At 36.9% G+C, this 540,660-nt stretch overlaps 1 protein-coding gene and 2 long non-coding RNA genes across 7 annotated transcripts; 1 reads left to right on the top strand and 2 right to left on the bottom strand.

Moving 5' to 3' along the window:
- Nucleotides 1-96,564: 96,564 nt before the first annotated feature.
- KCNN2 (potassium calcium-activated channel subfamily N member 2) lies at nt 96,565-480,037 on the top strand. Of its 5 annotated transcripts, XM_074328595.1 has the most exons (12): nt 96,573-97,101; nt 181,934-182,050; nt 210,860-210,945; nt 333,441-333,646; nt 334,487-335,754; nt 336,361-336,456; nt 374,606-375,024; nt 449,289-449,430; nt 461,354-461,464; nt 469,909-470,036; nt 476,307-476,376; nt 479,433-480,037. In XM_074328595.1, exons 4-12 carry the CDS (start codon nt 333,625-333,627, stop codon nt 479,718-479,720), a joined length of 2,544 nt encoding a protein of 847 aa, XP_074184696.1. In that variant the 5' UTR covers nt 96,573-97,101; nt 181,934-182,050; nt 210,860-210,945; nt 333,441-333,624; the 3' UTR covers nt 479,721-480,037. The 5 variants fall into 5 exon arrangements, with proteins under 5 accessions (XP_019583364.2, XP_074184696.1, XP_074184697.1 ...); XM_019727805.2 differs by lacking the exon at nt 181,934-182,050 and having other exon boundaries at nt 96,565-97,101; XM_074328596.1 differs by lacking the exons at nt 96,573-97,101; nt 181,934-182,050; nt 210,860-210,945; nt 333,441-333,646; nt 374,606-375,024 and having other exon boundaries at nt 335,614-335,754.
- On the bottom strand, nt 462,129-469,920 carry LOC141570675 (uncharacterized). The gene is made up of 3 exons (XR_012494971.1): nt 469,812-469,920; nt 468,474-468,626; nt 462,129-462,703 (listed from the first exon to the last, which is right to left on the bottom strand). It is a non-coding gene; the product is annotated as an uncharacterized LOC141570675 (long non-coding RNA).
- LOC141570674 (uncharacterized) lies at nt 471,609-475,767 on the bottom strand. Its single transcript, XR_012494970.1, has 3 exons — nt 475,003-475,767; nt 473,176-473,226; nt 471,609-471,970 (listed from the first exon to the last, which is right to left on the bottom strand). It is a non-coding gene; the product is annotated as an uncharacterized LOC141570674 (long non-coding RNA).
- Nucleotides 480,038-540,660: the final 60,623 nt, after the last annotated feature.

The raw sequence follows: 540,660 nt of genomic DNA, 5'->3' as shown, positions 1-540,660 counted from the left end.
AAGAACCTCTCTGGGTATGACCAACTCTGTTTCTGTCAGTATAAATAAAATTAACATTACAGATTTGATTTGCATTGTCCAGGCCCCTCCTATTACTTGTAGGATCCAAGGCAGACATAGAAATGGAGCCCTAATATCATATTTAAACAATTCAGAAATTAAAATTAAGTGACTGCTAAGAGTGAAACATGTGCTGTTGTTCTACCTTGGCATGAAGGTAAGAGCCAGGTTCAGTGTTGGAATTCTCAGACTTTCAGGAGTTCCATGCCAGGATGTGGCCTCATGAGGCCCTCATCCTTGGCCCCCATTTCCCCAGGTTCAAGCACCCCCATCCCATAGCCCAGCCCATCATTCTTTCTCATCTCCAGCTCTGTCTCAGGGTGGGAGGGTCCTCTCACACACGTATGGATACCCAATCTACGTATCTAACTTCTGTCCTCACAACCCCTGGAAAGAGCTACACTTGGGCCGCTGCTTGGACCTAGGTGTGCGCCTCTTGGAGGTATGGTTTCTCTATGGAGAAACAGACTGAGGAAAAGGTCTGTGCAGTCTCTGGAGGCAGGCTCAGAGAGGAAGATTTCTGGATCCAGTGTAGAAGGAGATGGTCTTTCAGGGCTGGGGTGTAGGGCCTGGGGCACCTCCCCTTGGCATATAGCCTCTTAGCCCTGAGGAGAGGGTACTGGTCAGACCATAGCATTCCTTTTGCCTGAGCCTTCAGTGATGCTGGTTTTGCCTCCTCTACTCCTCCACTGGCTAGTTTTGTGAGAACTGGCTCTTAGACAGGGAATACTTAGATGGAGAACACTTAGCAGGGCTTGCGAGTTGACTGGAATTGTGGCAATGCTAAAAGCCTGTTGATTTAATAAACCTCTCATCCTACCAAATAGGGTGAAAGGGAGTGAGAAAACAGACAGATGACTTTGATACTTCTGCAGTTTTTGTTTGCATAATCTCTTCTCTTTCTGAAAACAGATATTTGTGGTTAAACCAGTGGACTGGACAGTGTCCTTCCAGGACACTTACTCTACAAATACCTCACCTAACTACCCTGACCACTGACTTCCTTTGGCTGCTTCATCCTCACCTTTGAACTCTTCTCTCTTCCCTACTCTACCTCCCATGTCTGCGTTTTCTGTGGCTTTTGACATCCTTTTGGTGATCTTTGGAATTCACCTTTGGATCACAGCAGTAGCTGTGATCTTCTTTGTGCTGTGGACTCTTCTATACTGTTCCATCACCTTATCGTGTGCTAAGAGGTCGCTGGACATCATTCTGAAGCTCCACTCAGCTCCACTAGTTCTAACCAGATTTTAGCTTTGTTCAGTCTCCTAGCTGGTGCATGAAACATGGATTTACAGGTATAGAAACATTTATATATTTGTAGAAAAGGACATTAGGAATTATCTGTAAGATTATTTAAGCATCATTTGGATCAAGGTTCTTATTTTATAGAATAGAATTTGAGCCTCACTGAGGTCTTGTGAAAGTCACACAGGCCACCAGGAGCACAGTTGGGGCTTCTGACACTTACGCCCCTGCCCTTCTCATACCCCATCAAAATCTGACTCCCACCATCATACAGATTTTTCTCTTTGCTGCCCACCTGTAATTACTGGAACTGGCCTCCACTTCCAGCATTGTATTTCTTGTTTTGTTTCTACTTATTTGCTCAGGGTTGTCTTGTATATTTATCCTGCTAGTCTATGCATACTAAAATAGATCTGTGATTTGGCTCATATTTAATTTTCTTTCCTCTTAATTTCAACCTTCTGAGGAGAAAAAAAAAATTGTTTTTTAATTTCAGAAGTCAGTCTGTGAGTCCAGCATGGAGATCTGAGAATAACCCAAGGATGTTCAAGCTGTTTTCTTCTCAAGGGCCTCAGGAAGTGGGAACATGGTGGAAAAGGTGATTAGATGTTCATTTCTCTATTTCACTATTAAGTTAATTAATTATGTGCTATAGCCAATTGCAGTCAAGGATATTTTTTGTGTTTCTTTTCCCAAAATTGTAACAACCCCCCACACATCCACACATGAACCAAATAAAAATGACATCATCTTTTACTGAATAATCAGATCATCTTTGCAAAGAATCATGAGTTCCAGGACTGAGAGCAATTCATAGCACATAGAAAATTGTTTCTAATGTGATTTAGTTTGTGTGTATGTTGCATTATTGAGAAGGGTACACAATTTGTTATGTAATTTATTCAAATCAGTCAGTTAGAAAATATATTTTTTCTTTGCCTTCTATGTGACTCAGGAGTTGTCCATATTCTGTGTACTTTATCAGATTTGTTTTTGCCTTCATGGGACTTGCAGTTTGGTTCACTCATATCTTAGTCTCCTTTTCAGATACATAATAGGCATTGGATAAATGAAATCAGTAAATAAATATATGGTAGATTCAGTTACTAAACCTAGAAAGTAGATAATATGAAATATTTACAGCCAACATAGTACATCAGTTGGTAAACTCATTAGTGAGGCAGTTAATGTAAAGAGAATTAATGGGATTTTCAAATTTAGATAGAGGAAGAATGGAAGAATTAAGACAGGCTAATTTTTTATTTTATTACTTGTATAATTCTGGGATAATGGGTTGGAAAAATCTTTACTGCTCTATATGTCATTTCAAAGTTCTTGGTTACATTTGTTGATAATTTGTGTCTTTGTACAATTTGATTAAATAATGAGTGGGCATGTAATCTTTCTTGACATAACATCTGTTTAATATTACATTTTTATGCTCTGCTGTCCACACCAAAGGGCATCCTGACATTTACTGAGCACCTGTGGTTTACAGACATTAGATATTATTTAATCTAATCATCACAACGACCCTATGGTTTTGTGTGTGTGTGTGTGTGTGTGTGTGTGTGTGTGTGTGTATGATCATTATCCCCACTTTAGAGATATGGGGACGTTAATTTGAGTGGTTTATGTAAGTTGTTTTGCATCACAAAACTAAAGAATGCTAGAACTAGGACTTAGAATTGTGTCTGGCTGCTAAGTACATGCTTCATGCAACAAAGTAAATGCTGAGGTGAGTGATACTCTCAGTTAAATGGCCTAATAACAATCTTAATTCATTTTACTCTGCTGTTGATGCTCATTTAACTTCACTGTAGAATCCTGTATTGAGTCTTCATTGGAAAAGAGAAAACTTGGGTATAAATTAGGTGTAATTTTTCCTTCCCATATAGTGTTTGAGCTCCTGGAAATGTTCTTTAAACCAAAGGGTTTTCAGTAAAGCCCATCTTTTGGAATGTTTCTGAAACTCCACAATAGATAGGAGCCAAATCTTTAAACAAGATTTCATAATGCATTATTAATCAGAGGCCCTTAAGTGCCTAGCAATAAATGTTGCTAATAATATAAAGGATAATACTTACTTTGTATCAGGCATCATACTTTGCATTTTTATGTCATTGTAGTTATACAGAACTGTTTGATTATTTACTAGGTAAAGGATACTATGTTTTGCATAAACCATCTTTCATTTTTTCCCCAGTATTTCAATGAATAGAAACATTATCTCCATTTTATCTACGGGACAACATCTTTAGTGAGGTTAAGTTGGCTAAAATCACATAGCTAGTTGGAAGCAGAGCCTAGAATTGATTTTCTAAGTCGATGATTTTTCAAAACAGGAACACTACAACTGAATGACTGTCATTATTTTCCAAAAGAAAGGGAATAGTCCTGTTGAATGTTCTTTAGCAGAATGAAAGCCCAGAGAAATTAGCACTCCTCCTCCCTAAAGAATTTCTGAGTGCGTTTTCTATGTGAAAAACTCTCTGCCTGCAAAGGACTTTGTAGGCTAGTCAGATAGTGACCTTGCCCTAAAGGAGCTCGCAGCTTACACAGAAGAGATTGGACAAGATGCCGTAGCCATGTTGAAACATGGACAGGACCCCATGGGAGGCCGAGACAGAACATAATGGCATTCCAAAGGAAAGGTCTCACTCACCTTTGTATCTCTTGCTGGTCTCTAGCAAAAAATAATTTAAAAAGGTTTTTTTGTTTGTTTGTTTGTTTTGATGAATAAAACAAAATTGCAAAAGCTTTGAAAACAGGTTTAACATTCTTGTTAAGCGTTTTCTTATGGTGGAATAAAAAATGCCCAAAGCATTTTACAAGGTAGTTTTCTTAAATCTGGCAGTTTTCTTAAATCCTGAAGACAGAGGGAAAAGGAAAAGGAAATAGGAAAAGGCAAGAGAAAAGATGGAATGGTGGGAACAGTAATGGAGATAAGAGGTCTCAGTCCCAGCTTTGGAAGCAACACAGATAACAGGAAACAGCACATGTTTGCTTTCTGAAAGAAATATTCTCAGAATGGCCTGTGAGCAGCAGGTCTCCTGCAGGAACCTTCAAGAATGACTTAAGAGATGGGACGGTCGCCTTGCAGAAAAGGTGATGATATTTGGAAACTGGAAACTGAAGAAGTTAACAATAGCCATTGCTACTTTTTTTTTATTCAACTAACAAATATCAACTGAAATATATCTAATTTTGTTCTCGGTCTTCTGTATTTCACAGTAAGGATTTTAATATGATGATAAGGAGGGAATGAAGTTTTGAATCTTTAGCTCTCTAACCAGAGGTTCTGTGAGAAGTGGGAAGAGAGCATGTTGTTTCAGGTAGAGTCATCTGTGCACTTGGGTTGATGTCATTGAACTCACACATATGTTTGTAAGTGTATATTTCTAAATTCTCTCTATGTATTTAACTATCTGTCAATATACAGTTGACCCTTGAACAATGACGCGTTTAGGGTCACCTACTGTTGACTGGAAGCCTTACCGATAACGTAAACAATCAATTAACAAATAGCTTGCATGTTATATGTATTATATAGTGTATTCTTATAATAAAGTAAGCTAGAGAAATGTTGTGAAGAAAATAATAAGGAAGAGAAAATACATGTACAGTATTTATTGAAAACACCTCATATAAATGGGCCTATGCAGTTCAAACCTGTGTTGTTCAAGGGTCAACTGTACTTTATACTATATATAAATAGATAAATAGATTTGGGAAGTTCCCAAGCCTTATTGATTCCGAATTCTGTGACACCCAAGTTAGTGCTATAAATTGCTTTGCCTCATTTTTACATGAAAACTCTCCACTTCAAAAAGCTAGCATTTTACATACTTCTGTATAAAAGCTGCTTTGCTACCATGTTTCCCTGAAAATAAAACCTAGCCGGACAATCAGCTCTAATGTGTCTTTTGGAGCAAAAGTTAATGTGACCCAGTCTTATTTTACTATAATATAAGACCGGTTGTTTATAATATAATGTAATATAATATAATATAATACCAGATCTTATACTAATTTTTGCTTCAAAAGACGCATTAGAGTTGATTGTCTGGCTAGGTCTTATTTTCGGGGAAACAGGGTAGTGATATTCACAGGTTTGGAAGATGGCCAATCCTTATAATAGCTTCAATGATGGCTCATTGAGCTTTGACTACGTATTTTGTTGAGTTCTGTCTTGATTTCACATTGAAAAAAAATATCCTTTTGTGGTTGAAGTTTTTGCTAATAGCAGCAGTGTCTTTATGGTGTGATTTTATTATTTGTGTTAACAAGGTCTCTACATTGTAGTTAGTTGGGATGAGGTTTTGGGTGGGTTTCCAAGTCCTTGCCTGTCAAAACCCATCATACCCTACAAACACAACTAGGACAGCATGAGAGCAGATCACTAATAAAATAGGCCCTGAAGCTTGTACAAGTCAGGGTGCCATTTTTTAAAGAAAAAGAATATACACAGATCTTAATTTTGTAATCTACAAAAGCATATGATCATGTGAACATATTGCGAAGAACCTTCCTCCTCAGAAAGGCCTGTGGATGTGAGAGCTTATGCTTCATTAAAATCATAGTGAAGTTGCCTCCAGTTAGCACTTGCCACACTCGTTTCAAAATGCCTTTTCTTATTTCTTTCCCTCTTGCTTAACTACAAGTCCTTGGGGACAGAGGCCATGTCTTTTTAAATATACTTAAGATGTTAAAAAAAATGCTTGTTAAACTGAACTGAACTGGAAAGTGCATTAGGAACTTGTTCTCACACCTTGTCCTGCACAACTAGGTCAAAAGAGCTTAGTAACGTGAGGGATTCCTCACATATTAGCCTTATGCTATTTCTTCTCTTGACAACTTAAGGCATGATCTTTTCCTGTGAGGTGTCACGGGTGAAATGTAATAGTGATGATGATCATAGCGGTAGTTAACAATAACGCGGACGTCAAACTGCAAGGATGCTTGCAGAGTAATTGTTTTACATATAAGGAATAACTGTCTTTGGGCTCTTAATTGATCTTTATTGGTGAAACTATGAGAAGGAGCGGAACTGAAAGAAATAATTGATGCACAGAGTGGGGGTTTGCTTGTGTATAGTCACCTCTAGCTAAAGCCTGAAGAACCAGTAGATTTCTGGATATTGGAGCAACTAACTAATTCAGGTCAAAAGAAGGTCAAAATTCAGGTCACAGCAGCCGTACAGATATCCTGCATGTTATCAATATGTTTGACATGTTGATCTCACTTTCTGGGCCTTTTATACTTTGATCCATGGGAGGGTAACCTAGGTAAAAAGTCTTAAAGTCTCTGGGTGGGAAACACATAATGTGATATATAGATGATGTGTTACAGAATTGTACACTTGAAACCAATGTAACTTTACTAGCAATTGTCACCCCCATAAACTTTAATTAAAACAAAAAGTCTTAAAGTTAGAGAAAATATTACTTCAAAAAAAATCAGATATCTCTCCTCATTGATTGGTCAACAAGTAATCGAGGAAAGAAGATATGAGCAAACTAAATATAGTAATCAAAATGCTAGGCTGTTTAAAAGGATTCTGAGAATAGGACTTCCCAAAGACATTCCAGTAAAACCACAGAAAGTGAAGAGGCATTCTGTGTAATTAAGACCAGTGTGGATCCCTCTGAATAGATTAAATAAACTACAAAATTTGTAGAGGGGTTTGTGGTATACAGATGTATGCATGTAAATGAAATCTTACAGTGATTAATACATTTGTTGGAAAGTGGAAATTTATGTCCTGTGTCTGATACTTTGGCTTAAATTCTTGTACCCATAGATAATGTACATTATTATCTTTTAATTTGGCACACTGTCTTTGTTTTTTTCTTTCTTCCTCATACCCTGACTTTGTTGATCTGATTTAATGATCTGAGTACACATAGATGATTTTTTTCAAGGCCTAGTGTGGTTTGAGTGTGTAAAGAAGGAAAAAAATTTCCTCTATCCTTTCATGTTCAGTAATTGGGGCCTTTCAATTAAACTGACAAAAGACAGATTAACAGAAGAAGAGGCATACAAATTTTATTCTAATATTTTGATGTTTATGTGCATAGAGGCCTTCATAGATAAGATGCAAAAGACCCCAAAGATGTAGTTATAGATTAAGGGGCTTATATCCGTTTTAACAAATGGTGATAAATTTCAGAGAAGTGACAAGGAAAAGGAAATGGGTTTGAGCGTTTGGGGGTGGTAAATTGTGAGAAGGTAACTATACTGGGAAACCAATGGAAGGTAAGGATAATTGTAGTAAGGTATGTGTATAGGACCATCTCAGTAATGACTTTCTGTGATATAGAGAAAAAAGTCCTGCCTGGGAGTCACGAGACATGGGCTCTGAGTGTGGTTCTCCCAGCCACATGAAATGGAAAATCACTTTACTTGGTGTGTGTGTAGCGGGTCAGAATAGATGAACATACTCTAATGTATGTTTCATGGACCACTTGTTCTGGGAAGAGCTCCTTCAAAATATGTTTCCTTAGACAACTCAGCAAGTAACATTCCTTTCTTGGAGATTCACAGAGTACATTAGCACCGAGAATTGCTGCAGTAAAGAAATCTACCAAATATGGGTTTATCCAGCATTGGCAAAATTATTTGAACAAAGAAGAACCCTCTATTTTGCTTTTTCTTTTTTTCTTTTACAACAGCAATTTTTAAGCACTCCTGAGAATATAGTTCTTTACACGTATATAGAATGTACGTGTAAAATACTTTGGAAACACCTTAGTTTTATGATCTCTAAAAAAAACACCAAAATACCTTTCTGGTCTTACCCTCCATAATTTAAAAATTTAATTCACTTTAGGAAATAATCCATTTGTACATAGTAATGTGTCAAGTACTCTACAAAAAGGGTAAAATAAAAGTGCATTCGTTTTTTATTAAAGACTTAAAGATATTATCACAGAAAATAAATAATATACTCAACAGTATACAAAAAAGATATGGAGTACAAGCAGAAAAATAATTCAGCTAATAGGCAAGATATTTGCAATGTGTGTATAGTTACTAGCGTGTGATGTGTGGTTGGAAGGAAAGAATTCAGAGATTTCTAGCTGGGAGGTGCGTGGGATGCTACAGAAAATATTCAGTCACGTGGGAAAAACTAATGAGTGAGGGAAATGGGCAGGGAGAAGTAGGGAGTATCTTTAAAAAAAAATCCACAATTAGATTTTGATATAAACAAAAGATGGTAAGAAGCCTTTGAAATGGGAAGTTGAGGCAGCACAGTGGGCAGGAAGCATCTGAATCTGACTGAAGGCATGTCATGCTGAAAGAGGGTGTCTTGAGAGGGAATGGTGCATGTTTCACTTAGGACAATGCTGTCCTGAGCTAGGGCTTTAATTGTGGTTACAGAGGAGATGGGTGCAGACAGCATGGCGGGACAGATTACATGTGAAAAATAATGGGTCAGGAGGAGTCAGAGTTGACTAGGAGTGATCCACTGGGACAGCTCCAGAAGCCAAGTTTCCTGATGCCAGCCAAGGGCCAGCCTAGGTAGGGCCTTCTAAGGGCCTTTCTAAAGAGAGCACCCCGGGACTACTAGGTTAAGTTTTTCCTCCAGAGGGAGTAGATGAGACGATTTTCAATACAGGTGTCTGAGAGGAGAAACTTTATAGGGTAAAACGACAATGGCTCAAGGGATTAAAAAAAGAGAGGGAGAGAAAGCAGTTTTCTATTAGGATTTAATGGAATGGCTTATGCTGTTTGACTGATTTTTTAAAATTAACAGCCCTTGGTGATTGTGGAAATTCCTCATATACTCTCTTGATTATAGTCATGCATAGAGAAGAGTAAAAACACAATAAAGCTTACTGAATACATGAAAACTTTGATTTCTTAGGAGTTCTATGTTTTTAAAAGTGTTTCCAAAGGTAGTAATTTGTCTAGTACGGAGACATTCAGGACTATCTACCCAAATCAACTTTGTAGCTTCTCTGCTTTCTCAGTTGCCTTTCCCAGGCAGAAATAATTATCAGTTGCTTTATCCTTCCTAGTTCTTTCCCTCTCGATTGAACACACAGGCCCTGTTGTTTCTTCATGTCTGTTCCCCACTGGATTTAAGTTCTCTGAGGGCAAAGAGTGTGTCTCCATCCTTGTCTTTTCCCCCCAGCACTACAAAGCACAGTACCCAGCAATCAAAGAAATAGTTAAAAAGTGAATTAAATGAAATGAACATACAGTTATAGTGGGTATACTTTATAAAAATTGAAAATTGAATTCTTTATTAATATAACCACACAAAAGTTATTCAGTTTTAAACTTATAAGCCATGAGTGTATTTAACATCTGACAAAATTTTATGCATGGGTAGGGATACTTGCTATTACCAAACCTGCTAAAGACTTTTCTTCATATTTAGTCATTGTGTAATACATGGAAACTCACAAATTTTATATACCACATTTCCTTAAACCATGAATGCTGATCACAAAGTTCATTAAAATTTGTCTAAACATTTCAATAAAATTACAAGTCCCAGAAGTCAGTTTCCCTTAAATGTTTTATTCACCTTTAAAACACATATAATTATGGCAATAATTATAAAAGGTATAATTGAATCCATTCTTAAAAATTATTTAAAAATATCAACACTATGGGTATGATTATTATTTGTACATCTATTTCTGTGGCTAACATTAGTTCAATTATCTTATACTTGGCTTTAAGAGAAGCAATACACTCTATAAGAGCTGAAGTTGCACTTTCCGGGTGGGTACTTGGTGGGACATGGCATACTTGCGTGCTCTGTGGTGATTTAAACTTGTGCTAGAATTTTTTGCAGTGGGTTCTTGCTGTGGTTCAGGTTCACCTGCTGTGCTCGTTGAGACTTGTAACGCCATACTTTTCCTTGCGAGTTGGTAGTACCCCTTTTGCTCCCGCGTTCATTATGCCTTAGTTCTAGGGCATTCCTCCTTGATTCACTATTTACTTCATTATGTCTCATAAGTATTAGATTTTTCACTTTTCTCTGTTTCTGGTTGCTACCAGTAATTGTCTCTTTCTGCATATCATCAAGCTCACTCTAAAAGGACTCCTTATCATGGAGAAATGTCTAAGGCTTCAGGTAATACCTCAGGTCAGTGGTAACTCACATCTCATGGACAGACCTTATTCTTCTAACTGCAAAGAAACAGTTATTTCAGGAACTCCAAGGATAAAAACTTTGAAAGAATTTCACAAACTGCTTCATTCCTGATGAAATGCAGTGTGTGGACAGCTTTCAGACAGTGCCTTCATTGTTTTCAGCTGCCCATTTGAAATTGGGAGCCATCTCTTCAAGTCTCCTGCATCTGTGCTGGCAGAGTGACAACAAGGGCCGGGAGATTCTATTGGTTCTTTCCAATAACTAGAAGGGCTGTCTTGGTTACTTGTTATAAACTTTCTTGGTGCTGAGAGACCAAAGTTTATAATTTAGTGATGAAACCTGCTCACAACCTCCTTAGGTTTTAAAAGCATTTTAGATCTTTCTGGGCAAAGTCCACTCCAGGGCCATCCCTTTCACTTTAAATAAAGAAATAAGGCAAGGCAGCAGGATCCTTAAACAAAGACTTGACATTTGCATCTGTCATTTTCTTCCTTAACAACAACAGCCAAAATAATATATAGAGACATTTATTCAAAAGAGTGTTACTATCTTTGACATATCTTTTTTTTAGAAACACCATAAAAACGAATAACATTCTCTACTACAATAAAAAGGGAATGAGTTACATTGCTAGTATCAGAGGAATTCCACACCCCATCCGGAGGAGTGAAGACAACTGAGATTTCCCCCAAACTTCTGATGTTCTGTAAGATTGTCCCCTACTTGCATTTTAAAAAGGATTTCTGTTAGAGTTTCCAGAGGCTTCTCTTAACTTCCTATTTCACTCATACGTTTATTCCTTTGTTCACTCATTTTTTTATCGATTTAATTAGTCATTATATAACCAAATTTTATACAGTGGAATCCAGGTGCTAGACGTAGTACTAATAAAAGAACAAAATGTAATTAGATTTAAAATAATCTTAACAAAGGTTTCTTTTGTTAGCAGGGAGAGGGGATTAAAAAACTTGGCCTCTGTATCACTGAGTCTGGTATACAGAAGGAATCCAATCATACAGCCTCCAGATTTAGGAGGCAGAACAAAAGCTGGGGTGAAACAAAAGAGCTGTGTACCATCAGCAACATGGCAGCCGACACCGTCCATCCTGTGATGATTTTAACGAGACTGATTACCAGAAATATTGAATAGTGTTGGACTGGCTTTAGGATAAAAAAAGAATATCATTGATTAAGGTTAGAAGGTGTTTATAAATTTCTACATTGTCAGTGTGGCTAACTTGTTTTCTTATATCCAGGGAGATACCTTTCACAAATTATATGAACACATAGTTAAGAAAATACAGGAATTAATTACTATAGAAAGATTGTGAATTTTTACTGTCTTCTCTGAAGAATATCTGTTATGTGTACGCTCTTCAATTTTAATAACTCAAGTAAACTGTAGTATAAGTTGTCCTGTATTGATATTAGGTTGGTGCAAAGTAATTGTGATTTAAAAGGTTAAAAAACAAACAAACAAACAAAAAATTTGCAAAAACCGCAATTACTTTTGCACCAACCTAATAATTACTGATGTAAACAGTAGATAGGGCAATGTACTGTTACCAATGTCTATCTAACAAGGTGGAAGGCATAATTAGATTAATTATAGCATAATCTGTCTTGAGCTTTAGTGGGGGACCATCTTAAGTCCAGACCTAACTGCATGATTTGTTGGGCTTTTTATCATTTTGCACCACTACAAAATGAAGACGTGGGGCTTTTTTTTTAAAAAAACAAAAAAACAGGAAAAAAAGTGCAATTAAAGATGCTAAAATATAATAAATATGTGAATAAAATAAATTCTAAGTAAAGACAAATTAAAATCTTAAATTATTAACATGCATTTTATCATTTGTCTTTACATTGTGCAACGCTAGTTTTAAATACAAATGTAAGAGACTTTAACTTGTAGGCAGAATTGCTGACATTATACAGTTCATATTTTGCGACACAAACTCACATATGTATAAAAGTAATTACTTCTGACATTTGGATGGGTCTTACAGTTTATGGAGAACTTTATATTACCTTGTATACAAAGTAAGGTATTAGCTACTATCATCCTTTTATGGATGACCCCACAGGGACTCAGAGATTATATTACATTTTACGGTGTCTATCTTATTTAAAGTAATCCATTCTGTTTATGTTGTTCCTACCTGTTAAATTATATTGCTATTATAAAGTTTGAAATGTATAAAACTGCAGTTAGTTTTCCTTTATTCAGCATTTAGTCAGCACCTCTTTTCTTACATGGTTTGAGAGGCTTTGGGCTTTCTCTGATAAGAGTAGTAGTGTAAGTGTACGGTGCTATGCACCCCATTTTCCAGCTCTGCCCCTCACTAGCTGTAAACCCTTGGCCAAGTCACTTTACTTGGGGATAATAATAGCACCTAACTCAGAGAATTTTCATGAAGATTAAATGAAGCACCACATGTGAAGCACTTCCAATGCAATCAGTGCAAGAAAACCTACTGTTACTACTCTTTTGGGGGGTCTTTTTGTTGCTCATTAGCACTTGTATGGCAGAAGGAAAATTAGGGAAAGGAAAACAAATTTAACATTTGTTAGTTTTTGTATTTCCCAGAAATCCGATGAAAAATTTAATCTTGGGACTAATTGACATAAAGAAATATAAGACCATTTTTTTAGTAGTTAAACATGACGTTTTATCGGTTGAAACTCCACAGGCCAGTCAGTTTCATTTGTTCCAAGGTCCCCAGTTATACCCCCAGTTTATCCAGTAGCTAGTTTATCTCTCAGGAGTAGAAGCATTAGCCTCCTCTGGACCCTGCATAGTAGAAAGACCAAAAAGAGCACACTAGTGAAAATCTTTTGGGAAAGAAACAGGCCTTTGGGTTCCAGTTTTAAAATGAATGATTAAGCTGCCCCTGTGTAGTCTGGAGGATTTAGAAAGCCAGGCAAAAAAAGAAAAAGAAAAATTCCTTAACCTGGAATCATAAATTCTAAAATCCACCTTCAGAGACAGGTTATTGCCTCAAAGCTCCTCTTTTATAATGCAGACACCCCGGGAAGCAATGTCCCTTTTAAGCTTCTAATTTACCTTTCAAAGCATGGAGTTTCTGAGCTTCTTTTCTTTCAACTAGAAGGGGCTTTGGTGGTTAGAGTGGTGAAGCAGTTGGAGCAGTGGGTAAAGGCCAAAACAGGACGTGGACAGAAGAAAGGGAGCAGAAGACGGGTTTTATCCTGATGAAGGAGAGTTGATGAGGGGGAAAGATCAGTGGGCTGGAGTCAGCGACCTGGGTCTGCTCTTGTGTTTGCTGGTTGCAGACACGTCACTGAACACCGGTCACAGAGCCAACTCTTTGAAGTGGGGCACTGTTCTGATATTCTGATTCCCTGTTCCCATTGTGTCTACTCAGGTGGCTGCTACCTCTCTGTCCTTAGGCAAAGAACAAGAGATAGATCTTGAGAGAAGGTGAACACTTTCAAAACTTCTCAAATATTCTGGAAGGCTTACTTTGCATACTGTCCAGTTTTCCCATTACATCACGGAACAGAAAGAGTTCACCCACCTGGTACTAGCAGAACCAAGCACTAAACACAGAGAATTGCAGTGGAGAAATATTGGCTATTTTATTGATGAATGGCAACATTTAGGAGCACAGGCAGCTAATGGTCTAAAGACCTGACTCCCCAGTAGCATGTAGGTTACAGATTATATAGGGCAAAATCACAAGACACCATAGGTTAGGGTTTCATGGTCATGCTGGGAGCTGATTGGTTGGAGATGAAGTAAGGGTAATAAATTATTTCTTCAGGTCTTGAGGATAGCTCTGAGGTCTACATCCAGAAGTCTGGAAGGTTCACTTTGACATATCTTGTGTCTATTGATCCTAAAGTATGGCCTTGTATTTACAAGACTATCTGCTACTCCCCATCTCCAGGCTGATATTGGGGAACCCACAATCTCTAGTTTTATAGTAACTTAGAGAATCTCTAGTTTTTTCAGAGAAGGGTGTAACTCATTTTTCAAGTTTTCTAAACAAATATGATAATATTCATTTTCATGTAATAAAAATAGTGTTTGTGGGTATCACTGACCACAACTTCCACTATGGGTTTTGAACTTGCTTGTTTCAGCCCCTCAAGGGCATATTTGGGGTGGCTCTTTGATGTTCTCTTTTGGGCGTCTAGCTATTTAGGGGCATTTTAGGGATGTGTCCACGGTATTTAATAGGTTAAAGACAGAAGTAGGACTTGTGGGTGGATGAGACATTGCTCTCTCTGAGTGAGAATTTGCTGCCGCACTGGGGCAGATCGGCAGAAGTGCACTGTGGATAGTTGTAAAAAAGGTACTCAGAGTGGAAGCTTCGTGGTTGGCTGCCAAGGACAGGATCCAGCTTGGCTTTTGGTGCTCACCAGGACTTCCTAGGAAGTGTCCTGCCCTGATCCTCAGTACCAGTCAGGGAAGGGCTGGTATAGGTACCCGACCTGACAAAAATTTTGCTTGGGCTTTTCCCACCCAGTTTTCCCAGGATCCTCTCTTCCTTTGCTAACACAACTACCTTTCTCTCAAGTCCTCTTCACCCTTTCCCTCAAAAGCTTTTGCCTTTTTTTTTTTTTAGAGTAAACCTTCACAGCCCATTAAAACTGGAGCTGAAATCATTACTAATCAGAATCCAATTCTCCTTTTCCCTTTATTGAAGGCAGAAAGAACACAGTCTTCAATCATTGCAAAGGGGGAGGAGGGGTGACTTATTTACATTTTAGGCCCTCTCTCCATGAGTTCAGCCTTCCAGTAAAGGGGAGGGGAGATTTTAAGTGTGTATAATAAAGTGATTAAAATTAAAAGTCTTACTACTCACTACCTGAGGAGTCATAAAAGCCCAGGAGAACTAATAGGTTGTTAACATATTTTAAATATTGAGAATTATTGCTCAAAGACCCACTTTATTCCTTTTGTACTACTGTTATCCTTCTATATAAGCCTGGGGTAATTTCCACTTTTTAAGAACTGATAAAAGAAAAAAGAGGCTGCATTTCTCAACTATCCAGAATATTTTACCTGTATTTAGTTCAGTAAACTTTATTAATCAACTCTAAAGATAGACTGTAATGGAGAATTGGAAAATTCTGAGATAAATGGGACATAGTTCTTGTCCTGAAGAAGCTTATAGTTTAGAAGGTAATATAGGTTCTAAAAATACAAGTGGCATGGAGGATATAGAACAGAGGTGGGAAGCATTATACCTTAATTTGTGAATAAGGAAGGATGCCATGAAAGAAAGTGGCAGCTGGAGGATTGAAGGATAGGTAAGATTTTGACAACTAGAAATGCATTTTTCCTCTTTGAAGACATTGTGAGTGTCTCCCCAATGTCCATCCATTCATCTTCTGTTGGATCACAGCATTGCAGTTGAATTGGATTGACCCTACTGCTGCTCCCTGGATATGCTCTGATTGGTCCGGTCAGGTTAGTGAAACACTGCTCCCTTTCCATTGTAATAAATTCAGGTAACTCAGTCTTAAAGCATTTTGTTGGACCACGGATATCAGTTGAATTTGCATAAATCTCAGGCATTTTCCCTAGAATTCCATGACATCTATGCTTCCTCCTAATATGTCCTTCATTGTATTTCTCTTTAGTTGCTAGTTACCGTAGTGCATTCATGTGAAGCAGAGAACTATAGACTTCACTATGAGGGAATCAAGCCTAAGGACCAAGCTAATACAGAGAGGGGCACACAGTAGAGCGAAAGACAAAAATAAATAAATAAATAAATGAACAAACAAATAAATAAAACCCCAAAAAAGAAAAAAAGAAAAAACAAAACAAAAAAACCCCTTAATACTCATCTAATCCACACATAAAACTTGAAATACTTCAATGTCTTATAGATACATAAACTAATAACGTCACTTCAACTTTTAAGCCAGTTCAAATTAGAATTTCTGTACTTGAAACCAAAAGTATTGTAAATGATAAAAGATGGGGGAGGAATAGGTATTTTCAGGAAAGCATAGTTTAGGCTCCAGAAACGTAATAACTAAAGACTAAGAAATGAGCTGTGCCATAATTCAGGGCACAAAGGTCATGAATGACTGGCTAAATCTGGAAATCAGAATTTTTATAGCCAAACAGAAATGTAAAGATCATTTGTTCAGCACTTTCCTTTGACATATGAGGAAAGGGAGGAGTAGACATCTCTAATGCCTTTTTTTTTAGGTAGAGCTGCGTAGTGGTAAGGTTGGTAATAAAAGCTGCTGATTTATTCCCTTGTTTCCTAGATCCCATCTACCTCCTCACTTCTTGCATGACACAGTGCCTGAACTCCAGACCAGTCTAACTACCGACAGGATAGCTCTTTCTCAATTCCCACAATCTTTTCAAACTCAACTCCGACAAGACGAAGCTCATAATTTTTGCCCAAACACTTGTTTCTCTCCCTATGTTTCCTGTCTTCAGTTGCTCAAGATTGAAATGTGATTTTTTTCTTCATATCTAAAAGTACTTATGTGATCCACTCATGAACCTTCCATTAATACCTATATCCTGATAATTCCTAAATTCACAGTCTTAAAGCCATGATTTTTAGACTTTTGTGTACATATTTCATCTATACATTTTCACTGGAAGGTCCAAGAAGTATATCACACTAACCATGTTCCAAATGAAATAAATATCTCCTCATCCCCAAAGAGTAATATAGCAGACAAGTGGGGCCACTTGTCAGATGGGATTCATTCTCAGTACTTTCTCTCTTAAATGACCCCTCCCCCTCCAATATCTAGTTGGTGAATACTGTTTCTTTTAAGACTTGTTCAAGGGTTAACAGTAATGACAAAAGTAAATCAATGGTTATCTGGGAAGAGGGGACAGTGATTATAAAGGGGCATGAGGAAACTGCTGGGGGGATGGATATTTTCATGATCTTGATTGTCAATGCTTTTACAAGTGCATATGAAAGTCAAAACTTATTAATTGTATACTTTAAATATGAGCAATTTATTGTATGTCAATTATACCTCAATAAATAAAAGGAAAGAACTACTAATAAAAAAAAGGTCTTTACAATGCTTTCCCTATTCCCCACCCACTGCCATTGCCTTTATTGAAGGTATTAATATTTCTTAATCATAAATAAGAACCTCTAGTGTTGCATTACTTCCAATCTATTTGCCCCCACCCCCCAAATGTCAACGATCTTTCCAAAATGGACATTTTAGATGACATTGTAGTGGCTCTGGATACTGATCTCCCCTGCCCCAGTGTTGTCTGCTTGGCCATTTGTTTATTTGTTTATGACCCCCCCAGTGCACAATCTCTGATGTCCCTGCTCAGATTTCCCTCCTTGTTTTCATTGGTTAGCTTGGCTACCCAAGGTACAGCATAAGCTGTTATTGGTCAAAATCATATTTAAGTCCCCTCAGCCAGTTGGATTTTAGCTTTTCTGGTGTGTGTGGCTTGCCATCCCTGTGTCCCCTTCTCTTCTTGATTACACACACCAGAGGTAGAGCTTTTATGACATGGAACTAAGTGGGTATGGATGGAATGGAGTTGGTCTTGGCTCAAATGCCATAGACTCTGACTGTTCTTACTGCAGTTTAGTAGATTTTCTTGAATGAATGTTTCCCCATTTGCTGTATGCTATTAGACAATTTCCAGAGCCTCCAATGAATTTTTGGAGATTCCATAGGATTTTCCATATACACAATTGTGTCTGCAAATAAATGCAATTTTTTGTCTTTCCTTCCAATCAGAATAATTGTACTTTTATTTACTTTGTTACATTGGCTAGAACATCCAGTACAATGTTGACTAGAAGTGGTGAGAGCAGATTAGCCTGTTTTTAGTGGATCTTAGCAGAAAGCATTCAGAATGAGTTAGCTTTGATAGTTTGGATCTTTCAAGGAGTTTGTCCATTCCGCCTAAATTATTGAATTTATTGGTATAAAGTCATTCATAACATATCCTTATTATTTTCATGTCTGTAAAATCTATGGTGATGTCACCTTTCCTGGTCTTGGTAATTTCTCTTTTCTTTTCTTTTTTTCAGATCAGTCAGGCTAGAGTTTTATTAATTCTATTGGTCTACACAAAGAACCCGGTTTTTGTTTCATTGATTTCTTTATTATTTTCTATTTCATTTATTTCCGCTCTAATCTTTACGATTTCTTTTCTTCTGCTTATTTTGTGTTTAACTTGGTCTTCTTTTTCTAGTTTTTTACGATGGAAGTGATAGTTGAGTTGAAAATTTTCTTTCTCCTAATATATGTATTTAGTGTTACAATTTTCTAAGTACAGCTTTATAATATCCACTATTTTTTTTTAAACTTGTGTTTTCATTTTCTTTTAGTTCAAAGTAACTTCTAATTTCCTTTAACTTATAGTTTATTTAGATATGGTATTTAGTTTCCAATTACTTTGGGATTTCCCAAATATCTTTCTGTTGTTGATTTTTAACTGAAATCCATTGTCATAGGAAAACACACGGTGTATGATTTGAATACTGATAACTATATTGCAGGTTATTTCATTGCCCAGAATATTATCTATCTTTGTAAATGTGCTTTTGAAAAGAATGGGTATTTTGCTGTCCTTGGGTGTTCTGTTCTATAAATATCAATTAGATTTAGTTGGTTTATAGTGTTGGTTTATAGTTGGTTCAAGTTTTCTATGTCTTTATTGATTGTCTACTTGTTGAATCAATTATTGCAAAATGGGTGTTGAAATCTCTAACTATAATATGGCTTTATCTGTTTGTATTTGAAGTTTTACCCACTTTTTAAAATGTATTTTGCAACTGTCATTCTGTGCATGAATGCTTAGGGTTATTATGCCCTCTTAATGAGTTGACCCTTTTATCATTACGAAATGACACTCTTTTTTCCTGGTAAAGTTTATTTGCTTTAAAACATATTCTGTCTGATATTAATGTAGATTCTTTTACTTTCTTTTGATGAGTGTTCACATGGTATATCTTTTTTTTCCTTTTCCTTTTAACCAATTTGTGTCTTGTTCAGTCTTCTAGCTTTATAAACATATGGAATAGAATTATAGTCATATTTGATTATCCTTGTTTATTAATGCTATCATTTTTTGGATTTATTTATTTATTTATTTATTTTCCTCTCCTAATTATGTTATACTTTTCTGCTTCTTTGAGTGTCTGGTAAATTTTAAATGGATACCAGACATTGTGAATTTTATCTTGTTAGGTGTTTGGTAATTCTTATAACTATTTTTTTAAATTTTCTTCTGTGATGCAGTTTAGTTAATTTGATAATTTTAGGTCTTGCTTTAAAATTTTGTTCGGTGAGATGAGAGGAACATTTAATTGAAGGAAAATGTCACCTCACTACTGAGACAAAACAATTCTGGTAATCCTGCCTGATAAGCCATCTATTATGAGATTTTCTATGCTGGCTGATGGGAATAGAAATTATTTATATTCCTGTGTAAGCTGCATGCATTCTTTTAAAAAAATATTTTTAGATGGTTCTTTTCCTGAACTTGGGTTGTTTTCTTATACACATTTAATGATCAGTGCTTAGCTGAATTCTCAAAAGGGATCCTGCAGACTTCTAAACCTGTCTGTTTGTACAACTCATTCCTCTCTGATACTTTGCTCTGCAAGCGTTAACCAGCTTGCCTCCTTGAACTTTCTACTACACCTCCTCGACTCAGGAGACTGCTAGGCTCTGCCTGGGCTCCTCTTCTCAGTTAGCGGGGTCCTCTAGGAAGAAGATACTGAGACAGAGGTAGGATTACAATAGCTTTATTAGAGTATATAACTGTGAGTGATAAAAATGGGGGAAGAAGCAGGATTGTACAGTTAAGGCTTCAGGCCACATGAAGATATGAAAGCTATGACTGGAAAGGGAAGTTGAAGAAGGATTGGGCAGCGAGAACTCTAGACCACAACTTGGAGCTGATCAAGTCAGCCAATTCAACAGGGAGCTCTGGAGCAAAGACTGCTTGATAGACGAGTCTTGAATTTGGAAGAAATGACCAGACCTGCTCTTTCATTGTGTGCAGGTTGCTTAGAAAGAGCATGGTCTTGGTTAAAAAGTTGAGGCAGATCCTGAAGATTCTGAGAACTGTAGGACTTTAAGATAAACGGAAAGTTCTTTCTCGAGGGGAGATCAAAACATTACACCTTTCTGGCTGCCATTTATATTCTATGAACGTAATTATAACCTTTGTTAGTGAATAAATACCACTAAAACCAAAACTGTACTTTATGTTATAACATAACATGTGTTCTTTGTTGATTGAGCCAAATGACATTTATATAATAAAGGTTTATTGAGTGCCGACTACATGCTCAACACTGTTCTTGGCACTGGGAACATGGTGTTGAATAGACATTATACCTCCTTTCTTGGAGCTCATTGCAGTGGGGATATATTCAGTTGAGCTATGAAGTTATTCACTTTAGATATTACACAACCTAGCAAAGTATACACACCAGACTTGAGCTCTCTGAGGACTTAAAGTCATTAAGCCTACCCAGCAGAAGAGGTCTGTAGGCAGGCTCCCGGAGGCTGCTGACAGCAAATGCACATTACTCCTTCCTCCCTCGTTCTGTTGCCCCAAGGCTAGAGAAGAGCAGTTGCCTCTGAGAAAATTGCCAAACTCATTAGCAATGTAGGGGCTCCCTTCCTGGCATTTACTAATGTGAGCTTGGCCCCCTCTGAGAACCTGTACTTTTGGTCTTGAAACAAAAGCCTAGGCCTGTTCCACAGGTTATGACCTGATTTTGTAACAAGGGCCAAATGCTAATATGTCAAGAGCTCAGCTTGGGCACAGGCTCCTCAAATTCTTTGGTACGTATATTCTCATTTTATAATGTCAAGCTGCCAATGCTTGTAATTCCACTCCAAAAAGTGAAAATTTAACTACTTCTTATCTCCCTGGCTCAATCACATACACACTAAGTCTGTGATTTAATAAAATTGTTCCTATTTTTTTAAAAAAGCTGTATAGAGAGACTAGCTAAAAATTATAGGTGATAAAAACTTACATAAATGTACAGAATGAGAAAAGGCTGTGTAATTCAATGTTATTAATTGTCTAATTCACTTATTATAAAGTAAAACATAAATCAAATTGGCCATTTGAGAGGACATATGCAGTTCTTTAGGAATGGGAAGCTATTTTCAGAAATGAAATGTGAAATCATTATGATGAAAAGCAGATTTGGGAGATAGGATAATTTGGGAATTAATTTCCACCAGTAATAATTAATCCAGCCTAACATTTGTTCCTCTCCAGAAGTCTTAAAACTTCTCTCACTGAGTCACTAATTTACCTGGAAAGAGATGTCAGTAGGAAATAAATGCTCCAGCAATACAATTTTCTACCAAAATCTAGTTGCATAACTTTCATGGACAAATGGAATTTATTTTAACACCATTGGAGGGCTGGAGACAATCTCGGTTCTGCAGAGAGGCAGGTGCTCTAAGATTCTAATCTACAGCAGAATTAGGAATAGATTAGGGGCTGGAATATTCACATGGAAAGACATCCCACTCCTCAAGCCCCAATCAACAACAGAAATATCAGTTTTCACCTTTTAAATACAGATTGGGGCAGTGCTACTAAATTGCAGTTTACTATACAGAGAAAGCTAAGACCCCCGTGAACTTCAAACCTATGAGGATAGTTCTGTCCCCATACAAATTGATGTAACAGAGGAATATATTCTGTGTCATCCAGAATATATCTGAAAAGACCTCCTTGTAGTTTGACATAGTTTGTATTATTGTAGTATACTTATTTATGAGGATAACAGATTTCAGGTTATTTTTAGGTTTTCAGCAAGAAGACAACATTTCATTACATTAATTTAATAAAATACAGCAGATCCTGGCAGCTTTATGAATTCCACTAGTCAGAGCATATAATAAGAGACCTAACCTAGTGTGGATGGGGTGGGTGGGTTTGGAAGTTTTCACTGAGGAACAGATAACTTCAAATAGGAATTAGGGCAGAGTTGTGAGAGCAGTTCAGGTAAAGAGAACACTTTTTAGAAGGCCTCAAGCTATAGAAAAATGTAATATTCCTCACATTTTTGAGGAACTAAATAAAAGACAGCATAACTGTGAATAGTGGAAGGTGAAGGTATAAGGTGAAGCTAGAGAAGAAAGAAGGAGATAGATCATTTAGGGTATTGTGAACCAGACTAAGTCAAATTTTGGCTTGACTCTCTTTTTATCACAAACTTTCTCTCTCTCCTCTCATATTTGTTTCTTTATTTATTAACTCTTTGTATACAGTCGCTGTTCTGAGTACTTGATCTATATTATTTATTTCCCACAACAACAATCTAATGAGATAGGTGCTACCATTTTCCCATTTTACAGATAAGGAAACTGGTCTGAGAGGTTAAGTAACGGGAAAAGTTACTTGTCTGTTGAGTGGTAGACCTGGGTTTCTGATCCAGAACTATACTTCCTCCCAAGAACACTGGGAGGCACTAAAGGATTTTAGGCAGAGAAGAGATACCATCAGTTCTGTTTCTGAGAGATTGCTCTACCCAAAATGTGGAGAAGGAATCTGGTAAGAGCAGGTAGATCAGCTAGACGTCTATTGTAATATCCTAAATGAGAAACGTTGGTGCCTCGAAGTATGCAAGTGATTGAGGATATGGAGAGACAAGATTCATTAAGAGATGCTTAGGATTTACACTTGACAGGACCTGGTGATTGGAGGTGTCAAGAATGACACCCGTAATACTGGCAAAAGAAAGTAGTTAGATGGTGGTGCCATTGAATGAACAGGCCACACTGAAAAGGAGCATGTTTGAAGGGAAAGATGGTGAGTTCAGTTTTTCCTGTGCTGAGTTTGGCAGTAGAACTGTGGTATAGACGTTTTAATGGCTGGGCATAGAGCAGACGGGTAAAGTCTAGGCTGGCATATGAACTTAGGACTCAGCCTCATATAGACAGTAGAGATATCAACAAGCCATAGAAAGAGAGGAAGTTGCTTAAAGAAGAGTGTAGACTGAGAAAAGAAGAAGGCTGAGGATGGAAGAGTTAAATGGAAAACAAAAACAAGCCTATTTATATCTTTGATGAATCCACAGAATTGCCTTATTGTGCTGTAATATAGTTTCTAAATTATGAAATAGTGAGTGCAGTTTGTGAGAACCAGGTTTATAATTAGAATATTAATTTAAATCTTGGATCCACGGCACCTTAAAAAGCAAACAAATACCTACGGGGCTTGTGATGGTCATGAACTGGAACACCTCAGAAACTGGTCACATCTGTCATGCTTCTTGTCACCCCTGAATAAGGATTAATTGTGCGCTCTACCCTGGAGTAGCCCTGCATGATAAAGACAGATTAATACCCCATATCACAAAGTCACGTTTTTTTGTTTCTCTCACTTGTTTGTTTTGCTTTCTCTTATAGTAAAAGCTGCCTCTCCTCTGGAAAATGTCTTCTCATTCAAAATATGAAATTTTGTGTGCCAGGAAACAATATATTTACTGCGTTCTTGTAGATTTATTGTGTTGAGTACACACATGTTAAAGATAGGAGGTCTGGGAAGTGAAGAGGCCAGATGGAGTCTGGTCTAGCATATTAACAAGTATCATTCTGTATGGGCGCTCAGCAGATGATCAATTAGTCAGCAGATGAGCTATTAGTCAGGTTTGACTAATAGATCAGAGGATATGAGTTTCGTGTGTTTATAAATTACATTCGTCATCATTCATTAACCCACTCACCATCACTTTTTAATTCTTTTAGTAAAAAGTTGCCATGTTATAGACACTTGCCTTTTGAGCTTTACCAGTGCTTAAATATGACGTATGTATAAGATGCCCACATAGAAATAAAGCTTGAATAATATGTTTAAACATCTGCTCACTTGTATTGCTAAAATGACAAAGATAAACGATTGACAAAGATATGGTACAAACACTTTAAAAATCTGCCAGTATCTACCAAAGTGGAATATATGCATTCCCTATGATGTATCTGTTATGTTGGATAGCAACAGAAATGTGCACATGTGTTCGCCAAAAGAGATGTACTAGAGGGCATGGTGGCACTACTCATCATAGCCATAAACTGGAAACTACCCAAGTGTCCATCAGTACTTAAAAGGAAAGTGGAATACTACATGACAATGAGAATAAACACTACTATAACCTGTGTTTATATATAGAAAAAACACTTTTAAGAAAATAAAAATGTAAGTCAGAATGTGAGAAAATATTCTCTCTACATATCTGACAAATGACTTATATTCAGAGTATATAAAGAACTCCAAATGAATAATTAAAAAATATGAACAACCTAATTGAAAAATGGCTGAGAGTTCAACAGACATTTCACAAAACAAAATACAAGTTCCTGAAAAGATACCCAATATTATTAATAATATTGCAAACACAAATTAAAACCACAATGAAGTATCACTTTATACCCACTACTCATGCATTGTTGGTGGGAGCATACGATATGGTATAGCCACTTTGGAATACAGTTTGGAGTTTGTAATAAAGATTAAGTGTACATTTCATTTCTTTGTTTCTTTAGAAAATTAACTAGGAGCTCCACTATTATGCTGGACTGAAGTTATGATTATGGCCTGCCGTGTAGTATTCTAGATCTTAAGGGAATACATATAAAACGTCTTCATTAAGTAGAATTTTGATTGTATATTTTTTGGATATGTCCTTTACCAATTTAAAGATGTTCCCTTCTAACCTTACTTTGCTGAGGCTTTTTATTGTTCTTAAGGAGTGAATGATTGTTATTTAATGTGCATTCTAAATCAATCATAGGATTTTCTCCTCTTATCTTCCCAAGTAGTGAATTACATAAAAAGATTTGTCCAAGTTCAACTCTCTGCATTCCCAAAATAAACCCAACTTGATCATAATATATTACTATTTTTAGTTAATAGTAGGAGTCCATTCATAGCTAAAATTTAATTGATTATATTCATATGCATTCATAAGTGAAATAAGAAACTTGAAGGAAATTTGAAGGAAAAAAAATAAATTTATTATTTGCAGATGGTATTATGTACTAAAAACAACTAAAAAATCAACATGAAATAACAAGAGAGTTTATATATAAGAGATATATCTGATAAGGGGTTAATATCACAAATTTATAAAAAACTCACTCAACTCAACTCCAAAAAAACAAACAACCCAATTAAAAAATGGGCAGAGGACATGAAGAGACATTTTTCTAAAAAGGACACACAGATGGCAAACAGACATATGAAGAAATGTTCAACCTCACTAACCATTAGAGAAATGCAAATAAAAACCACAATGAGATACCACCTCACCCCAGTCAGGATGGCTATCATCAATAAATCAACAAACAACAAGTGCTGGCGTGGATGCGGAGAAAAGGGAACGCTGGTGCACTGTTGGTGGGAATGCAGATTGGTGCAGCCACTATGGAAAACAGTTTGGAGGTATCTCAAAAATCTGAAAATGGAACTACCTTATGATCCAGCAATCCCACTCCTAGGTATCTATCCGGAGAAATCCAAAACTCCAATTCAAAAATCTTTATGCACTCCTATGTTTATTGCAGCACTATACACAATAGCCAAGACCTGGAAACAACCGAAATGCCCATCAGTAGATGACTGGATTAAGAAACTGTGGTATATTTATACAATGGAGTATTACGCAGCCATAAAGAAGAAAGAAATCTTACCATTTGCAACAACATGGATGGACCTAGAGAACATTATGTTAAGTGAAATAAGTCAGAAAGAGAAAGACAAATACCATATGATCTCACTTATATGCGGAATCTAGACAGTTTTGGAAACATGGAGGAAAAACAGAGGGTTGCTAGAGGGGCGGGGGGGGGGGGATAAGGGGAAGGTGAGAGGTTTTGGGAACGTACGGGGGGATGGTGGATGGGGGAGGGGGGTTCACACAGTGTGAGGGATGTAAATGATAAACGTCTAAGTTTTGCTTTGTCTTGTGCACCTCAAACTAATAAAAAAAAATAATAATAATTAAAAAAAATACAAAAAAAACACCAAACAAACAAACAAAAAAATGCCATTGGAATTTTGATAGGGATTGCATTAAATCTGCATATTGCTTTGGGTAATATGGCCATTTTTAACTATCTTGATTCTTCCAATCCATGAGCATGGAATGTCTTTCCATTTCTTTGTGTCTTCTTCAATTTCTTTGAAAAATGTCTTATAATTTTCAGCATATAGGTCTTTCACATCCTTGGTTAAGTTTATTCCTAGGTGTTTAATTCTTTTTGTTGCTATTACAAAAGGAATTTATTTATTTATTTTTTTGAAATTTCATTGTTATTATGTAGGAATGCAATGGACTTTTGTACATTGATTTTGTAGCTGGCAACTTTACTGTATTCATTTATTGTTTCTAATAGCTTTTTGGTGGAGTCTTTAGGGTTTTCTATATATAGCATCATGTCATCTGCAAAGGGTGACAATTTAACATCTTCATTTCCAATTTGGATGCCTTTTATTTCTTTCTCTTGCCTGATTATTCTGGCGAGGACTTCCAACACTATGTTGAAAAGCAGAGATGATAGGGGACAGCCCTGTCGTGTTCCTGAACGTAGAGCAAAGGGATTCAGTTTTTCATTGTTAATTATGAGATTAACTGAGGGTTTGTCATATATATGGCTTTTATTATGTTAACGTATTTTCTTTCTATACCTATTTTTATAAGTGTTTTAATCATAAATGGATGTTTATCTTCTCAAACGCTTTTTCTGCATCAATTGATATAATCATATGATTTTTGTCCTTTATTTTGTTTATGTGATGTATCACATTGATCGATTTGCGGATGTTGAACCATCCTTGTGCCTCTGGGATGAACCCCACTTGGTCATGATGAATAATTTTTTTAATGCACTGTTGCATTCGATTTGCTAGAATTTTTAGGACTTTTGCATCTGTATTCATCAGAGATATTGGTCTGTAGTTTTCTTTTTCTGTGTTATCCTTACCAGGTTTTGGTATTAGGGTAATGTTGGCCTCATAAAATGAGTTAGGGAGTATTGTCTCTTCTTCAATTTTTTGGAAGAGTTTGAGTAGGACAGGTATTACATTCTCTTTGAAGGTCTGGTAGAATTCACTAGTGAAGCCATCTGGTCCCGGATTTTTGCTTTTGGGAAGGTTTCAGATGAGTGGTTTAATTTCCTTACTGGTGATCAGTCTATTTACATTTTCCAGTTCTTCATGATTCAGCCTAGGAAGGCTATATGTTTCTAAGAACTTCTCCATTCCTTCTAGGTTATTGAATTTGGTGGTACATAATCCCTCATAGTATTCTTTGATGATCCTTTGCATTTCTGTGGCATCCGTGATATCTTCCCCTCTTTCATTTCTGATTTTGTTTATTAATGTCTTTTCTCTTTTTATCTTAGTGAGTCGAGCCAAGGGTTTGTCAAATTTATTAATCTTTTCAAAGAAGCAGTTCTTTGTCACATTAATTTTTCTATTGTCTTTTTGTTCTCTATTTCATTTAGTTCTGCTCTGATTTTTTATTATTTCCTTTCTTATGCTGACCTTGGATTTCATTTGTTCTTCTTTTTCTAGTTCTTTAAGGTGTAATGTGAGGTTATTTATCTGGGATTTTTCTTGTTCCTTGAGATAGGCCTGTAATGATATAAATTTCCTGCTTAAAACTGCTTTTGCTGCATCCCCAAGATATTGGTAGGATGTATTTTCATTCTCATTTGTTTCTATGTATCTTTTGATCTCTCCTCTTATTTCTTCTTTGGCCCACTTGTTCTTTAAAAGTATGTTGTTTAATCTCCACATATATGTGTTTTTTTCTGCTTTCTTTTTGCAGTTGAGATCCAATTTCAAAGCTTTGTGATCAGAGAATATGCTTGGTATGGTTTCAATCTTCTTAAATTTGCTGAGGCTAGTTTTATATCCCAATATATGGTCTATCCTTGAGAATATTCCATGTACATTAGAAAAAAGTGTGTAGTCTGATGTTTTATGATGAAGTGCTCTATAAATGTCAATTATGTCCATTTCATTTAATGTCTCATTTAGGGCTGCTATTTCTTTATTTATTTTCTGTTTGGATGATCTATCCATAGCTGTCAATGATGTATTTAGATCCCCTACTATAGTTGTGTTTTGGTCAATTTCTCCCTATAGTTCTGTTAGTAGATGCTTGGTAAATTTCAGTGCTCCCTCATTGGGGGCATAAATATTAATGGCTGTTATGTCTTCTTATTGTATAATCCCCTTTATCATTATGAAATGTTCAGGGGCTTCTCCTCTGTGAACAGTTCTCCTGGGTCATAGGGTACCACCTCTGTGGGGGATGTGGAGAGCTTCTGAAGTTCCAAAGCTCTCCTGCAGCAGATCCAGTGCCTGTGTATTTCAGTACCTCTGTTTACTCCTGCAGGGATCTGCCCAGATAGGTGGGGACAGGGGCGGGGTGAGTTGTGAGAGGTGGCCCAGAGCAATGGCGGCGAACAACATCACAGCCAGTCCTGCTTCCAAGTCTCCCTCCCCTTTGCTGGAACTAGTTGGGCTTTGAGTCCATGTATGTGGACCACAGTTCTCTGAACTGCAAATATTCTGTTCTTTTGATCTGACACTGCTACTGTTCTGCTTCTAGCACTGGGCAGGTGGAGGTGGGGCAAGCTCTGGGAGGGTAGGGAGGGGGTGGCTAGTCTCAGTGCCTAAGGCTTCCATTCTCTGAGGAGGTGAGGGCTTAAACCACCGTTTTCAGCCTTCTTCTCTCAGTCTTTGCTCCGAGGTCTCTGCCGTGAGCGTTGGGTTCAGCTATGTTATATGCTGTCCACTCAGCCCTGTGGGCCATAAACAGAGCCCTAGCAGTCCGAGTTCTTCCGTCTCCTGCAGCTGCGGTAGCTCCGGGATGCAATGAGCTCGGAGGACTCAGCTAGGTCTGTGTCCTGCGCCCACACGGCTCCGTCTCCGCACTTCTCCTGTCCCTCCTCCCCTGCTCGTGCAATTTGCCCACCTGTAGATGATTTCAGTAGTGGGCCTCTTCGTCTTGCCTGTTTGATGCACAGGGAGTCCTTTGTGGATTTATAGTTGTTCAATTTATTGTAAATTGCAGGGGAGATTTCAAGAGGCTCACCCTATGCTGCCATTTTTATGACATCATCCTAATAATTCATTGTCTTGATTATCAATTTGTTGTCTTATTTCTACATTATTTTAACTTTCATTCTCTACTTGATAGTCTTGTCTTTGAGCTCTTATTCATTGAATTAAAGGCTTTCATAATCCATAGCAAAAATATACAAGAGATCTGTTGCTTGGGTTATATTTTCTTCAATTCTAAGCTGTTTATCTCTCTTTTGCATGCTGGTTCTTCTACTTTATTTGCTATCAAATATATTTCAGTCGTGGTCCGGGCAGGAAATGGATGGTATATGCAATTTGGGATAGTTGAGGAAAGTTTAATAAAGAAACTGTTTACAAAGGTATAGGCAGGATTTAAGGATGTCCAAACCAACAAAAGCTAGTACAGTATCCCTCCACCAGCAACAGTAGGGATCCATTACCATCCCCTCACCTGAAGAGGTAAAGAGAGGACATGGCTCCTAGAGCATGGAGAAGATAGCTACTGAAAAGGCCACCTGACAGAAACTGAGGCCTTATAGAGGGAGACAAGTTATTTGTGGTTATATGAGGTCACAGGACAGAAGTAGAGAATAAATACCCCAAACTTACTCTTTTCCTTTCCACTAACCTTTTGCAGGTGTCTTCCAAAAGGAAGTCAAAAGGCAAATGTTTATGAAGGTCAACCTTCCAGGGCATAGAAAACACAGGAGAAGAGTGGTGAGGGGTGGAAAGAAGGGTAAATGGGAAATATCCTGCACAGGATACTTGGAGGAATGCCATGTCACTGCTTTTTCTCTTGCTTATGTTTGAGTGATTCTGATTGTGTCCAGATCTTCTTTATATTCAAACATAATGTGAGATAATTCTCCTTAGCACTTATCACATTGAATCTGGGTTTGTTTCTCTTTCCCTCCAAATCATGCTTTTGAGAGTGAGGTGTTGCTTCCTTTTTTTCTTCTCTGGTGCTAGAGGATGTGAGAATAAATATGGGAATGTGAAAGTGGGTAATGTTTAGATATGTTATCTGGATTTTACTCTCTCCTCTCAGATTTCCATTAAATTTCCAACTTCAATGTGCTCTACCAACAAAGGAGTATTTCCATTCCTAGGTTTTGACTCAATTCTCCAATATTGTTTTTCCGTATTTATTATTTTAGAATATGTAACAATATTTCTGCTTTTCCTTCCTTTAGTGAGGGTTTTACTTCACCTAGTGAAATTTTCATTTCTTTATACTCTGTTGCAATGGATTGTGCTTCTTTTTATCTTAATTTAATATCTTTGTAGCTCATCCTGTTGCATTTCACCTTGCCTTTTACTTGTGATTTTTCTTTATATAGGTGATAGCTTCTTGGGTTTTTTAGGGATATATGTTTTCCAAAATAATTGACTATTTCTTGTAATCAGTAATTTCATTCATCCCCTATTATTCCAAATCTTTAGGAGAATATTCCTTTCTTCTTGTTCTGCACATATTCTTATAGGTCCAAAGCTTTCTTCTCACTTTTATTCAAACAAGGCAGGAACTATTTAGACTCTGTCTTTGTCAAAAGACTAAATGTGTGGAATTCCCTTGGCTTTACTCATTGTCAACTTGGGTGCTGGTCAAATCCCCTTGTCAGATCTATTTAGAGGAGAGATTGATGTGGACAGCCTCCAGCCAAATTTCTCACACTAAGCAGGCATTTGTTCAATGTAGCTTAGCACTTGGCTGTATTGAGGTAGGAGCTTCCTTTATTCCCCATTCTTGGCTGGCTAACACTCGGAACATATGTAATCCACGAGAAACTATAATTAAAGGGGTGAACCACTCCCAGGGCTTTTTCTGCCAGGGAATTTCCATGACCAAATAGAGCACCCCACTGTAGGGTCTACACAAGCTGGAATAAACTATGTCACTGTCAGTGTATACCCCCTCTCCCCAACCCTCATGTTTCATCTGATGATTCGTTGCCTCTGAATGGATATAGAGAAACAGCAAAGGGGGCAGTGATCTACATACTTGAGGAATGCCATTAAAAATTGACAGACCACATTTAAGCATTGTTTTCAGATTTAGAGTTTCTGGGTGAGGAATCAGTTCATAGAAGAGGAACAGAGTATTTTTCACCTTCTTTCAGACAGCTGGCAAATCAGAATACCTTTTGCCAGTCTCACTCCATAACTTTTCATAGTTAATGGAAATTCCTCTCAGCTTCTGCAGTGGTTCTTTGGTGGCAATCTGTGTTTGCATCTTTTTGGGGTCCTCATTGTGGGAAGTTTTGAGTGTACATCAGTGCAGAGAGAATGATACCATTTTAAACTAGGAGCCACACTCTATTGGTCCTTGAAAATAAAGAATTTGTGAGAAATTTGGGCATAAAGTATGAAATCATTCTTTCTTGGTCTGGTGAAACCTAAAGAACTCCCTACCTATTTAGACAGACTTTTCCTTGATGGGGTTGGAGCCTTTAGTTGAAAGAGGAATTTCATAGGTGGTGTGTAATTTTATTTAAATTTACTTCACATGTGAGTCTAGAAGCATTTTTTACTATACATATGAACATTTTGAGTAAATTAACTTTAATAATAAAGTATTGCTGACCAAATGAATCAATAAAGAGAGGTATGAGTAATAACTGAAATTCCTTGCTTGGCTGTTTCGTAGTAATGAGATTGAACTACATATTTAGCTTTTCTGTGGTGTGACTGATGGAAGCAGATCCTATTAATTAATTGTGGGGCCGCTGTGACGTTTCAGTGACCCCACTGCTAACATACGTATAATATACTGAGACCAGAGACACCAGCATGGTTCCTTGGAGATTCTTTTTCTTGGCTGCTCCCACCAATAAACATATAGCTAACTCACACCAATATATATTTTTTTCCTTTGGCAGATAATTTATTTTTTTATTTCTCTGATACTAAAAATACATATTTTCTGTCTTCCTCCTTATATCCATGTGTGTGCCTATTCTTTCTTCTTGACATATATACATACGGCTAATTCCCTCATTTCCACAAGTCTTACCTTTTCAATAAGCTCTATTTTGACAACCTATTAAAAATTTGTAACTCAATCTCTCATTTTACTCCCTCAATCTCTCTTATAACCTCTACTTTTATTCTGTCACTTGTCATCTTCTAACAAATTATAATTCACATATTTATTGTGTTCTATGTTATTTTATGTCCTCCCTCCACCCCAGCTTTGGTAAAATATAGCTTCACAAGGGCAGGCTTCTTTGTTTTCTTCATGGATATATCCTAAGTATGTAGTACAGTGCCTGACAGATAGTAGGTTCTCAAGAAATGTTTTGAAGGTATAAATGAATGAGTGAATAAATGACATTTTTTTTTTTTCCTTTCCATGCTCTTTCTTCAGTCTGTACTTTAGAGCCTTGTCTCCTGGAATTTTGCTTATTGTTTTTTTTTTTTCTTTCTTGTCTATAATATATAACTCCTGTGTATTCCTGCACACCAACTACTCTAGAGGAGATTTATCTTTTGTTTTGGTAATGGAGGAATATATTTATTGAAACTGTGTATTATTTGACCATGTTGTTTTTGGAAAGTAAAATTTATACTAGGATAATGATGAGAAGTGGTCAGATTTGGAATGTATTTTGAAGGTAGAGCCAATTGGCTTTGCTGATTTGTTGGGTATTGAAGTTAAGAGAAAGAATGGCATTAAAGGTGATTCTAAGATATTGCCCCTGATTCCAACAGGTAGAACAGGGTTGTTATTTACTGAGATGGGAAAGATTATAGGAGGAACAAGTTGGGCTGCAAGGTAGGGATTGGAATCAAGAATTCAGTTTATGATATGTAAAATCTGAGGCATCTATTGGACATCCAAGTTGGAGATACTGAGTAAGCAATTGGATAACACAGACTGAAGTTCAGAGAAGACATCAGGGCAGGAAATATAAATTTATGATTCCTGATTGTTTTGACGGTATTTAAAACTTTAGGATTGTATGAGGCCACCTAGGGAGAAAATATAGGTAGAGAATGATTCTGAGGAATTTGTCTCAGGGATTCCAATTTTTATAGATAGATTCAGCAGGTAAGGAGCATTCAGTGAAGGGGACAAAGAAGAAACAGCTATTGAGGAAAAGGAGACCGAGGAGAGTGTGGCATCCCACAGAGCAAGAAAATAAGGTTTAAGGAGGAGGCAATGATCAGATGTGACAAATGCTCTTAGTAGTCAAGTAGGATGGGGACTGTGAATTGGCCACTAGATTTAGCAACTGGAAAGTCATTAGTAACCTTATAAAAGCACTTTCAGGGGAGAATTGGAGGGATAAAGCATAGTTAGAGTAGGTTCAAGAGAGACTGAATGGAAAGACTATAAACAAGTCTCTCAAGGGCTTCTGTCATAAAGAGGATCCATCAGTTGTAGCAGTAGCAGGAGGGACATAGGGATTAGAGGAGAGAAGGGATGAGACAGGCAAGAAAGGGGACAACTGGAGGAGCCATATTCTTGAGCTGGCAAATGGAGATGGGATCGGATGCCCCAGAGAAGGAGTTGACCTGAATATTTGGAGAATATTTACTACCCGGTCTCCAAACTTTCTGGAGGAGCCCAGAAAGTTTGGAGACTGGGTAGTAAAAATAGATAAAGTTGTAAAGTCAGGCTTCATTATGAAAGGCTTTGAGTAATATTTTTAAAGTTTTGAGCTTATCATATAGGACATAGGAAACAACTGTATACGTTGAGCAAGAGAAAAGTATGATTACAGAAAGAAGTGGTTCTGACTATGGACAGCTTTCAGGCCAAAACCTTTAAAAATTAGTGCTATTCCTTTCTTCCAAGTGACTCTCCCCCAGATTCAGCCTTCTTTTATTCATTTCCTGTAGATAGATCATTTCTAATTTGCTTTGCTTTATTTTTGCATGTTGTCCAGAGTTTATAGTTGTTATCTGCAAAGATCAGGTCCAATATGTACTACTTGGCTATATTGGAAGCACGAGTTAAGTCTTTAATATTCTTGGAAGAATATGCCTGTTGTAGGAACTAATCCAGTTGTATGAACCTAAAGCACAATTTCTAGACCCTTTGGCATGTCCTGTGGCGTCCTCCAGATGCCAGCTGTTGTTGGCATCCCAAGTTGGAGTATTTTAATAATTGGAACAAATTATCGTGGTCTTATCATACTTTTCAACCAGATGCCATTATCGGAAAATTTACTGCACTCTTACAAGTAAACTGGACATTGAAAGGAAGGAAAAGGTACTGACAACAAACTTTTTCTAAGCCATCTGGTCTAAGGCAGACCGTGGCTCTGACACTTGATGGTTTTTAAATTCCACAGTACTTGATGTTTCCTTTGCTAATTTGACAAGGTCACTTTGTGCATACATATTGGATGATCAGTGATTTCCCAATGAGCATAACATTGCTTCCAATCTATTTCTTGATTTCTCTTTATAATGAATAGCAGGAATAAGCCGCACATAGAGCTAAATGATCAAAGCATCATTCCTGAGAAAATCAATTTATATTTTCAGCTTGCTCAATCAATGTTAAATTAAGCCAAGTCATGATATAGAAAGTGAAAGCTAGATCATACCAAGCCACAGATTCACCCAAGACAAAGCTATTTGAGTCCCTCTTTACATAGGGCAGTAATTTTTGATGTTAGATACCCAAGCAATGGCTTAAAATCATGTTGGTACCTATAAAATCTCTTGCATGTTCCTAAAAAAAAGCTTCCTGTATGTGTGACATAGCATAAATGTAAAGTATCAAGTCTGTGTGGATTTTGACAATAATAGACTAGGCTTTCTAGAATGTGGTGAGCGAAGAATTGAATGGTTATTAACTGAGACCTCAAGGAAAGGGTAAACATGATCGGCTCCTTATTAGGAAGGACAAAATTCAACAATATGGGGGGTTTGCGAGCATTATATTAATATATTAGGAAGTCAGCAGTATGGCTGAAATACCAGTCAGACTTTAGCTCCACAGTTCAGAACAAATAAAACTATTATAAGCGTAATCCTCGGAGCACTGTAGCGTGCTTGTCATGGTCATAACAGGGGACAGAATGGGAAGTATGTCTTTCTGTGGATATTAACGCACTAATTTTGTCATTTATTAAAAAACATATATATGTCAGGCAATGTGCTAAGATGAGTAAGACATAATCTCTGGCATTAAAGAAGTTGAGATTTAGCTGGAAGTAATAAAATATTACCAAAATGTGCCATCAAGTGTCCTAAGTAGCAGTGTGTACAGACTACAGTTACCTGTAAGGGAAGGAGTCAGTGTACCTGGGGGGCTGCTGAACAGGCAGAGGTTCAGGAAGTGCAGGGGATCAGGGTGTAATATGGCAGCTGAGATGGGTAACTGTTTAGGAGGCATACATGGCAAGGAAGGGCATTATAGGCATAAAGAGTTATTAGAGCAAGGACAGATGGCTTCTGAGGATGTGTGTAGTGTGGGGTGATTAGAATATTGGGGGTAAGAGATGAAGCTAGAGGCAGAGGGTCATATCAGGTGGAGTTATTCAAGTAGTGGAGCCGATTGGAATCAGAAGGATACCATAGGACAGGCAAAGTATCAAGTCTGTGTGGATTTTGACAATAATAGACTATGCTTTCTAGAATGTGGTGAGCAAAGAATTGAATTATTATTAACTGAGAACTCAAGGAAAGGGTAAACATGAGTGTAGGGACTTTGGAGTAACTGATTAGAATCCTCACTCTGCCACTTCCAACCACGTGTGAGCTTGGTCTGCTTACGAGGCTTGTTTAAGCTTCAGTTTCACAATTCAGAAATAAAAATATGATGTGGCTCTTCAGTCCTTAAACCTTATCTCATCTAACTCTTCCCTCATTCACCAGGATCTCTCTACAGTGGACATCTTCTCTGTTTCCAAGGAGTAAAACTTGTTCCTGCCTCCAAGCCTTTGCTTTTGTTGTTTCTTAGCTTGAAATACTTTCTCTGCAGCTTTTCAGGGTGCTGGCTCCTACTCATCATTAAGCTTTCAGATCCAATGTCCTCTCCCTAGAGGGGTCTTACTTATGATGTACTTGTTTATTATGCATTTCATGCTGCTGGAATATAAACTTTAGAATTTTGTCTGTATTTCTAAATATTCATTTTACTGGAGATAGGTTCTATAACTTTCATTTGAATTTTAAGGTAGTCTGTATTCCAAATATAACACAGACATCATTGAGTAAATCTTGATAATTAACTTCTTTTATCCAAATGAATTCCCAAAGACTCATACATTTAGGTATATTAGAAAATGAAACCATACAGATTTTAGAATTGCACCATCCAATATGGTAGCCACTAGCTGTATGTGGCTATTTACATTAAAATTAATTAAAATGAAATAAAATTGAAAATTTAGTTCCTCAGTTTAAGTAACTACATTTCAAGTGCTCAATCACCAATGGCTAATGGCCACCATATTAAGTAGTGCAGATCATTTCCATCACTGAGAAAATTCTGTAAGGTAGCCTGAATGGATTTAATTATAGTCTTATAGAAAAAGCCTTTCAAAGCAGGTCACAAAACCTACAAAGGGAGAACTTTGATAAATTCAATTATATGAAAATTAGAAACTTCTGCATGGCCAATTGTATCATCAACAAAGTAAAACAAAATAAAGAGGGAAAATGTTTGAGACTTTTATGACAGATAAAAAGTTAATTTCCTTACATTTATAAAATTTTCACATAATTCAATAAGCAAAAGAAAAACAACTTGATTGAAAATGTTAAAGAAAATAAAGTCAAATGTCAAAAGAATATGGAAAGTTTTTTAATTTCACCCATTATGAAAAATAAGTAAGTCCAAACAATAATGACATGCCATTTAAAATCTACTTAATTGGCAAAAATGAATGGGTTTGGTACTAGTGAAGGAATGGCAAGTTGCCTCATTGATTAAATAAATTATGTATTTTTCTGAATAAATTATGGGTTCTAAAGGAAAGGACGAAAAGCAAGGAATTAGAACATACCAACTATTTTGGTCAGTTTGGGCTGCTATAACAAAAATACCTTAGAGTGGGTGGCTTAAACAACAAACAGTTATTTCTCACAATTCTGGAGGCTGGGAAGGCTAAGAAGTAGGCACCGACAGATCCAGTGTCTAATGAGACTCTGCTTCCTGGCTTGTAGATGGTTGGACCCCACCTACTCTCATGACCTAATTACCTCCCAAAGTCCCCATTTTCTAATACCATCACATTGGTGCTTAGAATTTCGACATATGAATTTTGAGGAGACACATACAGTCCATACCACCCACACTGTTTGCTACCCATTTAAAACACTTGTCCAATAGGCATCACGTCATACACGTTTCTATACCTTGTTGTTTTTAAAATTTCATATTAGATTTTTGAAAATTTTTCATATCAGCCAATTAACATCTAGTTTTTTGGATGACTATGTGGTATTTTATTGTGTGCGTGTGCATTAACTCTTAGTTGTAGACATCCACCTTCTTTTGAAACCCCTTGGGTGCATCATGATGGGTCTACATCAGTTCTGGTGGCTCCTTTCTTGAGTATCCTTCCCCATCCCTGAATCTCCTCTCCAACTCCCCTAGCGCCAGCATTTGCTTTAGAAGTTGGTATGTGACCCTGCCAATGAGACATGAGAGAAAGTTAGCAGGAGGGCCCTGGAAAATGTTTGCCTCTGTAATTAAAAGAGATACTAATAGGAAGTGGTCCCTCTACCACTGGATGTGGTACCTCTAACTTTGGCAGCCATCTTGGGGTCATGATACACACTAGCCTAAGGACCAAGCTTATGTGTCAATGATGACAGAGCAGAAATATGGAAACATCCTGGGACTTGAGGATGCTGGCAAACACTTAATTAGTCCAAGAACTACCCATCTTCAGACTTCTTGTTAGATGAGATAGTAAGATATTGCTATTTTTTAAGCCAATTGAATTAGAATTTTCTGCTACTTGTAGTCAAAACCATGTTGATTTTTACAGTCAGTACATATGTAACTTTTTTCACACATTTAATTTTGAGTTCATTATAGATTCACAAAAGGCTGCAAAAATCACAGAGAAAGTCCTGTATACTCTTCATTTAGCATCCCCCAGTGGTAATAATTTGTATAATTATAGTACATTATCAAAACCATGAGACTGACATTGGTACAATACTACAAATGTTATTCAGTTTTCACTATTTTGTGTATACATTTCTCTTTCTGTGTAATTCTATGCAATTTTATCCCACATATAGTTTGTGTTGCTACCACCACAATCAAGCTATAAGAATTGTTCCATTAGCACAAAGAAATTTAGGCTTTTATTCAAACAAGGGCCTGAAACATTCAAGTTTTAGGGGTGGCTTTGCAGAAAGGGCAGGTCCCTGCCATCCTCGCTGACCCCTCCTTATCATCAGGAGATGGGATTCCCTTGTTCTTATTTTGCCCTGTGTCATGGCGACACAGAGTGGAGATTTTTTCCTGCCTGCAATGCTAACAGTGTTAAAATCCATTACAATTAGCTGTAGCTGCACGTTTTTCTTAAGTATGATTTCATCTCCTCCTTCTTTTGTTTCCCACACTTCCTCCTTCCCTTTCTCCCCCCTCTCTCCCCACGCCCCGCTCTTTCTGCCTCTGGTAATATTCTGAAGTCACACAAAGCAGAATACATTTTCCTGTTGAATGCCACACCTAGTAGCATTTTGGAATTTAATTGCTTGTCTTTTATGCAACTAAAAGACAACGCAAAAAATACCACAATATTCATTGCTTTCCTTCAAGTCTGTTTGTTTCCCCAACAATACTATTTTTACTCTCAATTTGGTCATTTTAAGAGGAATGCTTATACTTCATTTTTTGTTTTGTTTTGTTTTGTTTTGTTTTTTGAGTAGGGTCACAAAAGAGCAAACTGGTTATCTGCCATCTGAATAATTTCAGAAAGACCTGCATACCCTCTGCATTAATCAGAAACAGAAAAACTGCCTAATCAAGTAACACAGAAGCAGCAAATATAGAATGAAGTGGACCTGACTGTACCTGGAAGGGCAAGTGCATTATGGCTGGGTAGAATCATTTCAGCCTCCTTTCAAGTCATCACCTTTGAACCTGAAATGATTGTGTTAAACTATGCTGATTGTTCATGTGTCAATGCCCTTTAGCCAGAGACCAGTAGGTTGAGTTCATTACTCATCACAATGAGAGAGAACACACACCTTTGGTAACTATGGGTGTCTGAGTAAGAGGATGTTAGAGCGAGACTATTATAGGATTAGGGCTTTTACTGGGTGATTTGGGAATGGGTCTGATGAAGTTGGGATCTTCTCTAAATTGGTTGTCTGAAAGCAGGGGCAATTCTACGATTGGGTATGTAAATATTATCACTAGAGTGGGGAGAGTAGAATGCACATAGAGCACGAACTGGTAAAAAAGTGCGATTACTCATCTTAGCCAAGAGAGCGGGTGTTGGGTATTTTGTGGAAGACACAGCGACTTTGATTTTGTCTCTGCTTAGAAACACTTATGTAGTGGCCTAGTTTTTCATCATTTAATCCATGGTCTCAGAGTAACCTTGTCTGAGGCTGGTATCTGTGAGATTGTTGATTCAATAAAAGAATAATATAGCATAGCTGTGGGTACCAGACCAGCCTTTGAATGTCAGTGGCTGCTCCTTTATTTTCTTTCTCTCATGAGCAAAAGTGTTGAAGCCACCATACTACAGTTTGCTCTGTGGGCCATAGCTTGGCATATGTAATACTCGTGTGGCTTTTAAACATATTTCATTTATATGCCATGGCTTTTTGACCTGGTTTTACAGTATGGTGTCATTATTCCAAGGTTAAATGCAAACATAAAATGCACAACTTTCCCATCATCCTGGAAGTCAGTCTCCAGAGCCTGTCTGATCCAGCCTTGTGCCTCCAGGCTACACTGCCCATAATGACTGTGAAAAATTGATGTCTTTTCTGCTTTTGATGATCTAACTGAAAAGAAGAAAATTCCACTGTTACATTCAGAAGTCCATAGCCTTCTCTCTAACCCTTTGAAAATGTTTTTCTCCCCCACCCTCCACGGAGACACTCACCCTCCTGTGTAACTGAACTCGTTTCCTGGTGCAGGCGTTAGAACTAAGGACTCCAAACCAGGCAGGCTTTGTGCTAGATCTGGCCAGCTGACTTGTTTTATTTTGTCTGCATTGCGTTTTGCAAAGAAGAACATTTTCATATAAAATTCATCTTTTTACCTCTCTTGAAGAATCGGAATATTTGGCCACACTGGGCAATAGTCTGGTTGGAGCTGAGTAACAAGTGTTCCTGTAGGTGATTCAAAGATAGCCATTGTCCCTGCCACGGCCTACTCCACGGTATTACTGCCATATGCCACTCACTTGTGTTTGTCAGGCTTCGTAGCATTTGAGTTTCCAACCCTGGCATAGACTCCTTTACTCTCCTGCTTTTATATATTTCTCAAAAATGGGCTATGGGTTATAAGGTGGTCTACGGGGTATATTCAGTGTCATCAAAAAACATTAATACAGCTTTCTAGAATGTTAATTGTGCTTTCAGGTTTAGAAAACATTACCTTTATATTAAATACAAAATAGATATATTATGGAATACAATGGGAGATGGATTTAAAGCTAAATCTAAAAAAAAAAAAAAATATTCTTAGCTGATTCAGGCTATGGCCCTGATCAGCCCGTGGGCTTCATTGAGGAGAGAGGTGTACCCACTCATCTTTCACATTGGAGTTACTTTGGTGGGAAAGTTATAGAAGAGCAGGACTAATACAATAATCCAAGGTTATCTTTTCCTATTTTTGCACACTTCCGGAGTGTCATAGAATTCTTGAAATGAAAGAAAATTTAGATGTTAACAAACCTTTAATTAACTAGTTTATAGGAAGTATAAATTAAAGACTTGTCAATACATAAAGCCAGTCTGTGCAGAGACAGAACCCAGATACCCAGATTTCCACTCTTGTCCTATTAAATGTATAATTGCTAAACATAATGGTAAAAGAGTTATGCATATCATTATATAGCACAGCTACCTCTTTAGTTTGACAATTCTAGTTGTTAATTATAGAACAGCAGGTATGAGATACCTTATTTTTCAAAGAAATTTAAGTCTTCCCTGATGTAGTTTGATAAATAACTTCTGTTGATGTATAAGCTAAATTATCTCAAGTAAGATTCAAACAGAATGTGGGGACAGAGCCCCAGAGAGTAGTTTACAGGCTCTCGGCCTCACGTGAAGGGGTACCGGCTCGGGTGGTGAATGGCCGTCGGCTGTGGTTGATTGGCCGTCAGCTGTGGCTGGTTAGCCAACTGGCCACTGGTATAACTGCTGCGACTACGGAGGACTGCTGAGGATTACTGAGGAGCCGAGCAGAGCCGAGCAGAGCCGAGGAGAGCGGAAGAGGAGAGCAGAGAGAGAGGAACAGAGGAGAGAGTGGAGGAGAGTCGTCGGTCGGTCGGTTGGCGGAAAAGCGGACAGCAGGTCGGCGTCCAGTGGGCCCAGCCTCCAGTGAGACCGTGGTGGTATGACTCCCCTACCTATGGCTCCGTGGGTGTTCCTTTTCAGCCTCACCATAGCCTGTGTTCTTGTGTGGGGAGCAGGAGCAGAGACCCCGCAGGCTGCCCCGCCTGAAAGATGGCGCGGCGAGAAGGCCTCCGCACACGACAAATGGCGCAGCGAGCAGGGTCTCCCGCACGACACAGAAATTGCTGGTTACCCAGGAACAATATATTTGATTTTATAGGTTGACCCCTTTGAAGAGTTTTAACCATGAATTTGCAATTATCTGAAGCACTTTAGTTGTGGTAGAGAGAGTGTGTGTGTTACTGTTTCCCCCCCTTTTTTTAGGACAATATAATGAAAATGGAATATTCATAGATCAAATTTCATGCTTCTGATTTAATAAGTCATCCGTTTGTTTTTCTCCTTTATAATATTTTGAAACCTGTTTTTGTTATGTGGGTGGTGATTATTACAGTGAATTTGCATGCCCACAGTTGAATAGTAATTGGTAAAATTTTGAACAGAACAATATTACAACAGAAAGAATTTAATAAATTATTTGAATTTATGGAAACTGTAGTTTGAGTTCTGGAAGTAGTTAACTGATCTCAGAGGAGCAACCATGAGTCATAGTTGAGTTTTTTTCTTGGCAAATCTCCAGTGGTGAATTGCTTCTTTTTCAAATTCCTTTAGTTATTTATATCAACTACTATGATGGATCATAATTACTTTAATTTGTTTAGAAAGAAAGTGATTAATAACTACTGCCAAAAATACATCATGCATAAATAGTGTTTCATATCACATGCAAGTTTGAAACATGTATTCTTTATAAATGGCTCTGTAGTATTTTCTATTTTATAAAGGCGACAATCTGACTCTTGGTTGGACAGGAGCTCCAGGATCTTATTAGAACCAAATATAGGAATTGCCTTTTGTAGGTCAAAGTGGTGGAATATTAGTAATTTCATGTGGTTTAACCTCAACTCTCCAATTGTCTTGTTACTGAGATGAGGTTCTGCCACTAGCTGTTCCTGAGCCAAAGATCGAGAGATAAGGTTGGTGAAAGAAAAGTAGGTTTATTCAAAATGCCAGCATTCAAGGAAAGCAGCAGACTCCTGTCCAAAAAAGCCCATACCTTCCCCGTTTCCAGCACAGCCTAAAAGGTTTTATAGGCACATGAGAAGAAGCAGAACAAAGGAAATGGGAGGTGGTCCAGCAATTCCTGGGTGATGAGGATTTTTAAAAAGATGCTTTCCAAAGTCTGGTTTGTTTTAGAGATAAGGTTATCTCAAAAGGAGGGAATTTCTGGTTGCTAAAGAAGCAGATGTCTGAGGACTGTAACTTCAGTGTCCTGGCAATAAACAGATTTATGAGGTATGCCTGCAGCCTTGAGAAAACAGGGCTATTAAGTCCAGTTATTCTGCAAATTGCTGAGTAAACAGTCATTAAATCCAGCCGAAGGGGAGGGAAGCAAAGCAAAGAAAGAAAACCCTTTTTAAAAGTCCTAAGCTAAATTACACTATTAAATCAAACTAAACTTAAGAGTGCTAAGTCTTAAAAATAGAAAATAGAGTGTCACCCTTTCAGCCTTACTTGTCATATTCATGGAATCTCTAGGAACTTCATACACAACAGACCAAAGAACAAACTCACGATCTTCTCACACCTGGTGTCCCTGCCTTTGGAGATGTTACCACTGTCCATTCAGCTCAGTGAGCTGAAAACCTGTATCCCATATTTTATACCTGATGCGGTGAAACTTGGTCCTTATCTGTCTCTAGTACTGCTTTCTATGCCGGACCACCATGGCTTACTGTCATTTCCTCAAGTTGGGGTACCATACTTCTTGATACCATCAATCCTTCGTGCATTGTGCACTTCCTGCATGGGATACTCTTGGCATACACCTGTCGCTCCCCTCCTTTACCACATAAATATCTAATAACCTTTCAGAGTACTTCAGCTTTAATACCTTGGGAAATTCTTTCTATTTTTATGAACATATGTCAAATTCCTTTAAATATTTCCTTTGGAACTCTCTTCTTTTTCTTTCAAATGTTTGGGTTTTTTTTGTTGTTGTTTTTGTTTTTGTTTTGTTTTGCTTTTTTTGTATTTGGAAGTATTTTTTACACACAATAACATTCACTCTTTTCATGTGGATAGTTCAGTGAGTTTTGTCAAAAGTGTAACCACCACTGTAATCAAGATAGACAATATTTACATCAGTCCAAAAAGTAACTCATGCCCCTTTGCAGTTAATCCCCTCTCCTCATTTTTCAGTCTGTGATAACCTTGGATGTGATTCTGTCCCTATGGTTTCTTTTTGCTCCAGAAAGTCATAAAAATGAAATAGTGTGTAGCTTTTTTTATTCCAGATTCCTTTACTTAGCATAATGGCTTGGAGAGTCATCCATGTTTTTGCATGTATGAGTAATTGAATCCTTTATTTCTGAATGTGGGTATATGATAGTTGGTATCCACTCAATCAGTTCATCTCTTAATGTACATTAGGGTTGTTTCTAGGTTCTGGTTATTAGAACAAAGCTGCTATAAACATTCACATAAAAGTCTTTGTATGGACAGATGTTTTCATTTCTCTTGGATAAATACCTACAAGAAGAATTGCTAAGTCATATGATAAATATATATTTACCTTTATGTAAAACTACTAAACTGTTTTCCAAATGAACTATTAATATTATTTTGTGTTTCCACTGACAGTATATGAGAGTCCCAGTTGCTCTGCACCCTCAGCAGTAATTTGTATCATAGATCTTTTTAAATGTAACCATTTTAGCAGCGTATTGGTATTTTATTGTGGTTTTAATGTGAATAGTTAAGTAACTAATGAGTAATGATATTGAATATCTTTTCATATGCTTATTGGCACTTGTATACCTTCCTTGGTACAGTATGTGTTCAAGTGTTCTATCTATTTTTTAGGGGTTGTCTTCTTACTATTACATTACATTATGGAAGTTTAAAAAATATATATTCTGAATGCAAGTTTGGTTTTAGTCAGATATTTGATTTATCAGACTGTTCTATGAAGCTGTTGTACTATTTTACATCCCTGCCAGCAATATATGAGAGTGCTAATTCCCTCATGTCCTTGGCAACACTTGATATAGTCAGTCTTTTTAATTTTAGCCATTCTAATAGGTCTGTATGTGTTTAATAGACTTTATTTTATAGAACAGTTTTTGATTTACAGAAACATTGAGTAAATTTTCATATACCTGCAGCCATGTTCCCCTGTTATTAACATCTTGCATTAGTATGGTGCTTGGTTACAATTAATGAATCAATATTGATGTGTTATCATTAACTAAACTCTATACACTATTTAAATTTCCTAAATTCCTTTTTCTGTTTTACAGTGCTATTTAGAAAATCAAATTACATTAAATTGTTGTGAATCCTTAGGAGCCTCCTGGTTGTGAGATTTTTTTCATTGTTTTTCATTTTAATTTCCCTCATGACTAATGATGCTGAACATGTTTTCACGTGCTTCTTTCTTTGCCATCTGCATTTCTTTTTTGGTGAGGTATCTGTTCAAGTCTTTTGCTCATTTCTTTATTTTTTTTTTATTACTGAGTTTTGAGATATATATATTCTAGATATAAGTCTTTTTATCAGATAATGTTGTTTGCAAAGCAGTTCTCCCAGTCTGTAGTGTGTGGATGGATTTTTTCATTTCCTGAACAGTATCTTTTGAAGAGCAAAAGTTTGCAATTTTGTTGAAGTACAATTTATCAATGTTTTCTTTATATGGTTCATACTTTTTGTGACTTTTCAAGCAATTTTCTACTATGTTTCTTCTCGAAGCTTTATAATTTAGGTTTTCTATTTAGGTTTTTGCAAGTTTATTAACAATAGTCTATATACCAGTATGGATTTTATATTTGATTTTGGCAATTCAACTTTTTTCAGAACAATTTTATACTTACACAAGTGAAAGATATATCTATATATAATTCTCAGTGACTCAGAATTCTTTCTTTTATATTCCTGAATTCATGGGTAACCTATGACACTAAAAGTTATTTCTATGCCAGCATTACAATTCAATTTCATTTTGAAATATATAAATATTGTGTATCAATCACAGTTCTTTGATTGTAAGCCATAGAAACCAACTCTGCTTCTCTGAGCTAAACAGGTAATTTGTTGGAAAACTATGAAGGAACTGACGAACCAGGCTTTAAATAGAAGGAAGTTATTAACTCCAAAGGGTCTTGGAAATGCGAACTGCTCCATTGTCTTGCTTAGTAATTTCCACTGCAATAAGTGACCTGAAACCATCTTGCTGTCTGGGTAGGGTAGGCATGGGAAATATAAATTATATATTTATATAATTATATAAATATATATGTTTGTTACTTGCCTCACAGTTCATACTGATAGGTAGGAGGGAAGGAAAATGAAAACTATCTACTGGCCAAACTTGATCATGTACCCACTCCTTGGCTAGGAAAACTTCCCTAATCAACAGCTCCATCAGACTTTGTGCAGTAGGGGGTAGGTCCTTCCCTAAAAGGAATTTTGGGTGCTAATATTTAAAGACTGGATGGATGCCAGGCAGCTCCAAACAACAAATTTTCTGTATATATAATACGTTGCTTTGAAACTCTCCTCTTACCCTGTGTGTGTGTGTGTGTGTGTGTGTGTGTGTGTGTGTGTGTGTGTGTGTATTTCCCATATGCAGAAACCAAAATGATTTGTAAATAAATATGTCTATCTAAATGAAATGGTTGGTCTGGCCCAAATTTGTCACTGAAAAACCAACTGGTAGTTCAAATTTAAGAGAGAAAATATGTATATACTAGAAAGAGAAAGAACCAGGAGCCAGAACAACTATATTCTAGTTCCTTTTCTAGATATTAACTAGCTATGGGATCTGGACAGTCTTTTAACCTGCTTGAGTCTTAGTTTCCTTAACTATAGAATAGAATTATTAAACTACATGTGTCTAAGTCTCTTCCCGCTCTAAATTCTAATGATATCATCTGTGTAGATATGATTTGTTCTTACATTAAGAACAATAGTTATAGCAAGAAAACTGAATACACAGAGATATCCACACATAGACACACTAGGTTGCCAGACAAAATACAGGACACCCTGGTAAATTTGAATTTCTATCTGAAATTCAAATTTACCTGGGTGTCCTGTATTTTTACTTACCAAATGTGGCTATCCTAAGACAGACATAAGTACACACACACACACACACACACACACACACACACACGGAAAGAATCAATCAGTAGGAAGAACTACAAGAAACTTCTTGGAATAACATTGTCTATGCAATTCCTTCTTAATTGAACCTATAGCAGCATCCCGAAGGGGTTCTATAGACGAAATAAAATCCTGTACCTTCTTTATAAGACTATCATGATTTGGTGTCTTTTAAGAAATAATGATTTTCAATTCAAGCAAATGTTTTTTTGTTGCACTTCACGACTGAATTTGCTAATTGTGCTATGATATACAAGCTCGTGTTAAATCTTCACCTGGAGTGTAGAAGGATTTTTCCAAGCAGCTTAATGGGTTGCTAGCTGAATGAGTATTTTACCTTGCTGAGAGCTGAAGTTAACTCTATCGATAAAACCCATTGTCTTCCTTAATCTTTGTTTTGTGCTCTTGTACCCATTAATCACATGGAAGCTGCTTATCCTTCATCATCTTTGCTTTGATGGATACTTTATGTAATAAGTTCAGACCTTCAGCACTGAGTAATCGCTTGGGGACTCCTGCTTCTGAAGGTTCAATAACTATACAACAGTGATATAGTTGATATATGAGCTCTTTTTCTTTCATGCTTTTCCCACTACATGTACCAAAATGACAGAATATCTTTATTCTGTCTTTGTAATTTGCAATTGCTTATTTTAACTTTGACATCTCATGTAAGGGAGGGTAATCTGAACAAGGACTTCTCATTTGTAAGTCATATGCTTTTAAGGACAAAATTTAATTTATTGATGAGAGTTAATTCTCTTTTGTTAGGGCTCTAATACGGTAAGTACAGACAGTCATCTCCCTCAACAGTCTATGGTTTTTCTGTCAAAAAATGTACCAGCACAAAACTAAAGTTACAGAACAAAAAAGTGGATGGATTGACTGCTTAGATTAAAGAAGAGAGTACAAAAGAAAATTGCTTGATTTTATTGACTCCCAACTGAAAAAGTGAATGAATTGTTAAATAGTGATATGGAGATTTTGTGACTCTTATAAAACAGAATTTCCTAGTAAGCAAATTGAAAATTCACAATTCCTTCATTAAGTGCATTTCTGAAAATCATGGCCAGGAGAAAATGCTGAGTCACATATTCATATATTTTATAAACATATTTAGTAAAATAGATTTCTTGCTTATCTAAACTTGTTCCTGGTCTATGAAAAACGTTTTATTACATATTATCTGGAGTCTTAATTTTCTTTTTCTGCTCATGCATTTAATACAATCTAAGTCTATCTTTAAACTTTAATAAGCATTCTGTTCCTACACTTACAAATTTAGTTTATATTTTATGTTTCATCATATCAATTTATATGGACACATATTTTATGTAGGACTGAAAAGAAGGAAACAAGAGACTTATTTTTCACCTTTATAAAGGTGTGTTGTTTTATGTCCTACAAAATGATCTCACACTCTGGGTTTCCTCCTAAGATCTTCACAGTCTAACAGAATATGTAAGTGCATGGTGGAAATTTCACGAACTTAATTATCTGACCTTCGTATGTATGTATGTATGTATATATGTTTGTATTTGTCTCTTCACTAAAATATAAGCTACACGAGGCCAGAGACATCATCTGCCTTGTTCATTACTGTATTTGTCTTGCCAAGAAAAATGGCTATTCATGATAAGTGCTTGATAATTACATGTTAAATGCATAAAACTTCTAAAGACTAATCATAACATACTATCTAAGAATTTAAGATTTTATTCAAATTGCATCTGAACAAGGGCTGCCATGTGTTCTTCTACAGAAGGCATGAGACTTCCTGGGAAATAGAGGAGTTGCCGTATTCCTGGAGGAGAGAGCTCCTCTCCAAGCCAGCATGGAGTAAGCCTGAAGTCCTTCCCGAAAATACATTTCCAAGGTATGATCCCACAATCAAAATACCATCTTTGATTACAGGTAAGATATCATATGGAACTGTCAGTTATCACAATGGCTTGTAACCCTTGTTAAAGATGCAGGTTTCTGCCCTCCACCACCCTTAGGTAGTTTGCCTGGAGCCTAGGAATCTTCATTTTAAATAACACTGGAGATTCTGACATGGTCAGTCTGTGAACCATATGTTGAGAAACTCTGGTCTAGGAAATTCAAGTGTCCAGTTGTCTGCCTGGGTGTTTGCATACTACATGTATTTTAAAGTTGGCCAAACAGAAGCCTGGAAAAACCTGCTTTGAGAGTCTGATTTCCAAGTACAAGGTCCTGGAGTGATCAATCATGAATTCTGAGCAGGATCTAAAGAATGCAGAATTACTTAGACTAGAATGAAAGGTTTGCATAGTCTCCAAAACTTAACTAAGATGCACTAACAATAAGCTGGTAACTAAAAAAATGAAAGAGTTTTAAAGTTTGAAACTGCTTAAGTGGCTGTTCATAGTCTACAGATTTTCCCCATGGATTTCAGTATGAAATTTGAAGATTTTAAGGCACTTCTGTAATAAATTTTGGTAAAATATGGTAAGCCCTTTGAATAGCCTCTTGTAAAGTTTCTTCTTTTTGCTGTTCACATCTTGCTTCACCCAAGTTCAGAAGGACAAATAACCCAGAGTAATTCTCCAGCTTTAGCGGGAATCAGGATGAGCCTTATGACTTTCTTGCTGGGTGAGTACATAAAGGAAAAGGCATCATATACTCATATTCCTGAGACTGTGGGGTGTCTCAGCTATACTAGGCAAAAATAAAATAATACATAACCTTGCTCAAAGGAGACTTTATTTTCAATCAGCCGTAACTAATATAAAATAAGAGGAGACAAAGAAAAGTGATTAATGTTCCCTCCCTTATAAATATTGGACATAGACGAACCTGAATTTGGAAAAAAGAACATGAGATGCTCAAAGGGAAGTGAAGAGTCCTAAGGAATAGCCTATGAGCATCTCCTGTCCATGAGGCACTGTAGTTTTTGTTCAGTCAATGAAAGGCCTAACTTGCCATTTCTAGTTCTCTACTTCTATAAGCTGTTGTAGGTACAATCATTTTGGTCAATTAGTCTATTCAGTCAGACAACCAGTCTGGCTAATTCTGATGCACTGAATTGGCTCAATGTCTCACCAAACCTGGATAAATCTGGTGGATATCTTGTATCTTCAGGACAAACTTTGAAAAAGAAGGAGTTTGCATGATGTAGTTGAAATAGGAGTAGACTGGGATTTGGGACATGTAGATTATTGATCTAGTTTTGATACTAGATCTGTGATCTGTGATTTCAACTGTCAGTCTTATTGAGTCTAAATTTTCTCATCTGTTTAACAATGATAAATTATTCCTGTATGTCACTGTACAGTTCACAAATAATTTTCTTATGTATTATTTTATTTGATACACATAAAAATCCCATAAGGAACTGTGACACATATATTTATTATTTCCCATGTTATAGATGAGAAAGCTGAGGTCCTACTTCTGCTCATGACGGAGTAATTCCTATCAAACTAACTCTTCTGCAAATAAAAATTATGCACTAAGAATATATATATATATATATATATATATATATATATATATATATATATATATGTATAACCTCAAAGCACTAGACCTTATCCCCAAATAAGTTGATTCTGGAAGGGGATCAACACTTAGAAGATAAAAACAACATCAGAGGAGTTTCCCAAACTTTATGACTTTTAGCTTGAAGTGAGACACAAGACTGGATCAGACATGGCAGTTAAAATTTAAATTGGAGGCTATAGTCTTGTTGGACTGAAGCAGAGGAGAGACTCCAATACAACCAATATAATAGAAGACAGAAAGAGAAAGTCAGAGAGGGAGAGCTCCAAATCCTGTGTATAAAGTCTGCCCAAATATCTAGCTAATCCCTGAACTATGTGTGCATGAGGTAGACTCCAAGCCAACAGCCCAACTAAAGCTGAAAGAATTGAACTGAAATTTCAATTGGTGACAATTTTAGGGGAGACAGAGTTTGCAGATTGAAATCAGCCTAGTTAACTGCCTGATTAAATAAGCAATCAAACAAAAAGTGATAGTCTTCAGGGGGATATAACAGAATTCAAGTCTTTATAATGAGTAATTGACAATGTCCAAGACATAATCCTAAACTACTTGACATATGAGAATCAGAATATGTTATCCACAATAAACAAGGATGTTTATAAATAAGGGCAGTGACATCATGGTAATATAATTTAGCTAAGGTTTAATAGTTATTGAAAGGCAGTAAAGAATCTTGAAATCTGGTCTTCTAACTCTAAATCCCACTTTCTTTCCACCTCTATAAATCTATTCCATCTCTAAAATTCGATGCTAGTGTGATATATTTCATCCAATTAAAAAAAATATTTTGCTTTGATAAAGGCCGGTCAGAAAGAGTAGTAATCATTAAGACTCTTATTGTAAAAGAAAGTTTTGAAATGCTAATTTCATCTCTTACCCCCTTTCTCAATTCTGTTAGTTGCCTAACCATTTTACCCTCTTTTACCTTGCTAACTGAGTTCAGTTTTGTTTGAGTAGGATTTCATCCAGCTATATATTCACTTCCTAGCCTCCTAAGTGGCTGTGAGTGGCCTTGTAGCCCGGTTCTAGCAATGGCTATTAGTTGTAGTAAGTTGGCTATTTCTGAATTATTCAAGGATATTTTTCCCATTTAATTCTTGCTTTGAAAATAGACATTACATCAGGTTTGCAAGAGGAGTAATCTTACAACCATGAAATGAAATACTTGGGTAGAGCCAAACTATAAAAGATTCTGAATCTTTAACATCATTTTTGAAACTTTGAGTCAATACCAGTAACTGCCTTCCTCTAGATTGTTTGTCATATATGCTCAAGAAAAACCCTATATGTTTCATTAGCCATAAACCAAAAATTCTAATTGCTGCCAAATATAATTCCAAATTAACAACTTCATAAGAAAGATAAATCAAAAGTATGATGTCCTACTTCAATCCCTGAAACTCACATTCCCTTTGTACTATATAGATTATAAAGCATCATCTGCTTTAAGATGAGCTATAACATTTCATGAGCAACACCATGAACACTATATTTAATATATGTAGTATAAAATTTATAAAGAATTTTATAAATATATATAAAAATTTATAAGTATACATATATAATAAATTAGGAGTTGATAGATCCCAGAATGAAATGCAGAATATGACAAAATAACCTAACTGTATTACAAATGTGTGAAATAACCTGACCGAGGAAGCTGTGGGAGGGGAGGAAGGGTTAGGTGCTGATTTAAGTAACTTTGGAAATGAGTGGAGACTGTAAGACTAAAGGCAAAAGGAACTATATATAGTTCTTTTTAGTAGTCTACTGTAGTCCACTTGCTAAAGTTGTTTTCTGTGGTTGTATGGATTAATAATTCTGAAATCAGTATATACATATACTAAGAGTAAATAAATAAGTAAATGGATGGCAGAGACTGGGAACCAACTTGCAGATAAACAAAGGTTAAGCTAGAATGATCCATGTGGGAATGGATTAGAATTGGAGACATCAGTGTAAACTTGTGTTTAGCTTAATATAAATATATATGTGGCTACAGATAGACATAGATGTATGTATATACATGGGTTAATATACATACATGTATTTTCTTACTTTGTCATTTGACAGAGTCTAGAACCAGCAATACCATGGTGGCAATTAGCAAACACTCCGATTTTTGTTTTTGATACCATCATCCTACAAAGAGAAACAGGGCTCCTTGGAGAAATGGCTGGTTTAGGGCTGGCGCACGAAATATAGAAGATGAACCTAAGCATCTTATTGTACCAGAAAGTAAGTCCTCAAAGAAATATACGTTGATGGGGGTATATCAAAAGGACGTAAGAGCCAACTAAAGAAACTGCCAATGGCCAAAGCTGGAATAATTTGAGAAACAAAATAAATGGTTTAATGTTGGATTATAACCCAAAATATGAAATAAATATCCATGAGTTCATAGAGATATGAGTTAATAACTGAAGGGGTACATAAAGAAGAGAATAGAGAAATATTCTACATAGAATTCAAAATAATTTATATGTTCCCCCCTTAGGGGGTAGAGCAAAACTTACCACCCCTTAAATGTGAGCCACACATTGTGACTTCCTTCTAAATAGTTCGGTATGGAAAGAGGAACAAGGAGTAACTTTACAGGGGAAACACCACCTCAGCCAAGCAATTAAGGGTAATATCATCTGTCATTAGTCATGCTGATGGCATGTGCCCTTTTTATGATGTAACAAGAATAGTACTTTACCTCTGTGATCTTCCTCCCAAAAACCCATAACTCCATTTTAATCATGAGAAGAACTAAAAATTGTCACGGTGATCAAAAACAAAGAAAGTCTGAGAAACTGTTACAGTCTAGAGGATCAGCAGGAAACATGTGAACTAAATGAAATATTGTATTCTGCATGGGATCCTGGAAGAGAACCATGACATTAGGTGAAAACTAAGGAAATCTGAATAAAGTATAGACTTTAGTTAAAAATTGTACGTAGACAGTAGCTCGTTAGTTGTGAAAAATGTACCATACTAATGTCAGACGTTGACATTAGGAGAAACTGACTGTGGAGTATACAGAAACTCTCTGTAAATATTTGTAACTCTTCTGTAAATCTAAAACTATTCTAAAAATGTTTATTTAAAATTAATGTGTATGGAGAAGGGGAGTATTTCTAAAAATGTAGGTAATACGGTGTTCAGGTTTCTGTTTGGTTCTGTTGGTTTTCCAAAGACAAGTAGTTGGTTTGAATTTATTAAATGATCTTAAGCCAGCACTTTAATAATTTATATCTTCTCAGGAGACTGTTTTGTATTTTCTTCCAATCTGTCAATAATCCCAACAGCAGGATTAATTTGCTTTGTGCTCAGGTAGAAAGAATTAGAAACATGATCAATGAGGTGGTTACTGAAATAAAACTTGACTTTTCCTGACAATAATAGCCTAAGTCCTCTTGACTTGGGAGGAGATATTTCCCCAAGAAACAAAAGAACCTTTATACTTCAGAAAATCTAGAGAATTGAAATGAAAGAAATAAAACTTTTTAATCATTCTAATGAAAAATTAAGTGCTGGGAGCAGTTCTACCCATTAAAATGTTTGGAATTCAGCACATTAATACGTTGGTAGCAAAATTGATGAAAACAAAAATAAAAACAGAAAGAATGTCAAAACTATGGAGTTATAAATGCAGGCATACCTCTGAGATACTGTAGCTTTGGTTCCAGACCACTGCAGTAAAGCAAGTATTGCAATAAAACAAGTCACAATATTTTTACTGGTGGAGGGTCTTGCCTTTGATTTAAAAAAAATGCCACATTTGTGAAGCACAATAAAGTAAGGTACAATAAAATGAAGTATGCCTGTACCATAGTACATCATTGAAAACATTAGGTTGGTGCAAAACTAATTTTGGTTTTTGCAAATTTTTTTAACCTTTTAAGCCACAATTACTTTTGCACCAACTTAATAGCTCCAAATGGGGATCTTCTTAGTTCAGGCAGTGAATGGTCAGCAAGCCTACAGTTCTTGTATCCCCTCTCTTATCATTTCTTTCCAGCTGACCTTATGGATTCTATCCCAGAGTAATCACATTTTAGGTCTCTAATACCTTAGCTTTTAGTAGCTGTTTGCAAAATGTAAAAAAATAAAATAATAATAATAATAATAATAATAAAATAAATCAGCTGTTTTACTTTGTATTCATGCTTTTGGTAAGAACACTACTGTGAAACTAGAAAGATACAGAAATTCTCAACTGTCTCCTACCTATATGCTATCAGAGAAAGTATGCAGCCCCCACCCCCCCACCTCACACATTCACACATATCATACGGCAAAATGCACAGACCACACATGCTCGCTTGTGTCAACAGATTAGCTCCAAGTCCTCAACATGCTGAAGGCACAAGAGGGAATGGATTGTGCCACTTAATCTAGAGAGTCAGCTAAGCGAAGAGGTTTAAGAAAACTTCTGGTGCATATGGAATGTCTGTCAGATTTTTCAGTGAAATGTTTGCTGAGACTTCGAGAGAACAGGACACAGGACAGGTGTGTTTTAACATCAAAGGGCGTGATTGTGAGCAGGATTAAGAACCATCGGGAATGGCCCAAGAAGGAAATTCAGGACAGGAAGTTAGCATGAGAATTCTTGAACAATCAGCGGCAGCAGGACAGGTCTTTATAAACCTCTACAGGGAAGAATAAAATGCCATTTCCCGATTTTGTCCTAAGGAACCCTCCATAGGGTAGGGAAACTCCAGTATAGCTTGGTAACCAGAATACCTGGTTTGGAGACTAAAGAACAGAATACCTTCCTGTGCTTTTACATGTAGCACAGAGAGAAAATGGCATTGCACCAGGAGTCAGGATCTGCTTCTAGTCTGAGCTCTCCCTCTAATTTAACTTATAAACTTGGGGAAAGCATCTTCCCACTCTGACATTAGTTTTTCTTTCAAAGATGAAGCTATTGGACCAGAAGCTCTCTAAATCCCCTCCAAACCTACTTTTCTAAGAAGCTAGGAAGGTGCTGTAAGTAGCTGATCAAATTTCTCAGATAGCTTCCTCAGAAAACTAGCACATTGAGAAAATAGCTTTAGATGAAGTATACAGAATTCAGATTCTACAACTAAAGAGGTGAATTTCAGTATTTTGTTAGTCCCATGCCCATTTTTCTCTTTTTTTTTTCAAGTTGTGACTATAAAGTTTATTTTATATCTGACCAAATTGTTTATCTATCCTGTCGTTGTTTGCCCATGCCTTCCTCTTCCCTTCATACGTTGCTCTGAGTACTTGGAAATGAAGTTGAAGCAAGTTCAGATATTTGTAGGTCTGAGTCCAGACTCCAAAGCTTGAGTGCCTCCAAGCGGGAGGCTGGGGGTCGGCATTCCTATGTCTACTGGCCGTGGACTCATTCTGCTTCTCATGTACTGCACACGTGTCACCCTCAGAAGATCATGGGAAGATCCATTATTGTTCTCTGGACTAATTTGACCCCTTGGAAATATTGAAGATCATACACGCTAAGTTCCTGGAAATGGTTTAATGGCTAAATTGTGCTTTTGACTCTGTGGAGGTTGAATTCAATAAGAATAGTTAATAAAGTCCATTCTTCATGGGACAGGTTTCCATTTACATGCCCTGGTATGGGTTTCTGACCACCATGGCAGTCATATCCTGCTTCACTGCCCTGGGCTTTCTGAAAACACTGGCAGGGCAAGTTGTTGGTCTTTCTCTGCCTGCTGTCCGTCAGGCTTGTCACTGGAACATGGCTAGACATTGAGAGAAATATTCTTTCACAGGAAGCAGATATTCAAAGTGGAGGGCGAGGATTTCTACACATCAGCCGTTTCCCGGATTTTCGGGTGATAATTGAGTAGGATGCAGGTGATGTACTATGTGAAACTCCGAACTACCAAGTTTTCAACTGACAAATTAACTAGGGGATTTTCTCAGTCATTAACTGCCTGACTGGTTGTCTGAGAGTGCAAACTGTTCTGGAGTGATTCTTGGTGACAATTTTATTAAGCGGTGACACATCACGTCTCTAATGTCTTCGTGTTAGTATAAAATGTTCATATAAAGTCCATGCAAAGGAAATGCCTTTATATGAGGAAATAGTAACATTTCAGTAGTCAACTTAAAACGACCTTCACATATTACAAATAAAATGATTTTAAATACAATCAAACAGGAAATATATTAATCAAATAAAATAGTCCCCACGTTTCCCATAAGGGCAAACATACGATTTGAAATGATAAAATCCCTAAGAAGTCAAAATCTGGTGATTTGTTTATACCTCACATCTAACCATAGTGATAATAAAAAGCAGACAAATGTTATTTGTAGTATTGTGTTTAAATTCTCTAAAGACAGTGCATTCCTTGATGTCTGCACCTGAGTGGTATTCTTGAACCACCTTCCTCCCCTTCATATACCATTGGTCTTGGAAGAGGCATAATTTTGAGAAGTAGCATAATTTATGCATACCTTTCTTCTATAGGATAGTTCCTAATATGTTCTTTAAAAAACACTCAATTCTTCACAAAGAATACTTGGGATGGTTCCCTAATTTTGGAGGATGAAGAGAAATTGCTCTTTGTCAAATGAAGCTGATTCAGTCATCATCTGAATGAACTGAATTCCTCCTGAATGAGCTATTTTCCTACTTTTAGGAGCACACACCTTGACTCTCCTCTCTCTCCATTATTTTTTCTCCTTTTCTCTTTTATCTCCTATTTGCCTAAATTTTAGCATCTCTTTGTTTCTAACTCCTGTTATTCCCCCCCCCCTCCTTTTTTTTGCTGTGTTTCCTCTAAGGGTCTAAGAATGTAAGCTCTTTCAGCACTGGAGACATTCATTCTTTTGCACTCCTTACCACCTTAACTAGTTGTAACATGCCATTGAATCAGCTCTGACTCCTGGTGACAATATGAATGAGTGATGTCCCCAGTGTCCTGTCCTCAGCAGCCCTGCTCAGCTCCTGCAGCCTCACGCCTATGACTTCTTTCATGGAGTCAGCCCATCTCCTATTTGGTCTTCCTCTTTGCCGGCTGCCTTCTACTTCCCAGCATCATTGTCTTTTCCAAAGAACCCCGACTTCCCCTGAGGTGCCCGAAGTAGAACAGCTTCAGTTTTGTCATTTTTACTTCCATAGATGTTTCAGGCTTAATTTGCCCTAGGATCCCACTTGTTTCTTTCTGGAGGTCCAGGGTATCCATAGAGCTTTCCTCCAACACCATATTTAAAATTAATCAACTTTTTCCCTATCAGCATTCTTCACTGTCCAACTTTCGCTACTGTACATAGATTTGGGGATACAAGGGTGTGAATGATCTTAGCCTTGGTCTCTAATTTTTGCTCTTGGTGACTTTTCCTAATTCTTCCATTGCTGCCCTTCCTAGTCTCAGCCTTCTCTTATTTCTTGGCTGCAGTCTCCATTTGAATTGATGACTGAACCAAGGTGAGCAAAATCTTTAACAATTTCAGTGGCTTCATTGTCTCTGTTAAAGTTGTGTATTTCTTCTGTAGTCATGATTTTTGTCTTTTTGATGTGGAAATGCAATCCTGCTTTGGCACTTTCTTCTTTCACTTTCATCAGAAGTCATTTCAAATCATTATTACTTTCTGCCAATAAAATGGTGTCATCTGCATACCTTCAGTTAATGATATTTCTTCCACCAATTTTCGTCTTCTTTCACCTTAATTAGGAACAGACCATTATTGGGTTCCCATATGTAGCTGTTGCAACGTTAGGCACTTGATATTTATTATCTGTTAATTTTTTCAGTAATCACAAATACGGGTGGGGGGGACTAGGGGGGCTGTGCCAAAAAAATGTATATAGATTTTAAGAGATGGTCAACGTTGCTCAAGCAGTAGTTCACCGTAATCAAAAGTGTCTGGACACTGATGGTAACCACTTTGAGCACCTCTTGTAATTGCAGAAGTCAAACATGACTTATATTCATCTTTTGTTGTCAGTATATATTGAGTATTACAATTTTAATAGTTTTTTCCTTTCTTAAAATGTGTATACATTTTTTTGGCACCCTCTGTGGTAGGTTTAATTAACCAAATTTAAAGGTTAAAATTCACTATGCGTAGTAATGAATGCTAAGTAAACTTATTCTGGTGATCATTTGCAATATATGCAAACATTGAATCATTATGTTGTATACCTGATACTAATATAGTGTTACATGTCAGTTCTATCTCAATAAAAAAGATTTTAAAAGTGAAAGTAAGAGAGATTAAGTAACATTTTCAATGTCAAACTACCAGTAAGTAGTAGAGTTTAGATTCAAATGTAGATCTATTTGACTCCAATAACCAATCTTTTGAATTCACAGATTTGTATTATATTAGTTTTCTAGAAAGTCTAGTAACATATTAGTATTATACATTATTGATCATTTACTGTGCACCAGTCATGGTGTTAAGTATCTCATATGTATCATTGTACTAAATTCTCATAGCAACAACTTGCAATAAGTATAAACATTTCACTAGAGAGGTTAAGTGACTTTTCCATGGTCACACAGGTAGGAAATGTCAGTGCTTTAGAGTATTGCTCTGGAGTCATGTGCCACAAAATGCTAATTCTTGGACCAAATTTCCAGGAGAAATTTCATGCACAGAATTAGACATACGCGTATATGGCCCTGACTGCTGTTGTCAATAATAAGGGACAAATAACAGCTGCAGATTTATGCATTGTGTGTGTGTTTGTGTGTGTGTGTGTGTGTGTGTGTGTGTGTGTAATGTGTTGTGTGTAGTGTGTTCATTCTGTTTTACTTTGTTTCAGAGAAGGACCTACTGTATTCAAATGTTCAGTTTATTCCATGACCCTGTCTAGATCTAGGGTGAAAAACAAGACTGGTAGCCAAGTTATTTCAATACAAATGTGCATTGTTCTAATTCAGTCATTTGCTAATTGGTCTTTTCCTACCTGAGAATCTGGCCTGGTATTTCCATCTACATTTAAATAATACTTGCTGACCTGAAACTTGTAGTAGATCCTACTATCCTATGATCATAAGGAAATATTTATACATTTTTAAATCATGAATTTCGGATTGCAGGATGTAACTATGAATGCTGTGGCAATAACAGGTGCTTTTGGGGAGCTGAACCTCATTGCTTTCTTTTACGTAAAAAGCACTAGACATAGTAAACTATGACATTGCATTCTAAATCTTTGAGAAATCAAACATGCATTAAATATGTTAACTGTGGATACCTTTGAAAAGCAATTTACTTTATAAATAGAATTAAAATTCCAACTGTCATATGTGCTTCTTCATGCAGAAAATGCTTTGCACTACTCTAGATTTTGCCCCAAAAGTTATTTTGTAAACCTGGCAACTGAATAGTTTAAAATCTTTCAGGTCAGATTGGGCTGGTCTTAAATTATGGATGGACTTATCCAAGTATGGTTGATTTATATTGTACTTGCTTTTAGTGGAGAGCTGAACAGTGGGAAGCCTATCAGAATGTGTAATCAGATGGTGACCCCACACACTGAAAGATGCTGGATTTAATGCAATAAAATTTCACACAGGACTGCACACAGCTCAGCTGCACACACACACACAGTTCATTGCAGTGCTCTTCATTGCTACACAGTCCATTTATGGGCAAGCCATTCTCGTGGCTCTTGGGAGACTGGCACACAACTGCTGCATCTCACAGCTGGAGATTCTTCCAGAATCCGTGTAGGTTTCCATTTGGGTTTGAACTCTGGCTCTGTCAGTTACCAGTTTTCTGACCATAGGTGGGTCATTTAGCTTCTCTAACATTGTTTCTTTTGCAGTTAAAAAGGGTAAGAATACTTACATGTTTATTATAAAGATTGAGCACAGTGCTGGACAAGCAGCAAAAACTCAATAATTGGTAGCTACTATTACTGTCCATAGGCAGAATTTCTATTTACTCTAACCCAGGGAGTTGCAATGTTGTTCCATTATTAAATGTCAGTGGAGATGGAGATTCCATTCATTTCTAGGTAGCTCATTTCCATTTTTAACTTATGTTTAAGTTTGTTTTCTCCTGCCACGTTAAAGAGTTAAGACAAATTATCAAAGGCAAATTTCTTAATAGAGGTAAAATGTTAAGTCATGTCATATAAGCATTTCTCAGGCAGTTTTTAAATGCCCGAAAAATATTCCTTAAGAGTTAGACTTACAAGTCCTAAGGACCTGGAATGGCACACTCTGCCTGTGACACGTACAGCTGAGGTATGTTAGAGATAAACATAGTTGATGGAACACTGACTGCGCCAGTCTGTGTACCCAATACCATGGATGCAAAAATAAACAAGGCACAATTCTTGACTGCGGGGCTAGCTGGGAAACATGTGGCAAATCTCATATTATTTAGATTGTCACAAATTTATTGTTCTAATGAATACTCACTTCTAATCTCTCACTCCCTTTCTGCACAACCTTTTTTTGATAATCCCTTCTATTTCCTCCCAGACATCCAATCAGTCTGCTACTCCCAAGCTACTCAAGGCCTTGGAGAAATTGTGGCCTTTTCCTTTTGATCTACTATCCTACCTCCACCCTTCCCACCCTTTCCTGCGTCTCAGAGACCTTGAAGGCAGGGCTGTATCACTTCCAAGAAACTGGCTGACAAACACCTAGGGGTCTAAAACATTTGATTTAATTTCCAATGGAAAATTTCTAAGTCCTCAGGCAACCAGGCAACAGCCATTTGACACTGACCCTAAGGAGTGGTCTGTTCCTCTAAACAGGCCCCATAGATCTGGTACCACAAAGAATACCTGTTCCTCGATTCTGATGAAGGTCGAGATAAAGGTGAATGAAGTGGACAAAGTACTTAGGACCTCTTCATGTTGAAAGCCAATAATCAGTCATATTTCTCTGGAACTGTTATATTAAAGACTGACCTTTTAGTAAAAATGCTTTAAAATTTGATTATTCTGGTTATTTTTAGCTATAGCTATTTCTCTCTCCATAGTACAGACTAAAGAAGTGTAAGACTTGTCATTCTGGTGCTAGAAATGATATGTGAAGGACTGGGAGTTCTGTGCTTGGAGCCTGGAATAATCTTTTGAAAAACTATTATTCCTTTCTGTGTGTGTGAATTTGTGATTTTCTGTTCTGTCCTTAGAGTGACACACTTGAGTGAAGGCCTGGTTGGAGTAATGGATTCAGAGTTCTCTGCCTGGCAGTTAGAGACTTTCCAGCTGGCAGAATTCTACTCTTTCTAGATCCTCATAGAGATCATGTGTTCTCAAAACAAAAACAAACAAAAAACCCACACAACACTTGTACTATTTAATATATATATTTTTTATTTTTTGGTTTTATTGGAATCCTCAACTTTGTGTTTTCTTTCCTAAAACTCAACTGCTTGAAAAGTCATCATACTTTCCCTGCCCCACCACCTTTTGTTAATTCAAGTTTCTTGGAGTGACAATTGTTGCCAAAGTTACATAGATTTAAGGTATATAATTCTGTAATACATCATCTATATATCATATTGTATGTACTATTTTATAAAGCCTTAAAAACTGGCAGATAGAAAAGGAGAAAGGCAAAGTTTAGAAATAGCCCAATTTAGTGGCCTTCAAAGTTTTATACTCACAAACCCCCTAAAAGAATTTTGAAAAATATTCACGTTTTTAGATTGGCATACATTTTTGTCATAAATTATTTAAGTTTAAATAAATTCCAAGAGTATAATTGTTGATCTGTTGCAAATATGGATATTAAAATAAAAGCATTCTTTCATATAGCCAATAGAATGTAAATACAACAGATATTTGGTAGCCAGCAACATCCTTTAAAATATACATGAAAAACTCTCTAACAATCAGATATTTTGCATTATCCATTTTTCTCCTTGAAATTGCATTTCCTTTTCAAGTCCCACACAGAATTTTATCCTAATACAGTATAACTTTATTTTTGAAAGCCTTTTATTGATATTAGTTGCGATCTCATACATTTCTGTAACTGTGTGTGTGTGTGTGTGTGTGTGTGTGATTTTTCAAAACATCACCATAAAGTTCTAGGAATGAAAACTTTTTTCCTGTTATTACAATTATTAGTAAACACTTGATCAAAACAATATTAATAATACATTGAATTATTAAGCACAAAAAGTAATATTTTATTGCAAATATATCTCATTGTAATGAGTAAAATATCCTGTTGTGATTTATTACTTTTTTGGTGCCCTGGAGACGTGTACCTCGGAGAAGGCCCTATATGAGATTCTGGACTCGTGTGGGGTAAGCATTTTTCTTATAGAGTAGAAAAAGAACTGTTACAAAAGGTGGTGGGGCAGGGAAAGTATGATGACTTTTCAAGCAGTTGAGTTTTAGGAAAGAAAACACAAAGTTGAGGATTCCGATATATTTTTCCTAAAATTCTCCATGCCCATTCACCATTGGAAGGTTTCCGAGAACCCTGAAGGCTACACGTATGCCAGTTTGAAGAACACTGATCCAGAGTACAAATACCTGCTCATTTCACAAATGAGAAATTTGAGCCCCAGAGAAATGAAATCTGTCCTAGTTTCAACTAGTGAATGAGTGGCATGTGTGGGACATGAGGCAAAATCCCTGGACGTGTATTTTGGTACAATTTTTTTCTATGTCATAAGAGAAGCACTGTCACACTGCCAGTAGGAGATCACTTATGTCCTTTGTGACCTAAACTCACCTGCAGGTCTAGAATCATTCACCATTTACACATGACCTAATCAGTGTGACTGTGAAACCAGAGGAGGACTCGATCGCTTGTTCCATGGACCTTGCTATGATGCCCCATTCATCATAACACGGAACTTAATTTGCCTGAGACCCTTGTCTTTTTGTCTCCAAATACATTGAAACTAATGGTTTCCTCATAGGAGCTAGTATTTTCTACTATGTTAACTTTTTTCTTTTTCTTTTTAAGAGGGAGAAGCATTTCCATGCTAAAACACTAAGTGATGCTAATCTAGATTAAATGAAACTGTCAAATGGTCTGGACAAGATATCCTTATAAATTGCTGCATTGTATTCAGTATTATAAAGACAACAAACCCTAAAACTGTAAAACAGGTGGTGATTTGCCTGCAACTTACTTGTGATATGTCCAATATACCCTTCATTGTGAAATTCACCTCTCCATCTAGATGTTCTACTTTCATCAATGCAATCTAAAATGGCAGATTTTATGGCAGGCATTACAAAAAGTAAGCTGTGATCAGTAAACTCACATGGACAGTTTCATAACCTTTAATCAAGCCAGATCCCTATCATCTTCTATTTTTGTAGTTGATTATAGATAAAAACAATTATAAAAATTGTAAAGACCTTATTTTACATTTTTTTCCTGGTGAATGATATATATTGTTGTCATCGATGCATTGTGATATATGCTCTATGATTTGAAACTTTGTTATTGCTCTTGTTAATTTTTAACTATTCTTCATTTTTATTATTTAATTATGGTGGATTTTCTGTTTTGTTTTAAGCATTGACTAAAGTTGATGATTTGTGTTTGCACTGATAGTGTGCTGAGTTATACACAGATATCAGAAGTCTAAGAAACAATCCTAATGCCTGCCTGCCCTAAAATAATAAAGAATATGGGATATAGAATATGAAATAATATGGAATATAGAATATTCTGCCATCTTTAGGAAGTCTGCAATTTTCCTGACTGGAATTTCAGAATAGATGGTAACTTTAGGCATGAAGAATTTCTTCCCATTTTTCTCAATATCACTTCGACAAACTTTTAACAAGGACTTAGAATTCCCAGGAAAAAAATACTTCGCTCCTGGACCTCTCCTTCACCCCTTGAGGAAATTGGAGGAGTAACAGGATGCTCCTTCAGTTAGTTTTTCTGCCTTTTCTGCCTCGTTCTCAAGGTCCCCGAGATTTTGCAGAGCTGCTGTGAGGTCAAAACCACTTTTATAAACACTACAACATATTTGCCTTTTCACTGTGCTGACATTTGCGCTATGGTGCAAAAGGACGCTAATAGCAGCCATGGTTTCCTTCCTTCATTGTCATGCACTCACAGTTAAAAGCATGCCAGCTTCATTTAAGAATGTCTTCAATAAAGCAGTGTAAGTTTATGGTTGTATTAAATTTCAACAAGTACACGCTTTTTAACATTCTGTGTGACTAGATGGGAAGAGCTCCTATAGCACTTCCAGTCTTTACTGACTTAGGAGGGTTGTCTCAAGGAAAGCAAGTGTGACTGTTTACTTTGCAAGTTGAACTTAGTCCATGGAACACCATTTGTACATGAAAGAACACTGACAGATTAACTGTGGTTCTTCAGACTTGGATATTTGATATTTCTACAAAAATGATTGAAGTGACTCCTACATGTTAAGGTAAACAACTGACAGCACTTGTTGACAAATAGGAAACTGGACATTTCAAGGTAAAGAATTTTAGACAACTGGGGCTGTCACTGTGAGTTTGACAGCTGCTCAATTCTTAAAGACATTTCTGATGGGATCAGAAGTGACATAAATAAATGTAGTTTTTTGGATAATGTATAATGAAATTGTCAATATTTAAAAGATCTGGGTAATTAGTGAATCAATACTTTCAAATTACCAAAATGTAATTTTACTAACTCATGCTAGGGTAAAAGATTCATTCAAATGGCAAGATTCATCAAAGGATTTTAATGTAACAAAGTACATTGATACAGGTTCAGATTCCACGTTGCAACTATCCTTTGAGAAACTATCACTTGTTGAATTTTAATGTAGTATCAAAGAAGAATATCCACAGTCGTCTGAAAAGGTAATTAAAATACTATTGCCTTTTCCAGCTACGTATTTGCGGGAGGCCAGATTTTCTTCCTCTCGTTCAATCAAAATAGCATATTAAAACAGAGTGAGGGCAGAAGCACACATGAGCATTTGATGTCTCCTATTATATTGGACATTACATAGATTGGCAAAATTGTAAAATATGGCTTCTTATTTTACTAAATATTTTGGTTTGGAAAATTATGCTAATTTTTCATAAAAATACATTGTCGATGCTAACATGTAATGAGGTTATTGTTATTTTTAAGTGAGTTAATAAATGTTTTAAAAAGTCTCAATTTTGATGTCTAATATAGTAAATATGAATATATAGTAACCATCTAAGCAAAAGCGCTGTAGAATTTTTAAGAATGTGGCGAGATCTTGAGACCAAAATATTTGAGAACACCCTTCTTAGACAGTGGTTCTCAACCATGGCTGCACATTAGAATCAGCTGGGGACCTTGAAACAATTCTCATGCTTGGCTCCCACCCTTGGAAATTCTAATTCATTGGTTTGGGTTGTAGCCTGGATGAAAGGATTTAAAAACCTGTTCTGTCGAATCTGATGTGTAGCCAGGGTTGAGAGCCGCTCTCAGGGCTGGTGTGCCAGACGATCGCGTTAGGCAGACATACCCACAGACTCACTGGAACTCATTTCCCAGCATCTCTATTTCCAGAGCACAAGGATGGACTGCAGCCCTTTTAGGGATCCTTCGGAAACTCCTGTTCCCTCTTGCTCCTGGACAGCTATGTTTTTAATTTGTTTATCTCTGTTCTCCCTTATTTGGGGTGGTATTTTCATAAACCATTCTGGTTGCCATTTGCTCGCGCCTTTTTCGTTCACTGATACATGTATTTATTTGATAAATACTTTGAAATGGGCTCTTTCTTTGGTCTGGGGTTTAACTGATAAAAGAAGGTAGTTAAAAATGACTGGAAATTAACTTGATTATGCTTAGAAAAGTTAATAGAAGGGGCTTTGATTTGAACAAGGGTTAGCATGCCCTGGAAGAATGTTAAGTTCAGGGTGTAGAAATGAGTGACCAAGTTCTGTGCAGTGGCTGATAATTACTTAAAGTTATTTATCACATAAGGTTTTGCCCAGACTCTTAAAGGCTAGCAGAATCAGTGTTCTAATGACTGTATTTCTTTTTTCCTGAAATGTCCTCCTTTGGACACACCCACTAACTTCTATTCATTCCAAACAGCTGCAGTGTGGTATGACTTCTGATATTTAGCTACTAACCGGAGCAAGAGTAATACTATTCTTGCAAACATGGGTCTTACTTCTCTACTAACAGCATTGCTCTCCCCTAAGCTCAAAACTCCCAGAGCAAAGTTGGTGAGAACTTTCCCTATGGCTCAGTCTTTTGTGATGCCTTGTACTGGCCACCAAGCGTCACTCTTGCTCTGTTTTGCTACTGAAAATGTTTACCTGACAAAAGGACACTTAACCCCAGTCCTAATTCAGAGTCTAGTTCTAGTTGCGTGGTGTGGAATCTTAACCAGCTTTCTTGTGTGACATCACTTTAGTAACTTAGGGTTGGTAGGTTGGGTCCTGCTGTTTGGGTTAATGGCAGGAAGAGGATATATTAGGTTGGTGCGAAAGTAATTGTGGTTTAAAAATTTAAAAATAATTGCAAAACCCGCAATGACTTTTGCACCAACCTAATAGTAACAGTGCACAGATATGATGGATGTGGGCTTTTGCCCCCCTCCCCCCAACACACACACCTGGGCAAGCTGGGTTGCCCAGTTCATTTCTCATCTTGGAGAAATCATTCTGACAATTCTCTAGGCAGTGACCATTCAGAGTTAATCACTTGTAGATTGCTATAAGTAGGAATGAAATACTGGTTATTTATAGTAACAGAACCATTCATTTTAAAGGGGTAAAAATGATTGTGAATTCAATTTCCTTACTGTGTAAGGCCAATTATAGAAGCAAAATATAGAACACATTATTGAGAAACGAATTTATTGTGATAAGGAAATACACTCTTCCAGAATCTCAGTGATAAGATCCTGTAGTGTGTGGTATTTTGGTTCATTCTTTTAAGTTTTAGCCTATAAATGTGGAAAGGTGGGGAGGCATCAGTAAAACTGGATGTTAGTAAAACAGATTTTCATAATTGATGCCAACTTGATGTCCATCTGGGCTCACAGAGGGAAATATGCCTTTGATAAATATGTGTACCAATTTTTCTAGAACATACATTCCTAGGCCCATGGTTAATAGGTAGAAAGTGCTATTTTGAGCCCACTGTCAAGGGGTTAGTTACATTGTACTTTCTCACATCTCTTCTTTGACTTTCTGAAATTCATAATGCAGGGCTGGAAGCCCCAGTAATGGATACAACCTGATATAATATGATTCAGGGCTGTGATTAAGAGATTAGATTGTATGCTTAATGCAACTCTCTGGTTCTGTAAAAGTTTCTCTTTATTGGGGCAAGCTGAGGTAAGTAAATTGAAACTAAAGTCTAGGATAAGAATGGGGAACTATGCTCACTGATCCCCTCTTCCCCCAAATCCTACTCAATAGGCATTAATTTTTAATATTACATCTACATGTTTTGGGTTGCTGGAGTAAAGGAGGGATGAACATGATCTAGCTAAGAGACTGAGCATAAAATATCGCTGGCTCTATTGTGTTATGAAATGAACGTGAACTTTGGATTCTTACAGTTCTGGGATTTAACTTCTGTTTCTGGCACATATTAACTATATAGCCTTAAGTAAGTATCTTAACCACTCCGAGACTTAGGTTTTGTAGTATTAAAGTGAAGACTAGTAGCACTAATTTTCCAGGGTAATAATTTCCAGGTTATGATTTAAATGTTTGTGTATTTTTTGTTTGAGAGAAGTTCATAATAAGCACTCAATAAAAAATGTGAACAACTGGAGGATGAAAAATACTCCTGAGTTCCCCTTCAGAATTAACCATGAGCCATATCCCCATGAAATAAAAAACATAATAAAATAAAATAAATTTAATAAAACCTAACTATACTCTAGATATTCAGTGAAATGAAGGAAAGCAGTTATCCCAAAATAACAATTATTAGCTGACATACTACTTTTCTATTGATGCTGTAGCAAATTATCACAAAGTCAATGGTTAAAAAACACACAGTTTTGTAGTAATTCAAAGAGGATTTAAATTAAGTGGCTCCAAGGAACAGATGCTCAAAATGGTTTTCCTGGATGACATTTCTTTTATGTTCAAGGAGCATAATTGCCTGTCGGTGTGGGGGTGGTTTAGTGAGGGACAGGGTGGCCTGTGGCATGCAGTAAGATCATAGTTACTCTGGTTATCACTGGTAGGCTAGAATTAAGTGGTAAATGAAATTTTGTCACTATAGCAACAGAGTGATTATAAAGATGACAGAACCATCAGACTTCTTAATATGGTCCCGGAGAGCATACATGGGGAAAATTAAAAGCCATGGACATCCAATAAAGAAAACACATGGAAAACTCAAAGGTGTCTATGAAATCTTTGAAGAAATGCTTTGTCTCCTAATGTTTCCAGGCTAATATGACTATGGACCAATCCTAGAGCAGATTATAAGTGTTGCAGAGTTGAAAACCTCAATATGTCTCTTCCACTGGTGGGGAAGAAGTGGAACCACAAGAAATAGGATAGAGACATTTGGGCTGACTTGGGCAACACCAAAAGTGTTGAACTTCTCCTAAATTCCCTTTGCCTTTTGAACACTTTCATAAAAGCCTTTCAATGACTACGTTTGAGGCAATGGGCTTCCAAATTTATACCAGTTCTCTTTAGCACACATCCCTATCTTGTCTTATTACCTTCCGGGCAGGTATGAGATTTAGAAACAACCATAGCGAGGAGGCTTAAATAGAAGGGCTGCTCAGAGCAGGGATAGCCTATAGACCAAAAACCTATAAGAATTCAGTAATCTGTATGAACAGCAGCCTGGGAAGCATGTGGGAGTGAATTTTAAGGATGTTTGAACAAAAGGAATGAGACACAAGACTAAATGGCCAAATACTTTCCTATGGGTGTACCACCAAGGAGTCAAGATTTAATGTGCTGGTTCAAGCACTTGGAAGTGATATTGTCATCTGCAGGGTTGGCAAATCTAAGCACAAACTCAGTGAGCACCTAGATTTTTTTAAAAGTTGAAAAACTGAAATTTTCCTTGAATACCATAAAAGGGTGAGTCTCACGACTTGTGGAATGGGAAGTTTGGAATGATCTATTATTTGCAACTTGTAAAGCCACTTTCTAACTATACTCCCCAGGAGAGCCTAGAGGACATCCTCTACACTAAGAGATTAATGCATGCATTAGCTTTCAACAGTAAAAAGAAATTATTAGTTTTTAAACATATTATTTTATACCTATGAAACTTCCTTCTTGAGTCCTCTTGTAAGATTTTCAAATACCATTTGTTAGAACATTTATCAAAACGACCTGTGGAAATAATATTATAAAGCATGGGAATTATTTAGAATACAGACAGAAAAACATTTAGAATTGATGGTCATTGTTATGACATAAGCCAACTGCCTTATATCAAAATAAGATGTCATTGTTATAATGCTATCCTCGAAATTAGATCCTTAGTAATGTCCTTTGGTAAATTGAACTTAAATAAGCAATTCACATTGCAAAAGCCATCTTTATTTAGATTTGGCCACTAAAAATCAAAAGAATCCTGTGAAAGCTCTATTCTTTTTATTTAGTACGGTACTGCCTCATAATTGTATATCAGTTTGCTTTTCAAAAATATTTTAATGTATTCTTCATATGTTATATTATACCTTTGTTTTCAAATGAATAAACATATGGTTATAATTTAATTAATACTCATAAAGGAAATTCTTATGCAACCACCACTCAGGATAAGAAATGGTATAGTACCATCCCCAGGCTCCATTTGCATTTAACTGATTACAATCATAGTCCTCTCCCCAAAGTTAACCGCTGTCCTAAATGTATTTAGTTTTCTTTGACATTTTGCTACGTATGTATGCAATTTTAGGCAGTCTCATTTATTTTTTCCCGATTTTGCACCTTTCTTTTTCCCCCCAAATTTTTATTTAAAAAAGTGTCAAACCTAGAGAAAAGTTGCAAGTGTTGTAAATTAATTGAAAGGGACATATCTGGCACAATTAAATAAAAGTTTAAATATGGATTAAATGATATTAAGGAATTTCAACTTTTTTTAAGTACAGTGATGTTATTTTGGCTACGTAGCAAAATATATTTTGTTGTTTTAATTTTAGAAATACATAATATGATATCTAGGGGTATGATATCAAGATGTCATTAATTTACTTCAAAATATTTAAGTATAGACAAATGAGTTTTAAATATATATTTAATTATATATAATATGTATATATATAAAAATATATATAATATGTATATACACATAAAACAAACTATAATAGGACAACAGAAGGTTTTAGAGTAAGACCTTTCATTCTTTCCCAACAAACATTGCTGACTTACAAAGAGCTTCTGGCTTGCTACTGGGTCTTGGTAGAGACTGAATGAAAGGCTGTGAGTCAGCAAGTGACTATGTGACCTCAATTGCCAGTTATGAACTGGTGTTATCTAATGCACTGAACCATAAAATTGGACATGCATAGAAACTCTATTATAAAATGGAAGTTAAATATAAGGACCAGGTATGAGCAAGTCCAAAAGGCAACAGTAAACGGCCTGAACTGGTGGCTCAGACTCCCATGGCATTTGCTTGCGCTTCACATTTCACTGCCTCTCCTTCAACCCACATCTATGACTTCATGACTGGTTCTCTCTGGCTGGTCAAAGAAAGAGAGAAACACAACATGGGCCAGATTCTAGGTATATCTGCTCCATATGCTAGTGAAAAACAGGTACTATACTATACTCTTGCTAGGTGTGCTGGGGGGAAGGTGGGCAGTGGTGAAGGGAAATTCTCCCCCTGGGCAGAACTTAGGCTGGTGCATCTGTTGTCCACTTGGCACTAAAGGAAAGATGGCATAAGTTGCAAATTTACATTGACTCAGGGACAGGAGCTTACACATTTACCTGCTACTTAGGGATTAGAACAAACTGAAAAATTACTGAGCAAGAGTTCTGGGGAAAAGTGATGTGGCTGTTTCTCTGAGAATGGCCCAGAGTATGAAGATATTCACGTCCGAGGTAAATGTATACAGAGGGCAACCACTTTAGAGGAGACCCGCAATGATCAGCTGGACAAGATAACTCGTTCTCTAGATGTCAGCCTCCTGTTTCAGGCAGCTTTGAACCTACTTAATAAATCCATCTACACCATGGCCATAGCAGCTGGCATTGAGGCTATCACAGTCTTTTCCATACGTACGCGGACTGGCTACTGCTTGCTAAAAGCTCAACCTTCTAGAACCAGGGACTGATGCCAAACCCCCACATGGTACCACTTACCCAGAGTTAAGGTGGCTACCCAATGGCAGATTAATTATATTTCACTACTCCCGTCATGCAGAATATATCCCTTTGTCATTATGGAGAAGATGCGTATTTCACAAGGGATTTGCATTCTTTGCCGGCGAGGTTTCTGATAGCATGTCTGATAGCACTACCATTTGTGGTCTAACAGAATGCCTGCTCTACTCATTGCCAAGGTATCCCATACGTTGTCATTTCTGACCAGGGAACACATTTTATGGCAAGGGAAGGGAAGCACTGGGCTCATCCTCATGAAATGCACTGGTCTTACCCTACCTACCACTCTGTAGTAGCTGGCTTAATAGAATGGTGGAGTGCTTGGTAAAGACTCAGCAGAGTAGAGTATTCTGGAGAGCTGGAGTTCTGTCCTGAAGGATGAGATTCTTGCCTTAAACTAACAGTGTGTGGTGCTTTCTCCACAGTTAGAATGCGTTAAGGCAAGGGAGAAAGCAGCAGTAGGCCCTCTCACCAGTATCCCTAAGAACACTCTTGAATGTTTTTGCTTCAAGTTCCCATGAATGGTGAGTTAGAGATCCTAGTGCCCAAGGGAGGAATGCTTCCACAAGGGAACATAGTCATAGCTCTAATGTGCTAAAGCATGGGACTGTTTTGGGATTTTCATGCTGATGAACCAACAGAAAGAGAAATGGGTCACTATACAGGCTGAGGCAACTGATCCAAGTAAATTTCCAAGGAGAATTGTGTTTCTGCTTCAGAATAGTGGCAAAGAAGATTATGTTTGGAATCCCTGAATATGATGGGAGTGCCTCTTAATATTCCTTTGCCTAGTAGTATAGGTCAATGGAAAACCATGGCACTCCAATAATGATATGACTATTAAGTATACAGGTTTTTCAGGAATGAATTTTTTTGGGTCACTTCACTCTACAAAGAACTGCATCCAGCAGAAGTGCTGACAAAAGTCGAGGGAACAATGGAATAGGTGATTTAAAAAAAAAAAAAAGGCAGCAATAATTGCCAACTTAGGTATTAGCACCAGCTGCAGAGGTAAAGACTGTAATTACTTAATTATTTTTTCCTACTTCTACTCCCGTGTCTTATACAAAGAACACTGATAACACTAACATTTTAAATTTCAGATGGGAGTATGACTAAATTAACTCCCTTTGTGTTAATATGGGAGCTGAAAGAAACGTGTGTTCCTTATATCAGGGACTTAAACTTTCCACCCATTTGAAGAATAAGAATGGACGAAGATGGGTGAATGGATTCTGCTGTGTACCTGCCATTTGACTTTTCAGAGATATCTCCATCCTTCTTCATCCTTCTCTATGACACAGGAAGCTGACCTATATGATTATATAAAAACTATCTTAACCTCTGGCTTCCAACTGAGTTTGGACAGTGGGAATCCACCGTCAGATATTGGAGGAAGAGAGGCAAGTAAGTTCATAAGGTTTATTCCCCTAGCCCTATCCCCATAGGAGGGAGCCTCTGGCTAGTGGGCTCCTTTTACTACTCCTCTCAGTAGTCATTCTGGGTGACTGACTTGTTTGAGTGCTAGTAAGTAATCTCTTCCTTGCTTGGTAACAATGCTACTCTTACAAACTTTGTGGTATTCCTTATCTTTCATCTTTTCTCTACATGCTGTTCTTGCCTTTGAAACTGGTCTTTTTATGAACACCCTCAAATTATTCTAATTTAGTGCCATCAATAGCCTGTTGGTACCCTGATAGATATTCTGGGTGTTGTTACACATGCTTGTATGCTGAGGGGAAACATCTAGTAGAAAGGGAAAACTGGATGATGCAGAAGAGAAAAAAGATATTTGTTAGAGAGAAGGTCTGTAATGGATGAGAGGGGTTAGGAGCAGTGGCAGGTTTGTTCTTGCTAAGGAATTGGGAAAATTCATCCATTATAGCAGGAGGGAGGGCAGAATATGTGAGCAAAAGTTCAGGTAGGTTGATGGATTTGTTGTCAGGGTACAGAAGCTGTTTTAAAGTTGCTTTTATTTTCTCAGTGAATTAATAAACGTAGGTTCATTAGCAAAGACTTCTTAAACATAACACAAAAAGCACTAACCATAAAAGAAAAATATGATAACTTGAACATCATTAAAATTAAGAATGTCTGTTCATCAAAAGACACCAATAAGAGAGTGAAAAGAAGACATTAAATATATATATGTAAAGTTTGTGAACTTTGTTGCAATGATGTTGCTAACCTTGTCTATCAGAGGGATTATTTATTATGAATTTGTACCAACTAGACAAACAGTTAACCAAGTGTACTATTTGAAAGTGCTGAAAAGGCTGCATGAAAAAGGTAGATGACCTGAACTTTTTGCCAACAATTCATGGCTCTTGCTGATGACAATGCACCAGCTCACATGGCACTGTCTGTGAGGGAGTTTTTAGCCAGTAAACAAATAACAGTATTGGAACACCCTCCCTACTCACCTGATCTGGCCCTCAATGACTTCTCTCTTTACCTGAAGATAAAGGAAACATTGAAAGGAAGATATATATATATATATATATATATATATATATATATATATATATTATATATGTGTGTACATATAATGTGTTTTATATATATAAAAGTATATATATATTATATATATTATATAAGTATATATAATATATACATATATATATATATAAGAATATATATCCAGGACATATGAAGAACTACAAATAAATAAGAAAAAGACAAATGGCCCATAGAAAAAAATGGATAGAAAACTTGGACTGGTACTTGGCATAAAATAATATCTAAATGGTTAAACACATATGGGAAAGTGCTCAATATTATTATTATTCACCTGAGAAATGCAAATTAACATTACAATAAAATGCCACTACACTCAAGTAACAATGGCTAAAATTGAAAAGACTGATAATGACAAGTGTTGATGAGGAGTTGGACTTAACCTGGTGGAGTTTAGTCAGTTGACTATTACAGAGGGATAGAGGCAAGGGAATTGAGGTTTTGGACGAAGAAGTGATTGAAACATGGAATCTAAGCTAGTGAAGTCGGAAATGAGTACATGAGGAGAGTGATGGAGGGTGAAGAGATCAGTGGTGAACCTCATGTACCTAAAAAATTTTTGGAGTCTTAACTTACTGCTTGTATTTAGGATTAAGAACTCTCCATCTCCTCATTTTTCCTCCATGAATTACACCTTAGAGAGACAGACATTAAATCCAATATTTTCAGGATATGTAGGAGGAGGCATCCAGAAAGTCTTGCCCTTGAGGATACTTTTGTTGTCACTGAGTAGATGCATGTTTTTACAGTGTCAGTTGGTGTAAACACAGCATTCATCTTTTTGTATGATGTCATATCTATTCAAGTTAAAGGTATTCATTCCATAGGAAGCAGCTGTGCAGTAACTTCATTTCATGATGAAAGTGTGACAAGCTAATGGGAACTGACTTTTGGAATGGCCAAACTGTCTTCAGTACTCATTTCATATAAACATAAACATTCACCTGGTGCTAAAAAGTGAGTGAATAATTTATGTAATAAAGAAAGAGCTACTTTAATTATTGTTCTAAAGAGATTCTCAGGGTTGTTAGACAACCTGCCAGGCTAACATATTGGTTTTTAAATTATTTCACTCATTCAGCCACGAAAATGGTTTTATGTGTTTTTTCCTCCTGGAATATAATAAAGAATGAAAGATAGCCAGACTGGCTCATGAATACATAATGAACAGTGACTAGAAGAGATGAGTCTGGTAGCACCTCAAAGTGAATTAACTATAAACTATCCCCTTGTTAATTTTCTGCTTAGTAAGGTGCCATTGTTGTGAGTTTGAGGCAACATATAAAGACTCTCACTCTTTGGAAAGACTTCATACTCTGGTAACCTACAGGGTAGGGGCAAATGGTGTTTTCCTCAGGAGTGACCTGTGGAAGATAGGCACCCTGGGTACAGTGTTTTGCTTGTTTTCCATTTTCTTGAATTATGTTGCTCTCTCCCTCTAAAAAATTGTGTTTTTATTTCTTTAACAGTACAACTGAGGTCCACTTTTTATAAGGACTGCTTAAACAAACAAATTCCTTATGATTTCCTTCTTCTCAATTAATATATCATGCTTTATCACTCTTATTAATCTATTATGACTGAGAAGCAATCTATTACAAACTTGTTTAATTCTAGGTTTCAACCATTTGTTTCCCCAATTATATTGTAAAATCCTTGATAGTCAGGGTATTGTCTGGATACTTCTCTCACTGTGCAGTGCTTTGCATTCAATGTTTTTGTTTAATGGATAGATGAGTGGAAAGATGGATGGATGGATGGATGGATGGATGGATGGATGGATGGATGGATGTTTAAATGAATTTGCAGATAGTTGTGCACTAGGTTTGGTGAATGGATGGGTAGATGATGATAAAATATTGATATATCATGCTATATTCTACTTTTTGTTTGTTTTTGCTTTTATGTATGGTAGTAAACCAGCCAATTTCCCAGTGAATTGAGTATGCTGAATCTAAGTAATAAAGCTGTAAATCAGGAAAGGCTACATTCACCAAACACTAAATATTTTAACAACAACCGTAACAACAAGAAGGCAGTATCTACATATTTCCCAAAATTTGATCTTTGATATTTCCAAATACCTTGCTCTTTTGGTTTTAAAACCAAAATAATCAGCCCAGTGAAACGCTTATGGCATAGAATAGTAATCCCACAGAAAACAAGAGCTCTTAGGAGCCTCAGATTACTCCACACACTTTGGGAAAAATCAGACCAGTAGTAGCCATAATATTTTATGGTAAAAAAAAATATATGCTCATAAAATAAATTTTACACAATATAAAAAAAATTACAGGAAGTAGCCATGACCTACAACTCCAACACTAAAAGATAACTGCTGTAAATCTATTGCCCCATGTATGAAAAACTTTGCTTTCTCTTTCTTTGTGTGTGTGTGTGTGTCTGTGTATGTGCATGCACACACATGCACATGTGTGGACTATTTTGAAGTATAGGTTGGATGGAAGGGCTCAACCATCTGTCATCCTCGACCAGAAAACAAGATGAGAAATGAGGGAGAGGCTTGTCTCTCCCTTTGAAGTCTATAGCAAAGACTGTCTTCCTATACTGTTCTTTCCTGTCATCTACTGTCATCTCTCTGCTGTTTTTCCCTCAGGAAGTCTTAAAACTTGTGAATCACACCTCAAAATTATTGGTGAGGCAAACTTTTTCCTCTACTGCTGATCTTTGCTTCTTCCTAGAGCCCAGAAGAACGCAGCCACATCCAAAATCTCTTTCCGAAATGCTCAGCAGAAAGTCAGGAGTGGGAAGATTTCAGGATCAGGCACCCAGGCTGCCATGTTCCAAGAAATCTCACTTGGGATCTTAATAGAATGTTTTCTCTGTTTATTAAAAAAACAAACAAACAAACAAACAAACAAACAAACAAAAAAACCAGTAATGTATTCATTAAGATGTTTTCACCTGACTGCTCTAATTTAAGCCAAAACACCAAACCTGCTCTAGATCCTGATCTGGATTCTTCCAGAAACTCTCCTTTCAGACTTGACTCAACTTGAGACAAAGTTGGTAGAGTTGACAGTGCCTATGACAGAGGGGTCATAGGCAGAGAAATCCTGTTGCTCTCACTAAGAGGAGCTAGATCTGTGAGGTCCTTGATGGAGCCCCTTGATTCTTCTAACCCCAGTGGGACTTGGGGGAAACCTGCATTAACGGGTGAAATTGCTCCCCTTTTCTGTGGTTCAGAGAGAACTGTTGTCTTTGAGACATAGAGAATGAAGACAGCCTCTCATCACTTCAACAGAAAGGAAAGAGGTTTCCATTTTACTTGCCTGGCCTGCAAATGTGGAAAATGCTAGGTCTGAAGGTTTGCCACAATGGAGACATCCTGACAGCCTGATCTGCACAAATGTGGAAGGAAGATGGGTCCATGAGCAGCTGAAGAAAATTTACAACCTGTTCAAGGGTACTCTGTAACTTGGAAGAGCAGGACCTAGCTGATCAGAACAGATGGCTCCAAATGAACTAGAACTAATGGAAGAGAGTTTAAATAAAAGCCTGTGGGAACTCTCAAAGAGATAAAACTAGAGCAGTAAAAGTAGTTAGGGAAAAAGATACCATCCTTTCTGCACTTGAAAACTTAATAGATGAAGTTAAGAAAAAGATGATTTCTCCTGAGCACAGAATTAGACAGCTAAAACACACAGGTAGATAGATCTCATGTATAAAATTCTGTGAGGTCTGGTGGATAGCTCCAGAATTATTCTGGGTATCCTGAATTCTAAGGATCAAGAAAAATTCTCAATAGATTCCAGTGGTGGGGGGAGATGCTATTTATATACATAAAAAAATTCAAATAGCTTAGGATATCTTATCAGCATTGCTTGAAATTAGAAGACAATGTATTAAATTGTGTGGACCATTGAAAGTGAAGAACTGTGATCCAAGAAGTCAATTTCCTGTCAATATATCATTTATCATTCATCTGTGACAACAGTGTGGTAGACAGAATTATAAAGATGGGCCCCCAACACTCCTCCCCAATTAGTCAAATACTAATCTAGATACTGATATGAAGGGATTTTGCAGATGTAATTAAAGACCCAAGTTACTTGACCTTAAGATATGGAGATTATCCACATGGGTCTGACTCAATCAGCAGAGCCCTTTAGAAGCAGAGAGTTTTCTCTGCATGGTAACAGAAGATGATGTCAGAGATTTGCACCTTTGCTGGCTTTGAAGGTAGAGAGGTCCACATGCCAAAGAGTGTGGGCAGCATTTGGGAGCTGAGAGTGGCCGCTGGCTGGTAGTACCCCTATTCTGTAATCTCAAGAAGCTGAATTTGGCCACCATTCCGCATGAATTTAGAAGTTGATTCTTATCCAGAAGTTCCAAATAAGACCCATCTTGGCCAATACCTCGATTTCAGCCTTGCGAAAACTACAGCAGAAATGCCATCCTGAATTTATGATCTGTATAATTTTAAAATAATAATAAAGAATGTTTTATTTATTTATAAAAAAGTATTTATTTTTTTTAGTTACAGTGGACATTCAATAACATTTTATATTCATTTCAGATGTACAGCGTAATGATTAAACACTTATATAATTTATGCAGTGATCCCCCTGATTAGTCTAGCACACCCTTGGCAGTATACACAGTCGTTGCAACATTATTGACTATATTCTCTGTGCTGTACTTCACATACTCATGATTATTTTGTAACTATGAATTTATATTTCTTAATCCCTTAAACTTTTTCACCCAGCTACCCAAACCCACATGCCCTCTGGCAACCATCAGTTTGTTCTCTGTATTTATGAATATGTATCTGTTTATTTTTCCCTTTATTTTGTTCTTTAGATTCCACATGTAAGTGAGATCATATAGTATTTGTCTTTCTCAGGTTGACTTATTTCACTGAGCATAATACCCTTTAAGTCTATCCATATTGTTGCAAATCATAAGATTTCTTTCTTTTGTATGGCCAAGTAATATTCCATTATATACAGGTACCGCTTCTTTGTCTGATCATCTTTTAATGGGCACTTGGGTTGCTTCCGTATCTTGGCTATTGCAAATAGTGCTGCGATGAACATAGGGGTACATATACATTTTTGAATTAGTACTTTGGATTTCTTCAAATAAATGCCCAGAAGTGAAATTATTGGGTCATAAAGTAGTTTTATTTTTAATTTTTTGAGGAAACTCTAAACCATTTTCCATAGTGTTTTTATCATAAATGGATGCTGGATTTTGTCAAATGCTTTCTCTGCATCTATTGATATGATTATATGATTTTTATCTTTTATTTTGTTTATATAGTGTATCATGTTAATTGATTTGTGGATATTGAACCAACCTTGCATCCCAGAAATAAATTCCAGTTTATCATTGTGTATGATTTTTTAAAATGTGTTGCTATATTCAGTTTGCTAATATTTTTGTTGAGGATTTTTGCATTTCTATGTTCATCAGGGATATCAGTCTGTAATTTTCTGTTTTTGTAATGTCTTTGGTTTTGGATTCAGGGTAATGGTGGCCTCATAAAATGAACTGGGGGCTTTCCCTCTTCTTAAATTTTTTGGAATAGTTTGAAAAGGATGGGTGTTAATTCTTTTTTGAATGTTTGGTAAAATTCACTTGTGAAGCCATGCAGTCCAGGACTTCTGTTTGTTGGGAGTTCTTTGATTACTGATTTGATTTTGTTCTAGTAATCAGTTGACTCAGATTTTCTGTTTCTTCTTGATTCAGTCTTGAAAGATTGTTTATTTCTAGGAATTTATCTGTTTCTTCCAGATTGTCCAATTTGTTGGCATGTGATTTTTCATACTATTTTCTCAGAATCCTTTGTATTTTGGGTGGAAAGGGATTGGAGAGCAGAGGGAAAAGTCAATGAAGACTTCTATTGAGGAGTGAAGGTTGAATGAGAATAAAGTTCATTCATTCAGTAAAAGTAAGGAAAGGAAAAAAGAAGAAACCACTAAGTTTATTAAATAGTAAAAGTAAAATAAGATGGAGGAAATAAGGCCATTTATATTAGTTGCTACAATAAATACAAAGTACTGAATTCCCCTGTTTGAATTACACTATCAAAAGACAGATTGTCAGATTGGGTTAAAAATCCAGTATTTATATTCTTTGTATGAAATACAGTTAAAATGATAAAAAAATGTCAAAAATAAAATATTAAGCTAAGCTATATAAAACAAATGCAAACTAAAAGAAATAGAAACATAATCTGATGTGATAAAAGGAACTTCAAAGCCAAAAAGCATTTAATAAGACAAAGAGAGATGTTATATGGTGATAAAATTTACAATCCACCAAAAAGATAAAACAACCACAAACTTTAATCACCAGATAAGAATTGCTAAGTGTATAAAGCAAAAATTCCTCAAAATACAAAGAAATCAAGATGAAAACAAAATGAAACCTCTTAATATATGTCCCACAGAATTTAATGAATCAAGGAGGTAGAGGATTTAAGTAATATAACCAATACACACACACACACATATATATATTTTATAGCTATTTGGAGAAATAAGAACATGGTATAGATTCAAATCTTTGTATAGAATAATAAAATATACTTTGCTTTTTCATGCTCATGGAACTTTTTTTTTAAAAATCAGCCATGTATATGAACAAATAAAGCTTAATAAATTCTAAAATGTAGCAAATTTATAAGCTGCATTCCCTAACCATAATCCGGTAAAGCCAACCATCAGAATTTTAACTATGTGAAAAGTAAGAATTCACTACTAAAAATACTGATATCAAAGATGAAATCAAAATTGAAATAGAATATTATCTACAAATTTTCAAAAATGAGTAAAAAACTTCCCACCAAGACTAGTGGAATATAACTAAAGCTGCACACAGAGGAAATGTTTTGTCCTTAAAATACTGTATTAATTAGAAAGGAGAGACTGGAAATCAACTAATATGTAATGATTAAGCATCTTCCATTTCTGGGATAGCGGAACTTCATTACAATATATATATATTTTTATATTGCTTCTTTGGTTTACTAATGTTTTGTTTAGAATATTTATATATTTTTATTATAAAAATTAGCCAATAATTTTAATTTTATAGTATTTGTCACATTTTGATATCAGATTTATACTTGTTTTATAAAATGAGTTGGGTTGCATATCTTTGTTTTCTCTTTAGAAGAGTTTGTTGATGCTTGTTATTACTATTACTACTATAACTATTTCTATTAAGTACAGTGTTCAATAGCACTTGACTAAAAATCTAGGCTTGATGCTATCTTTATGGGAAAGAATAATAACTACTGATTAATTTCTCAAACAACTAATGATTTTTTCATTTCTTCTTGAATCAGTTTGGTAATTTATGTTTCTAGGAATGTGTGCATTTCATCTAGTTTTCAAATACATTGATATAAAGTTGTTCATGACATGCTCTTGCCTTTTAAAATCTGTATTTCATCTATAGTTCTATTTTCCTTTTCTTTACTAATATTGTTTATTTATGCCTCCTCCTTTTTCCCTTTATTAACTTTTTTTCCTCTTAGTTTCAGGTGTACAAAGCAACGTAATAGACATTTACACCCCTCACAAAGTGATAACTCCCCCAATCTATTACCCCTCTAACATCATATATAACTATTAATATACCATTAACTATATTCCCTATGACCCTTTATTAATCTTGACAGATTTTTTTAAAACTAGGCTTTTTGAAACACAAACTTTGGTTTTATTCTATTATATGTTTGTATTTAATTTTGTTTATTTCTGATCTTTATTTCATTCTACTTCATTTGGAATTTTTTTCTTTTTCTTTCTCTAACTTCTGCCATTTGTTTTTCTAATATAAGCAATTATGGTTATAATTTTTTCTCTAAGCATCACCTTAGCTGTAGCCAACAGTATTTTATTTTTTAGCATTTTGCCATATTTGTACTCTCTCCCTCTCCCCCATACAGACACACACATATACACACACACATATACATACATATATCTACACACACAAACAGCAATTCCTTATGTTCAACCATAAAATGTTCCAATACATCATATCATCAGTCATAGAAAAATTTCTTAATTTTTTTAATGACGTTGGTCAAATTGCCAAAAGTACATCCAAAAGCCGGTTTAAGTTGGTTGTTAAGGTATATGTTCTTCGTATATGCTCATGCCATTTTATGATTTTATAGTGATAAAAAATATTTTGCCTGCTCGCCCTGATTTTAGTTTTGCTGTTGAAATAATATATTGTTTTACTAATTTGGATTTTAGATCAGTTTCTGATTTTATAAAAGAATATTCCACAACACTTACATTCTCTTTGCTTTCCATTTCCTCTAAGGGTAGCCCATAGTGAATATTCAAACAGTGGAACAACCAGCAACCATTACTGGGTGGTATTTAAAAAATGTAATGTTCCAGTCTCCTAGCAAGATGAACAGTACTTCACAGAATCACGTGTCCATGTTGCCAAATTAAGAGCTTATTTTGCTATGGAAACTTGTTATTTTTTAGAATACCACTCAAAGGATTTGTATACAGTATATTATGCATATACATTTCTTAATTTTATTTGCAAGAATGTGTCATTGTTGGCAGCAGACAGGGTCACAAAGGTACACGTACATCATGGTAGCAGTTACAAACAAGACTGATTAGATAGTGGTGACTTCTCTCCTCCATATTCCTGGCACCTGCTAGTGTTTCCAGATCTTGCTTTTTACTTGATGTTGGCAGATTCCTTTGAACCAATAATGTCTTTGTGTTGATTAAACTCTAAACCTCACAGCCGAATTATACTTTTCCCAATTTTATCAACTTCTCAACTGATTTTCTTGGAATTTGAGATTTGGAAAAACACGCACATCTCCCTGGAAATGCGGCAAAGTAATTCCCACATAGACACAATATCTATATGTTTATCATTCTGTGTATTCTTTCTTTTCTACATTCTGACCTTCCTCCTGGGACCATTATTTCTGTGCCCTGGGACATCTTTTAAAGGTTGCCCTGGTGAGAGCTTGTAGGTAATGAAAATGTTTTTATTCATCCTCATTATTGAAAAATAATATTAAGGAGTATTCTATTCTAGTTTGATGGCTACTTTCTCTCCTCATTTTAAGGCTATTATCACTTTCTTTTTGGACTTGTATTGCTGTTGGTGGGAAATTAACTCCTATTCTTGAAGACTTCTCTGGGCAGAGAGTAACCAGCCCTGTCTTAGACAGAGTGGGTGTTGCAAAGCAGCTGTGCTGATTAAAAGAATTACTGTTGACTTTGGTTCAGTCTCCGGAAAATGAGAAAAATCCCATGTGTCTCTGACTTTTATCTCATTTTAAGGAGCAAATGGTAGGAGCCCAAAAGTTTGAACTTCTTATTAAATGCAAAATTCAAAGAATGTTGTTAATTAAAAAACAAAGACAAAACAGAGCTGGTAAATGTCAGATTCATATATTTATAAGAAATTCTATTATTATATTACTGTTTTTCTGCAATTATAGGTGCTCATTTACATATGTTAGAGAAGGTTTTCTGTTCGTCTTCATTTAAAATTCTTGTTTTCTTTCTTTCTTTAGTCAGAGTGCATAAACAAAAGAAAAACTAAAACAAATTTTCTATCAATATCAGAGAAAATACATAGCAAATGTTTTAAAATATTCATGTAGATATTTGTATTGTGTAAAATGTGAATTCAAAGTTTGTTTGGTTTACTATGATTCTGTAGCATAATAGTTAATTATAGGAATAGATCTAACACTTGAATTCAATTATCAAAATACAAGTTGAGCAATAAGCTAATAAAACTTAACCTTGCTAAGGCAATTTCTCTAATTATAAATTAAATATCTGCTATCTCACCATTTTGTCAGTTAGCAAAGACTACATTTTATATAAAGTATTCATTAAATTATGAAATAATAACATTTGCTGCATTGGTACAGCATGTTAGTCTTACTGTAACCCTATTATTACATTTCAAAATAAATTAGTGCTTTCTAGAAAGTACATTTTTTATATGTGTAAGCATTTGGTATTCTGCAAAATGTCATTTACTCTGTGCTATATTTTTCACATTTGCTAGGAAAGAAGTATTTATCTCTTTTGGTAAGGGTGAAAAAAACTGTTTTATTTCACTGTGTATTCACTTGTGAAGAGAAGAATTAAATTGTATGTGTGTATCAAGATTAGTATTTAATTGCAGGATTGGCCTGATATCTAAAATGAAAAATACTAGTATAATAAGTGTTTTCTTTTTTAAAGATATGGATGATTTTAATCTACAAAAGTAGCAAAAATCTTTAATTATTATTTATAGGATTACAGGAACAGAAGCAAGCTATTGTTCTGAGATTATGAAATAAAGTGTAATAGCATTAACTTGTTATGCTCAGGCACACCCTTATTTATTTTCAAATAAGTATTGAGAAGCTACCTTCTTGCACGAACTGCATCCGGTACTGGGGAGATACAGCAATACATATGATAGAGAATGCCTACCCTCGTGAAGTTTGTAGTCTATCAAGGAAGGCAGGTAATGAATAAGTATTAACTATTACACTCAGTATTGGTATGTCTTTTAGAGCTGTTATAAGAGTTTCTAAATAATCTCAAATTCTACAAAATAATTTAATAGGGATAAGCTATGATGAGTTAACAATAACAGAACAACAAATGATCCCTAGTGACTTAAAACAACAAATATGGATTTCTCACTTAAGCTAGATATCCAAAATTGTTGGCAACGGGATCTGTTCCCCAGACTCTAATGAGGGCAACACCATCTTATAATGCTGCCATTTCAACTGGGGTTATTTAAGGTCCAACTTAGCAGAGAAACAGAGAACCTAGAAATTCTTTTTAAATTAATTACTTAAGTGCTTCTGCCCTAAAGTGACATACGAGCGTATATCATTTCTACTCACATTTTAAATAGTCATTCTAATTTCAGTGGGGTGGAAAAGTGCAACCCTCTAGGTATCCAGAAATAAAAGAGAACAGAATATTTGTGAGCCCTGGTAATATTTCCCACAGACCATACATCTGACCACCAAATTTTCAGTTCATTCTTCTGCTCACCCACGGTGCACACTCAACCCTCAACAAAGGAGAAAATCTCAGATTCTCATTTAATCATGGCATTAAGATCAACGTCCAGAATCTCTAAATGATGTGAAGTATTTTTCGTATTAAAGGATAACGTGCAGTGGTTATCAGATTCAGATGTGGTTACTGTTGATGTAAAGAACTCTGAAATAAAAACACAAGTTATCTCCCCCAACCCGTGCCACAGGCCCAATATATCATAGTAGGACAAACATAGGATAACAGCAATAAATAACCCTATTTATGATGAGTAAAAAATGGAAGGCACACGTGAGTCATTGGTTCATATCATTACTGAAATCCCACTAGTATATGTGGTGAGGGCCATATACTCTGGGAGTGAGGATTGCTCCTTAATTAGGACGTGAACATACATTTAGGAGAAGACCCCTTGCTCATTGTTCTCCATGGGCCTTGGCTCTGTCCTCTTGGAGAGTCTTCCTATTCTATTATACTGCTTGGCCAAATCTGAAATGGGCGTTGGAAAATGCACTGTTACTGGGGACTTGTAAGTTAATCAGATCACTTTGTATGTGTGGGCAAAGAGTCATTTTAGGTCTCAAATAGTCATGGGCTCCTGGCTCTGTTATCAGTAGAGCTCTCTCAAAAATTTAGTAGTGTGCTTACCTATTTGATTCTAGCAACCTCTATCTGCCATAGCCACACCCTTCATTCTTTATAGGGCAAGATTCCCCACATTGCTACATGGACAAAATTGATCAACTACATATCTCTTTCTGCTTTTTGATTTAATGGAAGGTACCCTGAGTCTACTGGCTTTGGTGTATGAGCCACATCTTATAGTCTTTACCTTCAATCATCTCTACTAGTTGGAAAGTTACTATATCAGGACTTCCACTTATGACTATGATTGAGAAACACAGACCAGATTTAACCTGCTTTCAACAACTAGAAAACTGAGAAAAATATAAAATGCCTCTTTTCAGACATTGGCTATAAAGCAGCATAGGATTGTGACCAGTAAAAAAAAGGAAACACATGAGTTTTATAATGGCCTGGCTTTCTACCTGGAGGCACATTTGGAATGATGAAGCAGGTAGAGGATGCCACACAAAATTGCAGTTGCTTTAATGAGTTGTGAAGATCGAGGTAAGAATTCAGGTTATATGAGGTGGCTAGAAATTGTAGAAAAGAATCCCAGAGAGGAAAAAAAATGTCATGGAAAAGAGCTCTGGAAATCTGACTATAAGTTCCCTAGACTCTTTAGCTGAATAGCCATCTGCTCATGCATAAGATGAAATTCTGTATGTTCAAGCAAGAGAGTAACTGGGGAGCGGGGAGCTGAACAGTTTCCAGAACTCACTCAGAGCCAAAGTAAGAGTTCTTATTACTCACTCAGTAGACACAAGAAGGGCCACACCTTAATAATGGGACTAAACTAGATCTAAGAGTAAAGGGTACTCTAGACCCTAACAAAACCGAAAAACAAAATTTGAAAAGATCAAACTAAACAGCAAGTAACTTAAATGTTATTGGAGTTTACCATTATTAAACAGTCCTTCTTTGAAAGGTAGTATTGAGAAATTGAAAATAGAAACCATAGGTTGAAAGAAAATGTCCAATACATACATAAAATACATGTATCAATTCTTTACATATGTAAATATTCTAAATATATATTAAAGAACTCTTGCAACTCACATTAGGACAAATAGCCCAATATAATATGAGCCAAATAATTGAACAGACACTTCACAAAAGAGCGTATACAAATGGTCAGTGAGCACATGAAACAATGTTCAACACTATTAGTCATCAGAGAAATGCAGATTAAATTCACAACGAGATACCACTACACACTCACTTGAATGGCTAAAATTAAAAGACTGTCAATCCCAAATGTGGAGCAATTAAAACTGTCATATATTGCTAGTGAGAAGGTAAATGGTAAAACCACATTGAAAAACTGTTTGGCAATTTCTTATAAAGATTGGTATGTACATATCATATGACCCAGTAATTCTGTATCTAGATAGCTAGTCAAGGGAAATAAAAGTATGTCTACACAAAGACTTGTATGTAATTGTTCATAGCAGCTTTATTTGTCATAGACAAAAACTGCATACAATCCACCTTTTCATCAGTATATGAATGGATAAACAAATTATAGTAGTTCATACAACAGTATACTACCACGCAAAAAACAAGATGACTTTCTGATACACATAACAACATGGATGAATTTTAAAAATATTATTCTGGATGAAAGAAGTCAGACACAAAGGAATACATACTGTGTGATTTTATTGTATGAAAATCTTAGGGAAGACACATCTACTCTATAGTGATAGAAAGCAGATCAGTAGCTGATTGGGGGCATGAGTAGAAAGAGGTTGGGAAGGGACATGAAGGAAACCCTTTAGGGAGATGAAAATGTTCTATATTTTGATTGGTTATCTATGATTGCCAAGACTCACCAGAATGTATATGTAAAATATAAATTTTATTGTTTGTAATTAAAGTTGATTTTTTAAAATATGGTCATTTGTCTCTTAAAAGCATACTGACGCTTACCTTTTATTTTTCAAAGTGAAGAAAACGTTGTCATTTAACTCCAAAGGATTCTGAATATTTTGTGCTCTTTCTACTTAGTTCCACTTCTTTTTGAAAATCAGTCAAATCTTATTGGAACTTAACTCTTCTTTATTTTACCTTGTCAATTATGGCCTGAATTAGTCTTCTAGGGCTGCCATAATGAAGTACCACAGACAGGGTGGCTTAAGTAACAAACAGTTATTTTTCCATGGTCCTGGAGGCTGGAAGGCCAAGATAAGGTGCTGGTAGGGTTGATTTCTCCTGAAGCCTCTCTTTTTGGCTTGCAGATGGAAGTCTGTTTGCTTTCTCCTCACATGGTCTTTTCTGTGTGCATTGATCCCAGTGTCTCTCTCTTTCTCTCTTCTATAAGAACACCACTCATATTGGATTAGGACCTCACCCCTTGGGACCTCATTTAACCTTAATTACATTTTTAAAGGCCTTATGTCCAAATATAGTCACATTGGGTATTAAGATTTCAACATAGGGATTTGGAGGCCATATTTTAGTCACAAAATTCTACTCTCTGGCCCCCCAAAATTCATGTCCTTCTCACATGCAAAAACATTCATCCTGACAGCCCCCAAATTCTTATTTTTTTCCAGCATCAGCTCTAAGTCCAAAGTGTCATCTAAATATCATCTAAATCAGGTATAGGTGAGACTCAAGGTATAATACGATTCATTCTGAGGCAAAAAATTCTTCCTCAACTGTGAACCTGTGAAACAAGACAAGTTATGTGTTTCTAAAATATAATGGTGGGACAGGCATAGGGCAGACATTCCCACTCCAAAAGGGAATAATTGGAAAGACAAAATGGATGATGGGTCCCAAGCAAGTCTAAAACCTAACAGATCAAATCCATTAGTGTTTTTTGCCCCCTGTCATTTTTGAGGCCCAAGAATAATCCTCTAGCCTCATCCTCTCTGATCTCCAGGCCCACTGGGGCATGATACTTGCCCCTGAGGCACTGGGTGGTATTAGCCTGGCCCAGTGAAAATAAGGAGGGGATAGCCTTGCCCTTAGAAATCAAGGAGAAGATGGCCTTGCCCCTCAGGTCTGTGATGGCAGTGGGAGCCCTGCTGATTTTTTAATCACCCTTGGGATCATTCTTCTCTTCTTGAACAGATAATGCATTTTGGTAGCCAGATAGTTCTATGATCCTATCATGTAGAACCCCAGAACTCTGACAGCCTTCCTTCATTTCATCCTGCCTCTGTCCCCTTTAGTCCAAATGGTAGTGTCCCTGCGGCTAACAATTTATTTGGTTTATCTCTCTACCTTCTCTCACATTTTACCACATGCAGTCAGGAGAAACCAGGCTGTACCTTCAACACTTTGCTTAGAAACCTCAGCTAACTATTCAAGTTTATCACTTTTAACTTGCACATTCCACAAAACATAGAACACAATTTGGCCAAGTTCTTTCCCACTTAACTGGCACTGTAACCAAGTCTTCAAGGGTTCATTCCACTGCTCTATCACGCCTGCTATTTTGGGATGGTGGCAAACATGGTAATACCAGTGAACTCTATGACTTGGGTCCATTGCCTCATTTCATCTTCTGTGAATGAGTTCGTTGCTCAGAAGCAGTGCTGCGTGACAGTGGATATGGCATTCTATATGTCCATGGGTGGTAGTTTTGCCAGAAGCATTGTGTGCAGGAAAGACAAACCCATACCCAGAATAAGTATCTCTTCTAGTAAGAACAAAATGTTGCCCTGTCCACGAGTCCATGATGGAAGTGGTTCAATGTGGTCACTGCCACTAGATAGTTGGCTGATCATCCCAGTCAGTGCTGTCATGTTGGAGACTCAGTGCTGTTCTTGCTGCTGGCAGATTGGGTACTCAGCAGGGACCATTGCCCAGTCAGCCATGGTGAGTGGGAGTCCATGTTGCTGAGCCCATGCATAACCTCCTTCCCTGCCACCATGGCCACTTTGTTCATGAGCCATTGGGTGATGACAGGTGGCTGGGAAGTGAGGCTGACTGGTATCCATGGAACAGGTCATTCTATCTACTTATTATTAAAATCCTCTGTTGAGGTCACCCTTTGGTGAATAGTCACATGGAATATGAATATCTTCACATTTTTTGCCCATTCAGAGAGATCTATTTACATAACTCTTCCCAGACTTCCCTGTCACCAATTTCCCATTGCTGCTTATTCATTGGTGCATAACTACACCCAAGTTTTTGTGGGCAACAGTGTTACCAAGTGTTTTTCCTTGTGTAACATGGACATTAGTTTTATATCTTCCATTATCAGTTTACTCATTGCCAACAGAACTACTACTTAAGCCAATACCACATATTTTAAGATTTTGTTATGGCATCATTCTACGCCACATACCAAACTATGAATAAATCAAGTTAATCTATGGAAAAATCTCAGGGGCTTAAAGCAGCAAATAATGATGTCCAGAATTAGTCTGCAGTATAAGCTCTGCTCATCATTATTGTTCAGGGTCTCAGGCTGAGGGAGACCCTCCAAAGTGGCTCTAGGTGAGAGAGAGTTGGAAAGCTTCACATTGGCAAGGTGGTGAAGAAGTATGATTCCTTTTTGTGTTCAGAATTAGAGAAGACCTGAATAATGGTGTACTTTAGTAATATCTACCTTAAGAGCATAAGGTTAGAAATGAAAATTCATTGCTTCCTCCCGATCACTTAAAACTGATGCAACTCTATAACCAGAGCATCAACAAAAACAATCACAATCCTAATACAAATGATTGCACAGTTAAAAGGCATACACTGTACAAAAAATATAGGCTTTTATGTAGAAAATTAAAAGGTAAGCATGGCTTGATGGAGTTGGTATAAGGAAAAGTTGAGGCTGATGAGTTAGGGAACCAAGAAAAAAATGTACAGAGTTAGGAATAATCATGCATAAGCCCTTCCAAGAGAGAATACATCAACCAAAGAAGAATGTGACTGAATGGGTTAATATTCCTCTGTGGTTTGCTGTATTTTGCTATATTAGTGTAGTTTGTTTTCTACTGCTATTATTGGTATAAAACATTAATATGCTGGAGAGAAAAAATTATATATGAGCCAACAAGTGCACTGTCTATCCCTTATTTACCAATGACATATGAGCTTATTATAAATATAAGTGCAGAAGTATGCATTCTAGGAGAAAGGCTGTATTAAGTAGAAGAGTGGTATATTGCCATAGCCTCTGTAGTTGTCAGCCTAATTCTAATCTGAAAGAATCAGGGAAGGCTTTCTGGAGGAGGTGATTGAAGCTAATACCTAAAAGATTTTTCAAGATCAAACTGTTGCAAATGATAAGCTAAAGCATTTCAAACAGAGGAAAAATTGTGGGAGAAATTCTCGGAGGCAAAAAACGGTAGATAAAAAAATCGAGGATGGAGTTTGGTGGCTTCCCTGTATGAGCACAGCAGGAATTCATAGAGTGTAATGAGTACAATACTGAATGCGCCCGTTCCTCTTTACAGTTACGCAGCTAAATGGTTCAAAGCCCCCAGTGCCAGGCACTGTGCGTACCTACGATAACTTCATGAGTTAGTGAGTCAGAAACTTCTCTAAACATGACATTTGCTTGGCATTTTCTTTAACATTTTTATAGGTTACCATTCAGATTGGGAAATCAGTTCGTTCCTCAGTTTTTCTGAGTTGAAAGTAAAACAATATTTAATGACGCAGAGTATACTGGGCTGGGTATTAGCAGGAGTTGAACCACTAATCTGTTCTCTGGTTTAATCAATAAGTCTGAAATTGTCCTTCATATCAACCATGGGTATTTAACACCTGTTTCATTCATTCATCCATTTATTTACTCAATAAATATTTACCGAGAGCCTGCATTGTGCTGGGATGCCATTCTAGGACGTATCAGTGATCAAAAAAGGCAAAGATTAAAATTCTTGTACAACCTATATTTACATTATAAGGAAGGCATGGAGAAGGCGTGGATAATTCATGTAAAACAATTGTCATAGGTTTTCTGGAAACAAAATTTCCAACCTGACTGATAAATTTTGCACTGGTTCATCCTGACGTTCTGACTTTATTCCCGTCCTGGTGAGCACCCCTTCTCTCTGGCGCCCCCTATGTTCTCAGGTGATATCACACACTTCAGATCTGGAGGTACCCTGGAAACCACCTGGTCCAAAGCTCTCATTTTATAGGTGTGACAATCTAGACCCAGAGAATTAAAGGAACTGAGCTTAAGTCTTTAGAGTGAGTGGCTGCCTTTGTAAAATATAAGGTTACTTTCAACAGATTTCCCCTAAAAATTAGATGAAAAGAAATAAAATAGTTCAGTGACTTTTTCTCTCATTCTAATGTATGATGCTCCAATTCTTGAGTCTTCCAATTGATACTTACTTATAATGTATTTCTATGTGTAAGACACAGTACTTACAGATCAGTCAAAAACGGGTTTGATCCAAGTAACAATAAACACCAATATAGCAGTGGCTTAAATGAAATAGACATTGATTTCTCTCTCATGCAAGAGAAATATAGAGACAGGCTGCTCAGGGGTGGTATGGTAGCTTTGCAATCTTCATGATTCCTGATTGCAGCTCACTTCTCCACCATTCCTGGAGTGTGGCCCTTGCCCTCATGTCTACGTTCACTCATCTAGTCATCATATCTGTATTCTAGACAGCAGGGTAGTGGAAAGGGAAGAGAGTAGCAAATTTGAGTGTCACTGTATCAATATCAGCATAGTCAGGGTGTGATCAGAAAAGCAGGTCCACTAAGAGCGTTGACCTTCTAACTATGACACGGGTTAAAACGTTTATGTTCTACTGGGTTCATTCCATGTATAGTCCTGGGCCTGAAGACAGTATGACAGGCCCTTTAGCAGGAAAAGTGGACATTTTCATGGACAGTTTTTGTGCCAATTTGGCTAGGCTGTTTTTGTGCCAATTTGGCTAGCAAGTCATTCAATCACTTGCTGTGAAGGCATTTGGTAGATGTGACTAAAGTCTATAATCAGTTTATTTTAAATAAGAAGATTATCCTTGATAATCTGGGTGAGCCTAATTCAATCAGTTGAAAGGCAGAAATGAGGCTTCCTGGAATATGAAATCCCTCCTTTGGACGGCAGCTTCACCTTGTGTCTGAGAGGGTCCCCCCTGTCCTTCCTGATTACCTGTCTACAGATTTTGGACTTGCCTAGCCAGTTTCCAGTGTAATCCAATTCCCTGCAATAATTCTCTCAACATATATCTCCTACTGGTTCTGTCTCTCTGGTGGAACCCTCACTGATACAGACATGACAGAACAAGGATACCCTGAGGACAAAGTAAAACCTGCACTAATCCTAACACCTCCAAATCTCCAACTCTGATGATGCTGGTGACCTGTAGGAAAAGCTGGTACCCTTTGTCATTGAACTAACATGCACTTTATCCAGGAATTGGAAAAACAGCAGGAACCAGCAGGAATTGCTGCAGCCCCAGCTGCTATGTCATGCTGACAAGATGAGCCAGCAAATTCGTGACAAGGTACATAAGCTGTAACAGCACCTGACCTTACACTGACCTTCCTAGTACAAACATGGCTGCTGCTTCACTTCTACCTTCCAAATCTTGTGCAAATTTCTCCCAGTCCATCCTAGCCCACAACCATACAGGGAAGGGGTTTCTGAGAAACATTTTCCAGCTTAGCTAGTTTGACACAGAAGAAAACCACCACCACCAAGTAACTTGGGGGAGGTTCCTGGGCACTTTATGTTATAACTCTTTGGCAAGAACGTGCAGACCACGTCTGCACAGGACCCAGTTCTTCTAGAGCCTAATTTTTAGGTGGGGAAATTAGACACTAGACAATCCTGTGTTGAGGTTTGATTTTCAGCTAAACAGACATACTTCCCATTCGTAGTCTCTTGGAAAACTTCAGACTGTTTTTATGTTTAAAGAATTTTTCATATATCAAAATATTATCCTCAGGATAGCAGTGAACCCCTGTAAGCAGGAGATTATTTACCCCGGGCGTCAGAGTGGGTCTTATATAGATTAGCAGCAGGACTTTTCAAAAGCCTTTTGAGAGGATATTTTCTTTTCCTGGAAGAAACAAATGAAGGGTCAGTGATGAGGGGCCTCCCAAATATATGGAATATGATGGGGAATCTGCTTTAGTACAATGAAAAGGAAACCTACTCAGTTTGTTCTCTGTGTCTATGAATCTGTTTTTGTTTTGTTTTGTTTTGTTTGTTTGCTTTGTTTCTTTAGATTCCACATGTCACTGGATTTATTTGTGGTGATCACAGTTTAAGGTATATAAATATTGAATCACTATGTTGTACACCTGAAACTAATATAATATTGTATGCCAACTACACTTAAAAGTATATTTAAAAGAAAAGGAAACCCACTTATATCGTGGATTTACATAGATAAAATAGATTTTATGTAACGCTTCTTTGCACAAATTCAACCAAATCAACTCCAGCTCATTTTTGTACAATAGTAATAACATTTAATGCCTTTTGAGCTTTACTGCAGGCCAGGCACTGGTCTAAGCAACTTACATAGATTATCACATTTAATCTCACAAGAACACCATGAGGTATGTATTATTACTGTTATTCACATTTTACAGTTAAGGAAATAATACACAAATAAATAAGTTCAACAAGATCATATAAATAGCCAGGATGAACTCAGAACACGAGCTCCAGGGACTTTCTCTTGCATTTCCCTGATGCACTGCTGGATCCTGACTCGGCTCAGAAACAGTATGTCCAGTACCCTTTCTGTGCTAGGGCAGGAAAGGGAATACAGGGCCAAAGCTTTTCAACAACAAGAACCCAAACCAAAAGGGGTTCCTGCCTAGTCCATAGATAGCTAGAAAATTAAATTAATCAGAAGCCCTATTCAAGGATCATTCTGATTAAATAGAGCTAAATAAATAATAACCTCTCACTCTATTAGGATCAGCTCTAACAGACAAACCCGCAGATGGGAGGTGAAGGACAGGGAAGGAAGAGAGAGGCGCATGGGCTTAGACCCCCACCTCAGGCCTGCAGGAATGCCCCTGGTGGAGTCAGGGCTTCCTTCCACACCTACTGGCTAAGTTCTGTGAGGGCAGATGCTGCCCGTGTTCTCTGCAGCACCCAGGGCTCCTTCAGGGGCTTTGCACAGCACAGGGGCACAAGAACTGGTCCAGGAAGGAGTACTTGAAGGCAGAGGCTTGGGAGCCAGGTATCATCAGTTTAGGACCTCCTAGATTGGTGCAGGACGCTTCATTTTATGCTGAACATAAGCCTCAGAGCAGTAGATGTTGTTTTCTTCTGTGTCACCAAGATCCACTGGGGCTGGGAACTCATATGTGACACCATAACTAGACTGTTTTTTATGGGAGTTTTGTGTGGGATTTGACACAGAGACCACCCAGATGTGTGTATTATGCTGACAGCCCTCAGACCTCCAGAAAGCAGGCAGATGATAGAGGAGGTGGTTTTTTCATTCCTTTGTGAAGTAGCTTCATACCTCTTTTGACCGTGTGACTGACAAAACCTAAACAGGTTTAGTGTTGCAGAAAACGTGAAATGAGCCTGAAGCCAGTAAATCCATGGAGGACTTTTCCCCCTAGGCATCTAATAACAAAAGGTCCCCAGCATGACAAACTGCCTGCCTGCAATTCACCTGACTCAAAATTCTCTCTCTCTGTCTCTCTCTCTCCCTCCGCCCCTCCCGCCCCGCCCCGTCACTAGGAAATGGAATATATGAAACAGTGTGAACAGTAGCAATCAAAATCTAGAAGGCTAGAAACATTTCTGCCATTCTCAGAATTTATGAACATCTCTTGTCTCTGCAAGGCTCACGGAGCCCGAAATGCTCAGCGCGGCTGGTGAGTTCCCCGCAGCAGCTGGCAGTGGAGCTATAAATAGAACGGGGCGGGAAGAGCCTGGCGGAGGGGGAGCTAGCGGGAGATTCCCGGCTCTCCCTCCTTCCGCCCGGCGCGTTCTGGGCCCGGGGATGCCGGCGAGGAGGGCGGGCGCGAGGGCGGCGTTAACCCCCTCAACGCCTCGCGGCTCCCTGGCAGCTTCAGCGGGGGAGGGCGTGATGGCTAGCATGCTGGGCACGGAAATGAAGACGCATTTCTAACCTTGTACTGGGAAAACCACCATCTGTGATTTCTCTCCCTCCCTCTCCTTCCTCTGAAGCTCTGATTAACACCTGAACTTCGACACACACACACACACACACACACACACACACACACACACACGAGGGAATTTGGTCCTTGTCTTTTTTTTTTTAAGCGGCTTAAATTCAAACCTTAAAGTTAAAACCATCACCAAATTTGGTCTTGGAAATAATGTTGGCTTTCATATTTCAGCGCAGGGTGCCCTCCCCCATGCTGCGTTATGCTGCTTAAGGACAGTTACTTTCCCAGGGAGGGACGATCAAGGGGAAACAGCGTGTGTGTGTGTGTGTGTGTGTGTGTGTGTGTGTGTGTGGTTATTTTTGGCGGCTGCATACCCCTGAGCATTCTGAGCCCCGGCAGACCGGCTGGTCCATGCCAGCCAAGGACTGTTGAAGGAGGGAGTCCCCCAGTTCAGGCAGGGCATCCTGTCACCAGTATTGAGCACGATTGGTGCTGAAGCAAGAACCCGCAAGTAGGAGCTGGGTTCTCCGAAGGTGAGCGCGACCAGCCGCCAGTGGGCAGGGGGTTCCCGGCTCGCCCTGCCAGGCCCCCTGGCCAGACCCCCCCCCCCCGCCCCCGCGCGCCTCGACTCCCCAGCGGGTGCTTGGAGCGCCCGAGTGGGGGGTGGGGATGGGAGGGACGTCGCTCTCCTGGGCGGTGAGCTGTCACGGAATTTGACACCCGGAGAGGCAGCTGGTCCGTGGCCAGGACTCCTGATCCTTCTCAAATGGAAACAGTTTCTCCCAGTGAACCTGCCGGAATTCTCAGTGGAATCTCACTTCGGCTTCGCCTCTTGGCGCATTTAACCAAGGCCGCGTTTCCCACGTTGGGACACGGAAAGCTCCAAATGGAGTGGGGCTCCTGGTTGCAGAACAAGGTAAGCTCGCAGCTAAGGTGACATTGACTGGGGGCCACAGATTTAACGGGGACCATCCTCAAGCGAGATGGTGAAGTTTGCCTTGGGCTTCCCCTTCTCCCCTCCCCCACCCTGGGTCTCTGATCCCTTTTCCACCTGTCTTTCTGGTCTACCTTTTCCCTGCACCTATTTATACCTTAGAAAGAGAAATTACCCCGGGTGGGTAGTTGGTGGAGGGACTCCCTTATTTTCTTATTTTCAGCATTTTAATGTTCTACACTAGAGGCCAGTGCCACAGTACGATCTGAAATTTCCCATCCCCCCACAACTCTTTCCCCTTCCTCCCTTGCTCTCTTGCCTCAGTTCTCTGCTCCCCTCTTTCCTTAGCTAGTCTACTTATAGTTCTTTGCCATCCCCTTTTCTAATTTCCCTTTCCCCTCTTTGAAAATATGAACCAGAATAAAGGGAGAGGAGAGATTGTCCTGACTACATGGATCACGTAGGATTGTAGGGTGTATGCATTGATGGTTTATGAATCATTTATTCATCAAGCATTGTGGAGCACCTATTCTGTGCTGTGTTTAACTTCTTGTGTGGGATGATCAGACCATTCTCTGGAAAATCAAATGCCCCTCTACTTTCCTCGAGGCTGTGGGAATGAGAGGAGGGTGGTATAGAGTGTGTGGGAGAGGAGCAAGCTCATTGGGTCCAGGCTAGTTTGGTGCTTTGTGCTTGCAAACCATGGAGTAGTAATAAAAAATCACACATTGATAATAATACTTGACATTTATCAGGCACTTGCTATATTTTTGGTGGTGTTCTAAGAACTTACTAGTATTAACTCTAAACCTCATAGCAACCCCATGAGATAAGGAGTACTATTATCTCTTTTTTACATGTGGTGCAACTCAGGAACATATTTTTAAAGTAATTTGTTCATGATTATACAGCTAGTAAGTGGAGGAGCTGATATTGAAATTCAGAGCTTCTGACTTTAGAATACAACTCTTAATCCATTACATATCTCTGTCATCACATATTCATCCATCTGCTCTGAGCTTGGCACTGTTCTAGGCACTGGAGACGGAGGAGTGAACAAGGCAACCAAAGCCCTTGGCTCTTGCACTTTAGTTGAGGGACATAGACAATATATCAACAAATAAACTAGGTAATTTCGGGTAGTAGTAGACTCCACAAAGAAGAGAGAGCAGAGTAATACACTAGAGATTGGCAACCTTCACATGGTGAGTGGTCAGGAACATTCTCGTTGTGGTGGGAACATTCAGGCTGAGACACTGAAGCATTGAGGAGAGGAAATAGAAATAGCCAGTGAACATCTGAAGTGATAGTTGCTATCTTAAGTAATTATGGAAATGCAAGTCAAGAAGACATGGAAATATCATTTTACACCCATTTGCTTGGCCCCCAATTTAAAAGTTTGACAATATCAAGTGGTTGAAGAAGCTTTGGATTCATAGGACCTTCTAACGTTGGTGGGAATATGAACTGGTATAATGACTTTGGAAAATAGTTGGGCATTATATCCTAATTCAAACATTTATATACCTGTGAGCTAATAGTTCAACTCTCTTAGATTTATACTTATTAGTAGCTCTTCCACGTGTCCAACAGAAGACATGTACATGAATATTAATAATAGTCTGGTTCTCAATAATGAAAACCTGGAAAACATTCCAATGCCCATCACTGGTGAGTAGATGAATAGTGCAATATTGGCACACAGAGGAATATTATATAGTAGTCGAAAATGAATAGGGGACACAACAATGTAATTGGATTTTAACAATATAACACTAACTGAAAATTTTCTAAAAGATTACATATAGAATGATAATTTTTATAATACTAAAAACTACTAAAATAAAAAACCCAACTATTTAGGAATACATGTAGATACAACAACATTATTTAAATAGAAAAGCAAGAGCATGAGAATTTGAGATTTGTGCTTATGGTTACCTGAGGTGGGGAGAAGCAGGGGACCACATGGTTAGAGGCAAGTCATTGGCAAAGTCCCAGCTGTGTGTTGGCTGGTAGGGCCAGGTTTTCTTATTGTATTATTAAAAATAACTAGTAAATAATGAAATAAGGCAGAGCATGCATGGACCAATGATGCGAGTATGTGATGAATCAAATATTAAGACGAACCCTGTTCTATCTACTATGGTCCAAAGTGAAATGTAGGAAAGAAGACACCTCAGTCAGAGGGAAGGGAGCTTGATGTTTTATGTTTTTAAGGAAGAGAAAGGTGGTCAGAGTAAAGGTGAGCCAGCAGGTCAGAGAGGTAGACTGAGACCAGATCATGTAGGGCATTGTAGGTCAAGGTAAAGAATGAAGAATTTTAAGCAGGGAAGTGAAGTGATTGGATTTAAGATTTTAAGAGGCCACTCTGGATGCTATGTGGAGAATAGACTATTGGAGGGGCGCCTAGGAGGCCACTGCAGTAGTAGAGAGAAAATGATGGCAGGAACATAGCTGTGCTTCTGTAGGTTATTTACTGCACAGAGCACCAGCTTGGAGGTCAAGTGGAGGCTGAAATCCAGCCCATGCTCTACTTGCCAGCACGCGTCCTGCTGCTGGGCTGTGAAGGCCTGGAGGAAGGACACCTTTTTTCACATATGCACAAAGGGCTCTGTTGGTCTGTAATAGCCCTTTGTGCATCAGAGTGGTGACAATGGACTTGAAGAGAAGTAGATGGATTTAGGACAGGTTTTTGGAGGTAGAATAGACAGGACTCATTGAGAGATTATTCATAGAGAAAGAGAGGAATCAAATGTGGCTCCTGGATTTTTTTTTTTTTACTATGAGAATATTGATGCTGTTACAGAGAAGAAGAAGAATGGGAAGAGAAGACAATCATATTTTAGATACATTAATTTTGAAATGATATTACGTAGCCACATAAAAATGCCAGGTAGGGAACTGAGTATAAGTCTGAAACTTGAGGGAGAATTTGGGACAAGACATAAATGTAGAACTCTGAGCCTGTAGATGATATAATTCAAATTCCGCTGCTTACTTGTCAGTGTCAGATTGTGAATTCCTTTGAAATAGATAAATTTTATTTGTCTTTTTTATTTCCAGCAGAGTGTAAAGTAGAATAGGTTATCAATAAATATTGGTTGATTACATGACAGAAGAATACATAAACAATGCAGATGTGAAGAACTAGAGAGGAAACTGTGGAAATATCCTCAGTATCTGGCCCCTGCCATTATCTAAAGGTTGAAGCTGTGTAGTTTTCAATCTGTCCTGAGGCTGAAGCAAGTCTGATGGTTCTCCCAGTCCCCTAGGAGGATGTGAGCAGGGTTTTGAGGACCACAGTCACATGTGGGTACTCAGAGCTATTCAGAGAAGCCAGAAATGGCAAAGAAGACACAGAATGTCCTTGCCATTTCTGGCTTTTCTGAGTAACTCTGGGTACCCACACGTGACACTCTATGAAGACACAGAGTGGCCAGGAGCGCCCCCCGAGGGTCAGAAAAGGAACATAAGGGAGGCCTGAGCTAAATCAGGAAGTCATCCACGAGCAGACCTTGTCGGTGCTGGTACAGAGAGAAATCAGCAAGAAGAGACAGGACCGAGGGGCTGAATGAAAGGATCCGAGGCATTGGTACAAAGGCAGCCGTAAGATTCACTTTGAAGCCAGTGAGTTGGTCATCACCAGGTAACGAGCTTGGGACTGGCATTCCTACCAGCCAACTCCACAGCACCTCAGGCTGTGTTGTCCTTTGTGACAGCTCATGTAAGAAATGGTTACTGAGGCCGTCAGGCCAGCTGTCCCATCCCATCATCCTGCTAGGTCTTCTCTGCAGCACCTGTCTTCCCAACACCCTCCTGATGCCGAGCCTGATAAGCTTCTTTCTTGTCGCCACATTATCACCCTGCCGAAATCTAGTTCCCCAGCAACCACCCTCTCATTGCAGTTCACATCTGTTTACCTGTGTGTCTCCTTTCTTCAAATAGCCACCCCTTGTCTCTATTCACTGGTGTACCTCTAGCTCCAGCACAGTGACTGGCTTTTGGTATGTATGCAGGAATTGGGAAAGGGAGAGAGGGAGGGAGGAGGAAGCATTCTCCTATTTTTGCATGGTGTTAAGATGAGACCATCCTAGTCTCACTAATGAAAAACACACAAGGACCTCTCTTTTCTGTATAGCCGGATACAGTATTACTTAAGAATGTAAGCTTTGGAATAAAATAGACCTAGAGTTCAATTCTAGCTCTACCACATACAGCTTGGTGCAATCACTTAACTTCTCTCAGAGACTCAGTTTCTTCATCTGTAAAATGTGGATAATAACACAACCTCCTTATTTTGTTGTGAGTTTTAAATAAGATAATAATGTGAAGCTTCTCAGCATAGTGCCTGGCATATGATAAGGACATAGTAAAGTTTAGCTGTTATCATTTTCCAAGGCATTTAATTGCCTCCTTTCAGGGAATGCTTCCAATGCTAAGAATTTAGGCTCCTTATCCTGAGGAACCAGTGCTCTGGCAGTAAGGTAGTGGCCATTTTTGGCAGATGGGAAACTATTCCTGGGCACACGGTCATTTGCTGTTTCATTTCTCACATTACTCCACATTGTATTTCTGTACATAATTCATGACCAGCCAGGAGTCTGAATAACAGTGAGGATTCAGAATTTATTCATTCAACATTCCATAAGCAGTGATTGAATGTCTTAACTATATGTAAATAGAGATGCAGTGATGACTAAGACACAGTCCCTGCTTTCAAGGAAATCACAGTCTAGTTAGGGATGCAGATAAATAGACAATTACAATATACCTATTTGTGGGTTCCCTTCTGCTGCAGGCCCCCCTGACCCCAAAGCCAGTCCCTCAACCCAGTGCTGGAAAGAGTGGTGTGAACATAGAAGTAGTGATGGTCCCTTGTATTTGCACATATATTCACAAAGTATAGATCATGTTCGCTTCAAATTATTTTATGTGATTGTCATAACAGCTTTATGAAATAGGTAGAGATTACTACTCTTCTTTTATGAATGAAATCTAAGATTCCATTGAGCAGAGGCTTTTAAATAAGGCAAACTCTCCTTGCAGGACACTGCCATGATCTGTCTTCCAGCCTCTTCCATTGTCCTTTCATTGTTCTTATTCAGGGATCAGTCAAGTTCACCACCTTTGTGGGGCTGGGGTCGATTTTTGATTCTGAGTCTACCTGCTTTGATTTGATTGCCAAGTTTCGCTTCCCTTTGGGATCTTTGCTCCCTGTTGACTTAAACTGACAATTCATTCCATTCAGGTGGCTTTGTGTAAGTTCTTTTATCTCCAGGACTCCATCTTGGTACTGGCTATGAGACAAAGCCCAAGGGAAGTTCAGGGGGTTTCCCCAGAGGGAAGGGATCAGAAAGAGAAGCTAGGTTGATTAACTTAGCTTGTGTAGATGGGAAGTGGCAGAAGAACATTTTCATCCTCAGTTTCACAATGCTTGTTCAGTCAGTAGTATTGCTGGATGTTTCTCTTGAATAGGGAAAGAATATAGAAGTCACATTCGCCTCCTTAAAAATGGAATTACTTATTTACATTTTCTCAGAGATGTTTAAACAGCAGTTGGTCATTTATGGAATAGAAGTCTTCGGATACACAATACATCAGAGGTTAAAATCTGCTTATGGTTATGGACAGAAGGAATATGCTTTGTTTTGTTTTTAGAAATTTATCTAGGGAAAGTAAAGCTCACAGACTTTTTCTCATGTAATTATAACATGGGAAAGTAATTTTGTTGTTGAAAACATGTTTTTCAAATCTCCTGTATTTTTTATGTTTGTGGACGATATTATTAAAATATGTCTTTTTGCTGCCCACGGAATGTGTGGGTGGGGCAGACCTGCAGGGTTGTAGGGGGTGGATTTTGACTCGCAGTTCAGAAAGACTGACGGAGCCACCCACCTCCTTCCACAGATCTCCAACCTTTACTAGAGTACCTTTGATTATATTATCTTATGCAGGGGGAATCTTGGTTAACTGGTCATTTTCTTTGACTTTAAATATGACGTTTGTGAAATGCATGAGAAATGAAAGCCAAAATTTATCACAGGTGAGCTTTGAAAAGGGCTTTTGACATTTCATTTGCTTCTGTGTATTAGGGATCAAGTTATATGTTATTTACTGGTAAAGAAATCCTGCTAAAATTTTTGTTTTGTATGCAGGAAGACTAGTCTGATTTGGAAAAAGTCTGAATTTCAGTAGGTATGTTTTAAGAAATACCTTTGTTTTATTTCCAGTTCATGCAGTAATAGTACCAACAAAGTGTTTTGCACTAGAGCCTCTTCTTTCGTGTATGACTAAGACTCATATGTAATTACTAACATCTGTTGAATATAAACAGGTAAGTCCTTAAAAACATCTGTTTCTCTTTTAAGGTGGTTAAAATTTTAGGGTATTAATTTGCTTGGAGGAAATCTTTGTCATACCTACGTCGGTAAACTTCAGCCCAAGTTAGTTCAACAAAGCATAATTTCTAAATTACTGAAGCCTAAATGGTTTTTACTATAAATTCAACTTGAAAGCTAAGCATGCAGTCACAGACATAGCTTGATTCTCTGCTTAACTCTAAGGTAGAGAATTATTTCCTTCTAGGTTGCGGAAAAATTTACCACCTGACTTATACTGATAGCTTTGATGTGTTCTGGAAGGGACAGGCCATGCCGACTATAGACAGCTATGCTCAGCACATCCCCTCACTCCAGACTCCAGCCTTTACTATGGACGTAAAATTTTTTCATACAGCTCCTCAAATAAATAATTGACCAAAACTAAGCCAAAAATGATGATTATCATGTATGTGTCTGAAGATGCTGGCTGCTCTTTGTCGAGGCATCTCTGGCGAATTAATACTGATTGAATCTCCCTGCTATGCTTTTTCTATGTTTACGTGAATCAGAAATCTGATTTTGTCTTATGTGGGATGGTAGAGATAGATTAAGGTGAAGCATCGCAGGCCAGATGAGTGCTTCTTAAAACACAGACTCCTGGGCCCTACTCCCAGAGATTCTGACTCAGTGTCGGGATTTCCCAACATTTGCATTTCTAATAAGTGCCCAGGTGATGCTAATGCTGCAAGTCTGTAGAACACACTTGGAGCAACACTGGCCTAGGTCACTGATTTTGGGAAAATGCAGGTCTAAACAATGGAACTGTGTTTCAGAAACAAAACTCATCGGGACATGACCAGTCTAGCAGAAGAAGGTAAGGTAATGCTAAGGTGACCGATTGGTCATCCTGGTTTTAGCACTGAAAGTCCTGTGTTCCAGGAAACCACTAAATTCCAGGCAGACTGGAAAGTTAGTCACCCTAGGAGGCATGCTAGGCTAGCTTATCATGGCAGCTTTATTGTGCTGTGAAGTGATTGGTATTTTGCTTAAATTTTAAACCCATAGTGGGTTTCAAGACAGGCCACTGAGCGTACTGTGAAATGACATGTACGCAAGTGTAATTGAGGCACTGCTGGTTAGAGCCTTCTGCTTTTCTAAACCTACTTTCTCATAAGTTGTGGTAGATCAAGGGTTCCCAAACTTGCCTGCCCATTGGAATCACCTGGGAAACTTCAAAAAGCAAGAAACAGGTGTCTGTATTCTACACCCCACAAAGCTACTGTGAATTAATTGGTTTAGGGTGAGGCCTGGGCTTTTGTCGTTTTAAAAGATCTCCAGATGGTTCTAATCTGCAGATAACTCTGGGTGGGAATCACCACGGTAAATCGTCTCCAAGATGGCAGCTATATAAACCTCCCTTTTTATGCACAAATACCATTCATCCCATGAAGAGGTCGGGTCTGCTTCTTGTTCCTTAAGTCATGCTGCCTCTGTGACTTGCTTTGGACAATAACATTCAAAGAAAGTGAATTCTGGGGCTTTGAGCTCAGGCTGCAAGAGGAGGGGCAGCTATTGCTTCCTCCCTCTCGGAAGCCAGCTTCAGTGTGGGACTTTGCTGAGTCCGCAAGGCCGTGAGGAAGCTTCCGCTTGCCTGGGGGAGAATGAGCCGCTGCCTGAAGGAGCAGCGAGACAGATTTGTGAGTGAAGCTTCCTTGGACCTTCTACTCCAGCCCAACTAACAGCTGAATTTGGCCAAGTGAATGACCCCAGCTGGTACCACCAGGATCGGAACGGTTGCAGGCAAGCACCCCACATCTTTAAGTCATTTCATTTTGGGTAGTGTGTTATAGAGCACTGTATAGCCGAAGCGCCAGTGTGTAAGTATGCTCCTTGCACTTATTGGTAATAACAACATAAAGGGGGCATTTTGAAAGACCTTGTATAAATAAGGAATGCTTTATTTGTCATCTCCAGATCAAAGGGCAAAGCAAAATCAAACCCGTATCGCTGAATATTTGCAGGGAAATTGCTCCTTTATTAATACAATTCCTATTGCGAGTGAACAAAAGGATTTCACTGTTGTCAACCAAATGGTTTCAACAATGCCTTCTCTGGCATCCTCTAGAAAGCAGCACCCAAGACAATGGTTAGAGTGCTCAGTATTTTGGGGATGTGCTACCCTGGAATGAGGGTGAACAAGGCAAAAGAAAATGTGATGTGATGCAGTGTAATGCCATGTTTACCACACGTGCTAGTATTTAACAAGGTGTTGGGCTGAGATCCACTGTGTCACTGTTACATGCATGCTCGCTTGGCATTTGGGGCTTTTCCAGAAGGTGCAGCAAGGAGGAACTACACCTTAGGGTAGTTGGTGGGAGAGAAAAAGAAAGAGGAGCTTAGCTTCCCAGCTCCCTCGTATTTCTTGTTGGTGAAGTTTTACCCCATGGGAAGCTAACTCTACATATTCCTGGTTCCTCAGTGGCTGCTTGGGAATCCAGGCATCATGTTACATAATGCGTTGTTTTAACCAAGGCCAAAAGTGGAGGGGCACCTGCCCATGGGAGCAGTGCTCACTGAGAGAGACAGAGAGGAAGAAGAGGTTGAGGGAATCTGAAAAGGTGCAGAATGTGATTATGTGGTTTTTGTTTGTTTATTGGTTTTTACCAAAACAAACACTCTGAGGTATCTTACTTTGATAATGCTTTTGCATACTACACTCTGAAACTGAATTTATCCATTAGTATAGATTCACCTTCTGGTTTTAGCCATATGCTCAGTATCAATTCCAACATAAATGCAATAGGTATTAGTCTTGACTGGCCTTTTCCTTTTCAATCATCCCACCAAACACAATACTCTCCCTGGACATCTGAGAAAGTGGTCGCAACAGCTCTGCTTTCATCTTTGGCTCCAAAGATTTGGTTCTTATCTTGCTGTTTTCCAGAGTCAAGTTTTTTCTAGCATAGAATGGAATGTGGATGCTTTACAGCCATTAGGGAGAAAGCAGGACAGCAATGAGTGGTCACTTCTGAATATCTATCCTTTTTGATGAGCTTTTAACTCTTTTCCTAGTGTTGTGGCGTTTTTTGTTTGTTTGTTTTTGTTTGTTTGTTTGCTTTATTTTCCAACAGGGAAAGAGATTTTGAGTATAAACATTATACCATGTTTAATTATTTCATGAGGCTGGGTGGTTCCTAAATGTCAATGCTTTATATGACTGATATCGATATATGTTGCAACTCAGTCCCACCCTGACAGTAGGAGCCATTATATAAAGCATCAAAAGTCTTTAACACATTGGAGGGCTAAGTATTCAGTGCATACTTTTTCTGGAAAAAAAATGTTTTCACTGGTTTCTCGGCAATCTGATGATGAGATTGTTTTCCTATTATGTCATGCATATAAGCAGCAAAGATTGCCTAACTTTAAAAGGGCAGGTGAAAATAATTTTGTCTGCAATTAAGGTCTGTGAAGTTAACCTGGTCATTGCCTTTCCTGTGGCAGGTAACCTCCCCCCTGTTTTTTGTAACTGAAGTGATTGATTGACTGTGGTGATACTCATAACTGAGGTTGTTGCTTGACTGTGATGATGTCGGGCCATCAATTTTTCTTTTCTACTTGGGGCACTGAAGGGGTGATTCCTATTTTTATAGAAATATTCCTAAGTAGTTAGTATGGAAAGACTTTTATGGCATAGGTTTGTAAGACATCTCATGCTTTTGTTCCTGTTTCATGTTGCAACATGGGGATGATCTTTGGAAAAGAAAAGTCCTAAGCCTGTGGTGTCACTGTTTTCTAGTGACAATTATTAGGTTCATCTTATTTTTAAATGAAGGAGATTTAGCATGCAGGCAGTCCAGCTAGTCTTTATTTCCTGTGAGGATGAATTTTTTAAATGTTCCCCTGAATGAGTGGTAGCTCTTTGGACCTAATTGCTGCTCTTGAATGGAAGATACACCCTGTATGTGGAGATATAGAGGTGGTGTATTTAATACAATTTCTTTATTAAATGAAACAAATCCATTTTAAACTGGCTCAAATAAAAAAAGGAATTGGTTGGTTCATGTCAGACAAAGGCCACTGGTATGACTGTCTGTATCCAGGACCCAAGCAATGATATCTAAAGAACTGTTCCTTTTTCTTTCTCTCTCAGTAGTTTTGTCTGTAACTCTTGGTTTTTTTGTCCGTGATGGCTTTGTTCTTAGGCACACTTTTCTCTTGTAGCTCCATGACGTGTACCAACAGATCGAAGCTTTACCTCTAAAGCTGAGTTTTAACGAAACTTCTAAGTTTGAGTTTACATGGACAGGCATGTGTGGGGGCAGAGCCCCAGAAAGTAGTTTCCAGGCTCTCGGCCTCACATAGACAGGTGCTGGCTCAGGTAGTAAATGGCCATCAACTGTGATTGCATGGCCATCAGCTGTGGCTAGTTGGCCATCAGCTGTAACCAGTGAGCCATTGGCCACTAATGTAACTGCTGTGGCTACGCTAGCAGAAAGAAGAGAAGAATGGGGGCTAGCAAGAAGATGGTGGCTGGGCTGGCAAGTGTGGATGGCGGTTTGCGGACAGTGTGGATCCAGCCTCCAGTGAGAGTATAGTGCCGTCAGCGAGAATATAGTGGTATGACTCCCCTACCTATGGCTCCGTGGGTGTTCCTTTTTGGCCTCACCATATCCTGCGTTCGTGTATGGGGAGCGGGACCAGAGACCCCGCAGGCCTCCCTGCATGACAAATGGCGCAGCGAGCAGGGTCTCCCGCACGACAGCATGTTTAGATTTGGGAGGCATCTGAGAGAAAGTAGAAGCAGGGCAATTCCCCAGGGGAAATTTGTACCCCCAAAATGGAAAAGGATGCCAGGCTGGCAAAAATAACAAATATCCATTACTGTGGGAAAGGGGCTCACGCCCTCCTAGCTAAGAGAATTGTCTAATTTTGTCAGTCATCTGAACAAGGATTCAAATTTTGGAAGTAGATTCACTTCCAAACTGAGTCCAGAGAGCCTGATGTATAAAAGCTCAGTGCCAATTTATTAGTTCACAATGAGAAGGGCATTCAAACAACCTCAAATGCCAATGCTGACAGAGCTGTCCATTTTCTCCCTGTAGGAAAACCACAAGGAAAGCCAATCATAAGAAATTTGCTAAATGGGGATGGATCAGAATAAGAGGAGACAGGGTTATAGTTCATTGTAGGGTCTGCCCTGGGAACCAGCGGTCTGGGATTTCTGGGAACAGAGCAGCATTGTTCTTGGGTGGTATATGGGGAATCTCTGTGAAATTTTGATCCTTTGGACTTCTCTTTTGGCCAGTATTTATCAAACAGTGGCCCCAACCAGCTGCATTAAAATCATCAGGAAGCTTGATAAAATGCTGATTTCTGGTCTACCCAGACCTGCTGAATTGGAATTGATTAAATAAATCCATATTTTCAACAAATTCTCCTGGTCCTGTCTCAGTAGTAGGAGAGTTACTCCTCTAAGCTGATTAAACTCTTCTGTTCACACAGGATATAAATGATTAGATTTATTCTAACAGGATATAAATGATTAAATTTCTGCTTAATAAATTATTAAATATTTTGGTTTTGACTACCTATCATAGGTCTCAATTTAAGGTATTTTTAGATTCATTTTAATTATAAAATTCTGATTAGAATGTAATGTAGCAAGTTAGGAAAAAATGGAAATATACAATAAGGGGTTTGGTTAAATGAGTTATAATTTTATTATCATTTCTCTTTCGTATGTGGGGGTCCATACCCCTCTCCTTCCACACAGGGGTCTGGTATATTGTCTATAGCATTTGATTCCTGCTTTAATTACTCCTATTTAAGATCATTTCTTCATATTGTTATTTTTCACTTCTATGATACTAATGGCTAGTCTCAAAATTTTTATTCATGTACTTACAGACAGAATTTTGTTCCCACAGAACATTAATTATATAGTGTGTGTGATTTTTATTGATGACTGAGATGTTGTGTTTTACTTTAAAAGTAAACAGATAGAATCACATATTTATTTTACAAAAATAACAAACTAACAAACAAAAGTTACAAACTAACTTTTTCCAGAAGGGATATTTTTTCAGATGAAATCTTCATAAGGGAACTTTTTAAAACAAAGTCACAGAGGTCATGGTTGATGGTTAATTATTACAGATTGGTAAGTACATTTAACCTCCTGTTATTGAAGTTGAAAAACACCTGATTTTTACATAAACTATTCTAACGAATGTACTTAGCTTGAAGTTCAGTCATCCTTGGAAGTTAACTATTAAATAAATTTCTGAATATTACATGATTTTGCCCCTTTTTAGAGAGTCTTGGGCAGAAACTCAACTTTGAACTTATAAGATATAGAAAAAATATGAATTAACAAAATTTATGGCCACATAAAAATTTTATGGCTCATATGGCATATGGTCTGCAGTCATACCAGACCCGATTGATTCACTATTCCAGATCAGCTGATCCCCGTCTACACCCTGGGTTTCAGATTCCCAACCAGAGCTGCCTGAGTGTCCCTTTCCATAGGTGAAAGCCCAGGCTGCTGTCACTTTTGCTGGCATACATTTCAGGGTCCCCATACACAGCACCCACTGACAAGAGTTCAGAGGCTCTGCCTTTCCCTGTGCTCCTGGAGGAGCCCGGTAACAATTCAGGGTGTGGGGGAGTTCATGCATAATGGTGGGGATTTGGACCAAAGAGAGATAGGAGAGGAAGAGCCCATGCGTAAACTGCTTGCCTTTCTCCTCCTACCTGCAGGCTATTCCAAGATACAGGAGTTTATATAGCCTATCTGGAGATGGTCTGGGAAACTTCACAGACAGCTTTGCCTGTGGGGAAGCTATTGCCAGCTCAGTTACACACTGTTTTGTTCACGGCAAAATTCTGCTCAGAGACCAAGGCTGTATTTGCCAATAATTTATTTAACACAGGCTCATTGTGGTGATTATAATTTATAATAATATTTCACAAGCCGATAGCATACAGGATAATATCTCTTAATAAGCCAATAAAGAAATAACATATGTATTCCAAACCAATGATAGATTAATTATGTTATGGTTCCAGGCAAATGAGAGATGAAAGAAATAAAGTCCAAATTTAGTTGAGGTGTACCTTTCTACCAGTTCTGGTTCTCAATAGAGTCAGCCCTTGTAACTATCAGCTGCCTGCTTAGGTCCCTTGCTGCTGGGGTGCGTTTCTAGTGGGTGATGGCACCAGTGTTGGCAGGCAAGGTGAGTGGCTACAGCTTGTGCCACTGTCTATGAGGAGCAGCCTCATCAAGGCAAGAACTAATGTCCCTTCTCTTCCTGAGACTGTTGCAGTGTTTAATAGCCCTGCCCACCAAGAGTAGCCTGGCCACATCAGGAACAAGTGTCTGAAGATCTTGGGAAAACTGCTTAAATCAGCAAAGAATAGCTTTGTCCAGACTGAACACTCTCAAGTTGCTGGTCAAACATCTTGGCTTCTGAAGTTTAAAAGTCCATCACGTGATGGACACCACTGCTGTTACTATGGTATCGACGACGTAATGGTCCTCTCCGCTCCAGGTGTGAGAGTTTGATAAGAAAGTCTTAATAGCCAACTTCCAAGCAACTTCATCAAAATTCGTTATTCAAAACAAGTTCAAACCACAAACAACTTTGTTTAAAAACAGATTTCAAAACATGGATTTGAAGTCATAACAATTCAGTACACAACAATCTACCTTGTGATTTCAAATCACTTAAGATATATATATATATATATATATATATATATCTTGATATACATATATTTATATATATATATCGATATATATACATATATACATATATACACACATATATATCAAAGATATATATCTTAAGATATATATATATATATATATCAAATCAATATATATATCTCCATATCCTAAGGACCTAATATCCTTTACAAATCTAAGTTCACATATATATCAGTCCACCCTGTGCTTCTAAATCACTAATGATTTTAATCATTCTCAATCTTCTTTTGTGGGTAAATTTCCATTGACACACTCAAATTAGTAGACAAAATATAGTTCCCTCACTTTGCACACTATAACATGGGGTTTCATGCGAATATGTTCTGGTGGTAAATGGGAATTGTTTTTCTTTCAAGTTTCTCAAGATAGGATACTAAGGATAATATCTACAACTTTCAGAATTTTGCCTGAAATTTATTGAGCGTTCTTTCCGCTGCCCCTATTTATTATTTTAAAATGGAAAGAAAAATTATCTTTCCATTTTTAAAAAAATTATCATTGATTTTTGTTTTCTGTGAGGATGTAAGAAAAGAATTTTTATTAAGATATAATTGACATAACGTATTACTTTTAGGTGTACAATATAATAATTGGATATTTGTACATATTGCAAAATGAACACCACAATAAGTCTAGTTAACATTTGTTAGCCCACAGTTACACATTTTATTCTTTTAATGAAAACTTTTAAGATTTTCTCTTAGCAACTTTCAAATATACAATACAGTATTATTATCTATAATCATCACAATGTACATTGTATCTCATGACTATTTATAACTGAAAGTTTGTAGTTTTGACCCTCTTCACCCATTTTTCCCACATCCTACCCTGCACCTCTGACAACCACCAATCTGTTCTCTATGAGTTTGGTTTTTTTGGTTTTCTTTTTAAGATTCCACATATAACTTAGATCATATGATATTTGTCTTTCTGTCTGAATTATTTTACTTAGCATAATATCCTCAAGGCCCATTCATGTCACAAATGACAAGATTTTTTTTATTTTTATGACTCAATAATATTTCACATTTTCTTTATTCATTCATCTATTGAAGGACACTTAGGTTGTTTCCGTGTCTTGGCTATTGTAAATAATGCTGCTGTGTATATACCTTTTCAACTGAGTGTTTTAGTTTCCTTTGGGTAAATACCCAGAAATGGAATTGTTGGGTCATAAGGTAGTTCTATTTTTAATTTTTTGAAGAATCTCCATACTACTTTCCATGATGGCTGTATCAAGTTAGATTCCCAACAACAGTCTGCAAGGGTTCCCTTTTCTCCACATCCTTACCATTTGCTATTTCTTGACTTTTTGATGATAGCCATTCTAATAGGTGTGAGATGATATCTCATTGTGGTTTTGATTTGCGTTTCCCTGGTGACTAGTGATTTTGAACATCTTTTCAGTACCTATTGGCCATGTCTTTCTTGGAAAACTGTAGGAATTTTAAACTGATTAGCAAAACTAGGTAAAATTCATTTGCTGTGGGCTTCTGAGTTGATTGGATCTGTCTTGAGAATAGGCATGCTCTACCAAAATCTTTGTTACCACATTATCTGAAATTTCATTAACAGAGTTAATCTCATTAATTGTAAAGGCTGTGGTGTATGTGAGGAGAAGAGGGAGAGGCAGGATCTTTAAAGTAGCCTATTAAAATGAAAACTTCCAAGAAGGGACAAATACCATAAACTGTTATTTAAAAAAAAGCAACAACAACAACAAAAGCAACAACAAAAAAATCCCCACAACTTAGGCAGTTAAAATAGAGAGGAAAACACCAAGAAGAGCATTTGAAAAGACGGATGGATGGATCAGAGGCCAAAAGAGGACTTTGCTCATTTCAGATTTGTTGAAGTCCAGCCTTTTTTTTTTTTTTTTTCCAAAGAATAGGGACAATAACACTGGTTCATGTTTTCAGCTACTCCTCACACTGCTCCAGTTCTGTGTAGTGAAGCAAGCTTCCTTTGAAGTGTTGTCAAAGTGAGAGGCTGGTTCTGTGTAAGAGAAAATTGACTCAGAATTTTTTTCAACTGCCCAAAGAAATGAATGTCCTCAGAAGTAGCCTGAGGACAATGTCAGGATTAAAAAATAACTTGGTGACAATTTAACAATGGAAAGAAGAAAGTCAGCCACTTTTAAACCTTCTTCAGAGAAGACAGACTCCATGAAAATTAAGTGATCCATTGGAGGTTGTTTCAAATGCAAAATTCACTTACTTTTGAAAATGAAGTATAGTTCATGAACTGTATTCCTGGCAAAAGCTACTGGTTTACATCCCACTGAACGACAAGATAGAGGAAAGCAAGTTCATTTCTTCCCTGCCTCCCCCTTTGCCTCCCTCCTTCCTGTCTCTGTTATATCTAAACTCTTATCACAGTGCCTAGTACACAGTTAATAGGTAAGAAATATAAATTAAGTGAGTGACTGTTGAATGAAGCAGGTATAATGCTCAGTTTAATTGCCAAACACGCATTGGAGATTGGGAGAAGTGGTATACGGTTCATAGCCATGCACTTCAGAAATTTAAATATTCTAATCAGCTGTGCTTACCCTGTGAGTTCCTTAAAAGTGTCATTGAGTGACTTGCCTGAAGGCATGGGCTCAGAGGGTTGGGTCTTGGAAGAAAAGGAATAATATGCTCTACAGAAGCAAACCATCCATGAGGAATTCCTTATATTTGCATTTTCATGTGTAACTTTGGACAGCATCCTTAAAAAAAGATTAAGTGGAGCTGACAATTTGCAAAAAACAAAAAAATTTTCCAATTCATTTTCAATCTTCAGGCTCACAGATTTCATTTCGCATTGAAACTTGACTGTAAAATATACTGCTGAATAAAATGCAAGGATATTTCACGTATTTACCTGGCAATATGAACTTGGGAGTAAAAATAACGTTATACTGACAGGTGCAAAGCTGAATTTCTCTGTGTGATAGGTTATGTGAATGGCCACTTTGCTTCCACTCATACACATAGGATGTAACACAATAAATCATCCTATCGATAGGTAGAATCCATGCTCTTGCCCTGTATGTCTGGGTTGGCCATGTGACGTCCTTAGCCAGTGGGGCCATAGCAAACATGCCTCAGGAAGAGTCTTGAAAAATGTTTGCACACTGGGCTTGTGTTTTGGTGCTCTGGGGACTCCTGTCGCTCACTCTATGTGAAGAAGCCGAGATTAGCTTACTGGGTGATGAAAGGACACACAGCCCAGCCGATAGATAGAAGCAGAGCCTCTTTAGCTCAACACAGATGCATCATGAGCCCATACAACACAAGCAGAAGAAACACCCGCTGTTCCCAGCCCAAATTGTGAGCTATATAAATAGTTGTGGTAAGCCACTAAGTTTGGAATGGTTTGTTATTCAGCCATAGATAACTAATATACCCTGGCTCTGCTGTACAGGATTAACACCTTTTCTTAAATTCCTCATCAACTGTTCTCAGGGTCTCTAATGGGTATCATTGATGTTCTCTGACATATATTATTCTTGGCCACCATGCCTCACTTACATTCCTCCTCCTTGGCTCAGGGTCCCTGTGCTGCTGGTGTCTAGTAATTGTCAGTGCTCAAAGGGGCAGTTCTGCAGCTGGTCACACTGGACATGACGTTTCTACTGGCATCTACCAAAGATGCCCACACTCTAATGTGCAGTCCAGCTCCTGTTGGGACCTCTGCTATATCACAGGACAAAGTGAGAGGGATAATTAAGACAAAATCAGAACAGATGTGATTTGAGATCTGGAGGGACCTTTCGAGATCACATAGTCCAACATTTCATTTTACAAAAGAGGATCGTTGTCCAGAGAGCTTTGTCACTGGCCCAAGGTCCCATGATATATGAGTGGCAGACATGGGACCAGAATAGCAGTCTCCTTGTTCCAAATCTAGGAATTATTTCCGTTTTAATCAGGTTTGCTTTTCTTATATCATTTAAGATTTTCCAAAAGAATAGGGTAGGTTTTTGGAAAACTTATTAATAGTGATAAATAAAAAGTCTGGGGTACGATACCCCTAGGAGATAATTTGGTTGCAATGGCAGAAAGACGACCATTTTCCCTTTTAAATTTGTATTATTCTATTTAAATGGTGGTTTCATTTGACAAGTGCTCTGGAGATGGAGCTATGGCTTAGGCCCTGCGATGTCCCGAAACCTAAGCATCTTCTCCCGGCCAGCCAGGGTTGCATGTGGTGGTTGTGGTTGTCGTCGTGTACTCCATGGAAGCTTCCACCACTACCAGTGGGTGTCTGCCTTGGCTCAGATTCTGATGCCGTGCTAGATCACGTGGTTAAAATGGAGGACCCCAGGGCTACCCTAACATTACAACGTCCTCATGTGGAGGTAAGGCTCAGTGTGGCAGAGAGGCCTGGCGTGCAGACAACCACCGTGACCACACTGGTTCCTATATTGTGGGATTCCATTCTATAGAGGCGGCGGGGCATACAGAATGCAGGGCAGTGAAACCTCTGGGGTGTTCATATACCAGGATCAAGAAGTAGAGGGCCCTGCCCTGGATCCCAAGGGCCTGTGGTTCTTCTCTCCTGTTCTGTGCACTCCTGCCAGGTGACAGGTGGCCCTTTAGAAGCATCCCCTTTCCTTTCTGCCTTCACTATGGTCATTGTAACTGGATTTCATTTGCTGTGCTTGGGAAAATGTGGCAAAGAAGGGGACCCAAGCCACTGAGGGAGCACAGATCTGTGTTCTCCACAAGGCCCCAAGCCTGCCCAGCATTGGGGCAGTACAGCAGTCACTTTGAGGCATCATCAAATAAACACGGCCAGACACAAAGTAGGCATGTGAAAGTGGGAGAATGCATCTCTGCTCTAGCAAACAGGAGGCCTCGCTGGGGTGGAGTGTCTGAGAAGGGGCGTGGTGATGGTCTGCTCTCCTCTTCACCAGCCGCTTTGTGCCATTGGAAGTGGAGATCAGGAGAGCCTTGATTTACTTAGACAAATATATTTCTTAGGTGTATTTTTAAAATATTCCCAAGCTTTTCTCTCTGGGTATATTCTTTTATCTGGGTTATTGGTTTAATAATACTGCTTCAAATAAAGAAAAATATTACTTGAGGAAAATTATCAGTACGGTTACAGTACAGATCTGAGAAGACCATTGTGCGAATGTAGTGCAGAAAAATCAGGGCAGTTTAGTCAGAACATTTCAATTTCAAGCTTCTGATGGGTATGAAAAAATGATTAAAAAGGATTTTAAAAATAATGAAAAAACCCTGAAGGGTCTTCCTTTAAATTGGAAATCTAAATTGAGAATCACTTCAATGACAAAGATAAATTAGAATGTGGAACACACAGACCCTACCAAGCAATGACCTTGGTCATGAATCTAGAATGGAGGGTTGACTCATCTCTGTCCTGTTGACATATAAACTAGTGAAGCTTTGATTCTTGGGTTGATTTCTTCTTCATATACATTAAGTCATGTATTTGCTATTTATTCAGTGTTTGTTTTGGATCATCAAGGAATCTAAGAAAAGAGGACTCAGTCCAGGCCCTTTCTCCATGCTCTATGCCCTGATAAGGACAAAAATCAGTGGGTCACCACACAGGTGTGCAACATTCTCCAAAAAACTAGTGGAATGAGAGATTAATTCCCATAGGAATGGGGTTTTTTAGAAAAGAAGGTAGGTGAGTCTCACAGGCTGCTAAAAGGTAGAGATGGACAGATGTTTTATAGAACAGTGTTTGGAGGCTTAGAGGAATATTTAGAAAGTGGTTTGCTTTCTGTTGTGGCAGAAACATAAGTGGGTAGGGGAAGGGATCGGTGGCAGAAGGTAAGGCAAGAAAATGTAAAGTCAGGCCATGTTGCTGGGGATTTGAGATTCCAAATCAGGTATCTGGACTTGATACATCATGCCCTGTTACCTCTGCCTGCAGAGTACCTGCCGATATCAGGTGCAGGTGGAGTAGTGATCTGAATTATTAATAAGAAAGAGTATGTCATTTTTTTGCATATGTCTACCAACCTGATGACCTGACAACAGAAATTCACTTGGAAATTCCCTTTGCACTGTGGAGATTCGGATTAGTACTTGACTTTTAGAGGCCAACTATACTCATACTTTCTTACTACACACAGCCTTAAATATGCCCAAATTCCTCATAGCTTGTGTACAAACCTTTGCAGAAGCACCACTCACTAAGTTTATGAATGAGGTCAAGGACGCTTTCTATTAAGTATAATGAAAGGAAAAGTATTTTACAGATTTTTGCATTTCAGGCTATCTAGCAAAATTTTAAATGTATTCTAATAAAAACTTCAAATCCAAAATCAGTCATTCAAAAATGTGACAAGCAGTTAACATAATACAGCACTGTTAGTCATGATAAAATACAAATCAATCACTCTGCTAGTGCAATATAAAGTATAATCAGAATCACGTGAAGCATTTTCTTAATTAAGTAGCATGGCATAGTGGAAATACCGTAGCATGGGCTTGGAGTAGGACAGACCCAGGCTCAAATACTAGCTCTTCTCCTTTCTAGCTTTCCCAACCTCAGCAAATTATTCATTCACCCTCTCCAACTCTTAGCTACCTCAGCTATGAAAGAAGGATAGTAATAGTTCACCTATAGAGTCTCTCAGGCACTAGTTGTTGTTCTTGTTTAATCAAGTCTATAATGCCTTAGAACACAGACCATACCCTCCATGAGAACAAATGGCATGTTTGATTTTTTATCTCTTTATCTAGCACATAGTAGGATCTCAGTGAGTATTTATTGGAGGGAGGGGGTCTTAAAGATCATCTACTGACTCAGTTCCCAAATGTTTCTTGCCACAACCATAAGGCCTAAAAGGAAAATCTATAAGCAGTAGTTTTTAATTAGGGAGAGAGAGAGAGTGACAGAGACAAATAGAGACAGAGACAGACAGACATGGAGGTGGGGTGGGGGATGATAGGAAATCGATATATAAACTAGATTGTCCCAATCCATTCTCTCTCCTTTAAAGCACATGCCTGCATTTCCAGTAGGCTCACCCCTTGCCCTCCTGAGTCTCATAAGTTGGAATTGACCTATTTTGTGAAGAGAAAACCTGGAAGGAAGCAACCCTCATCTATTTACATTCAGTTGTGATTATATTATTTAGAAGTGGGAAGAGGCGGGATATCTGACACTGGGAGCATCTCTCCTGACGACCTGGGCAGGAAATGAGCCAGATGCTGGTCTTTCCTGCAGATTCTTCTCCACAATGCCAGATGCAAGCTAGAATATACTACTCAGTGGTCATGGAAGGGAACATTGAAAGCTGGAGAGATAAAGCTTAAGGACATGCATTTAATGAACCAACAGAACTTGTTGCACATTCATGTTTTGATTTTGCTATCAAGGGAATCCTAGAAACATGAAAAGAGTTGGGAATTTTTTTCCTTTTTATCTATTTTCTAAAACAATTTGTATAAGATCTATATATGTTTGATAGAATATACTAGTGAAGCCTTCTGGGCCTGGGGATATCTGTATGGGAAGGTTTTTATTTATACATTGAATTTCTTTAATAGATATGAGACTATTTAGATTATCAACTTCTTTCCTGTAAGTTTTGAGTCTTGTGGAATTGGCTCATTTTATCTATTTTGACAAATGTACTGATATAAAGTTATTTGTAATATAGTCCCTTATTGTCTGTATGACTCTGTAGGATCCATAGTGATGCCTCCTCTTATTTTTGATCTTTCTATCTAGAGGTTTACCTTTTGGGGAAAAAGAAAAAAAAAGAAAAATAATTTTTGATTTGATTGACTTTTTCATTATTTGTTTTATATATTTTTAAAATTTTTGCTTATATCTTAATTTTTCTCCTTTCTTCTTTGTGTTTAATTGGCTATTTTAGCTTTTTAAGATAGAAACTTAGATAATTGATCTTAGGCTTTTTTTTTTTTTTCTTGATTGAGGGTTTGAAGTTGTAAGTTTCCCTCTAAGTACTACTTTAGTTGAATTGCACAAGTTTTGAAATTTGTGTGTGTTTTTTTTTTCATGTTCAGAATATTTTCTAATTTTCCTTATTTTCTTGCTGACCCATTTTTGGAAGTGTGTTTTCTTTTTTAAATTAAAATTTTTTAAAAAGTTGTCATAGATTTTTATAGACAGAAGATTGTAATAGATTATTTCTGTAACAATTTTAGGTTTACAGAAAATTGGACAGATAGTACAAAGTGTCCATATAATAACCCCCTCTCTTTCTCGTAGTTTCCACTGTTATTACTATTATTTTAGTGTGGTACATTTGTTACAATTGAACCCACATGGAAACATTATTAACTAAAGTTCATGGTTTACATTATGGTTCACTCTTTTTGTGTAGTTTTATGAGTTTTGACAAATGCATGATGTCATGTATCCACCATTACAGTATCATACCTAGTATTTTTACTGCCCTAAAAAATCCCTGTGTTCCACCTATTCATATTTCTGTCCCCACCCCCACCTCTGGCAACCACTTATTTTTGTATTTTCTCCATAGTTTACCTTTTCCAGAATGTTGGAATAATACAATGTGTAGCTCTTTCGGACTGGCTTCATTCTCTTAGTAATATGCATTTAAAGTTCCTCCTTTTCATGGGTTGATAGCTCAATTCTTTTTATTTCCGATTATTACTAATTGTACGGATATACTACATCTGTTCATCCTTTAACTTTTTGAAGGACATTCTTGTTGCTGAATATTAATTACTACATTGTATGGATGTATCACATCTATTCATCCCTTTCGAAGGACATCTTGGTTGCTAACTGGTCTTTGGCAATTATGAATAAAGTGCTATAAACATTTTATGTGCAGGTTTTTGTGTTTTGAAATTAATTGGGTAAATATCTAGGAGCATGATTGCTGGATCATGTATTAAGACTCTCTTTAGTTTTGAAAAAAGCCGTCAAACTGTCTTCCAAAGTGTCTGTATATTGTGCATTACCACTAGCAATGAATGAGAGTTCCTGTTGCTCCACATCCTCATCAGCATTTGGTATTGTCAGTTTTTTATTTTAGCCATTCTTATAGGTGTGTAGTGGAATCTCACGTGTTACTTTAATTTGCAATTTCCTAATGACATGATGTGGAACTCCTTTTCATATGCTTATTTGCCATCTGTATATCTTCTTCCATGAGGTGTTTATTCAGAGCTTTTGGCCATTTTGTAATTGAGTTTTGTTTTCCTTATTGTTAAGTTTTAAGAGTCTTTGTATATTTTAGATGCAGGTCCTATACCAGAGATGTGTTTTTGAAAATATTTTCTCCCAGTTTGTGGCTTGTCTTTTTATTCTCTTAACAGCATCAATCACAAAGCAGAAAAAAATTAACTTTAATGAAGTTCTACTTATCAATTTTTTTCTATCATGTGTCATGCTTTTGGTGTTTATCTAAAAAGCACCAAACCCAAGCTTACCTAGATTTTCTCTTATGTTATCTTTTAGAAGTTTTCTAATTTTGTGTTTTACATTTAGGTCTATAGTTCATTTTGAGTTAATTTTTGTTAAAGGTATAAAGTCTGTGTCTAGATGAACTTTTTTTTTTTTTTTTTGCATGTGGATATTCAATTGTTCTTGCAACATTTGTTGAAAAGACTATGCTTTCTCTCATGAGTTGCTTTACTCTTTTGTCAACAATCAGTTGACTCTGTGGATCTGTTTATGAGATCTCTATTTTATGCCATTGATATGTCTATACTTTATCTAATACCATGCTGTCTTGATTGCTGTAGCTTTATAGTAAGTCTTGAAGTCATTCGTGTCTATTCTTCAACTTTGTTCTTCAGTATTGCGTTGGCTATTTTGGGTCTTTTGACTTTTCATATAAACTTTAGAATCAGTAGGTTGATTTCCACCAAATAGATTGCTGAGATTTTTTTGAATTGGGATGGTGTTGAGTCTATAGGCCAAGATGGGAGGAACTGACATCTTAACAATAATGAATCTTCTAATCCATGCACACGGAATATTTCTCCATTTATTTAATCTTTTTTAATTGCTTTCATCTGAGTTCTGTAGTTTTCTCCATAAATACATATTTTATTAGACCTAAGTATTTCATTTTTAGGTGATATTATGTTTTTAATTTCAAATTCCAGTTTTTCATTGCTGGTATATAGGAAAGCAATTGACTTTTGCATATTAAGCTTATATCTGCAATTTTAATATAATCCAAGATTTTAAAAATTAATTTCCAGTTGAATTCTGTTGTATAAGAAAACATACTCTGTAAAATTCAATCCTTTAAATTTATTGAGGCATGTTTTATAACCTAGCATACGATTGAAGTTGGTAAATGTTCCAAGTGCACTTGAAAATAATTTTATTTTGCAGTTCTTTGTGTAGATTGTTCTATAAATATTAATTAAGTCAGTTGGTTGATAGTATTTTTTAAGGTATTTTTATGTTACTGAATTTTATTATTCCATCAATTGCTGAAGAATGATCATTGAAACCTGTAATAATCGTTATCTATAATTAGCTTGTGATTACTGGGACATAATTAGGTTAAACAACTGTCTTAGACAATATAGTAGGAGAAGAATTTAAGTGTGAGAAAACTTCCAGAATTTTTCAGTCTACTTTATATTTTAAGTACAAATAAGGGATCTGAATGTGTTACTTTATTAAAATGTTTATTAACACCTTATGGTTTTGTTTTACAAAATTTTCTTTGTGAGATTGGAAGTTGGATAGATATTTATTCTCATGGTTGTGTATCAGGAAAAAACTGAAGGCCTGAATCAGAAGATATCCCTTAATTAAATGGGAAGATCTGAATTGCAGAATGTGAACTATCCTGTGCTTTCATTCTAGGTTCCTTTTCATGTATTTAGAACAAAGGTAATTTCGTAAGTTTTTAATGACCTAAACTTTGAGGTGGTACGTCTTATAGTGCTATACAAGTTAGTGGGTGACGATTTAGGAAAGTCTTTACAGTTTTACAGTGGTCAAGAAGACTTAAGGGTGAGAAAAAGAATCAGGATATTTTGATTTTCTTAAGGTTTCTTCTATGGCACACCCAGATATTACAACAATGAGCTAAAATTTCCAGAAATAAAATGCATCAATACATTTATAACCTAAGGAGGAGATGTAGTTTTGTGCAGAGAACAGACATGAATAATTACCTCAAATTGGAAGGCTGGATAAAATTTTCACAGGTTTGTGTGTCCTACAGAAAAGATGGCATCCGTATACTGTATATTTATGCCTCCTCTTATTAAATTTCTTCAGTGAAGAATGTGTATAATTTATCATATTCTTTTCAATCTTTTCTCAGAAGGATTTTTTCTCTTAGACCTGAACAAGTATTGTGATACTTCAGACCCCAAATCTCGATATATTGAAACCAGAAACCCATCACCATAATCAGGCACTGTGACAAAATAAAAACTGTCTCATAATATTCTTTCCCTTTGTATTACACTTAGTATAGCTTTATACTTTTAAAAATATAGATATAGTACATATAAATTGAAAAAGGAACATTTGAATAGAGTCTTATGGTTTGTAAAGTATTTTTTCACCTTATTTTAACCCTCATCTTGTCACCCTGAGAAAGATATTGCAGAGGGCTGACATAGCTATAGTTTTCTTTTCTCAGTACTTTTTCCTATTTCCCTTCTTCTGATACTGATAACTGCCTTCCTGCTTCTTTAAGGAAATCCTTGCCCTACTCACATGGTTCCCATCAGGCTGTTAATAACACTCCCCTGCTATCCAATGGCTATAGAGTTTGGTCACTCATAATAAAAGCACCCTCACCATCCTGTTCACATAGTGACTGGTTAAGAAATTGCACATGGTCCCAGTGGGCCCTGTAAGAGTCTCCCTGCTGAAATTGATGTAAATTGCCTTTGGGGTGGTGCTACTAGATGGATATAAATTTGGAGCTGCTTTGAAAATCCAAGTGGTCTAGAGTAGGACAGAGTGAGGTTAACGTGTTGAGATGAGCATAGATGAAATAAAAAGATAAGAATTACTCAATGGGTTCTACTTCTGGATCCAACTATATTTGAACGGTGTTTCATGAGTGAATACTAAATTCCTTTTCCTTTAAGATAGTTCAGGATGGGTATCTTAGTTCCTTTAGGCTTCTATGACAAAGTACCATAGACTGGGTGGCTTATAAATAACAGAAATCTGTTGTTCACAGTTCCGGTGACAACCCTCTTCCAGACTGCAGACTGCTGACTTTTCATTGTCCCCTCACATGGCAAAGAGCAGTGACTCCAGTAAGGGCACTGATATCATACCTGAGGGCACCACCAAATGACCTTATCTAATCATAAAATATCTCCCAAAGCCCCATCTCCTCACATGGGGGAGTAAGATTTCAACATATGAATTTTGGGTGTTATAAACATTCAGTCCATCACACTGGATTTTTTTTCATTTGCAACCTAAAGAGTTTTCCCCATTATAGATATTTTTGCCGCATTCCATAGATGAAAAACTGAGGTTTCGCAAGGTTAAGTAACCAATCTATAGCTATATATAGTGGGGGAGGCTTGAATAAAGCCAGTTCTCATTTCAACTAACTATTCTGTCTGCCCATTACCATGCTGCTCAAGAATAAACATCTTGTAGTGGTTTTGTCTTTTTTGAGGGGTGGGGGTGGGAGACTGTTTTTGTTGTGTGTGTGTGTTTGCGACCGTTTTTTCCTCAAAAAGAGTTTGCCGATCTGGCTGTATAAGCTTTTCCACTCACACCCTAGCAGATGGGTGAAACCTGTGTTGCCACCAGTTTCTGTTGTGACACTCTTTCCTTCCTCCTTCCTCAAGAACAGGTTCCCACACTCCAGGTCTTCTTCTCAGAATACATGATCATATCCAACAGGCCTGAGTCATTTGATACCTGATTCTGAAGATGATTAGGATGGATTGAAGCTGACCATTTTATCTTAGAATGGGTGTGCAGTCTTGCAGTCTTTCACAGGATACCCTAGAGTGGACAGGTGAGAGTGGAAGAAATGATTCTTTTATTTGTTTCAACATGTGTTGGCTGGTGTGTCTGTCTTACACAGTCCCCTGCTGTCTTGTGAGCCCAAATGGCAGAGAAATAGACTGAGAATGGAGAAGAAAAAAAGAAAGTACTTCCACATTTTGTGAACAGTAAGAAAAGGAACAAGTAATGTGGTTCTTTAAAGGTTAAATACAATAACACATCCCAATTCAGCTTTGCTGGAGAAAGAGCTTCTCCATAGTGAATTTTAAAGAAATACTTTGAGCACCAGCAACTTTATAAAAACATATTTTGACCATTATAAGATTGACAGCTTTCTAAGATTTCTGTACACTCTTCTGCTTTGCCTTCTGAATCAGAGCTCTCTTAATGTAAACTATTGCCTTAGAGACTTAGGGGCCTCATTATTGATTGTTTCTGGATGACCATACAGTAGAGTATTCTGTGCTTTTATATAATTCCATCCTGCTTTGTTATATATGATTTTAAATGCTATATGTGTGTGTGTGTGTGTGTGTGTGTATGGTTAATTTTATTTACCAATTGCTGTTTCTTATGGCTGTTAGTATATTCTTTGCTGTTGCTTTGAATCTCCTGTCATTTTATTAGGTTGGTGCAAAAGTAATTGCGGTTTTTGCAATTTTTTTTTTTTTAACCTTTTAAACCGTAATTACTTTTGCACCAACCTAATATAAGTAGCCTGCGTGAGACCTGCCTCCAGCCTTCTCTTATCAAGTAGAGGGTGAAGAATTTGTGGCAGCTTTTTGTCTCTAATTACACGGATACCTCTTCCATTTCCCTCTGTTGTCTCAAGGCAGGCTTGGACACCAAGCTCCACTGGGCCCCAGGGAGGGAGGAAGGAGAACTTGGCCAAAGATCTACTCACTAACAGGCATTTTGCTGACCATTTGTGAGGGTTCTGGCATACTGCCTTATCCCACTTAAAACTCACAAGGCATGGAACAAGACTCACCAGGAATTGTGCTAGATGCTTCACACATACTAAATCACCCAGTGCTCAAAACATTGCCGCGCACCTCACAGGAGGAATGTAACTTGGATGTATTACAGCAAAGCACAAGCTTTGACCTCAGTGCACTGAATCCTGGGTCAGATTTGGCAACGTGATGATGGACTTACAATTTATATCCTAAAAGATGCTTTTTAACAAGTTCAGTTTCCAAGGGTCACACAGCAAGTGGCAGAACTGAGATTCAGTTCCGATTATTCCGGAGGTTATGCTCATAATCACCATCCACATGGCCTTAATTCCTTATCTACACCTTCTACTTTGTTTCTGTGCTTATCACAGCAGGTGGCCTGGAGGGCTTGTCTGCCTCACTTACACTGGCTGTGCTTTCTCTGGGCTGGATTTCTGCTCCCATATATTCCACTCACTTGTAGATAAATCTCTTTCTGTCCCCAAGAATTCGCTACCTGACTTCTTCTAAATTGGGATACTTCTTCTAATTTGGGGTCTGAAGTATCACATATACATATATATACATATATAATGTAATACATATGTATAAATATATATTATATATACATATATGTATATATAATATATGTATATATAATATATAATATGTATATTATATATAATATATGTATACATATATTATGTATATAGTATGTATATATTATATACACACACATACACCTGCTGTATCCTTTTGACATAGTCCCTAAAATTGTTTAATTGTTTAGGTCATTTAAATTTATACAAGTGAGTCTTTTATCAAGTGCATTAGCACGATATATATATATATATATATATATATATATATATATATATATATATATATTTATATTTATTAATGGGCTACGTTATATATCCGGCCTATAGAAAATGCACGTATGGATTTGCCATACCCTGATGGTGATGTGGGTCTAGAGTGCACAGGCTGCGATCCCTGCCTTAGAGCAGCATGATTTAATGGCAGAGAGCCCATTTCAGCAGTCAAACAGACTTGGATTCAAACCATGACTCTGCAACTCCCTAAGGTCCATGATTGTGGCCATGAATCTCAACTATCACTCTACAAGACTATATTTCTTTTAGGCTTGTTGTCACGTTTAGATGAGATCAAGCATTTAAAGTGCTTAGCACATATTATCAAGGCAGCAACTTATTCCTATCTGGGAGTCCACATTTTGGAGGTTAAAAGGAGGTAAAACAGAGGCTATGCACCATCTTTTACCACAGTGCACTGGATACTGGGCTGATTTGGTAACACAATCTGAAATTACTAGTTGTGTTACATAATAAAATCAAAATAAAGACTTGTATTATCTAGTTGGTAAAAGACTCATAATCAAATTATATAGTGATAACCCACATCTCTCAGAGTCTTTTGTTGGGATAGCATTCCCCTCCCTCCTCTCTGGCAGGGCCTGTTATTTGGAATCCAGACCTGGACTTTCAGGCCTTGCTCATCTCCCCCAGGGGTGGGTAGTGTCGCTCTAGCCCCAGGACAGTCCCTCTTTCCCTCCCAGTACTGCCAAGCTCTGTCCCTTCCCACAGACCTCCTTTCACTTCCTCCACATCCCTACCTCACCCCCAGTTCTCCTGAGGGCATAGGCTTCTATCTTCAAAGCCAGGAAACCCTTGCAGGCTATTTCTGTTTGGGACACTGTGCAGTCCTATAACAGAAATGGGGAGAAGATGATGTTCTCTGTGCTTGAAGGGGAAGGGAACGTGGAAATGACAGGGAGGGAAATTGCCCCTGACTTAGTATTGTAGACATGCTACTTAGCTTCTCTGTTGGACTAACATATGCAGCTCTAGTAGAAGGTCATGGTTTGGAGGGTCCAGAGCCCCATGGGTTTCATTCTTCCTCACTGGGGAGTCCCCAAGACTCTGCCACAGAATCGGCCTGGGATCTACCAGGCCGATTAAAAAACCATAATATAGAGAAAAAATGGCCCAAAGAGACATCATTCATTTTTAATCCTTTAGGGTGTGTCCCAATATAATAGCAACTTAACTAAACATACTTTCTATATCATATCCCATTTAATCTTCCCATGATCCTAATGAGGCAGGTTCTGCTCTTACTTCCATTGTATGGATGAGGAAACAGACTCAGAGAGACCAAGTAACTAGCCCAGGGTTACCCAGCTAGTAAGTAGAGGAGCTGAGATTTGAACTCAGGTTTATCCAACTCTGTGCTCTGGCAATTACATCTCTTGCTGTAAAGGGATCCTGAATGTATTAAGTCTAATGAGTACACCTAGTCTAATGGTTAGACTTGATAAGATAATCTTTTGGAAACAAACTTTTAAGACATTTTATACTTCCTAGGTGACATTACAAATTAAATCGTGGTCCTATCTTTGTTTTCACTTGGTGGGATGTAGCTATGGTTGGGGAATTGGTTACCACAGAGTCTAGTCAATTTCAGTCTGTTCAGATTACAGCCCATCTGACCTACAAATAAGCTCCAGTATCTAAAAGGAGAATGAAAAGCAGAGTGTTACAATATCTGTGCAAATCCATTAGCACCACTGGAAAACTTATCATGTCTTATCGTGAGTCACAAGTGTCACTTGTGTATGTTTAACATTCATGCATGCTTCACGGATAAAGCATATAAAGTTTCCCATCCATTTAAAGTATTAGAGTATAAACTATTTATTTGATTAGAACTTCCGTCTGAAGCTCTGAGACAGGCCACTAGCTTCCCTAAGTTTCATTAAGTGAGTCACTTTTGTCAAATGCTTTGTGTACCTCCTCCCTGGTTCCTCTCAATTTTCTGCTTACTGGTCTCCGGTGCCCTAAGCTTCCTCCAACCTCCTACATTAGTTTCTTTTGATGCTGTAACAAATTGCTATAAACTTAATGGCTTAAAATAACACAAGTTTACCTCACAGTTCTAGAGTTCAGAAGTCCACAATGAGTCTAATGGGGATAAAATCAAGCTAATGGCAGAGCTGGTTCCTTCTGGAAGCTCTGGAGGAGACTGTTTGCTTGCTTTTCTCAGCTTCTAGAAGCTATCTGTGTTGCTTGGTTCATCACCTTTTCTCCCTGTGCTTCATTTCTTGGCCCTTTATGCCTGACCTTCCTGCCTCCTCCTTTTAAGGACCCTTGTCTTACACTCGACCTACCAAGATAATCTTCCCATCTCAAAGTCTTTAACTTAATCATAACTTCAAAGCCCTTTTTACCACGTAAGGTAACATTCACAGGTTCCAGGGATTAGGAAGTGTCTGCTTGGCTTCGGAGGCTATTGCTCAGTTTACCATACCTCCTTCTTATGAAGGACTTCTCAAAAACAAAAGTTCTACGGTGTCATGAATATGACATGAAACAAAGAGATTTGACACCAGTCTTGAATTCAACATTACATTTAGTGTCAGACTGTGACTTAAGCATTCACTTTTCAGATATCACTTCTCAGATAGAATTGTATAATTGGGGCATTGAGTTAATTCACTAATATCCCTCCCAGATATAAAACTTGACAAATTTATTTATATTCAAATATAAATGACTTGAAGCAATTTTACTGTGGATTAGGCTTTTCTGCAAAGAATTGCTTTATTTTGAAATAATAGTTCATCAAATTTAATGTGAGAAGTGTTTTCTTTAGGCAATGAAACATATTCAGAACTACTGGAGCCATACCACATAGGCAACCAAGTTCTTCCTTCAATATTAAGGCCTGTTCAACTTGGGGCCAGTCACGTACATAAATGTGCAGACCAAGGTTTTCAAAGTATGGTCCATGGATCATCTGCAGTTGTTTCACCTGGCTTACTTCTTACAAATGGACATTTCTGGGCCCCAGCCCAGAGCTGTGTCAAAAAGGCTGATAATTGGCATGTAATGAGTGACACAGTAAATCATGTGAATAATAAAGTTTGAGAATCACTGAAAAATAAACATAATTTCTGGTTACAGCTTATAGCATTATAGAAATAATAAATTTTGGAGTAAAAAAGTTTATTCCACTTCCTTTGCCCACCTCCATATTCATTTTACAGATAAGAAAACTGAGACTTAGAGGAGTGAAATTTTTTACCCAAGTCCCAACTTGAGGCAGAGTCAAGACTACAAATCAAGCCTTCTGATTTCATGTTTAGAGCTCATTGACAGTTGATCTATTTAAGTTTTTCTTCTGGAAAAAAAAAAATGTATTTTTGACCAGATTACAGTACTTTTCTGTCAACATAGTAGCCCCTTCTCTTCAAAAGATACTTAGTCAAATGGACTGTTTTATAGAATGACCGACAATAGATATCATTTTCTAATTGCCTTCCATCATTGATCTTAGAGAGGTCTACAAAAAAGTTTCTTTTAAATAACACATTTAAAGAAAAATTGATTATAAAACATTAAAAATAATATTTAAGTAAGTTATTAATAAATATATTTATGCTTCAAAATGTAAAGTATCATACCTGAAATATATTCCTATGTATTAACTCCATAGAAATATGAAATGCCCTATGTATTACTTCACAAATTGCAATCTATCATTTTATCTTTATTCCTAATTTAAACATCCATATAAATCTCAATCTGATAGACTATGAATACGTGAAATTAATTATCTACAAGCAGTGAATGAAAATAGGGTAGAAAGGAATGAGAAATTGCCAAGTATAATTTTAATATGGATTTGATTTTTGAACCATGTTAAGGTTTTACATACTCCAAAAGGAAATTTTAAAAGGATGGGGGGAACCCCTAAAGTTAAAGTACTTTAAATATATATCAACTTCATAGCAACAAAGAAGAATAAAAGTCCGTGTAACTTTTATATTTGGCTCTCTGACTTTATCCCTTTAGTGGGATATATTCTAAACAAAACAAACTCCAAAGATATATTAATATTGTAATTTTGTTGGAAGTGGTATAGGTATAGTATTGCTGAATTTTGTGTACTATACAATTAACCAAAGAACTAAATATATCCTTGGAAACCAGTATTCTCACTGAGGAGAAGGAAAAATAAAATACAGAATGAGAAAAGGACTGGGGGAATTCTCTCTTTGGATGTATCAGTATGAATATATTTATATGGATATGTATGTATATTGCATGTGTGCATATATATGTGTGTGTGTATTGTGTGCACCTAAAGGGCCTAGAAGCAATGAGCCCTCAGTGGCATTGAGATAACTAGAGCCCAGACCACAGTTTCTAAATGGAAGGAACCATAGCTCCTTGCATAAATTATGGACTTTTGGGTCTGGGGGAAGTGTAAGCTAAGCCTATAGTATTTCGTTATAGCAGAAATTAAAGCGTGTCCTCAAAGTGATATGGAAATGTCAAAAGTTTCAGCAAAGGATACCCACTGGCAAAATTTGAGCAATTTGAGTATTGAAAAAGTAGTGACAATAATAAATATTAACCATTTAATAAAAAAGAATCTATAAGTTCATAGTGATAGATATTATATATATATAAAATTATAACTATATCCACATTGTAGATATTTTTCCAAATGCATTTATTGTATATATATAGGCATGCGTATTTACTTACATTAAGTACCTCAATAAATAGCTTTCATCATCACTAGTACTATAACTTATATTTCATAAGATTGTATATTAAAGCTGAGTATGCATATACATTCTAAGCTATTATTTCAGGTGTGTCTAAGATTGTGGATGTAATTTAGCAATTTTTGTAATTTATACTGGGATCTATTTTATAAATTTTATGAATAATCATAGCATTTTAGAATTAGAGAGGATTTTAAGGACTATTTTGGTTTAATATGCATTCATCCCACAAATACTTATTAAGACTTTTTTACATGACAGAATTATAATGAACCTGGTGCAGGTTGTATACTACACATCTCTAAAAGGCGCCATTCACATAATGGTTTCTGGGAATGGCACCATCTATGGTTTGCAAGGCACAAAGTTCAAGGCATTTATTTGCAACACCCTGCTTCCTGGAGATAAGATAGTGAAAATGACAAAACATTCCCAGACCTCTGAAACTTTTCAGTCTAGAGAAGAAAATACACATACAAATAGGCAAATGTACAAGTGATAAAATCAACATGACAGGTTTCTATGGGCACGCAGAGGAAGGGCACCTACTGCAGAACTGGGGATTGAGGGAGAGGTGTCTGGAGAAAATGTTACATCTACGTGCACTGAGGACAGGCTGGGGGAAGCAAAGGAAACAGAGACAGAGGACGAATGTTCAGGTCAACTCATCTACAAGATCTTGAAGGTGAAGAGAGCGGATGGGGCTAGGGAGTGGAACTAGCCCTGCTGCGGGAGCAAAGAAATGCTCAGAAAAGCTAGCAGCTGCTTCGTCTCACCTACTCTAGCCTCTGATTTGTTAATGAACACATTAAATTACAATTATATACCCTTGGAAATGTTCTGCCTACAACTACATACTATTGTGTAATTTCAGATAACTCCTCATGCTGGGCTAGAGCTTGTCTGTTACAGAAGGCAACAACGATGGCCGGCTCATCTTTGCGCACCACAGAACCCATTTTTTTGTTTGCTAGCAGTTAAGCTTTAGAAATGGTCCGGTTGTGGAGGTCTCCATCAATAAAAATAACTGAAACATAAATAATTATTACAGAAAGATGTTTGATCTGGATATGAGGTGTCTGCATATTCAGAAGCTAAAAGCAAAAACAAAGGAGCTAAGAGCAAAAGCATACCGGCTTCTATAACAGCATCTTGTTTGCTAGTCCCATTTGCTTCTGATATGCTTCCTGTTAGCAGCATCTATAAATCAAGTCATATGTAATTCAAACAAAATTGAATTGATAAAATGACATGAGTCAACCTTAAGAGTCTTAAAAATGATACATTGTTTCCCTTTTTAACATTATTTATGTAATATTGTTTTCATCTAATCAAATTATAATTTCATTTAAGAAAGTCAAATATATTTCACAATATTTTTGCTTTCAAAATGCCACGGTCATTTGTTGCTAATGGATGACGACTTTTGATATCTTCTTTTATTAGTTCATGAAATTTTTAAAGTTAGTCCTTAAGGAAGTTCATGCATGTCTAAGTAAGTCTTCAGTCTTCAGTTGGTTTTGCTTGGCAATGTATGTTTAGTTCCTTTGTCTGAGTTAGTTAAAAGCAGAATTTGTAATTTTCATTTATTTTTTTAATGGGTTAATCTATTTTGTACTTATCAGTCAAATTTGATCATTTATTTTATTTTTCCAAAGATGTTATTGTGACTATAGTATAGTTATTCAACCTGTGTTTTTCTTTGCAACTGACCATGCTGCTGAAATATATTATTAGTTCTAATATTTTCCCTAACATTTCACTATGAAAAATTTTAAATATAAGTGAAAAGTTGAAAGCATTTTTAGTGAACATCCATATACCCAACATATAGTTTCTGCTATTAATGGTTTACCATACCTACTGATCCTTTTCAGTTGATTTTTTAAAACTTAATTCTTTTGAATTTTCTAGATAAGTAATTAACTATTATTCAACAACACTTTTTATCCTAGTTATCAATACCTCTTATTTCTTCGCTTAATTCAAGAAATGCTTTTTGAATGATGGCCACTGTTGACTTGTTCCCATGAATAAGATGTCCAATAATTTGTTGTTCAGCGTGATACTGGTGATGATGATTTGGCTTAGATGTTCTTTTTTTCATATTAAGGAGGTATTATTCATATATAACAAGATTTCTTCATCAGGGATAGATGTTGAATTTTTTCAGATAACTTTGGACATTTATTGATAACCATTAACTTTTCTCTTCTGATTTTTTGATTGACTTATTAATTGGTTGATTTACTTGTTAGTTTGTGAAGTATTCATTAAAATATTATTTGTCCCAGGCCCCAAGCTTGGTGCTAAACTTACAATGACAAAAAAACCCCAAAAACTTCAAAGGTCCTTGTTCCTGCCTTCTCAGTTATAGTCTAGTGGAGTTTGTATGATAAATGGTGATAATAGCTGTCCTAATATTAAAACACCCTGTCATTAATTGAATAAAACCTATATGTCTTCATATTTTATTCTTTCACTATATGGATGAATTCAAAATTTTATTATTTTATTGAGAATTTTTGCATTTTTAACTCACAAATAAGATTTATCAGTAACTTTTGACTTCTTTTTCTTAGACTAAGTTCACCGAATTCCCACATTCAGATTGTGTTTGCTTTATAATTTGCTATCTTTTTCTCTGACCTGGAAATTTTCATGGCATAGCATGGGAACTATCTCTTCCTCAAAGACTGAAAAGAATCTGTCCAGGAAAACTTCTAGGTTAATTCTTTTTAATTCAAAAACATTTGTTTTCCTACAAATTCATGAATTTCATTTTAATTTTTAGATTTCATTGAGTTGCACAGAAAATTCTCTAAATTTTTAAAGTCTCTATTAGTAGTTCTGTCTCCTTTTTCATTTTAATTTATAAAATTGAAGCTGTCTTTTCCTACACTAGGTAAATGCTGTATCCTTACAAGGAGACTGGTGTTATGTTTTAAATAACCTCCTAACACTATACATGATATGGTTCCCTTTCTATAAACAAAAAAGATATACATCATTTCTTTTTGAAATTAAGTACATGAATCTATTAACAGTAACTAACTTTGTATAGAAAGCAGGGTTTAGGAAGAGTCTTTTAATTTTATACTTTTCTGTACTGCTTTAGTTTTCTTGCCATGTGCATTCATTTCAAACTTATAAAAGGTAAACAAGAGTTCTTTGAATAACAAGATAAGAATTGTTAATGATCGTGGATGATCGTGCTTTCTTTATACCTTTCTGGATTTTAACAATTCTGGCAAATTATATTTGTAATTTTAGCTATGTTATTTTCAAAGAGTTATTCTGTTAAGTCCTCTTTAAGTTCTGAAGGGGAAAAATAATAAATTAGGGTAGTGACTAGCAGAAGCACCTAAATTCAGGAGTGTATACCTCTGTATCCATTTTGTGTATATCATTCCTTGTCGGTCAAGGAGAGGAGTGGTGTAGAGGTATGGTTGCCAAGAGATTCTTATCCAGAGTGAAAAGAAACTGTTATGGCGGGTTTCAGTCTCAAGGCATCATTCCATTCCCTTTGTTTCTCTATCTCCTAGCAGTGTAGGAATGAGTATTTAGGGGCTAGTGGTTTAGAACTCTGGAGGTCAAATATAGACTTTATCTTCTGAATAAGAAAAGTAATGTTTTTCTTGAATCACATAAAGATTTTGCTTAGAACAGAGAAAAATGGAGTTTTGGGAAAGCAATTGTATTTATTTTAAGCAGGTAATTAAAGGTCAAGGCAGTTTCCCTACAGTGTTGGGGCAAAATGTCCAAATGTCTGGGAGCAGTACCATGAAACTTTTGATCTTAAGAATCATTCTGGATTAGTTTACTATTTATGCCTATGCTCTTTTAAAATTTGGTTACATTCTCTGGCAAGGGCAACGTATGAATGTAGTGACAGTATAGCTTAGTAGTAGGTAGAAGATGAGGGAGCTGCAGCTTTTTTTCTTTTTTTTTCCCCTTCTTTAGGGCAGTGGTTCATAAACCTTAGTATGTGTCAAAATAACCTAGAAGGTTTGTGAAAAACACAGATTTCTGGGCCTCAAGCCCCATTTATGATTCAGTTGTTTTGTTTGTAGCCTTACAAGTTCTTCAGTGATATTGATGCTGGTGGTTTAGAGACCAGACTTGGAGAATTAGTGGTTTACGGACTTTATGGGGCCAGCTGGTGGTTCAACTGGACGTCAGTTAATGGATTATGGTTTGGCCTTCCTTTCTCTGGTATGTAATTACAAGCCTTTAATAAAATCCAGTGATTCTCAAACTTTAGTGTCAATAAGATTAAGAATCACCTGAGGAATTGTTGAGCTTTCGGTTCCCCATGCTTATCTCTATGGGACGGAGGAGCCCAAGCATTTGAACTTTCTAACAAGCATGAGATATGATTTTCATGCACTGGTCCAAACACCACGGTTTGATTAAAAACCACATTGTTGTCATATTTAGAGGTTGCTATTTCTTAATGTCTTGCTATAGCATTATTAACTCCTAATGTTAGTAGCACTTAGTCAAAAACTGATGCTGATATTTAAATAAAGAACAGCAATTTTATTAAGAGAAAGCAGAGTTGAAGAGAATACTTTCTGTCATCCTCGCTTGGTAAAGCCTAGCTAATTATTTTTTATATCCCTCTTCCAAAACATCACTATACAGTGGTAACCTTGTCAAAATTAAAACCATGGTGTCCTAGAAGGCATCAAATTTACATGGCTAGCCTTGCAAGATCAAATATGTATTCAGAAAATATAACTCGGAAGATGTGGGCAGTTGTGGGCAAGTAAAAGAAAAATATATGACCACTTTATGTATATATGTAGACATAGATGATGTAGAGAATCAATATCCAACTCAGAAATGGAATCCATTTCCTAGGACCACATACCCAAAGTTGAGACATTCTTTTATCAACAAAACATTTCAAAAGTTTGAGTTGAAAATAAATATTCAATTTAGTTCCTTTAAATACAGTGATTCTTTAAAACATGGTATCTTAGGCCCTTACTTTAGAACATTGTGGTCTGGTAGTTAGAATGCAAAACTTAAAGCTATTTAATTCTACACTAAAGAACCAATAGTGCAATTGTTAAGTACAGGAGTAACGTTCAGTTTGGGCCGTTTAGTACTTAGGTTATTTTATTTGTGGAGTAACTTGCCACAAACTCTCTGAGAAAAGGTGGAAATTGCTTTAATGACAGTTGTTTTTTTCAAAGTAGTAGTTTTATCATTCATCCTCTTGGAAAATGTTGGTTCCAGAAAATGTCTATTCATATGTTGGCTTAAAAATGGAGCGAGTCAAAATCCTAGCATTTGACAGCACATCAGTCAGTACATATCTGGCCTCTGGGGTGATTTATATGTCAGGAATAGAATTGCTGCCTCATTGGATTCACACATATAAAGCTTTAGTAAATACTGAGTTTCCCAAAGTGGGTGGGCTAATTTCAGAGTGATTGTACTAATTAAAATCCTAACAGCGGTATATGGGAGTTGTACTTCACATCCTCTCAAACACTTAGTATTAAATTAGTTTTATTTTAAATTCTGTTGGCAGGTGCTTATCATATCTTATTGTTAACTTTAATTTCCCTGATAACTGGCGAAATTATCTTTATATGTGTTTATTGGCCATTTGAATATCTTTTTTGATGCAATTCCTGTTGCATACCTTTATTCATTAAAAAATGTATTCCATGCTTTCTCTTATTGATTTACATATCTTTATATGTTCTGTTTTCTTTCTTTTTTTTTTTTTTAAATTAAATTTATTGAGGTGACAATTGTTAGTAAAATTACATAGATTTCAGGTGTACAATTCTGTATTACATCATCTATAAATCCCGTTGTGTGTTCATCACCCAGAGTCAGTTCTCCTTCCATCACCATATATTCGATCCCCCTTACCCTCATCTCCTACAGATACATGTATTGAAAACAAAATCTTCCACTTGGTGGTTTATCTTCTTATTCTCTTAATAGTAACTTTTGATGAACATAAGTTTTACACTTTAATGATGTCCAATTTACAACCTTTTGTTTATGCTTGATGTTGTTTGTCTTAAGAAATCTTTGGCAATTGCAAGTTCATGAAGATAGTCTATGTAATCTTTTACAAGTTTTATAGTTTTACCTTTCAAATTTACGTCTTCAATTTATCTGGAACTGATTTTTATGTATGAGGTCTAGTGGTCAAAATTTTTTTCCTTCCCATATGAATATCCATTTAATCTTGCACCATTTATTGGGAAAACTATTGTTTCCTACTGCACTGTTGTGGCATCTTTGTTATAAAGAAGATAACCATACATATGTGACCCGGCTTCAGTACACTATTTTGTTCAATGGTCTATTTGTCTAATACAACAGTGTTTTTGTTATATCTTTATAATAAACTTGGTATCTCAGAGTGTACATTTTTCAAATTTCTTCTTTCAGGTCTCCTCTTCTGGTGTTCATATTTTGTGTTATTTGTATTTTAAAATGGTCCTGCCAATTTTTGCTCAAAATAAAACTACTGGCATTTTGATTGGGATTGCATCAAATGTATTCATCAGTTTAGGGTCAATTGAAAAATGATAACATTGAGTGTTCCAAAAATCCTTGAATATAACGTAATATACAACTCCATTTATCTAGGTCTTTAATTTCTCTCGATGATGTTTTCAGTATTTTTGGTTGGTATTTAAAGCTTTTAGACATGATATTGTTTTGAAGTTTCATTTTCTAATTTTGGTATAGAATATCCAGTGGCCTTACTCAAGGTTGATTTGTACCTTATGTCATCTACAAGTAATAACAGTTTTATGTCTTGGTTTCCAGTCTTTGTATCTTTTATCTCTTTTTATAGATAGGATCTCCATGGCAGCATTAAATAGAACTAGATTTAGCAGACTTTGTTGTGAATATGATAGTAGGGGAAAACTCAAAGGGAATAATTATTATAGTCCACCAGTAAGATGTTTTCTTTAGGGTTTGTTTTTTTAGCAACACTTTGTTAGATTTGTGGTTTGCATCTATATGTATTTGTAGTTTGCTAAGAGTTTTTTTCCAGATGGAGGTATGGTTAAATTTATGTCCATAAAATGTTCAGTGTCTCTTGTCTTTTTTAAATTGAGGCAAAATATACGCATAGTGAACTGCATGGACCTTAAGTTTATAATTTAGTAAGTTTTGCCTATATATTCAACAACATTATCAATCTTTGGAAGATTTTTTATCACACCAAAAAGTCCCTTGTGTCCTTTTTGAATCAATCTCCAACACATTTTTTACTTGTTGCACAGTGTTTTCCTTTTCTTGAACTTTATATAAAAGGAATAATTGCATTTGTTGGAGGGGATTCTGGTTTCTGAGATTTAACATCATGTTTCTGAGATTTAATCCATGTATCAGTAGTTTCTTACTTTTTTGTTGAGCAATATGTTATTGAATGAATAGGACAAGATTTATTTATCAATTCTATCAATTGACAATTGAGTTGTTCATAGTTTGAAGCTTTTGTAGTTAAAACTACAAACACAAACTTACAAATGTCATTTTGTGAACATTTGTGTTCATCCCCTTGGGCAAGTAGGAGTGGAACTACTGGATCACAAGGTAGGCGTACATTTAAAGTTATAAAAAATTACCAAGGAGTTTCCCAAAGTGGAGAATGTATTTTACACTCCTATCAGCAGTGTAGAGGAGTTACAGATACTTCACATTCTCATCAATATTTGGTGCTGTTGGTCTTTTCAATTTGAACTATTCTAGGGTTGTCAAATGCTGTCTCTTTATAGTTTAATTTGCATTTCCCTCATACTAGTAATGTTAAACTCCATTTTCTAGGCTTGGTCACTTGCATGTTTTCGTTTTTGTGGTGTTTGTTCAAGTTTTGTGCCCACTTATAAAATTGAGTTGTTTTTCATTTCGTTGATCTGTAGAAGTTCTTAATATATTCTGGATAACTTCTTTGTCATATGTATGTACATTTATATACATACATATATATGTTCACGTATACATAGATATATGACAAAGAAATATTTTCTCATAGTTTCTGGATTGCCATTCTTTAAAATAAATTTTTAAAACTGAAAATAAGTTTAAATTTACAGAAAAGTTGCGAAGATAGTAGAGTTCCCATATTTATCATAATCAATGAGTTAATATTGATAAATTAACCTGAACTAAAGTCCCTATTTTACTCATATATCATTAATTTTACTTAAGTTCCTTTTTCTGTTGTTGTTCCAGATGCCATCCAGGCTGTCGTACTACATTTAGTTGCTGTGTATCCTTCTCTTGGCTTTGAAAGTTTCTCAGGCTTTTCTTTGTTGTTGATGCCTTTCACAATTTTGAGGAGTAGTGGTCAGGTATTTTGTAGTGTGCCTCTCTATTGGAATTTTTCTGCTATATTTTTTTATGATTTAGACTGTGGTTATGGGTTTTTGGGAAGCAGGCCACAGAGGGAAAGTGTTCTACTTATCACCTCATATTAAAGGTACATACTATTAACATGACTACTGTTAGTGTTACATGCTTGAAGTCATGTTTGTCAGGTTTCTCTACTGTAAAGTTACTGTTTTTCCTTTTTTTGCATATTATTGGAAGAAAGTTATTATGCGCAGTCCACATCTCAAGGAGTGTAAAGTTATGCTCCATCTCCTTAATGACAGTATCTACGTAATTTATTTAGAATTCTCTGCACATGTGATTTTTTGACTGTCATTTTTAAATTTATATCAAAATAGCCTCCTCTATATTTACTGGATACTTGAGTTATAACCCAATGTTACTCCATTTATGTTTTGCTCAAATTATTCCAGCTTTAGACATTGGCTGCTCTGAAATACTCCTGTTGTGTGGTATTCTTTGCTGCTCTTCTTATTTATTTTTTATTTGTTTTAGCAATTCCTTACTATCTGGCACTAAAAGATGCACTAGGCTCATCTTGTATATTTCCAGCTCCGCTCCTAGAACCAGCCATTTTCCCCCAGAGCGCTGGTTCCTTTCATTGGAGAATGTAATTTGAAACCAAGATCTGGTATTAGTTATGCTCATTGCTAGAAAAGTATCGTTGCTCCTAGGTCCCATTAGCTGACAAAGCAATGAAAAATATGTGTGCATACAAACCCATAAATATACACATACCTAGATCTAGATTTCTAGCTGTACCTATATTAAGCTAAACATGAGTTCATACCTAATGTATCCAATTCTAATCCAGTACCACATGAATCATTCTAGGCTTTTCTTCTTGCTTTTCTGTGATCTCACAGTTCAACAGTGAGAAACCTGGATCCCACCATCAGCTATCCATTTACTTAAGTGTTTAATTCTGGTGTACAAGAGTAGTGGTTTCAGAATTGTTCATCTCTACCTTTTTTTTCTTTGCTCTTACAAGCTCCACTCATTTTGAAAGTTATTGATGTCCGTACTTTCTTCCCATAAACCCCTTAAATTTATACATTTGTAAAACAGATTCTTTTGTCACTATCTGCATTCTATCTGTGATTTCCTGAACTGAATGATAGTTTAAAATTTGCATACATTAAAATTTACTCTCTTCTAAAGTTTTATGGGTTTTGATAAATGTAGACTATCATGTACACACCATTACAGTATAATACAGTACAATACAGTACAATACAGAATTGTTTCATTGCACTAAAAAGTTCCCTAAGTTTCATTTATATATCCTCCACACCACCTCTCTTCCAATCACTGATCTGCTCTCTGTCTCATGTGATAATGTCATATAAGTGAAATTATACAGTACGTAACCTTTTAAGATTATCTTATTTCACTTACCAATATGCAGTTAAGACTCATCCATGTCTTTGAATGACTTGATATCTTGTTCTTTTTTTGAAATCACTGAATAGTATTTCAATGCATGGATATATCACAGCTTGTTTAGCCATTCACTTATTAAAGAACATCTTCGTTTTTTTTCCAGTTTGAGGAAATTATGAATAAAGCTTCTATGAACATATGCATACATGTTTTGTGTGGACATAAGTTTTCAGATAAATTGGGTAAACATTACATAGGAGTCCAATTGCTGGATTATATAGTAAGACTATATTTTCTTTGTAAGAAGCTGCCAAACTCTTCCATAGTGGTTGTACCATTTTTCATTCCCACCAGCAAAGGAAGAGAGTCCTTGTTGCTCTGCATACAGTTCTTATTGCCAGCATTTAGTCTTGTCAGTATTTTGGATTTAAAACATTGAATATACATGTAGTTATATTTCATTTTATTAGTAACATTTCCCTAAGGACTAATGCTGTTAAGCATTTTTCTTGTGCTTATTATCATCTTATGCTTATTTATAATCTGTTTGTCTTTATTAAGCTATCTGTTCATATCTGTTCCCCATTTTTTAATTGGGTTGTTTGTTTTCTTAAATTTTAAGAGTCTTTGTATATTTTAGATAGTTTTTTTTATCACATGTGTTCTGCAAATATTTTCTCTGCCTGTGCCTTATCTTTTCATTCTGTTAACATTGTCTTTTTTAAATTAAATTTATTGGTGTGACAAAGTTTAGTAAAATTACATAGGTTTCAAGTGTACAATTCTATAATACATCATCTATATATCACATTGTGTGTTCACCAGCCAGAGTCAGTTCTTCTTCCATCACCAAATATTTGAACCCCTTTATCCTCTTTTACCACCCCCTTACCCTCTGGTAACTACTAAACTTTTGTCTGTGTCTGTAAGTATTTGTTTCTTTGTTTGTTTGTTTTGTTCCTTTGTTGCTTTCAGTTTTATATCCCACATATGAGTGAAATCATATGGCTCTCGACTTTTTCTGTCTGGCTTATTTCGCTTAGCATGATAATCTCAAGATCCATCCATGTTAACACTGTCTTTCTCAGAGCAGACATTTTTAATTTTAATAAAGACTAACTTTTCAATTTCTTCCCTATGGACCAAGTTTTTGATGTGTAACTGAAACCTCATTACCAAACCCAAGGTCACATAGATTTTCTTCTATGTTTTTCAATAAGTTTTATAGTTTTGGATTTTATTTTAAGGGCTAAAATTCATTTTGAGTTCATTTTTGTGGAAGGTGGAAGGTGCTTAAGCTCAATCTTTTGTGTTTGAAGTCCAATTATTCTATCACCACTTGTTGAAAATACTGCCCTTTCTTCAGTGAATTACCTTTGCAAAGAATAAGTTGGCTATATTTATGTACATCTAGTTCTGGGCTCTTTATTCTGTTCCATTGGTCTGTACGTCTATTCCTTCAGAAGTAGTCCGGTGTCTTAACTACTGTATCTTTACAATAGTACTTGAAATAGGACAGTGTTGGTCATCCAGTTTTGTTCTACTTCAGTATTGTGTTGGATATTCTAGGTGTTTTGCCTTGCCACATAAATTCTGGAGTCAGTTTGTTGATATCTACAAGATAGCTTTCTATAGTTTTTGATTGCTTTCTGTTGACTCTATTGATCAATTTTGGAGAAATTAACATCTTGATATTGAGTCTTCCAACATGAACATGGAATACTTCCCCATTTATTTAGGTATTCTTTGATTTATCAGTGTTTTGTATTTTCTATATACAAATCCTGTACATATTTTGTTAACCCCAAAACATCTCAGGAGTCAAATGGAAATTTGGGGGGGACCAACCTGCTTTCCTTTCTATCCAGCTTTCCTTTTCCCACTTCTGAAAGACATATTTGTTTTTAAAAATAGTTCACATTTTAATTTTATTATTTAAAAATTATATGCATACCTAATGAATAATGGGAAACAACCCTTAGTCTCAGGGATTTAATTGAGATTGGTAGAAACTATGCTGAACTGGAAAGTAAGTGTTCCCAGAAATTGACTGTAGCCATTCATCTCAAGATAAGGAAGGCCTAAGAAGGGGAGATTTGCATCATTTTTTTTTCAAGAAGAACAAAACATTTTCACTTTTTTATGTGAGAGAGTCCTAAATGTTGATTATTGGTTAAAACAAGTAAACACTGGGAGTTTAATACAAGGGGACAAACAATAAATTTGGTGACTGCTTGAATTCCATAGGCCACCAGTTTGTGATAGTTTACTATTTATTAAATAGGGGAAACAGAGACCCCGATAGGGTAGGATAAGCAATTTACAGAAGGTTACACAATTAATTAAAATCAGGTATATTTCAGATTCCTGGATCACAGTTTTGTTTTGTTTTGGTTTGTTTGTTTTTGTTTTAAATTTGTCCTAGTTTTTCACCCAGGTGATTGTGCTGATTATCTTCTGCGTGGCGAGAAAGTGTAAATTTTAAAATCAGCATGCGAAATATAATTTTAATAACTAGTGTATTAGTCATTTATTGCTTTATAACATATTACCACACATTTAGTAGTTTAAAATATACACATTTATTATTTCACTTTGTGTGAGTCAGGAGCCTTGGCACAGATGATCTCTGAGGTTCTTTCACAGGTGAGGTCCAGGTGTTGGCCAGGGCTGGGGTCTCATCCGATCCTGGTCTGGGCAAGATCTGCTTCAAAACTCGTGTGGTTGGCAGGAGTCAGTTTCTTCTGGGTTATTGGACTGAGGGCCCCAGCTCCTTGCTGGCTATTTGCTGAAGTCTTCCCTGAGTTCTTGGGCAGGTGCTCTGCTCCACAGGGCAGCTTATTTCACCAAAGCCAGTGATGGATAGAATCAGTGGAGAAAGTCTTCTATCAAGAAAAAAGTTACAATCTTATGTAACGTAATCAAGGAAGTCACTTCTCATCAACTTGTCCTGATTCTGTCTCTCAGAGACAAATCACAGGTCATGCCAACACCCAGGGGGAGCAGATTATACAAGGACATATGATATAATCAGGTGGGAATAATTGGGGCCATCTTAGAGTCTGTTCAGCATGACTACTTTCAGAGATAATTACATCCCTTTCTCCAGAGAAGCACAACTTTGAAAAAAATCTTCTTAACCATAATACCCTGGAAAGTTATCACACACTTGGATATGAATAAATAAATGCAATACGGTGGGGCTAATAGGGAGGAATTGGGGTTTTTAATTAGACTTGTCCATTCATGTGGACCAGAGACTCTCAGAAAGAAGAGTTTGGAAAAAAAGACAACTAACTGATATCCGTTCAATTACAACTCAAGAAGGGGTCCAAAAGTGGGCCTCCTTAATGCCTCAACAGAGACAAAGAATCCGGGCGAATGAGGCAGATGGTCACCATCTAGGGATTTGTCAGCACGTATTACTTCCCTGTCCCGGCATGGAGATTTCCAGCAGTACTCCAGGTCCTGGGCTTGCAAGAATATGAGTAAGAAGCCATTACTGGGCAGTATATCCAAATAAAGATATGGGTCCACAAAATAACAACTGTGCACACATTTTCAGAAGTGGGGCAAAAGTTTTAGGAGAAGGCTTGGGAAAAGAAATATAGATGTCCCGCTTAATGTTACAAAATCAAGTACCAGTTCAGGTAAATGCAGGAGTACTAAAGATTCTTAACTCCTTAAATTTCTCTTGCCCTTGGACAGGGTTGACTGTAGGGGTTGTGATAGAGTTAAATCTGCAGCTCTGAGGAGAGGAAGATCTAAACCCAGAAAATCTTGCAGTATCTGTCATCAGGTGACTCCTCCAAGGCCTCAGGAATCTTGGCAACATAAGCAGCCTCTCTTTCAGCTTCCTGTTTTTGTTGCTCTCTCTTTGACACCCTGTCTCCAGGGCCTACAAACATTTACCTCCAGCTGCCAAGGGCATTTCTATTTCAAACCGTTTTTTTTTTTTAATAGTGGAATAAAAGGCCTTGTACCTTAGTCTTCAAATTTCAAATATTCTGGGAGAGAAGAAGAATTACATAGAAAAGTGACATCCTGTAATCTATATCTTTCTGAAATCATACGTACAGATAGCTACGTATCCTTCAATGAAAGGTCCTCTGTCTATTTATTCATTGAATGACTACGTGTTGAGCTCCTGTTATTGCTGTGAACTATGTTAGGGCTGGAATAAAATTGTTAGAAAAATGCACATTATTCTTGCCTTCAAGATTGTTTCGTCTACTGAGGTACAAGATTTATCAATGATTCACGAACACATGGTCAAGTTACAACTCTAGTAGGGAACAGAAAAGGGGCACAGGACATCTTAGTCATGGGTCATCGGAGAGGAACAGACTTGGTCATGAGGACTATTTTATGCCAGGTGAAGGATTTTATTGTTTTTCCTGAAACATTATCAGGATGGAAGGGTCTTTTTTGAAATTTTAAAAGATCACTTTGCCTACACAGTTAAAATTGGATTGAAGAGGCGGCAAGAGCATGTTCAGGGAGATCTGTAGGATGGATATTACAGGAAAAGATAATGTAGCCTACACTAGGGTGGTGCTACTGGAAATACAGAAAATAAATTTTAAAGGTACTTTAGGAGGAGTAAATCAGACCTTACTGAGACAGCACTTTCTGGCTTTCACAACTGGATGGATGAGAGTTCTGGTCCCTGAGACAGACATCACTGAAAGAAGCCCATATATTTTAGGGGAGGAGAATTTAGGAGCAGATCATGAGTCAAGAATTAGACTTGTGGATTACAGAAGGCATTTTGAATGTCCAAAAGAGGATGTCAGGTGGCAGTTACTAGGTAGCCTAGGACTCAGAGTAAAGGTTCGGGTTATAGATAATTCTGATAATACTTGGCAATTCCTGGGCATGGATGATATGACCCAGAGAAGGGCATACAGTGACAAACAAGGAAATAACGAAGAGAAATAAGTGGACCAGAAATCCATATATACTTTACAAAGGCTTCTGGGTCACATGGGCTTTGGCAAAAAAACACATTGATCTAATTTGACTTTTTTCATCAATTATTTATGGTGACTTTGGGCCTGGAACATTTCTCTGGGGATAGTCTATTAAGTATATAAACTGAATAAAGCAGTTAATCTCAAAGGACTGTAAATTTAATGAGCGTTTTTTTTTATAGTACAAACCTAATTAAAAGCTGAAAATACAAATAAGTGTGTGTGTGTGTGTGGAGAAACAGGAAGCATCTATATTAAATTATGTTTTATTTTCTAGGCTAAATTAAAATAATTTCTGAAAAGATGAATAACATTAGTTTAATATGTGAGAGTGAGGGCATACTACTTCACAGTGTGTATGCATGTATGTGGTAATGGCATCCTCTTAGTTCAGAGAAAATAATTCCTATTATTGGGTAATTTTTTATACCTGGAAATTTGAAAGGCAGAAATTTATCAATTAGCCAAAGTCTAAATTGCTTTATGTTTTGACTTCAAATACTGAGACAGTAATGTACTTGTTAAGGATGGAGATAGAATAAGGATTCTGAGAACAGATAGAAACCTCATGAAACCATTGAAGACAGGTCTCCTTAGGGGATTTTGTAAAACTTGGAAAAAGTTTTGCTTTCTCTGCTTTAAAGGTCTCTACATAGGAACATCTTATTACCCTTATTTGAGAGACTTTCAGTATCTAATCAGTTTGAACTGTTTCTTGTCACACTCCGTCTTACTGCAATTTAAGGGCATTTCTTCTTATTCAGAATGACTGGCAGCCACCTAGAATCTTTATATAATTTTTCATATAAGTGAGGAAATTAATGAAGTCAAGTCTTCACCTTATCATCCAAATTAAAATCAATTAAAGGGATCAGGGTGCAATTACATACTTAATGTGGAGAAGAAATAATAAAAGGCACCGTAGACAGCCAGTTAGTGACAACCCAAAAGGGGAAACAACTCCAGCCAACAAAGCTTTTCTCAAACGTCCCTTTTTCAAACCTTTAACATATGCATTTTTTTTCTTTTGGTTTTTCTATAATTATTTAGAGCAGAAGTGGACATTTAGAAGGATAGTTCTGTGTGAGAAAAGTTAAACCAATGCAGACCCTTCCTGTTGTCTTGGTCTGTATTGGTGGAATTCATTTCTCATTTAACAAATACTTATCCAGTCCCTAGTCTGTGCCAGGCACTGTGAGAGGGCTACAGCTGAGAAAGTAAAATGAGCAATTGAAATGTGCCTCCCCTCGCGGACCGTGAATGAAACAGAATGACTGTGTAGGGGACTCTGGAAATTGGAAACTGGACTATTCTTTGCTTATCTATAGTTGTCTTCAGATAGCACATCCCCATCTGAAGTTGGTTTTACAATCAGTTGCTCAGACAACATCCATGGAGTATCCACTCATGCCAGGCATTGGGCTCCCATGGAATTTGTCATCCAGCCAGGAAAAGGAAACTAAAACACAGATCATCACATGACAACCTAAGGCAATCAAAAGATTTTGCAAGGCAACACGGGATTAACAGCTGATAAGTGGCTAGGATTCTGAGAAGGTGTTTGCTAGATTATGTCATAAAGTATTTTCCCCCTTTACAATGTTAGTTGGCGGAATATACGTGATGTAAAAATAATCCGAGGTCGGCCTGCATTCCTGTCAAATAATGGAGGCTCCATGGTAGGAAGGCGTGGAGAAGTTCTAATTCTCCTCCCTCATTCTGAGAATCAGTTTGCTCTGAAGCGATTTAGTAATGCGTCAGGCTTTCATTAAATTCACTAAACCTAGTGATTATTCCATATGGTTAAGTCTATTAAATACGTATTTTCAAGCAGCAAAATGTGGACAAAATTTAGATGTTCCAGGAATCTTCAAACTTTTCCAATTTATACGAATAACATTTTTCTTTGTTAACCTGCCTTTTGAACATCATGTGAAATACCAACCATTTGTCTCCTGCAAGATGTTTTTACTGTTCCTCAACCATGGCTAGTGTTTTGCAATTTATAAAGACAACAAATTAGTATTTGGCATGAGTTAGCTATTAGGAATCTTGCATGAAGGCATCTGAATATATATGGCTGATGAAAAAGCCCTTGTGAAAATCCTACCTAATCACTTAGAAGACTTTCATTATCCTTTATGGAACATGACACCAATGCCATTGTTGCTATGGAAATGTCAGTTTCTCTTTCTAACATGTTGCTATCCAGATTTCCATAGTTTTGCCATCTTGTTTGAATCTTGGTAGGCTATCTGTTACTTGAGAAATCACCATTCTGGGTGATTTGGGAAATATTCACATATTGCAGGGAAAACATTGTGATTAAAAGGGAATAAAGATATTTAAGTAGACCACCTTTGGTGTATCACCCAGCTAAAGAAACTGCTCTCTCTTTTGGTGTTCGATTCTGGATTTATGAGGAATGGGCCAATAAACTTTGTACTAATATAAGCTCCTACACTCTTGGCAATAGCTGCTTGGTCCCATGGTAGATATATATGTGCTTGTTAGAATCTCTTTTGGAATTGGGATATAAAGACACCTGGTAGGTGCTTGCATGAGAAAGGGACTGTAACAATAAAACTTTGGAGCTGTGAAGGCACCATATTCTGCCATGTGAATAAAGGAATGGAGAATGCAGATCTGTAGAGATTGAGAGAAGGTAGAGAATAGAAGAGATAAGGGAGAGTCTGATCGGTTCCAGTTCCGTCCAGGTGAAGTGGCAGTGAAATGCTTATCCAGAAGCCTACATGGGAAGTCAAACTGCCCCAAGTCACAAAGAAGAGAGTGGGAGAGAGGTGGATCCTCACAGGAAAACCAGAAGGTCATTGCCAGAGGAAGGGAGACAGGATACCAGGATAACAAAACAATGGATAACCTCTGCAGTCAGAGAGGCAAAGGGAGATTTATTCAACAATTGGAAGTTTATCTGATAAAAGTGACCCACAAGTTATATCAGGCGTCATTGTAGAACCTGAATTTTTAAAATTTTTTAAATGTAAAGGATAAAGTCAATCATTATTTTCTTCATCAGTATCGATTTTGTGATCATGACCAGGTTAGGTTGATAGTTGGATCATAAGGTATATGAAGAAAGGGTTCAAATGGGTCAGAAGAGGATTGCTATTTACCTACTTAAGCAAATGCTTTAGGAGGCAGTTAGGCAGTACCCATTACTCATGCAAACATTGCTAATGATTATAAATGTATTTTTCAGGCCCACTTTGAAACTGAAAACAGTGTTTAGTAATTCAAATGTCCAAAAGACATTTCCCCTAGTTATTCGTATTTAGTAAACTTCTACTTGGATTTTATGCCTTTTTTTCTATTCTCTGGCGTGTTGTAGGAGACTTTGGTCTTGAACAGCTATCAATTTAATTGATACTGCTTAAAGAATTATTCTTGGATTAGAAGGATGAGAACATGTCCTCATCTTTTGCTTCCCTGGGAAATTACTCACCAGTTGGTTTAATTCATCATAACATTACCACCAGCGGCCATGTGTATGAGAAATCATGCAGGGAGAGGGGCAGACCACTCTTGTTTGGTGATGGTCCTTTGTTGCCTTCTCTGCTTGTACGAGGCTAGGAGGGCTCTGGGTCCTTCACAATGGTAGACATTCAGCCACAGAAACAATGGGAGTAGAAAGCATCGGCACATAAAGCCAAGAGAGGAATTGAATTTCTGGCTTTATTTGTATAGGAGAGAGCAGGGCATGCCTAAGCATATCAGAAAAGCTTGCTTAACAGTGGCCAGATAGCTGTAGAACTAGGACTCAACTGGAGGTTTTCTGACCTGGTCACTTTTGTACCTACACTGGGTGTGGCAACTCTTTGAGAACCTCCAGCGCTGTTTTCATCAAGGCTTAAGGAGGGCAGCCTGTATCTCATCCATTCTCCTACATAACCCACTGTGACTGTTCTGGCAACCTGCTGAGTGCTTCGTCTTTTTATTTTTATTTTTTCCTAGTAAACACAGAGAATGTCACACCTTCATCACTAAAACCTGGGTATAGCCAGCCGCAGGGCCTGGTATATTGTTTCTTCAAGAATGGCAAAATGCTCTTGGGTGACAACAGTGCCTACGGTATGACTGGCGAACATTTGAAGTATTTAAGCCTATGGGAGTATGTATGGGCCCAGGCATCCAGGAAAGAGACAAATCAAGAGGCCTGGGGGAATAAGACTTTGTCCTGAAAGGAGGAGGACCACTGAGGGAGGTCATTGAGAAAGGGGCTACTTTTCAGGTGGGACGAACCATCTGAACCAATATAGAACTGAAAATAACACTATGACTAACATTCATTGAGTCTTCAAATTGTGTGATGCTCTTTGCCACATATTTGACATGTGTTACCTTAATTATTCTCCACTGATAGGTATTGTTACCATTCTTATATTAGTGCTGAGGAAAAAAGACACTGGCTTGTCCAGAGTCACAAAGCTAGTAAGAGGCAGAGGCTGGAGTCCATCAGACAGCTATTATCTGCAAAGAAGAGGAGAGGCTGGCCCTTCTGTAGCCAGAGGTTTATGTTGTGTACAGGTGCTCAACTCTGATAGCCTTTAGCTAGAACACCCGTACAGCTATGGAACTGGAGACCTATAAAAGGAAGAGTTTATAGAGTTTCCCCCGCCTGCTGAAAAGCGAAATCTTCGACTCTCATGTGATTTCCAGGAGACTTAGTGTCGGTCATTGACACCCCCCCCACACACATTTGTCATACTGGAAATATTGGTATGTGAGAGAAAGTCATCCATACATACCTACTGAATAACTTTGGTCTGTCAAGCAAAACCGAAACCACATTTTCCAGGCCACAGATGAAAACATCCTCCTCCCTTGCCCATAATCGTGCATATCTGGAGAAGGGGGCACTTCCAGAGACAAGAGGAAGGCAGGATGGTGGAGGATATAGGCCTTGGAGTTGGGGAGACCTGGGCTCTGATCCCAGGGCCTCAGTTTCTTCACATGTAAGATGAGAATAACAGTGGTGGTCGTACAGCGTGGTTGTGATGAGTAGCATGCGAGAAAACCCAAAGGTATTGATGCCTTAACATGGAAACATTAAGTACTTAGGAAATATTGCTAAAAGCCATATTGGCAGGAGAAACCATTTTTTCTTCTCTAAGTTTGGTTACAATAGTTTTCCAGATGTAGACGAAGTGATTAAATAGGTTGGCCCAGGAGCTGGTCCTAGAGTTTAATGTTCTGACTTGCAGACCCCTGACAGTTCTCACTGCCTCACACGCCATTATTAAAGAGTACCATGGAGGGATACTGTGTTCAGACAATAAATCATGTCTAAAACTGATTCATCATTGAAAATATCTGACAAATTAGGGGGAAATTGTATGTTATAGAATTTTGTCTTTTAAAAAACATTCTTCATTAGCTACCTTTTAATAAAAGCCTTCTTTGTGCTTTAATTGGTTTTCAACTTATAACACGTGCATTCATGCAGACCAGTTTTCTAATTTGGCCTCATCATATCTAGCTAATATTATTTTTAACCACTATTATTTTACACACCAACTAATGCAAGTAAGGTGCCATCTCTCAGGCCCCTCTGTTTCCTGTGAAGATCTTACCTCTGTGCTTTGAGCATCCTAATCCCCCCTCTTGGGACACACTTCTTCCTTCTCTGTGTCTAGTCATGTCTTCCCTCTTGTTCAAGGCCCAGTTTAAGATCTGTGTGTTCTGGGAAGCCCTCATTGTGGACCTCAGCTCACTTTGATATCTTCTTTCTCCCCTCTAGTCTTTTTGAAAAGCATAGAATACATTTACTCCAGTTTTTGAGAAAAGCACACATGCCCTTGAAACCCATAGAGCTCCAAAAAGCCTTCATCACTAAGCGAAATGACTATAGTCCAGACACTCTGTTAGGGTAGCCATGCTACAGAAGGAAGACTGAGGCAGGTTTACTATGATATCTTGGTGTCTGGTATAAGGTTTTGAGATGATGGAGATCATCATTATTATGTCATTAGGAGATGGAAAGTCACCAAGAGTGAAAAGAAACACACACACACACACACACACACACACACACACTCGTTTACTTGATAAAGGGCATTCAAGGAATCCATGCCTGGGAAGGTCAACAATAGCTTTTAAATGAACGTCATTTGGGGCAGTACTGCTGTCTTGGATCATCCTTTAGCCCGGAAGCTCTTGATTTTCGTTTTAATAATTCCCTAAGCATTGTGGAAATGTGCCTGTTTTCTGAAGTTTCATTAAATTATACTTAAGTTCATTTTTCATGTGGAAAATGAACTTCAGGCTTCAGTATGATGAATCATTTCCTCCTGTGTGACAGTGGAGGAAGTTGATTCAGTGCTGCTGCGATAGTCTTGGTTGTCTCCTATTTTATTCTCGGTCAGTTGCCTTGCATTCCTTGACATTTTCTAAATCCCTCTCTGATGCCTGGAACTGTCCCGGGGGCTTTTAGTGCTATCCAGTCAGGGTGCCCTGGGCCTGCATTGTTATCTGAGTGGTCTCCAGACTCATTTTCTCTGGAACCTGCATCTCTCCATCTCATGTGACTGGTTGATCAGGTATCCTGAGGAACTGTGGTACTTGTGCCGATGGGATCATCCCAGGACTCTATGGCTGGGCTCCTATGGCTGGGCTCCTATGGCTGGGCTCTGGTCCCAAAGGGGGGCCTGCTGAGCGATCACTGCCCACTATAGTATGTATTTCTTTTGTGAGCTCTCCTACGATTGGGCTGTCAGGACGGTGTGGACCAAATCACTGGGGTAACTTTCACACATGCTGGACATAGTACGAGTTTTGAGCCTTGTACTTATGGTCCACAACTATTCCTTGGGCTGGAGCTATTTGTATGGAGCCATGTATTGGCTCTTGTCTGCCCATATTGTGACAGCAGGGTCACCTTGAGTCTGCAACACTCGAAGGCAGCAGGATTAGAGGCAGGTGTCCTTCAACCATGATTTCCTGCTGCTGGCACCCTGGGATGTTGCCCCATTCCCTCCATGGGCTCCATATCACATACTGGGCTGACCCTGGGGGTGGCTGTGCCATCTCCCTCAGGTATTTCAAGACTTGCCCTGCAGTGCCAATGGATCCTTCCAACTGATGTCCTCTCTTGCCTCCAATCAGTGTGGTGATGTCATGCTTTCCTAGGTTGCTGCACGAGGGAGAGACCTTCTATGTCCTAATGGGAAGGCTCCCTTTATCCCCCCCACTGGTGGCAATGTACAGAAGGCAACAGTGAGGTCCACACTGAGAAGGATCATTCTAGGAATGTCTTGAAGAGTTCAAAGAAGACAGGGGTTGGAGGATGTGCTGTTCTATATGTATGCCATACAATTCTGACCAGTAAACTGAATGTGACCAGAAAACAATTGATCATTTGCATTTTCCTGCATCCTCTATGTGAGACTTACATTTGTGGATATTGTCAGTGAAGTACAATAAAAACTTTTGTGAGAGTCATTGGAGGCCATTGTTCATAGGTAGCACAATGGGTGACGTGGTGTCAGGAGTAGTGAAGTAACCAGCATTAAATAAATAAAATTAGGGAACTGCAGAGGCAAACAGACCAATACTTCTTCAATATAAACAGGTTCTGAAGAGACTAGGCATGGTGAGTAATAATAGCGTTGCTACCTTTTCCTCAAAGTGGGGGATATGAAATTAGCCAGGAATGCTGCATAAAGAAAATGAATTGATGACTCCTGGACCTAGACAGGAAGAGATGGTACCTGGGCACTAAGAAGAAATTTCACATGCACTGATTAGAAAATAAACCAATATGTGTCTCTATCTGTTATTTAACCATTTCATTGAAAAATCATTATTCCTGTCTTGAGCCCATGAATTCTGTGTTATATTTAAAAAATCAAATTGCTACTCTCAGACAAGGAAACTACGCAATTACTGGATGACCCAGTTGGGAGAGTATTTATTTGTTGCACTTGGGAAATAAGGTGCTCTCTGCACTGCCTGTCAAAGGATTCATGTTGAACTTAGACTCAAAGCTGGGATTTACGCTCCCAGATAAGAAGGAGAGGAGTATGAAGCTCACCCTAGTTCTCAGCAGAGTATGAGAGCGAAAGAGAAGAAAGGGCATGGAAGAGAAGCCTGCTGGTCTGCAGACATAGAAAGAGAAATCATCCCTGGGGTGAGAAGTTACTGGCAGCTGATCTTTAGTTAAGAACATGGGAGGAAAGTAATCTCTTTTAAGTAGAAGATGAATGTGTCTTTTAAAATATATGCTGTATGTATTTGGGGACACAGAGAGTCACCATTTTTGGCAATGAGTACTTAGGAACTTTTGGAGAAAGACCTGTCTATCCATCGTAGAACAGGCTTGTGTGACAAAGAACAAAGTGAGAGATGGTGTAAGTGCAGCATAGAATGGACAATGCAACACAAAGATAAATCCAGATTAAAAGTGAACCAGGCAGCATTCCTATTAATTGAGGCCATGTTTTCTTTTGCTCAGAGATCTGTTATATCTCTAATTCACTGTAATTTTCTAAATAATTATCGACAGATTCTTTAACCACATTTGCAAGCTGCTGTTATTTTGCCCATCTTTTCTCTATGCTTAGAGGTTTGCAAACAGCAAGCAGGTAGTTCTTAGTATAGCATCATCTATACTGAGTTCAAATACTCAGTGAGGTACATTTTCTTAGTGCTTTTTTCAGCTCAAATATAAAGGTCCCTCATGTTGTCTTGGGCCTTTTTCTTTTTCGACTTTTACTTCCAACACAATTAAAGATTCACGTCACTCTGTCGTATATGTTTCCTAATATCTATGCTTCTACTCCCAATTTTTACTAAATGCCTATTAAATGTTGCCCCCTCAACGACTCCCTGTGCAGCTACCCAGGTTTCTTGACTTTTTTTGTTTTTGTTCTCACTACTTTGAATTTTTGGCTGCATCAGTTCCTGTCAGTCACACAGCTGCTTTCATGTGGTCCTTAATTGCCTTTTTTCCTTCCTAAGTTTTTGCAATACAAATGTTCTCTTATACTAAATAGTCTATATCTTGGCCATCAAGGTGTCATAAATATCACATGCTTGTTAGAGTTTATAAAACATATGGGTATATATTTCATCGAATTTCCTCATTTTCTGTTAGTTTGATCAGCTAAGATGATTTCCTTAAAAAAAAGACAATATGGACGCAAGGATGATTAGATTGAAACTACCAAAAGGATAACTTAAAAAATAAAGGGACTTACAAATGATTCCTCCAGCTTCTCCCCCAATAGTGCAAATAATTCTTGAATATTGGTAATTTTTCTTCAAAGACCCAGAAAAGAAAAATTACAGAACAAATGACATGGATATTTACAAAACCAGAATTCACTGAGGGCAGTGAGGCAAGGGACACTGTATACCTTTGGGGAATTTAAATGATTACAGGTAGAAACTACAAGCTCAAAAACATGATCTGCCCTGTGGAATTTCCTGTGGGTAGTGAAGTCAGGGACTTCATGTGTGTGCCTTTGGAGAAAATAAATTAATTCGAGAAGAAACTATAATCTCAAATAACCCCCCCTCCCTCCCACCCCCGAAAGTTACCTGTCTGACCTCTTTTCATATCACAGTCTGCCTTTTCCCTCTGCTCCAGTCACAGTGGTCTGTGCCCTGCTCTTCAGCAAACACTCTTGCCTCATGAAAAACGTGCAATCGCTGTTTCTGAATGTCCTTCCCCCTCAAACTTGTACAGCTTGCCTCCTCACTTCCTTTCCGTCTTCTATCAGATCTCTCCAGGTCAATGTGACCGTTCTTCTCTGATTACACAAAATTGGCACACACCGCCAACACACACTCTCTATTTGTCTTCTCTGCTTTATTTTTATTCTCAGCATGATCACATCTATCGTTGTAAATATTTATCTATCTTGATAACTTTCCTTTCCTCTTCACCAGGTATGAGCCTTGGAGGATGAAGATTTTTTTTTTTCTGTTCTGATGACTGCTCTATCCCCATGTCTAGAATAGTACCTGAGACATAGTAGGTCCTCAGTAAATATTTGTTGAATGAATAAATGAGACCTCAATTAAAAGGGGAAAATTGGTTACCTAGAATTTTGCTTTAATCTGTATGTGTATTGGAGAAATAGTATCATAACAGAATATGTTAAACTCCAGGATTTGTTATCAAAAGAAAAATCAACTTTTTATACTCTCATGGGAGGTATTAGGCTAAAAGTTAAAAAAACACACACACAAAGCCACAAAACAACAAACATCTTTTAGCCACCTTATTAGAAGTCATGCCATGTGATCAGGCACCTTTCTTGGGAGGATAGGACTACTTTCCTCTATGTTGTCTTGGGATCTCAGCTGAAATCAAGATAGAAAGTTCCATTTTTTATATCCTGATACATTAGTATTAATGTATTTTAAAATTCATTCTACTCAGTATCACTGGTATTAACCTGAATAAACCAGTGAAAATGAAATTATAGGGAATGTTGCTCCCAAATATATTTTGAAATAAATAGGAAAGATGCTCATTTCTGTTACCCATGCCTTCTACGCTATAGCTTTCTAAAAAGAGAAGGGTTTGCTTGTTTGATGGTTTCTCTGCTTCGCTGCAGATCTGCAGCACAACCGGAGCAGTCTTGAAGTCAAGCCAGAGTGAGCATGAGGTGATTTTAACAGCAATTTGCATTTGTTGAACAATTACTATGTGATGTCTGTGGTTTTAATGACTAGTAAATTAGTACATGAATCCTGGAAGATAAGAAATATTATTACTGCAAATAGGATGCTGTGGTTCAGAGAGCTTAAGTCACTTTTTCAAGTCACAGAGCCACCAAGAGGTTAGAGCCAGGGTAGGGTATCTGATGCAAATTGTATTTGGGCGTCTATCTGTGCCTGTGGATGTGAGCGGATATTGATAATTCTCAGGACATTAGGGTACATCTGTTAGAGATTTGAGAGGTGGGCTGAAAATAGCAATTCAAGTGTATTGGAACTCAGTCAGAAATGTCTGTTTGATATGTAAACTGAGTGATCCAGATAGTTTTGGGTGGTTTATTAATTAAAATTCAGGACTTTTTGTCTAAAACTCCTGCTGTAGAAAATGAAAAGTGATCGCATTAGTTTCCTAGTGTTATCGTAACCAAGTACCACAAACTTGGTGGCATAAAACAACAGTTTATTGTCTCATAGTTTCGATGGTCAGAAGTTTCAAACCAAGGTGCTTGCAGGACCACTCTCCCTCTGAAATCTGTGGGGGAATCCTTCCTTATCTCTCCCACTCTCTGATAGCCTCAAGCATTCCTGGGCTTATACGTCACTCCTACCCTCTGTCTTCACATAACATTCTTACTGGGTTTCTTCACATCGTTCTTCCCCTGTATGTGTCTGCCTCTGTGTCCAAATTTCCCCAGATTTTATAAGGACACCATCATATTGCATTAGGGCCTACCGTTGTTACTGATTTTAAGTTGGTTACCTCTGTAAAGACCCCGTTTCCACATAAGGTCACATTCTGAGGGACAGGGATTATAACTTCAGCATATCTTTTGGGGAGACACAATTCTACGCTCACAGTGATTCTATTGAGTCATGTTTTCTTTGGAGCCCATGTTATGAGTAGGCCTTGGTGCTCTGTTTTGAGTTTGCCTGTCTTCCTTTAAGGGAATCCTTAACACTAAGTCAGTCTGGAGTCTTCATTCAGGTGATTTTCTGCCTAATACTTAAAAATAAGAAGTCAAATGGAATAACATCAAAGACAATTCCAGTAAATTTAAATCTTATATGAGCTTCCTTCCATTCATTAATTCCCCCAAGCCTATTCCAAATTCAGAGTAATACTTTATTTTCCTCCATAGCTAAAGTAAAACTATGTGATATTCTAGATAAATGAAGTGTCTTTGAGTTATGTTACTTGTATTAAGGTCCTCACTGAAAACAGATGACATATTCAGATTAAGATAATTCAAGGATTTAATAAAGGATAATTTACAAAGGTATGGGTTTGGAATAGTAATTATGAGACAATACATTATTTTTTATTTAAATCAACTGCTATAAAAGGAATGTGGAAACATTAAAGAATATTTTAAATAGAACTAAAATATGATTGTCCAAACAATAGAATTCTAGCAAAATTAAGTTATTGCTTCTGTCTTAAATGTTTACTGAGTGGTCAAAATTTTCAATGATCCTTCTAGTTTACTTTAGTTATATTTTTTTACCATGTTAATATTTTGTTAAATTTATAACCAAAAATATTTAGTTAATATTTTCAGACTTGTGGAGAAAATTTCCGACCAACTATTTAAACTCCGCAGTTTATTGTTAGAACAGTTTGACAGTGAATTCAGTGAATAGTTCTGTTGATTTTTTTGTTTAAAGGTGGTTAATGCACTCTATATTTCAAGACAATATCCTGTAAGTCTATTTGTTGTCTTTAGTTAGTGCTTTGACTTACAACAAAATACAACAAAGAATCTGAGTTCTAGGATGGCAGGGTCTCACCATCATGTCCCAGCATCTAACACAGTCCTTGGTATCTAGAGGTGTTTAGTAAATATTTTTGAGTAAATGAACGAGGTATATGATTCAATACTTGATGTTCCATTTTTACATTCTTATTAAGACTCTGAAAGTAACATTTCCTTAAGGTTGTATGTACTTCTCTTTCACTTGGGTGGAGATCATCGGTTTAGAAACCAAACATGGAATCCAATCTAATTCTCTTTGGAATTAGAACTTGGGATGTATGTTTTTAGATGAAGAGTCAGTAATGCTATCATTAACTTGAGCTGTTCATCCACGCTACCTCCATTTAAAGCACAGGTTCTCTCAAACCTGAATGAGAAATACAGGTACCCAGGTTGAATCCGATGAAACAGATTCTCTGGGTGTGGGACCTAAGCATCTGTAAGGGAGGGAAGAGGCGGTAAGGGGGAGAAGAGTAACATAGATGAAGCTGAAGCAAAGGTAGAATAAGAAACTCGTCAGAAACTAGCAATTGGCATTTTTGTCTCTAGATTTTCCTTTATGAACTTTTATTAGTTAGAAGGGTTATAATTTAATTTCTGGTCACACTTTATGACAGTGCTATGATGAGTTCCAAAAGCAAAGGAAATCAATGCTATAGGTTCCACATCAGAAGTTCTGCTTGCCCCAACGTCTGCTTTATACCAGGTCTGACAATTAAGTTTGCGAACTCATCCTAGAAAAAGTGCTACACACCTCATTGCTGAATATCACTACAGTCACCTTCGAAGTACTCCCCTTGAGAAGCTATGCACCAACGCCAGTGCCTAATCCACCCTTCAAAGCAATTTTGGAACTCTTTTTCTGGAATGGCCATCAGAGCTGTCCTCATTTTACCCTTGATGTCTTGAATGTCACCAAAATGTCTTCCTTTCAGTATTTCCTTGATCTTTGGGTACAGAAAGAAGTCACTGGGGGCCAGATCAGGTGAGTAGGGAGGGTGTTCCAATACAATTATTTGTTTACTGGCTAAAAACTCCCTCCCAGACAGTGCTGTGTGAGCTGGTGCATTGTCGTGATGCAAGAGCCATGGATTGTTGGCAAAAAGCTCAGGTCGTCTAACTTTTTCACATAGCCTTTTCAGCACTTCCAAATACTAAACTTGGTTAACTGTTTGTCCAGTTGGAACAAATTCATAAAGAATAATCCCTCTGATATCAAAGAAGGTTAGCAAGATTGTTGCAACAAGTTCTCAAACTTAATGTCAGACCTCGAATGCTTGACTAGGGTGATTGGGATGCTGTAATGTTACTTGAAATGCATGACAACCTGTAGTAGAGCACAACATATTTAGTAACTAATCCTTTTACATGACAACGTCTCTATTCTTCACTTCCTAACTTGGAATTTTCTCTCTTCCCTGGCAGAATATATCTTAAAGTACTTTTCAAGAGAAAATATGGATGGTTTTTCTTCTGTGTACTTTGCTTATCTGAGAACTTTGTGTGGTTTTCATATATGAATAAGAGATTTGATATATAGGAAATTTTGAGTAAAACCGTTTTTTTTCCTGAGGACTCTGTAAATTTGCCATTGTTTTCTGGCATTATGTGTTGCACAGAAGAGGTCTGAAACTGGCCTGGCTTCCTCTCCAATTCATCCCCACTTCACTTTTAAAATTTGAAAAACAAAGGAAAACACTCATAAACACACACACACACACACACCACAGAAAGTAAAACATATCTATAATTCATGCATCATTTTTTGGAACCCCCCCAGAGGTTATTATAGAGAATAAATAGGTATTACAGTAACAATAAATAATATTTATATATAATATGTTATACAGTAACATACATATTATGGAGGTTAAATAATATAGTATTTACTTTTTATGAAATTTTCCCTATGCTTATACAGCCATATCTACATATTCATATATACACTTGTGTTTATTTTTCAAAAATCAGAAGTTGCTCTACATATTGATCAACTAGTTGCTATTTTTTTTTTTTTTTTTTAAGCCAGAGGACCTCCATGGCTGCATTTTTCTTAACTTTTATTTATTTAAGTGTGTTTTTCCAGGACACATCAGCTCCAAGTCAAGTAGCTGTTTCAATCTAGTTGTGGAGGGCGCAGCTCACAGTGGCCCATATGGGGATCAAACTGGTAACCTTGGTGTTAAGAGCACCAGGCTCTAACCAACTGAGCTAACCAGCTGCCCCCTCACTTAATTGCTTTTTAAAAAATGTAACGCTATATCATAAACTTTGTTTCAGATCATTTCATTTACCTGTTTTGTAGAATATCCATAATTAAATGAAAAGGAAATCAAGATACTCCTTTTCATTTCAAGATACTGCTTTCCAACTATATATCTAGATGAGGCCAGATTTTTTTTTTTTTAACCAAGCAATATTTTTCAACAGGTTAAATGCAGAAACATATAGGAAAATACAGTTGTTTCCTATTATACCCAGCATTAAAGACGTTTGTAAAACATGTAAAACAATGCCACTCTTCTTAACTTTTTGTTTTATGAAAACAATTATTTTTTGTATAAGTATGTTATTTATTCTCACCTAAAATGGCCTTCTTATTGTAAAATTAATTGCACATTTAAAAATATTTTTTATTTTCACGTTTCTACATAGATAAAGCCCACACAGACAGGCTTTCTTGGGATCCTTAATAATTTTTAAAATTGTAGAGAGATCCTGAGACTAAAATTTGAAGAACTGGTGGCATGCAGAATAAGACTTATTTTCAAGTAGCCAAACCACAGCTACTCAGTAAACCCTTATGGGAGTGGAGTGTAAGACCTGTATTGCCTGTGTCTACATGGCCAGCTCCTAGGCCCTAGCTAAGCGCAGTGATACCCTCTAGGGCTCTTACTGACTTAAGGGCTTTTTCACATTGATTTCCACACCCTATATCCACATGTCCTTTCTGACCGGTTTGCCTCAGAAGGATACTTCAGTATAAACGTAATGTCCAGACGTGAAATAATTAATCCCTAAAAGATTCTGTGAGGAATGTGATTGAAATATTTAAGTCACCATCTACACAAACGCACTTAGAATTTTACCACCTCAATTTTAGATAGAAATTCTTACTTTGATAACAACAAGCAAATTTACTCCAGTAAGAACAAAATTACAGAGAGAATTCAAATTCTTTAAATTGACATTGGCTTATGAACATTTTAGAATTAGAGTTTGTTTGCTTTTTTCTGTACTACACTTATTAATGGCTATTAAAAATAGTACTAAAATGTGTTTATTGATTTCTACCGACTAGTCTACTGAAAAATATTACTGTCATCATCATTAGTTTTGAAAACCAAATATCCAAATGAGAAATTTTCAGGTGTAAAATAATCTAAGTTCCATTTGAGTAGAGTGGAGAAAAAAACAGATTTTTCTTTCTCTCTCTTTCTGGCAATAGCTATCACAGGGCTTAAAGGATCTTGGAGTTAATCCTGCCACTCATTTTTACATTTTGGAAACTGAGTTAAAGAAAAATTAAACGGCCACAGGTTAAGGATAAAACTCGGGTACCATCCACTCCCCTACTTTAATCCAATGTGTTGTCATTATACCATTCTGCCGTTCCGCTTCCCCTTCCTCCAACTGTGTGGAACAGTAAAGGAAGTTGTGATGAGAAGACTAGGAAAAGTCAGTGATACTTTTGGAGTTGCTTATCTGCTCTTGCTCTCCATCACAGTTTCAGCTGCATCAAAGAACACATAAAAAAGAGAGATGTATTGAAAAAAAATAATTGGTCAGTTCGAAAAACAGTCCAATCAAATTGAGCACATGATAATGTATGGACACCCTCCCCGGGCCAAATAAAAAGCTGATCGGAAGTTTTTTCCTTTTCAGCTGGTGATAATGTTGTCCTAGAGTCACCGCCTCAGCTCCTGCTAACACAGAACTTCGAGTTCTGTGAAATAAGGTGGAAGGATGTATTTCTAATGAATGCGTTTGGCTTTGGAATTGGTGGGACTGTCTAGAAAAATAAAATCTCTGTATGGTGCTACAGGGAATATGCTCTCTCTTTATACTATTTCTTAATTAAAATGTGAAATGAAAATACTAATGTTTGTGTTAAATGAAATGTTAATGCTGTACCTTTAAGATAAGAATGAGGATATTAAATTGTTCTTGTTCTCAGAGCAATAAGATGGTGACAGATAAATTATATTGTGTTTTTACTCATGTGGAGCTAATCCCTATTTTTCAGCTTATTCGTGTCTTCTTAAATACAGAAAAGGATATTAAAACCAGAAATCCAAAGCTCGGATGTTATAGAGGAAAATTAATGCTTTGAAATAGGAATGAAAATGTCTCAATTATTGTTCTCATTACCGTTTTGTTTCTGCTACATTAATTTAGGGTCACATTGCTATAGGGGAAATGTCACTTGTTTTTTAAGTCATGTTTTAGGATTCAAAAAGTTCATGAAAAAAATTTGGACAGCAAATTTTCATTTCAGCACAATGAACACTTAAAAGTTATTTTATCTACACTTCACACTTCTCTTGAAAGTCTTTCTTTGGTAATTTTCCCAATTTGCAAAAAATCCCCAAACAGTTTTTTAAAAAGATCTTCTCATCAAAAATTATGTGTAGGGAAATTATTCGCAGACGTAAATGTTCTATTGTTCTAGTGAGTACCTACACAATAGGCGTATTGGAAGGGTGATTTATTTGACTGTGACCTAGGCCATAGTGTTTCATTGCACTCATTCATGTGGCACATCTGTATTGGAGCCTATTCTGTGGTTGGCTTTGTGCTCAGAGCTGGGATTATCATGATGATAAGAACAAATTGGTTCGCACTCTGCATATGAGAGCACAGTGTGGTGAGAAGAGAAATACGTGACAGCTTGAGGGATCTGAGGTGGTATCGCTCAGGAAGAAACATTTGATCAGAGATCTGAAGGATGAGTAGGAGTTACCCACACGAAGAGGAGAGGACACGTGTTACTGGAAGAGAGAACAGCATGTATAAAAGATGTGTGATGGGAGGGAGTGTGGCTAATAAGAGGAACTGAAAGAAGATCAATGTGTCTAAGGTGTGGAGAGCTCAAGGAGAGAGACGGTGTTTCCCCGAAAATAAGACCGAGTTTTATATGATCTTTTGCTCCAAAAGACACATTAAGACTTATGTTCAGGGGATGTCATCCTGAAAAGTCATGCTAGGGCTTATTTTCCAGTTAGGTCTTATTTTGGGGGAAACAATAGTTAGGATAAGGCAAAACGTATAAGGATGATATGGTAATCCAAAAGGGAGGGTGTTGGCCTGAATGAGGCTGGTGATATTAGGAATGAAGAGAAATAAACAGACTAGAGTTGAATCAGTATTAACAAGATGAGAGTTTGGAAGTGAGAAGGCATGAGTCAAGAATAAAACACAGGCTAGGCAGCCAGATGGCTAAATGGTATGTCATTCCCTGAAATTGAAAACCTTGGGAGTTTGAGACACCTATGAGATGCCAGTAGGCAGCTGGATGCATGAGTCAGAAACTCAGGATCTACCCAATCAGGTCTGGAAATACAGATTTGACAGTCAATAGCATTTAGATGGTGTGGCAGATACATTCCACTTTCCCCTTCAGATGCATTTCTCCCCTTTTTCAGTCTTGTTCTCACTCCAGGGGGCTGACTTCTATGGATTAATGAATAGATCTCCTTGCCCTCTGACTTCAGATTAGATTCTGCCAAGAACTGTGAAGAGCCTGAGGTTTTATCCTACTTTTAAACAAATGCGTTAGATCATCCCAGAAGCTAACAGAAGGCTTGAGGGATTCCTGGTCAGAGGCAAAGAACTGTATGACTTACAACAATAGAAGTAGCTATAGTATCAGCATTTTCTTGTGTCTCTTCCCCAAACTCTCATGTCCCACAGAAGGTCAGGGGACACCTGCACAGGACTAGAACCTTGAGTTTAAGGAAACTGAATGTTTTATAATGGGCAGCAAACATACCTGCCCTTGGCTCTGGGGAGGAACACTATCTTTATCTTCCAAGACTGTATGCTATACCAACATCCTTGAAAAGATATGGTTTAGAACAAAGACAGTCAGTAGTTTTGCTCTCAAGATGTACAGAAATGTGAAAAACCCATGGAGGATTTCTCCCAGCAATCCCCAGAAGCAACCAATGGGAGGAGTGAGGAGAGTGAGGTTAAATGCATCTACTTCCCTTCCTTGGAGATTGCTTAGCTCTGGTCATGTCCCTCAATAGAAGGTCACTGTTTCTCTCAGGGTGACCTTCTCTACACAACCCTCTCAAAGTCCCAGTGATCACATGCTCTTCTAGTCCTTTTGGGTCCAGGGATGGTAATACTTCATCCTTGGCCCTAGACCCAGGTTACTGCACTGTTAGATAAAGTTCCTTCATATCCTGTCTACTTTGTAAATACCTTCTTTTTAGATAAACCCTCCATGATTTGCCCCAATTTGAGTGTACCATCTGTTTCCTGTTAGAATCCTGAATTATACCCAGTTCACCGAGGCATGGGAGTAGATGAGATAGGAGACAGTGAAAGTGAGAAGACAAAAGAACAAAGGGAAGACCCTGAGCAATACCAATATTATGGGATGTGCAGGGAAATAGAAGCCCATAAAGGAGATTTCAGTGACCACAAAAATGTGGCTTTCAGATTTTGTAATATAGCCTTCCTCTTGGGAGGTTTGGTTAAAGCTATTCTAGGGTTCTGGCTAGATGGGAAGGTGTGTAGTGACTTGTGGGTGGCATTAGAGGACGAAGACTGACACCTCTGGATTGATTTTGTCACCTATCCTATGACCTCAGAAATCTGATTTTACTAGCATACTGCAAGTACCTCTGTTTCCAAAAATGACGATTTTCTTATTGTCAGTGAGAAATATTACATTCGAGGCAAATGTATAAATCACCATTGTCTACTTGTAGGCATGTTTCTGGGTCACTAAAAATTGCTTTGTTGGGTTGCATGTTAAGTAAAATGTTTACTCAGCCAGGCGGCTCTGAAAGCATCATCCGTTTCTACTTCTCTGGCTCTCATTTAAGCATCATGTCTATACCACCTGTTCTTATTGTCAGAGTTTCTTTGGATATAGTACTATGATTGATCATATTTTAGCTGCATTCTTACTTCCACACATCTGGCAATAGAAATCTTTTGCGTTAGGGCATATTTTTGCCCATTACGCTCATGTCCATTTGTGTGGGTTTCATTGTTTACTGCTCCACTCGCCTCTCCCCTTCAACCTGTGCATTAGGGAGTTTGTTTCCACTTGCCCTCTGTGGTGGTCTTGGTGAGCATCTCCTTGTAACACGGTGAGGCAGGACGTGTGTCCTCTCATACACACAGGTTAGCATGGCTAAGGGGTACCTATGTGGAGAGCATAGGTGGGGAGGTCTACGAAGTGCTTTACAAAACACTAAACATAGGGAAGTTGTCAGGAAATTGTTGTTCTTAATGCAATGGTCAGAAGACGTGGTATCATTCTGCTGCTGGGATACTAACTAGAAGTTCACAATTTTGCTCTGCTTCATTTTTAGTATGCTTTACCGCAAGCATGATGCAGAATATGAGAGCAGAGGCATTTCATTATTCAAGGTGGGGGGAGGTCTGTTTTATTTCAGAATGAGTCAATTACTCATTTTCAGTGAATTGCACTGTGTCTCACAGGAAGGATTACAAAAGCATTCAGAAGGCTACATGAGCATTACTCTCCTGAGAGATGTAACACAATAAATCCAACTTGCAGATACAACATATTTAGAACAAATTAGTGGACCCAGAATTAGTATTAGTCAGGAAATCTGTTTTTAACATGCATCATTGGGATGAATCCAAAATTAAGATAAGAAGCACTTATACAATGCGATAGTAAGAACTAATGCAACGTTTAACTGGATTAAGACCATTTATTTTTACCTCAGTCATAAATAATTTAAATTTATCTTTCCATTTTAACATTAACACTAAGTACCACAGTCATTCCCATCAAAAAATTATTGATGAACTAAACTGACTACATCCTTTCCTTGTGGATACTGATATGGGTAATCAGGACTATTGAACACTAAATTTATTTTGGACAGTCTGTTGAGGTGACATGTGAATGGAATGGAGATAGGAAGTAGCAACCTTAGAAAATTACCCAATTAAAGTTATCCTAAAATATTAGTGTCTCTAAGAAAAATAAAACACACCACATTCTCGGGGCCAGGATGTGAAAATTCAAACTGGAATTATGTGACTGGAATTGAGTTCTTGAGATTGTGGGTACATATCTGAGATTTACACATTTAAATGTAATAATACAAGGAGCCTATAAATTGTAGAATAATTTAGCCTCCTTTTTTATTAAGCACAAGCTGTATAGCCAATTATAAAACTGCAATTAAATAAAGCATCTGATAAAGACTTTATATACCAAGAATTATTTTGGTCCTGTCTAATACTATGAATAATTAACACTCATTTAGTGTTTATTATATATCAGGCATTGTTTTTAAGTGTTTTATATATAATAATCAACTCAATGTTCCTAATGAGCCCATGAGGAAGGTACTGTTATCCTATTTTACAGATGAGAAAACTGAAGCACAGAAAGTATACCATGTTTAAGGTTACAAAGAAAGTATGTGGTGAAAGTCAGATACAAACCCAGCTAGTCTGGCTTCAGGCTCTGTGCTCTTACCCACTCTTCTGTGTCTAGTAATTTATTAATCCTTGATTAATTTTTTTCTTCTTACCCAATATAATTCTGTGATTCAAACACTCTTGACCAATATCCTTAAATATTTCTCCTCTGTCTTCTGCATCTGGCAAACCCTCATGCCTGTTGAGCCCAACTCTGCTTCCTTGGTGTTCACTCCATGGCAACTAAGAACTGCTGGAGAATGGCACACGGGAGAGCAGATGATTCTATATATTAGATACCGCCAGCCTCTGGTGGCTCTTTCATACTTCCTGGCAGTATTTCTGTAATCAACACACTATGTATAATAATGTTCCCAAATGTTCTGTAGCCAATTGTGTTTTCCCAAAGAAGGACACAACAATATCCGCATCCCCTTCGCTAGTATAATAATGTGACTTTGCTGTTCCTTCCATCGCAGAGGTAAGGTCTATGTTACCTCTCTTTGGATGTAGGCAGGCCATGTTATTAAAGAAGTGGTTTTCAAGTAGGTCATAAAAGGTGGTACAGTTTCCACCTGGTTCTCTGGGATGCTTTCTTCTGGCCTAGAATCAGGTACTGTGTTGTGAGGAAGCCCAAATAGCTTTCTTGAAAGCCTCCAGAACACACGGAGATGTTCCAGCCAGTCAGCTGACATTCTCACCCACAGCCAGTGTCAGTCTCCGGGCGTGAGGGAGGGAAACTTCAGGGGCTTTCAGGTCCCAATCATTCAGTTACTTCCAGCCTTCGTGTCTTCTCAGCTGAGATTCTAGACATTGTTAAGTGAAAATAAACCTTCTCTACTGTGCCCTCTCCAAATTCTTGACACGCAATTCTGAAGGACAATGAAATGGTTATTATTTTGCCACTATGTTTGATTTTTTTTAATACAGAAATAGTAACTGAAATGCTTTCTATTGTTTTTTAAATACCCTTCTTCCCCCACCCCACCCCCAGCAGGTAACCTTGCCATCTACTTCAGAACAAATAGAAGTGATCAGTTGAGAATGCTGCCTTATTTTCAAATAACAAATATACAAATATCCCTTTATATACATTCATTCTCTTTTCTCCTGTTACAGAAGAGTAGTTCCTTCTACTTAAAGCTAATAACCTCTGCTTGTTGTTTGTAATCCACCCCGGCCCGCCAATAAATTAATGATAATAACTATTATCTCTTCTAGTATATTTTAAACACCTTCTCTTTGAACTGGACCTATCTCATTTAAAAAAAGAAATTGAGGTATAACTGGAGTACAATAAACTGCACATATTGAAAATGCACAAGTTGACTGGTTTAAACTTATGCATTCATCTGAGAAACCACCACCACAATCAAAATCATGAATATTTAACCCTAAAAGTTTCCTCATGCCTATTTGCAATCCATCCCGTGCTCCACAAGCAACCACTGACCTTCTTTCTGTTACTATAAATTAGTTTTTCTGTTATAGAAGTTTATATAAATGGAATTGTGTAATCTGTATGTATTCTTTTGCTTGAGTTCTTCCACTTAGTATAGTGATTTTTGAGATTTAGTCATGCTGTTGCAAGTATCAATTGTTTGTAACTTTGTATTACTGACTATTATGCCATTGTATAGCTATTTTCTGATTTATATTCACTTGTTGATGGACTTTGGGTTATTTCCAGTTTTAGATATATACATAATCTTGATAGTATTATAGATGCTACATACACACACACACACACACACACACACAATTTCCACACATACATGAGTCTGATTATCAGTTCTCTATTCAGTTTCAAGGGCCTATTTCTCTGTGCCAATACCATGTTTTCTTTAGTAAAGCCTTCTGAAATGGCAAGTCCCCTCTGCTTAAGCATTTGCTTCAAAATAGTCTTAGACTATTTTTGTCTAACAACACTTCTCTATCCTGTCAAAATGTAAACCTCTGGTTGATTGAGCATTTCTTCTAATTACTAAGACAGTTTCATCTTTGCCAAATCATAATCCTTAGTTTCTCAGGCTAATATTTTTCGTGAGGAATAGGTATTGGTTATGTCAGCTTCTTCCTGTTAGCTTCCCTTTCAGTAAACTTTATTGAGAGCAACGTAGAAATATTTATGGTTTTTATTTACATTTTCTCTGTATTTTATTCTGTGGATAGGAATGTTTCATTGGCTAAACTCTATTCTCAGCTTCGATGGATGGCGTAGTGATGTGTTGTGGTCTTCTATGGAGTATGTAACAAAGACCAGTCCACATTCTTACACTTGCTAAAATTATGGCAAATGCTAATTAAAGTGAGGTTTTAATGGTGTTAATTCTTGATGTAATTCTTGGGTGCCAGTGCACCCAAGAATTCTGACCTTACACCACTACCTCCTCTCTCTCTCTATATATATTTTCTCCCTTGGAAATCTTATTGAGAATGAGGCTGCTCCCGTTTGACATTGATTATATATATGATATTGATTATATATATATTATATATTATGTATATTATATATATCACTTTATATATATATAAAATCAATGTCAAATGGGAGCGTCCTCATTGGAACTCAGGGCCTTTGGTTGGGAGACAAGGATAATCCAGAGGCTAGGAGTAGGGACTCTTCACCTTTTTCAGACAAAACTCTAAGTCCACAAGGAAAGCTAAGAGTCAGAGTGAGAGAGTATATTAAAAATAATGCTGAATTTCCCATTTGGGAAAAGGCATTCTGACTGTGAAGGATAAAGCAGAGGGATGTGGGAGAAATGAATGTATGTGCTGCGAGGATTAGCTCTTAGATCTCTTGTCTCCTCTGTCGCTTGGGTACAAGATAGAAAGACCATCAGAAAACTATTATCATGTGCTTTATCTCCTACTGCACTCTGATCTCTGCTGCTTGCCACCTGGCCCAGTAAGCGTCCAGTCTGACCAATCAGTGTCATATTTACCCTTCCTTGAGAAATGACGTGGAAAGAGATGTGGAAACATGGACTTAGATGTTCTCCTTTCCCATGTTCTGGGGACAATTGGGCTAAGTTTACAGGAGCTTACTATAGAACCCAGATTACAGATGTTCTTTCTTACAAACCCACAACTTAATATGTCAAAGAAGATAAGGATCGATAAAATTGTTTGAGATAAGACAATAATTTTGATCAGTGTGAAACAACAATATAGTTTAGGCTGCCTTCTTTTGAATCTACACCTTACCTTCATGACTTGAATTATTTCTAGATCAGTTAGATGCATACTTTTCTGCTATGGAGAATAGAAAGATAATTATTCTTCTTTCCTGCTTAGTACATTATATTGTCACTTATTATTCTTCTTTCCTGCTTAGTACATTATATTGTCACTTATTATTTAGGAGGAGCCACCTAAATAGAAAATTGATTGTTATTCAATAATTGTCAAAACTTTGGCTTGAGGCCAACCAAACTAATCCAAAAGCACCGCTTTTGGCAGTTATTCTTCATCACTTAATCAATTTATATGCAACATTCTAGCAGAGCAGGTCCAATCATTCAATTAATTACCTGGCAATACATTTTATAACTAACTGATCTTGAAGGATTCACCAAGAAGCTACTTTGCATAAAATGAGATCTTCTGTAGGTTTTATTGAAAAATGTATTAAGGCAGTAGGAGGATAATGTTAATAACCATATGGAAATTTTTCTATGGTAAAATCATTTTAGCCATGCTCTGTGGTGTTCAATTCTGAGCCTCGTTCATCTGTATGCTAGAGCAGACCAGAACTTTCTTTCGAAGGACAAATTTATCCCTGGCTGTAGATGCTATGTGTCATAGCTTTTCATGAAATTGGAGTGGCTACTTTTTCCTGCCCAGGTCTGTATCCGTTTTCATAAGAAGATGTCAAACATTTCCCACTTTCTATGGCTCTTCCCTCAATTGATAATATTAAATGTTTGTATCTAATGTCTTATCAGAGACTACAAACTCAAAATCTGTCTCCCATTATTTTCTAGAACTCTAGTTATAAATATTTCTTTTGATGTCCAAAATTGTATTCTTAAACTCAGACCTTTAGAAACCATCTTGCTTGAACCGCATCAGTGTCTTCTTTATGAAAATCCACAAAAAATTTATTTCGCCATGATCTCAAATTATTCTTTCCCTGAAAATTAATTTGGTTACATCATATGGGTATGTGAGCATATTTTACTTTTTGCTTTGGCCTACTGGGAAGCTCAAATTCGTATTTGTTACTCAGCTTTAACAAATAAGACCTTGTTGTCTAGCTTTCAGGTACTAATTCTTACTTTTTCCACTGCCCTATTTTTTCATTTTTCCTTAATATTCTTATATGCATCAATGACTACGTCTAAAAGTATAACAGCAAAAGCCATTTTTCGGAAGGAGATAGCCACTCCAGTAGCTTTGTCCTTATCTGGGAGGCCACATCACACCAGATATTAAAAAATAATACCAACTACAACATAAAAACCTTTCACATTTCCCCTACCTATGACACATACCCTACAGGGAAAATGCCCTTGAGTGGGAGCAGAAAATTGACACTTCAGTTTTTTTCTCATTGACTTGCAAAATATCAGTATTGTTCCTTGACTAAAATAGTTTGGAAAATCATTGAAGGATTTCAAAGAGATTTACAAATTATTCAACGAATAAGTTCTTCAAAGAGCACCATACAATTTTCCTTTCACCTCTCCTGCTCCTTGGGGGTAGAATACAAATCTACCATATACATTTAGGTTTTTATTACTTTCCTCATTGCATTTTGGGGGATACATTGTTACCTTCTTATAGACTTCCCACTCTACATTTATAACTTATCTAAAATTCTGGAATTCCAGAGTTTTGCTCCTCTTAAATACTTTTTTGGCAGCCATGTTCTCCTCATTTTCATATTTTTCCCCTGATGCCCAACTCTAATTATGAATCAATACCTTGGTGACTACTCACTAATGATTTTGCACAGTGATTATAAATGTACTCTTTGACCTATAGAAGGTCATTTTATGGCTGCTTGGCCATGTCTTTGAATTAATGTAACCTGAAACTGAACAGAATTGTGGAGGAGAAAAAACCTTACCAGTATAATAATTCCAATGTGCAGGGTGTAGAGTATTGGGACCTCTAGTCATGGTGTAAAGTTTTAAAGATGAAAAGTGTAGAATCTGGTCTGGGCCTTGGGAACTTAGGAAATTTTCTGGATCTGAAGATGCTACTCCATTCCAAGCCTGACCAAGGGAGGGAAACTTTTGCAGAGACTTTGTAGAAGCCCTTGGAGGTGACCATAATGGCCTCTGCACAACCCTCACTTCATCCCAACATAACACTTCACACCTTAAAGTGAACTACCAGAACCATTAATTCAACATATGTGTATTTAGAACCTATTATGGGCAAAGCATCGTGCAAAGCACTTAATAAATATTGACAAAGGAGATAGGACAGATGCTTCCTTGCCAGTGTTCCTATTTTTGAAATTTTAAGACTTACCGTGTTACCCTTTAAGTTAAGTCTTCACCCATTCTAGCCTTCTTATCTCTTACCAACATATTTGAATTCTGAATTCTGCTAATAATTAATATCTATGCATAAAAGCCATAAGTTGCCCAGATTTTTATAGAATAGAGAGAGTAGGGATATTCAAGGTTCTTAAGAATTAGAGAGTGACCCTGGCCTTCTGGAGGTTAGGAGAAATATAATGCATGGGAAAGTTATACTATTACATAATGGAAGTTTTCACCCATATAGATGGGTGATTCATACACAGCACCATATATATATATATATATGTATCATATTATATATGTGGTGTGTGCATCTCTGTATATGTGTATAAAAGTTTTTTACTTAGTTATTTTACTTCAATGTACATTAAGATGTTTCTATATTGGTATATACAACTTTAACTTGGTCCTTTACTTGTCTGTTTCAACAGCTTTTCCAGTTTATAACATTGTCTACTTAAACATTCTTGTATTGATTATCATTGAAATTACTTTCATTTTTTTCCTGTTGCAAACATTGCTGCAATTAAAAACATATAAGTCCTCTTAGTGAGCATGTGCAAGAACATCTCTAGGACTTATAGGTAGACTCAAAAGATTGAAGACCCATCTATATATACTCTATTTTGAATGAAGTTCTTCAGATTTTTGCACTGACTGGTCTCTGAAATTATAACATGGTGATTTTCAGGAACTAGTATTTATAATAATATGCCAGAAATTCAAAAGGAAAACTTTGAAGAATTCTAAAGGAAACATTGTCTCCTTCCCAGAAGAGAGATTTTCAGTTAATTTTCTTTGTGGTACATTAAAATATTAACACTTCACCTTATGTGGATTGATGAGTGATCAAAATGTTATAGAATATTATTTTATTCCTTTTCCATCAGTGACCATGCCTAAAAGTACCAAATCAAAAAATGTCTAAGTAAACCATCAATGTTACTGGCAATGATATTGTAAATTCAATAAGAATATAGTTGTGAAATAGTCTTTTCTTAAATTCTTCTGAAATGTCTCTATGACAAAGTATTGTAAGGAAAGAGCCCTTGTGTAGGTAGAATATAGGTGTTTTTCACAATCAAGTTTTAAATGGGTGCCTTTTTAATGAAATATTTCCTGAAACCCAAATGTGATTCTTAATCTTTAAGTGATTCAAAATTAAGGACAATTAAAATAAAAGTCTTGAAGAGAAAATGAATTTGGAAAACCCGGAGAGCGCTGGCAAATATTATGCCCCAATATAACCTATAGTGTTTGTCATAGCTTCACCAGATAGGTGAACTCTGTTGGAAACTTTGTCCTACCTTAGAAAACAACACACAAAATGTTTCTGAAGAATTGCTTCCTGAAATAAGTTTATTTTGTAGCTTTGCAATGATGCGAATAGACTCACAACAGATGTGTAATGGCTGCCCTATAGAGCTTAGAATAGTCTAGACAAGACCACTTAAAGCGTATAGATTACAGGAATTGTTCTCTCCATTGTCTCATTTTAACTTTGTAAAGCATAGGTTTTCTAGTATTGTATACTTTACTTCTGAACTGCCTTTGCCTGAAATGGAAGATCCTCTGTCCTACAAGACTGGAATAATTTATTCTGTATTGCATGCGCTTTGATGTATATTTCAAAGATTTCAGCTGCAGTCAGGCATTCTGTGTTTGCTCAGATGCAAAGGAAAACCTCTGGCATGCCCTTGAAGATGAATTTGTCTATTTCCCTTCACAATGAGACAGCATTTCATGAAATTTAATTCCTGATTAGTTCCAAAAGGTCTGCTTCCTCTGGTCATGAATTAATATACAGTATTTCATCTGTGGGATGGGTTTGGATGCCCTAAAAACTGCCAAACGTCAAATAAATGACCTGGATTCTCTGTTCAAGGCAAGACAGGAAATGGAAAGTTATCATCTGAGCCCTCTGTGTATGAAATCAAAGCCTCCTCAATGGGCTGTGTGTGTGAGTCTTGCTGTATCCTCATGTCAGGAAGTAATTACAATCCTCAGCTCCCTCTAACACTGCTTCACTTTTAACATCTAAAGCTATTTACTGCTGGGGGCTTTTCTTTTTTTTCTCAGCATGTGATATCCACTTGGGCATGTTTGGAGAGAGGCAGCTATAAGCTGTGGGTTTAGATACGCTTTTCTAGAAAGACTGGAATGATTAATATTGTCTTGTTAACAATTGTTTTCTCTTTAGGCTAGGATTATGGGGGAATTCTTTAGTATTCTTCAAACACATGAGGAAAATGTTATACCCTGCTACTTATATGTATCACAAAGTTTCTCACTGAGGTGTGGAGGTCTGTTGCTGAGTAGAAACAACTTCTATAGATCTTGAGTCTCTGCCACATTAAGTTGAACACTTCTAGACAGAGACTTTTGTTGCCTCTCAAAAATGATATGCTCATGAATCTCTGAACAGATTCTTATAAAGTCAGGTGTATGTATCAAAAATGAATAAGATTTACAATTGGATATGGTGGGACTTGCATAGCTTTTGAAAGGGTGAGGATTTTGTTGGTGTGCTCAAAGAGAAAAGCCTGGTAGGATTCTTTTTACCAGGAAAACCCAGGTAAAAAATAGTTACAATTCTGCAGATGAAATAATTCATCAACTCCAATAGTGAGTGATGAAAGGAGACATAATGTATAGGTGTACTAAGGACACATTTTCCAGAGGAACAATAGATACCCTCAAATTCATGTAGTAAGTGACCAAAAATGAAATTCAATCTATAAAATAGTATTTCATCTATTTTGAGGGTTAACATAGCCCATCAAATAGTGGCAATTGTATTTTAGTTGAATTGCTATATGATTTGCCATTTTTGTTAAAATTACTGTGAAAAATGAAAAGAATTTGCTGTTCTTAATGTTCTACATCAATTCTGAAATGAAGCACGAGTTATATTACCTGAAAACAGAGTGAATTTCAAAGATAATTGCTATACTATTATTCCTGAGGCTAATGTAATGTTCTCATCCACATTTTTTATTGGGGAGAATTACATTGTATCTGTACTTGTCTTCCCCCTTGTTTTTGCCTGATAATTCCTCAACTGCCTTTGCTTTGCTAATGTAGACCAGTGTTTCTCAACCTTAACACTATTAATATTTGAGCTGGATAATTCTTTGCTGTTGGGCTTGTCATGGGCAATCTTTGGGAGCATCCATGGCCCCTAACCACAGATGCCAGTAGCACCTTTCCCCTAGCCATGGCAACCAAACATGTCATGAGATATTGCCGAATGTCCCCTAAGAAGAAAAATTGCATCTGGTGGAGAACCACTGCAGACAAAGAAATAATACCATTTCCAGTTCCAATTATCTTGTATTCAATTCCTTAAATCCTTGTTCATTTGGAAATAATTTGTCATTCATCCATGTCAAAGAAAATTATGAAATAAACATTGCACCTGCTTTTGCCAGAGCTTAAAAGATGTTGTAAGGTTCCACATGTAAGTTTACTTTATAAAACATTTTACACATGGGCCAGACCTCCTCAAATATGTTACATGTGAAATATCTTGAAGAAAACATTACACAAATGCCTAAGAAAAATGGAATTAGTTTTGATGATGCATTTATAATAAGACAATGCTACTATTACTATTCAAGGCTATTAGGCATTAGTCATCATTCTCATTTAAATATAAAATTAACACATGTCAAAGATTTTTTTCATTCAACACGTTAGTTAATGAGAGAACCAATTATATGCTAAACTGGTCCAAAGAGCACTGGAGAAGCCAGGTATTCATAGGCAATAGAATAAATGAATCGTAGATATAGAACTAGTTGATGCTGTCTAAGGACAGTAAATAATAACTTTTGGGGATTTATTTTCCACCAAACAGAAACGATTTGCAACTCTACGAAATAGAAGTCTACAAATTAACACCAAACTTTACTAATTCTTGGACTTTTAATCAATGTTCTTAATAGTGTTTAAACTTCTATTCATAGACAGGGATTTTTATCTTTTCTAAGTTAAATCCCTCCACCTCCAGAAGATCTGTCTCCCTCCCGCGTACATCCTCCTCTTCTCCATTCTTCTTTCTTCTTCCTTCAGGGGGAAACTTTTTGTAATCATCATATCTCTCTACCCACCTCTGAAAAGCTCACTGAGTAAGTGGTGTATGATCACTGCATGTGTTTCCACACCTTAAAACCAGGCATTTAATATCATTGAATTATTGAATCCCAGATATAAAATGTTAGATAATAACAATAATACTACTTTGTATATCACACTTCATACAAGAAAATGAATATGGGTTAATAATAATATGTGAAATAATTGTATAACATTGTTGGGGACCTAAGGTAAAATTTGGTATGTTGGTTAGTTTATATGGAATATACCATATAAAATGTTAAAATAATTCCTAAAAAATAGACATTTAATAAATATTAATTATTAGAGCACTTTTTCATGGAGTGCTTTAATTAAAATTGTGCTAACCCTATGAAGACCTAGAATTATTTCCCAAGTTAAAATAGGGTGATCAATCAAGACAGAACTATCCTAGTGTTCTTTTTTTTATATTTTTATTTAAAATATTTTTTTCTCAAAGAAAAGAGGACAGACAGGAAAAGGAAAAGAATAATTCTGATCAGTTAGACATTGGGTTAAATAAAAACCTTTTAAAATCTTACAGATTTGAGATCTTTGTAAAACGGCATGTTATGACCCAAGTGCTGAAACCTGTCCATTTTAGATAAGCCTGCCTTAAACTTAGCCTGCAGTTGCAGTTTTAATGCGTGGCATTGTTTCTTATTCAGTCATGAAAGGCAGTAAACCTAACCTTAAATGTGACTCCTTTGGTATTCTTCCTATTCACTACCCATCCCCATCCGCAAAGGAAGAAAATGGAAGTAATAACCACACAAAAATAAATCAGTAAAACGTTTCTTACATTTTTGTTAGCACTTCAATAAGAAATATACAGATGTCTTAATGTGTGTCTTTTGACTTCTACAGAGGCTCAACTTTTCTCCTAACTTAATAATTATAATAAGTAGGTGGAAAGAGGCCAAATAACAGTTCCATAAACTATTGGCCATCTGGCAGTTGCTTTCCACTTTGGAAGGATTTGCTTCATCTGGTGGTGGAATATGCGTATGTCCATCTGAAGATAAATAAATTTACACACAGCACGGCTATATAATGATGTTACATTTCAGGAGAAATGATATATGGTCAAATTTGTTAAAGATACTTTCGGTGGAAGGAAGATGATTTTCAAAACTGTTAGACGATATCAGAAATTCTAGATGAGAAATTCCAGATCCGATCACCTCTTCCCTCTCCAAAGCCTGATCTCTGTGTTTTCCTTCTGCAATAGGAACCTCTGAGATGCATAACCTTCCCACTTCAATTCATTTACTTTTTTAGTGGGGCTCCTCTTGGTTTTATGTAACACTATTCTTTTGATATTGTTAAGTGCTTCCTTTGAACAATATCAAGAATATAGCAGTTAATTACCCATTGCATTTTATCTCTAAAATTTAGATTAGTCATGGAGTTAGGATTTTATTTGTCATTTTGTTAAGGAGGTCACATTGGGTGACTGTATTAAATTTAGGTTGTACTTTGATGTTCTAGGTTGACGTATTTTCTAAGTTAAGACCAGAAGTGCTTGGCAAATGAATTATCTTTTCTGTTTCTTTTCCGTGACCTTCTATCTTCTCTAATTCTGGTAATAGTTTAAGAGAGAGTATGGAAATGGTTTAGCCCTTGGAGACTGAATGCAGAGACATTAGCCTCTATAGGCTTGTTGTGATCCCTCCAAGAGAGAATTCATCGGGTTGAAACTTAGACTTCAGGAACTGTATTAATTATCCATTGCTATGTAACAAATTGTCCCCAAATGTAATGATTTAAAACATTAAACATTATTTCACGGTTTCTAGGGTTAGAAATCTGGGTGTCGCTTAACCAGATAGTTTTGGCTCAGGTTCTCTCATGAGGTTTTAGTGAAGCTGTTGGTTGCGGCTGCAGTTCCCAAGGCTCAACTGGAGCAGGAGAGTCGGTGCAAACTCACTCCTTTTGGATGTTGGCATAGAGTTCCTTGCTGGTGGAGGCCGGAGGCTTTGGTTGCTTGACACGTATGCTCCTTCACAGGGCCAATAGCACTTTGGGAGGTTGCTTCCCCTAGCGTGATACAAGAGAAAGGGAGGAGAGAAGACACTGCCCAAGACGGGAGCCACAGTCTTTATAACCTACAAGAAGTGACATAGCATCACATCTGTCATATGATATTAGTCACACAGACTGTCCCTTGTACAGTGTAAAATAGGACCACACAAGGACTTCTCTTGGCACCAAAAATACTATAGCTCTTATTTATTAGAGGCCTAGTAAGTGCTTTACTGAAATTACCTCCCCCCTTCCTCCCCACGATGTTTTCAAGGAGAGAATATTATCTCCATTTAGAAAATAGAGCCTGAAAGTAGATGAATAAGTAGCTTAAAGTCACAGAGCCAAAAAGTCGGTAAACAGCCCATGCTCTTTTCACTCTACTGTATTTTCTTTACCTTGGGAATCTGCCCTGTCCATTTTTAGACAGTGTGTAAACCTCTAAAAGAAAATGTCAAACATTTTCCCCTAAAGCTTTCCTTGGTTCATTTCTACTTCCCTAGGCACAATCACCACTTCTATAGCAATACTAGCTACCCATTTCCTCAGAGTAGAGCATTTAATTAAAATAAGCCTCAGTCATATAATAGTTTTTAAAATTTTCATTTTATTAAACACATTTTAACAATCAAATACCACAGCCTCACACTGTGATAGAGATTGTGCAAAGAAATAGAAAATGTGAATTTTACCTTCGAGGAGTTCAAAATATATATAGAGAAAAGCACAAGAAACGGTTACATCCATTCATATTTGTTCATTTTATTAATCCAAGCCCCCCACTTTGCTTTAAACTATTAAATGTATTTTTGAAATAATTGAAAGTGACTTCTGTAGGTCAAAGCATATTGACCATGTGTCTTTTGCCTAAAGTGCCCAGATGGGTACACTCTGTGGACAAACATAATGAAATGAAATAGAATGTAAATTAAATGTTGAATAAGAAATGGCAAAATTGTTTGAGTTGACAAGTCCATAACTCTTGTGCTGCTATTTCAACCTCCCAAATTCACATGGACATTTGTTTTGCCCTTTGAGTGTCAGTATGATCTTCACAAAGAAATATAGTCAGTTACTCCTACCAGGTCTCATTTTGTACAGGATTGGAAACTTTACTATAGTTAAGATTTATTCTGTTCCCTATTGTCACAATTACAGCTGGCAATACACTTCAGACAGTATTTATAATTCTGACAGTATATTCCTCCTTCAATCCCTTACTTCTGTCTTTATGGCTAACCCTGTATACACATCGAATGGGGGTGCTTTGTATTTAAATAAGTACATGTGTTATTTGAATAACAATATTAAAAGAAAGGAAAATCACTCTTCTCATTCTAGTTTTTTTTTTTTTAAATAAAAGCTGAGTTCCATGTTAAAAATACTGTTTATAAGCTACTACTGTATTAATATCAATGGATAACTTGGAATTATTCATATGCATATATAAGACTCCATCAAAGCTTGAAAAGACAAATCAATGCAGAAAACTGAGCAGTACTTGCATCTGAATCCATCTTTATGAATAATGAGTCCTGAAGAAAATATTATTAGGGCTTTGGACTAGGAGAAAGACCAGGTTTGAAGTTTTCTCGCCTTTCAGAATCTTCACGGGAAAGTTCTCTGGCATTTGTGCTGGTCCCACACTTCTAAGGTTGATGCCTCACAGTTGTTTTAAAATGTCTCTCTGGGTTTGGTGCTTTTCTTTGCCAGCTGCACATACACCCAGGTGTGAAAGAGTTAATTTGTTGTATAAAATAAATTTTATTCACTTTTCTTTATAAAAGTCTTCAGAACTCATTAAACGGTTTGTGATAGTAGAAAATTAACATAAATTATTTATAAACATATGAAATGTGCAACTGAAAGCTTTGCACTCTTAAAAGCCTGTGAAGGTGACAGCAGGATTGGTTTGTATTTGGGCAGAGGCCACCTGGACGTATACTAACATTTGTGTATTGTAATGCACAAATCTTAGCTGCATAATTTTGATAAATGAATTCACCTTATTTATTTTCTTTTTTTTTTAATTTATTTTTTAAATTTTTTGGGGTGACAATTGTTAGTAAAATTACATAGATTTCAGGTGTACAATTCTGTATTACATCATCTATGAATCCCATTGTGTGTTCACCACCCAGAGTCAGTTCTCCTTCCATCACCATATATTTGATCCCCCTTACCCTCATCTCCCACTCCCCACCCCCCTTACCCTCTGGTAACCACTAAACTATTGTCTGTGTGTATGAGTTTCTGTTTCTCATTTGTTTGTCTTGTTCTTTTGTTGTTTTTGGTTTATATACCACATATCAGTGGGTTTTCTTAATGGCATCTTTAGATGAGAAAATTTTAACGCGATGAAAGATCATTTGTTTTTTTTTCTTTTATGATTACTACTTTCTGTGTCTTAACTAACAAATCTTTGCCTACTCCTAGTTCAAGGTGATATTCTATTGTTTTATCTAAAGGCTTTATAATTTTAGTTTTCTCATGTAAATCCTTCATCCATCATGAATTAATATTTTTATATGGTATAACGTAGGGATCAAGATTCATTTTTTTATATGTACATCCAGTTTTTCCTGCATCTTTTGTTGAAAGGATTTTGCTTTGGAACTTTGTTGAGACTCGACTTACTGTGTAAATCTGCATCTATTTCTGTACTCTCCTATTTATGACTTATTATGTGAATACTGGACTTCCGGCATATAAATCCTCTAGCTTTTTTTTTTTTTTTTTTTTTAGGGTTATTTGTGTGCTCACCACCCAAAGTCTAGTCTCTTTGTGTTACCTTTTATTTGACTCCCTTTCACATCTTCTACCTTCCTTCCCTTCCCTCTGGTAGCCACCATACTGTTGTCTGTGTCTATTTGTCTTGTTTGGCTTGTTCATTTGTTGCTTTCAGCTTTATATCTACATACTCGTATGAGTGAAATCATATGATTCTTGTCCTTTTTTTGTCTGACTTATTTCACTTAGCATGATACTCGCAATATCCATCTATGTTGTCGCCATTGGCAATATTTCATCCTTTTATGGCTGAGCAATATCCCATTGTATATATGTACCACATCTTCTTTATCCAATCATCTATCGAATGACTCTTCAGTTGTTTCAAAGTCTTGACTATTGCGAATAATGCAGCAATGAACATGAGGGTGCATATATCTTTACAGATAAATGTTTTCAAATGTTGGGGGTAGATACCCAGAAGAGGGATTGAGTAATATGGCAGCTCTATTCTCAACTTTTTGAGGGACCTCTACACTGTTTTCCATACAGGCTACACTACTTTATATTCCTACTAGCAGTGTACTAGGGTTCTCTTTTCTCCATATCTTGTCTTGTTATTTCTTATCTTATTGGTAATAGCTGTTCTAACAGGTGTGAGGTGGTATCATGTTGTGATTTTGATTTGCATTTCTCTTATAGGTAGTGAAGTTGAGCATGTTTTCATATATCTGTGGCCCTCTGTGTGTCTTCTTGAAAGGTGCTTTTGAAAAGCAGTCACTCCATAGGACATTTAACTAGTCAGAGGTGTTGTTTTCAAAAAGTTTAGGGCTGTCAACACCCAAAGGAGTTGAGGAGCTCTGCCCCCAGGCTTCTTCCAGGCTAGAACCCCCTGATCTCCCAATGTAAGATTTTGGGGCAGAGAATGGAGAAGTATAATTGGCCTAGAGTGGCTGACAGAGTATTCCTTGACTCCTGAAATAAATGGAGATCAGAGGTTTGCTCAGGCTTTACATGAACTATGCAATTCCTCTTCTACAACCAGGTTGATTATCCCTTCCTAGGACCTTGGAACTGTGTGTGGAAAGAAGCTGAGGAGCAGTGAGACGTTTCAGACCAGGCATAGGATCAGGAAAACATCCTGATGCTTGACCCTCAAGAGGTACTTTAATTACTTTTGTCAACTGCGATTGCTGTAAGGAAAGGCCTCAATGGCTGATTATGGGTGACGGTGGGACAGAGAGCATCACCACAGCCAAATGGAGGAGAGTCGTACTTTTTGCTCGCTTCTGTAGAGGAATGTTATTGTCGGAGGCAATCCACAGAGTAACACTTTTGCTGATATTTTTTTATTTCATTTCTACCCTGTCTTAGGCTACTTTAAAAAGAGACTAAAACAATGAGATGAAGATTTGCAAGTGTGAGTTGTGGACTGCTCTTTGGAGCAGCACTTTTAAAGGGAGCACTAATCTGAGATGGTCTTTTTAGAGTTGTCTCTAAAAAGCAAGGTGTGATGGGTTTTGTATTCCATCAGCAATCAGTCCTTGAATGTAGCCTCGTGTGTGTGTGTGTGTGTGTGTGTGTGTGTGTGTGTGTGGAGAGGGGGTGTAACCTTAGTCTTGGCAGGGCTCTCAGCCTCAGCCAGTTTCCACTGGACTCAGCTGTGAGTTGTCAGCAGCCAGCTCCCTCCCCCCTGCTTCCCCCCCTCACCCCCCAGCTGAGGAAATGAGTGGCTTGGTCCTGAAGCAAGACTCTGGCTTGTGTACCACAACATCCTCTACACATGTCAAAACTACCTAACTGTATTTTTAGGGTCTTTAGGGTAGAGTATTACAGAAGTAACTGTCAGACATTGTATATATTCTTTTAACAAAGGAAATTTTTAAAAACAGCACCACAATACCATTATAAAACTTTTAAAAGGATTAGCAATAATGCTTTAATATCAACTGAGACTGTCCATGTTGAAATTTCCCCAGTAATCTCAAAAGTCTCATTTTAAAATTAATTTGTTTAAATTAGGATCCAAAGATAGAAGAGTTACATGGCTCAAATAAACTCTGACATTCAATGATTTCAAGTCAACTAAAGATGACCATAATTCTGGGAAGTTCTGTCTACAACTCATTTTAACCATTGCAGGTCATAATTATTGGGATAGGATCTCTTCTTTATCATTATTTTAATTGCCTTTTAATATAGGTACCCAGCTTCAATTTAATTTCCGTTTCAGCTCCTTCTGCTGACTAAAGTGTCAAACACAGTGCCCTGCAAAGTAAATGTTTGACCTATAACTTCTAATGTTGCATCTATTGCTTAAAGTATTTTGCCAACCTAATGCTTTACCTTTTTCTCAATAGAAGTAGGCCCTCTTTGTATATAGAAATTACAAGACTTAACTTTGATGGAAATAATCTCGAGAGATTACCGTTTCATTTTCCTGTTTGAAATTGGTTTCTAAACTACTCCCATCCCTTGCATTCCTTTGATCAAAGTAATTGTATATTCCTAAAATACTATGATTGTTGTCCTCTAAGAAGGCCATTGGGTTATTATCTAGCATCATTCTATATTTTATACTCTGCCACATTATTGACAGAATTTGTGGAAACCAAATGGCTGGATATGGGCCACTGAGGTTTAAGTGGAGAAAATCAAATATGTGAACAGGACTGAAAATTGAAATTAATATCTATGCATTCTGAAAACTGACATCTCTTAATAATTAATGTCACTCCAAATGATTTGAAGAAAAAAAAATTATACTAGGAGATAGAAGGTTTCTTAAAAATTTATCAAATTCATCACTATTCCTTCTATGTTAGCTAAGTCTTTTAACCACATTTTCGCCAATATTTTCTTTAAAAATCTTGAATCATACAGAAAGGTTGAAAGAGTTTTTCAGTGAATATTAACATATTAATTATAAAGTTATAATACTAGCCTTATCACATACTATCCATCTATCTATTTAACTATATCCATCCACTTATACTTTTGATTCGTTATAAATAGCAGACATCAGTAGAACTCTACCACCCCACTTTAGTATGCATGTCAATATCTTTTTATGGTTATTCTTTTTTTTATTAAGGTTAAACTTATATTCACAAAGCTTAAGGATACCAAATGCACGTAGTTTAAATGTACTATTAGTTCCAACAATGCATGTCCCTTTGCAACCCAAACTTCTAATCGGATACAGAATATTGTCATCTCCCCAAAAAGTTCCCTCAAGCCCTTTTTCAGTCAATTCTCCCACAAACTCCTCAAAGGAAGCTGCTGATCTGCATTTGCCCTACTCATTTTTCCATTTCCTATCAATGGAATAGTGCAACATATACTTTTTTGACACTTCATTTACTCAGCATAATGATTTTGAGGTTTATAGCCGTGTTACTTGTATCAGTAGTTGATTCCTTTTTATTGCTGATATCACTCTATCCATTTTTGTTATTAATGAGTGACGTGGCCATTTCCAGTTTTAGATTCTATGAATAAAGTTGCATGAATGCATTCATGCAAATCCTTTTGTGGACATACGTTTTCTTTACTCTTTGCTAAATACCTAGTACTGAAATTGACTTGGTCATAGACTAGATGTATATTTAGTTTTCAGTTTTAGTATATTTAGTTTTTCAGAAACTGGCAAATCTTTGTCCAAAGTGGTTGTATCATTTGCGTAAGAGTTTCAGGTGATTTACTTCCTTGTGAACACTTGGTTTTGCAAGTCTTTTAATTTTCACCATCCTACTTTGTAGGTATTGTTATATCCTTGTGGTTCTAATTTGCATTTTCCTGATGAGTAAACATACTGAATACTTTTAAATGTTTTTATTGGCTATTTATACGAGGTCAGACAATTAAGTTCATGAACAAATCCTAGAAAAAGTGCTACATACCTCATTGCTGAATATCACTATGGTCACCTTCGAAGTACTCCCCTTGGGAAGCTATGCACCGATGCCAGAGCCTAGTACACCCTTCAAAGCAATTGTGGAACTCTTTTTCTGGAATGGCCATCAGACCTGTCATCGTATTACCCTTGATGTCTTCCTTTCAATATTTTCTTTATCTTCGGGTAAAGAAAGAAGTCACTGGGGGCCAGATCAGGTGAGTAGGGAGGGTGTTCCAATACAGTTACTTGTTTACTGGCTAAAAACTCCCTCACAGACAGTGCTGTGTGAGCTGGTGAATTGTCGTGATGCAAGAGCCATGAATTATTGGCAAAAAGTTCAGGTCGTCTTTATCTAACTTTTTCATGCAGCCTTTTCAGCACTTCAAATTGTAAACTTGGTTAACTCTTTGTCCAGGTGGTACCAATTCATAATGAATAATCCCTCTGATACCAAAAAAGCTTGGCAACATCGTGGCAACAAGTTCACAAACTTGGTTGTCAAACCTCGTATATCTTCTTTATGAAGTCTTTTCAAATAATTTGCCTTTTTTTGTTAGATTTTTAAAAAAAAATTTTGTGAGTGAGTTATAAAAGTTATTTTATATTCTGGATAGCAGTCCTTTGTGCATTTATTTTTCCCCAGGCTATATATTCACTTTCCTAGTGCAATCCTTTGTTGAGCCAAAAGTTTTAATTTTGATGAAGTCTAATTTATCATTTATTTCTTTTATGATTATTACTTTCTGCTTCCTAGTTAATAAATCTTTCTTACCTCTAAGTTTCAGATACTCTTTTGTACTTTCTTCCAAAATGTTTATAGTTTTAGCATTTATATTTAGGTCTATGTTCACTTCAAATTAATTTTGTGTATGTGTGCTGTGGGGTAAGGACTGGTGATCTTTTATGGATATATGTTTCTTCTGGGACCCTTTATTGAAAAGACATTCCTTTCTCCTATTGAGTTATTTTGGCATCATTGTTAAACATCAAATGGCCTTAGAAGTATGGGTTTACTTATAGGATCTGTTTTGTTCCACTGATCTAGTTACTGATCCTGTCTGTTGATCTGTTTTTATTACTCTGGTTTTACAGTGAGCTTAGAAATTAGGTAGTTTAGCTCTTTTAACTTTATTCTTGTTCTTAAATATTGCTAGAATTCATGGTTCTTTATATTTATATATAAAATTCAGAAACATCTCCTCAATTTCAGAAAAAATGACTTTAATTTATCCTGGAACTGCATTGACTATAGAGAAGGAATTATGTCTTAATGATATTGAGTCTTCCATTCTATTAACATTATATGTTTGTTTATTTAGGTTTTCTTTAATTTGTTCCGAGAATATTTTGTAGTTTAAGTATACAGGGTTTTAATGCTCTCTTTTAAACTTATTCCTAAACATGTTCTGTGTTTTTGCATAATTATAAGAAAAAACGGTTTTTTAACTTTATTTCTAACTGTTAGCTGCTATATGATAAATCAGTTGATTTTTTAAATATTAGCCTTATATCGCCTAACCTTGCTCAATTCACTTTCTAGCTTCTTGTAGTTGTTTTTAAATTCTGTAGGGTTTTCTATATAAACAATTATGCCATCTTCATGTAGTGACAGTATTATTTCTTTGTTTCTGATTGTCACACCTCTTATTCCCTTTTCTTATTGCAATATCTACAACTTTCAGTCCAATGTTGAATAGAAGTTATAAGAGTGAGTATTATTACCTTGTTCCATAACTTAGGAGGAAGGCATTAATACTTCACCATTAAATATGTTAGCTGTAGTTGTTTTGTAGATATTCTTAATCAGAATGAGAACTTCCCTTCTTTTCGTGTTTTGTTGAGAATATTATTATATTTTTAATTATGAATTTGGTGAAATATTTTTCTACATCTATTGAAATGGTTATAACATTTTTCTCCTTTATAATATTAATAGAATTAATCACATTGATTTAAGAGTTACACCAATCTGGCATTTCTGGAATAAACCTCACTTGATTATGATGCATTATCCTCTTTATATATGGCTAGTATATTGACTAATATCTCTAAGACTGTTTCTCTCTAATTTCATGAGTGTTATTGATCTGTGGTTTTCTTTTGGAATATCTTTGTTACATTTTAGTATCAGGATTATGCTGCCTTCAAAAGTAAGTTTGAAATGTTTCCTCTTTCCCTGTTTTATGAGAGTTTATGTAGTATTAGTGTCATTCCTTTTTTAATACTGGAGAATATTCTATAGTAAAACTGTGTTTGCATGGAATTATCTCTGTGGAAAAGTTTTAAACTCTGAATTAAATTTTTGATAGGTATAAAAATATTCAGATTTTCTGCTTTATCTTTTTTTTTAAGTTTATTGGGGTGACAATTGTTAGTAAAGTTACATAAATTTCAGGTGTACAATTCTGTATTACATCATCTATAAATCCCATTGTGTGTTCACCACCCAGAGTCAGTTCTCCTTCCATCACCATATATTTGATCCCCCTTACCCTCATCTCCCACCCCCCTCCCCTTTTACCCTCTGGTAACCACTAAACTATTGTCTGTGTCTATGAGTTTTTGTTTCTCATTTGTTTGTCTTGTTCTTTTGTTGTTTTTGGTTTATATACCACATATCAGTGAAATCGTATGGTTCTCTGCTTTTTCTGTCTGACTTGTTTCGCTCAGCATTACACTCTCAAGATCCATCCATGTCGTCACAAATGTTCCTATATCATCTTTTCTTACCGCCGAATAGTATTCCATTGTGTATATATACCACAACTTCTTTATCCATTCATCTATTGAAGGACATTTTGGTTGTTTCCATGTCTTGGGCACCGTAAACAAGGCTGCAATGAACATTGGAGCACACCTGTCTTTATCTATAAATGTTTTCAGATTTTTTGGGTAGATACCCAGGAGAGGGATTGCTGGGTCATATGGCAATTCTATTCGTAATTTTTTGAGGAACCTCCACACTGCCTTCCATAGCGGCTGCACCAGTTTGCATTCCCACCAACAGTGTATGAGGGTTCCTTTTTCTCCACAGCCTCTCCAACACTTGTTACTATTTGTCTTGTTGATGATAGCCATTCTGACTGGGGTGAGGTGATATCTCATTGTGGTTTTTATTTTCATTTCTCTGATGAGAACCCAGAAATAAAACCACATAAATATGGACAGATAATTTTTGACAAAGAAGCAAAAAACATACAATGGAGAAAAGACAGTCTCTTCAATAAATGGTGCTGGCAGAATTGGATAGCCACGTGCAAAAGAATGAAACTGGACTGCTATCTGTCACCATGTACCAAAATTAATTCAAAATGGATCAAAGACTTAAGCATAAGACCTGACACAATAAACTGCATAGAAGAAAACATAGGTACTATACTTATGGACCTTGGGTTCAAAGAGCATTTTATGAATTTGACTCCAAAGGCAAGGGAAGTAAAAGCTAAAATAAATGAATGGGACTAGATCAAACTGAAACGCTTCTGCACAGCAAAAGAAACCATCAACAAAATAAAGAGGCAACCAACTGAATGGGAGAAGATTTTTGCAAACAGTGCCTCCGATAACGGGCTAATATCCAAAATATACTAGGGACTCATGCAACTCAACAACAAAAAACAAACAAACAACCCAATTGAAAAATGGGCAGACGACCTGAAGAGACATTTCTCCAAAGAGGACATATAAATGGCAAATAGACATATGAAAAATGTTGGTTTTAATAAGTTGTGTTTTTCAAAGAATTTGTCTATTTCATCTAAGTGTTGAATTGGTTGTATAAAATTATTCATAACATCCTCTTATTATCTTATTTTTTTTCCTGTGGGATCTATAGTTACAATTCCACTTTCATTACTGTTGGTAATTTGTGTAATTCCATGTTTTCACTTGATCAGACTAGCTAGATGCTTAAAATTTTTGTTGATCTTTTCAAAGAACTAACTTTTAAGTGTTTCAGCTTTTTCTATTGTTCTTCCTTTCCATTTCATTGATTTTTTTTATCTGTAATATGTTCTTCTATGTACTTTGCTGTTCTTTTTATAGATTCTGAAGGTGAAAAATCAGGTCATTGTTTTTAAACCTTTATTCTTTTCTAATGCAAATAGTAAGTCCTAGAAAAGTAAAATAACACGCCAAAGGATCTGCACCTTGATAATGATAGAGTTAGATCTTAGACAGAGTCTAATAGCTTTCAGTCCTGTGTTTTTTCACTGGATCATGTTGCTCACATCCTCGTCCCTGTTTTTATATCCATAGCATTCTGAGTTACTTAGACTTTTCAGTTTGTTCCTAAGGACAGTGAAAGGTGAAGTGCTCATTCTGGCTACAAAGGACTCAGAGTACCATTGTTTTTCTAAAAACAATGCTTAACTTATTATTATTTATTTTAATGCTGTAAATGATCAGGACTGCTGATGCTTTGGAAGTGGTTTGACTGGTGGGTAATTCAGAAGTAATTTCATAACTGGTAAAACCCAAAAATGTCATCACAATGGTATAAACGTTGATAATTCCTAGTAGTGCCTGTCAAATAAAGCAATTTAGTCCAATAAAAACATCATAAAAAGATATATGGAAAGAAAAATGTTTGGAACCAAAAGATGTTTTGACTTTAAATTCTACAGTCATGAACAAACTATGTCATTTCTTCAGAATTATTGAGAAGAGTTTGTAGTGCCCAGTATGAGTTGTACTTCAGAATACTATTATTAGAGCACAGCCCTCTCCTGTGATGCTTTCATGAAATTTGTCTGTGGCTGCAATGTTAAGAATGCTTGCTTATATTTAAGAGAATATGCTGATGTTTTAAAAATTAAGGCAGGATAATTGGCTGGTGAAGTTCTAATTTCCTTTTGCTTTACAATTAACTGAGATAAATGATGAAAAATGCTGACCACTGTCCTGGAACAACATAAGCACTCAAATAATGTTAGTTAATTGTTTCATTTCTTCTTACTATATTAACCATAATCCTGAGGTTTCAGATTATCTCTAAAATACCTCCTTCTGGATTTGATTTTGTAATAGGTATATATTGAACATAAGTTTTTTATGGTAACCTGTCTGTGCATTATTTAACACCAATTATTTTAACTCTGTTTACAACAGAAATTTTTAATTATAAGGAACCATAAATCTACTTGAGTCTAGCCAAGCCCTTTCCAGTGTTTAAATTAAATGCTGAAATATAAACCTTAATTCAGTTTTTAGAAAGATTGATGGTTGTTGACAAATAAGTATGGCTCTGAATTCTTATGAGCATCTTATAAATCTTTTAGATGATTCAGAATGCTGAAATGACAAAAGGGCAAAAAGAAAGAAGGGAAAATATGAAATAGTGAAAAAAGCACAGGACTAAGAGTAAGCAGAACTAAGTTCAAGGCCTGTCCTGACATTATCTACGTATATGTGTCCTAGTGCAAGTTATTTACCTTTTGTTGGCCTAAATTTCCTTTTTGAAAAAAAAAGTTAAACATAAGTATCATATCTAAGATTCTATTCATTCTTATATGTGAAAAATATTACTGACCATATGACAATCTTGAAAAAATAAAATAGGAATTGATTCATCAGGAAACGAGACTTGCATTTTATTCCTCAACAGAGGAATAATTTGAATGATTGCTCAGAATATAAGGAATTTGACTAACAGCGAGGAGAGGCCAAAGCAAAAGGAACATGCTAACTGGTGCTCATCATGATTTGGGTAAAAGATTCAGTTTGATCTAGTTGAAGACCATTGTGTGGGTAACAGGCTAAATATAATGGTGAATACATTAAGGAGACAATTGAAAATATTGATTGTTTTGTGATAGTTCAGATGAACTCTAGCTGAAACATCAGTTTTTAGAGTAGAAGGAGTGCCAGCTTATTTATGTTGTTCTTTTCTCTTTATTTTCCATGTTGCTGATTACTTATAGTTCCTAGCAACTGTGATGTCAGTGTCAGTTTCCTTCTATTTTTGTTTGACTGAGGAATTATGGAATTTCTGCAATCTTAGAGGTCATCTTTCAGTGGAAAATTACAATTTAGTTCTATGACCAATTATACTAAATAAGTACATATTTATAAACATTTTTTGCCTAACAATTTGTTATCGTTAGATAGTCCTGGTAACTTCGGTACAGGATGGCAATGCCAGCAAATCCAGATGAAAAAGTGGTGGATTGAACTTGAGAGTAGAATTTAGAAAAGCATATTCTCACATTAGCACCTCAGAAATTGGAATAAAAAGCTGAGAAAAGGAGCATAATCAAAGTTACTGAAAGAAAAATGAAGTGCAATATGCCAATATGAAAGAGTAAGCTGATATATGAGGTCTGACAATTAAGTTTGTGAACTTGTTGCAACAATGTTGCTAAACTTTTTGTGATATCCTAGGGATTATTCAATATGAATTTGTACCAACTGGACAAACAGTTAACCAAATTTACTATTTGAAGTGCTGAAAAGGCTGCGTGAAAAAGTTAGACAAAAACGACCTGAACTTTTCGCCAACAATTCATGGTTCTTGCATCACAACAATACACCAGCTCACAAGGCACTGTCTGTGAGGGAGGTTTTAGCCAGTAAACAAATAATTGTATTGGAACACCCTTCCTATTTACCTGATCTGGCCCCCAGTAACTTCTTTCTTTAACCGAAGATAAAGGAAATATTGAAAGAAAGACATTTTGATGACATTCAGGATATTGAGGGTAATAATGATTTCAGCTCTGGTGGCCATTCCAGAAAAAGAGTCCAAAATTGCTTTGAAGGGTGGACTAAGTGCTGGCGTCAGTGCATAGCTTCCCAAGGGGAGTACTTCGAATATGACCATAGCGATATTCAGTAGTGAGATATGCAGCACTTTTTCTCAGATGAGTTCGCTTACTTAATTGGCAGACCTTGTAAGAAACATCAAGTATATTCCAAATACATCAGAGGCTGGATAAAATATAAATAATAAGTAACTAAGCAAACAAGTAAATCAATAAATACTAAAGTTGGAATTCTACAAAGGATAATTTTATTGGTCTTAGAAGCTATTATAAAACTTTATGACAATAATGTTGAAAGCATAAATGAAACAACAATTTTTTTGGAAACTGTAAATGATAAAAAAATGACTTAAGAAATCAGCTCTAAGCATTAAAGATTTTGAACCAGTTGCCCTTTTCCCTCCCCTATCAGGACATCAGGCCCAGGTGGCATTATAGAATATATTAAACAATCCTTCAAGAGAGGTGATTTTTTTTTTTTAATTCAGCTTCAAGACTGTTTGTTTTTAATAGATCAGCAGTGCTGGACCCCAGGACGACCCCTGGGGTTTGGGGAGAGGTGATTTTTAGTTTTTTAGTTTATGCCAGTTGTTACAGAGAAAGAACCTGAAACTACCCAATTATTCATAAATCCAGTATAACCTTAATAGTAAACTTGATAGAATAAGGGGGGAAAAATTGCAAGACAATCTCTATATCAATATTAATGCAGAAGTTCTAAATATAATGTTGGTATACCCAACATTCAAAATGTTTAAAATTAAATATATCACCATCAATTAAGGTTTGTCTCAGGAAGACAGAGGTGATTTAACATTAGAACAATCTAATAATGTGGTGAGTTTTTAATATTCATGCCTCTTAATTTTATCCCAAATAGCCTATGAGGTGTTCTGGGTGAGAGATAGATTTATTATTAATATCTTATAGTAAATAATAAACACATCGCCTCTCTGCCCCCTTTCACCCTAGACCTTCCCCTTAGGTTAATTCGATAAAAGCCAGATAGATAAACCTCCTACAGGTGTAGCCAGGCACCCCTTAGGTGAGGGATGGAGAACAATGGATTTATTCCTTTTATAAAAGCCACATTCTTTCCCTCATAAAAGAAAAAATATGCATATTTTTACTCCTTTTAGAGAGGCTGTAGAGGAGCCCTAGATTCTCAGTCTAACTGTTTGGAAGGTAAATAGGTCTTTCCAAAGGCCAGATAAATGGCTGGTATCTCTGGCTTTTAAGTCCCAGAGATGATTTTAAGGTCCGGTGTTCATACAATTTAAAATGTCATTAACTAGGAACATAGAGTTCTAGTCTTCATGGAACCCTGGGGACTTAACCTAAGGACCTAGACTAGACTGTAATCATTTGGCCCTCTTGATTCTTTCATATCGGAGCACTTAACTAGACAAATGGCTATAGACTTGTTTCTTATAGCAGATTTTTAGGGGCGATGAAGGCAAATATTACCTTTATATCATATACATTTCTGTGTATCAAAAGACTAGGACATTGATAATAAGCTAGTATAAAAGTTTTAGTGGAAGTCTTAACCAATGCAAAAAGACAAAAATAATAATTGATAAAGGTAGAAAAAAGAGAGATAATCCTGGTATCAACTGCAGTCTAAACAATGTGTTCACAGAACATTCAGGGTTCCTCACAAATAAATTATTAACACTAATGAAAAATTCAACAAGCTTATTGAATGCAAGATCCACATATAAAACTAGTCAAAATTTCTATGCAATAACAAATTAAAAAGGAATTGGGGGTGGGGGATCTCAAGGCTCATAATACCAGCATGGGCCAGGGAGCTGTGTCCTACACAACTAGACTGAGAAACAAAGCTTGAACCCGGGCGTGGGGCGGGGGGAGGCGGAAGAAGGGAGGAAAACAAAACAAAACCTTGCCTTATCAAAAATTAAGAAGTAATATAAATTTAGGGTTCTTCAGAAAAACAGAACCAATAGGAGATATATGTATGTATGTATGTATGTATGTATGTATGTATGTATATCAAAAGCAAAAAAGAAATGGTCCCAGATACAATAATTAATGCAAAGCCAGGAAGTTTCCTGTGTACTAAAGTTGAAAGTACACAAAGAATAATAATTGGTTTTAGAACCTACTATAAAACTATATGACAATTTTTAAAGCTTAAATGAAATGAAATAAAAGGGGAACGAGAGAGACAGAGAAAAGTTTATTAAAATGAATACAATGAATTAGCTCATATAATTATGGAGGCTGAGAAGTCCCAAGATCTGCAAATCAGGGAGCTGGAGACCCAGGAGAGTCAACATATATTTGAGAAACAGGAGAGGGCCTGAAAAACAGGAGAGCTGATGGTGTGAGTTCCAGGCTGAGCTCAGAAGACTGATGTCCCAGCTCATGCAGTCAGGCAAAAGTTGTTCTTTTGTATTTGGCCTCTTTGCTCAGGTCTCCAATTGATTGGATGAGGCCCGCTAACATTAGGAAGGGCCATCTGCTTTATTCAGTTTAACAATGCAAATGTTAATCTTGTCCAAAAACACTGTCACAGGCGCATTCAAAATAATGTTTGACCAATTGTCTGGGCACTCATGGCCCAGTCAAATTGACACATAAAATTAACTATTACAATAATTAACTGGTAAAGTTTTCTTGCTATATACTAGGCATTATTCTAAGCACTCTGCATATGTTAATTTACGTAATTCTCACAGCAACCTTTGAAATAGGTATGATTTTTATGTCCATTTTTATAAATGAAACTGAGGCTTACTGAGATTAAGAACCTAAACATTTATTCCAATGGTATAGAATAGAGACCCCAGAAACACACCCACACATACATGGAATCTTGGTATATGGTGGCCATCAGTTGGGGAAAAGATAGTGTTGAGACAATCCTTTATCCTTAATAAAACATTACTATTTTTATTCATAGCACACACCAAAATAAATTCCAGCTGAATTAAAAATCTCAAAGTGAAAAACAAAAGTTCAAAACTTAACAAAAATGTGTAGAATATCTTTATAACAACATGATAGGAAAGGAATTCTCTAAGACAACATGCAAATAAACAAGATTGATAGTTTTCATCAAAATGTAAAACATTTATAGCCATTATATCTTAAATGTTTTACAAGTGCTTGTTCCCTGCCAAGAATCGCTAATCACTTTAACACTATTATATTAACTTAATCCTCACAAAACAAGCTTAAGATGTACATACCTTACAACACAGAAATTCTGCTTCTAGGAAGATAGAAATTCTTGCATAACTTCTCTGCTGTTCTGTATATAACTGCTGTTCTGTATATAACTCCCCCACCCCCACCCCAAATAAAAGAAACCAATATACCATCAGGAATTAAATTGATGAATAGATAATATAGTGGCATATTTGTGTAGCTGAAGTATTTCAGATTAATCAGTTTAATCTATATGATTCAGCATAGATCCAGTCCAAAAAAATAATGTTGAGGAAAAATAAAAGCAAGTTGTAGAGCCATATATATGGTATAATGATCATTAGTCTACTTTTATAAACACTGAAAAACCATTTTGTATATTGTTTATTAATATGTAACTTTAATATTAATAAAGAATATATGTTTTCGGCCCTTTGGATTTAATGTCTAATTCTATTTTAGTATTAGACCTCTTTGTTTATTGTTGTAAGTTAATTTTTATAACACAGTGAAACTCACCATCTAAAGCCATCCGCTTGCATGATATGACAGGATTCTAATGTTCCTCTTCCCACAATCTCATCTAAAATCCTTATTTTGCAGGTTAAAGCCCAGAAAAGCTAAGTGACTTATCCAAAATGAGACAGGTTTCTTTTTTCTCCAAGTCTAGTGATCTTTTGAGTTCACAGTGCTGCCTCCTAGGAGAGAGAACTTCCAGGATGTAAAGACGGCTCTTAGCGTCCAGACTCTTTTTCCTCTTCCTAAGTCTTCTACACTTCCTTGCCAAATAAGTAGCAGTGAAAATGAGGGTGAGAATTCTTTGTCACAGTATACCCTGTAGTCACTTTTTTTTTTTTTTTTTTAATGGCAATTTCACATTATAGTGGAGCTTCCAAAAGCCTGAGTGACTTCGTGGAGCAGAGCTCTGGGTTTACCAATTTTAGCCAAGTAGAATGAGAAATACATAAATTTTGTTGTATTAATCTCCCGAAGTTTCAGGGTCAACTTGTTACCAAAGCATAACCTGTTATGTCCTTATTAATATAATTTCCAAAACGTGGTAGGTGAAGAGATTACTTCAAGCTTTGTTGCAGAAAAGACTCACTTCAAAAACAATTTACTGAATTCTCTGATAATGAGGAGAAGTTAAAAGGACACAGAATCTATTCACCCAGCTGAGGATTAGCTGATAGAATCAAGCGTAAATGAAGGCAAAAACATGAGTGGATTCTTCAGTTTGCTGTTTCTAATTTAATAGACCACTCTTATGTTTTGGTAAAACACTGTCCATCCTTGTGTGTAGGTAAAATTGACTAAATTTTAGTTGTGCAACATGGAAAGCTAATAGGACATTTAAATTTGAGGTTCTATCTTTTTAAAAAAATATATTTTAAAATATATTTGAGAATAGTTTGGTTAAAATCACCCAATAAGGAAGTCATTGAGGACATTAAGTTTCCTGAAAGACTTTACTGTGGTTCCTGATGACACGAAAGTATTTACCAGTAATCTGACTTCTTTATATGCTGCACAGTCATTTTTATGTTACATTAACTTCATTTTGTATTTTTTGGATCATTCCCATGCTGCTTAGAGTGCACTGGGTTGTGGCCTAATTGCCATATTATGCAGTGTTAAATAACCTATAAAAAAAAGAATACAAGTGTGAATTAAAATAAATGAGCCTTGGTCACTCTATGTGGTGTAGGAGAGCAAAACAATAGAATCATCCCAAATGTAAATGGAATATTAAGCAGGATATAACAATAGAATAAAGACCTTTCAGAAGATTGCTTTCTTTGGAAAGAAACACCCCAAAATGGAACAATGGTGTCTGATTTAAATGAAGAAGTAAATGTAACTCACTTAATGATTGTCTCTATTTTTATAAACAATATAGCTATATCAATATTTTACACCTAATTTAAAATGTCTATATCCTAATGTCTCAGAAGTATATTAGAAATCATAAGTGATGATATTTACAGGCTTTTAAAAATTGCCTTTTCTAAGGCATGTGCTTCCTACTATAATTAGATAGGAGTGGGTGTAAAAAGGACAGATTTATCTAGTTATTTTTCAAAAGGATTGTTAATGCATTAACGAGTACTAAATTGTAATTTCCCATTGTAACTGTTTGTTACAGTTCCATTCAAGGAAAGACTTCAAGACAAAAGTTCATAAAAATTTGCATAGTTCTTGTAAATGCTACCCTGTTTCGCTGAAAATAAGACCTAGCCAGACAATCAGCTGTAATGTGTCTTTTGGAGCAAAAATTAATATAAGACCCGGTCTTATTTTAATATAAGACCAAGTCTTTATAATATAATTAATGTAATGTAATATAATATAATACCGGGTCTTATATTAACTTTTTTCCAAAAGATGTATTAGAGCTGATGGTCCTGCTAGGTCTTATTTTGGGGGAAACATGGTAGTTGGGTTTACTTCTTCTTTGATTATATTTTTTGCTTGTTTGTTTTTATTTTTACAAAGGCGAAACTCTGAAAGACTACCTAAATTTAATCGGAAACGAATATTCTTTTTTTTCAATTAGGTTTAGGTGCACAAAATAAAGTAATAGTTAGACGTTTATCATTTATATCCCTCACACTGTGTCAACCCCGCTCCCCCCATCCATTATCCCTCTGACATTGCACATAGTCATTACATTTCCACTATCTCTATTCCTAATGCTGTACTCCACTTCCTGTAAGTATACACACACACACACACACACACACACACACACACACACACATAATCTTGTAGTTGACATTCATTATTGTTCAGCTTCAGCTGCAGTGATCAGGCATCTACATCATCCCTGAGGTGGTCTCCCTAATGAGACAAGTGTCCATCGGATACCCTACAAAATCTTTACAACATTATTGATTACATTCCCCAAATTAACTTTCGTAACCCCATCACAATCTTGTGGTTACTGACTTCTTTCTAAACCCCTCACCTTCCCCCTTATCCCCACCCCGCCTCCCATCTAGCAACCCTCAGTTTTTCCTCTGTGTCTCCGAAACTGTTTCTGATTAGTTCATTCACTTATTCTTTTATTTAGATTCCACATATAAGTGAGATCGTATGGTATTTGTCTTTCTCTGTCTGACTTATTTCATTTAACATAATGTTCTCTAGGTCCATCCATGTTGTTGCAAATGGTAAGATTTCTAAAAAGGACATGCAGATGGCAAACAGACATATGAAAAAAATGCTCTACCTCACTAACAATCAGAGAAATGCAAATAAAAACCACAATGAGATACCACCTCACCCCAGTCAAAATGGCTATCATCAATAAATCAACAAACAACAAGTGCTGGTGCGGATGTCGAGAAAAGAGAATGCTTGTGCACTGTTGGTGGGATTGCAGATTGGTGCAGCCACTATGGAAAACAGTATGGAGGTATCTCAAAAATCTGAAAATGGAACTACCTTATGATCCAGCAGTTCCACTCCTAGGTATCTATCCGGAGAAATCCAAAACTCTAATTCAAAAAAAAATTATGCACTCCTATGTTTATTGCAGCACTATACACAATAGCCAAGACATGGAAACAACGAAATGCCCATCAGTAGACAACTGGATTAAGAAACTGTGGTACATTTATACAATGGAGTATTACGCAGCCATAAAGAAGAAAGAAATCTTACCATTTGGAAATTAATATTCTTAATATATTTGCTAACTTGTTAGTCAAGATACCTGTTTCTGTGTTATCAGCTATCAGCTCCAAATACATGAGCTCTCATATCTGGAGATCTTAAGACTTTCCCTCTTCTTCCAGGATTAGTTTTTAATGTTGTTTCAGCACCAAATCCAGGTCACTATTTTTTTCTTTTGAATTTCACTTAAATAGCTCCTTCTTTCTCTTCTCACCATCATCCTTCTTAGCCCTCCTTCCAGACCTTCCATAACTCACCAGCACTGGTAATGGCTCCTTTCCTGGTCTTCCTGCATCCCTTTCTTGACTCCTGTCTATCCTCCACATGACCAGAGAAGTCCTCCTAAAATATTCTTTTCATCCTGATTTTCACCTGCATAACACCCTGGTGCTTCTCTTGGACCATGGAATAGAGTCAAAATGTGACAGCCTCGGTCTCAAGGGTTTACCTAGATCTGGTCCCATTCTGTGTTTTTCCTCTCACGTTGTATCACATCTTAACCAAAAGTCCCTCTATTCCATCCAAGCCAATCTACTGAGTAGCCAACACAATAATAGTTCCCCTTTCTGATTTGAACCTTTTCTCCCATATTTCTCACTTGTGCCTACCCAGATCCATCTTATTACAAATTTATCATATTCCTCTTTCTTTTTATGGACTCTTTCCTTTACTCAACACATATTTAGTGGGCACCTGCACTAGATCTTATCTCCAAAGCTGATCTTAATGGTGCAGCCAAGGGAAATGTCTGTGCCTAGCTCCCTTGTGACTAGTTCCTGCTTTGTAGCATAGCAGAAAGAACACTGCACTGTGAGGAGACCTATCAGAGGAACTGATCTCTGAACGTACAGAGAACCTCATGTTATTCACTTTCTCACCACTTCACAATGTCGATAGATAAAATAGGTACCCAGCACATTTTTTGCTGATGAATGAACTGTACCTTGGATAGGTCTTACCCTTCCTAGGACTCACTCACCTCATTTGTGAAAAGAGGAATTTAAAATAGTGTATCAGACAATAGTTTAGTGGTTACCAGAGTGTAAGGGGGTGGGGAGGTGGTAGAAGAGGGTAAAGGGGGTCAAATATATAGTGACAGAAGGAGAACTGACTCTGAGTGGTGAGCACACAATGCACTATATAGATGATGTATTATAGAATTGAACATTTGAAACCTATATAATTTTACTAACTAGTGTCACCTTAATAAATTTAATAAAATTTAATAATAAATAAAATAAAATGAGAAAAAAAGAAAATAGTGTATAACTGAGGTAATTCCATGATTCTCGTCATTGTACATGTACTTTCTATGGCCATGAATTGTTGGTCAACTTTCTATACCCACACATATTATATTGACTGATCTTTGCAAAAAGACTTGTAAATTCTCAGTAGATGTGTGTTGCTTGATTTCCAGCATCTTAAGCATTATAATATTATAAATCTTGTTTGGGGACATACTGTCTCACCCCCTCCCCTTTCTAAAACATTGTGGGAGTTCTTTCTTGTTCTTGAAAGAAAGGCAAACAGAACATTCCTAACACAGTATGACTGTCTCAAAATGACTTTTGAGAACATTAAGTCTGCTTATGTTTACCACTTGAGGACAGTTCTAGGAAAGAAAACATTAGACTCTTAAATGATACTCATCTCTCCACTGATACCCAATACACCAAACTTACCCAGCGCTGCCATTTACATGCTGAGAGGTGTGAAGAACACAATGGGGGTGTCTTATCACAAAGAATCAAAGTGAGAGCAAATTCTGTCATTAAACTAAAAGCCCCTTCTCAGTCACAAGTGATTTAAATATGTATAAAGCCCAGAAGAGGCTGGTGTGTAGGAAGTGTGCATGTTGTAACTATATTTCCCTGTGGGAATTTAGACACTAAGCTCCGGCTGGCACTGGAACCAGGCCTTTTTATTCTGTTTACTGAGTCCATAGTACCAATAACACATTGTGGGCTCAGATCTTAAAACAAAAATGGGAATAATTCATATTTTGTAAGTAAGATAAGACATACATACTTCTCTCAATCTATGACAGAAAATCAAGCATAGATAGAAATCAGTGCTGCTGTAAATTCAAGGTTTCTTTCTTCATCTGGGTCTTCAAAACTTTCTGAGAGTGTTTATCTGTGTCAATTGCCTTTTCCAGCTGTTGGGATAAAATGCCCAGACTCTTGTCCTTTGCTTAAGTCTCCTTCTGTCCTCATTCTCAGTGGGAGATTTTACCCTCAGCTTCATGGAGAGAATAAAGGCTACTAAGTGATAATTTCCCTTAAATCCCAGCTTTCCATCCATGCCATGCTCATGTCTTTCACTCCTGTTGAAATGCTTGAGGACAGTGTCCAGGCCAGATCTGCTGCATGGCTCTGAAGTGTATTGATCAAACAGTCTGTCTGTGGAACAGTGGATCTCAACCCTGGCTGCACATTGGAATAGTCTGGCATGCTTTTACAAAATGGCTGCTCAGGCCCCACCTCTGGCCAATGAAGTCAGAATTTCGGAGGGTGAAGCTCATGTATCAATACTTTTTAAAAGTTCCCTAGGTGCAGCCAAGCTTACATACCAGTCTGTAGCCTAAAAACTCCACAAGGGCAAGTATCTTGTGTGTGTTGAAACCCGTTCTACTCGCCACTCTTCAGAGCCCCTCTATATCAAGTAATAATGGTAGTATAATGTTTTTCTTCACATGCATACCATTATTACTACACCTTACTTGAGTGAATTTTACTATTCATATAACCAAAGAAAAAATCACGTATAATGCTCTAGTGACTTCTCAGTTAAATTCTAGAGAACCATCCAAATACCCATCAAACAAAATTGTAGTTATTGGTGGTGGTGAGAAGAGAAGCACAAGAGGTAAATTTGTGCCTCAATTATTAGAATTGATATATTCACTATTTCTTAAGTATATTCTTTACCTAAAGAGTTTTAACTTTCTCATTTACATACCTAGCTGCTCAGTGCTTTGTCCACTGAATGTGAGGAACTTTTGCTCTGGGAAACCTGTAATATTTAAGATTGTAGTGATTGGTACATTAAAGGCTGAATAGAACTTCCATGAACATGCAAAGACTTGAGGTATATTGCTATCATGAGCTCTTCCTACAGAAGTTACTAGACAGTGGACATCAGATGTCTAAAATGACTGGAGAAATATCAGTGTAAGGAAATGTGATAGGCATTAAATATATATTTACCTGTAGCAGTAAGACTAAACAGTTGTTACAAATAGAATGATCAGAAATATATATATATATATATGATCATATGTGTGATCATATGATCACATGTATCATATATATGTATACACATATATGATATATACTATATCATATATAACACATGTATGTCATATATATCATATATCATACACACATATATGATATATATATATCGGGAGTGCCAAAAAATGTATACAAGTGGACACTTTGGTCAGCATTGCTCAAGCAGTAGTTCACCATAATCAGAAGTGTCAGGACGCTGATGGGAACCACTTTGAACACATCTTGTAATTACAGAGGTCAAACGTGACTTGTAGTCATCTTTCATCATCGGTATATATTATTACAATTTTAATAGTTTTTTTCCTTTCTTAAAATATGTATACTTTTTGTGGCACCCTCTGTATATAGAGATAGAGATATATATATATATATGTGTGTTTATCTATCTATCCATCTTATCTATATCCAGTTTGCAATGCAGTTCAGTTTATACCTTTTGTGTTAGCCTAATTTTCAGCCTAATTTTAGCCCCCTTCACTCTCAACACTTTTCTGATTTAGTAAATTGTGTAAATGTCCTCGAGTTATGGGAGGTAGTAGCTTGTGTAAAGGCTATGTGCTCTAATAATGCAGATATAGTTTATTAATAATGGCAGAATTGGATGAGTTTACAAAAAATAGTGTAAACTTAATCATTGCCTTTGAAGTGTTGCTAGGATTAACAGGATGTTCCTTTAAATTAGATGCTGGGGGAGAGAAGAAGAAGAAAATGTTGTTTACTAATTTCAGACTAGGAAACCAAAATTTGTGAATGTTTGGGTCTTCTAGCTCTCATGGCCTTCAGATATTCCTTGGTCTTCCCACTTCTAAACCCCATATATTTCATCCCACACCATTGTTGATAAAATTCAAGTGTTACTGTTTTCAGTCATTCTTCCCCACCCACTCATACTTCATAGGTGGGGGACACATGGTCACCACGGTTTGTTGTAGATGTCCATTAGCTTTTTGTTTATCCTACTTTTTCTTAAGGGATAATTCAGGGAGATTTACAACCTACACAGCAACCCCCAGCTTCTTCCTAGAATGCCTCCAGATAAGACATCTCCCTCTTTCTTGGTTTACTTCTTTTTTTCTCATTCAGCATATCCTCCAATAAATGGCCAAGAAACGGTTTGTGTGATGTTTTCGTGTGTGTGTGTGTGTGTGTGTGTGTGTTATAATTTGCATTCCTGAAATGTCTCTATTTTATGCTCACATTTAGTTGATAGTTTGGCTAAGTAGAGCATCCCGGTTAAAAATCTATTTCCTTCAATATGTTGAAAGCATTTCTTCATTTCTTTTTAGCTCCCAGCATTGTTGTTGAGAAGTTTGCTGTTATTACCGTGTTTCCCCGAAAATAAGACCTAGCCGGACCATCAGCTCTAAAGTGTCTTTTGGAGGAAAAATTAATATAAGGCCAGGTCTTATATAATATAAGATCTTATATATTATGTTATATTTATATTATATTATAAAGGTCTTATATAAGACCTAGTCTTATAGTAAAAGTACATTATATGAGACCGGGTCTTGTATTAATTTTTGCTCCAAAAGATACATTAGAGCTGATTGCCCGGCTAGGTCTTATTTTCGGGAAACACGGTATGATCTTCAATTCATTGTTTGTCATTTGTCTTACCACAGCTGTTGCTCTTGCTTCTCTGAAAGTTTTAAGGACTTTGTCTCCATTATTCTGAAATTTCACCAGGCTGTGTCTTAGTATAAGGTTTTCTTCAGATATTCTGGGGATTTGACAGGCCTGTTCATTTCATTCTGGGAACTGTCCTAGTGTTATTTCCTTAATTTTTTTTCCCTTCAGTGATCTCTGTTATTTCTTCCCCAGACAATTTTTATTCAAACGTTGGCTCGTCTAGATCAAATTTTAATTCTGATTCCCCCCTGTTTTTATAACTTTCGTGTTTTTTCCTGCCCTATAAAACATTACCTTATCCACTCACACTTCTTTTGATTTTTTTTGTGTTCTACTATCTTATTGAATTTCTAAGAACTATTTCTTCATCTCTATTCTTTTGCTTATAGCATACTGTTTTAGCTTAATGGGTGTGTTAAAATTACATACAAAGTGGAGACTAGACAACCATAGAGTTGAGGATGAGGTATCAACCCTACCCAAACTATATTGCTTGAAAGGCTTTTGATTTCTCTGGTAATATAACTCCATAAAACTATGCTGTCCTTTCTTCCAATTCGCATTTCATCAAGTGCTTGGGCTAGTAATGCTTGGGATGAATGCTGAGTCATTCATTCAGCAAATACTTACTAAGGACTTACCATGTTCCTGCCACTGTTCTAAGGGCTGATGATGTAGCAACGAAAAAGACAAAGTCCCTGTCCTGAGGAGCCCGTATACTGTTGATCTTTGGGTCCTTATGTTCTCTTGTGGTCAGTCATGGTTACAGTCCGGACATCTTTACGTGGAGTTGATGGATTTAGTCTTTGAGAAATAGGCCCCATTCTTGTAGCCTTCAAGGGCTCTCCTTTGTTTCAAAGCACTCCTCCTTTTTGTAAGATTCTACCGAAGGCCACAAAGAGTAACCAAGACGTGGCATTTTTCCTTCAAGTTTCCTAAAGCTCTAGCCTCAGTGGGCATATGGACAGAATTCCAGGATGCAATCTTGTCTGCACAGCCTGAAGCTTTATAATTCTTTTGTAGGACCTCTAACTTCCTAGTGATGGGGGCTTCTAAAAAAAATGAAGACCGGGCTTGAGAATCTGCTGAGCAGACAAAACCATTTAAGCCACAGGAGCAAATCTACATCTAGCTAATTTCATGAACATAAGTGAAACTTGGGTTATTTTTTATAAATGCCTCTGATATTCATAAAAGAAACTTATGTCATCTTTCTAAAATTGGTATGAGATGATCACCTTTAAATAGTTCCCTACTGTCTGGAAACTTCCATTGTAATACCCATCATCGTTAAGATTAAACCTCCTCATTTTCACTTTATAAGCCTTCCTGTTCCTGAAAACTCCCAATTTGCAAATGGTTCTTACCTGCACAATAAACTCGTGCTAAATACTATTTATTTTTTTGGTGGTTTAAATTTTGCTATTTCTGGGTGTTTGACTTGAACATGTCTCTTTTCTTGCCAAGGAAATTAAGTAGAAGTGTGTTTGAAGTCTTCTCTGGTAGCTTTGTTTTGTTTTGTTGAACTTGCATTTCTACCGTGCTCCTTTAACATTTGTCTATCTTGGTATCGTTCTTACTAGATGCTTTATTTCAATGTCTTTGGGCCTTTGATGTTGGTTCTTATTTAAGCATGAGGTACTAAGAACCACATTAGAAGGTTTGATGATTTTTGAGCCACACAGCAGTGTGATGATGTGAAACCAGGCCCTCCATGGTTAGAATATCCAAATGTTTCATGAGTTAATTAGCTTCCCTACAGAGAAATCTTTTGGTCTACTCCTAGGAAGTATAAGCATTGTCAACCTTCTAGGAGCCAATGGAGAAAAGAGGTTGGGAATCTCACCATATAAATCTACACTTCCCTTGATCTCCCTGTTTTCAGCATTACAAACTCTTCGTGTGCATATCCCTATTTAATGTGTTCAGAGGACTTCTGGTTCAATTTTTCTAGACTTCCAGTCTTATGATAGAACAGGGGAGGTGAATTAGTGCCTAACTACTTCTTACACAAACACCCATCCATCTTCTGATATTCTTTTCAGTCCTTCCTCAGTCCATTTCTCAGTTTATCCATTTTTCAAGCCAAGTGTGGCTTGGCTTGCTTTTTATTTTTCCCCGTTTTCCATTGTTAGCTTTCAGCTTCCTCTAACCAGTTAGCACTTAATCTGCTTTCTGGCTTGCAACTATTTGTTGGCATTTCTTATCTGCCTCATTTTTCCACCAGTGCCTTTTGATTTTGTAAAGTTTGTGCTTTTTATTCCTTTCCTGTCTTTTTAGTTAGACATTGGAAAGGGGCATGCATTTCATCTCCCGTGTTTACTTGGTAGTTTACTGTGCAGTCACCTTCCATGGTAGTCTTCATTATCCTACTATTTAGATAAAAAAGGTACAATAACTTGCTTAAGATACCATAAGTAACAACCCGTACTGCATCGATTAAACCCAGGTTTGAAGTTCTTGCTCTCTATATGAACTGCTTCATAAGAAACAGTTCAAATTGATAGCTTTAAAAAAGATATCAAGCACCGACAACGCTAAATAATATTTATTGAGTGCTTCCCCAGACCCTGTGCTAAATGCTTCACATGCATTATCTAATCCAATTTCATCCTCACAGAAACCCTGTGAGGTATGTAATATTTCTGTCCCCAGTTTACAGATGAGAAAACTGAGCCATGGAAAAGGAACACAGAAAGTAAGAAAAAGTTCTAAACAAATAATGTTAGGACCCTAGACCAGGGGTCAAGAAACTTTTCATAGAAAGAAGTAGTTAGTAAATATTTTTAGCTTTGTGTGTCATATGGTGTCTGTTGCAATTATTCAACTCTTCCCCTGTAGAATGAAAACAGCCATAGACACGGTATAAAGAATGTACATGGTTGTTGTCATGCAGAGTGTCATGCGGGGTCTCTGGTCCTGCTCCCCACATAAGAACACAGGACATGGTGAGGCCAAAAAGGAACACCCATGGAGCCATAGATAGGGGAGCCATACCACTATAGTCTCGCTAGTGGCTGGGTTAGGGACACAGGAAGCAGGAGCCACGTGATCCGCAACCTGCCGTCCACTTCTCTCTGCCAACCAACCTCATTTGCTAACTGCAATCCACGCTTGCCAGACACCATCTTCTTACTAGCCCCCATTTTCTGCTAGCGTAGCCACGGCAGTTATATTAATGGCCAATGGCTCACTGGTTACAGCTGACAGCCAACTAGCCACAGCTGATGGCCATCCAATCACAGTTGATGGCCATTTACTACCTGAGCCAGCACCTTTCCACGTGAGGGCGAGAGCCTGGAAACTGCACTCCTGACTCTGTCCCCACAATTGTGTTCCAGTAAAACTGTTTACAAAAGTAGATGATGGGCTGAATTTGTCCTGTGAACTGTAGTTTGTCCACCCCCACTCCTACTTTTAATCTTTTAAAAAGTAGAAATAATAAATGAATAGCTGGTAACAAAGCTGAGTTCTGCTCCAGCCGGAAAGATTCTTACACTCTTGCTACTAGACAAAGACTCAACTGCACAAGCATTTCAAAGCTTTGATGAGATAATCAGGTGTAGGAACTTAACTAAAACGAGGAGGAAGTTGACAGAGGAAAGGACAGATAGGGGTGGCACACTGCTGAAGCAGATGGGGACAGTTCCCCACAATTTTTGCAGCTCCTTCCTGTGTTCACCACTGTGTTCATCTGGGTGTTGGTGGCTCCCTATGTGGGTCACATGCTTGCTTTCAAAGAATGAGTAATGAAAACGGATTCATGGCACCAAGTCAGCAGCTGTCATTTGAACAAGGTAAAGCTACATACAACCCGGGTGCCTTTCAACCCTCCAAAACCTAAAAAAAAAAAAAAAAAAAAAAAAAAAAAAAATTCTCTGAGGGAAGATTTAAAAAGCAACCTCAATGTTAATCAAAAGGAATAATTTGGTAAAGTCATCCATATTATCTTTCATGTTACAGCCACATGGTTTTGGTAACAAGAAACAGATGATAGTATCAGTTCTAAATGAAGAATGAGACACTCTCTCTCATATTATTCATTTGGAACTAAGATCAGAGGAAAGCTTTACTTATCACCTCCACATAACCAAGGGCTGGAGAAGAGGCGAAAATGTATTGGTTTGGCGACAGAAATATTTTGCTTTGCTAAGAGCGTAACTTAGATAGACTTAATGAAACATTTTCATTTTTCAGAAGGACTCTGTTCACAGTTTGCCTTTGTATTGTATAGGAAGCCAGCACGATAACAATCATTTAAGATTTCGTTCTTACTAAAATATACACTTGTCAGTAAACCAGGATCCTAGGCTCAGATAGAAACTATAATCTCTTTATCTTCTCTGCTACAGTGAATAAGAACAAAATTTCTACAGGATGATTTTAAAGTGGGAAATGTACTTTATATTCAGCTGGGAGAAAGAAGCTAGATAAAGAACAGAGAAGGAGAGTTACTTTTCTTCATTGTAAAACATATTTCTTATACTCAGTTACACTAAACCCTTTCAGCATATTTATTGACAAAAACTCTAAGGCAGGAAGGGCTCATGCTGTGCCAGACATTGAAAAATAGTCAGGTAAATCAGATTAGAACCCAAGACACAAAACTGGTACAAATCAGACCTTCCTTTGCATTCTCTCCTTGATCTGCTCTCTCTGCACATCAAAATTTCCAGTATTTCTGCACCAATCAGTTCCTGGATCTCCTGCCTCCAGTAAGAGACAAGATGGAAAGAACGGATTATTATCTCATCACCAACTGAAAGTCACTTGTAGCCTTCACATTGTTGGAAAACTATCTCTATAAACAATTTTAGAAATTCTTTTTGCACCTTTATGTTAGAAAGTGGATATAAATTTGCCCTGGAACATTTCTGCTTGGGCCAAAAATTTTCAGCAGTTTTTAGTACCTAGAACAAGACTAAGAAATAAACAAGTTTGTGGGTTCCACCACCGAGACTTGGAAGTATTTTTATTAACTAGCCTGCTACCCAAACTATATTCAGGGACAAATGTAGCATTTTTTTGAATTGAGGTATAATTGACGTATAACACTAGTTTAAGGTATACAACATAACAATTCAATATTGGTTCTTTTTCATTCTAATATGGAACTCTTTTATTGAAAAGAATATTAAGTTTGGTCTGATGAATTTACTTCAACTGGGATTCTACTCACTGGCTATGGTTTTCAAATATTCTTGATTCAGTGACTCATTTTTTTCTAACCAACAACTTTCCACTCTCTCTTCAGTCTAACATTACTGTACCAAAAGGAGAGAAATAGTTTGAAATTCCAACAATGTGAGAAAAAATGAAAACCAAAATGTAACTTATTTTCTCAATTTTGGTCTGAGAAAGGAGACTATACTTATCTGTGATATTTGGGTTGGGCTAACATAGAAAAAACTTGATTATTAGCACAGGGCTCTGCATTCAATGACAGTTATGTATGTTCAATTGATTTGAATCAGGTTTAAACACTTTGGGAAAACTTAGGTTGGTGACCCTGAAGTGTGACCTCAGTGCTCCTGAAATCAGTATATACGGACTTCTTAGGACAGAGCATCTGAAGGTGTAGTCTTAGGACCATGTGAATCAGAATCATCTGAGGTCCTTATGTAAAAGATAAATTCCTGAGCTTCATTCCAGATATTTTAAAATAAAATCACTGAGATGGTATCAGTAGATGCAGAAAAAGCATTTGATAAAATCCAACACTCATTTGTAATAAAGCTCCCAGTAAACTAGAAATAGAGAGAAACTCCATCAACTTGACAAATAAGGGCTTCAAAAATCTATAAGCTAACATCATACTTAATGGTGAGACACTGAAATCTACTAAGATCAAAAACAAGGAAAGGACATCTGACAACGTAAAAGCTGGTGAGGATGTGAGCTGAGGAACTCTCATTCATTGCTGGTAGGAATGCAAACCATTACAGTCACTTGGGAGGATGGTTAACCTTGCAGACCAAACCTATAATATATTTTTGAGGTCCTAGTTTAGCAAATAATACATTAGAAATGTATATTTGGAACTTCTAATTAAAATGCTATTATTAATTGATGATTGACCACCTCCAACACCCCCTGACATAACAATGCTGGACAAAATATTTTAAAATATATATTTAAAGTATCTGGATGCTATACCACTATGGCAGTGAGCAAAAGGAAAGGGAAAAGTTTTGCTCAAAAAGAGGAACACAAAACCTCATGAAAGATGGCTAGTAAACTCAGTAAGTGGGTTACCTATCATTTGAAGAAATACAAATACTAAAGCAATCTTCCAAAACAGATTTTTAAAACAAGTATTTTTGAAATCCTGAAAGGACAAAAAATAAGTATCATTCATAAAACAAGAAAAATAAATCATGAAATACAAACAGAAATGTGACTAAAGAAAAGGTAAAACAAAAAGAACCAATTAGAAATTGTGGAATTGAAAACTATAGTCATTTTTTTATTAACAAATTGATATAACTAAAGAGATAATTAAGAAATTAGAAGATCCAGAACAAAACACTGAGTTTAAATAAAAAGTAAAACTAAAGTTAGACCCAGATCTAACTTTTCAATAGTTCCAAATATGTCTAATATGTGTTCTAAAAATTATACATACACACACACACACACACACACACACACACACACGCGCACACACACACAGAGGGTGCCAAAAATATATATACATATACACATGTTAAGGAAAAAACTGTATTAAAATTGTAATAATATATACTGATGACAAAAGATATATAACAAATATATAACAGAAGATGAATACAAGTCACATTTGATTTCTGCAATTATAAGAGATGCTCAAAGTGGTTGCCATCAGCATAATTTTAATACAGTTTTTTTTCCCTTTCTTAAAATGTACATACATTTTTTTGGATGTATATATATACATGTATATATATATGTATACATATACATATATATGTATACATATATATATATATATATATATATATATTCATATTCAGTGGTTAAAAAGGATAGATTTGAAAAAATGAGTATCTTTTGAAATGAAGAAAGACGTAGATCCTGAGACAGATAGTGACCAAAATGTTGAATATGAGAAGTAAAAATTGAATCCTATATACAGTATAGTGACACCACCACCTTATATGACACTTTTGTGTGAAAAAGAAAACAGTACCCTCTGACAGATGCTGTCCTTTTATTTCATGCTCGAGTGAGTGACTCTTGGCCTAGTTTTCAGCCCATATTCCTTTGTATAGGACAAGAATTATAGAACTGTACATGCTGTTGGCCCTAGATGAAAATGAAAGAATCTAATTAGGAATTGTTTTACAGATTCCTTACAAAGTAGCAACAGTTACACTAACTGATTTTTTCCCCCAAGTGTTAATACATGCTAGAAGGCAGTAGAATAAAATCTTTAAATGCGGAGGGACAGGTAATTCTAACCTACGGCTCTATACAGGACTATATTATTGTTCAAGAGTAAGTATAAATAAAGTTTTGGATAATCTAATAGTATTTACTTCTTACAGATTCTTGCTGAGAAAACTACAAAAGGATGGACTCCAGCAAGAGGAAAAGTGAACCCAAGGAATGGAGTGGAAGATAAACAATAGCGGTGAGTGAAAATAGTAGTAAAATATATACGTTTAATTCAAATGTAAAAATGGTGATCATTGAAAAAATTGTTAAAGTTAGGTGAGTTGAATTTACTTTAATTGGAGTTTCCTCTCTGCATATAGTTTAAACTATTTCCTTTTTCAACTATTAACAGCTCATTTCTCTTGCTAGTTGACCATCACTGTGCTAAGAAAAGACAAACAGTTGGAATTTCAATAACGTAAGGAAAAAAGCAGAAAGTAATTTTTTATTTGTTATTGTAATCCCTGAGAAATCTCACCTTGTTCTTAAAAAAGTGACTTCCATGTAAAACATGCTCAAAAAATATTTCTTGAGTGAATAAATATATTCTTAATTAAATTTTAAGAATAATTTCTGATGAAAGAGCATTTTGATGGGATTACATATCAGTGTATAGAATCATATCCTTGGCTTATATTTTACCAGAAGACGGTAATAAAAATGAAGCTGTAATTAAAAACATTTTACAGTGTCTATATTGATGATGTGCTTCAAAGAATAATTTTGGGGGAGAAAATTTTCTGTAGAATTGTTTAGGTCTTTGAATAAATTAATCTTAGGTTAAAAAAAATTACTTGGTTTTATGTGGACAAAAACAAAAAAATGGTTCTTAGCTGGAAAGGAGAAACATTTTTAAAGATAAAGTTCTTAACGATGTTTTCTTTCAGGATATGTTAGCCTGTTGTTTTTTTATGGAACAGACTATCCTAAGCTTTTTACCTTTACTTGCTCAGCCTGGAAGCAATTTCTGGGTTGAGACATTATTGCTACCCTAGTATTTATTTAGGGCAATCTCAGTGATGGCCTGGCAGTTCCAACCTTGTGGTCAAATCATCATTTGGGCAAAATAAGTCATTCTCTTACACTTTTTCCCACATCCATCTCACCAGTCAGTATTTGGGCACATTTAGGGTACTGGCACTAATAACAAGGTCCTTCTGTTGATTTTCTGATTACCTTAGAAAGGCATTGTTTTTGTCAATAGTCTCATGACTGCTGAGTCTAAGACGTTAACGTTAAAAGCCAGACTTTTCATGTACCAGGTGGTTCTCGTCTCAAAATACGTGTTTACTTGGACCTTCCTGTCTTATGTATGTTGTATTGTTATTTTATCTGGAGTTTTTTATTATTAACACTGGTGACGTGACTACCTCCTGAGAGTAAGCTGTCACAGACAGTATATATTTGGACTCAAATATTTAATCACTTAAGACAGCAGGATGAATGTCGGCTCATAATCCATATTGAAACCTCTTCTGCTTTTATGCCTTTTATATTTCTGTCCATTGGCAGCCAGGTAGCATCCACTGATTTTCCACAAAAATAAAACATAAGTCTAAAAAATATCTAATCATTTTTTGCTCCCTTTTGCTACATATTTCAAGGAAAATATATAAGTTGGGTCAAGAGTTGAAGAAATTTAAATACCCGGATGAAGTCATACTTCAGTTGATGGTATCCATTGTTTGACATTAACATTTCCCCAGGCTTGGGTAGAGAAGGAATTCATGGTTAGTCTACTGAAATGAAAAGATTTCCAAAGACATACAGTGAGGATTCTGGTGGATTGGGCATCAGAAAAACTTTTTTGGAGAAAAATTTCATGAAAATGCTTTATTTACCCTTTCAAAACCATCTTGAACTAACTCTTTTGAAATTATGATAAGGGACTCATGTCCATGTTCCTTTAACTGTATTTTAAATGTTTCAATAAAACATATCAATAGTATGTAATGTTTTGCAGATGTAATATAACTAATAGTTATTTTGACAATAAGACAGAATTTGCACTGGGCACTTGAAGACAGCCATGATAGGTACAGAAGTATATAATTCAGAGTCCATTTAGGAGATAGAAACCACAGCAATTTTCACGGAATTTAATATAAAGTGTTTTCAGCCAGGAATTGGATATCTGAAAAAGGGAACAGTAAGGTTTCACAGAACATTCCTAGGGCTAAGTGAATAAAGGGAAGAGGTTAGGATTGCTAAAATTTAGAAACTTGGATGAGGGACTCACGGAGCTTGGACTCAGACTTCTGAGGAGGGGTTGTTGCTGAACTGTGTTCGTGCCTCAAGAATGCCACAGAGGTGCTGCATGGGACTGGGAGCTAACCCTTTGAGGAGGGAGCACCAGTTGGCTAAAACTGGGTCTTGTTAGAGACCATAGTGATGTTGGTTCTGTCAGTGTTGGAGGAAAAAAAAAAAAAATGTAACTGGAATTAACTGCACTACCGGAACAACCAGCTCCTGGCAGGCCTATCTTTATTGGGTGATGCTGAAAGTAGCAAGAATCAAAACAGAAACAGAAAATAACCTAGAAGGAAAGTACCCTTATTCTCTCTTCTTGTTTACTCTCTGTCTAGCGCTCCTTGTTGTCAAAGCCTAACAGTGATCCAGCTAACAAAAGAGAACTGTTTTGCAGAGTCCCACCCTCAGAATCACAAAAAGTGAAGAATAGAACAGTGGATTGGAAGCTAAGAGGTGATAGTTTAATAATGGGCACAGGAAAAAACAACAACAACAACAAAACCAAGATAAAATGGATTTGGCTTACTTGCCTTCTATATGATTATTTCATGAGAAATATGTTCAATACTTTCAGCTTTCATATTCTAGGTAAAAGTAACCATTTCTCAGAAAACAATTTTCTTGCTGAATTAATTTAATGGAGTGTGAAAAGAAAGTAGTTGGATAAAAATGGTTGGCTGAACACATGCATGTGCTTCCCCAAATCTCTTAAAATAGCTGAAAAGGTACTTTTTAAAATAACCTTAATTATGTTATAAAACAATAATTCATGACAGAAAGAAAGCAGATAAGGAAAATGGGGAAGCAGATGAATTTGATTCATGTAGAACAGCACCCTAGAAAAAAGCACAGCTCAAGAGATAGAAGGCATAGGCCACTGCAGATGTCGGAATGATTCCCTGGGGAGCTGCAACCTCAAAGTCAATGACTGCAAGAAGCGGTTAAAGCTTCTGGAACATTGGGATCAGTCATTTCTTTCCGAGGAGGAAAACCAGTCAGTCACCTTTTTTCCTCCAATACTGCTGAGCAGTGAACAGTAGCAGATTGTTGTCACAATAAAGTGATGCGTGTAAGTCGGCTGTGAGACCAGAGAGGTGGTCCGTTGTGTGGCGAGTGATTTCTAGGAGGGGCATGGAGCCAGGGAGCAGAAGATGAGCTATAACCTTACCTATAAGACAGCCCTGCTCTTTTCCACAAGCAGGAAGCAGGCATCGCAAAGAGTCAAACATTGGCTCTGGAATGCAAAGATGATCAGACAACCAAGAACTACATGAGGAAATGTGCCACTATGAAAGAGAGTCAATAAGTTCACCAAATAGATGACTTCATGCCTGCAAATTTAGTTATTTGGATAAACAAACAAATTATAATTGATATCGAAGAAATAATATATTTTAAAAAGCCATTATTGGAAGAAAAAGTCAGTATCTTGGTAATTATAAATTGTTGGTCATTTAAAAATAATCCTAATTATAAAATAATAATTCGTGACAGAAAGAAAGCAGATGGGGGGGAAAAAAAGCAGATGAATTTGATTCATGAAGAACAACATGGATCAACAATAATAACTTAGACCAATTTAAATACCTGGATAGAAATTTCAGTATCTCATTGGTTAGCTTAATGGCAGAGTAGACAGAGCTAAAGAATGAATTAACAAGTCAAAGATTTCTTTAGTATAGAGAAAGAAAAACACGAATTAAAAATGGCTACTGTAAACAATGATTAGAAAATTTATGTTATTGGGAAGATGGGTCCAGAATGTGTAATATACCTGTCTTCTAAGCATTCCCAGTACATAGAACAGAGAGGGTGGAATGGAAGAAATGATCAAAGGCATTATTCATAAAACATTTTCCAAGTGAAGTACAACACTAATTCAAAGGGTCCACCAGGTTGTCAGTGGATTAAATAATAAAAGACACATGTCTCTGGCTCTTGTGTTCACTGTTATATCCCTAACATATAAAACTAGGCTTGGCACATAGTAGGTGCTCAATGAATATTTATTAAATTAATGAATAAAGCTGAACATAAAATGGTCAATTTTGAGAATTCCAAAGATAAGAAAAATATCCCAAATGTCTACAAAGAAAAAAAAAACGAGAAAAGAAGCAAGAATTACATTTGCATTAGACTTAACAATAAAAGATACTAAGTGAGACAAAATTTCAAATTCTGAGGGAAATTGATTTTGAACCTGATATCTTATAGTCAGTTACATGAACATTTAAGTGTGAGTATAAACTAAAACATTAACAAATATACTAAGACTCAGAAATATCATCTACAGATCCTCTGTAGAAATATTTAAGCTTGTGCTCTGGCAAAACAAAAATGAATTGAAGAAGTGAGCAAATAAACCAATAAAGTATGTAGTCAATCCATGTAATTATACTTCATTAAAAAAATATAACAATCTGAAACCAAAATCCCCAAATATCTCATCAGAAGAAATAGTGGGTCAGGGGATTGGGAAGGGTTCAGCGGGGATTACACAGTAGGAGGAAGAAAAAAATATTCTATTTTCTTTAGTAGGTGAAAAAATTAAATACATTTAATTGTTTTGAAAAATATGTTTCAACATAAGAGAAACCAGGAAAAAATGTTTTTAAAATTCAAAGTATATAAGAATCTTTTAGAGTATTTGGTCTTTAAAAATGTTGGATCGAATGAAATGAGCTTTCCTTTTTTTAACTTTAAAAAAAAAAAATTTCAATTACAGTTGGCATTCAAGTGCACAGCATAGGGGCTAGACATTTATATAACTTACAAAGTGATGCCCCTGATAAGTCTAGGTGCCACCTTACCTGGCACCGTATATAGCTATTACAATGTTATTGACTATATTCTCTATGCTGTACTTTATATTCTCATGACTATTTTGTAACAGCCTATTGGTACTTCTTAATCCCTTTACCTTTTTCACTTATTCCCCCAACCCCCTTCCCATCTGTAAACCATCAGTTTCTTCTTTGAATCTGTGAGTTTGTTTCTGTTTTGTTTGTTCATTTATTTTGTCTTTTAGATCCCGCGTATAAGTAATATTTGTCTTTCTCTGTCTGACTGATTTCACTTAGCATAATACCCTTCTGGTCCATTAATGTCATCACAAATGGTAAGATTTAATTCTTTTTATGGCCAAGTAATATTCTACTCTATATATGTGCCACTTCTTTTTTATCCAGTCATCTATTGATGGACACTTAGGTTGCTTCCATATGTGGGCTATTGTAAATAATGCTACAATGAACATAGGGGTGCATGTATCTTTTTAAATTAGTGTTTTGAATTTCTTTGAATACATACCCAGAAATGGGATTGCTGAGTCATATGGTAGTTCTGTTTTTAATTTTTTGAGGAACCTCCATATTGTTTTTCATAGTGGTTTCACCAATTTACAATCCCACTAAGAGTTCACAAAGTTTCCCTTTTCTCCACATCCTCACCAAAACTTGTTTGTTGATTTATTGGTGACAGTCATTGTGATAGGTGAGAGATGATATCTCATTGTGGTTTTAATTTGCATTTCAATAAAAGCATTTGTAATTATGATAGGTAGTGTCAGTCCTCTGGCAAAGTTTATCATTTTATACTCTATCAACAATATTTAAAAGTGCTTATTTTCTTACCTTCACAATACTTGATATCAAAATGATTTTCCCCTCAATCTGATCATATTTTGCAACTTGCCCTTTATTATAATAACAGTGTATCATAGCTATCCCTTGAGGTCAATAAAAAGAGATCTAACTCATTCTTTGAAATAGCTGCATAAGGTTTGATAGTAGCTGGTACTTATTAAGATTATGCCTGTTTTGTTGTTGCTATTGTCAATAATCATTTTTGAATAACTATTCTTGTGTAAAGAAAGATTGGTAGGTCAGATTACATGTGAATATCTAATTTTAGCAGACACTATTGAATTTCTTTCATTTTAACCTATTCGTTTTCTGACCACTCAGTCCAAAACATTGTTTTAATGCACTTAAACTTATTACTCTGAAAATTTTTGTTCATTCACTTGTTTTCCTGGAATTTTTATTCTGTTCATCTCTAGAACGCAACCTTGTATAGGCAGGGACTTTGTCCAACTTGCTATCTGCCCAATATTTATATTAGTCAGTGGGTTACTGAATGAATGAGTGCATGAATGAATGAATGCAGCAACTGTGAATGAAAAACATACAGTGTCTTCCTATCTCCAAGATTTCGTTCGTGCTATTCTCTCTGCTAGAAATATTGTTACCTGTCAAATTGTACTTATTCTTCAAGGCCTACTTCCAATTCCTCCTAATTCATGAAGCATCCCTGATCGTCTTCCTCTCAGAAGTGATTTTCTCCTTTACTCTGTACAGTACTCCCACACGTAGCCCATTCTGGCTTCCACCACAACAACATCACAGCTGTCATCTCAGTAAATTATAAACTACTTGAGCAGTAAGCCCATGCCCATTCATCTTTCCATCCTCCAGAGCACCGATCTTTGTACCTTGCACTGGCAGAATTTTTCATTTAATTGAAAAGTTACCATGAGTTCCTTAGTATTTTTAGTAGCAGGCTTAGTAGAAAAATACTGAAATTTGGAACCAGAAAAAAAAGCTCTGAAACCTAGTTCTGTCACTACTAGCTGTACAATATTGTTCTGAATTAACATCTATACATCTCTTTCCTCCTCTGTTATGAGGATTATAATTGCTAACTTGCAAGGTTGCAGTGAAGAGTAAACTTGAAACATGTACATATGAGGTGCATGTGAAGACTCTGTACGAAGCATAGCCTTGGAACATAGTGGATGGGTGTTTGGTGATTCATTCATTCACTCAGGAGACATTTGAATGGCTGCTTTTGCCAGACACTGACGATGATGATTATGGTGATGAAGTCTCAAGTCTTAGCAAAATTGTCACTGATAACATGCTTGTCATTTGGGGGAGGATGAAAAACAAGGAAATACATTTTAATCTAAGCAAGAGATTTGAAGTTCAGGTATATCCTATGTTGGAACAACAGAATTTCAACAGTCTTGAGATGTCCTTTCAAGTTCTTTAAAATCAAATTCTATTTCATTGAAAAATTAGTAAACATAGAGCCCTTTCAGAATATAAACCTCAAAATAAAATGAAGAACATGTGAATTCCTTTTGAGGTTCTGTTAGTGGCAGTAAACAAAATACATTTATAAAGTTTACTAACGTGGGGTAAAAGAGAAAATCTTGAATATGCATTTAAATAATAAAATGAAACTAAATTTGACGACTGCATTTTAGATTTAAAAAACACTCCCAACCAGATTTTAAAAGCAGTCAATTTAAAATGTATGACCTTTAACCATGTTTCTAATTCTTTTAAATAAAGTCATTATGTTGTATTCTGCGCCTGGGAAAAGAATGAAGTTACTAACAATAATTGGAAATAGTTGGAATTTTTTCTTTAATCAGTACAAAGACCAAAATAGCAGTATAATGCCTGAAATTCAAATTTCAGCAACTTTTTTTATGTCGCTCCATTTCTGCTATGTAAATGAAGCTTTCTTATCGGTTCCTTACTTGAAAAATATATATTCATAATTTTTCACCCTTCTTCATTATTTCATTAGGGGTTCAGAAAATGCAGAGTGTTGTCAATCATATGTGAGAAAAATAGTGACTGTGGGCTTAATATGATTTAAGCTTCATATTATTGCTTTCTTTTTGTACACATGAAATCTGTCATTTATATTTTTCTCTTTATAGGCGTTACAATATTTTACTTTCAAAAATAAAAGACAATAACAGCAATAAACAATCAATTTCATGGAATATTACCTAATGCCCCTAAAATTTTTAAAACATCAGAATAGATTATTTCAGAATATAACAGTAAAATAAAATAGTTCAAAGAGAAATTAATTTGATATCTTTAATTATTGAAATAATTTAATTAATAGAAAAATTAAAGCTTCAAAAATATTATGATTACCCTAGAGATGACAAAATAATAACACTGATCCTTTTTCAAGATGTCAGATGAAGATATTTTCCATTATTTTAGTAAGTGCTCATTTTAAAAAGGATTTATGTGATAATGATTATTTATTTATTTATTTACTTCTTTAGAATTTTGAGTTCTGGAAAATGTGAACTACTGACTTGTTTTCTTTTATCATCTAATGAGAATTCTACCACCAGTTTGTGCATTTTCTTTTTTGTTTTTGTTTTCTAAGAGCTCTCAATTTACATTCAAATACAATTATATTACCATTGTCATAGTTACCTCCTCTTTTTTCCTAAAAATCACTTGCTTTTTATCTTTCTGTATATCTTTGTGTTTCACATGTGAGTTCCTGAAGTTCTTTCAATTATTATAAATTTATAAAATTCTTTTTCTTTAAAAATTATATTTGTTACTTACTTTAAGAAATGAAGATATGGGAGTAACAGTTAAATACATATACTTTTTTAAAGCAAAGCAAAACTAACTTTGTTTTGTTCAGATTTAATTATTGGCAAAGTCTGATTACTATTGTGATACTACCAAAAAAGGTGGAAACAATTGGACCTTTGAAAACAGTTGGCAATCTGGAGATGATGGGACAGAGAAGTAAGTCCCCATTTTAGTGCCACAACTAGGGTGGGAGGTAGAGACTGAAAGAAGTCTGAGACCTAGAAATGGACTTGAGCTTGCACTGGATACATCCTCACAGCTGGAGCACATCTCACAAAATCTTTTCTCTTTTTGCTTGGATTGAATGCCAGGTATTTTAGATATACCAAACTGTTACAACAAATAGACCTAAAAGTGGAAAGTGGCTCAAACACAATAGAAGTTAAAGAGTTTGAGTTAAGGCTAAGAGATTACATTTCTTTTGAGATGGATTGGCAATTAATTTTGACCTTTAAATATATTTATTTCCAAAACAGAATTACGTATAAAGGGTAAGTTTTGCGTTAAAGAAAGAGACTTCATTTCTGAGAGATATTAACAATGATAGACCCAAGGAGTAGTAATGGCCTTATTTTAAAATTGCCTGGGGAAACTGGTCTGTTCTTTGACATTCAGGCTCTTTTTACGTGATGGTAGATGACATTGATTATCAGCATAATCAGTTATGCTGATAATGACCACTATCGTCACATCTATTAGCTTCCTACTTCTAATATTTTTCTAACCCAAGTGTAAATTAAGTTTGCTAGTTATGGTTTAAAAACTGTGACAGCCAATTAAGAGAAAATTTAGGCTGAGTTGGTTGGCTGAATTTTATGTAATTAGGAAGGTTGAATCCTCCAGAGCCCTGTCCATCCTTGGATAACTTAATCACTTCTTATCCTCTTCTCCAATTTCTACTGTCCCAAGAAATGCTCTGTTTTTCTAGTAAAACCTTCTACTTGGCTTCGGCTGTTACAGGTAGACAGATTTGTAGGATAATTGGATTTGAGGTCATTAGCATCTGAGTTGGCAAAAATAAATTTAAATGAATTGAATTCTAAGTATTGAATTCAGTTAAAAATGCCATTTTAATCCACGGATTTCATTGTGTTGATTTTTGTTTTGTTTTTTTACTTTTAAAAGTTGTACTGATATCCCAAAGATAAATAATATTGCAAAAATGGTGGTAATCCCAGTATCTTTATAGTCCACTGTGAATCTGTGATACGACCACACTTTTCTTTCTTTTTTCATTTATTTTTTTTAATTTTAATGGGGAATATTGGGGAACAGTGTGTTTCTCCAGGGCCCATCAGCTCCAAGTCATTGTCCTTCAATCTAGTTGTGGAAGGCACAGCTCAGCTCCAAGTCCAGTAGCTGTTTTCAATCTTTAGTTGCAGAGGGCGCAGCCCACCATCCCATGCGGGAATTGAACCAGCAACCTCGTTTAGAGCTCGCTCTCTAATCAACTGAACCATCCAGCCACCCCTTGGCCATAATTTTTATTGTTTTGAGTTGAAATAGAACATGGCACATAGAAGTAAATTATTAAGGTGAGAGGCTTCACTGAATGGAGAATTAATGGTGTAGTCTGAAATGGAAATAGGATCACAGCATGACATCAATCCTATTTGCTCTACAAGTTATTACATTAAATTTAATACTAAATTAGTACAATACAAATGTGTAAAATTAATGGTCAAACTTAAATCATGCAGTATTTTCTTCTCTTCCTTTATAAATTATAAAAATTGCATTAAACAAAGAAAAACTAAATATTCACCAGTAACCATCAATAACCTTTTCAAATTTGCATATTGCCTTCCAATCTGTCCATGTAACATCCCATTTATAGCAAGGCTTTTTATGTATTCATAAGGATGCATAACTATATTTATAATAGGGACGTATTATAATAAATCAGCCTTCAGCAAAAGTTTTCCCAAATCTTCTTTATTACCTTTAGATGATCTCCTTTGTTAAAGTGTTTAATAAAGAACTCTCATTGTATTATCTTCTCTCACTTAAAAAGTCCTGTTCTTTAACCCTGTGCTGTCACATAGTTTTATCTTAAAGACAAATTTTAATAAATTGATAATGAAGTCTCAGAATACTGTGTTGAGAAGGATTCTGAGTCTTCATAAGATATCAGCAGATGATTGAGTAACAATGCTGCTCATGGAAGTAGGAAGTGCTTTTGAAGAAGAAAATGTTTATTATTGATTTCCACAGGTATTTTCTTTTTGCATTCCATTTAGTATTCTTACCAGATACAAAAATAATTTAGTCTTTGGCTTTTTAATTTTTACTGCTTGTGACAGTCCTTTTTTAAATTGATAGGCAGTTTTGAATCCTTGATTATGCTTTATTTCTGGGTCAGTTGGAGTCACTCTTCATGTACCTTAACATACAAATACTATACATGTGGACCACTCACATGTGTGAGAATGTATTTATTTCTGTCTTAGTACATGAAAAATGGCGTTTAAAATTGTGCCACAATCTTTTCTCATCATCATTTGCATGTTTCTTCCTTGGCTCCTTGTATTTTATAATATGCAGAAAATGTCTGGAGCTAGCTTGGTTTAGGTCCTTTGTGGAAAACCACTTTCTCTTTTCTGAGCTAATATATGCAGAAATTTTTTCTTTATTTGTATAGTTTCAGAAATTCAGAAATTCCTTTTTGTTTGTTACAATTCAAAAATTTACCAATAGGTGTATTTTAATCAGTTATACTTAGAACACAAGACTTTTCAATTTGCTCAGACAATATTGAGTGGTTGAGTGGGCTTTATCGCTGATTGCTTTTGTTCTGATTCTTCTGGTTTCATATTTAAGAAAAATACATACTTGTTTGCATGTTTGATTCTGTTTTTCATCCTCTACATCAATCATCACTTGCATTATTTTAATTTTGTCCTATTCTTCTGAGTTCTGAAAAGGTTTTTGAGTTTTTCACACCCTTCAGTGGTTTACATCTCCTTAGAATTGATACTTCTTGCTACCACCTCTAACGTGAATTTTAACTTGGCTATAGTATTTTTTTAGCAACCCATTCTTATTCATTTGACTTTTTGCTTCAATTAGGTATTTATAACAATCACCTTTTATTTTACAGCAGCCGTGTCTCTTGAATTTTATTGAGGATGTCAAACATTTCTTGAAAGTTTTCTTCTGATTCCTGTTTTGAATTATTTTCAGAAGTACTATTTATCTTCTGAATCTTTACCTTATTTGACCATATTTTCATAGGTCACATGCATTTTTTCTCTCTTATCCTCAAACAATGTGTCAGATCAGAATTTTCAATGAACAGGAAGAAGCCTGAATTTGGTTTTGCCCTTTGTCTACATGTGTGATGGACAGTTTTCCTTCTCAGGTAAACAAATTGGGCTGAGGGTAGATATATGGTTTGCACTTAAATTCTAATATTCTGTCAGAATTTCATAGAGTATATTCTGTTTTGCTCAGGTGCCGTTTTTATTTTTCCCCCAGGGCCTTGTTATCTCTATTACACTGAATTAATGCAGTATATCAAACAAACAAACACAAATTCTAGAAGAATTAGGGTATTTCTTTATTCATAGATTCTTAACTCGATAAGATATCATTTTGAGGAACACTAATTCAAAAAGGCACTGTGCTACTTCCCAGTTTTCAGGGATCGGCAGTCTGCAGTGTGTGTTGAATGCGGTGGTAGTGGAGGAGAGGGGAGTGAGGAACAGGGGCAGAGACAGCAGTCTACTTACCCTGTGGGGTAGTATCTAGGGATTGGAGCAGAATGGCTGCCAATCTCGTGAGCAGTGGGCCTCCCTGGAACTGACTAAGGAGCAAAGACCCGTCAAGTGCATTGGCCTGTTCCACTCTTTTTTAAGGTAATCTTAATACCATGAAGCAAGTCAGGATATTTCATGAGCTAAGGCCTGGACAGGATTTTTCTCAGTGTGTCTTTTTTAGGTTGCAGGAGGAGGGGGCAATGGAAAAAACCACTTTAAGTTTCACAATTACCTTCTTTGTAAACATGAATATTCTTTTGAAAGCTTTGTTTTCTCATTTCCTCCCACAAACAAGCGAAAGAAGACACCCAGGGCATCATTTCAAAGTCTCCCCTCTGCCCCTACCTGCCCCAAGGAAATTGGGCTCGCTCTTTCATCAACGTAGGATTGACCTAACTACCATTCCAAACAAAATAGCACAGTTACTTTCCTAAGCATGTTTATAAACTATGCAAATCCAGCTTGTCCTTTGCTCCATTATTACATCCATTATTTGGTTTCATTATAAAACATTTGAGGGTGAGAAATAATAATTAATGCAATTAAGTTTTCATGGTGTAAAAATTCCCTAACTTCAGTGAATTTAATGGAACTCTAGCCCAGAAATGAAGACAAAGTCATTACCTTCATTTTAACAGTGCCAAATAGAACAAAATAATCATTCTGAAATTCAAAATATTCTATAAATGAACATTGATTATTTAATAGAAAGCCTCTAAACTATGCATACAGATTACCAGAGTGTATATATTTTTCTTTATGTTTCTGGATGAATAGATTTAGAGAAAGAGGGAGGACTGAGGCCTAACTATTCATTTTTAAAGGACTTACCTCTGTCATCACATTGCATCTTGCCTGAAACATCGATGAATATGCATCTCAGCAATCTTTTCCTCTTTGTCTACTTTGAGATTAAAATGCAGTCAACATTTCTTGGAAAACCTTTAAGCCTTAGACCCTATACTAATATTTTCATTTATTTCCTAATGCTCGCAACAGCTAATGGGGAGACTGGAGTATAACAGCTGGTGGGTGATATGCTCAAGACCCCCCAGCTGGTCAGAGGAGAAAACTAGTAGGAGTAAATGTAGGGAAAGTACACCATGCTGTTAGGGATGTGAACTGATAAGTGCAGTGCATTCTAAGGCTGCCCAGTTTGAACTATTCTGGTTCCATTTTTCCCTCCTTAGGTGAGGGGTATATAAGTGTCTGTATGTATGGAAACACCTATAATTGAATGGATCATATATATTTTTCTGTCCCTTGAGACATGAAAGTCCATGTTATTCTTAAATTGGGTATATTGACCATTGGTACTATTTAGATAATTTAAAATAGTTATTTATCTTTCCAAAAGCTACTGATATTATCTGACAATTGTTAATTTTCCCTGAAATATTTATACCAAGAATAGCTATGTGTGTATGTGGTGAGCTTGTAGAAGGCTAGAGAAACAAGTTTGGCTTCTATTTTTTTGTCTTAAAATCCACTGGGGTTATTCAAGATCATTCTTTTCTTTTAGAACTAAGGCCCAGGATTGAGTTAATCAGTCTTAGGTTCAAATCACATGTTCTTTGGTGGTCCATATTTATCTGTCTAACTATCTAAAAATAATAAGCACTTGTTAACTCAGAACCTAAAGCAAAAGTTGAGACCTTGGAAATATTGACTGGCATCTAACCATATGCCCTCCATCCCCTGGCCTCCCTTAATCCAGGCTAAGTATTATCCAAAATCATGTGTTTATCTTAACCTGTCTTCATTTCTGTATGTGACTTACATATCTATTGCTTCCGTGTATGTTATACATGCACCTTTACACACATATGTACACACACTTACTTTATTTATTATTTAAATTTATGAAAAAGAACGTCATGCTATATGTAATCTATTGGGGATTAATTTTTATACTATTACATTGCCAAGATTCATCTGTATTTTTCATGTTACTGTAGTGTGTTCATTTTAACTTTTGTGACATGCACCACATCATAGTCATCAATTCTCCAAGATAAGATCACTATTCACAATAAGTTCTTCCTATAGTGAACAGTGCTATAGAACAAAAAGGAATAAAAATATTCCTTTTTTTTTTAAATTAAAGTTTATTGGGGTGACAAGACAAACAACAAAAGACCAAGACAAAAATATTCTTGACTGGGAGTTTTGTTGTACATGTGCATGTATTTCTCTTGGGATATATTCATAAGATTGGGATTTCTGCGTCACAGGAGTTTTATAGTTGTTCAGCTCTAAGTTCGATTCTAATGTCAAACTGATTTCTAATATCAAAATATGACCACACCACTTCCCACTTACGTTTTCAATTCCTTATTGGTATCTTAGATATACAGGAACATTGATGCATCCCTTGTAAATACCCAACCACTGAATATTCACTGAGCATTAACAGGTAGGCAGTGGGCTGGGCTTTGCCCTGGAGGCAAACCAATAAACCATTATCACAAACCCTCCACTCAAAAACTTTACCATATGGTAGAATCAAAACTTCATTTCATGATGTGGGTTCAAACACACACACACACACACACACACACACACACACACACACACAGAACTTTGGTTCTGCTCTGTATGTGTGAGAAAGGACCTGGGCAAGACATATAAGCTTCTGGAACTTCTGCAAATTGAAAGAGTTCAATTTAATTAGTCCTTTTCAAACTGTGTCCTGTGGTGACCTTGCTCTGTAAATCTATGGAGGTGTGAATGTTGGAGATTATTTGGTAGCTGAAGGTGGAGATAAGGGAGGGGAAGAAGAGACAAGTCTGGGACTCTAGGAGATCCACCAAGCAGTTTCGCTTTTGTCTCTAAGTATTTCATATTTCATATGATAAACCCAATAAAAAGTGTGAAACACACTGAAATGGCTGATTTCTTAAGTTCTTTTCTGCCATAATGTCCTATGATTATGCATTGTATTATTTAGGGTAATTAATGCTAACTGCTAACACTGATAAAGCCCCAAATATCAGTGACTTAGCCAACACATTTATTTTTAACTCACACATTGCCTGCTATGGGTTGGCAGAGGCTCTTCTCAATCAGGTGACTCAGGGTCATGCTCTTTCACTCTTGTGATGCTGTGCTCTGACCCTGTGGCTTAGGTTGTAGCAGCATAGGAAAAAAAGAATGAAGGAAGTATCCCTACCTTTGATTGGCTCAGCTCAGAAGTGACACTTGAGCTCATAGCCCATTGGCCAAACCAAGTCACATGACCCCAACTTCACAAAGAAAGCTGGAGGAACATGAGGGGGAACACATTGAATATTTGGAACAAAGTAACTCTAGTACACGTACCATGTGCAAGTAGCATAATTCAGATGCAAAGGGGCAGAGTGATCAGAAAAAAAAAAGTATTTTGTTATCCTCATTTAAATTATCCTTTTCAAAAGATTTTCAATGTGTCCTTTGGCTTTTTCCTGGAAAATATACAGTGTTCTCATGGGGACCCATAATTTTCTTGTTTTTAGTGTTAAAAGATAAAATATAAAAATTGGGTTATTGGTCTCTATTGTACTAAAATTCACTTTAAAAAAAGAAAACAATTTCTCAGGTTCTACCATGAGGAGTAAGTGTAGCCACTTATGTTAATTTAGAAAATAATTCCACTAAACAATGACTTATCAGACCAAGCAATCTATTTCCTTTTATACAGATAAAAATGCAAAGGCCCTTTTCTCATCAAATGTGTGCTTGTTTTTTCTGTGTTGTGCTGAGATGGAGAACACAGAGTACAAATAGTCTTTCTGACCATCTTTGATGTGGCTTAATTGCATTTTTGAATTTGATGATACATCTTTATCATCTAGTTCTGTATCTCATCTCCTAGTGGTACAGCATGCTTCATCTGGTTCACTTTCTGAAACAACAAATTTAATTTTGACATTGCTGATGATCTGGAGAGATTCAAAGATTGTATCAGAAGCAATTAAATCATTTCAGGAAGGGGCCACTGTTGAGTTTATCTGCTCTTTGGGGGGTGATTCTGGTGACTCAAAGCAACAGTAAGAGCATAATGAAAAGAAGCCTGTCTGGTGTGTGGGGTGGAGCAACAAGGAGAACTGGGAAAATAGTTCAGTTAGAGAAGCAAAGATAAAATTATAAAGCTAGGAAGTGACGGATTTGAGGGGACATGTTTCAGCTGCCTCATAAAAAAGTCACTGAAAACTATGAGAAGGAAGAGAGGAAAAGTTTACTAGTATGAAAAATAGAGACCAGATATCAGATGTTTATCAAAATACAGAAACATATTTAGGAGCTTAAAAAAATCACTTCTGCAAAGAAAAATGACAATTTTGTTTCCTGACCTTGTTTTAAAATGGAGCCTAATTGGGGCAAAGCATATTTGGGAATAAAGAAAACGGGGTAGGACTATGTGATTCTTTTTGCTCTCTCTCCGTTGGAGCACTAGAGTCAGGAGCAATAAAAAGCTGCTTATTGTGTTCAATGATTTGGATCATTTGGTTGTTCATCCTTCTGCTTCCAGTTGTTAATGAAATCTAAGTAGGAAAGATGGTTCATTGCAGTATGAATTAATGAAGTAACTCTCCAGTAGTTTTCTGGTGGGACTTTGTTCTTCCCAACCATTGTTTTGCCAGTTTTCTTGAGGAAAACTTCTGAGGTCTTCATTTAATGTCACAGGTTGTTAAAGCCTTTCAATCATCAGCTATAAACAGGAAACAAGCAATAACCACAGGAGATATTAGAAAGGTAATTAGAAGTCTAAACTTTTCGAAGCACTCAAGGTGATCTTATAGCTGAATTCTAACTAAACATTTTTTTTTAATTAAATTTATTGGGGTGACAATGGTTAGTAAAATTACATAGGTTTCAAGTGTGCATTGCTACAATACATCATCTATATATCACATTGTGTGCTCACCACCCAGAGTCAGTGTGTGTGTGTGTGTGTGTATGTGTGTGTGTGTGTATACGTAAATTAATAGCTTTGGTGCAAATTATCAATATCTAGTTAGTAAAGATAATTTTCTGGAAAGAAAAATTTGTATATGCGTCTGTGTGTCTCCCAGTCGAAAGAAAAACAAAAACCATAAAACACTGAAAAATAGAAGATATTTGATTATATAAGGAGAACATGATGTATTAAAAAAGTACTTAATAAAACCCAAACAAATAGTAAATGTCTAGATAAAAAGATCTAATATTACAACAATAACAATTGTTCCAAACATATTACATAAATTAATAGTTGTACTCAGCATTTCAATGGAGTTCTTTTATAATAGGTAAAAATTATTTTAAATATTCATATGGTAAGATAAATGTTGAAGAGTACTAAAACATCTTAAGTAAAAATACCAGATAGTCATGCCTTAACAAAAATTAAAACATATACAGAGCTGCTATAATCAAACATTATTCTATTTTCATGACAATCTAAATAAGTGGGATGATGATATAAGTGATTGCCATGCTTCCCTGAAAATAAGACCTAGCCAGATCATCAGCTCTAATGTGCCTTTTGGAGCAAAAATTAATATAAGACTTGGTATTATTTTACTATAGTATAAGACTGGGTCTAATATAATATAATATTAATATAATACCAGGTCTTATATTAATTTTTGCTCCAAAAGCCACATTAGAGCTGATGGTCCAGCTAGGTCTTATTTTTGGGGAAACACGGTATACCATTTTCCTTTTGGAGCAGGTCATATTAGGTTGGTGTAAAAGTAATTGTGGTTTTTACAATTATTATTAACCTTTTAAACCGCAGTTTTGCACCAACCTAATAAATAGACACTAATATCTAGAAAGATTTGGTTTTTTTTTGCTTATTTCCTTAAAAAGAGGAAGAGAGCAAGTAATAAAGAAAGGAAATGTGTGTACTTGTCCAGGCACTCGTCCTTGCTGAAGTTTGCAATGATAACCACAGATTCCTGGTTTTGTGTTCTGTCTTCCATTGGCTGTGCTATCTGAAGCTTTGCTCATTGACTCTAATACCGCAGGTTATGGGTCTCTAAAGTCATAGATTCAGTCATTTCTTAGTGGGTTTGCTTATCATTTAACTAGTACTTTTATTTTGGAGCTCCTAGAACTGCTGGGTTATTCTGTAACTCAATGATAGCTATGCAGGTGAAGCCCTTAAATAAAATAAAGCAAAACATGTTAATGGTTGTCAAATTACTCAGCATAAAAGCAAGGAAATAATGGATTTACAATGCGTTAGCTGTTGAAAAAAGAACTGTCAATTAAAGTGCTCAACCAGTTGCAAACAAATTAATCAGACAAAAGCAGATTCTGATAAAATATTTAAATCCTTAAAATAATAAAGAAAGACTGAGGTGTCAAAGTTGATGAAAATAAATATCCCATGGTAAAAGGAAGATAATTTTCTTCCTTAATCAAAAACTCTGGTCCTGTTCTCACTGTAGTTGCTTTTGGTACTCAGGTAAGGGAGGTGGAGAGGAATTAGGGTGTCTGGTGAGACTTAAAAATGGCCCGAATGTTAGCAGGATTATTGATGGATGGGATATCTCTCTAGGCACGTAATAAAACACCTCACCTTTGTGTAGCATTTTATACTTCACCAAATACGTTCACATATATTATTTCATTTCATCTTCTCAAGACTGTTATTACTAAGAAAAAGTTCAAAGGGGGAATATGAATTGCCCAAGTTTATGTGGAAACTATATCAAAAGTAGATTTTCTAATTTCCCACACAGCATGCTCTCAGCCTGAGTATTGCTGCTGTCGTTTTGTGATGAGCTGCTTGGCTATGTGTTCTAGAACAATTTATCTGATTGTAAAATAACAGTAAGCAATCTTGACAAATTCTAGTATTCTTTTCCAAAAAGAAAAAAAAAAGTAAAGCTGCCTGAAATGATCTAGTGTAAGCCATTCATTTTACAGATGAGGAAAGCAAGGTCCAGGACTACTGAACCACTCTGACAAGGTCATTTAGCAAGTTGGAGAAGAGTTGAGAATGAGCTGACACACTAGGCTGGTGTGTTCTCTCTGGTCTACTTTGCTCCAGGGGCTCATGCCACCCCTGCTAAAACTCACAGGACACACTCTCAGGGGTACTCAGACATACAAACAGATTTCCTACGGTAGAAATTATTTCTTGCAGAAGCAGCAGGGTGGTCTTTAGATTTCATTCCAGCATTATGATTTTGATTACTGGTTTTCATTGATCTGTCAGTTGGCTTTTCTCTGGATTTGATTCTTGTCTTCATGAAAGTGAAGCACTCTCTATAATTCTGTAGTCTGTAAAGCTCTCTCTGTACGTCAAGATGTAGCTTTCTCTGTAAAATTGCCTTGGTAAATACTTAGGTCTGTCTTTGAGATACAACTGTATCTAGTACTAACAAAGCCAATGAATATTGTTATTTTGTTTATTTATACTTACAAAAAACACCCAATACATGTAATTTGGGATGATTATATATCCCACAGGGTAAAATTATTTGTAATTGCTTTAGGCAGCAAGAGCAGTCAACTTGTTAGGTAGAGATAAATTTTGCTTTTGAAATTTTAGAAAAGAAATAAAATGTCAAGGTCATTTTTCATCTCTATGATTTTCTACCTATTAAGATGATGTATTTTGGCCTCTGAACTGAATTGTTTATAGAATAGAATAAATCATTGTGAACTCAGGAAGGCTATATAATGATTAACAGTCATGCCGAGTTAAATCGGCATTATCATCATATGAAACTGAAAAGAAATCTAATGTACTATATCATACAACTGAGTCTTATTGTACGTTATTTTAAGGCCAATTAAATTAGAGAATGTTAGTCATCATCCCAAGGAACTTTCCAAAGCCAGTTGGTTTTTGACTTTCAAATGAAAATCACAATGTTACGCTTACTACATTTATAAGCCTCAATAAATAATGCCTTTATCATTCTAACATAATTTAATAGCAATTTCTAAAATCTAAATTGATAATCTGCTGGAATGCTTTTAACTGATAAAGAAGAGAAGAACATTTTTGTAGGAATATGCTGTCTCTGATTTGCCTCCTTGTTCCAAGTACAAAAATCAAACAAAACATATGGTACCTGGAAATGGTAAGATTATATTAGATTGGTGCAAAAGTAGTTGCAGTTTTTGCAACTTTTTTAACCTTTTAAACTGCAATTACATTTGCACTAACCTAATATCACTGGCTAATGAGTAGGATCACCAAGTGAGGTGGACTGAAAGAATGAAAAAGTCTCTGTGCTGGTGCTGTCTGTAATGGTTAGTTTGTACACCTGCTTGAGTCCTATTGTTATTCAATTGAGGGGTGAATCTTAGTCACCATCTACCCATAAACATTCCCAAAGGTTCATTTAGATTAAAAAGTATCAGCAAGACACTGTAAAGTTTAATTGTTTAGATTTTGAACTCTGGCTCTATTATTAGCAAGCACCAAAAAGTAAGTAAAACACTGAAAATGTGGCCCAAAGTATCCTCTTGCATAACTTCTGAAGACATTTCAAATGAAACAACCAGGACTGAAAACAGGTTTATGAGCCACTTTCAAGTTCTCTATAGCTATAGTTAGATCACCTGCAAATGAGCATTACCTGCGTGATCTTTCTTAGTAGCCTGCACTTGCTAAGAACATGCTCACACACCACTTGCCATGATCGAATTTGGCAGACTATCTGGAGTTCTTACAGCAGTGTAGGCGTAATTCTCCTCCACTCTACTCCAGCAATGTCGGGAATGATACCTACAGCTGTGGGCCGTGTGCATAGGAAGGATGGTGACTAGGTGGGCGTGGGAGTAGGTGGGGAGCGTCCTAGCTTATTCGTGAGCTGTGCGCCCACCAGTTTTCATAAGAGACTAGTCACATAAGCTTAATCAAAATATAGTGTATTGGATTTGGAAAAGAGGGGAAACACAAAAAACAAAAAACCAGGGCCAGGATAGTGTTTGTCATATAGATATCTTCTAGCCTAAGGGAAAATGTTGTACATTAAAACAGCCAACTATACAAATAGTACTTACTTTGCACAGTAGCGCAGGATCATAATAGTGACTGTGTAAGTTGAAAATGTACAAAGTAATCTTAATTGTCAATGGGAAAAAATAGGATTGTCTGGTGACTTTTAGAAATTTTTTGTCAAACATTAAAAACTCTCTTACCATCGGATGTGAAAACAGGGAGAAATGAAAAATGTGTAGCAAAACTAATATTTAATTACAATACTGTAATTTAAAATATTAGAAACATTGAGAATTAAAGTGTTTTGTTTGTTTGTTACAAAAATTCATAAGTTACTTGAACTGTGCTTGCCTTCTCATCATATGCGTTACTGCACAGAGCAGGCGTCTTTTCTAAGCCTTGATGAATTGTCGCACTCCTCTCTAAGCATGAATTAGCTTCCAATATTTTATCCTTTGCAGTTTCAGTGTCAGTAAATTATGCCAAGAGTTCCGTTAATGTGAAGTCTTTTGCTCGCATCACTTCTGGAATATCTTCATTCTTTTGTCTATAAATTTGCTTTCACAAAGTTTCTCTGTGTATCAGGGTCTCTTGAATGTTGGCAGTACCAACTTTCCCGTGATCAGCTATTTCTTCTATAACTCCATTTATATTCAAGCCATTTTGCTTCTAGTGGTACCATTTTCTTTTGTTTCTTTGAGGCGATTTCATCTTTGTTGATTGTTTCCCTCTGTTGATTACCATTTTTGTAAAATGTCAGGTGGGTTTATCACTAGGGGACAAGCAGGCAGCTCAGCTGCTCGCTTTGCTTTCTGTGTGTGAATAATAGAAGGGCAGTAACCAATCAGTGACAGACTTTGGAACAGTCTGTGGACTGAAGCACTAGCAGCAAAGTTTGCACTTGCACACTTTCTCATGGTTAATATACTGTGATAACTGAAATTTCAACCATGTTGTTGCAAGGGGCTGGTGTTCTTTAATTAAACGCAGTAACCGAAATTCATGCATGTCTAAACCATGCAAAGTGAGGACTTCTTGCATTACACTATAATGTTTATACATTTTTTATATACGTAAGTATAAACATATATAATTTTATATGAGGCAACTTGGAGGGTGTCTTTAGAGAGCCTGCGAGGGTTTTTTGACTCCTAAATAAAATTTTTCAACTGTAAAAGAAGAATTTTAGTGACCTGTTGAGATATAAAGTGCCAGTCCAGGCAATAAATAGACAATCCTAGAAAAAGTAACAAGGGTGTTTTGGGAACTTTCTGGAGAAGTATTTTGAGAAACTGACTCTCAGCTGCTCTAGGAAGTCACATTTCTTTTCCTTGTCCTCGCAGAGGCATTAAGATTATGTTAACACAAGGCGGCACCTTTGAATCTTCCTGCAGTAGTTTAAGTATTGATTACCATATTTTGCCATGTAGAATGTGCATTTTTTGGCCCAAATTTGTGAGGAAAAAATAAGGATGCATATTATACATAAGTATTACTAATTCCGTATCAATATAAATGTTTTTAATTTTTTATTTATGCTTATGAGTTAGAAGTGTAACTCCAGAAATCAATAATGCTAGCAGTATGCAAAATAATACCCTGGAATACAATAATCAGTTTTATTGAACTTACGATGAACTTGCAATGACGAAGAGTTCTTGGCCTTCTATGATGCATAAATATCATAAATTTGTTACCAGTACATAAAATTTCTTGTATCTTGTATCTGTTCCCGTGTTTTGTAATTATTTGTTACATAAAATTTCTTGTGCCATAATGTGTTAAAAAATAAATGCTAAAATTCCTTTATAATACAAAAAACAAGTACCTAAATGTAAACAAATAAAAATTTGAAATTAAAAAAATCAAAATGAAAGATTTTTTTCCCCTGAAAGTGTGCCAAACACGTGGGTTTGCACTATACACAGGAGTGCATTATACACGGCAAAATAGAAGCTCTGACAATTAAGTTTGCGAACTCATCCTAGAAAAAGTGCTACATACCTCATTGCTGAATATCACTATGGTCACCTTCGAAGGACTCCCTTTGGGAATCTATGCACCGACACCAGCACCTAGTCCATCCTTCAAAGCAATTTTGGAACTCTTTTTCTGGGATGGCCATCAGGACTGTTGTATTACCCTTGATGTCCTGAATGTCATCAAAATGTCTTCCTTTCAATATTTCCCTTCTTTTCAGGTAAAGAAAGAAGTCATTGGTGGCCAGATCAGGTGAGTAGGGACTGAGTTCCAATATAGTTATTTGTTTATTGGCTGAGAACTCCCTCACATACAGTGTCGTGTGGGCTGGTGCATTGTTGTGATGCAAGAGCCATGAATTGTTGGCAAAAAGTTCAGGTCATCTAACTTTTTCACACAGCTGTTTCAGTACTTCCAAACAGTAAACTTGGTTAACTGTGTGTCCAGTTGGTACAAATTCAAAATGAATAATCCCTCTGATACCAAAAAAAGTTAGCAACATCTTTGTAACAAGTTCGTGAACTTAATTGTCAGACCTCATACAGTATGTGTGATATTCACAAATATTGACAGTTTTGTGTAAAATGTTATAGGTCCTGCATGCCGCAATTGCCAGTGTCCGTGACTGTGGACATGCACTATTACGGCAGTTTAGCCTTATGAATTGGACCATAATGAGTAGAAGGTTCCCCATTATCTGAGGGGTAGAGGTGGGAAGCAGCTACTTTTCTTTGTTTGCAATGTACCTCTTACCACTTAACTTTCTAGTGAAGGTTCAGTGGTTCCAAACTGTGTGTTCCAAAACTTCTGTGCCAGTACATGACTTTGTAAACTTCCATCCCAGATGGATTTCTTCCCGTCCACTGGGAATAGGCAGTTGGGTTGAATTTCTGCTCTGTCCTGCTGGAATGGGCCAAAGGTAGGATTCTGGGCTGTGTCCCTTCCTTCTAAGGAAGCAGGGGCTGGAGATTCTGCAAGAGCTGGTAGAGGAGGTCAGCTGCATTTCCTGGGATGGTGATGGATGAGTTAAGTAAAAGACTATTGTGTAAGGTTCAATGAGCCAGGATTCAAAAGAGAAAGAGATGCTAGTGCCAGGAGCCAAAGTGACTTTGTTCAGTGCTTTGGGGCAAGCCATTCCCAGTAAGGCTTGGGGTGGAGAGTTTCGTTGCATCATTACCTAGTAGTGGCAGCAACTCATCTCAGGCGTGGAAAATTCCAGCAGTCATTCACTCAGGCAGATTCTCTATAGCAATGTACTGTAGTGCTACCACCTCTCCCTTCTCTCCGTCAAACTCTAGGACCAAGCTTTGGTTCTGTAGGGGAGAAACAATTTCCTTCCACCCTCACAGGTTCTGTGGTAGGCCTAAGAATGCAACTGATACAAGACAGAGTAACAGAATAAAAGCATACAAATGTTATTTGCTCTTCTTCCTTGTACACTAGAGTCACAGAGGAAAATGAAGACCTGATGAAGCCATTAAACCCATCAACTTATATACCTTTTTACAGAAAGAATTATACATTGTGGAGATGCAACATGACTGGGGGACTTGGGCTGGGGGCAGCAAATTGTGAGACAGTGATTTGGACATACATGAGGGAAACTCATGGAAGATAAGGGCTTTTTGTGCAAGTCCGTTTCACTAGTGACTCACAGTCTCTCGTGATTAGAATGTCCTTTACTTTGTGGTACAGGAGGGGGACACCTTTCCCATGGAAAATTTTATGACCTGCTTTGGGGTAGGAAGAGGGAGATTAGAGAGCCCTTCCTACATCTGCTGTTTCTCTCCTGCCTTCAGCTCAGAATAGCAAATGTGCTGAAGCGGCATGTTTTCAGGTGGCACGTTCTGAACTTCTTCAGTTCCAGACTCCACAGAGGGGTTATGATGGTTCAGAGGAGCTGCCATTGCACCGTGCTTGCTTCCCTGACCGCAATGGCAGTAAAAGCTGCAGAGTCTAAAAGTGTGGTCTTTTTCTCAGTGAGGTTTGATGTTAGAACAGCTGTAAGCTTCCTACTAGACACACAGTTCTATTTTGCATATTTTAAAAAACATGGAAGGTATTTCATAAGCTCAGCTGAGTCGGGAGATAGTGATCCAGTGAGACATGTGCCTACAAAGTTGGTACAATTATACCTACTTTATAAAGTGTTGAAATGATAAAGTGATGTGTTTTTTTTAAAAAATCCCTCCAAAAATAGCTGACATCTGGTTTCCCCCTAGACCTACAGAGTCAGAAGCTCATAGTATGGGCCCTGGAGACTCTATTTATAGCAGAAGATGGGTGAGACTGTTGTGCATTTGGCCCAGCATGGGTTGCTTGCCCAGAATTTGGGGACGACTAGTAGAATTTTGTAAAGCACCTGGCATACTACCTGGTGCATAAGTGGTGGCAAGTGATGCTACTGTTGTTGTTATTGTTATATTTATAAACATAATTATCCAATAAAGAAAAAGATATCCAAGCCTTAAGAATTGTCCAGAAATATAATGGGCTGATTATCACTGTCATGGAAATACAAATATGAACGAGTCTGTAGCCCGGTGGTTAAGAGCACACTCTCCGGAGCCATGCTGCCTAAGTTAAAACTCTTTTTTCCACTTACTAGTTCTCTAACTTTGAACAAGTGACAATGATTCTGTTTCCTCATCCGTTAAGTGAGGGATAATAAATAGTGTCTATTTCTATAACGTAGTTGTAAGAATGTCCATATCTCCAATTTAAAAATTAAGAAAGTGCACGTTTAAAAAATATTTTACCATCTCTAAAATTAGCGTATACTATGCAATCAATAGTGTGTCATAATATAATTTGTGGCATTTTTTTCTTCCTTAGTGGTATATAACATAATGGTGATTCTTACAATCAACAGTAGCTTTGATTTAATAAAACATGGTAAATGATTTAATCCATGCAAATTGCGAAAAGCAGCACCTGACACATAGTAAGCACTCAAGAGTGTAGCCATTATTGATTTAGTTGACTTTTCAGAGGAGAGATTATATTTCAGATGTATCTCCAGATTTGATAATATTTACCTCCTTCGAGTTTAACTTGAAACCACCAAATTCAATAACCTAGAAGAAATGGACAAGCTGTTAGAAACATATAGCCTTCCTAGGCTAAATCACGAAGAATTAGAAAATCTACATCGACCGATCACCAGTAAGGAAATTGAATCAAGCATCCGAAACTTTCCCAAAAGCAAAAGTCCAGGATCAGATGGCTTCACTAGTGAATTCTACCAAACCTTCAAAGAGGATCTAATACCTGTCCTACTCAAACTCTTCCAAAAAAATTTAAGAAGAGACAATACTCCCTAACTCATTTTATGAGGCCAACATTACCTTGATACCAAAACCTGGTAAGGATAAAACAGAAAAAGAAAACTACAGACCAGTATCTCTGATGACTACAGATGCTGAAATCTTAAACAAAATTCTAGCAAATCATATGCAACAATGCATTAAAAAGATTATTCATCACGACCAAGTGGGGTTCATCCCAGGGGCACAAGGATGGTTCAACATATACAAATCCATCAATGTGATACATTCCATAAACAAAATAAAGGTCAAAAATCATATGAGTATATCAATTGATGCAGGAAAAGCATTTGACAAGATACAATATCCATTTATGATTGAAACACTTAATAAAATACGTATAGAAGGAAATATGTTAACATAATAAAAGCCATATATGACAAACCCTCAGCTAATCTCATAACAGTGAAAAACTGAAGCCCTTTGTTCTAAGTTCAGGAGCATGACAGGGCTGTCCCCTATCACCTCTGCTTTTCAACATAGTATTGGAAGTCCTCGCCAGAGCAATCAGACAAGAGAAAGAAATAAAAGGCATCCAAATTGGGAATGAAGAAGTTTAATTGTCACACTTTGCAGACAACATGATGCTATATATAGAAAACCCTAAAGACTCCACCAAAAAGCTATTAGAAACAATAAACAAATATAGTAAAGTTCCTGGATACAAAATCAATGTACAAAATCCATTGCATTCCTATATACTAAGAATGAAATCTCAGAAAAAGAAATGCAAAAAACAATTCCTTTTGTAATTGCAACAAAAAAATAAAATAAAATACCTAGGAATAAACTTAACCAAGGATGTGAACGACCTATATGCTGAAAACTATAAGACATTTTTAAAATAAATTGAAGAAGACACAAAGAAATGGAAAGACATTCCGTGTTCATGGATTGGAAGAATCAACATAGTTAAAATGGCCATATTACCCAAAGCAATATACAGATTTAATACAATCCCCATCAAAATCCCAATGGCATTTTTTAAAGAGATAGAACAAAAAAATCATCAGACTTGTGTGGAATCACAAAACACCCCGAATAGCCAAAGCAATCCTAAGAAAAAAGAACAATGCTGGAGATACCACACTCCCTAACGTCAGCTTGGACTACAGGGCAACAATAATGAAAACAGCATGGTGTTGGCAGAAAAAAAAGAGCCACATACCAGTGGAACAGAATTGAGAACCCAGAAATAAACCCACATAAATATGGACAGATAATTTTTGACAAAGAAGCAAAAAACATACAATGGAAAAAAGACAGCCTCTTCAATAAATGGTGCTGGGAGAATTGGAAAGCCACGTGCAAAAAAAAATGAAACTGGACTGCTATCTGTCACCATGTAACAAAATTAACTCAAAATGGATCAAAGACCTGAAACAATAAACTGCATAGAAGAAAACATAGGTACTAAACTTAGGGGCCTTGGGTTCGAAGAGTATTTTATGAATTTGACTCCAAAGGCAATGGAAGTAAAAGCTAAAATAAACAAATGGGACTATATGAAACTTAAAAGCTTCTGCACAGCAAAAGAAACCATCGACAAAATAAAGAGGCAACCAACTGAATGGGAGAAGATTTTTGCAAGCAGCCTCCAATAAGGAGCTAATATCCAAAATATACAAGGAACGCATACAACTCAACAAAAAAAAACAAAAAAACAACCCAATTGAAAAATGGGCAGAGGACCTGAAGAGGCATTTCTTCAAAGAGGACATACAAATGGCAAATAGACATATGAAAAAATGCTCAACATCACTAATCATCAGAGAAATGCAAATAAAAACCACAATGAGATATCACCTCACCCCAGTCAGAATGGCTATCATCAACAAGACAAATAGTAACTAGTGTTGTAGAGGCTGTGGAGAAAAAGAAACACTCATACACTGTGGGTGGGATTGCAGACTGGTGCAGCCATTGTGGAAGGCAGTGTGGAAGTTCCTCAAAAAGTTAAGAATAGAATTACCATATGACCAAGCAATCCCTCTCCTGGGTATCTATCCAAAAATTTGAAAACATTTATACATAAAGACACGTATGCTCCAATGTTCATTGCAGCTTTATTTACAGTGGCCAAGACATGGAAACAACCAAAATGTCCTTTGATAGATGAATGGATAAAGCAGTTGTGGTATATATACACAATGGAATACTATTCAGTGATAAGAAAAGATGAAATAGTGCCATTTGTGACAACATGGATGGATCTTGAGATTATCATGCTGAGTGAAATAAGTCAGACAGAAAAAGTAGAGAATCATATGATTTCACTGATATGTGGGATATAAAACTGAAAACAACAAAAGAACAAGACAAACAAATGAAACAAAAACTCATAGACATGGACAATAATTGAGAGGTTACCAGAGGGTAAAGGGGGGTGGGGCGTGGTAGGTGAGGGTAAATGGGTCTAATATATGATGATGGAAAGGGAACTAACTGACTCTGGATGGTGAACACACAATGTGACATATAGATGATGTATTACAGAATTGTACACCTGAAATCTATGTAACTTTACTAACAATCGTCACCCCAATAAACTTTAATTAAAAAATAAGAAATCTTCTGTGTGCCTTTCTTAGCACAACTATTTTAAAAATTCAGTGTTAATTGTCTTTATGTTTTCCACCGGACTCTGGACTTTCCGTTTTCTTTTGTTTTCCATCTTGAGTTAGAGCAGAATTCTCGGTGCCCCACCAGATGGATGACTACTTAAGAGGGTTCACCATGCTTTCTGTATTATTTGGAGTGAATCATAGTTGTGTTACTTGAGGTTCTCAGTCCTAGATGTTCTTAATGTTACATTCTATATATAATAATGTTCCTTGCTTTGTCCAGATTCTTACATGGACAGGAAAGGGGAAAAAATGTTAGGGGTTCAAGGTAATTCAAATACGCATGATTTCAACTCAAGAGTGGGTGTGATCCTCATAATGATATTAAGAAAATTCATCTTCAGTAGAACGCTGACCAAAGGTAGTTCCATCACTGAATGATAACCATTTAATTGACCTCAGTTAGAACTGGCAAGGATAAAAAAAGGTCTAGTTATTTCTGGAATATTACACTTAGTATAAAATGTATACTTGACCAACTTCCAAAGTGAGTTGGATGAAAATGAAAGGTCAGGCAGTTATGAATCAAAGAGCTCGGAGTCTGTCTGAAGAAAGCGGAGAAGATAGATGTCTCTAGACAATTTTGTGAAAGATTGCATTGCGTATGCCATAAGTTAGGCTGTCTTTCCTGGCAGTTGGAGCAAACAATACGTGTACATGGTTTTGTAGCTTCTTTTACCAAATAGAGAATGGTATCAAATTTGTTTACAGAAAATATAATCTTTGAAATTAAATTCAAACAACTAAGTATTTATCGTGTTGATTTCTGATCCTGGAGACACAGACTGTCCATTATCTGAAGCAAGCATTTCCAAATTTTGTTGGCTCGCTTCCATGATAATAATGAATGTGTTATTGACAAATTTATTTATGTTGCTCCCATTAACCTGTAAGTTGCAAAGTGTACTCTGAAGAGAGTCACAGCATATAGTGACCATTTGATGAATCATTCAAACTGGAACGCTCCTGGAAATGAAAGGAGCGCTGCTGATAGTTATGCCAGGACAGCAGGAGAAAACCAGGACTACCGTGGTGAAAAATGAAATGTATGGTCACCCCAGTACAGGGTGTTCCACACTATTCCTTTCAGATCTAAGTTTAGGCAATTTTCGGAGTAAAGCTATAGAGACAAGGTTTTTGCATAAAATAAAGCATAAGGGAAGTATAGACAATCAAATTAACAGGGTACTATGTAAGTTCTGGTGATTCCTAGGCAATGAAGCCTAACATTTTTTAAAGCTCATTTTTGAAGCTCTATGGACTACACCTGTGGAAGACATAAGCATGGCATCCTAAAAGTTCTTTGTAAATCTCCAAAAGGAATTTTTCACTAACAATATTATAATAGATTCAAATTTACAAAAATCAATCTAGCTATGAAGTAGGCGTAAGTTGGAGTTAGGCTGAATGAATAAAAACCTAAACAATTAAGGATTTAAAAAAAAAAAAAATGACTAGCTTCCCAAAAGAAAGAATGAGAAGCATTTTTTTTTTTTTTTTTTTTTTTTTTTGAGCAAGAGGTATGCAAAGCTGACTTCTTGCCAGAATGTACTGGATCTGTCTATGAAGAAAAGATTTGCCGGTAAGAATAAAAATGCTGAAATTTAGTGCCCCATGTTATATGTCATAGAAGTGGCTTAGTATCTTGGTGGCTTACGTATGAAACATGTAGTGCTCTCCTTATGTGAGCTTTTCTGATAACTCACATAGACTTGCCTAGATTCTCTGGTTCCTTGTGGTTTTTATTGTGCTGTATAAACAAAGTTAAGGACGTACAGCGCTAGTAAGATCTTGACAAGAATCTAGGAAAAATGGGAGAAACCTTTTAATGAGTGTGAATGTATATCTTCGTTTTCTATAGTCTTGTAAAGAAACTGGAAATACCAAGTCTAGTATGAGCATTTTGGGTAAACCTTTAGTTAAACCTTTAATTAAAGGAATATTGTATTATAAACAAGCTATGCTGTTGTTTTAATTAATGCCTCTCCCCAAAGTCAACATGGTTCTAGCAAGTTTGGATTTAAAATTGGGGAATTTGGCAGAGCTTTTTCATCATGTCTGGAATCTCATTGGGTTTTTAAGCCCACCCGCATAGGGTCTCAGGAGAATTGAAAGTGTCTGATTGAGGAGCAGAGAGAGAGCTCGAGCTCACTTAGTGTTGAGCTCATTTTCAAAGGTTCCTGATACCAGAGGTTTGGAAATGAAAGGCTGCTATGTCTGCTTTAATGTGTCAGAACATATTAGAGACATTTCCAACACTTGGATGGAAATGTCAGCTGATAATATGAAAAGGTAGAGTGCACAGGGCACATCTCAGTTAAGTCTGATGAAAATGGCATCCAGGAGATGGCTAGTAATTGGATCCTATAAATGATAGAATGAAGTCTATGGCCCCTGAAGAAAAGCAGGCAAGAGTCTGTGAAATGTGCAAGCAGGATTCAGACAGAGTGAGCCGTGCCATGGTCTATTTTGGGCCACACTTAGAGCCACATTGGTGTGACCGAGTTGCTGCTACTGCCTGAATCTCAGCTGGTACTAATTGAAAGGAGCTGAATACTTCTCTCCAGCTGTCCAGACACCATTTATTGCCCACCCATAGTGCTAAGTAGATTGTGATTCCCTATAACCAGGTTAACTCTGGTTTTCAGGTTTTCAGGACATATCCAGGTCAGATGGTGCTCAGGATGCTGATGTGGTTTGATTGGCAAACCACATTAGCACTGATATTTAAAAATAGAGTGATTTCACTGAAAATATTGATTTCTAAATTCTCAGAATAATTGAAAGCTCCTGTAATACCGGTTCCACATTGCATCCTGGTATCAATCAGCTAGAATCCTTTTAGCATGAACTACTTGTAGAAGGGGGGCCAGTGCTTTCTTCTTGCCAGAGGTCTTTCTTCAATGCTGAACTGTGGTGCCAATTCCATTACAACCTGTTGGCTTCTCCCATTTTATTATCTGCTTTTGTGATTTGGTTCTTTCAATACTATTTATTAGATGTTTAGCTTTGAACAAATGACTTAACTTCTTTGAGGCAAGAAGCTTACATGTTTGTAGAATGAAAGAACATGCCTTCCTTGTAAGGTTGTTTTAAGGATTCAAGCAAATATATAGTAAAAGTATTTTGTTAAGAAAATTAAAAAACATACACAAATATGACATATTATCTGGCACTAAAAAAGGCTAAATGAATGCTAATTATTATTATTTTCTTCTTTCTACATTGCTGTTTAATAGAACAAATTACTTCATTAAATCTTTGATACCATTCAAAAGCTCTAAAATAAAAATGAAATAATTTCACTAGTTATGGTAACATGCATTTCACTTGTCATTATTATAGGTTGCATCTTCTCACAATTGCATTTTGCTTATTGGTTATTCTGTTTTTTTCCTTTACATTTCCCTTAAAATGTAGATTCCTTTACTTCTTCTTGGTTCAATTTATGTTCTTATGTTTAAGTGGACAAAATGAATAATATAGTAATACAGTATATTTGCGGTCTATACATTCTTTCTCTGTTTCTTGTACTTTAAAATATTTTTCTACTAACATTCATATCTTTATACTTTATCTGAGTTGGTTTATCAAACAAATGCAACAAAAATCAAGACAAGGAAAATATAGTAACAAAACAGAATGAAGAGAAATAGATAGGAAGAGACCCCCTCAGATGAGATAGAAGCTTGAAATGACAGAGAATTTGTTTCTGCGTTTTCTCAGAGCTGAGACTAAAAGAACTGCATCGGGTGAGGAAATACCTACCATGTTTCAGGTACCAGAATAGGTGGCTTTGTATTTGCAGGATATATTCCTTCCTTGTTTTCGCTTACAACAGTAAATGTTATTCTACAAGATGGACCCCACAATGGAGAGGAAAAGGTCAAAGAGCCCCTTAGTTTTATCTCGTTTGCGGATTTCTTTTCTACTTAGCTTAGCAGAGAAGAGCAAAACTAAACAATAAAAATCAGTAGTTTATAGAAGCAAGCATCCTATGGAAATGTCTCCTAAATTGTTATTTTCTATTTGTATTATAGCTTGAGAGCCAGACTGAGCTCATCCAGAAAAAATTTGGTGTGTTTTTATTGTACTGTGTGTATATGTGTGAGAGCAGGAGTTGGGAGAGAAAGAGAAGTGAAGAGATGATGTGATGACATATGGGGATGGCCACACAAAAGAGGTGGCTAGGACTGAAAAGAGAAGTGAGCAGTCAGGGCTTTCAGTCTCCCTGACATTTCCCTGACCCATCCCCCAAGCCCCCACCCCAACTTGAACAAGCAGCTTTGCCGTCACTTGCAGCTCTTCTATAAGCAGAGTCTTTCCCCTGGCTTGTTAAAAACTGCTTTCATTCCAAAAAACTCTCTTTGCAGCGTAACATTTCTTGAATTGCCTTTCTGTACATCTCGAGTGGGCAGTAAGATCCTTTCAATTTTTGCTTATAGAGGAAAGTAAAGGCTTTTTTTTTTTTTTTTTTTTTTTTTTTCTTGACTGCCTTCCGTTGCATCTGGGATGTTGGGGCAGTGGGCCCAGCTAGACATTTTTCCTAATGCCTTCAAACCTAAATAAGAAAGGGCTAGAATTCATAAGCAGACGGAAGACAAGGCTGCCTTATAGGAATTTGTGTCTGATGGGAGGAGCAGAGCACTTGGTGAAGTCCACAGGGAGACTAGAACTAGCTTCTTACCTTGGCAAGATAGTGCAACAGGTAAATAAATGAAAGGTCTTCTATCCGGGCTCCTCACTTAACACTCACAGACATAAACACTGACAATGTGGTTTTCCTCATTTATTGGAAACCTTTTGGAAATGGTACTTTAAGAGGAGGAGGAGCTCTCTATTTTTATTCTTCTCTTCTTGTTATAGCTATTCCATCGTGATCCTATTTATACCATGGGCTTTTTACAGGTTATGAATCTTTTATAATTATTCTTCAGAAAGAGTTTCATGGCTGTAGTAGATTGTCAGATGCTTATTAAATCTTTATTGAATCCTTATTATGCAATTAATCTGTGAGTCTTAGTACTCTAAGGAGCTTTATTTCATAAACAAATGGTTGTAAGTCTACTTAACATGCTCATTGAGGAAGCCTTACAGATGCTCAGCGAGAGGAACTTGACAGCACACATTGTTTTTAACCTAATTATAAAGTTTATAGAACCTTTATTCTGAGGTTCACTGAGATTCACATTTTTATCTAATGAAAACATTTCTGGAAAAAATGAAATGCTGAAACTATACTGCAGTATTCTATAATAGACTAGAAGGGGTTCCGTCTTATTGAAAAGAAACACAAAGGTAACAATATAATCAGTATTTCTCTCTATTCTTTGTTTTTTTTGGAAATACGGAAATGTATCATAAAAGACTTTTAAATATTTCTGCATGAAGGAAAGAAATAATCTTCCAAAATGCAGTGTCTGAGTACTGTATATGTGCACGTTAGAAATATTTACTGATCTTGAGATTGTGGGGAGCAGATATCAGCTTTTCTGAAAGGACAAAAAGTTTATGTCTTTAAAACTGATATTCAGGCAGATATATCTACAATACACCCCAGTATAGGTCATCTAATTTCTGCAGAAATGTTTTCTTCAGAACTCTGATAGAGAACAGTGGCTGAGTTGAAGCAGGATGGGGCTTACAAAGAAGTTATCATAGTAACTATTTCAGAAAAAAATAAGCAATCCTATAACTATTAGGCCCCTTAAGCTTATAGTGTGTTTTTTTTTTCTTTTCTGTATTTTAATATAGCACTTGGATCGAGCCTTTTCTTTACCATATTCATGCCTTAAAACAGTGAATTCTCTGCCCCATATTCCCATTGCTCATCCTTATATCCTTTAATCTCCTGTAACTCTAAATTAAAAAAATATTCAAATGAAATATGTTCATTTTACTTGGCCAAAAAAAAAAAAGATTGATAATGTTTTCAATTAACTCTAGAAAATCCACACACAATTATGTTGAACGATCTGATCTTACCATCCAGTGACTATATATATATGCTTGGCTTTACCAAAAATAAATCTTAAGTAATCTGATGAATCTATGAATTTGGATTTACTCATTCTGGTAAATCAATTAAGAATTCATTGTTCTGCCACATTTAAAAAGTAGTTTGTTTCCAGAGCGTAAGTTGCCACATACAGTGCTCTAAAGTAGGGGAAACCACTTGCTCTAACTTTGCCCTGTCCTTTTCACTTCGTTGGGGGTTGGGGGTGATAGTACAGAGTTGAAGAGAGAGAGTTGGAAGGATCATCTGAAGAGCTGCCATGGAAAAGTGTGTTTGAACATCTCTCTTCTCTATAAACAGGTTCTAGAAAGGAGGTGGAAAACCCAGCTAAATAGGGGGAATGCTGAAAATTCCCAACAGTGATTGGAAGGTCTAAACCATTTCTCTCTGGTATGTGTTATAGACCTATATTATTCTAAGAGTCATTTCCATGGTTATCTGCACTCATTAAAAACCAAAGCTAAATGGTCAAAATTGGGAAGTCTCTGTAGCAAATTCCAAACCCTGTGTTTTTTTTCACAGGCTCATTCCCTACACTAATTACGTCTCACATTAGCACATCCATTGTTCCTTAACTTAACTCCCCAGTTGAAGGAGCATTCTTTGATATTCAAATGGCTTATACAATGCAAACGTATTTTAATTCACCAATAGCAAGATGAAAGTAATTTCTTTTCTGTTTTTTAATTAAAAATCTAAATAGTTTCTTTTTCTCTCTAAAAAATACTAGTCCTGGATTGAACATTTGCCTGACCCTTCTGTGCCTCCTGCTATTTAATGAATGCAATGATTAATTCATAGAGGCTTTGGCAGTGGAAGGGAAGGAAAAAGTAAAGATAAGAAGATGGAAGGAGCAAAGAGAGCTCCTGGGTGATGGGGTGAATTTAATGAGAAGAATTTATTATAGGTAAAAGTAAAGTCATGCTCTTAGCTTCAGTAAACCAATAGCATAAGTTCAGGTTATTGTCTATGTTGACTAAGAGTTTGATAGATATGTATAGTATACTGTGGCTTCCAGAAAAGCTAATGTGATCATGGCTACATGACAAAAGAACTTTGTCTAGGTTGAAGGAGAGAATAGTCTGCCTGTCTCAGACACACCCTGAATTGTGCCTGCTCTAGGAACCCTCATTATGTAAAGCTACCTGGGCCAGTAACGAATCACATTGTATTCACAAATAAGAGCTGGACATTTATTAGTCTTGGAAAAAAGCTGATTCAAATATATGAAAGAATCCTCCCAGGCTTCCCTATCTGTTATTGTTGGCTCTACCTCCCGAAGATGTCAGCATTCATTCACCTCTGCATTACTTTCCTATAATGCAGCCAAAGTGACCCTTTAAATATGTAATCCAGGTCATGCCACTACCCTGATTACAGTGCTCTGTGCTTAGAATAAAATCAAAACTCCATCCCATGCCCTTAGTTCTCTCTGTGATCCAGCTCCTGCCCTCCTTCTACCACCCTCCCTGTGGCTCATGATTCTCTAGCCACACAGTACTTCCATTTCTTGAATATCCCATAGGGAGCGGATCCCTATCTTAGAGCTCTTGAAGTAACTATTCCTTCCGTCTGGAATTCTCTTACCCCAATCTTGCAAATGCTGGATCCTTTCCTTCTTTTTTCATCATTCAAATGTCGGTTTAAATGTCACCGCCTTGAAGAGGCATTTAGTGATCACCCAAATGGAGCACTTTGTTGTTTTTATTAACTCAATCTGTGTAATTTTCTTTATAGGACTTACCACACTTAATTTCCCTTTTTATTTGTTGTCACTCTGTCTCTCCTTCACATTAGAATATAATATGAAAACAGAGATCCCATCTAGCTTCTTGACTCCTTTAACTTAGGCATTTAATAAATGTATGAAAAACTAGAAAAGCAAGGAGGCCCTAGCACCAGTGGATGAAGAAAGCTGGACAAAAATGTGGAAAGAGTATATTGAGTTCACAGTAAAGCTATTAATGCAGAGGCTAGCTGACTGCTTGATGGGAATAGTTTAGAGGCTCTTCACTAATTATTCAATTCATATTTATCAATTATTTGGTATGTATCAGTCACTGTGAAAGGCACATGGGTGTATGAAGAGGAAAACATTAGGTGCCTGCCTGTGCCTGTCCTCAATGACTTTACAATCCGGGGAGGAGGCAGGTATGTGAACAAGACCTTACAAGTGCAATGTGGTGTTATGTTAGAGCTATACACAAGGTGAAATGCCAACTAAAATTTGATGGAAGGAAACAGGGTATAGGAAAATTCAGTGACTCTTGAAAGGCAAGAGGAATTTTCCAGATGGATTAGGAGTTAAGGAGGGCTTTCTAAGTAAGACAGAACTATAAAGGGAGCATGGTGTCTTCTGGAAAATGTAAAGAGCTTGCTATGGCTTTAATGCAGGATGAGTAGAGATAGAGGTGAGAGAGAAATGCATGATGAGAGATGAGAGAGATGGGGAGGCAGGCTGGAACCAGGCAGGAGCCAGATCAGGAAAGGCCTTGTATGTTTCTGTAAAATATTGGGATTTTATCTTGTAGGCAGAGAGAAGCCGTTGTACAGCGATCAGATTTTCATTCTGGAATGGTGACTGCAGCAACAGAATGGTTGCAGAAGGCTGAGACTGGAGGCAGTTTAGGGTTATTTTAACAGTCAGATCAGAGATGGTAAGAGGCATACAGTGGAGCATTTGGAGGCATGGGGATACATAGAAAATTTGGAAGTAGGAAAACCATGGTTTAGTTTGCCCTTCAACTGTGTGATTCAAAAGTTGTTCAAAACTTTAGAAAAAGAACAAAAATCGAGATGGCACCCAGTTTCCTCTTTTTCCCTCCCAGCCCACATCCTATTCTTCAACAAGTCTTTTCAGTTCTACTTCAGAAGTTATCTAAATCTGTCTCTTCACTTCTACCATCCTACTCCAAAATACCATCTTTAGTCTAAACTATGCAGTAGTTCCCAGCTGTCTTCCTCCTTCCACATAGTCCCTCAATAATCCATTCTCCATAGAGCAGCTGGAGTGATCCTTCTGAAAAGTAAATCAGACCCTATCACTCCCCTGCTAACAGCTTCACTTCACACTTAGAATTAAATCCCAAAGCCTTCCCCTGGTCTACAAAGTGGGAGTCTCTGCTTCCCTTTCTGACCTAATCTTGACTTACTCTGCAACTCAGCTTCATTGACCTTATCCCACTGCCTTTCTCTGCAGTATTCTTCCAGATTTTTTCATGGATTTACCCCTTCTTGTCAATCAGATCTTAACTTAGATCATGCTACACTAAGTATAATTGTGTGTATACATGTATGTGTGCAGATATAAAACGTCTTCCCTCATTGTAGTGTAAGATCTTTAAGAGCAAGAATCTTGAATATCTTATCTTCTGCTGTAACCCATCAGAGTGCCTGGGATAAGTAGAATGTGAATAAATACTTTTTTAGAATGAATGGATAAATGAGGGGGAAAAATGCTGTCTTGGAGCCTTTCGCTCCCGTTTTCCTGAGCACACTTTAGGAGAATTCCTTTCGCGTCTTTGTCTGGTTTGCCTTGGTCTTCCAGCCTGAAGTCTCACCTTACAGCTCAGAGTTATAGGAGATGCAGGTGGCTTTTGTTTGCAGATGGAAAACTGGCAACCCTCCCACCTTGCTGTGCTTACAGTGTTTGCACGGAGTAAGGCAAGCCACAAATCTGTTTCAAGCCTTTTTGAGACTGGAGAGCAGAAGGAGGGGGAAAAGCAAAGGGGATTGTTTTCCTACAAGACCATGTGGTGTAAATCAACGACCACTGCAGTTCCCTGCACTCTTGATTTTCTTCATGTGATCCCGTTAACTGTGATTTATTTTTAAACAATTCAAATATAAACATGTGATAAATATATGGGGTGTAAATTAATAACAACACATTCTCACGTGTTTTGTTCACATTTGAAGTGCTCCATTCAGTAACCCACTCTCAAAAGATCTGTGGAGAAATCATTCCAACATCGCAATTTAAAACTACACATACAGAATCACTCATTTGCAGCAGAAATGACAAACACCTTTTCACTTGTGACATGAGTCGTTTTCAAGACATTCAGTTGGCTAAAGGATTACACAGTCACCTCTGCCCTTGCACATGAACTATTTGCCCTCCCATGAATAATGCATGTAGCCAGCCCAGCAGGCCACACAGCACTCCAGGTGTAGACCTAAGTTTGACCTAGTCCTATGTCCCTTCACCCCTTCAGGCCGGCCCTGGGCACTGTGATGCAGTGAGAATACAGGCTGATCTCACCATCTGAATATTGTGTGCTGGCCTCAGAGTGAACCTTTCATGCAAAGTACTATTCAGAGTGCCCACAAGGCAAACTACCAGAACATGACTGAATTTATGGGGACAGAATGTATGTTTGTGTCCCTGCCTCCTAAGCAGTGTTTGTATTTGATGAGTTCTCTCTGATGATTATTTTTACTGCAATGTACTACTAATCATGAAGTCATGGGAGGAGCAGACAGATAACCTCCCCTGTGCATTGTCAGACATGGTCTGCATTTACTAGAAAGCCTGATCCTGTGAATGGCAGATTGACTCGGATCACTTCACAGGACGTGCTCAGCTCCCTCACATCCCCCAGAGACCAGCAGTCCATGGCCCATCAGCTTTCCATCAGGACCGAAGGGGCAGGGCAGTTCTATTCAAGAGAGGACCTAGGGAGAGCGGGACATATGGTGCTGTTTGCCTTGGCTGGCCACTAATAAACTGCACATCTGGAAACCTTGCCTGGGAAAATGTGGGCGTCTCAAAACAAGCACAGAGCGCTATGTACCACTTTGTGATACATTTAAATCTTCATGGTGACACGGCTTTTACTAAAGGAGATCTCAGTGTGGGCTTTAGCAATTTATACCCCAAAACTAAAGAGATTCATGTCTCAATTTGAAATTTCCTAACATCAGCAACTTGCTAATGCTGATTTGAATTTTCTGATTTGACTTCATTCCCATGCTTATCCGGATTTCCTGAACCAGCCTTTCTGAGTTACAGCATTTTTCAAACTACTCTGTGTAAGAAAGCAGCCTTCTGCTATTAATGGCTCAACTCTTTTTCTTCATAGTGGATCCTGAAAAAGTACAAATTTAATAGCCTCTGACTCTGAAAAGGGAGAATGACATGTAAAGACCAGCCACTTAGCAAATTAGTGTTTTGGTTCATTAATCAAGTTGCAGTTAAAATCCAAAAATGTTATATAACTTCCAAAGTTTATATGAGCCTTAGCAACATTTTTTAAGAGAGTCTGTTTAGCAGAGTGGAATGAGAGCATGGCTTTCTGAGCAAGAGTGCCTGGGGGTGAATCCTGGCTCTGACACTGGCTAGCTGCAAGATCTTAGAAAAGTTTTTCACTCTGCTATAGTTTCCCTACCTATAAAATTGAAAAAGGAGTAGCAACTGTTGCACAGAAGTGAGTTGAAATTAAATTGTGTAAGACCTAAGAAGTGCTTAAAATACTGGCGGAAACTTGGGTTTTTGAAAAAGTCACTATTAATATTTTCAAGGTCATCCTTTCATAACTTTGATAGACAGGAAGCTTGTTGGAATGGAATGAATGAGTGGTTCCTATTTGCAGCATATCTTCCAACCAGCTCTTTGACCTTGAAAAAATGATTTGACCTCTCTGGGTTTCAGTCCTCTTTGAAAGGATTGGCCTAGATAATTTCCAAGTTTCCCTATCATACTAAAATGTATGATTCTGTGATATCATTCCCCTCTCTGGAATTTAAAGAAAATAATTTTTAAAAAGAGGCTCAAAAAGACATAATCAGAATAATAAAAGTAAATGGAAAGAATGTGTTTAAATTTCTTTTGGCTTGGAGGCAAGCAACTGGGTCCAGCCCTGGCCACTTGTTCTCCCCCGTACCCCACCCCTCACTTTTTTGTTTTTTGTTTTTTTTTGGTTTGGTCTGATCTTGGCAAACAATTGATAGAAAGATAAAAAAGGAAAAGGCATTGATTGAAGATAAGTGGTTAACAGATGGCTTTGGGGTAAGTGAAGGCACACATTTTTGTCTCAAGAACCCTGAGAGAAATGCAGTGTCCAGAGAATGTACAAAAGTCAGGACAATGGTCTTATCTAAAAAGAGATCAACTCCTTCCTGTACCTCATGAGACTGGGACTGAGAAACTGTTATTTTTATTTTTATTTAACATTATGTAACCCATGTTAGACAATTAGACTTACTCCTATATGACAAAATGCTCGCTCTCCTTAGCACACTATGGATTATGTTCTTGTGTTGACGCCTTTCCAACCCAGCTCTTCCTCAGTGGCCAGTACAATGTACAACTTGGTCTCTCTCTATCCCAAGACAACTCTTAACTATTCTGGTTCTTAAAACCTTTGCTTATCAAATACAGAAATTACAGTCTTTAAGCTTTATCTGATGTGGGAAATCCTGCCTTTTCTGAAAAGTGATTCTATTTGCTAAAATACGAAGTGATTAATAATAAAATGGCTGACATGACCAGCGCCTTACAGACCATGCATTTACATCTTCCTCTCGCAGAGGACTTGCAAACTTCAGGGAGATCCTCCTCAGCGCAGGGGCTATTGTCCAAAGGGTGCATGAGGGGCATGGGCTCAGGCGGGATGTTGAGTCAGATCCCCTCACTCGTCTTGAGCTTGACCCAAAGGCAAGCAAGGCTGTCTGAGCTGCTGCTCTCTCAAGGGCACGATGAGAACATTCTCCACCCGCAACTGGGTAGTGTAGTTTAATGAGGAAGCGTATGTGAACCTGATTTATGGACTAGAAAACACACTTCCAATTAGATGATTATTTTAAGCTCCCCACAAAATATTCCTTAACGATCGACTCTTTCTTTATAGTTGGCAACAGTTCATCTTTTCCCCAAGAGCTTGAACTTTCCTACCCTTTTCATTATTTCTATAACTTTTTGCATTTTCTTCAAATTTGAGACATGATCATTAACAATACTCATTCTGTGACTTTTTCTGGATGTAAATTGCAGTGTGCATTTTTTATTAGCATCCTTTCATGAGCCATAATATCCCAGCAGTTTTGAACTTTCCTTTTCGTAGCACTCAGTTTGTACAAGTATAAAACATGGGGTAAACTCTAGAAATCAACTGATCTCTTTCAAGCAGTGTTACAAACTACAAAGTCATGGTGCTTTTATCAGAAAACCATGAACTATTAAGAGCAACAAGAAAGAAAACGGGTGGGGTAACTTCCTCCTTACGAACAGCACAGGGAAAGCCCTCTCCTGGTGTCAGTATAACTGTGTCTATCATGGTTGCAGTCTTCCTGTCGAACTTAGAAAAAATACTCTAGGTGTTTATTTTAGAGCATTAAAGATTTTACAGGGAACTTAAAGCTGTTTTTAAGAAAAACAGACTGCAAAGAGTTGGCCTCATCAGTGAAGTGTAGAGTGCTACATGTGGGCCTGGGACTGGAGCTGAGTTAATATTGCTTGTAGCCTTACTGTGTAGGATCTTCCTACATCAATGGCGGCACTCTGCCCAGGGACCCCATCTGCCTCTTTGCTCTGTAGGTCATGTGACTTCACCTTCTAGTCTCAGGAAGTGTTCCACCTGCTGGTGATGAGAAACACAGGTACCCCCAGGGACATAAGCACGCCAGAGGGATTCCACCTAGTGCTTGAAAATCTCGTTCAGTATGTGAGTTCTTTTGTGAGAATATGTTTTCATTGTGTCAACCATTTGATTTTTGTTGTTGTACAGAAAGGACATAGGACTAAATGATTTTTAACTAGAGATCATAGACAGATTTTGAGGGACCAAGCGCTGTCTCAGCATCATCTCCTTTAACTCTCACACCATCTCCTTGAGGGAGGGAGTGTTTTTACAATTGAAAAATTGAGATTCAAAGTAAGTAACTTTTCTGTGTCCCCAAAGTAGTCAATCATAAAGCTATTTGTAAAATATATTCAGAAAACTAACCTCTTATTCACTAACTTTTAAAAGATACTGTGGAAGATTCTATTATAAAATTAACGCAGTGTTACCCATTTTGTGTTAGTCAGGGTTCTCCAGAGAAATAGAACCAATAGCATATGTGTGTATGTATATATATATATATATATGTGTGTGTGTGTGTGTGTGTGTGTGTGTGTGTGATGTGTGTATGGAGAGAGAGAGAGAGAGAGAGAGAGAGAGAGAGAGAGAGAGAGAGAGGGAGAAATTGACACAGAGAGAGATTGATTGATTGTAAGGAATTGACTCATGTGATTATGGAGGCTGAAAAGTCTAAGATCAACAGTCAGCAAGCTGGAGACCCAAGAGAACTGATCATGTAGTTCCAGTCTGAGTCTGAAGGCCTGAGAACTAGGAGAACCAATGATATACTTTGTAGCCCAAAAGCCAGCAGCCTCAAGACCTAAGAAGAGCCAATGTTTCAGTCCAAATCTGAAAACCAGAAAATTCTAGTTCCCAGCTCAAGGCAGTCAAGCAGGAGACATTGCCTCTTACTTGGCACTTTTATTGTACTTCAAGTGATTGGATGAGGCCCACCCACAGGGAGAACAATCTGCTTTATTCAGTCTATCAATTCAAATGTTAATCTCATCCAGAATCACCTTAATAGACAGCCCCAGAATAATGTTTGACCAAATGTCTGCGCACTCCATGGCTCAGTGAAGTTGACACAAAGCATTAACCATCACATATGTGGTATATCATTTTTGGACAAGTAGCACTGGTGCTTATTGTCTGCCCACCATGTGCTCAGCTCCCTGCCAGGCACTGGAAAAAATTTTAACAAAACAAATCTGCCCTGGAATAATTGGAGAAGACTGGCTGATCTTACCATCAAGAGGAAATGTGCTTTGGCCTCTAGAGCCATACTGTCCATTAGAAATAGAGGGCAAGCCACCAATACAAACCGCATGTGTAATTTGAGATTTTCTAACAGCCCCATTAGAAAAAGCAAATTTTAATAACTTCTTTTACCCAGCATTTCAAAACATTATAATTATAATATGTAATCAACATAAAAATTAATGAACTCGTTTATACTCTATTCTTTCTGTCCTAAGTCTTTAGACAGTGTGTATTTTGCAGCTACAGCACACGCCAGTTCCGACCAGCCACTGTTGGAGTGCTCCATAGCTTCACATGACTAGCGCTGCTAAAGTGGCAGTGCAGCCACCGAGTTTGCTGTCAGTGCTCTGTCCTGTGTGTCTTGTGTCATTGTGTTGTGGATCCTACAACCAAGTGACTGAGGGGTTGGGGGAAACAGCACCTGTCTGGAGGACTTGATATAACGTGAGAGAGCTCTAAGTGGTATTTCTCAGGACAGGCTGTCTAGGAAAAGCAGATCTGGACCATCGGTAGTTACTCTCCAACTACAAACTGCCAGAACTCTGTTGGTTCAAGGTTATCAGTTTTTTCTGGACCAGAATAGGCTCGTTCTTGGGTAACCCTGCTTCTAGAAATTACTTCTTGCTCTGCATTACTCATGCCACTTCCCTCTCAACTCACATTTATTGTTCCATGCCACATGAGGAACTCCTGGGCCTGGGGAGGAATGTAGACTGGTGTACAAAAGAATAAGCCAAATCACACTTTACACAAGTTTCTTATATTGCAAAACAATCAAGGGTGAGACTACTCTAGTATCACAAGATTTTGCTGATTCCCATGAAATATATGCAGAGGGTGCCAAAAAAATGTATACACATTTTTATAAAGGAAAACTATGAAAATCGTAATGCTCAATATATACCGATAACAAAAGAATACAAGTCACATTTGACTTCTGCAATTATAAGAGGTGCTCAAAGTGGTTACCATCAGCATCCAGGCACTTCTGATTACAGCAAACTACTACTTGAACAAAGTGTCCACTTGTATACATGTTTTTGGCACCGCCAGTATATTATTCGTTTCTCTCACTTCCAGTTCCCACCAGCAGCTCCCTTGTAGATAAAGTTCTGTAATTTCCCCTGAGGATACCTTATACATCACACACCCTACTTTTAAGATGATGAGAACATTTGCAATCAACCTTTCTCCTTGTCCCACTTGAGTTACTGATAATAGTAAGATGCTACATGAATAGCCGTACCTCTTTCTTCCTTGATGAGGCGTTCCTAGGCAGATGTTCCCATGCAGGCATCTCTAGGTCTCTTTACTGCCCACCCCCATTCTTCATAGTCTCTTCCAGCTCATCAAATTGCCCTTGAGGACATTTTTTGGATTTCAGTTGGAGGGTGGACAGTGTCACTGATACTACATATCAAGGGAAAAATCATCTCAACTCTTAAGGGACCTGAGCCACAGAAAAGTAGTGGCTGACCCTGAATTTTGAGTTAGAATAGATTTAGAACCCAGTGCTTATTGTTCTATTGTGGTATTTTTCTTAAAACATAATTTTGTTTAATGAAACAAACAACCAGTTTTTAAAATCTCTTTGTCCTCTTAGATAAAAAATTATTTTATTTTCCCCAAGGAAATAGTAATTTCTGAGTAGTGACTAAAGGGTTTTTCCTTAAAGGAGGAAAAAAATTTCATATCCTGTTAATATTTACATTCAAGTCAGACTTAGTTATGTAAATTATAGCTACTTCAGGCTCTTAGGTCTAGATGCAGAAGTATTGAGTCCACTTATAGTTAAATTATATTTTTTTGATGTGGGACCCGCTTTCTTTTTTTGTCTGCACAAGCTTTTATGACCATTGTTTCTTGCTGGGAGGATGTTTTGTCCTTTTCAAGATGCTCCCTCCTCAGCTGTGCCAGATCACCTGAAATGCCATTTCCTTCTGCTCCCGCCCTCAGCATTTCTTCCTTGACGCTTTCCACGTTGTCTTGTTTGCTCCCTAAATTGAACGCAGTATGCACTAATACTCACCAAAGATCATGTATCTTGGCAAACCATCTAAGCTAAATTAGAGGTGATGAATAGAGAAAAGTGTCCTGTCCAATGTACCAAATCATTTAGCATGCATTCATTCGCTTGCCATTCTACCTTCATTTTCCTGATTTTTCACCAGTTTTTGTTGGTAACATGCATCTCTATGATTATTATTCTTTCTGTGTAGGACTTTTAGAATTGGATGGCACTTCTCCGTTCCCAAAATTATCCAATGTTTCATATAAAAGCAAGGAAAACAGCCCCCAGAGCTGCAGAGCTAATTGTGGTAGCATCTCTCACCTTCTGCCTCACTAGTCTTTATTTCTGCAGTTTGCACTTGCACGGGTTTAACATGAAGCCTCTTTTGTGGAAAAACCAAGTGATCCTTTCACTCTTTCACAGGAGGGGCAAAGGTTTGTGTAGGGGTACCCTGAAAAAAAAAAAAAAAAAAAGCAGAGGAAGGGATGCTGATCAGAGATGCCTCCTGGGGAGCTGGAGACTTAGAAAACCAGAAGCACTCATCAGAATCCAGCCTGGAGTTCTCAGGGGTTATTTCTCTGCCAGCTAGAACTATTTGATCTAGACCCTATGAAATGTCTCTTGATGATGGTGCTGCCAAGCTAGACTACACTGTTTTTATCATTTTTACTGTCTTAGAGCCCAACGTGAGGAATTTAATTCCAATGTGAGTGCCTCATAATCCCTTCATCTTTTTCAGCCTGCCCTCCAATCCCCCGCGCCTTGGGCAACCATCGGCTTGTTCCTTGAATCTATGAGTCTGTTTCCTTTTAGTTTGTTCGTTTATTTTGTTCTTCAGACTTATCATAGTGATCAGTTCTTTAGGTATATAAATGTTGAATAACTATAGTGTATGCCTGAAACTAATATAATATTGTTTATTAGCTATAGTTTAATAAAAACCTTAAAAAAATAAAACCAAAAAAATTAAAAATGAATTAAGATCCTGGTTAAAATGAAAAAGAAAAGAATGTTGAGTGATTGCAGAAGCAGAGAAAGACTGTTCCCATTGCCAGGGAAGCACGTACAGAACAGGAAAGAGAAGAAAGGCATCCTCTCCCAGGTCTCCCAGACACCTGTGGGGACTTCCCTGCTGATCCACAGAGACCAGAAGAACTTGAGACCCTCCCATTGACAAGGTTTGACCTTAAATCATGAGCTCATCTATAAAGTCTTGAAAAAGTTACAAGTTCCTCCTAGAAGCTATTTTTATATGACATAACTGTACACACAAAGTACCCTCTCCTCCTTAATATGTCTTTTCTTGTCATCCATATGTCTCCAAGGAATTAGAAGCCATCTTTTCTGTGTACGCAAACTGGATCTCAAATGTGCAGTTTTCGTCTTCTTTATTCTGATTATCTTGAATTGTCTATGACTGTCTGACCTAAAGCTGTGGCCTACACTTAACCACATAAGCTTTTGTAAAGGCATTTGGCATGATGTAAGTTTTAATTAATTTTTCTAGTCTTCTTTCCTAACCTCCAAACCACCTCTTCACTATCAGCCTGACACATGGATTGTCCTGAAGGGAACATGGGTGAAGAAGTTTCTCTAAAGTTCTTAGCTCAGAATTCTTTACTTCCTAGTTGACTGGTAAAGTCACAGTGTTTCTTAACTCTTTTCTGGTATTGGGGCTGGAGATCACAGACCTACTCTAGATCTGCTTAATAATAAAGAATGTCACCAAAAATAATCATGCATGTGAACAAATTCACACTTGCAGGTTATTTTATGACTCCATGAAGTCTGTCCACGAACCCTGGTCCCTCTATGAACCCCAGAGCTAGGATCTTATGACTGTAAGAAAGTCTTACCTCCCAATGAAAACCTGGCCATCAGATTCTAAAATATAAAGAGACAAAATTCATAGTGGAAAATAATTTGATTGTTTCGGGTCTTATTTAATAATAATGAAAATAACAATTTTTACTATTTAATCAGTTTGGATTCAGAATTCAGAGGAATGCTTACACATTAATTTAATCAAAGAAAAAAATAAAATTGAGGATCACTGTTAGACTTTTCCAGAATAGCAGATGCAAAAGTTGTTTTTCTGGTAAATTTTGGTTACTGTCCCCCTAGATAACTATAGGCTGTTTTTAAGAGTGTGCTAATCTACCAGAAATTAAACGGGGCTTCCTTCGTCTTAATAGTTAGACTTTCTTCTATTTTTAAAAGCATCTGATTCAAACCGTTTGATCCTACAAAATACTTTTTATTTCTTTTGAGACAGAAAGCATTTTATAGTAATTGTTGGTTATGTGATAGGTCATAATAAACAATTATATGAGCTCTTATTCAAATTTTGAGGTGCTTTTATTACCTAATAACTTGAAGCAAATTGAAGCAAATCAGCCCGTACAAAGCAGTTTGCTTTAGCTATATAACATGTTGAAAATATGGGTAATAACCTTGATATTTACATCAAATTTTAGTGTTCAAGACAAGAATGTGATAACATAAAAGCTGATTTATCTGGCATTTTATCAGGATTTTCTCTACTTACTAATACATTTGAAATCTTTAACACAAGAACAGTTGCTGTATATGAGGCTGAAACACAATGGGACCCATTAAAGATTAAATTATATTCACAAATGTTGTAATGTGTCACCTTTTACTCCCTGTATTTGAAAGTTGGTAACTTATGTTTGATAGATCTAATAAGCCTGTACTCAGAACACTTCGTAACTGTTTTAGTATTAAATAAATTGCATAGACAGTACAAAAACTTAAAAATATAGAAAAAAATCAAAGAAGAAAATTAAAAGTACCAGTAATCCTATTCTCAGAGTGACTATATAATGACAGTGATCTCTTTCCATAGGGAAGTTTAACCTCTGTCATGATAGCAGAAAATTTTAATTCTCAATCATCTGTCATGTTTGCTTATGCTTTCCTCTTTTCATTTCAACAGATCTTCCTTGTTAATCCCTGTTGTTGTTTTAAATATAGTGTACATTATGTAGTGTATGTATGATGTGTAAGACATTTTTTTAAAATTTAAATTCAGTGTAGCATAGTAGATAGGAGCTTAAGCTTCTGGGTCCAGCTGTTTCCGTTCCAAGCTTGGCACTGCCGCTTCATGGTTGTGTGAACTGGAGCAAGTTGCATTTTCCCTTTATCTCAATTTTATCACTTGTAAAATGGGATAAGTGTCATACCAATGTCATAGGGATGAACAGTTGTCCTGATGGGAATGCATGAAATAATACATGTAAAGTTCTTCGTGCAGTGTCTGGTATTTAATAGATGTTAACTATTATGCCAGCTATTACTGGGAATTTTGGTTGTGCTTTTGAAAAAAATTATTTTCCTTTTGTTTTTTTTCTGATCGTAAGCTTGATAATGCTTATTATCAATAATACTTAAATGTGAAAATTAGGAAAAAATACCTTCCCCTAAGTAGTAGCTTCCTCCCATCCTTTATCTACCACCAACAGTGTACAACGTTAAATTTTTACTATAGCTCTAAGTAATTATATATACAAGCATATTATACATATATACATACAAATGCACATAATTTGTATAGGTATTTTTTAAAGGGATCATAATAAGTGTCCCGTTTTATAAATTCCTGATTTTTTTACTTGATAAATGCTAAAAATCTTTTCATGTCACATATTGTCTTCATAAGTGTTTTGCACATTTTTCTATAGTTTATTCGTGTGTTTTTTTTTTGTTGCTGCTATAAAGGAAAGTGTTAATATTGGTACTTTTGTCTTATATAGTTCCCTTACTGAATGTTCCTATTAGCTTTCTTAGTTTTGTTCAATTCTTCGGCTTTTTCTAAGTAGATATCATATAAGTGCAAAAGATATAATTATGTCTTGTTCTTCCCAAAGTTGTAGTTTTCATTTTTTTCTTATTGTGTTGGCCAAAACTTCCACTATGATGATGAATAATTATAACTATAATTATTCTATCTTCCTTATTATTTCTTGACTTTAATAGGATTGCCCATTCATTTCAATGCTAAGTTTGTTTGCTAAAACCTTAGAGTCATTCTTGGTTTCTTTTCTTTCTTTTTTTTCCATAACTCACATTCAATCTATTAGCAAATTCAATTAGAAAGACCCTCAAAATATAGACTGACTCCAGTTACTTTGTAGTATCTCCACTACTACTCCCTAGATCAAGCCACCATAATTTCTTGCTTGGCACTGCGGTAGCCTAGTAAGGGGTCTGTCTGTATAATCTAGTGCCCCTAAACAGTCAGAGTGATCTAAAACAGGTCTTGTCACTCCTGTGTTTCAAGCTTTTCAGGGGTTTAATTATCTTTGGGAAAAAATCCAAATTTTACAAGATTCTCCATGATCTGACTCCTGACAACTTCTCCAGCCTCATTTACTAAAACTCTCGTCGTCCTAATTCTGTTCTGAATCTTGCCAAACTGGCCACCTTGTTGCTCCTCAAACGCACCATGTATCTTTCTGCCTCTGCTATGCCTCCTTCCTCACTTCGTATAGATCCATGCTCACATACCTCCTTAGAGAATTATCTTCTAACCACCTTCTCTACGATGGCACCTCATTCATTGTTCTTTGTCCTTTTACTCAATTTTTGTCTTCCTAGCAATTAAAAATACTTGACGTTATATTCTATGATAATTTTTTTATTGTTTCTACCATAAGGGTATAAGCTCTTTGAGAGTCTGTTATTATTTTGCTTGTTGCTTTATCCTCAGTGATGATGACAGTGCCTGGGACATAGGGGTACTCAATGTATACTCAATATATTTTTAGAATGAATTAATAGCCTCAATAGTATCCAATGACCATCCCCCGCTCCCAGAAAGTCACACTTAGGTTGGCATTTTAAAGACTGTGAGAAGTCTGGCAAATCTGCTTAACTTTGCCAAAGACCTTCATGTTTCACATGATCACTTGAGCATGATAAACTTTTTTCTGCAGACATTTCTATTAAGAGTTTAATAGAATATTGCTATACTAAACCTAGGTTTGGGAACCACGCTACCTCTCTCTCTCTGTTTTTGAGATGTCCTTATCAGACTTTGGGAGGAGGGTCCATCTAGCTTTAAATTTAAGTGAAAATTTTAAGCTTGTACTTATGATCTGAAATAGTTAAAATAAGCTCATAAATTATTTCCTTGAAGACTTGAGTGGAATTTAAAATATCTGGGTCTAATGTTTATGGTCAAAGTTATAATTTTGATAATCTTTAATGGTTTTGCTATGGTTAAAGATTTTATATCTCTTCATAAATTATTAAATTTAAACATTTTTCTGAAAATCACTCAATGTGGATTATCTAATTTAGGTCATATAATTTTTATATAATAGTTATTCTCATTTTTAAAGACTGTGTCCATGCTTGTTTGATATTTTTCTCATTCCTAATATTTATGTGCCTATGGTTTTTATTTATTTGTTTTGGTCTTTGGCAAACATGTAGGTATTTGTGTATTTCATTCTCTATTGCTTGATTTTATTTGTTAATTCAACTGTTTCTTTTAGAGACTTGTTTCTAATCCATTTTTCCCCTTTCACATAGTCCAATACATTCCTCTATGAGGGGAATTTGATTTTATTTTACTTGAATTATAGCAAAAAATAAAGGGCTCTAAGAGTCTCTTTCAGAATGTATTGAGATTCCCATGCAATAGGGCATATTCTATTTTGTAAATGTTCATTTTGTTAATGTTCCAGACTGTTTATATTAGGTTGCTGCAAAAGTAATGGCGGTTTTTGCAGTTATTTTTCACCTTTTAAACCGCAATTACTTTTGCACCAACCTAATAGAGCACATTTTATTTATGTTTATAATCAAGCCGCATAGTTGTATTTTTGATGTCCTCTTTAATTTTTAAGGGCATTTGAAGTTATTAAGCTAATCATATTAATTGTTCTTTTATTTCCACTAATTTTTGATTTTTACATCCTTATGCTGTGCTAACTAAAGTGTAAAGCATTATGGCTATTACATAGACTTTTGCATCTGTGGTCATGACAGAAGCTGGTCTGTATTTGTGTTCTTTTTGTCTGCTTTTGTTGTATTCTGGTAACAAGGTTATGCAAGCCTCATAAAAGGATGTGGAGCCAGGGAGAGGTTTATCATCTTTTCTCTGTTCTTGTGAAGACTGTGTAAGATTAGATTTTAAAAATATCTTTGATAGAACTTGCTGGAGAAGCCATTTGCACCTGTAGTTTTCTTTGTAGGAAGGTTTTATTGGATTCAATAAATAGATTCAATTCAATTTTTATTGTTTTCTTGAAGAAATATTTATACTTCTGACTTCCAATATTGCTATTGAGAAGTCAAATGTCAGTCTGTGTTGTTCCTATGAATTTAATCTATTTCTCTGCTGCATTTAAGGTTTTCTTGTTGTTTTTTTAGTTTTCTACAGCTTCACTATAATGTATAATAGCTAGGTATGAATTTGTTTTTAGTCATCTTGTATGTGCTTTTTTAGGCCTATTGATTAGGTTCTGTTTTCTTTTGTCAATCCCAATTCAAATGTCAGTTTTCTTCAAACACTGCTTATGCCTCATTTGTCTTTTCTCGCCTTCTGGATCTCAAATTAATATATGATAGACTATGTGTCTTTTAATGTCTCTCATTCTGCCCAATTGATCTCCCATATTTTTGTCTCTCCCCACTTCATTGCAGCTGGTTTCTTCTGATCTATCTTTTGCTTATTAATTTTCTCTTTAGTGGTGTTACACTATTGAGTTCTTAATTTCATTGTTGTATTTTTCAGTTTTATAACTTCTAGTTATTTTTAAAATCTTCAGTGTCACATTTTATTTTTACCAGCTACTTACTATTCAGTTTATATCTCATCGATCATAGTAATCATAACTGCATTACTTTCCATATCTGGTAATTCATAAATATGGATTTTGTTTCTGTTATCTGTGGTTTGTATTGATTTTGATAATTGTCTTTTTTTGGCTTTTATTATTAAATTTATTGGGGAAACATTGGTCAATAAATTATATAGATTTCAATTGTATAATTCCATAATACATCACCTGTATATTGCATTATGTACGCAATACCTCTTTCTGTCAACCTACATTCGACCAAAGTCAAACCTCTTTCTGTCACCATACATTCGACCCTCACCCTTTTCTACCTTCCTCCCTCCCTCCTTTCCCTCTAGTAACCACTATAATGTTGCCTGTGTTGATCAGTTTTTGTTTGTTTGTTTGTTTGTCATATTCATTTGTTGCTTTCAGTTTTATATCCCATATATGAGTGAAATCATATGGTTCTCAACTTTTTCCATCTGACTTATTTTGCTTAACATGATATTCTCAAGATCCAACCATTTTGTCATAAATGGCAGTATATCATCTTTTATTTTGGTTGAGTAGTATTCCAGCATGTATATGTACCACGTGATCTTTATCCAATTACCTATCAAAGGACGCTTTGGTTGTTCCCATATTTTGGCCACCGTGAAGAATGCTGCAATGAACATAGGGGTTCATATATCTTTACAAATGTTTCAAAATTTGGGGGGGAGGGTAGATGCCCAGAAGAGGGATTGCTGTGACTATTGCCTTTTTATGTGTCATATAGTCTTTTATTATTTGCTGAAACTTTTATTTGAAGAATTATTTTTGAGAAATAATTTGAGACTTAGACTATATTTCCTACCAGAGAGGAATTTTGTTTTTAATGATGGGTACCTAAGAGTGAAAGAAGTCTGGGATCAATGATTGAGGATTTTCTGAGATTCCTAGATGACCTGCCAAATTTAAGAGTGCAGCCGTACGTGTCCCTACCAGAAGTAGAGTGTATGCTACGTTAGATTCTTACCTTTGATGGGTACTAAATTTAGACCCATCCTTCCAGCTCCTGAAATTTCCACGAAATATCTGCTTGCCTTTAAACCCTTTCCTCAAGAATAGGGAAATTGGTGTAAAAGTGACACCCAGGAATGAAGGGATTTCTTCAACATATTTACTCCTGGTATCTTCAACATCCTAAACCTTGCCCCCTCCTCAATTTAAGGAACTCTGTTTCTTAGGTGCCTTGCTTATATAGGGAAATATCCCTGAAAAGGAAGGCATTAGTGCATATCTTTTTGCTTTATCCTTTCAGCAAGAAATTCCCTATAAATTATTGGGTCTTTGATGTTAATTAAGATCTTTTCTGACTTTTTCACCAAGTGTTTTAGTGGTCTTTAACAAAAGTTAGTGCACATTACCTAGTGTGCCATTACCACAGTGGCAGCTTATGTGTGTGCTAATATGTGTGTGTGTATAATAATTCGATTTTTAAAATATTTTTATTTTTAATTATAATTGACATACAATATTATATTAGTTTCAGGTATACAACATAGTGATTAGACATTTATATAACTTATGAAGTGATTTCTTTTAAAAATTCATTTCTAGTACCAATTCTATTTCAGTACAAGCAATTCTGGTTGTGAAATGTGCTGTTCTTTGTGAATTTTCATCAGATGTCTGATGATTTTTGTGTGTGAAAACTGTGAATTTTCATCATATGTCTGATGATTTTTCATTGACCACTCATATTGAAAATAGATCTAATTAGTTGAGTACTGGTAACTGATGAAGTCTCCATTTGCAATCCTGTTGGCCTTCATCACTGTATGGTTTGAAATATTCCTGGGTGTATTAGATGAAAATAGACAGGTAGGTATGTGCCATCATGAGAGAGAATATTCAAAACATGAATTTATGGATGAGATCCATCTCCAAGTTCTGGGCAGTTACACCAGCAATGGGCAAAGAGATGGACATTTTTTATGTTTAGCACTAACTGGCATTACAAAAATTGAGTTGGTGTTTTTTCCTAAATAACTTTCAAATTTATGGTTTCAAAGGCCTTTGAAGACTATTATGAGTGTAGACACTGAAGCCACACTGCCTGAATTCAAATTCCTGTTGTGTACTTGTTAGTTGTGTAGTCTGGGTCAGGTAATTTATTTTCTCTGTATTTCAGTTTCCTAATCTCTTAACTGGGGATAATCATAGTACTTACCTAGTTGAGTTATTATGAGGAGTAAATGAATTAGTATACGTAAAACAATTAGAGCAATAAGTGACATGATGCTCAATAAATGTTAGCTATTGCTATGTCCATGTGTAATCTGTTAACACATGTACTTAAAACTCCTTTTCTTTATCAATGTCTAAAATAGGAAAAATATTTTTACTTCCTCAAAGTATTAGAGTAACCTGAGCAGCACAATTCTAGATCTTTCTACACAATAAAAAAATTTCCATTTTTAATTTATATTTTTTATGTCAAATTATTATACTCTAAAATATTCTCTTCAAATTTCTTTATGGTTGGCTTTTGTTAATAAAGTTACATTTAATCAATTAGGTAATTGGCACTTGCAAATTTTTCTGTTCAACAGAAATGATCTCATTTTGGCATCTAAAAGAAAGAGCTATAATTTGTAGTAAGTAGGGCAGGATATCCTTGTCTCCTGATGGTGAGAATGTTGAAGACTGGGAAATTTCAAATGACTTACTCAGTTATGAGCAGATTAGCATATTAAGAACTCTAGTTGAAAAGGTAGACACCATCCGTAATCAAATAAATAATTTCAAAGGAAATTATGAGAAATAATTCAAATGGAAATTTCAAATGGAAATTCTAAAAATTATGTAAGGACATAATCAAGGTTAAATGAGATCGTAAGTATTGGGGCTCTGATCTAATAGAATTAGTGTCTTATAAGAGACACCAGAGAACTTACTCTCTTAATCTCCACATGCATGGACCAATGTGAAGATATATAATAGTAAGAAAGTACGTATCTACAAGCCAGGAAGAGATACCTCACCAGGCACTGAATTGGCCAGTACCATGATCGGGGACTTCAAGCTTCCACAATTGTGAGAAAATAAATTGCTGTTGTTTAAGCAACCAAGGTTTTTTGTTATGGCAGCTGGAGAAGACTCATACAGTTGGGTAGAAGATACAGGCAATCTAGGGGGAAAAAATATGAACCAACTCATGAAAGAAAGAATAAGATTGATCTGTTAAGGTACATCCAAGTGTCTCAATATTGCTAGGATGAAAACAGGACTGTGATAAATGAGGAAGAATGGCAATTATGAAAAATAATGATAAATAAATGAGTCTATTTAATGAAAGCCCTAAAATGCCCTACTTAAGAACCTGGATTTGTCCTAAAAATGTAGATGAGAATTAAGTAGGCAATTCACAAGGTCATATTTGTGGGGCATTTTGATTATTATTTTAAATCAATAATTGCAGGTTGTGTGAATGATGAATTTGTTATGGACATAAATTGAGGTTGAAGACATCATTAGGAAGCTATTTTAATCTTCCAGGTAACAAATGATTAAGGTTTAAACTACTACATTAGATGTAAATATGAAAGGTCTGAAAGGGATCTAACCACTATTGTGTAGTTAAATGATAACTCAGAGTCAGTTCTCCTTCCATTGGGATTTATAGATGATGTAATACAGAATTGTACACCTGAAATCTATGTAATTTTACTAACAATTGTCACCCCAATAAATTAAAAAAATAAATTAAAAAAAAAGATAACTCAGTGTTTTCCTTGAGGTAAAATTTAAGAGAAAAAGAAATGTAAGGGATTCCTTGCAGGCAGAGATGGATCCCGATTTTTAAGGTTCTGAAGCGTATACAATTTGGGGGTCCCTCTTCATGGAAAATAATGTAAAATTATGAAATAAAAAATTGCTAGGTTCCCACCCAATTTAGTGTCATGATAAGTCCACCTCCACTGGTAGATTTTGATGCTTGAATGTGAGGGTAGATCATGTGTCACCAACTCAGCTCACACAGATAAAGAGCAGGATTAGGGAGAAAGATGGTGGGCTTAGTTTTGGACATTGCCATGTAGACATCAGAGACACAGTTAGAGATGTTTGAAAGGGTGCTTTACATAGTAGTGTGAAGTTTTTGAAATCTGAATTTCAAGAATAAATATATTAACCTAGGAGTCCTCAGAGAATAAGTAGAAGTTGAAACTAAGAAACATAATTAGATCATCCAGAGAAGATGTGGAGACTGGTCAAGTGTGAAGAATGAATATGAAATCCTTAGGAAAACTAACATTTTAGTGTAGGCAGAGACTTACTGCAAGAACAGGTAACATTTTGGTTCAGTGATCTAGGGAATAAAGGCCTGAATAGCAGCAGTGGCAAAGGGAATTGAGAGAAGTGGTGTTGCTTCAGAAATTTTAGTTGACCAATAAGACTAGAAGAACAATTTGACAATAGAGGGATGAAAGTAAAGAGTAAAATAAAAATGGTAATGAGTTTCTAGTGCTTGGGCAAGTTGAGTAGGTGAAATTATTTACTAATATGGGAAGTCAGACAGAAGAACAGATTTAGGAAAAAGTTATTGATTTGAACTGCCTTCAGAATATCATGATAGAAATGTCTATTAGTAGTTGGAAATATATCCACCAGTGTTGATTTTGAGCTAGGTATTATCTTTGTCTTCATTTCCCAATATAAAGAAAAAAAGATGTTCGAAAATGTTATATCCCTTGTCTACCGTTGTATAGTAACTGGTGCTCCTACAGATGTAGAGCTCAGAATCATCAGCCAATAGGTGGTATTCTAAGCTTTTGCGGGGGAGGGGGCATGAGCTTACAATGTGATATATATATGATGTATTATAGAATTGTACATTTGAAACCATATAATTTTACTAACCATTGTCACCCCAATACATTTAATTAAAGAAAGAGTGGGGCAGTTACTGGAAGAATATTCAGAAGATGCCCACAGACTGTAGGTATCCTGAAGAATACAAAACACGAAGAGAGTAAAGGGTAAAGAGCCAACCTAAAAGCTGTTGCTTTTCATTGCCTTCTTCCCTCATCCTTTGACAATCACCTGTTTGCTTTCTGTCTCTATAGATTTACCTATTCTGAATAGTTCATACAAATGATATTATATGACGTAAGACCTTTTGAGTCTGGCTTCTTTTGCTTAGCATAATGTTTTTGAGATTTATCCAAATTGTACCATGTATCAGTACTTCATTCTTTTGTATGGCTGAATAGTATTCTATTCTGTGTATATACCACAATTTGTTTATCTGTTCATCCATTGATGAACATTTGGGGTGTTTCTACCTTTTAGTTATTACAAATGATGCTGCTATGAAAATGTGCATATATTGGTTTGAATACCTATTTTCAATTATTTTGAGTATGTATCTAGGAGAATTATTGATACAGATGGTAATTCTATGTTTCACTTTTTGAGGATTCACCAAACTGTTTCGCACAGTGAGTCAACCATTTTACATTTCCACCACCAACATATAAGGGTTCTAATTTCTTCACATTCTTGCTTTCACTTCTTATATCTGTTTTATTTTTTTGTAGCAACCCATTGTGAGTGTAAAGTGGTATCTCATTGCATTTGGATTTTCATTTCCCTAATGACTAATGATATTGAGTATCTTTTCATGTGCTTGTCAGCCATTTGTATATCTTCTTTAAAGAAATTTCTATTCCAGTTCTTTGTTAAAATTTTAATTGGGTTGTTCATCTTTTTATTACTGAGTGTACTTGATGTTTATATTCTGAAGACTAAACCTTTGTCAGATATGTTATTTGTAAATATTTTCATCCAATCTGTATGTTATCTTTTCACTTTCTTGATGATGTCCTTTGATGTACAAAGTTTTTAAGTTGATGAAGTCCATTTTAGTTATATTTTTCTTTTGTTGCATGTGCTTTTGGTTTCACATCTAAGACTCTATTGCCAAACCAAGGTAGTTAAGGTTTACTCCTATATTTTTTTTCTAAGAATTCTGTAGTTTAAGCTATTTATCTAGGCTACTGATCCATTTTTTAGTTAATTTTTTAAATAAGTATTAAGTAGAAGTCTAACTTCATTCTTTCGCGTGTGGATATACACTTGTCTCAGCACCATTTGTTGAGAAGACTAATCTTTCCCCACTCAGTGGTCTTGGCACCCTTGTTGAAAGTCAATTGGTCATAGAGATATGGGTTTATATCTAGGCTCTCAATTCTGTTCCATTGGTCTATATATCTATCCTTATGACAGTACCACACTTTTGATTACTGTAGCTTTGTAATGAATTTTGAAATCAGGACTGAGTCCTCCAAATTTGTTCTTTATTTTCAAGATTGTTTTGACTAACCAGTTTTAAAATTTTTGTTACATTTCTATTTGAATTTAAGAGTCAGCTTTTCTATTTCTGTGAAAAGGTTGATGGAATTTTGATATAATTGCTTTGAATCTGTGAATCACTTTGGATAATATTTCCATCTTAATATCGTCTTCTAATCCAAAAACATAGGCTATCTTTCCATTTATTTAGATCTTTTTTAAATGTCCTTCAACAGTATCTTGTTGTTTTCAGTGTAAAAGTCTTTTACTTCTTTGGTCAAATTTATTCCTAAGTATTTTATTCTTTTGGATGTTATTATAAATATAATTATTTTCTTAAGTTCCTTTTTGTATTATTCATTGCCAGTGTACAAAAATATATCTGATGTTCTGTGTTGGGCAAGTATAGTAGGTGAAATTGATTTATTATTCATAAGGAATATTGGCCTATAGTATTCTTGTTTTGTGGTATCTTTTTCTGGCTTTGGTATGAGGGTAATGCTGGCCTCATAGAGTAAGTTAGGAGGTGTTCCTTCCTGTTCTATTATTTTGGAATGGTTTGAGAAAAATTGTTGTTAATTCCTCTTTATATGTTTCATAGAAATCACCAGTGAGTCCTGGCCCAGAACTTTTCTTTGTTGGGAGGCTGAAAACTGATTAAATCTCTTTACTTGTTTTAAGAGTGTTCAGATTTTCTATTTCTTCTCAAATCAGTTTTGACAACGTGTATATTTCTAAAAATTGCTAATATTCTGTGTTGATCTTTGTTATCTAATTTATTGTGTACAAATTTGTTGTGTACAATCTAGATTACCTAATTTGTTGTGTTGATAGTATTCTCATATAGTCCTTTTTATTTCTGTAAATTCAGTAGTAATGTCCCTACTGTCATTTCTGCATTTCATTTTGTACATCTCACTCCTCTTTCTCAGTCTAGCTAAAAATTAGCAATTTTGTTGATCTTTTTAAAGAATCAACTTTTGGTTTTATTGATTCTATTTGCTATTCTCTATTTCATTTATCTCCATTCTTTATGATTTCCTTCCTTCTGCCAGTTTTGACTTTAATTTGCTTTTCTTCTTCTAGTTCCTCAAGGTGTGAAGTTAGGTTATTGATTTGAGATGTTTCTCTTTGTTAATATACATATTTACAGCTATACATTTTCCTCTGAGCACTGCTTTTGCTGCATCCCACATTTTTGCAATGTTGTATTTTGTTTTTATTTGTCTCCATTTTCCAATTTCCTTTATGATTTTTTCTACCACCCATTGGTTATTTAAGACTGTGTTGTTCAATTTTTACAATAGTGATTTTTTTTTCTAGTTTTCCTTCTGTTTTTTTTTTCCTAGCTTTATTCCATTGCTGTTGGAAAAGATACTTTATATGAGTATAATCCTTTTAAATTTATTGAGATTTGTTTTGTGGCCTAACATATGGTCTGTTCTGGAAAATGTTCATGTGTACTTGAGAACAATGTACATTCTACTATAATTGTGTTTTCATGAAGCTACATTGGATTATAAAGGAAAATTTAGAATATAGTTATTAAAATATCTTCAATATATGGCTTTTTATTAAAAACTTAAACAAGGTACCATAATCTCAAAGTAGTAAGGCATACAAACAATATTTCAAGATACTTACATAACCTAATGTGATATAAAAATATCTGTCATTCCTGTTGGTGACACAGTCATACATACTACTAATACTACTGTGGTGTTAGTAATTAAAGGAAATAATACATTTCAGTTAAATGTTACTGAAAATTAAGATGCTAGTTTTTTGTTTGTGGGTTTTTTCCCACTCAAGCTCATAGTAACACTGAATTGTATCCCCAGACCCTCTGGAGGCTTAAGAACCCTAGGTTAAGAAACCTTATTTAATGGGTTAGTCCTTCAGTTTAAAAAACAAAAAACACTGCTCTAAGCCATAGAATGAATGCTTTTGCTGGGGTTAAAGGAAGGAGAGTAGGCAGCCTCCTGTTGCCCTACAATAAGTGATCTCCAGCCTGGAGAAGAGACTTAATGTTCCCTCCAGGTGGCATGATCCAAACTGGAATCAAACAATGCAAGTTCATCCTGGTGTCCTAATGAAAGGCAGAGGCTGAAACTCTTGCCTCTGCTGCTGATGCCGTTGCTTCCATTTAGACTATAGCTTGGGGGGCAAACCTTTAGACATTTTGTAAGACTAGAAAAGAAAGTCTCATTTCTGAGGCTTTAATTAGTGTTTGTGCAGCCCCGAGAGGTCTCTGTAGAAATAGCTTTGGGTGAGAGCAAATTAGTGTTTTTAATTATTATCATTAAAAATGAATATTTACAGGAAATTGGGCTGAAGGCCATCTGGCCCAAGCTCATCCCTAGGGGAGGCCATAAAGCACTAAAAGGGTGGAGGTGGGAGCATGGTGCAGAATGGATGGAACTATTTATAGTTTCTCAAGGCTCTAGTTTGGTCGTTAACTGGAAAGGGCATTTAAAAGTTAAAGTAAACATCAAGTGACTCAATAGGAAGAGTTAGTATTGTTTTTTTTAATTTTTAGAGATATTTCATACTTTGACATTAAATGTGGTGATATATATTTCTTTTCCCCCCTGTTTATAATCTTCATTATTTCTTTGAAATGTGAGATGTAAAGCAAGCATTTTAGACATTATTCTATTTCCATGTGACCTTGGCAGGTCATTTTATTTCAGTGGCTCTGTGAATAATATTTGCTCCTTAGCTACTTCCATGGTATTATACTGATGAAAGAGTTAGTACTGGTGTAGTTGTGCAGTATGTGGATTATTTTTTAAGCATAACTATTGCATTGTTTCAATAATACAAACTAATGTTTTAAATATAGGATTGAATTTGAATATGTTAATTTTATCAGTCTGATCATTTCTTTTATCTCCATTTCTTAATTATTATAAAATATTATTTACTTATAAAAAATAAATCAGAAAAAGAATGATCATGTGTTATTATTTACCATTCATAACACATTGACAGTATAACTATTCCTTGGAATAGTTATAACATTAGACTTCATAAATCTACTTCTGAACGTGTTTCCTTAAAAAAATTGCAAATACAGAAAAATGTTTTTCTGCAAATATATTCACCACATTATTTATGAAATTAAAAAGCGAGATAATATAAATATTTCATAAAGGAGGTTGGGTTATATAAGGGATGCAATATTTATTTGGTCTTAAAAGTAACATGTATTAAGTGTTTGTAATAACATGGAAAATGTTCAAGTAGTGCAGTATATATAACAAGTGAGGCATGTTAGCACAGTGGTAAAAGCATAAACCCTTGGGCAAGTTGCTTAACCTCCCTATGTCTCAATTTCCTTATATGTAAAATGGGAGTGATAGAACTGACAGTAAGTCCTTTGTGTAATGACCATGAAGATTAGGAGTTTCTATATGTCAATGGCTTAAACAGTACCCGGCATGGAATAAGTGTTAGGTGCTAGCTGCTGTTGCTATCGTCATTGCTGTAGGCTTGTCTCAGCAGACTCAAGGAAAGAAGACACCATCAAAGAATATGAGTAATTTAATGTGGACAAAAGAGCCCACTTACTGCACAAAGATGGCTCTGCTGGGTAAGAGACACAGAAGTACTCACAGTCAGAGGACCAAGCTTCCCTTCTCTCCCACCTCCTCAAAGGCCAATGCTCACCATTTTACCAACTGCAAACCACTGTAGCAATCTCAGCACATACCTAAGGGATCACTAGGAGGTCAAAAGTTGCATTTGGGTCGGCTTTCTAGGTATATCTTTCCCTTAGCAGGCCCAGGCTTTAGGGATGTGAAATTTATTTTTGAAATTACACATTAACTGATACACCAGGACAGAAAGGATGATACAAAATATCACAAACATGCTATAAGAAACAAACCAAGAATCAAATTAAAGAAACTAAAATGTACCCAGAGGTTGCTATTGGGTAGTAAGACCATAGATGACTTATTTTGTCCTGTTTCAAATTTTCTATTTTCCAAAGTTCTATAATTGGAATGTATCATATATAAACTAAAGTGCTAACTGAAGAAATGACAGTGGTGAGGGTTTCCTTGTCATGTGTAATACCTCTCTTTGGTGGACTCACTTCAAGTGTACAGTGGTTTTCATGAGGAATTTCTATAATATGTTGGCAAGAATGTAGCCAAGCCACATTTGATCAGTATCAATATAAATTAAGATGCTTGCATTTAAAAGTATCAGAAATACCTTATCAAACCTGAATAACAAATAGAGGGAATTTATTGGTTATCAATCCAGAGGGTGAAGATTAATTTAATGGCTTAATAATGCCATCAAGAATTCCATCCTTTCCCTTCCTTCCTTCTTCTCTCCCTCCCTCTGTTTCTTCCATTATCTTATTTGTTTTTGTCTTGTTTTCTCGCTCGTTCTATCTCTGTTTCCATGAGGCTGGTTGTATCCTAAGCCTGCCTCCTCTGTGTTTGCCAGCAACAACCAAGCCTACAGCCCTCCTCATTCACACATACACAAATGCCCTGATTCGGCCAATTTAGGTCGCATGGTCATTCCTGAACCAATCACTTTGGCTAAGGGAATGTCATGCACTCATTGGCCTAGACCAGAGTTTTATGCTTATTCTTGAATCAATTCCTGAGTCAAAGTACATAGGATTATCCTGACTGAGTCAGAGTGTAATCTGTATTTGCTTATTTAATATGCCCCCATTTCTAAATGCTTAAAAAATTTTTAAGAAGTTAGAAGCATAAACCCACTTCTTAAGAGTTCTCTCTTTTTCCCCTTTTCCTTTTGCTGATTTTCCTCAGGGATCAGTTCAAATTCAGGAAAGACAGGTATTAATGTGTCTGCCATCCTGTGGGAAGGCTCTGTGTCTTTTGTTCTCACTGTCCTCCGCGGAGACACAGCCTGTTCCTGTGGGTTCCATCACTCTGCCCTGGCAACCACATTTGATATCTCTGGTCTCATCCAGAGCCTCCAGTCATGAGATCCTTATACTCTGGGCCTTCTAGTTCATTGTCAGCCATTTCTGTCCCTCTTTTAGGGAACCATGGCCACCCAAGTAAGTTGCATGAACTTCGTGAAGCTATGTCCAGACCTAGTACTCAGTCATTTACCACCCTCAGTCATTACTCTATTTACAGTGCCATGTTGGAAAGGAACCACTGCTACAAGGCTTTCAGTTTCCCGGGCTACACCCTGGAAAGCCTGGTAGTGATTCATTCACACACGGGGTTTTGTTGTCCAACCCTTTCCACTATTCAGCCCTCCTGCTCTTTTCATAGTCAACATTTCTTCCCCTTTTTGCAACACCATTCTCTCTCTCAGAATTTTTCAAAGTTTTTCAAATTCCCAAAACTTTTTACTCTCTTGCCCAGCCCCTTGCATTTAAAAGTGACTTTCAGGACTATATTATAAAATTTTAAAGTCTATTTTGGAGTTCAAAAGCCTGGAAATCAACTCTTTGTTCTCATTGAGTTCTTTTCTGCCTTTTCTTCCCTGGGCCAATAGATCTCAGTCTCCAGGTCTAGTTTTAATTACAGAAGGGCTTTAGGGTAAAATATGGACTTAAAGCAATTGAAGAATATTTTAACACTGTCTTCCTGCCATAATAAATGCCAAGAACCACGAAAACATTAAGCACTGTAGGCGCTCAAAGAAAAGAGAAATTAAGTTCTAGAAAGGGAAATCAGATATTATTCATGAAAATATTGGGACTCGAGCTAATTTTTTTAAAGAATGGGTAGAAGTTTGATAAGAAAAGGAAAAGAGGCGTGATTTTTTCATGGTTTGCCTTTGTTGTAATGAATTGGGTAGTAGAATATATTCTACGATGAGCTACTCCTTTAGCAAACCTCAGAAAGGAGCTGATCCACATTATTTCTAGTTATAATTATTGATTACAATATTATTTCCCTCAAGAGGGTACTTGTCTTAGTCCATTTGGGCTACTATAACAGAGAATCATAGACTGAGTTGTTTATAAGCAATAGGAATTTATTTCTCACATTTCTGGAGGTTGGTAAATCCAAGATCAAGGTGCCCATAGATTTGGTATCTAGTAAGGCCTGCTCACCATTTCACAGACGACTGTATCCTCCCTGTGTCCTCACATAGCAAGAGGGGTGAGGGAGCTCTCTGAGGTCTTTTTTTTTTAATAAGGGCACTTACCCTATTCAGAAGGGCTCCATTCTTACGATCTAAGCACCTCCCAAAGGTCCCACCTCCAAATACCACCACATTGAGGGTTAGGTTTCAACATACTAATTTTGGAGAGACACAAACATTCAATCCATAAAAGTACGTCACATAATTCTCATCAACTGCAGAAAGTATTTATAAAGGAGATATTTGCCCACTTAGTTCTCTTAAGTTTCATGCCTCCATTTATCCAGTACGGTTTGCAGGACTGCACCGAATTGCAGCAGTGTCTCTCAAAATGCGAGTCACAAGAGATCTTTGTTCCTTTTCCTTTACATGAAAATGTACAAAGAAAATACAACTGAAAGGTGAATTTCTTATTCTTAGTTTTGATTCACAATGGAAAAACATTTTCAAAAAATAAAATTTTAGTTTCTTAAATTAGTGGGGATTTTTTTTCACTTTGTTTTTAAATTGAAATCTATGGACTTGAGAGTCCTTATGTAAATATGTTCTCTATTGAACAAATGAAATTTCCATATTGTCAGATCCCTCATCTTATGTCTGCTGATGTTTCTTGGGCCTTTTCTCCATTTACAAAAAGTTCTCATAATCCATTTCTACTCCAATAAGGGTGTCACAAAACACACTTTTAGTAGCTGTACATGATCCTGCCCTTCTCCTGGTGGCCCCCCTTTCTGAGAGGTTGGAGCTGTTTCAGCTCCCCACACACCATGCTTTCTTCAGTCTTTCTCCTAAGACATCTGGACTGAGCAACACGGGAAGGTCAGGGCTGGAGGCAAACTAACACATCTTGACATTGACTGCAGTCAGCATTTCCCAGCCAAATAGGAATCTGAGTCTTATTTAGCTTCTTGGCTGAGAAAAATATAGAAAAGAATCTACATAAGAAGATAGAACTGATCTACTCAGCAATGGGCAGACCTGAGCCCACAGGATAAGAACATTTTTATGCTGGGCAGAGACCAAATGCACTTACTTGATTAAAGAAATGTAACATCTGAGGTTTCTTAAGTTACTAGTAAGTGTAAAACACTTTAGATATATCCTCTCTAACACTCCTTTCAAAAAATCCTTGTAACGTATAAATTAATATTTCTATTTTAGATTGGAAAATACCGATACTCAGCATTAAGTGGCACCAAAAAATATGACATTCCACATCTGTCATACTTTAGAGAAGTCTCTTTCCACTACATCATTCATTCCACCTTCCTAATAATTGAACCGTGTCCAGCAGAACTGCTTTAGATAGAGGGCAGCCCGCTGATTGAAAGTGCTCTTAGCTGAGAGTTGATGTTTCCCCCAGTACCTCCTTTTTGTACTGGTAACACGCATGACCTTGCATAGTTATTAACAGTTTATTTGTAAGTACCTATGTCTCCACCTAAAAGGTATATTCCTTGTGGATTGAGATCTTGTTTGCATTCCTTTACAATACCCTACCATATTTAACACTATATAATGAACAACTGTTCATTCCACAAATGTTTATTTAGAACCTAATACATTCAAAGAACTGTATTAGGTAGATTCTGCTGCAGCCAAAGTATAAAAACATGAGATCTCTAATCATAAGGATATTCTCTCTCTAATAGCAGAGCTAAGACAACTGGAATAATAGTCATAATGGAAGAAATGGAAGGAAAGGATGATTATTAATGTTTTGGAAATAATTAGAAAATGAGAACTGATGGTTGTCAAAGAAAGGAAGACAAAATAAATGACAAAATGCAAATAGAATTTCATTTTATTTATTTTACATTGCATTCCTCTGAGAGAACGAGAGAAACAAAAGGAGTCTCGTGATTACACCCTCACATCTGAGAGTTCTGAAGCAATTAGAAAGAAGCAATGCATTCTGGACTGTTTGGTGCATTCTATCATAAGGACATTGCCCACAATTTACAACCAACCCTGGATTTGGAACAAGATGTCTCTGAGGCAGCTAATAGAAGCTTAAGTTAAGTAAGTTACTCAACTGCCACTAGAAGGTTAAGTTAAGTAGTGTCACTCTTCATTTCAGTGGCCACATTGGTTAGACGCAGAAGGTATAATATAGACAAGCCACTGCAGAAGTTCAAATATAAGAGGGGAGACTTCTGGGTGGAAAGGACCTATAGACAAGGACATTCAGACAGATAAAACTATCTTAGCAAGGCACAGACATAGTAAACTTGGATATATGTCTCTGTACTGAAACCAGTTTGCAAAAAAATGAATTCAATTTGGCATACTGGCCATTGGGCAAGTTGACTTTTTGTGAATTGTTCTGTTTCTGGACATCTTGGGACACATATAAAAAGGGAGAAGAGATGACTAAAACAGTATTCATTTGTCTCCTACAAAGTATTTGACACTGTGCTCAGTGCTTTGTAGTATTAATTTCACTTTCTCAGCAAGGCTTTATAGTAAGTATTAATTATGTTATTTTTCAAATGAGAAAAAAATGAACCTCATAGTCATAGGATCTCCCAGTCACTTAGCTGAAGACCTTTGATTTGAACACAGATTTGCTTGGCTTTTATGCCCTGTAGTTTCTGCTGTAACACTCAGTCCAAATTTGTATTGAAGTAGATTTTATGAAGGGAAATTGGTGGAAATAGGTTTATAAAGACTGGCAGGGGCTACACCAAGGAGCTGGAACCTGAGAACTGGGAACTACTGATTCACTGGAAGAAAGAGAGTGGCAGTACCTTAAGAAAATTAATCTTGCAATTGGTGTGCAGTGTCAAGAAGACCAGTTAAAAGCCTATTGCCACATGTGGTATATATATATACAATGGGATACTACTCAGCCATAAGAAAAGATGGAATACTGCCATTTGCAACAACGCAGATGGATCTTGAGATTATTATGCCAAGCAAAATAAGTCAGACAAAAAAAGTCAAGAACCATATGACTTCACTCATATGTGGGATATCAAACTGAAAGCAACAAAGGAACAAGACAAACAAAGAAACAAAAACTCATAGACAGAGAACATTTTATTGATTACCAGAGGGTAAGGGGTGGGGGGAGAGATGGTAGAAGAGGGTAAAGGAAGTCAAATATATGGTGATGGAAGGAGAACTGACTCTGGGTAGTGAGCACACCGTGTGATATATAGATAATGTATTATTGAATTGTACACTTCAAACCTATGTAATTTCACTAACCATTGTCACCCCTATAAATTTAATTTTTAAAAAAGCCTGTTGCTATAGATCCTATAAAAAGTAAGAACTTAATTAGGGTTATAATGCAAATTGGTAGAATGAAAGGTTTAAAAACAGTATAATGGCAGGCCAATAGAAACTATTATTATTGCGTGAGGTTTAGAAGCCATTATAGAGAGCAAATTCAGAACAAAGGATGATGTGTTATATTTCTGACATTTAGAATTTGAGGAATCAACTGTACAAACAAACAGAACCAACCATTCTTCTGGTAGATGGAAATTTATGACTTGCCCTTGGAAAAAGTATTGGCTGGGATGTGATTTAGGAGTCATTTACATAAAAAGGAAGTAATGAGAAATGGTGCCACACACAGTTCTATACTTCATTTTGAATAAAATTACGAAGGAAAGTACAGTTAAAAAATAGAGTTGGGCTGAGGACTAAGCCTCTAGGTACATTAGATCAAAAAAGAGGATTCCCCAGATGGAGAAGGATTGGTCAGAGAAGGGGGAGAAACAGAAGAGAGCACTGATTTTCAGAGGACAGTAGCAAAAAAGGAAGAATTGGACCATCAGTAGAACCAATATTTCAGAGACTTTGAGGAAGCCAAGACTGAGCACCATTTCATATTTTAACAAATGAGGAAGTCACTGTAACGTTAGGAAAAATAAGATGATGTAGAATATTGGCCAGGAAAGCTATACATAGAGAGGTTAGGGATTAGGTAGACAATTCATTGTGAGGGCTGAATAAAGAAGCTGTATAAAGTACCTTCAGAATCCAATGAGACCCACCAAGTGTTGTGTCTGTTTTTCAGTATGCTGACCTTAAACAAATAGATAGCCAGATATTTCTCTAGCAAAAAGAGTTTATTCAAGAACAACAAAAAAAGTTCAATTCAGGACATGTGGTCTAATGGCAAACCATGTGCAAGTCCAGAGAAACAAAGGAGAGGAACACTCTTTTATGGACTTTAGAAAAGCTATTGTAAGTAAAGAGTCCACTGGAGAAACTAAAAGTTCAAAGTATAGTGACTGAGCTGAGCTATGGCAATCTCCCATTGGCTGAGCTGTTACTGGGCAAGAAGGAATCTCTTCTTCCTCCTGTGAGGTACTAAAGAAGTGTCACTTCCTGTCAGAGATGCGAGGAACATCTTTTCCTGTTGGAATCAGTAGTGTGCGTTGAGTGACAGTTTAGCAAGAGTTCTCTCTTCTAGCCTGTCAACTCCATTTTAAATGAGGTTTCTGTTTATTAATTTTCACATTTCTTCCTTTTGATCAAGATCTTTCTCCAAAAGCATCGCTGGTCAGGAGGCAGGGTTTTGCAGATTCAGTGGCCTTTTGTTCCTCAGTGCCCGAAAGGACCTCTCCTGGGTGTCATTCATGTCCAATATTGGAGGGAAAGTGCACCGATTGGAAACCTATTGTGGTCACATCTAAGTTTGTCACAAGAAGGGGTAGGAGGGAGATCTCTCAGCCATTTCCCATCTATATTCTGTATCTTAGAATAGTGAATACGGAGAAGGAACACTCAGAACTGAAAGAATTAAACCAGTGCTTTGGGAAGACACATGCAGGAATGAAACATGAAGCAATTAAGCAGTATTATTGCAAAAGAAACTGGAACAAAATGTCTTATCAATAGCAGAGCCTATAGGTTACAAATTCAGACTATGAATTGCATAAGAATTCAGTCAATCAATGTTCTAGCTGAAAGAAAGACTTCTGTGAATTTTGAACCTTCTAACTGGCCTGGTCTGAATGTCTTGGGAAAGCTGTCTCATTAGGTGTCATCTGCTTCAATTTCAGGAAACTTGATCTTCCGGTCATCAGATGGTGTTCAGGTCCAGTCAGGGTTTGGTATTTTCTTTAGATGTGTCACGTGAATCCAGGAGTCTATTCCCTGGAGTTTGGCGGCAAGCAAGCAGTGACCTCAATGGGTTCTGTGGGGACTGCACCTGTTTACTCACCACCTCACTTACCACCAACAGTGGGTCCTTATTGCTGTTTGACTGATAAGTGATCCCATTCTAATATCCCATCATCACATCTTTCTACCTCCAGTCTTGGTACCAACCATTTTATCTTTGGTCTTACTGAAAGCCTATCTTGAGGTGAAGACTTGTGTGCAGGTAGTTTATGTGGAAGGTAATCCTAGAGAGCAAGAACGAAGTAAAGGAGTTGGGAAGAAGAGCAGAAAAGAGAAAGAGTATGTGACACTGCATTATCAAGTAGGCCACAGTGCACATGATTGATGCTTGAGCCTGTATTGGTTAAGAGTAGCTTCATGATTATTAACTCCTTTGAAATTCTAGGTTACATATGTGTAGCAAATATGTTTCCGCAAGTGTCCCACACACCAGAGTTAGAGAACCCCCAGAACAAGAAGTGAGAGCACACCATTCAAGTTGAGGCATTGTCATAGCCTGTGCAAAGTTGGTCACAGCCAGTGTGGAACAGATGGTAATGATGATGGCTCTAGTGAGACCAGGGGCTGAAAGGATGTGAAATGTTACATAATAGTTTTCCAGATCACTAAGAGAACACAGCACTGACTCACACCAAGATGGATGGATAATTTGGACTAAATGAAAAATAAACGAATCCGTGTCTCTGCTTCATATATTGATTTATAGAACCCAAACCTGATGCTAAATTATTCCCTTTCTGAAAAGGGGAAAGTGAAATTTTGGTAATAATTGTAATTGATGAAAAATTTGTTTTCACGTTCTAACAATTCTTTGTCAAAGGATTTGATTGTTGTATAGCTAGTTTTACTCCAGGACTTGAGATTTAAGAAATTTAGAATGTTAAATTTCAACACTTGGTGTAGGCCTGAAAACTAAGTTGAAAATTAAGTTGATCTTACTTGCTCATTTATTTTCTTATCTTTAGTGAACTAACTGCAAATATATTTAATTTGGGCCATGTCAGCAAGTATACTCATTCACTTATGCCCACTTGAGAGCCTTTATATTACCTTTAAAATGCGTCACATGGGCCAAGAGTTTTCCCTGAGGCAGAACATGGGACATTATGTTTCAGAGGGAAATAGCAATTCAAAGTTAAACTCAGGGTCCATAACATAACAAAACTATACTCAATCATGAAAGTCACGTCCAGCTTTCAGCTGGATCACTCATAGGAAGTCGTGTAATAATAAATCAGGGTTTGCAGACTGTGTTTTCCTCCTGAGTTACATATATTCTCATAAGAAACCAACATGCAAATACAACCTCATGCTGATTCCGACTTTCATTGTGTAAGTTGAAGCTTCTTAATGTTTCCCTCAACATTAGGAAAGATGGGGCAACAATCGCTTGTATTAATCCTTTGTGAAAGTGCAGGTGAGTGATACTATAGGTCAGTGGATATAATGAAGGGAAAGGCAAATGAAGTCATTTCTTTGTTTGTCAGAGAGATCCATTTGGGGCCTATGCTACATACCAGGCTAGGTGTTAAAAGCAAAGCTGGGACTCTTTCTGTTTAGTTTGCTCATTTATTCTGTTCTTTAGATTCCACATATAAGTGAGAGCGTATGGTATTTGTCTTTCTTTGTCTGACTTATTTCACTTAGCATTATGTTCTCTGAGTCCATCCAAATCATTGCAAATGGTAAGATTTCATTCTTCTTTATGGCCGAATAATACTCCATTGTATAAATGTACCAGTTTCTTAATCCAGTCATCTACCGATGGGCATTTTGGTCGTTTCCATGTCCTGGCTATTGTGAATAGCACTGCAATAAACATAGAGGTGCATGAATTTTTTTGATGTAGCATTTTGGATTTCTCTGGATAGATACCTAAAAGTGGTATTGCTGGGTCATAAGTGTAGTTTCATTTCCAGTTAGATGGGAGGGGGGTGGGGAAGAGGGAGAAGGTGAGGGGATTAGAAAGCACAAATTGGTAGCCACAACATTGCCATGGGGATACGAAAGACAGTTTGGGGAATATAATCAATAATGTTGTAAAGATTTGGCAGGGTGTCAGATAGGCATTTGTCTCATTAGGGAGACCACTTCATGGATCATGTAGATGCCTGACCACTGCACTGCACACCTGAAGCTGAAGCTGAATGATACTGAATTATATGTCAACTATAATTCAATATATATATAGTCACAAGATGTGAAGCACAGCATAGGGAATAGAGTCAGTGGAATTGTAACAGCTATATACGATGTCAGAGGAGTAGTAGATTGGGGGACGGGGGTTATCACTTTGTGAGGGGTGTAAATGTATAACCATTATATTGTTTTGCACACTTGAAACTAATTTAAAAAAAAAAGCTGGGAAGAACTAGCTATCCAGTAGAGCCAACTACTGTATACACAAACGAGTATAAGACAGAATGTGATACCATGTTTTCCCGAAAATAAGACCTAGCCAGACCATCGACTCTAATGCGCCTTTTGGAGCAAAAATTAATATAAGACACAGTCTTATTTTAATATAAGGCCCGGTCTTATACAATATAATATAAGACCGGGTCTTATATTAATTTTTGATCCAAAAGACGCATTAGAGCTGATGGTCCGGCTAGGTCTTATTTTCAGGGAAACACGGTAGCAGCTACAAGAGGAGTACAAAGCAACTCCTGGTTAAAAAGCTGGAAAGAAAATATGAACAGGTTATGGTGCGACATCAGGAATAGCTTTACAGATAGGCTAGGGTCCAAACTGAACCTTGAAGGGATAGGTTGGATTTTGAAAGGTGAAAATAGAGGTGGAATGGCACCTCAGGAGGAAAGAACAACTCTGTCATCCTTTAAGGCTCAACCCCAATACAAATTCTTTCAGAAAACCTTTCCTTATTCCTCTCAAGTTGCAGAAACCAACTCCTTTTAAAGCGTTTCATACCTCTTCTCTAGCATTGAAAACGTGCTGGCTTAGGTTATTGTCGTGTTCATGTCACGGGGCCCTTACCAGGATGAGGACAGCTCGAAAGCTGGATTCACGTCAGACTCTTCCATGGGCACCAGTGTCCAGCACACTTACTCCGGGTAGAGTAAGAACACAGTCAGAGAAATGCGTGAATGAGAAATGCAGCCAGGAGCCCAGCCAGTAGATTCTGTTCTGCTCTTGTTTTGAGAATTCTTATTCTGCTCATAGTAAGAGATTTTTCTCCCTAGTCAAGTCCTCCTTTCTGTCCTTTGGCCAGGTCCTCTCCTGTGTGTACACACTAACACAAAACAGGAAGAGAAGGGGAGAGAGAGAGAGAGAGAGAGAGAGAGAGAGAGAGAGAGAGAGAACCTGTAATACACGGAAACCAGAGCGCTCCACTGACAGCACCCCAAACATCAATGAAACAGCCATTGCAAACATAAGCCTGCCTTTCAACAATGTATTTGTCGAAGAGCAGGGCAGAAGTGAGAAGTTTGAAAAAAAAAAAGTTTTAAAGCACATTTAAGTGAAAACCAGAAAAAAGGAAAAGTATTACAATATGTCATTTTCTTAGACCCACATGTTCGTGGAGAACTGTACAGAATCCACTCTAAACTATTCCAAAGGTTAAATATTTTCAAATGCCCATTTGCTAAAATGTATTCAGAGAAACCTGGAAACTTATGAACAAAGAGATAGGACATGCAACTGTGACTATAATAGGCATGAATAGTTCATAAATTATAGGTTATTAAAGGGTGGGCCTATGAAAATGGGCAGATACAATTGTGCTTACCTGTTTATTAGGTTGGTGCAAAAGTAATTGTGGTTTTGCAGTTGTTTTTAACCTTTTAAACTGCAGTTGCTTTTGCACCAACCTAATAATAATTCACAGTCAGAAGTGGAGGGCTAAGTGGCACGTGTGAAACAGAGGTCTGTGCTCATCAGCTGGGGCCTGTATCAAGGAAAATGCTCTGTTTTTAAAGCAAGACTCATTTCCCTTTCCCTTTCCCAAATGTGTGCCGGGAAATGAGATACAGCACTGTTTAAGTCCCAATATCTCCTAATATTTGAGTTGCTCATCAATCACAATCTAGCATCCTTCACAGCGCTTGACACTTTCTTGCCTCATATAAGCTTGGAAACAGGGAAACTCTCTGGCTGGAGAATCTGCTTTTTCTATAAATTTGGGCAATAACTGGCTGAAGGAAGCTCTTATTAACATTAAATAAAGTGACCTTGTGTCTCTGTATCAAGTGCATTTTTTTTTAATGTTAGGCATTAGTAAATTTCTTCCTAAAAAGATAATGGCCCCGACTAGAAATGACTCAGTCCAGACATATTTGTGGTTATTGAAGTAAGAAGAAAACATGTAAATAAAATACTCTTTCATTTACTGTCTCATTTGGTTGATGAAGATACTCTTTGGATTCCGGAAATTAAAGTGACTCTATTAGCAATGAGTGATTTATCAAATAAGAATCTCAACAGCTTAATAGCCATGACCATGAATGTGGCTTGATCCAATGAGAGGCTGCTTTTGGCCAGCACCTCTTGGCAGCTCTTCTTCATTTATAGTTGGATGAAATTTTTTTTTTCTTTTAAAAAGTCTATTTTCACTGTTTTGGGCAGACTTCCTCTCTCCTGCAAAATCATTCTGACATCATCTCTATCCACTTTATGCCTTACCCTGATGTGAAGATTTTTTTTTTCTTTTACTGTTTTGTTTTATCAAGATTCAGGGATACAAGCATGCAGAATACCTAGCACAGGGCCACACACTTACTAGGCGCTCAGTTTATTGCTGTTGTAACTAATAGCATCTTTCCGCATGAATTAGGAATGGACCTTCGGTTTCACTTTCAACACACTTGACTTGGATTTCCAAGTTCTTGCTCTGGCACTTATGTCGATACCTTGGGCCAGTAATAATTACCCTGAGCCTCATTTCTTCTTCTATAAATGAGAGAAGTCATACCATCTTACAGGGCGCAGTGAGGTTTAACAAGATGATGAGTGCAATAATGCTTTGTGTCCTTTGAAGTGCACTACACACAGTAGCTGTTAGTTCTGACGGACAGAAAAATCCAAACCTCACAATGAATTATTCTGTGTTTTCTATTCCTATTTATATCAGTGAATCGGGGATATACCTCTAGAGAATGGATAGAATGAATGGAAAGAAAGATCTTAGGAACCTACTGTGGAAATAGAAGTAGCTGAGAAATGGCCCTGGCTTTCTCAGCTCCCTGTCAAGAAGGACCATTGAAATGCTAATTCACAGGAGGGGAGGAGGGAGGGCTGCCCCAGCTCTCTCAGAGCCTCTTGGCATGCGTCTCTGGCACAGTCTCTCTCCTCTGCCTGCTGCTGGCTCTTTGAACAAGCTATCCAGGCATTTTAAGTTTGGCAACCAATGCGATGAATTGCTTCTTCTTAAAATAACTCAAATAATTTGATTTGGCTTGCCATTAGGCATTTCTCCCCTTGATTCATACTGTAGAAATAGAAGAAGAAAATGAAGATGTCCATATGGACCCAACCTAGTTCCACCTTCTATTCCGTACAAACCCCTATATGGTCAAGAACCCAAGCGTTGCTCTTTTCCAGAACAGCTGACCCCATCCAAAATTCTTAGCACTAATGCCTAAGGCCTTCTAAGGATCAAATGGAACCCCTGGAAAATTTATATTTGCAGAGGTATGTAAGCTATCCTCCATCCTCCTGTGAATTCCTGTAAGGGTTAAGCCCTAATGATTGAGGAAGATATAAAATGGAAAAATCAGACATAACTGGAGAGGATTGCACTTGACATAATATCCTAGCAACCTCCCAGTTTTCAAGGAAATGTTTATTTTATGTGGTGCTTTTCAAAGTGATGCCTATAATGTTATTGCTATTTAATGTGGTTGATTTTCTCAGTAACATGGAGTTCAAAGAAGATATATCTACAAGACTGAAAAATACAAGTTATTAGGAATTGCCTGGTTAATTATCATGAAACGTGGTTTGTTTTTTGTTTTTTTCAGATTTGCTATACTGCTAGTATATTTATAAGCTACCCTGCCTCTCTGTAATCTTGTTTTGATCTCTGCAGAAAAGAAGATACTGTTAGCCTGAGTGGCTATTATATGTTTCCTTTGTTTTTGTTCATTTGCCTTCCACTTACTCTGTTCCTGTACAGTTAGCATCATCATTCAAACATTTATTCTGAAATAAATAGAACTTTCACTTTCCTTCTGCTGGGACACTGAATGTTGTCAATTCCTTTAAATTAAAGCAGATCTTCTCATTCACAAGGGGACCGTCCCCAAGGCCTTCAAGAATCCCCAACTGATTAATTTCAAGGAACATTTCATTCCCCCTTTCCACAAAACAGTTAGCTATAGCTTGAAATTGTAACTCTTCAGACCCTTAACAATTCTAAATATATGAGCTTGAGTCATTTTTATGATATAGCTGTTAATGACACCCACTAAAATAAGCCCAATCCTCTATTACATTATAATCTTTCGGTAATAACCTAACTCAGCAGAACTGCTGCAGTGATGATAAAATGTGCTACCGTGTGGACAGGAATGGAGATAAACGTGAAGTGCCATATCTGCAAGATATCAGGCAAGATGGTCTGCCCTCAGACTCTTTTTACTTCAACACTACTTCTTCCTTCTTAGATATGCACATTTGCAAAAGGCATCTTTCTTTAGTAAATGTCCAATCCCTCTCTTCAACTCTGAAGACATGTTTTTGCAGCTCAGTGGCCCTCTCCTATTAGTTTTATGACGTGGAACACTTCTGAAAACACTTCCTAAAATTTACTTGTTGGAAAGGTTAGTCCGGTGGTCTTACTGGGTGCTTCATAGAAATATTTGCACAGGCTTTTGGCTTCTTCTGATATAACTATTCAGTTTTTTCTTTTTTTTAACATAACCAGATAACTATTCAATTTCGTTGAGCATTGTATTTCTCATTTGCTAAACAAATTTTGCACAGGGTGTAGCACTCGCTGAAATGGTTTCACGGACCATTTTTTTCTGTTTCTAATTGTTCCTGTTGTGTAGATCTGAGCCACCTTCTAATAATAATTTTTTAAATTACTACACTTTATTTGTAGGGCCATTATGGGTTTATTGAAAAATTAAGCAGAAAGTAGAGTTCCTATTGGTAGGAACCCCCTCTCCCCCTGCACAGTTTTCCTATTGACATCTCACATTGGTGTGGTACATTTGTTACAATTGACCAGCCTGTACTTATACACTTAACTAAAGTCCATAGTTTACATTATTGTCCACGTTTTGTGTGGTACGGCTCTATGGCTTTTGACGAACAGGTAACGTCAGATAGCCACCGTTACTATATCATATAGAATATCTTCACTGCTCTAAAAGTGCCCTGTGCTCCCCTGTTCCTCCTTTCCTTCTGCCCCACCCCACACCCCAGCAACTTCTGGAAACCTCTGTTGCCTTTTCTAGTATAAATGTTTGCTCTTCAAAACATTTTATTTTTATTTTCTGGCTAAGAATCCTACCTTTGACTTATATTATTTTCCTTTCATTTTCATCACTGAACTAGCAGATTTGCTTTTTAAAAAGAATGTTAATTCTACCACGAAAATGTTATTGCCTGGTTAGCAAAAGTGTAGAACTATAAGAACCAGCCTGAGGTACAGTATTGGGAGGCCACCTGGGCCCACTCACTTGCTAAGTGACTCCCTCTTGCATATTAAGCTTTGAAACATAAGAGCCAAATTTATTCCTCAAGTAAAAATAAATAAATAAAATAAATAAATACATACATACATACATACATAAATAATTTATTCCTCAACAAAATGATAAATTATTACATAAGGTGGACTATCAGTACTCTTGAGAGGCCTCAAAACCATGAGGGTTAAATCCACAAATGCCAAACCAGCAGGCTTGAACTTTTCGCTGAGGCGAGTTTCTCTAGCAGAATCACACAGGTTGGAATGCTATCCTGTGCACCCACTGCTTAACTTGATTTGTGGGCTACTAAGTCACGGAATTAGAAGGTATCGGTGCCCCAACCTATATATCTTAGAATGGGAACAGATAGGAATCAGAATCCTCTCAACAATGCTTCATTGTTCTCAACCATCCTTGCACCAAAAAGACATAAGCACCTCCCATTTTCCTGTTTCCTTGGATGTCGTGTTAGGGGTTATGTTTCTCATAAACTACTGAACCTGGTGAATCCAATTAATTCAAGCAACACTCTCACCAGTACAGGCCCCTAATTATTGGGTATCTGGTCAGATGCAGTGGCAGCATTTATTTTACAGAACTATCAAGGGACAAATTTAATGCATGCCATGGAACGTGTGCAAAATAAACAGATTTATACTATACCATCCATGGGAGGCAGAAACTGTTTTTAAAAATATATTTCATTTTTATGTTTTAAAAATGGGGCTGTTTTCATTAACTATGATTCATACTCATATTTTACTGCTCCTTTTAGTGCTTAGATGGTTTAAAAATAAAATATGTTGCTGTATTTTCACCGTTCATGAAATAAGCAGCATTGATGAAATGTATAGTGCAATAGTTGTCAGCTCCCATTACTGCATACTCAGAGAACTATTCAAATTTCTCTGGTTTATTGGATTTGAATTAATCAAATATTTTGAATGTTGAAATGATGTGTTTCTTGAAATAAAGTAACCCTGTTAACATGTTTAATAAGGTTATATCTAGAAAGATGTAATTGAAACAGATAAAGGATGCTTAGGAGTTCTCTGGGTCCTGGGTAAAGGAGCTTTTCTGTGCAGTGATTTTATTGGAACATTCCAATTCTAGAAGCAAGGGTTATCTAAGGCTGACAGATACATAAAGTAGGAAAGCTGGCAGGAAACAGGTATTATCCTGAGGGTGGGTGGGGAAAACATTCTGCCTAAGTTTTATATTTAACAAGGACCTCCAATTGAGAGGTTATCTCCAAATAAGTTCATACATGAGGCAATCAGAAACACTGAAAGCTGTCCATCACATACTTTATAAAGCTCATCATTTTAGTGACCTATTTTAGCGTTTAGTCTCCCATCAGGAGCCCCCCAAATGGAAGTGACCAAGGGATCTTCTGATTTACAGGAGCTATGAGATGGTAGTACCTTACAGAATTTATAGGTCTGCATTATTATAAATGCCTTTTTAGCAAGAAACTGCTATTTTTTACCCATGACATCCTGTGCAGAGTCCCAATATACAAGACGGACAGACCAGAACTGCTTTCCTGGAATTAGAAAATTCTAGTTCCCCGAGGTGGCACCTAAATTACCTCTGAGGAGACTTAGGACTTCAAAAATCAAGATTTGGAAACCACTAGACTGACTTAACCCCCTTGATTTATAGATACCAAAATTTGGGCTCAGAGAAGTTAGGTATCCTCTTCAAGATTGCCCAGCTGGGGGGAAGTAGATCTCCAGACACATGATTGAGCACTTTTCCCCCAGTAGCAATGGTAGTCGCTCTTTGATCCCATGTTATTCTGGGTGCAGAAGCCAAGGGTCCTCAGGAATGGGGATGCATAGGAAGCTGTTAACCTGGGCCCAAAAATAAACCCATGTAGAAAACATACCCAAACCAGTCATGTTAAAAAACAAATGTGTATAAATATGTAATACATATCACTATCTAGTCCAACCATTTAAAACATGCTGCAATGAAGTTGTTATAATATTAACACACACACACATATAAAATTTAAAATAAATTTATATTCACACACGAGTGTGGTCATCACACCTGAGTCCATATATGCGTGTGCACAAAAAGAGGCAAGGAAAGGAGCAGTACAGGGTGCACTGTGAACCATTTCACTCACTTAGAAAATGTTGATGGAATACATTCCAGATTCTGGATTCATGCTACAGCCCTTTGATCAGCACATGCCTTCCAGAAGGGGCTTTTCAGAAGAGTGACATCCTTGTAACTTCTTCCGAAATAGTTTTTTGTTTTGTTTTGTTTTGTGTTTTTGCACTTGCTTCATTCCTTCATCTCTCTTCTTAGTCTACCCCTACTGGCCCTTTGCTGCTACCATAACTTTCTGTTTTTGAAACATAGCCCCTTGAGACCTTGTAGAAATAAAAACAAATTAAGGCTTGTCCGGACTGCAGAAATTTTGAAGCTTATTGATCTCATTTTGTTCAGGAAGCCAGCTGTGTAATGTCTGAAATCCAGCTTAAAGGAATACAGTGTTTACAATGCTTCCATTACCCGGTCTTCAATTCCCTTTTAGAGCAACATTTCTCACTTCACTTTCAGTCAAGCAACCCCTCTCCAAGGTAATTTTGACTTCAGAGGCACTAGCCTGTTAATCAAAAGATCCTACCAATTCTTGCCAATTCTGCTACTCATTGCTTAAAGCTTACAACAATAGCAAAAAATCATCCATTTTCACCTAGACTATAATTGTTGGGCTCAAACCTATTTTGTCTTGAAATAACCTATTTCTTCTTGGGATTTTTTTTCATATCTGACACCATCTTCTCCCCATTTTTGGTTTAAGCTATCCTCTGGAGGTGGTGCCCCTGCCCCTCCACCCCCAATGAGGTATGTGCTATAGCAAGTCCTACAGGGAGCGGGAATTTTGGAGATTGATAGAATTATTGCCATTTTTCAAATGATTAGTAGGGGCTCAGGGAGATGAAGGGCCTTATAGAGTCATAAGGCGTTTGATGGCATCAGTAGTATAGAATTGAAGTAATGAGAGAAGCAGATCCAATGTCAGAGAACTGAAGTGATGATTCAGACCAAAGAGGAGAAATGACAATAGAAATGAAAGTGGCTTAAACATTAGCTAGTATACTCAATTCCATAATAATCACATATGAGCAAAATGGCCATGATATGTTGACAAGGAGCGACTCACTATGAGCAGTGTGCCTGCCAATCTTGGCAGCAGCACATGTGTGACCATGAAACAGGTTGTAGGACATTGAGGGAAAAAGAGAAAAGGGACTGGAAGGGGGCAGAGCTAATGGGCAGATCAAACCACAGACCACCAGTACACCTGGCTATTTTCTTTAGTATATTGGAACTAAACACCAGTGTGTACCCCCCTAAGCTCTTAGTCCCATCTCTGCATTGCTTATCAGGCAACCAATCAGCACTACACTGACTGATGCTCTGCCCCTGACAATGCCTGCTTGTTACCTGTCTGTTCTTCAGTGGGACTTACTACATACCTACTTTCTGGAAATGCTCACTAGTCTAGTTTCCTTTTTGCCTAGGCAGGATAAAGCTGTGTTTTGAGGAAAAGGCAATGCAGTTTAAAGAGAGGTTCTCTAAGTACCCTATCTGCAAATTTTGCCTAGAATTCATTTTGGAATATTTGAAATCTAGTGCCAAATTCTTATCATCACTCATTACTTTTTGTTTGATGTTCTTATGGAACATCTTTTCTTTCCTAAAGGATGGTCATTTAGGTAGGTATTAGTAGAGCATATATTTTGTTTAATGTATGTATTTATAAACCCAGATTTGAAAGAATTGAGACTTCAAACAATACACAAACTGTAACTGTACTAGATCATCATACCATATATGTAGTTATATACTTATAATAACAATTATAATATATAAAGCTGTATGTGATAATTTATAAATTATTATATATAAATTGCTATACCATGTGATTGTTCACTGGTTGACAGGCACTAGAATTACATTATATCTATAATGTAAATGTTTACATAGGGTTCACTGATTAAATTTATACACAGTGTATAAAATCTTAAGTACAATTTAAATTCCCTTCCTTCATAAACTGTCTTCCAAACTCCCTATAGTATGCTTCTTGGAAAGTCTTATTTCATACATAAGCATATGTTATTTCAATGTTTTATTTGTATTCTTTTTAACCATTCTCATTAAGCAATTTAAGTGTTAGAGCTGAAAGAGACTTGGAAAACAATAACTGTGGGCAAACTGAGGCTCACAGATATTAAGTGAGGCATCAATCATGTGATCCTACATTTTTATCATTCTAGTCTTCTTTCCTGTGTATCTCACAAAGACCAGATTCTGGTGTAAAACTATTGAAGCTTTGTATGGAAGATCCCTGCCTTTCACTTGGATGGCACTTGTTGGCAGCATTCACTGCATTTTGTGATTACAACGGAAAGGCTCCCTGTCACACATCGCTCCTCAGAAATCGCTACTCCCTCTTATAAGTAATTTGCCAAGAATAGGGAAAATAAAGTATGTCAAGGGTGACCTTCACAAGTAGTACTACTTTCTGGGTAGGAAGGCAGGGAAATCTACCAGCCTCTTCCGCAGTCTCCTACCACATTCTCCTTGGTGGAATGGGGCTTCCAGCACTTCTCCATTGCTGTGTGCACCATGAGCTCCCTGGCAGGGAGCTTTCCTAAGGGGAGATGTGTTTCCCTAAGGAGGCCTCCAAGGGAAAGTAAGGGTCACTACACAGATATATCTCCACACAGTTCAGACCCAGCTATCAGGGCTTCCCTTCTGTCATCACTTGCTATTTGCCTGAACACAATGGGAATTATACTTGAAATGCACTCTCTCATATAAAGCAATTTACAATACATCCTGAAGCTCAGAGAAATAAAGGGAAATCTTTTTATACCCATAAATATATTTAAAGCTGAGGTGAGTTTCTGGATAGAAACTCATTGTTTTATATGAAAATCTTTTTGCCATGATTCTTATATTTCTTACTCATTATAAATAACTCTTTACACATTCAGGAAAAACATCTGAATTAAGTTACATCCAAGTTAAGTAAAATGTAATATAACACAATTGTTTCTTGCTCCGAAGTCAAACCCTATAAAATATAATGTTTGATATTTTACTCAGTATCCCATTGTCATACCAAAATGCCATCATTTTATTTCCTTTTTTTCTCAAGAAATTTAAACCAAAAATGTTTTACACCATCGCATCCTCTGTCTCATTTTGTAATGTTTTTATGTGCTAGTTGTGACACATATAATCTGCTTGTAAAAACTCTCCATCTTCCTCCTGGTTATTAGTCAAAGGAAGGAATCAGTGTTTCCTTTGACATAGAGCTCCGAGAAAGACTTTTCCAATTTCCAGTCCAGCCTGTTTCTCTTCTTGAAGCTCATGGGAATTGTAGAGAAAATGAACAATGATACTCCATTGTCTTCTTAAATGGAGAGTGTTTTTTTTCTCCCCTATATTTTTTTAAATTAGTTTCAGGTGCACAAAACAAAGTAATAGTTAGACGTTTATCATTTATATCCCTCACACTGTGTGAACTCCCCTCCCCCCATCCACTATCTCTCACATCACACACAATCATTACATTTCCACTGTCTCTATTCCTAATGCTGTACTCCGCTTCTTGTAAATATATATAAACTTGTAGTTGACATTCATTATTGTTCAGCTTCAGCTTCAGGTGTACAGTGCAGAGATCAGGCATCTACATCATCCCTGAGGTGGTCTCCCTAACGAGACAAGTGTCCATCGGATACCCTACACAATCTTTACAACATTATTGATTACATTCCCCAAATTAACTTTCGTAACCCCTTGCAATCTTGTGGTTACTGGCTGCTTTCTAATCCCCTCACCTTCCCCCTTATCCCCACCCCCCCTCCCATCTAGCAACCCTTTAAATGGAGGTTTTTAACACAGATATAGAAACAGATTCTCATTTCCTCCACACCCCCAAAAGATGAATGAGTAATCACTAAGGAGGAAAAGATTCAAAGGTCATTATAACTGACATACAGCAGGTCCTCAGATAACTCCATTTGGTCCATCATCATTTTGTTTTAACATTGATGAAATGCCCTAGGAACTTAACTCTTGTTTATATCAATTAGCCTATAATATACAAGGTATGAAAAAACAATATGGTGAATGTTTAAGTTTTTAAAAAATTAAGTGAAAGACACATTGCTATTAATCCCCCCTCAAAATACTCCCCCTTACTTTGAACACTCTTATCCTATCATTCTTGCCACTCTTTGAGGCAGTTCTGGAAGTCCTATTTCATGAGTGTCTTTAATTGAACTGTCATGGCTGCCTCCATGTCCTGAATCATTTTGACTTTGGGGAACAGCCAGAAGTCACATGGTGCCAGGTCCAGTGAATAAGGTGGTTGAGGACACACTACAATGTTTTCATTTGACAAAAATTGCCATATACCAGAAACAATGTGTGACACGGAGCATTGTCGTGATGGAGGATGATTTATGGCACACTTTAAAATACACCTTCTCTCAACCGTCTGACTGCACCCAACAAGTTGAAACTTGTCACACACTCTTACTAAGGTTTGATATACCGCTTCCCGTAATAAAGGGGGCTGCCTTTCACTTAGATGGCACTCAGGAGCTTCATTCACTGCATTTTGTGATCACAACGGAAATGCTCCCTGTCACACATCACTTCTGCTACAGCAATATCTGTCAAATAAAAACATTATGGTGTGTCCTCATCCACCTTATTCACCGGATCTGGCACCGTGTGACTTCTGGCTCTTCCCCAAAGTCAAAATGACCATGAAAGGTAAACATTTTGAATCAATTCAGGACATCAAGGCAGCTAGGACAGCGTAACTAAAGACACTCACGAAGAGGTCTTCCAGAACTGCTTCAGAAAGTGGCAAGAACGATGGGATAAGTGTGTTTGAAGTGAGGGAGAGTATTTTGAGGGGGATAGTGGCAATGTGTCTTTTACTGTAATATACTTTTTAAAATTTAAACATTCACCATATTGTTTGATCACAGCTCGTCGTTGGTTTTGTTGTCCATCATTTCATTTAAAGCCACAGAACCTATCTGTGACATTAAGTGAGGACTTTATGTATTGAATGGATGAACTTAATAGGGTGAAATCAGATAAGAACTTTATTTTTCAACCACTTCTTTTATACAACCTCTGTCCTTCTTTTGATCTCAATGATATTTCAGACAGCCCTCAGACCTTGTCTGAGTAATATAAAGTGTTAGATCAGTGAGAATTAAAACAAAATAAAACAAACAAACAAAAAAACTCAGTCAAATTTAAATAGAAAGTTATAAAGCCTTCATATTTGAAGTTTCTCCCTCCCATCAGATTTGGCCCAGCCAGTGACTCCACAGCCATGATTGGGAGTGAGGCATATGGTCTGTTTGTTTCTATGGCTGATGCATTTCCTTTCCGACTTATGCAAGAGAAGGGAGAAGGTAGAGATAGTAACAGGTAAAGGAGCGAGGATTTTTGTTTTTTACATAAGTAATCACTAAAGAGGAATGCTATCTCTCTCAGTTCTCTCAGAGAGACAGCATCCCTCTTTCAGTTCTCTTAGCTGTCAAATATCCTCTTCATGGCAAGCACCGAAATGCTAACTTTTTCATGCGGTTTACTAGATAGGACACCCCCTCTATGTGGTCCCTCACATGCACAAGTCCTTGATGGAATGCGATAGTGTCCAGCTGACCCCTTCAAAATGCTCCCCCAGCTCCTGTCCCAGTCAGTGCATCTCTGTGTTCCTCACATCTTTACGTGGAGCAGGTCTTTCCATATACCTTGAGCCTAGTTACCTTCTTTAACATTGAGCTGATCTCTTGGAAACTTCCTTTTCCAAACTATAGAAGTGCTGTTAGCCCCCATTGTTGTCCTCTCTCCTCGCTTTATATTGAGGGTTGTTCCAAACATTTTCCCACTTTCATCTTCTCCAGGTGAGTAGTCTTGTGTTCATAAAGTCGGACAGTTAAGTTTGTGAACTCATCCTAGAAAAAGTGCTACACACCTCATTGCTGAATATCACTGCGAAGTACTCCCCTTGGGAAGCTATGCACCGATGCCAGTGCCAAGTGCACCCTTCAAAGCAATTTTGGAACTATTTTTCTGGAAAGGCCATCAGAGCTGTCATCGTATTAGCCTTGATGTCCTGAATGTCATCAAAATATCTTCCTTTCAATATTTGCTTTATCTTCAGCTAAAGAAAGAAGTCATTGGGGTCCAGATCAGGTGAGTAGGGAGGGTGTTCCAATACAGTTATTTGTTCACTGGCTAAAAACTCCCTCACAGACAGTGCTGTGTGAGCTGGTGCATTGTCATGATACAAGAGCCATGAATTGTTGGCAAAAAGTTCAGGTCATCTAACTTTCATGCAGCCTTGTCAGCACTTCTAAATAGTAAACTTGGTTCACTTTTTGTCCGGTTGGTACAAATTCATAATGAATAATCCCTCTGATATCAAAAAAAGGTTAGCAACACCATTGCAACAAGTTCACGAACTTAATTGTCTGACCTCTTACGTGCTCCCTAACTGCAAGACCCCTGAGTTCTGCCAAGAACTCTGTCACGCTCCTCTTCTCCAATTGCAGCAGGAGCAGGCACACCTCTTTCTCCAGCTCAGGAACTATGGTGTAAGGTGGGGGATGAATGAGATAAAAGTCTCTTCTGGAAAGCAAGTGCTCTTCAAGAATAGCTCTCTTGGCCTCCCCTCACTTGATTTGGTAGCAGGGAATTGAAAGCACAGGGAAGGAAAGATAAATGCTATAATGTTCTCAATTAGGAAAGATCCTTTATGAAGTTTCTTCTCTAACGGATCTCTGGTCTTCACTTACATCAGCTTTTATGTGTGATTGTCACTGGACATATTACATCTAGCTTCTCTCTTCAGAATATGGTAGCATTTATTATCCCGTTTTCTTGGTTTGGAAGCTTTAAATGAAATTCTGAGAGAACCGGAAGTCCCATTCCAAATCCTGCTACAATAAAACCCACAATTAAGCTGCAAATAACATGAAAACTTAAAAGTTTGAACTTCCCATTTCTTGGCTATATATCAAAATCAGTTTATTTGTAGAACACACTGTAGTAAATTACTTAACCAGAAAATGACAGAATGTTAGTGCTTGAAGGGACTTTAAAATTCTCTTAGTCCAATCACCTACTTAGCAGTTGACATAATTGAAATACAGAGATGCTAAGTAGCTTAACTGAAGACAAATAATATGTTATTAGGTTAAAAAATTTTAAGTCTTGGAATTGTTTTTAATGATCTTTCAACTATAAACCAGGATTTTTATCTTGCTGGAAACTCAATTTTCACAACTTAATGGAAACTTAAATTCCATATAGTCATATCCATTTGTTTTTTACAAGTAAAAATACTAATTAGTTACAGTTCAAGGGTTATAAATCAGATATGTTGATTCTCAGTGCTCTTTTCATTGAAGTTAGGGATTTAATGTGTGTGTGTGTGTGCGACGCACTCACACAAATTTGGTTCCAGGACAGCAGAGTAGCGGAATATTTTTATAAACACTGGAGGCTACGGCTAAGCATGTGAGAGAGACTGGTTGAAAAGAAATTTTGTGATCTTGCACAATTCCAATCCTTTGTTATTTCTTTGAGAGATTGAGTAAACTTGGCATTTTGATCGTAATGTGTTTCAATACAATAAAACAATAAAGTTAGCATGCTTCTTTTAAGTGAATCCATGCTCAGACTGGACAATGAGGAACCCAGCTTACTTCGGGTTCCCTAATTACAAAGCTGCCATCATCACTAAATCTCCTCATCAGGAAGCTGCAAAGTGGTGTTTAAGAGCACAGACTCTGGACTTGCATTTCTTGGGCTTAAACCTGGATAGTCTACTAACCAGCTAGAAAACTTTAGCAGACTTGCTTGAAGTCTATAGTTCCTTACCTATCAATTAGAAATAATAGGAGTACTTAACTCATTTTGATACCATCATAAACGTAAATACTGCTTCTGCCTTGAGTTGATATTTAAAGTTTAACCACTTAAGTTTAAATGGTTAAAGACAAGAAAACTGAAAGTTAACTTGGTAAGCAAATACTTACTTTGTCATTTACAGTAACTAAAATAATAAAAAATAATTGCGTTAATTTAATAAACATTCATTTCACATTCACTGTACAATATTTTGTGATTAGTTTTTCCTATTTGGATAACATGACATAAAATACATTAAACAGAGAGAATAAGTAACATGCTCTAAACATAACAAAAGATTTAATCAGTTAATCAATGAGCTCTGAAAGCACATTGTGTTCTATAAAGCCCTATAAAATATAAATTATTGTTATTATATATAACATAATATAATAATAATTATTATAAACCCAGCCTTGCTAGAATCCAATTAGGTTAATTAATAGGTGTTCACTGAGTATGAGGTAAAAGGCAATGCATGAAAATGATTAATTTGATAATCTTTTTGTCAACTTCATTATATAACGACTTTTGTTAGGATGTATTTTTCACATGCTACACCAAGTCCTGTGCAATCCAAAGTAAGTAATATTGTACTAGGCAGCATGATGTCCCCCCAAAGATGTTCATGTCCTAATCCTTGGAACATGGGAATATGTGACTTTATATGGAAAAATGTGTCTTTGCAGATGTAATCGAGGTTAAGCATCTTGCAATATAGAGGTTGTCCTGGATTATCCAGGTAGTCCTTCCTAATGACTCAAGTCCTTATAAGACTCTTTATTATCTGTGGTCGGAGTCAGATGCAGATCTGTCTACATAAGAAGGGTCAGAAAGATGCAATGTTGCTTGCTTTACGATGTGGTGGAAGAGGGCCAGAGCCAAGGAATATGCGTGGCCTCTAGGAGCTGGAAAAGGGGAAGAAATAGATTGTCCCCTAAAGCTTCCAGAAAGGAACATAGCCATCCTTGGTTTTAGCCCAGAGAAACCCATGTCAGACTTCTCACCTACAGAACGGTGCCATAAGATAATAGATATGTTGTAAACCACTAAGTTTGTGATAATTTACTATAGCAGCAATAGAAGCAAATACAGCTTTTGGTACCTGGAAGTGGGATACTGCTGTGACAAACACCCAAAATGTGGCAGGAGCTTTGGAATTGGGCAGCAGGCAGAGGCTGGATGGTTTTTGAGACACATGTTAGAAAAAGCCTAGATTGTCTTGAACAGGCTATTAGTAGGAATATAGATGTTGATGATTAGGCCAGTAAGGACTCAGAAGTAAGAAACATGGTAGAGAAAACATAAATGGCCTTAAAGAATACTGAAATAATTGGGCACATTACTACTGCAGAAATATGGAAGTGAAAGGCAGTATTGGTGAAAAGCTCCAAAGGAAATGAGGAACTTTAATTAGAAACTAATGAATAAGGGATCCTTGATATATGGTGGCAGAAACCTTGGCAGAACTGCCCTACAGTTATGTGGAAAGCAGATTTTGTAAATAATAAAGTTGGCTCATTCGCCAAAGAGATTTCCAAATAAAATGTTAAAGATGTAGCCTGCTTTTTTTCCTTGCTGTTTATAGTAAAATACAAGAAGAGAGATTAATTGAGGAGATAAAAAGAAGTCAGATGTCATGATTTGGGAAATTCTCAGCTTATAGTAGAGTTTTCAAAAGGTGCTAAAGTTAAGAGATTCACAGTCAGGAAAGCATGCTCTAAAGAAAAAGAGGATGTTTAAAAGAAAATATTGTTTGTTAATGCCTCACAAAATCCTCAGATTAGGAGATGCCCTGAATCAAACCAGGAACATCTAGGAAGCTTAAGGGCATTTGACCATCAGTCATCTCAGCAAACTCCAGGAACGAAGATGGGATTATCTAGGAAAGACCTGCAGACAAGCCTCTTGTCTAATGGAGTAAATCGCTGTAACATACATGCCCATTGCTGGGTCACCTGGTAGACTCCACAGTGCCCCAAAGAGAAATGAGAAGCAGAACCCGTATGGGTCGGGGTCCAGGCCCGGACCTGAGCAGCCATTTTCTCACTAGAATTGCCACCCCAACTGGTCCTATGCATCCAAGGGGAGAGCGTGCATGGAAAATTTCCAGGAACATTTCTGGTTTCTTGAGTCCACAAGAGTTTAGGGCAGTAATGCATATACCAAAATTATCTAATACTTTCAGTGTGGTCTGGGACAGGTCAAACTCATGCTTTTTTTTCTTCTAGAAAAAGCATGAATTCTCATAACAGCAGGATGGAACAAGATCATAAGTAACTTCAATTCTGATTTTGCCATGAAAAAAACTTTCAGCTTTCAGAATTGGGAAGATTTTGGAATTAGAGAGTGGGGCTGGAGAGAGAGAGAGAGAAGAAAGAAAAGGAAGGAAGGAAGGAAGGAAGGAAGGAAGGAAGGAAGGAAGGAAGGAAGGAAGGGAAGGAAGAAAGATAGATCAAGACTGCGAAGACAAAGGGAATATTTTGGAGGGAAACATTAATTGTGCCTAGGAGAGTCTGAACTGGAGTAGAGTTTTACAGAAAGGCCATAGGGGTAAGGGAACATTCCAGGTAAAAGAAGTGGCATAGACAAAGTGCCTAAAGACTGAAAACGAGAGGTACAATCTGAGGGCAGTGAGAAGGATGATGTGGCTGGGCTATGGGTGCTCAGGGGAGATGGGTAAGAGATGAATCATCTGCCAAACTGAGAAGGCAAAAAAAAATGTGGGCTTTATTCTTTACAACATGCACCATCAGAGCCTTTCAGACAGGGAGTATCATGGGCATATCTGCCTATGACATGTGTTAAAGAGTGAGTGCATCTGGAAAACTGTCCTTCCCAACAATTTCTCTGAAAGCCCACGAGTGACCAAACCTTGCCACACCATGGTTAGAATTCCCTTGTTGCCTTCGGTTCCAAATTCAGCTCCCTCCCTACATCTAGTTGCCTTCATAGCCTTCTGTCCACACTAGGCATCCAATAAAGGATTTTTATGAAGGGGGTTTTATTTTTAAATAAATTACTTTTTTTTTCTCAATCTATTGTATATTCCAAATCCATGGCCCTGTCCTTGCCTTTCCTTTTGGCAAGTTTCCTCATGGCTATAGCAGCCATTTCTTGCTGGGACATACCAAATTCTGTTCTGTTAGCAACAGTGGGCTCAGACTTGGAACAGAGACAAGATGCTGTTTACAAACTAAAGGAAAATACTGCAGAAGAGAGGTGCTCTCTCTCCTCTACCCAGCTCCGTCCATCCAATTGTTGTTCAAAAAGCAGACAGATTAAAGGGGCAAAGAGCAAATCTCTCTCTCTCTCTCTCTCTCTCTCTCTCTCTCTCAAACATGGGAGATGAGGTGGAATGAAAGCAGGAAAGAAATGAAAACAGTATGTTTGTTGTCAATAAAAAGTCACATTTTCCCTGAGTCCAAATGAAAACAATTCTTGGTTTTGATACCATGAGTAGACAGAGGATCCCAGCATTCACCCTGCAAGACAAATTGTGCACAGTCAATTAAAACAGTCTTGGTGGGTATTGAAACATCATTGGTTTTCCTATTTTCATCTGCCTCACTTGAGATAGATGTTGGGGACTTGGTCTTATTTCTGATTGGTGTATGTGGAAGCAGAGGCCCACAGATCCCAGAACCGAGCTGTCCTTCTGGAATGTCCTTCACTTCACAATGAGATTTGAGTAAATATGCTTAGTGCAGTGCTGTTTGATTTATTAACATGGCTGCCATAGTTATATTGCTTCAAACTTGTGACTAAAGTCACAAGTTTATCCTGAAACAAACAAACAAAAAATTCTGAGTTGCTTTCAACTATGTATATAGCCAAAAACAAACAAACAAAATTGTGTAGGACACACAAGCTTCGTGTTAGATAAACTGTTAAAATCCAGATCAACTAAATTTGTAGAATCACAGGGGCAGTGTTCTGATATTGGCAGTGAGTTGGTCATTATTGTCATTTGAAGTGGCTCAATATATGCTCCCTCCTTCTGTGCTATGACTTCTTTTGGGCCAAGATCAGGCAGAACTTGGGCAAAGATATCTGTTTACTCACTTCCAGAAAGAAAGTTCAGCTGGTTTAATTTTATAAATCAAAGACACATATGAAAATATAAGGACATAGGAAGTATTTAGTACTCTTCTCATTTTAATTCCCTTGTAGAAATACCACTACCTGAAGCAGCCAATCTATTTGCTTGACATCTGACTCTACATTACCCATAAAACATATGGACATGACTATTTGAAGAGGCAAATGGCCTTCTGTGTAGACATAGATAGTGAAAACTTGGGGCACATTAATGAATATTGTGATCACTGTGGGAGCTCTTAGAACCTTTTATTCTATATCACCATCAATGTATTAGTCAATTAATTTGTGGGTGGATTTTTGTTTGTTTGTTTGTTTGTTTGTTTGTTTGTTTGGTGGGTCTCTGGTCTAACCACAGTCATAATCATGTTGTATACCCTTAGTACAATTTGTAACTCCGGGATGTCCATAAGGTTGAAGGATGCATAAGGTCTACCCTGGTCATGCTAGGTGGATCTCTTCCTTTAATGGACCTGTCATCAGCTGTCATATTCTGGGGTCTGAGACAAATTCAACAGCAATGGGTTAAGGATAGATTTTGTGCATGGGAGAAACTGATTAAGCCATGACGTAGCAAGATAAGAGAAGATACACCCCAATATCCCAACTCCCCACCATCTTCCTGATATCCCAGAATGCTTTGCTTGCACAGGTTATGTTTCTGTCCTTCCTCATTCTCATTCTCCTTTGTTATGGTGCAAGTATGAGTGCAATTTTATCATTGGTGGGTAAACTGAGATCTTGGTACCAGTCTGTTGCAATGACAGATGTGTACAGGTGTGGTCTGGGGAACCAGCTGCCCAGTGCTTGGTCACCTTTGGGCCCATGGGAAACTGCAGTCCCCTTCTTCGGGGAAGACGCTACTGTTCCTGTGGGATACGGAACTTTGGAGAAGCCTTTTCTGTAGGGAGAGACTTGCTCCCTGCCCCTCCCACCCTGTCCTAATAAGTTCATTGTAAGCAGCATTGAATGGGCACCAGGGGTCTCTTTCAGATCTTCTGATCATTGCACCTCACACTGCTACCCCTAGGATAGAAAATGCTACAAGACAGTCATCAACAGTCCCTTCAGCTGACTGAAAAATTGTATTTCTGCCTCATACTGTCCTTAATTATATTCCCACAGCCGTATCAACTCATACCTGCCCTCATCATTCCTTACTTAGAGTGTTCCAAGAGCCTCACAACCAATTAGTGTGTCTATAATTCCTTTCCTGTTTTATCAGCTAAATGTTCTTTCTGTAGACTAAATATCCCTTATGACTTTCTTCTCCATGGATACTAATAATATCCATCTCTCCCCGAATGCCCTTAGCACATTGCACTCATCCTCTGATGCAGAATGCCCAGCCCCCTGCCGAGTCTAGCTCCTTCAAGAATCTGGAATCCCCAGAAGGTCTCTCCGGTATCGTCTACTTGCTCAGTCCCCCACTACTGCCGCTGCCACTTTTTTGCTGGGGGTGGTAAGGCCGTGATGTTGCTCTGTCCTGCTCATAAGGGTGCCATTTCTTCTCCTGCTGCTCTGCTCCACGTAGTCTTTCTCTACAGGCAGCAACCCTGAATCCCCTTGTAAACACCACCCTCTGCAGTGGTTTGCAACAGGGAGGGGAAAACCAACTCTGTCCCCTGTGGGCACTGTTCTCTTAGCTGGACCCAAGCACTCAGTGTGTTAGAGAGTTACTATGTGCAGCTCAGTCTTCTATTAGGAACTTGACCCGTATCTAGTTGCCTGCAATAGATTAATTCTAGTATGAGTTGGGAAGCTGATGTTGTGCTAAGATTCCTCCATCCTCTCAACTAAACAGTGGCTATTGTGTCAGGTTTAATTTGCCAGTTCAGGTACTTCATGGGGGAAGCTCTGTCCCAAAATAGTCCTTGGTAACATTTTCTCTCTCTCTCTCTCTCTCTCTCTCTCTCTCTCTCTCTCTCTCGTAATGGAGTACTCCACACATTTTCCGTATATGCCCCCAGACCACTTTTGAACTCCCAGAAATTCCCAGGCTTAAGTTAGGTATTCATTGCATTTTGAAATGTTGGATTGTGTAATCCTCATATTTCAAAGATTTTCCATTATGGACAACACGACAGAGCTCTTAGAATGGCCCTTATGATTTTACACGCAATTTTCTTTTTTGCCTCATTTCTTGCTACCCTCAAGTACCTCATCCTCTAGATAACAGACTACTGTGGGTCTTTCTCAATATATATGCTTCTCATACCTCCAAGCCTCTATAAGCGTTGTCCCCTTTCTTGGAGCAAACTGCCCTCAATCTTTCTATTTAGCAAATGCCCACTCAACCATTGAGGTGCATTTTAAAGTCACTTCTTTGTGAAGTGTTCTTTGATGGCTATTGTTGCTTCATCCTCTGATTCCTGTGGACACTTGTCCATACTGGAGGAATTGCTACTTGTAATTATCCTACTGAGGATAATTACCCCTCAGTAGGATCTTTCTCTTCCTTACCAGACTTCCTTACCAAACAGGATGACCTTGACTTACTCAATTTTGTATGTCATTTGTGTGCAGAGAAAATGAACAGGTGCTCAATGTTTGTTACACGATGGAAAAGTGAAAAGAAAAACACTGTGATTATATACACCTTTATTTACAAAACAAAAACTACCTGTCATCATGTATTAACTCCCCACCATATTTTCTGCTTCTCTAGTGAACTTCTTGCCCTCCTTCCATCAATAGCTAAAGTGTTACAGAGCCAAGAAGTACCTTGATGACTCTGCTACAATTGAAGGGGCAGCCTCTTTCTGAGTGTAAGCAGATAATAAACATGACAGAATTCTGACACATGGAGAAAGAGCTAAAGAAAATAGAAGTGAAAAATGAGTGAAGGAGAGTTTAAGGGGAAGAAAGAGCTAGAATAATTCAGAGGTTGGAGTTACAGGAAGAAAGAGTAGTGGGTGAACAGGAAGTGGAAGCCCTGGGGACGACAGGAAAGGGGCGGCTAAGGGATGGAAGTGGCGCTGCTGTGTGAAAGGCCTGTGCTCCCCTCGCAGTCTGGAGAAGGCACTGGGCCATGGAATCAAGCTCCTTCAGCAATGAAGTAGCCATATGAGGCCAAGACAGTGTGTCGGTGTTTTATTAATATTAACAAAACATGAGGAAACAACCCTCGTTAATTTGCATTCTAATATAAAATTTGTGATATTTTAAGGGCATGTGATAAAGTGTAGCTTTATGCTCTGCAGAATTTACTGTGCAAATTTGTAGTATAAATAATTAATCTACTTAAGAAAATCAACTGCTTTCAAGTACCCTCAAGTACTTCAGAAGCACTGATTACATAAAAACAATGATTAATTTTCTTCTTCAACAAGTGACCGAGTATGTGCTTTATAAATCATCTATCAGACTACAGTTGGTTAACATACGAGTATGTTAAATTATAAACATCTGTCAGTAATAGGACTGCTTTCTTGAAAGGTATTCATTTTTTTCCCCAGTGCAGAATGATCTGCTCAGATAACACCCACTGGTAGGTTTAGCATCTTTGTGTTTTAATATATACTGAACACCTGCTCAATTCCAGGTCTTGTGTTTACCCACCAGGGCTCAAATATATTCACAAGTTGCTAAGAGTTTAGTTGGGGGTTTTAATGTATGCAAAAATATCTCCAATACGAAAACTGAAAACCTAAAAGTTCTACAAAGGAGAGGTATACTTGAGTTCTTTGAGTGTTCAGAAGAGGCGAAGATTGTATTTTTCATTTCATTTATTGTAATTCTAGGATTTTAAATATCAGGGGCCATGCCGATTAAAAGTATAATATATTCTCTACCCTCAGGGATTTTACAGTCTGAAGCAGGGTTGAGTAGAAAAGACTGAGAGCATGTGACAGAGACAGACTGATCATTAGTGCAAGAAGTGAATGACCTACTGTATAAGCTGGGTGTCTCCTCAGCAGCAACAAGGTGTGTCTTGATGGAGAGATAGTTTATAACATAATGGAGAAAAATTCTCATCCACTATCCCCACCCCCTGCAAGAACAAGAACCAAGTGAAAGGAAGTAGCGTAGACGATTCTAGAAAAATTTGGTAGTTGGTAAGCTTAAATGATAGGGAAATGAGCAGAGTGGTGATTTGACAATCAAAGCTAGAAGGAGATTATTAAATGGTTTAATTGTCATGATAAGGAGTATATAGTTTGGGTTATTATACAACCCGATCTGAGGAGAATGAGATCTGAGGTGGTCCTGGGCTCCTGCCCAGCTACTCCACAATGACAGACCTATTTGTAGCCAGCGAACCATGAGCACAGGTCGTTATCCCCACGTTTGCTTAAGTCACCACTCATACAACCAGCTGTTGGCTTTGAGGGTAAGGACATTAGCTGAAAACCGTGGAAGTGGCACCTCTTAGTAGTTTTAACTGCTTTGGCAGATTGAACTAAACGTTCACAGAATCCAAGGAGCCATTCTTTCCTACATCTTTCTTGACTGTTTCAGTCGTTATTCCTTTTTACCTACTTTCACTGGTGTGTAACCCCAAATATGGATTGGAAAGAAGGACTCTCAATGTCCGAGTCACTTAATTCGTCTTTGGGGTAATACATTTCTCCCTGCCTACATTTATACAGCACCTGGCCTCACTTCACAATAATGCAGGCCTTGCTAACCTTAGTGGTACTTGCTTTTCATAAATGTCACATTGATTTAGCAACTTGTGGTGATTTGTGCCCTCTAGTTTAATTTATAGTCTGAAAGAAGAAATGCTGATATTCATGAGAATAAAGAGAGAAATGTAAGAAAGAAGTAGAACAATTGCCTATTTTAAATAGAGTAAGGTGAAGAAAAAGGGGGGAATGGGCTGTGAGGATAAAGCATGGAAGGGACAGGTGGGAAATCGGGCACCACATGAAAATTGGAATAAGGGTGGAATAAGTGAAAAAGCTATAAGAAGAATAAAGAGACATGTTGAGCACAAATGAGGTTTCTTTATCCTTTTGCTTGTTTACACCTTAATTATATTCTGAATTTTATTGCTACATGTTCTCTCTTATTATTTATATTAATGGTTATCAACACTTCCTTTTCACAATAACGTTTCTTGTAAAAGTTTGCAGTACAGACATCCCTTGCTCTTTGGGGCAGTCTATTCTGTATGAGCAAAGTCTCTGTGAATTGGGCTGGATGTCATAATGGGTGGGTGTCATACATACTGGCTTTCAATATTTTCCATGCAGGTGACTTTATAAACAGAGTCACCAACTGATGTAGTTCTATATTTCTGTAGATGACATTTATTATTATGGCTGGGGGGTTTTAGTAAAGGAAAACATATGGTGTGATTTTTGGCTACTTTCTAAACACTTCCATTTTACAGATGTGTTATAGTTTCATAGATTTATTTTGATTAGTAATTCTGGAGACATAAAACAATGTATTAATACATTATTGTTATAATCCTTTATTGCCCACCAGGTGCTGGGTACTGTACATACAAAGTCCTTCCTTTACATGCTGTCTTGAAACATGGAAGCATAGGGTCTAGAATATTTCTCATGGCCTTTGTAATTTTCTGAGCTCGTTTGTTATTTACCAAGTCCAGAAAGGGTAAGCTATGAAGTTAGTTAATTTGGGTACAAAAACCAGCAGGTAATTTATTAAGCTATGTACTTGTGTTTTGTTCTCTCTGCTATAGGAATGATGAGTTATTTTTTTCTTCGTCATCACAGGAAGCTTACACTTCCTAGTGCCATGCCTGCCCTCCCACCAGCCATGTGCACGTCAGGGTGTCCATCACATTGAAGTGCCATGAACATCATGTTGTACCACTTCATCTCAGTTGCAAAGATGCCAGTAAGAGGCTGTTCCCTATTTGTAGACTACATCCATTAGAAACTGCCCAGCTCCACTGCTTTCCAAGGCGCAGGGAAGTAGAATCTCTTACAAAGGTGGGAGCAGTTTGGTCTGCTGATCCACTCTAGCACAGCCTCTTTCAATTTTCCATTACTCTCCAAATAGCCTATCGAAGGGTAATCCCCTGCGTGTGTTGCAGCCTCTAATTTTGGCTCTATAGCTGAAACCATTAGTGACCTCCTTAGACTTTGGAACCTAGACTCAGAACATGAGGCTTCCTAGAATGGGGGAAAGAGAAATACCTCTCCTTCATTTCTTTGGTAGAAACAACAAAACATAAGCATCTTAGTACAGTATCCTGAGGCAAAACAGAAGGGGAAGTTTGTACAAAAGGAAAAGGTTCTACATAAACTATATAACTAACTATAAAAACTAGAAGACTATTTAAAAATGCAACTATATACAATTCTTGAACAATGAATATTAATAAATTACATCTCTATGGAATTACATGGATGAATCTTTCAACTATAATAAAGGTTGTATTAATCAAACTGAAAAAAATATGCACTGACTGCAATGGCCCAGCAACATGCTAGATACTGAGAAAGATTTTAAAAACAATAATAATCCAGAAGATGAACCCTCTCTGAACAATTTTTGGAAATTAAGACTGACAAATATGAAAATATTAGCAGACAATATATGAGGTCGGACAATTAAGTTCGCGAACTCGTCCTAGAAAAAATGCTACATACCTCATTGCTGAATACCACTACAGTCACCTTTGAAGTACTCCCCTTGGGAAGCTATGCACCAATGCCAGCTCCTAGTCCACCCTTCAAAGCAATTTTGGAACTCTTTTTCTGGAATGGCCATCAGAGCTGTCGTCATATTACCCTTGAAGTCCTAAATGTCATAAAACTGTCTTCCTTTCAATATTTCCTTTATCTTCAGGTAAAGAAAGAAGTCATCAGGTGCCAGGAGGGTGTTCCAATATAGTTATTTGTTTACTGGCTAAAAACTCCCTCACAGACAGTGCCGTGTGAGCTGGTGCATTGTCATGAGGCAAGAGCCATGAATTGTTGGTGAAAAGTTCACGTCATCTAACTTTTTCACGCAGCCTTTTCAGCACTTCCAAATAGTAAACTTGGTTCACCAAACTTGTCCAGTTGGTACAAATTCATAACACATAATTCCTCTGATATTCCAAAAGATTAGCAACATCATTTTGACTCTTGGTTTGGACTGACGGAAGTTTTTGGTCATGGAGAATTGGCTGACTTCCATTGTGCACTTTGACGCTTTGTTTCAGGATCGTGTTGGTACACCCATGTTTCATGACCAGTGATAACATAGCCCAAAACATCATCTTTCCTTTCCAAATGGTATTGGCAAACTTCGACTGTCCTTTGGTTTTGTTCATTGGTGAGTTCCTTCGGGACCATTTTTGCACACACCTTGCTTATGCCAAGATTTTTAGTTAAGATTTTCCTAACTGTTTCTCTATCAATGTTTTATGGTCTGCTATACTTCTGACAGTCATCCGATGATTTTGACGCACAATTTGATGAATTTTTGCAATGTTTTCCTCAGTTCTGCTCATTACTGGCCGCCCTGACCTCTCTTCATCAGTGACTCATTCTCTCCCCTCAGAAAAACGTTTAATTCATTTGTACACTGCTGTTTTCCTCATGGCATTATTCCCATAAATTTGCACTAACATGTACCTGATTTCACTTCCACTCTTGCCAAGTTTAACAAGAAATTTAATGTTTGTTCATTGCTCTAATTCAGGCAAAGACATTCTTACGATGGCACAAAAAAACACACAACACACGTTGACACGAACAAAGCTGTGAGATAGTGATATAGCAAGGTTATTAAACTTTACCAAGCTTTTGTACAGTGCTGCCATTGTAAGCACACAGTGGCAAGTTCATGGACCCAATTATCGGACCTCGTATAACAGCATATCAGGGCTGTGGAGTACATTCCTCAGCTGTGTGCGCAAATTCCAAGAGGTGAACTTTTTAGTCCATTCAAGAAGAGAAATGATAAAGTGAAAAGCCTAAAACTGTTCTTCTAAGTTCAGAAACAAGACACAGATGTTCATTCTCACCACTTTTATTCAACATTGGGTTGTAAGCACTAGCCAGAAATAAAAGGCATCTAAGTTGGAAAGGAAGAAGTAAAACTGTCACTATTTAAAGATGACATGATATTATATATAGAAAACCCTAAAGACTCCATCAAAAAACTGTTAGAACTAACAAATTCAGTTAAGTTGTAGAATATAAAGTCAATGCACAAAAACATATTTCTGTACACTAATAATGAACTATCAGAAAGAAACAATTAAAATAATCCCATTTACAGTTGCATCAAAAAGAATAAAATACCTATGAATAAATTTAACCAAGAATGGAAAGAACTGTATGTTGAAAAATACAAGACATTAAAGAAATTGAATAAAACATAAATAAGTGGAAATATGTTCTATGCTCATAAGATTAGAAAAATTAATATTGTTGAAGTATCCATATTCCCCAAAGCCATATACAAATTCAGTGCAATTCCTATCAAAATTCCCATGATAGTTTTCACAGAAATAGAACAAATAGCCCTAAAATTTGTATGAAACCACAAACATCCTGAATAGTCAAAGCAATCTTTAGAAAGAAGAAGTAAGCTGGGGGAATCATGCTCCCTGATTTCAAACTATATTACAAAGCTACAGTAATCAAAACAGTATGACACTGGCACAAAAACAAATACACAGATCAATGGAACAGAATGGAGCGCCCAGCAATAAACCCATGCATACTCGATCAATTAATTTCTGACAAAGGAGTCAAGAATATACAATGGGGAAAAGATAGTCTCTTGAATAAATGATGTTGGCAAAGTTGCCCAGCCTCATGCAAAAGAATGAAACTGGACCATCATCTTATACCACACAAAAAAATTAACTCAAAATAGATTAAAGACTTGAATGTAAGACCTGAAATTATATAACTCCTGGGAGAAAACATAGGCAGTAAGTTCCTCAACATAGGTCTTGGAGATGAGTTTTTGAATCTGACACCAAAAGCAACAAAAGCAAAAATACATAAGTGGGACTACATAAAACTAAAAAGCTTCTGCACAGCAAATGAAACCATCAATAAAATGAAGAGGCATCCTACTGAATGGGAGAAAATAATTGCAAATCATATATCTGATAAATTGCTAATCGATATATACAAAGAACTTATAGAATTCCATAGCAAAAAAAAAAAATCTGATTTAAAAACTGGACAGTTTTCAGTAGACTTTTTTCCAAAGAAGATATACAGATGGCCAACAGATACATGAAAAGATGGTAATCATCACTAATCATCAAGGAAATGCTAATCAAAACCACAATGAAATATCACCTCACACCTGTCAAAATTGTTATTTATCAAAAAAACAAGAACTAACAATTGTTAGTGAGGATGTGGAGAAAAGGGAACACTTGTGCACTATTGGTGGGAATGTAAATTGTGCAACCACTATGGAAATATGGAGATTTCTCAAAAAATAAAAATAAAACTATCATATGACCCAGCAATCCAATTCTGGGTATTTATCCAAAGAAAATGAAAACACTAATTCATGAAGATGTTTGCACCCCGTGTTCATTACAGCACTATTTAAATAGCCAAGATTTGGAAACCACCTAGGTGTTCATCTATAAATAATGGATAAAGAAATTGTAGTATACATACACAATGGAATATTAATTCAGCCATAAAAAAGAATGAAATTTTGCCATTTGCAACAACATGAATAAACCTCGAGGGCATTATGCTAAGTGAGATAAGTCAGAGAAAGACAGATACTGTATAATCTCTCTTCTATATGTAATCGAACAAACAAACAAACAAACGAAACCCAAGTTTATCGATACATAAAATAGATTGGTGGTTGTAAGAGTTAGAAAGTGTGAGAATTGGATGAACTGTTATTTTTTTTTCAGTTTAAATAAATTGAATAAAACTTAAAATAAATAAAAATATAAAGTGATAATTAACCTATCACTAGGATCGGTGAGATTGGACCAGAATTAGCAGATTATTTCCTAACTAAGGTGTAAGTTACTAAGAGCTTTAAATATTTCAGGACATGTGTGAATGGAGAGAAAGGGTTGAATATATGAAACATTTGAAGAAAAATTGACTGCACTGCTTGACAGCCATACTCATATCTGAGGCTAAGAAGGGTGGTATCAATTAGGAATCTAAGTTAACCACTCCAAATGGATAGGATAAAATGAGGATCGTTAAAAGAAACTGGGAAGGGAAGACTGCCTGGGGAGAAACATGATAGGTTCAATTTTACTTGTGTATAGTGGTGCATTTATGAGTAGGAATTCGAAGTTAAGCTGGTCACAATGACATTATTATGTGCAAGAGGACTTTTGTGAATAGCCAAAACTATTACTTGAATTTGAAATGAATATATAATTTATTAAATTAAAAATTTGAAATATAGTTTTTCTTAATCCTTTTATTAAACTTATAAGTATTATTTTTATTTATAAATCTAGAAGATCATATAAAATAAGAGCAATTATTTTTAAGGGATCCTTGGAATAATTTTTAGTAGATTCAAATTCACAAAATTGAACTGTGTGAACCCCATTAAACAATTTGTTCTATTTTCTACCTTAAATACCCTTAAACATTAAATTGCATTTATAAATGTAGTAGAATTAATTTAATTTTAAAATATTTCCCATGTCTGATTTGGAGCATTTAGAACCCTCACATACAAATTCTTCCAAATATAAATAAGTAATTTCTTATAAACCTAATAGTTTATATGCAAAATATTATATTATATTATATTATATTATATTATATTATATTATAATTTGTACGTAGTTTATAAATGTATATTTTATTAAATACCTTATATAATATATAATCATAATTATATAATTATATATAATTATAATTATATATAATTTCAAGTCCTTTATATATATTAGTAGTTTTAACTGACTTAATAAATTTTGTCAGAACTTTCAACTCAAAATTACAAGTCTAAAATTATTTTTACATTTTAAACTGGAATTCAAGTTTAATCTGTCGGATATTCTAACACTGCAAAATTTTCTGACACATTACAAGCATTAAAGAAAGTAAAATACACAAATTATCTTGACCTTCACACTAAAGTACTAACAATATACAATTAATTTATTTCATTTCTATATTTAATTCTAAACTTTCCCATAGGGGAAAATTACCTACTCATTAAGAGAATAATTTAACCCATGTGAATAATGTAAGGTTGATTATTAAGTGGTGAGGTTTGAACAGGACAGAGGTCCTGATTTTCAGAATGACTCCACTTGTGCCACAGATGCACATGTTGTGTACTTTTTATGGTAAATAAGATTACTGGGGACTCAGATTGCATCCTCCTCAGCTATGTCTGGTTTCTCCTAGATTAAAATTCCCCTTCCATACATCTGCAGTCCCACAAAGGTTGCTGCAAACGTCCTTCACTACTAGATTGGATTCTGCCTATTTTTAGCTTTCAGGACTCTCAAAGGCCATTTAATATTGCTTCTTTATAGAAGGAACCCTGCACTTCTTGCATGACAGTTAACTGCCTCACAAACCTCTTCAAATACCTTCTGAATTTTTTGTTCTTCCTTATTTTTCCTCACCTTTTTTGTCTGGTTAGGCCCCAATTCTAAGCATTTTAATGTCATCTGTTGGGTTGTGTATACCTCACATACCATCATCCAAACTCAGCAGTCACTCCCATGCAATCGTGCCACTGACAAATCTAGGGACAGATTTGGGGTGGTCTTCATAAAATGTGGATGAAGCCTATACCCATAGAAATGAATGCATATATTGTTGGTAGGATTGTAAATTGGTGCAGCCACTGAGGAACACAGTATGGTAGGTCTCAAAAAATTAAAAATAGAACTACCTTATGACTCAGCAATTCTACTAGAGTATATACCTGAGGGAAACAAAATCACTATCCTTAAGAAATATCATTGCATCATTATTTACAATAGCCAAATAGTCAAGATATGGAAACAACCTAAGTTTCCATCCATAAATGAATGGATAAAGAAAACATGACATGTGTGTGTGTGTACATATATGTATATATATATGTGTATATATACACATCATATATATATATATATATATATATATATATATATATTTTTTTTTTTTTTTTTCAGATAGAGAAAGACAAGTTCTGTATGATCTCATTTATATGTAAAGTCTAAGAAAAACTCAAACTCATAGAAACAGATCAGACTTGTGGTTGCCAGAGCAGGGGATAGGGGTGGGGAAAGGGTGAAGGTAGTCAAAAGGTACCAACTTCCAGTTATAATGTAAGTAAGTTCTGGGGCTGTAACATATGCAGGGTGACTATAGTTAATACTGTACTGTATATTTGAAAGTTGCTAAGAGAGTAGATCTTAAAAGTTCTCATTAAGGAAAAAAAAATTTAACTGTGTGAGGTAATGGATGTTACCTGAACTTACTGTGGTAATCATTTTGCAATATATAGACATTTTATATAAAGTCTCGTTATATTGTATACCCTAAATGTATACAATATTATTTGTCAATTATATTTTAATAAAACTAGAAAAAAAATGAGTGCATGTAGAAATGAGCAGAGCAAATAATAGAACCTTAAGTGTTGCCCAAGTTTAAGAGTGAAGAGAAGAAAAGAGTAAAAGAAACAGAAAGACTAGTTAGAAATATGGGAAAATGTCCCTGGAACCATTAAACTAAGAATGGAAAGAAGTTCAAGAAATGAAGGTTGATGGATAGTTTCAAAGAACTAAGAGATGATGTGAAAATAGGAATGAGAAAATACCTTCAGGTTTGACTAGAAGGCATCTAGTCGGGAATTGGTCTTGATTCAAATAATGTTCCTGATATTATTGACAAGTTACTCTCTCAAAAACTTGGCTTGTATTGAATTTTAACATGCAAAGCCCAATATGAATTCCTAACTTCAGTCCAACTAGATTTTTCTTTCTAAGACAAATAAGCTCACATATTAAAAGTTTTATTTAACATTTGGCTTGCATTCAGTCATTAGACAGAAGAATTAAGTCTACAAGTCTGGCTTGCAAGTTTCATAAAAGCCAGTCACTGGGAATTAAAGATTTGATGTATTGAATTTATACCAGCTAGAGACACTGGTTATGTTTTCATTTTTCTCAAAGGCTTTCAAGTCATTTCCTTGAACAAAATCAACCAGCTATGCACTTTGAGTACCTTTTGCAGGACTTCTTATGAGTAGGTTTTTTTTTAAGGTCCATTAAACCAACATTATACTTTTACATCTGTATTTTCACTTGTGCTTTCCTTTTTATTTTTCATGCACAATTCAGTTGCTGAATACAAATTATTCAAGTTCTGTTTCCACCTGAAATCCTAACAGAAAACTGGTTGGTGCTAAAAGGACCTCAATGAATTAGTAATAAGCACAGGTGATGATAAAGTAGATCCACAGGGCCATTGAGCTCTTAAAAGTATGCATACGTATGTAGGGACAAGGAAACATAGTGTTCTCGTTATACATATAAACAGTTGGACTACTTCAGGTCATGTCTAACTTGTGTTCTAAAATTCCCTTTGGCACCTGAAGTAAGCAGCATCCATGGGTCATTCTAACGACATTCCAGAAAGGTAGGCACTGTCCTCACTTTATAGATTCAAATGTTGAAATGTAGAAGGATTAAGTAATCTGCTAAGAAAATGGGTGGAGCAGTATTTAAATTCAGGTCTTCCTTCCTCTATAGCTTTTGCAACTACTTGACATCAGCATATAGGGAGGTTAGGTAACAGAACCAGCCCATAGAACTAGATATAACCCATGGGGAGAATGAAGAAACAGTACTACGTACAATTACATCTTTGGAAAACCCAGCATTATTTCTGGGTTTGGGATTTCCTTGTGGAGCAGGAGCTGGAATTGCCCTATACACTGTCGGTGACCCCAGCAGCCTGGGGCAGCATCTACACTGGGGTTTAAGGTAAAGATGGGCAGTAGTTAATGAGTTAGGAGGCACTTGTTAATTTCCAGTGCACCCTTTCTTAGAAGTTACTAAAGAAGGTATTCCAGCAATACAAGAGAGAAACCCCAGAAAGAGGAAAACATGAGTTCCAGGAAATAAGGAACTTTTCTTTATGTATGTATATATAGTACATACATATATGTAGTATATATGTATAACACACACACATGTATATATGTCCAGGAAATAAGGAACTTTTCTTTGGCCTCGGGCCATTCAAGAAACTGGGTACTTATGGGGTCAGTCCTTGGTGGCAGCCCCTGCTGTTGCTTCATGCCTAAGCCCTTGTCCTGTTCCTAGGTGGGCAACTGTACTGGTGGTGGTTCTTCTCTGCACAATCCAGTATAAGCAGAGTCATCACAAAGATTCCCTAAACAACAGTATTTGGTGTGGTCTCTCATAGTCCCCTAGACAGCCAATGTCTTCTGAGGTCATGCTACCTGCCCCCCAGTACCATGTTTCAGAAGACTGATGTCTCAGCCACTCAGAAAACCTGTGACTCAGCCCCTCTCCCTGCTGTCATTTCTTGTTAGTCCCTACCACTACACCCTTGTCAGATAACGTAGTTTCAGTTGTTCGTGATTCTGGTCCCAAGTTGCAAACTAGTGGTGGTAGACGAACTCTGAGCAGCAAGCATGCCCCACCTACTGCCTTGTATTTAAAAAATTTGTAAAGCTGCAAATATTTAAAAATTGAGACAGTTAACTTTAAATGTTGGATTTCACAGTTCTCTGAAAAATGCAGGAAATCTGGCAATACTGGGCCCACAGACCTCGATGGCAACAACTAGTTCAAGATGAATTGGGTCAGCATCCTTCAGATGGGGCTGACACTTCCCAGGTACCACGACCCCTACCATGCCCAATAGTCTTACACTCAAAGGGCTTTACTCATTTGTTGCAGGCCAGTGCTCTGTGGGTATTTGAGTTTGAACCCTCTACTTAGATCTTCATACCTCAAAGCTCAGTTTATTAGCCTCCCCTGCTGGATAAAGAGAGTCCCAGTTTGGGATACCAAGTTCTAGATTCCTCTTGAGAAGGGTGAGAAAAGATAATAATAAATAACACAAGTTATTTATTTTATTCATCCTGACACTTATAACACAAGAAACTTTGCTTAGAAAAGATGAAACACTTGCTAATGGGTACATGATTGAGATCAGAATTTAACTTCAGGACTTTCTGCTTCCAAAGTCCAAATGTTGTCCATTACATAATGAAAAAGAGCACTATGAAATAAAGCAGAAGTTAACATTTTTTTCCCAAAAGAGAGTTTATTGATTCCATCCCCAAATATTTAACATCGCCTGTGAAAAAAGAAATTCAAATGATCACTTGTCAAAAGCTTGAGCAGATTGTCATTGCTTCATTGTGCTCTATTTCAGTTGTCCTAACCTACAAGTTGACAACCAAATTACAATGTGTTGTGCAAATATTTTCATTATTTGTAGCCAAATGATTGTATGCCAAATGACTATGATCTGAGGATTGTTAATGTGTGTGTGTGTATGCAATACTATATATAGTACATACATATATGTAGTATATATGTATATCACACACACACACGTATATATGTCCCATGGTTGATGTTGCTTTCCCAAGCAGGTATCTTCCATTAAAATGATCAATGGCTAGAGTATAATATAAATTTCTATAAAAATGTATCTTTACATATCTTACTCATAAAATACTAATGACAAAAGTTTATAGACTTTTCTATTCTTAGATTTATTTTTATGGCCAAATTATAGAAGTTTTAAGAACTTTTAATCATTTCAATTTTACTTCATAATGACACAAACCTGATATTGATTTAAAATAAGGCATAAAACAGAAACTAAAAAGTTTACATAATATTTTTAAAATATTATATCCCCAGAATGGTATTTTTCCCATCCTCTTAATCATTTAATTAAATAGCATATTAAAATGCTCTTTAGGCAAGGTACTATAAAGAGGGTCTTAAAAAGCAAGTTAAATTGGCATTTTCCCTTAGAGCATACATTTAAAGGGATCAGTGAATTCATGTAGATACACAGAATCTCAAGAATTACAGAATTTGTCTAATCTCACACAAGCCATGTTTGAGGGGGTATGTGTGTGGGGGGAGTGGGGGCAGTGATTATCTTTTGTGGAATGTAGATGAAAAATTCCCTCTAGAAATATTTCATCAAAGTTAACAGTCAAACCAACATATGTGACCTGAAAGTAGGCACTGCACAGTAAAGCCTTAACAAATTTAATTACGTTGAATGCTTAGAAAGCTAGAATTATTTGTAGAAAATCCATATTCTAAGATAAAGGATACAGCACTAGAATATTTATTTTAATAATGTTTGAGAGAATTCTTTTAACAAATTAGTTATGTATTTTTGTTTTATTAAATAAACTATGGTGTGTCTAACTTAAACTTTTCTTATCACTCAGGATTACCATCTGTGATGGTAAATTCTGTATGTCAACTGTCAAGATATTTAGTCAAACATTATTCTGCGTGTGTCTGTGAGAATGTTTGTAGATTAAATTAACATTGGAATTGGTGGACTGGGTAAAGCAGGTTGCCCTCCCTAGTGTGGGTGGGCCTGATCAACCAGTTGAAGACAGTATAACAAAGGCTGAGAAAGAAGGAACTCTTCTGCCTAACTGCCTTGAGTTGATTGTGTCATCAGTCTTCTCAAATGTGAACTGAAACATTGGCTCTTCTTGAGTCTCAAGCCTCCTGACTCTTGGAATGGAACTTACTCCATTAGTTTCCCTGGTTCTCAGGTCTTTGGACTCAGATTGGAACTACACCATCTGATCTCCTAGGTCATCAGCTTACCAACTGCATATTATGGGACTTCTCAGCCTTTGTAACCATGTGAGCCTCTTTTGAATGATTTTCAAAATTTAACAATTTAATAAAGCAACTTAAAAGAAGGATGTGTATGATAAGTACCACATTAGAATTCTAGAAAATTAAGTGGAAGTTGTATCTCAAAATACAGGTAAAAATACAAAGAAATAGAAATCCTGAGTGAAAAAAATAAATGATTTGGAAACCATATCACAGAACACAAAATATGCAAATAATTATCATTCTAGAAAAGGGAAAAATAAGAATTAAAGGATAAATAATAAAAAATAAATATAGATGAAAAATACCCCGAGCTGAAGAAAAAATAGAGCCTTTAGACTGGCTCAGCAAGTCTGATGAAAATAAAGCCAAATACCTATACATTGAAATACACCCTAACAAAAATTTCTGAACTCCATGAATAATGAAGAAAATCTTACAATCTTCCAGATTAGAGACCAAAGATTATTTTCATTAAAAAGGAAAGCAAACTAGCATCTGAATTTCCAATAGCAACACTGGAATTAAAATATAGTGAAATAACATACCATGCTTCCCCAAAAAAGGACCTAACTGAAAATAAGCCATAGCATGATTTTTCAGTATGACATCCCCTGAAAATAAGCCCTAATGCGTCTTTTGGAGCAAACCTTAATGTAAGACCTGGTCTTATTTTGGGGGAAACACGGCATGTAGGCTACTCAGAGGAAATGACTCTATTTCAAGAACCCTATAACCAGGATGTACTAAGATATTATTCATCTACAATAAAAGGACATCTCAGCATATAAGGATTCTGAGAATATGCCCTCCTAAATGGATTGAATTAAAAGAATATTATGAGCTAGGAAATGATGAAAAATACAAGAAATTGTGTAAGCAATGAATTATATTCATATACAATATATATACATATACCAGAATTCCCTGGTGTGATGATGAGAACGTGAATAGGAATTGTATTATGAATGAGTTTTAAACTTCTCTAAGTCCTATGATGTAGGAAGATATTGGTGAGCAAATAAAATTAGAGGAGAAGGAAAAAGAGCCTAAAAGACGTTAAATTAAGGATTACAAAACCCCTCACAGGTACTATTTTGAACTGTTAAATTTACAGTGATTATTTGAAAAGGCTATTTGAACCATTAAATTTGCAGTGATTATTTGAAAAGGCTATTTATTTATGATTTGCTGCAGGAGATATTGCATGTGGCCTTATTATTTTTAGCTCCCTGAACTATCAATTTTATCTCTTGAATTTTATTTTCTTTAAAACTTTCTTGACTTGATTTCTGTGTTTTTGTCTGTCTGTTTCCTGAAAAGCTAATGGGGTGGGGTGTGTTTTATTATCCATAATTCTCCTTTAGCATGGATTATATGAGAGAGAGAGAGAGAGAGAGAGAGAGAGAGAGAGAGATCTTTTGTACTTGCTTTCCACATAAAATAAATGCATAAGATTTTTCACTCTACAGAAAAACTGTTGCCACATGGCCATGACCACTTCCATCTCCCTCTCAACCAGTGACAGAGGAAATAGTTCCAGAGAGTTAAATGTAATTAACTATTTATAGCAAAATTTAGGAAATTGTTATTCTAGTTCGCCAAATGGCCAAAAGATCATTTATGTCCAAATAGGAAATAACTAATTCATTGGTAAAACTGAGCCTGGTCTGCAGTTTTTAAAAATCTGATGCCTGGAATCTGATTCTGGCATAGTGCTTGCCCAGATGACTCCAATAATTTTCATTTTGGAAAAAAAAAAAAAAGAATTTCTCTGGAGGCCTAATTAATTCTGGGATGGTAATAGGCATCCGGACTTCAGGGGCAACCCACGCAGAGTATTTAGTAACCTTGATGAAAAACCACAGGAAGGTTCCATTTCCATAAAGCAAAAGAAAACAATTATGTTCCTATCTATGAGTTCAATAATTACTTAATACATTAATCAGTAAGGAAACAAAAATTGATTCTTGGAAGTTTCTGTAGCCTCTAGGTTTTTCTACTTTCCCTAACGCAGCCACTTTTTATTTATGAACTCCACATTAATGAACACCTATTGGACACCTCCCATGTACCTGATGCTAGTGGGGATGGGGAATCTTTGGTACAATGCAGGGAAGTAAGAGAACTGGGCATGTACAAGATCAGGAAAGCGCTCAGAGTAGGTTCACATGCCCGAGTTTTATGTTTTTTTCTTTCTATTTTTTAAAATGTATTACTGTATAAGTCTCACCCAACAAACAGCACCTAAAAGCTTCCTTCACGCCCACAGCCACACCCACTCCTCATCCTTTGCCATTACCCTCCTGACGGTCGCCTTCCTATAAATTTATATACAGGTAGAAGCATAATTTTTCATGCTGTATGAATAGTTCTATCACTTGGTTCTATTTACTGATAAGTGTTGGTGATCATTCCCTTTCTCTACGTATAAATCCTAATCATTCTTTTTAAACATTATTGTAGGATGATTTTTTTTTTATGGGCATTTATTTTACTCTGTTTTTTTTTTCTCTAATGCATTATGCTACAGTGAACATCATTGTAAATGCATCTGTGCATATGTGCAAATAGTTTTAAAGATTACATTCTTATCAGTGGACATGTTAAGTGAAAAGCTGTACATTTAGCATTTGATGGGTATTGCCAGAATGGTTTTCAAATAGGTCTTACCAATTTATACTCCTGTCTATGGTGTAAGAGAAAACATTTTTTTGTTTCAGTCTGCATTTCCTTGATTATTCAAGTGTGTTTTTTTCCCCTTTTATTGTTTGTATTTCATCTTTTTTTGAATTGCTTGTTCATATCCTTTTAATATTTTTCCATCCAAATATTTTTTGGGTTTATTTTCTGCATTGATTTTTTTTTCTCTTGCTCTTATCAATTTTAGACTTAAAAAAATTATTCTTGATATTAATCCTTTATCTGTTAAATATGGACTTAGCTTTTTGGTTTTGGTCCCTATGGATGTTTCATAATGCTATAAGATCAAATCAGTTGTCTTTTCCTTTATAGCTGTTGGTTTTAGTCAATTGCTTAGGAAAACCTCCATCTTAAGATAATAGAACTATTATATACTTCGATACTTCTGTACTTTTGCTTCTTAAATTTAGTTAGTTGTATTTTTAAGGATTAGTCAGATCAGCTACATGAAGAAAGCTTAGAAAGGTTTCGAAACATTTATTTGAGGCAATTTTCTTAGTTTTTAGAAATTGAGAAAGAAACAAAGTGCCTCGTCCTCTGAGCTTCTTGGGGACATCAATCTGTGCTATATTCATTGCTATATTCAAGTGTGAACTAATGTTTCTTCTTCTTGACTGTTTCTTCTTCCAGTCAGCAGATAACTGGGGCCTCTCTAGTTAGTTATCTGAAATACTTCTTCATCTTTCCCTCCTTCCCTGACCTCTCCTGAAGACTATGAAACCAAGATCCTCCTTAATCCTGGGAGAATGAAGCCTGCTTCCTAGGAAAATCCAGAGATTCCTCTAAAAAAAAAAAATCTAAGAAAAGTAAAAAGAAAAATAGATCATAAGGGCTTCCTAATGACTATGTCTAAGACATACAAACATACGCTATTTTCTGTCCTACTTGTTAAAGAGAGGGACGAAAGAAAAGTGAAAGGCCCTTTCTTGCCCACGTCTTGTGTAAATCCATGTGAGACTAACTTCTACTCCTCTCCTCTGAGTGGAGCTTTAACACACAAGGTCAACACTCGGGCCTGCTAAGGAGGAAAGTAGCCCTCCATCAACTAAGTAAGATTCTGTCAGTTACAGCTAAAACCCAGTTTCAAGACTGCCTTCTCTTTATTGTTCTCCAAAGCTCTGATCTGGGGACAAACAAAATACTAACATCTAGAAGACGAAATGCAGTCCTTATCTTGTTGGAACTCTGCTTAATAACCTGGACGAAACTTTTTGATTAATCTTATTTCAGTGGCTTGGTACATGTCACATAATTTATCTTCAAGAACAAAGTGTTCTGTTTTTACATCTTCCATTGTCTATGGGACCACTGAAAAAATAAAATAACTTTGTTACTCTTAGCAAAGTATTGAATAAATGTAAACAAAAACACGACCTTTATCTTGGCTACAAACACAAACAATAAACTCCATAAGCGAATTAGTTCTTCATGTAAAATGGGAAATGGTCGGAAACTTTGCATTCCTCGGATATAATACCCACCTCCAGTCTCCCCTTGGAGCTGTTGACTCAGCTTTCATAAAATGGCCCCTGACTCCTCTGCTTTCTCTTTTGAAGTGAGTCTGATCCTGGTGCTATAGTCACTTGTCAATATCAAATAAGACCCCTGCCACCTACACGGTGCCTGCCTTGTGCTATGACTTCTTGACCGCTGAGTCCTTTCAGATGTGTGCTTCAAACAGAGAACCACATGCTGCGGGCTGGCTGTGGAGTGTATGTTCACTGCCAACCCTCAATACTGAGAACGTAGACGGTACTTCCAAAAATGCCACTGATACCTCTTCAAAAAGGCTTCAATGTCACCATGCTGTAAGTATATGTCTGAGTTACTGAAGGATGATAGAGCTAAAATATTCAGAGAAAATTAATTAATGGCTGTGAGTAACTAGTACCAGTCATTTTCAGAGAATGCTTTAGTCCGAGTTCCGTTACACTAACTATTACGATCATTTGATGACAATGATTTTTAACTGTAGAATTCAGTGCGAAATATACCTGGTCTATTCTTTATATATCAATAAGAGAAATGTACATTCTGCAATTAAAATAAAAATGCCACACAGCTCACTCTTCTGTTGAAATTCTTGTTAGGATACTCATTGACCCATGATAATGTTGGGGTTTACAAGGCATCTGGATAGTATCTCACAGAAAAAACTCTTGAATCCTCAAATTCCTTAAAATGCATAGATAATAGTCACTGAAGCCATGTAGGAAAACTTATTTGTGCTGTTTCCTAATCTGATAGATGAAATATTGCCTCACCAATATTCATTTTTACTTGTCCTATCATTTTAGTATTCAGGTTTGTTTAGTAATTTCTCTCATCAGTTTTTAACAATTTTCTTAAGATATATATAATTCACATACTATACATTTCACCCTTTTAAAGCGTACAAAACAATGAATTTTAGTGTATATCCACAGTTGTGTGCACACAATCACAATCTAATTTTAAAATATTTGTATCACACCAAAAAGAAACACTGTACCCAATAACCTTGTTTCCTCATTTACTGGCCCCCACCCCCACCAGCTCAAGACAACCACTAATGTAGCTTTTTGGTTTATAGCTTTGTCTATTCTGAACATTTCCTATAGATGGAATCATACAACATGTGGTCTTTTGTGACTGGCTTTCCTTAACATGTTTTCAAGTCCCCTCCATGTCGTAGTGTGTATCAGACTTTATTTCTTTTTATTGATGAAAAATATTCCATTGAAAGATTTTACCACATTTTATTTACATACTTAGCAGTTAATGGCCATTTGAATTGTTTCCTAGGAGTAGAATTACTGGGTAATGTGTGAACTTTATGTTTAATATTCGGAGAAACTGCCAAAATGTTTTCAAAAACAGCTGAACCATTTTTACGTTGCCACCAGCAATGTATATCAGGGTTCAAATTCACCACATCCTCTCCAACGCTTGTTATTGTCTGTCTCTTTGATTATAAGCATCCCAGAGCGTGTGAAGTGGTGTCTAATTGTAATTTTGATTTGCATTTCCCTAGTGGCTAATGATGTTGTACATTTGTTTTCATGTGTTTGTTGATCATTTTTATATCTTCTTTGGAGAAATGTCCATTTAGAAACTCTGTTTTTGGGTAATTTATTCTTTTTATTATTAAACTGAAGGAGTTGTATGATCTAGTTATAAGTCGCTTTTAATATCTATGATTTGCAAATATTTTCTCCCACTTTAGATTGTTTTTTCACTCTCTTGTTTGTGTCCTTTGAAGCACAAAAATCTTAATTTTGATGAAGTCCGATGCAGCTATTTTCTTTTGCAGCTTATGATTTTAGTGTCATATCTAAGAAAGTATTGCCTAATCCAAAGGCACAGTGACTCACCCATATGTTTTCTTTTAAGAGTTGTACATTGTTTTGTTTTACATTTAAGTCTTGGATCCATTTTGAATTAATTTTTGTGTTTGCTGTAAGGAAGAGGTCCAAGTTAGTTTTTTTTACATGTGGATATCCAGTTTTCCTAGCACCATTTGTTGAAATGACTATCCTATCCCCATTGAATTATCTTGACACCTTTGTCAAAAATCAATTGACCATAAATGTAAAGGCAAATATTATTTCTGGACTATCGATTCTGTTTTATTGATCTCCATCTCCTTATTCCATTACACACGGTCTTGATTACTGTAGTTTTGTATTAGGTTAGTGCAAAAGTAATTGCGATTTTTGCAATTATTTTTAATCTTTTAAACTGCAATTACTTTTGCACCAACCTAATAGTAAGTTTTTATTCAACAAAATGAGTCCTTCAACTATGTTCTTTTTCAAGATGGTTTTGGCTCTTCTGGGATACTTGCATTTCCATATGAATTTTCAGATCAGTTTGTCAATTTCTGAAAAACAGTCCTCTAGAATTTTGATAAGGATATGACAGAATCAGTAGGTCAATTTGGGGAGTATTGATATATTAACAATATTAAATGTTCTGATTCATGAACATATGATGTCTCTCCACTTATTTAGGATTTTTTTAGTTTCTTTCAAGAATATTTTTTAGTTTGTGGTGAGTTTCATGTTTTTGTTGATACATTTCTAAGTATTTTTTACTGTATATTGCTTGTTGCTAATGTAGAGCAATACAGTTGGTCTTTAAATATTAATCTTCTATGAAGAAATCTGCTGAACTTATCAGTACTAATAATATTTTAGTGGGCTCTTCAGAATTTTCTAAATACCAAATCATATCATCTGTAAATAAAGATAGTTTTACTTCTTCCTTTCTGTCTGGATGTTTGGTATTTATTTTGCTTGTCTAATCGCACTGACTAGAATTTCCAGTACCATATCTAATAGAAGCCAAAAGAACAGATATTGTCTTGTTTCTGATCTTAGGAAGAAAGCATATAGCCTTTCATTAGTAACTATAATAATAGCAATGAATTTTTTGTAGACGCCTTTTATTGGGTTGAGAAAAAACCCTTCTATTTCTAGTTTGTTGGCTGTGTTTATCATGAAAGCCCTTTGAATTTTGTCAGATTTTTTTTTCTGTCTATTGAGATTATATCTTATAGTTTTATCCTTGATTCTGTTGACCTGCTGTATTATACAAATTGATTTTTAGATGGTAAACTAACCTTACATTCCTGTGATAAACCCCACTTTGTCATAGTATCTATATAATAATTTTTATGTGTTGCTGTATTCAGTTTGATTATATTTTGTTGAGGATTTTGATATCTATCGTGTTTTCCCGAAAATAAGATGGGGTCTTATACTAAGTTGTGCTCCAAAAGATGCATTAGGGCTTATGTTCAGGGTATGTCATCTTGAAAAATCTACTAGGGCTTATTTTCCGGTTAGGTCTTATTTTGGGGGAAACACGGTACATTCAGAAATAATATCAGTCTGTAGTTTTCTTGTGATGTCCTGAAAGTCAATGATTTGTTTTGCTTCCGGCTCAAATCTACTACTGAGCCCCTCTAGTGAATTTTTCTTTTCGGTTATTATACTTTCAACTCCAGATTTTCCATTTTATTCTTTTAAGTCATTGCCATCACACCTCCCTTTAACCATTCTTTAAGTATGGTTTAGGGCTGAGTATGTGAACTAAGCTGGTTCCATAGATAAGTCAAGAGAGTTGTTTAGAATGTTGGAACAGAGGATATCTGCTTCCCTCTGAATGATGTGGGTGTGCATATGAAGCCTAGAACTGCTACAGCCATTTTTCCTATCAGAGGGTAAAATAACCTGAGGATTAAGCCAGTGTATATGGAGGACGACAATGACAGGAAAATATCTGAGGAAAGCACTGGAACCCTGGTGATGTCTTTACTTCTAAATCAAACAGCATTGAAGTCTTCCCTAATTCTGATCTTTTCAGTTATACAAGTCTAGAAATACCCCTTGTTAAGAGCACTTGAATTGTGAATGACAGTATCCAATAGTTTGAATTAATTACAACATTTTGAGAAGTATTCATCCTAAGTAGTGAAGGCAAAGCACTGTGTCAAATAGTTTTGTCATCATATTTGTGTACAATATATCTGTTGTGTTTTTCTTGATATATTCCATCACCTATATCATTTTGTATCATATGGATAATTATTGTATGTTAATAATTAAAACAGTAGAGAAAGAGTGCTACTGAATTTTACAGCCATAAAATACAACAGCAACAACAATGAATAAAAGTCATTTTAAAGAAAAACCTGGTGTATTGGATGAGGATAAATATGCAAACCTTGAAGATTTATTAGCATTTGAAGTTTTTTTGTTGCTGATGACATTGTTATGTTTAATTCAACTTAGAAAAATGTGGTTCTTTTTCTTTATATGAGTGGGTATCAACTCTCTCCTTGCCCTAAGACATTATTTGGGATGGGGGTTTACAAATAGTTCCAGATAGGGAGACAATAATATAAAGACAGACAAAGGGTCATAGATTCCCTGAGCTTGTTTGCCAAGAGATTGAAAAATAAAAAGGAAACCATTGTGGGTTGAAGAATGACACATGAGAATGGAATTAACAGGAAAAGAGATAATGCATTGTGTGCCCTGATCCTATAACAGAGGAGAAAATGGTGGGAAAATACATTGGATTCAGAGGGAAAATAACCCTTTGAGAACGTTTGTGGCCTCATTATGTTTTAGTACTGAGCAACCATGGAAGTTTTGGGATCACCAAGTGGTAGATTTGACCTCAGAATTTAGGAATGGTTTTGCATATCTATGGTCTCATTTTTGTTAACTCTTGACTCCAGTGTGAGACACAGGGGTTTCTCTCTCCTTGGGGAACAGAGCCTGGCTTCCTTACTCTGGTCCACCTACTCTTTGGCAAAAAGGGAGAAACAATGAGAAGACACCTCTGCCTGAGCACAGAGGAACTGAAGCGTCAGGCTGGACCGCTGAAGTACTGCAGACAAGTTCCTCTAAGCCACAGGGCAAGGAGCTTGAGTCTGTTCCTTCTCCCTTATTACATAAAAAAGACAAAATGGGCATAGTGAGTGTCGATAAGTACACTTCATTGGGCTTTAGCTTTTACTATGAATGTTGCCAAAATTAAGGAATGCACAGGCTGCCAGCAAAGTAGGCAGAAAACTGTGTTAATCAAGATTTGTATTTTCTTTAATACTTTTTAATTAGGCACCTTGGACCTGCATGATTGCAGCACTGCCATTTCATTCACACTTGTGTTAGATCCTTATAAATTATTCTATTAATCAAATGAAGCTGACAAGAGGACAAAGGTTAAGGATCATAGAATCCCAATCAAGCCAGTGCGGGAAAGTCTGTGAGGCAATTCAAAGGCAGAGAATTGTAATATAAGCCACCACAGTCCATCCTGGACTACTAGTGGAGTACAAGCCTATATGAGTAGATGGAGTCAGTAGGTTCTGCTGTGGAAGAAAGGCTAGGAGAATGTTACACAGACTCACCAGACAGAATCATAAAACTGGATTTGAAGTCTGGCTTCTTGTTGCTACTCACTAGTTATGTGACCTGGGGTAGCCCAGGCACTGCATCTCAAGCATTATCCTTACCTGTAAAATGAAGATGATAATTAAACTTTTCCTACCTTCCATAAGGGTTCTTATGAGATGCAAATAAAATTACACATGAGAAGCTGCTTTATAAGCCAGAATATGCTGCCCACTAAGTTTTCTTCTTCTTTTTTTTTTTTATGACTTTCTAGATTTGGGGGTGTGTTTCTAGCTGCCGGGAGATATTTATGAAATCCACAGGTATTTTTAAAAGACTTATCATATTCAATAATTTCAACCTAGTCAACTAATCAATTACGCAACAGTTCAATTCTAGCAGCAAAGCTAGTATAATTTCTACCTTTTTTGCTAGCATTGCTGACATTTTTACAGAAATGCTAATTAGCTGAGAAATGGTAGTACAGAAAACATTGGAAAGTTAATGAAGTTAATGACTAGGCCCCAACATAATAGTCTCTGAATAATAGTGGTATTGCTAAAAATTAACAAGAATATCATCAATAATCTCATTTAGATCTTGATACTTTCTAATCATAATGCAGAAGTATAAAGAATACCTATAATTATTCTAATGTTTTCTTTAAATGTGTATTTTGTATGAAGCAAGACCAATATGTGGTTTAAGAATAACAGTGGTTTTGTAGCCTTTTAATTGTTATGTTTCAGGAAACATGGAATTGATACTGTACTAAGAAAACAACTCTGATGGTACTCTGATTCCCATTTGCATTTACTGCTAAGCAAACTTTGTTCAGAAAGGCTGTGTGTTATCACAACCTCTGAGTTTGGCACCACTAAATAATATATTCACCTGGCCAAAGAAAAAAAGAAAATCTCAGAAAGACATTTACTTTGTAAATGTAATATGAGAAACAGATGCTCTGGACCCCTGCCCCAACTACTCTAGCTGCCTTTGGAAATAGACCCGAAATATCTAATTCAAGAGAGTCCTGCTTTTTAAGGAACAAAAAAGATAGCACAAATAATTCTTATGAAAGGGGGAGAGAGAGAGAGAGAGAGAGAGAGAGAGAGAGAGAGAGAGAGAATTATAAACAATAGTGTAATATAAATCTGAATAAAAGAAAGGATTGGAGTGCAAACAACTGTAGCTTTTTCCCAAGCCTGTTTGGTCTAGGAAAATCATCTTCTAAGAACATTATTAGGTGTGTGTATATGTTGTGTTGTGGGGCAGGGTGGAATGGGATGGATGGAGTGGGGTGGGGGGTGTTTTGTGTATTTGCATGTTCACATGTTTGAAGTACAACAAATATAGGAAAGTTATCTTTCTAGTCTATAAGAAAAAATGATATTGGTAGAAATAAAGGTATTTAATTTTGATTCTTTTTAAATGCATTTTGTGGATGAGTAGGACCTCTGGTGTTAAACTAGAGAAATTCCAGCATTTATATATCTTACTGGCAGAAACAGAAGCAAATGTAATTTTCCAAAAACTTATTACTGGAGGATGCAGGCCCTTGTTTTGTGGCCTTTCCTTCAAACTTTCTTCATTCCCTCCCTCTCTCCTTCCCTCCCCACTGTCACAAATATAAGTCCTGCAAAGGACTGTCCACATGGAAGAATGTTTTCTGTTGCTTTAATTGCTTAACTTGTTATATGTCTCTACAATCCTACCGTTTCCCAGAAAAATAAGACCTACCCCGAAAATAAGCCCATTAAGATTGTCAGCCAAACAGATGCAGTTAGTATCTTATGACGATGTTCCAGCAGAAGATGACATGACTGTATTTGAATAAATGTAGATTGTTGTACATGAAAAAAATAAGACATGCCTGAAAATACACCCTAATGCATCTTTTGGAGCAAAAATTCATATAAGACCCGATCTTATTTTCGGGGAAACACGGTGTATGTGGAAAAAAGCAAAATTATGGTATACACATTTTTAAAGTTTATGTATAAGCTCAAAATTCCTTTGCTGATTTTATAAAGAAAAGAGGAATGACGAAAATAAGAACTTCTTAAATGTGCCCCTGTCATAACCCAGTAGTGTTAGATGCCCCAAACAATAAAATTAGGATTCAGACCAAAAAATGAAACGAAATTGTTGGGGCATCTTGTGCTTTTGCATCATTACACTAATAAAGGATTATCACACTCCAAACACAGACATTTATTAGCCAGATGACTTTGTGTGTGTGTGTGTGTGTGTGTGTGTGTGTGTGATCAGATGATTCCTTAAAACAGAAAGATGATGAATATTTGATTGACTTGCTATTCTCTCTCTAGTCACAGTTGGTTTCACATTATTATACTATTTCATGAGCATTTTCAAGATATTGACTAGGCGGAAGCATTGTTCATCTGAGTTTTGATAGTCTCACAGTTCCTCATGCTGTGATACAAATCTCCATTTCTTTCTTGTGCATCCCATCCTCCCCTGAACCCCCTTTGTGAGCAATGGGAACTCCATACATCGTTGCCATAAATCTCAGTAAACACTCTTTGTTTCTTCGTGATTAATGGCACTGCACCTAATCCCATACTAAAGCATAGAGATATACATGGCAAAAGATGTAATATTTATCCCGTTATTTTGTTTATGGAACCTCTCTATTGGAAGCCTTGAATTTGCAATTTGAGAAAGTCAATTTGATACAGAGGATGCAGCCATTACTTTCTTAGGATATTTTAGTAACTCTAGAACCTTATACCTAATTTAATACTGGTAACAATTGTGATATTTGGGAGGGGTGGTCTGTGTAATCTTTCATCTCAATTTATGAAAGGTTAATTAATTTTCATGATACCACTTCTTTGCAGTATTTAGATTTGTAAGGATAAACGTTTTAACTCAATCAGCTTCATAGAGCAAGTAGAAGAAGGCTGTATAATTTGTTATAAAGTGAAAATAAATGTGATGCATTTTGAGTTGGATTTTGTTTCACAGCAGGTAAATAACTTAATTTGGAAGCTTTCACTGTAATCCCAAATTACTCATTAGAATTGGTTTTAATAGTCTTGCTCACCACACAATCCATGATATATCTACTCAGCCACCCCAAAGATCCAATGAGCTTCATAATTTTAAACAAGTTTTCTTGAATTGCCAAAAGTCATCATAGATTATAAAAGTAAAATACTATCTCCAGTTTTCAGCCATTCAAACTCTATTCTTGACCAAGACTTTTGAGAAATGCAAGTTTTGACATTTATTATGTCAGCTTGCTATGGAACTATAAGCAACTCTTTTTTTTTTTTCCTTCTGGATCTGTTTACTTGCATGTAGAAAACATTAAAGTTGTTTAATCCATGTCCAAAGGATACCCTAAAATGAATTATTCATTCCATGGCATTGAAAACACACACACTCTCTTAGGAGTGGGTACCTGGTAAGCAACTTTAGGGCAGCTGCCGAGTAGAATATCAGGAAATTGGATCCAGATGAGAATTCCAATTACCTAATGAGAGTGATCCAATTTCACTCTTAATTTCATGATCTATCTAATTCATTATAACACTCTCTATCATAAATATTGTGCTTTAAAATCACAACTTAAAATGGAAACAAATATTCAAAAGGTCGATTTCTTTCATTGTCTTTTGGTGAGATGGGGATTTCAATTTACAAAGAAATACAAACGATGAAGATTTATGATGGAGCAGTAACAAAGAACCCTCGAAAGGATCCGCGACCTCTTTGTGTTGGTACATCTCTTAAAAGAACATATCACAGGAAATTTGTGAAACACAAAATGCAATTTTTATTGGTTTATTAAAGAGTACAATAATTATTATGCCTAACTCTAGCAAAAATCCAGCACTGTCCTCGGGGCAGCTATTATTCATTTATTAGCATTATTAGTACTTTCCAGCCAGGGTGTGACTACGGGTGTGAGAATCAGCCCGCGCCATGCCCCTCTCCCACCAGCCTCCGCAGTCAGAGCAGGGCAAAGAAGATGCTCAGTGTTTGTGCATCGGTGACCCGCCTTTGCTTTGTGTCTGTAATGCAGGTGGGGAGGAGGAAGACGAACAGAAGAGGAGCTGGCTGCCGGCTGTTGCTGAACAGGCCCCCGACCCTCGAGCAAGCTGCTTCTCCACTGCCAGAGTAGCCTACGGATAGACACACCCACTGGGGCGGCCAGAGGGCCTGAGCGCAGGAGCCGGGAACCCGGCGGCCAGGGGCGCCAGCCCCTCATGTTTCGCAGAAGGCGCAAATGTGAGCGGGCGGTAGCAGGGAAAGCCCTCCGCCCCCGCCAGGGGGACCCGGGAAGCCCTCGCCGGCTCCTCCCACGGACGGCGGGGATCCCCTTCTCCGGCCCCGCCCCCACCCTCCCCCAGCCTGGGTGCCAAGGCAGTTAACCCTACCCAAGCCACAGCGCTCTGGGGTGAGAGCTCCGCGCAGCCATTCCCGGGTCCGCGGCTCCCGCGGAGCGGCGGGGGAAGATCCCACTCTAATCTCCCAGCGGCAAAACCTGGGCGCAGGCCCCGGGGTTCTCCCCTAGCCCTGCTGGACTATTGTAGCCAGTCGCCAAACTTTTTCTCTCCAAAGCGGGTGTGTCCCCCGCAGTTATTTGGCTGGCAACCCGCAGCCCACTCCACAAGACGATTAGGGAGAGGTGGGCGTGGGGCGAGGGGGCTGCCGTTCTGCATCCCTACCAGGCGTGCATGCGGGAGGAGGAGTGGCCCAGGTTGCGGGCTGTCCCGGTGCCTACCCCATTGCTGGGGCGGCCAAACACGCTGCAGTACCCAGCGCAGGTGATCTAGGCTGTGCGTCCGGCACTAATTGGGGGGTGGAAGGGGGGGCGCTGCACTGGAGGGAGAGACGCTCCTTTCTTTTCCCCTCCCTGTGCAGTCTGACTGCACTGCCTGGGGGCTCCCCACCCTTGGTAGTGGTCCGGGGTGCTCCCAATCAGTAGGTGGACCCCCGCCCTCATCCTGACCTAGCCTGAGCACCACAGGGTTTTCACCCTGCAGATCTTCCTCCCCATCTTTCCCTCTCTCACACACATGCTCCCCTAAGCCGCGCGCGCCGCAAACTCCGTCTTGGTCCCTGCAGGTGATGTCATGCCCATTGTTTTGGTGCGCCCAACCAATCGGACTCGCCGCCTGGATTCTACCGGAGCCGGAATGGGCCCTTCCTCGCACCAGCAGCAGGAGTCCCCGCTCCCGACCATAACGCATTGCGCAGGGTGCACCACCGCCTGGTCTCCCTGCAGCTTTAACAGCCCTGACATGGAAACCCCATTGCAGTTCCAGCGCGGCTTCTTCTCAGAGCAGCCACCGCCGCCGCGCTCTTCACACCTGCATTGCCAGCAGCAGCAACAGAGCCAGGACAAGCCGTGCCCGCCCTTCGCGCCCCTCCCGCACCCTCACCACCACCCGCACCTGGCGCACCAGCAGCCGGGCAGCGGCGGCAGCAGCCCATGCCTCCGGTGCAACAGCTGCGCCTCCTCCGGTGCCCCCGTGGCGGGGGCGGGGGATAACCTGTCCCTGCTGCTCCGCACCTCCTCGCCCGGCGGCGCCTTCCGGACCCGCACCTCCTCGCCACTTTCGGGCTCGTCGTGCTGTTGCTGCTGCTCGTCGCGCCGGGGCAGCCAGCTCAATGTGAGCGAGCTGACGCCGTCCAGCCATGCCAGTGCGCTCCGGCAGCAGTACGCGCAGCAGCCGGCGTCCGCCTCCCAGTACCACCAGTGCCACAGCCTGCAGCCCGCCGCCAGCCCCACGGGCAGCCTCGGAAGTCTGGGCTCTGGGCCCTCGCTCTCGCACCACCATCACCACCCGCACCCGACGCACCACCAGCATCACCAGCCCCAGGCACGCCGCGAGAGCAACCCCTTCACCGAAATAGCCATGAGCAGCTGCAGGTACAACGGGGGCGTTATGCGGCCGCTGAGCAACTTGAGCGCGTCCCGCCGAAACCTGCACGAGATGGACTCCTCAGAGGCGCAGCCCTTACAGCCCCCCGCGTCCGTCGGAGGAGGTGGCTGCGCGTCCTCCCCGTCTGCAGCAGCCGCCGCTTCGTCCTCAGCCCCGGAGATCGTGGTGTCTAAGCCGGAGCACAACAACTCCAATAACCTGGCGCTCTACGGAGCCGGTGGCGGAGGCAGCACTGGAGGCGGCGGCGGCAGCGGCAGCGGGCACGGCAGCAGCAGTGGCACCAAGTCCAGCAAAAAGAAGAACCAGAACATCGGCTACAAACTGGGCCACCGGCGCGCCCTGTTCGAGAAGCGCAAGCGGCTCAGCGACTACGCGCTCATCTTCGGCATGTTCGGCATCGTGGTCATGGTCATCGAGACCGAGCTGTCGTGGGGCGCCTACGACAAGGTATGCGCTCGAACCCCTGCCCACTTTCCCGGGGCCGCAGAGTGGTTGGGACGGGAACTGGGGGAACTCCTTGCCTGCTAGTTGCGAGTTTCCCTCCGACTGTCGGGAGTACCTGCTGGGACAGCCAGCGTGGCTCAGACGCGCATCCGCAGTCCGTGAGGGAACTCCGGAGAGGAAGCCTTTCCGCGCGCAAAGTTCTGGAGGCAGTGAGTGCCGATCGCATTTGGGCACATTAAATAAGTGGTTCCAGATGGGGAAAGCATGCTCTGTTCCTCTCCAGGTGCTCATGATTTAGGAAGCCCCTTTCAACCTGAATCGCTTAAACTCCGGAATAACCTCCTCTCCGGTTTCCAGAGCCAGGAGCTGTGCTTGGGTCTGCGATAGCGCGACCCCGCTGCTTGGCCATCCGCATTCCTCGCTCTCCTTTTACTTCCCTTTGAGGCTAAGTGATCTGACAGACCACAGAGCCAAGACAGCACCCCGCAGCCCTCACGCTGGGAGCTCAAGTCCACTTGCTGGGGCCCTGACTGACCCGCCCCCCGGGTGGGGGGGTGTGGAAGGTGGTTAAAAGTGCTTCTTAAGAGTGCCTTTGTCTGACTGTTGCAGGCGTCGCTGTATTCCTTAGCTCTGAAATGCCTTATCAGTCTCTCCACGATCATTCTGCTCGGTCTGATCATCGTGTACCATGCCAGGGAAATACAGGTAACTAAGATTCTGCTGTTTATGAATGACCCAAAACCATGCCGCCAGCTTGGAAAAGCTCAGGGCAGCAGACGCCTTTTCCAAGCCCTCCTGTCCTTGCTTGAGGTTACAGAAGACACATGCTGTAATCTTATGTTAGCACCTGACCTGTTCTTTCAAGAAGTGAAAACAAACCAGTGCAGCATGTAAACATGCAGGAGTTTCTGGGATGGATTTATTAAATCCTTCAGATCTTCCTTTCTCTTCTTTCAGGTAGATACACTTCTCCAAATGCATTTGTTTCAGGCCAGTTATGCACTCGCCTTAATCTGTAGAGTAAATGTTTATTCTTTTTGATACCATCCCTTCCTAGTGGGTGCCTCAGGATGGAAGAGTGTGTCCACATATATCATCTTCCGTAATGTAGCTTAGGGAAGAAAATAGACTCATATTCCTAGCTAATGTATATAAATAAGACATGAGAAAAGCTCTCACACTTTCTATAATATATCCCCCAATATTAAAAAAAAAACTTGTATGTTTTGAATACAAAGTCTGTCTGTACAGTAGTTTGGTAGATTCGTACCTGTAATCATTACATCATTTTTTTTTAAAATGTGATTTATGAACAAAGACCACTGCCCTCGTGAGAGGTCTTGTTAGAAAAATGTTTTAAAGCAATCAGGAGCTCTATTGTTAGATTTTTCTGTTACTGACAGTTTCAGAATCCTCTGTATAAAATTCATGGATCATCTTTTGAGTTGTTTACTTTGCTGTAGCTTAAGTCAAAGAAATATTAATGTTTGTGAGTTAAAATAGAGGTTTCAAAAATTAAGAGTGGTTGGGATTTTCCAGTTTAGAATTTACATTAATATATATATTCTCATTTATTGGAGTAGTTGTTAGAAATTTGGTGGAACTATTAAACCTACACATTTAACCGGCTTTCCTTTAGGAGTGGCCTTTGAATTTAAAACATTGTATAGAAACTTACCATTTAAGGAATTTAACATTAATTATAAGTTAAGTTAATTTTAAGTTACTAATTAGCAAACACATACTAAATATGGAAGGCACCAATTTTAACTGTTGCCCACACAAAATTAAAATGCACATGACCCCTAATGAGTAGGGAGAAGTTACTTCCCCTCGCTTTCAAATTTGCAAAAACTTTGAAAATTGTGATTTTGAAGGAATGAGTTTAGAGAATGAGAATTAGAAAGAGTGAGAATACGTCGAGGTAAGTAAAAAAAACTGCACTGGAAAAACCAGACAAACACAATTTGAACTCTATAAAATTTAATAATTTGCATAAGCCCATCTTTAATTCCGTATTAATGATTGTGGACTTTGAGATTCTTTCAAGCATTTTAAAGGGATACTAAAATGTAACAAGCATTATGAGTGTATCTTCTCACTTGGACTTGAAGAATAGATACTTAGAGCTAGGAGGCACAAAATAGGTCTACGTGTCCTTTGACTCAATTCACAGATGAGGAACTTGAAGTCAGAAGAGGAGAGGTCAGCATGCTGCAGGATCACACAGCTAGACAGCTAAGCCATGACGAGCATGACCAGGCCCTGTCCTAGCCTCCAGTCCAGGATGCTTCCTCTCCACTCTGCTACTGCTTGCTAGCAGCCTTTACATGTGGACATTTCTTTGTGGTTTCCCTGTAAATCCAAAAGTTTGGTATATGAATAGGGTTAAACTTAAAAGATGATTCTAAAATCTTCTTAGCTATTTTTAAAAATCAAGTAACTGACTTTTTGTTTTGTTTTGCTTGAAGACCAGAGTGATTTTATTTAATCCACCCTGGAAAGAGACCTTGCTGTTGGTTTGTTTTCTTTAAACATCAATTTTTGTATTATTACTTATGCCTTCTGAGTAGCACACAGCTAGCTATACAGGCATTCATGGGGGAGGACATTTGATGGTATTAGCATCAAGAACAAAGTGTCTTCCTAAAAACACTGGCTTTTTAAAAATTATTGGGATAGTTTTTGAAATAACTTATAGGAGTCTGAGAGGAGCTGCCAAATGTTAATTATATGTTGTAAAAATATTTGATACCACACTAGAACTCTTGAAACTTATAGAAACTGATAAAAATACAAGAAATCATATTTGTATAGGTTATGTGACACTTGAAAGAATTCCACTCATTAACTAATTTTGAGAACACGTTCTGTTACACAAAGGCATAGATATATTGATTAGCGTATGTATAGCCTAGGTGAGAAAAATGACAACATGGGTTGTTCCTTTAAGACAAATAAGCGCAGCTAACTTTTCCTCTGCTAGGGTAATATGAACACCACAGAATGTTAGATTTTTAAAACTGGGTTTATTATATATGATGTGTGGTTTCTGTTCAACCACACTTAATATAATTTCAAAATAGATGCTTGGGTAATATAATTTAGTTGTTTTGGATATGGCCTTTATTTTCAGTATTTTGTCTAGAGGGATTTCTTCCTCAAGCTGATGCTCTAAATTCGTATCTGAGATGCTTTTTAAAAAGTATATATAAAATGGAAAAGGACCAAATAAATGTGGAGACTCTGAGCTAGAAGTCAGGAACTAGAAGAAAAGTAAGAATGTTCTCATTTAGCCCAAGAATAGAGCCAATGGTGCTGCCAAAATATTTCACTCTGACGCTCAGTGAAACCAAGTGCGCAGGCTTGTGTATCTGTGTGTGGAACAGGATGAATTGTGCCCTTTTTTACTTATTGATGTCACTGCTATAGGTGTAATTTTTTCTTAAGTTTTAAGTAAATAGGCAATCTCAGTTTACTATTAAGAATTCCAAATATATTGATTAGTGTTGAGTTAAGAACTAAAAGCAGGGGTTATGCTGCCATTCACAGCATGTCCTTGGATGTAGCATGTAGTCTAAAATGACAGTTTCTCTTTATTTTTGTCATATCAGTATGACAATTAGATAACAAGAACTGACCAGTGTGGGTTTCTGCTACATGTTATGATTTCTCACTGCATTCCGAAGTTAGTGCTATAGCCAGTGTTCTGGCTCCCTTGTGTACCTGAATTGATTAACGCTGCATGGGGAGGCCCTGACATTTCCATGGAGAACCTTGGAAAGCAAGTCACTGTGACCTTTTGCAAAATGTTTATACATACTCTGGCAAAATAAGATGGTTCAGGTGAGTCATGGACGGAAGTGCTTGAATTAAAATACTGTGATGGCTTTGTAAGAACAGAGCTCAGTACATTTCAGCTTTGATGTCATTTTTCAGTACCACAGACAGCTCAATGCATCAGACTATAGCTTGTTCATTGCACTAATTACTTTACACCCCTCCAACCAAAAATGAAATCACTATTTCTTTTTTTGTCAGAATGCTTATATAAAATCAGATTAAGTGGAAGCAATTTTTCAACTAAGTAGATATTAGACTTTTTCAAATAGACATTTGGCCTTACTTTGTACATCTATCAGTAAAGCCAAAAAAAACAAACAAAAAAAAACAACAAAGAATGACGTATAAATAAATTTAAAAAAACAAACTTAGTAAATGCCTATGTATCACAACCTTCTGACAAAGGAAAAGTACTATAAAAGGGATTGCTTTTATACAATTTGGAAAGGTCCTTTGATAACTAAGTAGTCTCCCACCTCAAGTGTCAAGTCAAATAATAGGAAAAAAACAGGTATGATTTCCGGTGACTTTTCTTTTGCCTTACCGCTCCTCTGTGAGGTTGGAAGTATTTCTTTGACAGAATAAATGCAAAACAAAGTTCACATACTCTTTAAGATCTTCAACATGAAAAAATTTTGTAGCTTTCCCTTCATCTTTTCAACTTGAGTGTACTCTATTTTCTCTTTGAGAGCAGTTTTAGTTAAAAGAGTTGTTTAGTATTCAGAGCTAGGCTAACACAAGATTCTAGATTGGGAAGGACAGCCCACTTGATCTTTCTAGTTCTCATGAGATTTGGAAGAATGGCAGGTACTGTACTTTAAAGTTGAAAACATTTTTGTTTGATTTTGTTTTTATAATAATGTAATTATATAATAAATGGCATTAGAAGACACACTGATTTTTTTTTTTTCTGGGGTATCTTTTTGCAATGGAAAAACTACTCAATTTTCTTTCAAGGTAGCTTTTCAGAGATGGACAATGTAGATCTAAAACTGGAAGAACAGACATTAAAATTTCTCTTTGCTCGGACATCGTAAGCTACGCAAACCAGGAAGGAGTAAATAAGGGCAGGGGCCTTAGCAACCTCTGAAGGCATCTGGCCTGTTTGGGAAGGGGTGGCCAAGCACCCACTTAGTAGGTGCTGTGGTTTGCATTGTGGGAAAGGACACTTGTTTTCCCACTCCTACAGAGAGCAAGTAGATGCTTCCAGGCCATGCAGAAAACACTGCACGTAATTATTATTTTTATATTAATAAAATAATAATAAATACACATAGTAAAAATAAATGGTACAGAAGAGTTTAAAATAAATGTGGTACTCACATTCTATATACTGTCAGCCCTGTTTCTCAGAGATAACTACTTTTAAGTTTCTCATATATTCTTCCAGAATTTTCAAAAATGAATACTTAGGTGTGCTTAGATACATACACACCTTGCTTTTATTTCTTACTATTTCTTGAAGGTTTTTCCTCATAAGCACATTGTATCTCATTCTTTTTTAGCAGCTACATATTATCCCATTTTATGGATGTACTGTGGTTTACTGATCGGCCCTTTGAGTTGTCTAGGTATTTGCTATTATGAGTAATACTAAAAATAGACACTCAGATACTTATTTTAATTATTCATTAGAATATATACATATGGTAAATATTCAGTAGTCAGATTGCTGAATCAATGGGAGTTTGCATTCTAAATGGAAAGGTATTGGCCACCAATCCTTCAGAAATGTTCTCAGAGTTGATATTCGCTGCTTCCCACACATTAGTTCTCCACAGCATTGTTAACACTGGATATTGTAAAAAGGAATTTTAAATGTCTTTGGCTTTTTAAAGTCTAAAAACTTGACTACCGTCCTGGAAATTATTTATGGACAAAGTTTATAGCCTCATATGCTTATTTGCAACATTTTGTAATATCTAGTGGTCCGTTGTCTAATCTGATAAATTGAATAATTATTGTAAAGATTCCATCAGAAGCAAATATTTGCCAAATTTTTATTTTTTTACTTTAAAAAATTTGGAGGAGGTTGGTGAAGATGAAGGAAGCTAAAAAAGTAGAGGGAATCATCTTAGATTGGTTTTTAGTTAGGTCTCTGCTATGTCTATGAAGTAGATGAGAATTACTAGTTGACTGCAACCCTCCAAGAGATAGTGAGGTGGAAAACTTGCCGGAATTGCTTTGTTGTGTGGTGGTCTGCTCCACCACTGATACCTATATTGCCAGCAACTTCTACATCAGTTGTAATGAGACTCTCAGGCCCTTTGACTTGGTGTATACACTGTCGTAACGAAATCACTCAGGACTCATTTTCTCAGCTTGCCTGTGTAAAGCTCTCTGCATTATTAATGCATGTGGCTCTAAATAAAGCAGTCCCAGTGTGTTTACAGAGCAGCATCACAAATGAATGAAGAGTGGGACTTTAGGTTTACCACAGGTGGGTTTGCTTGATCTGCCAACTTATTTCTGGGCCACATTTTATAGAACTTGGAAGGAAGGGCACTGTGGGCTGTCATAGTCCCAAACCACATCTGGCAGGGTGCACAGAGAGAACCTGCACTGATTTAACTTTTGGGTAGTTATTTTTGCTCAGGGTATAAAGTGGTTTTATGGGGCCATTTTGGGGAGAATTTCTGCACATGAGGAAATAATACAATGTTTGCTACTTTAGGATTATAGTTTTCAACCTAAAACTCCCTAAGAATTCTGTTTATAAAACTAGGAACTGCATGGAAAAGACCTGACTTTTTATCTGGCCCAGTCTCCCACCCAACATGGGAGCTATCTTTATGTCAACTTTGATCAAAGAGGTCAGGTCACCCATTTGCTGCTTGAACCCTGCTCCCAGGATTGTCCGTTTACTTCACTTGTACAAGGCTGGCTGTTCCATTGCCAGACAGCTCTTATTTTTAGGAAGATTTTCTACATGTCGGGGTGAAGTTTAGTTTTACTCCTTCCATAGTCAACATTTTAAAAGTTTTTGAGCTCTGCAAATACAATGGGCATAAGGCAATAAGATCTCTTCCATCTTGGAACATCCCAAGCAGGTGGGGTTAAGGAGAGGGACAATAAGTAAAGAAACAGAATCCTTAGAAATTTTGATAAATGCCATGAAGGAGCTATAAAGGGCTGAATGGAAATAAATGGGGATGGAAGGTTGTACACATCAGACAGGATGATCAGAGGAGCACTCTCTAAGGAAGTGACTGTTAAACTGAGACTTAAAGGAGAAGAAGCAGCCAGCTTCGGCACAATCTATGGGAAACAACCTGTGTGTGAAAAAGCCTGATAACTGAAAGGTATTGACTGCACCTAAACACCCGAGAGCAAAGCAGCGTGGCCCAAGCAGGGAGAATGGTAATGGATGGGATGGGACGGGATGCAGTGTCCTGAGAGTGAAGGGTTTTAGGACATGTAAGGATTTTTGGATTTGTTTGCAAAGTGCAGTGGGGAAGTCATTAAAGAGTTTAAAGCATGAGAGAGTCACGATCCAGTTCACTGTTTAAGCAGACCTTTTGTTGATGCTCTGAAGGAGATTGGTCTGGAGACTGTTAGAAAGCTCTTGACAAGTCATGTCACAGTGGAAGATGATCACTAGGGTTATGTAGCAGCAGTGGAGATGAGGAGAAGTGGTCTGATTTGAGACCCATGTTGGAGGTAGAGTGGATGTCCTAGTGGATTGGATGTAGCAGGTGAGGGCAAGGAACTATGCAAAGGTGATGCCCAGGCTTCTGGTTGAAATAACTGAGTGTACGGTGCTGAGAGGGGACGACTCAAATTGAAGGGTAGGACGTGGAATCAGAAATTTGTTTTGGCATAATACCTTTGAAATATTTCTGATTATATAAGAGAATCTAGAGTTCAGAGGACAGGGCTGTAGTGAAAATTTAAATTTGGGCGTAACTAGCGTAGACACTATTTAAACCCACAGGAATTGATAGATTTACTAAGAGAGAATAGAAAGATGAAAAGGTCGACAGTCCATCAACCTCTGTTGTCTAGAGGTTGAGTAAAGGAAGAACTAGAAAAAAGACAAGAAGGAATTGTGCTTGAGATGGAGATGGGAGTGTTGTAAGGAGGGTACAGTGCTGTGTACAGAATACTGCGGAGTCTCTTAACATGGGGTAGAGAACTGCCTTTTGGATTTGGCAAGTTGAAGGTCATTGCTGACCTTGATGAGCAACTTCACTCAAGTGGTAGAGACAGAAGACAGAATGTAATTTCCAGTATAATTGATTTCCCCTTTTACAGAATGAAAGAGCAAACATTTTAACATTGAGTAGGTCCCTTTGAATGCCCTCCCAATTACATAGTCGCCATTTCTTTGAATGTTTCTGATGAGACTTCGGAGATTCCTGATTACATTCTTCTGGATTTAACTCTGTTTTCTTGAATTGCCTCCTTAAATAAGAAGGTCAGAAATGTACCTAGTACTTTCATTTGAAATATGCCAGTGGGGTTGTTACTGTCCTTCATCAAAAATGCTACATGATACTGACTGTTATTAGTCATTGCCTCACAGGAACTTTTGCCAAATAACCTTTGAAAATTGTAATTGAACTGAATGTATGACTTTAACATTTATTAACCATGTTAAATAACATCTTGGCTTCAGACCGGTGTTTTATCCTGTGAGAATTGTTTGAACCCTAATTCCAATGTTTACTTGACAAACACTTTTTAGTTTTGGAAAAAGCTATGTATGGACTGGCTGTGGCATTAGCAAGACCCAAGGTTTCATATTCGTGCTCAATTCTGTTCCAGAAACATGGTCAATATTAGTGGCACTTACCTAGTGTGCACACCTGCCATTGACACATCTAATCCTCCTAGTTTTGTGCTAGGCACAAGTTTGAAAAGTGGCCCTTGGGAACCCACATTGAAAGCGTGATTAAGCTACAGTCAGAACTCAGCAGTAGGACTTTTTTGGTTGTTGCTGTCTGCTCATTCATGATGCTTGATACGGCCTTGCAAGTAATAACAACTCTGTGATCCCTCACTATCAGGCAGCTCACATTTCTCATAAGAATATCATGCAGATTGTCAAATCCTTTGCTGAAACCCACATATTCTGTGTGAATGACAATCTCATAAACTATTAATGATATCCAAGAAAGAAACAAGTCGGATGTGCTTATCATTTTAAGCATCATAACATGGGCTTCATGACCAAAAGCCTTTTCTCTTAAAATTTTTGTTTTTCTCTCCATATTATAAATTTAATAACTATTCATGTTAGAAAATTTATAAAACATAGAAAAAGAATACATTAGTTTAATCTCACCACCCAAAGATAATTATTATTTATGTTATAATGTATTCACATAAAATAGATGGTCATGGTATTTGCTATCTGTATGAAGAAGTTTGGTATTCTTCTCACGTAACTTTCTATTCATTTCCCTATACCATTAAACATTCTTAATAGCTCCCTTGTTTTTCCATGATATAGATGTAATCAGTTCAATCCTTTCCCTTATTTTTGGACACTTTAGAAAAATTAGAAAGCACCATTTAAAATCACTTTCATAATGAATACTCTTGCAGGTGAACTTTTGTGAACATCCGTGATGCTCGTCTAAGGATAAATTGCCAAACGAGAATTTACTGAGTTAAAGTTACTTAAGACAAATTGATAGTTTGTCAAGTTGTCCTCCCCAAAATTGATATTACTCCTGTCATTTTAAAAGTGCTTGCAAACCACTTAGTTAAATAACTGATGTGGTTATTTTCTGAAGTATCTAGGTCCTATGTACCAGTTTGTATTTCGAGTACTTTGTAAATCTGGGAATTTGCTGTTCCGAAATCTCTACTTTCCTGTTTCTCCGTGATCTTGGTTTCTAAAGATTGGCTAAGAAGGTTTGTAAAACAGTATCCCTGTTTAGTAGTTAAAGTTTATATTAAAACAGTGTGAAAGCAGTTTTGGAAAATAACTTTGTCCCCAAATGGCCCCAATCCATTTTATTATGGGAAGCTGTGAAAACCGTAATTTCTGACATTTTTCTCTACGAACTTTCCTGCTGAGAAGAGCAATCAAACTCTTCTTTGGGTTGTTTACTGTTTTTTGCAGCATAGCCTCATGGCTTTGTGCACTGTCTCTGGAGCCAGTCTGTCTGGGCTCGTTCCCAGCTCTGCCACTAATTAGCTGTGTGACCTTGGGCAAGTTAATCTCTGTGTAGTAGTTCAGTTTCCTTGTCTGTAAAATGGAGAATATAGAGTTGGGTTGTTATGAGAATTAAGTTGTGTGTGTGTGCGTGTGTGTGTGTGTATGTGTACACATATATAATGTATATAGACACTATATGTATTATAGTATACAATGTATAGTATATTATATATATAATGTATATATAGTATATAGTTTATAGTATACTATATGTATATATATAAATATAAAGTGCAATTAGAATGTCTGCCCGGCATGTGGTGAGGGCTATTAAGGTGTGTCAGCTGCTGGTTATTGTTAGCTGTTTGTTGGGGTGGAAGGGAAGGAATTGGAGCCCAGCGTCTCTGGGCTTTGGGAAATAATTATTTTTTTTTTACATGTCTTATGAGAGGGAATAGAAAAAAAAAGGTGGACATTCAAACAATGTTCATTAGTTTATTAACACTTAATCTAGACTCTATGTATGTGTATGTAATCATTTTTTTAAAAAAATAAACACTTTGATGTATATTAAGAACAGCCTTTTTTTCTTTTCTTTTCTTTTTTGTTTTTAACTAACTTAGTTCAAATTCTCCCTTGGGCAAATTGGCTATCTGAGGACGTAAGTGCTTATTTTGGCTGTTAGGTTTCAGGTCTGTAAAGTAGTATTAACGTATAATACTATAATATTATGGCTAACAGTTTTTACCAAAGTAACCATTTCCCTTATAAGCTTACCATGGGTTCCTGCTGGCAGTAAGGCTCTTTATGAGCTCCATTGACTCCTTCAGGCATGCATGCGGGTCACCTGACAGCATCTCCTCATCACTAATTAGGGCCCTGGTGACTTAAAAGAGTTAAGTGAGGCACTGTGAAATGTCAGCAAAGGGAGTAATTTGGATAATGGAAAATGTTGGTATTAAAACTCTGCTGAAAGTATAAGATGTAGTAAACAGCCAAGACACACAAGGTGTGATCAAACAATATGGTGAATGTTTAAATTTAAAAAAATATTACAGTAAAAGATACATTGCCATTAATCCCCCTCACTTCAAACACACTTATCCCATCATTCTTGCCACTTTCTGAAGCAGTTCTGGAAGTCCTCTTTCGTTAGTGTCTTTATTTCATCTTCTATCATGACAATGCTCTGTGTCATACATCCCTTCTGGTACGGAAATTTCTGTCAAATAAAAACATTACTATGGTGTGTCCTCATCCACCTTATTCACCAGATCTGACACCATGCAACTTCTGGCTCTTCCCTAGTCAAAATGATCATGTAAGGTAAACATTTTGAATTGATTCAGGACATGGAGACAGCCACAACAGTGCAACTAAAGACACTCATGAAAGAGGACTCGAGAACTGCTTCAGAAAGTGGCAAAATGATGGGATAAGTAGGTTTGAAGCAAGGGGTAGTATTTTGAGGGGGATTAATGACAATGTGTCTTTTACTGGAATTTTTTTTTAATTTAAACATTCACCATATTGTTTGATCACACCTTGTATGTGTAAAGGACTGTAATTGACAGCAGTGCTATCGGTATTCATTGTAGGTCTACAGGATATTTAAGTAAAAATCATTTTTCTTTCCTTTCTCTGGACTGCATTTATGTCTGGTGAGAGTTTTGTTTAGTATGCCACCACCCCCATCAATAGTGCTTGAAGTACAGGCTCTGAAAGAACTGAGAAGAAGAATAAGGAACATCTCAAAATATTATTGGTACAGTGATTAGATTTACTTTTTTAACTTTATTTAATTTAGTGGGGTGACATTGGTTAGTAAAATTATATAGGTTTAAGTGTACATTTCTATACTACATTATTTGTTACATTGTGTGTTCATCACCCAGAGTCAGTTCTCCTTCCATCACCATATACTTTTCCTCCTTTACCCTCTTCTACCTCCCCCTCCTCCCTTAGCCTCTGGTAACCACTAAACTGTTGTCTGTGTCTATGAGTTTTTGTCTGTCTTGTTCCTTTGTTGCTTTCAGTTTTACATCCCACATATGAGTGAAGTCATATAGTTTTCAACTTCTTCTGTCTGACTTGTTTCACTTAGCATGATAATCTCAAGATCCATCCATGTTGTTGCAAATGGCAGTATTTCATCTTTTCTTACGGCCAAGTAGCATTCCATTATATATATATATATCTATATATCTATATATCTATATATCTATATATATATATATATATATATCTATATATCTATATATATCACATTTATTTATCCAATCATCTATCAAAGGACATTTTTGCTTCCCATGTCTTGGCCACCATAAGTAATGCTGCAATGAACATAGGGGTACATATATCTTTACAGATAAATGTTTGCAGATTTTTGGTGCAATACCAAGAATAGGGATTGCTGGGTCATATGGTCTTACTTTTATGAGGAAACTCCATACTGTTTTCCATAGTGGCTGTACTAATTTACATTCCCACCAGCAATGTATAAGGGTTCCTTTTCCTCCACAACCTCTCCAACCCTTGTTATTACTTGTCTTGTTGGTAATAGCCATTCTAACAGGTGTGAGGTGGTATCACATTGCGGTTTTGATTTTGAATTTCCCTAATAGCTAGTGAAGTTGAACATTTCTTCATATGTCTGTTGGCCATTTGTATGTCTTCTTGGGAGAAGTGTCTGTTCAGGTCCTCTGCCCATTTTTAAATTGGATTGTTTGGGTTTTTTTGTTGTTTAGTTGTATGAGTTCTTTATATATTTTAGATATTAGCCCCTTATCAGAGATGTTGTTTGCAAATATCTTCTCCCATTTGATCAGTTGCTTCTTTGTTTTATTGATGGTTTCTTTTGCTGTGCACAACCTTTTTAGTTTGATATATTTTCATTCATTTGTTTTTGCTTTTACTTCCCTTGCCTTTGAAGATTTACTTTTCTACAGAGAGTTTGCATCTTTTCTTGTTTCATTTCAAATAATCATTAGTTGAGTCTTTATTATGCCAGTCTCTCTTTTCAAACAATGTGTTATTGTTGGGTGAGTTTTGGACTTTGCTTTTTGAATTTCTAAAGCACTTTGGGACTCTGACATAACAAATTTTGAACTGAACCATGTAAACAAATTTTAACAGCCAATATTCTACATCAATAATTTGTCCTTTGCTCTCTTAAATATTCTTAGCATTTTCACCATTATAAAGGTTTTCCAGCAGGTGTTACGATGGGGTTGTTTCCAAGTAATCTTACTATTGGAATTTGGATATGTAGCCTTTATCATTTGGTCACTGAGGTGGTCTGCTTTCTGTCGAGAAGTTTTGGGCTTCCAAGGAAATTCTGTGCAATATTTGTATGTTAGTTTTGACAGAAACGTACTAAATTTGGAGGAGGAAGCATTAAGCACTATATTATGCTTATCTTGAATTTGACATTGGATAGTGCTTTTCTGAGAATAGTGTCTACTGTCATGAGGGTTAAAAAGCATATAAGTACTAATACTTAAATTGCTTAATATTTTGCTGAGTGACTAAAGGAAATTATATCCGGTTATTGGATTTGTTTTTAAGGTCATGGATTATTTAGAATATTGAAAATAATAATCAGGCTGAATATTTATTGAAATTGCATTGCATATAATATGATATAAAAAATGATGATGGTGGGATTTACAATAATCTCCTCACGCTTTTTCAAAGGTATATATAGTATTTCTAGATATACCCAAACAAAGCTATTGACAGATAATAATTTAGTTTATGTTGATTTAGTTGTGAAATTTTAAGACTAGTAGTCTTGATATTTAGAAACTTGCTATTGGTCAATTTTTTATTGGTAAACCCTCCCATACTTAGAAAACATTTTTATATCAAAGAGCATGAATTGCTCTCTGTCCTTGGAAGTGAGAATAGCTTAAGATATATTTATTTAGTTAAACATGTTATTAGTTTAAAGTTTTAGTTTGCTGAGTAAGCCTGTGGGGAATGTTGCAAATTTTAATGCTGTTGTTGAAAAATATTTTCAATAGGATTGTATTTCTTCCATTGGTATTTTAGTCAAGAACCTCACTATTTATTCCTATTTGTCAATGTCAAAGGGAATACTTAATGAGAATGAATTTGGTCAGACTTTCAAACATTAAACAATAGTGATACAAAGAGAAATAGCCAAGATGCTTGTTCTTTTTTTTTTTTGGGAGGTGGGGAGGGAATGAGCAACACTGTATTTAGGGATGAAAACTTTTTTTTTTATTTGGAATTCATTGGCTTGTATAGATTTTTTTGTGTCATTTTTAAAAGCCCCAGTCAGTGTGATCTTTTCTTTTTTTTTCCTTTTTTCCCTTCAGCACATCTATCTTACACAGCCTCTTTTATCCTTTTTGACAACTGTCCCTATTTTTCAGTTGTCGTGTTTTGGCCAGTTCTACTTCACATCTCAGAATGTGTCCCTTGGGTATTCCTTACATGGTGGGGCGCGGGGGGTGGGGTAATGAAGATCCAGCCCACACACTGTCATGTTCAATGGTTCAATGTCTCACTTAGTCTGATAATGTGTACACAGATTGCTTCAGTGGCAGCTATTTCGAAATAATTTATCCATTAACTGCATCTCATTGCATTTTTTTACAACTGGCCACAGAGGGAAAGTGGATATGTGTTAAGGACTTAGTCCCACAAGCCCATGTCAGTACATCCTTCATAGAGACCACACAGCAAAATCAGCGGGCGACATTTGTTCTGCAGCATTTGCCCGGCAACAAGAGGTCTTCTCTGCACCATTGTGCAGGAGCCCACATAGCCTCAGCAAGATGATCAGTAGGATGGAGGGTGGGATGAAGGCTCTTCTTCAAGACTTGAATTATGTGTTGCCACATGGGAACCAATACAGCAAATGCAAGGGAATAGGATTGGGAGGCTAGAGGGGCAGAAGTGCTGAGCTCAGATACCCATGTAATATGTACTCTAGCTTCTTTCCCAGGGTGAGTACAGATTTTTGTTAATTTGCTCTCATTTCCTCTCCCCTCTGTTAGTATAATGATCACCAGAACCTTTACAGTGGGGTCAAAGCAGTTGATGATGTTTACTCTTTTTTGTTAAACACAATAGAGGAAATTACAAATGCAATTCTCTTTACCAAGAAGAAAAGAAAAGCAGGATTTTAAAATTATCTCATTGACTTTTTTAAAATTAGATTCCAGTGTGCAAAACAATATAACGGTTATACATTTACACCCCTCACAAAGTGATAACCCCTCTCCCCCAATCTACTACCCCTCTGACACCCCATACAGCTGTTACAATTCTGCTGACTCTATTCCCTATGCTGTACTCCACATCCCGTGACTATATATATATATATATATATATATATATATATATATATATATATATATATATATATATATATATATATATTAAATTATAGTTGACATTCAGTATTATTCAGCTTCAGCTTCAGGTGTACAGTACAGTGGTCAGGAATCTACATGGTCCATGAAGTGGTCTCCCTAATAAGACAAGTGCCCATCTGACACCCTACCAAATCTTTACAACATTATTGATTATATTCCCCAAACTGTCTTTCGTATCCCCATGGCAATGTTGTGGCTACCAATTTGTACTTTCTAAATTTGCCTATGGGATCCTTTCTTCTTCTGAGGAGCAGCCCTCCCTACCCAGCAATCTCTGAGGTCTCTGCTGGGTGTGTTTACATAACCCATCACGCTCCGCTACCCCAGCCTTGTTGTCATTTGGAAATGTTCTGGGGAAACACATGCTATGTTTTGAGATTTCCGGCCACATCGGGATTCTCTAGCTGACTCTGATCCTAAGGGACAAGTTGACGATGATACCCTTGGGTCCGTCGCCGTTGTTGGAGTGAGGACAAGTAGGCCTGAACATTACTTTCCGGTCATGGTGGATGGGATCTGGCACTCGTGCTTGTGTTTATGTGGAATGTTGAAACTTTGGGAAAAGGTGAAGAGTGACTGCCTGGAGGCAATGGATGCCATCTGGTGGGGCCTATCACTGTCCAGCAGGGTGACAGCACAAAGTGTAGCCCCCGCAGAGGACAGGACAGGAGGAGTGGTTGCACAGACACCTTCTCTGAGGACAGCCATGTGTGATTCTGGGAAGCAGCCAGGGGACAGCCAGATTGGGTTTAGAACTCAGCTTCAGCCTGGTGACCATTAGAAGAGAATTTTACCCCTCTCAGCCTCACATTCTCTATCTGTACAATAGAGATAATTATTATACTTATCTCGTTAGATTGTTTTGAGGATTCAGTGCAACAGTGTTTATGAAGAACCTTACATGATACCTGGCATGTTGTAAATGGTTCATTGAGTAAATGTTAACTCCTTTGTTATTATTCTTCCATCATTACTATTGTTAATACTAGAGCCCTAGCAGGGAAGCAAAGCCTGGAGTCTAAGAGGATCTCATAGTGGGGAGGTGGAAGGTACTGTATTGCAAGGTAGCGGAGCCAAGTTCTGGAGAGAGGGGATTTGGGCAGAGAAGGCAAATATTTAATTAATTAGAGCAGGGGGTGGCAAACTATAGCCCATGGACTAAATCTGGCCCGGGCAAATCCAGGCTGTTTTTACAAATCAAGTTTTATTGGTACACATCTATGTCCATTTGTTTACGTATTATCTATTGCTGCTTTTGTGCTACAACAACAGAGCTGAGTTGCTTGAACAGAGACTGTATGGCCTGCAAAGTCAAAAGCCTTTACTCTGGTCCTTTATAGAAAAAGTTAGCTGACTCTTGAGTTAGAGACCAGTATGGTCCAGAAAGACTGGGAGAAACATGCACAAAAGTGTTTCTTCTGCCTTTGCATGAAAAGTTGTTTCATTCTGTGCTCAGATTTTAGGCTTGTTAAGGTTTGTGGTGAGCAGAAGTTCAGGCAGAACTGCTTTCAACCTGGCAAATGCAGATTTCTGTAGGGACAAGTTCTCTGCTGTGACCCCAAACTTCAGTCTTCCTGTAAGATCATGACTTCTGCATCCGAGGTAAAATGGTACATTGAAATTAGACTGACATTGTCATATGTAAGTAGAATGGCTATAGTAGGAACTACTTTCATTGGGAGTCTAAGCAGGGCTCACTCAGCGTCTTTTCTGATAGAGGCCAGTGATAGAGTCTGGTGCTGTTTGGCCCTTGGTGTACTGTAACTTAGTCTTGGGAAAGCTGATTTGGAAGTGGTTTACAGTCTCGCACCACTGTTGGTGTGGCTAGCCTCAATTAAGGAGGGAGGCTCCTTTGCTTCACATTTTGAAGAAAGTATTTTATAGGAGACTGTTCTCTAAGTCCATATTTTATCACAGAAAATCACAGATTAAGTTGGGAAGCAGTGAAGAGTGTTGGCTTTTTTTTTTTTCTCTTTAGATCTGGAATTCTGGCTGCATGTATAATTTATTAATTTGCTATTTCTGTTCCCTAGTGATTAAAGTTATATTTTACGTAGATAATCTTCTCCACTCTCAGCTGCCTCCTGGACAACTCCCCTTGGAAGTCCCGTAGACCTCCTCCTGACCCGCTTACATTTGCTCCCTTAGCGGAGGGTTCCACTGTCCACCCGGGGCCCCGGTGAGGAAGCTTTCCCCTTTCTCCTTTCCCACTCCTGTCACTTCCTCACTCCTCATCCCAGTAGAGCCATCAGGCCCTGGAAAGATTTCCTCCGTAGTATCTTTTGCATTACCTCTGCTTTCTGGTCACATTCTCAAATGCCTTAGTTCTGTGTTTCTGGAACTTTGACTTTTCCCAGGTCCTCCTATAATCTCTACTATATTTACATTTAATTAATATTTTACATTTACATTATATATTAAATCATATAGACTATATTGTAGATTATATTGTGATAATATAATATGCAATATATAATAAACAATCACATACAGATACATAATATACATTATATATTGATACTTGTACAATATATACTTATATATTATATTGTGACAATATAATATACGATATAATATGTGTTATATAATATGTGCTACAACAATCAATGCTATATAATTTACATAAATATGTTAAAATGTATAGTATATATTACAGCATACGTTATATATTTTATTTGTATTTTAATGTTTACTTTAACACTATATTTAGATTTTTAAAATCAATTCCCTTCTTTTAGCCACATCTTAAGTAATAATATACATGAAATTATAGATTGTAGTATAATTGCATGTTTTCTAATACACAATAAATTAAAGCTGTAAATAAACAATATTCAGCCTAGAATCATCTCAGAGGAACACATAAAGCCCCTTATGGGACTCTCTGGCATGGTTTTTACTCTTGTCATTTTTCAAGTGCATGAGTTTTAGTCTCCCTGCTTCTAGTTTGACAATTCTCCCCTCCCCCCACTTCTTTCTGGTGGTCCATCCTCCCTACTGCTATAAGAAGTGTGCCCCAAACATACACCTAATCCTGTCACCTCAATTCTGAAGTGATTCTATGGCCCTGTGTTGTTGTGAGGGTGACCTTCTTTAATGTAGGTGTTTCATAACACAGCTCTCATGACCTGACCCCTCTCTACCTGTCAGCCCCTCTTATCCCCCCAGTATGCCACTACTCCTCCAGTAATACTGAATTACTTGCAGTTCCCAAAGGATATCACACTGTTCCATGCTTCTGTGCCTGGAATACCTTTCCTTCTTTCTTTGCTGAAATCTAGCTGGCGCATCATAATTCAACTCAAAAATCACCCCTGCCAGGCAGCCTTCCCTGCCCAACCCTCTCACTCAGTTGACTTAGTCACCCTCCTTCTTTTTCTGGCCACCTCTGCAGTTTAACACAGTGATAAAGAGCCCTGCCATGAAATCGAACCTGATTCAAACCCAAATTTTCCTCACTTCTTACCAATGACTTCTGACAACCTATTCACAGCTCTGAGCTTCAGTTTTGCATCTGTAAAATGGGACGAGTAGGACCTATCATATGAGGTTACTGTGAGGATGCTGCTGCGATTATGTGTTTAGCCCAGTGCTCAGCACACAGTAATCACACAAATGGTGGCACTGTTATTATCTTTATTGTATTTGACTGTATTGTCATCAGGTTATCTGTGATCCTCAATTCCTCATATGTAACTGGGGATAAGGCATCGTGGGGTTTTGTTAGGATTGTATGATGAGTTTAGGGGGCAGTCAGGGTGAGAGAGAATGGAGATGTACCTGGTACAACATGTGGCCTTTGGGATTCGTTAATGAAGACCATTAATGCAACAATATGTCTTAGGCTCTGAGTCCCACCTCAGTTGTCAGTCCCCGGAGGGCAGGTGTCCTTCTGATTCTGCTGTACGTTCCCAGAGCTGAGCAGTGCATTGAGCAGACTTGAAGGAGATGCATCTAGTGCTCGTACATCTTCCTGCCATTTCTATGACAGTCAACTGGAGTTGTCATCTAAACGGTCCCTGTGTCTTCAACTGTGAAATGGGGACAGCCATTGCTACTTCTGCGTCTCAGTTCACTGAAGGATAATGGACCATGTGTGTAAAATAACCTGTCGTAGAGGGATGATATGGCAGTCTAATACTAACAACAGTTTAGTTAATGTGCCTTATCTTACCATAAGCTCTTTCTACTCTATTGTATTTTTCTACCATAACTCTGTATCACTAAAGAAATGTAGCTTTCACTATTTGTAATTCAGCGTGACTTTGAATTATTAAAACTAGATATTAAAATGAGTGAAAGTATAGTTAGTATCATAAAGTATAGTAAAGTATCATTGGTTGAAGTTGTGCATTTGTTTTGATTCTTCATAGCTCTATCAAAAGAGACAAATTTTGTGGATTTGGCTAAAGGAAATGTGAAAATGAATCTCTCCAGATGCAACAGAGCTATGCTAATGAAGCAGTGATCATTTTAGGAGGGGGTTGTGAAGCAAGAAGCTCTGATAGATGATAGGTTAGCATCCAGTACTTCTGTTTGATGGCAGAGCCCCCTGTTTGGGGCTCCCTCCCATTTCCTGCGAGATGATCGGACCCGTCTCCCACTACGATTGTTCTCTTCTACTTGATCCTTACAAAATGCGCTCTGACTTTTTCAGCTAATCTCAAACACCACCTTCTCCATGAAGCCTCGTCTGATTTTTTTCAGACACTTATTATCTTCCTGTTCTGATTAACGTGTGTACTTATTACCATTCTGTGTAATTGAGTATTTAAGCCTCCTGGAGTTGTTTTCTGTGGGTGTGCTCTACCTTCTCAAGCACACTTACACATCTTTTTGCCCCCAAGCGGCATCACAAGCTGCATCATTGTATGCTGCCATCCGTCTGTCTTGTGGGACTAAACCAGGGAAGGGGCGGGAGCTGGTCCTTATCTCCTGTCCACGTTTTCTTCCTGACAGTGCCAGGACAGTGCTAGGCAATGGGGTGGGTGGGGGACCTGTCTGTTGATTGTACAGATTCCTCTTTAACCTGAAGAATATGATCATGTTCATAGATCTGGAGAGTTGTACTTGGAAGAGGGTGACAAAGTATCATCTGAGCCATGAGGTTATTGTTCTCTCATGTATATAACTTTTCCCGTATTTTAATGATAATTCAGAAATAGGCTTTGAAAATTATTGCACAGTGGGTAGCAACTTAGAAGGCCATGGCATATGTTTGCTCTTTGTTTTATTTTATTAATAATCTGCAGTGCAGTCCTTGCCTCTTCCATGGCTGTTAAAGTTGGTTTTGTAGCATTTCAGTTAGTGTTAAGAGGTGACCAACTCTGGCATCCATAATCTCTCCAAGTTGGCTGTCAGCCCTAATCCTTTCAATAATATACAGCCATTCTGGAGTTTAGTAAACAATTTGTACAAACAATTTGTTGTGTATCATGCATATTCACCAGCCTGAACGCAAGTTATAATGGCTTGATATATATGTATCTACATGAGATTATTGCCACCTCTGGGGAAAATACTAAAACTCTCGTCTTATGTTTATTCACGTGTTATGTTTTCTGTGTCCATGTGATTCCATTAGGAGACTCAAGTAACTCTGCTTTGAGGCACTTGACATAAATGCCTCTTTCTCTTGATATGAGAGACAGATAAAGAAAGCCAACAGAGAAAAGCTACCTGGGAGAGAATTTCTGTTCCTCTCAGGAGTCAGTCGTTCTCTTGTCCAATGAGAGACTTTTATTCTCTTTACCCATTTGTGCAGCTTTCTGTCATAAACTAATGGATGGGTGTCATCTGCTCTCATAATGCTGGTCATATGTCCATCCCTGGGAATCAGCCAATCCCGGGATTAGCAGCTTGCTTCTCTTAAACCCATGTGATTGGGCCTGTTCATGTTCAGAATTTCTCTGTGGACTGTTTGTGTTTAATGTCACGTCCCTGGCTTAAAAATTGTTTGAGTGAACTTTTTGTGAATGTGTGAACCTTCTTGAGTGTAGCAGATGAAATTAATAGGAACAAATGAGTATTTTAAAATAGCGTTTTCCAGTTTGCCTGGGTGTTAAACTATAATAATCTGTGACCATTAGTGAAAAAACTGTTTAGTTAGGTTTCATGCAATTTTCAGAAGGGTTTGGATAGGTTTTTCATAGACTATGTCTCCTGTTCCTGAATTTGAGCCTCCAGGCTGCAGTCTGTATGTGTTGACCCTGAATTTTCTTATCACTCTTCCACTCGTACAGTATTTAGTGATTATCTCAAAAATTAGATGCAGTGACAAAGGTAATGATGACATGAAACTGAAATTCCTTAAGGAATATGCTAAAAGATTGACTGCCTGGGGATACAAAGTCTTGGAAGAGAAGGTGAGGCAAAGGGGAAATATTGAAAGACATATTAAGCATCACTTAATACTTTTCAGTGGATGTGGGATAGGAACACAAAAACACCAACATGACTGATACACAAAGTTGTGGAGCAATGTAAAAGAGAAGTCAGGATTCATTAGCTACATGCTTTATTCTTTGGAAAGGTGAAATAACTAATATATATCAAAATAACCAGTATGTGTTATGTACCTATGGTGAACAGGCAATGTACTAAGTATATTTATAAACATTGTTTCATTTAATCTGCATTATAATTCTTATTCAGCTAGTAAATAGCAAAACTGAGAATCACATTCAGATCTATGACCTCAAAGATTTTCTTTTCCTCACATGGCCCTTACTGTTAGGTGTGATTTTATCTGGAATATATGAGAAAATTATCATTTTCCATATCGGTTATCACCATAAAATAAAATAACCACTTCTTGGAAACTTATGATGTTCAAACATTTGGTTTACTTTAATATAGATGAGGGAGATAGTTTCCTCTGAATTTTACATTATGTTACCTTCGGTTCACCACAGTTGATTCAAGGAAGCTTGGTAGAACAATCTTTATCCATAATTAAGTGTCTATAAATTATGTCTTATTTAGCTATTTACAAATCTGTCTCTAGGGGTTCAGAAAGAGCCACAGTGATGGGATAGAAGCCAATACTCTATTATCCATGAAACTGTGGTCGAGGATGGAAGAGGACACTGATGGCTGTAATAAACTCTGGGTAACATCTGAGTCTGTGCCATAACTCTGCTCCACTCTGGGATTCCCCTGTTAACCCCTTCATTCTGGTCTGACAACTTTTGCTTTCACATATTTCCACAGTGTGGATGCATACTGAACCAAACAAAATGGCATGGTAGTTCAGGGAAAAATTTCTTGCGAAGGAGACTTGTATTATTGTAGTTGGATATGGCAAATAGGTTTCCCCTCACACATCAACTCTTATCAATTGATTGTAACTGACTACTACAAGCAGTGAGAATGATTCTTTAGGCCACAGAAGGGCTGTACTGGCAAGGACCTTGACTGATTAACCATATCTACCATGACTATAGAAGGAAGAAGTGCGTGGCTGTGTGACACGTATTTGCCATCCCTTTTGTTAAGCTAACTGTATAATTTATGTTTACTACTGTGTGCAGATAAATCGTGAATCTTTAAGTAAAGAAGTTACTCAATTTCGAAAAGTCATCTTTTTGTATTATTATTATTTGTTCCTTTTTTAAAAATTCTTCTACATGTGCAGATTTATCCCTGTCCTAGGAAGTTTATTGTAATAAATATGGAATGAATTTTGTGTGGTCAAACACTCTACCTTGTAATATTAAAGGTATCCAGATACGTTGACCCATCTGCTGTTGTTGAAACTGTCAGTCTAGCAGTCTTCTCTCTCTCCTGCCTGCCAACATGCCTGTATTTGCCTCCTTCCTTCATTTCCTTCCTTCCTCTTCCTTTTTTCTTTCTTTCTTTCCTTCCCTCCCTTTTTCTATCTTTCTTTCCCTTTTCCCTTCCTCCATAACATTGAACAGAAGGTAGACCCTGGACACTAAAATCTTAATTTTTTTTCTTTTACTGTTTCATGTTTGAAATCTAAAAGTACATATTTATCTTGATGTGTAACTGACGTCATCCATGAGGCTAGCCTTCGATGCATGTAGCGAATACCATGGAAGAAGAGCCAGATTCCTCTTTGGGACCCGTAAGGTTCTTTGTGATCTGATCTTAGCCCCTATCAGTCTCAGTATTCATTAACAGCCTCCTCCCCGACCTCTGTGTACACACACGCATGCACGCACACACACACACACTCCGTTGGAACCATCCTAAACCTTTTGGAGGGCCCAAGCTGTGCCGTTCTCTAGGCTCTCTGTATGTGCTGCACCTTTCCCCTGGAATATGTACTGCTTGCATCCATCTGCCTTTGGACCCTGTTCAGGTTTGCCCCCTCTAGCAGACTTTTCCTGACCCCACAGACTGACCTAGCTGTCCTCCTCCTCTATTAGCTTCTTGTAAAAATCCTAGTACTAACATAAGCCTATCAGAAGTCCTGATGATGCGGCACATGGGTAATATTTGTTCAGCCCATTCTTGTAATCCGACAATAACTCCGTGAAGCAAGCATTTTTATCTTATTGAGGAACGTGAAGTATGGAAAAGTTAAGTGGCATGCACAAGATCACAATGCTTGAGTGTGGTGGAGCCTTTTCAGTAGAATATTAACCGTCGATTTGCACAGAATTTTTTCCCCTGCATTGTGAGCTCCTTGACATCACGGACTGTTTCACGGATTCTGTGTCTCCACCAGAGGCTTGCTGATAGTAGAGGCTCAAAACATTTGGTCCATTACATTTGATGGAAATCTTATTTGTAATAGACTATCCAGGCTTTCTTTCAGCTCTCCAAATTTTGGAGTGTAGCAACATAGAGTTAACTGGTTTTCTTTCTTCTTTTCCCTCAGATTTTTTTGTGTATCCTCTACCAATTGAACAACCGTGTATCCTCAGTATCACTTTTTGGCAGTAGCCTTAGTTTTGAATTTAATATAGTGAAAAGAAATATGGAACTTTAAAATGTCTGCCATCTCAAAGGCTGAGTGAAATGTCTTTCCAAATCTCTGTGTCACTAACGAAAGCACCTACTGAATAGGAAAAAGGACAGGTAATGCTCTGTATAAGGTAAAGGACTAGTTGACTAAACATACAGGTAATACATTTCCTTCTGCCTCTTAGAATTCTTTTGCCCTGGGTAGGTTCCACTCGTGATGTGCCACTGATTTGTCAACAAGGTTGGTGTTTCTTTTTTTGATAGTGAACCTTCCTTAAGAAGCATGTGGAGTTTTACTTTCTACCTGCCCCTTTTTAAATATTTTTATTTTTTCAATTACAGTTGACGTACAATAGTATATTAGTTTCAGATGTACGGTGCAGTGATTTGACATTTATATAACTTACAAAGTGATCACCATGATAAGTCTAGCCCCCACCTGACACCATACATAGTTATTACAATATTATTGACTATATTCTCTATGCTGTACTTTACATCCCCTGTGACTATTTTTATAACTGACAATTTGTACTTCTTAATCCCTTTCACCTTTTTCATCCAGTTCCCCAATCCCCTGCCCACTCCAGTCTGGCAAATTAACAGACATGTTTTTCTACCTTCCTTATTTTCTGCAGCCTACCTGTAGGTTGCGACAGTTTTATGTTAGGCCAGTTGGCAATCATGGGATATTTCCTGGATAGGTGTCAGTTCCCATCGCATTAGAGTAGGAAAATGGACCTAACATAGGTTCCAGAGAAAATCAAACTTGATTGTGGCCCCTCTGATTATTCCTTCTTCAATGGAACAGTGAGAAATAATATGTGTCTCATTTGAATTCAAAGAACAAATCGATAAGCTTTATTAAAAGTCACCAGTACCAGCCTTGATTGACTGGCCTTATCATACGGCTGTTCAGAGCTAGTCCACATGACTCAGAGTTCATTACCGTTAATTCAAGCATGACCTGTTGTAACAGACTTGCCACGTAATGTCTATCTTGTCATGTTGTTTCTAAAATCAGGAAAGTACTATTAATATAACAACACATGGCAGCCATGAAATAGTAAAGTGGAATATTTTAAACAGGAAGATTTTAGAATTAAACACTAAGCAACGAATTAGTGCATTTTTGCTTATTCTTGCCTGTCTAAACATGTTTTATAATGCTCTATTCTAACTAACTTTGAGGACTTAGCTTAGAAAAATAAAAAACTCGTCCTTGTGGTTTGTGGGTACTTAGACCAGGCTGTTGTGTCACATGCTTCTGTGATATGTTCCCAGTTGCCAAGACTCTGAGAAGCTGAACTTAAGGAGTCATTCTGGTGACTTTCTTCCTTCACAGTGTCTTCACTGGGTTCAGCTTCAGCAGAGACTTTTTGTTGTCCATGAGAAAGAAAAGAAGGCCCCCAGCGCCGCATTGCGAGGGAGACTTTGAGACTCGATTCCCTGACATTTCAGAGTGTTTGTTCCCACAGGCTCTCCAGTTTTTTGCCCATGAACAGGAGACGTTATTCCTTTCCCCCTCCAGATTTTGTTTATCACAGGTGAAAAAGAACATCACAGACAAAGTTGAAATAGTCTTCATTTTCTTCCAAGTCTCATTTTCCGCTTTCTGTCCATACAGGCAACTGCCATTCTAAAATGTGTGTGTATTCTTCCAGTCCCTGCTTTTATATGCTCACAAATATAAATGCATTTATCAACAATCTATAGTATTTGCAATTCTTTAAACTTCATTAAATAGATGCTCTGCTGTATCTATTATTTTACAACTTGCTTTTTTTTCAGTCAACATTATATTTGGGCTGTATAGGCTAGTTCATTTACATTAATGATAGCAACCGTGCTATTTGTACCTATCTCTTACATTGTATTTTCAGTTCATAGTGTTTTTTCACTGCTTTCTATCTTTTTTCTTTCTTTATGTTGGGAGATTTTTAAAAATTCACTTTTTTTTTCTCTAACACCTTAGCTGTTGTACAAGTCTTTCCCATTTTTTAGTGGTTACTCTTAAATTTTTAGCAAATTATATATTTAATGGTGTCTGAAGTTTATCAGAATTTCTATCGTTCTTCCAAACATTATAACAAACTGTGGAGGCCTTCATTTAATGTTCCTTCCTCCCTCCGTATATATTATTGAAGTCCATTATTTTATTTATATTTGTATCTTGTTTTTCCAACCTCATCCGAGTTAGTCATTATGATGATGTTGATAATTATAATTATTTGGAGTCAATTTTTACTTAGACTTATAAGCAGGATTATTTGTTCCTTTGCTCCTCCAGCTCCTTCTTTCTGGGTTCTGTTTCCTTCTAGCTTATAGCATGTTCTTAAAGTGCCACTTCCACTCTTCATCTTTGTGTCTGGAAATGTCTTGTACCTTTTTCCCCGTGAAAGATATTGTACCTGTATATGGACCTCTAGGGTGACCCTTGAACTTTGAAGATTATAATCCATTATTCTACATCAATTTTTATTTTAACAATCTAGATAGAAATATTTCTAACATTTAGGCATAGGCATAATGATTCTACACACAACTGCCTTCCAAAAAAGGATCAGTTAAATCTCATAAAGCCTTTGTGAAAGTCAACATCATTACTTGGAACATGAAATGTTGCCTTGTGTTTTTAATACTTTCGTGATTGAGGTGTATAAGATTGTTTGTTCTTTCATTAAATTAGTTTTAAGATTGTTAGGTTTTTTCAGACCTATGTCTGCTTGTGTGTGTGTGTGTGTGTGTGTGTGTGTGTGCGTGTGTGTGTCCTCTGTTCCTGTGCTAGGAAGTACAACTGATTTACTAAATGTAATAATTCTCTTCCTTCAATCAGCTGTTCCCTTCCTCATTGTAAATTCTTTGTTTCTCTTTTGCTGAATGCTAGGGTCCTGGATAACCAAACCTGTCAGTAATATATGGGTTTATTTTATGTTGTTGCTAGCATTGTCTCTGTTTTCTTCCGAAAATTGTTTCATAACTGGCTAAGTACGTGATGAGAAGCAGTAAACTTATTATAGACACAGGTTCTGAAGCTGGATTGCTTGGGTTCATATCTTAAACGCATACTTCAGTGACATATAACCCTTGCTCCTTCCTTAACCCCTGAGCCTCAGTTTCCTCATTCCTACGATAGGGATAAAAATAGTATCTACCTTCTTGAGTGATTGTGTGTTTTATATGAAATCATGCACATAACACGTTAGAGCAGTGGCTGGCCCTATTAACATGTGGTGAGTTAAGCACACTTGAAAACAGCTTTCAAGTTTCATCTCAAGTACTGTATGTAATTTGAGATTCTTTATGACCAAAATTTAAAGAACAGTATTCAGGATGAAGATTATCTAACTTGGAGAGAGCCTAAACTAGGAAGTAGTCTATTTCTGTTACCACAGGGCACTGAACGTAATGTGCAAATTTATTTATTTGCTTCTTCCAGAGAAACAGGAGGTCCAAGGAACAACTGTCATCTAAGATCATCAGGAAATAAAGATGTGACATTTTAGAAATCATAATGTAAATTAGTGGGAAGCAGTTATTTTCTTTGTAAATATTTGATTTGCATCCAACTTTTTAGTTCAGCCTGATGCCCCTATCAAGTGATATGAATGCTAGAAGACCTGAACTTTAGCTTCAGGTTTTTCAGTAGCTCACAATGACTGAATTCTTTCAATTGGTTCTGCGTTAATTGGACTGTTATAAGGGCAAATGAGATAATAAATGTGAACTGGCTTTTAGATAGCTTTTTAAATGCTTAAGACAACTAAGGTGATGATAATACAGTTTAGCCACGTAGCACTAATTACTCTAATACTTCAAATGAAAATATACAGCTTTTATCATTTCAGATTAAAGTTTTGGCATCAGCCAAACTGGCACATATTCAATTATTTCATGGCTTTAGGACTTACTACATTTATTTTATGATTTATTCCCTATTAACTCCCCCAAATTCTTTGAGGATGCTTACCAAAATGTGTAGACAGTTAACATCAGCATGTCAGTGAAAAATAGTAAAAAACTAACCGTGGAGGAATTTTTATTCCAGTTTCTCATTTCCTCTAGTCTTGATTTTCCTCCTTCCTAGTAGCTACAATCAGTGATGTCAGTGTCTGTGTCCATCTCTTTCTACTCCTTCAGTTAGGCAAGAGTACATTCATTGGAGACCAACAATTGACACAGGACTGAAATGAATTATTATGAAAACAGCTAATGTTTAGTGAGCCCTAGCACATTTAGTTGTCTTTCAGTCCTGTGAGAGAGACACTCTACCCAAACCAGTTTGACAAAGGACGAAACTGAAAGGTTAAGTAAATTTTTTGTGGTCCTAGAACTAACCAGTGGTGGAACGTCAGAGTGGAATCTATAACTGCCTGAGTGGAGATTTGAGAGCACAGGCTCCTAAGCCATGCACTGTAGTGCTTGCTGTGATATCACTTCCAATGAGAGAACCCAAAACAGAAAAATAGTTATCCTGTCTTTCTGGACAAGTCCAAAAGTAATTTTCAGAGATACTTTACATAAATTTCAAGACAATGTGAGAATAATTACCTGATAATCCATCAACCTATATAAAATGCCTGAGTGGGACTGCAGAAGGTGGGGGCCCATTTGTGAGAAGCCACGTGCAAGGAAGTTAAGATTCTCAATAAGGTTAAAAGTTAGCAGGGCAGGGATTTATAATAACCTTATCTGTCACTGGACCCCAGTAGACCATCCTAGGATTTGGGTCTCCAGACAAAGCTCTTGCCTAAATCAGATGAAGAGAACTTCAGAAACTCATAGTTTTTAGCAAATAATTAGGATTCTTTCAAAAATAGGTACAATTGAAGTTTCTAGAGCTCTTCTTAATACTGACTTAGCTCTAATTTATCTTTCCTTACCAATTTCCCTTCCTCCTCTTCCATGACTAATTTTCCCATTTCTATATCACAAGTTAATATTTAATTCATGTACTTGCCCCTCCTGAGGCTCCATGAAATAGTATTACTTATTCATGGGGTCATTTTTACGAGGGTCAATAAAGTGGGTGATTGCCTCATAATAATCATACAGGGTTGACATTATTTTAATTTTTTTTTGCAGATGACAAACTGACAGTTACTGAGATTAAGTATCTTGCCCAAAACCACTTAGCTAGTAAATGGTCAAGCCAGAAATTAAATCCAAGCTTCTCTGGCTCCAAAATGTGTGTGTTTCCTCTGAGTCACACTACATGATATTCTGAGCAGGTGGTTGATATTTAAAAGAGATGAGCAGAACCACCCATCCAGAAATAACTCTACCACTCAATAGTTATTGTGCTTTCAATTCCTATATTTGACATGCATCCCTTTTGAATTGTTGGCTATTCTTTCCATGAAGTATTTAAGTTAATTATTTTTTGTCTTTTGTAGACCTTACACAGAATGTTAATGTATATTAAGTTAAATATAGGCATATTTTTAGCTGCTCAAACAACAGAAAACCCAAACAATAGGGGCTTAAACCAGTAGGGTAAGTGGGTTGCCGGCACAGTGCCTTAAGATACCAGGGCTAGTGTTGCTGTGATTCTTTTGGCCTTTTTCTCTTGGTCACAGGATAGCTTCCGCAGACTCAGACATAGCCTCAGGTTAGGATTGGAGGAAGAGAAGAAAGAGGGCGATGCTAGCCAGATGTCATTTTTATCCAAAAAAGCAAAGACATTCTGATAAGTCCTCCAGCAACCTTTTGCTCGTGATTTCCAGCCCGAACTGCATCACATGGCTTCACATACCTGCAAAACAGTCTGGGAAAATGGATATTTTATAATAGAGATGGGCAGGAAAGACAAGGGATAGGAATGGCATTGGTTTAGCCAGTTAATGGTGTTGTCTACAACATATGATATGTGTTCGTCATTACAACTACTTTTAGAAACAGCACGTAACATCTCTGTTTTACAGGTGATAGAAACAACTTTTAAATGACCTCCTAAGGTCATATAACAAGTTGGAATATCTGGATTTTGAGCCTTGTTAATTTGGCATTCCAGACAAGTCCTTTCCTCTACACTCTTCACCCATGGAGGAGTTGGCAATTCAGTGATTAATAATTTACTGCGTTAGTTTTGAAATCCTCCTCCTTGGATGCAGAAAGCTCTCAGGGCAGCATGAGTGCACAGGGCTGCTGGGAAGGGCAGGAGGCTCCAAAAGCAAAGAAAGTTTACAGGATGGGTGGTGAGGGGATGACAAACATTAGCTGTGCTTGTAGCCTCTCAGTTTTGCTCAGGACTGAGCAGTGAATATGAATCTGAATGTAGCTTTTCTGGTTTTTTCCTCCAATAAATAGTTCTGGGTTGATGGTCTTGGAGGCAATCTTAGTAAGACCCTTGAAAAGTCTTCTCTCTTCCCCTGTTTGTCCTTGGACCTGTCTGTGTCAGGGGCTCATGGTCTGACTTATTTGTTGATTGAGTCTTGGCGATGCCTTAATTAAGAAAACTTTCATTATTTGGTTTGCCTCGTTACTGGCTTTTTCACTCTATTTTATCCAAAAGTTGATTTCTAAGGAAGAGGCCTCTTTTTTTGTATGAACACATTTCTGTGCATTTTCTTTTGGAAGATCTCCCAAATCCTAGAACTGACCTCGGAAGGTCATAGTCCTGAGTTACAGAGAGAGTCCAGGCACCACTATGGAAGGGCGGGGTAGGCACCACTTGCCACTCTGTGTATAGCCTGCACTGACCCCCCCGCCTCTGTATTTCCGCAGCGTCCTCTTCATTCCTCTGTGATGGCAATTTCCACAGGCACTGTAATGATTCATTTATATTTCTCTTCCTCATCAAACACAGAGAGGTGTTTTTGTTTTGTTTTTTAAATCTTTGTTTCCATGGAACCTTACAAATAGAAACATTCAATAGCTAAATGAAAAGAAAAAAAAAGTTTGGTTTTATTGAGTATTTGGTTTAAAGGTTAACCAAGAAATGTTACTCATTTTTGTTCATTGTGTTGAAAACAGTTATGTAATGTAATGATTCAAGGTTTTGCCTTAGGAAGCAGAATATTTTAGATATAAATTGGATTCAATGTGTTGGGTTCTGTAGGTTGTCTTTGTGAATGTCAATTATTACCTTCTAGTTTTGCAATTTTGTACCTGTAAACTGTTAGGATGCCTGTGAAGGTCTAATGACCTCATTCATTCTCATTTTTTTCCTTCCTCTTTTGTAACAATCATATCCTCTTATTTTTTTACCAATTAACTTATATTTATGTATTCATACAGTTCCCAAATTAAAAAGCATTAAAGATTACATGATTAGAAGTCTCCCTTCCATTTCTGATCCCCAACCACTCAGTTCACCTCCCCTAAGCAACTTATTAATTTCTAGACTATTCTTCAGGTATTTTATACACATGCAAGTACAAATATATGTTCTCCCCCTTAACAAAACTACACAACTAGTGGTATATGGTTTTTTTTTATTTTATCTTATTACTTACCAGACCACTTTATTTAATAGTACATAATAATATTGCTCATCTTTTTTTTTTAATGGTCATTTTGTGGCTGTCCTAATTTGTTTAACCCCTTTCCCTATTAGTTGATATTTAGATTTTTTGCTAGTCTTCTGTTAATATGCAAGCAATGTTGTAACAAATGATCACATATGTTCACTATCACATATGTAAATATACCGATAGGACAGATTTCATGTAAGGAAATGGAATGGCATGGTCAAAGAGGAAGTGCATTTGTAACCTAATAAATTGCCCTCCTCAGGAGTTGTACTGATTTACACTTCTACCTACAATGTATGAGAGTAGCTGTACCCCGTACTTTCACTCATATAGTATGTTATGAAACTTTTAGTTCTTTTTTAATATGACAGGTCAAAAAACGATATCTGATTTCCTTCTTATGATTAGGTTGAACATCTTTTTTTTTTTCTTTTTAGGTTTAAGAACCAGTTGTAAATCGTTTTCTATGACCTGTATCATTTTTCTGACAGACTGCTCATCCCTTTCTTAAGGATTTGTCGGAACTTCTATATATTGGGGAAGTTAGTACTCTGTTAACGGTTGTGAACATTTTCTCCACAGTTTGGTATTTGTCTTTTCACTCTCTTTACTATAGTTTTGCCCAGTTGCAGAAAACAAAAGTTTAATGTAGTCAGATGTATCAGTGTTTTCTTTTAAGGCCCTGGTGGTTTTGTCAGAGTTAAAAATTCTTCCTTTTTGTGAGCTTACAAAATAATTCTTACATGATTTCTCCTACTATGTTGGGAGTTTCATTTTCTTTTCTAAGTCTTTCAGTCACCTAGAATTTTTCTTGATATATTTGGTATGAGATATCGGTTGAACTTTATATTTCTCCAGATGGTTACTTAGTTGTCTTCAAATTATTTTTCAATAAATTGTATTTCCCTCACTGATTGGATTGTCTAACTTTATAATACCATGTAATTTCCATCATATTGGGTCTATTTTGGACTTTCTGCTCTGTAGCATTGGCCTTTCAATTATTTTATGTGCCAGTACCACATGGTTTTAGTTAGTTGTGGTGGGATGTATTCTGAGGGTATATTCTGTGTTATGTCTGCAAGTTACTTCAGTCCTTTGGCAAAGACCATTAACCACAGCTCTAGAATTAAAAAAGATTAAACAAACTTTTATGTTTTCACCCTAAAATCTTTCTTCTCCTATCATCATCAAAATGAAAAATTACAATACAGATGTATTCATATCTGTCATTCTGATTACTCTACCTCACCCCTACATGTGAGCTTAAAACAGATCATATATAGTGATCATGTGGAATATAATGGGAATATTTTCACAGTAAGATTTTAATACTTAGAATCGGTTTTGAATAACTGTGATGTTTAAAATGTTTCCATTTTCTATATAGAATATCAAGTGCCTAATATATCTCTAAATCTGTTAAATATTATTTTGCTGTTTGAATTGGCAGGCCTCACCCTTGACTCCTAGGACAACACGTTCTTTACTTCCTGCTTCACAGACTGGTTTGACCTTCTAGCCGCCCTCCACATTTGGGGCTCCTCAAGACTTGGCCTTGTGTCCTGTCCATTTTCTCTTTACTTTCTCTAATTTTGTTTTGGATCTCATAAAGCTACCTAAATAGTGCTGCCTTCCAATTGATTGCAATAGTCCAGACTTCTCCTTTGAGTCCAATATGCTGCCGCCTACTTGGCATCTAGACTCAGGTGACAGTGGCCAAAATGGAACCTTTTCTTCCTCCTCCCCCCACTGCCTCATTGTACTCAGGAAATGTCATGACCATCCACTGTGTTTTTCAGAATAGAAGCTCAGCCATCTATTATTCTTCTCTCTCTTTTATCATCCCCACATTCAGCCTATCAGCAAGTTCTACAAAGATCGCCAAACTTTCTCCATTTCGATGGCAACACCCACCTCCCTGGTCCAGGTCATGGGGATATAAACTGCAACCAATCAGATGCAATAGAACTTTCTAATTTATATTGTCCCTTGTGTACTCTGGTTTCTCCACTCGAGTAAGGATGAGCTCTGTAAGCTGTAACTCAGATGACGTAATTCCTCTGCCTAATACCCTTCAGTGGGCTCCCACTGCACTTGAAATAAAATCCAGTCTTGATACCAAGGCCAACAAGGTTCAGCAAGTCTGGTTCCTATTTATCTCTTCAAACTCCTCTCCTCTCACCCTGCTCCTTAATCATTAAGTTGCAAGCACCCTGGTGATCTTTCATTTCCTTAAGCAAGTTAAGATTCCATAAAGCCCATGGCCTTTACATGTGTTGTTTCCTCTGCCTAGAACGTTCTTCTCCTGCCTGGCTCTTTATATGACTGGCTCTTCTCTTTATCCAGGTCTCACTTTCAATGATACTTCTCCAGATGTCTTCCCTGATGCCCACAGCACCATCGCCTCTATTTTTGTTGTTCTCTATTTCATATTTTGTTTGTTTCCTTCATCGCAGTGTCCACAGACTTAATTACTTTGTTAAACTGCTTTAAGTCTGCTTTCTTGCCTTTGTGTGTCTGTCCTGGTGAAAGTTTCATGGGGCAGACCTTCTATCCACTGTAAATCCTATTATATGGCAAGTATATATAGCACGGTGCCCAGCACATAGTGAGGATTCCGTACACTGGGTATTTAGTAAACAAACAATCAACAAAGGAATAAGCAGCTGTTAAGAGTGGGGATTATGTGCACAGTAGAAGAAAATATCTCTTCCTTAACTTTAGCAGTGAAATACGTACTGTGGTAAAACAAGATCAAAAGTAAAATTCTTTTAGGCATTAATTAAATCTCTGATAGTATAAAATAACTATGTAATAGAAAATTCTTCTGGGGAATGTACTGAAGAAGAATGTTATCTGGACTTCTTATGGAATTGCAAAATTTGGCTGCTGCAATGACTTAGCATTTAGTAGGATGTATTCTCTACAAATTTGAAAAATGTCATAGATTTATTTTACTTGTATCATGCTTTAGTAGTCTCATCTCCCATGAGCATATGTAATTAACATTAGGACCCATCCACTGATTAGGATAGTCAATATTAAATGAAAAATAACAAGGCAGTTCATTTACCAAACATTTATTATTCTCTACTTGGTAGACACGGTTCCTATCCTCAAGGAGCCTCACAGACAAGTAGGGGAGAAAGACTTACCAAGAAACCTTATCGTCCTCTGTGGCAGCAACATACAGGGATCATGGTGGAACAAAGGAGAGAGTTTTCAGATTTGTCTGGAGTTTTCAGAAAATATTGTAAAGGAAGTGACTGTGGAGTTTGGTTTTAAAGGAATAGGAATTTGCTAAGTTGAAAGCCTTTGCAGTCCATAGGACCAAATGTAAAGACAGAAGCATGGTGAAGGTGGTGTGTTCCAGAATCTGTAGGTGGGTCATGTAATGGGAGTAACAGGCAAGGAGGTTGTAGAAATAGGCACAACCAGATTGTGGAATGGAAGCCTTTGAATGGTTTTCATCTTAACAGCAATGGGATTATATAATTTACATTTGGAAAAGGTCATTGGAGGATGGAGCATAGCTTCCAGTTAGAGGAATCTAGTAGTGGAGATAGAAGGTATGGATGAGACCACCCAGGAAATTACAGAGTGAGAGAGCAGTCAGAGATGGACCTCAGGGGAATAGGGGCACTTAATTGGTCCGGGTGGAGGAGTGGGTGGAGGAGGAGAGAAGGTAGTTTTCTGAGGAAACTGAGATGGATCCTTTAGAGTGGCAGCAGATGAAAAGAGCAATACGTCACACAAGCCAAGAGAAGAAACCATTTTTGAGGAAGTAAGGAATGATTAATGTCAGATCATATAAGATAAAAATTAAGATGAAAGGAGTAGATTTCATAATTAAGGTATCTGGAAAGACCTTAACAAGAGTAGTATTGATGGGATGCTGGGGGCAAAAGCCACATCAGCGTATTGGGGGATGAAAGACAACCTAGGAAATGACCACCACCTGAAGCAGACACAGAGCCAGCGGGGGTTCTTGTTTGTGTCCCTTCGTTTTTAGTGAATAGCAGGGATTTGAACTCACTTGTATACTCTGCTGGAAGGAAAGGAGGACAGAAACTAGTCTCTCATTGCAGGAGAATTAGATTATGGTGTAACATTGCTTTGGACAGGTGAAGCAAAAAAGAAGAGAGATAGGGAGAAAAAGGTGAGATGCGATTTGTGGCTGAAATATGAATAGAGAGTATTTCTGATGTTGGAGAGAAAGTGTGCTGAGAGAGGAGAACAAAGGTGGCCTTTAAGAAGAAAGATGTTCAGAGCAGAGTCTATGGAGGATGGGGGAACGATCACAGGTGATGAGAGAGTTCAGCTAAGCTTGAAGGCATAGGTGTATGGTGGGACCAGTCCACCTGCAACAGCCTGGACATCGGGCCTCAGATTGGAGGTTTCCTGGAAGGCCCATCAGAAGGTAAAAGGGGAGGCTGCAGAGAATGCTGGTTGGATAATGGTTGAAGTGATGGGAATGACTAGAGAGAACCAGCTTAGCTAAGGAAGTGAGTGGAGGGGACAATGAAAAGGGGCCTGAAAAGAGAGAGTAGAGTGAGGTCAGAAAAGCAAGCGCACTGTGAGAGATGGAAGGAGGGCCAGTCCTGGAAAGATAGGGAAGTATCTGTAAGCAGTACATCAGACTTATACATTTAAATTGGCATTTCTTTACCAGTTACCTGGGAAGATGCTTATTCTGCATTTATGCTGCGGTTGCCCAGGATAGGGTGGGGAAAGCCTGTCTTGGAATTGTGCTCAGAATCGGCAGCGCAGGTTTTGATTACCGAGAGTCGTGGTGATTCTTAGTCCTTTGGGGAGTGGATATGATTTTTTGCCAAGTCATTCAGAGCCAACTTTGGTGACGACAGTAGCCAATCAAGCTGGGTAATACCATTTTCACTAGACATGGAAATGTGGACTTAAATAGCAATACTGTTAGACTTGTAACTGGCCCTGAGAGCAGTTTCTTTCAACAACAGCGGTGACAGCATCTTTGGACCATATAGATAAGCCTTTCAAAGTCACTAGTTTGAGGGACATAGTCTTTTGGATATAAATCTCTTAAGAGATTTGGGGTCACACACCTTTAGAGTTATATAGTAGCCAGTAAATATTCATTGATATAAAGTTTAGAAGGTTTCTGCCATTTTATCGATACAACTTTTTGTATATCTTTATCATTGAAATCTTTTATGCTAACATGATATGCTAACAAGAATATTTTTTATAGCCAGCTTGGCCTGCTATATTTATGACTATTTTTTTGCTGGAAATGGGAAAAATATATTTTGTGTTGCCTATGAGTATTACCGTGTTTCCCCGAAAATAAGACCTAGCCAGACAATCAACTCTAATGCGTATTTTTGGAGCAAAAATTAATATAAGACGCAGTATAATAATATAATATAATTAATATAATATAATATAATATAATATAATATAATATAATATAATATAATATAATATAATATAATATAATATAATATAAAAGTTACATTGTTATATTAATTTTTGCTCCAAAAGACACATTAGAGCTGATTGTCTGACTAGGTCTTAGTTTCAGGGAAACACAGTAGCATCAGTCAAACCCTTTCAAGTCCCTAGATGAAAAGTTATGATAAGGGCATACCTAAAACAATTGTGTTTTTATAACTTTATTTGTTAATATTTTGATACGTTTATGAGAGATTCTACTGGTTCTCCATCTCCTTGTACCAGAAGGAAGTGGTATGAACTGCAGAATAATTCACCTAGAATGGGAATTTGTAACCATGTAAAATGGTGGGGAAATTACTCTCCTGACTCTAGAAGAGCAGAGTACATAGAATCCAACCAGAGTGAAAACTGGACACCTTCTCTGCCAACCGTTTTTACGATTCACTTACCTGAGAATGCTCGGTTCTCATTCGGGTTGCTTTCATCTCATGCTTTCTATTTAAGTTGGCTACTTCCCCAAAGCAAAGAATATGTCGTTTTCCTTAGTGGGGGAGCTCTCTTGGCATTCTGGGCAGACAGGTCTTCCTTATGTGTGGGATTCCCAGACTTGCAGCATGGTTGGCACCCTTGGCTTCCTGGCTCTAAATGCCAGTAGCCCCCACAAGTCATAGTAGCAGTCAGAAATGTCACCACACATTTCCAAATGCCTCTGGTTGTTTATGGACTGCCAGAGCGCAGTGGACTTGTTTACTGAAAAGCCAGGGAAGACAGGAAACAGTCTTTTCTGTCCCTTTTACTTTCTTTCTCTCTCTTTTCCACTCTCCCTGTCTCCCTCTCTCCCTTCTCTCTCTCTCTCTCTCTCTCTCTCTCTCTCTCTCTCTCTCTCTCTATCATCTATCTATCAAATCCATCCATGTATCTGTCTCCTTTTTCTTTTCTTTTTTGTTTTTTCGTTGTGGTGTGAGGAATGACAGAAGTAGGAAAAAGGAATTTTTATTAAAGAGGGAAAGATTGAAACCAAATTAGTAATCCAAGGAAAGGCTACAGGAGAACAGAAGAAAAGAGATAGAAAATAGAGCAGTAGTGGGGAGGCTGGAAGAATTGTTTCTGTCACATTCATCTGTGGTCTCTTGTAATTTTTCTCTCTGAAGCCACGAGTAGGATTTCCTATAGGAGCCCTCAAGTGTAGTCGCATTGTAGGGTATAACTGATTGCAGAGGCATCATAAATAGATGTCACTGAAACATAGTTAGAATTGTGTAAGGTTTTAGATCCAGACCCTTAAGAGGAGAGCTACTTGTCGTAAGGCAAGTCCATCTGACTTCATCTGAGGGTGGTGCTTTACTGATAGGCCCAAGCCCCTTATTTTACGATGATGTTACTTACATGCTTGTTCAGGAGCATGGACTAGAAAATAATTTCAGCTCCTGTGTAACAAGATTTTAATTTTAACATTTACAAAATGAGGTTCTCCTTCTTTGCCAATACCATTTTCTAAAAATAGCGTACCTGGCTAGCACTTAAAAGTTATAACCTCTAGCTTGCCATGATTGCTAAAAGTCATCTGTTGTATATTTTTTTAAATCTGCGCTAACACTTGTGGACCATTCATGCCATACTGAAGCTGATTTTCTACTTTATTTTTTCAGTTGTTCATGGTGGACAATGGAGCAGATGACTGGAGAATAGCCATGACTTATGAGCGTATTTTCTTCATCTGCTTGGAAATACTGGTGTGTGCTATTCATCCCATACCTGGGAATTATACGTTCACATGGACGGCCCGGCTTGCCTTCTCCTATGCCCCATCCACAACCACCGCTGATGTGGATATTATTTTATCTATACCAATGTTCTTAAGACTCTATCTGATTGCCAGAGTCATGCTTTTACATAGCAAACTTTTCACTGATGCCTCCTCTAGAAGCATTGGAGCACTTAATAAGATAAACTTCAATACGCGTTTTGTTATGAAGACTTTAATGACTATATGCCCAGGAACTGTACTCTTGGTTTTTAGTATCTCATTATGGATAATTGCCGCATGGACTGTCCGAGCTTGTGAAAGGTAAGTTTGTTTCTTTTCCTGAGAACATAATTTGCCATATGGTGTCCTTGAAAGTGGGAGAAAGAACACATTTTAGACTAGAGGCATGTAGTGATTCACTCTTGAAAAATTCAGGCTTTTCCCATGGGCTTCCTTTAAATGAGTGTTACAAGACATTTCTTAAGATTTCTACATACAGCAATGCCTTGATGATTATGTATTTTTCTAACTTGATCAGTTTTCAATAGAGGGCTGCCTTTATAATCTGTCAAAATTTATAAATCTGCAAACTCTATGGATAGAGAGTTCTATCAGAAATGTTTGTTCAGTGGTAATACTGAATCATTTTGGTGCCCCATTGGTTATAGTGTTTATTGTTGAGACAGAAGTCTGGAGGAAAAGTGGTGATGCAAGATATCTGACCTTTAGGAAATGTCTCCAAGTGGTTTGTTGATTGTAGTTCCTATTTATAATAGTGTTCACCTGATTACTAATAAGTATAATATTCTGTTTTATTGAACTCTCAGTAGTTAGTAAAAAGGGGCATTGTATACTTGTTTTGTTGTCTAAAGAACTCTGGCGGTCTAGAGCTAGACACAGAATCTCAGAATTCAGGAGGTGCTCAGTGAGTCTGAATAAATCAGTTAAGTGTCAGTGACGTTAACCTTGCCATTTAACAAACAAACAAAAATAGATTTGTTATATAAATGGGAGGAACACTATCGTAATGGGGGTGGGGATCTAATGTGACCTTGGTTAAGAAAAGTCAAGTTGAAATTAACAATAAACCGATAGGAGGAACAACTTAGAAGTTTATAGAACTGTTAAATATTAGGATGTTGGTCTTTGTAGTAACTAATTTTTTTATTTAATTTTTGAAAATCCAAGTTTATATGTATATAGAATTTACTAAGGAAAAATCTCTATATGAGAATTGTTGCAAAAATAGCAAACCCGCAGTAGCCTTCCTACATTTCGACTTTCCAGAAGCAATCACTTTAAATTCTTTTAGCTATTTCTTTGTTAATTACTTTCCACATTTCTAAATGATATTGCTTATATTGCTACATCTAGATTTTTCATATAGATTTTTATGGAAGTTGGGGTTTTTGTTCTCTTTCACTTACATGTACCCACCCCTTTCATGACTCTACCCCCCAAAAAAAGTAATTTCCATTTTCCCAATAAGTTATGTAAACACCAATAATCTATATCCCATGTTTATATTATTATGACTATGTGAACTGCATTTGTTGAACAATATAATATGTTATAATCCTTTTGCTTTTCCTCCAGATCTTTTTATTTTCTCTGGAATTAATTGCCTTATTTATTTAGTTTTGTTATTTTTTTATTCAGTTTTCTGTATGCTTATCACTAAATAATCTCTAAATTCTCCCACGTATATAAATATCCTTATACTATATTGGGCAATGTATCAATTTCACCTTAGTGAAATGATTCTTGGGACTTTTTAACCTGCCTCTCCATCATCGTGGGGATTTCCTTTGCCTTTTTTTGTATATTGAGAACCCTTTTCCTTGAACCCTGTTTCTCTCTCTCTCTCTCTCTCTCTCTCTCTCTCTCTCTCTTCGTTTATTCCTTCATTTTGGCAGAATCCATCTTCCAGTAGCTAGTTAAAGATATATTTTTTGAGAACTTTATTGCAAGTCTTTATTCTTCTCTCATGCTTGATCGATAACTGGACTGGATATAAAACTCTAGATTGGAAATCACTTTCCCTCAGAATATTGAAGACCATTTTCTCTGGCATCCAGAATACAGCAATCATATGTTGCTCTCGTTTTTGATCCCTTCTTTCTTGGAATCTTTTAGGATTAATGCTTTAAAATTGCACAAGGATGTATCTTGATGTGAATCTATTTTAATCCATTGTACTGGGGATTTAGTGGGCCTGTTCAATCTTGGAATTAATAATGTCATTCAGTTCTTGGAAATGTCCTTGAGTTATTTTAATAATTTTTGTTCCTGTTTTTTGTTGTCTGGATATTGGCCCTTCTGTTTAGTTCTTTGATTCTCTTGTTTTCTTTCTGCATTGTTTTCCATCTCTGTCTTTGCTCTATGTATGGGAGATAACCTCAATTTTATCTTTCAAACTTTCTTTTGGGATTTTATTTCTTCTCTACTATTTTCCACTGTTTGCTTTTTGACCTCTGAACACCAATTGTTTAAAATCGCATCATGCTTTTGTTTCATAGATATAGTGTTTTGTTTCTCTGGAAATGTTAATGCTAATTTTTTTCTCCATGTATACTTGTTTCCCCAAAGATTCATTTTTTTTTTCCTGTTTGTTTTGACTTCTGTTTTAGAAGCTTTTCTTAAGTGTTTAGGTAACCTTGACTATCTGCTCATACTTACAAGTGAGGTACTAAACAGCTGATTGGATGCTTTCTGTACAAATCTAGAACTTGTCAACTGCGGGCTTAACTAAAAGGTGATTTTTCTATTTTTACATATTTTCTGTTTCTCTAAACAATCTGGCCCATCAGAAGTCTTTTTTACTGTCCTGCCATGATGGTAGAAACCTTGTGACAGCAATCTGGTAATTGAAAGGGCAAAGAAGAGGTTTTACCAGTTAATATGTGAACGTTTGCTTATTTTCCTAGTTGCAGCACAGTAGGCCTGCTCTCTGTAGTCATCCCATAGACCTTGTGTTTTAACTCCGCCAGACAATAAACTTCCAGACTTCTGCAGGTTGGCAAAAAGCATTACCACTCCCACAGAGGGGAAAAGGGAAACTAGGTGTCTAACTGCTTTTATGCAGTATTTAAACCTGTCCTCACATTTAAAGCTCTGTCATTATCTCCACTTACAGAAAAACTGGTGCCTAGAATTCCTGAGTCTTTAGGGGGTGTGGTGTGTTGGTTCTCAGTGGAAATATGGTTGCTTCTTGATTTTTCACCACTGCTGATCTAGAATTCTCCTTTCTCAAGTCAGGTAAGTCAGTTATCAGTTATCAATTGGCTTTCTCGCTTCTTTACCATTGTCTTGTGACTGATTCTTATTGTCCTTGTGAGTTTATACTTTCTTTGATTGTTGTTTTTATTTGTTTTAAAATGACTTATGGTCATCTAAAGAGGGTCTAGGGAGGAGCTGAGGTTAGTGTGTTTGTTGAGTCTGCCTGCTTTTACCAGAAATTCTTTAGTGACTAGTTTTTAATATCATTTATCTGAACATCTTTTAGAACTTCTCTACATAAATATGGCATTTGAAGGATTAAAGTTTTCCTTTTAAAGAATGGTAGACTCCTTATGGTAATGCTTTGTTTCCTAGCAATCATGGTATTTAGAGGCTTATGATATTTTCTGGAGCAGATGTACCTATGAAGATTGAAGAATAAATATGGAAAAACCTTAGTTGATATACCTATTTAGTTTACGAAGATTATCTTAATTAAATGTTATGCATAACAATGTAGCAATGAGTTTAAAAGCATAATTTAACAATATGTACATCTATATGGGTGGTCTTTAGTGCATCAGCATCCCTAGAGCCAATTAAATAAAATAGCCTCAAAATTATACGCATGCTTTCCATTTTCTTTTCAGAAACTGTTCATCTTAGCTATCACAACCCCTCGTCACTAAACACAGAAAGCCTGAGGCAAGCTGTGCCAAATCTTAGCAGGCCAAAGTACATGTGTTTTGTAGCATGCTCAAATTATTAGATGATGGATCATTCCTGTTTTCATATAAAGCACTAGAAAGTGAAAATTGCCCATTTCATATCAAGAATGAGAGTGTAGCCAGCAGTTACATAAAATGGAACAAATCTGTGGCATAGTGGGGAAGGGAGAAAGACCAGCCTCTTGATTGGGACACTGGGATTTAGTACCAGTTGTACAATTTAGGGGCTGAGTGACCTCAGGCCAAGCAGATCAATTCTTTTTGCCTTTGTTTCTTCATTGCAAACTAAATGGATTCATAAGCTTTCCTCTTCCAAAGGTAGCATTTTGTAATTGTACAAATATGTAAAGAAAAGTAAATCATTAATCAGCATTGCAGTAATAGAAGATTTTCCACATTATGTTTTTCAATAAGCTTCCCATTTGGCTGCACGTTATCTCCAGTTTGTGACTTGTAAGATACAAAGATATAAAAAATGCACTTTGTTTTTCACAGTTGATTTTGAATATGATGTCACCTGCATCTTACACTTCCTTAGATGTTTCCCACTCTCCTTCCTTTCCTTTCCTTTTGTGAAATTTGCAATACTTAATACAACACACACCTCTCCATTTCTTTAGTTTGGAGTTTGGACTTGAATGAACTCCGCCGGGATCCATCTTTTGTTTATCCAAGCATTCTCTCTATATTAGAGGAGTCACACCTGATACAAATTCTCTTCTCAGTTACTTAGAATAAGTCTAAGAATGTTTTTAAAAGGAGAGAGATATTGAGAGAGTGAAAGGCAGATGGATTTCTGGAGAAGTTTGTTTTGCAAACCTATCCCTCGCCTTCTGAACACAGCACATCTAGAGGTTTCTGGAAAATGTTCTCCACTGAGGAGGGCATTCTTTAGAAGGCATCTGTTCCTTGTAGTATTACTTACCCTAGCATATCATGTACCTCTGATTCACCTATAAGTAATAAAACCTCTTTTCTTTTCTTTCTTTCTTTCCCTGGCCCCCTTCCCCCATCAATGATAGGTGGAAACAGAGTGGCAAATATCTGGCATTATTTCTGTGGCCTACATTTGTCAGGAGGAGGCTTCCCCAAAGCAGATCACAGTATCCCTTCTCTCTTTGATTCTGGTCTGGCCTTGTGTTGAGGTGGATTTTAGGCCTGGAAAGAGCACTCTCTTCTGAAGTGGCCTGGGAAGTGTGGCCTGGTGCTGTTAAGTGATCTCATGTCCACAGCGACGTAGACCAAAGACATTTAATCAAATGTGTCAGGAAAAACTTGAGAAACATTTATGTTTAGAAAAAGTACAAATCCCAGAGCTTGGGTTCTTGAAAATTAGTAATTATCCCATCCAGACATTTACTTTTTGAGGCTTCACTGGTTCTGCAATAGTATCACAGGTGAGTGTCCAACCCAAAGTGTATGTTCTATCACTTGACACTGTTTCTGGGGAAGGTTAGTAGCTGTTTTGGAAGATGTAGGATTGGACGCTGTGGGCCAGTGCTATGTTACACTAAAGAAAGTGTTTTGTGCTGTTTTTGTTTTTGTTTTTACTCGAAAGGTTCTCAGAGCATTTAACATATAAAGGTGCATTGAAAATATCCAAGAGGGGAAAAGAGCATTTATTTGGACACGTCTTCTGGGAAACACAGTTGGCATATGTCAGTACTGAAATTTCAGAGACGGAAAGGGATCATAACTTTCTGCACAGTTTGTGAATTAAAAAAAAAAATTGTTCTTTGTTCAATATGTACTTCTTTCTCCTACAGTTTTTGTAATGTGGGAGAGGGGGTGAGTTTGGGATGGAGAGGAAGAAGAGGGAAAGAAAAGGGACCTGGGAACTTGGGTGGCAATTTTACTAAGCAGAAAAGCAGACGCTGTAATAATCTGTAATAAACTAGAGATGCTAGGAACTATTTCTGTCACTGAAAAAGATTTATTTAATTAAGACATTAGTGGCTAAATAAGTTTATTGTTCTTAAGTATGATTGTTTTAGCTCTAAGAGCTTTTAAGTATGCATTAATTAGTATGCATTAGTTAAGAGGAAAATTTTCTAAAAATGACTTAAGAATGGTTTACTTTTTTCCAAAGTGGGAAAACTGGAGAAGCAAACAATGGAATTTCTTTTAAATAGCCTCTAATAATCTAAACTGCAGTTTAGATGGATTAAGAATAATTTTTTCTATCACTAAAAACTAATGGATGAAAATAAATTTGGTATTTATTTTTTAAATTATCAAAGACAACCTGAGGATTGGAGTTCCAGTTTGTTTGGCATCTACTATTCAGTGTCTTAAAAGTATGTTTCATTTCTTCCATTAGTCAAGTTAGACTTTTCTCTGTTTTTTTCACTGTCACTAACAGTCTCCTCCACTGTGTTTTTTTAAAATTGCCTGGCAGATGATTTCTGAAATCCACTTGAAACTTACTTTATTATAACATAAAATATTGTGGAGTATAACAGTCAAATCATAGCCCATAATGAAACCTTATACAACGTATATTTCATACAAAATAGCTGCCTTTTTTTCTTTTGTTTCTGATTTGTTTTCTTTTATTAAACTTATTGGGATGACATGGAAACAACCATAGTGTCTTTTGACAGATGATTGGATAAAGAAGATGTACATGTATATGATGGAATGTTACTTGGCCATAAGAAAAGATGAAATGTTGCCATTTACGACAACATGGATGGATCTTGAGATTATCATGCTCAGTGAAATAAGTCAGACAGAAAAGTCGAGAACCATATGGTTTTACTCATACATGGGAAAATGGCTGCTTTTAACACAAGGATCCGTTATGTCTTCTGACACTGTATTACGAAGTTGGTAAGGAAAGCCCTTGTAGGATGAGAATATCCTATTTTGTAACTACACAGGTTTCCATCGTTTTAGCACCAATCCATAGAGGATATACGATTTGTGGTTCCACTTCCTATTGAATATGGCCTGAGTATCACCTCAATTTTCTATATGTTAATATTAAGGTAAAATGAATGCCCTTATTCCTGAGCACCAATAAAACCAAATGTAGAATGGTAGCTGTTTACATCTCAAATATTAATTCAGCATTGTGGTGGTTATCTTTTTGTGGCTAGGTGTGAATCTGTTACTCTAAGATTGTACATTTGTGGCTTCTTCTGTATGATTTTAGATAAAACTGAACTTTAAGTTTCAATATGTGATAAACTGGAATGGTTAAATGATCTGGGTTCTAATTTTCAAGTTTCTCATTTCAAAAAGTTTCAGTTTGTTTTTGTTCTTTCATATGATATAAAGACAGTTCTTCAAGAAAGAAGAGATGGGTGGAAACGGAAAGTCTCATTTGTTCTATTTATTTATTTTTATTATTTATATAGGACCAAATGTTGGAGAATTTGAAATGACGAGCTACATCTCTGAACACTAGCTTGCTCTGCCATCTATGGTTTTATTTTATGTTTTCAGGAGACTCGCTCAGGGGCCTACTTCTTTTCAAGCCCTGACCATCAGAGATGCCTTATTTCCTGTTAATTTACTTAAATTTGAAACATGTTTCCTGTGACCAAGTTTCTTTGATAGTTGTAAAAGTAGTCATAAAATATGCATTGCAGTGCTAGGAAAACATCCTGCTGGCACCTTAATTTATTACAGTATACTGAATAATAAGATTATTTCTCACTACTTCAGGTTTCAGCTGTTGCTAAGTAAACTCCAAGCATTTCATCAATGGATTTGTAATTTGTGGTTGATGGTAATGTAATACTTTGTAAACTAATACTTCCAGGGTCTGATTCATACATACAGATATAGCATTTTCAAACTCATAAATGAGTCACCACTTTACAATGAGCCCTTTCAAGTTATAAAAGTCGGCAGTTCCAAAGCATTCATCATGCATCTGTGACTTGCAAAGTATCCATGCTCAGTATAATGTTTTCCAAATAAATTGGTCGTTAAAGTCTTATGAAAAGAAAAGCCAGTACTCTCTCAAGTTCAATTCTCTCTTTATTCCTATATAGATATGATTTGGGGTTTTTTTTGGTCTACCTCCTAAGAGAACAATGAGGATTAATATTTATTGCCAAGATGCTTTGAGATGCTGGTTTGAAGAGTGTAGCTTGAAAGTACCAGCAGTGATTATATTCAAGCAGAAAAAAATGAGAAGCCGAACAGCTCAGAAATTCAGCCTCACTAATTTCGTAGTCAATTCATTGGTCCTCCCCATCGTGACACCCATGTTGATGTATATATAGATTTTATGGAATATGGGTCCTGGGCATCTTGTGACTTTGGAAAATCTCTTTGATCATCGATGTAGTATATTAGACAAGTTGTATGTATGCAATTGTCATGCAATTTAGCTTCAGAACCACTTACAGATAAAAAGAAAGAACATAAAGTCTAAATGTTGATTACCTGACATTCAAGCTAGTTTGTCTTTGAGAAAATTGATATGTTTCTTAGACCTACATGGGGCTAGGTTGGAGAAAACAAGTTTTTCCTACTTGCCTGCAGGATTTTCTATGTTCTATTTTTTTAAAGTTTACAGCCTTTATTTTTGATGTTACCTTATTGCAAAATAGCATAACAAAAGAAATTCAAGTGATGGAAAATGCCTCTACATGCAATAAAATGTACACATTTTGAACAAGCACAGAGCATGGACAAGTGTCCCTTCCATTACAATGTTAAATTTTCATAACCTTAGTACATGTTATTGGGATCGCTTAACGATACAAGAATTCAATTGTGGAATGAAGTGGGTTTTAGAATTGTATCCCAGAGCTGGTGTTGGGGTACAGAGTACCTACTCTTTGTCAGGAAGGCTGTTTGGCTTGACTCCCCAAGCAGGATTAGATGAACTGTTTCTCCACTGCTAGCCGGCCTGGTAGGGCGCATCTAGCCTATTGGTACTTCCTGAGGCCCGAAGGAGGCCAGTGTCAATCCTTGAACTCTCTGACTCTGCCAGTTCCAACCCTGTTGTGTCCCTGATTCAAAAGCCCTTGGATGAAATTGTCTGATCACTGCCAAATTCCTAAGGGTTATTGGAAAAGGCCCAGTTATCAGATATTTAAACTTAGCAGGGTGGTGAAGTCAAAGCCATTTTGAGAACATGGTGATTATTCAATAAATGCTTGCTGGCTAAATAAAGGAATACAAACCTTCACACGGAGTATCACCATAATTTTTGGCCAATGTGTAAAGAGAAAAGAGGATTCTTGTCATTCTTATCGGGTTCTTTTTGAACAACTTTATTGAATCATAAGCTATATACCTATTTTAAGTATATAACTTAATAGCTTTTAGTAAATGTTTACAGCTATGCAACCATCACCTCTGCTGAGTTCTAAAGAGTTTCATAACCCCCAAAAGATCCCTTTTTCTCATTTGCATTAAGTCCCTGCTCCCTCCAGTCCTAGGCGACCACTCATATACTATCTGTCTTTTGCTTTTCTAAGCCTTTCATAGAGATGGAATCAGATACTATATAGTTTTTGCATCTGGCTTCTTCTACATAGCTTAAATTTGGGGGTATATCCTTGTAGTATGTATCATAGTTTGTTCCTTTTTTATTGATGAATAGTATTCTTTTGTAAGGATATGCCACAATTTGCTCATCCATTCACCAGCTGACATACCTATATTTAGAAGGTTTCCTGTTTGTGGCCATTATGAATAGTATTGCTGTGAACTTTTGCACAGAAGTCACTACATAAATATTGTTTCTTCTTTTTTTTTTTAGGTAGACATGTAGGAATGGCTCTACCATTTTATATTCCCACCAGAAATCAACAATATATACTAGTACCTCGGTTTTCAAACGTCTCCGTTGACAAACATTTCAGTTTACGAACGCCTTAAACCCTGAAGTAAATGCTTCGGTTTTCGAACATGCCTCGGAAGTCAAACATGTCATGCAGCTTCCATAGAGTGCAAGATCCTGAGGCCTAGCTGTCAGCTGTTTTCGAACGTTTCAGAATTCGAATGGTCTTCCGGAATGGATTACGTTTGAAAACCGAGGTACTGCTGTATAAGGGTTCCAGTTTTATCGCAACCTTGACAACATTGTCATCACATTGTCAGTCATACACACACACACACACACACACACACACACACAGACATACTTATATAATCTTATAAGCATTCTAGTGAGTGTAAAGTGACCCCTTATTATGGTTGTAATTTGCAGTTCTCCAATGACTAATGATGGTGAACACCTTTTATGTGATCATTAGCCATTTGTATATCTTAGGCCAAATGTCTATTTAAATGATTTGCTCATTTTTAAACTGGGTCATTTGCCTTTATCTACACTGGTTATCAGATATTTGATTTGCAAATATTTTATTCTAGTGTATTTTGAGTATGTGGAAGCTACACATACTTGCCTTTCTCTAAATCAATCTTGCCTCACCTCCCAAAGCCAAACAGGAAAAAATCCAGGTACACATACCCAGGGACTGTGAGCTCTTTGAAGAGACTTGCTTCTCTTACTAAGTTTTCTGCTTCCTGCCCTTTTTGCCTTTCTGGTAACCACTATTTTCTAGGAACAGGAAAGAGGTGAAGGATCAAGGGAGAAATATCTTTCTAGTTCTTGCATTACTTTGATGATTAGAGTAGCTATGAAAAATGAAAGCCAGAGAATATGTCATTTTTACATTTAGGGTGATGTTCCTGACTTGCCTCCCATGGGGATATTTAAGATTCTTGTGTTTTTATTTTTGTTTTCCCAGTTGAGGTAATAATTTGATTTCATTGGTCTACAGCTTTTTTTACAACCAAGAGCAAACATTTGTCACATATCTGACCCCATTTTAGGTACGTAGCTAAAGATTATTAAGAACCAAGCTCCCCCCCCCCCCCTTTGTGTGGCCCTGCTAGATCTTATGACAGCCTACACTCATGACTTTGCAAGAGGAATAATCTAGCTCTGGGCTGCCTGACCATTGTTTGACTGCGCTTCGTCACTTGCTTTGTGTCATAGTGACAGGATGTCATAGTACAACTCACAGAGATGTGGCAGTTCCTATTTGACCTTCAGTACTCCACAGTGGCTCAGGGGCAAAAAATTTTTGAGTGACTACTGCCTAATATCATTGCTTTCAGGTCTCCTCTCCTAGATTTAGTGTTCTGAAAGCTTTCTGTGTTACATCACACACACTATTTTAGTTTATTGAATTGTATTTAATGTTCTAACAAAACATTAAGATGCAATTTGAAAAGAAGTTTTTGCAGACTTTGTGTTATCTAATGTAGCTTTAGAGCCTCTTATGAAACTTCATGTAAGAATCATGGTCTGTACATATGAAAGCCACAAAGTGAGACGCAAAGTTTTCAGATTGAGTTGGATTGGTAGAAAATACCTGTTGTCAGTGATCATAGTGAAAAGTTAAATTTAGTAGCTTTCTTGATTTATAGAAATGGTTTCTAATATTTCATGTGATTGGGCATGTTAGTAATCATAAGTTCTCTGTTTTTGAACAAACCTGGGGCTTTGATAGGCATCTATAGAGAATCATCCTGAATCACCACTTATTATTATTTGGGGGGTAATTTTATGCTTTTGTCCTAGAAGATATTAGAAAAGAGAGTGTCCAATATAGAAAGAGCCTCTTCTGTCAGTAATTTTAATCTGGCTTAGTGGTGGCCAGCCCTTAGAATTTTTGGCTTTCTGTATGTCTGGAAAGGGATGATATTCTTAGATTTACTGCTGTAATTATGGTGGTCTGCCTACTGTGCTTTCTACTGGTTAGTAAGGTATTTTTGTTTTGTTTTTTGTTTTGTTTTTAAATAGGTTCTAAAAAGCTCTGGGGTATCAGCGTGAAGTAAGTGGCCACTCTGTCAGGTTTTGTATTCCTGTTTAAGGATTCTCCATTTTTTTAATAAACTGATAGCTTTTATTCCTCTTCTCATCCACCATTCCCTTCCTTTATCATCTCGATCCTGTTCTTTATCCCTACTAATATCATTGGTATTCATGATGATGGGCAGGTGCTTTGGGTAGGTGCATGATGATGGACGGTTGGGTGGTAAAACAAACAAAGGTGCCATGATCAGCGGTTTTGATGTGGTCTCGAACAAGGAAAACTATTGTAGTCATTAATCATTGGCATAAGATACTTGAAACTTATATCCGATCCTGGTTAGCTTCAGGGATGAGATCTCTCTCCAGTTTAAAGGTATTCTTTGAGTGCCTATGGTATTCTACACTCTGTGCAAATGGAGATACTACAAAAGCCCCACCTGAACCAACTTCTCAAGCACAAAGAGCACACCAAGTACATCTTTATCCCCGCAGCCCAGAGCCCTTTAATATCTGGGTCAGAGAAGACTTTACGAGTCGTCTAATGCTGTCAGGTCCAGAGTAACACCAACTACCTTTGCTCCATGAGGACTTGTGAGGTAAATGTTCCTGCACACATGTGCATCCAGCAGTCAGAACAGTAGAAGGCTGATTGATTAGTAACACTTCATGAGTTCCTTCATGTATCACAGTTTAACCCCATAAGAGTTCTTATAAGGAATACTACTCATGAGCATCATGTTTGGAAAATGTGGGAAAATTCTCATATCTTCATTTTATCATTTTCCAGGAACTGGTTCATTTGCAAGTAATTAGAGTTTTACTATTTAGCAAGTTAGCAGAGGATAATAAGGAGTTCTGTGTTCATTTAAAATTTCTTTGAAGGCGGGGTGAAAATAGCACTTGCTGAATTTTTGAAGACTGCGGGCACATTGGTCTTGGAAATCTGAAACCTTTGTTATGTGTCAGACTGACAGGCAGAAGGCCTCACGAAAACATGACAGGCAACGTTCACAGTTTGAAACCTTCTCAGCATTCAGCCTGGAAGCACTTTCATTTACTCTGCTGGCACACACAGACTTCTGACAGACTTTCTGGGTCTTTTATCTTAGGTGACACTTTATAGGCTCTCAGCATCTGTGAGGCTACGATCACTAACTGGGACCAACAAAGGGAGGGCAGAGGGAACCCCACCCTGAGGCGACATTAGTGACAGAGCTCCACAGTGCAGAGAAGCATGCAAATGGATGTGAGTGCCCCTAAAGCAGCATTTCATCTTTCTTTCATGAAACTTCCCATGTTCTAAGATCACTGCTGTTGTCCCTTCTGCTGCTCAACCTCGGTCTTGCGATGAGTTTAATGTCATGGGTACTTCCTGAAAGCCTTGTTCAGAATAATAGGCAACTAGCCTTATTCCTATTAGAAATGCACACAACAAGGGCTATTCACCACGGGCTGCAGAACTTCTGAGAATTTCAACCACGCCCTTCAGGGGGAAAAAAGCATCATGAGTTTTAAACCACCAAATTTAACTTCCTCATACAATCATCTCTTTAAGTAACCACATAACTAAAGAATCCGAGTAGTCTATCTGCAAGATAATGTAAGACTTTTGTTCATGGTCCTTCATCCAGTTTTACTTTTTATTAGAGATTTTATCTGCTTTAGTCTTTGTCTTAATTTGTGCTTCTTATTCATCATTTTTTTTGTGGGGACAGATATCAGGGAGAACGGAGGGAATGAAAATAATCTTCCCAGTGTGCTGAGCTATCTAAAGCAGGGGTTCTCAAACTATGGCCCATGAGCCAAATTTGGGCCACTGTTTTTGTATAGCCCATGAGCTAAGAACAGTTTTTAATTTTTTTTAAATTATTGTGTGGAAAGGGGGAAGGGGATATTTGATGGAGACCCTATGTGGTCTGCAAAGCCTAAAGTATTTACTATCATCTTACAGAACAAGTTTACTGATCTTAAAGTGACATCATTTTTGTTAAATTTGTTTTGAGCACAATGTGTGATATAGTCCATTACAAAAGATTTTTCGGTGTTTCAGACAATGAATTTATATTTGTCCCAGCTTAAGTAAGGAGGGTGTTTTTTTGTTTGTTTGTTTTTAAAATAATCATTATAATATGTTTAGGGCTAAATATAAGCTGCCTTTTGTGACCAAGGATCAAATATTGATATTGGTTTAAGTGATAGGTACAAGTGTCATACGGATGTTAATCAGTGACCTAAGCTATCCTGATTAGTACCAGCTAGATGCTGGTATAATTCATTTTTAATGAATTACTAAACAATACTAAACAAAACTACCTCTTCTGTTCATCTACAATAACGCAGCAAGACTTGAAAGTAGTGCTCTGACCTATTGAGGGATCTAGTCCCCTGAGCTTTGATCCCACTGGCCTTGTGTAATATCAGTGGAAACAGAGTCATTAAGAAATCTGTTCTGGAGGTTGTGGAGGAGCAGATCTTGGGATAGATTTAGAATTGACGCTTCCAAAATGTAGTCATTGAACATTGGCAGAATGATTTTGTTTTGACTAGGAAACTAATCTAAAGTCTTCTGGCAGTGTTGTTCTCTACCATATGTAACTGAGCTTTGGGTAAAGCAGTGGCTCCATGCTGCTTATCGTTGGCAGTTTTAAGGGTAAAACGATTTTTACTGCTGTTATATAACAGAGTATCGTCATAACATACCACGATTGCCTTTGTCCTATCATCTCTGCTTCCAAATACAGGACTGTTTCTATCAAGTTGGTTTATGTTCCTTAACATGGGAGAAATTGACCATCAAGAGATTAAAATAATTCCTGTTTGATTTTCTTACACAAATCTCAACTACGTCTTCTCATGTGGTTTCCTTGCTATTTCTCTTAAGCATTACTGCCTTTTCCATAAACATAATATCCATTTCTCAGAAAAGCATAAAGGAAGAAGATATAATTTGGCTAAGATACCAGATATCTGGAACAATATCATGATTGTGTTAACAATACTTATATTACCTTAAGAAAGCGTTCACAGACATGTTTTATAGGTGATCTGGAACTTTACTGGCATTTTTGCTTGATAAGAATTTCCTGTTATTGTAGCATCACAACTTCCCCCTTCTCACTTCTTCATTCCATCTGATCCTTCAGACTGGCTGTAGATCTGTCTCATTTTGGCTGGGCATGCTCTGACCCCAAAGGACTATAGTTGCAGAGCAGTTTTTGAGCTCAGTAAAAATAATATTCCCCTTCCTTCCCGGATGTTTTTGATGGACACATATTTCATACTTAAGACAGATAGGTAGGATGTGACTAAAAATTGCAATGTGCTTCTTTCTCAAAACAAGTTTATTTTTTGAATGCTACAGATTTTTGTACCTTTCCAATACAGCCTTAAATTGTCTTAACCACTTTCCAATCTATTTTGCACATAGCCTTGGATGTTCTTGATTTAAGCATATATTATATTTGCTTTTTATAGATTGTTGGAAAGGAAGAAATCTTGAGTTATGGTTACTAGTGAACCAACATATTTAAGTGAAATTGTAAAATAGAAAACAAAAAAGCCAACATGTGGGTTAAGCTTTCAGGTAGATTAAATTTTAAAAGAATGTATCTGTAATTTGCTCATTTGTATTCAAATTGAAATTAATCTTCTTGGTATGTTTTGAAAGGAACCACCCTTATGGTTCTCAGGTTTTCATTATCTGTGTTTAGTCACTGGTGTTCTACAAAAACCATTCTGCTAATTAGTCTTTTCTAAAATCACTGCTAGGCACAAAGGGAAAATATGACTCAGAAAGAGAACGTGTGCTACTCATAGTTGCATCTCCATATTAAAGAGATTGTTTAGACGTGCCCTAGTTTTCCACAAAAACAAAGAAAAAGGCTGTGTGTGTGTGTGTGCAAGTCTCTTAAGGACTCAGAATGTTTGGATATTCCATATATAAAATTTGAGTGATAAATACACATACACACATATGTACTATATTTTTATATACATATATAATAAGTATATATTATATATATGTACACACACACACACACACACACACACACACACACACACATAGGGTGCCAAAAAATGTATACACATTTTAAGAAAGGAAAAAACTATATTAGAATTATAATGCTCAATATATACCAGTAACAAAAGATGAATACAAGTCAGATGTATACATTTTTTTGGCACCCCCGGTATTTGAATGCCATCTTTTCAGTACCTGTTAGCTCAGTGGGAGGTCAATTCTTCTCGTCATCATGGACACTGTGGTGATGAGGCCAAGATGGTAAGTATAACTGTGTTGTCCCCTGGAGTTTGCTTTGGTCACAGCCAAAAGTTGTTCTCTGTGAGAAAACATGGGTCTTGTAGAACAGACCATCGTAGAGACTCAAAGATAACGGCACAAATCTAACTAGAATTACTCAGAAAGCAAGTTCTACTAAGGTCAGTTGGCATTTTGCCTGGCAAATGATTAGTACTTTTATAATCAGTAGAGTCTGAAGTTTTATGAACCTCGGGGCCCATTATTATCGATTGGTCAGATACTGTCTTAGGAGGTAAAAGTCACAAATCATATACGGTAGCAAATCAAGCCAAAACAGAGAAGTACACATATCCTAGGATCCAACACATGAGCTGGCGAACCTGGAGTTCAGTAAGTTCATTGTCAATTGAGAGTCACTGGAAGCAAAGCAACAAGGCACACATCCCCATTTTCAAGGAGTACTGTGTAACTGATTCACCCCTTGGTTCCTTGAGGGTGGGGTGGTAGCTTTGATTTTCCGTATGCTTCTAGCATAAAACTTGGAACAAAGCCAGTGATCAATAGATAGTTGTTGGATAAGAGAATCAGTAGTTAATTCTGTGTGTTTTGCTAATCTTTAAGGCCCTGTCCTCAAGTTCTCAGACCTAATTAGTTTGGAACACAGCTTCCCACCTACTTATCCCCCCACCACCCTGCAAAAAAAAAAAAAAAAATAGGCAAAAAAAACTAAATCATATGAGTTTAAATGAGAAGACTAATAAAAATCTACCCTCTTCAGGGGCTTAGAATGTATTTCGTAAGTTATTTTCTACATAAGTTAGAAGTGTCCTTGTTTATGTTAAGAACTATTTCTAAAGATAGTCATTTACTAAGAGAAAAAATAAGTGCTACAAATAGATCCTAGAGTAGGCAAGGAGATGAGATAGAAAATTACCAATCATCATCTCATTTACAAGTATACGAGGTGTGACAATTAAGTTCGTGAACTTGTTGCAATGCTGTTGCTAACCTTTTTTTTAATGTCAGAGGCATTATTCATTATGAATTTCACCAACTGGACAAACAGTTAACCAAGTTTACTACTATTTGGAAGTACTGAAAAGGCTGCCTGAAAAAGTTAGATGACCTGAACTTTTCGCCAATAATTCATGGCTCTTGCATCACAACAATGCACCAGCTCACATGGCACTGTCTGGGAGGGAGTTTTGAGCCAGTAAACAAATAACTGTATTAGAACACCCTCCTTACTCACCTGATTTGACCCCCAATGACTTCTTTCTTTACTCAAAGATAAACAAAATATTGAAAGGAAGACATTTTGGTGACATTCAGGACATCAAGGATAATACGACAGTGGCTTCAATGGCCATTCCAGAAAAAGAGTTCCAAAATTGCTTTGAAGGGTGGACTAGGCGCTGGCCTTGGTGCATAGCTTCCCAAGGGGAGTACTTCGAAGGTGACTGTAGTGAGATTCAGCAATGAGGTATGGAGCACTTTTTCTAGGATGAATTCGCAAACTTAGTTGTCTGACCTCATATATATGTGTATATAAATATGAGATATATTTATATACACCCATATATATATATATATCATGTATATATGCATTTCTAATTGGTTGTGGGGAGCATAAATATAAAAATGACACAGTTTTTTCACTCTAGGAATTTGCAGTATAGTGGGGGTAAATATGTAAACAAACTATAACGTGAGAGAGAATAAGGTAAGTACCATAGCTGAGAGACAAGCACACAGATAGTTAAATCATAATTTAACAATTTAAGGGAAGACTTTAGAGAAGACAACATTTGATTTGGGATTTAAAATAAATCGGCCAAAAAGTGGGGAAGGCTAGCCCAGACTGAAGGAACAGCCTAAATAAGGGGTATGGAGAAGGGAAAGTACAGGGCTTGGTCCGGGGCAGAGAGGCATCTGCAACCACAGCAAAGAGTTTATGGATTGTGGTTGGAGATTTGCTAAACTGGGGGTGATGTGCAGGACATTGAGGAGTCTGGATTTTGGTCTATAGGTCTGTTCCTTCGTGATGTTTGTTTCACCTGCATTACTTTTTATTAGAACCTTTGTTAAGTTGACATTTATTTTTGCTGAATGCCTTCACTTTAAAAGGAACTTGCTATCACCATGGTAAATGATAAACTTATATTTCTTGCTTGAAATAAATCCCGAAAACCCAACACTGTTACTAAATTCTAACTTGACCTTCTTCCTTCTCGACTGCTCTGAGCTGAGCCTATAGCCTTGTTACAAAGGGAGATCAACAAATGCTTAAGGGTTGATCTTGACCTAGTAGCACAAAACTAGTACTTTTTCTTAGGCATATTAGAAGGATCAAAAGAGGATCAAAATGAAAACAAATGACTTACTAAGAGATATGGTATTTTTTAATCGCGAGTCTCTGCTAGTGAAATTCATCTCAAATACCTCCTATAACGTTCACCACTGCCTATATCCTATACTTTCAGAAACTCCGCTCGAGACACTGGAGAGAGCCTGAAGGGTTTTAGGTCTCTGAGTAGTATATATAGGCTGCCCATACTTTAGAAGGAAAACACTGGCAGCGTTGTTGTAAAGGGCATCTGAGAACAGGAAATCCAGCTGAGAGGCTGTGTATCACCAGATCTAGGTCAGAGGAGAGGAGCCTGCATTAAGGAATGGATCCTTCCACATTCCGGGTGCTAAGAGAGTCGTACCCAGTGACTGTACAGGGGTCAGAGAGAAGGCTTTGAAGAGGAATCTGAGATTCTAACTTGTGTGAAATGGTGACGGTTGTGGGGACTTAAAGATACTGAACACAAGAGGGGAGAGTTGAAGGAGTGGGCAGTGAAGGGATCTATTTTGGAGATGCCAAAGGGACATTGAAAGAAGAGAATAAGCTTGTTTAAACAAGTCCAGGTACCACCTTCGTCTAAAGAGATGGGAAGAGGAAGCGGGGGAAAATAGGTTAAGGCTCAAAGAGAAATTAAGGGAATTTCCATCAGATGACCTTTGGTCTCCGTGAAATGGAAGATAAAGCTTCGTATAGAAAGCAAGCATGGTGAAGCCGTTAATGGTAATCTAAATTCAGTAAAGGAAAGATATTACAATTTGTTCTACCCAAGGCCTTGGTATGAATAAGGAGCTGAACTGTCATGCTTTTAAATATTACAAAGTCTGCATAAATATCAAAATATTGCCACTTCAGATTCACGTGTCAACTGCTAAGGAAATTCAGCAAGGAACTAATATACTCTAGTTCTTGCACATGTAAGAATCATAATTCTGTGTTACTTACACCTACAATCCTAAAATGCACACATCTGCATCTCAGGGTCACAAGATTTTTGAAGTTTTGGGATGGAAGGAATTTTCAAGTTTATCTGTCCAAGTATCAATTTAATTCTTAAATCCTGTCAACCACACAAAGGGTCATTCAAGCCACTGGAACCCCAAAGGATGCCCTTACCAACTCCTGAAAAATCCTATTCTTTCCTTGGACCAACTTATTCTATTTTTAAATATACTGAAATTCCCTCAGAGTAGTATGTATAATAAAAACAATTTTAGTGCCTTACTGGCTGGCTAAACCTGAGTTTCTTGGTGATACCATCTGACATTCCGCCCTACTGAATCCCACTGGAACAAGAAGTAGGAATCATACTGACTGACACCTTGGTTAATGGCCACAGGGTTTACTTGTCACAAATATGGGGTTGCTTCTGTTTGATGGTGTTTGGAGTAGTTTAGTTAAATGTTTACAGTGAAAGATCATTTGAATACAGATTTAAGATGTGTTGTGTTTCTCTCTTCAGAGATTCTAAAACACTTTCATCTCTAACCTACGTAGACAGGCCATCTCTCCTCACTTTCTAACTAGGATTACATGTACTACTTTGGCTATTTGTGTTGGACCCACCAGACCATGAGCTCTGTAAGGCAGAGTCATTTTTCTTTCATGCATTGCTTCATTTATCCATCTGTCAACAGCACCATGCTAGGTCCTGGTTGAGAATGGTGATAAGTTGCCTACATTCTCTGGTTTCTTCTGTAGATGAGTCAGCGGCCTAACTCAGTGCTGGGCACATTGTAGCTGTTCCATAAATAGCTGACAAATCAGTGGAATGTGTTAGATAGTGGATTGGAGGATGTAAGTTCTTTTATAGCTGGGTAAGAAGGGTGAGGCAGATGCCTCCTAGAATTTAAGGTTTAGACATGCATTCAAAAACAAATAGACAAAAAAAAAAAATATTGTGCCTGTACCTAACCTCAGAGATATCTGACTGCCATAGAGGTGAGGAGGTGGGTAAGAAATAGATAATGGAGCCAACGCTGACTGCCTCGATCTCTCCTCCATCCTCCCCAAGAGTCAGCAGCCCTTTCGGTGTAGCCTTTTATCTGCCTGATGAGCGCATGGCTTCTGTTTGAGATAGCCTCAACTTGCAGCACAACTGATATTACAAAGAAGAAAAAAGTTAGTGATAAAACATTTATTCTCAAAACTGTTGGAAAGGATGGCTGAACTTGGGAGCACAGCGTGCATACGTGCAGGGTTGAACTTTCTCTCCTTCAGTGCTGTGGGAAGTTGAGGAAAACTGATATATGTGTATCATTAGGCAACCTGTCACCATCTGAGAACACTTGTCATTCTCTTTCTGCACCTGCTGCTTATTCACCATTGGCAGCTTGAAGAGACAAATTCCAGGGCTGGGTTGTATTTTCTCTCTAACAGTAGCATCTGCTTCAACCCTGTCACAAGGTCCCTTTCCTACTCTGTACCTTCATTCTTCATTGTCCTAGTAGCAATAGATTCTGTCTGTTGACTCCTTGGGGCACAGTTTTGCTTTACTTCACATGAGGAAGAAAAAACTTGTAATGCTTTGAGAATGACTCTTCAGTGTCCTCATTCAGCCTCTACAAAAATTAGCACACAGTGGAGTTTATTTTCCCCTAAAAATAACCAGAAAACAAGGATTTTTCTTATCATCAGTCAAGAAGAACTGACCCTGAACTTTGATTTGCAGGAAAAAAGAGAGGGTGACATTCCCTTCAGTTATTATGCCCATGACATGCTTTTATGTGATTATATGTGAGCTTTGGTCTCTTTAGGTTCTATGATTCCATAACTTCATTGAAAAGTCCAGAAATTAGGAGAAATGAAAAATGAACAAAGATTGTTTCATAGACACTTCTAAATGTATAACAATCTTTTCAGCATTAAGTAATTAACATAAGGAGTTTTTAAAAGATGAATCTGGTATTGTGTTATCAAGTTAAAGCACACTTAAATATTATGTTTTGCCTTTCCTTTATTAAAGTTTCACAAATTAAAAAGGATGGAAACATTTTTATAAGGATTTTACCTTGGCGAACCACCTGTCAATACCTAAATATGCTTGTAGCTCCTTGGAGGGCCTTCTTCCTGACAACGGAGGTTAAAAAAAAAATACACATCAAAATGGAGCTGCTTTACTCATTGGCACAATGAAGAAGTTGGACTAATCAGTTGAGTTCCTCCCAGCTCAAATTCTGTGCTTTGTGTTCTGTGATAATTTGGAAGCTGTCGGTAGGCGCTCTAGAGATGTGCCTTCAGTGTGGTGATCAAGCTTTGTGGATCCATTGACGTTATTTGCCCGAACGTAGCAATCTGTAATATAGCGATGCTTTATGATAAAAATTAAGTCTGCCTGTTCTCAAGGAGGCATGCATATACTTAGGTAAACCACTAAGATGTCAGCTGCATGAGAGAAAGATCTGGACTATGCCTGGTGCCTACTCTAGCCTGTTAACTCTTTGCTGAACGATCCTGGAAAACAGTCATCAGTAACCCCCACGTTCTCAATAGGGCAGATATCACCTTCAAGGGGGTAAACATTGATTATTGGGTGATGAACAGTCTTTATATATAAAATTTAAATATACATAAAGTAAAAAATCTGATCTATAGTATCCTGTGATATTAAAATATCCTGGGAGGTGATTAGGTAAAAAAAAAAAAAAAGTGTCCCTTTAAGAGGGATGATGTGAGAAATGCAGTTTATGCTCAAATTATAGCTGGAGAATCTGAAGCTCAGAAAGTTAAGGTGGTCGGACTTTGCTTACCAGACTGGCAAGAGGCTTGGCTGACTGGCCCTTGGACCCACCCTGACCGGCCCCAAAGACCACTGTGCATTTCAAACTTGCTGACTTTGTTAGCTGGCTGGTCAAGGTCAGCTGTACAGGCTTGAGAGACTTTGGACTATGTATTACCGTGTTTTCCTGGAAAATAAGCCCTAGCCGGACAATCAGCTCTAATGCGTCTTTTGGAGCAAAAATTAATATAAGACCTGGTCGTATTTTACTATAATATATGACCAGGTATAATATGTAATATAATGTAATGTAATATAATGTAATATAATACCAGGTCTTATATAATATAAGACCTAGTCTTATATAATATAATGTAAGACCGGATCTTATATTGATTTTTGCTCCGAAAGATGCATGAGAGCTGATTGTCCAGCTAGGTCTTATTTTGGGGGAAATACGGTATGTCCATAAAGTTTAGCCAAATGTTGATGGAGGCACTGGGGAAGCAGGGGGCGGGTAGGCTCTCAGTGCTTCTGAGGAGCTGTTGGGTTGTGCAGATGAGTGCCCTGTTCTGGTGCATGCACTAAAATCATTTTACTTATTTCTATGACAACCAAGGGGGATTTATAAAAATATACATTTTAAGAGGAATTTCAGGGATTCTAAAAGATATGACATTGTAAATTTAAGGCCTGTGTCACTGGCATACATTCAGATCGTTGCACACATTTGCTTTCTTCTGGTAATTCATTAGTTCTTAGCTCTTGAGAAGCTTGATGCACCCAAAGTATAATAGAAACCACTGAATTCTTATTATTAAATTCTTGTTACAACTGTAGATAGTCTTGTTGTTGCTGGCTAGTGACACAGGTTGAGGTGATTTGTAAGAACAGCATTGCAGTGTTGGGTCCTATATATGTATTTAGTCAGAACCTCTGGGTTATGTTTACTGAGAGTGAGACCCAAAGACAGTACATCTCCTTGGTGACACTTGCTTGTTCTAAAAACCTCACCATGGAGGTATTTTCCATTCAAGTCACATAAGGACGCTCCACCAAACACCTGTGATGTTTCTGACCTCTAATACTCCAAGTTAAGAAAATATTAGCAAGGGAATCACAGTTAGTGCGTTTTGGACTTAGTCTGATGAATGTAATGATTCAGCATGGAGATTTCTAGGATGTGAAAGGAAAAAAAGGAGGGAGGGAGGTATCCCTGAAATGGAAAGCATTTAAATTTTCAGAGCCTAGGAGGCTGGTCTTCAGAAAAGTGCAAAAGGAAAATGTGCTTAAATCACAACAGCAATGTTTCAGGTTAAGTGTAAGGAGAATAAATACCTTGACAGTGAGAGGCATTTGACACTGAAATCATTTATCAGGGGAAGTAATGACATGGCCTTCTCTAAGACTCTTTAAATAGAAGATTGATTTCTTACTGTCTGAAATGAAATTGGGATAAGTCTACTTTGAAAGTAAACACAAGTTGTGTAAAGTTTCTTATGTCCAATGAGCTCTGATTTTCTCTTTTCAAAGCAACTTTTATACATTGAGTTGAAGAGAAGCAACACAGTGGTTATAATAGCATAGACCCTGGAGCTTGATGGCCTGGCTTCGAATCCCAGCTCCTCTGTCTACAAGCTGTGAGAGCTTGTGGATCTTACCTAAACTCTGTGCCTCTGTTTACTCATCTGTAAAGTGGGGGTAAAATAGTACCTACTTTATCCAGATGTTATGAGGATTCAGTAAGTTACATTTTTTTAAATGCCATATAAGGATTTATGAAAATAAAATCTCCTAAAGACAACTATTGGAAAGACTTTGTCACCTTTATTTACCAAGTTAAAGACTCTTTTTATCAATGCCTTTGAAGTTGTATGCATATATCACTATCTCATAGCCAGAAATGCATTATTTAAATAAACTGTTGCATGCTTTTAAAGCAATTCATATTTAGAGATTTAAGCATTTGCGTAGTTTGTTTGAATTGTCAAGAGAACCCAAAGAAACAAAACCTGCCCCCCTTTGATGCTTTTGGCACCTTGACAGCTGTGGGTCGGATGGTGTGTTAGTGTTACACTTGGTAACCTAAACGATTACTTGCCTCTGGGGACACTGCTTTTCTGGGAGCTTTCGTGGATGGTGGTTGTTTTCACTTGTATACCTCAGTTACCTCCTTGCTAGAGGTGTTGCCGGTGTCCTTCTTGCTTCTGGCTTCTGCTTCCAGACCAGTGTTCTCTCTCCCTACTCCTTGAAGATCCCAGCACTTTTGTAACACATGCTTTAGATCAGGGGTGTCCAAACTGCAGCCCGCGGGCCAACTGCGGCCCATGATCCATTGTTAATTGGCCCGCAGCAAATTCCAAAAATATATTTAGTTTACTTAAATAAACCAGGTGAGGCAATACGTACTTCACCTTGAGTGAGTGGCCTGGCTGTTTGTGTATTTTACTGCATATGGCCCTTGGTGAAAAACGTTGAAAAAAGTTTGGACACCCCTGCTTTAGATGCTCCTGCTGGTTGCAATTCTCTCCTTGCCTCTTGGCCACTCCACCCGTTCCATTGAAGACTTACTGACTTTCTCTCCACCACCACTGCAGTCATGATTCCTGAGGTTTTCAATCCCCACATAGACAACACAACCATCACCCTGGGCCTCAGGGTCCTTAAGCTTCTTGTCTTTGCCCTCTGTCCTGCCTCCTCCACCCACCCACATGGTGCTACCCTACACTGGTGCTGCTCAACCTCTGCCGTGCTGAGAGGTCACCTGGCATCTTGTTAAAGTACAGTTTAGAATCAGTAGGTTGGTCATGGGGCCTGAGAGTCTGCTTTTCGTACAGGTTCCCAGGTGATACTGATGCTGCTGGTCCAAGGACCACATTATGGGTAATAAGACTCTTAACCATCAAAAACATCCCACCTGCAAATCCTGTTGGCCCTTGTACCTGGGCTCCCTGTGTTTAGCTTTGCTCCTATGGTCAGATCCCCACCCAGCAGCCAGACAGCCTTCAAAAATGTAAACAAGATCATATAAGTTTCCTAATCAAAACTCTCCAGTGACTTCTCATTACACTTTGTTGTTTTTTTTGTTGTATTTTTTAAATTTTTTTTTTCAATTATGATTGACATACAGTATTATGTTAGTTTCATTACTCTTTGAACAGGTCCAAAGGCCTTTCTGTGATCTGCCTCCAGCCGCTTCTCCGCACTGACCTCCTGAGCTTCCTCCCAGTCATGGGTCTTACCCCTCCTCAGGGCCGTGGTGCTTCCCTGAACACCCTTCCCAGTTTTGCACAAGCTCTTCCTGACGATGCTCAGCGTCTGGGTTGGATGTCCCCTCATTAGGGAGATGGGCCCTGACAACACAGTTTAAAATTGGTCCCTCTCACTTCCCAGGTGCATCATTGTCTGTCCCCTTACTCTGTTCTATTTTTCTTCATAGCACTCATTACCTGACATTTTCTGTAACAAAATACCTGTAGTACTTTCTAGGTACCAGGTGATGTTCTAAGTGCTTTATAAATATTAATTCGTTCAACTTCTCAGTAACCCTCTGGAGAAGCTATATTATTATTATCCCCATTTTACAGATGAAGAAACTGAGACACCAAGAGGTTAAGTCACTTACTGAGATCACATAGTTGTTACATATTGGAGCTCAGCTACCTGGCTTCAGAGTCTGTGTTCTAAGTCATTGTGCTATTCTGCCCTCTACTCTTTATATGATAGAAGTATATTTTTAGAAATATTATCTAATATATAAATGTGTTTGTGATTGCCCATCTCTCCTAGTAGAATGTAAACTCCATGTGGGCAGGGATTTGATTTCTTCTAGTTGCTGCTGTTTCAACAGCACTTAGAACCCTGCTTGGCACAAAGTAGGTACTCCAGAACATTTATTGGATAAATGAATTCTGCTGTTACTCTGTATTTAAAAACATCATTTGATTGTTTAAAGATATTTTTGTAAAGATTTGTATTTTCATGAAAGCTGAGTAGAGCCCTTTTTAGATTAGAGGTTTTTAATAAATCTTTTTAATATTACATACTGAAAACCTAGTTTCCCTTAAAAATTTAAGCCCAACTTACAAATCTTATATATGAGGTTAAACAATTAAGTTCATGAACTCATCTTAGAAAAAGTACTACATACCTCACTGCTGAATATCATTATGGTCACCTTTGAAGTACTCCCCTTGGGAAGTTATGCACCGACGCCTGTGCCTAGTCCACCCTTCAAAGCAGTTTTGGAACTCTTTTTCTGGAATGACCATCAGAGTTGTCGTCGTATTATCCATGATGTCCTGAATATCATCAAAATGTCTTCCTTTCAGTATTTCCTTTATCTTTGCGTAAAGAAAGAAGCCATTGGGGGCCAGATCAGGTGAGTAGGGAGGGTGTTCCAATACAGTTATTTGTTTACTGGCTAAAAACTCTCTCACAGACAGCGTCATGTGAGCTAGTGCATTGTCGTGATGCAAGAGCCATGAATTGTTGGCAGAAAGTTCAGGTCGTCTAACTTTTTCATGCAGCCTTTTCAGCACTTCCAAATAGTAAACTTGGTTAATTGTTTGTCCAGTTGGTACAAATTCATAAAGAATAATTCCTCTGATATCAAAAAAGGTTAGCAACATTGTTGCAGCAAGTTGGGGAACTTAATTTGTCAGACCTTGTATACAATTGGTAAAATAGTAAAAATTAAAAAGTAGCTTTACTGTTTTCTTTTGTTAATGTTTGTTTAATTCAAGTTGATCAGACTAAATTCTTAAGCAGTCTCACTACATTCTTGGTTAATTAAATTGCCTTCACTTTTAAGTTCTGTTCTAGTTTAATATATTCATTAAAATATATTTCAAATATTTAAATATTTTTATATTAAAATATATTTCAAATATTTAAAAGTATTTCAAATGCCTGACAAGAAACATTTACAACACAAGCCAAACTCTCAAACACTCTTATTAATCTAAAAAACTAAGCTTATAGCAAATCAAATTCACTTAAATTCATTCTAACACTGTTTTACAAACTTAATCAAATTATTTAACATCTCAGCATAAAATCACAGCTCTAGTAGATTATTCCTGAACGTAACCTAAAAAAATAGCTACTGCAACAGGGTTGACAAATAGCATTATTTCTCTTAAATTTTGAGCCTGCTTCGTACACAAATACATAGCCAGCCTTTGGGAGACATCTTCCCTGCTGGGCAGTCTGACGCTCACTGAGGCTGGGCACAGGATATGGAGAATGTGCTCATCTGATCAAAAAAAGATCTGTTCCAGCTGCAGGTGAATATGCCAGGCCTCTTCCAGTTGCTCTGAGAAGAGGGGACTCAGGTCACCTTCCTCAGATGGAATTGATTCTCATTCGCAAGTCTCACCTTCATGTCCTTTCCTCACCTTCTTTTGCAATTCTCTTTCAACTTTCAGACTTCATTGCAACTACTTCTCTGACTTCCTGATTGAGTTCTGCATTCTTTCCCATTGGTCTGGCTCACGTTTTTGACTCATATTGATGATACTCTCCATTTATTGAATTGGGTGCACTTCAGTTCATTTTTTTGTTTTGTTTTGTTTTTTTTAATAAGAATGTTACTGAGGTATAATTCATATGTATTAGTACTCATAGCATATATCAATACTTCATTTTTTTTATGGCCCAATAATACTCTATCGTATACATATACCACATTTTGTTTATCCACGTCTCAGTTGAAGGACATTTGGGTTGTTTCCAATGTTTGGCTATTATGAGTAATGCTGCAATTAATGCAAGTTTTTGTGTAGACATATATTTTCAATTATTTTGGGTATATTTCTAGGAATAGAATTGCTAGATCATGTGGTAACTCTATGTTTAATCATTTGAGGAGCTTCTAGACAGTTTTCCAAAGTGGCTGCACCATTTCATATTGCCACCAGGAGTATATAGGTTGACAGTTTTTTTCAATTTCTTGAGAAGTGTTATCTCATTGTGGTTTTTATTTGCATTTCCCTAGTAAACAATGATATGAGATACATGATTTGCAAATATTTTCTCATTGTGTGGATTGTCTTTTCACTTTCTTGATTGTACTTTAAAGCACAGAAATTTTATTAAAAACTTTATTATAAAAGCCCAATTTATGTATTTTTTGTTGTTGTTGCTCATTTTTTGGATGTCATATCTAAGAATCCATTGCCAAATTTGAGTTTATGTCCCTAAGTTTTCTTCTAAGTTGTATAGTATTGATTCTTACATTTAGATCTTTTTTTTTTTTAATTAAAGTTTGTTGGGGTGACAATTGTTAGTAAAGTGACATAGAATTCAGGTGTACAATTCTGTATTACATCATCTATAAATCCCATTGTGTGTTCACCACCCAGAGTCAGTTCTCCTTCCATCACCATATATTTGATCCCCTTTACCCTCATCTACCACTTCCCCTTACCCTCTGGTAACCACTAAACTGTTGTCTGTGTCTATGAGTTTTTGTTTCTCATTTGTTTGTCTTGTTCTTTTGTTGTTTTCGGTTTATATACCACATATCAGTGAAATCATGTGGTTCTCTGCTTTTTCTGTCTGACTTATTTCGCTTAGCATTATATTCTCAAGATCCATCCATGTTGTCACAAATGTTCCTATTTCATCTTTTCTTAGCGGCGAATAGTATTCCATTGTGTATATATACCACAACTTTTTTATCCATTCATCTATCGAGGGACATTTTGGTTGTTTCCATGTCTTGGCCACTGTAAATAAAGCTGCAATGAACATTGGAGTATACGTGTCTTTATGGATAAATGTTTTCAGATTTTTTGGGTAGATACCCAGGAGAGGGATTGCTGGGTCATATGGTAATTCTATTTTTAATTTTCTGAGGAACCTCCACACTGCCTTCCATAGCGGCTGCACCAGTCTGCATTCCCACCAACAGTGTGTGAGGTTCCTTTTTCTCCACAGCCTCTCCAACATTTGTTACTATTTGTCTTGTTGATAATAGCCATTCTAACTGGGGTGAGGTGATATCTCATTGTGGTTTTGATTTGCATTTCTCTGATGATTAGTGATGTTGAGCATTTTTTCATATGTCTATTTGCCATTTGTATGTCCTCTTTGGAGAAATGTCTCTTCAGGTCGTCTGCCCATTTTTCAATTGGGTTGTTTGGTTTTTTGTTGTTGAGTTGCATGAGTTCCTTGTATATTTTGGATATTAGCCCCTTATCAGAGGCACTGTTTGCAAAAATCTTCTCCCATTCAGTTGGTTGCCTCTTTATTTTGTCGATGGTTTCTTTTGCTGTGCAGAAGCTTTTAAGTTTCATATAGTCCCATTCATTTATTTTAGCTTTTACTTTGATTGCCTTTGGAGTCAAATTCATAAAATGTTCTTTGAACCCAAGGTCTATAAGTTTAGTACCTATGTTTTCTTCTATGCAGTTTATTGTTTCAGGTCTTATGCTTAAGTCTTTAATCCATTTTGAATTAATTTTGGTACATGGTGACAGATAGCAATCCAGTTTCATTCTTTTGCACATGGCTTTCCAATTCTCCCAGCATCATTTATTGAAGAGGCTGTCTTTTCTCCATTGTATGTTTTTTGCTTCTTTGTCAGAAATTATCTGTCCATATAGTCCATTGCATTCCTATACACTAACAGTGAAATCTCAGAAAAAAAAAATTTCCTTTTGCAATTGCAGCAAAAAGAATAAAATACCTAGGAATAAACTTAACCAAGGATGTGAAAGACCTATGCTGAAAACTATAAGACATTTTTGAAAGAAATTGAAGAAGACACAAAGAAATGGAAAAACATTCTGTGCTCATGGATCGGAAGAATCAACATAGTTAAAATGGCCATATTACCCAAAGCAATATACAGATTTAATGCAATCCCCACCAAAATCCCAATGGCTTTTTTTAAGAAATAGAACAAAAAATCATCAGATTTGTTTGGAACCACAAAAGACCCCGAGTAGCCAAAGCACTCTTAAGAAAAAAGAACAATACTGGAGGTATCACACTCCCTGACTTTAGCTTGTATTACAGGGCAACAGTAATCAAAACAGCGTGGTATTGGCAGAAAAACAGACACGTAGACCAATGGAATAGAATTGAGAACTCAGAAATAAAACCACATAAATATGGACATTTAGATCTTTCATCCATATTTTTCAGTTTATTTTCATACATGGTGTGAGATGAGAATCCAGATTCACTCTTACACATGTGGCTATCCAGTTGTCCCAGCACCATTTGTTGAAAGATTATTCTTTCTTTCATTGAACGCTTTTGACACCCTTGTTGAAATTCAGTTGACCATAGATGTATAAGTTTATTTCTGGACTCTCAATTTCTATTCTGTTGATCTCTTTGTCCTTGTTTCAGTACCAATTTGTCTCGATTATAGTTGCTTTGTAGTATGTTTGAAATTGGGAAGAGAGTCCACAGTGCTGTTCCTCTTTTCCTTTTATTTCTTTTTCAATTACCATTGACATTCAATATTAGTTTTAGCTGTACATAATAGTGATTAGACATTTATATAATTTACCAAGTTATTTCCCCCAATAAGGCTAGTACCCATTTGATGCCATTCACAATTACTACTATATTGTTGACTGTTCCCTATGCTGTAGTCTACATCCCTGTGATCTACAAAGAAGCTATGTGGGATTCTAACAGGGATTGCTTTCAATCTGTAGATTGATTTGGGAAGTGTTTCCTATCTTAACAAGATTAAGACTCCTGATCTATGGACATGGTGTGTCTTTCCATGTATTTATGTGTTCTTTAATTTCTTTGAACAATGTTTCAGTGTATATGTTTTACACTTTTTTCCTTTAATTTTTTTGAGGTAATCTTAGATTTTATTTTACTTATTTAATTTTATGCAAATAATTTATTTCATGGTAACTTTTTATCTTGCTAATCAATAAATTGACCAATGAGTAGTATAAGATTTATCAGTCTTTTTTTTTTTTTTTTTTACCCCATTCACCCATTTTTCCCACCCCCAGGGCCCCTCTCTCTGGTAGCCACTAATATGTTCTCCGTATCTAGGAGCTTGGTTGATTTTTGAGGTTGTCTTTGCTTTGTTTTGTTTTAAGTTCTACATATAAGAGAGTTGATACAATATTTGTCTTTCTCTGTCTGACTTATTTGACTTAGCATAATGCCCTTGAAGTTCATTCATGTTGTCACAAATAGCAAGATTTCATATATAATATAGTGGGTAAGTTCCATTTTTTTTGTATTTTGCTGACAGGTTTTCCCAAAATCATTTATTGAAGACAATGTCCTTTCCTCATTGTATATTCTGGGCCCCTTTGTCATAAATTAATTGACCATGTAAGTGTGAGTTTATACTTTGGCTCTCTGTTCTGTACCTATTTACAATCCCACCAACAGTGCATGAGCATTTCCTTTTCACATCTTGGCCAGTGCTTGTTGTTGTGATTTATTGATGATAGTCATTCTGACAGGTGTGAGGTGATATCTCATTGTGGTTTTAATTTGCATTATTTTCTGATGATTGGTGATGAGCATCTTTTTATATATCTATTGGCCATCTGTATGTCCTTTTGGGAGAAATGTCTGCTCAGGTCTTTTCCTCACTTTTTAATCACATTGTTCTTTTTTTTTTTTTTTTCCCTGTAAAGTCAAATGTGTTCTTTATATAATTTTTATTTTGAATATTAACTCCTTATCAGATGTATCACTGGTAAATATCTTCTCCCATTCAGTAGGTTGTCTGTTAGTTTTGTTGATGGCTTCCTTTGCTGTGCAAAAACGTTTTTAGTTTGTTGTGGACCCATTTGTTTATTTTTTCTTTTGTTTCCATTGCCTGAGGAGACATATCCAAAATATACTACTATGAGCAATGACAAAGAGTTTACTGCCTATGTTTTCTTGTAGAAGTTTTACGGCTGTTCTTCTATTTTAAGACTCCTTTGGCTATTTTGAGTCCCTTGTATCCCATATGAATCTGAGGGTCAGTTTGTCAGTATCTGTTACATTGATCAGTGTGTGTGTTTCTATGCCAGTACCATACTGTTTTGATTACTATAACTTTGTAATACAAGTATAGTTTGAAATCAGGGAGCCTGATGCCTCCAGCTTTGTTCTTCTTTCTCAAGATTGATTTAGTTATTTGAGGTGTTTTTTGGTTCCATACAAATTTTAGGATTATTTATTTTTATTTGTGTGAACAATGCCATTGGTATTTTAATAAGAACTGTGTTGAATCTGTAGTTGTTTTGGGTAGTATGGCCATTTTAGCAATATTGATTTTTCCAATCCTTGAGCATGGAATATCTTTCTATTAATTTGCATCTTCTTTTATTAATGTCTTATAGTTTTCAACATATAGGTTTTTCACCTTTTTGGTTAAATTCATACTTAGTTATTTTATTCTTTTCGATGAAATTGTAAATGGTATTATTTTCTTAATTTTTCTAATAGTTCATTTTTAGAGTATAGACACGTAACAGGTTTTTACATATTGATTTTATATCCTGCATGTTTGCTAAATTCATTTATTTTCACTTTTTTTTGATGGAGTCTTTTGGGTTTTCTTTATATAATACCATGTTACCAGCAAATAGTGACAGTTTTACTTCTTCCTTTTCAATTTGGATGTCTTTTATTTATCTTTCTTGCCTAATTGCAATACTATGGACTTCCAATACTGTGTTGATTAAATTGGCAATAGTGGGCATCCTTGCCTTGTTCCTGATCATAGAGGGAAAGTTTTCAGCTTTCCACCATTGAATGATGTTAGCTGAGGGCTTGTCGTATATGGTCTTTATTATGTTGAGGTACATTCCCATTATAGCTGCTGTATTGAAAGTTTTCATCATAAATGTTGAATTTTGTCAAATGCTTTTATTGCATCTATCGAGATGACCGTATCATTTTTATCCTTCATTTTGTTATTGTGGTTTAACACATTGACTAATTTATGGATGTGGAACCATTCTTGCATCCCTGGAATAAATCCCACTTGATTGTGGTGTATGATCCTTTTAATGTGTTATTGAGTTCAGGTTGCTGATATTTTGTTGACAATTATTAAGGATTATGTTCCTCAGGGATATCAGTATGTAATTTTCTTTTCTTGCTGTGTCCTTGTCTGGTTTTGGTATCAGAGTAATCCTGGCCTCATAAAATGAGTTTGGAAGAGTTCCCTCCTCTTCGGTGTTTTGGAAGAGTTTAAAAGGATTGGGATTAATTCATCAGTGGAGTTGTTTGGTCCTGGATTTTTGTTTGTTGGGATGTTTTTGATTAATGATCCAAGATCTTTACTAGTAGTCTGTCAGTTCAGATTTTCTATTTCATCTAGTTTCAGTCTTCAGTGCTATTTTAAATGAAATTATTTTCCAATTTTATTTTCCAATTATTCCTTACAAGTATACAATTGATTTGTGTATATTAATCTTTAATCATGTCATCTTCTAAAATTTATTAGTTCTAAGATTTTTAGTGGATTTATTAGGATTTCCTATATGTAAGATTATGTCAACTGTGAATATAGGTCACTTCTTCCTTTCCAATATGAATGCCTGTCTTTCTTCCTTCCTTTCTCTCTCTCTCTATCTCTCTTTCTCTCTCTCCTCTCTCCTCTCTCTTCTTTCCTCACTCCTCTCTCCTCTCTCCTGTCTCTCTCTCTGTCTCTTTTTTGACTATTAGAATGTTAGAACTTCTAGTATAATGTTGAATAGAAGTAAGAGTGGATGTCCTTGTCTTGTTCTTGATCTTAGAAAGTATTCAGTCTTTAACCATTAAGCATGATGTTAGCTGTGGGTTTTTGTATAGATGGCTTTTTTTCAGATTGAGGAAGTTCCTTTACATTCTTAATTTATTGAGTATGTTTTGTCATGAAAGGGTATTGGATTTTGTCAAATACTTCCTCTGTGTCTATTGAGATGATCAGGTGATTTTGTTTTATATTCTGTCAATGTGGTATATTTTACATAAATTGATTTACAGATGTTAAATCAACCTCGTGTTTCTGGGATAAATCCCACTTGGTCATGTTGTATAATTCTCCTTATATATTTCTGGATTTGGTTTGCTGGTATTTTTTGAGAATTTTTGCCTCTGTATTCATAAGAGATGTTGGTCTATAGTGGGTGTGGTGTGTGTGTGGATGTGTGTGTGTGTGTGAGATGTCTCTGTCTGGTTTTGGTATCAGTTAAATACAGCTAATAGAATGAGATAGGAAATGTTTCCTCTTCTCTATTTTGGAAGTGTTTATGAAAACTTAGTATTAATTCTTTAAATTTTTGGTAGAATTCATTGACATTTTTTATGACTGCCCTCTGGCTTTCTGTTTCATTTTGCTTCTTAAAAATTATGGTAAATGTGAATATCTGAAACATCAGTGTTTTGTTTTGTTTTGTTTTTTTAATTTATTTTTTTTAATTTATTGGGGTGACAATTGTTAGTAAAATTACATAGATTTCAGGTGTACAATTCTGTATTACATCATCTATAAATCCCATTGTGTGTTCACCACCCAGAGTCAGCTCTCCTTCCATCACCATATATTTGATCCCCCTTTACCCTCATCTCCCACCCCCCACCCCCCTTACCCTCTGGTAACCACTAAACTATTGAAAGACAAACAAATGAGAAACAGAAACTCACAGAAACATCAGTGTTTACTTGGACTAAGTTTTTAAAACTTGTTAGCACTTTTTATTGCTGTGTGGAATGAGGAGGAGCACCCACATGGGAATATTTTTAGAATACATATTCAATGATTCATATGGGAGAAGAGGGAGAATCCTGGACTATTCATATCACATCATGTCTAGTAAGGTTCTTTTAGAGGTTATTGTTTTACCTTTGTAATCTTTCTCCTTCAGTTTTTAGGCAGCTCCACTAATGGAAGTATACAAAATTAACTTTCTGAATCTTTCCATATGTTGAAGCACTATAAGGCTCTTAGAGAAAAGGTAAGTTTCACATTTCGTAGACTACAAAAAGTATTTGCTTATTATGGGATGCAAAACTTTTTAATGGTTCCTTCTAAATGAACCAAGTGGGAACATACATGTTGCCTGTCACTCTGTGGATCCTGAAATCATTTCTGTTTTGCAACTGCACACACCGTATTTCCCTTCCTTGGTTCCTTTTCACCTTATATCTTTTCCCAGAGCAAACTTGGCCCAGACCCTTGCCCTGACTTCTGGGTCACCAAGTTTTCTTCTTTTCTGCTCACCAAGTACTTTATTAATCTTGCTGTTTCTTTGAAATATTTTCCAATAAATAATAACAAAACTATTTGACATGTGACTGCAGTGGGAGTGCGCAGATTGCCAGGGAGAAAGAAGAGAAGGGAGAGACATTAAATAGGGCCAGAAGGAGGGGGACCAGGATTGGCCAGTGTACAGACTGTCCAATAGGTTGGGATGGTGGATTACAGGTGACAAGGACAGTCCAAGTTATTATTCAGATATTATTCCGGCTTGTAAATTCCCATCCAACCTATCCCACACTTATTAATTAATGTCTTAATAATGTTAATATTGGTCTCAAGGATTATAAAATCTGTTCTCTGAATCTGTGTTACTCATAATGGTGACAAAAGCACTATAGAAGAATATTTTTTGTGCATGCTGATATCTCCTGGCACATTTCCTCACAGCTTTCAATAAATGGGGTCTTCTACAGATAAAGGCTCTGCTTTGCAAAATATTTGAAGATTGGTTTGGAATGCTAAGAAGTAGTCTTATTAGTAAGGTGGGGAATGACCTAAATGACCTATAGGCCTTTGGACATATATGAGTTTTATTCTCTTTAACCTTTTAATGATGCCTTTTGGCCTAGCATTGCATCGTAACAGAGTGAATCTATAATAGACATGTCTAGATAAATTAATAGCATTAATTTAAAAGTGCTATTTCAGACCTAAGTTTTATGTGCCTTTATCTCTTATGAAATTTAAACACATCATAGTGGGTATTTGCTCTTATGAAAGGACAATATATGCATGAGAAGATAAAGAAGAGTTAATGTCATGCCTCAGGCCTAATTCTGTCACAAGTTAGGAATAAACCATATTCATTTCAGTTAACTTACGGGCTGGTAAATGATTATTCTTTCTTCCTCTGTTGTTTTTTTTATCTTTCATATTTATCCAATGAAAAGATGATAGCTCTTTTATCTGTACTCAGTCTCAATTTCACAAAGTAATTTCATTAGACTGGTTTTTCATTTCACTGTCTCAGTTTATGGGGTTTTTCTTATTAGAATAATGAAAGAATGTATTTTAATAACAAATATAAAAGTAATAAGTGCTTTAACGTAATAAACATTAAATGAGTCTGCTACATCCTTTAAAGGAAAATATTATTTATTTCAGACATATTTGCATTATGTTATACTCATGGAATAGTTGGTATCTTCTGAAGTACAATAAATTCTAATTCTGTTTCTTGAACCTACAAAATACTAGCTTTGAACACTTTAGAAAAATGTTTTCAATATAATTTTCTATCTATCAAAGTATAAAAGTATAAAAGAATCTATAAAAGTATATTTATTATAAAAAGTATTTTTAAAACACAGGTAAAGTTTTTACATGATTGCCAAAAATAAATCACCCAGATATAATCAATGTCAGTACTTCTGTCTTTCCCAATATATTTTTTAAATGTTCATTTCTGCTTGTTGGCTTTTCATTTCTCGTGGCTCTAACTAGGATAGAATCCAAAGCTGCCCATGAGGTCTGGAGGGTGCACTCTGCTTCCCTCTCCAGCCCCTCCCCTTCCCTACCCTCCCCACCTCATTTTTGTTATTGTTGTTGTTTTTGTTGCTCTGAATACCGCACAAGTCTTTTGTTTGTTTGGGCTCCTGAGAAAGCCAAGATTTTTCTTGTCTCAGCGCCTTGGAAGGTGATGCTCCTTTACCAGAGTATTCTCCTTCAAACGTCTTCTGTTCCTTTTCTGCACCTCAGTTGCAGAGTTGAGTTTCTCATACTCTGCAGTTCATATCATCTTTATTTAGTCTTTATTAGTTTTATTTCATTATTTTTCCCCTTCAAATTTCATGCCTACTCTCCGCTTTCCCACAAATGTAGCATTCTGTTTTGTTAGGTACAGTTGACCCTTGAACAACATGGGTTGGAGCTCTGTGGGTCTACTTATACACAGACTTTTAAAAATAAATATAGTTGGCACTCCATGTCTGCAGATTCCCAAACCCAGATCGAAAATACTGTTTTCCATCTGTGGTTGGCTGAATCTGCAGATGCAAAACCTGGGGATACGGAGTGCCCACTGAAAAGTATTTATTGAAAAGAATATACATATAAGTGGACCCATGCAGTTCAGATTTGTATTGTGCCAAGTTCAATTGTATGTATTTATTTGTATGATGATTACCTTTCCCACCAGATCATGAGCTCTCTGACTATAGGGACTGTATCTTTTTGCTTCACCACTCTTTCCCTACTGCTTACCATCACATCTTTCACTCCAATATGCCTGCCGTGTCTGAGTCTGCATGATGCTTGCTTCCTCTCTTCAAATTTTGTTTTTTGCCTTTCAGTATGTATGTCTGTATTTATTATTATTATTATTATTATTATTATTATTAATTTGAAGGCCAGATATGGGATACTGGGTAGAAGTAACTGAGGTAAACTGATACGTTGTAATCCTCTGTTATTATACAGGAGCCCTGTTGATGTGTTGGGGGAGCAGTCTATGTCCTATGATTAGGTCTCAGTTTTTAAGTGAGTCTATGCCCCTGGGCTGTGATCTTCTCAAGTGCTTTATTCTTCCCTTTAGGTGAGACAGGAAGGCTAGAGAGCGCGGGAGTTGGGTAATTCTCTTCCCCCATGTCAGACTTTGGGAAGGCTGGAGTCTGGTATTTCCCTTTCCCCGCTTGGTTAGGTTCTGGTAAAGTAGTTTCCTAAGAGAGGAGCTTTTGTTAAGGGGAACAAGATGCTCTGGGCTTATTATAAAACGGTTGTTTTTCCCTTCTCCATTCTGGAAGCAGGATGGGATTTTTCTGTCATCTTTCCCCTGAGGTCCTGGTGGGTCTCCTGCAGTGGTGAAACTCACACAGGTGTGATGCCACCTCCACCCCAGGCTCAGGCCGCCAGGTTTTCTCTCTCCAGTTAATTCATGCTCAGTTTCCAGCAATTAATTAATTACCCTTTAAGTATCCCTAACCTGTTGCTGGCTTCAGAGAAGGTTTCTGAGCAGTCTCTGCCCCAGGTAAGCTTTGCTTTTCTGTATCTGCCTGTGTCTCTAAGTTTTCAGGGTGGTTATTTGTCCTGTGATTTCAATTATCTGCTGGATCTAAGAAAAGTTGTTGATTTTCAGTTTTTCTTGTTGTGAGGGTGGAATGACAATTTCCATGCTCCTTATATGTCAGAAAAGAACCAGGAAGTCTATAAGCTTTATTTTTTAATTACTGCATAGTATTCCATCATGTGGATGTGTGTCTAACTCTTGACAAAATTGTCTTTTGAAAGAAGAAAAAAATATTTTCATGTTATCAAAGACCAAGTATAAACATCACAGAATGTTATGCTTTTTTTACCCCAGGAACCCATTTTATTTTAGATGTTTGTAACTGGATTTGGTAACAGATTTTTCAGATTCTTCCCACTTAAGCCTTCCCTTCCACACCTTTAGGAATAAATACAAAATATTAGATGATAAAGACTATAATTTTAAATTTGTACATCAGTAGGCAAAGTTTATTCATTCCTTCTACAAGGAAACTATATTTTGGGTTATCTTCAAGAAGGCATAGTTCATTTACTCGATAAATTAATGAGCATTTGAACTTTTACTTTTGTTATTAAACTTCTTTGTAAGGATTGCCTTACATCCTGCTAGTTATTGTTTCCCTTAGGTGTGGGTTTTTATCTCTGAAAACATGAAACTGGTTAGCAGTATAGCTTGTTTTTCTTCATCTGTTTGCACATGCTTGAGAAACTGCATTTCACATTTCCTGCTCTAAAGCAGTCGTCAAGGTCATCTCATCATAGGTGAAATATGAAATGACACCCTGCAGTTCATCATCCTCCAACGTAAAAGTAATGAATTGCTGTTAAAAAAAAAAGGCTTATAAGCTATAGGGTATAAATATCAAAGTGGTTATAATATTTGCACTGCTTTTTGAGATATTTTTTTAGGTTTGGGGTGTTTTGTAGATTTAATAGATTTAGAAATGGCTTTCTATCAACCTTGAGATAGTCTGTAACACACTATTTTGGACTTGAGTGAGTGAATGTGATAATAAACAGTTCCGGTGATCCTCTTTTTCCCCTTCTGGAACCATAAAACTATTGTAAAACTAGGAGGGCAGAGAATGCTTTCAATTGAACAGCCTTGGTTTTGCTTGTATGTAATGTGATTAGGTGTATAAGGCCTTAGAAAATCAACCCCATGAAGTCAGCATTGAAAGTCCTGGCTTTTGGCCTTGAGGTTTATTCTGAAACTCCACCTGGACACACATACACCTCAGGGTTGTTTGTTTTTCATCTTCATGATACTTGGTTTCTCCATCGTTTGGACTATTTCTAACGCTGACATTTAATAAAAGACCTGGCTATATAGATTTTTCACTTGGTTAAATGGAGGCATGTAAACATGAAAGAAAAAAAGAATCAATGGATCATGTATTTCAGGTTCCTAGTGTTCAAATTCTATAGCTATCTTAAAACACAGCTGTCCGATAGAACATTCCACAGCAATGGCCCAGCCCTGTTCTGGTGCACTGTTTAATGATAGCCACTACCCATATGTGGTTGTTGAGCCTTGGAGATGTGGCTAGCATTATAAAGTAAAAGATTGTTAAATTCTATTTAATTTTAATTAAATTTAAGCACTTTTGGCTAGTGGCTACCGTATTGGACAGCACAGATTTAGGTTTTTGTTTGTTGGCTAGTTGGGTTGTTTTTAATGTCTATAAACTCGTGTGTGTGTGTGCATGTGTTGTACGAAAAATTGAGCTTTAAGTTTATCATCTGAAGAAAGCTATCAAGAAAAATTGGCACAAAAGCTATAGAATTGATTATATATAGAATCTGTAAGAATTGTCCAAGAGATAATTTAAAGCATAATAAATTTGGTACATAGAATTAAATGGACTTGTTCCCAGAACAATGGAAGAGCGGTCTAGGAATTGAAAACAGTGTCAGCTAGAAAGAGGGAGAAAGGGGGACAGTGAGGAGAGAGGGAGGAAGGAAGCATATGGATGAATGTAGGAGTTATTAAAATTTTAGAAATTCTAACTGAGGTAGTATTACTGCACTGGCTCTCTAATGCAGTAGTGGGGAAAGCTAAATAATGCTCTTCAGAATCTGCTTATTGTTTCACAACAGATAACCTTTCACATTAAAGATAGAAAGAGCTAAAAGTGGAAAATTTTTAAAAAGTGTTAAATTTACAGATTTCAGGACTATTGGAAGTGTTACATAATTCAAATCCTTTATGATGAATGCGAGGGTTTTTCCAACTGTTTGTAGTCCTATAGTCTAATTTGAAATTAAAGCGTTCTTGTAGGCCTGTCTAGTATAAGAGGATTTCCATCTTCCTAGGAAGGTTGCAAATTGTTAAGTCTGGGGAAGTGAGGTTCAAGCAACGGTGCCAGGAGTAATGCCAGGTGGGCATTCATTTTTTTTTCCCTCTCCAAAGCTTTATTTCTCTCTTACTTTTTTGTTTTTGTTTTTGTCTTAAGCCTTTATTTTTCTCTAGTTACATTTCTCTTGCTTTTTATCTGCCCCAAAAGATTATCATCCAGTGCTATAGGCACAGCAACATATTTAAATGTTTTGACCAGTTAAACTTAAACACCAAGTCCCACCTTCCCTCGGTCAACCTGTTAGTATATTTCATTTCACCTTTATTTCCTTTGTAGTGTTTGTAAAGCAACTGTGCAGCTGTTTACGTCTTTGGAGAGAGAAAACAGATTGCCAGCAATCTGCCAGATTTCAGTGTTATGGTCTGGGTGTGACAGTTCTGAACATACTGATTCCAGGCAGACACACTATATTTACGGTTTAAAATGTAGTAGTGCCCAATAGTAACTTATAGGGAGGTTCAAAGTTGTAGATAATGAGATGCTTAGCACCAGCCTGGTTTGGACAAACTACCATATGAACTAATTCTGATTACTCCATGTAGCTGGATGGAATTTTGGCCAGCTCAGTGGCATTTGGGACAATTAAGATAGGAGAAACTGTTGAATTCCAGAGATGGGACGTGGCAGTATTAGGAAAATATTTCTGTTGCATCTTTTGATGTGTTGGAGACAGGATAGAAAAAGGGCTTAAGAGCTAGAATCCTTAATCTCACTTCTCACTTAAAAAAAAAAAATTATCCAGAAGAGCTTTGGGAAGGTGCCCGAGTGTTCCCAGTGTCTGGTTTAGCCATGCCAACAATGGCAACAACAGCAAACACTGTCTCTATGATGCCTCCTCCTGTCCCAGTTTATTGGGAGAAGTAGTAACATTTTCAGGCTTCAGATGTGGCCCTCGCATGTCATCATTTTGCTCATTGTTCATCTTACCTTAGCGGTGGTCAAAAAGAAATTCTGCCCTGGTTCCTCTTTCTGAATCCTACCTGTTTTCTTTTATTTCCCTGTCAGAAAACTCCTGTTGCTCTTACAAACTTGGCAACGAAAACTTCAAAGCCCCAGTCTTAAAGAATGTCTTTCTACAGGTATATGTGTATTTGCTGCTATTGTGGGTTTGTTGGAAAAGTCATGCCTAATAACTTTCTATGCTGTCTTTGTAGAATATATTAGTATCAACAGACTATAATTACAACACATTTTAAGTGTAAAATTAATTTAGACATTATAGTACATGTTTTTGAATCAAGTTCAAAGAAAACAGACATGTATAAAAAAATCTGGAATTCCATATTAAGCAATATGGTAGACTCGATATCCTGGTAACCTTTTATAAAACATCTAGAGGAGCTGGAGAAAACGGAAACACATAGCTGAACATGCAAGAAAGTCAGGGAAATCTCCACATGCAAAAAAAAAAAGCAAGTATAAATTGGCTCTCGAGCTTCAGCTACTCTGAAGACAGCTTCTAATCTTGGTAACCGAGAGGTTTAACTATTTTAGTTTTTGTTTTTTTTTAAAGGGAAAACCACAGAAAAGGATATAATTTATATTGGAGCATGATACATAACCACACACATACCACCAAGCAGCAGATTTTGTAGTAACGTGCTCGGTCCTGAGGATCAATGTCAATGTACTCTCTGTTATATTGTATTCCAATCTGTTTTATTATAAAATGCTGGTCATGATGGTGGTTCCCAGTCTTGGCTGTTCATTCAGGTCACCTGAGAGCTATAAAAATATGCACGCTGGACCCATCCTCTGTGATTCTGATTTAATTGGTCTTGGGTTATGGCCTGGGAGTCAGCGTTTTAAAAGCTCCCTGGGTGATTCTAATGCATAGCCAAGATGGAGAACCACAGCACTAAATTGATTTCACTACTAATAGGACTTGACAGCAGTTTGAAAAACACTGCTCTAAGGAGAGACACCTGTAATGAAAGAGAAGACTATGTAAATATAAAATCTCCCATCACAGAAGGAAGCCAAACAAACAAAAAGCGTAGCTATCTCCCAGCCTGATCAGTGTGTGTGTGTGCTTGGTGGGGTTGGGAGTAGAAAGTGGGCTCCCTAAAGAATATGTAACCACAGGCCTGGTCATACTTGTTTTTGAATCTATGTTACTACATGTTGAGAAATCAACATTTCCATCCCCGGTAGGTAAAATCCTGAGTCACCTAGCAGAAGCAAACATAAATCTCTGCAGAGGAACACACCTCAACCCAGGTCCAGCAGGATGTCTTCCCGACCTAAGACATAAGCCTTTCTCTGACCATCCATGGCTGCAAAATTCATAACGGTACAAACCACCAAGAGAGTAAGCAGAAATAACATACAGGAAAACTGAACGCTGTGCCCCCAGAACTTCATATATGGAGGCTAGTGAAAAAAAAAAAATCTAAACTGATTGAAGAAAGATCACTTGAAAAGCATAAAGAAAAAGTATGCTATCAAAAGACCAGAAAAAAAACCTTAAAAGTACCAAACAGGAATCTCAGTGATAAGTGTCAGATTAGACACAGCTAATTCAGAGAATTAGTAAACTGGAAGATAAAAGCTGAAGAAATCGTTCTCGAATGTTACATATTCTTTGTTTCTAGAAGTAGATGGGAAATAAGAACAAAAATGTCTCTAGAAGTGGACGTGAAATAAAAACAAAATAAGCGAACAAGGAAAAAGTTTAAGTACCTTGAATGAGATGTCCAGAAGAAGGAAATAATGAAAATGGTGATGTGGCTTGGAATTTAATTAATTTTATTAAATTTATTGGGGTGACATTGGTTAATAAAATTACATAGGTTTCAAGTGTACAATTCTATAGTACATCGTCTGTATATTGCATTGTGTGTTCACCACCCAAAGTCAAATGTTCTGTCATCACATAGTTGACCCCCTTTACCCTTTCTACTTTCTACCCCCCTTTTCCTCTAGTAACCACCATGCTGTTTGTATTTCTGAGTTTTTGTCTTGTTCGTTTGTTGCTTTCAGTTTTATATCCCACATATGATTGAAATCATACGGTTCTTGACTATTTCTGTCTGACTTATTTTACTTAGCATGATAATCTCAAGATCCATCCATGTTGCTGCAAATGGCAGTATTTCATCTTTTCTTATGGCTGAGTAATATTCCATTGTATATATGTACCACATCTTCTTTATCCAATTATCTGTCGAAGGACATTTCATTTTCATGTCTTGACCACCATAAATAATGTGCAATGAACATAGGGGTACATATACTTTATGTTTCCAAATTTGGGGGGTAGGTAGCTACTCAGAAGAGGGATTGATGGGTCATATGATAACTTTATTCTTTATTTTTTGAGGAACCTCCGTACTACTTTTGATAGTGGCTGTACCAGTTTACATTCCTACCAGCAGTGTATGAGGATTTTTTTTCTCCACAACCTGTCCAACACTTGTTATTACTTGTCTTGTTCATAATAGCCATTCGAACAGATGTGAGGAGGTATTTCATAGTAGTTTTGATTTGCATTTCCCTAATAGCTAGTGAAGTTGAGCATCTTTTTATCTGTTGGCCATTGGTGTACCTTCTTGGGAGAAGTGTCTGTTCAAATCCTCTTCCCATTTCTTAATTGGATCGGTATTTTTTCTTGTTGTGTAGAGCATATAAAATGTATTATATATGTTGGATTGAGGTTTGCAAAACAAGTTGTTTACTAGTAGGGACAGGACTGTGGCCACATATTTTTGAGACTGATAAGAGTGAAGTGAAAAATATGTTTGTGTGTGAAACTGAGCATAACAAAATTGAGTGATAAACACATTTACCAAGCAAATTCTGGTTATCGTCTAAGGGGTAAAAAACTCCTGGCAAACAACATCTGGTTATCACCTAAGAGATAAACAACTCCTGGAAAACCACTTCTGGTTATCACCTAAGAAGTAAACAAGTCCAAGGAAAAGAGAATAAAAGCAGAATTCCAGAGCAATGCCATGAGTAGCCCTACTGGGTGCTCCAGCTAAGATCCTCTACGAGATGCAAGCCGTGATACTCTGGGACTCTCTGAAGTTCTTCCTTGCAAGACCAGCTTGCCTCATACCCGTATGGGCCCAGTCATCTCTCCGGGACCAGGGACCTTCACCACCTCTATTGACTCTGGGACTTGGTTCATTATTAAATTCTATTCTATTCTGTATAAACTTCTGTGCTTACCAGAGCATTGGCCTCTGGAGGGATATTGGTTCCCAAATAAAGCTGTGTTACTCACTCATTCCAACCCTGTGTGCCGGGACTTTGTTCCCCACTCGCGTCATGAGTACCACGCAGAGACGTAGGGCCCTGCAGGAGGGGTTAATGTCCCCTTGACTTTCAGGAATAGACTGAAGTGTGGCAACTGCCTTACAGGTGCTCGCAACAGTTGTTAAGTTGTATGAGTCTTAGTGTATTTTGGATATTATCCCCATATAGGGTGTGTTGTTTGTAAATATCTCCTCCCATTCAGTCAGATACCTTTTTCATTGTTGTTGATGGTTCCTTTTGCTGTGCAGAAGCTTTTTAGTTTGATGTATTCCCATTCATTTATTTTTGCTTTTACTTTCCTTGCCTTTGAGGTCAAATTTATAAAATCCTCTCTAAGACCAAGGACCATAAGTTTAATACCTATGTTTTCTTCTATGTATTTTATTGTTTTAGGTCTTATATTTAGGTTTTTGATCCACTTTAAATTAATTTTGGTGTATGGTGACAACAGCCTGGTTTCATTCTTTTACATGTGGCTTTCCAATTGAAGAGGCTTTCTTTACTCCATTGTATGTTTTTGGTTCCTTTGTTGAAAATTACATGTGTGGATTTATTTCTGGGCTCTCAGTTCTGTTCCATTGGTCTGTGTATCTGGTTTTCTGCCAATGCAATACTCTTTTGATACCACTTTGTAGTATAACTTGAAGTGTAGGGAGTGTGATACCTCCGGCTTTGTTCCTTTTTCTCAGGATTGCTTTGGCTATTCAGGGTCTTCTGTGATTCCATACAAATCTGATTATTTTTTGTCCTATTTCTTTAAAAATGCCATTGGGATTTTGATGGGGATTGCGTTACCTCTGTATATTGCTTTGGGTAATATGGCCATTTAAACTATGTTGATTCCTCCGATCCATGAGCATGGAAATATCTTTCCATTTCTTTGTGTCTTCTTCAATTTTGTTTAATAGTGTCTTGTTTTCAGTGTATAAGTTCCTCACATCCTTTGTTATGTTTATTCCTATGTATTTTACTCTTTTTGTTGCAATTGCAAAATAATTTTTTTTAATTTCTTTTTCTGAAACTTCATCGTTAGTATATAGGAATGCAATAGATTTTTGTACATTGATTTTGTATCCCTCAACTTGACTGTTATTTGTTTACTGTTTCTAATCATTTTTGGTGGAGTCTTTAGGGTTTTCTATGTAAAGAATCATGTTGTCAGCAAAAAAATGACAATTTGACTTCTTTATTTCCAATTTGGAAGCCTTTTATTTCTTTCTCTTGCCTGATTGCTCTGGCGAGGACTTCCAGTACTATGCTGAATAACAGTGGTGAGGAATGGCATCCTTGTCTTATTCCCAATCTTAGAGGAAAAGCTTTCAGGTTTTTACCATTGAGTATGATATGAGCTGAGGGTTTGTCATATATGACCTTTATTATGTTGAGGTACTCATTTTATTGAGTGCTTTAATCATAAATGGATGTTATATCTTATCAAATGCTTTTTCTGCATCTTGATATGATCACATAATTTTTATCCTTTATTTTGTTTATGTGGTGTATCACATTGATCTATTTGCATATGTTGAACCATCCTTGTGTCCCTGAGTAGAACCCCATTTGATTGTGATGTGTTATCTTTTTCATATACTGTATTCGATTTGCTAGTATTTTGTTTAGGGTTTTTGTATCTGTGTTCATCAGAGATACTGGTCTGTAGTGTATGTGTGTGTGTGTGTGTGTGTGTGTGTGTGTGTCTGTGTGTGTTCCTTGACAGGTTTTGGTATCAGGGTAAAGTTGGCCTCATAAAATGAGTTTGAACTTATTGCCTCTTCTTGGCCTTTTGGCTAAGATCGAGTGGAATTTTTTTAAATTGATGATATATGATTCCTCAGATTTGAGATGCCCAATAAATCTCAAGCAGGGTAAAGAAAAATAAATCTACATGTAGAGATATTGTAGTAAAATTACAGAACATCAAGTAAAAGATCTTAAAAGGAATCAAAAAAGAAAAATGTGTTTCAGTGATTGCTCTTCCTGTATAGGTAACTATCCCAATTTTAAAAAAAACATAAAGATGATGGACTACAGTGGCATATCTTCAAAGTGCTGGAAAAAGATAACTATCAATCTAGAATTCTATATCTACCCAAATTTCATTTAAAAACAAGGTAAAAATAAAGGCATTATTAAATCATCAAAAAGTAAGGGTATTTACCACCAACAGATCCCCTCTAAAGGGACCTCTAAAGGATGTCCTTCAGAAAGGTTCAAATTTAAAGCCTTTTACAGGCCATGTACCACGCAGGGGGAAGGAGGATGATTGACCTAAAGTCAAGTGTGTCTTGTTGACAGTTATAAGGATAACCAGTAAAATAAAAACTGGAATGTATAACACCCAGGCAGATAGAGGATAAAAAAATGTATGGGCTGCACTGTACACCTGAAGCTGAAGCTGAACAATAATGAACGCCAACTATAATTTTATACATATATATACATATATATTTATATTTATATATGTATATATTTATATATGTATATATATGTATGTACATACAAGAAGTGGTGTACAGCATTAGGAATAGAGACAGTGGAAATGTAATGGCTGTGTGCGATGTCAGAGGGGTAGTGGATGGGGGAGGGGGGTTCACACAGTGTGAGGGATATAAATGATAAACGTCTAAGTATTAATTACTTTGTCTTGTGCACCTGAAACTAAATATATATATATATATATATATATATATATATATATATATATATATATATATATATAAATTAAAAAATGTATGGTGTGGAGGAAGCATATAGCAAATAGGGCAATTAGAAATTTCAAAATGCTTATAAAGAAACCCACAGATACTAATAACCACAGTCAATGAGATTATTAATTATCTTTTAAATTGTACCTATGTGAAATTTACAAGAGATATATCTAAACCATAACTACATGAATGGGTTGAAAATAAAAGATTGGGAAAAGATACAATAGGCAAATATTAATCAAAAGAAGATTGTTGCACTTTTTTAAATATCAGATAAAATAGTCTTTAAAGCAAAACTTTATTAGGAATTAAAAAAAGAGCATTACATAACTAAAGATATTGTTCACCAAAAGGGTATAATAATTCTAAACTTGTCTTCATATATTAAACTATATAGCTTAAAAGTACATAAAGTAGGACAGCAAATTATAAGCAGAAATTTACACATGTACCATTATAGTGAAACATTAATACAACTCAGCATTTAATGGGTCATGCTGATACAAAGTTAGGAAGATATGCATAACTTACAGATGTCTTAAATAACACAGTAATAACCTTGATCTAGTATACGTATATTGAACCCTGTAGCCAGCACCTAGTGAATATATGTTCCTTTCTAGCATTCATAGACTTGCTCAATAATTGACCACAAGTGATTCATGAAATATGTGTTAGTAGATTTCATATAATTAGCATCAAAGTATAGTCTATATTCTTGGACAACAGTGGAAATAAATTAGAAATAAAAACTCCAAAGTTAACTACATCTAAAGTGAAACATCCACCTTTAGCCTTCCTCCTCCCTTGAAATAACCATTAGTATTTTCCCTAGCAAAAGCTCCATGATAATATGGGGTTTGTGTCCTTCCAAACTATATATTAATATAGGATTTTTTTTTCAAAATAGATACAGGATCATTCTTATGATAACATCATTCTGTATTTTTTAAACTCAGTGCTATCACAGATATGCTTCCACAGTAGTACATACAGGTGTCCTATAATAGATTACTGATATAATCTATAAAACATGAGCTTAATAAAAGAGGCACATGACCTTGGGTTACTTCACTTTGCTCCCAGTGATCTATTATCCAACAACCTGTCCTTCTAGAATTCAACGAAGAATCGAGACTGTCGATGAGTAGCCAAAAATACAGCTTTTAAAGCTGTGATGTACTTTATTCATAGAAAAAATAATTGGTGGTCTCAGTGAGATCTTTTTTGCCTTTCATTAGACACTATTTTAGTGCAGCTCAAAATCCCATTACTCCAATAGCTGAAAATTAGAAAGGGAAGGAAGCTGCTGGAGTGGGGATAACAGCACTTAGTGACAACCTGACAGTATGGCAATCAGATAAACAAAACAGTAAAATGTCACTACATTCAAATCAGTCTATGCTCTTTCATCTCAGGACAAACTCCCTCTCCAGTGCCACATCACTGTTACAGCAGAACAAATATCTGGAGTCCAATATAGAGAGAAGATTTTTGTCTTGAAGAAAAAACTAACTTCTGTTCTATGTACTCAAGTTAGGAGGACAGGGACATTTATATTGTGAATTTTGGGAGGAAAAAGAACAAATAAGCCATAAAAATGGTTTGATGCAGAGTTACCTGGTTATTGGGGATTCAGAAATTCATCTATGTGGGCTACACTTTGGCAAGACCCTTCACCAACCTGGCCCTCAGATTCCTGTGATTTAACAGTTGCACCTATGCATCGCAACTGGGGTACAATTGTCTCATTCAGAAAATGTTCCTTGAGAAACCTGCTTTCTCTAATAGGCCTTGCCAGATGCTGCCAGAGCTGATGGATGGCCATTAAAGAAGACTTGGACCATGGACCTGCATTTAGGGTTCACATTCTAGATGGATAGCTGGAAGATGTGTACCAGGAACAACAATGCAAGCTAAAGGCGATAAATGCCCAAGAAAGGGACAGAAAATGCTATGGTAGAATGAAATACGTGTCATTTGAACAAGACGTTAAGAATATAAAACAGTTGTGAACTGAGGGCAAGATGTGGGACAAGTTGAAGAGAGAACACACAAGTTAGCAACATTAGGTTGGTGTGAAAGTAAATGCAGTTTTTGCAATTATTTTTAACCTTTTAAACTGTAATTACTTTTGCACCAACCTAATACTACTGTTTGATATAGTATGCAATGACAGGGTCAGAAGGGCAGATTGGAACCCCATTTAGAGGACTCCCAAATGCCAGCATAAGAGAGTTTTTAAGTGTTTTCTATAAGAGAATGACTGATTATTTAAATGGTTGAGGACATAGGGGTCTTTAATATACTACTAACAGTTGATTTAAAATTTTTCTGCTTCAGTGGAAATCTTGTAGTTTATTTTTAGCATTTGGTCACATAATGTTCATTGTTCTCATGTAGAAAGAACTTAAGAATCATCAGAAGCTGCTTCATTGGGATTATGTAAGGAATGTCTTGCTTCCCGAGTCTAAATCAGATTGAAGAGTTAAAAAAGAACAAGAACACAAGGATCTCAAATTATCCATTGCATAAAATATTTAATTTCTTATGAATAACTGGATTTCACTAAAATTATTTTTCTGTCCTCAGGGCTTTCATGAAAGCAGTTTAATGAAGGATACTGATTTTAGAAGCTTTTAAAATTTTTATAGTAGACATAATCTGTGAAGGTACATGAAATAGATCCATGGGTAGCAAGAAACCTGGATGTAGCTGGTGAATCTCAGCTTTACTAAGAGCATGTGGTTGGAAGCAAAGAGACCTGGGTCTGCTGATGACCACTTCTCTCACCTAGGACACTCAATTTTCCATTTCTAGGCCTCAGTTTCTTTAGCTATTAAATGAGAAGGTTGAAATCGATGGCTTCTAAGGTCCATTTATGAGTTCGTAAATATAGGAAAGTAAGACAATGAATATGCAGAGGAAAAACTTTGGGGAAAAGAAATGTAAGTTTTAGTTACTAGAATATTCCAATTTTATTTCTCTAAAGTTAGAGTGACAGAGAGGGTATTATTTTTTCCTTAGTCTCTAAAATATTTGTCTATCTTAGGAGTACATCTTGTTTTATTCATGAGTTACTTTGTTGATTGACATTACAATTGGCTACTGTGTTACTGCCCAGCCTTATCAATTTCTTCATGTTCTGCAGAGCCCTGTGTTACCTTTTGTCTTGTGGATTTTGTAATCATTAGGCCCTTTGGAACTGAGACATGTTCCTATCTATCTGCGACACACATATATGAAAATAACTTAGGGTATTTAATAGAGTAATAACAGTTGTTTTAAGCTTTGTTTTCTGTTTTACTGTGTGGGTCTTGTAGGCTGTTTCTAGTATTTTGTCACATAGTCTTCATTGTTCATATATGGAAAGAACTTTTGAACTATTAGGTGCTTCTTTATTGGTATTATATAAGGAATATTTTCTTCTAGAGTCAAAATCAAACTGAAGAGTTAAAAAAAAAAAAAACAAGAATCACAAATTAGCAAATGCCTAAACTGTGTAGTACTCTACACATTGAATAACTTATCCTTTTAACTTGGGGAAAGGGGCTAATAATTAATTTCATAGGTGTAGAATTACTGAACCAAAACTAATATAAAAATCCACTTTTTCTTTGAATTTGTTAAATTTTGTTAATTTGTTAAAGTTGATACCTAATCAATCAACAAATTATAACATCACAACACAAAACAGTAAAAACCTATAGGTAAGAGCAGGGACATTACTATTCTAAGTAATATTTTTATCTTATTATTTGGCTGCATGAAGAAATACAACTGTGTTCAGTTTGATTTATCTTGCTTTTATGTTCCTATTTAAAGCACATAACTTGCAAAACTGAAACCTTTAGTAATTAGGCATATAGGATTTGGACATCTCATAATTCATTATATAAAGATTTATTGGGCTCCTACTGGGAACCATGTATTGAGCCAGTCAGTGGGACGTCAGAGGCAGTCCCCTCTTGGGTGCTCAATGACCAGTGGAAGAGACAAATAAATAAAATTGCAATTTAACACAAATGCTTCAGTATACATATGGACTTGTGCCTAAGGAAGGTACAGAAGACTTCGCAGATGGGATGGGTATTGAAGAAGAGGAAGTGAGGTAAGGACAATTAGAAGCCAAGGGACCAAAGCAGCAGAGTTTGGCTTGTATCTGGTGATAAGAATAAATAGGAGGAAAGGTGGGTTGGAAACAAATTGTAAATGGCCTTGGATATTATGCTAAGGAGATAGGACTTTTCCTTTAAGCAATGGGGAGCCATCCACAGTATGAGACAAAGTAATATTGTTAGATTGATGTTTTGGAAGGGTAACTCAGAGAACAATGTGAAGGATGATGCAGAGTGAAAAGCCTGAGACAAGGAGACTGGAAGGCTGGTAAAATGGCGGTTGCAATTGACTAAGCCGCCATCATCTCACTCCTGGAATAAGGTGGTGGAGATGGGGATTCTTTTACATATTTACTCACTAAAAATCTACTTTTTGAGCATATACCATGAAATAGTCATGGGACTAACTAGCATGAGGCATATAGCTTTGAAAAAGAGACAGTGTGCACCCCTTTGGCAAGTGAAGTGCAGAGTGCAGTGGGGCTCATTTCCAGTGCCATGCAACCATCCAGGAGGGGGTGCCGGACCCACTTTTAGAAGGAGGAGGGGTGAAAGTGCTAAGCTATGACTTTGAAGGTGGGGTGCAGAGGACTAGAAGTCAGGTTCACAGGGGAATTAAGGTAGAAGACAAGACAGCACATTCAGAGAGTCCTGAAGGGCTAAGAATGACATATACCCCATGAATTGAAAGTACTTCAGCTGAGGCTTAGAATGCAAGTTTGAGACAAGCAAGAATTAAGACTGGAAAGGCTAGCAGAGTCCAGGGCAAGAAGAGATGGCTCAGTTTGGAAACGTTTGAAGGTGAATGCCCCAGAATGTCATGGCTTCTTAATTTTAAGGATGAAGCAGGTTTGGGGCAGTTTGGTGTCTGGAGGTACCCCTAACAGAGGACAGGAATATGGAGGGAGGACAGCCGTGTGTTGCATGAGTGGCACTGATTGGAGACAGTACCACTGGTATGTCTGGGGGCTGTGCTGACATGAGCTTCCCAGAGCTCTGTGTGTACCCCAGGTGTTGTGGAGAACACTGTATTTCCTGTCTCTCCATCTAGTCAGGGGATCAGGACACAGACCTGTGGGAAACCCACTGCTCTTTTTATCTAACCCCAAAATCACCTGTGAAATAGTTTTCCTCCTTGCACCCCCACATTGCATCAAGCACAGTGATTTGCAGTGTATCTTCATTATCTACGTGTTATATTCTGTTCCATCATATCAAGGCCACCAGGTGCCCTTGCTGGTCATGCTCAGAAAACAAAGTTCAGATGGTTCCTGAGTTGTATATGATGGAGATCACAATTCTGAATGCAGTAGTGACATAGCATAGATAGATGATAGATAGATAAGTAGATAGATGATAGATAGATAGATAGATAGATAGATAGATAGATAGATAGATAGATAGATAGATGTTTGTGGGTTTGAAAGATATGCCCTGGACAATATATAAAATGTCATCTGCCAAGTGATAAATACTCCTTATATTAATAAGGTGTGTGTATAAACTGTCAAGTAAATCCTTAGTATATTAGAAACAAAAATGCCCTACAACATACCTTATTGTCATTTGCTGACTAAGAAAAAATGTGTGGCAATTATTACTGAGCTTCGCCTTTAATTTTGGAAGTCAGCACTTTTATAAAGTGTTCAGCTGCCTTTATTTACATCAGTGAGAGACTTTATGGAAATGTTATTTTTAAGTAAAACATACAAGTTAAGAAACAAACACGTTAATTAGATCAAATTAAAGCAAAAGAAAGACATTATGGGCTGTATTACTCTTCACTATCATTCAAAACTATTGCTATATAAGCTAAGTAGCTGTATAAATAAAATATTCATACCATAGAAACATCTGTTTTGACATAATTTTGACATATGAAGGTTGGACAATTAAGTTCATGAACTCATCCTAGAAAAAGTGCTACGTACCTCATTGCTGAATATCACTATGGTCACCTTTGAAGTATTCCCCTTGGGAAGCTATGCACCAATGTCAGCACCGAGTCAACCCTTCAAAGCAATTTTGGAACTCTTTTTCTGGAATGGCCATCAGAGCTGTCGTTGTATTACCCTTGAAGTCCTGAATGTCATCAAAGTGTCTTCCTTTCAATATTTCCTTTATCTTTGGGTAAAGAAAGAAGTCATTGGGGGGCAGATCAGGTGAGTAGGGAAGGTGTTCCAATACAGTTAGTATTTGTTTACTGGCTAAAACTCCCTCACAGACAGTGCTGTGTGAGCTGGTGCATTGTCGTGATATAAGAGCTATGAATTATTGGCAAAAAGTTCAGGTTGTCTAACCTTTTCACGCAGCCTTTTCAGCACTTCCAAATAGTAAACTTGGTTAACTGTTCATCCAGTTGGTACAAATTCATAATGAATAATCCCTCTGATACCAAAAAAGGTTAGCAACATCGTTGCAACAGGTTCGTGAACTTCATTGTCAGACCTCGTATATCAAAAGACACAGTAATAAAAGATCAGCTGTGCACCTATTCCCATGATTTTTTTTCTTGTTATCAAAATACATACCACTAAACAATACACAAAATTGTGATATAAATATATGACTTGTTTGCAGCCAGCTTCTGTTAGTTTTTCAATAGGGTGCCAAGTGAGCAGAGTTTGAATACTGATAATGATAGAAGCGCTCTGGTGTTCAGGTTGTTTGATTTGGAAAGCTGTCAACCCCCAAGTCACCTGCCCTCCTATAATCTGTTGGTGGATCGGTCCTTGCGCACCAGCTGTGCCCTACAATATGGGCAGGACTATGGAAAATGACTAAAGCAAGTCTGATAGAAAGAACAGGGGTGCTGTGCCTGCCTGTGGAGATTAAGGTATCCTTCACTCAGTGCGGATTTCAGAACTGTTGGGTAGGGGTCCTTGGCCTTCCCTGCTGGCCCTAGCACCTGGTAAGTCTGCCTGTGAACTCAGACATTGCATGTCTGAATGAATTAATATACACAAATTAATCAGAATTTGATTTATTTCTTAAAATACTTTTCTTTACCCAAGAAGCATAACAACAAATAAGCCACCAAATGACAGAGGATACAATATCATGCCACGTGGATATGTAGTTTAAAGTTCTTGAAGTCAGGAAATGTATTGTACCTCTTTATCCCATTTCACTTTAGTGGAAAGTACAGAGTGAACGTATGGCTGAATTAAAATAGCTGTGTCATTAAGGAATGATTATGTGAGTTCTGTGGCTCTCCTACCTCTGGTCCTTGTTATCCAACATGACAGCCCGTCACCCCATATGGCTATTTAATTTTAATTTTAAATTGGATAAAATGAAATAAAATTAAAAACTCAGTTCTGCATTTGCACAAGCCACATTTCAAGGGCTCAACAGACACCTGTGTCTAAGGGCTACTGAATTGGACAGCAGAGGTATTGAACATTTTCATACTTTTTGCTGAAAAGTTGTTTTGGCAGTGCTGTAATGTAGTTCATATTTCACATTCTAATCTGTATGTTTTCAGGTCAAATATTTCCTATAAGCTGCCTCAAAGCCTGTGTAGAACACACGCCAATAGTTTATGCCCTAGGGTCCCCCATGGTTACCGAGCTATGCACATACTAATTGTTAACCCGATTTGGAAGGTGGAGGAGAAAACCAGTGTTGATCCTGTTGGCTTTTACCTGCACAGCTAGCCCTTCCTTATCTAAGTTCACCACACAGAGGACCCTGTGCTTTTAGATCCAGGTGTTGTATTTGGCTAAGGGTTTGAATGCTTTAATCCTAATTTTGTCATTTTAATGGGAGATGTTTCTGGACTTGGAAGGTGCACATTTGGTTAGTACAGCTGAACAGGAATAGAATTTAAGAAGATCATATCATTACCATGTGGTTGTACTGAATAGATGACTGACAAGCCTTACACAACTAAGCTTAAACTCATGGGCTTGTTTGATTTTTGTAATTCTGATCCTTGATGGCTTTCGGTTACCTGCAAACAGCCAAAGTGCAGAGGTCATTTTCCATCCAGGCTTCCTTTTGCAGCATTCTTTTTTATTGATTCCTGGATTTTCTGTGTAGAAAAGTTAATCTCACTAAATTGGCAAGCTAATGTTGTGATTCTTTGGGGGAAGAAGACTTCTGTATCTGGCATCAGCAAATCATCTTACCAGTGTACGTTGCTGAGCTGAGTAGGTAGCCCACTTTACTAGGAATGCACAGTCTCCACCTTGCTTCTCCAGAAGACACACATTCAGCCGGGAAGTGTTCTGACTACCATTTTGCGTCCCTAAAATTCTAAAATATGGAAGATAATTAAAGAATTTTGAGTTGTTTTTCTGTTCTCATTTTTCTTTTTCTGGAGTAGTTGGAAACTTTAGCCAGAATTAGTGAAAGCTATGTGTTCTGTTTGTGCATGATGCTAGGCAATGAGGCTAGTTTGTAATCTTATTTAAGTTGTTCGGAGGCTGGTTAGAGTCAAAGTTCTGTGAGTTTTCATGGTGTAGGTAGTGATTTTTCTTCAGCATTTATTTACATATTTGTAGTAATTTCAGTGGTTTATTCAGTCACTTTCATTACTTTCAGCCTCTTTCTTTCTTGTTACCTCCGCTGTTCTCGTCCCTTCATCTCTTTCCTCTTTTCTGCTTGTATAATTGTTTTCCTACTTTTAACAAAACATATGGTTTCAATTGCAATTCAGTTTGATTGTGTCATAAGGTTGTTCTGAGGACTTTATGTGGTGGGGGATTGACAGGCCCTGTGGGGGGGAGGGGGGTTGGGTGTGAGGACTCTGTTCCCACATGTGTTCCTCTTTTATGAACCTAGACCTGTGCTTGAATATGGTGTGTGACTGTTTGACATTTCAGTGTATATTTTAGCTGCCCATGCTGAGTCAAGCAAGGTGCAATTAGTAGGCGATCTAAGGCAAATGTTTAGAATTGAAGTGGGAAAATATAACTGGTAAACCTTGCAAATGACCTCAGAAAAGCCACGGTTGTCCTCAGCCTTGCTGGAGTCACCTTCAGCTCAGTGTCTCTGAGAGTTCTCTCTGCTCTCTTGGTTCGGTGGCTCCCTGTTCTGACTCCCAGCTGCTTTCTCTCTAAAATGATGACATTTAGGGATGTTTTGCTTCCCTAGAAGCGTAACCTGGAACTGTGAAGTGCTGGGGCCTAAGGCTTCTTGTCATCCTACGTTCTCAGTAGGAATTTTCACTTGCTACATCTTGAAAATTAAAAATTTAGAATTCATTCATGATAATTGCCTTCTGTCGATGTGGCACCTTGGAGCTGGGGTGATTTAGATCGTGGGAACATATTCTTTTTCAGGTGACTGAAAGCACTACACAGGAGCCCTGTCAAAAAATTTTCACAAATTTTAGGTTGGTACAAAAGTAATTGCATTTTTTTCCAATTATTTTTAACCTGTTAAGCCGCAATTACGTTTGCATCAACTTAATACATGTTAGATACTAGACAGAGAAATGCATCTTCCTTCTCCCCAGCCCGCTGAGGATAAAAGTACTGGTATTGGTGGGAGGAAGGGCAGCTGAGGAGGCAGGAGAACACAATGGTATAGAAAGGCTGCAAGTTTCCTTTTTTCTTTTCTTTCTTTCTTTCTCTCTCTCTCTGTCTCTTTCTTTCTTTCTTTCCTTCCTTCTTTCCTTCTTTCCTTCCTTCTTTCCTTCTTTCCTTCCTTCCTTCCTTCTTTCCTCCCTCCCTCCCTCCCTTCCTTCTTTCTTTCCTTCTTTTTTTCTTTCTTTCTTTCTTTCCCTTCCTTCCTTCCTTTCTTTTTTCTATTTAGATTTCTAGTTGCTAAACATCTGTCTTTCTTCCTAGTAGCCTTACTCTGTGGACTGACATACCCTCAGCCCATGTGCCTTTGCTCTGCCAGATAGCTCCTGACTCACCACCTCCTCTCCCTCCTTCCTTTCTCCAGTCTGTTTTGCTCTTTGACATCTTAGTGGTACAGGGCTCTGTACAGTGACAACAGAATGTGGGGCAGGGTAGAGAGGAGCAAAACTCAAAGCTGCCTATGCTCGGAAAAGCCCTAATAGTTGCCATCTCATCTGTGTGCAACAAGGTGCATATACTTGCAAGAGTAATGGCTTCTTTGACCACTTTTACACCAATAGAGAAGGATTTGGAGAGTGGAGAACACAAAAGCAGTCTTTATCTACTGATGAAGTGCATTTAGATGGCATTTTGTTATCTCAGAATCTCGTGCTGGTTGAATTCCAACATGGTCTTTTTAGAAAAATCCACATGGATTTTTTTTTTTTTTAATTTTTATTTTTTAGGTGAGAAAGTCTGGTCTTTGTCTAGAGAATCTTGGCGGGGAGGTAGGGGGAGGTAAAATATGGAGAGATGCTGCCACCTCAGATTATGTTAATTTGGATCTAGAATGAAGTCAGCATTCAGACACATCCACACGTATGTGGAAGCATACTTCAGGAAATGTCCCTAAGATTCCTGGTATCACCTGATGGCTACTGGGTGTAGGAGTGGCCCAGGCTTGTTTGTATCTGCAGTGATTACTGTTTTCAGCAGAGCAACACCTGCTTCCAGGATGCCCAGGAGTGGGGTTATCACTTGAAAGTATTCCCAGCAATGCCCCCTCACAACCCAGGCTCTGGCACTGGCCAAGCTAAACTCAGCAGAGCAGCCGTGGAGATAAACTGGTGTGACACTGCCACCTAGTGACTGCCCGCCCCACTGCTCTTGTCAGCCTCACAGAAAGGAAGTGAATCTGGCTGCCGGCTTCCACCCATGTGGAAAATCATGGTGGGTGTACGTTTTAGAAGTTACCTACTAAAACCTTAGCCCACCAGATCGGTGCAAAAAGGCTTTCTCTGCAATCAGCAGAGACTGGCACGCATCAGACATGAACTATACTGTTTTGGAAAAATTGTCTTCTTGGTAAGGAAATCTGAGTCTGGCTGAGCATGGCTTCATCTTTGTCTCCTGGTCCTCCACCCTCCCCTTGGAGAAGCTCACAGTGTGTGCAAGATGCCGGCACACAGCGAGTGATAAAGGAATGCAAGTTGGCCCAGACACTTAAAATCACTATTGGCTGGGATGTTAGTAAAGGAACAAGGAGGGAAGAGAAACTTGGTCAGAAATGCTAGCCCTGCTTATAACATTGTTCTGAAAGTTCATACTTCTTTGATTGCCTGGGGAGTAGCAGGGGCTTGAGAATATAATTTGTCCCAAATTGTAAGATTTTCTAGTTTCACTGCTCTTCAGATTTTCTGGTGGCCATTATTGAGTCCCAGCTGTCCTGAAACTCTAGACCGGTGACTCACTTTGGAGACAGTAATGGCCTCAAGGGCCATTTAGGAAATTTGTGAAAGAGGTTTATTTGCTTGTCACTGGGTAGAGCCAGGGATACTCTTCATTCTGTCCTGCTTGGGACATTCCCACTCAACCAAGAACTGTTCTGCATCCCACTTGACCTTGGACTGACCTGATGGATATTCTGTGTACACAAATCCTGTATATAATGTTCTTAGTTTAGACCCAAATCCATTTTAAACACAAACAAAATAATCTGTACTCAGTTGTAATATACCCTTAATTTTTACATAATGCTCTAGTGTGTAAACAGGGAAGATTATCCTTTGTTTTATTTGGAATTTAACCCAAAGTGTTTCCCATCTCAGAAAAATCACATCAGCTATGAGAGTGCCACTGTGACATTTGAAATGCCAGACAGCACACTTTCATCAGACTGTTTGCATTCAATGGCTTTGACACATTGACAAACAACTGTTTCTTATGTCTTCCAGGTTAGGCTTGCCTGAGTATTTAGGTATTGAAATGAAATGACTTATTGTGAGTTACTTCTGTTTTACTTATCGGTATTACAGTTAGGATATTATATTGATTTTTGTCTTATAAATCATGTCTGTAGATATATTACCTGAATTTCACTTCCAGATATTAAAAGAGGACATTATGTCCACTAAGATTGAGAACCACTTCTTAAATGGAATATCTAGTCAGGGAAATCTCTCATGATGGATGCATATATCCATCTTCACTTTTAGGAACCAGACTTATTACCATGGCTCTCTGACCTTGAAGTTTCCTCCTAGGACTGGGCACATTTCACTAAACCCACTTAGCAAAGAGAACCTGGGTGCTGAGAAGTCTTTTCAAGTCTATTTAGAGAACGTTAATGGTATATATACTATTGTATTCCCATAGGTTTTTTTGTTTGTTTTGTTGGGGATTTTTTTGTTTTTTGAAAGGTAATTTTTTTTTTTTTCTTAATTAGAGTTGACATACAATCTTATATTAGTTTCAGGCATACCAAATAGTGATTAGACATTTATATAACTTATGAAGTGATCACCCCGATAAGTCTAGTACTCATTTGACACTACGCATAGTTATCACAATATTACTGACTATATTTTCTGTGCTGTACTTTACATCCCTGTGATCATTTTTATAACTGGCAATTTGTACATACTAATTCCTTCCCCTTTTTCACCCATCCCCCCTGCCATCTGGCAACCATCAATTTGTTCTCTGTATCTACGAGTGTGTTTCTGTTTAATTTTTTCGTGTTTTTTAGATTCCACGTATAAGTGAAATCATATGGTATTTGTCTTTTTCTGTATGACTTATTTCACTTAGCAAAATAACCTATAGGTCCATCCATGTTGCCGCAAATGGCAAGATTTCTTTCTTTTTATGGCCGAGTACTATTCCATCATATGTACGTACCACCTATACTTTATACATTCTTCTATCAATGGACTCTTAGGTTGCTTCCATATCTTGGCTATTGTAAATACTGCTGCAGTGAACATGGGGTGCATATATCTTTTCAAATTAATGTTTTGGATTTCTTTGGATAAATACCCAAAAGTGGAATTGCTAAGTCATAGGGTAGTTCTATTTTTAATTTGTAGGGAACCTCCATGCTATTCTCTATAGTGGCTGCACCAGTTTACAATCCCACCAACAGTTCACAAGAGTTCCCTTTTCTCTACATCCTCACGTTCATTTGTTTGTTGATTTATTGATGATAGCCTTTCTGACAAGTGTGAGGTGATACATCATTGTGGTTTTTGTTTGCATTTCACTGATGATTAGTGACATTGAGTATCTTTTCATATGTCTGTTGGCCATCTGTATGTCCTCTTTGGAGAAATGTCTATTCAGGTCCTCTGCCCATTTTTTAATTGGATTGTTTGTTTTTTTTGGTGTTAAGTTGTATGAATTCCTTATATATTTGGGGTATTAACCCTTTATTGGATGTATCATTGGTGAATATCTTCTCCCATTCACTAGGTTGTCTTTTCATTTTGTTGATGGTTTCCTTCACTGTGCAAAAACTGTTTAATTTGATGTAGTCTCATTTTTTTACTTTGTTTTGTTTATTTGTTTCCCTTGCCTGTGGAGACATCCCCAAATTAATATTACTAACAGCGATGTCAAAGAATTTACTGCCTATGTTTCCTTGTAGGACTTTTATGGTTTCAGGTCTTACATTTAAGTCTTTAACCCATTTTAAGTTTATTCTTGTATAAGGTGTAAGAAAGTGATCCAGTTTCATTGTTTTCTATGTGTCTGTCCAGTTTTCCCAACACATTTATTGAAGATACTGTCTTCACCCCATTGTATATTCTTGCCTCCTTTGTCATAGATTAATTTACCACATGGGCATAGGTTTATTTGTGGACTCTCTAGTCTGTTCTGTTGATCTATGTGTCTGTCTATATGCCAGCACCATGCTGTTTTGCTTACTATAGCTTTGTAGTATAGTTTGATATCAGGTAACATCATACCTCCAACTTTGTTCTTCTTTCTTATGATTGTTTTGGCTATCTGGGGTCGTCTATGATTCCATATAAATTTTAGGAGTATTCTAGTTCTGTGAAAAATGCCATTGGTAGGGATTACTTTGAATCTATAGTTTCTTATAGTAGTGTGGACATTTTGACGAAGTTAATTCTTCCTATTCATGAGTACAGTATATCCTTCCATTTATTTGTATCTTCTTCAATTTCATTTCTATGTTCTTCAGCTTTGCATCCCTGGAATAAATCCCTCTTGGTCATTGTTTCTGATGTTTTTAATATATTGCTGAATTTGGTTTGCTAATATTTTGTTTGAGGGGTTTTACATCAATGTGCTTGATGGTAATTGGCATGATGATAATTTTCTATTTTTATAGTGTCTTTGTCTGGTTTTGGTATCAGGATAATGCTAGGCTCCTAAATTGAGTTTGGGAGCCTTCTTTCCCTTCAGTTTTTTGGAAGAGTTTGAAAACTATAGGTATTAATTCTATGGATGTTAGGCAAAATTCACCTGTGAAGCCATCTGATCCAGGACATTGTTGGGAGTTTTTTAATTACTGATTCAATTTTGTTAGCAGTTATTCATCTATTCAGATTTTCTGTTTTTTCCTAATTCAGCTTTGGAAGATTATATGTTTCTGGGAATTTATCTATTTCTTCCAGGTTGTCCAATTTGTTGGCATATAATTGTTCGTAGTATTTCCTTATAATCCTTTGTATTTCTGTGATGTCAATTGTCACTTCTCCTCTTTCATTTCTGATTTACTTGGGCCCACTCTCTTTTTTCTTGTTGAGTCTGGTTAAAGGTTTATCTTTTTCTTTTTTCTTTTCCTCCCTTGGTCTCATTGTTAACCCATTCTTTGTTTAGTAGCATGTTATTTAACTTCCGCATGTTTGTGTTTTTTCCAGTTTTATTCTTGTAATTGATTTCTAGTTTCATAACACTCTGATATGATTTTAATCTTCTTAAATTTATTGAGACTTATTTTATGGCCTAATATGTGGCCTATCCTGCAAAATATTCCATGTGCACTTGAGAAAATGTATATTCTGCTGCATTGGGGTGAAATATCCTAAAAATATCAATTAAGACTGTCTGCTCTAATGTGTCATTTAAAACGACTGTTTTTTTGTTGACTTTCTGTCTGGAAGATCTATCTACTGATGTCAATAGGGTGTTAAAGTCCCCTACTATGACTATTCCTGTCAGTCTCTCCCTTTATATCCATCTATATTTACTTTATATATTTAGATGTTCCTACATTGGGTCTTAGATGTTTACGAGAGTTACATATTCTTATTGGATTCTTCCCTTTATCATTATGAAATGCCCTTCTTTGTCTCTTATCCCTGCCCTTGTTTTAAAGTCTATTTTGTCTGAAATAAGGATTACTACTCCAGATTTTTGTTTCCATTTCAATGAAATATTTTTTCCATCCCTTTACTTTCAGTCTGTGTGTGTCTTTCAATCTAAAGTGGGTCTCTTGTAGGCAGCATATGTACATACCTTTTTTTTTAATCCATTCAGTCACCCTGTGTCTTTTGATAGAACATTTAGTCCATTTACATTTATAGTAATTTTTGATAGGTATATAGTTATTGCCCTTTTATTTTCTGATTTTTTGTTGTTGTTGTTCATCTCTGTTTCTTTCTTATTGTCTTGCTTTCCTTTCTAGTATGTGGATGACTTTCTACAGTGTTGTATTTTGGATTCCTTTCTCTTTATTTCTTGTCTATCTCTTGCAGATTTTGGGTTTGTGGTTATGATGCAATTCCTATATACCAAGCTATTTTTACGGCAGTCTATTTTAAGTTGATGGTTGCTTAGGTTCAAACACACTCTAAAATTAAAACAAATTTTTACTCAGCCCTTCCACATTTCTATTTTTGTCATTATTTCTCACTTCTTTTGTGTGTGTGTGTGTGTTTGTGTGTATCCCTTAATTTATTGTTGTAATTACACATGATCATCCTACTTTTCCTTTTAACCTTTGTTCTAGCTTTATAGTTGGTTGAGCCACTGCTTTTATTATGTGTTTAACTTTGTCAGTAAGATTTTTTTTCCTATCCTATATCTTCTTTCTTTCTTTATTATTATTTGTTTTATCTTATCTTTTCTTCTTAATGAAGACCGTTTAACATTTCTTGTAATACTTGTTTAGAGGTGATGAACTCCTTTAATTTTTTTCTTGTTTGGTAAATTCTTTATCTCCTTTAATTCCAACTGATACCCTTGCTTGGTAGAATAACATTGGTTGTAGGTCCCTGCTTTTCACCGCTTTGAATATTTTGTGCCAATCCCTTCTGGTGTACAAAATTTCTCTTGAGAAATCAGCTGACAGCCTTATGGAAGCTGCCTTGTAGGTAAGTAACTTCCTTTTTCTTGCACTTTTAACATTCTCTCTTTGTCTTTAACCTTTGGCATTTTAATTATGATGTGTCTTTGTGTAGGCCTCTTTGGGTTCATCTTGTTTGGGATTCTCTGCACTTTCTGGGCTTATATGTCTATTTCCTTTGTAAGATTAGGGATGTTTTCAATCATTATTTCTTCAAATAGGTTTTCCATCTCTTCTTCTCTTTCTTCTCCTGGTACCCCTATCATGTGAATGTTGGTATGCTTGATGTTAACCAGAAGCCCCTTAAACTAAACTCATTTTTAAAATTCTTTTTGCTGCTCGAATTTGGTGTTTTCTGCTACCTTGTCTTCCAAATTCTGATTTGATCCTCTGCTTTAATTGATCTAATCTTGATGCACTCTAATGTATTTTTCATTTCAGTTATTGTATTCTTTATTTCTGACTGGTTCTTTTTTATGTTTTCTATCTCCATTTTTATGTTTTCCATCTTTTTCTTGAAGTTCTGACTGATTTCATCTATTCTTTCCCTACGCTTATTGAGCATACTTATAACCAATATTTTGAACTCTGCATCCAGTAGATTAGTTATCTCTATTTCATTTAGCTCTTTTGCTAGAGTTGTCCTGATTTTTCATTTGGGACATGTTTCTTTGTCTCCTCATTTTGGCTGACTCCTGTGTTTCTTCCTAAGTATTCGGTAGATCTGCTATGTTTCCCAGTCTTGCCAGAGTGGCCTTGTGTACAAGGTATCCTGTGGGGCCAAGTGGCACAGAGACCCACTTTAGATCGAAAGACACACACAGACTGAAAGTAAAGGCATGGAAAAAATATTTCATTGAAATGGAAACAAAAAAAAATTTGGAGTAGCAATACTTATTTCAGACAAAATAAACTTTCACCTGAACTGGGTATTCCAGGAGTATCCATTGTGTGGTTTGTTTGTGCCTCCCTGTCGTAGTTGAGCCTTGATTGATGTTGGCATGTCAGTGGGTGGGATTGATCCTCAAGCAGACTGGCTGTGAGGTCTGGCAGTGACTACAGCAAATGAGCTGTTGTGGGGGGCATGACCCCATGGAGCAGGATTTGCTTTAGCAAGTCTCCGATACCTGCCAAGTCCATCCTTTGGGTGTGTCATTTGTGGAGCTGGATGGGTAGTGCTCTGATGGGGTCTGAACCTGGCCACTGGGTGTTGGCTCTGGGGCCTCTTGGGAGAGGCTCTAGTGCAGGACAAGATCAGCCACTGCCTGTGCCTGGCCCAGGCCTACCTGGAGCTGCAAAGTGATCTGCAGATGGTTGCTACCCCTGCTGGGCTTGGAGATGCCTGGAAAAGGTTACCCTGCAAACTAAGGCCAACTGCCACTAGTGCCTGGCTTAGAGCTGCCTAGCAAGAGGTACTGAACACATGAGGCCAGGCACTGTTTCTTTGAGGTCTGTGGACCTTTAAGAACTTTTAGGAAAGTCCCCAGTTTGAGCCAAGGAAGATCGCTTGTGTGGAAAAGCCCCTGAAAGAGGTTAGGGCTGGGTGTGTGAGTTGGATGGTTCTCAGGGAATCACCAAAGTGGGGCGAACAGTTAATTAAGTTGATGGAGAGCTCAGATTTGGTGACGGCCTGTGCCTGCCAGCTGGGAGGGTCAAGGGCTCAACAAAAGCAGAATGGTGTCTGTCAGCACTTGCATCCCCAGAGAGAGCTGCCCTGACCCCTGCGCCTCCAGCTCTCACCCTGAAGCTGTTCAATTCAGCTACTCCTTGTATGTCCATGGTATTTTATGAGATGCTGCCCTAGCACTAGAGCTCAGAGCAAGTGAGTTTGACAGTGAGTGGCTGAGTGAGAGTGTGAAATCCCTTTAAGACTTGCAGTACCTAGGTTTCTAGCAGCAACTTGTCTCACTCAGCCACAATTTCTGCTGGTTTTCACAGCCAGATGTTATGAGGATTTTTCTTCCCAGCACTGGAGCCCTGGCTTGAGGAGTCCAGTGTAGGGCTGGGACCTCTCGCTCTTCAGGGGGCCTCCGTGGCCAAGATATCCATGGGTGTGGGACCTGCCCCACTGTGTCCCTGCCCCTCCTACCAATCTCTGTGTGGCCTCTGTATCCTTAGTTGTAGGAATTCTGTTCAGCTAGTCTTCAGGTGGTTCTTAATGATGGTTTTTCTGTAATTTAGTTGTAATTTAGATAATTGACTTGGGAGAAGGTGAGTGCAGCATTTTCCTACTCTACCATCTTGACTGGAAGTCTTCTAGGTCTTTAACATAGATAATTGTCAAATAATTATGTAGTTATGAGGTCTAAGACTACTAACTTATTGACAGATAAGTCATTTCTGAATTCATTCTAACATAAATAATAATGCATAAATGAATAGAGAGATAACAAAACATTTTTTTGGTCATTTTTTTCAGGGAAACATAATGAATGTAATTCTTCATCCATATATATTCTATTATCCCTCTCTTTTTTGTTAGGGACTTTCAGCTTTATTTCAAAGGAAGCTTAGCACTTAGAACATATCCACTCATGGTCTCTACGCAAAAACCAGTCTTCTCTATCCATACTGTGAATGAAATTCTCATTAGCCAAGCTTAACACATGAAAAGAAATCACACACACACACACACACACACACACACACACACACGAGAAGAGTGGGGGCAGGAAGATGGAGGAAGGGTTGGAGGTGAGAGGGCGCAAAGTGTTTTTAGCTTTTGATTCTTCTAAATTAACTGAAGAGAGAAAAACAATAATTCCAAATATGCAAGGTTAAGGGAGCAAAATAAAATCAAAGTAAAAAATTCACTTTGGTATTTTAGAGTTAATAAAGAACTGTACAATGAATGAAAATTGAAACTGACTCATGCCTAAGTTAAAGTCAGGCTTTACAGATAGCATTTCCCTGCTTATCTCTGTTGCTTTTCTTTGGATACTTATTGTTATTGAAGGAAGACTATATTGGGATCCCCAAGATCCTAAAGCCATGTTTGCATTTTCATGATTAAGAAATGGTAGTGAAGTAGGAGTAAAAGGTAGGGACTAGAAGAAAGTCACATAGATTGGGTCAGTTCTCTGGCCTGAAGGAACTTTCTGTAAATTATTTACAGAGGAGTTTTATACATAGTTACATTTTTTTTTTTTTAGAGTACCCTCAGAGAGGTTTTTAGTAAAATTTTTGAACCCACTGAATTTTACTTTTTATTTAAATTTAAGACTATAATTTTAGGTCTCAGTGTTACGTTCTTATACATTCGTGTCATTACTTTCATCTCCAAAATTTCCTTTATATTTGTAGATGTTCAGCATGTGTTTGAATAAAAAACAACTCCTGGAATAAAGTTGATAGATGGTTTTCAATCTTGACAACACATTAAAATTACCTAGGCGCTTTTAAAATAATCCTTGCCATAGCCCCACCCCCAAAGATCTTGACTTAATTGGTTGAGGATGGAGCTTTTGTATAGGCATTTTTAATGCTTCCCATGTGATTCTAATATGCAACCATAGGTGAGAACCCTTGATATGGATCGGTGGCAAATAAAAGATATATGTCACCCCTCCCCTGAGCTGTTGGCATTCAGCACTTTTCTCCTTTGAACCTAAATATGTGCCTTCATTGGATTTCTTTCTGTGCTTATATGTTTTAATTCATGGAATCACTTATTTTATTTGCTTATACCTTAAATCATAAGTATATGCACATATTTTGGGTTTGGAGGAAGATAATTTATCGTATTCCTCTCAATTCTCTGGGTCTTCAATTCATAGACATGAGAATGTCAGCTACATTACTGACATAAAGCAGATCTGGACACTACCACTTGACCTATACCCCAGTGGGCTGCCTGGTATTCTGATGTGTCATCACTGAATTAGATGGAATCATAGATGTACCTCATACCCTGAAGGAATCATCCTGCCCAGGTCAGCTTACCTTACCACATAGAGAACCAAATACACCTGCTGTGGGGGCATGCTGAGCAAAGAGAGGACCTAAGCTACAACTATTCAGTTTCTCCTCCCAGATTCAACACCTTCCCCCTCTACAAATCTGGAGAAATAGTTTGTTAGAGGCAACTGTTTTCAGTGTTTAGCCAGGATCTGTTTTTCCCTTCTTTGAAACTTTTTAAGATATTCTTATTCCTAGCATTGTAAAATTTACAGTGATCCCACTTGGCATAGATCATTTTTTTATTCTGTATGCAGATACTCAGTAGAACCTTCCTTTAGATACCTGCCTTTTATTTTTCCTGCACAAAGAAATAAAAGAATATTTTCATTTCTTCTACTTTCTATGTTCTGTGGAAAGTCAAGTTGTTAGACCCTCTGTGTTCTCTGAGAATCTATCTTTTTATCTATCTTTTTTGTCCTCCTTTTCCCCTTCTCTTTTTTTTTTTTGTTCTACTTTCTGGGAGACTTCTGCCAATTGATATCGTATTATGATTATTTTTTCATTATAATTCTAACTATTAGAAGTTTCTCTTTTTATTCTTTAATTGTACTTCTTTGTAGCATCGTGTTCCTGTCTTATGGATGCCATGTTTTTCTTTAGGTCTTTCATGGTATAATTTAGGGTGTTTAGAAGTCCTGCCTGCCATCACCCTACACTGTCTTAAGATTCTTCTGTTTCCTCCTTTTTCTCTTTCTTCCTCTCTCTACCCTTCTTTTTGTCTATATCTTTTCTATACAAAGTATATTTGAAATGTGTGTTGGTTGTTTGCTATTCTTTCATGTTCAGGAGTGGCAATTGGAAGCTTTATAAGGACAGAGGAGCTTATTGTCAGATGAACTCACTGTAAGGAAGCTGGTTGGAAAGCAGCATTTTTCATTAGGGAATCCTTGATGTTAGTACATGAATGTCTTTTCACTGAAGCTGTTCTGTTTCTCTAATATAGAGTCAGAGAGTGAAGAATAGAAATTAGGAATGCTGCTGTTCTGTTTGGAAACATGAATTTAATCCCCATATTTTCAGCCCCAAACGTCTTTCCTGACCTTAGCTGGGCTCTGGGTCAGACTCTCTATCTATTCCCAAAGAAAACTCCTCTATCTCCAGTTAGTTATCTGGCAGTACCAGGCAGGGCAGGCACCTGTGTATTCCATTTACATAGCAGGAATATAGCAGGAGTATATCATTAGTTCTCCTGTTTTCAGCATTGGACCTCCAAGTTGTGAACCTTCCATGAGTCCTGTGATAATTTGTGCCTTTTAATTGGAGTTATTTAGGCCATTTATATTTAATGTGGTTTCAGATATGCTTGGGTAAATCTATTCTTTTACTGTTTGTTTGTTGTTTGTTCCATCTCTTCTTTGTTCCTTTTTTTTCTGTATATCTGCCCTTTTTTGGATTACTTATTTTTTTGTTATCCCATCATATATCCCTTATTGGGTTATTATTTATTGCTCTTTGATGTATTATTTCAGTGGTTCCTTTAGGGTTTATAGCATACCTATACACTTATGTATAGTATAACTAAATTATCAATCTTCCCTTAATGTTATTCCACTTACTACAATCTATCTTCAAGTGATACCACTTTACATATAGTACTTCCACTTCTCCCGCCCTGAATAGTTTTACATGCATGTACTGATCAACATTCAGCTGAATAATCAAAAAGACCCCTTGGCAGATCTCTGGGTCTCTCTCTGTGTGGATCTGTCCTCTCTAGTTTTGGCCCTGTGAACTCTTGGCCTCCCTGCATTCCCAGCTCTGTCCCTCAACTTGAGGAGTCCTCTAGGCTCTACCTGGTTTCCCTCCCTGAGCTACATCCAGAGATTCTCTTCAGGCATTAAGTTGGAGCAATCGTATGACTCACTTTGGTGGTTTACCATCTCTGGGGGATTACTGTTCTTTGTTACTAAATTATCTATGTCTTGTTAACCATTGTCTCAAATACATTTTCCTGCTTTTGCAATTGTTTTAAGAGGGAGTATAAATCTAATCCCTTGTTGTTCCATCATGGCTAGCAGCAGAATTCCCCATGCACTTTCATTTGTATAAAAAAGTGTTCTTTCCAATGCTCTCATTTCTGCTTTCCTTTCTTTTTGTTCTTGTGGATTTATACCTCTTTTTTATAGCCTTACTATCATTTTGGTGGTATTTCAGGAAAGAAATGTGGATTCAGGAAAGAGAACTGCTGGTAGATTGAGCACGTATATTTAAATCTTCATAATATAACAAAGGCTGGCATTTGAGATCAGAGCTGACAATTGAGATGATATGATTTGGCCATTTATAGTGTTAATAGTAAGTTTAATAGAAAAGTATGAATGAACATAGTTTGCAGCCTTTAGCTTTCACTGTCAAATTATTTTTTCAAGTGTAAAAATACTGTATAAGTTGCCTCCATGTGCATATTGGAACATAACATGACAAATCCAATTCATGTCGATTGGTGGACAAGACTCATTTCTACCCCCTTTTTGTATCTATACATGAGATTCCGGAGGCTCAGTGTGTGGCCAAGGGCAAGTCAGTTTGAAAACAAATATTTTACATTGTCACACTAATTTATTCATTAAATTCTAATTCCTGCTATATTCTTCTAAGCACTCTATGAAGATTCACCAATAAATAAGTCATAGTCTTTGTCCTCAAATTCTACACAGTTTTAATTCTGGGGACATGTTAGCAGAGCAAATTATATATTACATTTCTTATGATCCAAGTTAATATTGATTGATAGTGCTAGAAATATCTACAAGAAGCTGCTGGAATACAAAGAAAGGATGTGTGGTCATGCTGACCAAAATCTATGCAAAGTATGGAGAAGGGACCCATGAGGAGATTCTCAAAGTACAAATCAGGGGTTACAAAGATGATGAAGGTGGTTCCAGGCAGAGGAAAACGCACCAGCAGAGAAAGAGAACTGTGAAGGAGGATGACATAATTGCCAGCCACTAGTGTGCCAAAGGGCCTGTTATTTATGGAAGGGTGCTGAGGGTGACGCAGTAGTGCTGGGCAGAGGCTGCCTCATTCAGAGGGAAGAATTCAGGAATTCCCTTGGAAAGATAATGCCTGTGAATTTAAAAGCAGATATTATAGGAAGCTGTCATATTTGTGATGTAAAACACAGTGATAGATCCACAGTCGGCAATGAATGAAGAATTGAATGGAATTGAATTGAACTGAGTTGAAAAGGAACATTTTGCTTCTTTTAAAACCTTAAAGCAGATCTCACAATCTTTAAGTCTATGAAGTATGTAGTGCTATGAAACAGTGCAGTAAGTCCTCGTCCCCAAACCCCAAAGTCCTTATTTTAAATACTTGAGATCAGATAGTCCTTGCATTAATTTCAATAGTATTTAATGTGTTTTTAATTAAACACGCATTCATATTGATCAGAATTTGAAATTTGCCAGGTAAGTCATTTCTTCGTGTCTACCCAGAACAATTCTCCTTGTGGAGAAAGTTGGAATTGTCTAAGTAAGTTTGTGAAATGAACTTCTATTATAAGAACTATTTTGAAATTGTTTAACCATTTAAGTTACACATATTAATCATCTACAGTGGTGTGAATCTGGCATAAATTCAAACCTTGGCAGTGTTCTAACTGATAATATCATCATGTTATCATAATATGATCATATATATAATGATTATATATAATATACATGATAATATGTTAATAAGTCTAATATTTGTTTCTGAGTTTCCAAGAAAGAAATTCTGATTATTCTAATAGTATATAATATGGTCTCTAATTACCTAACTCTTCTTGACTACCCACAACTAAATATGTCTGAATATAGCATAAACATTAGTATGAGATATCATTTTTCTAATCTGAGCTATGTTTCACTCAAGTTTATTATTTCATAAGCAAAAAAGGTAATTTAACATTGAATCTCAAGCCCTAAAATACCAACTCCTAGAGAGATATTTATTTCTAATTAGGCCCTCAATATGAGATTACACCCTCTGACCCAGTGTAATGTACATAGTATACAGTTAATATTGACTGAATGATAGTTATGCCATAATACTTGAGAGTGTTTGGCAAAGAGTCAAGGGAGGATGGGAGAAATTTGTGTATTTAAAACGTGTGTATTAATTAAAGGTAAGCAACTAAAGAGGAGTCCGCTTGCCTAAATGTTCCAGTGAACGCTTTTCATTGTAATTTTCAAAGTCATTTACTGCTTCAAACTTTGAAAAACAAAAGTATTACAAAAAAAACAATTAGAAAAACTTCCACATCCGTGCCAAAGCTGAGATTTCCCTGTGGGCATCAGACATGAACGCGCCCCCTAGAGGCCGGTGTTTATAGTGTAAAATCTCAAACTCCAATCTGTAGTTGTTCTGAACTAAGGAAAACCATGTGCCCAGCAAATGTGTTCTGGTCACTTGCAGTGTAGCAATAACTTGAAGGTTTCACTCAGACATGGTCACGTTTTCTAAGTGTCTAGTGATTGAGGACACTGTTGATGTAGAGAGGGTGGGAGAGTGTAACTGTTTTAACCGTATTTCAGATTGTCCATGTCTGAAACAGTAATGTAAAATGAGAATGAATGCGAGTCAAGAGCTGTGATCACTCAACCAGTATTTCCTATGCATCAGGGAATTAGGGCCATCAACTGTTAAATGAATCAGGTCTTTATGCAAATCATGCTTTCTGGAGAAGAAACTTCGTCTCCTCGCAATTCTGCATTGAACAGGGCATGACCTCTTGGTTCTCCCTTTTCTGGTACAGCTTACACCCACTCCAAGGAAATGTATTCCCTGTGTTAGGCAAGTGCTTGATGAGGAATACTCTAGAGAGCCCCAAGATCGTGAATGGGTTAGAATCCAAAGCTCACTTCTGAGGGTCTTGTTTGAAATGAAAACCGCATTCGTCTGTGATAGCCCCACTGCACAAGCCTAGCAGGGGCCCGGAGTAGTTCTTATTTAGCTGAAGTATAGCACTGATTAAATCACCCTACTCCTGTGTGCATGCTATTTAACAATGGTTCTCAGAGGACATGCACTCACCTGTCTTCATGGAAAGCTAGGAATACATCTAGGCCTCCCTTTTGGCAAAGACAGCCTCTCTACCCAGCCATTCTGGGAAGAGGAGACTCCATAGCTAGGTGATAGTGGCAGTTCCCTGGGGTGAAATGGTGGAGGTTTATGCCCTTCTGCCACCAAAAGCTCATACAATTCTCCTGAGCAAGGGCTGGCTGCCTGTGCGTGTGCCCGTCCCTTTGCTTTCAGAAGACCCAGTAATTGCCCTCATTCTTCCTTACTCCTGGGTTCCATTCACCCCAGCCATGGGTTTCTCTTTCCCTATTCCAGAGTAACAGGAAATACTCCTTCTTAGTGTCTAATACTTAATTGAAATAAAACAAAAGTATAAAAGTGATCAGCATGGGTCTTTTCTGTACCCAAAGCAAGAGGTTAGATCCACTAATATTACTGAGGCAAGTTCATATATGTTATGGACCTTCTGAACTTTCAGTGATAGATGCAGGAGGCTTGGCCTGAGATGAAGGAAAGGGAGGCACACAGAATACATTTCCCAGTGTAGATTGGGGTCTGAGATCAATCCTGGGGCTCAAGACGGGGAATCTTTCTTGCCACCCCAGCTTTGGCAGCACAGTGAGTCAAGTTGCAAGGCATGACTGAGTATGGATAAGCCAGGCGACTATCAGCCTTCTTTGGAGAGGAGGAAATGAGGAAAAGAAAGCCCACCCAGTGGTATCTGAGAGCTGGAAAGAAAGGGTAATCCTTGGGAGAAGTTGGGTGTGAAGAGCAAGAAATGCCTCTAATGACCAGTCTGGGGTCTAACTGTCAAGGAAACCAGAAGACGGCCACTCCACACCATGACTATACAAAATGTGCATCCAGAGCAAGTTCTTCTAGGGTAACAACTCACGTGTCCTCACTGTTGTGTACGTGGTGGAGAGAAGTGTCCCCATGGTGGGCCAGGTTACTATTTAGTACTGCTAATTCAAGCAGAACATTATAGGGTATCTGTTTCTGATATAATCACCTTCCTCCTCACTAGAAAAACTGGACACCTCAAAGAATAATCAGGATAACCTTTTTTACTACAAGCTCTTTGTGTGCAACTGCTGAGGCAACAGCTTCTGTTAAGCTCTCGCTCTAGGCAGGGATTGTGTGTGATCAAAGGTAAAGTTTCTGTCTTCAAGGAGGATGGCTAGTGAGGGACCTCCAGCTAACAGTATAATATAGTCCTGTGATGGAGGAATACTTAGGATACTGAGGGAGCCTGGGGGAGGCATTGGGACAGGAGTAGACAGAAAGTTTATTTAGAAAGATGATGGAATTGGCCCATTAAGGAAATAAAGGTTGCAAAGGAAAATCTAAGCAAAGGGAACAGCATGGCTTCTTCTGCTACAAAGGTGTGGAGGTCTTCCCCTGTAAACTGGGTGGCTATATATTGTCCTGTAAGTTGGGCATATTAGTGGGCCTCAAGCAATGATGTGACGTGACCAGGGACCAGAGCAAGGTTCAAGGATAAATACACATTTATCAACTTCCACCAGGGAGAAAACAATTTTCATATTTTACAGTGTCTCTTTCAGATTAGTATTAAAGTTGAAGAATGTCTTGATGTCTTTCGGAGTACATAGATGGAACCTCAATTTTATTTATAATCATGAGCTTTGAAAACCTCTAAATGAGCAGTTTATAGAAGATACTTAGTGAATTCATGAATGGAATCACACTGGCCTTAGCAACTGTACTGCAGATTAATTATAAAGGACTGGCTTTGTTTCCTATTTTTCAGGTACCATGATCAGCAGGATGTTACTAGCAACTTCCTTGGAGCGATGTGGTTAATATCCATAACTTTTCTCTCCATTGGTTATGGTGACATGGTACCTAACACATACTGTGGGAAAGGAGTCTGTTTGCTTACTGGAATTATGGTAAGTGTCTTTTTTTTACTTTGCCTTTTTTAAATTTAAACTCAAAAGGGCACTTACACCATCGGGCCCATGGGCAGAAGTCATTGTAAGCTACTTGAGTTCCCAACAGCAGGGAAGCCATGTACATAAATCAGTTCTGTGTTGGGAGACAACATCAACAGTTGTCGTCTTATGTTTCCCATCACGAAGCTCCATTGAGGACATATGGCTGCTAGACTGCGCCTTGTGGGTGAGACACTAATTTGATGAACAAATCTGACCTTAGAGTTTCAGCTTCAGAGTCAGGAAGTTATTCAAGTCTGGGTCAGTTCCGCCATTTCCTACTAGCTTGTGAACTTGAAAAAATTTCGCTTCTCTCTCAAACTTTCTTTCCTCGTCTATAAAATGTGGACTATAGTAAGTATCTTGAAGTGTGTCAAAGGGTTGAAGAATTACATGACATTTTATCAGTTCTATTTTATTAGATTATATTTATTATTTTAATATTTGTTGAGTGCCAGGTATATGCCAGGCACTGCCCTAGATACTGGAAATACAACAAAAGAAGACAGAAACTTTTCTTGTCCTGCCTTCTTAGAGTTTACAGGAGAAGACCTACATTAAAAACATAATTAACACATAATTGTTAATCACATTTATGACAAATGTGTGAGGAAGTAAAGCTTCTGACCTAACTTGGGGACTGAGGAATGCGATCTACTCAGAGAAACAGATCCCTGGAAAGTTGGCTTTTCACTGAGGTGGGAAGGGTGGTTTGTGAGAAGAAGGAAGGGCATTTTCAGGAAAAGGAAATGGCTTATTTGAAGGTAATGAGGCAAGGAGGAGTTACCACGTTGAGCAAGGCTACTGGGCCAGGATTGTCCAGGGGAAAGTGGCATGACATGAGGCTGGGGACAGAAGGCAAGTCTAGTGGCGCACCTGTCAAAGGTGTGCTTCCTGGGGTATCGTGCCACTGTTCCTTTGGGACGCCTAGCTCAGACACCGTCCTTCCTCACACACTACAAGTTGGCCAGGACTGGTTTGCACCATCTGTTTTAGATGTTTAGAAGGCTAGCGTGTTATCTAAAAATTATTAAGGTGGTGTGAGCTTTTAAATATTTAAACCAGAGATAATTTCAAATTGAAATTTTCAGTGACTTAGGTTCTCGTCACTCCTTATCTGCTTTTTCTAGTTTGGTTATAGAGCAAAGAGTGTTATCTTGATGCTTGTTTCATTTCTGCCTATGTAAGGATGTGAACTGGTACCGGGAGCTCCTTAGGCAGGAAATGCCGAGAATTTCTGAAGCTAGGCATCCCTGCCCAACGCCTACACTGTGTCCGCCCCCAGATTGGCAGGAGAGAAGCAGGCTTCCCACATGAGTGCTTTTGGGTGCTGGCCAGGATAGCATGTCCCGTCACAGCAGTTGCCTACGAAGATTGTTCCAGAGTCAGGACTAGTGGCTGTGGCAGAGATAGGGTGGGAACATTCTTCTCCCGCCTGGTAGTACTGAACTGGGATAAGGCGCCTAGCTGTGAAAATCAAATGCAAGGCCAATTTTAAGGTCACTGGTAGTAACCAAATGACTGTTGCAAATCGCATTTGTGGACAATATAATTTGGGGCATAATTTAACATTATTTGCTTGTAAAAGGAAATTCCAGTTTTGTGAATTTTAGTGAACTTTCTTTTTCATGACAATTAGGTAGTATGGTCCATTATGTTTACTATTGGATCATTTCCTGAAAAGATAGCATTTTATTATATAGTATAGTGCTTTGGGAAATGAAATTTGCATGGATGTATTTTTGGAGGGCCCATAACTAGCCCACAAGGGACAAAATGACGCTACTGATAAAAACAAAACTAGTAATTGCAGTCTTTCTCCTCCTGCTTCTTAGAAACAACTTTCTTGGTGTTCCTTTTTGGCAAGATGTGCCTCGTTTTATTTTTGAAATAGGTATGACTCAGGGTTGGTGCAAACAGCCTCATTTGCCATGGGATCAGAGCCAAATTTAAAGTTAACCTTGCCAGGATCTTATGGTCCTTTTATCTTTCCTCGATTTTTTTCTTTGTCCTTAATGTCTCAAGAACGGTTCCTTCAGTCTCATCTGACAGCACACATCTTTTATTTAGTTCCTCAAATTACTTCTTTGCATAGGTTTCACTAGGGCTCTTACTTTGTTTTTAAAAAATAGAAGTTGTAAGCAAAAGCAACTTTTGTAAGCAAAAGCAACTTTTAATCTATATGGACATAAAAATGTTGTACACAATGAAATTTACAGTGACGATGTTCCTGTCCTTTAAGCTCATGGTGAAAAAGTCCCTCTGTTCTTGAGTTGAGGAGCTCCATTCCAACTCCCTCATTAAGTAACAGATTTATTTCTTACTTGACTCAATCAAAGACTGACTTGCATACAGAGAAATTCGGTAATCTTTGACAAGCCTATTTGAAATACTGTGTAGAATTGGTTTGTCTCTGTCTGTAAGCCAAAACATGGAGTCAGGCCACAAAGCAATCTTATGAAGGTGACCTGCTAGGGGTTGATTATATCCCATATAAATTTCCTGGGAATCTAGAGCTTATGGATGGAGGTGACCTAGAAACCAGTATGGAGAGTGTTGGTTGACAATGTAGATTTCTAAAAGAAGAAATTGTTTTCATAGTCCACGTAGAAGGTTAGTATCCTTAAGATGAAATGTTTGTTTTGTCAAACAGATTTTGTCTGCTTTTGTTTTCAAGACATTTAAATACCAGTTTGTCACTTTTGAATTATCTAAGCCAGATAGGATTTGTTTTTATTTCAAGTGTTTATTTGCCTATCCCCCCTTGGACTTTTGCATTGTATGTTTAGGTAAAATGCACTTTTCAGATTTCCCATGAGTCATCTCTCTGCCTCTGTCTCTCTCTCCCTGAGGCCTTTAGTACATTGTGAAAGAGAAATATAATTTACAACACTCTTGAGAGAGCAAGGGTCATCCCTGAATCATCTTTTATATTATCTCTGAAGTACTGTGTTTCTTTGTGCTTTTATAGTTGAATTTCTTGTTCTTGCATTTATGAAATTTTGTTAGAAATTATACTTTATGTGGGTTTTTTTTTCACTTTGAAGAAATATGGTTGATCTTAATGCTAACACCTACAGAGCTTTCTCATTTCAAAAATGTGCATATAACGAAATGAGCACTGCATGTTTTCTTCATAAAGTTAATGAAACTAATGAATTATTTCTTGGCATCATCTTAGATGTTCACATTTCATTGGTAAAACTCAAAATTAAACTGCAGTTTAAAAATTTTAAATAATGTGTCATGAATTATATTTTTGGGAGCCAAGAACCTTAAGATTAACCTGCAGTGCTCTGAGCAGAAACATATCATTACACCATAAGAAGAGAGAGTTTTCCAGAATATTTCTAAGAGACAAACAAATGGCCTTATCAAAAAATTACGTCTCCTCACCTGAAATGTAAATTGTGAATCCAAGACAATCATGCAAATCTCTTCTAATGTTTTTAGCTTGTGTTTACAATGTTATAGGTAGATAATTATGGAAATACTAACATAAGTGGATTTTAGATACTGAACTGCCTTAGCAGGCATTCCATTGTGATAGATCAAACAAATCAAGAATAAATTTTCCTTTCACCAAGACCCACCTAAGAGACAAAGATCTCTTCCTCTCTCCTGGATCTCCTGGATTTAAAAACAGGCTTGCCTAATAGACAAAACCACTCATTACCCTCCAGGAGAAAACCATTAAAGTTGTAATTACCTACTTTCTTCTTATTCCTCTATCCTTCCTCTATTTGAGGAGGTACCAAGGACCTGAGGATTTATTATTGTGACTATCATGATAACCAATAGGATGAATTGTAAATGGCTTTTATTCTTTTGGTTGAAGGCAATAGGCAAATAACATTGTTGGATCATGGTGTCTGAGCTTTTTTGTGAGCATTAGCTGGTTTCTCAGTATCTCCAACTTTATAATAGAGAAAGTAATTTTTTTGCATAATATTAAAAAGTTATCTACCATTTTGTATCTTTACATATAGATATAACACATATTGAAATCTATAATATTCCCTAATCTGTCAATATATAATTGTTTCAAGAGTAGAAAATAGTCTCATTGTTAAGAGTAATTTTTGCTTTTCTTTCTTTAAAATTATGGCAGCTCTTGCCACTTAGAGTATGGATGATGGAATTTTCTTTGGCATAATTATTTTTAAATATGGAGTAATATCTGTCCATTCCTAGGGACACAGGTTATCTGATAAGTGGACCTCTAATAGTGTTCTATAAATCCCTATACCTCATCAAAGTGAAGTCACTTCAGACATGTGTCATTTAGGTTTCTTCTGTCCCACTAGTAATTCTGTATAAACAAAAGCAATGCATAGGTTGTCCAATTTAAAAGTCACCACACCAGTTAATTTTTAAATTTTTACTCAGGGAGGAAAAAAAAAAATCACATGGTGACTCAGTCAATTGTCAGAGTTCAATAGTTTTCATTCTAAAGGATAGTAACATTACATTGTTAACTCAATCAGAGGATATCCAAAACACAGCCTTAAATTATCCAGAGTTTATATAGAGAATAGTGAGTATTAAAGAGGGCTAAATCTAAGGTTTGATTATAGACTTTGTCTTTGCATTTAAGAATGTTTTTCCCCTGCCAGTGGATGTTGAAATCTTAAGAAGACTAAAGCTATTCCTGGGTGTGTAAATAAGCAAAAGAGCTCAGGGTCCTTTTTACATGCCTTATACAATTTGACATGAGATGATTAATAATCAAATAATAATTTTGAAGAGGTTTTTACTTTACTTTTTGTTGTTTTTTTTGGTACGTTCATTGAATCTCATCCAATAAAGGCCCAGTGAGGAGAGTGCATCTTTAAATTCTTCCAGTAGTTTCTATTTTGTACCAAGCCACAGGAGGAGATGATGGGCCTTTTCAGCCACAAGGCTCAATTCCCCACCAGGGCCCTAAGTGGACCTCCACTTCTTCCCATGCAAATTTCTTAGGATATATGACAGCTGCTTTCTTCCAGGAACAGGCAAGTGTAACTGGAAGTTGTTGTGACCTTCCGGCATTCGACTTGTTGTCTCTACAACTCCACCTCATTTTTCTAAGCTATCAGCACTTTCAGCTGACAGAGCCGCCCCACATGCCTCTAAACTACATGCACTCACGTTGGCATCATTGCTCATAAGGAGATAGAAACCTAGGGATGCCCAGTTTTGTGCAGCACTTCCTTCTTTCCAACCACCAAAGCAGTAAATGAGCTGAACAGACAAATCACTCTAAAGGAGATTTGGGTTTCCCAGGTCCAGGTGTTATCATTGTACTCAAAAAAAAAAAAAAAAAGAAAAAGACAATCTTCTCCCCTCTTTGTTAGGAGGAAGGCATTTGAATTGCACTGTACCCTCCTATCAGCAAATAGCAACTTGTATTTGAAGATACTGAGAGGTAGGGCATTTTGATACAGGATGTTGTTTATTTTTATGCAAAATTGCAAAACTCCAATGGGATATAATAGTAAAGCTCAGTGTTAGTAATTTTAATTCTCAGAATTTATTTTATGCATTTTTATGAAAGAATAATTATGTCAGGCAAATGAAGTAAAAATGTATTCATTGTTCCAGGATATTGAGTCAGTCAATCCCAGGGACAGAAAAATGGGCAATGGTTTCAAATACGCATTTTACTTTCATTTTGGAGGGCAAGTTGATATTTTAAAATACCAGTTAACCTTAAGGCTGTTTCATTAAATTAGATGTATTTTAGGTGAAAAGCATAATTTTTTCAAATTAATTCTATTTGGAGAAATTTTAATTACTCATAGTCTATTTTGGCAATCATAAAAGTTTTACCTTTTAGGAGCCACCATATACAGGACAATTGATTTAACACTGGAATATTGTGAACATTCTCTTTTTTTTTTTTAGCAGAGTCACTCTCTGTGGTATTCTGGAATTTCCAAAAAAATATATAAATTTCACTATCTTGAATCTGTTGCACATACCTTTTTTTTTAAGAAGGAAAGAATTAAAACTGTTTTTAGTGTGCTTTTTATAATTTTATTTTTCAATTACAGTTTATATACACTATTACATTCTCAGGTATACAATATAATGCTTAGACATTTATATACCTTACAAGGTGATCATCCCAATAAGTCTAGTATTCATCTGACACCATATGTAGTTATTACAAATTGCAAGATTTCATTCTTTTTTATGGCTGAGTAATATTCCACTGTATATATGTACCACCTCTTCTTTATCCATTCGTCCATCAATGGACACAGGTTGCTTCCATGTTGTGGGTATTGTAAATAATGCTGCAATGAACATAGGAGTGCATATATCTTTTTGAATTAGTGTTTTTGTTTTCTTTGGATAAATGCCCAGAAGTGGTATTCCTGAGTCATATGATAGTTCTATTTTTAATTTTTGTTTACTATAGTGGCTGCACCAATTTACAATTTCACCAACAGTACATGAGGGTTCCCCTCTCTGTATGTCCTCACCAACGCTTGTTGTTTGTTGATGACAGCCATTCTGACAGATGTGAGCTCATTGTGTGTTTTATTTGCATTTCCCTGATAATTAGTGACGTTGAGCATCTTTTCATGTCTATTGGTCCTCTGTATGGCCTCTTTAAAGAAATGTCTTTATCCTCTGCCCATTTAAAAATTGGACTGTTTGGGGTTTTTCTGGTGTTAAGTTGTATGAGTTCCTTATATATATTTTGTATATTAACTCTTTCTTGGAATATCTCCTCCCATTCAGTAGATTAATTTGATGCTTATTTTTCCCTTTGTTTCCCTTGCCCATCCCCCCAAAAAATATTACTAATTGTGATGTCCTGTCAAAGAGTTTACTGCCTATGTTTTCTTCTAGGAGTTTTACGGTTTCAACTCTTACACTTAAGTCTGTAATCCATTTTGAGTTTATTCTTGTCTATGCTGTAAAAAAGTGATCGTTTCATTGTTTTCCATGTGTCTGTCTAGTTTTCCCAGCACCATTTATTGAGACTGTCTTTACCCATTGTATATACTTGCCTCCTTTGTCATAGATGAATTGACTATATAGGTGTGGGTTTAGTTCTGGGTTCTCTACACCATTGATCTTTCTTCGTGTCTGTTTTTATTGCCAGTACCATGCTGTTTTAATTACTATAGCTTTATAGCATAGTTTGGTAACAGTGAGGGGTCTATTCAAGGAATTTTCCTTTCCCACAGGGTTGTATTCTTAAAGCCTGATCCCAAAGTGGTCTTCAAAATGATTCTTGGCAATATTTTTAGGATCAGCATAAGCAAGTGATCTAAAGTAAAAACATGTCACTTTAAATTTCTCTAACTCTGTGTGATAAATGATCTTGGGGAAAATGAGCTACCTGAAACTCTTTTCCATTCTAGGGACCAGCATGGCTTACAATATCTGTGGCATAATGCAGGAGAAAAGCACTACATTTCTGTTTGGCAGTATCTAAGACTCTCCAGCTGTTAGGATTCAATTAGAGCTTATACTGTCTGATTGTCATTTGTTCACTTTGATCTGGCATAGAGTAATGAGCATTAATAATTACTTATCTAAGGACAAGGCCTCTCTCCCAGGCAACATCTAATTTGTTAGAAGAAAAGATGATAAACTAGCCAAGGAAAACCTTAACCCTTGCCTTTTATATTCTAGCTTCATAAACACACTGTGTTTTCTTCATTTAGTTTTTAGTTAAAGTGGCAGGTTAGTGATTTGCTTAGCTTTTTCCTAATAACAAATGAAATAGAAGAAAAGTAACCCAGATACATTTTCTAACTTTGGTGAAAGGAATATGACTCATCTAGTTAAAGGCATCCAGGGATCTTAATTTCAGAGAGTAACATATGTGAGTCCCAACTGTTTCTGTATCCATTGTGATGATAAGCTTTGGAGAAAATGTTGTAAAAGCATATTTACATTCATTCTTACTCACTTTATGAAACAGAATGGTTCTGGAAATAGACATTGAGTGGACAATAACATCATGTCATTATTTTAATTACTATAATCATTAAGTGTGTGTAAGAATTTACCTTGAACCTAGAAAGCTTTCAGAGGTGAGCCAGATTTATTTTGCATAACTCTAAAAATTAGAAAAAAATAAGTTATTTTGAAACTCGATTCTATAGGTATCAGATCCTCTTGTTTTTTTTTTTTTGTTTTTTTTAAGAACCTGGGGAGATGAGGACTAAAGGACTCATTGTATTTTAACAATCATAAGGCTAAATTCCGTATGTGGCTCTTGAAGTACAATTTAAAGGATACCATTAGGATAATAGAATGAGGGATATAGGTAGTACTTTCAATGATGACTAAATTGTCAGTCACTTGCTTCTCCAGTTTGCAGCAAAGGTACTCATTTTAATGCACAAGACTTTTGGTGCACTAGAGACCACTCAGCAAGAAATGGGCCAGGAGCAGGAAAAAAAATAGAGCCCAGGAATAAACCCAAATAAAAATTGACTTCCAAAGGCTCTTGATACCAGTGATTTTCCACTCCTGTTAGGATTTTGATTTCTTTCCAGAAGAATCTCAGCAGTGGCCACCTGCCAGGGGAGAACAATATTCAACTTAGAGTGCCAGCTGCCGCTCATAGCCATCTTTATAGCAATAGAAGCCCTCAGCTTTTTATAATCTCTGCTTATTCGGGAACCATTGTGGCCCTTGATCTCCCACTACTCACTGATTGAAGAGTACCTGGGAGCATACATGCAACAGGGGAGCCTGTACAGTAAGTCCTCAATGTTGTCAATAGGTTCTGTTACTATAAGTGAAACAACGTATAACAAAACCAATTTAACCATAAGCTAATTGATACAAACAAGAGTTAAGTTCCCCTGGTATGTCCTCAATGCGATAAGGAAACTACATTGAACAAACTGACATTATTCAAAGACCTGCTGTACTTATCAACCAAATGTCATCTCAAACAGTGGATAGGTACAGATGGCTATCGTGCATGGCCACTGATTCAGGTAGCCCCTCATCAATATAGCATAACTATTTAGATTCTGTGGCAGATGTTTTAAAGTCAACAAAATAGGTGTAGCTGCTTCCTAAGGCCATTCTTCTTCAGTATCCAGCTCTGAAGTCATTGCTTCCATTATCTCTATACTTCACAAAATATCAGGATAACCATCACACAGCCCAGAGATTTCTGACCTTGGACTCTCTGTCCTCTGCTTTTCCTTTCCTTATCATTTTCTGAATGTACTCATAAGTAAATGAAATGGCTGATTAAAAACCTTTCACTCTCTTGTTCAAAATAGAAAGTAGCTCAGGAATTTACCATATTCCCTCCATATCCTTCTTCACCGAAAGCAGTGACTTTATGTTGGAATCACCTAAAAAGCACTAAAAAATTCTGATGTTTGGATTTTATCACTGGAGATGAATATTTAGTTGGTTGGACACAGTCTCTCAGCGTTGGAAATTTTACAAACTGTCCAAGTAATTCTAACCATAATCAAGGTTAAGAACTACTGAATTAAAAGTTGCACCAGATACAAAATAGGAACAATGTTGATTTATTATCCATATCGCTCCATTTTTAAAACATGCATACCAATAGTTTGGCATATAAAATAAGGTGAATTTTAATTTCTCGTTTTGTTTTGAAATGCAGTGCTTCATGTTGTATCATAGATATGGAAAAACCACAAATAAGAATGTAGCTGATCTTAAACATAAAGGTATTATGAGATGAGGTAAAGGGTGATAAATATATCAGTGCTAATTACAGTTCATAACTGAATAATGACTTGTTTGTCTCATCTCTAAAATCAGAGGGTTAAACCAGATGATGTCTAAATACCTTCTGACTTTTCTTTGATCATATGATCAGTATCACTTCATTTCGGAAGATACTGATTTCTTCATAGAGCTAGATGGAAGGGGATATTCAAACCCTCTGGAAATATTGTATTTAAACAATATCAGCTCATTAATAAAACCATGTCTATAATAATAATTGTCAGGTTGTGGCAAGACAGGCCAAGTGCATTCTTCTGCTTTTTCCCTCACTCTTATCCTTCCTGTCAGATTTGTTGTAGCAACTCACTTAGTGAGTTTAAAAAGTTTTTTTGCTCTGTAACTGAATAGCTAAACTTACCTTTATTAATTCAAATAAAAATGATTCTATCATTAATTATATAATAAAACATGAGTATGATTCATAAAGAAAGATCATTTTCCTAGATTGAATTTTTTTAAGGCTAATAAAGATATGTAATGATTAGGTTAGATGTTTTCAAAATCACAAATTGTTGTTTTTAAATGTATAATTAATTAAATATGGGCTATACAGAAAAGAAGAAAGAACAAAATAAGTTACTGATATTCCAACCACTGAGAGAGAACCTCTTTTCACAGTTGAGCTTACTTCTTTCCAGTTATTTTTTTTCCCTCTCCAAGGTGGATTCTTTCTAAAAAAATAAAATTAGGAGCAAATTAGGTATACAGTTTTGTAAATTGCTCATTTAAACAATAAATATTACAGAAATAAAAATTTAATACAGTCAATATATTATGGATATAGTGTAACGAATAACCATTCCTCAATAGTAGATATTTAAGATATAAAACACTACATTTTTAAGGCACAGAGTTGCCATTATAATTAGTGATTTTTCCACCTACTGATAATGAGAAACAGCAGTTACCTAATGGGAATTTGAGACGCTCTTAGATGGTTATCCAGTGAGTACCCTACTATTTTGACTAACATAAAGGGGATGCTATTAAAAACTAGTTTTAAAAGATGCAAGTCTGTTGGAATACCCACAAGTATTGTAACATCTCTTTGTTTGTGCCCCTCTTTGGTGGACTCCTACCTGAACTGTTATTCATTGTTTTATCTGCCCAATGAGACAGCCTGGCAATCTCTACTGCTCTGTGGTCCTTTCAGGGATGAGATTCTGTCTAGAGAGCTGGATTACCTTTCACAACACCTAAGCCAGCTCCTCAGCTGGCCCCTTGCCTACCAGGTGTGCTGCAGCAGCATGGCCTTGCCCAGGCTCTCCTACAGGTGCCCTAGCCTTACCTCCTGACCCTGTATGCAATTAGCCCAGAAGACCCCACACCTCATGACTTGGAATGGATGCACCTTGGTCATGGAGAGCAGGACTGTCATCTCTGGGGCACCACACAGCGTCACACATCTCTTTCTAAGAGATCAGCACAGTGGCCATAATTCAAACAGGACCACTCCTGATGTTTTACAAAGTAAAGGTAGCCCATGCCTTTCTTAGTGCAGGTAAATCCCTAGAATAGCCGGATGGTTGTCCTTTACCTTCAGCACTTCGTATCTCTGTTGTCCAGGTTCAGATCACGGTGACCTTTGTGATCCTTTCTGTTGTGCATGTAGAAGAGTTTGAACTTTTGTGGACGCTGAGATAACGCGTCTCTCTTCATTTCCAGTATATCACAGTGGGTTGGCCTGAAGACCTCCTGGTCTTATTTTATGGAATGTTATTTTTCAGACAATAGTTCTTATTGTGCCTACTCTGTGCCTTATAGTTTCTACTCTGTGCCTTTATATTCATTTAATTGATCGTTCCTGTGATAGGTATATATAACTAATTTGCTCCATTTTTTAAGAAATCTCTGAAAATTTTAGAGAAATGGTAAAGTTGCTTTTTACCATTTACTTTTTATAATTAAGCTGTGTTTGATTCAAATATGTTTTAGTTCTTAATATATGTGAATTAAGTTGTTAGTCACAATGTAAAGGCACAGTGCTTGTTGACCATGCATTTGCTGTAATATTTATTGAAGACACAGATGACTACAGTTTTGTGTTGTTTTCTCCAGATACTTATGTCCTTGGAGCTAAATATTTTTTAATGTAGCTGAGGCCAAAACTGATTAACTCTTTGGGGTTCTCCTCTTGTGATTGCAGGGTGCTGGCTGCACGGCCCTGGTGGTAGCTGTGGTGGCAAGGAAGCTAGAACTTACCAAAGCAGAAAAGCACGTGCACAACTTCATGATGGATACTCAGCTGACGAAAAGAGTAAGTCACTGCCCTGTATCTTCAAAGGGAACATTAATGTGATTTTTTTCCAACATTGGGCATTATGGTTTTTATTTTGACCTCTGAAGCTGAAATGTCATCATTTAGAGTTAAGGTATTCTTGGAATCAAGTCTGTGTTTTCACATTTAGAAATAGACTCTTCCTAACCTTAGGTCACTCAGGAACTAATTGGACAACCTTGGTATTTACTCACGGATAAAAATAGACCACATAAATCTGGAAAAAATAAATAGGTGTACTTAACATTTAAGTTTGCCGTATACAAAAGGAAACCAATATTGGACTGAACAGGGAGGAACACACTGACAATATAATATAGAAATTTTATGGGAAAGTGATTCAACAAATATTTTACTGAGCTTCTATGAGCCAGTCATTGTTCTAAAGACTGGGATCGCAAAGACAAATAAGAAACAACCACTAACTTTTAGGACTCCAAGGTAGGGGCAGACACAGACCCTTTCCATCATTTAAAGGCTATCACAGAGATGTTGAAAATGGTATAGCATCTGGAGGGCAGATCCATATATAATTATAACATATACAGGAAAACAGTAATTACACATTTGCAGAGCACGCACTCTGTGCCATCCACTGCTCAAAGTGTGTCACCTGTATAACAAACATCTTTCATCACAACAACTTCATGAGGGAAATGCTAGTATTATGCCCATCTTAAAAATATGGAGGCCAGGAACAGAGAGGGTTCGATAACTTGCTCAAAGTAATTATATCAAGGAGGAAAGCCATGTAAGAGGAAAGATTTTTATCACACTAAATGTTTAACCTCTTATGGTCACTTGAGATACAAAAATACCAAAGTCAGAAGTAGCTAAAAATTATTTTATAGCAGAATCATCTTGCTACATAACCACACCACAAAGTAGAATCCAATCAGGCTGTCAATAAAATAACAAACTACCTTGTCTTTCATAGCTGTACCCTAATAGATCAGTCCCTTTAATGCACATTTTATTTATTTGGATAATATTTATAAAATGGAAACATGAATTCTAATTGCCTTGATAATTTCCAAGTCTTACCTATCAGATATTATTGTGAGACTTCATTTCAGTTAGTAGGTCCACATATATTCTAGATGATCAATGCCATGCAGATGCCATGCTGTCCACTTGGATTTACTATTTTGGAATGTCTTCTACTCTGCACAGTTTTCTCTCATGTCCTGAATTTGTTCTCCAAGCTCATGAACATTCCTAAATGTTACAAAAAAGCACATGGAGAATAGAGGGTTAGGGTTTTTGTCATTTTCAAAGCTACATAGAAATGTAAAAAAAAATATATATATATATATATATTAGATTATTAATACACATCTAATCCAAAATTGTAGCATGTTTTGTGTATCTCATAGTGTGCTCATTTGGATGAGTTCTGTACTGTATGATTTGTGTTTAAGAGACAGAAGTTGTACAATATCAAAAGAACCCTTCCATAAAGTCCCTCGTATAATCCAAATAATTTTATCATGAAGATTATACATGTAACTTTCACATAAAATATTAGGCAGAAAAATACCTTAAAACACCATATATATGTGCATGTAAATCTTTTCAATAGTAAAAAAAATATATATGAACACAAATAAGAAAACCAATTAGCAGGTTTGGACAGATTTCCCCAGGGTTCCTAAGCAGGTATTTAGTTTTATCTTAAGAAGGAAATATGTAATTTCTTTAAATTTACTTTGGGATACTGATATTCCACATATTCATTATTGAAGCATTTTATGAGTTAGAAAAGAAAGGGCTTCGATTTTTAAATTTACAGTATAACAAACATTGCTATATACCACCTTTGATTAAAGATTTTTGAGAAATTCACAGAGGTCTCCCCATTTCATTTGGGGAGACATTCCAGGTTGGTTTTATAGTATAGTTACTTTAGTTTAAGGTTTCTCAACCCTGGCACTAATGACCTTTTGGACTGGGTAATTCTCTGTTGTGTGGAACTTCTTGTGCCTTGTCAGATGTTTAGCAGCATTTTTAGCCTCTACACACTAGATGCCAGTAGAACTTCCCCCCACTTGTCACAACTCAAAATGCTCCCAGACATTGCCAAATGTCCTCGAAGGGGACAAAATGGCCCATCGGGAGAACCACTGCTTTTGCTTGTTATTTTCCAGGGATTTGGAGACCGAGACAATTCCTCTTCACAGATATTCTTTGAGTATACTGAATTGGTTGTAATCTCCTTCTTCCTGGGAATAATAGATATTCATTTAACAAAAATATACGGTGTATCTAATGTAGTCAAGGTTCTGTGTTAACAGCTGAGGATAAAGAGCTGAAACAGCATACTCCAGGATTCAGAGAATGTTGAGCTTTTATAGTACTATTCTTTTAGCAAATCAGATGAAAGTTCTTTGTCTCTCTGCTTGGCAGAAAAATGCACTTGTGAGCTTCCTTTAGAGGACTGGATCCAGGAACTAGGTGACCTTCCTTTGTTTTTTTGTGAATGGGACTCATTTCCCCAACTAACCAAGTTTTCTGATGTTACAGCTTTTTTGTTGTAAGATTTTGTGATACAATCCCTATAGATAATATTGCATTGAGTCAAAAATTGTTTACAGAAAGTTTTCCCAATAAGAAGTACATTCTAATTTCAAAATTCACATTCTCCATAATGCTTATGATGCTGTACTAATTCTATTACCTCATTACTACTTCTTAAATGGGTAACTACTTTGCAGTATTTCTTGGGACCAGAGTCTTTTATAAGTCTGAAAGACTCTAGCAGGCTTGCTGACAGATCAATTTTTATAGACAAGATGTCACTAAGTACAGGTACATATGTTTAAATGGCATTAGAATCAAAAACGTAAATTTCTGGTTTATGGTGCCCATTCCAATATTACAGTCAATACAATATTTGAAAATGATAGCTCTTTTATAGTCCTCTGCATTATTTTATACAAAGTCATCGACTTAAGTGTCATTTATCTGGAACTTGATTCCATTTGGTTATTTACAAAATTGGGGCCCATTTATACTTTTTAAGTAAAAATCCTAAAATATTGAGTGATCATTAATGAATGATTTCTGGGAAATAGCCAAGAGTAAACAACCTAAAAACCATACATAGTTACCAACATGAAAAATTTAAAATACAAATTCAAGGCTGTTTATATTGTTAGAGAAAAATTCAACTATCCCCTGAAACACTACATAGAAGAAAACATGTTTTCTGATGGTTAACAAAGGAAATGGGCACAGACGCCCTGCAACCTGAATATGACTCTAAAGAAAAACCACTATGGATGTTAAAAGATAAATTATCCTTTCAGGAAGAAATGTTACTTTCCAGACTTTCCATTGTGCGTCTTAACTGAATTGAATGATTTCCATGTAAAATAATTCACCACATACAAATTTTCAGAGGAACAGTCTTACACAGAGATCATTTTTCTGTATGACTACCTCGACTACATAAAGTACTATGTTTGAAAGTAAAATACACCGTTCATTGTGCACCAGCATGAAGGAAGATTGTTCTATGTAATTCCAAAAGTTTATATAAGACTTTGCAATTAAAAAAAAAAAAGGCTGTAGGGTACATGTACTCAGAATAATCTAATGATTTTAAATTGAAAGCACAATAGCAATAACTTACCACTGGCCTTAGTAAGACAGGACCAGCTATTTAATAGATTTGTAGTTTATCACCTTCCACCGGCAGTGTGTTCACCATGCTATATTTTTTGGAAATATATGATTATTACTATTCATTCAGGTCTGAACCAGGAGGCAATCTTTGAGTTTGGCTCTCTGAATCCCTTCCTCTTAGACACAAACTTGAAAACAAGCAATTCTAAAACCTAGACAATTTTTGAAGTACTAGATGTACCACAAATGATAATTATACGTGTTAATGTCCACTGGGGGTGTTTCCAATCCTGTTCAGAATTCTCAATAAGATCCATAATAAGAACACTATTACGCAGTTATATAATTTTGTCCTGTGTGTCTCTAAGTGAACAGAAATTCTAGAGGATTTATTCTGTGTCGCTTTTGCCTTGTTCTTGGCTACACAGCTCAGTGGGTTAAAACACAAAGTGAGTGGGTCCCTGGGCCTTGCCCTGTTCTATAGCCACCACGTGGACTCCACCCCAGGTACCTGGCCTAAAGAACTGGAGGGGCCGATGCGGTTGGAGCCCTCAGCACATCTGCCTCGCTGCTGTAGGGCCTGCTGAGAGCATGAGGCGTCCTGCTCATTCTAGAGGTCTCAGCCACAGCATATGTGGCAATATTTTCCTGTAGTTTTCAGAGTAAGAAGCAAGAAACTCTCCTGGTGGGGGCAATGGGAGAACAAGGTGAAAGGGATTAAGTACAAGTTGTCAGTTATCAAAATAAGTATGAGGGATGTAAAGTACAGCGTAAGTAATATAGTCAGTGATACTGTAATAACTGTGTTTGGTGTCAGACAGGTACTAGACTTCTTGGGCCGATCACTTCATAAGGTATATAAATGTCTTATCACTGTGCTGAACACCTGAAACTAATATACTACTGTATGTCAACCATAATTGGAAAATACATTTTTTTTAAAAATGTTTCTTTAAAAAGAAAATTTTACTGCTGCTTAAATCAGAGATTATATACCTTCCCCTTAAATTTGGGAAGAAAGTAAGTACTGCACTAAAGCCTCTGAAGGAGAGGCAAGAGAAAAACAAAGAAATGTAAGCTGGAAAAAAAAAAAGAATCAAAGTAGTAAAAAGCAAAAGAAAACTATAAACAAAGTAACTTTTAAACAGTGCTCTAATTACATGTATCATTTAGTGTTGAACAAAGCAAATTTTCAGTTAAAAGTCAAACATAGTTAAGTGCTTTTGTGGTTTATAAAGTATTGTTATACTTAAAAATATGTGTTTATCTTACTCCAAATGGCTTTAATATTTTATAATTACATATGAGTCAGCAATATAACGTTTCGTATCCTTTATAACCCTAAAAGTGGGCTTAAGGCATCTGGGTGAGTACTCTTACACTTAATAGTATGAATTTGTTTTCTCAAATTATTAAAATATCTGATTATTAATATGCTTTTCAAAATTTTTCTAATAGGATTTGAAGTTGAGCATTAGTGAGGTGGATTCCTTTCCTGTTAAGAATGAATCCTCCTCTTACTCTTTTTATTTTTTGAAGTATAGGAAATAAGTTATTTATATTTCAGAGTGGTGTTGGCCTATTAACTGGCACTAGAATTATTACAGCTACTTAATTCTTGAGGGATCTCTGTGAATCCCTCGTACAAACCATCATGGTATCTAGCATGTGGTAGAGACTCAATAAATTTCTTGCATTAATAAAGGGAAATGCACTGACCCATTTAGACCGTAGATCTCTTCTCTAACCTACACACCTTTCTTATCAAGAGGATCCTTTGGATCCAAATATGATTAGAAGCAGTGTTTATGATGCAAATTTTATATACTGTGGTGCCCAATGAACCCATAGACATTGATTTAGTACCAGCTGTGCCCAAAGCACTGAGCTAGGGAGACACAAAGATTAGTGACATGGCCCCTGCCCTCAAAGAATTTGTAAACATCCTGGGAAGGGGAGTGGTGGCCCCCAGGTTACAGTGTTAGATGACTGTAGGGCAGGATTCTTAACTTCATAAACAAAGGATACTTTCCTCCCAACTCTACTTCACTTTCACCCCAATGATCACAAACACACAGACCTCGTTCTCCCCCAGTCTGCCCATTACTTTCAGGTAAGAATTCCCCATTGTTCAAGCCTGTAAAACACTGAGGTGCTTTCCACCCAGTTTTCTCCCTGTCCGCTATTACCTTTCAACTCTACGAGAGACTGGACAAACTTACTATTAAAAACATATCTGAACAGGCAGATATTTTCTATCCTTGGGCATATTGTTTTGTGGCTGCTATTTTGAAAACTAGCAGTTTAAGGGTTTTCATTCCTGTGTTTGAAAACCTATTAGGGAATTAGAAAGGGGATGTTTCAACATAAATGTACATACACAGGGTGCCAAAAAATGTACGAGTATACACATTTTAAGAAAGAAAAACTGTATTGAAATTGTAATACTCAATATATACCTATACTAAAAGATGAATACAAGTCACGTTTGACTTCTACAATTGCAAGAGGTGCTCAAAGAGGTTACTGTCAGTGTCCAAACACTTCTGATTATGGCGAACTAATGCTTGAGCAACACTGACCAAAGTGTCCACTTGTATACATTGTTTTGGCACCCCCGGTATTTCACAGGTTAAAAAGTAGCTGTAGGGGTTTCATTTTCCAATGAAGAGTCATTTTCAGTTTCATCCTGGCAACTAACATGAGTATTGAGTGAATACAAATCCTGTAACATAAGATCTCGGGGCATCGCCCACCCCACTGAACTCTGAGATGGAGGTTCCCAGACTCCCCTTGAGCCATTCCCCCACCACCCCAAAGAGAATCATTTAAAATACAGGGAGGACAAGCACTGAAGCACCTTTTTAAAAGTTTATAGACTTCAGTAGTTTAGCATTTGCTATCCTTTTTAGATGCGAATCCAAAGCAAAATCAATTGCTACATTCTGTTCCAAACATTGCTGTCTTCCTGTCCCTCTGTTTTTACTGTTTTCTGGCTTCCTCTCCAGCCTGGGGTCTAGGCTCCTCCTCTGTGTCTCGGACTGATAAAATCAGGGAGTAGACATGCACCAGGGAGGGCCTGTGCTGGTCTTCCAGGCAGTTACAGCTGCTTGGAGAGCTGAGACCCTTCTCCCTCCTACTAGCCGGGAAGGGCCTATCCCAGCCTCAGGCAGTGCTGGCCAGTCATGTCTCACTCTCTCTTTAAAAGCAAGGTCTTCAACCCTCCTCAACTTATGTTGTATCCATTTCCTTACCTTTGAAAAGGACATAGGGTCAGATGGCAAAGCCTTCCAAAAAGTGACTGATTCCTCTGTGAGAGAGAAAAATTGTGTTTCCATAGGAATGAAGACCCAAGAATTACCTGAATTTTACTGTGGATGGTGGTGACGTCCCTTATCTCACTGCTGGCGCTCAGCATCTTACGTTTCAGTCATTTTTCTATTGGTTTGAGAATGCTCTCCATGCAGAGGCTGGTAAATATCCAGAGGAAGTACATTACGAACCAAAGTCACTCCTAAAAAAATTTATAAGAAATCAGTCATTTTCGTAAAATGGGTTCTAGCGGTACAATGTCATTCCAAAAGGAAACTTTTTAGCATCGTGAAAAAGGATGCTTTCTTTGCTAAAGTGAAAAAATATACATACATACTTGAATCCATAGTTTTAGTGTTAATTTTAAGGTTCTTCCTTATCGTAAATCTAAGGACTGAAAGGACTTGAATAATAATTCTCTCTAACCTCACTTTAATGAACAGAAAACTAAAATCCTATAAGGTTACCTAGTTCCCTTAACCAGACTTGGTTAGTACAAAGTCAAGAACTTAGATCTCGTTTCTCAAGCCCAGCTCACCATTCTGTCTTCCCCACATTGTCTTCCTTAAAATGTTGTCCTCACCCAGCCCGCCACGAGCCTGCAGCTCTCTTTGTGACTCATCCTTTCTTCATCATTCAAAAGAAGTAAATGGAACAACTTCTTAGAATAAGTAATTAACAACAAGCCCAAGTGAAAGCTCTGGCTCATCAGATCCTGTCACATGAGCAATGAAGAGAAGAAAGCTGCCCTTGGCTGGGCCTTTGTCAGCTTCCAGGATTTTCAGAAGTTAATCCAGAAAGCAAGTAACTGTACATCACTAGGAAGTAGCCACACTTTCCATCAGCTGCAGTAGGTCTTGGCAGTGTTACTAGAATGCTTTCATCCTGAGATATGTCCCATCCATTGGAAATGCAGTACATGTAAATTACCAACAAAGTCATGACAATATAGACTCTCTGTCAATTAATTAAAGTGTGCTAACAAGCATACAATTTGCTAAGTCACTCTGGGAGATTAGAGGACCAGGTCTACTCGTACATTCAGCGGTGGAAACATGCCCTTCCTGTAGTGCGAGATCACAAAGGACGAGATTAACCTTGGCCTTCTGGCATGTTGCCTTTCTCCAGGGAAATGAAGAACACAGAGAGAACAATTGCAACACAAGGTGGACAAATCAGCACCTCTTGATTTCAAAAAAATTTAAAAAGTGGTTGTATGAAAAGAAGGTCCCTGATAGGCAACAGTCGAGTTTAGAAAGAGATCAGGAGCATCCTAATATTTCAATCTAAGTGTTGTTTCCACACAGAGACTGGTGCTTTTTAAAACACACAGATTCAAGAAAAATAGGTTTTTGAGAAATAGTTACTAAACAGAGCTAGAGCTTACCATGACCACTGGGATGAAGAAAATGACCCCCAGCAAATTTGCAAAGACTTTTACTCTAGAATTTATCAACTGTTCTTCTTGTTTGTTTTTTTCACAGGTGAAAAACGCAGCTGCCAATGTACTCAGGGAAACGTGGCTAATTTATAAAAACACAAAGCTAGTAAAAAAAATAGATCACGCAAAAGTGAGAAAACATCAACGAAAATTCTTGCAAGCTATTCATCAGTAAGTACAATTTTTCATTTTCATCCTGCTTTTGTATTTCTGGGTTTTAATTCTCCCACTTGGTTGTTCTTTTCTTATGAGGGAGAAAAAAAGAAAATGTCGTCATGCTTATTCCCAGAAGACACTATTTGGCAATTTAATAATTTCACAAATGAAATCCTGAGAAAACTTGTCAGTTCTTTCATGATTAAAAATCATTTATTATTGGGAGAGTAGTCATTTAATATAGTAATTAAATGTCTTCTCAGTTTCTCTTTAGAAGCAATAATTTCAGTTAAAATTGTATTTCTTAATTTAACTTATTCATATAGTTTGCTCTAAGATGCTTAGTTTGTATCCATTGAAAAATCGTGGGGGGAAAAATTTAGCGTTTTACGGTCTATCTGGATATTTTTTAACATACCTCCGAACCGTGTTATATGAAGGTAGTACCTACAATTGATTTAAAACTTGAATTTTTAAATGAGTTTTTAGTCAGGACTTGGGGGATTTTTCTATATGCTACGTGTTCATTATAGATTTTATAGTTCCTATAGAACCTGTACTCTTTTATCATTATTCTAACTTTATCCAGACTACCAGAGTTCATTTCATTGTTATACCAGATAATTATCACAGACTTTTAAAAATACAAACTTCTATCTAGTAAGTTCCAATAATAATTGGAAAGCACCAGGTCTTTCTCCACCAGACTGGCAGCCTCCTTACCGTAAGTAGATTCACGTGGGTATCAATTATGATACCATGCAGACTTGCTCTTAATGCTATTTCCGAATGTGGAAGAGCAGGCATGGACACATTTGTGGGTCAGAAAAGTGGTTCTCCTCATGCCAGCTACTGGGTAATTGTAGAAAGGTAGGTAAATGCTAGGTCTCTTGGCTGTACAGTGAGATGTGTCTTCTCAGAGCTCATTAGCACATCAGATGAGAAAGCTCTGAGACTGGAATTTTTATTTGACATATTTAGGTAATCTATATGTAATACATTACACCACTAACATTCTGTGGGAAATCACTAAGCATGCATCCTCTCCCTTTGCACCTGTCCATCCCATTGCCCCTTTTAACTAAGTATCACTGAAATGTGGGCTATGTCTATAATTATGGCCAAATATGTACTACATAGAAATTGTCACCCTCCTTAAAGAAAAGAAAATGCAAGTACTCTTGAGATCTAAAATAGAGGGAGACTGCACCTGGGGTAGACTAAATTATGTACCCAGACTGTACCTGGGGTAGGCCTCACTGCTATTCATGCTATTTACTTATGCTCTTCCCCTTGTTATCACTAACACCAAAGTGACATCATTTCTCCTTTAGCTCCGTGACTTGACACACAACTATGATTTTTGTCCCATTATAAGGAAACCAGAACACTAGAATTCTAAGATCATACTCCTTTAAAGTCTGGGAAAGAGTAACAGGGAAAACCACAGAGAGGAACATTGTATTAGATCTGGCACACAAGAGAAAGCTACTCACTGGACCTCCCAGCACCCCTTACAACCAAGTTCCACCACCCAAGAGCGTTTGCATAGATGTCTCGAGTCCCTGAAGCTTAGATCTACGAGAGTGAGTCCCCTGAGAGATGCTGAACCTTCTCCTCTGCTTTCATCAGGCTATTCTTCCTGTATGAAGACAGACCTCTTCCCCAAGGGTCACCTGGCACAACTTGCCTGCACCCCCAGAGCCACACAACACAGTAACCCTAACATTCATACAAGCGATACTCATGGTATACTGTGGAGAAATCATTCTTTGGACTTTTAATTTTTCAATACTAACCTGTACTGTTCAAGTATATTAAAAAGAAAGCTCACCGTTGTGGGTGTGAGATGACATGGAAGTGGGCGAGTGCGGTCTGTTTGCGTGTCCAGCAACCATACAGCCTGTTTCTTCCACGACTGGATGTGTGTCCCTGTCTGTCAGTGTAACCTGTTTAATTAACCTAATATAATTAATTGTGATTTGCCCTCAATGCCTTTGATAAATTTTCATATAACAAAGAATTTAAAATGCTTTGACAGTTTTTATAATATAATTATGTAGCCATGTGTAAATGGTGGGTATTTATATATTTATCTTGTCATAGAACTCAAGATCTGAATACATTCATGCTCAAAACCTTGGGGGACAGCTTAGGGGTGCTCACTATAAAATCATTTCAACTTTGAATTTTTTTATAATAAAATGTGAGAAAACAATCTTTTGCTGAACTAAGTTTGAAAACTATTCTTAAGCAATTGGTGTACTGCTCCAAGGTGTATTGACCTGATCGTAAGGGTTTCATGGCGTTGGTTTCTTAGGTCCTTTGGCATGCTACTTTTGGATAGAGTAATAGAGGAAACCACTTGTGATTCCTCTGCTTCTTTCAGACATTTCTCACTCTTTCTTCTGTAACAATGTATACTTTTAAAGCAGATGAGCTTCAAGCAACTCAGAAATGTTCTGAATTGTTTTATAAATTAGTCTTGGGGTTATTGGGCTTCCTTTGGGGTGGGAGAGACCTTATACTTGGTGAAAAAATACAAGAATTTATATGGGCTAGGTTTGGCTCGATTATTCTAATCATGCATAACTGTCTTTCATTTTAAGTTAGTGAGTGAAGGCATAAAGGAAAGCACATAGGGCTCGATTCCTAAGGGCAAGGCCTTTATTGCCCACAGTTCACACCCAGTGACACTGTCAGCACTGGCTGAAGTCGGACTTTGCTAGTTGAGGAAAAATTTACAAATGCATTTGCTAGAGCTCTCCTGGCCTCTCCTGTTTTCTGATTTGTCCTGAGAACTTTTTCAATAGCTCTCTGTCCCCTTCTGCTATTCCCCCCTTTATTTCAATTCTTTTTTTCCACGCTTCATAGCCTCTCTCCCCACCACATGACATCTCTAGTCTCTGATGGATGCTGAACTCTGCAGGCTTGTGTCCTCTTTTCAGTTACGTATGTCTTTTTGGATTATCACTTAGTGCCATAAAGCATTTGGTTTCTATAACTTTTCCCCCTTTTTCTGGTAGCACCTTTAACCTTAAAGTTTATCATTCTTCTATCTTAACTATAGACCCATCAATCAACATGAACTTGTCACAGAGTCAAGAAATTCAATAAACATAATTTCTGTAACATAGAGTGTTACATTACCTACCTTTCAGAAAGCCAGGCTTTTAAATAACTCCAACTCAGAAAAGATGTACTCCTTAAAAAAAAAAAAAAATTATGATCCTATGGTTAGACTATTGTCCGTTTAACCATATAACATTCTTATTAATCAAAAAAACCAAAAATGTTTCCTACTGTTTACTTGAACATCATGCATCAAAGAGGCCAAGATTAAATTACAAGTTCTTCCTTCTGAACTTTAGTTCTGGAGGAAACTATGGGCTTTCAGGTGGATGAAGAATAGTAGCAATGATGAGCGATGATAATATAATTGAATAGTGTTTCTCTTTGATCAATATGCCAAAATCCTGCAGAATCTTAACAGGATCTTCCAGCCAATGAATCGAGCCCCCTGTGCACAACTGAACACCAACCACACTGTGATATTTTGTTCCAGAATATTTTACAGTTTCTTTTCTTTTGTTTTGTCTTTTTATTTCAACAAAATGAAAATAGAGCTCGGAAGTAAGTTGTGTGAGCCGCTCCTTTCAACATTTGCAGAATTTTCTACCGGCTGCATGCACCCAAGTGGATCCTTTATTTGTGAATTTTAGTAGTCTGATTGCTGCTATGGAAATGTGATCCAAAAATCATGATATTTTCCTGTGATAAGTGAAGTTCACACGGAAGAAATCAACATGTGTTTCTTATTCTTTTCTGGGGGGGAAAGTAAAATACACATCTGCATGTTACCTTTTATTCTGGCAGCTGCAGCTTAAGTAGGGTTCTCCTACATCACAGGCAGTCTAAGACGCAACAAGGCAAGGTTATTCAAGTTCAGGGAGCTAAAGGAATTCCAGTCAAATAGGGCTACTCTAGGTCAGCTTTCCAGGTTAGAAAATAAAATGGGCAAAATTCTACTGTCAGAAATATAATATAGTAATCCGACAGAAGTAAATTAGGCTCCATAGTTTGGCATATGAAGTACCCATCTCAGCCACTGGCCCTTCCACCAGGCTTGCTGAGTTCAGGACTTTCTCGGCACTCACAAGTTGCTGGAGGCTTCTGGTCTCTTTCCCCAAACGTCAGTCATTCATGTGCCAACTGCACTATTACTTAAATTTGAAAAGCTTGATCTAAGTTACTATCGTAAGTAGCTGTTTAAATGGTGATATCAATTGACAATTGAAACACTGGTATTGAATTCTAGTCATAGGCTGTTGTCTGCAAAAAGCTCTGAGCTAAAAGCCTGCTGTCTCTTTTTTAAAAAGGAGAAGAAAGCAGGTGTTAGAAGATAAAAACAGGATAGCACCACCCTGAGACATCTTTCTTATCATAATCAAGAATCAGAAGGGAATTAAAGGGAATAACTATCTCTCCATCTGTGTTAGTATTGTTTACTGTCTTGTTTATCACTTAGTCACTTTGAACACCTTCTGGGATAAATCCAGCACTTCAGAAACACTTTCCTAACCTAACCCACTTCGTTTCATACATGAAGAAAGTGAAGGTCAAATTGGGGCCAGGGAGAAGATGGAACCCATGTCTGACATTATTCTCGCTGGTGATCCCCTCCATTTCTCTATAGTGACTTACACACATTTAAAGTTTGTTTGGGGGGTGGGGAGGGGTTGTTTTTGTTGCTTGCTTTTGTTTTTAAAAGGCATACACCAAGACTTGTAGCCCTTGTAAGTACTTAGGGAAACATTTCTCAACAACATATTAGAGTTAAATCTATGTTTGTAAATTTCTTGTAGACTAGAACATATTCCATCTCTAAGAGCACAAAAAGAAGCCAATTAACCTAGTTCCAAGTGTGCTAATAGAGAAACACATAGGCACAATGACAAGTTATAACCTTAAGCTGCTTTACCTTGTTAAAGAGTGTGTTGTAGGCAGGTGTCAGTTAAACTCTTACTGGCAGAAGGAACTATATCTTCACTGGAGAGCAGATTCCGTGACAGGTTGGATCTCCTAGTTTCAGAACAAAATCACTGAGCATGGTGCACGGGTGTTACAAAAATCTCGCTGGCAGTAAAATCTTGCCCTGTGATTTATTTCTTCTATGCAATTACCTTTAATTTAAATTGGGAAATAATAAAAAGTATGCTTTGCAGCATTAACACTATACTTTGTAAAATGATTCATCATCGAGGTAATAAGGTTAGCATAGATTTTTTTCTTTTTCTTTCTCATTAAGTAACTTAGAGAGATCTGCTTCTCTTTTGGAGCAAGGCTTTGAATTGTTGGCTTACAGAACAATATGACACTTTTTTCTTGTTGGAAAATCTTAGTTTCTTGGTACCATAGTAAGTACTGAATTAAATACTTGTTGAAATATTATGGTAAATAAATTAAGGAATAGTGAAGAGTTCTCATTCAGAAAGATTTATTTTTGAACAGTGGTTTTTTGACTGTCAGTCAGATGCATGTAATGATATTTAAAAGTACCTATAAGTAACTTTACAAGTAGCAATCCCCTCTGTCAGACACTTTAATTGTCCTCTGACTTTTATCTACCATAAAAATTAAGGGAAATTCTCCCAAGGAAATGGTCTGGCTTCTCTTCAAATTTAATGTCAGTTTAAGATGAAAGTCAAGTGAAGTACAATGAAGCATAAAAGAATTAGTGTTTTGAGATCATCTTGCTGCTGGTTGAATAAAAGTTTTATTTTTGCTAATAAGAATCTCACTTATCACTGTGTCTCATCAGGTTCAAATACCTAACCCAATCCATTTCAGACTAAACAGGGCTAACACCTGTATCTAGTCACGTAGGCATAGGAAGTTGCTCACTGCTCCAACATTGATGCAATTCCAGTTGCTTTGCATATTTCTTCCTATGTCTATTTGTCACGATACTGGGGCTTTAAGGAATGTTTTGGCTTTTCTCATATGGTTAAATCCTTATGAGCCTTTCTTAATTCAACTTTAACTACCTGGTGAATAGTTGTCCTAAGGACACCTCATCTCTTACTCTCTCTCCTTTCCTTTTTGCGGTGTTGGGGAAGCATGCTTCTCATTGTACCAGATACATAACCAGTTTGGACTTTACCCCAAATATTCAAGGCATTATCCATGCAGTTATTTGCTCTTGTCAATTTTGTGCATGCTTTTTAGAAGGCATCTGATAGCCATAGAAAAGGAACCTTTCTGACTTCAGATTCTGTCTTTTAGATTAAGAAGTGTAAAAATGGAGCAGAGGAAACTGAATGACCAAGCAAATACCTTGGTGGACCTGGCAAAGGTAAACTTGGGGTCTCAGCCCTCATGACTGGATCTGTTATAATTAACTACGGCACAATAACTAATAATGCTTTTGGAGGAGGCCACCCCAAATTTATTTAACAAAACATACCAACAAACCACCCTAAAATGATGTTCCAACTTAAAAGAGATTTTTAAAACTCTTCCTTAATATGCTCTTCCCCGAGGTGTTATTAGTCAACCCACATTTTAAAAGCTTTTCTACTTGCAGTGATTTGGAAATACAAGAAGAAACCTAAGTGGAATATGAGAAATACATTTGGGATGCTCATTTGTAGTTCAGTCTCATCCCTATGAGAACAGAACTACATCCTGGGTTCGACTATGAGGTTCACAGCTAAATAGGACTCATCAGTAAAATTACATTTTATGTAATTTAAGCAAACTAAGAAGAATGTAAAGTTGGAATTTAAAATAAATTCCAGAAATTACATCTTAAAATGAAAGTTGTCCTTCAGAAAGAGTGATCACTTTTTATAATTTATGGTTCTTTCTCCATTTCATAATTTAAAAATTGTACCTCTTTTTAAAAGTACATTAATAGTCCCCAAATTCTTTTGTCACATTTTTAAGATGTATCTGGTTGATTTTTGGTTGTTCCTCCCAAGTAAACTCCACTTTCAAAATACGAATATTTGTCAACAATCACAACAGTACGATTTTCCATTTTCTTGAACTAATTCTAAACAAAAGATTAGAATAGCACTTATGTAAGTGTTCAGCCTTTTAATACAAATGCTTTGAAAGAGGCAACTCTCAGTTGGACCTGTATGTTCTGTTCTTTGATAAATCAGCTGTGTCGTTTATAATCTTCAAGTATAACATATAAAACCTAGAAATATTTTTCCAAGTCTCATGAAATAGCAATCTAAATTATATTCATTTTAATGTATATCAATAACACAGGCTATATAAACGTTGAAGATGACTATCTGCTATGTCATAAATAGAAGATAAGTATTTAAAGACTTACCTCTAGGAGAGTATATAGCATGCATTTAAGCTGGGCAGCACACATATGTGAGACTCAAAGACATCCTTGATCAATATTTACACACATGACTTATGCTTGGACACGTCATAAACAAAGATGAGGCAGGCTCTTACATCACTCCTCGGTAAAATGATAGAAGAAATTAGGAATTTTAATGAAAAAATTGAACAGACCACTTGGAAATAATATATATAAGACATATCATTTTACTACCGTGTTTCCCCGAAAATAAGACCTAGCCGGACAATCAGCTCTAATGTGTCTTTTGGAGCAAAAATTAATATAAGACCCGGTGTTATATTATCATATTATATTATATATATATTATGTTGTGTTATGTTGTGTTATGTTATACCCGGTCTTATAGTAAAATAAGACCAGGTCTTATATTAATTTTTGCTCTAAAAGACCCATTAGAGCTGATTGTCCAGCTAGGTCTTATTTTCAGGGAAACACAATACATATAGAGGGTACCAAAAAAAAATGTATACATATTTTAAGAAAGGAAAACTATGCTAAAACTGTAATACTAAATATATACCAATAGCAAAAGATGGATACAAGTCACATTTGACTTCTCCAATTACAAGAGGTGCTCAAAATGGCTACCATCAGCGTTCAAACACTTCTGATTATGGCGAACTACTGCTTGAGCAACACTGACCAAAGTGTCCACTTGTATACATTTTTGGCACCCCCAGTATATTATAATATATAATGTAATATGTATCATAATAGCTACATCATTTTACTTTACATACTGTGAGACTAAATCTATGAGGCAACATGCTGTTTCTTTAAAATTAATTCTTTCGTGCCATGCTTACTATAACTGCGGAACTGTCCATGCCACAAGGATTCAGTATTTTCTGAATGAATAGATGTTGCTCACAAAGTCTCAAGACTATGTAGTGAAAGTAAAGTTAAGGCGCTCTGTCTCCATGGCTGAACTCAGAGCAGCTGCCTGTGTTCTGAATAGTAACTTCCTTATATAAGCAGTTTATTTATCATCATTAAGAGGTTGTTTAAACAGGATTGTTAAGCAGGGTAAGAGCACATACTGCAAAGAGAAATGAGGTAAAGGAGGGAAGGCTTAGACAAAGGGGCCTGACGTGGGGAAGACTGCACAGAGCTAAGGGCAACATCCCCATTTCTTCTTTCTTGGCCACCTTCTCCCCTCTCTGGCTCTATGCTGATCAGCTCTGAGGCCCTCTCCTTGTCTCTGGGATACTTCCAGAAATGTAAGTGGGAGTCAGAGTTTTGAATACCCTCTGCTCAAGACAATCAATTGCAAGATTCACTAGGACACTAAAAACATCTTCCTGTTTCAAACCACTTAGCATCTGATTAAGCCATAACCAATAAGGTAGCCTAGTAACTTCAGTATCTCCAACTTTTATTCCCTCAGTGATTATCTGTAAAAATGTTGTTTGACCCAATGCAGAGCCATAATTTGAAACATAGGACAGCAAAAGATATTCAGAAATTGTTTTATAGCTTTTAGTTCTGAAATTAAGTGACCAAATCAGTGTGTCTTAAACTTCATTCATATTCTACCCTCTAAATTTCTGCTACATCCCAATACCAACTGTATTATTATTTACTGTTCTTTCAATCTGCTTGTTTTTAAAAATTAGCAGAATTTGCCCTCATTAATATTACATGTTGCAAAATGAATTTGATGTGCTAACTTTTGTAATAACTGCTAAAGTATATACATAAATATTAAATCAAAACCTGTGTGTTTATCTGTACACCACCTGAAATCATCAGGCATACCACCAGCAGTACCTGCACAACGTGCTCTGCAACTGGATCCAATTAATGCCTAAGACCTTACAATTCTGAATCCTGGCATTGAACAGACGCACTGAATTTGCGTTGCAAGGTGAAGTGTTCAGGTAGCTGATGCCCCCAGCCCTGTTGCACTGGATGTGACCCAAAGGAGAAGAGCCCTCAGGTTCTGAGGTAGTTACTTCCAGGGCCAGTGTAAATAAGCCTGAGTTCTCTGTTTCTCTATCCCTCTCCATCTTGTTTTCCAGACCCAGAATATCATGTATGACATGATTTCCGACTTAAATGAAAGGAGTGAAGACTTCGAGAAGAGGATTGTTACCCTGGAAACAAAATTAGAGACTCTGATTGGTAGCATCCATGCCCTCCCTGGACTCATCAGCCAGACCATCCGGCAGCAGCAGAGAGACTTGATTGAGGCTCAGATGGACAATTACGACAAGCATGTCACCTACAATGCTGAGCGGTCGCGGTCCTCGTCCAGGAGGAGGCGCTCGTCCTCTACAGCGCCACCAACTTCATCGGAGAGTAGCTAGAAGAGAATCAGTTAACCACAAAATAAGACTTTTTGCCATCATATGGTCAATATTTTAGCTTTTATTGTAAAGCCCCTATGGTTCTAATCAGCGTTATCCGGGTTCTGTTGTCAGAATCCTGGGAACCTGAACACTAAGTTTTAGGCCAAAATGAGTGAAAACTCTTTTTTTTTTTCCTTTCAGATGCACAGGGAATGCACCTATTATTGCTATATAGATTGTTCCTCCTGTAATTTCACTAACTTTTTATTCATGCACTTCAAACAAACTTTACTACTACATTATATGATATATAATAAAAAAAGTTAATTTCTGCACATACTGGTTTGGTCACTTGACAGTTCTAAAGATTCACTTCTCTTGTTGTTTTCAAGGTAAAATGACTGGTTATCATCTAATGCATGTTGGATCACTGTGATTTCCGAAAGTTTGACTGGTTGGGGAAAGACTTTCAATTATTCCATGCCCTATTCACTAAGATTTTCCCTCATTGTGAAATACTATAGTCACAATCATTTGACCCAACCCAGTTCACTATTCTGTTTGAGTTTACAATATCTCATTTCAAATTTGTTTTGTTTCCAAATTATGTGGAAAGTGAGGTGGTTCTATCAAAACATATATAAAAACAAGAGGCACAGATGCCCTCAAGAATTATTTCATTCCAAATTTAACCAAAACTTTATTTGAAGAAAGTATCAGGTTACACCACTGTCGGTGAAATGATAGTGCATAATTTTAGGTCTCAACTAGTTATTTCATCTCTTTCCCTGTATTTGTTTATTATTTGGAGCCCACGTTGTACTCCAAGTGTTTAGATTATACACATGCATTTGCATAGATCGTAACAATTTAACATAAATGAGCGTAACTCTTAACATATCATATATCACCTAGCAAATGGTCCCCTCTTGGTCTGTACTTACATATTCGGTTCAAGGAAGTAAATGGCATCCAGTAAATTTCACGAGTTTCATTACACTTGTTTCATGGGTAGTTTGGGTTGGTTCCTATAAAAGGGAACTGGGTAGTTACTGCTGCATAAACACCTGTTTTCAAATTTACTCTAAGAATCCACTGGGTTTAAAAGAACCATCTTTGAAGTGATAACATGTGGAAAGCCCTTACATGGTAGTATATGCTAGAGTCTACAGAAAGAATTGACCCTATGTGGTAGGGATGACACATCATAAATATAAGGCTTCACTTGGACAGCTCTTAAATCCACTTGCTTGGATTGGCCTAAACCTAAAATGACTCCTTCATTTTCAGAGAAATCTGCTTTGTCTCCTCCCCTTTATTTTACACCATACTCTTTGGGGTGTACCTTACAACATTGCAAGTTGCTAGCCTACCAAGTTTCCTTTAACATCACCTTGCATAGTTCAATGAATAAAACCACTTTTATGGCTAGTCTCCATAATTGATGTAAAAATCAAATATTTCCATTCCAGATCAAGGTCATAAAAGTATGATTCCTTTAGTTTGTGTGAAAATCGCACTATGGCATATTTTGTGGGTATGAGTGACAAGGGAATTAGGTCACAGAATAAATTCAGTGTTGCCACCGCGATACTGAGGTAAGGCTGGACTCGTTAATGAACTCTCAGTCACTCAGGCAGCACCTCACATGCTGAAGGATTGTGGCCACCAGTTTTCCTCAGATGGTGGATGAGGAATAATATGAGACACTAAAATAAAAATATCTAAACTGTATCTTCACTGTAAAAGAAAAATCAAGTTGCTTCAGTAAGACATTTGGTATAATGTACAACAAAATCTAACACCTTCTGGCCATAGCATTCTAAATCTACATTATTCTGTCTAAATGACCAGAATTTTCAATGTGCCACCTACCATCCCTTCAATGGGGCTAGAGTAAATGCATGTCTGTCACTTCAATTTTTACATATATAATGTGATTATGTATAATTCTAATTTATGTATAAACCTCTTGTCCCTCTATCTCATCTATTCCCATTTTTATTTATTTTACTGCTTAAAAATGGAACTGTTAGGTCAAACATTCATATTTTTCTGCTGTTTAGGAATATAAATCCAAAATTAATATTTCTGTTGGATAAAATCACAGTGCCTCAAAGTGGAAATTAACAGTGAGTAGGTAAAAGGCTCCAAGTGAGCTTGTATTTTTATTTTTGAGTGAGAAAATATATATTATGAGAATATATTGGCATTCCTTAAATATGACTGCGTATAGGCACTTATCAGTTTTTTTTTTCTTTAAAAACTTAATTTTGTACCATTTGTATATGTTCTAAAACATGTTCAGGGAATTTGGGGATTACTAGTCACTTAACAGAGAGCACCAGTTACAAAGGTAATATTGCTCTTAAAGCAGCCTACAGGGGGAAGAAAAGGTGAACAAATATTTTCTAGTAATTGGGAAACAACTCCAGTGTGGAATCATTTGTAATTTTATGAGATTCCTATCCTCTGTCTCTTCTATAATGTATCACATTAAGAGGGTATTTCTTCTGTATTAATAATAAAGAGGACCTGAAAAATTACTAAAAGGCAAAATACTGCTTTTTTAAAAAGAAATATTTATTTTTAAACTAGAAGATTAAATTTTTAGAGGAAAAAATTATTTGCAAAGGTATTCAATAAAAACTTGTTTATAAAAAGGAGAATAAACGTAATAACATGTGTTTTCACTCTAGACTGTGATAATTAGAAAACTTAAACCACAACAACACAAAAACCCAGCAAGAAAGCATAATATATGAGAAAGTATAAAGCAAGGAGTACAAAGTGAGATGAAGCATAACAGCTTGACATGACACTAAGTAACAGTTGTTGAATTTACACTCTTAAAGAATAGAAAATATGAGATTGATCTAGAAACAAAACGTATCGATGTGTTTTTTACAAAAGACAAAAAATTAAATGGTAGGAGAAGTTAAAACCCAAATTACAGGGGATAATCAGGCTAGTGCAAACAAACAAATCAAAACGGTGGGCAATAGTCACTCCAGACTAATGGAATTCAAGAGAAACAACCTGAAATCACAAAAGGATAGCCATGTTAGATTAATAAAAGTTCATTTCACACTGAAGAGAAGGCTGAAGTGAATTGTATGCACTAAATAGCAAAGCATATAAAGCAAAGTTATCAGAAATAAAATAAAAATTTGTGCAAGACTAATATTTCTTTCAGCCTGGAGAGATCAAATAACCCAAAAATTAATAGTCATTTTTTTTTAAGAAAAATAAATGTTTGAAAAAGATTCAAAGGTTGGCTATCAAGATGGTAGAGAAGATAAACACTATGCCTGCTTCCTTCTGTGAACACATTAAAAATACAACTAAACTATAGAATAATCAACCTACAGAACCATCTGAAGTCTAGCTGTACAGAAGTTTTATAACTAAGGATAGAAAAAAGCAAAGTCAAGACTGGTAGGAGGGGCAGAGACACGAAACAAGCTGGCCCCAAACCTCTGTATGGTGGTTGAGACTGAGGAGGGATATCTTGGCCATGGAGGTTCCCCCCGAAGGAAGGAGAGACTCTAGCACCACACCTGGCTCTCCAGCAAGGAATACTTGTGCCAGGAAGAGGAGCCCCCACAACATCTGGCTGTGAAAAACAGTGGGGATTCCAACCACCCAGGTGGGTAAGAAGGCTGTGGGAAACCCAGACATCCTCTTAAAGGGCACACACAAAGCCTCACTCACTCGCAGGCACTCACCGTGGGCTCCAGTAGAGGGACGGTACTCGGGGGTTGTTGGAGGCATATGGGGGAGCAGACTGAGGTGTTTGGCTTTGGGGTAGGGCTGGAAGACAGTTGCCTTTTTCCCTGTATGGAGTCTTTCTCCTATGCAGCTGGCAGGCAGGCACCATCTTTCTTGTGTTGAGCCCTCCCCCACACCCAAGGCCAAATCTGTATTTGAATTGGTCTGGTGAGCTCGGCTGCTCCACCCTGCTAACTCCTTGGGACCCCACCCCACCTAACTCCCCCAACGTCGGAGGCACTTTCTCAGAAGCAGCCAGCCCCAACAGTGTTGCAGTCTTTCTTGGAAAACTATCAGAGTTTATAGGCCCCAGGTGGGTGCTGACTGGCCTTGGTGTGCTCTGAGACTTTTGCTGAGTAGCTCTAGGATCAGCCATGCTTCCAAAGCAGAATCTACATTAATCTGGTGACCACAACACTTCCTACTCTAGTAAATCCCTAAGACCCCACCTCACCCAACTTGTTACCACACAAGGCTTTATCAGTGGCTGAACCTGAAGGGAGGTGGCAGAAGGCCTCAGGGTGTACTGGCTTTTGGTGGAGCTATCCAGGCCTGGTACTGGTGACAGCTATCCTCAGTTCACAGAGTGGCCTCTCTCATGTGCCTCTAGGTTTAGCAAAGGCAACAAACAACTGTGAATCACTTTGTAGCTCCTACCATGTAGCCCCATCCACAGGACCTGGGCTACACTGGAGCACCTCCCAAGAGGCCCCAGAACCAACATATTTGGTGGTTGCCTTCAGACCACAACAGAGCACCTTCCAGCTAGACCCACAAGTGGCACACATAAAGGGTTGTCTCAACAGGCATCAGAGCCTGCTGAGGTGAATCCCACTCAGTGGGGTAAGCCCCCTGAACAGCAGCCCGTAAGCTGTGGACATGGCCAAACCCCACAGCCAATCATCCTGAGGGTCAATCCCAACCATTGACATGCCAAAAGCAATTAAGGCTCAACTATAATCGCAAGGCACACACAACCCACACAAGGGACACTCTGGAGCACCAGGAACGGGTGACACAGACACTGTGCCAGGGCCCCACAGAGCACCTATTACATAAGGTCACTTGGCCAAGACTGGGAGACATAGCCAATCTACCTAATACATAGAAACAAACAGAGAGAGGCAACCAAAATGAGGAAACAAAGAAATACATCCCAAATGGAGACTACTCCAGAAAAAGAACTAAACAAAATGCAGGCAAGCAACCTACCAGACACAGAGTTCTGTATATAGCAACGGTTATGAGGATGCTCAAGGAACTTAGTGAGAACTTTAACAGAGATAGGAAGCATAAAGGACATAGAAATCATAAAAAAGAACCAGTCAAAAGTGAAGAATACAATAACTGAAATGAAGAATACACTAGAAGGAAACACCAACAGACTAGATGAAGCAGAGTATCAAATCAGCGATTTGGAAGACAAAGTAGCATAAAACACCCAATAGAAAAAGCAAAAGGAAAGAAGAATCAAATAAATGAAGACAGGGTAAGAGACCTCTGGGACAACATCAAGCATAATATTTGCATCATAGAAGTACCAGAAGGAGAAGAGAGAAAACAAAGGATTGAGAATCTGTTGAAGAAATAACAACTGAAAACTTTCCTAACCTGGTGAAGGAAATAGACATATAAGTCCAGGAAGCGCAGAGAGTCCCAAACAAGACAAACCCAACAGGCCCACACCAAGACACATTATAATTAAAAAGGCAAAGTTTAAAGACAAACAGAGAATCCTAAAAGCAAAAGAGAAAAGCAGCTAGTAACTTATAAGGAAGCTCCCATAAGACTGTCAGGTGATTTCTCAACAGAAACAGTGTAGGACAGAAGGGATTGGCACAAAATATTCAGTGTTATGAAAAGCAAGGACCTACAACCAAGGGTACTCTACCAAGCAAGGCTATCATTTATAATCAAAGGAGAGATAAAGATCTTCCCAGAAAAAAAAAGTTAAAGGATTTCATCACCACCAAACCAGTATTACAAGGAGTGTTGAGGGACTTCTTTAAGACACACAAAAAAATTATAAATTATAAATAATAAAATGGAAATAACTACATATCTATCAACAATTATTTTCAATGTAAATGGATTAAATGCTCTAATCAAAAGAGATAGGAGGGCTGAATGAATAAGAAAACAAAACTCTTACATATGCTGCCTACAAGAGACTCACTTTAGATTTAAAGACACACACACGGAAAGTAAAGGAATGGAAAAAGATATTTAATGAAAATGGAAACAAACAAAAAAGCTGGGGTAGCAATACTTATACCAGACAAAAGCGACTTTAAAACAAAGGCTAAACAAGAGACAAAGAGGACCCAGTAATCCAACTTCTCAGTATTTATTTGAGGAAACCCAAAATGCTACTTTGAGGAGACATGTACATCTATGTGTTCATTGCAGCATTGTTTATAATGGCCAACATATGGAGGCAGCCTGGGTGTTTGTTGATGGAATAATGGATAAATAGGAGGTGGTACATATATACAATGGACTATTGCTCGGCCATGGAAGGGAATGGGTTCTTGCCATCTACAGTATCATGAATGGGCTTGGATGGTATCGTGCTGAGTGGAGTGTCAGACAGAGAAACACAGATGCAATTGGTTTCCCTTATATAAGGAATCTCAAGAACAAAATAAACAAACAAAACAGAAACAAATTCATAGATAGAGAACATTTTGATGGTTGTCAGATGTGAGGGGGGTTGGGAGTATGGGTAAAAAAGGGTAAGGGATTAAAAAGTACAAATTAATTGTTACAAAGTAGTTATGGGGATGTAGGGTATAGGAGAAGGATTATAGTCAATAATATCATAATAACTATGTATGCTGTCAGATGGGTCCTAGATTTATTGGGGTGATAAATGGGGAGGTCATTGAGGGGCAAGGTGAAAAAGATGAAGGGATTAAGAAGTACAAATTGGTAGTTACAAAATAGTCATGGGGATGTAAAGTAAAGCATAGAGAATACAGTCAATGATATAGTAATAACTATGTATAGTGCCAGGTGCATACTAGTCAGGGGGACTGTTTCTTAAATTACATAAATGTCTAACCACTATGCTGCACAGCTGAAATTAATATAAAATAATATTGAATGTCAAGTGTAATTGAAATATTTTAACGGGGGCAAAAGGTGAAGGGGAATAAGAGGTCCAAATTTCCAGGTATAAACAAATAAGTCATGGGGATGTAGTATACAGCATAGGGAATAGTCAATAATATTGGGATAGTGTGGTACGGTGTCAGATGGTTGCCAGACTTATCATGGTGATCACATCTTTAGGTTTATAAATGTTGAATAACTATGGTGTATACCTGAAACTAACATAATATTGTACATTAGCTATATTTTTAATAAAAATCTTTTAAAAAATGAATATTATCAGAATTGGCCCTAAATCTAGTGGAAACATGAAAGATGTGATTTTTAATAAATACCCTGGGGTAACTAGATAGGCTTTTTTAAAAAGATAATATTAGATCCATATTTTACATGATACAAAAGATTAGAACACAACATGAATGGATTTCTCTAAAACCCAGGTGTAATGAAAGGCTTTCTGGAATCCAGAGTCAATAAAAGACTGATAAATTAGACTACATAAATTTTTTTTTTAAAGTTTGCATAGCAATAGAAGATAAGCAATGTCAAAAGTAGCTGATAAACTGGGAGAAAATATTTGCAATGTTTATCACAGATGAAGGAGTAAAATCCCAAATATAGAGAAAGAATTCTTAAAATCGAGAGAGAAAGATCTAATACCCTGGTAGAAAATATAACAATGGGCGAAGCATACATGATTTACTGGGGGGGTGGGGGGGGACAGAAAAGATAGAAAATTATTCTTAAACAGATAATAGATGTTCATTTTAGTCATAATAAGAGAAACACAAATTAAAACTACAGTGATAACCATTTCTCACCCATCGAATTGGCAGAAATTGAAAGTTTGACAGTGTATTTTACTGGGAAGTAGACTGTACAAGCTCTTCAACACTCTGCTGGTGGAAATGTAAAAGGGTACAACCCTTCCCTCTGGAAAGAAATTTGACAATATCTAATAAAACTACATTTGATTTTTTTTTTGACTCAGCTATCCATCTTCTAGGTTTTAGTCTGAATATACAACTTCAAAATTATGAAATAAATATATATATATATATACAAACAAGGTTACTAATTGCAATGTCACTTATAATTGCAAAACATTGGATACAATATAAATGCTTACATTTTAAAATTGTGTTCAAAATGGAATACTATGCAGCTGCATAAAAGAATAAGGAAGATTTCCATGAACAGATAGGGAATGACTTCCAGGATTTATTAATAAATGCCAAGAAAGCAAAATGCAATACAAATGCAATAATATTTGCATTAAAAGAAGAAAAACATCTATTTTTGCAAGAAGAAATACCGGAAGAGTAAGTCAAAAATTAGTGAAATTGTATACATACAGGTGATAGGTGGGAATAGGGTGGAAGAAATATGGGGGATTGATTCACATTTGTCTGAGCATAATATTAATATTTTTAACTTTTTGAATCATGTTAATATTTGTACACCTAAAAATTGTATCAGTAAGAATATGGGAAAAACCCTAACACAGAATACAAGCAAAATTAAATGAACCTCATTGTATTTCAAATGAAAAATATAACCATATCAAAGTATGTGTGTTAGAGGGAAACAACTTTTGCAATTTTTTGTAACTTTATTTTGTACTAATCATAGATTTACAGAAACTTGCAAAAAACAGCGCAGGGATTTCCTTATGTTCCTTACTCCATTTCCCTTAATGTTAACATCTTACATAACCATAGTATGATTATAAAAATAAGAAATTAATATTGATGCAATATTAACTAATCTAAAGAACTTACTTTCACTAAATAACCTCAGTCTAAAGAAATGTGTTCAGCTTGTTTTTTGCAGTAACATGAGTTAGCAATTCTAAAACTACTTTCTGTATATTGGAAGGCTGAGAAAATGAATATATCGACAATGGGACCAGGTTTCTCATTGTTGGAAAAGGGAGTTATAAATGCAGATGGGGTTAGGCTAGGAAGAACCCTGTGGTATTGAATTGGAATTGAAGGTGTCAATATGAACTGATGAATATAGAATTAGATACAGATTTATGTTTATGAAAGCATATTTGTGTATTTGTTTTCTAATTCTATTTGCTGAAAAGACCCAGAAGCAAAAATATCCCAAACCTAGTGTCCCAACCTTGAATTCTTAATACTATTCTCTACTAAATATTGAATATCATTCTCTTTGTAGAAATGGCATGTTCCAAGCATAAAGCAGGGAAGTTCAAGATTAACCTGGAATGGGCCAGCCCGATGGCTCAGGTGGCTGGAGCACCGTGCTCGGGCCAAGGAGCTGTGTCCTACACAGCTAGACTGAGAAACAACGGCTTGAACCAGAGTGGGGTGGGGGGAGGTGAAAGAAGGGGGGAAAAAGAGATATTAAGATTAACCTGGAACATCTTCTGCCAAAAAGTCAGAAAAGTCAAAATAAGGACATGAGGGACATAAACACTAGTATGCACAAATCATAAATCTGGGATAATCTCAGCATCAAAAAATGCTGATATTAATAGTTTATAACCCATTGAATTTTTAAAAAATGAGATCCGTATGTCCATGCTTAATAAATAAAAAGGGAAAACTCTTCCTCATTGTGGGTGAAAGTTTGTGGAAAACAGGAGGGATATTTACATAGCATCAAAATATCTTCTAATACAGTATTTCACTAATTAGAAAGGGTAATTTTACTGTTAAAAAAAAAAAAGGGAAAGAAAAACCTGGGAACCATTTCCTCATCCAAGAAAACAAAGTAACATCACCAATAATGGCACAGACCAATGTCATATGCCTCGTGATATGATGCAATAAGGACACATCATTATGTGATATTCCTGCCCAAAAAATGCATAACCTGAATCTAGTTATAAGAAACTATCAATCCCAAAGTCTGAAACCAAAAAAAAGTGAATTGATTTTTACAAAACTGTACTTTTTCAAAAATATCAATTTTAGAAAAGAAAAAGAAAACCTGAAGAAATGTTCCAGATTAAGAGAGACTGAAAAAACAACTAAATACAAGTCATCTTTCTGGATTAGATACTGGAGTAGGAGGAGAAAACAAATTATAAGGTACTTTACAAGGACAACTGGCAAAACTTGAATATGGACTATGGATTAGGTAATAGTATTGTATCAATCTTAATTTTTCTTATTTTGCTAACTATGTTGTGGTTATAAAAGACAAGTCTTTGTTCATAAAAAGTGCACATTCAAGAATTTGTCATGAAGGAGCGTAATGTCAACTTACGCTCAAATGATTCAGAAAAATGTCACCTGTGTATGAGGTGGAAAAGGTGGGGGGTGGAGGGAGGGAGATTGATAAAGCAATATGGAAAAATGTTAACAATTAGTGAATTTAGTTAAAGGGTACACAGAAGTTCTTTGTATTATTTCTACAACTTTTCTGTAAGTTTGAAATTATATCAAAATATAACATTACAAATAGTAAAGGACCATCAATAGGGGACAGATATAATAAGAAGAGTTCTTTACAGAAAGTAAAAAGAATGGGTCAGGTCTATCAACAGTCATGGAAAACTCTCCAAGGTATAATACTATAGTTTTTTGTGTGTGTTTTTTTTAAGTTTGGGAGATAAATGAGTTTTTATCCCATTTATGTAACACACAAAACTGTACATATCTCTGTATTCATATAAGTATATGCAAGTATGTAGAAAAATTATGACAGAATATACTAGAAATATGGAGTTGGTTACCCCTGGGCAGGAGTGAAAATGTAGTTGGAGTGATCAAGGAAGACTTCTACTTCATCTGTATTGTTTAATATTTTTTGAAAGAAAATGTGCTCTTGTATTAATGAAAACAAAGTAAAAGGAAAAATATTTAAAACATACTAGAAAGTAAGTGATAAAACAGGAGAAATGGGTGGTATGGTTTCAAGAGTACTGGGAAAGAACCACCCGTGAATAGAGAAATTATGTTTGTTCTAACATCCAAAAAGGGAGGTTGTGAAGCTAGATGCAGGTATAGACATGTTTGGAGGAGTGGGAGAGGGAAGTCATTTCATATGTAAAGACGTCTGTTTCTCTATAAAGGAGGATGAGAGATCAACTAAAAAGTAAGTTAAAGAGGAGGCTTTCAGAGTAAATTTAGTCTGAAGAAAAGCTAATGAGAGACGTGACAGCTGTCTTCAAATGCTTGGAAGGACCTTCTGGAGGGAGGAATGGATCCACTCTACCTGGACAATGACCATCAAGATCTTGAAAGGCAGACTTTGGGCTCAAAATTATAACGTTCCAATAACGGAAAAGGCTTCTTTGACAGGGAATGAGTCCTCTGGCACTAGAATTATTTAAGCAAAGGTTTGAGGATGTTAACAACCATATTCGGTGTATAAAAGATGCCTCAAGTTTCTGCCTCTTGCTTATGCTCCAACCATTCTCAACAGTTTTCTATCCTAAGTGATGGCAGTCTGTGGTAAGGCCTTCCTGTTGCCAAGTTATTTGACTCCAGAATTTGCCGCTTAAAAAATTATTATAAACTGTTACTAAAGACGCTAAAATATATTTTAAAATACACTCTCCCTACCACCTATCTTAAAAAATAAAACACTGCAACTACGTTTGACATCTGCTCCAATTATTTTGCATCCCCTTTTCACTGTATCTCTCTCTTTCTCTTCCTCACCTGAGGTAACCATCATCTCAAACTAAATGTTTACCTTTCTCTTGCTTTTTAAATATTTTTATAATATGCATCCTCTATTTTTGTGTACTTTATTATTAATATAATATAAATTTAATGTTTAAATGTTATTTAATACATTTTAGCTTATATATGTTTTGTGAATTCCCTTTTTGGCTCAACACTATGAAATTCATAAGTGTGTGTGTGCATGTGTGTGTAGTTGGAACATTTATTATATTTATTTTGCTGATGGACATTTAAGGCAGTTTCAACATTATCATCACCACACATGATGTTAATATAAACATTTTTATAACTATCTTCTTGTGTATGTGTGCGTGTGTGTGTGTGAGGATTACTAGAGCAAAGCTTGCCAACCAATGTGATAAGGCCCCTTGTCTCCCATAACTGCTTTATTAGTGAGCTGAGATGTGACCCCCTCTTAAGCTTGAAGTTGACCAGGTAGGACCTGGGGTAAGGGGAGCCCAAAGAGTTACCTATGACACAAAGAGTACTGTTTATTTACCCTACTGTGCCATAAACTATTATCATGTTTGTATTTCTCAAGTCATAAGCGAGTGTTAAACAACCGATCCGGAGCAATGCTTTTAAAGCTCTACAAGGAAGGATGTTTAAGCTTTCCAATTGGCTGTGGACTGATACTTTCATAAAATACAAATAGATGACATGACAACATCAAATCACTATCAAAGTTTGTAAATGCTTACTCTCAGTGTTTGTATTGATTTCTTCCTAAACTGCTCACAACAGGCGCAGATTATGGCCTATCTGAGAATCACATTCTAAGTAGCACTGTTCTAGATTGTACACCTATGAGTTGAACTCCTGTGCAATGGAATTTGCACATCTTCAGATTTCCTAATTTGGTCAAATTGTTCTCCAAAGTAATGGAACCATTTACATCCTATCAGTGGGTGAAAAGTGTTCACACTGTGTCATATAATTGCCAACTATTAGTATTGACACAATTTTTAACCTTATAGATGTGAAGTTCTGGTTTTAATTTGAGTTAGAACTCAAAATATTTGATCATGTTTACTGGACATTTGGATTTCTTCTGTTAATTGTCTATTCATTCCTTTGCTCACTTTTTTTTGATTGAGTGGTATTTTGTTTACTGATTTGTAGGCCTTCGTATGTTTTGAAATATTTCTTGTATGAGTTCGGTTATGATATATTTTATATATCTTAATTTAAGATATATATTTATTGTAGACTCTAATTTGCTTCATAGTATATTTAGAAGTTTTGCTTTTGTTCTTACATGACATTGGCCTATAATTTTATTTTATTATACTGTATTAGCATTGTAAAAGTAACTATTGAGAACTGATGAGTAACTGTTGAGAAATTTTGTCTTATTTTAGGATTTTCTCTTTTTGTATGTATAAAATTGGACTTAATTGTTAGTTGAAGGTTTGCTTGAACTTGTCTAGAAAAATCATCTGACCTCCAGTTTTCTGTAGGAAGATATTTAACCACTCATTGATTCATTTTCGAAAAATTAGTTCTGAGTCTATTGAAGAGTTCTCTATTCTGAATCAGTTAAAATCTTTTATTTTTTAAGGACAATTACATTATGTTTTCAGTTTTATTTGAATAAAATTACTCATGGTATTCTTTAATTTTTTAAAATTCTACTTTATCCATCGTTACAACTCTATTTAAATTCCTGGAATTACTTATTTGTACCTTCTTTATCTTTTTACCTTGATAATGTTTCCCAAAGGTTTATCTGTTTTATTAGTCTTTTCAATGACCCAATGTTTGGCCTTGCTCACCTATTTTTTCTTTCTTTTCTATTTTACTAAATGTTTTTCCTAGCTATTTCACATTTCTTCCTTAAACTTTTTTTGGGTTTATTCTTTTTTAATATGTCTGTTTCTTCTTCTATCTGTATTTTCTTCCATCTTCATTTTTGTTTTTCTAATAGTGCTCTTTTTCATACGTTCTAAGTTGGGCACTTAGCTCAATTTTCAACCTAAAATCTCCCCCTTTAATAACTAGTGTAAAGTCTTTAAATTTTCTTAAACCTTTTTGAAGTATCACAGACATACAGAAAGGTACACAAATCATAAAATTACAACTCAATATATTTTGCAAGGAGCCAAATTGACCCCATCATTATCTCTTTAGACATTATTCCGTCTCCTCTCCAAAGGTAATCATTACTCCAACTTCTAACAACTGAGATTAATTTAGCATATTTTGAACTTTATATATATATATAATCAGAGTATGTATGCATTTGTGTATTGCATTTTTCACACAATGTTATGTCTGTGACATCCACCTATGGTTGCGGAGTTTTGTTTACGTCTACTGCTGTAGTGTCTCTACTGTATACTTATGTCAAATTTACTTCTCTTTTCTACTACTAATATTCACTTGGGTTGTGTTAAATATTTGATTACTAAGAATAATGCTATCATAAACATTCCTACACATGTATTTTAGGGAATATATGCATGCATTTCTGTTAAATATAAATGTGGGAGTGAAATTGTTGAAGCATAGGGCACATGAATACATTCAACTTTAGTAGTTGAAGTAGTTGATTTCCAAATAATTTTCCAAACTGGTTGTACTTATTTGCATTCCCAGAAGTAGTATATATGAGTTCCAATTCCTCTACCTTGTCAGAAATACTGGTTATCGTTGGTCTGGTTAGTATTGGCTATTCTGGTGCGTGTATGTCAATCACTCAGTGTAGTTTAAATATACGTTTCTCTGATTAATAGTGAAGGTTAACATATATATATATATATATATATATATATATACATATATATTATATACATGTATATATATACACACACACATATTTATATATATGTTGTGTGTATGTGTGTGTGTGTGTGTGTGTGTATATATATATATATATATATGTATGTATGTATGTATGTATGTATATATAGTATATTCTCTCTGATTTGTAGGAATTCTTTTATATATGCCATATAAGAATCCATTGCCTTTTGGCTTATTAGAGGGCAACTTTTTGGTAGTTTTTTAAAAAGACAATTTGACCTTTGTTTTCCTCTCACTAATTTGAATCTAAGTCTAGGATGATCTGTAGTTTATGATGTATCTAGATATTAATTTCTACTATTTATTTTGCTTGAAATTTGATATACTTACTGAGTTTTAAAAAATGATATATTTTGGCAATTATGAAAAATTTGTTTCTATTTTTGAATATTGTTTCTCCATATCTTTCTATTCTTTTTTACTGAAATTCTAATTAGTTTATATTAGACATTCTCCTTCTATGTCGCCTAACCTCACTTTGTTGCTCTGTACAGCATTCTGGACATTCTCTTCAGCTCTATCTTCTAGTTGAGTAATTCTCTCAATGTTTAGTCTGTGCTTTAGATAACATTCTGATCTTTCCTTTGTTAACATTAGCTTTCTTTTCATTTCTTGGAACTCACCGAGATTGTTTTTGCCTGAGAGTCTACACCAGCTGCTGCTTTTTGCTTGAATACTCTGTCTCCCAGACACAGAACACAGCCCTCTGGGTACAGTTAACTGTTCATCATTTAGGCCCCAATTTTAGTATAAACTCCCTGGAAGTGACTAATAATGAAATACACCACCAAAATTGTAGTCTGCAGTTAAATCCATGCTTAGAAGATAATACATAGCTTTAAAATGGGATTATTAGAAAGAAAGGCAAGATACCATAAATTAATGAAGTAGAAAACATAAAATACAGAGGATTCTCAGGAACAAAATTCGGTTCTTTGAACAGATTTATAAAATTACTAAACTTTTGGCTAATGTGGTTAAGACTAACACAACACCAATCAATGTGACTAATGATAAAGGAGACATCACAAAAGATACCACAGAAATTAAAAAGATATTCAGAGGACACTATTAACAATTTATAAGCAATAAATTTGAAGTTTTAGATAAAAAAATTTCCTAGAAAAATATAATATTCCAGGACTGACAAAAGTAGAAATAGAAGAGCCCTATATTACTAAAGAAATAAAATTTGGAATCAAACACTTCACACTAGACAATTCCAAGTTTAGATAAATTTATCGATGCATTCTACTACACATTTAAATAAGTAATAACAAGAATAGAAAATTTGAAACACTTCTTAGTTCATTCTGTGAGGACTTAAAATATTCATACCAAAACCTGAAAAGCTTATTACAAGAAAAAACGTTGTCAACTATTATCTCCTTCATGAACATCAATGCAAAAATTATGAAACAATATATTGGCACACTAAATCCATGATATGTCTAAGTATGTATCTATTTATCCATCTATCTGGGTTTATTCACAAATTGCAAAGATGGTTTAATATTCAAAATTCAACCAGAGTAATTCACTACATTAAAAGAATAAAGGGAAAATATATGATCATTTCAACAGATTCATTAAAAGCATCTGATAAAAGTAAACATCCATTCTTTAAAATAATTCTGAGAAAAGAGAAAGAGAAAGCTCCTCCCTTAATCCAATGGAATGAATCTACACAAGACCTACCAAAGACATTTTATTTACAGAAATCTCCCCTTATGTGCTAGGGATAGTCCAAGACCCCCAGTGGATGCTTGAAATCTTAGATCATATTGAACCCTGTATATACAACCGTGCTTCCCCAAAAATAAGAATTAGCTGGACCACTAGCTCTAAGGCATCTTTTGGAGCAAAACTTAATATAAGACCTGGTATTATATTTTATTTTGTTATACCTGGTCTTATATAAGACTGAATATTATATTATATATTATATCATATCATATCATATCATATCATATCATATCATATCATATTATATTATATTATATTATACTTGGTTTTATATTATACTACATTATATTATATAAGACCCTGTCTTATACTAAAATAAGAAAGGGTCTTATATTAATTTTTGCTCCAAACAACGCATCAGAGCTGAAGGTCTGGCTAGGTCTTATTTTTGGGGAAACACAGTATATGTTTCTTCCTATACATACATACCTATGATAAAGTTTAATTTACAAATTAGGCACAATAAGAGATTAAGAACAAGAAAGAATAAAATAGAACAATTATTATAATAATATATTGTAGTAAAAGATAATATGAATATGGTCTCTTTATCAAAATTTATCTTATTAGTGCACCAAACCTTCCTCTGATGATGTGAGATGATACAATGCCTATGTGATGAGATGAAGTGAGATAAATGACGTAGGCATTGTGACATAGCATTAGCCTGCTATGAGGATTACTTGAAGACAAGCACTGCAATCCCACCATAGTTAACAGGGCTAAGAGACCAACAGGCAGGTAGCATACGACATAGCATACTGACAATGAAGTTCAAAACCTTGTTGCAACAATGTTGCTAACTTTCTGATATCAGAGGATTATTCATTATGAATTTGTATCAATTGGACAAACAGTTAACCAAGTTTACTATTTGGAAGTGCTGAAAGGCTGCGTGAAAAAGTTAGATGACCTGAACTTTCGCCAATAGTTCATGGCTCTTGCATCACGACAATCCACCAGCTCACACGGCACTTTCTGTGAGGGAGTTTTTAGCCAGTAAACAAATAACTATATTGGAACACCTTCCCTCCTCACCTGATCTGGCCCCCAATTACTTCTTTCTTTACCCGAAGATAAAGGAAGTATTAAAAGGAAGACATGTTGATGACATTCAGGACCTAAAGGGTAATACGACTACACCTCTGATGGTCATTCCAGAAAAAGTTTCACAATTGCTTTGAAGCGTGGACTAGACACAGGCATTGGTGCATAGCTTCCCAAGGGAAGTACTTCAGAGCTGACCATAGTGATATTCAGCAGTAAGGTATGTAGCACTTTTTCTAGTATGAGTTCACTAACTTAATTGTCTGACCTCATATACAGCATAGATACACTGGAGACAAAGAATAGGACAGAGCTAGACAGTGCAAGATTTCAACATGCCACTCAGCAAAGTACGCAATTTAAAACTTATGAATTCTTTATTTCTGGAATATTCCATGTAATATTTTCAGACCACAGTTGACCAAAGATGACTGACACTATGAAGAGCAAAACCAAAGATAAGGGGAAACTACTGTAGTGTAAAATATTGGAAATTCAACACCTGAGATCACGGGAAAGACAGGATGACTACTATCACCACTTCTAACCAGAATGTATCTAGAAGTTCTAGACAGTGCAATGAAGTAAAATAAAATAAATTATAAGGGCTACAAAGGAAGAAAGAATACTGTCTACACAGTATTGCAATAACATAGTAATATAGACAATATGATTATGTACATAGATTTACAGATTAATTGTACAGTTAATAAGACAGGTCAGCAAGTTTGCTGGGTAAAGGCTAATATAGAAAAGCCAATCAGCAATAAATAATTATAAATTAATAATGTTTAAAAGATACAATTTGCAACAGCATAAATAATACCAAATATCTAGGCGTAAGTTTAATGGCAGATGTAAAAGGCCCTGTACACAGAAAATTATTCATCAAGATTTTTTTAAAAGTCCTAAATAAATACTTTTATTATTTAAAACAAATTCATCACTTTTCTCCACAAATTGATTCCTTCTCCATGGCAAATGTGTTTTTAACTATGCAACATAAAACACATCATTTAATCTAAGAGCTAAGCCTGAGATATAGGTATTATTCTATTTCCAGATTAGAAACTACGTTTAGTAGGGCTAAGTGATACGCAAGTTCCCTCACTGGTAAGTGGCCCAGGCAGGACCAAATCCAGCTGACACTAAAGCCCATTCATTCAACAGCTGTGCTGTATTTTCTTGACTCTCAAACCTTCACAAATTTTTTTGTCATTCTTGCATCTTTTTTTCATTCATGTCCAATCAACCACTGAAACAGGCAACTAGTCTTAACCTTTGTTTCATGCTCCTTTAGTGAAATGGATCCTGTTGGTCCCTCCTTCCCATGACTTCCAACACCTGCCTAGCCCGTCATTATCTTTTTCCTGGTCTCCTGCAAAGAGATCTCCTCACTATTCTGCACACCCCAGTCTCTTTCCGTCCCAAGATACTCAAGTCCTAGCCTGCTCAGAACAAGTGTTCTGCCCAATGCACTTGGGAAATTTGTCCATAGAATCAACCACAAATTTTTCACATAGCCCAAAATGTTCCTTGTACATCATCAGTTTATGTGTCCAAGTGTTTAACCTATAATTTTCCAGTTTTATAGCATTTCCCCATTGCTAAGTTCAGCTTCTGAGCCACTTCCTTTCAGGGCTCCTTCCCCAGCTTCCTAGTCCTCTCAGGATGACTCAAATGAGTGCAAGTTTCTCTGGCTGCTGTTTGTGTTGGTGTTACTACTGCATTTCTTTCCTCCTCAACCATGGCAACCATTATTGATCCCCTTCTTCAACTCTGGCTGGTTTTTTGTAACAGCTCCCTCCATGACTCCTCACTGAGGCTATTTCTTTTGAAGTGAATAGGAAATAAAACTGGTCCTCTCTATTATTCTCTTTTAAAGGAGTTACATAGTAGGGCTTCTTGGGTCCCAAGCTATAAAACTCTGCCGATCTCTCTTCCACAAGAACAGAGCTTTGTTCTCTTTGGGTCTCCTCTCTGACCTCCACACCATTACGAGGAGTCTAACTCATGCTTATTTTCTTACTTACTGGAGCTTTCTTTTCCTACAATTTCTTCCTACAGTTTCTTCCTACAATTTAGTTTCTTGATGACCTCTCCCACCACTTTGCTATGCATGTCTATATAGGTCAACCCTAAGTGAAGACATGACTCAAGTTCCTTTCCCAGGAAGCGCCAGTGTCCCTAAGCAAACCAGCAGATTCTGGGGTGTGGGTATTGGCTAACCACACACACCCAGAATATATCTAAATCTCCATTCCAGGCCAAACAGGACGGTGCTTATATATGTTTTTCAAGACCTTCCATGATTTTGCCCCAAATATTCCCCTTCACTTTCTTGACCTCACTTTCATTTATTGTGTCCTTGGAATTCTCTTTTTCCTGCCCTTGTCCAGCTACTATAATCCTACCTCTCCTCTAGGGCTCAGTTCAAATGCCTCCTATGTAGCCTTCCCTGCTAACCCCCCTGACAATAAAGGCTCTTTCCTCTGGGCTCTCAGCTTCCAAAACACTCCCCTTGTGTACTTAACACACCTTGTCTCCTGCTGCAGCTGACACATACAAGGCCTTTTGCCCATGGACCGAGAAAAGAGTCACTTTTATCTGGGTTCCCCTCAGAGAATTAAAGCACAATAAACTGTACAGGCCATGTGCCTGCAAGTGTTTGCGAACTGAACAAAATGTGTTGACCTTACAGCCAATATCCTAGCAAGCAACCTTGGTCCTGATTAGAAGATAAATACTCATTCTTTCACATGGGCCCGTTTTGAGTTCGTGTTCTCCGGATGGCATCTTCAGTAGTCAGTTGATCTTCACACAGAAAGCTTGATCTGGAACTCCTGCAGCCTGGAGCAAGGCAGCAGGCTGGATGTGGCTGAACCACACCATGGCCAAGCTCCAGAGATATTTGCTTTCAAACACTTAACATTTGCTTTGTGTTACCCTTTTATTTGGAAGATTAAAACTGAAAGGGAAGCAAGTGAGGCAGGGCTTTCTTCTTTTCTTTCTGCAAGAACAGCTTGTTTCCATGACATTTATACAGGGAGCTTTTTCTAAATGACAAGCAGATTGTTAGATGTTATTTTCTGTCTCTTTGCTCTGGATCTTCACTTAGTGGGTGTAATGTAAGAGACACAGCCGCACTAGGAGGGTGACTGTCAGGTATACAGATTCAGGAGGGGATCGAGTGGGGGTTCGCTGAGTCCTTTCTGTTGGGGTTGCTATAGCAGCAGCCTAGCAGATTCTGGCTAGAAGTTGTAAGATGTATTAGTGTTGTTATTTTTTTCACATGGGATAACATTTCTGCAGATATAAGTGTCTGCTCTTTTTAGCTTTTTCCCTTACTGAAGAAAATTGAATATTCACAGAAGAAGCCATCCATGGCAGTAGCAGGGAGTCCTGAGGACCCAGGCCCAGATGACGTGCCCAAGTTTAGGCTGGGGTTAGGGCCTGTCTTCTGCAGAAAAGAGGTCAGCCTCAGAGGGAGTCAGTCCCACGTCTCCTCTCCTAGACTTCTGAGTGCCTGGTGAGGCCACCACAATTGAATAAGGGAGCACCACGCTCTCCATCCCCGACTTCAGCTACTCTCCATCTAAGTGGTTAACATCACCTCCCAACTACACCACTTGTGCTGGTTACAAATTGTTTTCACTCACACTATCCCTTTCAAAGAACTCCAAGGAGACTGGCTTCATTCTACATCAGAAGTCTCTCCTTTTAGTAAGCCCCATTCTCCATTCTCACTGTTATTGTCTTGGTTCAGGACGCATCACCACTCACATGAATTTGTACAGTGGCTCTCTGAGCACTGGGCATCCAATCGACTCATTTTATTCACTTGAGGGCAATAAATTACCCTACAAAACAACCTTATTATGTCACTCCACCTAACTGAGGAACTCAACTGCCTCCCTGCAGTCTGCAAGATAAAAGCCAAACTCCTTAGACCAACAGAGAAGGCCCTTCACATCTGGTTCCAAATTTCCTTTCTTCCTTGCTCCTTCCCCGGATGGTGCTAGCTGCCCCAAACTCATCATCCACAAGCATCCTACAATGTGTTCCTCAAACACATTATGCATGGGATTACCATTATCTGCCCATAAATTTTTATTTGGTCAGAAAAACTCTGAGAAAAAAAACACAAAAAAACTATTTTGAGCTTGAATAACTTTAAACAGGCATGCACTCTCCAGTTTGCCTCACACTCCCTTAGTATTCTTCCTACCCCCCTCTACTTTGCATATTTATATCCCTTGCTTGGCCCATAAAGGCATTTAATTTATGCCTCTTGAACAGGAACAGCATTTGCTTCTTGGTAATTAAATCCCCACCTTTCATGATCTAGAACAAATACCACTACCAATTCAAAATGTGTTTTGGCTTGCCCAGGAAGGTGGCTGCTGCATTTGCTAGTTTCCCTCCCACTCTTCCCATTCCTCTACAATAGCATGGATGAAACTATGATAATTATGTTTACGTCCTTCTACCCAACCATATTGTCAGCTTCCTCAGAAAAAATCAATTTTAAAAATTCCTACATACACACTGACTAGCAGAGTGCTGGACTGGGTAAAAAATTTATTCGATCAGTGATCACCATTTCACAGGTGACAAAACCAGGTCTCATGTTGGTTAAGCATATTCAATGATGCAGACCTTGTCAGGAGCACCACCTTGAGTTCCATCCCAGACTTCGGAAACTAAGAGCAGGTTTTTCACAGATTCCCACACTTCCAGAGCCTCAGAAGCAAAAGGGCCACCCTTCCTCTGTTCTAGCCAAGCTTCTCCACTGTGTGTATCTGTGTCTTTACATCATGGAGGTATCATCACTAAAACATTAATTCCATATGACATTTATGGTGGAGACAATAGCAATGAACTATTCCCCAACTTTCTCCTTCCCTCATCTACCAAGGAGGAACTTAGCTATGGACCCATTGTCCTTCTAAGAGCAATGGAAAGAAGCAGAAATGAAGAAATCAGCTTAAACAAAGGGGTAGAGGGTTCTAAGAGAAGAACTGGAGGCATGTGGAGAGGAAAAGATTCAGTAGTGAAGAAGTGAAAAGATGGGGTGAGGGGAAAGAAGAGAAGCTACTGGGTCATGTGGGACTTGGTGAATCACATGGCTTAAGAAAATTTTTAGGAAATTTCTCTGTATGTGAAATTCTCTAGTTTTCAGCCTCACTCTTCTCCCAAAGAAAGCTTACTTATAGAGGGCTGTGTGAATCCTCTAAGCCTTAGGAGTCATTTTTGTACTTGTTTGGGATATATCATATCATACTATATTATACAAAGTAACATCATAAAGGTTCAGGGTCATTTGGTAGCATAATTACTTATGGTTTCATATTCAAACTTAACACTCATCAGATATTACAGCAGAGGTCAAGAGAAACTACCTAATTTTTTGAGTTTCTTACAAAAAAAAAAAGGGAACTTTAGATGCTAAGCAAAGGTCACCTAAGTTAAACTGGAAGAGCTAGGATCCTCCAGGATGCTAAGAAATAAATTAGAAGGAAGGTGAACTAACAAAAAATTCTTTGAGTGAAAACCGAAATTTTCAGCTATGAAGAAGAAAGGTTGGTCTTCTGTTTTATAGGATTTGTAGTCCATTTTGTAGTCCATGTTTCATCATCCCCCTGCATCCCTACCCTTTGATTTAAAGGAGGATCAAATGAGGCACTGCCTGAAAATCCTATGTACACAATAAAACGCTTCACACATAGAATCATTTCTGTTTGTTTCACCAGCTACCTTCAATCCATCAATTTCTGGATCAAGTTAAGATCACAGCAGAGACATTCTAATCCCTGTGTTTTCTGAAATCTTTCATTTGATAACCATGTTTTCTTTCCTTTAGATACCAGACAGCATACATAGTACAGCTGCATAAAGAGAATCTTTTTTCCATTGTAATTGAAATAATATTTCAGAGGTAGCTCAAAGAGGTGAGGAGAAAATACTCTGAAAAAGACAAGAGATGTTAAAGGAAGAGATGACCAAACATTCAAATCAGACCTGAACTAGCTGAAGGCATGTTATAGTCTGCACACATTTCAGGATGTTGGGCTAATAATCCAGCAGTGTACCTATTGTCTAGTATACCTGACTTCCTCCATCTCTGTCATCAACTGACATTGTGACTGCCCAGGGCATTCAATCTTTCTGGTTCTCTAATTTTTCAAGTAAACTGAGTTCATGCATTGGGGTACTCAGTATTGGGTTAAGGAGTTAATTCTTCCTAAATTAACCTACAGACTCAATGATATCCCATTAAAACCTCAGAAGGTATTTCTGTAGGAATTGACCAGCTGATTTTAAAAAATACATATGGAAATGCAAAGAACATAGTATAGCCAAGACAACATTAAAAAATAAGAACAGAGTTGGAAGAATGAAACCACCTGATTTCTAGGTTTTCTTAAAATCAGAATGATTTTTACATAATAATATAACATATAAAACAAGGGACCAAAACAGAATTCATAAATATATAAATATTCAGAGAGAATATGTATAATGTATATATTTGTATATGTTATGTGTTATATGGTGGGTTGTGTGTGTGTGTGTGTGTGTATGTGTGTTGGGGGACACACAACAAGAAAATTAAACGAGGAACAGGATAATTTTTCAATAAATATGTCAAACAATTGGATATCCATATTAACAAAAATGTAATATTGACTTACTTCACACCACATACAAAAATTAACTAGAAATTGAGGATATACTCAAATATAAAACTGTAAAACTGCTAAAAAAAAGAAAAACATACTAGAAAGTCTTTTGACCTTGGAACTGGCAAAGATTTCACAGACTGGAAACAAAAAGCATGAATCATAAAATAAAAAATTGATAAATTGTATCTTACCAAAGTTTTATGGCATTCAAAAGACAGTATTGTCATATTCTACATACATATAAAAATGTATATAAAATGTACAACCACTTTGGAAAACATCTTGAAGTTTTGTTTTAAAATTAAATATATACTTATCAAATAATTCAGAAGTTTCATCACTAAGTATTTACTCAAGAAAAATGAAACTAAATGTCTATGAAACACCTTTATGTGGAAGTTCATAGAAGCCAAAAACTGGGAAAACAATCCATCAGCAGATAAATTCATTAATGAAATGCTACTCTGCAAGAAAAAGAAATGAACTGTATGCACAGTATCATGGGTGAATCCCAAAAATCAGTCTGAGCAACAAAAGCCAGACACAAAGGGTCCATATTATGGGTCCACTAAAGGGGGACAAAATTGATCCACTATGATTCGATTAGATCTGTGGTTGCCTGGGACGAGGAGAAAGAAGAGGAATTGACTACCAAGGGGTATGAAGGAATGTGCCTAGGTGATGAAAATTTTCTATATCTTGATTTAGATGCTAGTTATATGAGTGCATACATGTGTCAACTCATAAAACTACACTCTTAAAATGGGTATGTATTACTATATACAAATTAATTTTATTAGATTTTTTTAACATGTAATCACATTACAGCTCAATCTAAGGAGGTAGCTGAGGAAATACTTTTACCTCTACTTGATTTTCAGTCTTAAAAGCGGTGGAATATGGTTCTTTTTCATCCTTGAGTTCATAATTAGCACTACTCAATGGATGCTGGTTACATGAGCCAGGCTTGTGTTGAACTCAAAGTAAAGGTAGGTCAGAGCAGCTGCTCTTTTCTTCCATGATGTTAAGTGATATCAAGGGAACTAGGGCACTGGATTTCAGTTTTCCAAAATGCCATGGGATTTGGTAGTTCAAATAATATTTTTCTCTCCATAACATTATGCATATTTTCCAATGGGCCTCCACACAATTCTGTTCAAAATAAACTAATACTACCATAAGTCCAATGCCATTCTTGGAGAAACTGTTTTCTCTAAAAGCGTCAGTGGAGATTTTACTTTACATACTACATACTTTTTAAGGACAGAGGAAAATGTCACTTTTATTAGAGAAGATGCTTTGCAATTTCACGGACTCTCATTGTGAAACCCACATTTGCTATATACTCCTTCACTGTATTCTTCAATAACAGTGAAAAGCCTTAGAACTGTTTGGGTTTTAATGTCATTTTTGTTACCTTCATAAAACTAGCAGTGCAGGATACGTTGGAACTCAAACAAACTGAAAGCTACTGGCATTGTGGAGTTAAGAAATGTTGTATTTGGTGTGGTTAAAAATTGTCCAAGCATGTTAATTATGCTGAATGAGCATTCTGATGTTGTGATTAACTATTCCAATCATTAGTTTCTTTACTGCCACTGTCTATCCAGAGAAAAATAAAAATTCTTCAATTATCTTTAAGAGAAATAATCACCTGATTGGCTAAATTCCATGTGTGGTAGTAAGATGGAATCCATGGGTCAATGATTGAAGTAAATACTGGCAAAAGTTAAAAACCATTTATTAGAAATAGCCCATATGCTTGACATTCTATTGGATCCAGAAACAGATAAGACATGATCTCCTATGTAAGAATCCAGACCTGTCTTTCTGCAGAGTTTAAGTAAAACGTATCTGGATAATGTCAAATATATCTTGGACTCAAAGTCTGTATAGAAATGTTAGAATAACATTAGTTCTGTGATTGCTCTAGTTTTCTATTCAAGCTCTCACAGTGTGACATTGATCTGAACTGGGAATCAGATCATCTAACCAGTATTTTGTATCACTTACTTGATACTTCACATCTTATCTACCTCCCTGACTAGAATGAGGCCCTTCATTTAATAAGGAAACTGCATCATTTATCTTTGTAACCCCAGGCTCCAACAAATTCTCTGGCACTGAGTAGTTATTAAACTAACATTGCTGAAAGAACAAAAGCTACATAACTCTAACCATATAAGAAGTTATAAGTTGTAGCTCTTAATCTTTTGTGATTGATGGAGTCCTTTGAGAACTGGGGGGGAAAAACTAACCTTATCAGAGACAAATGTGTATAATACAGTAGTATATATATTATTTTAAGGGTACCCTGAAGCCTCCCATTAGTCTACATATTAATTTTATGTAGAAATTTTAAAACTTAATAAGTATTTTCTTATCTGTAAATTAATAATCATTCAAAATGGATCAAAGACTTAAGCTTAAGACCTGACACAATAAACTGCATAGAAGAAAACACAGGTACTAAACTTATGGACCTTGGGTTCAAAGAGCATTTTATGAATTTGACTCCAAAGGCAATGGAAGTAAAAGCTAAAATAAACAAATGGGACTATATGAAACTTAAAAGCTTCTGCACAGCAAAAGAAACCATCAACAAAATAAAGAGGCAACCTACTGAATGGGAGAAGATTTTTGCAAACAGTGCTTCCGATCAGGGGCTAATATCCAAAATATACAAGGAACTCATGCAACTCAACAACAAAAAAACAAACAACCCAATTGAAAAATGGGCAGAGGACCTGCAGAAACATTTCTCCAAAGAGGATATACAAATGGCAAATAGTCTTATGAAAAAATGCTCAACATCACTAATCATCAAAGAAATGCAAATAAAAACCACAATGAGATATCACCTCACCCCAGTCAGAATGGCTATCATCAACAAGACAAATAGTAACAAGTGTTGGAGAGGCTGTGGAGAAAAAGGAACCCTCATACACTACTGGTGGGAATGCAGACTGGTGCAGCCGTTATGGAAGACAGTGTGGAGTTTCCTCAAAAAATTACGAATAGAATTGCCATATGACCCAGCAAACCCTCTCCTGGGTATCTACCCAAAAAATCTGAAAACATTTATCCATAAAGACACATGTACTCCAATGTTCATTGCAGCTTTGTTTACGGTGGCCAAGACATGGAAACAACCAAAATGTCCTTCGATAGATGAATGGATAAAGAAGTTGTGGTATATATACACAATGGAATACTATTCGGCAGTAAGAAAAGATGATATAGGAACATTTGTGACAACATGGATGGATCTTGAGAGTATAATGCTAAGCGAAATAAGTCAGACAGAAAAAGCAGAGAACCATGTGATTTCACTGATATGTGGTATATAAACCAAAAACAACAAAAGAACAAGACAAACAAATGAGAAACAAAAACTCATAGACACAGACAATAGTTTAGTGGTTACCAGAGGGTAAGGGGGGGTGGGGGGTGGGAGATGAGGGTAAGGGGGATCAAATATATGGTGATGGAAGGAGAACTGACTCTGGGTAGTAAACACACAGTGGGATTTATAGATGATATAATACAGAATTGTACACCTGAAATCTATGTAATTTTACTAACAATTGTCACCCCAATAAATTTAAAAAAATTAATAATCCTGCTACTTAATCTATGATTTTTACATTCATACTTGCATTTAACCTGTTAGATCTTTTAAATTTTGTTTTGGAATGAAAAATGCTCTAGGCTACTAACCAATTTCTATTGGTTTTATTTCCAGCTCTGCCATAAACCAGTTGTATGACTTTGGATAAGTTCCATACACAATCTGGGCTTCAGTTCCAGACTTGTAAATTAAGGAAGTTGAACTAAGATGATTTCTGAAGTTCCTTATGGCTGTGAAATTACCAATTCCAAAGCACTGGAGTTTCTTTGATGAAAAAGGGGGATATGTGAAATATAAATAACAACTTTACAATCTGCCTTGAGGGGTAGGCACTAAGCATCATAAAGATTCAATGATTTTATACAAATTATTAAAATAAATTCTTTGCAGATATTTGCAGGAGTCCAAAAATCAGATTTATAGCTTAGACGTGTAAACATTTTCAGGACTTGAAATTTCCAATATGTAAGAAAGCAAATCGCCTCTCTCCCCAATTTGACTTTTAACATAATCTAAATACTGGAAATAATCCATCAGCCAAAACATTTCTGATTCCCATGTCTAAAATAAGGGATGCCTACAGAAAATAAGGTTTGGGTAAGAACAACCACAAGAACTGATGAGGGTATTCAAAATATAAAGTATTTCCTGTGAGACTAAGGTCTTTTCTTGGCATCAGAAAAAAAAAAAAATGCTATGACATCAGTGTACACAGGGTAGTATTCACTTAGATTCATTTTCCTAAAGTGCCATTTAATCCTTTCTCTTCCCTGCTCCAAAACCCTGAGTGTCTCACCACTCACAAACAGGATAAAGTCCAAGCTTCTATCTGTGCACATAAAACCCACACACCACCTGGCCCCAATGGACATTACCTCTTCCTGTTGTTCCCAAAAAGCATTCTAATTTAGACAAGTTAGTCAGCCAAGTTCTGCCAGTATCTTCAGACTTGACTCTCTCCATGTCATGCTCAGGCCATGATCCTTTCTCACAATCAAAATTCTACTCAACATACTCATAGAGTTGTGTTTTCAGTAATAGTAGGTAAGAAAATTTGACCAATCTCCTTGATGAAACCATAGCTAGAAAAAAAATGTAAGAAAAGATCCATTTGAAGTGATCATCAAGCTGAAAAACAAAAGTGAAGAATTACAGGTCAATACCTGGGAAACAAATGAAAAGTAGATAATTGAGCAGAATATTTGAGACTATTTTTGCCCAGGGTGTCTGCCAATTCTGCAAGAGGCTACTGAGGCACTGAGAAGCTGAGCAGAGCTATTAAAAATCACACGATTAGAATAACATTAATTAGAGTTCCGGGCAAAAAAGGAAGAGAGGCAGATTGAGACCTTAGCAATAGGAAGTTAAACATAGTATATATTTCATTAATATAAACACCAAAACAATAGTGTAAGTCCAAAAGTGGATAAAGAGAATTAAAGAATTTTAAGATGCTTACATTTTCAGAGAAGAGATAAAAGTACAATTTTATAATAAACACAGTGAAATCAAAGACACATATTGTAATCATTAGGATAACTATTAAAAGAAAACTAAGACCACATTCAGTTGACAAGTTAATAAAGGATAAAAGGGTGTAATGAAAAAAACTCAGTAAGAAGAAAAAAGAAAAAAATGAACATCATCAAATACAAATTAAAAAAATAGATGTAAAACCATACACATCAATAATTACATTAAATTTAAATGTGCTAAATATCCACATTTTAAAAAGATAATCATAATACTTTGAAATATAAAACCCAACTGTATGCTACTTCCAGAGACAACACAAAAACATAAGAATACAGTAAAAGGATGAAAAAAGATACTGTGAAGAACACTGAACAAAAGAAATCTAATATAGCTATACTAGGGTGCCAAAAAAATGTATACACATTTTAAGAGGTGTTATCTATGTATTACTTTTTGAAGTTGAATTGAATTATGGTAGCAATGTGTAGAATGATGCTCGCTCTAAAGATGGCATTAATCAAATAAATGCTAGTGTCACCGTGCAAAAGGCAGGACAGTCAAAGAAAATGGCAGAAGCACAGTTGTCCAAGGAGCACAAGACCATTTTGAAGTGGTATTTGAAATTCAAGAATGTAGTGGAAGTACAGTGACAATGGAGGTGGGAGTATGCAACAGAACCTCCAACATGCCTAACAATTACACGCATTCGTGGTAAGTTTGCATGGTACTGTGTGTGATGTGCCCAAGGGAAGATCCAGGAGACATGACACAGCAACAAGTCCTGTTTCTTCTGCTCTGGTGTTGGATCAGTTTACACACTCACCACAGAAGTCTGGTATACCAAATAATGTTCGCCATAATCAGAAATGTCAGGGCGCTGATGGTAACTTTTTTAAGTACTTCTTGTAATTGCAGAAGTCAAACGTGACTTGTATTCATCTTTTGTTATCGGTATATATTGATTATTACCATTTTAATACAGTTTTTTCCTTTCTTAAAATGTGTATACATTTTTTTTGGCACAATCTGTAGCAACGAAGGAAAGTACACTATAAGACAAATAGCATTAATAGAAATAAAGAGAAGTATCTTGTAATGATAAAACAATCAAATCACTGGGAAGATTTCATAATTATAAGTATGTGTGTCTTTAATAGCACAGCATCTAAATACATAAAATAAAAATAGCCAGAATTAAAAGGAAGAAAAGACAAATTCACAATTATAGAGAATTTAATGTACTTATCTCAGTAATCACTGAGATAAAAGACACTGAAAAATTTTGGTAAAGCTGTAAATGATTTGACCAAAACAGTGAGCAGCCAGATACAACTGAGTGTAGTAAACTAATGAAAATTACATATTATTTGCAAAGACACATAGAATACTTACAAAAATTTATCGTATGCCACCCTGAGTGTTTCCAAAATTGTCACAGGATTAAAAGTATACAGAGTGTGCTGTCTGACCACAGTGGAATTAAGCTAGAAATAACTTTTTAAAATATGTAACTTAAAATCCTCAAATCTTTGGAGGTTAACCAAAACACTGCTAAACAAACGATGCAACAAAGAAGAAATCACAATGGAAATAAAACATATTTGAAATGAATTGATATAAAAGAAAGCAAAATTTATATGATGCAGGTAGTTATCTTAGAAAATTTTAGCTTATCATTTATAGCTTTTCATTGTTTTTATATATTAGTAGAAAAGATAAATGCTGAAAACCAACACTATAGTCATTTTTCTTAAGAATTTAGAAAAAAATGCAAATCAAACCTGAGGATAATAGAAAGCAGGCTAAAGAGCAAAAAGAAATAAAAGAGGAACCAAAATGACAATGAAGAAACTCAAAGTTAAAAGATGATTATTTGAAAATATTATTCAAATTGATAAACCCCTGGTGAAGATGTAAGAAATGTAAGAGAAAGGAAAAGTAAGCAGTATGGATAATGAAAAAGGAGGTTACAGATCAAATACTGCAAATATTAAAAAGATAATAACAGGATATTATAAAGAATTTTATGCCAATATACATATAAAAATTCAGGTGAAATAAAAATTCCTAGAAAAGGTATTTTACCAAAACTAATATGATAAAATGCAGAAAAAAAAAACAACTACCTTATAATTATTAGGGAACTGAATCTATAATTAAAAATACATCCATGAAGAAAAATCCAAACCAAGACAGATTTACCAACGAACTCATTTACTATTTAAGGAAAAATTACCACCAATCTTATTCAAACTTCCCCAGATCATAGAAAGAGGAAAACTTTCCAGATCATTTTATGAGATTGGCATTGCCTTGATATCAAAATCTGGCATGCATTTTAAACAGAAGGAAAATTATAGGCTGATTTAATAATGATAAGTGAAAGAGATTTTTAAAAATAATAATCAAATTCAGTAATAAATAAAAATAATAATTTATGTTGAAGAGATTAGGCTTATTCTGGAAATTAAAAGGTAGTTCAGCATTTGCAAACAATCATGTAATTCACCTCATTAACAGAATAAAAGAGGAAAAACATGCAATCATCTCAACTGACACAGAAAAAGCATTTGATGAAATTCAATGTTTTTATGATAAAAACTCTCAACAAAGTAGGTATAGAAGGAACATATTTCAACATAATAAAGGCTATATATGATAAAACCACAGCTAGTATCGTACTCAATTGTAAAAAGCTGAAAGCCTTCCATCCAAGATCAGGATAAAAACAAGGACGTCCACTTTCACTGCTTCTACTCAATACAGCATTGAAAGTCCTAGCTACAAAAATCAGACAAGAAATAAGAAATAAAAGGCATCCAAATCGAAAAGAAGTAAAATTCTCATTATCTGCAGATGACATATTATATATAGAAAACCCAAAAGGTTCCACTGAAACAAAATATTAGAACTCATAAATGAATTCAGTAAAGTTGCAGAATACAGAATCAATATACAGAAATCTGTTGCATTTCTATACACCAATAATGAACGATCAGGAGAAATTAAGAAAACAATCCCATTTACAATTGCATCAAAAAAGCATAGAATACCTAGGAATAAATTTAACCAAAGGTGAAAGACCTGTATTCTGAAAACTCTAAGATATTGAAGGAAGATATTGAAGAAGATACAAATAAGTGGAAGGAGCTATCTTGCTCATGGATTGGAAGGATTAATATTGCTAAAATGTTCTTACTGCTTAAAGCAATATGCAGATTTAATGCAAGCCTTATTAAAATAACAATGGCATTTTTCTCAGAACTAGAACAAGTAATCCTAAAATTTATATAGAAACACAAAAGATATCAAATAACGAAAGAAATCTTGAGAAAGAACAAAGTGGAAGATATCATGCTACCTGATATCAAACTATACTACAAGGCTACAATAATCAAAACAGTGTGGTATTGGCATAAAAACGGGTATGTAGATCAATGAACTAGAATAGAGAGACCAAAGATAAATCCTCACATATATGGTCAACTAACCTATGACAAAGGATTCAAGGATACACAATGGGATAAAGACAGTCTTTTCAATAAGCTGTGTTGGGAAAATGGAACAGACATGTAAAAAAATTAACCTGGACTACTTCTTACACCATATACAAAAAGTACCTCAAAATGGATTAAATACTTAAATGTAAGACCTGAAACTATAAAACTCCTAGAAGAAACCACAGGCAGTAAACTCTTTAACATCACTCTCATCAGTATCTTTCTGGATATGCCTTTTTGAGTAACGGAAAACAAAATAAAAAATAAACACAGGGAACCACATCAAACTAAAAAGTTTTTGCACATCGAAGGAAACCATCAACAAAATAAAAAGACAACCTAGTATGGAATGGGAGAAGATATTCTCCAATGATACATCTGATAAGGGATTAATATCCAAAATACATAAGGAATGCCTACAACTTAATACCAAAAGAACCCCCAAAGAATTCTTTTAAAAAATGGACAGGAGACCTGAATAGACATTTGCCCAAAGAGGACATACAATGGCCAACGGACACATGAAAAGATGCTCAAAGTCACTAATCATAAGGGAAATGCAAATTTAACCCACAAAGAGGTATCACCTCACGCCTGTCAGAATGGCTATCATCAATAAATCAACAAATATCAAATACTGGTGAAGATGTGGAGAAATGGAACTCTTGTATACTGTTGGTGGGATTGTAAATTAGTGTAGACACTACGGAAAAGAATATGGAGGTTCCCCAAAAAAGTAAAAACACAACTGCCATAAGATCCAGCAATTCTAGTTCTGTTCTTAATCAAAGAAAACAAAAACACTAATTCAAAAAGATCTATATACACCCGTGTATATATTTTAGTTACAGCATTACTAGTAATAGTCAAGATAAGGAAGCAACCTAGATGGGCATCAAAAGACAAATGGAAAAAGATGTGTGTGTGTGCGTGTGTGTGTGTAATGGATATTAGTCAGCAATAAAAAAGAAAGAAATCATGCCATTTGTGACCTAGGGGGTATTATGCTAAATGAAATAAGTCAGAAAGAGGAAGGCAAATACCATACAATTTCAGTTATACGTGAAATCTAAAAAATAAAATTAAATAAAATAAATAAATACATAAAACAAAAACAAAACAGATCCATAGATATAGAAAACAAGCTCACGGTTGCCAAAGGGGAGGGGAATGGAGCATGGGGAAAAATTAAAAAAACAATAGTTGGGTACTGGCACACATACAAAAAAATATGTAATTCACAATAGTACCATAAAATATCAAATACCTAAAGAAATCTACAAAAATATATGTAAGACTGCTAATCATAAAATCAAAAGAACAATTACCCAGAGTAACTTTTAAAGGACTTACATAAAGGGAGAGATATTCATGTTAACAAATTAGGTAAATTATACTACTGTGAGGATCATCATCAGTCATTTCTCCTTAGAATGATCTACAGATTCAATGCAATCTAAATAAAAATTCAAGCAAGTATTGTTTGGGGAAATTGACAAGTCAATTCTACATGAAAATTAAAAAGACCAAAAATATTCAAGTCACTCCTGAAAAAGAAAGAGATTACTTATCTTTTCAGGTTTTAATTTTTTAAAGTAGTAAAGCAATGGGACACTAGAATATTATACTGCAGAAGAGTCCCATAATCTGAATTACAAAAAAAATCATAAACAAAACAATAAAAGTACTACCCATAAAGGAAAGGTTTGCTAAATTGAACTATATTAAAATTAAGAAATTCTGTTCATTAAAAGATACTATTGAAATCATAAGGAAAGCCACTGAATGGAGAGAGAACAATTGCTGTGCATATAACCAGAAAAGGGTTCACTATCTGAATTTATAAAGACTTCCTACCAATGAAAAAGACAACTGACATTCCAATAGAAAACTAAATATGAGAATAGACATGAATAAGTACTTCACAAGATGAGATTCAAGTGGGCAATACATATCTGAAAAGATTCTAAACTTTATGATTCAACAGGAAAATGGAAATTAAAAATGCAATATTACCACTATGCATCTACGACATTAGCAAAAATAAAAATTACTGATAATATCAAATGTTGTATGAAGGGGAACAAAATATGCCCTGCCATATGCCACTTTGGCATATTGATTATTTTGAATTAAAGTTATTTGAGAAACAGCTGGTGCAACAAGAACACTGTGACCCTCCTTTGTCCCCCTGAAAGCAGGAAATAAATCTCCCATGTGACAGGTACAATGTACCAGGAGGGTTGAAGGCATTCTTATCACCAGAAGTGGGGAATTCAGTGTCAAGAAGACTGTATAAACAAATCTTGTTACTTCTTCACTAATTTACTACTTCAAGCCCAAACCCGTCTTGTTAATTTATCATAAATTTAGTGTTTCCTTGTCTAAAAGGTATAAAATCTGACTACTTTAGTCACTTCTTTGAGACTCATATTTTTATGGCGCTCCTGTATGTATGAAATTAAATTTTTCTCCTATCAAGCTATCTTAGGTTAATTTAATTATTAGGCCAGCCAAAGATCCTAGAAGAAGTGAAAAATTTTCTGCCTCCTACATGTAGCACATGTAGATCAATGGGAACTCTCATCAACTACTTTCCAGGATCAATAGCAATATATATTGGTACCACTGTGGAAAACATTTTTAATATCTACTTAGACATAATGTTGTCCAAGGACAAAGCGATTTCACTCCTAGGCCTATGTCCAAAAGAAATGCATGCACAATGTGTACCAAGACAGTTGCAGGAATATGCATAGCAACATTATTTATTATAGTTATTTTAAAAAATCCAAACGTCAATATACAATAGGATGAATAAATAGTGGTACATCCATATAACGAGATACTAACTATCAATAGGAAAAAACATAGCTACAAAATATAACATTGATGCATCTCAAAACTTGAAGCCTAGCAAGAGAGGCCAGCCACAAAGCAGTATGCAGATTATTATTCTTTTACATAGACTTAAAAAATAATCTATGGACATGAAAGTCATGACAATAATTACCAGGAGGAGCTGTATATGAATAAGCAGCATGAGGAGGGCTTCTGGGGGTTAATAATATTCTATTTCTCGTAACATCAACCCTGAAGGTAGAAGAGGATCCTCAGGGCCTGCTGTATATTGAATATTGATCTCTGAATGTTCTTTACCCCCACTATGCATGGCTGTCAGGAATGTTCATTGTCTAACTTATAACTTAAGGACAAAAGAATGGGGCTATGTGACTGACTAGCAAGGTATTTAAGCTGAAGGTACTCAGGCTTGGTTGTTTCCCTATGCTGATGTGACCCATACTTGTGTCAGTCTTTGTCAAACTGGTGACCAAAAATGCATCTGTGTGTGATTTGGGCCATCAAAAGCTGCATCTGGTAAAGGGGATCCAATATATGGCGATGGAAAGAGAACTAACTCTGGGTGGTGAACACACAATGTGATCTGTAGTTGATGTAATACAGAATTGTACACCTGAAACTTGTGTAACTTTACTAACAATCGTCACCCCAATAAACTTTAATTTGAAAAAAAAAATTGCATCTGAGGGTCTGATGTCTCTGTGATAAAGCTGCCTTACTCCCTGATCTGTATGCTTTTTTTTTTTTTTTTTCAAAGCAAAGTAAATTGGGTGCTGCAGAGCCTAATTCTATGTCATCAGTTTGACTGGCAATTCAAACCTAAAGCCCATCTAGCGGCCTTGCAGATTGGGAGTTCAATACACGTGTTTGCTTTGTGGTAAAATAGTCCCCCCTTATCCACAGGGATAGGTTCCAAGACCACCAGTGGATGCTTGAAACCACAGGTAGTATTAATACTAAACCCTATATACACTATGCTTTTTTCTATACGTGCATACCTTTTCACTTAAAGGGAGTACTTTATGGATTCTCTGGCGTCCCAATCACCAGCATCACTACACTTGTGCTTTGGGGCCACTATTAAATAAAACAAGGATTGCTGACACAAGGACTGCAATCCCACAACATTGGACCTGATAGCCCAGATGGCCACTAAGTGACTAGCAGGCAAGTAACTCATACAGCCTGGACACACTGCACAAAGGGATGATTCACATCCTGATGGGACAGAGCAGGACAGGGGGAGATTTCATCCAGTTACTCAGAAAGGCACACAATTTAAAACTTATGAATTGTTTACTTCTGGAATTTTCCATTATTTTCAGATTGCCGTTGATTGTATTATAGTTAACTGAAACCGTGGAGAGAAAAACCTCAGATAAGGGAGGACAACTGTAATTCATTCATTCGTGTACTTTTCTGTACATGTTTTTACTTCAAAGAAAACGCTTAAGGAAACTAACCAGCCTGCAGATTCTGGCTTGAATGTTCCATTTCCATGTCGTATGTCTGATTATCATCAGGGAACATGGATATGTATGCATACATAATATGTGTATGTGTGTGTGGATTTTCTCCACTGGTTAGAAGAGTAAATCTTTGTTGTTCCCGAGAGATGAACCCCTGAATTTGCAAATAAAGATTTCTATAGCTTGTGGCTTTCTCCCAAATTCCACTTCTTTTGGGGGTTTTATGTTTCCTGTGTCCACACCCATACTACAAGTTAGCCACCTTTTCAGCTGTTTCTTAAACAGAGATTTTGCCACTTGGTGGTCATAACTTTCCACTGTGAAGAATTTTTCTTAATTCACAGAGTGATAACAAATTGAAAAGATCATGGAGGCTGAGTTGAGTAGGTGAGGCAAGGTGGTCAGCTAGGCCCACTCACTAAGTTACTAACAGTTTATACCAGCCCTAAGTTATAAGCAATTCTAAGCCATGCCCCTGCAGTATTTCAAATTTCTACATGCAATGAACATGGCTGCCTGAACAAGTCATAAAACTGATTGTAAAATCCATAAATACCACAAGTCCAGACAATTGTAATATTTTGCATTTCTTATCCTCCCTAAACAAGTGTAAGCCACTTGAGATCAGCTTACTTCCTAGCAAGCATTGAATAAATTTTAACAAAATAAGCAAAATAAATGAAAATAGAATATGTTTATTTATTTTTAACTTATTAAATTCTGATACATCAAGAATTCTTGTAAGACAAAAGTTTAGGGATCCTTAGGTTTAGGGTGGTCATACATCCTTGTTTACACAGGACAGTCTCAGTTTACATGTTTTGTCCTCTGTAATAATAATAAAAAAATAGTATCTCTTTTAATTTAAAAAAAAAAAATCCCAGTTTGGACAGAAGTTTAAATGGTTGCTCTACATCAAGAAATGTTTTTGTATCAGTTAATTACAGCCACAATATTGTGTAAACAACCACAAAATGTCATTGGCATTCAATTGTATTTGTTTAGCTTACTAGTATGTGCATTGGCTGCTAATCAGCTAATTTAAGCCAGGGTTGACTTTTTCCCATCTCTCTCTCATCCTCGCTATTGGACTCAGTAGCTAACATGTACATTTTCTTCTAATGGTGATGGTGGAGAGTAAGACCAAATGCATGATACTTCCCAAGCTTTTGACCATGTCATGCCCACTAATTTTCCACGGACTAAAGCAAACCACATAGGAAATCTAAGTTAAGGGACAGAAAAACATACCCCACCCCTTTTTCGGAAAGAGCTGCAATGTCATATGACAAAAATCCTGAACACAGGGAGGACGCAATCTACTTCAGCTCTTCAAATTGAAAATAATTACCACCGTGTTTCAGAAGTCTATGAATGAGACCTCCCACATTGCAAGTAGGCAAGATGATTTTACTTGTCACATTATACTCCAGTGTTTTTCATAGTAAGAGGAACCTTAGCACAAGCTGAAGCTGTATGGCTTTTACAAAGCATTTAAGCCCAATAGATAAGAGTGATGACAGTGGTAGAGGGTATGATGTTTTCCTCTGAGAACCCTGTCTCTAATTCTGTACATGGACTGCACATGAATGGGGTTAAGAAGTTCCCAAACTACATATGTGCAAGCCTAATTTTCCTTCCGATGTCTGTTACAGAACACTCACTTTCCCCTCAGCCACTCAGTGGACAGGCAACAGAAACAAAGGCAGAAAGCACCAAGCACAGCCTGAGGTACAAAGGAAACACATTTTTTAAAAAGCAAAACAAAACTGGACAGAGTTAACGGCCTTTTAAGCTGTATAAGCCATGTTCCATTGATAATTAAGGAAAATTCCCTGTCTGTCTCACTGAAATTGTATCAGAGACCAGCAACATTCCATCAGTGCCCTGTACTCTCCATTCCAGGTTTAAGGAGCTTTGACTTTTCTATTATATACTGCTAATTAAATTGATTTGGTATTGCTAAATAAATCAATTATCCCTCCCTAGCCTGTCCGCTCCTTTCTTTTCCCCCGCTTATCATTACACTAGATCACTTTCTTACACCATATACCAGAATAATCTTAAAATGGAAGAATGACTTAAAAGTAAGACCCAAAACCATAAAACTCTTAGAAGAAAACATAGGCAGTAAACTCTTTGGATCACTCTTAGCAGTATTTTTTTGGATATGTCTGTCTCCTCAGGCAAGGAAAACAATAGAAAACATAAACAAATGGGACTACATCAAATTTAAAAAGTTTTTGCACACCAAAGGAAACCAACAAAATGAAAAGACAACCTATTGAATGGAAGAAGATATTTGCCAGTGATACATCTGATAAGGGGTTAATATCCAAAATATGTAAGGAACTTCTACAACTTAATACAAAAATAAATAAAATAAACAATCCAATCTAAAAAATGGGTGGAGGCCCTGAATAGATATTTCTCCAAAGTGGACATAACATGGCCAATAGACATATGAAAAGATGCTCAGTGTCACTAATTATCAGGGAAATGCAAATTAAAACCACAATGAGATATCACCTCACAACTGTCAGAATGGCTATTATCAATAAATCAACAAGTGTTGGTGAGGATGTAAGAAAAGGGAAACCTTGTGCACTTTTGGTGGGAGTGTAAATAGGTGCAACCACTATGGAAAACAGTATGGAGTTTCCTCAATAAAAAAATAAAAAAAGAACACCATATGAACCAGCAATTCTACTTTTCGGTATTTATCTGAAGAAATCCAAAACACTAATTCAAAAAGACATATGCACCCCTCTGTTCACTGCAACATTATTTACAATAGCCCAGATATGGAAGCAAAGTAAGTGTCCACGAATGGACGAATGGATAAAGAAGTGATACATATATGCAGTGGAATATTATTCGGTCATGAGAAAGAATGAAATCTTGCCATCTGCAGCAACATGGATGGACCAAGAGGGTATTATGCTAAGTGAAATAAGTTGGACAGAGAAACACAAATACTTTGATTTCACCTGTGCATAGAATCTAAAAAACAAAATAAGTGAACAAACAAAACAGAAACAAACTCATAGATAAAGAACAAATTGATGGTTGCCAGATGGGAGAGGGTTTGAGGAGATGGGTGAAAAAGGTGAAGAGATTACAAGTACAGTTATAAAAGCAGTTATGGGGATATAAAGTACAGCATAGGGAATATAGTCAGTAATGTTGTAATAACTACATATCATGTCACACGGGTACTAGACTTAAAGGGGCAATCACTTTATAACTTATATAAATTTCTAATTACTATGTTGTACCCCTGAAACTAATATAATATTGTATGTCAACCGTAATTGAAGAGTAAAAATAAATTTTAAAACATTTAATTTTCTTTTTAAATCTGTTACTTTTCTAGTAGTTGTAAAGATTTACAGGCACAAGGATATTTTGCTTACCGGTACAATTCTACTACCATTTTCATTTTGCATGGCACATGGTAAGTACTCAGTAAGCATTCTTTCATGATTGATCCATAATATTTAGGCAGAATTTTCTATGAACTATATCATAACCCTGCTGTTGAAATACTACTAAGCATTGGAGATCTTACAGGAATGTTACCTTTACTCTCAAGAGAGCTCAAATGGTGCAACCAGTGACCAAATAAATCACCATCATCATAGCAAAAGAATTTAACCAATTTCATGGGAACCATGCTGAGAGAACACAGTTCCAACACTTTTTCAGTTTTAAGAAATAACATATTGACTTCTGAGTGAGCAACTTATATCTGAATTTCCAGACTGGGGAATAACATTCACCAAACTTTATTAAAAACTTGAAAATCAGAGTTTAAAAGTTCACAGTGTCAATTTTCCTGATTCATGTCCCCCTTTGGCATAACCTAGTATTAACTCCGTGCTTTTCTCTTTTACAGTCAGATTGGAAGAAAAAAATGATTTTTTATTCAACCATTAAATATAATAGCCCACTATCAGAGTGAGGTCAGTCACAAATGGTGACAATTGAGTGCCAGTGGACCATTTAACTCTGACAGCCCCTTTCTAGGGGCTAATGTGGCCATGGCTCCCCCAGTCTGGAACCACTTTGGCAATGATTGTTTTCCAGAAAGAATTAGTAATAACTTCCTCAACTTTTGATAGTTTACCTCTTTAAAAAACCATATATGCACTTACTGGCCCTGACATAATGCATAGCACTTGGGAAACTCTCTGGTAATGAACTCTGGGAAACAAAGAGAAACATCTCTAGCAAAGTGATTTGCATTCTGCTTACAGAGAAAGCATTAGTTTGAAAACCCTGTATTATAATCTTTCCAGAAATTATTTTAGCAAAGCATTTAAATTTGTTTCAATGTTTATTCTTTGATTCATGCATTTGACTTTAGATCTTTTCAGAGGAAAGTGCCAGTATATAAAGACACAGGATATTTATTGAATTTTTGTTCATAGTGATAAATAATGTGAATATCCAAAAAGGAAATTGTCACACAAATTACGACATAGCCATTCTATAGACTATAATGAAGGCATAGAAAAAAACAAGTTAGATCTCTATCCACTCTCCTGAGATCTCTCTTTTATAAATGGTTAAATAAAAAATAGTCAATAATATTGTAATAACTATTACAAATGAGTGTCAGATGGGTACTAGACTTATCAGGGTGATCACTTCGTAAGTTATATAAATGTCTAATCATGATGTTGCACACCTGGAGCTAATATAATATTGTATGTCAACTGTCATTGAAAAATACATTTAGAAAAAGAAGAATTCATGTAGTAGGAAAAAATTGTACAGTAAGATCTCATTTTTATAAACAACCCTATATATCTGGATTTACATTCGAATGAGTAAGAATGGTAAATATACACATTAGGTTTCTTAGGGAGGTCAAAGGGGAGAAGATTATTTAATTCTTTATACATTTTTATAATATTTTACTTCTTATAATAACCATATATTTATTTTTTAATTAAAACATTTGATATTAAAAATGATTTTTATTCCAATAGCAAGAAATAGCATAGGTATTTTTAGGGTACGCCATAGTACTTTTTTTTTACTTGCTATTAAAAATAATGTTTATGTAATTATGAAAGTTTATTTTCTGGTAATCATATATGCATTCCTATTTAATATTTAGTATGTACTTTTTATACACATGTTGTTTTTATTAAATGCCATAATTTACAGGTTTACAATGAAGGGTGAAAAAACTTTTGAACATATGTAGGCTTATACTCATAACACAATTTGGAAAGACAGCAAGATGTACTGCCCATGAGTTTATTTCACCAAATCTGTTCTTGTTGACTTCTAATCAATCCTGTTGACTGAATCTAATTAAAACAGCTCTAGATTTAATAGTTCTAAGGGAACTTTAATTGATGTTCTCCTAACAAACCAGCATTTAAAGAGGGAAACTCAAGGCGAAACTGGATCAGTTTTTAGCAATGCCAGAAGCCAGCTTAATTTGTGGCCTTTTATTGTAGATGGATGATTGGTCTGGGAATGTGATAAATGAATATGGTGAAAAAGAGCCAAAGTTTGAGATCTGACTCCATTTAGGTGCACTCAGAAGTGCAGGAAATTATAAATGTATATGTACACAAACAGCTACTTGGAGAAATATTTGGAAGAAGAACATAGATTTAGAATGCAACAAAAAACTGAATACCTTAATTGGGTTTGAAAGGTGCTTATTGAGAGCATAATATATTTATCCATCTATTAATATTTATCCTACAAACCTTATATTTAAATTTCATATTACATCGTCAAGTTCTGTACAATAAGGATAAAGCAATGAAAAGGCCAGCCCTGGATCCAAACCAAATGCCGCCATTTTAAGAAACAGAAAATGTCACTCCTTTCACAAGAGACTTTACTGCTATCCACCTGAAAAGTATTGTGAGAAATAGACAAATCTAAGATGACTACAAATTTGAATGGTTACTCTGGAGTTGTGCAGTGCCCAAAGTACACAACATCCTGGGAACTGATGCATAAGATAACAAACATCATGGGACCATTTCAATACAATGGTGAGTGTCAAAGTCAGAGACAGTACCAGGGGCTAGAAGAGTCCAGTCTAATGCTTTCTTGAAGAGATGACAACTGAGCTGTGTTTACACCAAATTTTTTTCTATTTTAAGATGGTTTTATCTGAATATGAAGAAAAGGTGAGTCTCTGATAGATCCAGGCCAGACCAGTGAAGGGCACTTGATGGCACAGTTCCTATAGGTGTCAAGAAGATACCGTTCCATTACTAAGAAGTTATTTCCTCCAGGTTAAAGAAAGAGCCACAGCTACTCACTTGGTCTCTCTTATCATCTATTATAAGTCTCAACTTTTTGGAAGCTACACCATGAAGATAGGCCTGATCTACGATATTAAGATCACCCTCTTTGGGAATGACTAGACATCTGGGAGGAGAGAAAAGGAAGGCAGAGGTTCACAGAACGGGAATTCTTGGTGCCTCCACAAAAAATAAATTATAATCACTCTTCAATATTATGCACATGATCTCTACTTGTAAAAGTTGGCTGAGAATGAGGAAATCTATTGTGTTTACAGAAATATTCCCTGAAAGCAAGAAGAGAACAAGAGTATTACTTAAAAAGAAATGTACAATATGATTTTCCCCTAGCATTCTCCAAATCAAATATTTTTAGGTCATCAAGCCTCTATCAACAGCTCAGAAAACTGAAAAAAAAATTTTTTTTCACATTTTTCTTAAGCTTTCCCACTTAAGAACATTTTTAAAAATATGGTTCCAACCTTAATACATAATTCATTCATTTTATACAGCAGCACATACACCACCTAGAAGGAGAAAGGGGAGTAATTGCCTTGGGTGGGGTCAACCAAATGTAAAGTGATCAGCAGCAAACACATTGGAGAAGTATGTATGGGTGTTTCCCTAAATTTAATCACTGTAGGCAAGAATCGTACCAGGAACTATTGAAAAATACTAAGGGTTGGGGAAAGAGACAGGGCTGTGTTTCTACATCACTTTTCTTCAAGGCACTCAAAGTGTTGGACTCAAAATAGAGAATGATTTGGTGAAATAAATAAAAGATAAACTTATTTGTATCAGTTTTTCAGGTGCTGGAAATAACTAAAAAAACCGCATAGTTTATTCACAAAGTAAGGCACTAATAGAAACTCATCTTCCTCTCAATAAGACCCCTCAAACTCTACCTCCCCCTGTCTGGTCAGTGGATAATACTATTTTAATATTTTTAGTGTTTTGTTAATAATTTTTATTATTTTAACAAGAGTTTTAAATAGTGGTGCAGGATTGAGTTACCAGGAAAATGTGTGGCCTAATATACTTTATAACTTAGTAAATATTTGTCCATATTTTCCTTCAGTGAGCTAGATAAATATTTCCATTTTTCTAAGTTCTCTTTCATTCCATTGGTGATCATCAGCAATGTATATACCAAGTCATAAATATACAAACACACTCAACATACTAAGGAAATTATAGCCCCAACATCTTCTGTAGAGTTATTTTAATAAGCAGATTCTTGCCATAATTTTACTAATTGTAAAATCTGGTACTCTTTCAGGGATAAGACTATAAAACTCTTATGAGAGCAGCAGTGTCTGAATGGTGACCACTGTAGACTTGTGGTTTTCAATCTTCACTGGGAAGTGGAGAGAAACGGTCCCACTGGAGAGACAAATGCAACTAAGACCTCAACTATGGTCAAACCAAACAGCTTACCTAAATACAAAGCAAGTCCCTATCTAGGGTTTAAGTCTTAATAAAGTTGTCTTTAAATACCTTATTTTGAATCATCCAAGAGTGATCCAGTCTAGAGCCATCTGGAAAAGGATAAAACGGACCCATCCCATTCTGGTTATAGTCTGTAATGTCCTAATGGCTAGAACTGTCCCAAGCCTGTCTTATCTCCTTTATGCTGAAGAAGAAAACACATCAAGGAATCTAAATCTTTTTCTGGGTACCTCAGTGCCAGAATGGATCCAATCTTTTGTGACAGTCTGGCTAAATCTGAATGTGCCAAGAATATACCTCCTGGCTCCCAGGCCTCAAGTATAACTAGAGGGGCAGGTAGAGCAGGTGGGAGAGGAGCAACAGATGCATTTCATCTTGGGGTTAGAAAAAAGCATACTGGGATAACTCTGACTTCAGATATATTCGGTTCAAGGGGCCTTAAGAACATCTTGCAATGCTGCTGCCCCTGAGATATTTAAAAAAAAAAAAAAAAATTATTACCAGCCTTCTGATCAACCAAAGGTGTTAAATAAGGCATTCACAGAAGAGGTTTGCATGTCCTCTTCAAGAATTGTTATTCCCCCATTGTACTGGCACGAAATTATAAGCTGGCCTTCTCTCTCTCTCTCTCTCTCTCTCTCTCTAATGGGCAGATTCAGGCATTGGAAACACCAGTGAAATACAGAGCCCTGCATGGGGTTTTGAGACATTGATCCAAACTTAAAAGCTTTAATTAATTGTCCTACATCAGGCTACCCATAGATTGGTGCTTTTGTTCTTGGCACCACTACCTTTATAAAAAATACATGGGTGGAAAATGTGAAGAAATAAAAGAGAATAATGAATGTACTCATACTTAAAGACTGAAAGGAGAGAAGAGGAATCTTTTTGAATACCACATGGGAGAAGAACTTAGTATTTCCCATTCAAAAACTATGTTTCATATTTCCTGCCCATTTGCTTGACTATGTTTACTATTTCAGTGTTCTCTGAGCCTTAATAAAAAACCAATTTGGGAAAAAGACACAAACAAGCTTTTGGATGATTGTTGCAATCCAGATAATTGCTTTTCCCAGTTTTTGAAACAAATATAACAACATGGCTCCATGCTACACATTGAGTTGGGGTTTTTTTGTTATTTGTTTTTTTAAGACTTTATTTTTTAGAGCACTTTTAGGTTCACATAAAAATTGAGGAGTAGGTAAAGAGAGTTCACATATACCCCTGTACTCACATATGCAGAACCTCACCCATTAGCAATATAATCGCATCAGAGTGGTACAGTTGTTATAATCGATCAACCTACATTGACATACCGTTATCACCAACGGTCCACAATTGATTTAGGGTTCACTCTTTGTGTTGTTATTCTATGGGTTTAGACAAATGCATAACACGTATCCCAAATAATATCATACAGAACAGTTTCACTGCCCTAAAAGTCCTCTGTGCTTCACTTACTCATCTCTTCCCGCACTCCACCCCCTTGGCAACCATTGATATTTGTACTGTCTCCATAGGTTTGCCTTTTCTAGAATGTCATATAGTTGGAATCATAGAGCATGTCAGTCTTTTCAGATTGGCTCTTTTCACTTAGTAATATGCATTTAAGTTTCCTCCATATCTTTTCACAGTTTGACAGCTCATTTCTTTTTAGCAGTGAAGAATATTCCATCGTCTGGAAGTACCATATCTAGTTGTTTTCCTATTCACTTACTGAAGGACATCTTGGTTTTTTCCAAGGTTGTGTAGTTACAAACAAAGTTTCTATAAATGTCCATGTGCAGTTTTCAACTCTATTTGGTAAATATCAAGGAGTACAACTGCTGGATCACATGGTAAGAATATGCTTAATTTTTTATAAGAAACAGCCCAACTGTCTTCTATTAGGTTGGTGCAGAAGTAATTGCATTTAAAAGGCCATTATGTTTGCACCAAACTAAATAAGTGGCTATCCCATTCTGTATTCCCACATTCAGAAAAGCAGGTATTCTATCGAACCTATAATTATCTCATTCACAATTAATTTGACTAGAATTTTGCTCCTCAAACTCTTTTCTTCTCAAACATTTTATCTTTTCATACCCATTTCAAAATTGACAGGTACTAACATCCAACTGACCTTTGCCAGAGATTGGCCATAAATTGATCTTTGCCAGGAAGGACTAGGAGAGGAAACCTAAGTTGGAAAGGGAATTTCCACCTACTCTTGCAGAAGGGGTGCATATCATTCCAAGCTGCCCAGCTATATTTGACTTTACAACAAGATAATTTCTTAGGGTTTATTACTGGCACAGCCGCAAAGAAATATTACATTAGCATTAAAGTGATGCATCCTAGAGAGAAAAGCATAAATCCCTAATGGGAAAGAGAACTGAGAGTAATTCCTATTTTACAATGCCTCGTTAGAGCATTACAGAAGGTTTGACAAGAAGAAATGGCACTGGCCACAGGAAGGGACAACATAATTAATAAAGAAAGATTAACACACAGAGATTCCCTAACTTGGGCAAGGTAGGATGAAAGAGAACCTCATGTTAGTTTGCCTAGAATGAAATCAACTGCTTGTCTGTACTGAATAGTCTCAAGGTTTCAGGGCAAACTGCCACACTTGAGATTTATATAAACAAAGCTCAATGTTTGTCATTGCCTAGATAGAATGAGTGACTGAGCAGAGAGCCCATACAATATCTATCAGGCATGAGATGATTTAAATGAGTTCCTGCTTGAAGACAAAGAAAACTGATTCTCCCTGCCAATTCTACTTTTCTTTACAAGAGGTGTGGTCCTTGGTTATGGCTGTACTTGAATACTGTGTATTTCAACAAGAAGAGTTTTGGCTGGAAATGGCAAAATAACCAAGAGTTCAGATACAAGATCCTGTCAGAATCAGATCATCGTCATCTTTCTTCTGTTGATCCCTTCCAGACTTATAGCATGGAGCTAACTACTTTGTTTCTGACGAGACACAGAATCTTGCCCATGTCTACACACTCAGACCATATGGAGAGAGAGACCTGGAGCTATGCAGGGGGAGAAGTTGTCTGGAAGCAATTCATGCCTCCTGTCGGAAAACTCCAGAAGGATGGACCTCTCTTTATTCCAAAGGAGTTAGAAACAAAACCTCTAATATGGGGCTTATAAAGAAGTTTCCCCACATAACAAAAGAGAACAATTACTGGGAAGGAAAGCATATGAGTTAATGTTATTTTCAATAAGAAAAAAGAAATATGAAGATAATGCCTAGTGAATAGCATCACTAATCTTTAATAAGGGGCACAAGTTGGGAATCTGCTGGTGAAATGTGGTCCACAGGAATGTGCTATTTGGTTTCACTAAATAATGTGTATCACATGCATACATTACAGGCATCTCCTTTTTTAAGAAATCTGGATTTTTTGCTTCTTTTAATAAATTAGTATATCTGGCAATATTTGGTCCCTGTTCCCAAATGTACACCAATGGATTGGACCCAAGAAAGAGCTACTCCCCGAGATGGGCTCATGGTACCAACCACATGCCCTAGAATGTTTTCACAAGCTCATGCTGTCATTTCTGTCATCCATATGATCCCTGTAGAAATTTGTATCTACAATCCTTGATATATAAGAAACAGGGACTCACTAAAGTCAACGAAGTCTTAAGAAGCGATTTATAGTTAAAATAAAAATGTAAGATCTGGGACTTTTGGAATGGTGGAATGAGGACCTCCATAAATCTACTCTTTCATAAAATCAGTGAAAATACATGCAAAATTTTCAAAATCAACTTGGAACTCTGGAAATTAATCAAAGGCTTGCAACAATCTGAGGAGCAATTTATTCAAGAAAAATTACAAAAACTCAGTAAGAATGGCAGGGCTTACAGCATTTTAACTAGGTCTACTCCCATCCCTCTCTCATCTCAGTTCCATGTAACCTTGAAAATCAGCAGCCTTGTAACCAGAGTAGCTGTGAAAATCATCAGCCTGGCTGTGACCATAGGGGGGTAAAGTGGATTTGACATTCCTCAACTATTGTGTCTGTCTCATGGATCCCTTAAAAAGTCTCTTTGTAGGATAGTGTCATTATTTGATGTGACTTGAAGCTTTCTCTATGGAAAAGTAGTGATTGTTTAATAATGCAACGGCCTAAAGCTGTGACACTAGTTGGGGTAAACAAAAAGCCTGACCAAAATGTAAAAGGAAGATCTGGGAAACAAGATGTCCACAGATGGCTTTGAGAAGCTCAGACATATTCCTGGGGATCTAGAAGGCCACACAAATGTTCAGGGCTATGTATGACCAGGAAAGACCTGAGGGGTCGCTGAGCTTTCTCTTTGGCTCACCTTGAGGTTCTACACAAGCCGGAAGTCTAAGGTAGATTTACAAAGCTGCCTTAGTGTTAAATGTATGCTGCAATACACACAAAACCCTTTGACAAAGACTAAGAGCCTTATTGGTTCCAACCATTTAAAAAATTTCTATTTAAGCATTAATTGAGCCCACTAAGCTGACCAAGCAGAGACTTCACTGGTCACACACTACAGGAAATGCAGACTTAACAGAATGAATTTTGACCTTGGAATTACTTGTTTCCTTCTGAGAATGGGGTTTGACCCAGCTCTTGTTACTTAAAATAGTTTGTATTAAGACAGAGTTCTTTTACATGCATTGTGATTCCTGGTAACCATTTGCTGTGATCCATGACAATTGTATAAATATGTTTATTGTAGCATTATTTGTGGACTTGGAGACTTGAAGGCAATTTAGGTATTTGTCACAGGGGAATGAATAAATACACTGTGTGGAGGCGTTCTATGAAATACTATGAAGCAATTAAAAGCAACAAACTAGATGGACATACAGTAAAATGGATGGATCATGATCAAAATCATATGAAAATAAATCAGATTGAGGACTATAACCTCTCATATATGCAGCAAAAGAAGAGTAAATATTTTGCAATAATTTATACATATAAAGGCTATCCATAAAACACTGAAAGGTATTTCCTAAGGGGTAGAGATTACAAATGAGAGGAGAATAAATATAGGAGGATTTTCATGGAGCAGTGAAGGTGATGAGTAATCATCTGAGATGCCTGATTCACTCAACCTTCTGCAATCAAAGAAGGAAATAAGGGGGTTTGGAAGAAAAGAGACATGGGGAAGAGAGAGAAAAATTGAAAAAAAACAAAAAATGGAAAAGACTGAGGGAAAACAAAAGGCAATGATGAAAATAAAATCTGTATTTGAGGTGATAAAGAATTAATCTTATGTAAAAATCAAATCAGATAGAACACTCTGGGGAAAAGGTGCTTCTGGATGTGGAAAGCTAGGGGCAAAAATGTGATGTAGAGATACCTGGACACTGAAGCTGACTTTTATCCTTGCCTCTTTCCTACCTCCAATGATAAGCATATGGCCTTCCTAGTGCTCAGTATGGTTGAAGATCATACTGTGTTAAACATTTCCTTGAACAGGAATGTATAATTTTTACTGTAAGCACTTTTGAGAAAGATGAGATAAGCCTAAGAATAAAAGGGCAATGGCCTAATGAGAATTTTGATTTTTATTAACTCCAACAGGAATTGCCTCCATGGAATACCCCACTGGGAAAATTCATACCAAGTTATCCTTAATGTTAGTAAAATATATCAATATTTTAAATTACAGGTTCTGCCTTTAAAAATGCATTCCTCTCCCAAGATTATTAAAAAAAAATAGTTGCATCATGGAAAATTTTTTAACACCTTATAGGTGGTGCTGCACTGGTCAAGTTATTTTTAAATTGTAATGAAAAATTTTTATAATCCAGAACGCACTAAAATAGGAATTATGTTTGGGTCATTTGGTTGAGTTTGGCTATATACATGGTCATTAATTATTATGAGAATGAGTTTGGGCCTTAGAATCCCATGTACACTTCTAAAAATGGGGTTTGACCCAGACCTCAATACTTAAGGTATTTTGTACTGAACAGAGGTCCTTCGTATGTATTATGATTTTTAGTAACTGTTTGCTCTGATTCAGGCCAGTTGCTTTGCAAATAATTCACTTCCCTCTATCTCTCCACTTACAAATAATATCTTTCAAATATTAAATTATCCCTACCCATTTGAGTTATGATAAGTACATAAAAATATAGAGAAATAGCTATCGTGACAATTAGCTATGAAGATAATTAACTAAATGGACCTTTCATTTTGTGGGCAGATATCATATGCTTGGGAGCAAACAGAGGAAGAGATGTGTGGGAAAAAAGAAAAAAGTACAGCTTAGGGAATATAGTCAATAATATTGTAATAACTACATATGGTATCAGAGGGGTACTAGATGTACTGGAGTGATCACTTCGTAAGTTATAGAAATGTCGAATCGCTATGTTGTATACCTGAAACTAATATTGTATGTCAACTGTAATTGAAAAGTAAATTTTAAAATTTTTTTGTGGAGGAAGTGACTGTAGAAACTCACAAAGGAAGCAAGGGACAGGGCTTGGTCAGTGAGATATGATGGTGCTGTAAGTCAGAGGCACAGCAGAGATGTCTCTGGAAGAGCAGTATGTTGAGTAAATTAAGATGGGGTTAATAGGTTAGGCTAGAAATAGCATACAGTGTAAGCTGTTGACTAGGAAGGGTTAAAAAAAAGCTTAATAAATATAAAAACTTAGCCTCAAGTAGTCACCATAGATAAAAGAAAAGGGTCAAGATCTCAGAATCTCCAGAAATGATTGACTGCAGTAGACAATTTGGGCTGAAGCCCAGACTGTCGAATATAAGTAATAAAGGACCACACTATCCAGTAAAGAGTAGATTACAGTCAATAAATAGTAAGAAAAGTACTTGCTAAGTGCTGAGCATCACTGCATCTTACTTATGTTTTCTGAAAGCCAGAGCTTGGTTTGATATTTTCCCATCACCATATATAAAGGTTGTATCCTTGAGGAAGACTTCCTTTGTAGTTGGCAAAATCGCCAAAATGCCATGAATTCATTATACTCCGTGGTGCATTTTGAGTTCCAGAATGAATTTACCATATTTTACTAAATACTTTCCCCAGGCCAACCTTCCTTTAAGTATTGTAAGAGTGGACCCAATTGCTCTAAGCATACTCAAAGCAATATTAAGAGACTTTTCATACCAACAAAAACAAAAATTATTTCTCACACAAAAATATACATTCCAAGCTCCATGTTTATTTCATCCCCATTCTTTGGCCTAGATTTTTTACAGGTGCATTACCAAGCCACAATGTGAACCTTAATTCAATGTGTGCTGGCAAATGCAAATACATTTCTAAATAATGCTATTATTTTAGAAAACAGCTGCTCAAAAAAAAAAAAATTGTTGTGGAACAAAGCAACTATTCCTGCTGAACTTCTAATTAAAAACATACATACACATATACACACATACGTATTTATATACTGGCGGGGTGGGGGGAGGTGTTGATTGTATCTGTTCTGGGTCTAACTACTATGAGCTTAATTAAATAAACCATAAAATAAAGAGACTTTCAAAATCTATGCTTAAGACTTCTGGTTTCTGGTTCTGTAGGTAAGGAGCTTGGAGTCACCACCCTGTCCTAATAAGTAAAAAGCTGAACAGACTGAAAAATCAACAATTCTTCTTGGATCCACAGAGAAGAGAGGACAGGGCACAAACTACTGCTGTCAAGACTGGAAAGACAGAGAGGCAGATATAGTGAATCATGATTTACCACAGCAGAAGCTCAGAACTGGAAACACCATGGGAACCAGTGCTGACAGAGGAAAACTCAAGCTGCAATTGATAAATTATTGAAGGCTCAATGTGGACAGCTCTGAGAGTTAAAGATTTCAGGGTAACCCAATCAAAAGGGGAGCCTTCACAATAGTGTGAGATTTATCTCCAGGAGCTCAACCAGTTTCCCTTAGTAAATATTGAAGAAAAAAATGTCCTCAGGCTTCAGGCAGGAAGAGGGGGAAAGGAACCATTTTGAAATATGGCAGAGCACTCTATTCTTCTTAACAAGGCCTGGCCTCAGTGGAAACTAGTTGGAAACTAGTTAACCAGAGCCTAACTGGATGGGGTATTATTAGAGCTTAACTGACCTAAGGAAGGGAAGTAACCAACTCCAGCCCCCTCTAGCCATACTGTCCCACCCAAAAGACAGGAAAAAACTGAGAAACACTTGCGAAGTTCACAGTCAGAGCAAAGGCTTACTAAAAGACTGAGAAGTTAGAGGACTTTAGAATGCTTTCCAATCCCCCACACCTTACCACCACATCAACACCTATTTACAGCAATTCCTTTTACCAAGTACATCATGTGTGGCTATTAAGAAAAAAATTGCAATCCATGTGATTTCACTGATATGTGGTATATAAACCAAAAACAACAAAAGAACAAGACAAACAAATGAGAAACAAAAACTCATAGACACAGACAATAGTTTAGTGGTTACCAGAGGGTAAGGAGGGTGGGGGGTGGGAGATGAGGGTAAGGGGGATCAAATATATGGTGATGGAAGGAGAACTGACTCTGGGTGGTGAACACAAAATGGGATTTATAGATGATGTAATACAGAATTGTACACCTGAAATCTATGTAATTTTACTAACAATTGTCACCCCAATAAATTTAAAAAAAAAAATTGCAAGGCAGAAAACACAATTTGAAGAGACAAAGCAAGTATTAGAACCAGACACAGCAGGGATGTTAAAATTATCAGACAGGGAATTTAAAACAACTATGATTAATATGTAGGGTTCTAATGGATAAAGGAGATCGCATGCAAGACAGATGGCAATGTAAGCAAAGAGGTGGAAATCCTAAGAAAGAACCAAAAGGAAATGCACGAGATCAAAAACCACTGTAACAGAAATGAAGAATGTCTCTGATGCGCTTATTAATAGGCTGGGTACAGGCGAAGAAAGAATCTCTGGGGTAGAGGATATATCAATAGAATATTTTAAAAAGTGAAAAGCAAAAAGAGCAAAGACACACACACACACAAAAACAGAGCATGATATATAAGGATCATGGGACAATCTCAAAAGGTATAACTTACGTGTAATGGGACTACTAAAAGGAGAAGAAAAAGAGAAAGGAACAGAAGAAATATTTTAAATAATCATGACTGAGAATTTCCCCAAAATTAATGTCAGACACCAAAACACAGATCCAGGCAGCTCAGAGAACACCAGGTAGGATAAATGCCCTCGTATCTTTTTCAAATTACAGGAAAGGGCAAATAGGAAGTCTTGGTTCTACTCCATGCTCTGCTTCTACCTAGGTCATTTACAAGAGACCCAGGTCACTTTCCCTCTCTGGACCTGAGTTTCTTCATCTATAAAGTGGATGCACTTAGTTAACCTAGATAATCATTTCTGAAGCTCCCTGGCATTCCTGAGATTGATTTCACATATATCATGCAAATACCAATGGTAAAGAAGAAGATAGTAAAACAAATCTTCCTTTATATAGATTGATTGCAATCAGGATGCTTTTGTCTGCATAAGAAAATAAAAAGTTGAAAATTCCTTTATGAATTCAAGTAGAAAGAAGAGGACAAGTTGTCATAGGCCATCAGGATACCAAATTCCTGCTCCTGATGTTTCTCTAATCCAAATTACTTTTCTCTCCTTCTCTCCCTCTCTCCCTCTCTCCCTCTTTCTTTCTTTTTTTTTTGACACAAAACTTTGATTTCTAAGCAAAGATGTGAAGCCTTCCCTAATTCCCTCCACTGGAAGAGGCCTCGTTATCTTCTCAACTCCTGGAAGCCCTCACACTTCTCCCATGGCCCATTACACTTTCCACACTGCATTGTAATTATATGAATACAAATGTTATCTTCTGTGGTAGACCATGGTTTCTCTAGTGTCTTATTTATCCCTGATGACACATTGCCTGATGCTTTGCAAATAAAAAACACTCATTATGGATGAATGAAGGGGCGAATAACTGAAAGAGAAAGGAGGAGGAGAGGAAGGAAGAGAACTATAAACACATGGATGCGTATGTAGCAATGTATTAGATGGCCTCTAGTTCCTTAAGGAAACTAAGTCTCCTAAGTATAGGAAGAGTGTACACAGTGAGGAAAACTGCACCCAATAGGATGCTCAACTAAGAAAATAGGGCTTGATTTTTCTCTTTGGAGAAGAAATGATCTGACACACTATGAGAGGATAATAAAAATATTTGTTAGTTGAGCCTGGCCTGGCTCATTTAAGGTGCTAATGCCTTCACATGCCTGGTAACTTCTCAGAGATAGAGGTTCTTATATTTAACAGTATTCTGTAAGCATCTTAATCCTCCCTCTCCCCTTAGAGCACAGTCATGAATATGACAGCTAAATAGTTCTCATTCTTTCCTACCAACTCATGATTATTTCCCATACTCTTCCTTAAAGATAGTGTTTAACAAGAACAGGACAAGATTTGGAGTTGACAAAAGCTGAACACTCCTCCCCACCACCACCACCCTATCCATATCAGAATCTGCATAAGAAAAGCCTATCTAAACTAAAAACAAAGGAAAAACCTTAGATTTTTATTTTACATTTCTCTAAATAAGTAGTAGCATAACTGTAGAGATCAGCAAAGGATTATGATGCACAGGAAAGCAGGAAAGAAAAAAAATCTGAAGATTTAATTCTTAAAGACAAACCACTCACTGCCACGTAAAAAATTATAGCAACTTTCATCTTAGGGTATAGGAAATACTGAAATGTGACACCTTCCTGCCTACTTCTGTCCTACAAATGTCTTTGTCATGTGATGAGAAAAAGAAAAGGGAAACACTATTAGCAATAAATGCCAAGAGCATTTTTTTTTACCTTACATCAAAATAAACTTAAATTATCAAAGTCTGCTTTGACCCCACAACACATGATGATGTGTTTAATTGTAAACTATTGAATGATTACTTTATGGGGAAACAATGCTATTCTAGGTTATAAACACTCCAAAGGTAGCAACATCTCAGAAAACTATTACTCTGTACCCCACCTCGGGCTCCAATCTTTCACACATTAGTTTTGGTCATCAAGCTGTCACAACAGTTGGTAAGCTGATATTCAACACAGACATCTCTAGACAAGGAAATTAAACCTCCAGTGAAACTCAAAGTATGTCTTGAAACGTAATGAACATCTTACCCATTTGAACAAATGAAAGCTTATATTATGTTGCTCCAGGATCTCAATGTTAAATACGTGTACGATTAAATTACACCAAAACTGTCCCCATAACTTTCATTTCACTCCCTTCTCAAAAAAAAATGAGCCCAGGCAAATGAACTAATGATGGAATGTTATATGGGTTTTTAGGTGGAGCATTTACTCAGCACATTGGAGGGAAAGTTCAGAGGAGGTCAGAAGCAAGACCTCTTTGCTTTCTGAGTGCAGCAGCTGTTTATAATAACTGGCTGGGACCTCCATGAAACTTGAACCCGTTGAAAATCAGACTGAAAGTGAACAGCCCAAACTCCAGAGTTGTACTTGGAACTCAGGAATCACACTGGTGGACTCTGCTTCCTTGCCATAGACGCAGCCCAACCTGGCTTCATGTAGGGCTCCTTTTGTTCCATTTATTTTAGAAAGACCTCAGCACAAGATCTTTCAGGGAGATTCAAGCATACTACTGGATCCAAGACTGCACTAACACATGATATTGGAGACAAAAACAAACAAACAAAAACCCCAGGTCTTTAACATTAAAAACATGAAAGCCAAGTGCTTTTACTTGGCGTAAATTTTTTGCATAATTGCCTAGATTTGCTAGTTCACTTACCAGTATAATCAAAAGTAAATCCAGCAATCTTCTTGAACTACGACGTGTTAACACTTGACTGTCACTAACAGTGATTCACCTGTCACTTTTCAAAAACTGCCTACCCTCTTCTGCAGTCAAAAATCCAAAAGGCTTTGTATGGGATTCAAATACACTTATACATACGCATTGTTAGCGTCATGGAAACTGACCGTGGCCATCTGCAGGGATATAAGGAGGGGAAGCACTTGCGTGACTGAGCAAGTGGATCCTTCTTGATTGAAAGCAGAATTAATCAATCACAAGACGACTCAATATATAAAAGTATGGATGAAACCAAGTGAACACAACAGTAGAGAATGAAGAAGGAACCTGGATTTTGCTACTGTTTGCAATAGAATGGCTACTGTGGTGAAATCGTTAGCAAGTCATTAAACTCTGGGCCCCAGTTTGTTAATGTGTAAAAATAAAGAACTTGAACTATTAGTGTTGATTTAGTTCTATGTTTATGACTCACCCACTCTAGGAAAGGAATTAAGGTTGTTAGAAGTTGGACTAGAAGACATCAAAATTTACTTTTAGCTCTTACATGGTTTTAACCTTTTTTTAAAGAATCGAATTAAATGAGAAAACTAGTTCTTGAGACAAGACTTCTGTGATAAGTGAGCTCCTCAGTCACCAAGCAAATGCCACCATAGCAAAGCCACCACTTAGGATATAGGTTAGAATGAGTTTGACCTCAGGAAACAGAAATCCTCAATGCAACAGGTATTAAACAGGAGGGGAATTTTTCTCTCGTTAGAAGACTTTATAGAGGTAATGCAACTGAAAAATGTTATTCAAGACCTAGGTTCTTTACCTTTTGCCACACTGTCACCTTTACCAATTGGCCTTTTCCTCCAACTAACTCTCCTCATGTTTATCAGGTGGCTGCAGCAGCTCCAGAAATCATATCTGTATAACAATGTGCAGTAGAAAAACAGGAACCATTTTTTCCCTGTTTTGTGTGTCTCATTATCTCAGCAAGAAAAAAAATTGCCATAAGTACTTAGCAAATTTTCATTCAAGTCTCAAACGGAATTTTGACACATGCCTTTGTCCATACCAATCGTTTGGAAGTAAAATAGGACCAGCAGGGTTGGCTTAGTTCAATTATAGATTCATGCCCTGACCCTGAAAATGTAGCTGGCTTCCCCTGAAGTACATGACTGTGTGGGAAATGGGTGCTATTTGGAAAGAAGTGGGGAAAAGCTTTTGAAGGGGAACCAAAATTGCTATACAGGGAAGGTCTCTAAACCATCACAATAATACATTGGTTTAAAGGAATTAGCTAGATCAATGATCCATTATAAAATTGGATACTTCTCAAATTTGCCATTATCTTAGAAAGGTATACTTAGCAAATTAAGTATAATACCAAGGAGAATTGCTGCCTCTTCAAGGTCTCTGACAGATCAGTAGGAAATTTTAAAAAATAATAACATAGGAGATATCAACCTGATCATTCCTACATTACCCTCTTGCATCTTACTGGAGCAGAGGCACAAGGAGAAGCGAGGGTGACTTATCAGGAGATTAAATAATACACACTAGAACCAGTGAGTTTCTGAATCAAGGTAGATACAGAGCGAATAATGTTGAAAGACAACTCAAGACATGTGTAGCAGGCAGAATTGGCAGCTCCTAGTGACTGATTGGATATAAATATAGTAAAGGAGAAAGGTGATGGAGAAGAAGAAAGAGAAGGAAAAGAGAAAAGAAGAACAACATTTCCAGGAGACGAATGAGAGAAGATTATATAATACATCCAAGTTTGCAGACAGTTAAATTTGAGATGGCTGTTTAAGCCTGTGTTTGGAGTTTAGGTCAGATGCTTGCCTAGACTAACTATCTTTCTGTAGGAAGAGAACAGAGCAAGAGAAGAGAAGAATGAGTAAAACTCTGAGGAAACACCCCAGTCAAAATGGCTATCATCAATAAATCAACAAACAGTAAGTGCTGGTGAGGATGCGGAGAAAAGGGAACCCTTGTGCACTGTTGGTGGGATTGCAGATTGTTGCAGCCACTATGGAAAACAGTATGGAGGTATCTCAAAAATCTGAAAATGGAACTACCTTATAATCCAGCAATTCCACTCCTAGGTATCTATCCGGAGAAATCCAAAACTCTAATTCAAAAAACTTTATGCACTCCTATGTTTATTGCAGCACTATACACAATAGCCAAGACGTGGAAACAACTGAAATGCCCATCGGTAGACGACTGGATTAAGAAACTGTGGTACATTTATACAAAGGAGTATTATGCTTCCATAAAGAAGAAAGAAATCTTACCATTTGCAACAACATGGATGGACCTAGAGAACATTATGTTAAGTGAAATAAGTCAGACAGAGAAAGGCAAATACCATATGATCTCACTTATATGTGGAATCTAAAGAAAGGAATAAGTGAATGAACTAATCAGAAACAGTTTCGGAAACATGGAGGAAAAACTGAGGATTGCTAGAGGGGCGGGGGGGTGGGGATAAGGGGAAGGTGAGGGGATTAGAAAGCATAGTCAGTAACCACAAGATTGCCACAGGGTTACGAAAGTTAATTTGGGGAATGCAATCAATAATGTTGTAAAGATTTTGTAGGGTATCCAACGGATACTTGTCTCGTTAGGGAGACACCTCAGCGAAGATGTAGATGCCTGATCACTGCACCGTACACCTGAAGCTGAAGCTGAACAATAATGAATGTCAACTACAAGTTTATATATATATATGTACACATAGAAAAAACATACATACATGCATACACACACACATACATATATATATATACACACACATATATATATATGTATGTGTGTGTGTGTGTATGCATGTATGTATGTATGTATATACTTACAGGAAGCGGAGTATAGCATTAGGAATAGAGACAGTGGAAATGTAATGGCTGTGTGCAATGGCAGAAGGATAGTGGATGAGGGCAGGGGGGTTGACACTGTGTGAGGGATATAAATGATAAGTGTCTATTACTTTGTTTTGTGCACCTGAAACTAATAAAAAAAAAAAAAAAAGATGAAGAAAGGGGCCATAAACCAAGGAGCAAAGGCAGTCTCTTAAAGCTGGGAAAAATCGAGGTAATGAATTCTCTCCTAGAGACTCCTAGGCGTGCAGCACTGCCAACACCTTGATTTTGGCCCAGTGAAACCCATGTCAGACTGTTGACCTCCAAAACTGTAAGGCCCTAAAGGTGTGTTGTTGTGTTGTTTTGAATATGTGACATCAGTGATAAGAAACATAAACCATTCAATAGGTCTATGTGTCAAGGCTTTGGGTGGGCTTTTGTGACTGCCATGGTGAACAGCATGTGTTAGAAGGAAGGCTGTGTGACTTCCAAGACTAGGTCATACAAAGTGAGTTGTCTTCAGCCTGGCCTATCTGTGGGCACGCACTTGTGGATTCCTGAGCTGCCATGTAAGGAGCATGGCTACGCTGAAGCCACCAGGCCAAAGAGACCATATTAGAAACTAAAATAAATGACGAAGAAACCCAATTGTTTCAGCCTGCAACTGTTTGAGTCTTTCCAGCCCATGCACCAGACATGTGAGTAGGCAAAACTCAGATAATTAGCCCAAGCCCTGCCTGACGACAGCTGCATGAAACATCCTAAGCAAGAACTACTTAGCCAAGTCCAGTCAAATCCTAGGATCATGAAGAAAACAATTATTCTGTTGTGTGATGCCATTAGGTTTGGGGACAGTTTGTTATGCATCAATAAGTAACTAATACATTAATGATCAAGAGAAATGCTCAGAATATAATATTAAGTGACAAAGTAGTCTACAGGCTAAGTGTGTGTGTGTGTGTGTGTGTGTGTGTGTGTGTCTGTGTACACATAGAAAAAACTTGGAGTGGCCAAAATATGCTGCATATAGTGGTTATCTCTGTGTGCTGGGTGAGGAAATGAACATCTTCTTTATAAGTCTCTATATTTTCAAAGTCTATACAATAAACATGCATTACTTTTATTTAAAAAAAAAAAAAACTCTGAGGAAAACCAACCATAAGGAATAAACAAGGGAAGAAAACTATTCAGAGACAGATATGAGAACTAGAAGAGAAATATGTCATGACGGTTAAGAAATAAATGTTTAAAGAAAAAGAGTAGTATATAATAAGTAAAACAAGGCTCCAAAGTCATCAATTGGTTTTAGCAATAAAAAAAAAAATCTCTCTAATGGGATCTGACATTATAGATATGGAAGAAAGATTACAGTGGCTTCAGAACTAAATAATTTAAGTTAAGGGAGTGAGAACTAGAGACACTAGAATAGCCAGAGGATGTAAGATTGGAAGGAGGACATTTTGTTTAGAGAATGGACAGACCCAAGAATATGTATAGGCTGAACAGAAGAAGGAGGCTTTGGAGAGAAAGAGGTTTAAAAACACCAGAAGAGGTGTTTAAAACACCGGAAGATCACATTTAATAATATAGTAAACTTGTTAGTAAAAGTACTTCTAACAGACTTATTAACTCAACAAATTCTTTTTGGGTGCCTATCAACCCCACACTAGAGACATAACAGGAAATAAACAGATAAACTATAATTTTCTAGTAAAACATCACAGTGACTCAAATTAATTCAAATAAGAAATTGACAATGCACGTCTTTTATTTACAATTCTAGAAAATGTGGGTCTTGTAGAAAAATGTGGCAAAGCTTA

Source organism: Rhinolophus sinicus, linkage group LG03, assembly GCF_036562045.2.
Source record: "Rhinolophus sinicus isolate RSC01 linkage group LG03, ASM3656204v1, whole genome shotgun sequence".
NCBI classification, from domain to species: Eukaryota; Metazoa; Chordata; class Mammalia; order Chiroptera; family Rhinolophidae; genus Rhinolophus; species Rhinolophus sinicus.
The sequence above is the reverse complement of the archived record's forward strand: the minus strand, read 5'-3'. Positions and strand labels throughout refer to the sequence as shown.

Coding starts and splice junctions, on each gene's coding strand:
- KCNN2 (XM_019727805.2), top strand. CDS start 333,625: ATGTTTCGCAGAAGGCGCAAAT. Junction 336,457..374,605: donor ACCATGCCAGGGAAATACAG/GTAACTAAGATT, acceptor TTATTTTTTCAG/TTGTTCATGGTGGACAATGG. Junction 461,465..469,908: donor ATACTCAGCTGACGAAAAGA/GTAAGTCACTGC, acceptor TTTTTTTCACAG/GTGAAAAACGCAGCTGCCAA.